We start from the raw sequence: 576,716 nt of genomic DNA on the forward strand, positions 1-576,716 counted from the left end.
ATGTCTTTGTTCTCCGCTGCAGCTGACTTGTTGAGAAGATTGTCATGTTGTTCAAGATTAATAAAATACAAAATGCCCAAGAGTCTTTTCCAGAAATTGTCAGGTCACACTTTTGCGACTATCATTAGATGTGTGGGTTGGGTATTTTAGTTGTGTAGAATGGTTATTGTGTGATTATTTCCATTTTTTCAGTGTTTTTACATTGCAGTGTAAGAGATGCTAAAGTCTTTTTGGAACTTAGAAAATGGCGGTGAAACATATTTTGCTGTATTCAGGAAAAGTATTTTGTTCATATCAAAGAATACTGATCTCATGTCTTCTGCTACCATATAAAAATGTATCAATTTTTCTTAAGAAATATTTTGACAATTTTAAACTAGAATTTGCTTCAGAATATTTCACAATATTACCTTTACTTTCTGATGTGCTTCTTTCGAAGATGAAAGAATGTATTGACCCCAGAATCCCATGTAACTATTTGAGCTTGTGTCATAATTTAGTAAAGAAAAAAAGTTTTCTAGATTTGGGAGGTGGGGGGCAATTTGTGGCCAAATAAGCTTGGAAAACCCTATCTTGTGTATCCACTTTAGTAAAATTGTAATGACTGTTACTGTGTTCTTTTTTTTTTTTATTGGAGTATGGCTGATTAACAATGTTGTGATAGTTTCAGGTGCACAGCAAAGTGACTCGGCCATACATACACACGTATCTATTCTCCCCCAGTGTTACTGTGTTCTTGACACAGAAGTTCTGTCATAAAGAAACCTGTTTAACTTTGTTAAACCCAGCATTTCCCAAATTTATTTAATCTCAAACCCTTGTACACGATTGTTTATAGCTGCTTTATTAATGGTTAAAATGAGGAAGGAAACCAAATGCCGATCAATTGGTGAATGGTTAAACAAAATGTATCCATTTATATACATATATATATATATATATATATATATATATATATATATATATATCTCCCTTCAATGGAATATTATTTGGCCATAAAAAAGGAATGTAGTACTAGTACCTACTACAACATGGGTGAATCTTGAGAACACGATGGTAAGTGAAAGAAGCCAGAAATAAAAGAACACATATTGTGTGATTCAATTTATATGAAACGTCCATAATAGGCAAATCCATAGAAACAGAAAGTAGATTTGTGGTTGCCATGTGCTGGGGGTGGGGGAAATAGAGAGTGATTGCTAATGGATACAGGTTTCTCTTTTTTTGGAACAGAGAAAAGTTTATTGCAGGGCCATGCAAGGAGACGGGTGGCTTGTGCCACTAAAACCCTGAACTCCCAGGTTTCTTTCTGAGATGATAAAAATGTTCTGCAATTAAATAGTGGTGATGGTTGCTCAACTCTGTGAATATTCTAAAAACCACTGAATTATATACTTTAAAAGGGTGCATTTTATCATATGTGAATTATATGTTAAAAAAGCTGTTATTTAAATAAAACCTATAAAAAGAAGATATAATAGCAACAACTAAGGAGAAATAAGGGCTTAAAATAGGGCAGTAGTAATAGAGAGGTACCAGAGAATGTAGGGAGTGAACTGAAGAGCTTCAAGGACTGATTTTTACCACCAGGGATGCAAAGTCGACAGGGCTGATGGATCCGGTGGTGCCTAGGTTTGCGCTAGCAGTGGCTAGCTTCTCCAAGAATGACGGAAATCTATATACACGGTAAATAAAAACCCTTTAACAAAAACTATTGTTTCTTTAGTCATCTGTAGATAACAGGGATGGCTAAAGCAGTGCACAAAATTGTGGCCTTGCCTTTATATTTTTCATAACTCAAAACATTTTTCATGCTGCTAATAGAATCTGGCTGTCACTACTCATCAGGGTGAGGTGCCCTGTGGGGGAAGGTAAGAGGACATGACCCCTGCCTGCAGAGAACGTAGTCTTATTGACCTAGTTTGATCCACTCAAAGGCTGTACTCACCTTTCATGAGGAAAGACACCCAGGTGACTTGCCAAGTGTTACATAGAGGGCAGCAGAGCACATGGATTATAAATTTGGGAAGATAAAGACAGATTTTTGGATTGTCTAATTTTTGCCATCATGTGGAAAAGGCAGACTTCTTGGAGTTGGGTCCTCATTCTAGTCAGCTCTTTGACCTTCTACCTCCTTGGGTGGCAAGGTCATGGTATGCCCTTTGGGACTGAGGATGGTGCAGCCAGTGTTAATGCTGTTCTCCCCTTTCCTTTACTCTCCCTGACCAGGTTTGGGGTCAGCAAGAAGGTAAGGAACTCCTTAAGACTTCACAGCAGAGTGAAGGCTCACAGGAGGAGTTTCAAATGAGGCAGAAATGATATCTTAGTCAGAGACCTCTTTCTTTCCCCCAAAGCCAAGTTTCCTGTGTAAAGCCAAGCCTTCAATGGAGGAAGCCAGTGTGTTATTGAGACTCTAACCAGGTATTTCAAAAATTGCTTCTAAAGAGGACTGTATCTAACACAGAGCTGAATGTCTCTTATAGTCACAGAATTCTCTGTTTTCTTAATACGGGTGTCTGAGGTAGCTTGGGGAGGAGGAAGGAGCCTTAGTCTTGGAGCCATAAGAGCTACACAGTTCCAGGCAGCCTTGAAGAGACCGTATGAGGTAGCGCAGCCTCTCTGGAGGCCCACTGAGCAGGGTTTTGGATACTGATGTGCTTTAGACGGACTCTGCTTCACGTCTGGAACCTGTGGTCTCACCTGTGCAGCAGGGATAACCATCCTCTGCAGGATTGTGATGAGCATCAAATGTGATAGTGCATGGAGAACACCTGGGGCACAACTATTACTGCACAAATCACTTAACTTTCTTGATATTGTTTCCTCTTAAAGAGTGAAGATGATGCCCTATGCCTTTTAGGGTAGCTGAGAGGATAAAATGGAATAATGTATGCAATTATGTTATATATTATTGAGGTTTAATTAGAAAAGAGCTTCACAAGGATCCTGGTAACCTATTGCAGAGTTTTGCACTAATACATGTATCCTTTTGTTGAACTAGAATTGTTTCTTCTTTATTGTTGTCTTTTTCATCTTTCTTGACCTTCCAAGAACACAGGGAAGTGGTGGTGTTCATTTGTTTCATGCAAATCTTCACGCACTGAAAGATATAATCCATTCACCCCTAGCCTTTAGGTTTTAAAAAAAGTCTTGATTATTACTGGAAATCTATTTTCTAATTCAAAATTCTTTGTTACATTATTCTGAACCCTTTTAACTTCTCCAGTGATTATGGTGTCCAAGATAGGAATTGATCTTTGAGAATTTCTCAGACTAAAATATAGGAGAAAGATTACTTTCTGTCCTTCATTCCCCATTAAAAAAAAAATATATATATATATATATATATCTTTATTATAAAAGTAATGTCATCACTTTATATACATTTTGGAGAAGAGAGAAAGAAAATTGCCCACAATTCCATCAGTTCAATTAATAGTAGTTTTATGACTGTACATCTGGTCATTTTAATATACACATTTTACATATCTTTGTGTGTGTATATATATAACTTATGTATCATTATATACATATCTTACATAACCACAATCATATACAAATATGAATCTTCCTTTTCCCCCCCCTCTTCTAATGCTTTCTATATTGCTGCATGTCTTTAGTACCTGTCTAGTAGAATTATGAGGATTCAGTGCTTTAAGTGCTTAGCATGGTGTCTGGTAATAGTTAGTGTCAAGTGGGAGCTAGTTGTTATATGACTTTTTCCATAGTTTGCATTATTTCCTGATGGACGCCCAGAAGTGGATTTACTGGGTCAGGTACTCTTTAGGCTCTTGATACATGCCTGCCACATGGCTTTCTGAGACCCATTTCAGTTTACAGAGCCCTTGGCGCTACACAGGAGTTTCACTGCTCTTCATCAGCGCCCCTCACCCCTCCCTTTATTTTTAGGTTTGGGAAGCTCATTTAGTTAGGTAAAGATGTTACCTAATTATTTAACTTTCATTATTTAATAATTATCAATGTTGAACTTTTTGTTGTATGTTTCCTCTTTGAAGGGTCTGTTCATGACCTATTTAACAGTTGGAATCCCTTAACAGTTTCTAATTGAATTACATGGCCTCTTTAAGAAAGATATTAATCTTTTGTCATATGGACCGCAAATATTTTTCCTGTTTTCTTCTTATTTTAGCATTGAGTTGTTTTTTTTTAAGTTCTCACACACACACACACACACACACACACAGTGTGATCCATCTCCTGTTTGTGGCTGTTACAATGAATTTCCTCACCATCCATGCCAGGTCTGATGGTAGTGCCTTGAGTCCAACATGAGAGACTCTCCCCATGGTTACATGGGTGCCTAATAACAGCAAACACACATGCCTTCTATGGTAAGTACACAGACTCTTCATAGACCCAGAGAACATATTTCCTTTGATTTAGGCAAATAGAGTAGAGAAAGAAGGAGGTAACAAAACTATTGCTTGGTTTTTTTGTTGTTGTTTTTTTTTCCTAATGAATTTATTTATTTATTTATTTTTGGCTGCGTTGGGTCTTCGTTGCTGCACGCAGGCTTTTCTCTAGTTGCATCGAGCAGGGGCTACTCTTCATTGCGGTGCACGGGCCTCTCATTGTGGTGGCTTCTCTTTGTTGTGGAACACGGGCTCTAGGTGCGCGGGCTTCAGTAGTTGTGGCACGTGGGCTCAGCAGTTGTGGCTCACGGGCTCTAGAGCGCAGGTTCAGTAGTTGTGGCACACGGGCTTAGTTGCTCCACGGCATGTGGGATCTTCCTGGACCAGGGCTCGAACCCGTGTCCCCTGCATTGGCAGGTGGATTCTTAACCACTGTGCCACCAGGAAGTCCAATTGCTTGGTTTTTATAATTTTAGCTTATAGTTTAGCTTATAATTTTAGCTCTTCGTTATTGGAATCTTCTAGACATTCTCCATCCTTTCCTCTAGGACTGGTGTTGTGAAGGTACCAGTGCAGATATTTTTGGCAAGTGTGTGGTCCACTCATCATAAGGCCTCAGCCGAGTTCTCTGAGAACTCCCAGTCCCACCCACCCCAACCTACCTTCTTCCGATTTTTTTCTTGCAAGGAGGTACTAGGTCTTGGTGAGATTTGGGGATTAAGGGTGTGGGGCTCTTCCCTTGGGTAAAATGCTGGTAAATCTACCTTCTCCTACTAATCCGTTAAATCTAAAGTCTTTCCATGGAAGAGAGGGAGCAATCCCGTCTGGTGTTCTACGCTTTTGCCCTGGGCTTTGCGTGGGTATCCTTAGGAGAACAAAGCCGATCTATACAACAGATTAGAGAACAGCCTCAGGTGGGACTGAAGAAGGCAGGGAGGCCCCCCAACTGGATTTTAGAATGGCAGTCACAACTTGTTCTTCCTGAAGGAAGGGTGTTGCGTCTCTTCTCAGGCTGATGGCATGGAGTTGCCATGTGGATTTGTCACAGTTCTCCAGGACAGCCTCTGACACAGGAAGCAGACCAGGGGGAAGCTAACTTTTTGAAGTTTTCAGTTGCACAAGTGTAATAAGAGCACTTAAACTGAAGGGAGGTCCTCAGAGTCGATGCCAGAGTGTTTGCAAATCCCTTTCAGCTTTGACCTTTAATTGCCCTTTATTCTTGCCTTTCAGCCCTGTACATTCATTCCCTCGCTGAGGAGTCCTGTCCTTTATGATCACCAAGATGTGCATTCAAGTCTGTAACAGAGCCCAGACAGCTGATGGGAGAGGTGGCACAGGCCTGCACTGGGGTTTCTCATCTCGGTGGCAAGGACAGTGGCACACAGAGGCATTACATTGGCTTCCGAGTCTAGATCTATAAATATATTTATTATAACAAGAACTTAACAATAAACATATACTATGTACAACACCGTTACAGAGAACCCTGTTTTATGTCATTCACAGAAATAGCCAGTTTTGCTCCAGTGTGATAACTGAGGAGAGAACAGGATTTCAGTGTCGTCTGTGTTGAGTCTCGCTGACCACTAGCACCTCCTTTGGAGGTAGACGCCCACCAACGCTGACATGGCCCTGCCCCAGGCAGTTAGACACTTGTGCTCCAGTCCTTGGGTTCACACTTGCACCCTGTTTGACATAAATACTTTAAATGACATACAACGTATGTAGTTTTGTGCTTATTACTTTTTAAAAGAATAAATAATAATATTAAAAACTGCATAACGAAGCTCGGTATCTTGTCCAAGTGGGAGCCACACTTGTAGTGCTAGAAGTTGATGCCCGACATTGGGACTTTGTGTCATTAAATACTGAAAGATGGAGAGCGTGTCCTGTCCTTTTCTCCTTATAAGTGGTTTTTATGATGAAATGACGGCAAGTCGACTTACCAGGTATAAAAATGGTAAATGTGTATTTGGTACCAACTTCAGCGAAACAGCACAGCAGTGGCGGCTGCCTCCTTCGTGCCCTGGAATGGAAACTGGTCACCACGTGAGGTTTGAGGGTCTGAGGACTAGAGGGAAGGCCTTCCTCTGTGAGCCACGGGGTGACCTCCCTTCTGGCCCCCCTGCTGGGGTTAAGCTGCTACTAGAAGAGCGATTCTCCTCTTGCCCCTCAGGCCTTGGCTGTCACGGCTCGTCTGAGAAGGCTGTCCCCGTCCTGAGAGCTCTTTGTGGCAGGTGCCTTAATATATAGCTATAAATATCAAAAATAGTCTCCTGTGCTTTGTAGACATGTATTCTCCCTCCTTCCCTTCCAACCTGGCCTGGGTCCTCAGCTTTACCTCATGGAGGGAGCTGAACTGGTATCACGAGCCAGAACTGGTTTCCTTCAGGAGCAGAGTTGTCTCTCTATGACAGTGCTTCCACGAGGCACGGCTTTTACGGGGCTGTCTGGGAGTTACTTTTTTCTAAAAATAAAACGGGGGCATTCACCCCCCACCCAGGAGAGATCCTCTATTCTGAACATAGAAAAATTAGAGCAAATGCCCCACTCTGGCACTACCTACAAAGAGCTTTGGGAATTCCCGCGTTATCCCTCTCGTGGCCGCCTCCTTCTCTCGGTACTTAAAAATAGCCTTTTGTTTATCAAGAAAATGCCTTGGAAATCTAAATAATTCATATGGGATAAGAGAAAGCTAGCACAATCACCTTGTCCTTCTCCAGCAAAAGCATGGTAGGAAACCCTGTGAAGGGACAGACGGTTCTCCCTAGCTGTCCCCACGGCTGCCGCCGCTCCAGTCACATCTGGCTCCGCAAAGAGCCTGGACTTATCTTCGACCCAGTGGGGGACCAGCAGCCTCCTAGGCCTCGGGCCCCATACATAGTACTGTCCCTTGTTTTCCCTCGGCCACTGAAAGCGTAGATTGGTTAAAAACAAAAGTAGGAATCAAAGTGGTAAGGACACTTTGATCTTATTCCAAGAGAGCCTGACGCCTAATATTGTCATAGGATAACTGATCTATGGTTGGCTGGGGATCAAGCTTGCCCTGCAGGAAGGAAAAAACGGCTTCTCTCTCCCAGCTGAAAAATATGTGAAACTATTGCACCGGGCAGAGTGAGCGCCTCCGTTCAGAGCAAGTGCCTCTGCAGGAGCCCCGAGGCCCAGCTCGCTCGCTCGGTCGCGGTTCCTGCTGCCCGGAGGCTACTCCCTCATTTTCCCCAAAGGCGAGGATGATTTCCTACATTCAATGTAGACGGTATTCAAAATGTGTAGCGTAGTGAGTTCCTTGATTGTGTTGGTCGGCCTCTTATTGGTGTTGCTGAAAGTTGATCTTTGTGAGTAGCATTTGCCTCACCAGACGTGTCTGTCCACAGTCTCGGCGTGGGCTTTCCGCTGATGTCAGCCGCTTTGAATATATTTCTTTATCACGACGCAGCCGTGTCTGAACACGGGGCAGGGCATGTGGGGGAGGAGGGCCCACGTGTTGGTTGCAGGCTCATAGGCTTCCATGTTGCCCAGGGCAGGCCCCTCACTGCTAACAATGCCTCCAGTTGCATAAATCTTGCCATCGAGTACCACAGCACTGTCAGAGAAAGCGAGGAGAGACTTAGCCACTGGATTTCCACCTGGGACCTGGAGATAGATTCCCGGCACCCTGTCCTGTCGCAGGCTGACTCTCCCCTTTTGCAAACGTCATGTGGGGTCTTGCTGCTCTTCTTTGCCCTCTGACCTCAGCGGGGGTAAGAAAAACACCTTTCCTCCAGGACCAATCAGGACGCCATGCTATACTACCCTCCAAGCTGTGGCCGACGCTGATGCATACTGGGTGTCCCAGGACCTGCCCGGCTGACTCACGTCGGCTGGGAGATGAGCAGCCTCTGTGTACAGGTGCTCGGCTCAGTTCACTGGGTCTCTATGGAGCACCTTTTTGGTGTTGCTGGGACAGAGCCTTCCTACCACTCAAATCCAGTTGGGAACATGACGCGCCGGAATGATAGCAGACAGGATAATAAGGAGCTAAGTTGTAACTGAGCATCAGCCACTCGACTGGGAATTTCACCCTTGCCCAGGTGCTCGGAGTCAGAACTTCCTGCTGTGATTCCTTCACACGTGTGACCTGAAACTGCCGCCCGCCCGTGGCTGCAAGGGCCCGGTGTGCTCTCTGCAGCGTCACGACGGTGGCCCGGGCACCTTCCCTGTGCCACACTCACGGGCTTGGTCAAGCTGTCTCGGGCAGCTCTCTGCTCCTCTGCGCTTACTATCTCATTGCATCCCAGCTACCCCTTCACACGGATGCCAAATCTATGCTTCCAGCCCCGAGTTCTCTCTCATTTCCGCTAATGGCCATTTCTTCTTGGCTGTCCCCTGAAATTGAACAGAAACCCTTCCAAAGTCTCCACCCATTTCTGAAAATCTGAGCCTGGACAGAACATGTGTATCTAGACGTCCTCCCAGACACTGAAGCCCCCAGCTGTCTCTCTCGCAGCTCCATGCCGTCTGGGCCCCTCACACTTCTCCCCTTGCGGCATATCCTTTCCCTGCTTCTCGTGCAAGACCCAGCTTAAATCTCCCCTCAGGCATCGTCTCTCCGTGCCCACACTCCAGCTGTCTTTATCACGGGGCAGTGTTGTCAGAGCTGCCCTGCACACGGCCACCATGCAGGATATGTGACATGAAAGCAGGGCTCGAGAACTGTAGCATCTTCATACTAATAGGAACTTAGCACTCATCTAGTCCAAGGGCGTGTTTCATAGGTAGACCTTCCCCAGAGAGGGGAAGTTATTTGCCCAAGGTCACGTAAGAGGTCAGTGGTAGACTGTGGCTTTCCTAGCTGTGCCACACAAACAGGAGGCACTCAATAAATGCTTCATGCTCTTGCCACACCGAGGATTCAGGGATCACCTCTGCACAGGTACAAGATGTCTTCAGGAAGGCTCTGTTATGGAAATGCTGCAAATGGGGTCTCTGCGGTTCCCAGTTTTTCCCTAGTTCCTCTTAGTCCAGGAAAGGGTGGGGCTAGAAGAGCAGGGTGTGTGTCTCACTGCCCAGGGTGGTTAATTTTTCTGGGCCAGAGCGCCCAGGGAAGCAGGCCACACTCCGACCTCTACCTCTCTCTTCCTGCGGGGGCTGGTCTGGGTGTGTTTCTGCCCAGTCAGCTGCGGGACTCCGGGGCAGCTGTGCCTTGTGCCTCACTGGCTCCAGCTCCAAAGAGCCATCAGGATCATGCGTGCCATCAGGGCACTCCCCCAAAAGCCACCTGTCCCATGTAGGGTATCACACAGCTCTGGCCTGTTGCTGCCTCTCGTCTGTGACCGGGCAGGCGGTCCTGGGGGGAAGCTGACCTCATAGCACCACCCTCACCTCTCACTGAGAGAAGGTGTGGCCTTAAGGACCTGGGGCCGGTGTCTGTAGGAAGCCCTTCCTGTGCAGCTTGGAGGCGGGGTCAGCTGGAGCCACAGGGTCAGGCTTTTGGGGCGCTTCACACTCTGCATGAACACCCACACCCGCAGCTGGCGGAGGCTGGTGCTGCTCTGGGCCCAGGCACCGCCTTGGTCATCGGATGGTGGTCAGTCATCATGCACCAACCCCTCCCGCTGTCCCTTCCCCCGCCCTCCTCCTCCCCAGCCCAGCCTCCTCACCTGCAGAACTGGCGAGAGTGATTCATGTTGGGACCCGCCTTAATGTTCCCTTTGTCAGGGTCATAGATGGTGGTGGCTCTGGCATAAGCCCCACCCAGGATGAAAACGAAGCCATTGAGGGTGACGGCGGGAGCGTACTTGTTGTCTGCAAGGAGAGCGGAGCAGGCAGGCAGGTCAGGGCCCTCTGCTGGGCCCCCTCCCTTCCTCCATCCCAGCAGGCCCTGCAGGGGACGGGAGCTGCAAAGACCTCCAACATCACTGGTTGGCCCGAAAACAAGGCTGGGGCCAGGAGCCACCTGGCACGGACCAGCTTGCCCTTTGTCCAGGTAGTGGGAGCTTCAGCTGCACCTGAGCTGGGGCCTCCCCTCCCCTCCCACCCCCCTGGACTGGGTCTGCAGAACGCTTGGGCTCAGCCCGCCCTCTGGGTTTGGGAATATTGACACCGACTAGAGCGATGAGGTGGGGCCGCTGCCCTGATCCTGGGCCGAGGAGACAGCTGGTTCTCACCAATCATCGGGGACTCGATGAAGCTCCATGTGTTGGTCTGTGGAACGTAAGACTGGAGCACGCCTGCAGCTCGGCCCGCCTCGTTCACGCCCCCGAACACGTAGATCTTGCCTCCACACACTGTGGCTGCTGCCGAGTGCACTGCCTTGGGCAGAGGGGCCACCGCCTCCCATTGGTTGGTGATGGTGTCGTACCTGTTGAGAGGGGAGAAGAAGAGCCAGAATCAGAGATGGGCCTCATGCAGGGCAGGGGCCCCAAGCAAGACAGCAGACACGGGGGAGCCCCACCACCCACTTCCTGCCCTCGGTGTAGCCTGAGATCACACAGTGGAGGGCACTTGGGATGAATCACTCAAGGCCACCCAGGATCTAGCCCAAACCGGCCCTCTCAGCCTCCCTCCTGAACCTCAGGGGGGCTCTTGTCTGTCTGTGGAAACCTCTATCAGCTCCCCAGCTTCAGGGCCTCTTCAGCCCTCTCTGTCCAGCTCAGTCCTACTCTTTCATTCAGCAGCCCGGCACTGGGCATCTCCTACATACCCAGCCCATGGGCTGGAAACTGGGGAAATAGTGGCCTGGACCAAGGAAGGAGGTGGGAACAGAAGGAGAGGTAAACTGATAAGGTTTAGCATGACTTGATGTCTCATTTCAGGGAGTCGCTGAGGATGCCTCAGGGTCTCTGGCTTGGGAAACTGGCACTACTCATGGGACAGGGAATCGAGGCTGGGAGAGTTTTGGGGAGGAGGATGATTTTGGTTTTATTCATGGGAAGTTTAAAGTATCTGTGGGTAACAAACTGGGGATGTGCAGGGGCAGTTGTTATTTAGGTCTGGATTAAATATTCAGCTTTGGGATCATGGGCACATAGATGGAAACTGAAGATGAGGTAGTTCACAGGGAGCGTGTGGGGTGAGGATGGGTTGAGGACACTGAGGAGATGCCGGCCTGTATGAGGGGAGCTGAGAGGAGTCCAAGAGGAGTGGTGATGTGACAAGAGGCAAAGCTGCAGCACGGAGGATGTGACAGGAGGTCAGGAAGTCCCCAACAGGTCACTGGTGGTCATGTCAAGGGCACCATATGTGGAACGGGAGGTGCAGGGCTATTTGTGTATGGAGGAGGGAGCGGGAAGCCAGGCAGTGGAGCTGGCTGGTGGAGACGTCTCTTGGATGAAACTTCACTGGGGAGATGGACAAAGAAGGTGGGACTTAGAAAGGACTATGGAGCTAAGAGGGGTTTTGCTGATAAATGTTTAACAACCAGATCTCCAGGGAAGAAAGTCCTGGTGTGTAGCATTTGCTGATTTCTGTAATGTAAATCCTCTCATCATGGCTGATTTCAAGCTACCAATGGGACATCATCGAATGTGGGGTTGGGAAGAGATGCGCAGTAGTGCCCCAGGATACAGAATCTCCCCCCCCGTACAGATGCAGTGGACACATACAACCTCCAGAACATAGGCAGCAGTAAAATGTAGTAAAAAAATTAGACAGTGATGAGTTTTGAGTATGGATTACCTTTGTTTTTAAATAATTTAATTCTAAGTTTATATGACTTAATTTTTAATAATCTCTGTAGCTAACAACTGACTTGCAGAGTTCCTGAAGATTTAACAGTGGGCTCTAATGAACCAGTATGAACCAGCTCCAGCACAGCATGGGTTTTATTTTAATTTGGGGGGGGAGTTTTAATTATGTTTACATGCTGATAGGAAGGAGTCCAAGTGGATAAGGAACGATGAACTATATATGAAAGAGAGGGGAGAGCTGATGATGGGAGGCTCCTGGTAGCTGGATGCAAATTGGATCCAGAGTAGACAGGGAAGTGGTGGCCATTTAGGCATGAGAGAGGAAGGCAAGGATGGCATGAGCATAAGGACATATGCAGGAGTGATGGCAGGAAAAAGAGAGAGTTCTTGATTGATGGCTCCATTTTCTCTGTGAAGCAGGGAGTCAAGTATTGGAGGAGTCTGTGGGGTAAGAGCCTTGAGGAGAGAGGTGAAGATGGGAGACGCACACTCTTGAGAGTGGGAGAAACAGCTGACAAGGGAAACACAAAAAATTCCCTGCACCATGAGGATCCAGTAGAGGTTGGAGGACTTCAATACACAGTGGGGCCAATCTACAAGAACGTGTGATTTTCTCCACCAGCAATCAGCCCCCAGAGGGCAGGCGTGGTGATGGTAAATGGTAGGATTGAACAGGCTTGACCGGATCTCTAAGATCTGTGGTGCAGGACAAAGTGGCAGAGTCAGAGGATGGAGAAGTGATGGAACATGAGTTCCAGGCAGGGCAGGGAAAACGTGAGAACAGACACAGCTGATGGCAAGAGTAGACTTGGCATTAAGCAAATGGGCCACTGAACCGGGATCTTTGAGGTCTTTCTTAGTGGGGCAGCTGTGTCTCTCAGTTGTTCCCTGAGGGCCACCCTCACAAGCATTCACTCTGGATCTTCCATCTATGGCTCACCACGCTGTTCACTGCTCTTTCGTGGGTTCTGGACCCAAGGCGGGGCCTCCGCCAGGGGCTTGCTGCACCACCACACTTGGGATTCTCCCAGCACACCTTTCCCGGGAAGCACACAGGGCCCACTTTTCCTTGTGAGCCTCCTTGGGGGCATGAGCCATTGCATGATCACAGCTCGGTGACCCAGGAAGATGGTATCTCCTAGCTGGTGCCCCTGGCTGTGAGACGTCCAGCTCTGTGCTTGCACAGACTCAGGATTTGAGAAGAAGCTCAAGTACCTGAAAGGGGAGCAGGGGCTGATTCAATTAAGCCCCAAACGAATGATACGTGGCTAATAGGCAATGGAATAAGTGCCTTTTTGGACAGTGTCAGAAGTTCAGATATCTGTTTTTTAAGCCGATGTGGCAGAGATCCAAAGAGCTCCTGCAGAAGGAGCTGGGAGACAGTGGAAGATTATGTGGCTGTTAGTCTTCAGGCTTTCGGTATAATGGCACATTCCGCCAAACGTGAATTTCTTGTTATTCCAGGTGGCTGATTGCCAAGCCACAAGCCCTCCCGTCAGCTCAATCTGTCAGCTTCCTGCTTGAGAAAGATATGCTAATGACATGCAAATGACCCCGCGGAGTGCGGCGCTCTGCTATCATTTATCCAGTAACCACAGCTACTGCAATATATTGCTATAAAGTATTAGACCCAGTTATTTATATAATGATATAATACAGGTTTGTCTATTACACTGTTGTTTTAAACTATAATTATATAATCTTGCTCTAGTCCTGCAATACAATAAGGTAATTATAACGCACCATACATCTCATTCATTATCAATATAAGAGCAATTTGTACCATTAGTGCTTCCTGGGGAACAAAGTGTCCTCGTGTCTGTCCCCATTCCCCCGACCTTCCTGTCACCCTGAATTCTCATCATTGCCACTGTGTGGCACAGAAATTGACTTGACCAAAGGGGGTCTAGCTATGCTCCTTGGGAAGCAGTGGGCACCCCTTCCATGTACCCTCCACCCAAGAGTCTTCAGGTCTGTGTCCTGTCCATACAAGGACGGCTGACAGATCCCAGTGGACTAGGGAAGGCCTCAGGGCACCGTGTCCTGGACTGCTCCTCCATCTCCTGGGCTTCCCAGGGTGGTCTTGCTCATTCTGTGCCCCAGCTGATGTTTTGCAGCGGAACAAAGGCCTAGCCAGCTGCCAGGGCAGGCTGGTACAGGCTGCTCCTGGGCATTGGCGAACTGCTCCTGGGCCCAACAGGAGTGGAGTTTGTTCCCCTTCTTTGTGCATTTGATCCTTGAACAAATCCCTGTATTTATCAACAAGTTTGCAAAATGAGTAATCAGCATCTTAGGAGATTAAAAATAGCTGACAAGAGCAAGACAGGATGACAGATCTCGCTCAGTTTACTCCTACATAGAAAATGTCTCATTTTCGTGTGTTTATAGTGGATCACAAACGAGTGGAACCTGGTGCTTCTGGAAAGCTTGGGGAGTGATGGGTGTGCAGTGGGTCCCACCGAAGGCTGTCGGCATCAGGGCTGAACCAGGTTCAACGGCAGTATTAATATCTTCATAATCACACGGGGATTCCCCATTATCTTCAGATCAATATGACAATTAAATGTTGTTACTGAGCCATCTCTGAGCTCCACTTGGGGGAGTTAAAAGCCCACAGTGAAAATCCAGAGCCTGTCTCACTCTGAAACCATCTTTGCCGTAACATTTATCAAGTGTCCAATTAGCCTTTGAGGGAAAAATACAAACTGAGGGGTTTGTGTGGCTCTACCGGCGAGAAGCTGTCACACGGGAAGATGTGCTTTTCCACGGCAGCTGATGACGGGGGCCGGGGGGTGGGCCAGGGTGCGGGAAGAATGTGGGGAAAGGGCTCCGGTGACCTGACCCGTGAGCCCCTGGGTTGGAACTTGGGGCCAGTTCAGCCTAACTTGTCACTCTCTGGGGCACTAGATTCTCCAAAAGCAGGACTGCCTGCAGTTTCCCCCATCCTGCTGCTGACTCACAAAGCTGCCTGAGCTCTTTCTACAGTTTCCCTCCAAGGTGTCTGTTCTCTGCATGATCCATTTCCCCGTCTCAAAGGAAAAGACTGTTTCCACCCAGAGAAGCGCCCGCCTCCAGCCTATTCCCCTCCTGCCTACACATGATCCCTCCACTAGGTGCAGCCAGCTTTAAAGGGCCGAGGGGAGGAAGCCAGCCTGGAGCTTCCAGCAGAGGGCAGGCTTTATACACATGACTTACATTCTAGAATTCTAGAGAATTCTAGAGGGTTGGCCAGGCCTGTGTGCAGTGACCCTTCCCTGGGTTACATGCAGATTTCCTGGGATGTGTGGGAGAGAGGGAGGAAGGGAGCTCCCTCGTGTGTCACCTCCACTTGGCAGGAACATGAAGGCACAGCCACTGGCGTGGTGCACATTTGGACCATTGGTTCCAGCTTAGCCCTACATCCCAGCCAGTCACTGGGCTGCTGCTTCCGGTCCCAGTAAGTTCCCTAACTGCTTGGTCAGGGCATCCAAGCCCATCCTGTGTTTTTCCACCATTGGCTCTCACACCTCGAGCTTGTCTGGCCCCCTGAATGGGACAAGAGTGTCCCATCTCGGTGGCTGGGCAGTTGTTACCCTTCCTGCTTCTACTCCACCATCCCCGGTCCTCTCCCTTTGCTGTGTGTGAAGAGCCTGGGACTATGGCCTTTAAATGTCCAGCCTCAGGACTTCCCTGGTGACGCAGTGGTTAAGAATCCGCTTGCCAATGCAGGGGACAACGGGTTCGATCCCTGGCCCGAGAAGATCCCACAAGCTGCGGAGCAACTAAGCCCATGCACCACAATTACTGAGCCTGCGCTCTAGAGCCTGTGAGCCACAACTACTGAGCCCATGAGCCACAACTACTGAAGCCCCCGTGCCTAGAGCTTGTGCTCCGCAACAAAAGAAGCCACCGCAATGAGAAGCCCGGGCACCGAAACAAAGAGTAGCCCATGCTCGCCTCAACTAGAGAAAGCCTGCACACAGCAACGAAGACCCAACACAGCCATAAATAAATAAATAAATAAAAGTCCAGTCTCCAGTGGGTCTTAATTGGGTGGGGTTTGGGGAGGAGGAGTGATGTGCTTTTAGCTCTCGGGGAATGTGAGAGGACGCCCCTGTTGTGACTGTGGCCTCCTTACCTCTCCACGTGGTCCACGTTGCCTGCCACGCCAAGTCCCCCGAGGGTGTAAATCTTCCCATCATAGACAAGGCTATTGTGCCGACAGCGGGGGACCGTCATCCTGGAGACGAGGTTCCAGTTATCGAGCAGGGACATGTAGCACCAGACATCGGCCAGCGTCACCCCTGATTCCATCCCACCTGTGGGCAGTATGGGAGGTCCAGAGAGTGGGCAGGGAGTGAGGAAGGGCCCCAGGCTGGGCAGGCGCAGCCCCGGGGGCAGGAGGAGAAGGCTTCCCCTGCAAAGTAGACACTTGTGGCCTTGGCCTTCCTTAACCCTGGTGTGGGGAGAGGCCCCCTGGGGAAGTCTGTGCCCGGTCCCCAGCCCAGCCCTGAGGGGCCTCACCTGAAAGGTAGATGTTGTCCCCGGCACTCACTACACTGAAGAACTCGCGGTCATAGAAAGGCAGTGAGGCCAGGGGGTACCACTTGTTGTTCTGCGGGTTCCAGCAGGTGACGGCCACCAGCGAGCGCTGGGTCATCCCCACCATCTGACGGCCCCCAACCAAAACGATGACCTCGGCCACACCTGCAGGGACACGGATGGGCACCCTTGGGACAGCCTGACACTGTGTCAGCATCTGTGCCTGGCGCCTCCTTGGGGGACCACCCAGAGCTGGGCTGACGGCATGGCGCCTGCCTTCGGGGGTTCGGGGCATATCCCGCCGTACCTGCTGAGAGGCGGGGCCGCGTTCGGGGCGTCTGCATCTCCTGGCGGGCGTGTGGCAGCATGTGGTAGCGTTTGGCCTCGTTGACCAGGTCCCGACACGCTTCCGATGACTTGATCAGCTCCTCGTTGTCAACCACGTTGAGCAGGTAGCTGGGGTGGATGAAGGGGAGGCGGACCACGGCCAGCAGCTCCGCCGAGTACTGCGGGGTCAAGGAGACATGGGATCTTCTTAGATTATAAGGTGGCGCCGCCTCTTGTGAGTCGTGTTGAGAAGGAAGAAGGGAGAGGTGTGGGACTGGGCAAAATGGGTAATTCGAGTGTGCGTTTGGCTCGGGAGTGTCGACACTGCTCACCCCAGCCTAGGCAGAGCTGACGGGCGCTCCCAGCAACAGGAGGCGAGGAGGGAAGGAAGGGGGAGGTCTGACCCTGGGGTGGACCATCCATCGGTCTCTTGAGCACCTTCTCCCTGCCTCCACCCAGGTGGTGGGCCTCTGCTTCACACCAGGCTGTGGCGGACTGAAATGAGGATCCTGATCCTTGACGAGGTGGGGCAGGAGCTCAGGAAGGGGTGGGAGGGCCCAGGAGAGCGGATGGTGATCATCGAGCTTGCGAGTCATAACCATCAGAACCTGTGCCTCCCCGTCACTGGCAAACCCCTTTCGGGGCATCCCATTGGACCCCCTCACCTGCATTAAAGGCTTTTCATGGACTGATGTGAATCTCCCTCTTGTCTGGCAAACTCTTTGCTCATCCCTCTATTTTAGTTTCATCCAACAACTAATTGGTGACCACTCTTTGCCACACATTGAGTGTGCTATTGGGGGTGCAAAGACCAATAAGACCTGGTCCCTGACCTCCAGGTATACACAGTTTAAGGGCGGGGAGGGGATCCATCGCATAAAAGGACTCTTCCCAAAGCAAGAGTCTAGTTAGGGGTTGTGGGAGTGCAGGAGAGGAGGCTCCCCAGAGTGGGTGCCATCTGAGCCTGGTGTGGAAGGATTGCCAACTTTTCCAGGCCTAAGGCGGAGCGGGGGTGGGGGGGTGGGGGGGGGGGAGGGGGAGGAAGAGGGATTCAAAGCACACGCAGAGGCTTCGGAGTGTGAAAGAGAGTGTTGCATTTGGGGGATTCTATGGAACTGGATGCAGAAGGCTTCTGTTAGGCGTTGGGCAGCACACAGGGAGAAATGAGACTGGAGAGGTCAGCTAGGCACTGGCCTCCGCTGACCTCCTGCCTTGTTTGCCAAGGGCTGTGTAGTGTTTCCTGCAGAGTGGATGGGAGCACTCATGAGGGGTTTTACTTTATTTATTTTTATTTTTAAAAGTTTTATTAAAAAATTTTTGGGGGGGCCGTGCCACGTGGCATGTGGGATCTTAGTTCCTGGACCGGGGATCGAACCCGTGCCCTCTGGAGTGAAAGCGTCGAGTCTTAACTGCTGGACTGCCAGGGAATTCCCTCGTGAGGGGTTTTAAACAGAGAAATTACAGGACCAAACATGCTCCTAGGAAGACCACCAGGTTGCAGGGTGGGAATGAATTTGGAAGGAGGAGACTGAAGGCAGGGAAACCTCTCAGGAGATGACTGCAGTCATCCTGGTGAGATCAGGGGCCTTGAATGGGGGGAGAGAGAGAAGCTGGCTCTCGTAAGAGGAGGCACAAGTGGCAGTGGTGTGTGGCCAAGTGGAGGTGGAAGGTGTGGGAGGACTCTCAACTTCTGCCATGGGTAATGGGCAGAACTGAAATAAGGAACACAGCAAGATGTGTAGGTCTGGGGGTGTATGAATTAGAGGGGCTTGGGGGACATGGGCTGGAGGTGTCCAGTAGACAATCAAAGGCAGAGGTCTGGGCTGGAGACAGATTTGGGCATTGTGGTGGACGGTGGTGGTCATTATTACAGCCGCCCAACCTGACTTCCTTCCTCTGAAAATGAATCTTGCCCCGTCCCCGCCTGATCAGTCAGAGGACCGCCTTCTCCTGGGCCCAGTGGCTGGGGCAGGGGTGGAGAGCCATCTCTGCATCCTGTATCCACCCAAGGCTGTGGATGCCCGCGCCCGCCCCATCCCTCCCTCCGTCATGCCTCTTCTTGTTCCACACGCAACAAAGTAGCCCCTGTCATGTGTCGCTCAGCTGCCTCAGCTGGTTCTGGGCTCCCGCCTCCCTGACTCCGCCCTCCCATTTGCTGCTCTCTGGGGGGACTTTGAGCTCTCCTGGGAGCTACCTGTGTGTCTGCACTAACTGCCGGGGGCGCCTCACATGTTAGAACCAAGGTGATGCCGTTCTAAGCAAGGCCGTCAGCCGGAGATCCTGCCGGGCTGTGCTTGACTTCCTGTAACTCAGGGGCCCTCCTGGGGATCCTGCCCTCTTTTCCTTCCACCCTGGACTCCGGCTCTGATTTCTTCAGCTGTCCCCCCTGAGGCACTCGCCCTCCCTCCCATCAGGCGAGCAGTGGTTTCCTGTCTCCAGCGTGGTTTCCACTTGTCCAGGTGCTCTCCACCCTCTCAACAGCCAGAGCACGGGTGGGGCTCCTCCTGCTGGGTCTGAGCTCACGGGAGCCCAGGGCACCCTGGCTCAGGCACATGCTTCTCTCCCTGCAGGGCCCTGGTGCTGCCCACCTGGCCCTGCGGCCTCTCGGTTGGCTTGGGTCTCCTTCAGGTGTAATGCCAGCCCTAGAGAACCCTCTAGTGCCTGATTTCTCATCTCTCATCCCCCTTCACCTCTCTGCACCCACGGGAGCTGGTCCAGCCCCCCTACCCGGGCCTGCTGGCTCTCAGATGCTCCCACCGCTGGTCAGACCAGGCAGCCCTGCCTCCGCTAACTTCCTGGCCCCTTGCTCCAGACACCATCCCTGTACTGTGAGGGAGAAGGGGCAAGCCAGGTGGGGGGGGGGGCAGGCCCTACCTGCGCACGGGACACGGGGTCCTTCTTGATCCACTTGATGACGGTCTCGTACACTAGCTCCTCGGCCTTGGTGTTGAGGCTGTCATTGGCGATGTAGGCGATGAAGTCATCCTTGGAGATGTTTAGGATCTCCTCCTGGGTCGCCACCTCGGGGAAGATCTGCAGCGCAAAGGCCTTGGCCATGTGGTAGAGCTCGCCGCACTGCATGGCCTCGGCCATGGCCAGCACCCCCAGGCAGTTGCTGGCCGTCAGCTGCTTCTCTGGGGGCAAGAGCACAGGACGGGACCACTGACTGCAGGGCCCTGGAAGGGGTCACCATCACTCTGGATCCCTCTCTGAGCTCATGTCTTCGTGACCTGCCTTCGGCATTCAGAGTCCCCACAAGCCCATTTCCCGTGTTCCTGGATCTTCAGATCCATTTTCTGGCTTTTTCTCTGCCCCGGCTCATACTGACTTCCCCGGGGCCCCCCTCTGCTCCGTCAGGTCCCGGCAGAAGGACCGAGACAGAGGTATGGAGTGTCAGTGCCAGGCTCGGACCTTTTTCAGTGCCTGTGAGTGAAAGAGGCCTGGGCTTGGGGGGGGGGGTCACACTGAGGCCTGGGGGTCACACTGAGGCTTATGGTGTCTGCCATAACTGTGACAGGCACGTCTGGGGTCACAGCCTTCTACCTTAGAGTCATGGCAGCAGTAACACCCCTTATAAGCCCACCCACCACCTCCCATGGGTCTCGGCCTCACCCAAGCTGACCTCCAGACCTGGGGTCAGTCTGGCCAGAGCTCCTGAGATCCGACTAATGGTTATTCTAGTCTAGACGTGTCTGGGTCCCAGGAGGCCCATCACTTTTGTGGGCCCAACTCAGGAGCTGTGGTTCCTGACTCTTCTAGATGGCTCATTCCCCCAAGGTCACATCTCAGGGCCCTGGCCATCCCCACCTGGCCTGCTCCCATCCCCAGCTCTCTCACTCCACACCCAGGCCGGTTCTGGTGACTCCTACCTCTGCCCCTCCCTCTCCCTGCTCTCACCAAACTGGGCAGCTCCAAACTGTAAGTGAGTGTGTTCTCTGGGTTGGGTCTAACAGAAGCAACTTTGTTCAGTGTTCAGAGAGAGCAGGGCTGTGAGGCCAGGGCACAGGCTCCCCATGAACAGACCGTTCACGCAGCCTTCTCGGTCCATTTGTCCTCGCAAGGCTGCCGGGGGTCCCGGTGTGGCCTCTGCGGCCCTCAGAGGAGCAATGCAGAGAACATCTCTGCCCGCCAGTGAGCAGAGGCCTTTGTGCACAGTTACCCGAATTACCACCTTAAAACCGCTGTGGAATCCAGCTACACCCCGAGGCGGTCTGGCCGGGGGCACACAGCCCTTCCCTCTCAATCCTTTTGCTGCTTTTGAACTGTTTGCACCTCAGCACTGTTCCCCGTGGCTCACCGAGAAAGGACACGCAGACTTTGCAGAAGGTGTGGAACTGGAACTTGCTGGCTGCCTCCAGCAGGGTCTTGGCGTTGGCCGAGTCGATGACCAGGGAGCCCGTGTAGACAAACTCCAGCAGCAGCTCAAGGACGTCGGCCTGCAGGTTGGACAGGACGAGCTCCAGCTTCTCCCGGCCGCACTGGCTGCCGTCTTGCACCGACCTAGGCACAGAGACCAGGGTGTCCTTACCTGCCGCCCTGCGGCCACGGCGCCGCCTCCTCACAGGGCTAGGTCTCTCTGCACACCTCGGTCACGCCCTTCATTTTAGGACTCAAGGGACACAGCAATGACACACCTGAACCTAGCGACCTTACACGGGATCTGAAAGAGAAGAGTCTGACCAGAGATGCCCGGAAGAACAGAAAACCCTGCTTATCACTACTCGGCATGTCCATGCAAAAAAAAGATGCAAATCAAAAAGCATGAGCTGTGGATGGGGACGAGGACCAGGACTGGCCTCAAAGGGAAACAATACGGTTCGGCTCCACTGCTGGCCCCGGCGTCTCCGCCAAACAAAACATGGCCAGCAGGTCCCGGGCCCCAGGGCCCGTCTGCCTCCAATGGGAGAGTGTCCAGCATGACTGAGGCTCCCAAACGTCTGTGATCACAGCCAATCCCTTGATTGCCCAGAAGACTGAGGGCCCCAAGCCGTCCCGGAACCCCGACTCCAACCCCACCTCTTTCCAAAAACATATTGTTTCCTTTTAGGCATGGAAAGGAAGCCCTTCATGACATTGCTTGGAAACTGAGGACGAGACGAGATAGACGGACAGAATGGTTAGAGCCAGGAGGAGGGGAGGGAGAACAACCAAGGACTTCCGCCACAGACAGCCAGCAGCCATGACCTAGGACCTGGCCCGGGGCGGGGCCTCCTGCCACATGGAACACGGGGTCAGAGGTCAGAGTGGCCTGCGTGTAGAGTGTGCATCGGGCTTGTGAACTGGGGGAGCAGGGGAGGGACACAGATATATAAATATGTTTATATCTGGTGTCTACAGAAATACAAAACCATTGCAAAGGCTCCTAAGGCCTGGCAGCCGCGCCCTAAAGCTGGACCTGGAAGGAAACAGATAAGATGAAGCAAAAATAACACCAATCGAGAAGTGACCAAGAGGAGAAACACCCAGAGAGTTAAGAGGGAGGAGGCAGGGTTCTCAGAGGCGATCAGCTTGGCACGCGGTCTTGGCCGATCTGACCTGTCCTGCTTCCCGCACTGAGCCTGGTCCTGCCCGGGGGGCTGAGTTCAGCCACGTGCTGGGAAATGACCTCTGCATTCCTGGCCCTGCCTCCGCACCCTGTCCTGAGGAGGCCAGGGGCCAAGACTCTTGCGACTGGTCCCTTGGGTGCACCTGTGGCTGGCAGTGGGGGTGTGGAGTGTCCGGCAGCTGAGCAGGCTGGCCCCAGAGAGAGGCCGACTCCCGTGTAAACAGGGAGTTAGGGGACCTGGGTGCCCCAGCCCTGCCACCGACAGGCGGGCAGCCTTGGTCCCTCTGGCCCTCAGGCTCCTTATCTGCAAAACAGAGGACTGGACTGGATGAGGTCCAAAGTCCCACAGAGTTCACATGACAGAGGCTGGAAAACACCTTCCCGGGAGACTCTGCTCTACACAACAGAACCTGGAATGCCACCGTTTGAGCAACATTCTCTCCGGTTAGGCACTGGCCTCCCACGGCTTTTACACTACAAATATGACCTGGCAGGGAACAGGTGAAGCAGTGAGCCTGCGTCCAGGCCCTCCTCCCAGGGGTGCCACTCTGCACCTCCACGTAGGATGGCTCATCTGACCAGGGGCCTGAAGGCTTCATTCTGCCTCGAGCCCTGGGCAGGCCCAGAAAGCTGAGCGGAAAGGTACAGGCTAAACAGAGGGTCTGAGCAGAGCCCCTTCTCAAACCCATAGATGTACACAGTGTGTGTGAGTTTTAAAGTGTCTTAACACACCCAGTGTTCTGCTGTCAGGATGGAGTCCCATGCTTGGGTGACTTTGTTAAGTATAAAAATGGTTTATTATATGATCACTTGAAACCACAGACATTCTCCACACCCCAGGCCTCCGGGGCCATCTGGTCAACCTCTTACTCTACTCTGCCTTCCTTCCTACCTGCCACTCTCTGGCCTCCACACCCTCACCCTCACACCCTTCATGCTCTGCAGAGGTCACGTTGGGCCACAGTCAGGGCAGGGCTGATGAGGCCAAAGTAGGGCTGCTCCCCTTCTCCCAAGGCTCACAGCCACTGCTGCCTCCCCCTCTGGCCAGCTCTCCAGTCTCCCCACGAGTCCTCAGCACAAAATCAGTGAAGAGCTGAGGTGGGACTTTAGGATGTGCACACACACGTGCACATGCACGCACTGAAATGCATGTGACTTGTGACCCTGAGAACCAAGGAACAACACTGTGAGGAGGGGTGTTGGGTAGATGGAAGGCCAGTGGAGCCCCCGGCCCCGAGTGAGAGGTCTGATGGGACCTGCATGGCTGCACTTGTGGGGAGATGTTGTCTTGCCCAGAGTCTGAGCCAGGGAGAGGGTCCTGGGGACAAGGTGATGCTCGCATGGCTAGGAGCCAAGGGGTTGCTTGGGGAGGCTCACGGGATGTCAACCATTGCAGGTGCTGTCCAGGGTTGAAGAGGACCGCTGCTCCTGTGATTCTCGGCTGAGGCTCTGCCCCTCCAGACCCCCCCAATTCCCATGGGGGCAACCTGTGGCGAGGAGGGGGCCGCTGGGCAAAAGACCTGTGGGGAGTGGCTGGAGGCCCCTGGGGCCAGATGCCAGACACTGTGAGCTGACCGACCATTCCTCTTGGAATGAGGAACTCTTGGGGACTGGATGGAGACTTTGTCACATGACTGAGTTCAAGATCTGGAGGAAGAGAGGCCCCCGACAGTGAGGCCTCGTGCAGCTCCCCTGCACAGGCATGTTTATGGTCCACACAGGCATTCTCGTGTGGCCGGACAGCTGTGGGGGCAGACGGAGGCCGGTGGCCACTCTCCAGCCCTGACCATCAGACTGTCTTGGGACGGGACCTCTGTGCTCCTTAGACCTCTTCCCTCTGAGCAAGGACCCCCTGGGAGGTATCGCCCTTGATGGGTGGCCCTGGTCACCAGTGGGGAGTTGTGTCCTCCCCAGGTAACCATTCTGTCCCTGTCCTGAGCTGGCTCTGGGGGTCTGAGCATCCCATTTCTCTCAGCCCCATGGAGTATCTGGGGAGCTGCTGGGCAATCGGGGTCATGACATGACCTTGGAGAAGGGGGGAGCAGGGCAGGATCGGGCAGCCCTAGCCTTATCAGGGTGGGGCTATGGACCTGACAACTGGGGGTCGGAGCATGGGAGTGAGGGTCAGGCTGGAGCTGCCCAGTCCACACAGGGCCCCCAGGTTCTATCAGAAGACTAAGACTGCATGGGGTCACCTTCTCCCAAGATGGGGTGTGTCTCTAGGGTGTGGGGCACAGCCTCTGCTTGGCAGGCCTAAGTCTGTGGATGTGCTGGGAATGCCTTAGCCCCAATATTAGGATGTTTGCGACCCCACCATTAACAATTCACTCACGTGGGATAAGAACTGCCTTCTCCAGAATTCAGGACAGAGTGCCTCATCTACCCCTCGCACACCTCAGTGATCAGATGCTTTCATTTTGCAAGCTGGACCTGGAACTGTTGGGGCAGTGGTGGGTGGGGACAGTCACGGAGCAGGGATGAATGTGTATGGTACCCTGCTCTGCTCAGGAGGGTGACCCCACCCTCCTGACGTGATGCCCACCCTGCCCCACGGAGAGGCATTCAAGCGTGTCATCAGCTCCGGGGCACAAACACAAGCACACACCAGACTCATTGGGTCTGAGGACTTTCCTGGCAATAAGTCTGGCTCATGTCATTCTGCCAGTATTAGAGAAGTGTGACTATCTGCTCTTCTAGTCACACTGCTCTATTCTCCCAGAAAAGGGGGCAGACTGCCACCCACAAATGCCCAGCTTCTCGGGGAAGGAGGGCAAAGGCATATGGCTTGACTACTGCATTAACGTCTGTTGGGCTCCCCTCTATCCCGGGTCTGTGCCACTCAATTAGAGAGATCCTTTTAGCTTCCTCTGGAGAGGGAGCTGGTGTGAGAAGCCCAGAGTCTACACATGGGGCTTGTGAAAATCAACCTGCACGAAATCAGTTTGTTCATCTGTTTTCATTTACTATGAAAAGAGGATATAGTTCAAACACATCAGTGGCTCCAACAGGCTTAGCGAGATGAGGGTTTCCGCTGGAAGGTAGAATGCCAGGTCTCTGTCCCATTTGGTGGGACCAGAGGGCAGTGCTCCTCTGGGGCTGGACATTTCCTCCCACACTCTCGGCAGGGAGGGCAGTGTCCCTGCTGTCTCTAAAGAAGAACAGTCCCGTCCCCTCTGATGGGGCCTGCAGCCCGCCCAGCCAGTGAGGGCAGCCAGTGCCCCTGGTGGCACCAACCATCCTCCAGAGCTCCTTGGCTCCTGGGGGACAAGTGAAGGGACTTCTCCTCCATGAGCCCAGAGAGAAAGTCCAGGGCAGACCTAGGTCCTGCTTGCTGGGGTTGAGAAGTGACTCTTGTGACTTGGGGGCTGCATCCCCAGGACCCCACTAGGTCTAGTCTGCTCAAACCTATCCTCCTTCCTTCCTGAAACCTGGAAGGAGGCTCAGCCCACAGTCTTCTCCTCCACTCAGTCCTCCTGGGGTTCCCCCTCCAGCTGGGATGCAGGTGAGGCCTGGTTGTTACGCAGCACTAGCCTTCACATTATCCAAAGACAGAGCTGCAGCTCCTTTTCCTGCCAGGTTTTCACCTGATTCATAGGGACTCAGATGGGGCAACAGATGGATGATGGGGCAGCCCAGCTGTCTCAGTCTGGGCTTTGCTTTGAGCTTCCCCATGGCCTTGTGCGCTCTTCTCCCGGCCTCCTCGAGCCTCTTCCAGCCCTCACTCAAGGGGACCCGGCCCCTCCTGGGTGTGAGGGAGAGGTCCTGCGACTTAGGTACCTGTCTCAGGGGGGGATTGTGTCTTCTCTTGGGCAGATCCTGTGGCCAGTTTACAAGTGTTTCTAATAGATACACACGCGTGCATGAGTACACACACACACTCTGCGTCCCTTTTCCTTGCATATCTGTCTACACTGTCAACACTGAGATTTTATTTCCCTTCCTTACAAACTTTGTGCACAAACAAAATGTGCAGTTTTGTTCTTCCCTGGGTTAGCAAATGGATGATGGTAAGAGCATGAGCTTTGGAGTCAGACCTCAGTTCAAATCCCAGATCTACTGTTTACCTAAAGTTCTCTTGTCTCAATCTCTTTACCTGTAGAATGGGGGTACTAATGGCACCTGCTCCTCAGGGTCAGTGGGAGGGTTTGCAGGATGACATTAGACGTCTCAGCAAGTCTCCCTGTGGGCTGGGTCTTGCCCTTGTCAGAGGAAGAAGACTAGAGTTTGAAACTAAATAAGGGAAGACGAAGGGCAAGAAGCTGTTGCAGCCTCAGCAAAAGTATGAGCACAGGTGAAGGAGGAACAGGTGGACACAGTGGAGGTCGGCCTGGAGCCTGGAGAATGGGGCTCTGGGCAGGAAGTCTGCACGGCCATGGGGCTGGTGGGGTGTGGGGGCTGATGGGGGGCTGATGGGCCGAAGGGGAATCAGAGGCTGGTTCAGAGAGCACTCTGAGACCCGGCTCTCCCGCTCACGGTCCACGTGTCATCTTTATGGATTGCAAGTCTGACCATGACACCCCAGGCTTAAAACAGAGCCCCATGACCCGGCTCCCTCCTCCCACGTCGCCTCATTCCCTCTGTCTTCACCTCGCACTTGGCGTTGCAGGGACACCAGGTCACTTGCTGCCTTCAAAACCTGCTGTCCTGAGGCCCTGCCCCCACCTGCCTGGCCAATTCCCCTCTGGGTTCAAAACCCAAGCCAGATGCCACCTCTTCCCAGGGACCGTCTCTGAATGCCCCTCCCCCTGTAGAGTCAGTCACTCGGCCTGGGAGCTCCAAGCCTCCACTGCTACCCTCATCCTGCTCTCCCAGGTGCACTTCTTTACACTTTCTCCACCAGACCGTGGGCTCCCTGAGGGCAGAGACCCAGCTCATCCAGTGATTCTCACAAGACCTGTACCTGGGAGGGGCTCTTGCTTGTTTGCTGGGTGAAGAGTAGGGAATGACTGCCTTCCCTACGTCTGGCCTGCGGCTCCAGGTGAGGGCATCCACACTGGGGCTGGGGCTGGGGCTGGGACAGGGTCCTCAACGGGGCCAAAGCGGTGAACGCATCACCCGCCCCAGGCTAGAGGTGGGAGGGAGTCCAGTCCGAACCTCGAGGCCTGGGGGTCCCAGGACGGCAGAGGTTGGGTCCCCCACCTCTGACAGTGCTCACCTAGGCCCTCACGAATGTAAGGACCAGCGTGTCATGTCCCACAGCTCGTCTCCACACCCTCTGCTCGTGTTAGTGCAGCTGCCTGAGAGGGAAGACCCTGCCTGGGGTTCGGTGGGCAGGGCACCGTCTCCCCTGCTGGGCCATTTGGGCCACTGCATGTTAAGTCTCCAGGGTCACAGGTTTGGAGGCTCCACAGTCTCGAGGAGACTGAAATGATGTGGCAACATCAGCTGCTACCCGATCACTAAGAATGTGAAATTCTTGAGGATTTTACACGGCCAGAAGGAAATCACCTTCCCGAAGAGAGTCTGCTTTCCTCCCCATGGAAGGAATCTGTTTGCAGCTATCGGCAGAGATGGTGACATGTGCTCATGGTTAGGACGAGAGAAGTAAAATTGAAAATGGCTGCAAATTAAGCTTGTGATTTTGAACTGAAGGGGCGCCTTTGGGCTCTGCTGTGGCCACCTCTCCCGCTGAGTGACCCTCCTGTACGCTGAAGACACAGCCCTGTCTCCGCAGACCTCAGACCTCTCTGGGTTCGGATCCATCCGTCTGGCTGCCTACCAGGTGTCTCTACTTGGGTATCTTCAGGCTGCTAAAACTCGACATGCCAGACGCTCAATGCATCACCTCCCCCTAGCTCTCCCCTGACCTTGGTCCATGGACCTGCCTGTCTGTGACTTCGCCCTTCTCATGTCCCCGTGCTTGCATTTGGGAAGCCCTGCCCATCCCCTCACTGTCACCCTGGGATATCAGAGCAGGAAGGAAACCTGGACATCATTTGAACCAACCTCCTCTATTACAGATGAGAAAACCCGAGGCCTGAGGGAGAGGACGTGACTTGCCTGGGGTCATAGGATAAGTGGCAGAGTCAGATGTAGAACCCAGGTCTCCCAGCTCCCAAGAGGCTGCTCTCTCTCCTCCGGTGACAGCCTTTCAGCTACTGCACCCATCTTTTCCCCTTAGGGTTACTGAGTCACATCCTGCAGTTCTCCTACCTGAAGGTGGGCATCCCCACTCCACTTACCCTGACGGCCTCCACACCCTCAGACTGAGCCCAGGGCCCTAGCCTGGAGGTCAGGGCCTGTCTGCCCATCCCAACCTAGCTCAACCTATCTCTGAGAAGGCCATCTCCCCATCCCCACTGCTCGACTGTCTCTGTCTTCAATTTTTTATTCCAGGCAACCCATCCCTTGGAATATTCTAAAACATTCCAGAATGTTCCTTGCATTCCAGAACATTCCCCACAACCCATCCTTTGCCTGGAATGTTCTTCCTCCTTCTTTTTGGTCTGTCCAAGAAGCTTTCACTACTTTGGGTTCCCAGCTAGTGGTATCTCTTCTCTGTTGTGTGCAAGGTTTTGGTTTACATGTTAGGTCTCTGAAGGCAGTCAAAGAGCTCCTGTGCTCCTCTTGCCCACATCTTTCTAACCCAGGGCTGGGCCATTGCTCAGTGCCAACCTGTCCCTGCATCCTGCCACCGCTGTGCTCTCCAACTGATCTGGATCAGGGACCAAGGGCTAAGATGCCACATCTGCAATCCAGTGGCCAGTTGCTGGTCACTGTCAGTTGAGAATTTGCCAAGAGTGGCAGCACAAAGCCCTCCCTTGGCCTGAAGAAGCCACTGGCCGTGCCCCTTCACCCCAGAGCTCATGCCCCTGACCCCTGTGCTCGGACAGAGAGAACCCAAGCACTGGGGGTGGGAGACCCGAGCTGTCCGTGAGACTGGAAGTCACAAAGAGCCTGCCCCTTCCTGCGTGGCTGGGGCCAGCGCGGCTCGGCGGGGCTCGCACGCCGGGCAGCTCAGCTCTAAGTGAAAGGACACAACAGATTGGAAAGGAGATGCCAGCCAGTGTGCCATCCTGAAACAAAACACAGTCACTCTGGGGTTAGTTGGCAAGTCCAAACACAGCACTGGGAAGCAAGCAGAGGTTCTGTCCTCCCACTCGGAGCACAGTCCCGGCTCAGCGTCCGCCCCGGAGAGGCTGCAAGGCAAAATGAGCAGCGGCATTAATCTGCTGATGGGTGAGAGAAACAGGAGCGTCCCCGGGCCGGCCCCCGCGGCTGCTCTCCCTCACTAAGGCGCCAGAAGGTGGCCCCTCACGTCTTTGCAAGGGTACGAAGCAGACAAATTTAAAAAATCAACATAATGGAAAAAAAAAAAAGATGCTCATGCACCATGAAGACTCATTCAGGTAGAAATAGCCAGGGCAGAGGGCAGAAGGGGAGGGGAGCGAAGGCTGAGAGAGACCGTGTTTAGGACACACCTGGTCTGTGCTCAGATAGCGCTGGTTTTAGGCTCCGAGTACAAGTATCAAGACATGCAGCGTGAATGAGGCTTTAGCTACAAGTCAATTCTCCCCGACTCTGGCTGGGGAAAAGCGACCCCTTGGGTGCCTCGTGCTCCTCGGTGGGGGATGGTCTGGTCGATGTGCTTTCCTGGCATTAAGTTCACTATCGACAGCAGTGACGATGGTGCTGGGGACCCGTGCTGGCCCAGTGGGGGCAGCATGCAAGTGGTCCCTTAAAGTGGAGTCTGCAGTCCTCCTAATCTCAGGGAGGGCTTGTGAGCCACTGAGAAAGCGGGATCCTCGGGGGGTGGGGCAGGGTGTTGTCTACTGCTGGCAGAGGCCCCTGGAGACCAGCAAAGCTGTGTGGGACGGGCTGGGGACAGTGGATGCTCTGAGGCTGTGTGTGAGAGGGCGCTGGGGAGGAGGAGGAGGAGGAGGAGGAGGAGAGATGGCTACTGGCTCTGTGACAGGGAGTCACGCTTCAGGAACCTGCAAGAGAGGGGAGGAGAAAAGCGACACAAAAGCGTCCTACAAAGGAACAGACCCGACCACAGCTGGAAGGAAGGCAAACCTTTGAATCAGGTCCTTGAAATACAAGCTGCAGGAAGCTAGAACATTTTGGTGGACTTCAAACTCTCTGCCTTCAACAACAATTTTCAGGTCTGTAAACGCTTTCGCTCTGCGCTGCTGGTTCAATTCCTTCAACATTTCTGCAGAACAGAGAAGACAGACAGGGCCAGGTTCCCATTAAGAGTTTTTTTTTTTTTTTTTTTAATTAAATTTTTTTTTCAAGAAGTAGAGAAATAGGAGAATACTTGACACTGTTTCTTGGCAAGACTGGCTCAACACTGACAGTCAAAAGAAGTCACAAACATAATGCGTAAACAAGCAGCAACTGGGAGGGGCCACATAACCAAAGGAATAACGACTTTCAAAAGCAAAAAAACAAATACAGAAAAACAAAACAAACGAAAAAAAACCCCCCAAAAAAACCAAACCCAGAAATTGAAAGTCTGGGAGAAAAGATTCCCATACTGACAACCGGAAACAGAGAGAATACATCATCACAGACAACTAAAAACTGTAATTTAACTATGGAACAAGTTCTCCAAATGCCAATGAGTGCCGATGTATTTGATACCAAGTAAAGCATGGCATTGTGATGTAAGATGGGCTGGATATGGTTCAAAGGAATAAAAACCACAAAACCTGCAAAAACAACATCCCTTATGTTAGACACTCACAGCCATGGCTGGGGCGAGCTTCTTGGGGTGGGGCCCCTGAGAAAGCAGGGGTGGAGTGGGGGCCTGACGAGCACTTCCCTTTCACACTTCCGGGACAGATGCAGGGCTGGGGGGGTAGGAGGGGAAGCAAGCAAGGGGCAGGGATGGTCTGCACCTCCTCCCACTTCCTGGGTCATCTCAGGAGCCCCACCCTTCACCTGGGTCTTCAGCACAGGAGAGCCTGGCTTGCAGCCCCAGGAGGTCCCAGGAAGTGGCCTCAGGGGCCTTCCCACCCTGATACACACCTACCTTTGCCTGGTGGCTTGGCCACCTGGGGCCAGCACAGAGAGTGCCCCAGGTCCGTGGGCTCCGAACCTGGGGATGTCAGAAGCTTCTCCCAGACCCACATCAAGGCTCAGAATGAGGAAGGAGGAGAGCCTGACAGCTGCCTTGCTCAGTTTATATAAACTCTTTCACTTGCAAAGTTAAGGCCTTCAGATGAGCAATGCTCCCAACAGCCTCGCCCTGCCGGCCCATCCCCCTATCCCACGGGCCCATGGACAGAGCCTGCCCTTCGTAGTGCTGGTTGCCGGACATCAGAGGTCCAGATACTTGGGCCAGAATGACCTAGACTGTTCAGCAAGTGAATAGGAGAGGGTGGTCTGCAGAACTGAGCCCCACCCTCTAAGTCCCCCACCAGCACCTCAAGCCCTCCGAGTGGGTGTTTGCTGCACCCTAGCTGGTGTTCCGGAATTACCCTCCAGTGTGCCCTGCTCCAGCCTGACCCATCATCTCTGTCTTCTTGGGCCAGCATTGGGTGCCTGCCAAGATGCCCTGCGGAGCCCAGCTCCTCCTCTGACACTATGACTGTGGACAAGCCCCGGTACTTCCTGAGCCTCTGTTTCTCTGTCTGTAAAATGGGGATGGAGGCTCCCATTTTATTCCCAGAGCTGGGTGAAGATCAGATGCTCAGGCCCGGGGATGGCCAAGGGCTTGTGGGCTTTGAGGTCAGCCAGGCCCTTCTTTGAGAGGAAACACTGGGCTTCAGCTCTGCTGAAGACCAAGGAAGATGGTGGGAAGGGGGGGCCCTGGAGCACACCCCACATGGGGGGCTGAGGTGTTCGGGCAATGCTGAATTGCTGTCCCCACCAACCCCACATCAGGCTGAGCTGGAGTCGCTGCAGGACACATGCAGGGGTGTGTGTCTTGCGGGGGCATTGGCTGGGGTCTCTAAAGGCTCCCCGTGGAGCCTGGAGCAAGGGAAACCAGCAGGACCCAAAGCACCAGTGGAGGGTGTGGAGGGCACCTGTGGGGTAGATACGGGGGAACAGACTCAAGGGCTGGGGGAGAGACAGAGATGTGATGGGTGGGCAGGAGGGGTCAGATCCCAAGAGCCTTGTGAGGGGGCTCGAGCTTAATGCTATGGGCACCAGGGAGTCAGCAGGGATTCTGTGCAGGGGGGGTACAAGGGTAGACTCCGGCAGCTATGGCAGAGGCAGGATGGGGGGCAGGAAAGCACCCTGTGGAGAGCTGGGCCTCAGAGCCAGGCCTGAGGGAGAACCTGAACTCTGCCTCCTATCAGTTGTATGACCTTAGGAAAGTTACCCAGCATCCCCAAAGCCTCAGTTTCCCGCTCTGGTGAAGGTTAAAGGAGCTAGCCCGTGGTAAGCTGTTAGCCGTGGGCCCGGCACATAGTAAACACTCAACGGTGGTAGGTTTGATGTTTTTGTTGATGGTGGTGATCACTCTGCAATCCAAGTGAGAAGTGACAAAGGCCTGAATGACAACGGTGACGGAGGGACAGAGAAAGGCAAGTATTTAGGCCGTGGATGCCATGGCCATCCGTCCTGGAGGGACCGTGGCGGGGTGGGGGGTGTGTGAGGACCATGTCCGGGCTTCTGGGGGGGACATCGGGAAGGGAGGGGGTGATGAGTTGAGTTGTGGGCCTAGGGTTAGGGCCGTGGGATGCCTGGGGAGAGGTGGCAGTGGGGACGTGCAGCACGTTGCTGGGGTGGATCCCACACAGGAAGAGCCTGCAGGGTCAGGCTGGGTTAAGGCTGAACTGCTGCGCTCACACATCAGCTCCAAAAAGAGCCACCAACTGAATTCATTCCCAAACCATGAGCCAGATGGATGATGTCATGTTTTTGAGTGAAATCCCTTGGGGGGAAAAAGAGTTCTGGGCTGGAATTCCTGATTTTTGTTCCAGCTTTGCCACTAATTGGCTGGGTGACCCTGGGCAACTTCCTCCAGCTTTTGGTGCTCAATTCCCTCAAGCACCCATGGACACCTGCTCTGGTGGCCCCAGTTGTCACGCTGCACTGAGTGATGGATGCAGCCCCACATGCCTCCTGAGTTAACTGTGCTCAGGACACCGGGAGAACACAGCGCTACAGAGAACGCCACTCCTTCTGGGCCCAAAGCACTCTGATTGTTTTGGAAGATTTTATTTCAAACCAAGTTTCCAGCAATGATTACATCTGCAGCCCCAGACCCAGCCTCAACGCCTGCTGCCCTGGGAATCTCAGGCCGGATCTGAGAGGTGGTGCTTGGAGATCCAGGTCATCATAACTGTAGGCTCTTTCTACTCTCATTTTGTGGAAATCTGGATTTAATAGCTGGGCAAGATTACTCAGTTTCAGAAGAATTTTTCAATTTATGAAAGGGCTCACCAGGGGATTCCTTTTCACAGCAGGGCCCCAAGTACATTCAAAGTATTGATCAGCTGGTATGTGCTTACTGTTGCCCCCTGAGTGCCCAGCTGGAGAGCTGGCATTTCGGGACATTACGACCAAGGATCCACGGAGGAAACCAGTATTGGCTCCAGGCACAAACTGCCCTCCTGCCCACCCCATATTGGCAAGGACAACTCCTTAATGTCTGAGGGGCTTGGAGGCCTGTGGGTTCCTGGGGAAGCCTTTGGACCAGCCACGCCAGTGCCCAGGTTGGACAGTCTGCAAGCCTCAGGGCAGAGCCTGGCAGGGGCTGCGTTTTCAGAGAGGACCCCAGCCGCACACATCCCAGCGCCCTGCAGAATTTGGCTGCCTTGGGCTTGTGAAGGAGGAGAAGTCTTGATCTCAAGGTCCCTCCCTGTTGGCTGGCATCAGGGAATTGTTTTCTGGTCTTCCCTGCTGTGAGTGGGACCCCACACCCTTGCCTTGCCCACCCAAGTGGCTGCCCTGTGCCCTTTGCCTTGCCCCTCCTTGGGGAACTCCCCTGACTCAGACCATCTGGCAGAAAGCTCACACCCACCAGTTTACTAGACTTCTCCCTGACCCCTCCCCGCCCAGTCCTGCCTCTTTTACCACCTAGAAATCTCTGCATCGATTCTCCACCAGCGCCGCCATCCCTCACCTGAGTCATTGCAGCAACCTCTAAGGCTGTCTGCCTGTTTCTGGCCTGTTCCCCTCCAAGCTCTCTCCGTACATCAGCCTGACCATCAACGTCTGTTTTTTTTTTGGTTTAAATATTTATTTATCTGGCTGCGCCTGGTCTTAGTTGTGGCATGTGGGATCTAGTTCCCTGACCAGGGATCGAACCCGGACCCCCTGCGTTGGGAGTGCGGAGTCTTAACTGCTGGACCACCAGGCAAGTCCCCATCAGCCCTTGCTTAAATAAACTTTGCAAGGCTGGGTAGTGGGAACAAGGCCCTCTGTGACGCCTCCCCCAACAAGGCCCAGCGCCTCCCCTCCCCGGTGAGCCCTTCACTCCCCACTGAAGCCCAGGCAGGTCCCCCTCCATCCTTCTCTCATCTCTCTGCCCCCCTGCCCAGATCTTTCTTCATCCCTGCTTCTTCTGGCTAATTACCATCTTATCTTGCAACACCAGTTAAAGTATTATTTTGTCCCAGGCCTCTTTGCCTCTTTTCCCTATTCCTGCCAGATCCCCTTGCCCTCCACCCACCTCGGTGTCCTGTGCTTACTTATTTAGAGCATACTATGTAACTATTTATTTATATGGATGTCTCCTGCACTGCACTGTATTTTCTTTTTATTTTTATCTTCAACACTTAGCACAGGTCCTGGCGTGTATATATATATAGTCCGTACGGTAAATTGCAAAAATTCTTTGCAGCCCCTCCCATCATCAAAGGGTGGAGTTATTTGCCCCACCCTTTGGATCTTGACCGGCCTTATGACTTGTTTTAGACCCCAAAACATGGTCGAAAGGACACTGTGAGTCTGAGCCACAGCCTCAAGAAGTTTTGCTTGCTTTTGCTCATTTTCTCGGGACCCCTGACACCACCACCATATAATCATGCCTGGGCTAGTCTGTTGGAGGATGAGAGATCACATGGAGCAGAGGTGAGCCCTCACAGATGAGCCGCTTACACCAGCCAGCCCCTCACCAATATCAGCTGAGCCTGACCCAGATCAGCTGAGCCCAACCCAAACTGCATAATCTAAATAAGTGGTTGTTGTTTTAAGCCACTAAACCTTAGAACTGTTTGTTATGCTGCAAGAGCTAACTGATATCAAAGGCATGAACAGATGATGAACTCAAGTGCTCAGAGAACTTCCTCTGTGTCAGTCTCTCCTTTGCTGGTGCAGTTTGAAGTTAATTCTTTTCGTTGTCATTGTAAAATTACAATCCTAATCATTTTTAAGTTCAGTAGTGTTAAATACATTTACACTGCTGTGCAATCAATCTCTAGAACTCTTCATCTTACAAAATTGAAACTCTGTACCCATTAAAGAACAACTTCCCATTCCCCTCTTTCCCCACCATCTGGCAATGACCATTCTACTTTCTGTCTCTAAACTCGACTATCCTAGGTATCTCATATAAGTGGAATCATACAGTATTTGTCTTTTTGTGACTGGCTTATTTCACTTATCATAATGTCCTCAGGGTTCATCCATGTTGTAGCATATGTGAAAATTTCCATCCTTTTTAAAGTTGAATACTATTCCATTGTATGTATTGATCATATTTTGCTTATCCATTCATTTGTTGGTGGGCACCTGGGTTGCTTCCCCCTTTGAGCTCTTGTGAAGAGTGCTGCTATGAGGCTAATTCTTAACCCCAACACAGACATCTCTAAACACCCCCGTCTCAAACTCCATTATATGTGGTTAGGGTAAACCAGCTCTGTGGATCCAGCAGCAAGTGGCATCAGAGGGAAAGGAGACACTAGGAAAGGTCTGCCTGGGGCTGGAGGCTTTGCTTAGAGGAGAGTGAGGCCGCAAACAGAACCAACACTGGAGATGAAGTTGCAGCCAAACTTCTGCATATTTTTCACCAAACGACACAAGTTATTTGTCAGAGACTAATGGGCTCGTTCCAGCTGGACCAGAAGGGCCGTCTGAGGTGGTAATAAAGAGGAAGAGATGTCAAATATTAAAAGGCAACGAATTTCAGTGGCTTTGCAGCAGAGTCCATTAAATCAGAGCCCCGAGAAAGGCTGTGCGGCCAAATAATTTTTTTCAGAGCTCAAGTAAGAACCCAGCTAGGTGATAAATGCACCCGACTCCACTGGTATTTATGACACCTATTTGATAAAGGACCCGAAAAAATTATAAACTCAAAGCAGTTGTGAAATATACTGAGATAGCACAGCAAAGACCCTCATGCACACCCAGAGGATAATTCATTCGGGACCAGGAGCCTGACATGTGCCGACACCGTGGGGACCAATGATGGCTTCACACAAACAGAGCCTCCTGCTGCTTCTGCCATAGCCGGTCAGGGAGCGGCCAGCCTGCCAAGCCGGATGCTGCCCTTCTTCCTCCTCCCTCTCCCACCCATCAGATATACACATCTCCCTTTGCTCCGCTTCCAAGGAAGTACTGGGCTCAGAATCAGCCTGGAGAGCCAGCTGGGCTCCAGCTTCCTGGTAAGATGGGATAAAACCCGCCGTGGGCTGCACGCCCAGCCTGAGTCGGAGGGATGGGTCTTCTACTGGGAAGTCACCCAGTCCCAATCCCACCAACCTGCGGGCAAACCCTCCCAGGAAACGGGGTTCTCTAGAGCAGGGAAGCGTGAAAGACTCAGGCTTCTTGCCTGACTTAGCATTTTAGTAAGGAGACCTTCTGGTTGTCCTGCTGTCCGAATGGAAATTTCTGCCATTTATCTGAAAGGGAACAAAAGCCCTAAGAAGAGTCGCCCCCTCTCACCAGCCTGCCTTTTCCGTGTCGTCCAATGCTGGGTGACAGACCTATTTCTCAAGCATCAAAGGTCCTTTCTCTTCCTCAGTCCCTGCCCCAGGGCTGCCCACCAGTGAGTGCTCACTAAGCATTTGCTCGGCAGAATGAAGCTTACATTTCAGTTGGAACATTCTTATGCCCTCCAAGATGATATAAAAATCATTGAAATTTTTCCCCTTCAGTTTCTTTGAAACCCACCTAAAACTAACAGAAACATCCCCCTCTCTTCCTCTGTCTCTTAGAGTCAAGGACTGACCAGAGGCAGCTGCCAGCCTGGGCATGGGGGCAGCATGACCCAGAGACCTAGATCAAGCCGCAGAATCAGCATGACTGCCTCATCTACAGGCCCACCCAGGCAAGGAATGCCTGATCCCTCATTCCTAAACTCCTGCCCAGTGGCTCCCAGAGCCTTCTAGGACCTATTCGTAACCTTTGTTTATAGCTTCACTTCTATTCATGTCCCCACACACCCCTCAGCCCTTTCTCTAAGTTCATGCCCGCTATATCCTGTTCCTTCACTTTGGTTGTTTCTCTCTGCCCCTTTGGCCAACTTTCCCCCAACACTTGTTTCTTAGGGTCTCATCTATCCCCTAAGCCTCAGCTTAAATTCCATCCTATAAGAATTCTTACCGAGTTCCTGGATCACAGACCTCTCCTGTGGTCCCACGAGACTTTGTTGGTGCCTCAATTGCAGTAGAGATCCCTGGCTGCCTAATTTCAGAGGAATGTCTGTCTGTCCGTCTCCTTTCTAGGCTGTGGTCTCCTGGAGCGCTTGCTTCTCTGCCCCCTCCCCCTCCCCCCCACCCCCCCACCCGCCCCGACACCTGACACCATGTTTTCCACAAAAAGTTCCTTTCTGATTGGAATTCAGGGTGTGTTACAGACCAGATGCAGACATGTTCTGGGTGGTAAGAATAACTTCCCCAAAACATGAGCCAAAAGAACCATTTGAAATGTCACACTTGTGTGGAATCAGACGGAAAGAATGCAAAAATCAAGCCCCTTCTAACTTCAGGAGACATCAGTGTTAATAATAATGATGATGACCCCACACTTTGTATGGCATCTATGGCTGCTAAAGCATGGTTACATTGATTAGATCCTCCTTGGGGAAGGATTTATCTATTCTGTTCAGTGCCAATGGCTTTGAAGAGCCTAAAAAGCCCTCCTGGGAAAGACTGACCACCCCACCAGCTCTGCTGAGCACAGGTGCAGCCTGGAGCCCTCAAGGCAACTCTTCAGAACAGGGGGCTTCACACACAGTGGCCAGAGAGAGGTGGTCTTCTCAACTTTCCAGGTTCCCAGCTGCCTGGATGGTAAGACCTGCCCACATGTAGGCCAATAACTGGCCACCTTCACCGACAGCTCTTGCCTTGTGACCTTGGGGTAGGAGGCAAAGGGAATGGTGTTTTGTTTGGGGAGGGATGGGGGAGGCTGGGGGACAGAGTGTTAGGACCCCAGCACCAGCTTTGAGGAGCCTGGCCACAGGGTGGTCACTGCAGAAGTGGGGGCAGACCTTTGGCTGAGCAGGAAGGCCACTGGGCAAACCCTGAGGCTGTAGTTGGAGGGAAGTGCCTGGTTAGGTCAACACTGGCAGCTGTTAGTCCTTCCTGCCCCAGTAAAGAAGGTTCTGCCTGGCTCCTTCTGCTGCTTTGAGGTTGGAAGCTGAGGGGGGGAGGCGGGAATGCTCTGAGCAGGAGAGGGTGAAAATGTCATGGTGGGAGGGGGTCAGAGAGCTCTCGGGAAAAGGCCAGGGCTTAGGAAGCTTGGGTGGGAAATGAGGTCAAGACCAGTGTGCAGAGAGCTCTGCAAGGAGCTGGGACTCCAGGGTGACACGCTGGAGAGGGGAGGGCTGATGTGCAGTGAATTAAGCCTCCAGGTGATTCAGGTCAGGATGCTGAAGGTGGGGTTCACGAGGGCCTGGTGGGAGGCCAAGGCAGATGAGCTGGGAGCAGCCAAGTGGTCAAGGATTTTGGAGGGAAGGTGGCCCCCTTCAGGGGCTAGAACTTGGTTAGAGCTCCCTCAGGGAGGTGGGTGCCCGCAGGGGCCTTTGTCCTCAGGATCAGGGGAGGATGAGACTGGGTCTGGCAGCAGGGACAGAGTTGAAATTGATGTCTGGGGTGGGGGTGGGGAGCACCCCCTCCCTCTGTGCTCTCATAATGCTCTGTGCCTCTGTGAACTGTGTTCTGCCTATAGTACATTTAGAGACACTGTTTCTTCTCCACCAGAGTGTGGATTCTTGGAAGCCGGGGCTGGTTCTTGGCTACAGGGACTAGAGTCAAGAGGCCAGGACAGATAGTTGGGGCCAAGTGAGAGAACCAAGTTCAGCACCTTGGAGAGCTCTAAGTGTCCAGGGGTCAGGGCAGAAAGCAGGGAGGGCTTTAGAGAGGTTAGGGGTGCCCTGGAGGAGGAGACTAAGTCCACAGCTGAATGAGGCTGAGGTGTGGACATCCCCTTTCAGAGGCAGACTCTGGGAACTTCAGATACCTTGTGTCTGTCCCACTCATTTATCCATCAAAAGGGTGTTGTCTCCTGTGTGCTGGTCACTGGGTGGGGTCCCAGGGACACACATGAATGCACATGTTCAGAGACCTGGGGAGCTGACTGTTTAACGGGGGACACACTAAGTAACTGTGATGCCGGGTGAGAAGTTTTAGTGGGGCACACATCCGGCAGAAGAGGAGCAGAGGAGGGGGCTGGCTCTGCCCCATGGAGAGCAGGGAGGCTTCCACGGGGCTGCGATGGTTAAGGGAACGCTGGAAAGATAAGTAGGAGCTGACCAGGTGGGCTGGGGGGGCAAGGTGTGAACCACACGTATGTACGTGTGTGTTTGAGTGAGCGGTGTGTATAAGTATGTGGGCAGGAACATATGGCGTGTGTGAGCATGTGATGTGTGTATGAGCACGTATGTACGCATGCATGTATGTGTACGAGCATATGTGTGTATGAATATGTGTGTTTGAGCATGCGGTCTGAGAGGCAAGCCCATATCAGGCTGTGAAAGAAACAAAGCCTCCCGAGGTCTTTATCCCACAGGAGACTGGGTGCCGTGGGTGGATTTTATGAGAGGGAGCGAGAGAGTCAGTTTTATCTCCTACACTCAAAAAGGCTGCTCAGAATCAACCGTGAGGGGTCCCACATCCCACACCGGGGCCCACATCTTCACACTGCACCCGCCCCCATCGCCCCCGGCCTTTCGCACACCATCAGGCATTCCCTTCTTCCCAATGGCCACTCTGCTCTTCCAACCCATTCTGATGCCCTCCTCTGAATTTCCCAGGCACACAGTCAACCAGCTGAAGCACATTTGTCAGGTGCCTTCAAGGTGCAGGGCACAGGGCTGCGAGCTGGGGTCGGGGGTGGGAGCTGCAGAGGAGCCGGGGCAGTAGATGAGCCAGACCATCCCCGTCCTAGGGGAGAGTGAAGCTCAGTGGGGACACAAGGCGCCCATGGTGAGGAGCCGGGTAAGAGCTACATGGCAGTCAGCGGGGGTGCTGAAGTCCTCCTGAGGAGGGAGAGACGGGTGGCCCGGGGATGACCAGGAAGAGCAGGGGGTGTCGGGTGATGGCTAGCTATGTCACCGTGGAGAACCAAAGGCACACGAGGAGAGGTATTATTCTTAATTTAGCTCACAGTCTAACACAGGTTTACTGAGGACCTACTATGTGCCAGGCCCTGGACTACGAAGATGAAACCAGTTTCCATCCTCAAGGAGCTCACGGTCTGAAGGGGGAGGTAGACGCTGCAGTGAACACAGGTGAGTTTGGTTGCTTGGCGTTGGAACCCCCTTTCTACTGGGGAGAACCCCAAGATGCCTGGGGAGCTGGGCCTTGTCCCTGTGGGAGTGGAGTGGAGGCAGCTCCCTGGCAGCTGGCATGCAGCCAGGAGACCTGGGCTCGGCTGGTCTGATGCTCGTGCCCTGGACTTGGAGGTTCCAGGGTGGAGTGCAGGGCCAGCCAGCCATGGTGACTGTGGTGACCGGCGGAGTCAGCGGCTCAGTGGCACTTGAGCACCGGCGGGGGAGATGTTGCCAGGGCAGGGTCCCAAGCAGACAGGCCCTGTTGGGGACCGGTCTGTGCTGCCTCCGTTCCTGCCCCAATTCCCAGCGCAACTCCTTAGCCTCAAATAAAGATCTGCTCTGCTGAACTCTGTCAAAGCTGTAGACTGTGGTGGGCGTCCCAGGACCCGAGTGGGACAGACATGCATGCACCCGTGTTACACTGTGTCGTATGTGGCGTGATGAATGCCCCCTTAGCAGAGCCGCCGAGGGCGTGGGGGGAGCACAGGGTACAAGTGGGTGAGGGGAGGTCTGTCTGTGCAGAGGCCTGGAGCCCCATGACAGGCTGGATAAGCTGTGCTTAGAACCTGTAGACTGTAGGCCTGGGAGGGAAATTTAGAAAAGCCGCCCCAGTTGCCTGGGGCACAGAGGGGTGGGATGGATGGGGGGCAAATGACTGGAGGTGGTGAGACCCTGCCCTGAGGGGTTGCTGCTATTGGGCAGGTGAGTGGTGAGGGTGAGGCCTGGTCTGGAGCCTGGAGGATGGCGGAGGGGGCTCTGAGGTCTAGGGGGAAGCAGAGCCATGGGGCTGTGAGAGCCCATGTAGGGCTGGGGCCGAGGCGGGGATTTCTGACCACCGTCCCTGACTTCGGAGCTCCAGGGTCCCCTACCTCCGGGTGAGGCCTGGGGCATGGCATTCAGAAACCCGGTGCAGGTTGCTGCTTCTGTTCCTTCTGCATCGTTGGACGAGCCCCTCGGACAGATGGTCTCCAGGCCTTGCCTCTGGGGCTGCGAGGACAGTGGCCCTCCTCTGATGAGGAGCCATCAACCTTTGTGCTATCCTGGGCTCTGCTACTACCATTTCACAGCTCTCTGTTTTACCTTTCATTATCTTAGGGGCGAGACGTCAGATTTCTGAATACATGTGAGAATCTGTAGCTGGGGCCCGCCAGAGAATTTGAGTAAGGAGGTGTCAGTCCTGCGTGTACCCCCAGAGAGGCATGAACTCAGAGCTCAACTAAGCAGTTGAGCGACTCCAGGTGCCCAGTCTAAAAAATGCGCCACCTGCTTTCTTCACCTGGGGCAAACGTGGAGAGTGCGGCCTACCCTCCATCCCTGGCCAGCAGGCAGCCCAGGGCAGGGGGAGCCCACAGGGGGCCCTGCTTCCCTCCTTCACTGCCCTGGATTCCCAGAGGGGCCTGGGCTCTCTACCTGGACTGGCCACCATGATGGCCCCATCCTGTTTCACCCAGAGGCCCTGCTGACCTGCCTTCCACCAGGCTCCTGGGAAGCCTGGGTGAGACAGCTGTCTGTGTAGGTGAGCAGAGGGGCTGGGTGGGGGAGAGGCGAGGGAGGGGCCCCAGAGCTTCTGCACCCAACACTGCAGACCCCAGAGGAGGGCGTGCTTTGGAAACAGAAGAGCAACAAGGACCCAGGTGAGGAAATGATACCTCAAATAAGGGATGGAGAGCCCAACAACCAGACACAGTCCCAAAGCCTAAATTGTCATGGGCTACATCCTGTGGAACCTTGCTCTGTCGCAAGCTTCCTGAAGGGAGTCCCTCAAAGGCTCCGGCCAGCTGGGCTTTGGGACAGTCAGCCCCCTGCCCGAGGAAGGGGCAGGGAAGGCACAGAGAGGGGGCGGGAGGAGGTGCTGGGGAGGATGGGGGACCAGACAGGAGAGAGAGACAAGGAGCGGGGGACTCATGGCCCTCCCCCACGGTTCCAGCACATAAATCAATCGTTTAAAAGGATTTGTGAGAATTAGTGACCCGGAGCTGGGAGTACAATCAGCTCAGTTACCCAGGAAAAGAAGGAAGTGAAACGGGAACCCCAGATGCCAGGGCCTGATGGCAGCTCAGAGCTCCGTGAATCGCATCGCAGGAGAAGAGAATTCACAGGCCGAGAGGACTTGGGGTGAGGAGGCAGGGCAGGAGAGTGCGTGCGTGTGTGAGCGCGTGCGTTTGGGGGGGATGGGGACTCCTCTCTGCCTCACTTGTCCCTCTATATTCTTCTCGGAGGGGGTGTCTCTCCGTGGCCGTCTGCCCCTGGGTCTCCATCCGTGCTCACCCCTCCTGAGGGCCTGGGCAGGGTCAGGTCTGGGGCAACACGTCGCCTCCTGTCATTTCAGGGGAGGTGAAAGCCTAGGCGATATTTCAATTTTCCTATTGCTGATGGTCTTTAATCGCCACCATCATTCTAGGAAAATTAGAAAATTAGCATAAATGAAGAAAGTGGGGCTGTGCCCCTCAGGAGATCAGGGGCCAGCTGCAGGGCCAGAGGGCCAGGTCTGCCTTAGCATGCCCGGGCCAGCCCCGGTGTCACACCTGAGAGACACCATGGCCACCGGGGAGGAGTCAGCCCCAGCCCTGCCTTGGGTGGGCCCACTCTCGGTGCCCCGTCTACCAGCCAAGTGCCCTGCACTCCTGCCTGTCACACTGGCCGTGGGGTCCTGGGTGCACGCAGCCCATGGATGAGGCACCCCAGGCCTGGTTCCTGGAAAGGTCTCCGGGTGGGCTCTCTTGACACCCCCTTCGACCCCGCCTTCTGCCTCCAGCTCAGGCTTCTCCCTTGCCAGGCCCTCCCTCTTCAGTATGTGATCTTTGCCTGCTGAATTCTGTCTCTGGTTAGACTGTGAGCTCTGGTGCTTTTCATTCCCCGAATTCCCAGAGCCCAGCACAGCCTCTGGAACCCACAGGACTGGGTCCCCAGGGTGGCTCACGCATGCTGGGCTCCCAGTGGCGACATACACAGCAAGACCCTGATGCAGGAAGACAGTCCTATCTGGGCACATGTATAGGCCGTGCTCCTGGACCTTCTGGATTGATTTCCCTGACACAGGACCTTTCACACTGTTCTCATGATTTCAGCTGAGCTGTTGGCTTTAATGATACCCCTCTCTGCCTGGTCACTTCCCCACAGGTATTTAGCCTGACAGTCTATTTTTCTTGAGAAGCTGAACCTATTAGACTCTATAATAAAGCCAGAGTACTGTTTTTACAAACTCTCATTGGAATTAATTACCCAAGAGAAGCCGTCCTGCGCAGACAGGGCCGGGCTTGTGTCTCGGCTGCAGTCCTGGGTTCTGGTGTACCCCTGCTCCGGGCGGGCTGGACACAGGGGGTGGGCACCCTGGGCACCTGCCACAGTGCTCAGAGGCTGACTGAAGGTGGGCACGAGGGGCTGCTCCACCCCCTTCATGGCACAAAGGCTGAGAAGCCCAGCCTAGCCCGGTCTCCCGCATGGGCTGTGTCCAGCAGGAATCAACCTACAGGAATGGAGTGTCTCTGTGTGCAGGTGGGGAGGAGACCAAGGCGACCCCGCTGTCCCACTTTCTGCCCTCGAGAGCCTTCTTGGCACGAGGTGCAACTGTTCACTCACTGGGGGGATGATGGCAGTGACGGGTAGTGAAGGGCGTGATATGGACTTGGAGGGGCAGCTCCCAGCTGCTGTTTGGACAGGCTGCTCCCTTCCCTTCGTCGGGTCCCCTTCCTCTGCAAGACCCGTCTACCCATCCCACGAGACCAGGTTCAGATGCCGCCTTCTGTCCCACCACACTGGGCTCACTACAGAGCCAAGGTTATTTTCTCATCTCTCAAGCCCTTGGACTATGGGTGTCCACAGATGGGACCCCAGTGTGGGGGACTGGGAGGGGCGGGGGGGGGGTGTTTGCTGATGGAGTGAATGGCTTTGACCAAAAGGGGAAGAAAGCAGGGTCCTGCGGGAGTCGAGGGTTTGAGACCTGGCAGCCTGGCCACGTGGAGGGCTCCTGACCGGCTGGGTCTGCAGTTCCCAGTGACGACACAGAACCGGATGGAGAGTCCTCCTAGGCTCCCGCAGTAGCCTCCCGTTCGGGCCCAGGGATGGGGAAGGCGATGCTGGGCCTGACCTGGGAGTTGTCTCTGCCACCTGTGGGCCTGGAGCTTCTACAACTCTCCTACAGTGGTCTGGGCTGGCTCCTTCTTGGGGTGAACGTTGCCTTGGGTGGGTGGAGGTGAGGGGGAATCCATGGGGTAGGAGGGTCTGGGTGGGTACCTACAGCCCCGGGCCCAGGGAGAAGCATCCAGGCCCTGGGGCAGGCTGGGAAGAAGGCTTTCCCCAGCGCAGCTGACCTGGACTTGGGCAGGTCTGCAAATCAAGCTATAGAGCTCCCCGAGGCCTTGGGAATGACCGCATGTGTCCTAGCAAAGGTGGATCCAGGGCTGGCTGGAGTGGGCTGGCTGCCACCAGAAGCTGCTCCCTCAGCTCCCATCTTCTCCCCTCTACCTCCTGGAGGTTTTGAAACCAGCACTTCTCTCCTTCCTCAGACTCTGCAGGCCAAGGTATGGCTGTGCCTGTCCCCTGTTAGCAAGACCTATGTTGTCTACCCTGAGCAGCTCTCTTACTGCGGTATGTCTGCACAGCAGGAGGAGACAGGAGCTGTCTGTTTCTCTGGCAGTTGCTGTGGAGGAGAACGTAATAGATTTTGATCACTGCTCCGAAAAGCTCCCACTGCTAAGAAAAGCTCTCAAAAGCAGAGCTTGGATCTGAATAGCCTCTGTACCCCAGTGCCTGGCATAGCTTCTGGCCCCAAACAGGTTTCAGGTAAGGTCTGAATAAGTGATTGAGGGAATGAATGAATAGTTGCTGGATCAGACAAGGTGTCACGGAATAGGATGCACTGAGCTGGGTCTTGAATGGATAGGATTTGAGCCAACAAATCCTGAGTCCTTCCGTGGAGGAAGTGTGGCCCCCAGAGTGCACGGCACAAGCAAAGGCACAGAAGTAGGAAAGCCCATGGAGGGACCAAGGACTCTACGGAGTCTGGGGCAGCGGGCTGGTGGACGGGCAGAGCGATGGCATCAAGCAGGGAGAGCGAGAAGCCGCAGAACCCTGGGAACAACCGCACCGAGTATGGTAGGCATTTCCAGATCTCCAGCATCTTTCTTCCCCCGGCAGCACCCACCAGGGAAAGAAAACCCTGCAATCCCCAGCACTTGGCTCTCTCCCAGCCTGGAGAGAGGGTGGAGGGAGGCAAGCAGGGCCATGTGGGCACTCTCTAGAGCGCACTCTCTCCCTTGCCAGCACCCACTCCCCAGGCATCTGAGCAGTGACGGACCACCTGCCTGGAAGTCATCTAGAAGAAGAAAGGACTGTGCACCTCATCCAGAACAGACGTAGGCCCACCCTGGAGCACTCGCTATTCCTAGGGGTGGATCGGAGGCCCAGGTGGTCCAGGGTGACTTGGGTGGCAGGGCCAGAAGGAGCAGGCGGGTCTCCAGGTGCTCTGGTTCTGCATGATGACACTGCACAGAGATGGTGATGATGAGGAAGGGCATGGCGACCTTTCACTGAGAGCCCGTGTGTGCTGAGATGGCCCTTCACACACGTCGCTGCTCTTAAGTTTCGAGTGTCTTTTACATATGAGGGAGGCGAGGTGAGGTGCCCGGTGTCTCCAGCTGGAAGCTGAGGCGGGTTTGATCTGACACGGGCCTGCCCTGCCTAAGGCATCAGTTCTCAACCTTGGCCTGTGCATCGAAGAACTCATCTGGAAGCTTCAAAAAAAAAATACTGATGCCTGGGCCCCACCCCCGGAGTGGATTGGGGGTGATCTAGGCACCAGGATTTTTAAAAAGCTACCCAGGAAATTTTAATGTGCAGCAAAGTTGAAAACTTCTGGTCTCCTGCCCCAGTGCTGTTGTTTCTGCTTTTTTGTTCTCATTACTGAAATCTCCAGAGCTCAACGAAATTTAGTGAAAAAAATAAAATAAAAATAAGGAATGACAGTTCGAAGAGCCAGGAATTTATGCAAATGAATGCAAATAAACACACACTTCCATACATATGTTTATGCAAATATTCTTGTGGTCCTTGCAAATCACTCACCCGCTTGCAAGCAGCTGTCTGTGATTTCTTGGTGAGAACCCCGGGCAGGGTGCTCCGGTTAGTGACAGGTGGTATCACGACCTCCCAGAACAGATCTCTCTATTAGCAAACTCATCCTAGAAGTTCTCCACTCACAGAGCCCAGCTTTGTGCACCAAACCCCCGTCCCCAACTTGCTCAGGCCTCAGGGCTCACTCAAGGCCACAGACCAGGAGGGTTCAGGAGCAGTTGCCTGGTGGGTACCTCAAGGCCACCAGCGCTGTGGGCAGAGAGAGTGGGGGCCTGATAGCTGCTGGAGGACAGCTCTGATCGCCGAGGGACGGGCCGGTCTAGGTGCACTGTGCCAGTCTAGGCGGGCTGGCCTGTGGCTGGGCACTCGACTCCGCCCTGTCAGTGGGTGCCCCATGCGTGCTGTCTGCCCAAATGGTCCTACAGCTCATTCGCATAAACCCAGTGGGAGACATTGGACTTCAGAAGACAACTTGCTTGGTCAAGATGAGAGACTGGCACCGCTCACCCACATCCCCTCAACGGGCGCTAACTGTGCCTCCAGCACTGGTTTGCAACCCCTTCTCCCAGGCCTTGTCAAACTGTTATGGCCTCTGTAACTTCAGTCTCCCTTGTTTTGCTGCCTCAAGGATAAGCCAGTTCTGCACCCCGCTGGCCTCTGGCTCTGCTCCCCGAGAAGGACAAGAGCAGCGGAAACCTCAGAGCTTCCTTCCTGCAGGCTCAGCGCTCATCAGGACGTCCTCCCTAAGCTGGCACACTCCGCCAGCGGCTGCCTGGGGTAGAGGGACTTCCCCAAGGGGGCCTGGGATGTGAGCCTGAAGATCCACCTGAGAACCAGGCCCCGGCACTTTGGGGTCCCAGCTCAGCCTGCTATGCACGGCCCTGGAAAGGTCACATCCAATTTCTTATTTCTCTCGCTGCTGAATCCGGGGGCTGGAGGCCATAGCCATTTGGGAGGCTCTGGGGAGGCAGAGCGTGAGCTCTGTGAGGGCAGAGCATTCTGTTTGTTACGCGTGGTAGGCACTCGCTACATTTTTGTCGGCTGAGGGGACAAATGAGCCTTCCCCCCACAACACCCATGCCTGACGACCTTCCCAGTTGTCCTCGTGACTTGTGCATGACTTGGGATGGGGGCGGTGTGGCCTGTCCCCATGAGGGTGCCCACCTCTGGGAGGGCAGCTGTAGACAGTGCCCCTCATGGACCCAGTGCACAGCCCAGGTCAGGAAAAGCTTCCCGAGTTGAAAGGCCAATTCACCTGAGCACACTTCTCACTTTGGGTGGTGCTGGTGGTAGGGAGGTGGCAGAGGGGTGTCAATCCTTCCAGGCCGTGATGGAAACCCAGGGACTGGTGTTCCAGTGGGGTGCCAGAAGTCCATTCAGGTATGATTCTGTCTTAACACAGAGCTCTTACGACGACCTCCCCAGCAAGGACAAAAGCCTCTGAGCCCCTGGTGTCAACCTACCCACCAAGCTCTTATGCGCCCTGGGAGTCCAGTCCAGTGAAGGGAAGTCTGCCACGCTGTGTTGGGAGACAGAGCTCAGCCTTACTGCTCATCCTCCCTCCACGTGCTGCCCTCAGGGGTCACTCTTAGTTCTTGTTGGTCCAACTATCCAAGAGAAAAAGGAGCTTTCACACTCGGAAAAATCTCTGCTAGAGTACCAGCTGGCTTCAGCTCAGCTCGCAGCCTCCGCGGATTGCTGCCTGGGCACCTGAGAGACCCCCTCCCCCGCCTGCCGCCCCCATGGGAGAGCACTATGTCCCTGCTGCCTGCTTCACTCTTGCTGGCTTGAACTGAGCTCGTAAAGGGCTTTTATTCTTTAATTTTTTTCTTTAATTATTTCGGGCTAACCTTTCACCTCCTCAGCTTTTCTGGGCTGTTAGGGAGATTCTCTGTGCTTCCAGTCACTCAGTGGCTGTGTGATAAGGGACAAAGGAGATAAAGCCATCTCCTTTGGAGGAAATGGGGAGAGATTAGCCCCGGAGCCTCCATGGCTGGTTGGCTGTGGGCCTGGCCAATGAGTGGCTCTGTTCCATGGCAGGCTGTTGTCTTGAGGGACCAGCCTTCACCCATACGCTGACCCTAGGGCAGGCCAGCCATGGCTTCCCTCCTCTTTGTTGGAAACTGGCTGGAATGGTCAGAGGTGAAGGGAGGGCAAACAGCATAAATTTCTGTGGACAGCCTGATCCACCAAGCTGACAGCCAACTAAACCAAGACTGTTAGGAAGCATCCGTTCCCTTCTCCTGGCTCTCTCAGCACAGATGTGCTGTGGGAATCATCTCACTCAGGTCCCAGGGACCCAAGCGTGGGTCATCCAGAGTCTAGAGTTGAGAGGGTAGAACCAGTCCAGAGCCCAGGACCTAGAGCAAACTGAGAGTTTACATCTAGAGCCCAGAGCTTAAAATCTAGAACTTTAAGCCCCAGCCAGAGCCCAAAGTTTAACACAGAGGCTAGATTACCAATTTAAAAACCTGAAGTTCAGACAACTGGACCCAGTTCTGAGAACCCTCCCAGTACCAGTGTGCTAGAAAGTTCCCTTCGCTGTCTCCAGCCCTCTGATTGGCACCTGACAGTGTGTGGAGAATTAATTATGGTCAGAGCTTTTCAACATGCAATAAAAAGCCTTTTAAACCATTCCGATGGGAGGTGATTAACTCTATTAAGTGGCATTATGGATCTTCCTATCTGTTGCTTTCATAAACATAGTTGTAGGCGGAATGTTTTATTATGGGCATAAAAATGCCCCACATTACAATGCATAAGCACATATTGATGTTATATTTCTTTACTGTGCTGCACGCCCCAATCCCCAACCACTCCGAAAAGAAACTACAGGTCTTAATAATTTATGCTCCAAGTTTTAACCAGGATTATCAATGGCAGCTTTTGAGCTTTCTCTTTTGGCAACACAATAGATCATAGTAAAAATGCACCGACAAGCGATGTGTCCGTTTGATTTTTTCCACCTGAATCAGCAGCCCAAACTCCAGACACAGCAGTTTAGGGCAAGCAGCACACTGAAGAATTTAAGTCTAAGCATTTAATCTGTTCTTTCCATAAATTTCTGCTGCTTGTGCTTTATAATGATTCTACCAGAGGAAGGTTATTTATATCGCAGATTTTCAGCCTCAGCACATTGAGAACACAACGGCGATCGCTCAGTCAATAGCTTACAGCCATGTATAATATCACTCCGGAAATCAAAAGCCCATTTGAAGAAAAGAAGCCTCAGATTAAAGTCACTTGAAGACATCAATAACTTGGAACTCGCTGAAGAGAAGTTATAAATATCCAGCCTGCGCATATGCAAATAGGCGTTCGCAGACGCGCCACCGCCCAGCGCCCGGGAACCTCCCGTGGTCCCTCCCTCCCCGGCGGCACGTGCGGGGGGCGGGCCCAGGCTACGTCACTGGGGGCGGGTCCTCCCCTCTCCCGGAGGCCGCGCGTCCAGGTCCGCGCGCGGGTACCTGCACCCCAGTCAGCGGCCGGCTAGGTCTGGGTGTTGTGCTGGGCTTTACGTCCGGCGAGGAGTAGGAGCCCAACCTTAAAACCCAAAGCTAGCGCCTTTCTGGGTCGTTTACCACGTGTCAGATGCTGGGTCTAGAGGCACTTTACATCTGCCGCCCTCAGCCATCTTACTGATTCCTTAAGTCATGTATACCCAATGGCCACCCCGCCCCCCATCGGCTTCATCTTGTTGAAGGGAGGGGAGGAAGCACCCGCACTTTGAAAAGCCGCCAGCGTGCATGCTTCCTGCTACCCCGCTGAGGTGCATGCTTCCTGCTACCCCGCTGAGATGCACGGATTACGTTATCGCTTTTTATTCTCCCAGCAACTCTATGGCTGAAGGTCCCCATTTCACAGATGAGAAAAATGGGGTTCAGAGAGAGTCCCTGGCCACAGAGTGGCAGAAGCAAGATTTGAATCAAACTTTGCTTAATTCGAAGCCCCGCATTTATAATTTTAAGTTGCTGTAGTTCGTTGTTTCCTGCTCTCCCTAGCTACCTTTCTCAGGGCAGGGCAGGGCAGGGCCTGCCCAGGGGCCTAGAGAGATTTAGGGGTCATTTGGGAAGGTGAGGCTCAGGGTCCAAGGAGCACCATAAACGGTCATGCTGTAGACAAAGGAGGGGGATGTGGGTGATCGAGGCTGGGTAGAGCTGGCTGGGGAGGCAAGCTGGAGTGCTGGCTGGCGGGCCTGCTGGGCAAGATCCTTGCAGGGGGCCCTGGGGCGGGATGGGAGGAGCCAAGGCGAAGCCCAGGCCTTGGATCTGGAGTCAGCTGGGGGCCTGAGCTCTGGACTTGAGGTGGTGAGGGGACCTCAGACTTTCAGGAAGGGAAGGAAGGCAGAATGGACCCATTGGGAGGGGCCGGGACCCCAGGTGGTGCTGGTGAACTCAATGGCCACAGACCAGAAGCTGCACTACCCCCAGGTAACCCTAGAAATGGCCAAGGCCGCAAAATGGCCAAGGGCCTATATGGCCAAAGCCCCTGAGAGCACAACCACCCCTCAGGAGAAAGAGGAACTCTGCTCATTGCCCAGGAGCGTGACGTGGTCCTGCACAAGGTAAGGCTCCATCAGAGAGTGAGTTACCGATGGTCAGTGGGCCGTAATAAGATAATAAGGTTAAACCCTGCAAAAGTGGACAAGAGAAAATGTGACAAAGGGCGGAACATTTGAATTAAGTTATATAAAATCATAGAAGGTGACTGAAAAAGGACAACTTTCTTCAGGATGACTTCTGCCTTAAAGACACCCTAACTCTGGAGCCACCTCGATGCCTTTACTCAAGCTGTCCCATCCCTCCAGATTCCCACACTGTGTCCACAGCACTGCGGTAAGGTTTATGCTTCAGTACTGTGAGCATAATCGATCACTTTCAGCTACACTCATTCATTCCTTCACTCATTCCATTCACTCATACATTCAACAAATATTTATTGAGCACCTACCATGTTCCAGGCACTGGGGATACAGCAATGAATGAAAGAGACCCAAAGCCCTGCCCCCACGGAACACAGGTCCTAGAGGATCTTTGCTGACCTCTCTGCCCCTCCTTCTCAAGGGCTGGTGTGGTTCAGCGGGCTCTTGAGGGCTGGGCAGCACAGCCAGGCGGACAGGCATCCTCACTCATGCATTTGGCTGCAGGTGGTCCCAGCGCTCCCAGCAAATGGCTTTTCTGAGCCTCAAGCTGCACTGACTCATCATCTCTCTGCCCTTCTTCCTAGCCTGCTGGGGAGGTTGTTTCTTTGGAGATCCTTCCAGGCCAAAGGTCAGTGTGTGTGTGGGGTCTCTACTCCCAGATGGGGATAGACCACATCCTTCCAGATAAATGACCTAGTCCTGGGATGGGGATTATACACCCATGTTCCCCTCTCCCCCTGCTCCAGTGCCAGGAGGACTCCAAGCCCAGCCACAACTAGAGCCTGGCAGGGTGGAGGACTGGCCCTCTGATGAACGCGGGCGGAGGCCTTGCACACGTGTGCAGGTGCGTCCGTACAGGTGAAGCCTTCTCAGGAGGGTCTCCTGGACGTATAGAACATTCAGAGCTTGGGCTTCTCTCCTTCCTATTGACGGACCAGGGCAGAGGCTGGCTGGATGCCCCTGATCAACCACCAACTCTCATTCTGGCCCTAATACTACCTGCCCCCACGGGAGGAGCTGGATTCCCAGGGGGCTGGAGCCTCAAGGCTTGGGGGCTGGGGGACAGTAACCTGAGATCCTCTCCCCTATTTGGCTGCAGGAACCAGCTCTTGTTGGGACGGAATGCTCCACTTTCCTGGAATCCTCTGCCCTTCTGGGAACTCTCGGGCAGGCACGTGCATACTCTGTTTTCTGTAGTTCCTCAGGAGGGCCCTCTGGTCTCTGTTAGGCCGCCACAGGGGTTCTGGGGATGGTTGCTGGGAAACCCTGCTGAGGCCACACCTGACTTTCCCCAAGGAGGATAAGCTGCCTCAGCTCAGGTGGAGGCCCCGGCATGAATCCGAAGAGACGGGGCGAGTGCCGGCTGAGGCAGCAGGCGGCAGGAGCTGGGGCTGACCAGAGCCACACCTGGGGTGGCTGGAGGGGGCAGTAGCCTCCAGTGACGGGTGAGGGAGCTTAGTGAGAAGTGAGGACCACCGAAGGGTTTTGACTTGGGCAGGGCCTGCTCAGACGGGCACTTTAGAGATGTTCTAACTGTGGAGTGGAGAGGGGGCAGCGAGGGGGCAGGCCTGGGGCCGGGGGGAGATGAGGAGGCCGCATGGCCACCTAGGGAGCCCTGAGGGACGGGTGACAGAGCAGAGCGGGGGAGGTGAACAGACCACACTGAGGCTGACGGGGTGGGCAGGAGGGCCTGGATGAGGGAGAGGGTGTGGAGGGTCGGGTGGGCTGAGGTTGAAAGGCCCTGGTGAAGAATGGCTGACAGGCCTGAAGTCCTGCTGGAGGTTTGGGGCTCCCCAGCCCTGGGCACGGCTTGGGCCCACGTCTGGGCACCTCCTTGGGTCTGGCTGCACAGCGACCTGCCTCAGCTACCGTAGGGTCTCCGTGTCCCTGAACCTCTGAGACTCTGCGTCCAGCTCCTTATTTCTCACACGGGGAGGCAGAGATTCAGTGCGGGGGTGGGGGGAGGGCGGGGGAGGCTGGACTAGGCTGGAAGCCAGGCCCCTTCTGTGTTGTTCCAGAAAACACACACTTGCTGGGCACCCTCGTGGCCAGATCCAGAATTAGGTGCCGAGGATATAACGGTGCATATGGGGCAAAGGGCAAGGCTCTGGGGCCAGACAGTCTGGCTTTCCATCCCAGCTCTGTCCCTGAGCAGTTGGGTAAACATGGGGAAGTTACTTCATGTTTCTGAGCCCAGGTTTCCTCATCTGTAAATAAGTCATAACAGCACCCACTTCAGAGGTTGCTGTGAGAACTAAATGCGTCAACAGGAGTAATATGCCCAGAAGGGCACCTTCTAAGGGTGACGGGAGGTGATACCCTCTATAAGTTCCTAACAGGCTGCTCACGTTGCACACGGCACACCTCCAGGGGGCGCCATTCACCTAGCATCATCATAGATGTTGTTAGTTATTGTGACAGTTTTCTGGTAGGTGGCAGGCAAGGGTCTTGAGAAAAGGGTATCTTTAAAAATTTCACATAAAGTTGCTAAATCTAAAGTCACTCACAGTCGAATGTGGAAGACAGACATGAAAATAGACCATCAAGATGCTCGCTGGTGAGCCGGGCGAGTGAAGTCTGCGCGTGCCGGGGTTAACTGAGGAGAGGATCTGATGGTCCTGAGCTCTGTTTCTGGCTGAGGCTGGTGCCTCAGAGTTCTGACTTGAAGGCTCAGGTGTTGTAGGAGCCCCAGCCTCATGGGAGGCCTGAGGCTGAGGACAGCCTTGCTCCCAGGCCCTCTGACCATCCTGTCCAGACTTTACTGCCACAGGTGAGGCCATGAGGCTGCTCTGAGAGGCCCAACTCCCTCTCCTCGGCCTCAGATTGTAAATGTTCCTCTCCGTCTGCGTTCAGTTCTGCTGTGGGAAAGGCAGGCGAACACAAAATAAATAACCAGAAGACCTCTGCACACCAGGCTCCCTTGGCTCTGCGGTGATTCCTGACTAGCTCATAATTCACCTCCTACATCCCACAGCAAGGCTGGCCCACAGTTCCTGAGGTGGGCCTCCTGCCTGGCCCACCTCCCCTGCTGTCAGCCCAGGCAAAACCAAGTCCCTAGCCTCTACCTGTAGAGAGGACATGTGGCCTGGGCTGAGGACACCGCCCCCACCTCTGCTGCCACCCCTCTAATCAGCCATCAGTGGAGGTCAGACCCTGTCACCCCCAGACTTAACATCTTATGCTGATGGGGCATCTTCCCTGGTGACCAGGGGTGAGGGGTGATTTCTGAAAGGGAGGGGCCTTCCTCACAGACCCTTGCAGCTGAGGCTGGGGTTCGGCTCCGGTGGCACAGGCTGTTGAGCCCTGGAAGACAGAGACCCTCACCCCCATGCTGGCCTTTGTTGGGGAGTGTGGGACCCTCGGCGGGAGTGAGCAGGGTAGGGGAGGAGGGGTGAGGGGAGGAGAGGCCAAGTGTGAAGGCCAGAGAAAGGGAGATCTGTGGGCCCTGGTTCCAGTGGTGATGCCACCTCTACAAACCTCCCCAGGCCCCTCCTGGGCCTTTTACCTCAGAGGCCTGATGATCCCTGAGGGCTTTTGTCCGGCAGCTGAGAGACCAGGGAAAAAAATGCATCTTTAGCCTCTTGGCTTCTGCACCTGCCAGAGCCTGGAAGCCTCCAGAAGCAGGACACCCAGGTGACCAAGCAGCTCAGGTGAGCTGACCCGGCCAGTGTGGAGCCCGTCGCCTCCTCAGTGCTCCAGGGGAGGCTGGGCTCTGGGGAAAAGGAGATGCCAGCCAGGCCTGCAGCTCTGTCCTCGAGACCCCACAGAGTCCCCAGCTCCCTCCCAGAGAGGGCCAGTGCATTTTTCCGGCTCTGCTGAGCTCCTTCAAAGATATCAGCACATGGTTAATCTTCCTTCTGTTCAGAAATGCAGGGTAATTTGCTCGAGTGGGGATTTCTGCATATTTATACTAATGTCTGTGTTTAAAGCTTATGAGACAGAGAATTGCGGAGAGATGTCCATTAGCAATATATACAGGCTGCAATTATTTCTTTATGGTGTGTGGTTTGACTGCAGAATATTTTATTTCAATGGAAGCAGCAGGCTTTGCCTGTTATGTGCCCAAAGAAATCAATACAAACAAGAAAGAAAAGAAAAGAGGCAAGAATAAAAGGAGTGTGACCTTTTAGGATTCTGGGAGCCTTGAATATGCTATTCCAGGAACTGCCTTCGTCCTTGGAATCTAAATGCGTGCACCCAAGTGCGGGGAATTCAGTGCATTTAAGAACATGGATGAGAACTTGAGAACCTTCCTCAGGACAGAGGCGAAGCTCTCAATTCATTCACCCTGGATGAGCCGGCGGGGGCTGCTGTCAGAGACAAGCAGGAAGGGAACAAGGGGTGTTCTCAGAGGACCCCACTTCTGACCTCCAGCTCCTTTCCCCCATGTCCACCCCATGGACAGAAGCTAAGAAGGAGAGCAGGCTTTGATTTGAAACAAAATAAGCCTCAAGCTGGAAGGTTCACAGACCAAGGCTTTCTGGAATCTGCTTGGAATCTGGTAGAAACCAACTTTTTCCTGGGGTGGGGAGGAGGGAGGGAGAAGGAGCAGGACTGTTTCAGAACCAATGAGCTGCAGTTTCCAGCATGTAGACCAGGAGGGAAGAGCCTTGTTGGGGAGTTTCGGTGAGTGGGGGGCCCAGCCTGGGAGAGTGTGGCTGGGAGGCCGGGGAATCCCTCCTCTGCAGTCCCACCTGGTGCTCACCTCAGCTCCACCTCAGCGCCCACCCCGCCTCTCCTGGCCTCTCCTGTGACTTTTCCATGTTGGTGCCCAAGAGCTTAAGGCAGACAAACACCCAGCAGGCCTCACAGACAGATCGGACCCCCGTGCGCTCTGGAAGAATGCCTCAATTACCAGCCACTGGGAGGGAATCATTGAGCCTAAGGTGGTCCCCAAGATGCAGAAAGGGATGCTATCCTAAAGGGCTTTTTGGATAAGAAAGGCTGGAGAAGCCGGGGTGGATGGTTGCAGACGGGTGACTTCTGGTTTTGTGCAGCAGCAAACCGGTGTTGACTTTTTCTTGCCTCCTCCTGGGCCCCCAGGGCCTCTCGGCCCTTCCATTTCTGCCCTTACACCTCTCTGTCCTCCCAGCCGGCCCTCGGCACAGCCGGAGCATCTGGGCAGCACCAGTGGGGCCGCTGCCCGCCTCCTTCCCGTGGCGCCCTCCATCTCCTGGCCTCCACAAAGCCAGCTTTCATCTGCCGCCTCGACTTACCCTTGGTGGGGAGGCACCATTCTTTTCTGGCCTCAAAATAGTTCCCTGAAGTCAGTGTTGACTTCTCACTGCCTTCTTGCATAGAAATCTTTTCCAAGAGGCGCCGGGGTCCAGAAGAGGGACAGATGGTCCCTTTCTTTTTATAACATGGCCAGTCTTTTGAAGTGAAGAGCTATAAACACAAGTTTTGCCTTCAGCAGATGTTCTGTGGGCACAACAAGTATCACTTTGTGCTCTTCAGCAACTGTGAGCGGTGTTAGCTGGGGAGGAGACTGAAATTGGGCAGAGCGTCGGTAGGTGTTCAGGGGCCCAGGGGCCATGGCGTGACGGGCCCCATTCGGTCTGAGCCAGAACTTGTCCTTCTGCTCAGCCAGTTACAGGTCTGTACTTCCTGGAAATGGTGTCTGCTCACCTTCCCTGAGCCCAAGGACCACCCAGCCCAAGACCCACCTGTGCAGTGGCTGGTTTTGAAGGGGTGGCCCTCTACCTGTGTTCTGTGCAGCTCTCCAAACTAATCCTAAGGCTGGGTCTAAAGGGTTTAAAAGCTGTGGGCCAGGGCGGATGCTCTTCAAGAGATCCACGGTTCAGTTTGATCACTTTCTCCCTTGAGCTATTTACCATACGTTGTCCAGTCCCGGTGGCCGTATTGGGGTGATTCAGGCAAGAATGGTCAGTCAGACATATCTGTTGAGCTTCCAAGGAGGTGAAGGCTGTGCTAGATGTCGGTGGGAAGCCAATTCCCAGAGCTCTACCCTGGTGGCTCCTCGTCCACTGGTGACCGACATACGAGGTGTCAATAACTACTTCTAAATGGATGTGCTGCTATTTGGTGTACTTCAAAAATTTCGTTCATTTAAAAGGGCATAAGCTCAATAGACCTCATTAACTTCAAGGATGTATCATCTTTGCACGGAATTGGCTCTTTTGTAGGATGACGGGCTCCGTTAACTTTATTGCGCTGGTAATACTTTGTATAACGTGTGGGAGATGTAGCGACAGGAAGGGATCTGCTTGACTCTCAAGCTCCAGCGGCTTCTGTGGTGGCCAGTGAATGTCCTGTCTTCGGCTTCCTGAAAGGGCCCGATGTGCCCCATAATTAACTTTGGGAATTAGGTCCAGCCATCCAGTCACCCATCCATCCACACGACACTTTTGGGGATGAGGAAAGAACCCAAGAATCATCAATTTATATTGAGAAATATCAGATGCATGACCCTCGGGGACATAAGACAGCCACTGTGGGACTTGCCCATCCTTAGCCCAAACATGCCTAGTGACAATATAGGCTGCAACCAGAGGCTTCAAGCTGTGGTGCGGTGGAAAGGGGTGGGCATCAGAGGCACGCAGTTTTGATATGACTCCCTTCCCGTTCTACCACTTATGTTTGGGCCTTGATTATATACCCAGGCCTTGATTTTCCACCTATGAATTTGCCTCACAGGACAGCTGCAAGGATTACATAAATACAGAGTGAATAGATGACGAAAATGAAACATCCACTTCCCACTCTGTGCCCTTCTGGAAGGCTGCATCTACCAGCATTACCCACCAGCCCCCCTGGAATGGCTGAGACCACGCAGCAGGGCCAGCCTCACAGCCCGGGTTGGTGTCATTGCAAACACCCAGGGGGAGGCCACAAGTTTACTCATTCCCTGCCTTCTGGGACGAATGACATTAAGTTAGGAATTCTGGAGTCACTGCCCACACCAAAAAAACCTTGTCTCATAAATAGCTGCTGGTTAGTCTAAGAAGGTAATGAATGTCTCCATATAGAAGAAAGACTGAAAATATAGGAATTATTTTTGGATCAATGAGAATTTCTGAAAGCTGCCTGTTCAAATGGCCAGATGGTCCAAGAGCCTTAAGAATCACCACATGGCGGTTCCTAAACTTAGGGACCTGAGGTCCTTGGCAACAGGTTCTGGGGTTTGAGCAAGAGTAAGGCATCCTGGGCATGTGAACTGGGCCACTGTTTTGGTTCTCGAAGGTGCTCTGGACTCTAATGGACAAGCATGGCTGACCGCTAAAGGTGTTCATGCTTCTAGGAAGGAGCTGGGCTCTTTAAATGGCCTCAACTTACTGAAATAACCACAGTGTATCAGCAGTTTTGAAAGCCCCCAAGTTAAAAAACAAAAACAAAAACCACCTAATAATTGTAGCGACCTGGAGGGTGGGACTCTGCTCAGGGGAGCACTAAGCAGGCATTTCCAGGACAAGCCCTCAGCCACGGGGGTGATGGGGTGAGGGCCCGGAGCCCGAGTTACACAGCTTCCCCCTGTCATCCTTCCCTCTCCTTGCTGGACAGCGTCTCCTCCCCGTCACTCCCAGGGCCATCATGGACCGTGCCCATGTGGTGCCATTATGACGTGGCCCCCCTTTAAGTGTGTGGGTGTCTTGTCCCTCCTCCTCCTCCCATTCAGGCCTGATGGAGCTGCTGGTGAGCACAGCATTCCTGTGGCCCGTGCCGCTTTGATCACAGTGGCCTGGCAGTGTGTTTCCCCTGGGCAGGGCCTGGAGAGGCATGGTGATCAGGCCAAGTGCAGCCAAGGCAGACACTGAGCCTGCCTCTATGTGGTGTTCAGTCTGCAGAGAGAGAGAAGATTCTAGGAAGAAGAACTCCTAGCAGCAGATGATCCTAGGGGATGGGGGAGGTTTCACAGGGAATTTGCTAGAGGCAGTTTCTTGCGATATCTCAGTGACACCTCTGAACCTCAGCTTCCCCACCTGTAGCATGAGGGGGGCAGGTCTCTAAATGAGCTTTAAGGTAATGGCCTACTCTGAAATTCACTATCGTGGTGGAGGAGGGAGGGGAGGGGTGGAAGGGAGGGGATGGAGTTGTTGGGAGAGCACAGCTGGGAGGTGGGGCTGCGGTGGGCTGGGCTGAGATACATCTAACACCTAGGCGCCAAAGGAAATAAGTTTGAAAACTCGGTGGAAAGGTTAACTTGCTGCTATGGCCAAGACTGGGGGCAAAAGGGTGCAGGAATGAAGGGGGGTTCAGAGGAATGACCAACAATCCCGAGCCTGATGAGAAAGAGGAGGGAGGAGACCCCAAAGAACCAGTAGAGTGGACAGTAGGACTTTTGTGAGATTTTTTTCTTTTAATTTGGAAGTTGGAGTGTGTGTGTGCCTGTGTGTGTATGAGTGTGTGTTTTATACAAATAAGTCATGATCGTTATAGAAATGTTAGACTATCTGCAGTGTGATGCTCAGGACCAAGGGGGTGACTGTCCCCTGTCGCCTGGTGTCCCTTTAAGAGGCCCTTTGACAAGCTGGAGCATGACCAGGGAGGACGCCAGCATGATAAAGGACCAAAGGACCCACAGGATGAACTGCTGAGGTCACTGGAGATATTTGTAGAAAAGGAAATTCTGCCACCATCATGAATCTGAAGGGCTGTCATGTAGAACAGGGGCCAGCTTTGCTCTGAGGGCCCCAGAGGGCAGGACCATGGAAGTTACAGGAAGACAGCTCTTGATCATTTAACAGGATAAACCATCTAGCTGTGGGTGGCCGCTGCTTAGTCCCCAGTGGTGGAGGGCAGATTCCTGCTTCCACTAGATGGCTCTGAGATCCCTCCCAGCATGAAGGTTCTATGGAATTCAAAAGTTAACCCCAAATATGGATGATTCTAATAATGGAAAATAGAGACAGTGCTCACTTAACAGGGAATAGGTGAGCAGCTTGAAGTTAAACTGGTAAAAATGATGATAGTAAGTTTATGAAAAGGTTCAGCTAACTATAAACCATTGAAAATATCCATAGTTACACTGTAACTATCTAGTAACTGTGCTGTGGTAAGGGGCTACCCTTTGCATTTGCCAACAAGACTGGCACATAGCCTGTTACAGACTGAATTGTGTCCCCCACGCCCAAATTGCTATGTTGAAAGCCTAATCCTCAATGTGACTGTATTTAGAGATAGGGCCTTTAAGGAGGTAATTAAGGTTAAGGGAGGGCATAGGGATGGGACTCATCCATTACGACCTTATAAGAAGAGATTCCAGGAGCCCACGCACAACAGGAAAAGCCACATGCGTACAGTGAGAAGACGGCCATCTACAAGCCAAGGAGAGAGGCCTCACCAGAAACTAACCTGCGGGCACCCTGATCTTGGACTTTCAGCCTTCAGAACTGTGAGAAAATTAATTTCTGCTGTTGAAGCCACCCAGTCTGCAGTATTCTGTTACGGCAGCCTGAGCTGAGTAATACAGAGCCCATGAAATTGGTCCTGCAGAAGGTGGTAAAAAACTAATATGTATTTGCCTGGGATGTGTGTAGACCTGGGTCTGAGACACTGAGCCAATGCAACACTGAGAGGTCTCTTGGGAGAAGGGACGAAAAGGCAGTGAGAGGCCAGTGGGCAAAACCAGACAGCTCACGGCGCTGTGCTTGGTCATCCAAAAGGCTGCAGGGAGACCTAGAAAGTGAAGAAGAACATTTTCTTGGTGCTGCACCGAAAACGCTTGGGCTTCCCTCTAAGATGTATATTTTTAAAGAGAGGTACACTAAGAAAACAGGCAATGACAACAATTTCAATAGATGGCAACCTTTTGGCCATTGTTTTCGTCAAGCAATTTACACAATGTTGTGTGTCCCTTACCTACTGTGCTTGTATTATTTTTACCTTTTACATTTTTAGAATAGTAAGTGTGCTCCTGAATGGCATGCAGTTTCAACCGAATGGTCTGAGTCAGGTTTGTGCCACGGTGTCATGGTTTGGTGTACTGTTACCTCCCCATCACTCAGGGACAGGAGCAGATGTGTCACACCTGCCCAGCTCTCTTCCTCTCGAAACTCATCCCCAGCCTCGAAAACTGAAAAGCCCTAGGGGTCAGCCCAACGGGACATGACTTTCCTAGCAAGACGGCACATGCTGGCTGTTTGAATAGTGATCAGGCAACAGGAAACTCGCCATTAATGTCTCTTACGATAGGAGAGAGAAAGGTTTACCAAGACTTCCTGGGCCCTGGGTGTGCACCGATTCCCCAGTTGGGGGTTAATGGCCCCCAAGTGCTTCCTCCCCAGATGAAAGCCCCTGAAGACCAAGGGGTCTTCACCTTGTGAGACCAGAATGGCCTTGGGGACTGAGGAAATGGACTCTCGCCCAAGATCCCGGATCCTTATAGCGCCATCACTGACGGGGGTGTGGGGGGCTAAAGAGCACAGCCAGCCCGAGGAAAGCCCAGGCTGTCTGGACTTTAGGTGTCAAGGGTTCAGAGAATGGACTTCACAGGCATAAATCAGTATAAACCACAAGCTGAACCTGTCTCCGATCAGGACGAGCCCTGAGAACCATTTGAGGAGAAGCGTGTGCGTGTAACTCTATGGTAGAGAAATCACAAGTCTGGGTCCCTGGCACTTATCTCAAACATTCTTCCTAAGATCTGGCATTTGTAGCACTACCTGCCTTCTGCTTGCCTCCTCTGCATCATTCTAACCGCCTCTAAAGGCCCAGGCCACACTGGCCTCTCTTTTCCAGCCCCTTAGCTCTTATTACTGCCCCCCGCCCAGCGGCCCCCTCAAGTGGAGTTCAGGCTCCTCCAGGGAGACCTCCATCCCTCCCAGCACTTGGCATGGTGTCTGGAACACTGTGGGCATCACCACAGGGCCTCATGTTCAGTAGGAGCTGAGACCTGTACAGGGCATGCAGCTGGCACACTGCCTCACATCTTTTGCCTGGGAGAAGCCAAGTGTGGGCTCTGCACACAGTAGGTGCCTAATACTACACATCAGTTGCTCAATAAATGCCTGGTGGTGCAGCACAGAGGGCGGTAACATGGCTCAAGCCTGTCAGTGGCTTCTGATTGTCAGTGGTCTAGAACCTAGTGGTCTTCCCTGCTGGTGTCTGCTTGGGCCACCACTCCTGAGAGAAACAAGGGCTTGGGACCAGGGCAGCTGGCTTCCTGCTGTGGGTCAGCACCATTTCCTGAAACCTCTGGAAAGGAAATGTTCCCTCCCTTTGCTCCCATTTGAAGAGCCCCCTCATTCCAGTTGGCACTTGGACTCCTCTGGCCCTGCCTGTCAGACAGTTAGGGCCGGAGTGGGATTTCTGACCTGGAAGTTGCTCAGCGGAGATTTGGGGCTGAAAGCCCATGTGCCACTCCCAGCTCAGTGAGGAGAGGGCCCAGGGAGTCTTACTCTGCCTGTGCCCTGTTGAGCAGTGGGGTCTGGAGAGGGACATACACAGGCTGGGGCTCACGGGCCACTTCCTGCTCCAAGCATGACACGATCTCTGGGTGGTCTAGCCGCCTTGCTGCATCTTTCCGCTTGCCTGGTTCATTCATTGTCAAATGATCTGTTAACAAAACTGTTAAGCCCTGGACAATCCTCCAATTAATGATTAACAAACCCCTCGAGGACAGAGCCCTGTGAAGGGAAGGAGGGCCTTCCAAGGCAGGCTGGGGGCAGGTACCATCCACGCGAGGAGGGAAGACCTCGTGTAGACGGACTTTCAAATTCCATAGGCTCTGAGACACCTGTTTCCTGGGGGAGAGTGTGTGTGTTGGCGTGGGGGCTGGAAAGGGGAAAGTTAGGGTGATGGTGGGACTGGGGGTTTGGTTCCAGATCTGTGTTGAGTGTTTTGTTAGCCAGATCTGGGAGATTATTTTGAACAACGTTGCTTTAAAAATAACGGAAATCTTGAGCCAAAGGGGCTTCAGACAGTATTCCCCCCCCCGAAAAAAACTCCAGGATCCAGGATTCTTTAGAATTTACAGTGATCGTAGTAGTAACAACAGCTAACATTATTGTGAGCACACTATGTGCCAGGCACTGTGTTAAGACTTTACATACATTATTAAATCCTTAAAGCACATCTAAGAAGATGGCACTATTATCTCTATGTTACAAATAACTTAGAGGCTTAGAGATACCAGGTTTCTAGCCAAGTTCATTGGGTTAGTGGGTAGTGGAGTTTCAATTCTACCCAAGCAGTCTGGTGCAGAACCTGGGCTCCTGGCCACCTTCCATGCTTCCAGCCACATGCTCCTAACCCCCTCTTCACCTGCAGCCTTGGTTGGTTGGTCTGCATGAGTGACATAATTCTATTTGTCCCATCTATTGATATGGCCATGGAGGAGGACCCCTGAAATATCCTTGGCACCCCAATATCAAGCTGAATGTCAAAGGATGCTGAGAGCCCCTGTGGGTAGTTAGGAGGAGTCCTCCCAAGACAAATAGCTCCTGGAATTAGGGGGAAGTTCCCAGCCACGGGCTGGTTCCTTCTGGTTGTTATTGTGATGGTGGAGGATTGTAAAATGTTGTGATGAGAGAAGGCAATTTTCTTTTGTACAAAGTGGACCTCCGGGAACTAGGTACTTCGAACATCATGATGTTAAAGCAATCTCCTAAGACTCTGGAAGGCAAACTGGTTTTTGGCTTTTTCACATTACCCTGGGCCCCTAAAGGGCCATGGACACTGAAAGATGGTTCTGGTACCAGGAATGAAAATAATCATAGCAAATACTTTTATAGTAATTACAAAGTACTAGGCACTCTTCTAAGGGCTTTATGTAAAATAACTTGCTTAATCCTCACAACAGTAAGAAGCAGATTCTATTGTTATCCCCTTGATATAGATGAGGAAACTGAAGCAGAGTTTCAGATCCCATATGCTCAGGGGCAAGTATTTTGGTGGAGGTGCTTGGCTACAGGAGGAACTTTGAAATAGATGGACTTCTGTTCCCAGAAGCATGGGACAGGTATGGGGGGGTGACCATGAAGCTGCAGAATGAAGTCTCACACGGACTTTTCTATCTGCCCGGACCCTCAAGTACTAATCTGCTTTCACCACACGAAGGGAGGAGGTGGCTGGAGAGAAGTCACAGGACCTCGCTGGATAATTCCCAGCCCAGTGCTCTGTGCCTTCATCCCCGAACTCTTCTTGAGCATCCTTTAGTGCCAGGCACTGCCTTGGATACTGGGGGTGGAATGGGATGGAGTCTGTGCCTGCCCGCAACCCAGGGGCTCGCAGTCTAGTTGGGAGAATGGCCCAGGCAAACTGTATTGCAGGCGCTCAGCCAAGGCCCAGAGCACAGCTGGACAGGAGAGAACCCAGGCCGTGGAGTAGCTACAGGGCAGCCCGCGAGCAGAAGGGTAAGAGCTGAAGTGGGGTGGCCGGCAGGAGCCGGATCCCGAAGCACCATGTCAAGGGCTGGGTTCTGTCCTGAGAGCAGTGGGGCTGTTGGAGTCCTTCACCAGGGAGTGACAGGACCAAACCTGTGTTTTGGAAAGATCACTCTGGCTGCAGCATGGACTCTGGATGGGAGGGCTTGTACTGTGGGTCTGGTGATGCAGGCCTGGAGTGATGGCGGCCTGAAGGGAGGCGTGGGGTGGGGATGGAGAGGAGAGGACAATCCAGAGGAGGCAGAAGCAAAGGCGTTTCCAGACTCACTGCATACGGGCATGAGGACCACCACAGGCTTTGATTCTGGACTCCTGCCTGGATTCGTGGTGTCATTTCTGAGACAGAGACACAGGGAGAGCAGCTCTGTGGCAAGATGATTTCAGTTTGGACATTTTGTGTCTCTGGGCTAACCATGTGTGGGCAAACAGCGTTATCATGCATCCCCAGCTTCTTCCAGAATGTTTATTGAGGGAGCAGTATGCCCTGGCATGTCAGAGGCTGGCGCAGGGACAGGTGAGATCTGTGCTGGGTGCCAGGGCTGGGGGGAGCAGTCCTGAATCCCCCAGCCAGGTAGGTGACATCCCACTCCCTTTTAGGGATGGGGACGTGACATTCCCATTAAGCAGCTTGACCAGGGGCTGCCAGCCCTGTGAACAAACTTGGGCTTCTTGCATCTCCTCTGCACTGGGAAGAGGCCCCTGCTTTCTGCCCCTTCACCAGCTTCTCTCTCTGCTGAACTCCCCGGACCTGGGGCTTGTGTCGGCAGGAATAACTGTTTTGATGTCAAGTGGGTATAGTGCCATGTACGGTCAAGCCCACGATCTCATTCAATCCTCCTCTATGCCCGATGATGGTGGTACTATCATCACATTTTCAAGATGATGAAAGGAAGGCTCAGAGAGGTCAGAAGACTTGCCCCAGTCACACAGCTGTTCACTGTGTCTCAAAGTATCTTTACCAGATCCCGTCTTTGCCACTTGTGGAGGCCAGGGCAGCTGCTGTCCAAGCAGAAGGTGGCATGAGGACAGGCAGAGTTCCGCAGGGTGGAGGTCCAGGGGCAAGGGTGGGATGGGAGGAAATGCAAAACCCACAGGGAGGGGCTACACACACCCCACCGCATGACTCCCCAGCCCTGAGAATCCTCGTGGCCCCTCACCCTGGGCCTGTGAAATCTAAAGTCAAAAGCGACAAGCCTCTTCACTTCCGGTCAACTTGGACTTTGCTTTTCGGTTCAGAAGCAAGAGGGAGCAGGTGCATCCTGGCTTCTCTCTCCCTGACATGCAGGTGAAAATATAATAGCCTTTCTGCAGCTCACCACTAGGCCCAGCGTCTGGGGCTTTAGAGGGTCTCTGACCACCCTCCTGGCCACCAAAAATCCTTTGTGGAAGAAGGTAGGGGCTAGAAAGAATGACATCAACAGCTTGCACCTCTGCTGTGACACACACAGCTGGGCTCATGTGGTACCAGTGCAGTGACACTGGACTTCGACGGCTCACGAGGTCTGACGCTGGCCACCACCTCCGCCCGCAGATTAGCTCAGGGGTTCCAACGCAACAAGACCAACGGCTCAGGTATTTTATAACAGGATTCAAGTGGAACTAAATCGTTGTTCCCCTCTTATCACTTTGTACACATAAAATCTATTTTAATCAGCTTTCAATATATAATCTAAAAAAAAAATGAAAAGAAATCCTACAGATTCCTCCCACCCCCAAACTGTTCTTAGAGAAAGAAAGGTTTATCTTGTAAGTTTCTTAAGAAAAATCTATATGTGCTCATTGCATTGAAATAACACTCATTACAGTGAGCTGCATGCAAGCCGGCTTCTCTAGTCAAAGATGAGAGACAATTGCTTGACCTATTGCAAATCAAAAAGCATTTCCACACCACCTTTATTTTTCAACTGGTTAAGTTTTAAATGAAAGCCCCAGCGCCCTTTCTTGGTAAGGCAGACTCACAGAGCCCCAACCGAAATTTCAGCTCAGTCGATGGGAAGATAATTACAAGAAACAAAATGTGAAGTTTAAAATCAGGGCACTAATGAAGTCTAAAAATACCAGTGGCCCATCCTTCTGGCTGGCAAGACCTTTTCTTCATGGAGGGGATCTCTTCGTAATTACTCAGCCCCGTGAGAGGCCAGGTTGTCATGTCAAACAATAGTAGGAAAAATCACGGGACTTTAATGAGCTAGATCTCAAGGAGTTCTATGGTGGATCTTATTATAATGCTGGGCAAGCTTTCAAACAGAGAACAGGAGAAAAGGAAAGATCTTTTTTTTTTTTAAGTAGAGTTCTGACTAGTGTTGATGCTGTCACGCAGGGCCTCCTGGTTCCCGCTCGGAGCCAGCTGCCTGTCATTTAGGAGTGTGAAATCAATTGGGCTTCGGAGATGTAAAATCCCTAGGGGCAAAATTAAAAGTGACCCAAATCCAAACCCACGTGGTCTTGTCAGGAAGATGAGTCTCACATAGCAAGTTTCAAAGATTTGGTTTCAAAATTCAGGTTTCTTATTTAAAAAAATATGCAGTTGTTTGACATTAGATCTGACAGACAAATTATAGCTTTGGCAATCAAGGCTTTTAAGATTAGAAATGAAAGGAGAAATTACCTAAAAAAAAAAAAAAAGGAAAAAACCCACCCAGGCTTGAGTTGGGAGGCATTTGTGTGTGCATGCTTCATTGTCTTTCTTCACCGTAAATATAAGGGGATAAATCAGCTGATGAGGGCCATAAGTAGAGAAGCAAGTTCAATGTAATTTCTGGGGAAACAACCAGCTCACCAGAAACCTATGAAAATCAGCATGATGGATGGGTCACCGGGTCACTGGCTGGAGCTGGGGGAATCTAGCTAGGTCGCCGGAAGGCGGGGCTGTGAACACTTTCTAGGCCCACACCATCCCTGGCCCTCACCTGGTGCTGAATATACACCATAGGGGCTGGAAGAGCACACCCCACTAGGGGCCCCCTCTTTACTCCCGTCCTGTGCGTGGGCTCAGGCCCACGATAGAGGATGGTTCACACCGTCTGATGATGTTACAGGCGTGGCTCTGTAAGGGCCTGCAGGCCCAGCGCCAACAGGGGCGCAGCAGGGACCTGCCTCTACCACCTATATCTTCTTGATCTTAGGGACTCAGATGCTTAACAGCGACCAGATGTGACGACGCCTGGCAGCTTCCGGGAGGTGGATCCCAGCTCCGTGCTAAGCCCTAAACCAGGGAGCAGCCCCGGCTGGGCCAGTTACCTTTTTACACAGAACAACTCCTTTTCTTAGGTGCATGCCTGACATTGGCAAGTCAGCAAGACCTTTGCTCAGTCCTAAGAGGCCCCCTGGCATGCGGCAGTGGGATGGGGTGGGGAGAGGGAAGCCCACCCAGTGCCTCAGGCTTTGGCACAGCCTTGGAAGCAGCCGGGACACCTAGTGCCCAGTGTGTCAGAGTTGGCGGCATATAAACTGGGAGTGAGTTTTTGTTTAAAGGGAGAGGGAGCTTAACCAAAACAATTCAAACAAACAAAAATCAATTTAGTCAACTTAAAAAAAAAAAAAAGATCTTAAGGCAAGAGTTTACCAAAATGTAGATGTAATTTTCTATAATTTTGTCATTTAAAACTAGTGTTGATTTCCAAAACAAAGGCAGTCAGGGGCGCAATCAGATTGGGAATTAAACCCAACAGAGATCTAGACATGGCTTTGGTGGTGTTGGGACGCTTGACAAGGCCTGGAAGCTGCTCGAAGGGATAAAGATAGAGAGCAGGCTGGACGAGCGTGGCTGGTTGGCGTCCTTGCTCTGCTAAGACTCTGCTTTGCAGGTGTCGCCACCCCCCCCCACTCTGCCATCTCAAGTGGTTGTAAGTAGGGAGGCTGAGAAGTCACGCCCGAGATCCACACCTCCTAGACTATCTGCTCCCCTTTCAAAGGAGGCCTGGGTGCCCAGCAGGGCAGACCACCTGTTAAGTGTCCTCTTTCCCGCACCCAGATCCAGGGCTCGCTGGCCGCCCTCTCCATTCAGCGGGAGGAGAGGCCCGGCTGATTGGACCTGGAGGGGATAGACAAGCCTGGGGCAGATAAGCCCCACCAGCCTCAGCTGCGGCCCCCAGACCTCCCACTCCCCTCCTCATTCCAGCTGGCCAGATCCCTTAGACAGTCGTCAGGAGTGAGGCTGGTTTGCCGACGCCCTTTGCACTGACCCTCTGGCCGGCGCCCAGCCTAAAACCACATCCTGGTGTCCTCCCCCCACCGGCTCTGTTCTCGAGGATCTGCCTTGGAGCTCCCCTGAATGAAAACTGCCCTGGGCTCGGGGAAGAGGGGGTTAAATGAAGGCCAAGGCCGGACGTGCTCTTTCTTGGGGCTTCATAGAGCCACCCATGGGACCTCACAGAGCCAACATTCAGCTGGCTCAGGGTGGTCTGGGAGTGGCTCCTGGACCTCACCTCATGCCCCTGAGCTGCTCTCACCCAGCGGCACGGCAGTAGATGTTTTCCGGAGTGGGGACGGGGAACACAGACAGTTCATGTTCTGGCTGTCCTCATGAGTGGAAATGGAGAAGGCCCCCAAAGGGACTGTTCTGAGGGAGCCCTAAGCGGAGCAGAGGATGCCTGCTCATTCTGCACGTGGCCTGGCCTTGGGTCAGAGGGGAGAAGGGCCCAGGGCTCGGGCTGAAGGCGGAAGGCCCTGGACTTCGCAGGCTCTCCCCTCCCCTCCTCTTCCTGCGCGCTCACGTTTCCCCGCCTTCCTTGTCCTGCCCTCCACCTTCCCCTCTGCCTCCTTGGTCTGAGGCCAGGCTGCCTTTGGCAGGGAGCCCCACTGTAGCCTGGATGAAACCAGTGAGAGACTGCTGGAGAGCACGGAAGCCAGGAAGCAGACTGCTGTCCGCGCTGCGGTAGTGACCGTACAGGGAAGCACAGATGCGGGCACGCAGGAGCGTGTGGGCAGCAGGACTTACCTTTGGGGTGCCCGGGGTCGGTGAACTCATACTTCCCCACGCCAATGGTCCGTAGCATCTGCAGCCCGTGGGCCGAGTCTGACGTGGGGGGCCCATTGGTGGCAGGGGCACCTCCGGGGAGAGTGGCAGACGGCTGGGCCGGCGGCGGTGGAGGCAGCAGGGGCCCCGCCATGTGGCCATTGCCCACAGTGGTGGGTCCTGGGCGGGCCACCTGCCCGACGCCGGGCAGCGTGGAAACAGCCAGGGGCTGCGGGCTGGCATACAGGGCCTGGGCGGGCATGTTGACCACCACGCTGCTCAGTGGCTGAGAGGGCGGCTGTGGGAGTGAGTAGTGGCCTGGCATCAGCGGGAGCTGGGGCCCCACGTGGGGAGGCAGTGAAGGGGTCACCCCAATGACCGGGGCCTGGACGTTCACAGCCGGGCTGAAGGTGGGAGGCTGGGCCACTCCGTAGGAGTGTGCGATCAGGGCAGACTGGCTCCCGGCGGCCACTGTGGTCACCCACGGCCCTGTGCCTGCAAGGGAGATGGAAGAAATGTCACCCGCCAGTTACATCTTCACTCAACAAACACCGACTGTCCCTGGCCCTGGGCCGAGTGCCGGCGTCACAGAGGTGAACAAGAGGCCTGTGTCCGGGAGCTCACGGACTAAGAATCCGTGGTTACAGTGGCACAAAATAAGTGCTTTAGGAGTAGATAAACATGGCTGTGGAGTCTAAGAAGGGGGAGCATAACCTGCCAGGGAGAGGCTGAGAAGCAGCAAAGTAGAGAGGAGACAGTGGAGACCTTCCAAGAGACCTGGATTCACATCTTGGCTCGGCCACTTACTACCTAAGAGCCCTAGGCAGGTCGCTTATCATCTTTGAGACTCATTCTTCCTATCTGTCAAATGGAACTAGCAACACCCACCTCATAGGTCTCCCGGGAAGAACTGAATGATGAAGATGTATTTGACAAAAACTCCCCAAATTAGCAGAATGTCTGGCATGAGTTACATGTTCCATAGATGTGGGTGTTTTTCCTTCCTTTCTGGAGAATCACTGTCTGAGAAAGATGTGGAGAAATCTGGATTGTGAAGATAGTAGGTGTTTGCTGGGCAAAAGGGGAGGGCCAGAGCCTGGAGCCCTGCAAAGGTTCTGTGATGCAGGAAGGGAGAGCCAGGGGTGGGGGCAGTGGGGGGAGGCTGGCAGGAGCTGCTCTCCACGGCCTTGCTGGGGGGCCAGGGTTTGTCCTAAGCAACCTCTGCATGGCCAGCCCTGGGGGAAACAAGAGAAGTTCATTTTGGCTGAACAAAGGGGTCGGTCACACCTCCTGAGACCCCAATTTAAGATGCAAAGCCAGCCGTGCCCAGGTCAGGCAGAGCAGGGCCCCCTGAGCTCAGCTGACATGGAGGTGACCCAAGTGGGCTTGTGAGTGAAGCTGGAAGATGCTGTGACCGGGAAGGTCAATCTGGGTCACCTCTGATGAATAAGTCTGGCTCTAGGACTCTGTCTTTTGAAGGCCACCTTGGTTGTCATGATGCCTGGAGTGGTGGCATAGTCTGAGGAAGGAGAGTGGGAACCAAGGCGTACTCAGGGCCACCAGCTCCAGAGGCTAGAAGGTGGGGCTTGGAGCTCTCTCACAGAAGTACAATTTCGAGGCAGGGCAGGAGCCAAGATGGTGGGGTGACTCCCTAACCACCAGTGCGTACTGTCTCTGAGGAGTTGTCCAAAGGGGGAGCCACTTGGCATGGTGGTGGAGAGCCAGGCTTGGCTTCAGACAGATGGCATTTTAGTCCCGGGTCTGCCCTCACTAGCTGAGTGACCTTAGGGCAAAGCCTTCCCCGAGTAGTTTCCTCATCTGCAGTGGGACAATAATGCCAACTTCGTAGTGTTGCTGTGAGCAGTGAGGTGACACACAGAACAAGGCACATAATAAATGTGCAACAAATAGTTTTGATTTTGATTATGAGAGAGGCTGGAGAAAACTAGAAGCCTACAAATGTCAGTGAAGCAGTGCCAGCAAAATTATAGAACTGGCTGCTAAGGGGGATTGTCCCCAAGCCTGAAGAATAGGAGGTGGCATCAGTGTGAGCTAGCCTGGTGTCTTAAGGACAAGGCATGCCATCTGAAGCTCAGTCCTCTGCAGGACTGGCCAGGGAGCCTGGAAAAATGCATGAGAACTTCAGAGTACAGCTGGCGAGCTCTCAGATAACTCTGTGGTGAACATATAGAGAGGTAGGGCCACAGAGGTGATTGATTCGTGAGCCGGGCAATGGCCCAAAGGATGCTGGAGACATAAAGGGAGGTCTCTAGTGATATGCTCACCATTTTTTATCAATGATTTGGATGACAATATGGAAGACATGTGACCAAGTCTGCAGGAGACATCATATTGGGAAGGTTGGGTAAAGGTCAGTAATAAAAGCAGGCATCTAAAAGATGCTGAGAGTCATACAGGAAGATATTGACAAGGTCTTGCCCTTGGGTCCCCACACCCAGCTGCTTAAGCCAGATTGTGAGGAGATGGACAGGGGTCAGAGTAGCTGCCTTGACAGTCTTGGGGTCTTACTGTTGAGACAGCATGCAACGTGGCTACCAGCAGAGCAGAAGTGATGTGAGGCTGCAATGATCAAGGTAGAGGGGCTGAATGAAGGAGGTGCTACAGACCCCTCGTGGGTTCTTCGTTTTGGGTTCTGGGCACTGAAGGATGCGGAAAGAGGAACAATCCCCAAGAAGGTAAAGGGATTGGAAGCCCTGGGCTTGAGGGTGTGGCTGAAGACTTGGGGTGTTCGTCCTGCAGAAGACTTGGAGAGGGGATGAGCAGGGCTCTTCAGATATCTGTAGGGCTGTGGTGTGGATGGCCAAGCCCACGTGTTCTATGTATCCCAAGGGGAGGTCTGGGATCCAAGGGAGACAGCAGGGAAGGTTTTTGTTATGGTCAGAGCCGTGTAAAGAAGGCCTCCGGTGCTGTAGAAGGTGGTGAGCCCCCAGTCCCCGGGGCGGGGGAGCTTCTCAGTTCTCACGTAACTGTTGGCAAGGCAAGACCTCACTGGAACGGGTGATTTTAGAAATTTATGAATCAGAGTACTGAGGTTTAGGAATGACTAACTATTCAAAATAACTCGAAGCAGATTCAGAGTCACTCCTATAATGTCACTCTCACTCCCTTGTCCTTCCCAATATTTTCTTGAGAAAGGGGTAGAGACACAGCTACTGCCCAGGGAATTACACACAGTCACGCCCCACTCCCCCGCCCCCGTGCCCCTGCCCCCAGTGCAGCCTGAGCTCTGGGCTGCTGCAGGCCGTGGGTCAGGACCTGCTGAGGAGCTGGGGCACCCGGGAGGTCTCAGACACGTCTCGCCCTCCCCTCCGGCTCCCGGCGTAGGTGGCTCTGTCTGCCTGTAGTACACACCTGGATTGTCGCTCTCCCTCATCTGTTTGGAGGGCGGCTCATCAGTGTCCCAAGGCGTGGACTGATTGATGGGCGTCTGCCCCCACCGGATGCTGGTCGTGAGTCCCTGGGACTGACTGTCTGCTTTGGAGATGCCGGGGGCCTGGGGAGAAGCAGAGCAGGAGGGTGAGCACAGCCTGGTAACGGTCCTGCCCTGGCGCCCATCCCCCGCAGTACCCCCGCTGCCCGAGCCCCGGGGCCAGAGGCAGAGACCGGGCCCTGCACCCAGTACCACGGGAGAATGGCAGGGCGTTTTGGTGCAGTAGCAGCAGCCGTGGCCTCGGCTAGACTCCCGCCTCCAGGGACACCCAACCTAACCCGGTGCCTCCTCCACCACCCACTCTACCTGAGCCATCAAAACGGAACGAGCGCTCTGTGCTATGAGAAATGGCATCCCCCCAGTCCTTGGGTCATTAGTAAGCTGCAACAACATGCGCGGGCATGTGTTGAGCACCAACTGTATACTCAGCCCAGGCCCAGGACCACCATGTGCTCAGCCCTTTGACATGTGAGAGGACGGCTCTCCAAAGCATTACCGTCGGGCCCCATCCTGCTTCCACACCAGCCTCCGAGGCCCCAGACTTCCCACTCCACAGAGGAGGCGTGGGAGGGGGTGGACTGGGGCCCCTGGGAGGACAGTGCAGGTCCTGCTGCCAGGGCTGGAAGGCAGGGAGCATCTCCACTGGGACCTTCGGCTCCTCCCTGCAGGAAGCAGGCAGGCTCTCTGCTCCAGGATCTCACTTGCTAATTTAGATATTCAATGAGAAAACAAACCTCAGGGCGAAAACAAACATTAGGACAGCACTGGTCTCCCTGAGCTACCACCTTACCATGGAATATTATATAGGCAATAAAAATCATGTTTACTGGGCTTCCCTGGTGGCGCAGTGGTTAAGAATCCGGCTGCCAACGCAGGGGACACGGGTTTGAGCCCTGTTCTGGGAAGATCCCACATGCCGCGGAGCAACTAAACCCGTGTGCCACAACTACTGAGCCTGCGCTCTAGAGCCCGCGAGCCACAACTACTGAAGCCCGTGCGCCTAGAGCCCGTGCTCCGCAACAAGGGAAGCCACCGCAATGAGAAGCCAGCGCACCGCAAAGAAGAGTAACCCCCGCTCACCGCAACTAGAGAAAAACCCGCGCGCAGCAACGAAGACCCAACGCAGCCAAAAGTAAAATAAATAAATTAAAAAAAAAAGTCTTTGGAGATTAAGACTTGTTTAAAAAAAAAAATCATGTTGACTAAGAATTCCTAATGAGATGGCAAAATGCTTATGCTATAATGTTAAATGAGAAAAGCAGGACATAAAATGACACGCATATAAACTTATCATGTAAAATAATATGTGCAGAAAGGAAGAATCCCAAAATATTAGCAGGAATGTCATTCTTGGGTGAAGGGATTAAGGGAAACTTTTATTCTTTTTGTCTATACTTCTCTGTATTTGCCAAATTTTCTACTGTGGCCATTACCATTATTTATAATATTATAATATTTATAATAAGCAAAAAAAAAAAAAATCCCCAAAACACATTGGATGGCCTGGTACTGGGATAACTGGGATGTGAGGGGGTGAGAGTCTCAAGAGAGATGGTTCCAGGAGCAGTGACCACAGCTTGCAGGAGTGTAGCCGGAGCCCAGCCAGGTTTGGGGACAGTCACAGAAGGGCAAAGGAGCCTCCAGGGTCATCTGCAGGCCTCTCTCAGGTGAGGCCACAGTGCTCTTGCCTCCTATTGGAAGCTAAGTCAGTGACCCAGCTGGTGGGGGGCAGCGCCCCTTTCTGGGCATCTCTGAGCGGCGGGACTGTCCTTGCCAGGCTGGCTGGAGCGTACTCGCAGGCGGGAGGGGGTATGGACTTACTGGGGCTTTGATGCCTTATGCAGATGACAAACAGTGCCTGTATCAGGGCCTGCTGGGAAAAGTGGGAGCGCATCCTATTAGGACCATAAGCTGCGCTGAGCTAATTGCATTAGGCCGTACTTTATCTCCGGCCTGCATTTCAGATGCTTCGCTTCTGTGAACAGTGCAGGAAACAAAGGAAAAGAGTTAATCTCCTGAGGAAAGAACAATTCTGCGGACAAGCTTCCTTATCAGAGGACTCTGCCCTGCTTCTGTCTGTGGGACAGATGAGAGCTTAGGGTAGGCGAGGAGGTTGGGGATTTAGCCACACTCACCAATAGTCTTAGGGAACTTATGAAACAAAAGCGTGGCTTCTACAGCGTTCTCTGAATAGACAGCTTTCCAGTGTGCCGTGTCTGCAGCCCCCTCTGTATTCCCAGGCTCTTGGGAAGCTGGTGGGCTCAGAGGTGCAGATGTTGCTTTTCCCACAATAAGAGGCATCTGGGGGGAAGAAGCCAATGTGATGTCCCATTCGGGGCCCTGTTTTGGGGTGAAGTTTGAATGGGGAGACCCCGGCCTCCTTACCCCTTCTGCCAGTAGGGGGTGCTGCAGCCCCCTCTCTGCGGCCTGGAATTCCCGGAGGCCTCCCAGGCCAGAGGCAGGTTTGGTTTTCCGGGTCCTCCTGCAGTTGCCTTTGTCCTGGCTGAATCAGCACCCAGGCCTGGTAACCTGACAGGGTGGGGAAGGGCTCTGTGAACTTGGAGGCCCTGGGCCTGGTCCTTAGAGCAGCCGCTGCCGCCAGAAGGGGTGGTCGGGGTCTCCTGCTTGAGAGCAGGTAATCAAACTCTAAAACTTCAGGCGTTCCGGGTTTTGCCCTAAAATTGGGGGAGTTTCTGAACTTGAAAAACTGCACACTTTTCCTCAGGCCCTTGATTCTAAAACACTCCTGCCAGCTCGCTCACTTGCGCCTTTGCTGGTCAGGGGGTTTGCTCTTCAGTACACTGGGCCCCTGCTCTGTGGCCGGCCCTGCCCAAACGGGGCCCCCTGGGCTGGGGACGGGCAGTCACTGAGACTCAGCCCTGCCCTCGAGGGGCTGCTCCCACCTATGAGTCACACTCCGGAAGGAAGCTGGGGGTGCAGGGGGTCCAGGGGGTACTGGGGCGGGCCCAGGGCTCCGGGGTGATTGAGCTGTGGCTACAACAGGCCTGCTCTCTGCCTGTGTCGTTCACGACTATGACAAGCGAGATCTTATGTACAAGAAAGAGGTTCTGCTGTGAGAAGGAAAGCAGCCTATTTTTTTTTTTTCTTTAGGGAAGATAAATAAGGACACTCATTCTATTTGGCACTAGCAACTTCTGAAGCTGTGAGCAACTTGTGGTTCAGGACTTTTTATTCATTTTATTGAAAAAAAGAAATGAACATTCCTCCCTTCACTCCCTCCAGAAAAAACACGGACACGGGTTGTGCGCTTCGCCGAGGTGCCTGGACGCCCAGGTGGTGAGGAATGTTGCAGCTGGTGATGTGAGTCAGCTTGGCCTGACCAGAGCCCTGTCCTCCTGCGAACGGGTTCCAGGCCCAAGGTAAACTCGAGGTTTCCAGGTTCTGGAGGCTTCTAGGGGACCGTGTGTGGGTTTGCGCCTCCAGCTTTGAACTTGGCTCCTACTAAGCCTTTCCGCCTTGGTTCAGAGTCCCCAGAAGTCCACAATTCCACCAAAGGCTCTCCAGGCTACCCCACTAGCCCAAATGCCAGGCCTCCTCGAGTTCCAGGGGGGCTGCCAACTCAAGAATGTACAGACACCAACCAGGAGAACAGCCTGGGCCGGGGGGGAGGAGGGCAGGGCTGAGGGAGGCTCCCCTCTCCCCCTCCCACTGCCATCACGGAGGACATCACCGAAGCCACGAAGACATCTGGCCTTTCCCCAGTGTCCCTGGCCTTGCTTCTGCTCCAGTGACATGATGGCACTCGGCACAGAGAGACAGCTGAAGAGAGCCCTCCTCCTGCCCGGCGCCTCTGAGTGGCCCTATCTGCCCATCATCGGCCCAAGCAGGCTTCTCTCTGCTTCCCTTTAATGAGATGCTAATGGGATGCATCATTAACGCAGCAGCTTTTAAACCCCAAGCTCTTGTAAATTTTCAAAGGTCACATTTGTATGGTGGCTGACAGCATCCTGCTTCTTTCAATGGCTGAAGAACACCAAGGACCCCGATCCTTCATGGATGACGCTCTCTGTGAGGGGCGCCATGGGCTGAAGCGCCTGCTGGTCGGGGGGCTGGGAAGCTCCACCTGCGACAAGCCCCCCGAGGCCCCTGGGCTGTGCTCTATCAGCGTGGGGAGAGCCAGTTACACGTCGCCTACAGAGCGGCACTGGGGACCCTGCTCCACTTAGGGGTTGGCGTGCGGGGCCGCAGGTGGTGCCCGGTGCGAAGATGCCTGTGCACCCGTGAAGCTGTGACAGCCCGGAAGGGCTGCTTTTGCTAATTTGTCCATCCAAAGGGAGCCCTTTTTTCTACTTTGCACAAGGGTGCCATATAGGCCAGCAGCATCCCAGGTGGGCAGGGAAATTTGAAAGATGATGGGATGGGACTCCCCGGGGCCTTGCCACGCCTCGCTTGCTCTCACCCCTTGCCCTGCACACATGAGGATCACAGCCTGGGGACACTGCCTTTCAGGGCCGGTACTGACCTGTACTGGTGGGTGGGCTCCATGATGGCAGGGACACGCACGGTGCCTGGCCCAGCTCCTGCCGGCCTGGTGCAGGCGCCCAGGGAAGGCAAGGTCTCTGAGTTACAGTGTTGGCCAACAGTAGGAGTGTTCATCACTGTTGGTTCACGAGTGCGTGAATGCATGGCCTACACTTCAGGAGAGGGAATGATGGGAGTAACAGAACAGAGATGTGGAATCGCCTAGTGCACCTGGGAAGCCTGACACAATGAGTTCCTCTCACTGGGGAGATGACGTTTCCAGACCGTGGAGGCCTCGTGTGCTGGGACCCCCAACACCATTGCCCTGAGCGCTGCTGGAGGCTGCCTGGAGGCCTAATACCCCAATCTGCTGACCCCTCGCCCAGTGCCTGAGCATAGTCGGGGATGTGGGATGCTGAGGTTGACTCCTGCCTCGACGGGGCTGCTGGAAAAACCAGAACTCAGCTTCTTCCACTGTTCACCCAAGGACGTCAGAAGAGAGTGCATCAATGGAGCCTGGAAGTTAGGGAGAGCTGACGTTGGACCACAAAAGCTGGGCAGGGTTCAACAGGGGATGATTCTGGCCAAGGTCGCCACCAAAGGACCCCACAGCAGCTGGTGCATTTGCAGTGGACAGAGCCAGGCTCCAGGGTCCACTTCCGGGGCTCACGTGGGCCTCCTCTCAGGGGAATGACAGTGCCAGCGTCCAAGTCCTTCTCCTGCCCATGAACCTGCCTCCACAGATTGGAACCTGCAAGTCGTGACACTCTTGTCACTCATGTGGTGTGACAGTGTTAGCAGGGACTGCCATCTGCTGAGCATTCCTGAGTACAGCTGCCCCTATCCCTCACAGCAGTGAGCCCCTTCTCCCAAGGGAGCCCAGAGTCCCCCCCCCCAGCCCTCACCTCGCTTTAATCGATCAGACAATACTCCCATGCTCACTCTGGGCCATAAGTACCACTGGACACCAAGGCACACCCCAGCCGGGTGGGGGGTTGGGAAATGGCCTGTGATGAAAAGAGAAGCAGCAGGGAGGACAGTAGTGGGAAGCCTGGAGCTGACTACACTCTGAGCTTCACCTGCAGCCTCATTTTTTATCTCACCGCTTCCCGTGATTCCCACCTAATTTGGGAAAGACAAGCTTTGGTGAGATATCCCCACAACCCCTGGCTCTGGATTCTGAGAGCCCCTTCTGCCGAGGGACTGCTGATGTGGCCTGAGCCCTGCAGTGGACCTTCGGCAATTTTTTTCCTGACTGCCTGGCACCTTTTGAACACCCCCATCTTGCCCCCATCTTGAGGTGGAAGCCAGAACACGTGCTCTGCCAGCTTCCCTTGCGGCTGGAGCACAGGCACGTGCCCGCCCGCTCAGACACACAGGGGTGAGGTTTCGGTCTGGGGGTCGGGCAGGGTGGGGAAGCCAGCACAGCTCCGAGTCCGCGCTCTGCAGAGGCTGGTAGCAGAGGCACACGGATTTGGGAGCACGAGCATGATGCAGGCTCTGGTGTCCTGGGCCCAGCATCAGTGGTGAATGCTCTCATCTCCTTTTTCTTCTTACTCTGAAGCATTCTCAGGGCTCCTCTTGCAGGTTCCCACAGGGCTCCTAGCAGACATGAATGCCCAGGCATCTCTGACCACCAAACCCTGGGTTGCCCTGGGAATCAGCTCCTGGAGGCTGCCAGCTCCAGGGCTGAGCATAGCTGGGCAGACTGCTCCCTGAAAAGAGTGGATGTTTCACCTCCTTTTCAGCATCCCTCTTCCTGCAAGGCACTTAGGGGCTTCGTGGTGCCCAGGTCCACCTGTGGGGACTGACAGAGGCCAGCTTTTGGTAAACTTATTCAGACTGGGGTGTTGGGAACCTCCCAGAGGCCCTCACACTACAAAGGTGAAAGCCCAGGAAAGCAATTCTTACGTAAAGGAACGGTGTTGTAATGGTGGAAATTCAGGCTGGGGGTAAGGGAGAGATATTTTGGTGTCTGAGTTTTTTAGATTACAGCTCCAGGGTTTATACCTAGATGTCTGGCTTTTTAGGACTTGCAGGTTATCCATGAGAGCATGGCTTCCAAGATCACACAGGTAGAGCGTGGACCGCCTCTATGGCAGGGGCCCTCTGACTTGTGTGAGTGCACATAAGAAGATTCCGGGGGGCAGGGTGTTAAGAATTCAGGCTTCAGGACCCCACCTTTAGAGCTTTTGATTCTGTAGGTCTAGGAGGGACCCCAAAATGTGGTTCCTTAACAAGACTACCAGGTGATGCAGGCTATGGACCTCACTCTGGTGGGGGTAAGGACAGTCTTGACGTTCAAGTTCTCAGACCCGTGTGCCCCAATGTGGGGAACCTAGGAGCTGATCCTGCTGGGCAGGTCCCGATCGGGACAGACTTTTTGGTCCTGCTCATGTGGCTCATGGGAGCCAGACAGGTGACACCGTCTTCATGGACCCCTGTTCCCAGCATAGGTTCTAGGGGTCAGAAAAACGTGTTGACAGACACCAAAGCTGTAAGTCTGTGACCTCTGGGAAGAGCAAATGACATTTATGGGTCTCTCAGTTCTCATTTCATGATTGCTACTGAACTACAAACAAGAAAATAATCGCAGTTAAATCCCCACTTGGGGCCGGAGGAGGCTCTCCTGAGCCCCTCCTGCCCTCATTAAACAGGCTGCCCTCTCTGGCCCCCTGAACCCAGGCCGCGCCCTCGGCACCCGCTTCGGTGCAGCGCCATAATGCGCTCTGGAGCCCGATGAAATTTCTAATAATACTAACCAATGATGTGTTAAATTGAGACACTTCTGGCTCACATTCTGGAAACTGCACGATGGTTTAAAGGACCAGTGCTTACCTTTCTCTATCAATTTGCTGCTAAATTACTGCTTTCGGAGCAACTTACAGAAAAGTAATTCTTTATTTAAATTTTAATTTCAAACTTGTCATTTTAAATATATATTCAGATTCCAATCATATTCTGGAATATGATGATGTCTCTGGAGGGCAAGTGTTCCTACCAGGAGCTGGGTGGGGGCAGAGGATGTGATGGGAGGATGGGTAAGGGAGCAGAGAAAGCAGGTCTCCACCCCAGGGGGCAGTGTGGCGAGGGTCACCATGTGCTGGGGTGGGAGACAGCACTACAGAGGCCCGTGGTCAGCCTCTAACCTGGCCCTGCGATCCCAGGCAAATACTTTCAGTGGAAACCACCAAGCACTTCCTGTGCCCTCTTTCTCTTACTGAATCACCATGAGGACACAACAGACCCCAGCCATGAATGGATTCAGGCACAGATGAGGTGGGGCTGCCCTGCTTGCCCCCATCCTAATGGCTCACGTTTATTGAGCACCCTCTACATGCCAGGCATGGGCAGGATGTGATTTCTTTCCCTGAGGAAATCTGTGTTCTCACCTTCATTTTACAGATGAGAGTAAGAAGGCCCAGAGAACTTCAATGACAGCTACAGCCTGCCAGGCTTGGGGCGCTAAGCGAGGCCTGTTCTATCCTAAGACCCTCAGAAATGCTCTGTGATGGCTGGAATGTTCCCAGGCCCCCCCTGCTGTGGTTGACAACTCCATAAATGGGCGTAGTCCTATCAAGCCCGTGCCTCGGGCCCGTACCCACACTACCCTTTTGGGGTTACACTTAGAATCCCTCCTCTGGTGTCACAGGAGTACCAGCCATGGCCTCTCCTTCTCCCACCGTGTCCAGCCCAAGTGGGCCTCCTGCTCTGACCCCGACAGCACCCTGGGGTTGGGGGGCCAGATCCACTGGTCCTTCCATCATCTCTCCCACTCCCTCAGACACCCAGACCCTAACCCACCACTGACATGTTCCACCAACCCCTGCCAGTGAGGTCTCGGCCCTCTCCAATGGGGCCAGTTCTTCAGTCTCAGACCAGGGCAGCACAGACGGACATCTCCGCCCTTCTCCAAAGCCAGCAATGCACTCCCACCCTTCACGTCCCCTCTCCCTCCCTCTGATCAGCCCCTTCCCCTTGGCTGTCCATCACGGGCACTGAAAAATCCTTGTTCGACCCCTTCACCTGCCATTCCAGCATCCATCTACCTTCCCTGTCCCCCCTCCACCTTTTGTGGTCACCCCCTCCATGGGATTCAGGACACCTGGTACCCACTCCTGTTTCCCCTCAGTTTTCACTGTTTAACTCTTCCCACCCCTGCACTTCAGTGAAACCATCCCCTTTAAATGGACAGTCATCCCCTATTGCCAAACCCAGTAGCGTTTCCCCCTGCTCTCTCTGATTCCTAACACCAGCTTCCTCCTCCTTCCTACTTGAAACTCTTCCCTTCAGTTTCTGTACCAATGCTTTTTCTGGTTGCTGTGTTGTTCACTGGCCTCTTCTCTTGCTGGTTCTCCAGCATGGATGTGTTCCAGGGCTCACACCAGTGTCGCTCTGGCTCTGGCCCCTTCTCTCAGGTCCATTTGGGCCCTATCTTCTTTCATAATTATTTTTCTGATATGAAACATCTGTGTGGTGGCCATCATCTCTGGTAGAACCCAGCTTCCTATAGTATTCTGGAAGTATGTTTGCTATTCCCTGTTCCAACATCAAAGTCTATACCTTGGAAACATTTTTGCTGAAAGATCAGCTCAGATGGCCTCCCTTGCAAATGTAAAGCAACTGCGGCTGGGGCTGGTTTTTGCGCCGTGCTCCCTCGCGTGCCCTGTCCAGGCCCCCAGCCCCTTCCCCCAGACCCCCTCCCAGTGGATGGGCCCCACGGACAAAAGAAATGATAAATCTGGTGGAACCTTACAACTCAAAGCTTTCAACTTTCCTCTAACGACGTTTAACGGAAAACTTCTTAGTCCCATTTCCAAGTAACTTTTCATCCATTACAAAACCCCACAAAATTTTCAAAGGGGCTTTGAAATAAGATCACCTAGAAAATAAAAGCCCATCACAAACGAAAGTCTTTGAAAAGAAAGAGGCCTTTCCTGTGCTTCAGCTCCCCTCTGATATCAGTTTCCCTTTCATTCTGCTGAAAGGTGCAGGGCAGGTCTGGCCCTCAGCAGACGCCTGTGATGTGAGGGAGCCAGTGGCCCAGACGGATGGATGGGGACGAGGAGGAGAGTGAGGGACACCTGTTCGCAGCGCTGGGCCAGGCCTTTCATCGCCCCCTTCAATTGGCCCTCACGGCTCCCCTGACAGCTGTGTTCCTTGGAACCTGCCTGGCCTGCTCAGAGGCCCAGCTGCCCTGCTTGTTCCCGCTCAGCTCCACACTGGTGACAGCGCAGCTCCCTCCGGAGCACAGAGACCCATCTTCATTCTTGTCGCCAGAGTGGGCGGGAAGGTAGGCGAGGCAGGGGCGGCCCTGCTCTGATCTGTGGTGGACGTTTCCCAGATGCTGGCCCTGCAGGCGAGGACTCTGGGACCACCCCTCGACCTCCCAGCCTCAGAGCCTGTGACCCGCTCGTCCTCCCAGGGGGTTGGCTCCAGACTCACAGACACACATCACACAAGAGCCACGTCAGGAGCCTTTGTTATCTTCAGATTTGAAATCCTCAGTGAGTCTGGCGAGGAAAAGTCCTCCGCACAGGGCAGCTGAGCTGAGAGTGGGTGCGGGGATACGCGTGGGTCTGTTGCTGACCCGGCCGGGCCCTCAGACGCCTGTGCTCTGAGCGCCCGATATTCATTTGGGACCAGGCCTTCCTGGAGTTGGCTCTGAACCACCCCGGGCGGGGGAAGCAGCAGGCTCTCAAGAACGGCTTGGCCAGGGGCCAGCCTGGGCCCTCTGCACCCCAAGGCCCTCCCAGCCCCTCCCCAGAGAGCATTCTAGGACAAACTGTGCTTTCCTCGCGTGGAGGACCCACTGGAGCCAGAAAGAACCCCAAGAATGAGCACTAGCCGAATGTCTGCGGCTTCCCTGGGGTCCTTTCTTCAACAAACACCTGACACTCCTATTCAAATCCACCGTCCACCTTTTGAGTCGTGGGTCTGGATGGAGTACCTTGTTTGTTGTTACAGACAAAGGCTCGCCGGCGAGAGGGAACAGTTCTGACTTCTGAGCCCTCTGCCTTGTGACTCTCTGGGCAGAAATCGACTGAGAGCTTGACTCTCACGCCTGGTAAGACGGTCCTGACACAGACATCTTCGGCGAAGATGTTAGAAGCCTAATAAGAGAGAGGATTGTGGCAGGGCCACCCCGAGGCCAGGCAGGACAAAGAAACAAACAACATAGCACAAATGTCGCTGCGAGGCGGCTCCTCAGACGGGGTGGCACAGCTGAAGGAGCTGTTTTCCTGCCAGGACTTCAAGACTCATGGAAGCAAGTCAGTGCCCGAGTGTGCGTCTCAGCACTGGAGCCTAGATTCCGAGGCAGTATAGGGCTGGGAGCCCGGTGGGTTGACCAGCTCTGCGGTGGAATCTTCCAGAACGCTTGAAGAGGCACTCAGTTGGCATCTTCCCGCTGCCTGGTGCTTTCTCTTTGCTATCTCCTGCCCAGGCTCTCTGTGAGAGCAGTGTGCGGCCAGGCAGTGTCCTGAGGGAGGGGTGTGCCCTCTGGCCGTGGTCCAGCTCAGCTACGTTAGTTCAGGACTGAGGCCGTTCAAGTGATTTTTTTTTTTTTTTTTTTTAAAGGAAATGGCATCATTCAGCTCTACCCCATCTTTTCATGCTTCAGAAAGCTTGCTGGGGCAGACAGATTCTATCTAAACTCATTGGAGGTCCAGGTGCGAAAGGGAAAGTGGTGAAATCCTTAAGAGGTGGTGGAAGGGCGGGAGAGACAGGGAAGCAGCCCCTCTTGGGGTAGACAGACAGATAGGCTTCTCCAGAGGGGTGACATGGGAGGAGGAGTAGTGACAAGAGCAGGGTAACGCTCTGGCCCTGCCCTGCAAGAGGATGCGGCAGGCACTGTACCAACCCCTGGGGCCACCGGGTTGGACCCATCATGGAGACGGCCTGAGAGGCTTTCTGCCTGTGGCTGCTTGCTGTGGATCCTGGGTCACGGAGAGGGTCCCAGACAAACCCCATCCACTGGCACCCCTTCCTCAGCAGGCTACCTGGGCCAATGCTCCCTTCCTTTCACCTCCTTGCAGGGCTGCCTGGATACCACAACTCCATCCATTTGGTGCTGGGGCCCATTGCCTCAGATGCATCATTCAGTCACTCATTCATTCACCCACACTTACTGAGAAGCTAGCGTGTGGTTGAGACAATGATAGATAGTCTCTGGCTCAGGGGAGTGCACAGGCTATAGGAGAAATCATAATTATAACAGCTAATATCTGTCAAACCTTGAGATGTGCCAGTTTACAACACTCAAGTCCCAAGAGTTCTCTGAGTCCCAGAAGAGTGTGTTCACCTCCATTCTTCACTGTATTAGCTTGGGTCGCCGTAACGAAATACCATAGATTGGGTGACATAACAAGAGAAATTCTCACAGTTCTGGAGGCTGGAAGTCTGAGATCAGGGTGCCAGCATGACAAGGTTCTGCTGAGGGCTCTGTTCCTGGGCTGTAGTAGGCCACCTTCTTGCTCTGTCCTCACACGGCAGAGAGAAATTTCTAGTCTCTTCCTGTTCTTATAAGGACAATAGTCTCATTATGGGGGCCCCCATCCTCATGATTTCATCTAAACCAAATAATCTCCCAAAGGCCCCATCTTTAAAGACCACCTCAGTGGGGGTTAGGAACTCAACCTTATGAATTTGGGGAGAACACAGTTCAGTCCCTTGCATCCACATAGCATGCACGCCATGGATGCTGAGAAAACGCTTGCCGAGTTGAGTTGAGCTCTATCTGCCTGTTGCTTCTCTGCCTCACTCTGTCCACCAGACTCCAGGGGTGTTTAATGGAGGGCCACCCACAGGCCTGACCAGCGTTCACTTGGTCCTCCCACCAGCCTGAGCTCTAATTTTCCGGTGGTTTGCTTTTTTCTCTCACAACATAATCTCCCTGATCTCTAGTCTTTCCCGAATGCTGTTGAAAGCCTTGTTGTATTTATCTCCGGAGAATCCGCCGTGCCCCTATGCAATTTTCCATTGTCATGGTTCATTTTAATTTCCTCTAAGGCTGTTGGCCACTCTCGTGTTCAGAAATAGCTTGTTCCACTTAATAAAAGCGCTTAAATATACAGACATGAGAAGATTCCTTTGCTCGCCTCTAAACATCACAGTAAGTGGAGATGCACGCCCTGCCTCGTGCAGTGAGGCTGAGCCCATGCCAGGTGGCTTCCCAGGAAGAAGGAGCTCGGAATCAAAGGTACAAGGGCAGAAGCAGGATCCGAAAACTTCTGGTGGAAACCCAGCCAGCCTGGGTGGCCACCCATGGAATCGTCCAGCTGACAGCACAGGGTTTCCTGAAGTTCCTCCCATCTCCATAATGATCAGAGCTCTGGCCCCGCAGGTGGGAGGTCTGGGTTCGAGGCTGGCACCACCTCAAATAGAACTTGCCTTGTGACCTTGCACAAGTCAATTTACATGTCAGAGCCCCTACCTCTTCATCTAGACAACTGGCCTGGTAATCCTCCTTCCAGAGACTGACTTCAGTGAGGAGTAGAAATCCCCCATTTCCAGGGCTTATCACAGAACCTGGGGCAAAGCAGGGGGCTCAGCAATGGCAGCTATTATTGCTATTGGGGGAACCCAAGAATGCAAGAAGGATGCCGTGCTCAAGGCATCTGTCTTGCACATCCATTTTCTCTGGGTTGCTGGAGCCAGAGAATCCCCCCAGGCTATGGATTATCAAGAAAAGACACAGGAGAGGAAAGCAGGCTGGGTTGTGAGTCACATGCCACATCTACCGAAGCCTAACCATTTGGCCATAAGACCAAAGCCAGGGTATTACAAGCTCTGGTGGCAGCTGGTCTGACTTGCAGGTCAAGGTCTCAGAGCTGTGCTGGGCTTGTAGACCCAGATAGGCAGGCGGCAGGGTCCCAGGGCACTTTTCTTTGGCTTAAATAACAGCAGTGAGGAACCAAGAGTCTAGGGTGACTGGCGGATGAGAACAGGAAGGGAGAGGCACAGGCACTGACTTAAAATCCCTGATAGAACGGCAGCTGGACATTCACGTGGGTGCACAAGTGTGCACACACACGCACTTGCCTACCTACACACACGCCTTCCACATTCCCCCACAGATCCCCTCCCCGCCCCAAGCCCCAGCCTGCTTGGGCAGCCGGGAGACTCCAGCCCCCCACAGGGCAGGTGATGCTGGCAGACACCCCCGGCCTGCCCCACGGAATCTTTTTTCTCCACCGGCTCTGAAGCACAGAGTCCCCCATGGCCACTTTGAGCTTCCCTCCCAGACACTTTTTCCTAAATCCGTTTCCAATCTGACTCATTTCAGTTTTAAAACAAGAAAACATCAACAAACACGAGGAAGGGAAACAGATGGTAACAATTACAGGAGGGAGAAAACAGCCCGTTCCCTCTACGAGGGGCAGGCAAACAGATTGATCCCAGACAGTGCATCATTCCCAGGCCACAGCTGGGTAAACCTGGGCACAGGGCTCCAGGGCCCGTCCCCACTGCAGGGCACAGGCCAGCACTGGAGGGGCCTCAAAGGCCTCCAGGCACCACAGGGCAGGCCCACCGGAACCTGGCAACGGCCAGTTCTCCAGGGAGGGAGGGAGAGACGTTCCAGCACATTCCAGGCAACCTCACTACCTCTGACGCCCTGTCTGAGGCCTGAGATCTGTGTGGGCTGGCTTTCTCCCCTGTACACCGGGCCCGCTGGGACAGCAGAACTCTGTCTTACCTACCAGATTGTGAGCTCCTCAGGGCAGCCTGGGGTTTCTCACGGTTGGGGGTAGTTAGACCTGGGCGGCCTGGTTCAAATGCAAGTCCTGCCACTTACAAGTGCGGTGAGCTGGGGGCAAGCTAACGGACCTCTCCATGCCCTCCTTTCCTCACCCCTAAAACTGAGGTAAGTCTAAACCTACACCATAGGATTATGAATTAGCAAGTGCAAAGGACTTAGACCCCTGCTTAGCACACAAGGGCGGTGGATGCCGTCTTATTGGTATCACCCATGCGGACAGCCGGCTTCTTGTCTGGCACTCAGATAGCGTCGGAAAGGCCTGCCGAGTAGAGGGATGAGGAGGCGGGCCTGAAGCTGGGTCCTGAAAGATGTGGGCTTTCCAGGCAGGGGAAGCCAGCACTGCAGTTAGGGCTGAGAGGATCAGCCCACATTGGAGTGGGGTTTCCAAGGGTCTGGGAGCAGACGGCTAGGTCCGGGGTCCCGAGCTGGAGTTCGCCATCCTCCCTCTCCTGGGACCACCATTTGTCCATCCTTTATGGTTTGAGTAGGACGAGGACTGTGCCCTCCAGCAGATCAGACTGGAGGAGAGACAGGCAAGGAAATGGGTCCAACCTGGAGAGATCAAGTGCTGTGACAGAGGGGGGCACCTACCCCAGCCGTGTGTGTCCAGGAAAGCTGCCTGGAGGAGGGGGCTGAGTCCTGAGCCAGAGGAGGAGGGACGTGTTGGGGGTGAAAGCAGGGGGTGATGTGCTATTCTGGGCACAGGGAACACGATGCCTTTGGGGTCAGAACATAAGGTTGTCCAGAGTGGGGAGTTTGAGTCCCTGTTCTTTCATTTCCGAAGTCCCCCAGGCAAGGATGGAACATTTCTGAGCCTCAGTTTCTCCACCTGCACAAGGAGAATGATATAGTCCCCACCTTCTCGGGCCTGAGGAGGGGTCTGTGTAAGGATGTACAGCGGAAGTGCCCGGTTGACTCCTGGCACTGTGAGGTGCTCACTGCAAGGGGCCGCTGTTTTGGCCTCATTTGCACACACAAGCTTGCACGCGGCATAAACACTCCCTAGCGCAGCAGTAATTGCACTCCTCACACGCGGCTGTGGACTGAATGTGTGTGTCCCCCCCAGAGTTCAGATCCTAACCCTCACGTGATAGCATTAGGAGGTGGGCCTTTGGGAGGAGATTAGGTCATGAAGGTGGAGGCCTCATGAGAGGGACCGGTGCCCTTAGAAGACGATGAGAGAGCCTGCTTCCTCCCCCTGCTCTCCACTGTGTGAGGCCACATGGGGCAGTCAGACCCCTGAAGAGGGTCCTCACCAGAGCCTGATGGTGTTGGCATCCTGATCTCAGCCTTCCAGCCTCCAGAACTGCGAGAAATACATGTCTGTTGTTTATAAGCCACCCAGGTTATGGTATTTCGTGACGGCAGCCGAGCTAAGACACACGTGAACCGCCCACAGTTCACACACACGGGTACAAAGAGAGAGCAGCTGGCATGCACTGATGCCCCGTATCTCCCCCTTTGTGCTGACACATGCTCCCACCTCCCCCAGCCTGCTGGACTCTGCTGAGCCTCTAGCCCTTGGGGATGTACGGTGGCCGCCCCTGTGCCAGGGCCCTGGGTACCAAGAGCTGCATTTAACCATCACAGAGTGACATCATTCTGGGCTCATGTTGAGTGTTAGGCAGAAGGAGGCTGCGGAAGTTTCAGGGCAAAGGGGAGGAGGGTAGGACCTTACCCCTTTCCCATCCCCTCCCAGGGCCTGTTACTCATAAATGTGCATCAGGCAGCTTGTCTGGTGAGCACTCCCCAGATGCACGGGGGCAACTTTTGCTGCACATTTTTTTGGCGGTGCCTTCTGTTTTAAAATGTATGAATGCTCCCCTTGTTGTCCTGGGGGTTCAGCATTTTCACATTCTTTCCAGGCTGCCCATTTCCCAGCCTGGAGGAGTCGTTCCCATCAGCACCGGGGCCCAGCATGCTCCTTTCCTCCCAGATGCTCCAGACGCGCACGGCCTTTCCCAAGTTTCCCCCGGAGGGCAGCAGCCTGGGAGTCGGGGGGCCTGGGGTCTGGGTAACCTGGACTAGACCCTTCTCCCCTCTGGGTCTCACTGGAAAAATGGGCAGTTGGGAAGCAGCAGCATCTTAGCCTGGAGGCCTCTTCCATTCTCTCCCCTGGGCCGCCTCACTCAGGTGGGCTGAGGGGGCGCCTGGGGCTCAGTAGCTCCCTGAACGCGGGTGCCATGATCAGGACCGGCTTGCCCATGGCGTAGTTCTCATGCACGGCGTACATTGGCCTCTAGGTCCATCTCTGTGGGCTTGGCCTTCTCTCTTTAACTGTTGGTGTTTCTTGGGGTTCTTTAACATTCTTCTCATTATCGCCTGGTTGCCAAATCTTTGCCACCTTTAAATTCCAGACCCCACATATTCAAATGCCTCCTGCACACCTCCACTGTGTGTTCCACCTGTACCTCCAACCCAGCGCGTCCCCTTGGATTCCCATCTCTGCTTCTCCAGCCCAGACCTGCTGTCTCTGCTGTGTGCTCGGTCCCAGAGCTGGTTCCCCCACGCACTGTGGTCGAGGCGGGAACAGGGACTCAGCTTTCACAGCCCGGTCCCTGTCGCTACGCTCTCCACCCGCCAGCAGCTTTGCCGAAGCTCTCCTCAATATTTCTGTAGCAGCCCTGTCCCCCTGCCCCCCACTTCCGCCTTCCACCTGGCCTTCCTGTCACTGTGGGGTCTGCCCTACCCTGATCCTTGTGTTGCGGGTGTTTTTCTAAAATGTAAATATGACCACATCACCCCTGCCTCTAAAACCCTGAAGTCTTGAAGTCTAAGGGGTAAGTCCAAACTCCCCGATGTAGTTCCCAAAGCCTTCCTGGTGTCCTAGGTGCCATCTCTCGTCACTCCTACCCTGGCACTTTGCTGCTTCCTATCTCCATGCCTTGGCTTAAACCCTCCCCTCTGTGTGTCCAGTGGGCTCCCCTTCATCAAGGCTCACTCCATCTCACCCTTGAAGACTCAGCTTGGGCATCCTCTCTTTGGAGAAGCCTCCCCTGAACAGCCTCCTTCCCCAGCCAGGCCACATGCATCACCTGGGGTCTTCTAACACCCTCTCCAACCCTCCCCCTTGCGGGCATGGAGCCCCCATGTGCTCCTGGATTGTAATTCTTATTTGCTCATCTGTTCCCCAATAGACCATGAATTCTTGGAAGTCAAGAATCTGCCTTATCGCCAGGATAGGGTCCAGCACATAGTAGGTCCTCAGTAAAGATTTGAGGGGTGAATGAAGGCTTATTAGGGAAGCTTCTCCATGATGTTTGAGAGGGGGGGTGGGGATGGTCTGCATTTAATGCAGTTGCTGGCTTCACCAAGGCCCCAGAAATGCCTCCATCTGTCTCTTCCTGGTATGATTCCAGGGCAGAGTGAGTTTCGAGTCCTTCCTAATCAAGCTGTCAATAGGGAGTCCTGACACCAGGCATTGATTTTTCGCCAAAGGGGAGGCAGCTTCCCCTCTTCATTCTGCGTCCCGGCAGTTAGTTCATATTTGTAGATCATAATCTCTTCTGTCATCGCGGACCATGGCCTGTTTCTGACCACTGGGACCAAGTTTTCTAAAATCAGTGTTAGGGCTCCTGTCACTGGGATGCTTGGATTTCAAGAAGAGCCACAGCCAAGGCCTGCAGGAGTGGACCCATTTCCCAGATCCATTTCTCCCATGCCCCAGTCACGTTGAGGCCCCAGACCCCTCTTAGTGCACCCACTGCCCTCAAACTATCCCACTGGCCCAGGCCGGGATCAGGCACTTACACTGCAGGAGGAGTGAGCCCCAGCTCTCAGCTCAGCCCTGGCGATGTCCCTAGGTGTGACATATTAGACTCAGAGCCTCACCTGTGGTGAGGACAATCACAGACCCATTATTTTAAAGCATGCCATTCACATTTTCCTTTCCCTTCTAGCAGGGGGTGAGCAGAGGGGCAGTCACTGAGTCTAGGGGCCAAGGACCAGGGGCTCTGGTTGGAACTGGCCTCCTGCAATAGAGAGGCCAAGGAGCTGCAGCTGCTGCAGGTGTGTCTGAACAGCCTCAGGTCTGGTCCAGGGACAGTGGGGTAGCAGGCAAGAGGTCAGAGCAGAGACCTGCGAGCACATGGGTTGCGGCCGAGCTACCACATGTATGTGGTTGTGCAGTGCCCTTCTCTGCTCACTAAGCCATGTGCCTGGGGCAAAGGGTCACGTCCGCCTGGAAGGGTGTCTGGGATGGTTAATTTTATGTGTCAACTTGGTTGGGCCATGGTGCCCAGATATGTGGTCATACATTATTCTGGATGTTCCTGTGAGGGTGTTTTTAGATGAGATTAACATTTATCATTTTTTCATAGAGTGTCAAGGAAGTAATTAACATGGTATAGTTCATAAGGTAGCAAGTACATTCTTAACACTGTTGGCCCAGGGTTTCATTTGGTAAGTCTATGTCCTGACCTTACGGGTATGAAATTCCAAGTTCGTGCTTGAATAGATGACTAAGAATGAAATGACCAACAGTATGTACCATTTAAACTTTTATTAATAAAGCAGAAAACTAAACTAACACCCCCCCCAAAAAAAGTCATTTAAATCAGCAGACTTTGAGTAAGCAGATTGTCCCTCTCTAATGTAGGTGGGCCTCTTCCAATCAGCTGAAGGAACAAAAGACTGCCCTCCCTGAACAAAAGGGAATTCTGCCAGCAGACAGCCTTTGGACTTGAACTGCAGCATCGACTTTTCCCTGGGTCTCCAGCCTGATGGCCCTCCCTGCAGATTTTGGACTTTCAGCCTCTATAATCTCATGAGCCAGTTCCTTAACATAAATATTCATTATATATACACACAGCCTATTGGTTTCTCTAGAGAACTCTGACTAGTAAAGCACGTTTATCGAAATTGCGTAAAGGCACCACAAGGAGTAGTGGGCACTGTGCGAGGGAGATCTGCCATTTGTACAGAGCATACACTGCATCTCCAGTGAAGGCCTGGCCACGCCCTGGCCTGAAGGGTCCTCCTGGTGGGAGGGGCCCCTGTGATGTTCTTACAGGGAAGAATCACTGCTGCATCCCAGGCTGTGACTTTCCAAGGCAGGCAGCCCAGCAGGCCCCCCTAAGCTTTCAAAAAATGCAAACCTGGCCATGCCACTCCTGCTTCAAAATCCTCAGGGGCCTTCCACTGTCCTCAGGTCAGAGTTTGAGCCGGCCATGCAGCTGACGAGTCCTTCCAGGACCAGGCCCCAGTCTGGTCTCCAGCCTCATGCCTCACCACGCTCCTCACACACTCTTGCATCCTCTCTCTCGGTCCCCAGTCTTTCTCTTTCTTGTCTCTCTGGCTTTGCATTTACAGTCCTCCCTGGAGTTCTCTGCCACCACCTCTTTGCTCGCCTAAGTGGAACTTAAACTTCAGCACAGGCATTACCTCCTCCAGGAAGCCTTCCCTGACCACTCTGTGTGCCAGACTGTCTCTTCCTCCAATGAGCTGTGATGGGGCTCAGGACTGTTGACCTTGGGATTCATCACAGAGGATTGCCTGCTTCCTCCTCCAGGCCGTGAGTTCCTTGAGGGCCTGGGCTGGGACATAGCTGGCATAATAAATGTTTGTTGAATGAATGAATGAGGGTACAAATGAAATAGTTACTTCATAGGGCTGCTCTTGGATTTTTCCCAGTTAAAACGTTTCAGTGGATCACTCAGACTTACTTTTTGCACCATTTTCATGGACGGGATGATGTTATTTGCTGAGACTCCAAATCTTGTGGGTATTAATATAACTAGTGAGAAGGGCTGATGATCTAAATAGGAAAATGATAACAAAATTTCACTGAGCACTAACTTTATTAAGTACAGAACCAAATTCTTTACTTCATAATCTAATCTACTCCTCATAACCAGGTTCACAGGTGAGCCTCAGAGAGGTTACTTAACTTGCTCAAAGTTATACAGCTAACAAAGTAGAGTTGAGACGTGAAGCTGGGTCTGATTAGAAAACCTGTGTGCTTAACTGTTGAGCTATAAAGCCTGGCAGTATTTTCATTGCCTGGGTGGGCAGTAGAATCCGTACCAACTGGGGCCCCCACCCCATATGGACCCCATAAACGAACCCCCAGACCACAACTGACCATTGGGTGTGAATGCCAGGTGATATCCAGTCTCTCAGGCAGGACTCTCAGCTCCTCTCAGTTTCCAGACCAGGGTCTGAGCCCTGTGGCCTCTCCCTGCCCCTCCCACCAGCCCCAGGGCCCTGTCACCTGGGCAAAAACAGAGGCTGTGCAGGTAGAAAAGAGTCAGGACCTCTCTGTGGCCAAGGGCCACCTGGGGAGATGCAGTTAGAGAGAGGACAGCTGCCTGAGGGTGCTGGAGGGTTTTCTGTTTTCCTACCAAAGCAGTTCTGAGGACGTGGGAGGGACTCTTCCATGGACCTGGGTCTCAATCACAGTAGAAGGGTGTCAACAGCATGCGGATCATGTTAGCTTTTATTTCTCAGAGTTTAGCAGGACCATACCCACACCTGGGAGGCCAGGCCGGCTGGGAGTGGGGGACATGGAGCTGGGCTTGGGTATCAGGCCAACTCTGCTTGAGTCCTTTGTTCTTTCAAGGGGCATTCTGGGCGGGAGGAGCTGGGAGGTGCCAGGTGAGACAGGCAAGTGAGGCCGTTTCCCTCCCCCTCGTGTTGCTTTCTCCTCATTTCCATTCATGGCCTCTGATATTCTCAGCAGAGAGGTGTGGCCAGAGAGCTTTCTGGGGCCACTGGCCACATACTGAACACTTTGGGGATTCAGTGACCCTTTTCTCTCATAGTGGACACAGCTGATATGGTCAGGTTATGAATTCAGGAAAGATTGTAATATTTCAGTCCCTGCTTTATTAATACCATGTGTATTAGTCAGTCAACGTTGTCCAGAGAAACAGAGCCAATAGGAGATTGATTAATTAATAGGGAATTGGCTCATGTGGTTATGGAGGCCTAGAAGTCCCGAGATCTGCAGTTGGCAAGCTGGAGACCCAGGGGAATCAATGCTGTAAGTTCTGGTCCAAAAGCTGGCAGGCTCGAGGCCTAAGAAGAGCTGATGCTTCAGTTTGAGTCTGGAGGCAGGAAAAAAACCTACGTCCCAGCTCAAGTGGTCAGGCAGGAGGAGTTCCCTCTTATTTGTGGGAGGGTCAGCCTTTCTGTTCTATTCAGACATTCAACTGATTAGATGAGGCCCACTCACATTGGGGAGGGCACTCTGCTTTACTCACCCCACTGATTCAAATGTTAATCTTACCCAGAAATAGCCTTACAGACACACCTAGAATAACATTTGGCTAAATATCTTGCCCCCAATCCCTCCCCGGCCAAGTCAAGCTGACACATAAAATTTACCCTCTACTACAACTTCCACAGTCATATCACTTCTTGTTGCAATTTTTATATGAATCTGTCCTCTGGGTTGGGAGAGACCAGGCAGCAAAAAAAGCCAAAACAATAAGAATGCGGAGCAGGGCTTGAGAATTCCTTCCATGATTACGGAACTGGAACTTTTCCTCCGGCTCTCCCTTCCCAATAAATACTGCCCACTCCCAGGGGAGGCAGGGTCTGTCTGCCTCTTCTCCATCTCCCTGCAAATAAAAGGAATAATGCCACTTCCCAGACACATCTACTCCCACATCTCAGCATATGCCCCACCTTGCTTGCTTCCGAACTGTTCAAACTATAATGGGCAGTGTCTTTTGTGCTTCCAACACCCTTGGGTACCTCTCCCCTCTCAGCCTTCCCAAGCTGCTGCTTTATGCATTACCCACGACATCAAAAATGTTCCACTGGTGGTTTCAAGATTCCTAAAAAATAGATTCAAAACATCTTTAATACTCTCTGAAGAAGCAATATGTCACAGAGAAAGCTGTAACCTTTAGTATTGCTGATACTATCCAGACTGAAGGCTGATTAGGAAGGTAACTGCTGCCTGTTCTTATCCTGCGTGGCTGCTAGAGGTGCACTGTAGCCCGTTCCCCCACCGTTCGAGCTCCCAAGAAAGGAAGCTGCTGAATTTCCAAGCGTTTGCCTAATGCCCTTTTATATAACCTTAAAAAGAGTCACAGGACTTGAAGGTGATATTTTCCGAGAAACAGCCTTCCCCTATTAACACAACATGCCTGAAAATAAGACTGACCGAACGCAAAAACAAGTCCTGCATGGAATGCATTTTCCCTCCTTTTTTTCCCATTACAGAGCCACGAGCGTGGAGCTGCGGCTGAGCCTTGCCAAGGCCAGCTGGACCAAGGGAAGGCTAAATGAATTGATACATGTGTGAGCTTCACGATGACCAAAATCCAGCAAGGAACTCCCTTACCCCGAGAGCACGAGGGGCAGGCGTGGGGTGGACATGAGGCCCACGGAGGCCTCCCTGCCGGGTAACTCCCGAGAGGGTCTGTGGCAGGTGCCACTGCCTTGTCTGAGAAGGATGCAGCCGGGAAATCAGATACTTGGATTTGCCAGCTTGTTTACTTTCGTTTCTTTCTGAAGGTTAATGTTATGGGCAATCAAAGCGAGCGGAGGGGAGGAGACAGAAGGCAGAAACATGGAAACCCTTCAGACCAGTGAAAGGTTTCGTTTACCTTTGGTAAATAAAAGTGTGCTCCTATTTTCACAAGGATATTTCTGTTTCACCAGCTTAGGATTCAAACTGGGCTGGGCAAACATACTGTGATATGGTCACAGCCCTAACCCAGAGAGGAAGCTCTGAAATGGGAAGCAGAAACCAAATGTAGGGATCCCCCTGTGGTGCTCTCTTAGCTTTGGGAATCACAACGGCTTCTGGCCACGGAAGCTCCGGTGTGGCCTCTGGCCGCCTGCCTTGGTCTGAGTGGGGCTCCATCATGAGGGACGGTGAGGACAGTGCCAGAGCCGCCCACACTTGGTGCGAACCCCAGACCCACCTCTCCTGCGCGCTGTGTCCTGGACAGGTCGCCAGGCTTCTCCAAACCTGTCTCCTGATCTGTAAAAAGGGGATGGTATCAACCTTTCAATTCATGGGGTGGGTGAGAATGATGGATGGTCAAACCCACAGCCCGGGGCCTGGCATGGATTCAGCCCCTCCAAAATGATAGCTTGCATTATTCTCGTTATTCCAGAAAATGTCTGTGTGAATTGTTTGCTTGGTGATTGAAACTACGTCTCTTTTTAATAAAATCTTGATTTAAAAAAGGCCCGGAGGCACCTCTATTTTCTTTATTTAGCGGAACAGGGAGCGTGGGGAGGACAAAGTTCAGATACTTGGCGAATCTCTCACTCTGGCGTTCATTGCCACGTCTTGTTTCTCCTCCTTTCATCTCTCCTTCTTTCTCCCAATTTAAGAAAGATTAGTTTAGGTAAAATGAGAGTGGCGAGGCTCCACCAAACTCCGTAGCCTTCCTGACACAGAATTAAAGGAGATGATGAAGCCAGGCTGGGTGTGAGCTTTCTGCAGGGCTCAGTAGAGCAAGAGAAGCTGGGTCAGAAAAGAAAGGCTCCACAGGGCTGCCTGGGGAGGAGGAGGGTCCGTGGGGGAGCCTGGTGGGACGGCAGGGTGGGAGGTGTAACTCCCGGATGTGCTACCAGTGGGGAGGTGTGGACAGGAGCACAGAGGTCCACTCTCCCTACTGGGACCCACAGGCCCATCGAGGTCATTCTCATGAGCCCCGAGGGGACTGACCTTGGGATCCCTCATGAGGAAGAATCAAGGTCACCAGTCCTGGCAGACCAGAGGCCACAGTGAAGCGGTTCCCAAATAGAAGCAGAGGCGGGTCCTGCGGTACCCGGAGCAGGAGCGGGAAAGTTTGTGGACAGGGGACAGAAATGACCTTGTGCTGAACGGGGGGATGGTGATGTCACTCCGCTGAAGGCCAGTGCAGCTGAACCAGACTGACTCGGCCACTTCATTTAAACACAAAACCCTCCGTGCCAGCTGCGTCCATGCAGTGACCCCCAAAGCATGTAATCATCCGGCTGTAAATGAGAGCGTGCTGGTACCCGCGGGTGTGAAGCCACCAAGACTGGAATAATGGGTTTTCTCCCAGGAGGAGCCGGAGCCGGAGCCGGGGTGGGGGCCACGCAAGGTGCAGCATCAGCACCGTTCCTTCCCGCCGCGCCTGCTGCACTTGTGCAGATGCGCTCAGGCTGCCTGGGCACTCAGCCCACACCCGCCCGCCGGTAGATGAAGCCTGGTCCCACAGAGCCTGGGACCTCCTCCCTGGAACGATGCCCCTTTCAGCAAGATAGCTCTCAGAGCAGAATGCAGTAGACAGAGGCCCCTGGGCACACAGGCTCCCGGCCTTGGGGCATGAGTGTGACCTTCTCTGAAAGCTCCCAATGGCTCTGAAATCAAAGGCAGGGGTGGGGAAAGGGGTAGGTATCAGGATGCTGAAAACATACCAGCCGCAAGCATGAAGCATCACGAAAAATACTTGGACTTTTCTGCTAATTTTATTAAGGCATAATAGGATTTCAAACTTTTGTGCAAAGCCCAAGGATGTGGGAAGAGCCAGGACTGATGCTCTGGTGGCCACCTGGACCCACAGTGGTTTCCAAAGCACCGGAGAACCCTCTCAGCAGCTGTAACTCTGCTCTGGGGTGTGGTGAAGGGACCACGCCCTGGGGGTCAGAAGACCTGGGCATCTTCCCCCAGGGACCTTGACTGATTATGTTTTCGGAGCCTTGGTCTTTCCAACTATAAAATGGGATAATAATACCAGCCTCATTCAATCCTTCATTCGCCAAATATTTATTAAACTCCTGCCACAGGCCAGCATTGTTCTAGGTACCTGGGAGACATAAATGGAAAATAAACAAAACCTGACAAGGATCCCATTCCCACCCTCATGGGTCTAGAGACAAAAATAAAGCAAGATGATTAAATACACAATACTTTACCAGGTAGTGATGAGTGTTCTAAGAAAAATGGAGCAGGGTAGAGCTTCAGAGTAATGAATGCGGTGTTGGGTAAGCTCAGTTTTGCTCCATCCAGGTCCACGCCCGCTTCTCTGCCTTGCTGTGTGTTGGGGAGGATGACCTCTGAGGAGTGCATCCCTGGGCTGCCTTGCCCTCTGGCTCCCAGGTGGGTTTGGCTGGTGGAAGTATCCGCAGGAGATGGGAGGGCAGGGAGAGGTCGGGGTATTTACTCTGGCTCGCTCCTTTGGGCTGAGGTTGGTGGTGGCTGCATTCTTCTGCTAAAGGCCGCGGCTCTGGGCATGGCCCCCTCCTACAGCTACGCTCCCCTCTGTGCTCTGATAACCACACTCTCCTTCCTAGCCTCTTCAGGCCTAAGGACGGTACCAGCTTCCTGCTGTGCTCACACCGGGGATGCTTCACCGTCCCTAACCTGAAGCATACCTCTGTAAGTAGCCCTTCATTAAGCAGTCTCCAACTGCCCTCTTGGAGTGTGCCATCTGTTTCTTGTCCAGAGCCTGCCAGCACAGGTGCGACTTCAGATAGATTGGTCAGGGGAGGCCTTCCTGATGAAAGGCCATTTGGGCTGAGCACTGGGCCCTCATCTGCAGACACCTGGACTCAGGGCAGTGTTCAAGTGGGTGCACCCTCAGCGTGTGAGAAGGTCAGGAAAGAACCCAGGGAGGCTGAGGCGCAATGAGCAAGACTGAGGGGTGGGAGATGAGAGTGGAGGAGCAGGCAGGGGTCAGATCTTATAATCGAGGGGAGGAGTCTGGGTTTTTCTTCCGAGTGAGGTAGGGAACCATTGGAAGCTTTTGAGCAGGGTAATGACATGATCAGATTTATGTTTTAAAAGAATCTCCCTGGGCTTCCCTGGTGGCGCAGTGGTTGAGAATCTGCCTGCCAATGCATGGGACACGAGTTCGAGCCCTGGTCTGGGAGGATCCCACATGCTGCGGAGCAACTGGGCCCGTGAGCCACAATTACTGAGCCTGCGCATCTGGAGCCTGTGCTCCGCAACAAGAGAGGCCACGATAGTGAGAGGCCCGCACACCGCGATGAAGAGTGGCCCCCGCTTGCCGCGACTAGAGAAAGCCCTCGCACAGAAATGAAGACCCAACACAGCCATAAATAAATAAATAAATAAATAAATAAATAAATAAATAAAATTAAAAAAAAAAAAAGAATCTCCCCGAGCCCTCCTACACTGTTGATAGAAATGTAAATTTGTGCAGCCACTATGGAGAACAGTATGGAGGTACCTCAAAAAACTAAAAATAGAGTTATCATATGATCCAGCAATCCCACTCCTGGGCATATATCCGGACAAATCTATAATTCAAAAAGATAACATGCACCCCTATGTTCATAGCAGCACTATTTACAATAGCCAAGACATGGAAGCAACCTAAATGTCCATCAATAGATGAATGAATAAAGAAGATGTGGTACATATATACAATGGAATACTACTCAGCCATAAAAAAGAATGAAATACACTACCATGTGTAAAATAGATAGCTAGTGGGAACCTACAGCATAGCACAGGGAGCTCAACTCGGTGCTCTGTGACGACCTAGATAGGTGGGATGGGGGTGGGTGGGTGGGAGGGTGGTACAAGAGGGAGGAGATATATGTATACATATAGCTGATTCACTTTGTTGCACAGCAGAAACTAACACAATGTTGTAAAGCAATTATACTTCAAAAAAATAAAAAAAGAATGAAATAATACCATTTATATGGATGGACCTAAAGATTACCATACTAAGTGAAGTAAGTCAGAAAGAGGAATGACAAATACCATATGATATCACTTAAATGTGGAATCCAGAATATGACACAAATGAACTTATCTACAAAACAGAAACAGACTCACAGACGCAGAGAACAGACTTGCGGTTGCCAAGGGGGAGGAGGGGGGAGGAGGGATGGATTGGGAGTTTGGGATTAGCAGATGCAAACTATTATATATAGAATGGATAAACAACAAGGTCCTATTGTATAGCACAGGGTACTATATTCAATATCCTGTAATAAACCATAATGGAAAAGAATTAAAAAAAAGAATCTCCCTGGCTGTTATGTGGAGAACTGACTGTGGGTGGGAAGAGTGGAATCAGGCAGACCAATTAGGAGGCAATACCAGCAGCCAGCTAGAAAGCACCTACAGCAGCCCAGCTAGAAAGAAGGTGTACAAGGTGGTGCAGGGTAGGAGTGGGATGTAGCTGGATTTGGGATCACTACTGAAAGTAGAACCAGACAGATTTCCTGGGCTGCGGGGCTCGACCAAGACTGTGGTTTCTGACTTGAGTGACAGGGATGGAGGGTTCTTGGGGTGCACAGACCGGGGAGTGTCAGTGAGCACACTGTGGACTGTAGAAGGCTTGCCAGTACAGGGGCTAGAGCCTCATCCAACCTCAGACTCCTGAGCAGTGCTCTTCTCTTCCTCCTTGGGGGGAAGACTTGCCTTGGGAGATGGGAACAAAGGCCACCAGAGAGTCTCAGCCTGGTTAGAAAGATGAGACTCACATGCAGCAAGAGCAGAGGTCAGTAGGAGACCTTGAGTGACATGCGAGAGACTGAACAGGGCGGACCACACGTCCCTGAGGGCTGGAGCCAGCAGAGGAGGCCCAGTGGGGAGGGGGAATCTGAACTGGGCCTGGGAGGCTAGATGGGGAAGGAAGAGAGAGCTTCTCCTCTGCTTCCCTGGACTGGAGGCTGGGGCTGGACACTGGTCCCCTTGGCGTGACCAGGATGATGGCAAGATTTGCAGAGGAGGACGGTGGGGTTCCTGAGTCTGCCCTGGAAAGGGCTACAGCACTGCCACCGGCAGCAATGGGAAGTGCCTGAGAGAAGTGCTGAGGGTCCTCGCTTGTCCTCTGGGACAAGAGATACGGACAGGTTGGGAGGAAGAGCGGGGACCCCTGGAGGTGGGTGCCCTGGAAGCTGGGTCACCAGCAGGGCCTGGTTCCAATTCAATCGGAGGGTCAAGTGAGCATCTGTGAAAAGATGGAGTTTACAAAGGAGCAAAATCTCATAAGAGTTTTCCCATCTGTCAAATGGTATAATAACACCTACCCCCGCCCCCCACCCCCGGCCCTCCCGCCAAGGCTTGCTAGGATGAGATAAAGCAGCGGTCCCAAACTTTTTGGCACCAGGGACTGGTTTTGTGGAAGACTATTTTTCCACGGACGGTGCGGGGGGGATGTTTCAGGCGGTAATGCGAGTGACGGGGAGCGATGGCGAGCGGCTGATGAAGCTTCTGTCGCTTGCCCACTGCTCACCTCCTGCTGTGCGGCCTGGTTCCTAACAGGCCTCCGTGGCCCGGGGGGGGGGGGGGGGTGGGGACCCCTGAGATAAAGTACCTGAGAAGGCCCGGCGCATTGCAGATCCCCAGGGCATATTCCATAGACACTGGGTTTAGTGCCTTCTCTGAAAAGGTGGCTGACAAGACACAGAGGAAGGCTGAGCTGCGAAAGGGGGTCAAGATCCAGAGACGAAGGGAGACTGGAGGGGCTAAGCAGACACGGACAGGAAGAAGTAACTTGAGGCCTTGAACAGGATTTTGGAAGACATTGGCTCCTGGTGTTGAGGGAGCCAGCCGGCCTGGCTCTGTAAAGAGCAGCAGCCCCAGATTCCTGTCAATCCCGGACCGACCCCGCGCTCCCCTGTGGGGACAGTACAGCCCACGTCTTCTCCCCGCTCCCAGCTCCCCTTGTTCCTGCCCTGCGGGGTCCGGGCTGCTTCCCGACCAGACAGCACGTGCATCCTCAAGCCCCGAGCCTCTTCTTCCCTCCGGTGTCTGAGTCACGCTCTTATGTCCTTCTGGTCTCTGTTCAAACGCCACTTCAGTGAGGTCTTTCCTGACCCCATTATTTAAAATGGCATGCCCAACACTCCATACTTATTCTTCTCCGTGGCGCTTATGCATATTGTCTGTGATTCAAAAGAATGTGTATTCCCTAGTTTTTGTGCACGATATTCTATACCTGTCCATTAAGACATGCTTACTAATCGCATCCTCAAATTTTGTATACCCTCACTTTTGTTTTGTTTAGAGAATGTGTTTAGAGAATGTATTAAAAATTTCCCACTGTGGTTGTGGATTTTTCTATTTTTTTCCTTGTAGTTCTATCAATTTTTGCCCATACATTTTGAGGCTGCATTCTTATGCGCATGCAATTATTGTATCTTCCTGGTGAACAGAGGTTTTTTTTTTTTTTTTTTAAATAATTATGAGATGTCCTTTAACTCTATTCTTAACTCTAAATGTACTGCTTTTTGTCTTAAAGTCTACTTAGTTTGATATTGATGTAGCTACACTTGCTTTTCACATGGAATCTTTTTTTTCCCGTCTTTTTACTCTTAATCTTTCTATATCTTTTATCCTTGAATGTGTGTTTTATAAACAGCATAGAGTCAATTTTCAAAAATCAGTTTGAAAATCTTTCTCTTTTAGTTGAAACATATGTATTTGATGAACTTACTGATGTATTTAGGTATAAATTTATCACTTTATGAAATGTTTTCTATTGGTCTTACTTGTTCTACATTCCCTTTTCTTTGTTTCCTTTGCTTTCTTTCAGATTAAATATTTTGCATTGTTTCATTGTAATATCCATAGACGTTGCTACCTGTATCCTTCACTTATTGACGTCTAAAGTTAATTGATATTTATACTCTTTTCCTTGTCAATTCAAGGGCCTTAAAATAATTTAACTCCATTTACCATCCCCTCTCCCTTCCCTATACCATTTTTGCATCTATTGTTTTCTCTCTGTGTGTTAAGCTCCATATGAGAGTGTTTTTATTGTTTTATAAGCTAATATCCATTTAGACATACATTTTTACATTTTTTATTGCTTTTCATTCCTTCCTGAAACGCCAACTTTCATCTTGAATTAATTTCCTTCTGCCTGAAGAATATACTTCAGTATTTCCTTTAGCATGGGTTTCCTGGTGTTGAATTATCTCAGCTTTGGTTTGTCTGCACATTAAAAAAATCTCATTTTTGTTCTTGAAGGGTATTGTCACTGGGTATAAAATTTTAAGCTGACAGTTTCTTTCCGCACTTAAAGGATATTTCCATTGTCTTCTGACTTCCAAAGTTATGTGTTTAATTATTGTACCTTTGAAAGTAATCTTTTTCCCCTGTTTTTTGGATTTGTCTCTGTCATTAGTTTTCAGCAGTTTTACTATGAATGCCTCAGTATGAACTTTTTATTTATCCTGCTTGGAGTTTGTAGTGCTTCTTGAATCTGTGACTTGATGTCTTTTGAAAGTTTAGGAATGTTCTCTGCCATAATCTCTTGATATACTGCTTCTGACGCATTTTCTCTGAACTTTCTTTGGAATTCCAATCATACATATCTTAGACATTTTCACTGAAACTTCAATGTCCTTACCTTATTACTTTTTTTGGGGTATATTTTTTCTCTTGTCTCTCTCTACTTAATGCTGGTTATCTTTTCTAACCAATCTTTCAGTTCATATTCCTCCATTTGGTTGCATCTGTTAAACTCATTATTGAGTTCTTAATTTTGGGTATTATGCATTTATGTATATTTGGTTCTTTTAAAAAATAGTTTCTCATTCTCTGCGGAAAACTCCAATTTTGTCTTTTAACACCTTGATCATGATAAGGTATAATTATTTTAAAGTTTGTGTCTGTTTCTGTAAACTCTAATATAACTGGAGCCCCTGTGAGTCTCAGTTTCTACTTTTGTTGTTTCTACTGATGTTTGTTCATATTGGCTTCTTGTGTCTCCTTGTCCAGGGGATGAGGGCTCTCCACTGCTTCTGGCACCAAGTGAGCCCCAAGGGACTGTCTGATGTATTTGTCACACCAACATTCATCTGCTTACCCCATCCTCTCTACCTGAGTAACATACCTCTCATTGCCAAGTCACTGAATATAGTAGTAGGGACCATGGGATCTGAAATCAAACCGGGGTCTGGGTTCAAGTCCAAACAGGAGTCTGGTTCACAGTTGCCACTCAGATTAGTGGTGTGCACAATCTTGGGCCAATTATTTAACTTCTTTGTGTTTCAGTTTCTTCACCTATAAAATGGTGATAATAAACTCTGCTTCATAGGTTTTGTTTAAAGCTTATATCAAATAAACATGTAAAGCACTTACTATAGGGTCTGATGAATAGTAAGAACTAATTAAATACTTATCATTGTTATTTTTATCACCTGTCCCCACTGTTATTACTGATATCCAGGCCACCATCATCATGAATTTCTGCATCTGGTGGTCCTGCTTCCTGTCTCATCACCCCACAGTGCAGCCAGCATGAACATTCCGAAGTGCACACCTGATCACTATTCCGATAAACCCTTCAGTGGTTCCCCACTGCCCTCAGGATATGGTCCAAACTGACCTCTCCAACTCAGGTCCGATTGCCACCCCTGTCCAAAATTCAGTCCTCTGAGTTACCAAGCTCCTTTTTTTTTTTTAGTCACTGGGGCTCTCCAGGGAGCTCTCTCTTCTCCAGGGGCCAACTTTCCCCTGGATATCTCCAACTCATTCCATAGGTCTCAGTTTAGACAAAATACCCACAAGGAAAGCTCCCCCATAGCGCGAAGTACCTACAACTGCCATTGCCAGCCATACCACACTTAACTGTAATAGACACACACCTGTCTGTAGCCACCCCGGACCTCAAGAGTGGGGGTTATTCTAGTTACCATTGCATTCCCAGCATCTAGCACTCTGCCTGGCATACACTTAATACATATTTGTCAGATGAATGAGTGACTAACTGATCACTATCAGGGGAACAGGTTAACAGAATCACAGACAAAATAGAACCCTGTGACCAATCTCAACTCCCAGTTGAAGAATCTTCTGAAACCAGCTCTCATGCAAACCTCCTTGTAATTATTCTATTCCTGTTCCTAGTGCAAGGCTTGCTAAAAGCCCATAAATATGTTGTTTCCTAATTGCTTATCTTCACCTTAATCACATAGTAGTTTTATTATTATCATTATCGTTATTATTAACAGTGACAAATAAAACAGAGCATAAAAGTACTTCCAGAAAAAAACAATGGTGTGATTTAGAATTTTTAATTAATATAAGTTGGGGTTTGTATTGAGTGCTCTGTGAGAGAATGGATAATCCTCAGTACCTCCCCCAACGGGTTTGGTATCTCAATGCTCCATATTGTAATTTACATGCTGAGGGGCCCACGCCACTTAGAAAACCATCAGTTCTCCAGTTATCTTGTTCCTATCAGCATCGCTTTCTCAAATGAATGCATTTCAATTAAAGGAAGAATTTACCAGAGGACATGTGAGGTGTGTATTTTGTGAATTATAGCTCTAACTTTGAATAAACACAAAACAACAAACATATTCTGAGCTCCTATGATATCCCAGGGATTGAAGATAAGACAAAGAGAAAGAAGGCTGGGCTCTACCTCCAAGGAGACTGCAGTCTTGTTGGGGAAGAAGGATGTATACAGAACCAAAACGTTCAATGTGATTCAGGGCAATAGGGGAGCGATCATCACAGGGTGTATGGGAGTTCCTGGTACAGACAATAAGCTATAGATATGTTCAGGAGAAAACGAAATAAAAGACTAAAACTTCACTAAAGCAGATACTGCCATTTTCACGTTTACAGACACAGTTTTACTCCCTTCTGTATGTGGTAACATCTTCCAAATTATTTCTGGGCATTGTCTTTTTCTCTCTCATCATACCAGGAACAGAAATGGATATTACTATCTTTCTGTGGACACCAAAAGGTGACATTTTTGGCCAGTTACTGATAAGCTCTAGGCTGGAGCCTCACTGCCCCTCCCGCCCCATCCTGGGTCAGTTCAAGGGCCCTGAGAAAGAGGGGTGTGTGAGAATCTAAACTGACTAAATGATAAACTGGAGAATGGCAGTTCGCATTACGATAGAGCCTTGCTCATCGAAGAAACAAAGTTAAGAAAGAAGTACCAAGTCTATATATATTCGGATATAATTCTATTTCAGATATTCAATTAAAAACAACATTCCCATTAGGTCCAAGACTGAAAAACCAAAGTGCATTGCTGGGAGTCTTCCACCTCCTTTTCTGCATTCCCCCGGTGTTTCACAATCATTTTGCCATCCCACCTCATCCCTCTAGGCATCTCCAGCATGCGGCAGGGGGAAGAGATTCTTCTCTGGGGTCAGAGGACTCCCTTTCAAGTCCCCCACTGATCTCTGTCTCCTGTGTGCTCTGGGCAATTGGCCAGCCCGCTCTGAGTCACCATCTCCTGCCCGCAGGATGTGATGGACCACCCTAACTACTCCTTGGGCAGCTGAGGTCCCAGGACAGCGTCTGCCATTTAGTGGGGGCTCAGCAAGTCTCTGGCTCCCTCCTTCCCTCCCTGACGTGTCCACAAGCGCCCACTCCCTGGGTGCCCAGACCCTCCATGGGAGACTCTCCTCTTCCCCTCTCCTCTTACTTCCGTTTAGCTTTGGGAGAAAAACTCTGATAAAACCTACTCACTCCAAGCAGTGAATGATTCGTTCCCTCAGCAGGTTAAAACGGCTAATTGCATTTCATAAGAAGAGGAATTTCATAAAGTGAACCTTTCTTTGTTAAATTGGTCAGGCTGAACCCAGGATTTTGGGTAGATCCCTTTAGGATCTGTCAGGCATTGCCTAACACGGTGCATTAGATCTAGCAGCTGGACGGAATCGAAAATCAGCTAATGACAGAGCAAGTCACAGGATGGGCAGCCCCACAAGGGGATCCTAAACAAATGAGGTCACAGGGACCCCTGCACCTCGCAGCAGAGCCTGCCAGGGGGGAAAGGCCCCCTCACCTTCCTGAGCACCCACTGTGCACAAGGCCCGCTTTTGAAGCTGAAGCGTGGTTTCTGCCTACACCACCTTCCTGAGTGTCCAAAGAATGTTCTGAAATCCGCCCGCCCCTCCCTCCACCATGCACGCACTCACACATACACTCAAAGTTTGACCCTGATCCTGACCCCTGGATACTGTAACTTGTCTTTCAAGGAGTTTTCCCTGAAGTTCCTGAAGATTTGGTAGAATTTCACCGTGCTGAAGAAGAAGGAGGGTTTTGGATAACTTTCCTGCTTTTATTAGAATCCCTCTTTCTTTCAGGCCCAGAGGCTAGGATATGTGTCAATTTGCACGGGCACTTTAATCAGTAAGGATTTACATGTTCTGAAACACGACCAAAATTTACTTTATATCTCACCAAAACAGAGGGAAGATGCAGGGTGAGGGCTTCTTCCATGCCCCTCGCAGGCAGCGGTTTCCTGGGAGCCAGGGACCATGTTCTGTGCGGGGCCTGCTTGGACCCCGCGGGGCCTCTCCAGCAGGGACACAGTGCTGCGTGGAAGTCACCCAGCAAGAAACAGGGTCATGTTGCCCTCCAAGGGGTTGAGGACTTACTCCAGGGTCTTACAGAGTAAGGAGGTCAGGTCAGGCTGGATCAGGCCTCACTCCAGCACGTAGGGCAGAACCCTCAGCTGACCGTCCATAGGACCTTCCTGTTTTACCATCAGAGAGGCCTGGCCCTGGGTTCTGCAAATGGCCTAGAGGACAACTGCTTCCGGGCCTTGGCTGCAGCCATGGGTGAGGGCAGGGAGCTGAGTCAGGATGGGACCTATGTCCACAGCCAGCCAAGGAGCAGAGAAGAAGAAGTGCGGGAGGGTGGAATGCGGCAGCTTCAAGGAAGGGATCCTCTCTAATTTCAGAGGGTGGCATGGAGTCCATGCATATTTTAAAGTCCTTCTCGCTGTTCTTATGGCTGTTCTTGCTCCTCTCTCTCACCCCCTCTGATGAAATCAAATGACCCAAAGTGACTTGGTCTTTCCATTTTGCAGATGAGGACCCAGTGCTCCAGGGGCCTGAGTCCTCAGGGCACGTTCAGTGTCAGAACCAGAAGGAAAAAGCTCTCAGTGTCCACCTCCAGGGCTCCAGCTGCTGCCTGGAAAGGATACTGTTTCCTAGGAAATCCGCCACTTTCATCCCTGTCAATTCTTTCCTCTGGTGACACCCACGTCCCAGTGGGACCACTTGTCAGCAGGCCTTGTAACCAGCGGCAACTGCCTCAGTTACAGAGGGGGAAATGCTCTTCCAGCCGTCCAGTGGTCCTGGGTCCAGATGCCTCATGCTGGGTAGCAACAGGGGCCCGCTGGACCTACCCCAGCCCCTGGGCACTGAGGACCAGGGTTGCAATAGGTCTGTCCACCAGACACCCAAGCCTGAGCCCGCAGAACTGACCTCAGGGCACTATGGCCACCTCACCACAAATCCAGGCACATCCTCTGGGTAGAGCCCCCTCGGAGGACATGGGTACAATGCTGAACGACCAGGGGGGCCCCCTGGTCGTGGAGATCAGACCCTTTCCTGCCCTGAGCTCCATGCTGAGCTGAGTGCAGACTCCTTTTCCTTCTGACCCTGAATGCAGCTGCATCAGAGCCTCTGATAATGAGCCCACAGGCCTCCACAGTTGGGCGCTGCTCCCCAGGGCGGATGGGGTGGGGACTCAAATGTGTCCATACGCTCTCCTGGACCCCAGCACCAGAGAGAGGACAGGGTCGCACCTCCTCCAATAACCTCTTTCAGAAAACCAACCAGGGGACACTCTTCTTCCATATACCCCAGGGCCTTTTTTTCTTTTGGCTGTGCCACACAGCATGAGGGATCTTCGTTCCCCGACCAGGGATCAAACCTGTGCCCCCTGCAGTGGAAGCTCAGAGTCCTAACCACTGGACCTCCAGGGAATTCCCCCCAGGGTCTCTGACAAGGCCTGGTCCTTGGAGCCCACCTGTAAAATGAGTGGCTGGGTGGGAGACCTTGAGGCTCCTTCAGCTCTGGAATCCCAGATTTGTAACCTGAGACAGAGAGTTCAGGGCCAGCTCGAGGTCTCCAGAGACTCCAAAAGCCCAGGGCCAGGCTGAGGGCACACACCCCTGTCCTGACCCCCTCCAGCCAGCCACAAGTCCCGGCCCAGGAAAATCCTTGATTGCTGGTTGGAGCGGGGGTCCAGCCAACCGTGAGGGGTGAACAGGGGCTTGTGGGCCAAATCACCCCGAGGTGTGTACAGCAGACCTGCAGGTACCAGAACTCCCATGGGCTGAGCATTCCCCACTGTTCTAGGTCCTGAGAATTCCACCCAACTTTATCTCTGACCTCAGACCTGCTTTCCTAAAACCTCATTTTCTCTCGGGGGCAGGGATCACTGTCCTGACTTATGACCTCACCCCAGATTGCCCACTACCAAGCGGGGCACAGAGGGCCACTCACTCCGCAGTCAGTGTCTCATTTGCCAATTGGCAAGAGTTGTGATGTTGTTTCCTGAGAAATCAGGGGGTCAGTGAGCTGCAGAATCGCTGGCTAATCCAAGCTGGCCTGGGATGGCAGACCCTCCCATGTCCTGATGTCTCTGAGCCAATGGGGTGCCGTCTCCAGGGCCCAGGTTCACATAGCACCCGAGATCCAGCCTCACACCCCTCCAGGAATCAGACCCTCTGGAGAGAGGACCTGAGTTGACACCAGCATTTTCTCTTAGAACAGTTGCCTGGAGCTGTCCCTTGGCTGGGAGGGACAGTCACTTGCTTATATGCCATGGCCACGGCTTTCCTGACCTCCTAGTGGCTTCCCAAGGGTGCTCCACCGACCTCACCCAGGACCCTGGGCAGGGGGGGTGGACATGCGGACTCAGGGTCAGCCTTGGGACTGACCAGGACAGAATGTCTCCAGGAGGCCTCTGCGCGGCTGCTGTAGCCAGCACTGTTACTAAGAAAAGCCCAAGGTGAGAGGGTAACACAACACGCCTGCCTGGGACAGACCTGAGGTGGGAGGAGGGGTGGATGACTCAGGGGACGCTCCGGAAGGCACAGGGATGGCGTCATGTCTAACCGACCGGCATGCGATCCCTTTGCTTGTTAGGGTGAGGAGGCCCTGTGCTCTGGTTGTCCCCAAATCCTGCAGAAACCAGGCATGCTCCAGAGGGGCCCTAGAGAGTAGACATCCTGCGCTTGTCAAAGGTGCTGAGGACCAGCGACACACCCGGGAGCCCTTGCTGCTGTCCCCTGCCCCTGGGTGAGTGGGTTTCTCCAGAGGTGTGATTGCCACGGCCACTGGACTCTGCTCTGTCCCCCCCGCCTCAGCCTGGCCATTTGTCCTCCTCTGGACCTAGAGCCCCATGGGCTTCCTTCTCTGGGTAACACCGAAGCAGCAGCTCCTAACTGAGCCCCATGTGTGCCCGACACCAGGGAGGCTAGGTTGTGTATCTGGTGTGGCCCATGAGAAGTTGGGACATAAACAAACGACATGCTAGGATATAGGGTAGAAATCCATGAAGACAACATAAAAAAGTCATCAGGCAAGACCAATCTGGGCAGTGCAGTGGGCTAGCCTGAGAACCTAAAAGGTAAAAATGCACTATGTAGTGGGGAGGCTGTTATGGACTGTGTCCCCCCCTTAATTCATATGTTGAAATCCTAACCCCCAATGTGATGGTATTAGGAGGTGGGGAGTTTGGGAGATAATTAAGTCATGAGGGGAAACCCTCATGAATGGGGTTAATGCCCTCATAAAAGAAACCCCAGAGAGCCCTCTTCCTGCCATGTGAAGATACAATAAGAAGTTGGCGGTCTGTAAGCTGGAAGACAGCCCTCGTCAGAACCTGACCAAGCTGGCACCCTGATCTTGGACTTTCAGTTCCCAGAACTATGAGAAATAAACTTCTCTTGTTTATAAGCCACCCAGGCTATGGTGTATTTGTTATAGCAACTAGAACTGAGTAAGACAGAGGTGCACTCTTGTTTTTCACTGGGCATCTCGGAGCTAAGCGTATATCCTCTCCCACTCCAGTGGTTTTGCCTAAAGGAATTTGCTCTTACTCCAGGACTGTAGAAGCTGGAAGGAAATCACAATGAAAAAGGGAACTGATAGCTCTCATAGAGACTGGCTCGGTCCTGAATTCCCACCCTGGGGACTGAGGTGGTCCCTAAAGGGTCTGCCCTTATCTGAGGGCATCAATCACAAGCACAGCATGGTTTAATAAGACCCCAGACCTGCCAGTGCTTTCCTGTGGCAAACCACTGAGAGCGGAGTCCTGAAAATATATGCCTGTTCCAGTGTGGGATTTTGCTTCCTTATAGCCACAGAAATTACTTCACTTCATTTAACTGCCATTAGCAAATTATTAATCTAAATTCACACACCTAGAGTGAAATCACTGAACTCAAACATTTTACTCTCAAGGATGCTTTCCTCCCAACCAAAGCCCTTTTAAAACGTATGTGGATTTTAGCAGCCTAGCAAATCTTGCTTCCCCTCTTGCTGAGCCTCTCAATAGCTCTTGCAGGTATTTATAAGCCCTTCTCCCCTTTTTAATGATGCTTTTTGTCTAGTTTTCGAGCATGTGAATATTTATGGATTGGTACAGTACAGTGGAGTGGTCAGGAGCCCGGACTTGTGGGTCAGACAGATCCAGAGTTAAATTCCAAACAGTTTGAACATTAGCTAACTGCAGATTAACTTCCCTAAGCCTCAGTTTTATTATCTGTAAAATGGGAATAATGGTACTTATGTCATAGGGTTGTTTGAGACTTCAGTGGGATGATGCAGAGTGTTCAGTGCAGCGTCAGATACACTGCAGGCAAGCAGTGACGATGGCTATCATTGTGGCTGTTGTTATTCTCAGCTAAACACAGGTGGACAGCGCCAAATGTGGCCTCTTCTCTTCTCTGACTCAGGGACAAGAACTTGATCAGTGGCCCAGAGCAGACTCTGGCAGGGAGGGTTCTGTGAGAGCCAGGTCTTTTCCCATCTCCCAGCCTGACAGATCCCACTTCTTCCTTGAGCTCCATTCTTTCTGACTGGAATCTCCCATCCAGAGAACATTCCATTTAAGAAGGTCTCATCCAGGAGTCAGTGGAGGCAATGTAATCAAAGGGGCAAAAGTGTAAAAGCTGAGCTGGTGGAGGAACAATGCTCCCTACACAGGAAGGCCCGGGAGCCCTGCCAGGTAAGCGTGGATGTCCGCTTGGGATCCTGGGACAAAGATACTCATTAGACAAGAGATCGGAGCCACAAACACCCAGTGCCCAGGTTGGAAGACCAAGGACTTTCCGCCTCGGTAGCTGAGTCTTTAAGCTTCTAACCCTTTCACTCGTTCTCCACTCCATGTTTTAACAATAATGCTATTTAATATGGGCCAGTCTGAAGAACTTTATTCTTCCCTTAGATCTATGCCTATAAAAGGATGCTGTGTTGTCCAGACTGCTCATAATTCATTACGCTGAATTCCCTTCCATCCGCAGACACATACAGTTGTTGAAAAGCTGTCACTATAACCTATTGTCACTGCAACCTTTTATGAACCAGCCTACATTTTTATGTCAAAAATTTATCTTAATGGCCTCACAGCCCTTACCTCCAATTATTTCGGTGTCACCAACCTCCAGCCTGGGCTGTGTTCCCGCTAATATGTGGGAACTAATTTCCTCTTTGCTCCTACCCTGGTCCCACACTGGAAACCTTGTGGATAATGTGGCATATCCCCTCAAGTGGCGTATATATATATTCACTGCGGAATGTGAGGGAGGGCCAGGACCTTTGGGGGACACCTTAAGGAAGGCAGTGGAAGGCTGTGGCTGAACCCAGAGGAGCTCTATGTAACCAACATGCGGAAGGAAGCACAGAGGAAGGACCTGGCACCCAGTGGCACCTTGCAAAGAGGCTGGGCTCATTTTTCTCCTTTGTTTTAAAATTTCAAACAGTAATACACACGTTCTCTGTTCACACAACAGAAAATGCTAGAGGAAAAAAAAAATCATGGGTACTATTAAGGGTGAGTACCAGTAGCCTCATTTAGAATGCTTCTTGTGCTTCCTTTTCCAAAAGACATATGTGTATATGTACATGTATACATGTGTAGATATATGAATATTTCTATATGTAAATATAAAAATATATTTTCTATATTAAATGTATATAAGATATTATATATGTTATGTATATTAAAATATTTACAGCTATTTCACTACTGTAGGAGTCAATGATAATTGAAAAGGTAGCTAAAGAAACCAACATTTCCTTCCCTGTCTTCTAATGATCACTGATGGGAAAAGCCCTGGCTTCCTCATTCGGAGAGCTCCTTGACATTTTCTACAACTACTTGTGGCATATTCAGGGGTACTGTCCCCACTTAATAGGTGAGGAAACGGGGACCAAGACACACTAAGATACTTAGGTGAGGCGGGGGGCACACCTGGGCCTCGAACCCAGGGCTTGAAGCTCAGCCAATGTCCTCACCAAGAGCTTCAGACGATTCTGCACGATGCTCTTTTCTCCTCACTCTTGTCTGACATCGAGAAACTGAAACATTCTCTCCTTCTCTTGCCCCTGCCTGCCCCAGTGTAGCTGCTTAAGTCATAAACGCTTCTTCAGTAGGAAAGAATGCTGGGATAGGAATGTGGGGCTTCCTGTGACCCTTCCCCAGGCAAGCTGGCCTGAGCGCTGGCAGCTCCTAAAGGGCTGCATTCCAGGCCCGGCTCTCCCATGCCCACTCCTCTCCCCCAGCCTTCTCAGTCTGAAGAAGGTCACCCCCGGGATCTGGCAGGCACAAGCCCCGCAGTTCTGTACTCTCAGGCCTAATTTCAATATGGCCATTTTGAGCTATCAGGCTCCCCGTGGCACTACTGCAGGGAGGACAGCCCGGGGACCCAGCACGATGAAGACCCCCCATCACAGGCAAAGCGCGCTGCAGCCCTGGCCTCTGCCAAAGCCTTCCCCTGGGCCGCCGTGGGGTTGTAGGCAGGCACTCTGGGCATTTTCTCTGTTGCAGACCCTGCTGTGCTTGTGAGTTTTTGATCTGCCCTTGGAGAAGGGTGATCAGTTCTTTCCGTGACTGTGTAGTGATAGTTCCCACGCAGCCATCCGTGGTTGCAGGGGGAGCTGGCATCAGGGAACGTGGCTGCGACCAGGACTGGGCTGTGTGTGCCCGTGCGCAGCCCACGTGTGAGTGTGCACGCGTGTATGCAAACAGTACAATGAGCGCCACCGGAATTTTCATTTTTGCTTGAGGCAAACACAGGGATGTTAAGCTCTTACACACTGTCTTGGAGTCAGGTGAGCCTGAGTTCAAAATCTTGGAATTTTACTTACTTTGCAAATAACCTTGGCAAAGGAGATTCCCACACCTCAGTTTCTTCATCTTAAAGTGGGGATGATAATACCTGCCTTACAGGATATGATGCAGAATATGTGCAAGGCACTTACTGATGCCTGGCAGGCAGCAAAATTCAATAAATGCCAACCACCATCACCACTGTTTTTATTACCAAACTCCCATGCACTCAGCCTGGTTATTATTGTCCTCGTGATGTGACGCCATGTCCCCCACGCCCTGCAGAGCTGCCCAGCTGCCTTTCTGACGCCTCCAAGTCCTGTAGAGCCAAGTGTTCCCCAGATTGGAAAGGAGCCTTACTTCTGGCACCAGGCCCAGAGGAAGACAGGGCCCATCCCTTGACACCCAGGGGAGGAGAAGCCCTCCCAGCACGAGGGCCCAGGGCTCTGGGGCAGGGTGGGGGAAGGGCCTGGAGGATGCACCTCCGTGGAAGCCCCTGTCTCTTTTCTTCAGACGAACCTGCAAGGGCTCCCCATGTCCTGCCCTGGATTGGTGACATGTCAGGGCCAGAGAAGGCCTTACAGATGCTGGTTTTAGAGATGGGTGAAGGGGCTTACAGCAAGTTTGTAGCACAGCCTGGAGGAGGTCCAGGGCTTTGAATCTCAATTCCAGGACTGTTTCCCTCCTTCAGATCAAGCCCAACTCTCATCCAGGCATTTGTGGCCCTGCTCCTTCCCCCTTTCCCTTATGCAGCCTCGTTCTCCCCATCCCCTGCCGGGTGGTGTCTGCTCCTGCCAGGCTGGTTTCTTCTGAGCCATCCTGCTGCCCCTTGGCCTGTCCGTCCCAGTCTCTGTCACCCAAACCCATCGGGCCCAGCCTCCTTCAGGACAGCCACCGTGTCTGCTGCAGCCAGGAGCCTAATTACAAGTGGCCCTTATCTTGTTCCCTGACCTCCTCTTTGCCTAGCTCTCTCTGTGCAGCCAGAATGAGGGCAAGCGCTGAGCTGAGCTGAGCAGACCAAACGATACCCACCTCAGAGGCCGTGTGACCTCAGGCAGGCTCCTCAGTCTCCATGCTTCAATCTCCTCCTCTATAAAATAGGGGGAATGCTAAACAAATGCCTAATGGCACATTTTTAAAAAGGAAGGCTCCCCCCAAATGTCTTTTTAATGTGCGGGCCTGGATTTCAGGGGAAGCCCATCTAACAAAAACGGACTCTACACCCTCGCCCTGGTATAATGCAGCAAGCAATCCGGCTCTGAAAGCTATTTTATTTCCCTTTTCAGTGGGAAGAGGCTTCGCCATTAGCTCTATTTGATTCTAAATGCAGCCCTGAGACTTTCTGAGTCCCCAGGCACCTATCTGGCTGGTACCAATCCAGAAGTACCACTTACGTTAGTGCCATGAGTAAGAGGGAAGAAAATCTGAAAAATGGGTAAAGTATGCATCGGGCATTTCCTATTTATTTATGTCCTCCTGGGTCTGAGACGGAGGAAAGAATTTCACCATTCTAGGTAAGAGATGGCTTTGTCCTGGTAGCGAAGTCTTCCTATGTCCCTCATTTAGAGGGAGATGCTCACAGGGGAGGGATTAAAGATGAACTAAAGAGGTATATTCCTGCTCCGGCAGGGGACTTCCCCCAACACGCTGAATCCCCGCTAACGCAATCTCATCTTCTGTTATGGAGGATGACTCAGCGTGAGCTCTATTTTCTGCTTAGATTTAAGCCACGTTGTGTGCAAGGACAGTGTGGCATGGCCCCTGATTAATCACGCCGCACGTACCAGTGACTCTGTCTGTTCCGGGCTGACATGAGTGCGGTTACTAAGTGCGCTCCTTCCTCTCCCAGGGGACATAGCCACCAGGGCACGAAGACCTCTGCCTGGAGACTGAGTCTCGCAGGGGCTGCTTTGTAGCTGGAGCCTGGATGAGAACTCAAGAAACCCCCTGCAGAATGAAGCTGGCATCATTTAAGTTTAATATGTTTTTAACCTGCTAATAGCCTTAAGGGATGGGGATGCAGCCGGCTGGCTGGGTCAGAGCAGAGGGCACTGACCGCCCAGGGAGGGCACCAGGGTGTGAGGCGGCTGACCTGCCCTGCTCCGGCTGTTGGGCGAGGGCCTCCTATTGCACGTAGCGCAGCTCAAACCACCAAAGGGCCCAGCTTCTCCATGGCAACGCCAAACAACCTATTCATTCCAGAGGCTACGCTGGCAGCAAAAGTGGACCTGGTGCCATGGAATGGTGTCCTTGTGACAGATAATGTGAAAATCGTTCCTGATTGACCGTCGGCTGCCTTCTGGGAAGGCTTCCGAGAATGAAGCCAGCCCAGGGACAGCCAGAGATGGCCTTGGAGAGGCAAGGGAGAGAGATTTATAGACAAGGCATCGTGGGTTATGGATGGGAGACGCTTCCCGCATTGGAGAACTCATAATTTACTGACACGGCCGCCTCCCTCAAAGAGAGAGGGTCTAGGCAGAAAGAAAAGGTGGCGGGGATGGGAGAGACCCTGGGGAGGCGCTTCCACAAGATTCAGCGACGCCAGGGTATCCAGAGGGATAATCCTGGCTGTGTGTTGGGGACACGGCCTCTAGGGAAGACTGGGGGCCTCTGCCCCCTAGACAATCAGGATGCTTTTCCTGCTCCACTAGGATGCACACGTTCACTCCCACGGCCTGGCCAGCGGCCACTGCCCCCCACCCGTCCTGCCTGCTTCTTCCTTCTCTGTGTTCCTGCTCCCACCCATGTTGGCCGCAGCCTCCGTCTGCCTCTGCCCAGGCCTGGGTTCTGATGCCTGTCCTTGTAGGAGGGAGGGAGAGGGGCTCAGCCTTGGGTCAGACACGTGTGGATCTGAACCTGTGGCCTGGATTTGAGTGGCCTCGGGTAAGTTAGCTAACGTGCAGGCACCTCAGTTGCTTTATCTGTATAGTAGACACATAACGCTGGCTTGGGAAGGGTTTTGTGGGGCCCAAATGGGGTAAAACATGTAAACGCAAGTGATACCGCGTGAGAGAAGGGGTTCATTTCCCCTCCTCCCATTCCTCCCTCTCCACGCCCCACTGCCCTCTTCCCTCCTGGACCGGTGGCAGCGGGTCCCTGTTTCTGGGCACCTGCACAAGATGACCAAACTTGGGAAAAGTGATCACCAAAGGAGACGCTGCCGAGAAAGTCCATCAGGATGTTCTGAATGTTCTGTCTCTGTTGTGGTAAACGATGACTTTAATTTACAAAGCAGACGAATACTAAATCTTCATGAAATTAAAAACTATATTATTTATGTGAGCGGAAACTGTTCTGTAGCTAGCAGCGATCCGGCTTTGTAGGAGGAACACTAAAATAATTAAAACCACTCGCGCTTCAGTAATAAATAATGATAATAAATAAATGTCCTGACCTTAAGCGAAAATATAAAATTAAAACCCATTTGGTATGTAAATTCATTCAGGACGCTAGCGAGTCTCCCAGCCTAAGACGATGTGGGATGGAAGAAGCATTCACTACATGAATTTTGAAAGGAAAATCAAAGAACAACAGAGTTGTGTGTGTATCGACTCATTATTCTCCTTTAATTCCATCTAATGCTGTGTGGAGCCTTGAGGCTGGGACATTAATTTCCTGCTTTTTCTGTTTCACCAATTCCTCATGGAGACCAGGAGAAAGAATTTCAATCCTCAAGGCTGAACTCAGGGGAGGCCAGAAAATTGCAGGAGGGGTGGAAAACTGAATCTCGGAAAGGCAATTTTTAACGTGTTTACAGAAAGGCGATGAAAAGGGTCGGCACAGAATGGCACCGGGGCTGCCTGGGGGTGCATGCCTGAGTGTTTAGGGCACACATCTTCCTGGGGGAATGAAACGCCCCTGCTCCTGGGTCCAGGTGGGAACCATTCCAAGGCCTGGAGAAGCTGGGCAGGAAGGCTGTGGACGGCCTGTGACTTCAGGAAAACGCCGATCAGTTCCAGATTGTGCATCTACCCGCCTTGACAGCCCAGCGCCTGGCTTTACCATGAAACTGCTGCTCAATCCATGAAGTCTGCGGCTCCCTGGGCTCCGAAATAAGGCCAGCCCAGGAAGCTGCAGGGCAACGTGCCGGGCAGAAACTTTCAACCACTGCTGTATAACAAACCTAGAGACACCCTTTGCATTTTTGTCCCGCCTCCAAGGCCTGTCACACCCAGCCTCTCATTTTAGGCTCCTAACTACCCAGTGAGGTAGGCAGCGCAGGGATGGTTATTCAGAGTGACAGGCGGGGCAGGTGAGGCATAAAAGCTCGCAGGAAGTGGCGGCAGGGAAAGGGGCAGAACCCTGCTCCAGGCTGGTGTTCTTGTGTAGCTGGGGACCTCTCAGCGGGGAGGGAGGAGATGGAAAGGAAGGCTCACTGGACCTGCCTGGTAAACAGGACTCTGGTCCTGACTCCACGCCCCCTGAGGGGTCACTGCTGCCCCAAAGGAGTGGCGGAGAGGCCGTCCCGTGGGAAAGAGGGACCCGCACACCCTGCTATCCAAGGGGACCCAGAATCACCAGCATCCTGCGGAGATGGGGTCTCAGAGAGAGTGAAAGCCCTGTGGAACTATTCAAAGCAGACATCCCTGTTCACTCTTCTGATATGACACACTGTTCCTGGTGGAAAAGAAGGGGAAAATCCAACCCAAGTCCTTCAGTGTCTGAATGGCTCCAAACCATCCAGGCTTTGTAAACAAAACACTGGGATAAATGACAGATTTTCTCTACTTTTGAATCTCATTAGAAATCACCGAACTGTCAGCAAGCCACCAGACCATGCACCCTGATAACTGAGAGGTTCTCCATCCCTGCCAAGTATACCTGGGGGCCTGGGGGAGACCCTCCCTCCCACAGGACATGTGTGGCCCGCTCCAATTCAACCAGGGCATTCAAGATCCCCTCCCGATTCTGCTTGGTAATTTCTGTGTGACTCCATGATGGACACAAAGACAAAGAAAGCCACAGCACTTGAGCAGAGAAGGTCCCTGAGAGAAGCAGTGGGGTAGTGGGGAAAATAGTCTTTTAAAAAAACTTACAAAAACCAAATGGTGAAAATTTCCTTAAAAAAAGCTTCCAGGTCAGGTATAAAGTCCTGGACCAGCGTGCCAGCAGGGCAGGGCCGCTGGCTTACTTGCAGAAGGTCAGGGAGGCTCCCACACAAAGCCCTTTAGGGGCCAGAAGATGGTCCCTTTCTCCCAAAAGATTCGTGCAGAATCTTGTGTTCTTGGCTGTCCCCGAGAAACAGCAAGGTCACCTCGAGCTCTCTGTTCTTCCTTCTTTTCTGGGCAGATAAGCTACATCCCTGGCGTGTCCACTCTGGAAAGGGGATTGATTATTCCTGCTAAAATGTCTATTTTAGCAAAGCAAAGGCTGACCTTAGGGCACACCGGGCTGCAGCCAGCCTGGCAGGGCCCTGAACAGATCTCCGTGCTCCTTAACAGGGGGGCCTGTCGCCACGTGGAACCTGAGCCGCTTCCTGGGGGGCTTACCTACCAGCCCCTGCCCTGCTCCCCCAGGTCAGAACGTGCCTGTGCACCTGCCCTATAGCACCCATGACAGCTCCCGGGGGCTGAGTTCAGAGACACTGGGCTCAGCTTCCAGGACTTCTGGGTCTTTGGGTCAAACTGACCTGGAGCTTCGGGTGGGCAGCATGGGGCTCAGTGTGGGAATCAATTTCCTGGGACTAAAGAACCCCACCCCTTCATTCCTGCCCCCCTTTGTCCCTAGAGCTGCCATCATGCAGCCTAATGCCCTGGGTTCCTAACACCCTCCTGAGCTCCTGGCTGTGTCTCTTTGCGAAGCCACGGCTGCCACACGCCAGGTGGGATCACTGTCCCTGATGAGGATGGGACCCTCTCCCCAGGGGCCACTCTAACGCCTCTCCTTCCGCAGCAGTGAGCGAGGACCGGCTGCCTCAAGAGGTGCTCAAGAAAGGCCCACTCACCAGCCCAATGGTTCCTGCACACCTGCAGTGCGCCCAGCCCAGTGGGCCCAGGACAGCTCTGAGGCTAGAGTGGCCAGGTGCTGAAAGAGGAAGTTGGGGGACCATCAAGGGTCCTCATTTCTCCATTAGACCCTTACCAAGGACTTCTGCGTGTCAGACTCAGGAGAGAGAGAGGAGGGGAAGGTCAGTCCCACTTGCAGGGGTGGCAGAGGTTGGCCAGAAAGACTCTGGGGAGGAACGATAGGGCCGGGTTTTGGGAGATGAGGGAACGCTCCCCAGGTGGGAGGGGTGATGGGGGCGCTTCAGGAAGAGTAAGGCGTGAGGGCAAAGGCTGGGATGAACCTGCACTGAGAACCCGCCGCTCCCCTCGCAGGTGGCCACCCAGCAGGTGCGGTGGAGGGTGAGGATGAGCAGATGGGGCTGGAGCCCAACGAGGAGGCAGTTTTACCCCGGGAGAGGCGGAGGGGGAGGGGACAGGCTGGGGGGCAGGGTGGGATGCTGGGAGGCCATTTGGAGGCCTGTGATCCAGGGGGTTCTGGGTGAGGGGCTTGACTGGCACCCTGGCCTTGGGGATGGAGAGGAGGAGATGGATGACAGGGATAATTTAACAAGGAGGTTGATGGTGATTCGTCATGGGCTGTCGGGGGAAGGGTGAGGAAGGAGTCAGGGATGATACTGGGCTGGACATGGGGGTCTGAGTCCGGAAGCCCAGCCGGGGGCTGAGAGCTGAAGGGCTGCAGGAAGTGAGGCTGAGGTGTCCACGGGCACCCAAGGCTTGGTCCAGAAAGCAGCTGGCTGTATGGACAGCGAACCCAGAGAGAGGGCTGGCCTGGAGATGGGAGGGCATGCGGGACCTTCGGAACCGTGTCCTGGCTCTGCCCTAGTCCTTTCAGTCCCCTCCCTCACGAGGTGGCCTGAGGGGCCCAGTCCAAATGCCCCACGAGTGGCGGTCTCTCACACGTTCCCTGCACAGGCCAGGTGCACCTCCACTTTTTCATCCCTCCGCCTGGAAGGTTCTTGCCCCACCCCCCCGCCGTGGCTCCCCCCCTCACCTTCTTCAGGTCTTTGCTCAAAGGTCACCTAAACAGGATTTTAAAACGGCAGCATACCTCCCTCTCCACCCTGGCACTCTCTGACTTATTTCTCTGTTTTATTTCTCTGGAGCACTTTTCACCATCTGACATTTACTTATTCATTTGATGATCTGTCTCCATCCATTAGCATGTAAGCTCCATATAGGCAGGGATGTTTGTTTTTGATTAGGCACACAATAGGTGCTAAATAAATATTTGTTTATTAGTGAGTGAATGAATAAGTTAGTCTCCACTGGGTGGCCTCACTCCCAACACCACTGAATCAAGGATGCCTTGATTTGCCGCTAACTCAGGGTCGTACCCTCCTAGCCGAGCTCCGGGTCTGGCAATTGAAGGCGTCACGTCCTGGAAGGGCGACTCGGGACCCTCTTTCTAGGCAGCCTGGACTTCGGATGCTGCCCCGCAGTGTAGGGACGGAAAGTGGCCTCCCTGGGGGTGGTGATCTTAGCACACTCTTGGCCACCCTTGGGCCTCACAGAAGTCTGGAGAGGAATGCTGAGCTTGGGCAGGATGCCTGGAGTTGGATGGAATTTATTGCTCCGAAGGCTCCCTGAGTTTTAAGATCTTGAACATCAACCCACATATTTTGGCGGGGGCAGATGCAAAAAATAAAACCCAAAACCTACAGGAAACAATCTGGGGAGAGCTGGAGGGGGAGTGTGAAATGGACAAAACACATGGGCCAAAGCCTGAACAGAGAAGGCAGAAGGGCCAGCCCAGCCTAGGGCCTTCGAAAAAATTTAGAACGCTGCTTGGGAAGGCAGAAAACTCCCGAATGTGGTCTTCCTTCAAGGCTGCATCCTTCACTGCTACCAAGGAAGGTAAATTATAAGAGGAATCAAACAGAAAAGGTGACAAGAGGCAGGAGGGGCCTGGGGGCCAGGAGGCCCAGCCATACAGTTAGCTCTGCCATAGATGCTGTGCCACCTTGGTCAAGTCCCTTCCCTCCCCAGGCCTCTGTTTTTGTTTGTAAAGTGAGAGGTTTGAACACTGGGCTTTCTGGCTCTGCTAGCTGCTCCGTTTCTTGGTATTCTAGCAGCCTCCTTCAAAACAGCCAGCTGGGCTATTCCAGAATGCCAGCTGTGTTCCCTTGCAAGTTATCACAATATGGCAGGACCCAGAATGGAAGCCCACAGTTGTTCAGTGCACAGCTTGTGCAGCTGTACATGGCAGCCTCATCTGTCCTGAACTGCGGACACTAGCACCCATTTTAAAGTTCATCAAGCCCCAATATTTGGGAAGGCTCCTCTGAGAACTTCTCTGGGAAACGAGAGTACTGGATTTGGCTTCTGGGCTGTGTAGCATCCAGATGGCTGCTGGGCTGGCCCTGCTTTCCTTAAGTCAAATTTTCCTCTGAAGCAAAAAAGAAAAGCTTGTTTCCCTGTAGGTCTCAAATGTGCCTTCTGTCTGCTGACCCTTGAGCTGTGTCCAGGCGGGGTTTTAGGAGTTCTTCACTGGAGTCCTGCACCAAGGCTGCTCAGAACCGGGCTCCCGCTTCAAGTGAACTGGGTCGCCACTGCCGCGTTCGCCATCTCTGCCTGCAGCAGCGCAGAGTGGAGCCGAGCTGAGGGAGGTGGGTGGGTGGGATTCCAGAGTAACCCCGCAAGGCCCACAGCTCCAGGGCCGCCCCACTGGCGCGGGGCCTCACCTCTGCCACGCCACTCCCGGGCCGCCCTGTTAATAGCCCAGCTGCAAGCACGCTGCCTCCTTCCGAGTTTCTATCTCACTTGTACTAGGTCTGGCTGTCCCAGGGGAGACGGCTTCCTTGCAAAACAAACAGCAGAATCAATATTTCCTTCACTAGGGGAGGTGTAGGGTCTTCAGACGGCAGGTCAGGCCCTCTCCCCAGTCCTGCTGCTTGGGTCCAAAGAAAGGAGCACACAGGCCGCCCACCAGGCCCTTTTCTGCCTCAATTCAGCGATTTGATTACATTCAATTAACAGACATTTATGGAGCACCTTCAACGTGTCAAACGCACTGGGTGTGAGGGCGATAAGGACGAATGAGAGGGGCCTGGGCCGGGAGGAGCATGCATGTCGCAGGAGACAGACCCCTGCACGGAGAGTTAGGGTGGGTGCGTAAGCGGGGAGGGCAGTTTGAGGCCGGGAGGACCAGCGTCTGAACTCAGCCATCCTGGGGCACGGTCGGCGTCGGACACGAGGTGAACTGGACCCGGCGGGCCTCCCAGCGTGCACGGGCTGCGTGCGCAGAGGCTGACCCCTCGGTCCTTGCTGAGGCAGCTCCCCCACCCTCCCCAGGCCTGACGGGGAGCTCTGGGTGAGGCGGCTCCTCCCGGGCACGGAGGGGCTCCATTTCTCTCTGCGTCCCCCAGTCCACCAGCCGCGACAGCCAGCAATAACCTCGGCCTCCACCCTCCGTGCAGAAGAAGTCCTGGGAGGGCTTGTTAAAAGGGCACATCTAGGCTCCAGCCCTGGGTATTCAGCATCAATAAACTTTGGTTGAGGGAGGGGTGGTGTCTGGGAATCTGCCTGATAATCGCAGCTCGGGGACTGGCTGTGGGCTCCGTGAGCAGGGGCCAGGGGGTTCCTCTCCCGCTTAGCCCCTGCCACCCCCTCCCCCTCCCCCACTCCAACACACACCGCCTGGGGTCAGTCAGCATGTGATGAATGAAATGTTGTAGGATGATCCTCCCAGGGTGACAGGGGGTGCAGAGCTGACCCCAGGCCGCCTGACCTCTAGGGCTCATTTCTCCACGCCACTAATCTGCATGTCCAGCCCTGGCTCCGGGAAAACTTCCCTCGTGTTCTACCTGGGGGACCTTTCCCAGCTCTGCCCTTACAGTCCTCAACCTCAGTGGAGCCTGAGTGTGGGAGTATGTGTATGAGTGTGGACTACGTGTGTGTTTTATCAGAATCCTGGGTCCAAGAAGCATCCAAATTCCACGTGCTCCGAAGATTCGAATACAACCCACCCCCCTTCCCTCGCTTGTTGTTCCTCAGGTATCTGATGGGAACAATGGCCCCCAGACCTACAGTCAGCCGTGTACTCCCTTGAGGGTTCTTTGATTTCTGTGTGCTGTTTAACCTGCTGGCCGGCTGGCCTGTCCTGACCCCCAGCTGGGCTCCACTCTGGGCAGGGTCCAAGTCGGACGCATCCCCGAGGTGCCCCGTGCAGAGCCCCACTGGGGACTGGGCTCCGGCTGGCACCTAGAGGGCCCTCAGCAAACATCCCTGCTGACTGGTCGCCAGGCGCCAGGCTGCCCCAGGCCGGCAGGCGCTGAGCATGGTGACTGGCCTCACAAGCAGTGTGCACCTGGCACGGATGCAAGGGGGAGCCTCTTGGACGGAGGCCAGCCAGGAATTTGGGAGTCAGAGTGTTCCTGCATTTCAGGGGCGTGGAGACACTCGGCATACATGGTATCATTTTGTTCACATGTGGGGGTCTGTGTCACCACCAGCAAAGGACAGAGGCCGTTGCTCCATCTCCCCTAAAAACAGCTGCATGACGACAGCCTCTATCACCAGAGAACCCCAGCAGGACTGGTCACGAATACCACCCAGAGGCACCACTGTCACTGTGTGGGGGAAGAGACCACCTAGACGGGGAACCAGAGCCGCCTGTGGCCGGAGCATGTGTCTCCAGGGCCCAGGTGGGGAGGGAGGTGGGGGTCGGGAGCACCCCGTGGCGCTCCGGCCTGGCAGCTGGCGGGAGGGGGTGGGGGTTGAAGCTGGTGAGCGGTGCTGAGACCCCACGACTCTGCCTCCTCGGTCTGCTCCCCGGTGGGCGGGCGTGCTTTCCCACTCGGCGAAGGCAGAGGCCCGGGCCTCGTGTGGCCTCTTACCAATTCAGCCTCCCTCCCAAGGCCCACCTGGCATCCAGCTCTGTGCCAGGCTAGGCGGAGGGGAGGCCAGAAGGAGGAGCAGGCCCTGCCACTGGGTCCCCACAGAGGGGACAGGACAAGCCGGAAGTGCGTGGTGGGGACTGCCACATCCAGCACTGCCTGAGGTCTCTGGGGAGAGTGACCGGAGAGGGGGGTGCCGCCCAGGTGGGGTTGGAGGACGGGGGAGGGCTGGGATGAGGGGGCTTTGCAGAAACAAACCACCACAGGACAGGCTGGAAGACACCAGAAGGATGTTCCAACGGCGCCAGCACATGGGCTGTTGCTTCTCTAGCCCCTAAATTTTTGGTCAAGAAAAACGAAACCACTTTCCCTGCCCTTGTGTCTGGATTCATTGTGGCGCCAGAATGAGAAAGACTACTCGGGCTTTAGACCCTGGACACGGAACCGCTTAGCCGGCATGTTTCAGGATAATAAGGGCGACGAGTGGAGAAGTGATGCTTCCTTCCCCCAAAGCTCCGATTAAACGCTGGAATATGGGTGACACGGCCCAGTCAGAATTCTGCCAGCAAACATTCTAAAATATTCATGCAACACAGGACCAGGCCTGACTGCTAACACTGCAACCGGTTCCCTCCAATAGAGTGACAAATGGGCGCCGAGCACCGTCATCTGTCCCTCTGATCTTTCCAGGTCCCACCAGAGAGTGGAGGGGGGACACGGTGGTGGCCCGGGGAGGCTGCAGAGGAGGGGGCCGGAGCCGTGCTCTCCTGGTGGCTTACTTTTCCATGTAAGAGGGCGAGAGAACAGCGCATTTCTTCGGACTATGAGGCAAAATAATAGATTCTCCAAGTCTTACTCCAACAAAAGTGATTAGTGGGGGGGCCCTGGGGATTCCACTACACCACACTAACCTCCTTTGTGAAAGGAGCATTGTTATATACACAAATCTCAACGCATGGCACAGGCAAAAAGCAAAATGGCTAAAAAAAGTAATTGGCCTTCGAAAGAAAATAAGGAAAAAAAGAATAAAATGAACTCCTGGCTTCCTTGGTTAAGAGCTTCTTCAGAGCTTCTAGACACGCTGAGCAGGAACCACGGTGCAAAACTGCTGCAATTTAACAGGGCATCTAATTAAAAGGAGTGACATGAAGGGCCTTTTCTTCCTAGTCTGGGTTTTGCTTCTTTCTGTGCAGGGTTCAAAAGTCTGACAAGTGGAGGACAAAGAGTTATGTCCCCAAACAATAAAAAGCAGCACATCGGCTACCGAATTACTGGTTTTTATATCCTTCTGTCCAACAAATGTTGCCGAGGCTTGCTATGTGCCAGCTGCTATGCCAGGTGCCGAGGTCACAGAGAGCAGCTAGACGCTGACAGCGCCCGAGGGGGCAGGAGAGAGTTTAGACCACTGAAATACGCTCCGGGGCGTGCTAAGGCTGTGCAGCACGCGGCCTCCTGGGAGGGGAGGGGCACCCAAGCACAAGGCCCTTCTTCCCCCCACCGTGTCGGCAGGGTGGACATTCTGTGAGGCCATCCTATTACCCTTACTTAAAGAAGTAGTGCGTTCAGGGAGCGGGGGATGGGGAGTGCCTGCCGAATGGGCCTGGGTTTCCTTCTGGGGTGATGCAAATGCTCTGGAGCTGGATAATTATGATGGTTGCAAAACCCCGTGACCGTACTGAATGCTGCTGCATTGTGTGCGCTTGAAAATGGTGAATTTTATGTTGATGTATATTTTAGCACAATTTTTGAAAAGTAACGTTTTCTGAGGTCAAATTCAATTTAAGCTCTGTTTACAACTTCAAGGGTGACTGGGCAGTCCGTGAGATGGGGCAGGGTGGGGTGTGGGCACCCCTAGACAACTTGCATCCTGCACAGTCCTGGCTCCCGGCTAGGCTTGAACATCCGAGACGGGAGGACCCATCAGGCCACATCACAGCCGCCCTCCGAAAGGCCACCGAGAAACTGCTCCCAATGGCATATTCTCCGGAGCTTTGCCAGGTCTAACTGTAATCTCTCTCCTGTGGAGAGAGATTGTCAGACTTTTGAACCTTGCACAGAAAGAAGCAAAACCCAGAGTAGGAAGAAAAGGCCCTTCATGTCACTCCTTTTAATTAGATGCCCTGTTAAATTGCAGCAGTTTTGCACCGTGGTTCCTGCTCAGCGTGTCTAGAAGCTCTGAAGAAGCTCTTAACCAAGGAAGCCAAGTAAAGTGCTCCTCATCCTCCTGAGAAGGGTCAGTCAGTGCGTAGAAGTCCCCTTCTGGAAGGGTGGCTGGTGGGTTGGGCACAGCCTCCTTCCCGGCACCCCTCGCTGCCTCCCGACTCTGCCCTCCTGTCTCCAGTTACGAGTGGTCCCCTCCTCTTGGTGAGGGAGTTCACTGAGCCATGGGTCTGGGGAGGCCACCGGGGGTGTGGGTGGTGCCAGGCGGGGGGAATGAGAGGGAGGAGGTGGAAATGGAGCTTCCTCAGAGTTGACAGAGACCCCACACCAGATCCTTCCCTTGGATTTGAACTAACCACCCAGCATTAAACTTGTCACCTGAGTCTCCCCTCTTCTTGTGACTGTGCAAATATCTATTTCACCTTCGTGCAGCTGGCAGTCCATCTGTTAACATGCTGGCCAGACCGGAGCCTGGTGGCATGCAACTGACCCAGAAGTAGGTATAATCCCCTCTTCTAAATGTGCTTAATACCACTGATAATCCTGTCACCTAAGTCTCCCGGTTAGCAGTGAGCTGCAGCCATCGCCAGAGTCCAAGAATCTTTCAGTAACGGATTCCATCTCCTGGAATCTATCTCCTTTATTATACCGATTTCAGCTGCCATGTTGCTGAGAGCTTGGGAGAAATGCCCTGATCTTTAACAGCCCCATTTTTCGGAGCAGTCTCTGGCAGACGAGGCAAACGGAACCCATCCATTCATTTGTTTGGCCTTCCTGAGGAGCCCTGGCACCCCTCTGCACATCTGTGCCCACTGATGGCCATTTCCTACGGTGGGGTCTGGCACCACCGTCTGCATCTTCCACTTAATCTCTTTGTTTGAGGCCAAGTATAACTTTCCACACCAAGTGGTACTGCCCTTGACTTTCTCTGTCCCCCACAGTCATCCCCCAGCCTCCGTGCCTCCAGCACTGCCCGTTTGGAATTGCAGTGTCACCAAAGGCTTGGAGGGACGTGATTAGCCGAAATGGCTCAGATGTTCCTCCAAAGAAATTAAACCTGAGTCCGTTAAATCACTTCCCAGACATAAGATACCAGTGTGAACACCACTGGGCAGAGCCAATGCTTCCCGAACATAGATTCTCTACTCCCAGAGTTCCTGCCACCCTAATCTCCAGAGGGCAAATCTGGGAGGACGCTGCCTTTGTCCAGGACGACGGTACACAGCTCTGCTTCCAATCCCTGAGGGGCTGAAGAATAAATATCCTCGGAGCAGCAGTGACGCCTGCCCCACTACGGGCTTTGGGCTGCCAGCAACAGCTGGGTAAACAACTGGGTTGCAATCTGATTTTATACCCAGATTCACGGGAACAGCTGGAGAAAAGACACAGAACACGCCCGCTAGGCTGATGATCTGGGGATCTCTTGCCTTCTGAAACAGGCCCATAAGCCACAGCTTGCATTTGGGTCTAAGCAGGTAAATGGGTTTGGAGAGGTTCTTCTGCCCAAGGAGGTCCCACCTTGGATTATGTGGATTATAGCACCAGTCTTATAGTTTTGTAAAATGATCTGCTAGAAATAACATGGTCCAAGTGCCACCTTTGAAGATGAGGAGTGGCCGAGACCACGGCTCCGGCAAATTCTTCTCCTTTCAATTACAATGAGATAAAGAGGAGCAGAGATGGCAGCAAAGGGAATTTTCTTCTGAATTAAAGTTGGTAAGAAGAGGGGAGCGGTTAGTGCTTGGAGCTTTTATTTGACTTGTGTAGGTTTTTGATTTAAAGAATTTCCTTGATGGCTCTTTGAGTTTGATCAAGAGGCTTCTTCCAGAGGAATAACCAGCAGAGCCTGTCCGTTCCCATTTTCTTACTCCAGCTCAACAAGAGACCCAACGCAGGCTCACTTTACGTGGAGGCCACAGTGAAAGTCTCACCCCGCACTCACACATCCGTACCTATTTTGTAGACACCAACACACGTCAATGTGCCCCGTTGCCTGCAGATTCTGAGGGGACACTGCCGTAGGTTGTGAGGGGGAGGAGGGCCCGAGCGGCTCACTTTAATTGCCCTTTGAAAGTTTTCCAAATTGGAGCCCATATGTTACAGGAAGCAGGCGGGTGGTAAGTAGAAAGCTTATCAAAACATTTTTTGACATCGAGGAAAAAGGTGTGATGGTGTTTCATTTCAACTTGGCGGAGAGGAGGTCAGTAGGCCATCCTGCTCTGGGATTAAACTCTGAGCATCAAGGGTAAACTTCGCAAAGAGCCCAGCCCCCGCTCAGGTGGGCTTTCTTTAAGGAGATCTGGGGAAGAGGGACTTGCATGCAGCGTAGTAGTTTCCTAGGGCGGTCGCAACAAATTGCCACAAGCTGAGTGGTTTAAATGACAGAAATGCATTCTTTCTCAGTTCTGGAGGCCGGAAGTCTAAAATCAAGGTTTTGGCAGGCCACTCTCTTTCTGAAGGCTCTAAGGGAGAATGCTTTTTCATCTCTTCCAGCTTCTGCTGGCCACGGGCATTCCTTGGTTTGTGGCAGCATCACTCCAATCTCCGCCTGTCTTCACACGGCCATCCCCTCCGAGTGTCAAAGCTCCCTTTCCTTTCTCTCAAAATGACACTCATTGCTAAATTTAGAGCCCACCCCGATCCAGGATGATCTTGTCTTGAGAACTTCACCTTAACTACATCTATAAAGACTCTATTTCCAAATAAGCCCACATTTGGAGGTTCTGGGTGGACGTACAATTTGGGGGGCTACTATTCAACCCACTTCACAGACAGGGCCCTGAAATTAAAGTCCTGTCTATCTAACTCTGCTTTCTCATGGATTCAAATGTTGTACAGATGAGATGGGTCTTTTTCGGAGGAGGCCTGCTCTTAACATATAGCTCAAATCCCTACCTGGTGGGGCTGGGAAATCTCGGCAGGTTCACAAGTGAGCATAGCACAGGTTTGGGGCACAAAGCCCAGATCCCCCAGTTGTGTTCTCAGCTCACGAAACAGACGGCTGACTGGCATCCCGAGAAGCTCCCTGTGGGGCAGGGCCAGCTCAGGCAGCAGTGAAAGCCACTGCCAGGCCCCAGGAAGCCCCCCAAGTCACCACCCTGAGATGGAGGCACCATCGGGCCTTCTCGCCCTCCACTCTCCACCACCACTCCTGGCTCAGGGCTGGTGCTTAGAAATGTTAAATAACAACAATAATGATAACACATCTGCGTGTGACGGTTTAACAGCCAATCTGTCACTTTCCTACTTTATTCCTGAGATTTTAAGAACCGCGCCCTTCCTGTGCAAAACATCAGGGTGCATTTATATTAAAAAATGAAACTAATTAAAATGTTTGAAAACTGTAAACCACACCACCATAAAACAGCAGCAGCCCTATTTTTCCAGTCAAAAAAGATTTTTCTTCCTCGTTTTGTGGCCCGCCCCGGTGAGCAGACTGCAGGAGATGGGAGCCTGGAGGCGGTGGTGCTGCTTCTGAGTGAGGCCTCTGGTTCCCTGACTCTGGCAGGGCGTCTGAGGGAAGCGAGGCCGGGGCAGCGGCCAGAGGGCTGGACTCGGATAGGAGGGGCTGCGGGACAAGCTACCCTTTAGGTCATCAGAACTCAACCCACTTAATGAGTGCTTGTGCCTTGGGAGGGTTTTTCAAAGGCGAACACCAGTGCTTAAACACACGGTGATGCTGTCGGCCCCTCAGCGCTGAGCTAGGCAGGGGGGGCTGCAGGGGGACGCCGATGGGCTGTCACTGCCTGTGACTGGCATGTCCTTCCCCGCAAACGGGATGCCCCCGACGGGGAGGGACGCTGCCTTCACAAAGGTCCATACCAAACGGCTGGGCCATCGAACCAACTCAGTAAACAAAGTGGGCACATTTGCTGAATGACTGCAGGAGGGAGAATTCCAGCAATGTGCCCCACGTGGGAAGGCAGGCAGGCCGGATGCTGGGGGCCAGGAGAGGACCAAGCACATACACTAAAAGGCCAGAGTTTCACTCAAGCTGCCCCACGAGGCAAGAGGTGTCGGCTCCCTCTGAAGAACATGGGAGAAACCAGCAAGACGTCAGTGTTTAAATGCTCACACTTTGTATTTTCTCAGATGAGAGTCCATTTCTCTAAAAAAATTAGCCCCCAGGAAATTCTCTGTAAAACTAAACTCATATTTTACACACTGTCACTACCACTTCCAGCATGTACTGAGCACTTCCTGTTTGCCCAGTGATGGGCAAGACTTTTTTTTAACCTGGAATTTCCCAGATTCATACACAACTCCTGTAAGGTAGTATTGTTGTTGTCCCCATTTTACAGATGAGGAAAATGAGGCTATAGATTGGTTAAACAACTTACCCATGATATGAGCCCAAGGCTGCCTATCTTTAAGTTTAAGGCTTTTGTTCTTTCCAATTCATGTTCTGCCTCACATGGTCCCACAGGCCCACATGCATGCCCTGGCCGAGCTCACCTGCATCAGAATTGGGGCTTGTAGCTGATGCTGGGTTGAAATGTGGGACATGAGTCAGGTGGAGGTGCAGACGTGAGAGACGAGGCTTGGTGAGGTGAGTGGAGGTAGGGTCACCAAGGGCCTTAAGCCAGTTTATCTTCAGGGCCAGTCTGGGGTAACTACACTCTTATTTGTTTATTTATTTATGCTGTGCCTCGTGGCTCGCGGGATCTTAGTTCCCCGAACAGGGCCCGGCCCGGGCAGTGAAAGCACCAGGTCCTAACCACTGGACTGCCAGGGAATTCCTGGTAATTGCACTTTTAAAAGCAGAGGTGTGACAAGATCAGATGTGCAGGGGTGGCGAGAATGGATGAGAGGGAGTGGGCAGACTGGAGGCAGGGAGGTGGGCAGGGAGGCTGTCTCTTTCCCCAGGTGAGATTTGATGTGGCCTGGACTATGGCAGTGGAAGTGGAAACCGAGAGAAATGAGTGGACTTGAGGAACATCTGAAGGTGGACCTGATGGGCAGTGATGGGGATACTGAGGAGAGGTGATGGGGTTGGAGATGGAGAGGTGATGGGGATGGAGAGGTGATGAAGATGGTGATGGAGAGGTGATGGGGATGGGGATGGAGAGGTGATGGGATGGAGATGGGGGGGGGAGAGTCCCGGTGGCTTACACAGCTGCGTAGGTGGTGGACCTGGCCCTGAGCCAGGAGTTCCAGAGGTAGCAACCAGTTTGAGGCTGAGGAGGTGGGGTTAATTCTGGGCATTTTATATTTAAGGCTCCTGGCAGATATCTAAGGGCAGACATCCAGGGAAAAGGATTGGGAGTCAGAGGCATGAGCTTTGAAGTAAGAAAGGTCTGAGTTCAAATCCCATTTCTAGCACTTACGAGCAAGTTGCCCAGGCTTTGAAACTCCGTCTCCTCGTGTGTAAAATGGGGATAATTGTGGGCCCACACGGAGTTGTTGTAAGAACGGAGGCAAAACATGTCAAGCTTTTGGCATGGTACCTGGACCTCCATAAATGGTTTAAAAAACAAAAGAACAATCACCACCACAACAAAAACGCAACTGTCACCACAACCACCCACAAACAGAAAGTGGGTTGGAGCCCAGGACCGTTCAAGGCACAGGGTTCTGGATTTGAGATCATCAAATGCAGGAGATGATTTTTCATTTCATGGAAGCACAGTAATTGCTTTGTAAAATGCACTGCTTTGGGACCCCTTGAATCAGTGAGGAGCGAGTGTATTTCAAAACGCGTTGATTTATTTGTAGCTATTGACTACAATCATGGAGATGCCGCATGAAGAACTACAGGCAGTCATGGCACTTCTCTGAAATGAGAATATATGACCGTGGAAAGGGGGAATACGATTTTCAAAAGTGCACAACTATTTTTTTTGTAAAACGAGCGAATTTCCACGACTACACCTTCTTCGAACAATTCAACTTAATAATTCAACACATATTTACTGAGCACAGAGCAGGCCAGTGTGAGGTGCTAGCAATGCAAAACCTAAGAAGACAGGATCTTTTGTCTCAAGGACCCACATTCTAGAGGGAGAGAAACAGAGAAGGGAGGCCACACAAGGAAGACCATGGTCATAATAACAGATCATGCCTACAGGGTGTGTAATAGACACCAGACACTTGCATTACTAATTCATCTAATCTCCTCCACAACCCAATGAAGTAGATTGTACTATTACCCCTTTTAATAGAAGGGGAAACCAGGCTCTGAGAGGCTAAGTAACTTGCTAAAAATCACACAGGTAAAAAGCAGAAGAGTCGGGATTCGAACTCAGGCAGTTTGAAACTGGAGTCTGGGCTCCTCATCCCATCACTGTGCTGGCACAGAAGTGTGTCAAGTACTTCTGTATCTGGTGTGCTTATACATCGGGTGTCCCGACTAGGATTGATTAATGTGGTTGGCTAACCAGCTGACCATTTCACGCTCCATGTGAAAAACCTTCTGGCCCTGACTGCCTCTTTCATTGCATATCCACCTCCTCTCTCTAGCCGCCCCCAGGCACTCCACCCAACAGACGTCAAAGTTGAAATCCTGAAACAACACCACTCATGATGAAGGGGAGTCGCTCATCTACCAGTGACCAGCTGCTTCAGAACTGCCCACAAACTTAGCAGTGGTCACAGGAGAATTTCTTCAGCCCCCGGAGTCCCTATATGGGGCAGAGTCAGCTGTGGAGGGGCTTCTGAACAAAGCCAGAGACACGGGATGAATGTCCACCAGCTCTGCCCAGCTCTGCACTTGGGGCAAGTGCTCGGGGCTTCCTCCCCTACTCTCCTTTCAGATTTTTCATGGGGGCAGCCACTCCACTGCTCCAAGCCAAGTTCTTGGCTTTGATAGCAAATGATCGAACCTGGCATTAGCCAGGAAGCCCCATTTATCTCTCACAGGGCCATGTGGAGACACCAGGGGTGGCACAGCCAGCAGGTGATGGACCTTTCGGGATGGCAGAGCAGGACCGAGAGGCCCACGGGTGTCGCTGGCCAGGGCTTACTCCACCAGGGCTGAAGTGGCCGATGCTTGACTGGCTGCCTGACCCTGGATGTACGGGTGTTCAGATCTCTGCCACTAAGACAGCCAGAGGCGGGCATGAGATGGGGTAGGAAGGCTGCTGGTGACTCAGTGATGCCATCAGAGCCCACCTGGGCCCCGGCTGCCAAGCCAGAGTTCCAGGGACTGGAGGAAAGGGACAGAGAATATCTAGACTCTGGAAGATTTTGCTAGAAAAACCCAGTGTCTAGTGTTGGATGTGGCAGTTACGGATTTCTGCTGGGAGGAAGAGTCTTTTCAGAAGCATAATTCTCCTTTCGTGGCGCCTTTGGACCAGCCACATGCAGACTTTCCCCATAGCTGTGTGAGCTGTCAGATTAAGGCGGCCCCATCAGCCTGGGGAGGGAACGGCTGGGATCTCAAAAATGGATAAACCCAAATTCTGAGCACCAGTTTCTTCCTCAATTATTTACAAGGAACACGATGTGGTGGAATGGAATCTAATTCATAACGCCTCATTAATGCCTTTATAACACAATATTCACAATATTCCCTTCTAATCTCAGCAGATGACAAGTTGCTACTATCGAATTCCTGTTAATGTGAATTATGGGTACAATATATTTTGCCCAATATCCTCTCCTCAGCCTAATATTGTGGGCGAATAAAAAAATCACACCCTCGGCACGTTCCTGACGCATGAGGCGATGGCAGCGGGGCGTCTGTCTGCTCCTGGCTGCAGTGGAGGCGCCCATGCAGAGCAGTCGGCGGGCCAGGCCCCAGCGCTCGGCCGGGGCGCTCGAGGCTCCCCCCCCCCCCCCCGCCCCGCTCCCTTTCCAGGATCGCACTCACCATGGGAACTGGGCCGTTCCCGCCCCACGGCAGGCCTGGTCTCCACATCACGGCAGCATCACGAGGAGGCAGGAAGCTGGACGGCAGTGGGCTTGCAGTGTAAGCCTGAACACTGCCCACCTTGCTGAGTTATATAATGATCACGGCGCCCGCCTTGTACAACCGCGGTGGGACGCAGTGGGTTAACGTGGGCGAATACACTTAGAACCCTGGCTGGCCCATAGAGAGTGCTCAATAAACACTAGCGACCCCAGGGACATGTCTAGGGCCCTGGCTGGCCAGCAGTCCTGAGTTGCTTCCTAGGATGGCTTCTGAGTGTACGAGGGAAGGTGCACGCTTGTGCCAGGGAGGTCCGTGTGTCTAGCGTGGAGAGCACCCTCGCTGCCAGCGAGATTCATAACCGCTGCTGAACGCAGCACAGCTGAGCCTTCACCTGCAGCCCCAGCTCTTCCGGTGCTGGAGAAAATGACCACAGATACACCCTCCACGGCTCCAGCATCCCCCAGGACCTTCCTTCTCCAGGGCCTGGCCTTTCTGCTGTGCTCGGCAGTCACCTGCTGCAGCTGGGGGGCCGGCATCTTCCCAAGGCAGCGAGGCTGCCGTGTGAGGCCGGACAGGGCTCCTCTGTGACACCAGCCCCGCCGTCACCCAGGCCGCCCTCCCGCCCTTTCCTCAGGGGTTCTTCCCTACATTTTAATCAAGCCCATGTCGGTCTGTTTCAAGTGCCATCATTTGATTGGTCTCCATTCTAGCCACCATGATTGGCACTCCCATTTCTCTTAATAAAGGAAGTTCCATGATGAGTCAGCTCTGCCTGGATTTACACAGATATTTCCTCTCTCTCTTTTGACCATTGGGGCATTTATTTATTTTTACTTTTTTTCACTGTGGTCCAATATCTATGATATAAAATTGGCCATTTTCGCCATTTTTAAGTATACAATTCAGTGGCATTCATGACATTCAAAATGCTGTGCAACCGTCACCACTAATCCAATACTTTTTCGTGACCCCAAACAGAAACTGTACCCATTAAACAATAACTCTCCATCCTCCACTCAGCCCCTGGTAACTTCCAATCTACTTTCTGTCTCTGTGAATTAGAGCATTTACGTTTATAAAGCACTTTTGCTTTGCTATGTCATGTGGACCTCACAACAGTCCAGTGAAGTGGACCCTGTTGTGTCCAGCTGACAGGTAAGGAAGCTGAGTCTTGGAGAGCTTAAGTGTCCGGCCTTCAATGCCATCTCCTGACCCCGGCCTGGGGTTTTCCCCCCCATTCCTGGGAGAAATGCCTCCCAGAAAGAGGACTGTAACAAACAGTTACCTTTTCCTGCTTCTTTCTGTTCCCCAAAGCAGTGCTGAGCTTACAGGGAAGGCAGCCACAAGTCATGGCTGCTTCAATCCTGCCTGATATTAAGGGTCAGCCCATGATTCTGTGGCATCTCCAGTACTTAGCCTAGGTTTAAATCCAGGGGAATGCCTGAGGCACCCACAAGACAGAGCGCCCCCTTGAGTTTGGGTATTGCTCCAAGCCCATCCAGCAATACCTGCGGGCAGTTGTGATGATCTAGACTGGCCTTCTGGGGTGGAACAAGCCAAAGCAGTCTGAACGTAGCCACAAACGTGGACACCGACCATGCACTGTGTTGTGGACCAAAACAAGAAACCCTGAGAAAGAGAGAGAAGTTGTGGCCTTGTGGCTCAGTGGTCCCCAAGATCCTGCATCTGAGCAGTGTCTACACCTCCCACATGGCCTGGCTGTTAAGGGAAGAAGGTCGGGCCGTCACATCTGGGAGGTGTGGGGCTGGAGGACGGAATCCTACACTTGCTTTGGGCCTGACATCTGCAGTTGTTTCAAACCGCCGATGAGCTCAGCTGCTTCAGTGGGGAGCCCGTGCTATCTCTTTAGAAGATGCCGCTAACACCAGGGGAAGATGTTAATGGGAAGATGTTCAGCCAGTTGCTCGTTCAACAGATTTCACCGAGGACTGTCTGGGTGGGGCCTGTCCGAGCTAGATGCCTGGACTCTGGAGCTGGACTGCCCAGGGGTGAGTCCCAGCCCTGCTGAGTGATTGTGGGTAAGTCACCTGGTCTTTCTCGTTCTAAGCGGTGGTTGTCATAATGACCTCAGAGGGCTGTGATGAGGATTTAAAAAGTTAATGTTGGGCTTCCTGGTGGCGCAGTGGTTGAGAATCTGCCTGCCAACGCAGGGGACATGGGTTCGAGCCCTGGTCTGGGAGGATCCCGCATGCCGCGGGGCAACTGGGCCCGTGAGCCACAACTACTGAGCCTGCGCGTCTGGAGCCTGTGTTCCGCAACAAGAGAGGCCGTGATAGTGAGAGGCCCACGCACCGCGATGAAGAGTGGCCCCTGCTTGCCGCAACTGGAGAGAGCCCTCGCACAGAAACGAAGACCCAACACAGCCATAAAATAAAAATAAATAAATAAAAATTAAAAAAAAAAAAAGTTAATGTTGAGCAGTGCCTGAAACAAAGTAATGACTACACAAGTGCCTCAAATGAAATAAACAAATGCGAAGGCTGCAGAGAATTTCAGGCAAATGGGAGAAAAATCCCAAGGAGGTATTAATACTTGAGAGATAATGTTGTGATCCCATGACTCCAGATGCTTTGGGAGAGATGGGAAGAGGCGCAGGACCTAGGGCAACGGCCTCGATGTGGAAAATCTGTGGCTTTGTTAGCTGCACACAGGTCCTGAGAATGAGCCCGTGAGGGCTTCAGTCTGGCTCACATGCAGTCCCCATCTTCATCCTCACCATAGGCACCCACAGAAATTACTCTTTTTTGAAGACTCATCGACCACGTAAATAGGTGTAGGTAAAGATGATAGGTAAAGATGACGTCAAAGGCATTCATCCTCCCTACCCCAACAGTAGGTGCTAAATAAATGAATAAATATTCATATGCATAAACTCATTCATTCTGTCCTCAAACACTTATTGAGAACCTTTATATGCTTGGTATCACATGTGCCTTATTCCTATGGAGTTCACAGCCTAGAAGGAGACATATTAATAAATGGATAAGTACCATATATTATAGGTATTTACAGGGACATAAAGAAATGTGTCATGGGAGAAAAAGAAATAATAGCATTTTTTTTCACCACAGAGGTGTTGACATTTAGGGTGTCGGTCGTAGGATGAGCAGGAGTATTTCTGGGCAGGCAAGAGAGGGAATGAAAATTCTGGTAAAAGGAAGTGGCAAGTGCAGAGGCCCTGGGGTATGAGAGCACATCTCGTGTTTGGGGATTGTGGCTGAAGTGGGTGATGGGGGTGAAGCTCTCAAATGACCCATGGCTCAGGCACTCCAGTGTGTTGGTGGATTTCCCTTGGACAGAAACATGGTCCCGAGAAGTGTGAGGGTCATAAACTACGCCCTGGGGTTGGCATTCAGGGAAGCAATAGAGAGCAGAATCCTTGTACACAGCAGTGAGCTGAAATAAACGAATAATAGGTAGAGGGTACTCACAAAGGCTGCTGCAGCCATTTTTAGCAAGTCAGTGTGCCAGGTGAGGTCTGGGAGATGGAAGAAGGCATCCAGCTTGGGAGCTGTCTGTGCAGTGGAGGCAGTTTTAAAAATCATTTTTTTAATACAACCAGTAAATGCATTATCTCAGGTAACAGAAGCCCAGAGGAAGGCAGGGATGCAGCATTAGGGCTCTAGTCCCATATTTCTGGAATTCTCTTGTTTTTTCTATTCCTTGTGTGTTGGCTTCATCCTGAGGCTTGTAGCATGATGATTATAGCAGTTCAAGGCATCATGTCCAGACACGACAGTGTCCAGAGGAAGAAGGATTTCTTCCTTCTTGTGACTCTTCCTTAGAAGCAGGAAAACCTTTCCCAAAGCCCCCAAATAAGATTATCCTCATGTTCCACTGGCCAGAATTGGGGACCCTTCCTAAACCAGTGATGGGGAAGGGGAAGGGGATTACCATGCCTGTTTTTGTTTTTGTTTTTAACATCTTTATTGGAGTATAATTGCTTTACAATGGTGTGTTAGTTTCTGCTTTATAACAAAGTGAATCAGTTATACGTATACATATATCCCCATATCTCTTCCCTCTTGCGTCTCCCTCCCTCCCACCCTCCCTATCCCACCCCTCTAGGTGGTCACAAAGCACCGAGCTGATCTCCCTGTGCTATGCGGCTGCTTCCCACTAGCTACCTATTTTACATATGGTAGTGTATATATGTCCATGCCACTCTCTCACTTCGTCCCAGCTTACCCTTCCCCCTCCCTGTGTCCTCAAGTCCATTCTCTACATCTCCACGCCTGGTTTTGAATCATCATAATCCCAGTGGGGACTAGGGCTCGCTTCCCCTAAGCGTGGGAGGTGATGGACAGCTGAACAGAACTGAGGCTGGGTAGACAGCCAGCAACCCCCAGGACAGGCCTCGAAGGTTGCTTTGTCAAGCCTGGAGTGGCTCTCCAGCTTCTGCATGCCCCCAGTGAGGGCCACCTGACTCACTTGCAGGCTTGGCCATTCTACCTCCCTATTCCCACCTCCTATCCCCTAGCCTGATGGCTTTAGGGCCACTTTTCACCTGGTGAAGGAATTCTTTAAGGAGTAGGTCAAGAGTCTGGATCATATTCAATGCCAGTCTGGCGCCGAGTTGAGCAGGGCAAGAAGCACTATACTTGCTGGCAGCCCAGGGAGGGGCCATGGGGAAACTCTTGTGGCCTTCTGGGAGCAAGAGAGGACAGCAAGCTTGATTGAGCTGCCTGGGCCTCCGGAGCAGGTCTGGCAAGAAAAGGCTCGTGTGGTGACAGAAGAGTGTTTTTCTTAAGGGACCATGGCAGGCATCAGCCGGCAGTTTAAGTCAAGAGAGGGACGTGCTGAATACTGGCCTTCTGTGAGCGGAGTGGGCACCTTGCTTCTTTCCCAGCTCCCAGGACTCCTGTCATGGTGCCAGAGGGTCCAAAGTATTCACCCGTCTTCTCCATGAAGCATCAGGAGAGGGGAGACTGGGAAGGCAGGACCCGTACCCTGATGAAAAGGCAAGGCGTGTGGAAGACGTCTCTGAATGTATACTGATGCTCTGCTGAGTTCTCACGGCTATTTATTTGCCAGAGGAAAATGAGGTTTCCTGCCTACGGGTTCTAAAGATGCAGATTCCCAATGCAAATGAATACGTCTGGACCAGTGGACACGGCAGCAGAGCTGCACAGAGAGTTCTCCTAAGCCTTCATTTTAGGGCAGCGAATGCGGTGCTGAAACATTGATAATCTGCTACTTTCCAACAGTGTAGCTCTGCAGGGACTCCACCGTGACTCTTCTCAGTGGCATGATGTTTTGGGAGGACTCAAGCCAGTGTGGCCGCCTGTGTCATGACAGTGAATAAAACAGGGATAGGGTCTGTCTGGGTTTGGAGGAAATTCTCGCTGAAACGAAACTAAATCTGTAGATGTTGAGGTGAACAAATGATACCGAGGGGCATTCAACTCTCCTTTTTATGTTTGTTTCCCTGAGTTATTTTTAGTATTACAGACAGTTTCCAGTTAAAAATGGGTTGGGTTCTGAAAGTTCATTTGTAATTTGGCTGTTTAGATTTTGGAACATACTTTCCCTATAAAAAAACAATGTTATAAATGGTGATGAGATTCCCAGGCTAGTTCTCCAAAGCCTATTTAACCCATAATGTAGCTGTAATACTGTCTTTCTGAAATGAAAAAAAAATTGTTTAATTGCAATATGAGTAATTAAATGAAACAGGGAAAACCATTAAAACTGAATAAGAAGTAGATTTATGTTCATCTTGAATGATGCTGTTTGCAGAAAACCTAATTTAATTTAAGAAGAGGCCTTTCCAAGGGCTTTTTGGGGAATGGCACGGGATTTGTCCTCTTAAGGAGAAACAGCCAGGACTCTGTCTGATCTGCAGCTACTGAATATCTGCATCCTATAACTGGCTCCCTTTCTTGGTTTTAGGCTCATCAGAAAGTCTTCCGCTCTAAATTTCTTTTCTCATATGGATTCTCACAGGGAGAGAGTCACTGCGCAAAGTCCATGAAAGTGGTCTCCTCGGGGTGGATTTTTGATTCTGAATCAGTAGGTTAGCATCTGTCCTTGTGAATGTCCCGGGAACAGCAGTGTCCTACTCCCACCAACTCTGGGGCAGTGACGGGATCAAGCGTTGGAGCCTTTAGGACTGAGGTCCAAGTCCTGGCTAGTATCCTACAAGGTTCCCCGGGGGCCAGCTGCACTGCCTTCTCCCTGGCAATACAGTCCTCGCCAGGTGTCTCCTTTCAGGCCTCCCTAGGCAGCTCTTGGTGTGGACGGCATGTGTGTCACCCAGGTGTGTATAAGTCACAACTGTCCCCTGTTGATTCTGCCTACCAGGCCACGTAGATTGATTGACTGATTGATCAGATTGATCCTATTCCTTCTGTCTGAGGCACGCAAGCCTTGGCCGGAACCTAGAGGGTGAATAACTGTGTTTAAACAAGTGTGCTGGCAACACTGGGGGGCATATGGCAGAAATGACCACAAGTGCTTCCCATCCTTGCATGCCTGCCCCTTTGCAATGTGGCGTAGCACCTTCTAGCCAGAGGCAGGGTTTTTTTTTTTTTGCCCACTCCTTGAATCTGGCTTGGGCATGTGACTGCTTTGGCCAATAGGATTTTAGCAAATGTGCCTCAAGCAGAGGCTAGAAAGGCACTTGTGCACCAAGCCTTGCCCTTTAGCTGCTCCCGGAGGCCTGAGACCCTCATGCAAACATGCCTGCGACAGCTGTGTGGAGGATGACAGGTCACACAAAGAACGGAAACACCTTGGCTGACAGTCCACTAAGCACAGATGCGTGAGGCCATCCTAGATCATCCACCAGCCACCAGCCACCGTGCAGCTGACCACAGACAAAGGAGAGAGCCCAGCAGGGATCAGCCGAGCCCGCCCAGCCCAGAACTGGCAACCAGCCCACAGAACTGGGATGGTTTTAAGCCACTAAATTTTGGGGTGCTTGTTATGCAGCAAAAGCTAACTTATATACCCTACTGGCTCCAGTCAAGCACATCTTTTCACAACCTTCCTTTGGAATCCACAGCTACCTTTCATCCAGACTATGGCTCATCCCTTACAAACATGGGAATTTATATAACCTTCTCCCCTCTTTTTGCCCCCTTAATCAGAAATCTAAGAAATCGAGCCACTCAGGTCTACCCTCCCCAAACTGTAGGCTTTGACATGGATGCTTGGTCAATCATGACATTTTTCAATTTTGCATACACTTTGTGACCAATGGATGGGTTTTTTAAGTCAATGAAGATACAACCCAAACTGTGGCTGCCACTTAAACTGCAGGTCAAACCCATTAGCTGGGTACGAACATGCACAAGTTGTCTTATGATGCATTATCAGTGCCTGATAATGTATCACAAGGGAGATCACAAATTCTCATTCATGGGGCAAGAAAGAGCCTTCTAGAGAGAAGCACGCACAGTCTGGAAATGCGCTACAAATGGGGCTTGAGTGATTTTCCCAACTGAGCCCACTCAGTAGCCTTTGGTTTTCAATGTGAATACAAGAGGAAAGAGAGGTCTGCTTCTCACTTTGTGCAAAAGCCGCCTTTATCCATTCTTGGACCCCCCAGAATCACAGGAGAGGGGGGGACCCCGCTGCATGGGGCCTTGTGGTCATTCACATGATTCTCCATAGAAACCCCAGATCATCTCCCCCAAGAGGAACAATTCCCCAAAGAAGTTAGGATGCACGAGGAAGACGTTGTCTCCAGGGTCATTGCTATGATGACAGACATTCCTCTTGAAAGCCCCAAATGCCCATAAATGTCAAAAATCTGGGTGTTTGGTGCCCTGAGGATGGAGCCTACAGATTCCATGGCCTCTTGGCGGTTTTCCCTGGGCCTGTGACACGGGCTAAGTTTCTCTCTTCCCGGCCCAGATTTATTTTCAAGGGCTTAGCTTCGGGGAACGATGGGAATGTTTCAGCTCCCATCAGGGTATGAGTGCTCCTGACCACAAGGAGAAAAAGCCCCCAATACATTTCACAGACATCGGCGAGGATTCTGCAAAGTCCATTCTTTCAAGAACAAAATTGTATTTTATGAAGCTGTCCCTTTTCTGTTTCATCTGTCAAGCAGGTTTGCTGAGAATAATTTAAATTTCATGCAGCAGCAACTGCAGGGCAGCGGTGTTTCCTTTCCATCCCATAAACAGGCCTGGCTGCCGAGCCTCATTTCTGCTCCTCAGCAGCACCCACCCCCTGCAGCCGTGACCGCCTGGAGCCCAGGGTGCCGGGCTCGGGGGTGGGGGTGGGAACATCCAGTGAGCTTCCCTTTAGCCTACTGGCTCCAACCAACAGGTGGACTGGTCTCCCCCAAATGTATGGATATTTGGTCGGACCCAGTCTCTGATTTACCTTTTTAAAATTAACTTTTATTGAGTGTTTAACAAGTGAGGTACTGTTCTATGCTTTTCTACGCATATTAATTTAACCAATCCTCACAACATTTCCATGAGAAACGTACTATTATCATTCCCATCTTATAGACAAAGAAACTGAGGCTTAGAGACTTACTCAGCTCCTACATGGCAGAGGTAAGATTCAAACCCAGTTGTGTTTGACTCAAGGGCTTGAAGTTCTCACCAGCTGTGCCATGTTGAATCGACATAATCTTTGGCTTAAATTTTTCTGCGTATAACACAAGATGTATATATATATATATATATATATATATATATATATATATATATATATACCCATTTTCTTGCCAAAATTCAGTGTTTGCTGCCAGCTAGGTGGATGAGAGGATGGGAAAAGTTACTATAACAATGCTGCAGTATTGGTTACCATGGTGAATGCACTGTGCCTGGCAGCCTGGGGTGGGGAAAGGAGCCAGTCCAGGCTGGTTCTTTTTCTCACTCCCTGGGTGACCTCTGCAAGTCTTTCTTTCTCCAGGTCTCACCCTTCTTCTTTTTTTTTTTTTCTTTTTTTAAACATTAGGTTCTGGTTTCTTTCTTTTTTTAAAAAATAATTAATTAATTAATTTTATTTTTGGCTGCGTTGGGTTTTCGTTGCTGCGCGTGGGCTTTCTCTAGTTGTGGCGAGTGGGGGCTACTCTTCGTTGCGGTGCGTGGGCTTCTCGTTGCGGTGGCTTCTCTTGTTGCGGAGCACGGGCTCCAGGCACGCGGGCTTCAGTAGTTGTGGCTCGCAGGCTCTAGAGCGCAGGCTCAGTAGTTGTGGCGCACGGGCTTAGTTGCTCTGCGGTATGTGGGATCTTCCCGGACCAGGGCTCAAACCCGTGTCCCCTGCATTGGCAGGCAGATTCTTAACCACTGAGCCACCAGGGAAGTCCTAAGTCTCACTCTTCTGATCTACAAAATAGAGGGGCTGGGTGGCATGGCTATTCTACTCCTCCTGGGCTCTGGGAATTTGTGTCCTAGAGGATCAAGAGCTGATCTAGGCCCCAGGGAAGCAGTTTATTGGTCTGAGCAATGAGAGAGTGTGTGTGTGGTGTGTGTGTGTGTGTGTGTGTGTGTGTGTATGTGTGTGGGTTCATCTGGCCAGGCCCTCCTCATGCCTCAGTGGCCCAGGAGTCTGTGCTCGTCCAATTGGCCTTTTGGCCTTTCATCTAAAACATGCAAGAAATCCTCAGGCCCCGGAAAAAGGAAGAAGCCAAAAGATCAACTCAGGCCTGAAGGCAGCAGTGACAGAAAGGCTTGTCATTGCTTCCCTAACTAGCTGCTGGGAGCATAGCCAGCCCCCCGCCCTGGAGATGCCCGCAGCCCCCAGAGCGTGTGACGCTCAGCCTGCTCCACGCCCAGCCCACTGGGGATGCTAAGGCCTGACAGTGTTGACACGTTACCTTGTTGCCGACCTTTCCCTGAGTCCTCAGGGGCGGCTCGCGCTCACATGGGGCACTAGACTCTTCAACGAGGAAGCCAGGCCAGTACATTCAAGCAGCCTTTACTACACGCGGGGCAGCAGGAACACACAAAAGGAAGAGGAACACACAGCCCTGCTCCTGGCTTCCATGCAGCTCGCTGTCTCCCCCAGTCTTCCACCAGAGGGGGGGCCTTGGCCCTGTGTAGATACTGGGCTTTCTTGGAGGAAAGGGCCCATGGCTGACAGAGGCTTTAACACACCTCCCCTCCGTCATCTATCACCAGGTGGTGCTGACTCAGTTTCAGTTTGAGGCCCGCTAGATGCCCTCTTCCCTCCAGCCCATCTTGCTGCCATGTCACCTTGGTCATGTCACAAGGTCAGCTTGAGGCCTAACCACTCACAAACCCAATTCCTCTCCCCGCCTGCTTGGGGCCTAGCTCCTGTTTCTTATCTGAAGACTTACCTTTTCCTCTTGGTGAGGCCAGCAATGATCACCTTTCCTTACAGGGGCATGGCCTTGTCCCATAGGCCTCCTCTGGGTGACTGTGACAATGGTGATGACGATAGTGCCTCTGTAGGACTTACTGTGTGCCGGGCTTGGCTCTGTTCTGAGCACTTTACTCGAGTTTTAACTCACACAATCCTCACAACAGCTCTGACGGCAGGTACTACCACCTACTCCCGTGTTACAGAAGTGAGGCCCAGAGAGGTTCAGTAAGTCATCCAGGGTCACTCAGCAACCACGGGATAGAATGGAATTCAAATCTAGGCAGTCTGGCTCCAAAGTCTGTCTTTATCCACTCCATGAAGGTGCCTCTGTCCACAACCTCAGTGGGAGAGACATTCTCAAGTCATTTGTCCAGGCCACAGATTCATTATATTCTGGCCCGTGAGCTCCCCGAGGGCGAGAGCCTGCCCTTGGCTGCTCAAAAGACGCAACTTGTTGACCGGGGGAACCGCAGATACCTCCGTTTGGCCTGCCTGTCACTTGATGTGGTCCTCGTGTAGGGTTAGACAAATAGACTGGGGACAGGCGTCTGGGGGGTCGGCAGCTAGGCCAGAAGGGCAGAAAGGCACCACGGCCCAAGTTCAACCACAGTGCCCTGGATGGAAGACACTGCTGCCTGCTGTCCTTCCTGCCTCCACACACCCGGTTCTCCTGAGCACCCCGAAGAATCCAGGGCGCAATCAGGCACCTCTGCTTGACGGGACAAGCCCCTGCAGGTGTGAAACTGGGCTGGAGGTGGCTATGGGGGCAGGTGTGCTGAGGAGCGGGCTGTCCTCACAGGCATGAACTTTCAGCCCCTGTCCCCTCCCAGCCGCTCAGCTCAGTCCTTGCCCAGCTGTTGTTTTCTGTCTGACGCTGGGTTCCTTTCCTCCCATGTGCTGTGGTTTGGAGCCCAGCCAGTTAGAAATGATGAATATTGAGCTGCTTGGGAGCAAAGCCGGAGCTGCGTGGGCAGGGCGGGCCCTCGCCAAGAGGCCTCGCCACTTCCCTTGCTTGGCGGGGCCCAAACCCCTGAGGCACAGCCTGACACCGTCCCTAAAAAGGCCTCCATCCTTGAGAGGACAGAAACCATCAAGTGGGCTCCCAGGTCCAGCTCCTCTCTCTCCACCTGGAGCCCCCAGCAGTCAGCTCCAGAAGCTGCCATCCTCCAGATGGCCAACAGCTGGCCTAGCTGAGTGGCTGCCAGATGTGGCCGGCGGGGCAGCCGGCTGGGTCCACTGGGCAGAGGTCAACGCCTCGGAGCAGTGCTGGGGGCTGGCGCCTGGGAAGGAGTGTGTTTGGCTGGTCTGGGGGGTATCATGCCCAAATCACCCTCCATCTCCTCTCCCCCGTCCAACATTCCTTCCCTCCCCACCTCAGTGAGGTGGTGTTTTCATAACAGGAAAATAAAATCAATAAGGCACTGCAGAAGACGTCAGTGCACTCCGAGCTGGCCTCCAATAGCTCCATTGTCTCGGGCCTTGGCCGGCAGCACTCGCAGTTATTAATGGGAAACGGGGCTGAAAGGGAGTTTTGAAAATCACTGAGACAAAGGCGCGGCACACCTGGAGCGCGACTTTCCAACACCACGGCCGCCTCACAATGGCTGGGGCTGGGGCTCCCTGACCTTTAACTTCTCCCGCAACTTTTATGAAAGCAGAAAAGAAAAGACTAGACAAACACACACACACACACACACACACACGCACGCACGCACGCACGCACGCGCGCGCACGCTGGCCCTGAGATGCTGAGATCGCCCCTAGGAGGCGGCTCTGAATGGCTGGCAGAGGCAAAGTGGCCTGCAGAGCCCCTGCCGGTCCAGGAGACAGGATGGCAATGAAAGGGCTTCCTGCCACCGGCCTGGGTCCCCCTGTCCCTTCAGGGGCTCTGAGCAGCGTGAGGGGGTCCAGCTCGTCCGGAAGCTAAGCAGGAGCCTTGGCGACATTTTCATTTTGATATAGCGGTTGGTAAAACAGACTGCTTTCTGCTGTCGTTCCCCGGGCTGTAGCCGCCTCCAGAAGACGGGGAATGACCTGGAACTAACACCCCTGAGGCCTGGGTCCCCGAGGAGGGCCCACCTTGGACCTGCTCCCGAAGACTCGGTGTGCCTCCATATACTCAACTGCAAGGCGGGTGACAAAAGTACTGATGTCATGGGGTTGTCTGACGCTTGGAGGAGACAGTGACGTGAGTGTTCTCTGTACTAATACTGCTTAATAAGTAGCAGATTTATGACCATTTAGGACTGACTGCTGCTCAGTATCTTCTTCCAAACCCAAGTAACCGGTGGCCCAGGGGGCTTGTCTGGTTTACAGGCACCTAGTTAGGAAACCTGTACTGCCGACCTGGAGTTTCATGGTCATTTCACTGGTTAAATGCCCTTCATCAGCATGGCAGAGGACAACGCGTGGCCTCAGCCACCTGCTCGTCTTCCCATGTTAGTCACAGAGAGAGGCTTTATGGCAAATAAAACCACGTGCACTTTAACTTAAACAGGTGCCCGGCGCAGCTCCAGGGCTGCCCGCACTCTGGAGAAGGCAGCGTCCAGGGAACGGGCTGCGGAGCTGGCCCAGGGCTGGGGGGGAAGCAGGCCCCTCTGCCCGGCTCCTGCTCACAGCGGACGCCAGGGAGGTCTTACCTTGGTGGTGACGGCGGAGGCAGAGCTGGCCACGAGGCTGGGGATGGCCTCGCTGCTGCCGGTGGTGCAGGGCGCGGGGGCCGTGGCGGGTGTGGGCAGCCGGGAGGGCACCCCGGGTAGCGGCAGGAGGCCGGGCCGGGCGCTGAGGCTGCTGGCTGTGCCGCCACCCGCCCCGGTGGTGGCACTGCAGATGCTGGTGGTCCCATGCGTCCCGTTGGCACTCCACTCGCGGCGGTCCCAGCCCACCCGGTAATCTCTTTCGAAGCGGCTGTGGTGCCGGGACATCTCGGTGGGCCGCAGCTGCTCCTCACGTGGAAACAGAGGCCGGACCTGCTGGCACAGAGTGGAGAGGAGGGCGATTTAGACCAACGGCAGCCCTGCCAGGACCCGAGGAGGGCAGCAACGGCTTTCAGCGTCCATTAAGGGCCTTCTCTATGCGCAAGAAAAGGGCTCTCAAACCTTAGCTCATTTCATATTCACAGCAAGCCCACAAAGCATGCATCATTAGCCCCATCACAGACGAGGAATAGATGACTTGTCCGGGATCACGTGGCAAAAGTATAGTCAACGAGATTTGAACCCAGTCACAGATGAAAGTAATCCTTCCTGGTCGGGAGCATCACGTTGCCCTGGATGATGCAGATGTGCGCCTTCTAATTATGCCTTGGGATTTTATCCCTCCATCCCCACTGTGAAAACAAGATCCCGTGGACCCCCCCAGGCTGGGTTTTCCTCAACCCTACGATGGGGGTGAGAGCAGCCACGTCTGTAGACTCACTTTGTGGTGAACAAGGCCCTTGACATAGATCTCATTTGATCCTTGGAGTGGCCTGTGAGGTGGCAGGGTCATCCCCACTTTATGGACCAGGGAGCTCATTAAGAGTGAGTGATTCCCTCGAGGTGAGAAAACTAGAAGATGAGAAAGTGGCCGGGATCTCCAGCCTCCAGACCATGGCTCAGTATACGACTCAAGTCTGAGAAGGTTGTTAAGCCTCCGGGACTTGAGAGTTTTCTTTCATAACCTACAAATCCGTTGCTGGCACCAGAGCCCCCCCCACCCCCGCTCCCTGGCCTCTGTCAACCAGACCATCTCCCACACAACTTTCCCGAATATCCGAACATAAGGCCCTCAGTGTTGTCATGGAGACCTAGACACGCCAGATACTCCGAGGGCCTCCTGCATCACCAGGGATCACGTGTTGCTCAGCACGACGGCGACTTGCCTGGCTCCCTGCCAGCCACCCTCAGTCAGGAAGGATGTAAAGATCCAGGAGAGGCCGTCTCAGTCGGAGCGGCCTCAGCGAGGCAGAGGCAGAGGCAGAGGGGAGAACACAGGCGGTGCCAGGGCACCGACGGGGGTGAGTGTGGGGTCTGCCTGCACTTCACATCCCCAGCCCTGCCCCGGCTCAGGCACAAGGGATGTGGTCATCTATGACTCTTTTCTGTTCTCCACCCACCTCCTGTCTGGGGTGTGAGCTCCTGGAGGTCAGGGACAGCTCCTGGATCACTTTCCTATCCCATCAGTCCAGCTCGGCCTGAGGACTCCGGAATTGTTGGCTAGTGAACTGACCAGTTTATTTTTAAAATGTCTATTAAGCCTGATCCTAGCCTGGTCTTGGCACATCCAGAACTAGTGGCCAACTTCTAGCGCCACGGAGCCAGAGCCAGGGTCAGCCCAACCCGGGTTGTGGCTGGCGGGGCCCTGGCAGCCACTGTCCCTTCCCTCGGCACTGTCCCCTCTTGCTGGGCACACGACCCCGAGGCCTGGGCTCAGCCTGCAGGCCTACCTGAAGCAGAGCTGACCGCAACCTCTTAAGTTGGATGGTGGGTTCTCTGTTTATTTCATCACTATGCTTCACGGCTTACACAATGCCACAAAAATTGTTTTTTCATCTATTCAATATTAATATCATAACAATAAAAATAAATATCCCTTTGATCACCCTCACAAACTTTTCCGAGCGAGGTTCTCGGGAGAGATGTCTACACTTGGCTCTGGTCACCTTCCCTCCTCCAGGTCACACTGCAACCTGCTCCCGTGTGGCTCTCCCTCTGGCCACTCCTTGGGGGGCGGTTCTCATCGAGGTCAAGAAGGACCTGCTCGTTCCATTCAATGGGACATGGATGGCCGTGTCTTCCTTGAACCCCCCCTCCACTTGGCGTGGTTGATGTCCTTCTGGAAAGCTCCTCTCTGCGGTTTCTGTGACGTCGTGCTCTCTCACTTTTTCTCCTTCCTCTGCTCCTCCTTCTCAGTCTGCATTGCAGGCTCCTCTCTCTCAGCTCTTGCTTGAGGGCCCCTACTTCCTGCCCTTTGTTCATCCTACCCGCTCTCCCTGGATGACCTCATTCAGCTCTCACCTCTTTACTGACGACTCCCAAGGCCACGTTTCCAGCTCCCTCCCTCTCCTTGCACCACGCCCACCATCCTACTGCCTGAAGGTACCTAAACCTCTTGGTCCCTAAATAAACTCATTGTTCTTTGCCCAAACACGCATTCTCAGGAATTCCCTCTCTCTGAGAAAGCCGCATGTCCCCATGTCCATCCCCATATTTCACAGCGGGGTCTTTGCGTCTGTTGCTCTAGTTGTTTTTCAGATCTGCCCCCCTCCATCTGCACATCCATCCCAAATCGTGTCTCCCACATGGATTATCTCAATGGGTCCTCTGCCCCCAGCTTCACCCTCCTTTGTCCATCCTCCACCAACTACCCTTATAGCTTTTTTTTTTTTTTTAACATCTTTATTGGAGTATAATTGCTTTATAATGGTGTGTTTGTTTCTGCTTTATAACAAAGTGAATTAGTTATACATATACATATGTCCCCATATCTCTTCCCTCTTGCATCTCCCTCCCTCCCACCCTCCCTATCCCACCCCTCTAGGGGGTCACAAAGCACCGAGCTGATCTCCCTGTGCTATGTGGCTGCTTCCCACTAGCTATCTATTTTACATTTGGTAGTGTATATAGGTTCATGCCACTCTCTCACTTTGTCCCAGCTTACCCTTGCCCTTATGGCTTTTTAAAGCACAGGTCTGGTCACCATCCTCTCCTCTCCTGCTTTAAACCCTATCCTTCAGAATACGATCCAGACTCCTCAGGGTGGCCCAGAGGACACTTGAGCATCTGGGCTGGCTCACTTTTCTAGCATCACGGTTCACTCTTCCCACCCCAGAGGCGATGCCCGGCCATTCCAACGCCGTACAGTTTCTGAGGGCATCGTGCCCTCTCTCACCACGGGGACAAGCCCCCCCTGCTCCTCTGCCAGAACTGGCTTCCCCCTACCCCTGGCTAAGTCCTGTGTGTCAGTTATGACCCAACTCAGGCACTGACTCTTCTCAGAGGTTGCATTGACCCTCACCCCCACCCCAGGTCAGGTGAGAGGCGCTCCTCTGTCCCCCTGAACATCTGTACCCACCATCATCCCAGCATCCGTGGATGGCTGTTGTACGTTTACTACCTTCAGAGTAAACTCCAGGCTTATTTTCTCTGTAATCCTAGCACCTAGCAATGTCTGGCATAGAAGGGTGTTCATGAAATGTTTGCTGAATGAACAAACACATGTTTATTCCTTCTTAATTGCTCAGTGTTTCAGGAAGGGACAAACACATTTGTGTAAAGGGAGAACCTCAGACACAAACACCTTGAGTCTTCCAGCTGGAAATTCTGTGTAGGCACTGGAGTTAGGAAATGTCCTACCTTTCTAGGAAATCAGAACTGGAGTCTCTAAGGACAGCTCTGAAAGGAGAATCTACGTGTCCAGGGTCAGCTGGACCCCAGAGCTTAGACTCTGGTCTCCTGAGATTCACCTGCCTAGGCAGGGCTCTGGTTAATTACCAGTCCCCCCCGGGGCGACTGCTTCCCTAGGTTGGATCCTAAGTGGGGCAGAGATGATGCTTCCAAGCTCAGAACACTGTGTCCTCTTTCTGCTCAGCCAGAAGACCCGTCCAGCCTCCCTTGTAGTTAGGTTGGGATCATGCACTTGAATTCAGGCAGACAGAATAAGTGGGGAGGGGCCCTTTAAAAACATCCTGTATGATCCTGTGGTTCTCTCTGATTGCCGTGGCAACCTCAGAGGCCATATCTCCCAGCTGGTGCAGCGATCTGACGGGAGAGGGTTGTTCCCGCAGCGCTGGGCTTGGCACGATTGGGACATAAAGCTTTATCGTGCTAAGGCACTGAGATTGGCAGTTTGTTACCTAAAAGTCTAGTCTAGCCTGGTTGATACACGAAATCAGCCCCTACATTCCTACAAAACAACACAACCTCACATATTGTCAAGGAACCATCTCCTTCCAGCTGGTGAGGATGGAGATGAGGAGGGCTGGCATTCAGGTGGCCAGCAACCCTGCGCCCCTGAGACGTGCCCAGAGGTGGCAGAGTGTGCTTGGGATCAGGTCAGAGGGGCCTCCTTGGTTCCAAGGACACCACTGATGCCGATCATACCTCTCAGCTCGCTGCCTTGGGCTGGGCTGCCTGCTGGACCACGCTGTGGTTCCCTCTTCCTCGCAGCCCCGGTGTGTGGCAGGAAAGCTGGCCCAGCAGCTGCACCTGCGGGGGTCCCCACCCCGCTGCTCATCCCTTCAAGTCTCCTGAAAACGCCGGAGAGGAGATGGAAACTCAGGCAGCTGGAGGCCACACAATCTGGTCTCAGCCTCATTAAGTGTATCCAAAAAAAAGGTCAACTATTTGCATGGCAGGTTTGGGTTCAACTTCATTCCTCAGTTTAATTTCCTCTTTCAAACGGCTCGAAAGGAGAGTGCTGCCTGGTGTACCCTGGTGAGATGGCAGAGTGCCAGCACCAGAGGTGGCCACGTCAGTACTTCCTGCTGGGCTGTGGCCCCTGTGCCCACACGTGCATCCCGGGCGGTGGTGGGAGAGGCATCAGGAAGTGCTCCCTGGGGCGGGAGGAGGCCCCCAGCGCACGAGGCATCTCAGACGAGACTGGTCAAGCAATCACAGACAAGACATGTAGAAACGCTTCCTTGTCACGGCGCGCACCTGGTAGGCGGCCTATGAACTGGCAGAGCCTGGCTCGGGGCCCGGCACCGAGACAGGAGGGAGTCTGGCCGCAGCCATTCACGAGCGTGTGGGGCTGTTTACCAGGGAACCAGGGCTCGCACCTGGGTGGGGTTAGTGTGTGGCCGGCACCTTTTCAATTCCATGCACATGCGTGAAGAAAGAGCTCTAGGGTCTAGAAAATCCTATATTTGTGGGTGGAGGCAGGTCAGGCCGAGGTCCAGGATAGAGATGTTTCGGGGCAGGTCCTGGGTTAAATCTGAAAAGTCGCCCAGAGGTGGGAGTTTTGCGTGTGAGACTTGGCTCTGGCCTCTGGGATCCTGAGTGGCAAAACTGTTTCTCCACCACGAGTGCTGTCCTCTGCACTGTCCCAGGGATGCTAGGCTGACAGAGAGGAGGGGATACCCCTGGGGCGGGGGGAACCCCATTTTTCCTTGCCTGAAGCCACATGCCTCCCAGTTGCTAAAATGCACGCACCTCCACCATCTCACGTGGTGGCCCCCTGTGCAGACACCTGGGTTTCCACTTTTCAGAGCCAGACCCGGATCCAGAGAGGCTGAGCCTGGGCCCAGTGCACCGCTCGGGAAGCCGGTCCCAGCCCCTGGTTCCCAGTCCCTTCTCTCTGTACACACCTCTCCTCCCCCCGGGGAGAGTGAGGGGAGCAGAGGCCCTGCCTGCAGAATCACAGCAAACGTGAAGAATGGGGTGAGCACGTCTCTCTGGGTTGCTCCTGATGGGCCAGAGTGCTGCTGTGAATGCACAACCATTGTTCCTGCACCACCCCTCCCCCACCCCCGCCCTGCCCCCGTCTCCCCGTTCAGAGCCTCAACACACACGGGCACACCCTGAGCCTAAGGACAGAGTCCCCCCAGCACCCCAGAAATGCAGCAGGGCCTCACTGACCAGCTCCAGGGAGAATCACCACCGTCAAGCCCAGTTACCTCAAAGCTGAGATGATCCCTTGGAAGCGTTACAGAGGCCACCCTGGTGTGCCCGGTTGCATCCCCGTGCCCCGTGAGGAAGGCCTTCTTTGTCCAGGGCTCCTCTCCAGGAGAGAGTGGAGGGTCTGTTCTTGCCGCCTCTGGTGCTGCGGGATGGGGTGCCAGCTCCCGTGGGGGCTCACCTGCTCACCAGAAACGGTGTGTGCTCCCCTGGGAGGGGCCTTGGCCTGGGACCTCCACACACAAGCTTCACCCTTGGGCTTCCCTTCCATCCGGAGTGAATGGAAGTTGGAAGTCGGCGTCCCTGCCAACTGGGCACTGGGGACAATTCCTCAATGTGGCCAGCACCACTAGAGCACCAGGTGTGCAGGGACACAGGAGGGACCACCCGGTCCCCAGGCTCTTTCGATTCCCTTGGAGGAGTCGGCCGGGTTGCTACCTGGGATGAAAACCAAACGACAGAGCTGCCCCAGCCCCTGAATTCCAGCTCCTACCCCAAACCTCCAGCTCCTACCCCAAACCTCCGCCCACTGCCTGTCCCTGGAACCCTTATCTCCCTGCCTCTCTCCTGCTCTGTGCTCCTGATGCCCAGATAGAAAGCATGGCCGGGGCCTCCACTCTGCACCCAGCTTCCCTTGTCTTAGTTTTGCTGCAGCTGCTGAAAAGGAGTAATTCCACCTGTCTGGAATTTGATCCAAAGTTTTAGGTGCTGTTTATTTTATTTTTACATTTTCTGTGCTGTGGTTAGGTTACCTCTATAATGATGGAAAAGTTAATGTCTCTCCTTCGGAGTTTGTATAAGAAATAGTCTGGTACTATGGAACCTACCCTATGCGTTCCCCCCCCCTGGAAAATACGGGCTCCACCCCAGTCGGTGCCTGGTTTAAGGTCCAGTTCAGACTCTGGAAAACATGCATAGAGCTGAACCCTTCCATGCTCAATGCTCCTGTCCGACCCCGAGAGCTGGGCAGGCCCCTGGTGTTCGGCACCTCTCTGGCCCTGGGCACAAGCTGGCCATTGAGCTGTTGGGTTCCAAGGCCTCTCTGCAAAGGGGCCCACACTCCTTGTTCTGTTCGGGGAAGCCATACCTAACTATCTGCCTGAGTCCAAGTGCTGGGCCTGGCCCCTCTGCTCTGCCAGCTCAGCCCTCGGTGACCACTCCAGGACTCAACCCGGGGCGCCTGGGCAGTGGAAAGAGAGCTGTGTAGAGAGTCAAGAGCGTTAAGTTTGACCCCCAGCACCACCCCTTACTAGCCCCAGGAGCTCGGGGATGCTGCAGGTTATTCATCTGGAAAGCGGGGATGGACAGCCCTACCCGCCCCCAGGGCCTCTGTGAGGACCAAACTGTACATCCTGTGAGCCCTCTGCACACGGGAAAAGCCCTATCACTGGGTAACGAGCAGATCTGAGTTACAGGGCAGAAAAGGACAGGCCTGCAACTCCAAGGCCAACAGCAACCTGGCAAGTTTCTGGGATGAGGACAAAGGACGCTGTGAACTACGAAGCTGTGTGGGTCTGTGTCTCACAGATTCCCCGAGACCCCCTGTGCTGGGGGGGGGCGGCCAGGACCTTGCAGGGTGCTCCGTCACCCGGGGCCACTGGGAGACAACACACTGGGGTGGAAGGAAGGTCATCCTCAGCTGAACATCTGTGACCTAGGGGATCTCCTACTGCAAACACTACAGCCTGCCTTGATGGATGGGCTTCTGCCTGAAGCTCAGGGGTGCCATGATGGACCCAAGTCCAGGGCCCGAGGAGGGCCTGGAGGAGGGCAACCGGCGGACACCAGGCTCAGCCCTGCTGCCCGGGCTGTATCTCTGTAATTCAGTCTCATGTACACTTGCTGGATACCAGGTCAGCATCCTGCCCCACAGACTTGCCTCAACATGAATAATGCATGGATAAATAATTAAGTACTGTGACTGTCACAGTCCTTTCCTTTGTATTGTCCATGTGGGGCTGGGGCCCAGGGGCCCCTGTCCAGGAGCCCACGACACTCCTGAGGCCCCGTGCTCGAGGGCCAGCGTGCTGTGCAGCCCTGAACTCGCTGCAGGACGCGCTCCGTGCCCCCCACTATTGACATGCCCCGTGTGCACACGCTGTACCCGGGATCACAGGTGACTAACGACCCTTCCCTCCTTCCTATCATTAAGGCACGCGGAGGAGTGGGCGCTGGCTGTAAGGACCTGAAGGCGTGATTAATCCACAGGCCAGTGGGGAGCCCGCACTGCCTCCGGACAGGGGGCTGAGCGATGAGCCACGGCCCGTCTGGCCCCATAGGAAGACGTGTGATTGCCTCATCTGGGGGAGACACACTGCCCAGTCGGCTGGAACAGTCGGTGCCCATCTTTCTTATTTCCGTTTCCCTCTCTGCATCTTTTAGCCTTTCTTCTGGAGCAAAATAATCACCAGCAGCCGGAACACCATCTTGGCAAATACAATACAAAGGAATTCTACAGATGCTTCTGGAGAAGGCGGCTTGGCCCTGACTTGGCACAGATGCCAGCAGGAGCTGGGGGCACCCCTCGGAAATGCCTCCGGGCTTCCTGGGGCTGCCTCGGCTCCCACCGACCCCCGTCCCCACCGAGACCCCACTGACTTAGACGACTTGATTCTGGCTGAGGCTCGGGGGTGGGCCTGCTCCAGCCCCTCCTGCAGGAGGCGTCCCCTGACCAGCCCTTTCTTTTCTGAGCTCCAGAGGCAGGCCAACGACCCAGCGATGGGCTGGCACGTTCCACCGCCCAAGTGAGTGCCACTCCTCAAGGGTGTGCTCCCTAAAGACAGGACACCCCCCCCTCTGTTTTCTCCATGGAGCTGACCGGGCACAGGCTGGGCACCCGGGGACGGGACACAGGAAATGCTCCCAGATCAAAGTGGCAAGCCCTTTCCAGCTCGGAACACACTCTGAGGCAAGAGAGGTGCCCAGGGTGAAAAAAGCAAGGAGGCCACCCTCTCAGGTCTGGCCCTGAAAGCACGGCCTCCTTACAGATTTCCTCATCTGTCTTATCCAGTCCAGTTCCTGCTCCTGGGGGGAGGTATTCCTCAGCGGGGAACAGGTGTTCAGCACCTCCAAGTGGATATAAAATGTTCGGGTAGTGGGGGCCACGTGTAGGTGCCAGACTGGACCCAGGGCCCTGTTTCAAATCCTTTGGACCAGCTCAGAAGCCAAGGAAGCTCTGGAACATTCACAGGCTGACACCAGCCTCTTCCTGTTCTCAGCCAGAGGAGTGACCTAGGTGTGGTTTTATTGTTAGCTCCTTTCCTTAAATACCAAGGCCCCAGTGAACTGAAGACAGCCATTGCTGTCATATTTCACCCCTGCTCTGAAAGGGCCTTTCCCTTCCACCTGCTTTGGGCATCCAGGAGGGACTACTGTCCTCCTGTGAATACCACCCGCCCCCGTCCCCCGCCCAGCCATCACTGGTCACTCACTCAGCAGGGTAAGTGTGAAGGCTTCCCAGTCCAGGTGCCAGGCTGGGGTGGCTCATCCCAGCCCCGCTGCTTAGCTGCTGGCAGGTTCCACCAAGACCTGCTGCAGCTCCAGGGCCTGGACCCAACCAAGCAGCTTCTACCAGGCCCTCCAGGCTGGGGGGAGAAGGGAGTCAGGGATGCGATAGCTCAGATTAGAAACCAGGGCAGTGCCACCTGACCTCCGCTTCCCTTCCCCGGGGGGCATCAATCTCTGTAACAGAGGGCTTGAGGGTGTCATCTTCACTTTTAAAGGAAGACAGGGAACCTGCTTTCTCCACCACCAGCTGCGTGTATTTCCTCATCCAAAGCTTTGGGGGAGACACAACTAAGCAGACCCCAGACCAGTGAATGGACTGGCTCAGGGGAGGGCAGGGAGGGAGCCCCTGCATTAAAGGTCCAGTGGTGGTCACGGCAACAACAGCATGACCTTGTAGGGCCACAGTGCTTACTCTTCACAAGGGTCTTCAAAAGCACCACATCATTTCCTTCTCACAACATCCCAATGGTGTAGGCAGGGATGTATTGACACTGGCTTTTATAAGTGGGGGAGATGAAGAGGAGAGGATGAAGATGAGGGCCTGGATAGTGGCCTAAGCACCCCCTGCCCAAGTGCAGTCTGTGGATCTGCAGGATTGGCTCCACCTGGGGGCTTGTTAGACTGCAGAATCCCAGGCCCAGCCTCAGCACTACCGAGCTGAAATCTGCGGTTTTCACAAGATCCTCTGGGAGGACCTGAATGCAGGTAGAGCCCGAGACACACCAGCCTAAGATCCGCCCATTAGCAGGACCAGAGTCGGCCCTAGGACGCCGGCACTCTGATGCGCCTACGGTGCTCGCCACTGCACTGTGGTCCTCGGACGGCCCCGGGGGGCAGAGGTATTTTGGAGAAGATCCACATTCCATAATTACAGGGCTTAATACATGACCTAAAAAGACAAATGTTTCAAAATGCTTTTCTGATGATAGGTTTCCAGAAAAATGCCACCAATTCCTTTTCTGGGCCCAATTTCTAACGCAAAAAGCAATCTCCCTGCCTCGGAAAGGTGGTATCCAGTGCCTGTGTTAGAGGAACAATATTAAAAGAACAAGCCTGCCACTTCTGTCCCTTCCCATGTGCACCTTTACTTTGAGACATTCTGGCTGTGGGTTTTGATGCAGTAATTTTTTTTTTTTCAAAAAGGCACACATGATTCAGAGCCTTTTCTCATGGGACTAATTGACTAGGCATTTGTGCTATTGCTACTGGTGTAAATCATTATAATGGTGATAATGAAAAATAAAAAAGATATTGGAAATGACAGTTGGCAGCATAATATCAGCATAAACTGAGGGAAGAAGGGAGGTGTGTATAAATTAGGGGCTCGTAAACACCAGGATCGATGAGGCAGCTATGGCGGGCGGGGATGGTTTGATGGCATAGAGGACAGTTATCCAGAGTTATCATGACGAGGAACCACCTTTGCTCCTTCTGACTCCCTGTTCTCGGTGGCTTCACAGAGAATGGAAACACTAGGGTCTGGAGCCTGCTTTCCCACGGTCCTGCAAACACACGATTGCAGAATTGGGAGCTAGACTTTGCAGTTACTTCCCTTCTCTAAGCAGGCCTCCTGCTCTCTCACAGGCTGCCTCTGGCACGCCTGATTATTCCGAATCTTGCAGAATTGACTAATTCAACAAGATGTCTCTTCACAGCAAATGGTGTTCATCAGTGACCCAAGCTGATGGATGAATCCTACTCGGTGCCTGGAGCCAGACCTAGCAGCAAGAGTTGCAAAGAAGAAAGACTAATACTCGCTCTCTGTTTGGCTGCCAAAAATGCTCTTGCAATTTGCTCTCTTCTAGACAAGGGTCTATTCAAAAGTCTATTTGGAAACATTAGGGAACGGCCGTCACATGGCCGGCAGATCATACTGCCTGTGACAGGATATTATCTTCCTTGGGAGAGACTGGACTGCTTTTTTATTTCACTGAGTAAGTAGTGTCTGGGCTGATGGCTGCAGAACTGCCCCAAGGGCTGGGGACATTAAAATCCCTGTCCAGAGTGAATGCAGAGCCAACAGCCACTTCAGCAGCAGGACTTGTGGCACCTTCACCGGCGCTGGCGTGAGCACGCAGCTCTCTCTTCTCCATCTCTGGGGGCTCCTGCTTATCCAGAACCCCTTCCTGGGAAATTAAGAGGTAGCCTGCTTTCTTTTCTGGAGCTCCACTTTCACGAGTCAGGACTCTGCCCCCTTTTCCCTCCCAAGCAACCCCTTAGGCATGCTCTTAATTAATACAGGTTCTGCCCTTTCCTTGTCAAGTCGTATCAAATTTACTGACCACCTCTTGCCTTCATTATGCCTGGCTCTGTGCAAGATCCTGAAAGCAGGCAAGAATGGGGCAAGGTTCTGGCTTTCGTGGAAAGTAGCACTGTCAAGAGGAAAGCACACAGTAAGGATACAGAAAAGCACGAGCACCCGTGGGCTCAGGGGAGGGAGTGGTTGTTCTGGGCTGGAGCAGGCAGGGTGGCTCAGGGTGGCGCTGGAGCCCAGGGTAGCTCAGCTTCCTGGGGCTTCATTCATTTCAGAGAACAGACTGTATTTGAGCTAGGACAGTGTGAGGGTGGGCACGTGGGAGAGGAAATAAATGCCAAGGATGGAAGTCTCAGCTTTGCCCGCCATGCATCCGGCCCGCTGAGCTCATCCCAGACGTGGGCTGTAACACCCTCTCCCCAAGAGAGAGAGGTCCCTAAAAGGCCTTTGCTTCGGCTTTGGGAGCTGAGGGCCCACACTGCTCACTGGGGCTTCCTCCATGATCAACAGGGGAGGGGAGGAGTGTTCTGGGCCACTTGGGAGAGACTTCTGTCTCCTGGTTCTGGCCGCTGACGCTTCGCTCCGGCCACTCTCCTGCTCACCTCTCTCTCAAGGGCCTGGCTTATCTCAGACCTCAGATCCTCCTCTACCTTCGTTTTGGGAGCTGCTGCCCTAGCTTGTTGTACTTGCTTCAGCTTTTCACTGTCTTTATTCTATGTCTGTATTTTTAATTAAATTAAATTAAAAGCAAACAAACAAACAAAAAACCCCACACAACTACCCAGACCAGAGGGCAGCCTGTTTCGAGGTCGTGTGTTTTATCACCACCCAAGCATGCAAACGAGGCAGCCTCTGTTGACAAGTTCACGTCTCCAGTGCAGAGCTGGCTATTTGAACAGCTTGTGTGCAGTAATTGAGACATAGATTTTTGTTGCTTTTCTGTTTATTTTTAGATTAACCAAGCAGGGACACTTGGCTTCTAGGCTGCCACTTCCACCCTGTCGGGCACCCTGGGACCGCTGGCCCCATGCCCACCAGCAGCAGGGACCACCATGTTCCCTCTGGGTTCCCTCTGCCCTGGGTTTGTTCTGCTTCTAACTCTGTGTTTGACCTTCACCGTGACCCTCAGGGCTCAAGGCAGGGAAGCGGATGAATGCAGACTGACTGCTGGCTCTTCCCTAACCCCCAAGTCCCCGAAGACTGTCTCCCCACCATGCTGGACTCTCACAGCCACTGTGTGGTCAGACACCCCCTTGGACAACAGTGTTACCCGAGGCACAGAGCGTTAGGGCAGAGATGGAACTAGGATCCAGACCTGCCATTCCCAGGGCAAGGGGGCTCCAACGAAGGAAAGGCCACAAGGCTCGGAGAAGATTCTCCCAGGGTTAGTTTTCTATTTGGGCCACTTAAAAAATTTATGTTTGCATTCACCTGGATAAGTGAGTTAGGCTACGATGATAAATAGCCAATCTCAGTGGCTTAACGACAACTGTGTGCTTTTCACTCATGCTACCCGCTCACCACTGGTCACTTGGGGCCCCTGCTCCAGGTCATCGTTCTTCAGGACCCAGGCTGAGAGAGTGCCCCTCAGCTGGGCTCTGCTGGCCACGGTGGCAGAGGAAAAGAGGGTTTGGGGAATCACACACACTGGCTCTTAAAGCTGTCCCTTGAAAGGGACATGCGTCCTTCCTGCTCTCATGTCATTGGCCAAAGCAAGCCACGTGGCCATGTCTAACTTCAAGCAGGTGGAGGAGTGCAGCCCTATCATCTGCCCAGAAGAAGAAACAGTTATGGGGGAAAGACAGAGATGAAAGGGTGTGTGTGTGTGTGTGTGTGTGTGTGTGTGTGTGTGTGTGTGTGTGTATAGAGTGCCCAGCCTGGGCTAAGTTCTCCTCCTCTGAACCCTACAGCATCCCTGAATCCCTCTATCTCACCAGGAGCCACATTCGCTAGACACGCTACGATTTTTATCTTCTCGTCCCACAAGGCTGGCAGCTCCCTGAGCGCAGAGCCTGCCTCCTCCTCCTCCTCATCTCACTGTCCCAGTGCCCCTGACCCCAGGCTGGGCATAACGGAGGGGCTCCCTGATGTTTACTGGGCTGAACTGTCCCCAGGGCTGCAGCATGAGCAAAAACGACAAGACATGTACAAGGGTCCTGAGACCACTTTCTTCTCCCAATGGTGTATCTCCACCTCTGCATGGCTTGAGGCCTTATTCTGTGTCACCTCTTCCCGGAAGCCTTCCTGGACCATTCAGGCAGCAGGGATAGCTGCTCCAGGCCTCCCCGCTGCCCACCCCTGCACTCAACACTGTTCTTCTTATTACAGATCCTGTGAAATGATAATCATGTAACGGGTTTATTAAACAGGTTGAACTCAGTGGGATATCAGTAGCAAACAGATTTCTTTTTCTCCTACTACTTCCCTTCAAATCTACCCTGTCGGACCCAAACTGCTTTTTTTTTTTTGGTCACTTTTGGGTGCTACTTCTATTGTTATTACTGCTGCTGCTGCTACTTCTACTACTGAGAGCTGATGCGTACTGAGCATTTACTGTGCGCCAGGCATTGTACTGAGGGCTGCCCATGCATCAGCCCTTTTAGTCCTCAGAACAAACCTCTGAGGGGGGTACTTATAATGTTTAGCTGAAGCACGGAGGGGTTCAAGTAGCCTATGCGGTCACATACCTAGTCGTTGGCAAGGTCAACTCTAAAAACAATCTCATCCTCAGCTTCTCCTTAGCTAGGTCCAGTCTTTTATCGGAACTTTGATCTCATAGCCAGTTCAGTTTCTCCCCTCGGCCCAGCCCCCGATGACCCAGGCTCAGCATCCTGTAATGGGGGTGGGGCGGGTGGGATGTGACACTCCCCGGGTGCTGCCTCTTTGTCACTCACTAACTGCTGCTTCTGGCTTCCCCAGAGTGCCCAGGAGGGAGGCTGAGAGGACAAAGGCAAGGTGTGACCAGAGCACTGCAAGCCTGCGGAGGTGGCCTCTGGGTGGCGGAGACCCAGTGGGCACTGCTGTGAGTCCTTTTGCCGGAGCTGCCCGGATGGTCTGGCTGTGTTCAGTGTGCTCCCTGAGGGGCTCTGACAGCTCACCCCCTGCTGGGCTGTCCTCCTGGGTGGGCTCTCCCAAGACGGCTCAAATCTGACTCCCTTGTGCATTGTCCACTCTGGAAACATGAGCGGGACGTTACCTTGACCGGCCACCTCTGGCCTTGCAGAGTCAGGCACAGTGCTGGTGTCTGGTTACATCCTCCCAAATGCTCCAGTCTCAGGGCGGCACCAGGTCCCGCGGAGGAAAGGCTTGGGTTGATGGCTTGGGGGGGGGGGTACGTCCCCAGGAGGGGAGGGAGAAGCCTCAGCACCCCTCTCTAGGGCAACGCTCTTCTCAGGAAGGATATTCCCTGTAGTCATCACAAGGTTTTTTAATTGTGGGGCTGGGGGAGGTTGGGGGGGTCCTGGGGCTACCTAGTTCCCCTTTTAACGTGGGGGTCCTGAGCACATTTCACGCTCAACCTTGTGCCTCATCTGCGACTCCAGGACGACAGGAATGGTCACATCAAACATCCTGCAGTAGCTGATTCAGTCCTCCTCCAGCTCAGTTCTGGTCTCCAAAAGGAAGCCTTCCTGACAAAGCCAGGTTGCTCTGCTGCTTTAACCTTTGGCCCTGCTCTCTGTCAGCCCTTGTTCTGCAGGGTCCCATGTGCCTGGTCACATACTAAGCTCTGAAAACACTCAGCATCGGGCACTCCCCATCGGCTGCCCGGGTGGAAACCCTACTTAACCCACCCTACTTTGCCCCCAGTCACATTTGTGCAGACCCCAGCTCTACGGGGGCTCAGTCCCAGGGTCTACTGAGGGCAAAGGAGTGGGCATCCTGAGGACAAATGGGGATGACAGGGTCCGGGCCACTGAATGGGTGCTGCAGAGCTGAGCTGTCTGTGGGCCAGATCTCAGCTGCAGAGGCCCCTGGGGAGGGAGTGAGATGACCATCTGTTCCCGGCTCCGCCCAGCCCAGTCTGCAGGCACAAGCAGTCCATTAACAGAGGGCTGGCCTGTAGCGGCACCCAGAGCAGGGCTGACACCCCACTGTCTGGGGTTCAACAAAGAATGCTGCAGAGGTCTGGGCTTGGATGGGGAGGAAGTGGGGGGAGCCCCTGCCTGAGGCTGGGGGGACTCTGGTGTCAGATACCAGCCTGGCACCACCAGGATGGACTTCTGCGGCCAGAATAAAAGCAGCTCAGTATAGCTCAAGCCAGAGAAAAGGACTGACCTGGCATGCACTCCCTGGCTGCCCAGAAAATGACCTGTCCCCGGGATCAGCGTGCTCACCCCACGGCCTCCAGGGCTGCCCACCCACGGGAAGTACCTGGTGACTCTCACCGTGAAGCAGAGACACAGGTGCCAACACCCCCTGTGCCTGCATGGGCATCACTTTCTACACCCCTGAGCCTTTGCTGGCATCAACCTCCTGATCAGGGGACCCCCTCTGTTGTGCTGACCCTTCCTCACCCAGCTGCAAGGAGACAGCAGGGAGGAGAGGCAAGGAGCATTTATCGAGCACCTGCAGCATGCCTTCACTCTGCAAGCCACTTAAGCGAGTCCTAGCCCTGCGTCTGTTCTACAGAGGGGGAACCATCTCTGAGATTAGGTGGCTTGTTCAGGGCCACAAACGGAGGACGTGGTGGTGCCACAAGGGGAGCTCTTGTATTTCTGCTCTTTCCACATCCCCTCTGGGCCTCACTTCTGGACTCAAGCTCCCTGCCAGCCTGGCCCTGCAGATCCTTTGCCTCCAACTCACGACGCTTCTTATATGCCCAACCGCCTTGATTGATGGCTCTGAGTTACCTCCTGACCCCACCACTTCTCCCCGTCTCCATCCTGGCCACCCTGGTCTGAGCCGCCATCGTCTCTCACCTGGGTTTCTGCCAGAGCCTCCTAGCTCAGCTGCCTCCTTCATCTCCTACCCTCACTCAGCGTATTCTCCACACAGCAGCCTGAGTGATCCTGATAAAACCTGAGTCAGACCATCTTTCTCTTCTGTTCAAGTCCCTGCAACGGCCTGCATCTCACCCTGAGAAAAAGCCAAACCTTTACAAGGTCTGTGAAGCCTGGGGCCCACTTCCCTCTCTTACTTTATCTCCCCCACCCCCACTACCGACAACTCTGCTCTAGCACTCTGGCCTCCTTGCTGCTCTTCCAGCACCTTAGGCCCCTCCTGCCCCAGGATCTTTGCATATGCTGCTCCTCCTCCACCTGTCCCACTCTTCCCCCGTTAGCCCCAGGGCTAGGGCTCTGCTTTCCTCTAGGTCTCTTCTTAAATGTTACCTTCGCAGTGAGACTTTCTCTAACCAACTTATTTTAAAATGCCAAGTTCTTTTCCTGTTTTATTTTTTGGTAGCTCTTATTGCCTTCTTTTAGACTACATCATTTACTTAGATTTCTCTGTCTCATTCACATTGGAATGTAAGTTCTATAAAGGCAGTGTTTACAGATATTGATTCATTTAATCCACATAACAATCAGCTATTACGATGGCCATCTCCCTTTTCCAGATGAGGAAGTGGGGGCACACACAGGCCAAGCACCTTGCCCAAGGTCACCCAGCGAGGAAGTGGCAGAGCCAGGATTCAAACCCAGGCAGTGTGGCTCTCAGCCACCATGCCCTCCGACCGCCAGTTCTAGTCACTGCTGGATCGTGGCTCAGACAGTGCCTGGCCTCTTGCAGGCACTCAGTAAAGAATGAATGAATGAGTGAATGAATGAGTGAATGCTGCAATTCTATGTCAGCGTGGCTCCCATAGGCAGAGAAATCCCGGATGGGGGACTTCCGTTGTCCCCTCCTATGCTGCCCCACCCACCAGGCCGCCCACACCTGATGGTGGGCTATGTCAGTCAAGGTCAGTGAAGAAATGAATCTGCCCTGATCTTAAAGTGGGAAGCACTTCTGCCCGTGGCCGCCGGGAAGGGACAGGTCAGGCTGGTTGGACAAATCCTCTTCCTTAGAACTGTGGTCAAGACCCATATATCCCACTCCTCTCCCCTGTCCAGTGCCCTCCACAGGGCCCTGGAGAGCTTGCTGGGGTCACATCATGAGTGCGGGGTAGGTAGACTGGATGGGCTCCTAGCCCCAAGCATCCTCTCATAATGCACGGGCTCCAGGAGCACTGAGAGCGAGCAGCCAGTCCTCCCTTGGGGGCAGGCACATCCAAGAAGCAATTCCTTCCAGGAAAATTACTCAGGCAGCCATTTATTAAAACACAACTGCTCCTGAGGAGGCCTTTCGGCAGCGGAAATACCAAATAGCTTTGAAGCGCCCGCCGTCCCCGAAACAGATGAAGCAGGCTTCTAGGCACTATCTGACTTTTAATCTGCCTGCTCTTTCCCCAACTGGAAGGTCTAATGAAATGTTACACTGCGAGGAAACAAGGAAATAAAGCAGCTTCAGAGGTGAGGGACATGTACTTAATTTCTTGCCTTGGTCTACCATTTGCATAAACCTCAAGGGAATAACTGGTACAGGAAAGAGAAGAAAAATAACAATATGTCCACGTCTCCGGGGCCAGGCCCTGTGCTGGGAGAGCCATAGCATCTTACATTTAACCCTCACGGGCAGCCTGGGGAGGAACGTCTTATTGTTGTCTCTCTGGCAGAGGCCACTGGTACTCCCCATGTCTGTGTCCCCCTCTTTCTTGGGGTCCACAGTGGGACAACACACCTCAGTCCCGCATGATTCTAGCTGGGGCCGTGGGAGTGATTCAGGTCCTCCCCAGCCCTACGTGGTTGTGAGCAGGGCTGCCTTCTTCTCCCTCTTGTCCCCTGTCCTTGGCAGGGCACGACAAGGACCAGGTGTCAGAGACACACCGTGGAAGGCGCCTTGGTTCCTGTCGGGGCCATGGAGCAAAGCTCCTTCCTGGAGGCCCACCCCCACTGTGGCCAAGAGAGAAAGAAGCATCTATTGGATTAAGCCACTACGATCTGGGGGTTGTTTGTTTCGGCCATCAGCCTGCTCGAGTGCAATCTTAACTTTACAGGTGAGGAAACAGAGGCTCAGAGAGTTGAAAGTGACTTTCCCGAGGTCCCCAAGAGCCTGGATCCAGCCAAGCAGGAGCTGTTAATGAGGAGTGTTAAATAGACCTGGTTCCTCCCCCAGGTGTCCCCAGTGAGAGGCCCAGGCAGCTACTCTGAGCCCATCTTCCAAGTTCAACTCCCAGTTCCGAGGTTGAATCCCTGAGGATCGAGGCAGGAGACTGTCCCTGTGGGATGGTCCCTACCCTGCCTCATCCTGGGGAGAGAAGGCAGGAAGGAAAGAGGCTGTACCCTGGCTTCCTGAGGACTCTCTTCTTCCAAATGCCTGGGCAGCCCTGTGCACGGCACATGCTTTGTAGGAAAGGTCAACTCCAGAAAGCAAGACTCAGCAAATCTTCCAATAGCCAAACCCTGAGAGCGGGCCGCCCCATCAGAGCACAAGTGCCTCATGGAAACAGAAGGAGATCAGGCTGGCAGAGGGTGGGGGGCACCTCCCCTGCAGACCTCGTTACAGCCGTCGGGCCCTGCCGTCTGCAGGAGCGGCTCTGGGTGTGCACGCCTCCAGGCGGGTGGCGCCATTGAGGCTGAAATACGTCCTCTAGACGCCTGGAGAACTTTTGTTCCTTAATGAACATGTGCACAGAAAAAGATGCGATTGAAGGATGGAAAAAGGACTAACAAACCAGGGAAGAAATATGACTGTTGACTTCAGAGAGGCTATTTTAAACCAGAGATTAAAGGGATGGAAATTAAAACAGAGCAAAACAAAGCACTGCTCGGCCCTGGTTGCCTGAGCCATTTAGGCTTCTTAGTGCTGCTTCCCAAGGCCACCAGCATGGCGACATTGTTGACAACACACGGCCCACACCCCAACCACTCCCAGGAGTGCTAATTACTTCCCAGGATTAATTCTTCAGTTTACTAGACGGTGCCTGCAGCCGTGCCAGAAACAAGAGCTCCTGGATGGAAGACACACCTACTGTTTCCCAGGAGCTGGACTTTGGGCCAAAACCCACACATCCTTTTGCACAAGAAGAAGGCACCAGCTCTGCTGCTGTCTGCTGGGAGCATCAATTATGTGGATTTTTTGGCTTGGACTTTCTTAAAAAAACATGTTGTATAGGAAAAACTCTTTTTCCCAGGTAGGGGAAAACTCAGTTCTTCCCTACTGTGGGTCTTTATCCTGTGGGTCTCCTGTTCTTTTACATAGAACACTTATTTCTGACACTTCCGGTCCCCAAATGTGTGGTGATTTTCCCCCCACCTAACAAGCAAGTCTCCAACAGCAGCCAGGTGTCCTACAATTCAACTCACTTCTGACACTATCTACCTGGAGACAGCCTCATTTCCCACAGGTCAAGGGCTCCATCCTACAAGACTGACCTCCCACCCCCAATTCGGATGCCAATTGCAAGTCCAGGTTGTCACCTGTGCTTCTGACCAACAGTGGATGGAGTTTCCCATGACTTCCTCCTCGGGTTTGATTAATTTTTTAGAGCAGCCCACAGAACTCAGGGAAACACTCACTTATACTCACCACTTTATTAAAGGATATGATAAAGGCTGTAGATGAACAGCCAGATGAAGAGACACACAGGGCGAGGTCTGGGAGGGTCCGGAGGGCAGGAGCTTCTGTCCCCATGGAGCTGGGGTGCATCCGCCTCCCGGTGTGGGTGTGTTCGCCCACCTGGAAGCTCCCCAAACCCTGTATTATTGGGATTTTATGGAAGCTTCATCATGTAAGCGTGGCCAATTATTAAGTCCATCTTCAGCTCTCTCCCTTCTCAAGAGAATGAAGGGTGGGGCTAAAAATTCCAAGCTTCTAATCATGGCTCGGTCTTTCCAGTGACCAGCCTTCATCCAGGGGCCATCTGGGAGCCCACCCAGAGTTGCCCCTCTAGAACAAAAGACACTCCTATAACCCAGGAAATTACACGGGTTTCAGGAGCCCTGTGTCAGGAACAGAGGTCAACGACCAGTATTAGAACAAGAGATGCTCCCAGTGTTCTTATCTCTTGGGAAATTACAAGGGTTTCAGGAGCTCTGTGTCAGAAATTGGGGGCAGAGACCAATATATATTTTATATTATCTCACACATGTTTTCAATTGTGAGGGGCTTGCATAAGGATGGTGAATGCACAGTGTCTTCGACCAGGAATCCTGGGAGACTTGCTGCCTCAGACACCGGAATAACACTGCATGACTGGCCAGCTCCTGTCTTACTGTCCCCCTAAAACAAAAGACGCACAGAGCCGCTGCCAGACATGCAGCCCACTAGCCAGCCCTGGTCGGCACTCAGTACTCTGCCAGGGGCTGTGAGGGGTGCAGAGATGCTCTCAAGAAGCCCCCGTCTGGCAGGGCTGGACCAATCCTCAAGGGGATCTTAGACCAGGAAGTGGTGCTTCCGCTGGGCATGCGTGTGAGCCCCTTGAGTTCTGGGACCTGGTTCTCTCCTCTTGCCTTCTCCACAGTGTTAGCTAAGCATGTGTGTATCCATCCTTCCATCCATTCAGTCATCCCTTCACTCACCCACCCAACCACCCCTTGATTTATTTATCTATCCATTAATGTGTCAACTCTTTGTTGAGCACCTGTTTAGATGCTTCTCCAGGCATCAGGAAGATGACTGTCAAATGGAGACGGTGAGAAAGACTCTGAGCAGAATTGAGTAGTGAAATCTATTGTTGTCTGATATCCAGTCCTCGTCTTCATGTGGTAATAGAAGATTTTCCATGTGGAGCCCATTAAATATGGCTTGGGTGTTCTGACCCACCATTGGGGTCAGCACGTGACCAGACCAGGCAAATCAGTGCATTCTATCCTCCTGGCCATAATTGCTGATTCAGGGTCCATGGCCCAAACAGACCCAGATATTTTAGATCTGTTATGTGAACTCAGAAATCAAGGGTCTCTCTTCCCTTGGGATCAGGAACAGTATGGACATTGTGAGCTGGAACAGCTCCTGGCCATCTTCCCCGGGCGTGGGGAGGAAGCAATGTGCACAGCAGAGAATGAAGCCAGCCACACAGAGAAGCAGAGATTAGAGCCTGAAAAGAGTTCTGATATTACATGAACTCCTGGGTGTAGCTATGACGGGAGCTGTTGCTGAAATTTTCAGTTACAAGAGCTGACACATTCCCTTTTTGTTTAAATTAGTTTGAGTTGTGTGCCTGTCTGCTGCGGTCAAAGGAGTTCTAATGTGTTCTTATACATTCTCCGAAGGACTAGGCACTGTGCTGCTTAAGATGAGGTTTGGGATGTAAGGAAACTTCTTTGTGACTCTTTGGGAGGATTCAGAGAGAAGGAGAGGGAAAGAAAGATGCTAAAAATGAAAGAACAGTGTGGACCAGCACTGTCCAACAGAATTTTCTGCAACGATGGAAATATTCTACAATCTGTGTTATCCAATATGGTAGCCACTAGCCACATGTGGCTATTGAGTACTCAAAAATTGGCTAATATGATTGAGGAACTGAATTTTAAATTTTATTTAACTTTAATTTAAATAGTGCATCTGGCTAGTGGCTACTGTATTGAAGAGTGCGGGTGTGGACAAAGGCCTCCGAGGAGAAAGTGTGAGGAAGAGGAAGCACCTCTGAAGGACTGGGGGCAGATATGAGGGGGACAGATTGGAGGTGGAAAACTGGAAACAGGGATGCAAATGGCCCAGAGGGGGATAGATGAGGGTCTGAACTGCGGCAGAGGAGACAGGGAGGAGCCAGAAGAGAGAAGTTACAAAGGGGGAAGACGCCAAAGCGAACTCCCAGGACTGGGTGATGGTGAGACCATTCACTGAAATGAGGAACGCAGAAGAGGATGGAGGTTTGCCAGGGAAGTGAGGATTTGGGTTTGGGGTGTGTGGACTCTAAGGTGGGAGGACATCAGGCCGAAGGTCGTTTAATCCAAAGTTGGAGGCTGGAGACACAAGCTTTTGGAGTCATTAGGGCTTAGGGAGTAATCGGTCAAATTGTAGAAAGATTAAACATATAGCAAGGCTAGAATTGTGGAGAATACGGCCATTAAGAGGCCAGAAAAAGAGAGAAAAAGGAAAAGAGATCTGGGATGTAACCAGAAGGAGGTAGAACAAGGGTGGTATAGCACCATCCACATTCACCAGGATTATTAGTGAAAGTCTTATTTTTCTTACATGCAGACATATTTTTGAGATAAATGAAATCGAGTCCTTTAAATCCTGAATAAGAACAAAATATTTTAGCCATTGTAAAGACAAAATATTCTGAAATACACTGCATACTTCCCAATATGCTGAACAGAAGTGAACGTAACAGGGACACTGGGCTGTTAAACCGCATCATGCTTAGGACCGAAGGACCCTCGTAGGACCCAGTGTCCCCACACTGACTGGTCCAGACTGTGGTGTTTCCTAACAGTTCATGTCGAATTCCAGAGTTTTGCAGCTGCTTCATCTCCGATTAGCTTCTAGCAAACATTTCTTGCTTCTGTTATCTTTCCAACCCCTCTTCCTTACTCTTGCCAGATTGGGAATTTGCAACATTTGCTTTGAATTTTGAATCTAGGTAATCAATCTTATAGTCAATTTGTGTTTTTTTAAGAATAGTTCTGAATTAAAACACAATGGGTGGATGATGAAAAAAAAGAATAAGATTTGGGTACACAAACTTGGTGATCTCTACTTGTTTTGTTAGCCTTTCAGAGCTGCTTTCTGGCCTTTTCTCAATCTAGGCTCTGGGTAGGAGGTTTCCAGATAAGAGAGAATTGGTGGAAAAAGCAGAGGCCCAGACAATCTCCACTGAGAACCTCTTATTCTGATGGAGATCCATGGCACACACTGTCACATCATCATAAATGTGGAGGGCAGACACTACACAGGAGAGTTAGTCAAGCTGCAGCCCAGGCAACTCACAAAGTGTTATATCTCGCAAAGTGTCCCTGCCCACGACCAGAGACCATTTTTCACGCTTTACTCACACAAAGCCACAGGCACACACCTCCCAGTGTCTGGAATGTACTTTTTAGACGTGATTCCAGCTTCCTACAGGCCAGAGAGCACCAGGATCTGGGAGCAAGGAGCTGACAAAGGGTGACACAACAACCTACTTGTTGGGGGTCTAGGCCAAAAGCTTTTAGACCTTGTGGTAAAAAATAATAAATCAGAACAGGAATGGAGCTAAGCAGGTATGATGGAGAATTAGGAATTCCAGCTTTGCATCCAAACCACTGGCCTCCTTGCCAGTGAAGCTGACCGCAAGCATCTTTGTTTCCCCCATTGTGGTCCTGGGGCCAGCAGTGCCCGCATCACTTGAGAGCGTGTTAGAAATGCAGAATCCTCACCCCAGCCTACTGAATCAGAATCTGCATTTTAACAAATCCTCAGGAGCGCTGGGTGCACACTGGGAGTGCTGCCTTCCCCAGCTCAGAATACGTTTAGGGGATCAAAGAACTGTATTAGGAATCAGGAGAAACCTGGGTCCCAGCCTTAGTTCTGCCACTTGTTGGTGGTGTGAATTTGCATAAGCCCTTTCTCCTTGCTGGCCTCTGTTTTCCCAAATGCTAACTGGGGTCCAGCCCAATGGGCTCAGCCTTGCACCTGTTTTCTAACTGGCAAAGTGAGGTCTGTAGGTACCCTTGGGACCAACAGAGACACTTTGCTTTACAGACAAGAGCAGCCTTCTTCCTCATGGATAATTCTCATGGGATTTCAGAAGTGTTTCTTACTGTCATGAAGCCTATGGCATAAATCCTGACATCCTCTGGACACGTTCCAAAGCTTCCAGCAGCCCAAAATACCAAACCAAAGTAGCACCATTAGAATTCAGCCCTGGGGACGTCCCCGGTGGTTCAGTGGTTAAGATTCTGCACTTCCAATGCAGGGGGCACGGGTTTGATACCTGGTTGGGGAACTAAGATCCCGCATGCCATGTGGCATAGCCAAGAAAAAAAAAAAAGAATTTGGCCCTTCCACCCTGATCAGGAGCGTATGAAGGTGCTGGGCTGGCCTGAGATCTTCCTCTCCAGCTCCCCTTCAACATGCAGCTTCTTGGAGGTAGCCAAGCCCTAAATGCCTAGAATCCCAGCAAAGAGGCGATGGACCGTCCCTTCCCAAATACCCAGATGGGGCGTCCTGCTTCCCTTCCTTAGTCCCTGTAGTTCTGTGCTCTAAATTCTGCCAACAAATGAATCCTGGTATATTTTATTGTTAAAACAACTCTGGGGCTTCCCTGGTGGCGCAGTGGTTGAGAATCTGCCTGCCAATGCAGGGGACACGGGCTCGAGCCCTGGTCTGGGAAGATCCCACATGCCGCGGAGCAACTGGGCCCGTGAGCCACAACTACTGAGCCTGCATGTCTGGAGCCTGTGCTCTGCAACAAGAGAGGCTGCGACAGTGAGAGGCCCGTGCACCATGATGAAGAGTGGCCCCCGCTTGCCACAACTAGAGAAAGCCCTCACACAGAAACGAAGACCCAACACAGCAAAAATAAATAAATAAATAAATAAATAAATAAATAAATAGCAAACATTTAAAAAACAAAACAAAACAAAAAACAACTCTGTGTTCCAAGCACTAATGCAGCTGACATAATACTGGTCATGAGTGCTTAAACAGATGCCTCCTCTTGATCTGCTATAGGGGTGTGTGTGCGTGTGTGCACGCATGCATGCGTGTGTGTTCAATTGTGTTACATCTAAAGCATCATGGAGTCCATGTTTCTGCCCACTGCAGGAATCTATAGCTCAAAGCCAACTGAGAAGTTACTCTTTCTTCCTAAGGGACTTTAAATGCCCTTCTCTTCACAGAGGCATGATGGAGGGGACAAAGAGGGGAAAGCAGACCCCTCCCCCCAGGTCCACAGAGTGTCCAGTGAGGCTGCAGGCTGCCCATGGGTCCCCAGGTGCCCATGGACGGCACCCACAGGGAACTCGGAACAAATGCAGAAGCCGATGGCAGGAAGGTGATCGCTGGAGGGGGCTGGTGTGGCGTGGGAGCAGCACACACTCATCCAGGCTCTGCAGAGAACAGGAACGTAACAGACGAAAGGGGATGCCAGGCCGGTTCAGAACAGTCCTTCCCACCATCCCTGGCGTGCGTGCGTGCGTGTGTGCGTGTGTATGTGGAGTGTTTTGGTTTCCACTAACTCATCCGGCAGGAGGAGAGACTTGAAGTTTGTCTCAATGTCGCTGTCCTCGTTTACCACATGTGGGATGTATCTGTTCATATCCATCCGAGGGTAGACAGTATACGGTTTCTTTCCACCGAATGGGCTCAGGCATTTTTGATGGATCCTCCGTTTGTTCCCTTCAAGGCCTGAACACAACATACTCTTATGGAGAGAGATCAGGTCTCAGCATTCCGGGTTTGTTTGGCAAACAAAAAGGTCAGCAGCCCTTGCAGAATGCTGCTGTGCCCAGATGGTCTCTCCTCTAAGCGCGCAAAGTGTTAGCACTGAGTTTGAGGTGGTGATGGGTGCAGCGTTATGACATTCAAGGGACAAATCCAATCTGGTCCCCCAGGCAGAGGTGGGACAGTCAGCCTCCTTAAGTCCTCAGCCATGTGGCTGTTTGTGGCTGTTTGAGGGCCCGGCTCCCTGCTGTGACAAGTGCTGAGTGTCACTCCGCATTACAGGCCAAGAACGAACCCACCCTGACAGCCAGGCTCCTTGCACAGAGTGTGCTCTAATTTCTGCAGCTTGGGGTCTCCGGGTCTTGAGGACCGGGTCACCCCAATTATAATGCTGGGAGTTTCCGGAGTGATACAGGGAAATTCACCTCTCAGCTGTCAGGTTGAGGCCAAGCATTGCTTGAGAGAGTCAACAAGAGGAAATCAAGTTAATCCAGTGGTGTGAGTGTGTCTGTCTCGACAAAAAGGACCCCAGCATTCAGGAAGGACGTTTGTTACTCTAAAAGGGCGTGCACTTGGATTTTAAGAAAGGGGTAGGCATCAGATGGCCTCTCTTTCCTTCTGCTTTGTAGAAACCCAATCCTTAGCCTCTGGAATATGAGATGTCAAAATTTATGGGGGTCAGAAGGCAGGCGTAGGCCTTGGATTGTTGCTGTTCTTCTTCTTAAAAGATTTTTTTTTAAATTGTACCAGATATAAAATTGACCATTTTTTAAAACATTTTACTTTTATTTATTCATTTATTTAGGCTGCGCTGGGTCTTAGTTGCGGCACGCGGGATCTTTTAGTTGCAGCATGCAGACTTCTTATTTGCGACACGCACGCAGGATCTAGTTCCCCGACCAGGGACGGAACCCGGGTCCCCTGCATTGGGAGCGCGGAGTATTACCCACTGGACCACCAGGGAAGTTCCTAAAATTGACCATTTTAAGCATATACCTCAATGGCATTAAGTACATTCACAATGTTGTGTAGCCATCGCCACTGTCCATCTCCAGAACTTTTCCACCTACTCCAGCTAAAACTCTGTACCCATTAAACTCTTAACTCCCCATTCTCCCCTCTCTCCAGCCTCTAGTAACTTCCTGTCTCTATGAATTTAGCTACTCTAGGTCCTTCCTGTAAGTGGAATCTTGCAATATTTGTCCTCTGGGGTCTGGTTTATTTCATTTAGCATAATGCCTTCAAGGTTCATCTATGTTGCAGCACATACCCATGGATGTAGTAGTTCCTTCCCTTTAAAGGCCGAATACTAGTCCTCTGTGTGTATACACCACATTTTGTTTATCCATTCATCCATCCATGGACACTTAGGTTGCTTCCACCTTTTGGCTACTGTGAACAACACAGCTACAAAACATGGGTGTGCAAATATCCGTTGGAGGGGCCTTCAGGGTTTACAATAATGTTAACTCCTCTCCCATCTGATGAAAGGTGGACTCTAGTTCAGGGTTGAGCGAGGCTGCAAAGCTGAGAGCTAGCACTTGGCTGTTCTTCAGCGGCAGGCTGGGGTGAGGTCCAGGGCGGAGGGTGGGGAGGTACCCCTGCACTGAGGCTGAGCTCAGGACTGAAAGGATGACAATCCCACAGACGCAGAAGCTGCTCTGTCCCTCTGTCCCTTTCCTCCCAGAGCAATCCTGGGACATCCTAGCTTTAGCCACACGTCTCAGTGCCACCTCACCCACAGTGGGAGGGGAAAGCACAAAGACCAGAACAGGGCCCTCCACCTGGCCTGTCTGGCTGGGTTGCATTTTTTTTTAAAACTAACTAATTTGATGGAGGTAAAATTTCCATAAAGTAACTGCTCAGATGTTAAGTGTACAGTTTGACAAGCTCTGACAAATGTATGCATCCACACAATCACCAGCCCAATCAAGATACAGACTGCTCCATCAGCCCAGAAAGTTCCTTCGTGCCAAACTGCAAGTTAGCAGCTTCTTTTAGAGCCAAATTGCTGCAGCATCAAAAGGGTTAGGGGACTTAGAAGAAGCCTGTGTGGGGGTTCTAGGCTGTGAAACCCCGGATGTCCTCGGCTCTGTGTCACCACAAAAAGCACTTTCTTTTCCTTTCTAATTTTGCAGTTCAGAGCCACCCACAGTAGTCTGGCAAGGGATATTTTGAACCATTGGAGCCCAAAGCAGACTGTGGGACCTCAGTTTCACTCAACAATTCAAAACCCATTCACTCTACAAGCAGGTCCTGAGCACCCGCTCTTTGCCCTGCCTGGGTTGAGTGCGACCGTGGCAGGTCAGGGGTAGGAATGGCCCCAACGTGCAGGAGGGGAGACACCGAGCAGAATGGAAAGAATGACATCTGGGCGAGAATACAAGTTTGCAACTTGGGATGCCACAAAGGCATCCAGTATTCTGGCTGAGGCCAACGAGGAAGGCTTTTTGGAATCAGGGGCACGCAGGCTAGCCTTTTCAAGGATGCATAGCTTTTGAACAGAAGGCAAGAAAGAGAAGAAGATTCCAGCCTGGGAGGACATTGCGTGTCAACAAGGGCACTGACACATAAGAACTATCATTTACGATGTAATTTATTATTATGTGCTAAGCATGGGGCTCAGTGTTTCACATTCATGATTTTGCTTAACAAAAATTAAAGAATAATGATGAGGAGTACCTTACGAGGAAAGTTCTGTCAGGTGCAATGTGGCTGAGTGACTGTCCAGGTTCACAAAGCATTGCACCTGGATTCAACCCCGGGTCTGGATGTTTCCGAAGCCCTTGTTGTTCTGCTGTTTACTGTTACATGAAATACACGAAAAGCGAAGCACTGCCTGCTGCACGCACAGAGGGGAAACAGGAAAGGAACCAGTCAGTGTTGCTTTGAAGGGCATTCCAAAGACTGGGGACTTGGGTGGTTCCTCACTTGGTTCGAATTTCAATTGAAATGGTGGGAGCAATATTACAGCCACAAAAAGAGCTCTGTAAACTCTGCATTATGCACACATATATCTCTGGGTTTTTTAATGCCATAGGAAAATCTCATTTACTTAAAACAGTGGGGGCTAATTAGCAATATTATTTTTTCCTAAGAGCAGTCTTATTTATACAAAATGGCCCAAAGCAGGCTCACAAAGGTTGCAAACACAGCTGGCCTGTAACTAGCACTGGCTGTCCAGGAACGGGCCTTCTAGAGAGTGTGATGGCAGGAGGAAATTCTGTTCTCTTCATTACTGTGGTTGCCCCCATTCTTGTTATACTGTTAGTTGCTGGGGGGGGGGGGGGGGGAGGTGGTCCTCAAAGTATTACAAACGTCATTTCTCTTCCCTTTACCCTAAATGCCCCACCCCATCTGGAGCTGCCACAGGGGGAGTTTTCCGGGAGCTCCCGGGTCTACCTGGCTTTTCTCCGCGGGCTAGGTCAAGGCTCCCGAGAGGCCACACAGAAGCTGCGGCCACGATCTGGAGCTCTTTGCATTGTATCCGAAGCTGAGCTCCCAGGAGAGGCTCGTGAATGCTCTGACACCAAATGCTGCCAGTCCTGAGTCCTGCCGGGCAGGAGCTGCAAGTCTCCTCAGCGCCCAAGCCCAGCGTAGCCTCCCAGTGGGTGCGACAGCAGCCTCGGAGGGTGGGGGAGGCTCAGGCTGCGGAAGTGCATCTCATTTCTCAACTGTTTTGAAGGATGCTCCCAGAAACGCACGGTCCCTGGACGCACGGTCCGCATTCAACCCGCAGCCCCGGGGCAGCCAGGTCACGAGGCACAGCTTACTTGTGCACACGCAGATCTTCGTGTACGTGCACACACACACTCAACCTACACACGTACACACATGGTTTCTTCACCGCCTCTGGACAGCCAGGGCTGCCGTATGTGCACGCCACGCCTCAGCCTCCCCAAGTATCTCCAAAGCACTTTACGTGCACGGAGGGACCGAGAGCCACCGTCAAAAGGAGGAGACCCGGTTGGCAGAAAGCCTCTTGAGCTCCCCAAAGACCAGGTCACGCTGCCCCTCGTCCTCCTCTCTGAGCTCAGGGTCTCTGAGTTGCAGAGACAGGGAGGGAGCTCTCCCCTGGGTCCGCGGGGCTCCTCCCTGCTGGCCGAGCTCCTCCTCTCTGCCCACGTGCACACACAGCTGCAGGGCTTCATCCTTTCTCGACAAAAGTCCATCTCTCTGCAGTTGGTAGCCTGCAGCCAGGCCAGTACCCGCCTTCTCCCCGAATGCTCCCGGATTTGCAGAGGCCCGCAGTGACCAATGAACAATCTCCCTGCCCTGCCCCTTCCCCTGGTGCAGAGGGTGGGGTGGGTGACCCTGGGGACACACCTCCTCCTGCCTGACACACATTCTGATCCCCAAACCACAGGCTCTCCTCCCCGAGGCTGTACCACACCTTGTAAGCTCATCACTCTCATGGCTCAGTCTTGAAAGAAGTGTTCTAGCCTCGAAAGCAAGCACAGTTTAGGTTTTGACATAAGAGCCAGCCAAAGTCTAACCTGGGCCCTGTGGATCCCATGACGGTCTACTCGAAGGGGCCTCGCTCTGGACCCAGGAGCAGGAAGCCGGGCACGGGGCAGAGGGTGTGTGGTCCCCGCACGCTTCACCAGCTCCCACCAGCCTCCATCCTGCTGCAAGCGAAGCACATTGCCAACGAGAGTATTTTTTCTCCTTGTCAGTGATCTGTTGCTGTCTGTGTATTCCAAGAGGAGGCCATTACAGGGAGTTAATAGAGTTTTAAATTTGTTTTTAAATTTTATAATGCAATTCATCAAATTCAGCAACTGAGCACAGCACTCACGTTCAGACCAGGCAGCATATGTCAAACTGGCCCCAGCCTTCCCCTACCCTCCCTCCCAACCCCAAATGAGGAAAGGTTTAACTCTTTAGGGTAACTGCCAGGCACGGCCCCAAATGGGGTGGAAAGAAAGGCAGCAGAGTGGGTTCTAGTCTGCGAGGGTCATTCTGGAATTGGCCCATGGAAAGACTAGTGACTTACTTGAGGTGCTCTGGGCGCCTTTCATGTTCAAGCGCGCTCAAGGCTGCCTGAGGCCTTGGTCGCCTGGCTGAGGTGGCCACCTGGGGTCACCGTGACTTGGTTCTTTCAGACACACGTCTGTTACGGGGCCAGGTGTCAGTGAGAATGGGGCAACACTCAGGGCACGGACATGGAAAGCAAACGGTGAAGTCTGCTGGTCAAGACAAATGGGAGCTCATTTCTGCTATTTTTCACCCTGAAGGGTTTCCTTTAGGGATGTGTTTGGCTGAACTTAGGATCATTATTGAAACTAGGGACCTGTTGCTGCTGAATTGGAACTAAGTGAGATTTAAGGGACCACGGTTTTGCGAAGAACATACTGGATTTCAGGACTTGCAGCAGCTCTGTATCATGAATGGCAGTCAGTCTTGTCTTTTCTTAAGCGTTAATAAGTGACTTCGGTTCTAGGGAAAATTCCAGAATAGACGTTGCCAGCAAGTGAAATCCTGTTGGTCCCAGAGCTGACCGCAATAAAAGCTTCCTCCTGCGGTCCCGACAGCAGGACCTTCAGCTTGTGGAGGCCACAGAGCCCCACAAGGGAGTGGAGGGTCCCCTTGCCCAGCACAGCCTGGCAGGGGGTGGGAGGTGGGGACATAACTATCAGAGCACAGCACAGGCCTGGTCCTGGCGCTGGTCGGCTTCTGAAACCTGCCTGTTCTCAGTTAACAGAACCCACAGAGTGGCTGTACCCTGGTCCCAGCTCTCTGGGCACAGGTCAGCAGTGGCCACCAGGTGGCAACCACTTGTGGTCACTACTGATTGGTGGCCCTGCCTGTGCTGGTGACAAGGACGAGGCTTCAGGCCGGCTTCCGTTGAGTCCCAGAAACCATCCTCCTCCACCTCTCTGAGCATCCAGGTACCAACCTGAGCTTTGTACCTCCTGAAAGGAACAGATTGCAAATAGAAAGCTAACCCTTCTTTGAAGCCACACCCAAACAGCCTATACTTACTTCTCCACTCTTGGGTCTTGGGTGACTTTTGCCCAATATTTTGTGCCCTTCCAGCTGGAGCCTCTGTGCTCCCATTCTACATAGCTTCAGACATCCTGCTTCTGATTTCACACGAATCGAGATGCCAAGGTGGGGTGGTGCCAGAACCCTGCGTGGCCTTGGCTCTCCTGAGCAGATTCGGAAGCAGATGCTGAGGACTGGGCACAGATGGGATACGGGACTGGGGTGGAGCCGGGCTTGGCAGCCGGCGGGGGCAGGAGGTGGGCTGGGTTGGAGGAAGAGCATCTTGAGGTGAGGGAAGTCTTTTTGCATTCAAGGGCTTGCCGGCTTCCAACTTGCTACTTATTGCATTGACAAATATTCCACACGATTGAAGAACTATTTTCCAAAACAAAATGCTGGTATTCATCAGGAGGCGCGGGTTTTGCAGTGTGAACAATTCACTTTCGTTAAGTACCATATGGCCGCTGGTAGGAAAACGCTAACATGTTTCAACAGTACAGCTGGGGTAGGGTTCCTTTATTCGCCGTGCAGATGGCTCTAATTGACATCTCTCCTAAAACAGGTCTCCAGCATTTCTGCAGGATCATTAGAGTAATTAGTTATTAAATACCATCACCACTTTTAGAGAGAGGGTCTGATCCCTGGCAACATTCCACTGTGATGGAATTGACAGGTCCCGGCGGAGGACCAGCCGTGGGAGGGCCAATGGGAAGGGCATGAAGGGCATGCTAGCTCCTCCTCCTCAGTGGCAAGGCCAGGGAAGGACAAAGACATTGGTAGTTCCAGAACAGCCCCTGGAGACAATTCGGGCAACCAAAGAGTTCTGGACCAGTGTTCTAGAGCCAGGCTCATCTTTTCTTTAGCTGTGTGACCACACAGCGTCAATCACTCAGCCTCAGTTTGTTCTTCCCTTAAGTGGGGCACTGCACTGGGGATCACACCGGGTTTGGGGGAAAGAGAGGGGTCCCAGGAATGCATGTGTGCCTAGGAGTTGTTCCAAAAAGTAAATACGTGTATCCAGAGGGCAATATGGATGGAGGAAATAGCCTTCACTCTGAGCCCTTTCCCCATTGATCGAGGGTTAACGGTATGACATTATTAGTTTAATTTCACAGTCTAATCAGTTTCCTGCATTACTGATCAAAGGAGTTGGAGAGATTGTAGTTTTGTAAAACTCTCGGCTAAGGGAATAAGGCTAGGAGGCTCTCAAGCTCAGGGACCATGAGAGGGAGTGCTGGCCTTGGCACACAGTTCTCCTAAGAGGGACCATTCAATCCACAGGTAAACTGTCCTCCCACTGCTGAACCACGTGGGGGATCAGAGTGTCCAGACCCCACATGGGCTGCTACCCAGCATCAGAAATGGAGAGCAACCTCAGAAAAAGCCCTTCTCCCAGGCAATGCTGGAGCCCAAATCCACCTCGAATGCCATTCTGAGCCCCCAGCCAGCCTGGGGCTTCATTGTTAAACACCCTCCGTCAGCAGGGCCCATCTGTGTGATGGAATTTTTTTATTTTTTTGTCACTTTTTCAAATCAGAATAGAAACAATTTTTAGTCTATAATTATCATTTCTTTTCTCAACAGACAAATGTTTCCTTTTAAATTGTAGGGCAGAAAAAGCAAAGAACAACATTTTAAACCGAAAAGAAAGACTAAAATTAATTTCCTCTTTACAGAAAAATAAAATACAACAGCTCTAAGAAGCCAGGTTTTTCTTTTCCCAAAAGAGCAAAAAAAGCAACAGTGTATTCACTGCCAGCATTAATGCCCATTTTTAAGAGGCAAGTCCTCGAGGGATGGTGGTGATGGGGTCTGCAGACCTGTCTCTGGGGTCAGGCCTTGGGTCTGATCTCCTGGGGGAGGCTGGACTGCTCCTGACATCTGAGCTCACTTGGGATGAACCATCTGGAGCCCCCAGTTCAGGGAGCCAGCTCGAGATGGAGGGTCCCAGGAGTCAGGGTCAAGGCTTGGGATCTACCAGTTGGCCCTCAGTTTCCTCATCTCTGAAATGGGATTTTATATTTTACATTTACATCTTACAAGCTTGTTGGAAGGATCCTTTGGGCCAACTGCTTTGTGACTCTGAAGCATTGAACAAATCCTGCTGCTTTCACCATGTAGTGAAGACTAACCAGAATCACTGTTAAGAAGGCAAACCCCGCTCAGATGCTTTCTCTGCCGGCGAGCTCCTCTGCCCACCTGGAAAAGCCCCCCATCCCGGCTCTCACGCTTGGCCAGCATGTAGTAGGAGAGCTACAGGCAGGTGTGCGTTTACTGAGTGCACCCTCAGTGCCAGGTTCGGACGGAGGAGAAGCGGGCTGCGTTTCAGATGCTGAAAGCAGTTCAGTGTGGCCGGGACAGAGCCTGCTCAGGCAAGGCAGTGTGAGTTTCCTCCGGGTGAGGAGGGTCAAAGGTTTCCTAGACCACGTTAAGGAGTTTGGTCCTCAGAATCGGCCAACAGATGGTGAAGACGGCTCAACTCTCTCGGCCCAGGGCCACTCCCACGTCCACCCTCCAGCCTCCTCAACAGGGAAGGAGGCACGACCCACGTCCACAAATACTCTCTCCCAGTTCAGTGTGGTCGCGGCTGACCCCACTCTCACTCCCCAGCGTAAACCCCTTCAGGGGCTCGTCATCACCCAGGGTTGTGCTGGTGAAGGTTTAACAGCCGTCTGCGATGGCGATGAGGGATAAAACAAACAAACCAAACCAGCTAGACCCTGACTCCTAGCGTTTGCCAGTCTCTGTTGGATACACATTCCCACTTCGATTTCAAGCTACCAACAGAGTGCCACCGAGGACAGAGCTGGGAAGAGACGTCAACATCGGGCTCTTAGGAGCCACCAAGCCAGCCCCAGCTTACCGCAGCCTCGGGACTTGTGAACGGGGTGTGGAGGGCGGGGCCACAAAGATGCGGCCCCAAGGTGTCTGCGGCTGCTGCTCTGTGACCGGGAAGACGCCACGTCCTCCTGGCGGCAGGGATCACAGGTAGCCAGCACCCTGCCACACTCCCCTGCCTCTCCCCGCTCTGACCCCCAGCGGCTTTGATCCCTCAGAAAACGTCCAGACACCTCACCTGGTATCCAAGGCTTTTCACACCGGGCACCGCCTCGTGGGCTTTCCAGGCTCTTGTCCTTCTGTCCCTGCAGAGCCCCCTGTTCCCGCCTCACTGTCTCCTCGAGGTTCCCATCACAACTTGGATGATCCGGCGCACAAGTTTTCCTCTGCTTGGCACACCTGCCCTCCTGTATTTCCTGATCAAAACTTGCCCACCCTTCAAGGCTGAGCTCTTCTTCTGAACGCCCCCAGCTCCCTGCATCTGTTGGCAATGAACCCCAGGGTGCACACAGCATGCCCCAGCCTGACGGCACGCGCTGTGCTGCCGCCCAGTGGATCCACACTCCTCATGATGGGCTCCCGAGTCAAGGTTCTTCCTGACCTGACGTTACTTTCTGACCTTTGAAAACTCCCTCTCAAGGAAGCAGAGGAGGCCAGGCATTAGTGCCCAATGTCCATGCTTCCGACCACAAAACGACTATGGGCCCAAAGACTCACTTGCCATGGCCGGGCGAGGCGGGAGAGACGACTGGGTTAATCGGGAAGGAGCTTAGTGGCTGCCCTGGTCACAGTGAGACTCACATGGCAGAATAGGCAGGGCCTGTGGCAGAGACACAGGATCCCTATAATGACCCCAAACAGGTGGAAAAAGCAACTGGGTGTCCTGCACACCTGATAGCTTTCTAAAAATAGCCGGTGGGCCCTGGCTCTGCAGGCTCGCCTCTGGGTAGGGGCAGGGGCTGGGGCTGGTGGCTATTTGATCACTAAGTTTCAGAGGAGAGAGGCAAGTTGTACCTTACCCTCCCCGGCCAGGCTGAAGCTGAACCTCAGCCAGACACGCAAGCTCGGGACTGGGGATCCTGGGCCTGGCCCATCGCCTCCCCCTTAGCTCTGCCCCACTGCCTGGGGGAAGGAACTGTTTCTTGTCTGAGGATCATGTGGAGGAGGAAGGGAGACAGGCCGGAGCAGATGCCAGCAGGCTCCGGGCACCATTTATTCTTGGCCAAGGGACCCGGGTACAGAGAGATTCTCCTCAAACCAAGGCACTGACAGCATCGAACAGAAATGTCATGGTCTGAAGCCACGTGGCGTAGGAGGAAGCAAGAAAAGAAGAAAGGAATTCTCCAGGCCAAGCCCCAGAGGTCTCCTCTGCCCTTCTGTAGGGCCAGGCTCAGGGACAAGCAGTGGGCAGTGGAACAAAGGGAGAGCTCTTTTCTTTTGGGCGCAGGCCTTTTGCAGCTCCCAGGACCCCGTCTCCTCTGGTCCTCTCCTCCCTCCTCCGTGTCTAGACGGAATACTTAGCTCCTGGCAACCTGACGTCGTGCATTTGGCCTCCGGTCCCCGAGGCCAGCACTGTGGCTGCACCTGGGCGCTCCGCTGGCTCAGGGAAACCTTTTAAAAACAAATCTCACAAAAAAGCATCTAAAAAAGAGTGGATACATGCATATGTATAACTGATTCACTTTGCTGGACAGCAGAAACTAACACAACATTGTAAATCAACTCTACTCCAATAAAAATTAATTGAAAAAATCCCACCCATTAAAAGTAACAGTATGTATTCTTAGGGGCCCGAATGTCAGCACATTTTGGAGATCACTAAGTCACCCAGCTGGGAACCAGTCTGAGAAGGTTTAAGTAAAAAACTATAGGGAGTAAAATTACTTCCAAGTAAGATCTCTAGCGAATATAAATTGTGTCCCCCCCGGCCCCTCCCAAACTTGGAATATGCCGTTCTAATTCTTTTGCTGAGAGGCAAGGCAACTGGGAGGCTTGCATCTTCCTGGAACATTTTCATTCCAAGGGTGCTCCTCTCCTTGCGAAGTCCTTCAGATACTCTTGACTCTTAAGCACGGTTTTCTTACTGGGTCTTGGGAGGGACACACAGCATCGCTTATTCTGAAAAAGCTGGCAAGGCCAGCAGAGGAATGGAACGCACAGAACCGGAGAGACTCCCGACACTGCCCGGCCCCCTGCCGGCCCCCAGCCCCTCTCCCGGCTGAAGACTGCAAACGCCGGGCGGGCCCATGTTTCCCCTCACTCTCCAGGCCAAGATCATGTTGCTGAAATGTGATGCTTGGCCCTCTGACCTGCCAGCTACGCGGCCACCCTGGCACCAGGGCCCCGTGAGCTCCCACCTGTGAGCCGCGAACGTCTATCACCGTGACTCGGCAGCTGCGGCCCCGCTGTGCCCCGCGGCACCTCTTACGCATCTAGGGCGGCGCAGCCTCTCCTGCTTCCTCGGCCCCTCTGAGCACCAGCTTCTGCAGGGAGCCCAGGCGGACCCGGCTGGCGCCTGTGCCACTGTGGTGTCATCTGCCCTCCCAGCTGGCCTGGGGCTCGGTGGAGTGGAAAGAGATGCAGATGAAGAGCTGGGCACTTGGCTTGGGGGGGGCGCTGCCACTCCCTCGCATAGCACATGGGATGAGGAGCAGGTCACAAGTCACCTCCCCTCTCTGGCATGTGCTTCCTTCTCTGTGAAATGCGGAGACTCGGGGCAGCTCTACCTACCTCATGGAAGTGTCACCGGGAAGAAAAGAAATGCCAGCTGGGGAAGGAATTTGGAACAGTGCTAGTAAAAAAGTTCATTATCATTACAGAGTAGGGCTGAAGGTGTCCAGGCAAAACTCCCAGGCAAGTCTTCCTCTGCGAATCACCTCTTCACGAGATGAGTACTGACTTCAAGGTTCCTGTTCCCCCTTTGCTAATAGGAATTGAAGAATCGTTGCCGAGTCCAAGCGGTACAAACAGCAAATAATCACTTGGACGAGAAGCCTGTTGAAACGAGTCTTTGCTGGGGAAGAGGTCAGCTGGCAGCTTGGCCCATAAATCAGGGCTCCCCGCTCAGCTCATTGGCCCTCGCAAGGAGATGGACTCAGCTACACTCTGACGTTTCACAACTCTCACTACGCACCCTGCACACAGTAGGGATTTTGACAATGTTTGTTGAACTGATTACTGCAGAGGCAGCCGGAAGTGTGAGAGGGCAAAGCCCTGTCCACTCAAATTGGAGACTCACTCCATCATGCGAGGCAAGGGGACAAATCCTAGTCAGACAGGACTTGAGGCTGTAATGGGCAGGGCATTTCATTCTGCAGCCTTCGCTGAGAGGGATTTCAGGGGGCAGGGGGGCTGAGGGAGGTTGGAATGAACATACTTACTGTATTATGTTGCAGCAGTGATAAGACTAAAATTTTAGGATTTTCTTAATGAGACTCCTGTATTCACTGGTTTTCCTTATCAGCCCTGGCAAGAACCACAGTTTAGCATTTATGTCCTCTGCTTTAGAATGGAAGAAGGATCATAGGAGGGATTCGAAAACTCACTCTAGAGAATAACTATATGCATCCCTTTTGCTCTCCCAGCGGAATGCGGGTTCTCTGGCCCCGGCCCTGCCCCAGATGCGCTGTGCTGTTACCCACCGGATCCAGGCGGCAAGCTTTTCCAGTTTGGAGTTTACTGAACGTAACGCAAATTGGGGCTGGGAAGGGAACCAGTGGAAGTTAGAATGCCAGGCAGCTCGAAGTGCCTCTGCCCTCCCTCTCCTGCCCCAGGCTTGGGAAACCATCCCCCTTCCCCACCAAGTGTCCGAAACCACCCCCGAGGGGCAGGTGCACAGGTTCTAACACTCTGCAGAGAGATTTATAACACCTGCCATGGGATCAGCTCTTTGAGGGCTGCAATCAGGGCAATGGCAAAGTCAAGGCCGTACCACAAGTCCTCACACCGACGTGGCACTTGCTGCCTCTGTGGGGTGGTGCAGGAACAGCAGCACACCCATTTCACAGATGTGCAGCCTGGTCCTTAGAGATGGTAGATGCCTTGGCACCACCTAGAGAGAGCTAACACTGGAGTCAGGAATAGAAGCGGGGGGTCCGGACTTAGGGCTGGGGTTAGAGGAGACCAAACCCCCTTCCCAGGGCCTGAGCCTCGGTTCCTCCTCTTGCACCCCAGGACCTTGGATCCCCTGGGGGGCAACCAGCCCACTCTGTAGGGAAACCTGAAAGGCTTGCCTCACCTTCCCGTCCCACCCACTTGGATGACTATCCAACCCTGCAAAAAAGCATTTTTTTTTTTTTTCTGATCGTATTTCAAAAAGGTGAAAGTTCTCCAGTCTGCCCAGAAATCAGGAAGAGCCATCCTTCCTTTATCCTAAACATAGCCACAAGTCAAGAAGCAATCAGAGCCTTAGAACAAGCAAACCAGATGGCATCGTACTGCAGAAGCTCCTTGTTCACGGGCAAGTCCCAGCATCCTTGTTTGTAGCCTATGAATGCTTCCTTTGCACATAATTCTAACAAGCAGATCCACAGCAGGTGAGCGGGTGCTATTGCCTCAGGCAAGACAAGGACCAGAGCAAGTTTAAAGGCTGAGAAAGAGGAGAGGCAGAAAGACTGTGGTGAGCAGGGGCACAGCCTCAGCAAGCGCAGCAGCCTTGAGTCATTTAGTTCAGGGACAAACCTCCTAACTGCCTCCACGGGCCCGGACCCTGGAGCGTCATGGCATCACTGCATAATAAACGATACTCTTAAGGCGGCAGGCTTTGGAATCCAACAGAGCCTTATGTCCTGGCTCTGACATCTATCATCTGCGTGTCCTTGAGCACTTGGCTCAAACTCTTGGAGCCTCTGCTTCCTCCCAGGCAATGGGGACGCAGGGAGCTCCCACTCTCAGCTGTGGGGAGGCGGCTACTGTCAGGTGCTTAGGGGACAGCGCCTGGGGCACGCAGAGAACGTGCCCTGACATCCAACATGCTGCAGGAGAGGGGAGCTTGTGAGCCATCCCTTCGGAAGGATTTACCCAACATGGTTAAAATAAAAGAAAGTGAGGGCTTTACTAGGGGTAAAAGTGGCAGGGAGAAGACCCAGAGGAGAGCGGGAGGGAGCGTGGGTGGGCATGAAGGCAGGCCCTGCCCCCTCTGCTCCCGCCCATCACCTACAGAACACCTATGGGCGCCAGGCCCTGGATAAGGTGCATGACGGGTTACTTGATTCCATCCTTCCAACTGGGCTGTACCTCTTAAAAAACTCCATTTTACAGATGAAGGATCTTACACAGGAGTGAGGACACGTTCCTAGGGTTACATAGCTCGTCAGTGGGATTCAAATACAGGTTTATCTGAGTCCAAAGCCAGTTTCTTTCTCAAGCCCTACACGGCACAGGGAGGAAGCATGGGCTTTGCAGAAAGTCCACGGGGAAGGCATTTGCAAGCACCAGGGAAGAGGCGGAGGGAGAGAGGAGCAACCGCTGGGCCTGAGCCGACTGCCCAGCTGGCCCCGATGCCAGCAAACGGGCCACAAGGGCAGGCGGCACGGACAGCTTCAGTGCACCAGGGAGAAGGCCTGACCCTGAAACCCCCCCGAGAAGTCTGAGTGTCAGTCCTGCCTGAGGGGAAGCAAGTCCACCTGGAAACTTCCAACACACCCACCTCTCACCTCCAAGGCTGCCCTATAAGAGCCCCTTCCCTTCCTCCTGCAGGTAGGGCCAGCCAGGAGGCCTTGGGACCACAGCCTTCTCCAGGGGTCCCTCTGGATTGCCAAAAGGAGGGTCGTCTGGGGGAGCCCCCTGCATCAGCCACCTCCCCCACTACCGCCCCTACACACCCCCACCCCAGGCTCCTTGCCCCAGATGGCCGGCAGGGAAGAGGACGGAGGGCACAGGAACCCTCTGTCATAAACCCTCCTAATTCTCATCACCTGAATTGTGTATCCAGAGAAGAAACATACCTACAAAGAAAATGCTGGCGTGAGGGAGAGGGGTCTTTGTAAAATGCGGGCAGTAATCAGAATTTGTATCCAGAGAGAAACGACAATTGTGAAAACCCTATATGCAGCCTGAACTCTGGTTTATGATAATGTAACATTTCCAGCAATAATATTCGGGGAAGAAAGAGAGATGAAAATGAACTGAACTTTATTTGGGGATCTCATTGCTATGGGTATGGTTCCTTTCGCTAAAATACAGTAATATCTATAATGAGGATTCGTGTTGTCCTAAGGAAAAAGTGTGTGAAAAAGTGACCTTAAAGCATGGGAAAACGTTTATATGCTATAATACAGAAGCTTGTTTCCCCCTAAAGAGTAGAGGTATGTAAATAGCTCCCTGAAAGAAAAGACTTGTGTAATTAATCACCAGCATCTACCCTTTCCCCGGGCATTCTGGCGGTCTCACGGTCTCGGGACCGGGAAATAGGAGTCAGGGTAGTGGCCTGGCCTTGACCTCCAGCAAGGGGTGGGGGGTATGCCAGTGAGCGCACTCCTTGGATTCCAGCACAAGCAAACAGGCGTGCTTTGTCCTCCCTCTTCCCATCAACCACATCCAAGGCTTTGTTTTGGTTTTAAGTGTTCAGTCAATCAGAGAAGGGCAGACTGAAAGGGTCCGGCAGCCTCTTCTCCCTCTAGCCCTCCCATTGCACAGATTAGGAAACTGAGGTCTTGGGAGGCACAGGCATTTGCCCGGGATCCCAGGAAATTGCAGAGGACAGGCTTGAGAAGATTACCACAGTGGACAGCCCCACCCAGTGCCCCATTTCCAGGGGGATTTGGCCCTGCCTGGGCTGGCATGCGTTTGACCGAGGGCTTCACCCTCCCCTGGAGTGGCCGCTGATCCCCTTCAATGAGATGCAGAGACCTTCAGCTCTACCCTGCTCTTCCTGTGTCTCCCTTACCTGGCTACTGTCCCAGGTGGGCGATCCTGAGAGGTGGATTATGCTGACACCCCCTCTGCTGACAGCCCTCAGGCTGGGTGACACCCTGGTTCTGTCATGGGGCCGGCCTGGTGCTGAGCAGCTGTCCAGAGGCCATGGCACACTGGCCATCAGGGAGTTAACAGAAACCACAGAAGGCGTATTCTGGGGCTAAGCTAGCAGGTGGGAATGCCCTGGGTTGGGCGGGGAAGGAGGAGGAGAAGGGGGGGGGGAAGGAGGGGGGAGCGGTCAGGGGTCAGGGGCCCTGGGGATCTCAAAGACTGAGGATGTGAGAGCAGGAGCTGGCTGTCCTGGATGGAGGGCTGGGCTGGAGTGGATGGACCAGGCCTGACAGCAGAGGAGGAGCAGGACACAAGGTCTGCTGACCCGGGGGAAGAGGCACACCCCCCCAGCCTCCCCCGCCCCCCGCCCAACCCCCGGGCCTGGCGACTGCAGCTCCTCCCACAGGCTCTGAGCACAGGCGGCCATGGAGCCTCGAAACAACCCTGGGCCCTGCAAGTGCATCCAGGGCGCTGTGTGCAGGACCTCTGAGATGAGCTTGCTGTCCACACGCTGCCTGGCGGCGGTGTCCCTCGCTAGGCTCACAGACCAGGCCTTTCCCTGCGCCCAGGAGTCACTAATTAAAAGAAAACATTGCTCTGGGAGCTCAGCGGGGATGGGGCACTTTGACTGCTTCCTGACCTGCCCTTAGAGTTTCAGCTCCACACACCACCCAGAGTCAGTCTCTGGGGAGACAGTCACTGGATTCATGATCGAGGGGCAGAAGAAGGGAGGGGAACAGCTGTGGGTGGGTGTGGGCCAGAGCTGGGAGTGACTGCGGAGGGCAGGCTGTGCCCAGGGCCCAGAACCAAGGACATGGCTTGGGTGGGCAGCTCTGGCTGGGAGTGACAGCTGGTCGGGGGCTAGGAGGTGTCCCAGGCTCTGGTGCAGGCCAGAGGGTGCCAAGGTGTGGGACACAGCACCCCAGGAGGGCTGCACTGGGGGCTGGGTTTGGGGGAACCCACTCTGGGATGGAGGAGACGCAGAGGCACTGGAATCCCATTAGGAGAGAAACGGAAACCAGGAGAGTCCGGTATCCACTCTGTGTCTGCCTGTGGAAAAGATGCGAGAAGAACTTGCAAAGGCTGATAATTTCACATTTTATATATATTGAGTTTTAAAAAAAATTTCTGCCAATCTGCTCAAATTGCTAAGTTTAAAGAAGAAAGAAGTCTGCAGATGGCAGGGCCCTGGGCCAGAAGAGAGAGACTAAGAAAGGGTCCTACTCACGCTGGCCCTTGAACACAGGGGCACGGGAAGCACAGCCAGCACACCGTGCATGCCTCCCCCTGCGGGCCTTGTAGCCTCAGCTCCACGAGGCAGCTGAGACGGGACAGGCAGAGGCACAGCGGTCACCAGCCCGCCCCAGCCCACTCTGCCTCTGGCTCCCTAAGCCCTACCCTTCACTGTCCTAAGAGCCACAGGTTTGGATGCTCATGGGTCAGGAAGACCTGGTTCCAGACCAGACCTCGGGGGTGTTGGAACCAGGGGTTCTGTGCCTTAATTCCTCCTCAGACTCCCCAGGGCCCAGCCCAGGCCCGGACCAGGGTCCCCGTGAATTTGGTGATTGGCCAGCTGGCCTCAGGGTCCACTTCTCAGGCCCTGGCTTGTAAGCAGTTCGGATTCCAAAAAGTCTGCTGCGGAGTCAGCTGTTCGCAACTCAGATCGTATCAGTACTTCCCTGCAGAGTCAAAGCCATCAGTGGTCATGGGCCCATCTGGATCCACCACAGAGGCCAATATCATAATCTAGCTTGCTGAGCAGTGGCACCAGAGCCCAAATCTGTCCCTGGGGGGTGTGCAGGGTGGGTGGGAGGAGGGAGAGAGGGAAGAGCTCCACTTTGTTTCTTGGTGCTGGCAGTGAGTTTGGCCAATTTTGCATTCGTGTGTGTGTGTGTGTGTGTGTGTGTATAAGTGAACTAAGGGGAGACTTGTTGAAATCAACAAATCTGGAACCTGTGACACTTGATAAGTGCGATTTCTGGGCTGCACGCTGGGTGCCGTGTGACCAGCTGCTCCCAGTTGGCTGCTCCCACGGCCCCAGAAGCGAGGGTCTCCCGAAAGTGGGGCCCTGCCTTGGCTTCTCTTCCCACTTCCTCCACGGCTCTGCTGGCCAGACTGGACAGGGCAGGAGGGATCCATATGTTACCCTGAAGCTCGGGTCCTGGAGCCTCAGAGTTATGCTAAGTGAAATAAGTCAGACAGAGAAAGACAAATACTTTATGCTATCACCTATATGTGGAATCTAAAAAATGCAACAAACTAGTGAATATAACAAAAAAGAAGCAGACTCACAGATATAGAGAACAAACTAATGGTTACCAGTGGGGAGCAAGGAGGGGGCAGGGGCAATCGAGGGGTAGAGGATTAAGAGGTACAAACTATTAGGTATAAAATCAGCTGCGGGCTTCCTTGGTGGCGCAGTGGTTGAGAATCTGCCTGCCAATGCAGGGGACACGGGTTCGAGCCCTGGTCTGGGAAGATCCCACATGCCGTGGAGCAACTAGGCCCGTGAGCCACAACTACTGAGCTTGCACGTCTGGAGCCTGTGCTCTGCAACAAGAGAGGCCGCGATAGTGAGAGGCCCGCGCACCGCGATGAAGAGTGGCCCCCACTTGCCGCAACTAGAGAAAGCCCTCGCACAGAAACGAAGACCCAAGAGAAAGCCCTCGCACAGAAACGAAGACCCAACGCAGCCATAAATAAATAAAAATAAATAAATAAAATTTTTAAAAAAGAAAAAAAAAATCAGCTGCAAGAGTATATTGTACAACATGGGGGATATAGCCAACATTTTATAATCACTATGAACGGAGCATAACCATTAAAAATTGTGAATCACTATATTGTACACCTGTAACTTATATAATATCATACAGCAGCTATACTTCATTAATAATTAAAAAATTATTAATTAAAATCATTAAGGGTGATGGGGGTCCCTGCTGTCCAGCTCCGTGTTTATTAAGGCCGGGGCTTGGGCAATCAGAGCAGAGCTCATGCCTGAGAATTGCAGCTGATCATTTACCTCTTCAAGAAAGCATGCTTGACTAGTCGCATCCTTTGTGGGGCATAAATATCAATCCCTACGTGAGGCCAGGCCTCTTCTGAGCTGGCTCACTGCCGGAGCCTCCCTGAGGGACACCTGCTCTGTGCTCAGATACGGCTGGGGCTGGAACTCCTCAGGCTGAGCCCTTGTCCACAGTGAGTGCTCAGGTCCTCAGCAGGACAGGCTGGACGGGCGCCTGACCCACGGGCTGCGTGCAAGGACCTGGTCCCCGACTGTGCAGGGGTGTGGTTTTGTGGGAGAGACGTCTATGAGCTTGCTGCAGCATGTAGTCGTGCACCATCAGGGCTTAAATGAGCTCTCTGCCCGCCATGTGTTCTTTGAGCTTTAGTGCAAGTTCCATGTAGAACCATGTTTATGGAACCCCTTCTATGTGCTGGGCGCTGGGGATGTTAAGACAGACAACAGAGTGTTTCTGCTGTTGTAAGAGTTATCACAGGGGAAAACACCCCAAGGCCCACAGGTATGGCTGGAAAAGGCTTCCTAGAGGAGATGGTTCTGAGCTGTCTCCGAAGGGGAGAAACCAGGTGAAGAATGGGAGGTGGACGTTTTAGGCAGAGAAAACTGCCTTAGCAATGAAAACAGAGGCAGGAAGCTGCGTGGTGTGTTGAGAATTGAGAGGGGCTTGAGGAGCAAGATAGGTGAGGGGAAGGGAGGGGGTGAGGCAGGGGGCAGAGACCGAGACATAGCCCCAAACACAACCACGTCCGAGAGTGCTGGGGGACTGATGGGGGCTCCCGCTGAGAACAGCTAAGGGCACACCCGAGGGCCGTGATGGTCGGGATGGGGAAGAGGGACAATGCGGAGAAATAGTCAGGGGGCGATGTTGGTAACTGCCTTGGCTGTTGAGTTCATTCATGAGAGCCCTCTGTGTGCTGAGCTAGCACTGGGGTGGAAGAGAGGAGAGGTGTCTGGGATGAACCCCAGTTTTCAGGTTCGAAAGACTGGAGGCTGGTGGTGAAATTCTACTGCGATTGAGAATACTGGAGGAGGAACCAGTTCAGGGAAGACTTTGATGGAAGCGGAGGAACGTGAAGGCTGGGCGGGTTCTACCCAGGTGCAGTGTGCAGGATGGAGCCTTCCAGGTGGGGGAGCCAACAGATCAAACGCCGTGCGGACAGATGGAGTGTGGTCCATTTCAACAAGGAAGAAACTCGACCCTCCTCCCAGATGTCTGAGTTACGAGGAAGAGGGCATCCCCACTGCGCCCCAGACGCGGCCTCTCTTCCCAACAGTGCCTCAAAGAAATCAAGCGACACCAGCGATTCACAGATCCGCTGCGTATCTTGTGTGTCAAGATCCAGACTCCGTGACCAAGTAGATTCTTTTCCAATTTTGCCGACAGAGGCACCAAGAATTCTGCCAGCGTCTGTCTTTGGACCCCCGCTGTCGGCCCTCACTGACGAAGCTGAGTGGGCACTTGTCAGGATGGGCGAGACTGAGTGAAGAAACCTGCAGGGACGTCTGAGGCATTTCCAGAGAAAACCATCTGCCCGCTTCCTGCAGGGCTGCGGCTGCCTGCCCACCCCTTGCTCCGCTCCCGGTGGCCACTTGAGAGCTCTCTGATCCGGGGCACCATGGCTTCGAGGCCCCTGCTGCTTGTCCCCCGCCACTCAGGTCTCTGAAGGAGCCTGGAGGTTTCCAGGAACGGGAAAAGTGGGAAGCCGGGTGCACCCACAGCTCCTCGGGTGAAAAGCAGGTGATTGCATTTCACGCTCCTCCGAGGCTCCCGAAACCCACTCCCTAGCAGCATAATTACAGATGTTTCCCTCCTTACAAACCCTTCCTACGCACTGCATAAAGGAATACAATTTCTGGCTCTCCAAATTACAAGAGACCATAACGCACAAAAGCAATAAACACAGGTTCTAACAGCAATCAGATACCACTTATCGTAAACAATGGTTTTTGTGATTTATTGCGTTTGAAGCAGGTTCAGCATCACTCCTTAGAAGATTTGGTTATTCTTGTTTTCAAGCAGAGTTGCCGGCAGCCAGCTGACGTCGGAAAAAATTGCTCAAGCGCAGCAGATTTTAAAAATAGGGCCAGTGTGGTGTTAAAATAATAATAATAGAAGAATTGGGGTGGCTGTAGGCTGATGCAAAAATCTGAAGACAGGGCCATTTGGGCTTTGCAGGCTCCCTCGCCAAAGCCCAATGCATCCTCAGTGGGTCCTGCCTTTTTACTTCCTGAGGCCCAGCACTTCTGATTCCTCCCGCTGTACTGTCCCCTGAGAGATGTGGGAGGGAGGAGGAGACTAGTAACCAGAGTGGGACAAAGGACAGTCTGGATGTACACTTCAAGCTGTTCAACTTCCCCGCTCAGGCCTCAGTGAGTGCTGGTAGTCGGATACTGGGAGAGTGCAGAAAAGTCAAGTTCCAGCAGCGCAGTTGAGCCAAGAGGTCTGCAATGATGATCCAAGAGGACACTGGCCCTATGCTGGCAGGAGTGGTCCCTCCTCTCCTGGACACTGTCCTGTTTCCTCTGCAGGGGAGGGGCTGTGGACACGGTCAGGAACAGAGGCCAGCAGCAGGGGATGAGCTAAGAAAGCAAGGAGGATGCCCAGACTGGAGCAGGAGTTTTCCATCTGGGTTCGGAGACATCTTAGCATTCTGTGTGGGATTTTCAGGGGCTCCAGAAGGAGGGCACCCCACTTTAACCAGGGAGCTCTGCTTTTATTAATCGTCTCTAGTGCATTTCCAAAAGATTGTTTGCACACAAAAAAAACTGGATTAGAGAATTAATCCACAAATAGGAGTCAGTGAGTTCTGACACTTTGACCTTTTCCCCTTCTCCTCGAATTCAACATTTCACCATGATTTTAAAGTGCAGGCACAGGGAAGAACTCGCTGCAGACGGCGTCACAGGGAGACCCTTGCAGAAGTAACTGTGCTCCCAGTCGGGAGCGGCAGCGGTGCCCTCTGCCCTCCTGGGGACCGTCACAGGTGGAGCCCGCTAAGGGTGAGTGACGGTGGGCTGCAGCGGGCCACCTTGGCCGCATCACAGCCCGGGCATGGGGACTGGGTTCTAGGGGAACCCGGGGCGGAGTGCAGAGTGTGCATCGGGGCCACTGCCTCACAGGAAGCGGAGCCCCCAGTGCACGAACAGAAAAGTCCTCTAAGCAGGCTGCTCGTTCCCAGAATCGCCAGGACCTGGAAGATTAACCGACACACAGCTGCTTTGGGACTGAAGGCGTACGTGCACACACATGTGTATACACACACGTGCACACACGGTCCATGGTCCTGCCCCTTGCAGGATAGCCAAGACCTGCACAAATGGCTGAGGCTTCATTTCAGCCTGGGGCGGGGGGGTGAAGTTCTCTTGCCTCAGCTTGGAGCAGAGAGCAGAAAAATCACTGAGCTATAGAGATCATGATAAGGAAATGGATTTGTTAGTGACTAGCCAGTCCCTAGAGAACAACCATGATATCTTGTTTGAAGTAAATCTCAGAACATCGCTCGCCCAGGTGGAAAAAAATATATCGATCGCTAACGTTTATTGCATACTTGTATTCCAGGCGCTCTTTGAAACTCCTTTCATAATTAACCTACTTAATGGTCACCACAGAACTGTGCCAGAGGTATTATTATCCTCCCTGTCATGCAGATGAGGAACCCGAGGCACAGAGGAGGAGGGTGACTTGCCAGGTGACCCATCCAGTAAGTGTGAACACTGTTCCAGGTCCACAGGACTCACTGTGCTTCCTGTCATTTCCAGGCCTGACGTATTTCTTTCCGTGTGGTCTCCTGTCACGTGTTCGCTGGCCGGGATAAGTACACATACAGGAAGACAGGCGGGACGAATGTCACTTAAAGCCATGATATTAACACCCGCCCGCTGGAGTCAGAAGCACCAAACCATCCCGTCTGTTGTTCACCGGCTGAGTGGCGCCACCAGCCACAAACCTCCATCCAGAGAGATGAAGGCATCCCAGCCACAAACCACACAGAACGCCCCAAACCTTGAAGCCAGCAGCCCTCTGCTGAGCACTGATGTGTCAGGCACAGATATCACAATCCAAGACGGCAAACAGCAATTCCAGAAAAAAACCCAAATTTGCTTTTTGATAAAGCCAAAAGTGATACACAGCTCAAAATCTCGAGGGGCTTGAGAAGGCACCTCTCACCAGCCCCATGCCTGCCCAGCCTTGGGATTCAACCACAGCACCTCTCCCAGAAGACAGGAGTCACCCTTCCCCTGCAGCTGCTCTCGTCACTGTCATACCAGACACTCACTAGGCTCTGCTCTCCAGGGCCAGATGCCACCCAGCTCACGCCACTTTCTCTGAGAGGGTGTGACTGTCCTCCCCGCCGCCCAGAAAAGCCCGGCATTATCACCTGAAAGGCCTGGCTGGTGACAGACCGGGGCTGTGTGGGCAGACCCTCGGGAAGGTGACGTGTCTGCTTGTGCAGGCCTCTGTCTGGGAGATGTGCAGACTTGCAGCAAGGCCTGTGGAAGCTCTGAGCACGGGGACAGCTCACTGTCACCTCCCCCCCCCCCACCATGCCTGGGGTGGCCCCAGACAGCAGCCCATATAAAGCTCAGGTGCCAGCAGCCGGGGCTGAGCTAAGGGAGGGGCTCCTGGGACACCAGCCCCAGGAACTACAGTAAACTCTGTGCGCCAGACGAGGGGGTGGTCTGCCCCCAAACCTCAGCAGCCACGGTGCACATCAGTCATGCTTCTTAGTAAAAACTCCTCCCCCTTCTGGACATCTTGTGTGTTTCTCAATTCATCCTTTGCCACGACGACTAGAAATAAGCCTTTCTGCAGGCAAGATTTAAACGAGCTCTCCTCTCACGGGGCACATGGCCTCACACTGAATAAAGGGTCTTTAGAATGAGCGCAGATCCACTCTCTTCTCATTTCCTTCTCTCCTTGATCCTGTTTTCTCCCTGGGGTAGGGGGTATGCAGCCAGTGTGATTAACTCAGCTGGGACTATAATCTTGGGAAGGAATGGAATGAAAACCATTTTTGGAATATAAATCAAATAGGATTTCAGTTGAAGTTATTTAAAAGAAATTAATTGACTTGTACTCGCCACAATACACTGATAAGAGTTCACTGCCAGGCCCATCAGGAGTAATGAAAAAACAGCTAATAAAATTCAGCTGTCAAAAGCAGCCTGCGTTGGGCTTTCCAGGGACGGCCCACAGGCCCCGGGTCGCAGTGGGTGGAGCCCACTGGTTTGCCGGGGCCAAGCGCAGGCTTTGCTGTATTTTTCTCTCGTGTGGGATAATTCGAGTTTTAATACTATAAGATTCTCAGGGCTGAGACTTTTTCCCTAAGCTGCTTTGTATTTCTATACAGCCCTGTGCATATTCTAAATCACAACCCAAGGAAGGATGTGGGCTAGATAAGAATATTTTTTGCATTCAGTCATTCATTTTTTTTTTTCCATTTGCAAGGCCTTCTAAAGAGCTATTTCTCCTTCCCCTTATTGACTATAAATGACCTTAAGAAGGAGGGAGTGGCAATATTTAATTAAAGACAACTTCGGCTCCTCTCTGCCACTCTCTCCCAAAACCATGGACGAGAATAAGTTATGAACTTAAAAAAAACCACACGCACGCCAAGAAGAAGAAAGGTGAAATCTCCACACTGCAGCTCAATGCGAGACCTTGGACTTGGTGGCCGGCCCATCACCCCACACTGCACTTCCCTGCCCACGTGGGTGTGATTTGTCATTTTCATCAAAGACATGAGTCCTTGCAATGCAGCGGCAAAAACTGCCTGTGTCCCCAAGACTCCACAAACCACAGTCATCTCGGACACCCAGAGCAGCTGCTTCCTGCCCTGGGCTCCTCTCCCAATTATTTTCATTGTATTTTATAGTGGTCACCAAAGGCCAAGCACCATCCTAGACATGTCCCAAACAGCGATTCCTTTAACCCTCATGGGAGCCCCACAAGGAGGTGCTTTCCGTGCACTGAATTGGGTTCCCCTCAAATTCATGAGTTGAAGCCCTAACCCCCAATGTGATATGTTTGGAGGTGGGGCCTTTGGGAGGTGATTATGTTTAGATGAGGTCGTGAGGTTAGAGACTCATGGAGTGGGCCGATGGGATTAGTGTCCTTATAAGAGACACCAGACAGCCATGTGAGGCTGCCATGTGAGGACAAAGTGAAAAGGCTGCCATCTTTGAGCCAAGAAGAGAGATCTCATCATGCTGGCACCTTGATCTTGGACTTCCAGCCTCCAGAACTGTGAGAAAATAAATTGCTCTTGCTTAACCATTCAGTCTATGGTATTTTGTTATGGAAGCCTGAGCTAACACAGGAGGTACCATTTTTATCATCCCTATTTTATAGATAAGGGAACAAAGGCACAGAGACCTTAAGTAATTTGCCCAAGGTCACACAGTAAGTGACAGAGCCAGCCCTGGAACCATCAGTCTAGCTGGTGTCTCTGCTTTTACCACTACATGGAAGCTGCCTTTTACTGTGCTAGGCTGCGATTTATGTTAAATGGTCCCACAAAAAAGTCATTGTCACTGGAAACTGGCTTGCAGAGTTGCTTGTATTAAACCACAGGCCACGGGAGCCCGGGCTGGGAATCCCAAATGTGGTCAGGCTCGAGGAATCTGCTCAGAACAGACTCACGAGCACCTTATCAAGGCTGTGGGTTTTTATCTGCAAAATGGAGAGGCCTGCAGCAGGGATGCTGTGGCAGACTGTAATCTCATGCCCTTCTAGAACCTGGAGGCTCCTCCATCAGAACCTCCCCCATTCCCTCCTCTGGAATCCAGGTGGACTTGTGATTCCCTTGTAACCGACAGAATGGAGCAGAAGTGACAAGGCTAGCCTTCTGAGGCTAAGTCATCAAGGGATACACCCTTTTCCCCCAGCCCTGACCTTCCATGTAAGAAATCCACCCTCCTGGGCCAGCGCACTGTGAGAGGAGAGGTCATACACAGACGCTCCGGAGGACAGCCCCAGCAGAGACCCATGGGAAGCCAGCCTCCACACCAGCCACGTGAAAGAAGATGTCTCTTCTTGGATGATTCCAGGGCCCGCAGTGGAATCGCCCAGCCCGTGAGTGTTCCCAGCCAAGGCCACACTCTCCCTGCCATGCCCTGTCTGAAGTCCTGACCCACAGACTCTGTGAGCATGACAAATCGCTCGTTTACACCTCGAGGTCTGGGGGTGGTTACACAGCAACAGTGGCCCGAACCGATGCCAGGTCGCTCCGCCTCTCTGCCTCCTGCCATTCCCCGCTCCGGCCCTGTGCTCCGCATCAGGCCACAGGGGCTCAGTCCAGACCCCTGCTGGGGAGCTGAGAGTAGCGGCCTGACAGGCCCGTGGACAGATGGGCAGACAGCAGCACAGGAGCAAACCTGCTGCTCTGGGTGGATTTTCAAAGGCCAAGCCTGAGTGAGGTGGCTTCTCAGAACTGCTCACAGCGATGCGCAGTTTGGGTCCTCAGTCTGGGCTTGTCGAATTAAGAGATGGGCGAAGTCACATGCAGAGCAAATGCTGAAAACGTAGGCTTAAAAATGCAGCCTCTTCCCAGAGGCTCCACAGAGTCAGGAAGCTGAGTCCCTGGTGGTATCAGATCCCCAAAGTGAGTTGCTCCTGTGGCTGTTCTTAAGGGTGGGGAGCAGGAAAGGAAGGACGCACGTCCTGCCGTCACACTGCTCCAGACCCGGGCCGGCACTGAGCCCACTCATGGTGGGGATAAGGAACGCGCACTCCTATTGTCCGGCAGGTCAGAGCATACAAACAGGCCTCTGAAAGACACACTTCTCCCTCACGAGTTATTTCTTCCTCACGGAAAGCGTTCTGCAAGTCTTGGCTATTTCCCCGCCCCTTATGTTGTAGGGTCCTGACACTTGCGGTGCTCCCAGGCCTGGATCCTGAACCAAGAAGTCTGGGACCACGTGCACGGGAGCGCTCGTGTGTGCAGACAGCTGGCCCACCTGTGGAGCCACACCCAGAAAGGTCACCTTCACAACTCGGCTCAGAACCCCAGGGTCGGCCCCATGCTGGCTCCAGTCGCGGCTTGTATAAAAAGAATCGAAAGGATTTGAGTGTGGAAGCTTCTCTGACATAAACTCAGCAACCTCCCTTCCCTGAACGCCGATCTGGGGCTCCCATGCGGCTCTGGAGGAGACTCTGCCCCCTCCCCGCAGGTGTGGGAGGTACAGTACCCATCGGGGCCAGACAGAGAGCGGGCCTCGAGGGAGCTCTGCCTCCGTCTCGCCTGCTCCTGAGGGTCCTTTGAAGAGTTAGCTGCTCAGGTCTGAGCTCTGGGTGCGATGATGGCGTCCGCTCTTCGGCTGAACCCAGGAAAGAAGTTGCTGGTGGTTCCTGGAGGAGATGCAGATGCCGGGGGGGGGGGTGGGCCAGATGGTCCAGTGAGGTGATACTCTTTGTCTTGCTTCCCTGTTGCTCTCCCATGGCCCTTGGTGAAGCCCCTTTACATGTTCTAGTATGATCGCAGTGGCCACAGAGAAGGGAATGGCCCCGAACACCCACACTTAGGCCAGGGTGGCATAAAGGGAGTAGGTAGCTGGAGTCCTTGCCCGACAAGGGGGTGGAGCAAAAAACACTGATCAGAGCCGCCTGCAGGACAGGTGACTCAGGGGATGAGGGTGGGGCTGAAGGACCCTGCCGCGCCTCTCCCGCCGGGACAATCTCCAGCATCACGTTGGAGGGTCTGCGGGTCATTTTACCAACAGAGGCAGCACTGTGACAAAGGCACCCAGGGGGATGCGGCTACACTGAATGTGCGGCCGGGAGGTCAGGACGTGTGCCTTCCCAGTCCTTCCAGCGCACGACGAGAAGCAGCTCCGTCTTCTAACGAACGACCTGTTAACAAGGGCAGCTGCCCAGCCTGTTGGAAGATGAAGCACCAGAGGCAGGAGAAGACTGCAAATCATGCCCACCTGGAATTCCTCTGGACAATGCCCGCCACTCCCCGGGAAATCTGCCTGTTTTCTCATCATTGTCTCGAAAGAGGAGATGAAAGGATGGCGGGGATTCGCCTCGCACAGTGCTCCCGCGGCTTTAGAGGGCAGGGCGAGGCTGAGTAATGATGCCCTTCCTCCTAACTGAGCCGGCCCGTGGCCGCCGCCTGGCTGGGCTGCATGAGGAGGGGAAGCCGACCTAATTAGCTTGGCCGGGAGCTGCCTGGCCTAGGCAGTGACAGACGGAAGGTCCTCTTCAGAGATCCCAGGCTGAGAGGCTGCTCCCAAACTGGGTCAGGAGCCCTTGGCTGCCCACCCTCCAGGGAAAGGCTGGGAGGTGCTCGTCATGCAGATCCAGCGACAAATACCAGCCCCAGGGCCCTGGCCTCTCTTCCGGCGCGTGTACTCACAAGTCTGCAGCCGTCCAGGAGGGCACGTGTGCCGCCCTTGAAAAGGCTCCTTCCCATCACCCAGGTTGCCTGTTCTCTGGATCTGTCTGTAGGAGGTTCTTGGGGGTGTTTGGGGGAAATTCCTTTCTGGACGATGGGGCCCAAGTTTACAGACCCAAGCTGGGGTTTTGAGAGCCTGTTTGGGGTGCAGGGTGAGGCAGGACAGGCAGAGTGGCACCAAAGCCAGCGTCTGCCATCTTGAGAGTCACCCAGACAACGCGACTGAACATCCTCAGGAAGAGGCAGAGGGACGAAACCGAGTGTGGACAAGGACGGCCAGGAGAGTGGCTTCTGAACGGAGGGGAGAATCCACCCCGGGCCTCACGCATCTTCTTAACCATCCAGGAGGAAGCATCCCCTGCACACAGCATGCACCCACGTGTGGGGAAAGCGGTCACTGGGGCGGGGGGACCCTCAGGGACCGACCTGCCAGCACAAGGCTAGTGTCCTGATACCCTGAATCCTGGCTCTGAACTCCAGTTCTCCCCTCGGTGCCTGGGACTCAGTGCCTCCACTTGCAAACAATGGTGAACAGCACTTACACCTTGAAGGGTGAGAAATTTTCAAGCGTAGTGTGTAAAAGGCCAGTGGGGCAGAAGACTAAGCATTCTAGCCGAAGGGAGGAGCTCCATTAAGGGTGTTTGTTCTCTGTGGGAAGATTAAAGGCAGAAGGACCTTCTGGAAATGACTGCCTCTTGGGGGCAGGTTGGCAGATCAAAGCCACGCTGTGCCCCTGGAGGTCTGAGTTAGCCACCTGGGTGGAGACAAGTTCACCGAGACCATCAGGGAAGCTGGGGGTGTGGGGGGAGGGATGGGGGCACACCCACTGGCCAGGGCTTCAGGCCACAGGCCGGGACCCTCAGGGACACTGCTGCCCAGCTGGCCCAAGGGCACGTGTTGACCCAAGGACAGGCCTCCCCGGGGAGCGCCAGAACCACAGGCTGAATCCCAGGCCAGCCTGCACTAGAAGCAGACGAAATTCAGAGTCCAGCCCCTTACGACCCAACTAAGGCCTGTCCCTCCTCTAGTTCCAGCTGCAACAGGAGCTGTGACCCCCTTTCAAGGAAGTCCCTGAGCCAGGCTCAGGGAAAGCTGGCCCTCTGCCCCCAGCCCTCTCCTCCCCGGCCCCGGCCCCCAGATGGAAACCCTAGGAACTGCCCCTGGGGTTCCAGAGGGCATGGCTGGCCAAGCTCGCCTTTGCTGCCCACTGGAACACAGAGCTGAGTCCCTGCCTGTGGCCACAGGCCTTTCACAGCTGGCGCTGGAGAGGACTGAAGCAGCCCCCGCTCCTCAGCGAACAGGGTAAGCACGAGTGTAGACACCCCACGCCTGCTGTTTCACTTGCCCGCAGGTCCCGTCGGTGCCACAGAGACCCCTGCTCCAGAAAGCTCAGGCTGGTGGGCTGTCAAAGCATCACTCTCTGTTTGAACTTTTTCCAAATGAGTGAATTTTCCAGAGAAATGACATTTGTCACTTTAAGCACCAAATATTAATTTTAAAAAAAGATTTTTTTGTTTTAACAAAAACACTTGTGACATGTATTATAAACTTTTTTGGCCCTGAATAGAGTATATGGAACGTGATATTCTCTTCCCTCCATTCCATGACCTGGAATTGTTCTCAAGAAAATGCATTACTGGCCTGAGCTGTCACGGGGCAAAGCCTCCAGGGTCTCCTGACATGACCTCTGGCCTTAAGGCCTGAAGGGATGGTCCAGAAGAATAGGGCTTGGCCCTGCTCTCAGGGACCTCCCTGGTTGGTTCAGAGAGGGCTTTTCTGAGATGCTCCCAGCCCAGTTGACTCTTTTGCGCTGGAAGAGGAGGCTCCCAGTGGAGGAGGGGGAAGGATGCAGGCACACAGAAGCATTTTATAATGTACACGGCCTCGAAGGCTAGCTCCATTTTTTAAACAAAGAAAGCAACATGTGCAGGACCAAGACTGCAGTGCTGCGCTCCGAGATCTCCTGTCTGCTCGCTCGTCCTCCTTCACTGGCAGCTGCTGCCTCCTGGGGTCGGGGCCCTCACTTCTCACCTGTGGCCTCGCATGCATGGGGGCGGCTCCTACAAAACAAAGTGAAGGGGCTTTGCGGCCACGGGCCTCCGAAGCCCCTCTGGCTGCCTCCATTGTGGATAACTAAGGCCGCACCATTAGAGCATGGCTGGCGGAGCTGCTGGGTGCTGGTGATGATACACAGAGTTTGCACAAACCATAGCCATCGGTGGGACAGCACGAACTTCTATAACGTCCTCTGTGTTTTCTGGGCTGAGTCTCTAGAACCTGCTAAATATTCACCAGTCTAATTGGCAGTGATCACGGCAAACGTGTAAGTTACCAGTGATATCAAAGAAGTTACAGAGCCGCAGAGCGTCAGGCTGGAAGTGACCTTTTAGTCCAACCCTCACTCGAATGGGGCAACGGAGGCACAGGCCAGAACATGATTTGTCAACAGTCAGAGTGACAACAGAGGCAGAGTGGGGACCCGGCCAGAGCCCCTGTATCCCAGTCCAGGGCTGTGCCCTGCGTCCCCCTCAAGGGAGCACCTCCAGTTCTGCTCCGCCTTCACCTGCTGCAGTCCCATGCATCTTAATCAGTCACATCTTTAATTCTCATGCCTTGGGGTAATTTTGCAAAGGGCACGACTGAGACATTCAAACAAAGCACATACGTTCGTTCTCAGGTTAGTTTTCCTGATTTAAATCCTTACGATTAAAGAGGAACATACAATTATAGGTAAGAGAAAAAAAAAAAAAAAGAAAAAGAATTTTTCTAAGCTTGGTCACCCCCAAAACACCTGAATCCTGATGGGGTTTTAATAATCAAACCAAAGAGGTCCAGCGCAGAGGGCCGCAGGGGAGAGACCTGACCTCGAAGGGGCATGAACCACGCCACAGCCTGGCTATTTGTTCACTTTTGTCTTGCAAGCCGGCATCCTGGCTGCTTCTATCTAGAAGTGTCCACGGTGCCTAGCAGAGCCTGATGATGACTCACCGGAAGAGCAAGGGTGGGGGGTGGTTGGGAACCCAGCACAGTCCCCATAAGAATGTGGAGTGGCCATCAGCATCACGGGAATAAGACTCACGTTGCATCTGGGAATTCCCTGGCGGTCCAGTGGTTAGGACTCCGCGCTTTCAACTGCCGAGGACGCGGGTTCAATTCCTGGTCGGGGAACTAAGATCCCGCATGCCACATGGGGGGGCCAAAAAAAAAAAAAAAAAAAAAAAGACACACACTGCATCTAAAGAGGCAGCAAAGTGGCCAGACCACCTGAGGCTAGTGACAAGAGCCGGAAGGGCTGAACACAGATGGGGCACCCACCTGGCAGACAGGTGGGTTTGCAGGAATTTTATTTCGTGAGGGTCAGAGGGAGGAAGGGGCACAGAAGCCAGAGCCACCTCGATCCTCTGCCAGGTCCCATGGGAGTCACCCCCTGCTCAGGAGCCAGGAAGTCTGGGGCAAAAAAAAAAAAAAAAAAAAAGGAGTGGTGGGCGTGGGGGAAGCTACTGAAATACCCGACTCCTTCCTCAAAGAGCCGCCCACCAGCGAGCCTCCCAGCTACACAGCAATGTCTCAGGAACACACTGTTCTCTTTGTTGGGGCAGAAATCTGTTCGCTGCTGATTATGCAGCCCGACGAGTAGGCCTCTCGCTCTCTCCGTCTAATCTGGAGTCTTCCTGCTCAGCAGGCACAATTGCAGGCAAGCGATCCAAGCACAGAATGAATTTTCTTGCCATCCTCACTGTTCTGCAGGTATTGCGAATGTCTGAGATTCCAGGTATGGAGTCGTGCAGAGACACCCTCTGGTTTTGAGCCAGGGGCGCTGCAACCTCTGAAGAATGTCTCCCTGGGCTGGTTACGGTAGGGCACACCGTGTGCCCAGGAGCCGGCAACCGACATTCCTCTGAGAAAGGAGCCCTTTTCAGTTTCAAAATGCAAGTGATGTTTTCAATTAAAACATCAAATGAAAATACTTCATAAAAACAAACCCTTCAGTGGCTGCTTCTGGAGTAGGGAGGTTGACTGGGAAGGGGCACAAAGAACTTTCTGATGGAAATGTTCCTTTTGTTGATGAGGATGTGGGTTACTTGGACGTCTGCATTTGTCAGTCAGTGCATAGCCGATGGAACTGTACACCCAAGAGCTAGGCATTTCCTTGTTTAGAGTTACGCTAAACTATTATTTAGAGAGGAACTTCGGGCCGGGGTGATAGTGGTAAGGAACTCCAGATCAGTGAGTTTTCCAGATAAAAATGGTAACAGTTTAAAAATCAAAAATATTTTTAGCTTTGCAATTTTGAAAGAAAAGGAACATGTTGCAAAGTTCTAAAACTTAGAAAACAAAGAACACCAAGGTATTTAAACTCTTGCTGACACAAGCTCTTCAACCTGAGCACCAGCGATCGGGCTGAAGGAAAATGGAACGCAGGGTGTGGCCCCAAAGCTGCCCTCTGTCCACTCCACAGTGCTGTCTCCACCGCATCTTAAATCCACCTCCCGTGCCTGTGACCTCTTTCCCTGCCGCCAGCAGTCGCTACAGTGCCTCTAAATTAGGTTCAGTTCAACTTGTATCAGCCCCTAGCCCTCCCTGGAGAAGCTCACGGTCTAGAAGAGAATGGACCCAAGATCCCAACCTGCACCAGAAGGGAAGCTGGCTACGTGTACACGCTGGGCGGAGCTGGAGATTCTGGACTTAACTCTGGTCCGTCAGCCACTCTGAGTCTCAGAGCTGTGCCTGCATCCCAGATCCCTGAGATGACCCAGTTCATCACAACACTGACACCCCCAAACTACTGCAGGAAGCAATTTCAGCTAATCAAGGCACTCATCAGCTCTCCAGACTGGGCCACTACTTTTCCAGACAGCACACACAGGCCGGGAGGCGCTCCGCGGCAGACAAGCAGATGCTATTTCCACTTTTGTTCTCATTAAACAGTAGCACAATCATGATTTATAAAAATATTCAAATCTTGAAAAGCATGTCAAAGTGCAACCTCGTCAACTGAACTCGAAAAAGTGACTCATTCCACGCGCATGATTTGAAATCTGATTTTTTAAACTAGCCTCAAAGAGATGTGGAGATGGGGAAAGTAATCAGGTTTTAAAACTCTTTTCTAGGAAATAGTTAATTATGTTTCCAAGCTCAAAATAGATTAGTTATCCTATAAACCTAGAAATCAACTTCCAAAGCTCCAAACAGGTTTATAAATCGGAGGAAATGTGTTAAGAGTGGCTTCAGAGTCACAGTTGCTTGGGCATCACATAAAAATCATGTCACCGCTATCAGAATCCTGTCTGTTTCTACACCTTTCTGCCCTGGGAGGAGATGGGGAAGGTCAGGGGGCATTTCTAGGTAGTAAGGGCAGAGTTTTTCCCTAACATTGGTCCCGACTGCTTGAGTCACAAACCAGGATCTAATAAAAGGACACCTGGTGGTTTGTAAATTCAAAGGTTTAAACATAGCAAGTATATACCCAAAGAATTGCAAATTATAATAATAAAATTTTCTCTGTGGCTTCCCATTTACCTATTTCTTTTCCCACTACCACATCTTTGTTCCAAGTGTTAAAGACCCCCTGCACTCTTTCCAGACATCTGAAGTCCGCTACTCATTTCAAGCCTCAGCTTAAGTTTCTCCTGGACTCCCTGTTTTCTGCACACCAGTGTCTGGCATGACCACACCACCCTGCGTCCTTCTGAACATTGTCTGAACATCTTGCTCCTTTCTACCCCGAACCGTGCTGGAAAGAGTCTCTGCTTTAGGGGAGAGACGATCTCACTCACTGTTCCCTTGCTGGGGGACAGCACAGGGCCTGCCGTACAGTTGGCACCAGTACACATTTGTGGGTTAAAGGCGAGTCCTGTATAAATTAATTGCTCTCACGATACTAAACCCAAAGCAAATGCACTTCAACTATGTAGGCTTCTACCCTAGGAAAAGTAATCATCTGTTCCCACCCTTCTCAGCCAGTGGACAAGCCTCCATTTCTAGCAACTGAGCCTCAGAGAGTAAGGTTTTAGAATCCTAAGCGGTCCAGGGAGAAAAGATGTGTCATAAACACAGTGAGATTGCTGAGCTATTTCCCTCGCCCCTCCATTATTTCCTGAGACCACACCAGGGATCTGGGAAATTCTGGATCTCCAAGTCCTGTTCCACTCGACCCCCTCCTCCCCGAAAACTTGCTTCCTCTGGCGGGGGCGGGGGCGGGGGCGGGGGCGGGGGTGTGGGGGCACAGACCAGGGGCTGGCTCCACGTCCCCCAGCTCTGACTCGCTCCAGCTGTCCCCTTTCTCTTCAGCATTCTTGTCCAACTCTGGGAAGTGTGATTGCTGAAATCAGGTGGGGATTCTGATGCCTCCATCAGTTACCCCAGAGCCAGGGCACTTGACCAAATCATCGAAAATCCAGCTGCTGCTTGGGCCTGACAATTCTGGAGCAAGAAAACAAATATCTATCCAGGCATTCCTAACTTACACCCAAAGAAGGCAGGCATTTTCAGTGGAATGTTGATCAAATTGCTCCCATCTGCCCATTTTCTGTAGGCGGTGGCAGCCAGCCCCTTGATTCCCTCTCCAATTTCCCCCCCAGAAACGTGAGAGAGGTGGGCAACTCGAACTGGTCCCCACCACCCTGGGCAGGAGGGAATGACCAGCAGTCAGAAATCAAATGGTAAGTGGGAACCCGGGTACGACTTCAGTGAATTTGCTGAAAATCCAAAAATAATGAAGCCTTGCAAAACCATTTCCTTTGACAGAAGAAACTTCATGCAGCAAGCAAGAAAGGGCTTTGGGAAAACCTATAGGATCTTCTCCTGTGCCTAATACAATTTTAACCACGAAAGGAAACCTCAGCCACAGGGACCTCTGTTAAGTGTTCAGCCCGTTCAGATTTTCAGGGTAATTTCTCTCTGACAGCTCTGTTTGCTCTGCCACTTTGAGGCACAGAAAGGGACAAAATCAAAGATCTTCTGGAGTCTTGGGAGGCATGGGGCAGCCTCACTCAGGCTCTGCCTTGGGTCTTCTAGGGTCGTGTTGCTAATACTGTGGCCGCTAGTCAATGTGGTTATTTCAATGAAAATTAATTTTATTTGAATAGATTAAAAAATTCAGTCCCCCAGTCACATGAACCACATTCTAAATACTCAACAGCACTAGATAGCACAGTATAGACTATCTCTATGACTGCAGAAGGTTCTGGGCAGTGGGCAGTACTGTTCCAGGGAGTCCCTGCCCTGATCTTTCTGAATTTCCTAATGCCGGCGCCAAGCAAGAGAGCAGTGGCGTGGCTGGGTAATGGCTACAGCAGGATCAAGTTCTCATTCTAGTCTGCTCGCTCTCCTTCCCTCCAGCCCCTCCTGACCCTGCCCAGAGGGGCTTCTCCCCACCCAGAGGCCTGCAGCTCCCGGCTTTGCAGAGCACACTGAGGCCCCAGGCAGCAGTCTCCTGCCTGGCTGGGCATTTACTCCGATTTGCCATATCCACCTGGATGTCAAAGCACCTCACTGGCACTCCAGCCCCCAGCCCACTTGGCCAAGCAAGGGACGGAAGAATGGAGTCTACATGGGGGTCTCAGAGAAAGGAGACTTACTACTGCCTCTCAAACCCCAGACTTCCAGATTGTCAGGGGGATCCTTGCCTGCTTTCCAGATGATGACTTTTACATTAAAACAAACAACCAACAACAGCAACAAACACTATCATGCCCAGCATTTGAGTTTGAGAACTCACAGGATCTTGCTTTCACGGCCAGTGTATAAAACCCTAGGATCCTGGCCTGAAATCCGGAGTCAACCATTCCCACAGTCCATCTTTGTCCCCCTGGACATTCTCTGCTCAGTGCTCACGTAACACAGGATTCTTTTTCAGAATGGCATCCACATGGCTGGTTTCCCTTGACTCCAGTGCTGAGGAAACGGCCCCTGGCCCGCACCTCTGACCACAGTCAAGCTCAGGTCACACGCACGTGTGCACCAGCCTCAGCCCAGCCTTCTCTCTCCCCGCAGCTGGCATTTCGCTCTTCTCCATAGACCTCAAGACTGTATTGTTTGAGGATCCAGTGGAAGATGCTCGGGGCTAACAAACCTTCCCCGACTCCTCCAGCTGTCCGCTTCCCCTCTCTGAGATCCCTGCAGTACCTTCCCGCCTGGCCCTGTCTCTCCGGGCAGAGGTGAGGTCTTGTCTCTTTCTGCCACCTCTGTTCATCCTGGCTGAGTCATTGCTGCACCGTCCCCGACACAGGCCTGTGTAACTAAAATGTTTTTGGGGCGGTTAGGATAGGGGGAGCATGTGCACATGCGCACTGCCTGAGGTGCTGAGCACGGCTCTACCCTAGGAAACCACTGGAAGGAGTAATGGAGAGAAAAGAGGAAGGAGAGAGATGTAAATGGACAGCAGCCGCCGGAGAGGCAAAACCATGGAGAGATTGCCAGGGAGGGAAAAAAGAGAGATTTACTTTAATCCTGTTTTCAAAGTAAATTTTAGTTGCCAAGAAAAAAACCAACCTGCCCAAAATATGTGAGGACCAAAGGGAGTCAGTAATTTCATACCAAGAGAAACAGCAAGGCCGGGTAGAGGTGGCTGTGATTGGACATTAAGTCATTCTCAGAGGGCTCAGGGTTTTGTTTTCTTTTGTTTCCTCCCCTGTGGAAAACTCGTGGTTCATACGGTGGCAGAACAAATAGAACCGTGACTTACGTTTCTCAATTTACAGAGCTGATTTCATGGGCTTTCGACAGGAATATGATATTTCTGACAATCACAATTCTTCTTGATGCTGGAGTGTTTGGAGGGCAGATGTCCCATATGCCACGCTCTCTGATTTGTTTTTAGGGCCTTCCAGGTATGTGAGAAACTCTCATAGAAATGCAAATTGATGGCGTCTATGGATGCAGAAGTCTGAGCTCCTGTGTCTGCCTGCTGTAAATAACCTTGCCCCTGCACGGCCATGGAAGCCATCAGAAGAAGGGGAGATGCCAGAGAAATCAGCAAAGGAGAGTGAGCTCCTGCCTTGTCACCTTCCCTGGATTCCACAGGACAGTGGAACCTCTGGCCACTCCTGCTGGGCTGGAAGCCACTTAGTTCTTGCTTCCTGGCCAGGTCCCCGCTGAAGGATGGAGACGCTGCTGCCGCAAACTGGGGGACCCCTGGGGAGAGGTCCTTGTCCTCTGGATGGTGACAAGGCAGTGGTGGGAGGAGAGAGGTGTTCTCCTTGCAGATACCTTTCCAAATTTAAGGGGTGTTGGAAAGAACTGTGGAGAAACAGGTCATGTCAGTAGTCTGGTACTATCCTAGTTCTTAAGTTCAGAGGTGGGACCATGTGTGTTCATTTTACTGTCAGGTCACAAAAGTTATCTAAATGTTGCATGTACTATTTTGAATCTATCTTATCACATTAAAAATTGTACGTGGTACTCAGGGATGTCCAATATCTCTGGATGCAAAGTGAAATCTCTAAGACAAGCCTGGCTCTGAGAACTGCTGCTATCAAACCATCTTAGCAGGTAAGCAAAGCCCTCTCTGGGACTGAGACTGGCCCTCACTGGCCCTCTGAGACCTGGCAGTGCCACCCAGGCTGTGTGAAGGACACAGGTGGCCACGCAGAAAGGTAACTCACCTGAGGTCATGCCGCAGGTGACCGGCTGCAGCTTGGGCTGAGGGAGGAGTGGGGGCCAGCCGATGCAGCAGCGGCTCCAGGATTTGGTTTATAAGTAAAAACAAGCAGTGGGGGAAGAACAGCTGGTATTGAGTCTGGCGCTAGGATTAGTCTGCAACGCTAATCACAAGAAGTGGAAAAAATTAGGAGGTCCTGCCTGCCAAGGAGGTTTTCAAACACATGCATGTGCTGCAGTGGCGGTGGGATTAGATTCTCCCAGCGCCAGAGAGCCCAGCGCCCGCAGCCAGGACCAGAGCCCGTTCCTGGGCACCACACTCCAGAGCCTGGCTCTGAGAGGACTTGAGTAGGGCTGGTCCCCTCTCTGAGGCTGTGAGTACAGAGGGGATACTTTGGAGAAGGCCAGCGCTCTAAGCTTCTCTGTGATGTCCTGGAGAGAAGCTGGGACCAATGGGCAGTGAGAGAGACGGAATGTCCCTGATCCCAGTGGATGCAGCAGAGTTGACCATTATACTCGCTGCCACTAAGAAGATTATGAGCACCCTACAGGCTGAAGTGGGGTAATGTTCAGGACATACACAAAAACCAGGGGAAAACCCAGACATCAGAAATTGCTTCAAACACCTGTGGAGCAATATTATCATGTGCCCTGGGCCAGGTGGTGCAATGATCTGGACGCAACTCACCAACAAGCATGGTAAGGGGGTAGGGGGCGGGACAATATAGGGGTAGGGGGTTAAGAGGTACAAACTCTTAGGTATACAATAAGCTACAAGGATATATTGTACAACATGGGGAATATGGCCAATATTTTATAATAACTGTAAGTGGAGTATAACCTTTAAAAATTGTGAACCACTATATTGTACACCTAGCTTATATAATATTATTGTATATCAACAACAACAAAAAAGCATGGTGAGGGGGTGACTGGGGAGCACCCTGTGACCTCCTATGACCTCTTCCACTGCCCTCAGGGCTCCCTACCACCTCCTAGAATGCCACTACAGGGAGGCTTCCAGTAGCCCCTCACATCTTGGTACAGTTTCCTTTAAAAATGGGTTTTCCTTCAAACAGAGAACTGAGGCAGCACTAAAGCGCCAGGTACTTGGGGCTGGAGGTGAGAAGAGAAGAAGAGATTAGCCCAACAAGATGCAACAAAGACTTCAAAACTGCTATGGACTGAACTGTGTCTCTCCCAAATCCATATGTTAAAGCCCTAACCCCCAATGTGACTATATTTGGAAATAGAGGCTTTATGGAATTAAAGTTAAATGAGGTCATAAAGGTGGGGTCCTGATCCATTAAAATTAGTGTCCTTACAAGAAGAGACACCAGAGAAGGCTTAAGTTCTCTACCCGCCTCTCTCTCTGCCATGTGAGGACACAGCAAAAAGGTGGCCATCTGCAAGCCAGGAAGAGAGCCCTCACCAGACCCTGACTATGATGGCACTCTGATCTTGGACATCCAGCCTCCAGAACTGCGAGACACAAAGTTTCTGTTGTTTAAGGCACTCAGTCTTTGGTATTTTGTTGTGGCAGCCAGAGCTAATACAGAAACTAAATTCATGCAAAGCAAGGCCCATATGAGATGCAGGAGAGACACCCTGATGGCAATGAGTAGTGGACAGAGGACCAAAAGTGGGAGAGAAAAGAAGGTGACAGGTCACTAGAATCCACCCTGGACTAGATGGGAACTGAGGGAGTCTTTAGTGGTCTTCAGCTTCAGGGTCACGATGAGGGGTCACTCCCACCATCTCCAGCCCAGTATGAGGGGTCACTCACACCATTGCCAGCCCAGGATCAGTGGTCACTCATACTATCGCTGGCCCAGGGTGAGGGGTCACTCACACCAGTGCCAGGCCCTTAGGCTGAAACAAACCCTGTTCTCAGAACTCTCTGGAGAAGACTCAGCAGCCTTCGGCCCCTCCAGTCCTGTATCTTGGAAGTGTGCCCCATGACAAAGCACGTGTCTTTGTAGCAGCGTGGATTGGTTTTGTTTCAATTTGGACTGCACAGAGCTGAAAAAGATGCTCGGGCCAGTAGTGTGCCTGTTCCTGAGAAACTTCTTGTTACGATAACAGGAAAGCATTTCTGGAGAAGCTGCCGGTACAGATGCTCCCCGATGTCCTTCCCACCTCTCCCAGCAACCCCAAACCCTCACTTTGGTGTTGCTATTTGTTTCTACAAAATGTGGAGCTTTTCAAAAGACATTCAATTTTCTTTGTTGCTATTCAGTTGCCATAGTCAATTAAAATCTATCAATGCCCCTGAATAAATTTGTGCTAGGTGAAGAAAGAGCCTCAGTGCAATCTCCCGACATGATCTCTATTACCTTATGTTACTTTAATAGCTAGAGTAATAGTTTGTTATTAATGGAATTAAGCAATTTAGTTCAAGCTTCCCAGAGGTCTTATAAGACAACTATTATAATTTGTATTCTCAGATTTTCCATTGAGTAGATGCCATGTGTTTTACATTACTTGCTAATGTTTCGAGAGATAGCAGTAGTATATTTAATATCTGGCTTTGTTTAATGATTTTAGAATCATTACCTCTTTCAATGTAGGTAAGTGCTGCTGGAATTTTGAGCAGTTTAAAAGTCTACGTTGTACAAATAATTATCTCGAATATTATTCAGCCCCATTTCAATTTGTACTTTGACTTTGTCACCCATCCATCCTAAAGATTTGATCCAAATGTGTTTTTCCATTTTTCTCACTGAAAACAGTCTCCTGTCCCTATGGAGAAAACCAGGAAACAAGCTTCTAATGAGCACATGTCTCAGACACACACGTACGTGCAAACACACATACACATACGGCACTCACACCAGTTTAGCATATTTATTCATATAAATATGAATAGTCATATTTAATCAAAGATTAAAAAAATTTTTTTGATGGTTGCAAAACCTGTTTTTAGAAGGAATAAATGTATTCACTGCATTATGAAACAGCTTGAGAAAACAAGATCTTACAATGTACACCATCTCTGTATTTAAATAGTTTCATTTCTATTCATGAGCTCCCTGATTAGATACATGGAAAATATCATCAGTAGAATATGAATAATTCTGACAAATTAATAGCCGATTTTTTTAAAAAGAATGAAAATATGTGTAAGCACCTCATCTTCATTAGATAAAGCTGCTATCAGGGGTGCACGAAAATCGTGGCCCGCCTGGCCACAGCACAAATCCCTGGCAAACAGCAAGCAATGAAAGAAAAGGCGAGGGGCCTCCAGGGAATTGAGTAGAAAAGGGCAGCGCTAGTTGCAAGAACAGGTTGGGGCAAACACCCAGCTGGCCAGGAGTGTGGAGTGTTCTACCTTACGTCATTCCTGTGAGGTAGGCAGGGCAGAGATGACACAGCCATGGGATTTTAGAGCAGGAAAAAACCTCAGAAATTGTCCAGAATCATCCAACCACCCGTTACAGGAATACCTCGGAGATATTTCGGGTTTGGTTCCAGACCACCACAATAAAGTGAATATCTCAATAAAGCGAGTCACAGGTTTTTTGGTTTCCCAGTGCATATAAAAATTATGTTTATGCTATACTGTAGTCTAGTAAGTGTGTAATAGCAGTCCGTCTAAAAAAATAGGTGTATACCTTAATTACAAAATGCTTTACTGCTAAAAAATGCTATCATCTGAGCCTTCAGTGGGTCGCAATCTTTTTGCAACAGTCATGTCAAAGATCACGGATGACAGATCACCATAACAAATATAACAACCATGACAAAGTTTGAAATATTGAGAGAATGACCAAAATGTGACTCAGAGACACAAAGTGAGCAGTGCTGTTGGAAAAATGGTGCCAATAGACTTGCTCGACGCAGGGCTGCCACAAACCTTCAGTTTGTAAAAAATACAGTATCTGAGAAGCTCCATAAAGCAAAGCGCAATAACATGAGGTCTGCCTGAACACCTTAGCCTATTTCCGTTGTTGCAGGACATGGAGGGAGGAAAGTGATCCACCCAAGATAACACAACCATCATGCAGAGAGGCAGGACCTGAATTCTGGCTTTTGGGCTCAGAGTCCAGGGCTTTTTCTGCTAGGCTGTGTGGAAATTAAATCATACCCATCAGACACTTGATGCCTGCATGGTGCTGGAGCCCGTGGTGGGCAGTGAGGGCACCGCAGTGAGTGAACATAGCTCCTGTCTTCCAGGAGCTGACAGCCCCAAGTGGGAGACGAGGGAAGAGTGAACACACTGCGAGGACGCAGCCAGTGCTGAGGAAGGGGTGCTGCTGTATGTGAGAAAGACTGGCCCACATCTCGGCTCTCCCGCTTCCTCGCCCTTGACCTTGAGCATGTTACCTAATGTGTTTGAGCCTCAATAGACTCATCTGTAAAAATGGCAATAATAATAATACCCACTTGACAGGCTTACTGCAAGGCACTCAAAAGTAGACATTCTAGGACCAAAGAGAACGCACCCACACCAGCTCACGTGAAAGGGAGGACTCTTGTGAGACCATGGTGAGGTTTCAGAGGGAGCCAGCAGGTGGGCAGAAACAGGAAGAGCTTCAGGGACCAGCCACGATGAGCTCCATCTCTTGCTCAAGGTTCTGCTTCTCCTAGGCCATCATCTCCCTTTTCCTTTCCTTCCCTATCACTGCCTTTGAGACTGAACCTTGACAGGTACAGAGCTCCAGAATAATTGCTCTTGTGTTGCATCTGTATTACCATTCGGCTGAAGTGCCCAGCCCCAAATGGAACTCTCTCTGGTTCTCTGGAGAGAGATCCTATTGTCTAGTGAATTTTTAAAAGTCAGGAGCCATCAGTCCTACGTTGTGGGCCAGCCGATGGAAGGGCACCCTTGAAATCAAGACTCTGCCCCTCATCCAGTAAACTGAAGGGGTGGGGTTGCATGACCTGCTATCAGCAGCAGGGGTTGTGGGTGGGTGCAGATGTTTCCAGAAGCTGGAGTGGGCAAGGCAGGCAGCCCCAAACTTGTCTGATACAGAAGGCCCTCAAAGGTTCGTTTCTTTTCCTGCACTCAAAGTACAAACAGCATGTCATGATAAAGAGAGAATGGCTGGTTCTGCCTTGGGAGGAGGCCTAGGTGGGCAAGTCCAGACAGGGTGACGGGAATGGCATTCCAGGTAGAGGAAAAGGCATGGAAAAGGCACCGTGGTATAAAGTACAGAGTGTGATCATGGGTCGTGCTGCCAGCACGGGGATGGGGGGTTCCAAAGGCAGATGTCTGGATCTTATCCTACATGGACGGGGGGAACTGGCAGTGTGGTTTGCACCCTGGAGGATCATTCTGGAGGCCAGTGTGCAGAAACCGGAAGGGGGCAAAGAGGGGGAGGGGGGAGAAGTGAGGCGGGAGACCACGGTGGTCCCGCAGGTTACAAGTGGTGAGCACCTGCTGAACCAAGTCAAGAGCAGCAGGGATGGAGGAGAGGGATGGGTGGGGAGAGGTTAGGAGACACAGCTTAGCTCCAGGGCTTGGGGATGGGGAGTGACGGAGGAGAGGGCTGGGGGCACGCCCACACTTCTGACTTGGGGACTGGGTAGATGGTGTGGCCATTCCCAGAGGTGGGGAGCACGGGAAGGGGAGTGGGCTGGAAAAAAGATGACGAGTTCTGTGAGGTCTTGTGGCACCTGGGGATCATCCTGGGGAGAGTAGGAGGACATGTTACACACACCCTGGGGATGGGTCTGGGAGATGCTGGTGTATAGTTGAGGGGCAGGAGATCAATAGCACCTAGAAGGCTGGAGGACAGTGATAAGGGCTTCACGCTGCTTGGATGGGGATGAAAGAGGCAGAGTGAGAGGGTCAGGAGCAGAGCTGAAGGCCCAGCTGGGTGGGACGCTGGCATGAGTGGGGCCACCAGCCCTGTGATGTGATCGACATCCCCCATCACCTTCAACCACCGGCCCTTCCGAAGAAGAGCCCTAGTGCAGGTAGGGCCCTGCCACCGCTCTCCCAGAGGACCTGGGCCACACCTCCACCTTCTCCTGAGCAGGAGTAAAGAGTCACTGGAGAAACTCCTTCTGAAACCCCAAGCCCACATGTCCCTGCGCTGAAGGTCTTGAGCTCTGGGCCCAAGAACAGCAGCGCTAGAGGCTGTGGTGGTCCACACACCCACCCACCTGCAGAAGGGTGGGAGCTCTTAGGGGGTGCAGGGAGAGAGAGGGACTTTTCTGGGCCATCAGAGGGTCCTCGGTCCTAATAGGAGCAGTGAACTTTTGCAGAGTTTCGGGGAGAGCTGCTGGTCTCCCCCACAGCCTCTGGACAAAAAAGGGCAGTGATCTTCACCTTAGAATCTAAGGTGAAGGAAGGCGGGGAAGGGTGCAGCCCGGCTTCCTAGACTGGCACAGCTGGTAACTGGACTGGGCCCAGGATGCCTTCGCCACCCTCCAGAGGCCCCTGTAACCCAGCTGCTGGCATGGGGGGTTCTGGCCGAGAGCCCACCCATTTAACCAGCCCTCGGTGTGGGTGATGCAGTAATATTGAACGACTACCACTCTGTTTACTTTTACAAGACCTAACTTCCCATAAATCCAAGTCAGAATCAATCTTCTTCTATGGAAGATATTAATGGCAATTCCATTATTTAAATCCAATCAATGCTTTTTTTTTTTGGTCCCATTGTGCTGAGGCAGAGTAGTTTTTTTAAATTTTATTTTATTTATTTATTTTTGGCTGTGTTGGGTCTTCGTTTCTGTGCGAGGGCTTTCTCCAGTTGCGGCAAGCGGGGGCCACTCTTCATCACGGTGCGCGGGCCTCTCACTGTCGCGGCCTCTCTTGTTGCGGAGCACAGGCTCCAGACGCGCAGGCTCAGCAGTTGTGGCTCACGGGCCCAGTTGCCCCGCGGCATGTGGGATCTTCCCAGACCAGGGCTTGAACCCGTGTCCCCTGCATTGGCAGGCAGATTCTCAACCACCGCGCCACCAGGGAAGCCCCGAGGCAGAGTAGTTTGAAGGGGGCTTTTGACCAGCCAAAAGGGAAAAAAAAAAAAAAAGTCAAATGACCTTGCTCACATCTCAGGATTGCAGTTAGATAACTGCTTAGGAAAAAAGGATTCAGTTTCTCTCCATTTATCAGACAGAATCGGAAGGTTTTAATTCCACTGGCCTAGGAAAAATAAAAACTCTTCTCTCGCATTCACTGCACCCTGCCTGAGTGCTGTCAGGGACACTCAGCGTCACTGCTTTTTAAACTCAGAACTTAGCTGCGATCTACTGCTTTCCAATCAAATTAAAATTTTTTTTTTTTTTTTTTAAACTATGAACCCATCTCTTCTAGGAACTGTCTTCAATGGACTACAAAATAGCTAAAACAAGTGGGGGTTATTTGTTCCCAGAAGTAAAAAGGCACAAAAACGAGACAGAAACCTAGAGGTCTAGGAGATCACAAGGCCAACAGACCCCCCCCCTCCAGGATGCTCTTGCCCATGGGGGCTTCTCCCACTTGTATGCTCACTGAAAAGTGAAGGACCGTGTGAGGGTGTGGAACTCCAGACTCACCACCAGCAGAGGCAGGCTGGAAAAAAAATCCGCTTAATATAGAACTGTAACTAAGATTAATATAAATATAATATAAATATAACTAAGAGAACGATGTTTTCAAACCCAAACCAGGGACCCGGAGGGGAGGAGAACCCTCCTGGTATCTGCCTGAAGGCCTTTCCTTTTTTTCCCGGCGGACTCCCTCCCTCCTCTGGGATTTAACGTGGGTGGGTGGGTGTCACCTCCTTCTGGAGGCTCCCCCAGCTCCCTGGCCAGCTTCCATCCTTGCACTTTTCACCGTGTGGTGCTCTGATCCATGCGCACGCCCACCTCTCCCCTGCTCCTCCCCGGTTCACTCAGCAGCCTCAGGGGCCACGTCAGCGCTGTGCCCGAAGCAGGGGCACACCTGCCCCCACCAGGCCCTCTGCCTCCAGGGATGGAGCCTCGTCTCATGCCTCAGTGAGCAAGCTGTCCTCTCAGAGACTCCGCTCGGGAGGGATTCAACAGGGCAGGCTTCTGAGAACGCTTCCTTGTGGCAGGAGGTACGAAGGACTGCTGGCTCACCCTGCTTTAGGAGGCAGCTGGGGACTAGCTGTTCTCCATTTCCATTCAAAACAAAACAAAGGAAAACGGGCTTAAATTGCAGCAAGGGAGATTTAGGTCAGATAGAAGAAAAGCCTGTAGGAGCCACCTCAACGGGGACTCTGGGAGCTGATGGAATTTCCTGCCCTGGAGACCTGTGGGAGAGGCTTTAGTGTCAGGGCTGAGCCACCCCCAGGGCTCGCTGGAGGAGGAGGAGAAGGACCAGGGTAGGCCTAGCAGGTCCCCCTCGGCGTGTGTCACTTAGCAGCCCCGCAGCACGCCCTCACTGAGAACAGAAGGACAAATTACACGTGAGCACACACGTAATAGAGCATCGTTTCTTGGGGGCTGTCGGAGGTTGTACTCGTTATCTGTCAGAGCCCACGGAAATGCCATGCTCTCTGCCTCGTGACAAAAGCTGATTTCTCTCACTCCTTTGACTGCCGGGGCTGAGTACTCCCCCTCCCCCTCCCTAAATGACAGTTTTGCTTTCTGTCAATCCGTCCACAATGGCACGGGGCACGGGAAGTCTCGTCCTGATGGGCTGGAGGAGCCCGGCCTGGAAGAGGGAGGTGCTGGGACCCCCGTGGAGCGGTGCAGCGGGTCTCAGCTTGGAGCTGCCAGAGGGAGAGCAAGTACCAGCCCCAAGGAACAAGGCCCTGAACAACAGGGGATGCGCCCCTCCTTTCGGGATAAGCAAGAGGTAGATGTCTCACATTAGTCACCGGGATCCCCAGGTAATTCCCAGTAGGAGCCCAAGGTCAGAGGCACCGCCAAGCCTGCAGGCAAATCTGTGACCCACCTGTGACAAACGTTTGAGACTTCCTAGGGGTGGTTTCATGGAGACAGCGTGCCCTGCAACACTTGTTTGTCTCCCTCCTGCTTTTGATTTGCATTGTCTTACAGTCTCCTTTTAAGTCACCTTCAATCCTTTCTGAACTCAGTGAGGTGAAAACAAGCAGAACCGAAAGCTTCCTGCGTTTCTCTGGCTGGGCCCTGGGCAGCCAGCTCCCACCCCGTCAGGCCTCCCGGGAGAGAGGGTTGCAGACCCCCTTCCCTACCCGTAGGTGCCAGGCCACAGCCGTCGATTCTGGCGACCCCACAGTGGGGAATTGCAGCCAGTCTGCCAAGGGCCCTCCAAGGCCCGTGAGAGAGGCTCGGTCAGTTCACAGCGCCTGTGTGCTGACATGGGACTGGGGCAAAGAGGGGACCGACGGGGTGGTCTGTCAGAGCATCACTGTGCCCGGGACGGCGGCTGTGCCACCCTTATCTGCCCTCCTGGGCCTGTGAGACTCGGCCCCATGCTGAACAACATGCTGAGATCATCAGCCAAAGGCAGGTGATGCCCAAGGGTGATCTTCCTCCACTTCTGGATGCAAAGTTGTACAGGAAGGGGCCTGGGGATGTAGGTCAGTGTGGGAGCCTGACCGGCAGGACAGGACCAGTGTCTCCTCAGGGAATCCTTCTCAAAGGAGATGGGAAGTTTCCATCTGTTTCAAGCTGTTCTGGAACGCAGCAAGGGACCACTTCTCCTGGCCTTTGTGTCCTCCAGTCCTGACCACCCTGCTGTCCACAGTAGGAGAGGTGAGAAGGCTACAAGGGGCCTCTCCCAGGGCTGGTTACCACAGTTATTGAGAAATGAGCACGCATGGGACCGCTGTGGCTTCCCCCACGACACGGCCTGGCCCAGAGGTCTGTGCAACATTCCAGATGTGTGACAATTCCAGGGCCCAGCATCCAGCAACTCCACCCTGTTCCTCACAGCTCCCAACTCAGGGTGGCTCTGGTTGCCTGAGAAGTGTAACCAAGACCGTTCATGACTGCAGGCCCTGGGGACGCTGGTTGTGGGGGTGCTGATGTGTCCTTGTGTGCCCCGACCCAGGAGAAGCCAAGAATGGGCAGTGGGAGAGACTTCACCTCTTTTTCTTTGGGGTCTCTCCCTGACTGGGAGCTCCTGGGCAGGACTTTGAAGTAGTCCTGCAGATGTAGGGCAAGCAGCTGGCCTTGCTGGTAGGGCGACAGTATGGGCAGGAGAGGAACAGCTCTTGGCAGGGCTCACCCAGTCCTAAAGACCAGCCCATACAGCCGGGTTCGCCCCATCTGGGCACAGAGCTCCTCCCCCAGGATGGAGAAGTGTGGCCCGAAGGCTGTGTTCCTGATAAGTAGAAGTGTACCAGGCCAGTGAGAAGATGGGAAGTTCAGATGAAGACATCCTCTCCTACTCCCTGCCCCAGTGCCTTTGGTTTGGCCTCTAAACACCACTCAGGAGTCTAATTATACCACTAACTAGTCAGCCAGCCAGTGAGGCTGGGGTCTGCAGTCTCTATGAAACACCTCCTGGACCCCTGCTTGGTAAGGGAGACCAGTGGGGGAACACAGGCTTCCAGGGCTCCCAGTTTAGCTGGGAGGGCACAGGTCACACGGACATAAAGGCCAGACAAGGGATGAGAGGTTAAAACTCACAGTAGGAGGGGGTGGGACAGGCCAGCTCAGAGCCAGAGCTGACCTGAGTCCCAGACGGCTTGTGCTCTGACCCTGGGTAAGTTATTTAGCCTCTGGGAACCTCAGTTTACTTCTCTGTAAAAGGGGACAATAATAGTACCCATGTCCATCCATAGGGTTGTTGGGAGGATTCCAGAAGAAAGTACATGGAAACTGCTCAGCATAGCCCTTGGCCCTTGGTCAGCACTGAATACTCGTCCTTGTTATTCCAGAGACTAAACCCTGCTGAGCCAGGGGAGGGGGTGGGGAGGGAGGGCTTCAGAAATGCCAGGCCTGAGTCCGGCTCATCAGCAGGACACCGGAGGCGGGGAGGGAGCTGCGTCACCAAGGCTGCACGTGCCCCTGCCAAGCCTCGTTCTAAATGGATTATTGTTTACTGGCGGCTTATCCCATCTCTGGGGTTATGAATTATTTACCAGATGAGGACCTCATAATTGTTAATGACAGATGCCCCAAGGACAAGCTGACGTACCTTCTGAAGCCACAGTGCTAATTGTGGAGTCCCCGAAGCCCCCATGTGGCCACATCCAGAGTGTCACTCCTAGGGACACTGCCTGACTGGCCCCTGGGGATCAATCATGAACCCAACCCCCTCATGACACAGACAAAGAAACTGAGATCCAGAGAGGAGCAGGGACATGCTTCCTGGTCCCAAAGCCAGCCAGTGGCAGCCCTCGATGGGGCAGGCCCCAGTGCTCTGAGGGTCATTTGTGCGCTGTTCGGGTTTAGGCTGCTGCGGCAGCTGTGGGCTGAGCAGGAGTTCAAGTCCTCTGTGATGGGTGCTGGGAGATCCCCGACCAGAAGCGATGAGGAGGGGCCCCAGGACCCTCTGCCGTTGTCCGTGGAGAATCAGTTTGCAGCCGAGCGGCTGTTTGGGATCCCTGTGGTCTGAGGAGGGCCACCTCCCTGGGAACAGAGGTCCCCTGCTGACTGGATGTATTCAGCAAGCAAAGGCCACAGGGTGACCGGCATGGGGGCGGAGGTAGGGGGTGGGCATTTGGTCCTGAAGAAAGTATGAATTAAGTCCATGAGTCGGCTGGGGTCCCAGCCCTTAGGATAATGACAGCAAACCCTTGTATTAAGCTATGTCTTATGCACTATTCTAGGTGTTGTAGTATATGAACTATTTAATCCTTTCAACCACCCCATGAGGTAGGTATATTTATAATCTCTATTTTGCAGGTGAAGAAACTGAGGCACGAGGAGGTTCAATAACGTGTCGGAAGTCACACAGCTGGTGTGGGCAGGGTTGGGATTAGGACCCAGGCAGTCTTGTTCCATCATCTGTGCCCTTGACCACTACACTACACTGCTTACTACAAATGTTCCCCAAATGAATGAATGAACGAATGAATGAATGCTGTGAGGTCCCTTTGAATATGGGACCTCTTTTCCAAAAGTGTTTTAAATGTTAAATTGAGCATACTGAGACCCCGGGTTCCAGCAGGGTCTGGGAACCTGTCTTCTCTTGGACTGGGGACTGCGCTTGGAACAGCAGAAAGGAGAGCTCTGGCCTGGGGTGCTGGTGCCCCAGGGGCCGTGGCCTTGGAAGGGCTGGGTCAGTGCATTGCCCTCACTGCCCTGAGGTGGGCAGCTGTGAGCTGCTCTCACGGGCGTGGCAGGACCCTGAGTACACGCAGGTGAGACAGGTTAAATGAGATGCTTCTGAGTGAGGCACACATGCCACTCACTCATTCCATAACTGTTCCAGAGCCCTCTTTGTGTCAGGCTGTGGGGAGGGACCCAGTGACCAAGACACTGTCCCTGCCCTCAGGGGACTCCCAGCTGTCTCCCAAGGCAGACAAGAAAACAGCCAGGTGAGAGGGTTCTGTGACAGAAGGGAAGCAGAGGGGCTGAGGGACCCAGGAGCACCGCGAGAAAGCCGTGTGAGTTGACCTCCTATGATCGGTTCCTTTACAGTGTTGTATGTGCTCAGCTCTGAGCTCACAGTGGTCTGGGGATGAGCCCTGAGCACACTAGACAGTGAAAGGACTGCACCTGACCCCAAAAGAACCAAATGGGTGCCGGGGAGAGTAATAGCATCAGGAAATCAGAGGAGAAGAGAGAAAATTCCCAGCGTGGGTGGCCTGGGAGCACTTTGCCAGGGGATGGGTAGGGGTGGGAGAGGCACTCCTGGGAGATGCAGGCTTAGCAGGACAGGTGCTCAGAGGTGCGATGCACACAGGCAGGGTCAGATAGGAGCACAGGGTCTGTCTGGAGGGGAGCAGAGGCCGTGTGTGAGTGCGTGGGGCATGCATGGGTGCCGGGGTGGAGGTCAGGGGAGGTGAGTTTGGCTAGCTGGTATGGGGTCAGATTTACTTTATCCGATTCACAGAGCCACAAGTGCAGCTCTGTGCTCACCTGTGCAAGACGCAGAGCACTCTGATTGCATTTTAGAAAGCCCTGAACTGGTGCTAAATAAGTAATCGTACTGTTTATTCTGGGTTGGAGAAGCAGGATGCCTCCTGTACGTGCTAGTGGGAGGGCGAGGCTCTCTGGCTGGCTGCTGGGGGCTGCCTTGTGCACATCTGTGAGCGTGGCGCTGATCTGAGAAGGGACCCTGGATAGAGCCTCTCCGTGTCCCGACTTTCATTTCCCACTTTCGGCACCTGCCTGTGTACCTGGAGGAGGGGGGATAGGTTAATTGTTACCTCCTGTGCTGTTACTAGGTTACTTTGTAAAAGCAGAAATATGCTTTTAATGATTTTTTGTTGTTGTTGCTACCTCACAAACCAGATGCTTTTATCTAAATGAGTTGCTATAAATCAAAAGAAGGGCCCGTGAGGGTTGCTAGGCTGCATCTGTCTTACACAGGGAAGCTCTAGCTCTGTGAATGAGAATTAAGTCTCCCCCATCCTTTCAGCATCCAGCTCCCTTACAAGTGAGAGTGAGAACATGCACAGGCAGCTGTAATGAATGTGCCTCCGAGTGGCCTGGATGAGAGATGCAGTGAGTGAGCGGTCTCCAGCCTGCAATGGTAATTCCATTCGCTGTTCAACTTGGTGTAGGTGGGTGATGCCTGGGCCTGGCTGACTGTGGTCTTTGGGCCTCTTGGGTCACTGTGGGTGGGAGGAAAGAAGGAAGATGTGATTTTTCCAGTTTTTTTCCTGGGTGGGGGTGGGACTACACTGAGGCCCAGAGGATGGTCATTCAATGCTGGGCTTGACACATAGTAGGTGCTCAACTAATGTTTGTGGAAGACAGGCAGGTGCAGACTGACACTCACTCAGAGGTCTTAGGCTTCAGTCTAAGGAGTAGCAGTTGATGTGGAGGCAGGAGGGGCTCTGGATTAGGAACCAGGAGACAAGGACTCTAGTTCCCAACCTGCTTTGATTGGCTGTGTGACCTTGGGCAAGACACTGGCCCTCTCTGGGCCTCAGTTTGTTTTGCTCAGTATAATCAATGGCAACAATAATCCCTCTCTATCTACCTCCTAGGGTCTCCCTTATGACCAAGTAGATGAAGTTATGTGAAAGCACTGGGTCATGGGAAGAGGTAAAGTAAGTCCTATGGTCTTAGTCTTGGACGTTCTAACAAAGTGAGGTTGGGGCAGTGGCTGCCCTGAGCATGAGGCTGCCAAAGAGTCTCCGGGGCTCAGGGAGTGCACGGGGAGCTTGGCTGTGAGAGTGCTCTCTGGCCAGTGCTCTGTGAGCCTTCAGCTCTGTTTCCATTATCTGAGAGGGTGGCTTCTGGAGGCTTAGCATGGCACTCAATGCCCATCACAGCCGAGACCCAATTACCTTTCCAGCCACATCTCCCAACTCTTAGGTCTCCCTTAGCACTTATGCTCTGGGCTCTCCTGTCCCTTTATACCTTCAGGCCTTTGCACAAGCTGTTTCTATTGCCTGAAACACTGCCTATGTGCGCGTGTGCACTGACACACACACACATTTCCAGCTTGAAGTTACCTCTTCTTGGAAGCCTGTGGTTTTGATCAAACTAGTTTAGTTGCTGAATACTCTCATGGCCTCAAATGTGTGCTCTGGGTCAGGGATTTTGTCTCATATGGTCACTGCTGTACCCCCAGTGCCCGGAATACAGCCTGGCATAGAGCAGGTGCTTAAGAAATATTTGTTGACTGAATGAGTTCTTCCATAGCACATTGTATAAATTCCTATTGTAGTATTTATCACATCTTATTGTCAAAATGTATTTACTTGCTGGTCTCCCCACTGGACTGCCAGCTCCTTGAGGACAGGTTTTTGTCTGACCTCTCTGGATCCCGGACCTAGAACAATATACAATGTGTTTGCCAGTAAGTGCTTGAGTGAATGAATGAATGAATTAATGAGTTTTACCGTGTGCTGGGTATTCTTCTTACAGCCCCAATGCTTCTGGCTCTATCTGTCATGTTGCAAGAGAGAGAGAGAATTTATGATTAGCAGACAAAAGCCTAAAAGTTCTGAGTGACCTGTGAATATATGAAACTATCAATAAGAGCCAGAAGCTCACAAATTCAGGAGCATCCTTACACAGTCACTGGACAAATGCGTGCATGGTGCTCTCCGAGAGCAGGACTCTGGCAGGGCCACTACCAGCCTATTCAGCATTTTTGTGCAAGTTAGAAAGAGGAGCCCCTCCCTCTGAGCCCTCACAGGCACAACAAAGCTTGCACAGCACAGGCTGGGTGTCAACTCCCACGCCCCCCCGGGGCCAGGTGCCCTCCTGTAGAGCACAAACCCACAACTGTTCCCATCAGCCCTGGTCTCTGGGGCAGGTGCAAAGTAAGGAAGGAGACAGGTCACTTGGAAATCAAACTTGGCCACAAAAATAAACTCGGAGGTTTGCAGATAAGCTATTTCTAGCCCAGGTGCCAAACAAGGTTTTGCAGCTAGAGTGAACTGCTGTGTGCGCCCCGCCCCCATTAGCCAAGGGGAAGCACCTTCCCTGTGCATATGCTGCTTCCAACAACTCAGCTCCAGAAATGGGGGATCCAACCCTGGGGCATCGCCTACCTTTGGCTGATGATCTCAGCATGTTGTTCAGCATGGGGCCGAGTCTCACAGGCCCAGGAGGGCAGACAAGGGTGGCACAGCCGCCGTCCCGGGCACAGTGATGCTCTGACAGACCACCCCGTCGGTCCCCTCTTTGCCCCAGTCCCGTGTCAGCACACAGGCGCTATGAACTGACCGAGCCTCTCTCACGGGCCTTGGAGGGCTCTTGGCAGAACTGGCTGCAATTCCCCACTGTGGGGTCGCCAGAATCGACGGCTCTGGCCTGGCACCTATGGGTAGGGAAGGGGGTCTGCAACCCTCTCTCCCGGGAGGCCTGACGAGGTGGGAGCTGGCTGCCCAGGGCCCAGCCAGAGAAACGCAGGAAGCTTTCGGTTCTGCTTGTTTTCACCTCACTGAGTTCAGAAAGGATTGAAGGTGACTTAAAAGGAGACTGTAAGACAATGCAAATCAAAAGCAGGAGGGAGACAAACAAGTGTTGCAGGGCACGCTGTCTCCATGAAACCACCCCTAGGAAGTCTCAAACGTTTGTCACAGGTGGGTCACAGATTTGCCTGCAGGCTTGGCGGTGCCTCTGACCTTGGGCTCCTACTGGGAATTACCTGGGGAGTGTCACAAAAATACTAATGCCTGGGTCCCAGCCGTAGAGATTTTGATCTAACTGATCTGGTGTGTAGCCTGGATATCAGAATTTTAAAAATTTCCCTAGGTGATCTTAATATGCAGCCAGGGTTGAGAGCCACTGTTTAGACTTAGAAGAGGCAAACAAGGAGCTGATCTGTTACGACATGATCCAATATGAGATACTGTGATGATGGCTCAGGAGAAGATGCCTATGCTGAAATCAGAGGCGCTGATTTCAGGTCCCAGCAAAGGAGTCACAGTGACAGGATGGACATTAACTGCCACAAAATCCTAAATGTGGGGCTTCCCTGGTGGCGCAGTGGTTGAGAATCTGCCTGCTAATGCAGGGGACACGGGTTCGAGCCCTGGTCTGGGAAGATGCCACATGCCGTGGAGCAACTAGGCCCGTGTGCCACAACTACTGAGCCTGTGCGTCTGGAGCCTGTGCTCCACAACAAGAGAGGCCGCGATAGTGAGAGGCCCGCGCACCGCGATGAAGAGTGGCCCCCACTTGCCGCAACTAGAGAAAGCCCTCGCACAGAAACGAAGACCCAACACAGCCATAAATAAATAAATAAATAAATAATTTAAAAAAAAATCCTAAATGTGAGCATATCTACATGCTCCATAGGAAAACAAGATCTTGTAACAGCCTGTAGGGTTCATGTAAAAGCATTTCGAGGTGGGGCGAGATGAACAGGGTTGACAGAGTGCCATAGCCATGGTACCCAGCTTTCAGAAGCCTTGACCCAGGGGGTAGATTTTAGAATAGCTTAAAGAGTAGATAAATTACATATCATACAGCAATTTTGTTTTGCCAAATCTCCATAACCTCCATCCCAAATCCTCAGGGCTTAGAATCCAGGAATTTGTTAACACTTTTGAGTTGAGAGTATTGATTAAAGCTTTAAGATACACAGATGCCCATCCTCATGAGAACAATGAAATTAGAAGGTCTGGGGTAAGAACCCAGGCATCTGTATTTTTTAAATCTCTCCAGGTGACTGCAGTGTTCACTGAGGCCTGAGCACTGCTGGCCCAGGTAATGTCATTTTACCTCTGAACCTGTCTACCTTCTCCTGGGAGCTAGGAAGGTTGGGGGCGGGGGGGTTATTCTACATTTAAAGCAGAGGAGATGGAGGCTCAGAAAGCTGTATGGGGCTTGCCTGGCATTAGTGGTGGATTTGGGATGAGAGCCCAGTGGCCTGTCTCTCAGTCCAGCGTCCCTTCTACCACACTGCCTGTGAGGTCATCTGTCCTGCAGTCCTGTGATCTCTGAACTGAATAAGATCATCTGATCTCATGATGGGGAGATAAAAGAATGGTCCCTGTCCTCCAGAAGCTCATGGTCCAGGAAAGAGGATGACAGGCTCAAGACAAAGGGGACAGAGGTTCACAGCCTAGGGAGAGGCGAGGGTTGAGGCATCCCTAAAGGCTTCATAGCAATGAGGTGGCTTCTTTTGGCCAGGTCAAGGCTGAGATGCAATCAGACCGGTGGGTGATGGATTCTCAGAACTATGGAAAAGTGGTCAGGACCTTAGGACAGAGGTGCTGCCTGAGAATCAAGTCCTGGGGACAGCTGAAGCAGAGGGAGTATAGGGGCTGCTGAGAGACAGTAAAGCTGAGGGAAACCCGGTAGCACAAACACCTTCATTTACAGGCAGAAGGAGGAAGAGGGGCTGGAGTGGCCAGAAAGACAGAGAGATGCAGCCCACCCAAGCCGAGGGTGGGAGGCTCCATGTCTACATGAAACCAGTAGGGAGGTCTTTTGCTGATCCTGAGGAGGACAGGGCTGGCTGGAGGTCTGGAGGACAATGGGGAAGGCAGGGAACAGTTGCAAGGACTGGAAAGGGAATGGACCAGTGATGCATGAAGGATGCCTGGGCAGCACTGAGGCTTTGGCTAAGGCTCTGCTAAAGGATCTGTGCCCAAGTCCCTTGGCGTGGTTACACGGCCCCCTCAGGCGTCTGAGGGCCCAGAGGCCCAGGGGAGGTAGGGGCTGCAGAAGTTTCCAGGGCGGGCCAGGACAGGCAGCAAGAACAAAGGACAAGTGGGTGACAGCTTGGATGTGCTGGCGAAAGCAGCACTAAAGTGCCAGCCCACAGGTCCATCCTCAGGGTGGAAGCCAAAGGGGGATCAGAAAGAGAAGGAGGGAGGAGGCGCCGGGGGTCCAATGAAGCGAGGCTGTGAAGAGTGAGGGAGCGCAGCAAGGCACAGGATGTGTGTGGTCAGCAAGGGCACCTTTGGGATGGCGTTGCCGGGTGAAGCTGCTGTGAGTGCAAAAGTCCAGGGCACAGCACAAGGTGTCCTCTAATGGCACAGCTCCAGGTCCCATGAGTTCTGGAGACATCTGTAATGTCCTCCCAGGATGCAGGGCACCCAGGGGGACTAGGGGCCTGGGTAGGCAGCACTGAGACGGTCCCAGGATGAAGGCTGGGGATGCCACACAGGGGCATCCCCGGCACCGATGGGGATGGGCACTGGCCCTGCGTCACCTCTGAGCCTAGGTGTCTGTTAATGCCATTCTTGGCTCAGTCTTCAGTTCTGCACGAATCAGGTCCTCGGCTTTACCCCTCAACTCTTCAGCCCCACCCTGGCCACGGTCGCACACTGCAGTGCTGGCAACAGATTTCCCTCCTGCTGGCTGGTCCTGGTACCATGCTCTTGGTTACACAGAGGATGCTCATCAAGCCACGGACAAGCAGAGAGCAGCCCCCCATGCTCTGCATCTGAGCAGAGCCCGCTTTGTAGCAGGATAAATGGAGCCCAGTGACCTGGCCCAATTTCCACAGGAAAGTGGTAGTTCTTCCACTGGTCACCAGGGGTCAAAGCAGGCCGTGGAAGCTTCCTATCTTCTTGGGGATCTGTGGGAGTCCTGCACGTGAGGGAAACGTATAACCCAGCTCCAGGCCATATGCTATGGTGGTGCTCCCAGGAAAGGCTGTGGGTGGGTGTGCGGTGAGTATTTATTGAAAGCCTCGGCAGGCGCTGGGTGGGGTGGTGGAAGGGAGCATAGAGAGAATCAATGACTATGCTCCAGGGACTGGCCAGGAGGTAGGGAAGACCGCCATGAGCTCACAGCGAGAAGACCAGTCTGGTGGGCACGGAGATTTAAGGCCCACAAGGGGTGTATCCTCTCAGATATGCCTGGGGAGATAACCTTCAAGTCCCTCCCGATCCTAAAATACATGCTTCTCAAAGGTTGGGATGAACAAGAGCCATGTGTCACCCTGCATCAGAGGCAGGGAATAGAAGACCCCAAAATAAAGGCCATTAAACCCATTGCCCTGGGTCTCTCTACCCCCTTCACCTCAGCCACACTCACACTCACACTCTAAAACTTGAAGGCATATTCTTGGAAAGCTGACTTCTGTGAAGAGCATCTCCTGAATCTTTTCTCAGACACTGAACTCCACCTTTGCCCCCTCCAAGAGCTGAGAATGCCACGGTCACCAAATCCAAGCTTCACTGTCTAGTTTTCCAACTCCCCTCCTCGGGCCCGACAGTCACAGAAGCAAAGCATTCCCTAGTGTCCAGGATGAGCGGCCAGCTGGCCAGCCAGTCAGTGACGTCCTTAGGAGTGTGCCAACAGCCTAACAACTCTCAAGGTCAGGAGCCCATCTGTCCCCACTGGCCGCCCCTACTGGACTGCTGGGTGGCAGCAGGCTGGATGCACGCGGATGTTTCTTCTATTCCGGCAGCTGATTCAGGCCCAGCCTGGAGCCTCCTCCTGCTTCCTGCTGACAACCACGTCTGCCTGCAACTCAGGATCCCTTCTCTTTGTGCGAGGGCTCTGGGGGTGCAGCGCATCCCCAACTCCACTGTCTCTGAGTCCGAAGAGAAAGCTCTCTGACCAGCAGACAATCAGGACATGGCAGGAACCTTGTTGGTCAGCTGCTGAGACCCCTGCTGTGGAAGGAAGCTGGAGTCCAGGCTACAGGCTGGTCCCAGGCAGAGCCCCTGAGGCTCCTGGTCAGAGGGCACCAGGGCATGGTCCTGCTGAGAACGCAGCACCTGAGCTCGCCCAGCACCAGCCCTAGGAGTGATGCAGAGGTGGCTTTGGCCCATGGACTTCTAAAGGCTCAAGTGCCATCAAGACATGCTAGCCTAGGCCAGCTCAGCCTCAAGTGTCCTGAATCCCGGTGCCTACACCTCCAACTCCCACCTTCACTCCAGGCCCAGCTCGCTGATTTGTTTCATCAGACTCTGCCCTCACAAGGTTAGGCCATGTTCCCCCCAACTCTCCTGGCTGCCTGGTCTTCCTCATCTAGGTTGCAGATTCCTGAATCAAAATTTTAAGGCTAACCTCTATAAATTTAATCCAAGGAAATAATCAAATGACTATGCAAAGACATATATACAGAAATGTTTGTTATAGTATTATTTGTAAGAGTGAAATATTAAAAATACACTAGATCTCCATTATTAAGGCACTGGTTAAGTAAACTGTGTGGCTTATTATAACCATACAATATGAAGCCTTTAAAAATGCTATAGAATTGTATTTACTGACATAAAAAGGTACCTGCAACATATTGTGAAGTCAAAATAATGGATTACCAAGTAGTACATACAGTGTGACCTCATCTGTGTTCTGCATGTGTGCATGTACACTTTATGTATATGCTTAGGAAAATAGCCTGGAAAAGGACACTAAAATGGTCATTTCTTGGGATTATAATTATAAGTAATTTATATAATTTTAAGTGCTATCTTTTAAAATATTTTTACAATGAACAAATAATATATTATTATTTGTTTTAATATTAATAATATCAATAATATTTTAATGATATTTAATAATACTATTTTAATAACAAGAAAAGTTAAATTACAAAAGAAGAATTGCAGTTTTTAAGGAGCTAAGTAGTCACCTAGCTGCTGGCCACCCCCAGATCCAACCTCCTGGAGGACCAGAGCCCCAGGTGACTGAATAAGAGTGACAGCCATGCTCATGTGTTGACTCCAGAAGGGTGGGGCCCAGGTGGCTTAGCTTGGCTCTGGTTACCAGTTAATCCCATGTCTATGGTAAAAATCTCACTGACCAAAAGGGTGAGAGGACCAGCTACATTTACCTTACTTCCCCGAGGAAATCAGTGGTAGAGAAGATGCCTTTCTGATTTCCAGGTGAGCTGACCTACCTTGCACCGTCCGTCTCTGGCAAGCTCAGGATTCGTCCCCAGGATGCAAAATCCTCGATGGCCACCAACACTTAGCACAGTGTGAGCATCACCAGGAGGCCAGGCCGTCTAAAAAGAGACAGAAGAGTGGGGGTGGGGTAAGGAAAAGGTATCATCTTTTGCAAAAAGATCTCTTTGGAATTCCCCCATCTTAGATGGTCCCCACCTTAAGTGGAAGCTTGTCCCTATCTTGGATTTCCCGGTGTGGATGATCTCACACAGGCCATGCCCAAACTCTGCCCCGGCACACCAAGATAAGGGGATCCGAGTGGGCAGCAGAGGACCCCAAGGGGCAGACACTAGATCTCACCCCTCCATCCCCCAAACACAGAAAGCCCTAATCCCCATGGTAGACCCATTAACACTCAATAAGAGAGAGAATAATGGCATTTCCTTCCATCTAATCCAAACCAAGAAATTCCAGAGATGGGGAAAAATAAGAAATGTAAGTCTTCTTTAATGCTGAAAAGAGCACAGGACACAAACTCTAGAACTACAAAAGCGCATCATTACTTTTAGACAGTGGACAAGAAAACCTTGAGGAGGCAAAGGATGGGTTCCCTGCAGAGAAGGTTTTTAAAAAAATATATGGATTTACTACCTCGTAGAGAGAGGCTATCGATTATGCGGAGGCAGGGCTACCCCTAGTTCCCTCTTTCAAATATAATATATGTGAAAGCCATCTTCACGACAGGAAATGACATCCTCCACTGCAAAAAACGCATGACTGTCATTACCTGGGAATCGATATCTTTTTCTAAACTGAATATATCATTACCAATTGATTTTCCCTTTTCCTCTTAGCACTCCAGAGTCCCGGATAGCAGGGAGAAAGCTTTAATGTGATATGAAGCTTGTGGACAGGTAAATAAGTTATCGTAAACTAATTCCACCTTATGACGAGCTTCTCTCCGACGATGCAACGGGTCCTTCTCGGAGCCTCTCAACTCAAGCTTTTTCAGCTGCTGCTGACAGACACACGCGGGCCATATCAAATAGCCATTTTAAAGCTGAAGGTGGCAAAAATATTATTTTTCCCAAGGATAGCATGTTCCCTTTACGATTAAGAAATAACCTCAGTGGGGAAGCAAAGTAAGCCAAGCTCACCATTTAATTTTGACACAGAATCAAAGTCATCAGTACATTTCCTCTACCAAGCTTATGTGAAGCAGACAGCTAAATTGATCTCTTTGGCCACAAAATATTGACAGTACTGGTGATAATAAACGATCCATGTATTTCTGGGAAAGAGCCTCGGCAGATATGTGTCGGTGAAGAGAGAGGTCTAGCGGACAGTGGTCAGTCCGTTTTTAGATTCTTGAGGATCTCATTCATTTAATTACCCATTCATTCATTCATTCAATACATATTAAGGGCATCCCCGTTATGTGTCAGGCAGTGTCTAGGCACTGGGAATACAAGTGAACAAAACAGGAAAAAAAATTCCTGCCCTCATAGAGCTCATCTTCTAGTGGATGGAAACACAGAACAAACAATAACCTTAAGAAATAAGTACAGGGGCTTCCCTGGTGGCGCAGTGGTTGAGAGTCTGCCTGCTAATGCAGGGGACACGGGTTCGAGCCCTGGTCTGGGATGATCCCACATGCCGTGGAGCAACTGCGCCCGTGAGTCACAACTACTGAGCCTGCGCGTCTGGAGCCTGTGCTCCACAACAAGAGAAGCCGCGATAGTGAAGAAGAGGCCCGCGCACCGCGATGAAGAGTGGCCTCCGCTTGCCGCAACTAGAGAAAGCCCTTGCACAGAAACGAAGACCCAACACAGCCAAAAATAAATATAAAAATAAATAAATAAATAAAAGATTACTATAAAAAAAAAAGAAATAAGTACAAATTGTACAATATATTAGAAGGTTGTCAGGACTATTTATTAGAGAAGTAGAGCAGAAGATGACTGTGGGAGATTGTGGTGCAGTTTAGAGAGGGTGGTCGGGGTAATAAGCCTCACGAGAGGATGGCATTCGAGGACGCTGGAAGATGATACGGGCCTGGGCTGTGCAGGTGTCCGGGGAGAGCATTCAGGGCAGAGGGAAGAGCCAGTGCAAATGCCCCGGGGGGGGCGTGACTGTTGTGTTCCTGGATCCGCCGCTGTGGCTGGACATGGGAGACTATAGGACATTAAGCTGGAGAGGTGAGAATTCAGTTAGCGTGGGGGCCTTGCAGGCCACTGTAAAGGCTACTAACTAATTGAGAGCCCAAGACCCTGGCCAGCAAGCCTTAGAAAGAGCTCTCCCTCTCTTGAGACAAACCTCTTGGTTGCCAATGTCAGGTTATTCCACTTCCCTTTTCTGCAACCCAGATGGCTCGACTCTCCGGGTTGTGCCAGACGAATACAGCACAGTCCAGACAGGAGGGGGCTGGGTAGTGCAGGGGGGCGAGCCACCAGTGCTGTCTAAACTGTTCTGATGACAATGGCCTCATCCTTCCTCTGTGGTCCCCAGAGGCCACTTCTAGAGGAGATAACCGGAACAAAGTTCCGAACAAAAATAAACCACATGCACAGCTGAGTTCTCTGGGACTGTTCCCTAACGTGCTTATGAAAAGATCCTAACGTGAGCTGACGTGTGAGACATCACAGGCTGTGCTGGGTATCTTCTGTTCGCTCCTCCAGATCGGCTTGCCATCCGGTTCTGTGTCCTGGGAGGCTCCCCCGGTTGGCAGAGAGGGTGTCCCTCCAGCTCTGAGACCCTGCAACTTCCAGTTACGTTCAGCCAGTGCAGACACCAGCAGGAGACAAGGGATTGGGGTGGGGCTGGGTGTTTATTCCCAATTTCCTGCCTCCTTGCTTGTCTTCATGGGATGGCTGTGACTCTCTACTGAAGGTCGTGGCTCTGGTTGGTCTTGGGCTCCACACAGGCCTCTCTCTGCCTTCCAGTAACAGCTCCCTCCCCTTGCCCTGATTATGAGCCCTGGGGTATTGCCCTGTTGTGGTCTTATCCTACTGTGTCTACACCTTTGTGAATAGTCCTTTCATTTAACTCTCTTCAAATTACACATTTGAATGTGTCTGTTTCCTGTCAAGACCCTAATGAATACATTCTCAGAGGTGGTTAGAAGCAGGACTTCGGAATCAGACATCCGAATTAGAATTCTAACGTGGCCCTTAGTTTTGTGACACCGGCTAAATTATTTAATTTCTATGAACTCTTGTTTCCCATTATTAATGTATCAGAGAAACTGGTACATAATTATCATCCTCAGCAAAAGCATCAGCATGAGCATCTCACTACTGCCATCATCCACTCACAGTCCCAGGGCAAGTCACACCTCCTTCACGACATCTCTGCCCACCTCAACCAGATGCTCCTCCCTTGAGGGGTTTCTAGCTGTTCTCAGCTCATATTTGGTATTAGTTTATGTCTCAGTAATTTCATCTCTCTCCTCTTCTTGCTCTTCTTTCTCCCACCCAACCTCTACTCCTTGTATTCAAATCCTGAACATCCTGAGAACAGACATTATCTTAATATTTGAATCTCTGGCCCATAACACCCATCACATGGGGGTGTATATAGACCCTTCATTCAGTACCTTTTCTTCTTAGGAGGCCTATAAGCTATATCCATCAACCTAAACACATTCTACCCTAATGAGATGCATGGTATTTAAAGTGATTTTAAAATAAATGACTAGAAACTGATTTCTAGTAATAATTTCATTCCCATGATAACACTGTAAAACCTTAAGTTTCCAAAGATCATGGCCTGGGGAAATGAATCTCAGGAAAGAACCCGGGAAATCACAGGGAGGTAGGTGTGGTTTTCCATCCCCAGGGGAGATGAAGGTACTACCTCTGGAGCTGACCTTTGACATCTCTGGTCAAACTGACCCTTTCTCTTCCACTAATCTCATCATCAAAGGGCAGCTTCCAGGCTTAAGGAAAATAAAATTTAAAAAGCCAAAGGATGAGGGACCTTTTCTACTTTAGTTTAAAAAGTGCGGTAGGTAATAAGTCAATGCCTGTGAAATTGGTCTTAAGTCCTTCACCTTCTCAAGGCCCTTAAGAGATGCTAATTGAATTTGACAGAGCATAAAGGCCCATATGAAACCAGGACCCATGAATAGGCTGTTTGGGTTACATTAACTGCCTAAATGCTGGGAGATCCTCAGAATTAAACTCAAAGAAATTTTTGAGACCCATTCTAACTCTAAATCTACAAATAAAGATGGTTCCTGACATGAACCAAATTGATAGCCAAGAGAATAATAAACAAGGGCCCCAGGATTTTTTTTACTTCCCTATAAAAGATACCAATTTTTTGGAGAGAAACTGCCTTAAGAGAGGAAAAACCAATTAGGGAGTCTCCCGTTTGATGCAGGATCAGAGAGCAGCCCTGCCTGGGTCTTGACCATGCTACCCAATTATGATTCCAGCGCCCGGGTAGCTCACTACCCCTCAGCCAACTAGGAAACAAGGTTTCTTCCTTCCTTGGAAGGAAGAAAAAAAGCAAAGGAACTGGAGGCTGTAAACTATAGTGAGAAAACCAGCTCCCACACCCACCCTCCTGTCAGCCCAGGTGCAGAACCCTCTGGCACCCCTGGCACAGGCTTGGATGTCTGCTGTGAATGTATCCTGCAAGGGGAACTCTCATTCACATTCTCCTTCTTTTAAGAAGACAGAAAACCAGGCCATCCATTAATAATATCAACCATGGGTTCACCAAAGCTTGTAGGCATGTTGCCAACCCCAAAATAAACACTCTCTCTGAGTGTTTATCCATCAGGTTCTTGACAGTTCATGGACCAAGGGGTCCGGAAGGCACTGCTTTTAAAAGGGGAGAATTAAGATGCAAAGATGGAGCACAGCCGGTTACGAGAGCCCACCCAGCACAATGCTCAGGCTTCTTCTTTCCATTAAGGAGCCAGAATTGGCCACTGATGAGATCCATTACATATTCTCCACGATAGGGATGCACCACCTGGCAAGCTTTTCTACGGGCACGTGTTCTTCAAAGAAAGATAGGATCTGCAGAGGCCATGACTCCTGATTGAGGGAATAATAATAATATTTTCATAACGTTTGACGTTGACAAAGCCTAGTCGTTCACAGTTTCTCATTTACCCTTTCTAACAAGCTTGTGAATACTTTACAATTAGTATTCCCATTTTATAGATGAGGAAACTGAGGCTCACGGACAATGAGAATTACCTAAAGTCACATAGCAAGTGAAAGTGGGAGGGAGCTGGAAGTGGAGCTCTGGATTTGTGCCCCCATCCCACATCTCTGTTCTGGACTTCGGCCCCCTCGTTCCTGGGATCCCAATCAGTGAGGAGCTTAGAGCTGTTCTGTGTTTTCTCTGCAGTCACCACCCTGGGCTGAATAAAAGCACAGGTGTCGGTGGACGTCCGCATTCCAGTCAGGTCCTGGTGAGCCCAAACTAACCCTACAACCCGACTGGCTGTCCTCCCCACCACCATTGCCCACCTCTCGGCAGCTCCCAGACGCCCCGGAGGTGGTCAGGTTCCCAAGTGACCCCCTGACCCTGAGCAGAGCCTCTCACAGCAGAGAAGCCCAGACGGCCCCAGCCCCTACCGCAGACCTCTGTCGGCAGGACCGCAGCTCACCCAGGTTCTTCGTTACTGTTAACTCGGTGCTTCCCCACACTGTTTTCATCATCACCCCCCACCCCAAGAGAAAAATTACGTGAAATTCTTTCCAACGAGAGAAATTCAATTCTAAGGAGTAGGATTCTGATGGGCAGGGTGGAGCTTTGGTGGATCAAAACCACTGCACTGAGGTTTGCTTGCAGCTTCCCTGCTCCACCAATCCATGCCACCCCCGCCTGACTGAGACTGCGTGCGTTCGGGGCTGACCTTCCTCCACAGCTGCTACTGCCGGACCCTCATCTCGGGGCCCTGCACTGCCGCCTCCCACGGCACTGCTCAGAACAGTTCTCTCCACTCTCCGCTATGGCTGCCTGGGGCGAGGCCTCCCCATCTCTCACCTGGCTCACAGCTCTGCTACTGCTAAGGGGTGGTGCTCAACCCCAGAATGGGTCAGATCACTCCCTGGCCAGAGTCCCTCCATGGCAGGGGCCCCAAGAACCAGGCCAGTCTGGACTCTTCCCAGTGTCCTGCCATGTCCAGCTTCCTGCCCCGGACAGCCCCAGCTCTCCTCCACTTCTGTGACCAGACACACACCTGCTCTTGCTTCCTGGACCTCCTCCCCCTGCCTTCACCCCTTCTCCTCCTGAAAACTCCTCTCCAGAAGTTTTTCTGCACTCTCCGGAGTACAGACACTCCTGGGCGAATCCCTGGAGAATATCGAGATAAGGACACAGTGTCACCAAAGAAGGCTTCGCAGTGGCCTATCTCCTGGTTCCGCTCGGCTGGCTTGGGCGAGGAGAATGGGGAGATAAGGACGACGGGGTGCCCGTGGCCTGACTGGATCCTAAGTTTTGCCACGACAGGGCTCTACCAGAAACCTAGGCTGAAAGGTTTCAGAAAAAAAAGGTGGCAAATCAGCTCCCCCGACACAAACTCTTTTCTTGTTGCAAGGCAGACCCACTTCAATTAACTAGGAATCCACCAACTCAGTCCCACCACTCAGAGCCCGCCACAAATTTATAGAGGCTTTCCTGTCACCAGATCCAGAACTGGGAAGACCTTGCATTTCCTGAGGGCCGCAGGCTGGAGAGAAGGGCAGAGGCTCCAGCAAATCTGTTACACCCACTCGCCCATGGCGGCAGGAAGATGTGGGCAGGGCGTGCAGCACCTGGCACGTAGTAGATGCTCAGTAAGGCTCTGCTGAAGGAAGGAAACCGCCTCCAAGACTCAACTCACTTTCTACAATTTTGCTTCGAACATTTGGACATTCACACCACAGCCGCATGATTGGAATACAAACCAGTTTAAAAAAAAAAAAAATCAGACATTGCTTCCAGATTTCGCTCTTATAAACAGGCCTGCATCCTCCCTTTAAATTGTAATAATTCCTTCCCAGATGTTGCTTCTCCTTCAGACCCGTAAATTTAAGCTTTTCATGATGATGCTTCACATTTGCCTGGTGCCATGGGCTCTTTGTGGAGTGTTTCTGCATCTTCTTTCCCTCATTAGACAGCCACGCGGACCCCAGAAGAGGCAGGACAGGGGCCGGCATCCCTAATTCACTGACAGGAAGGCCAGCTGCTGAGGCTGCGGAGCTGGATTGCGGTGGGTGTGGGTGTCGCTCTCCTTCCTGGTGCTGAGAGCCATGGTACCTTCCTCTCCAGCACCGTCTAGGCGGCCATGTGGGTGGGGCAACAGTGGAGTCTCCACCCCCAAGACCATGCTGCCCACTTAAAACTCTGACTCAGATGTGAACAAGTCTCTTCCCTTGGTTCTCCCTGCACTCCTGGGGCCAGGCTATAACATTTGGATAAGACTTATCTAGAGTCTTGGGGAATAAAACAGAACAATACGCCAGGAGGGGTGAGAGCAGTGGAAAGAGGAAGTAGAACGTGGCCTGATAAGCTGGCGCCCCAGCTGTTCTCCAGGAGGTTCCATCCTGGCTCCATGGGGCAGCCCCCATCTTAGCATTGAGCACACTGGAATTCACAGCCAGGAAAGAGCCCACCTCAAGTCTGGACCCACAAATAGAGCCCAGAGAGACTAGGACTTCCCTCTTCCCTCCCACCTTCCCTGTTCCAATTTCTTCTCTGAGGCTGTCCCTTTCCTGGTGACAGACCCTGGGGCTGTTTGCCTCGATTCTTCAGGGGAGCCTTTGACCTGTGTCCCAGGCACTCAGGTAGCTACCACATCGGTCCTCTAGGGGGCCCACAGCTGTACATGTCAGGGGGTGGGAGACAGCCGTGGGGACAGGAGAGACAACTACCAAACAAGTTCATGGATTCAGCATCTGCTCACTGCCAGGGTCTGGACCGAGCCAGGTCTGGCCGATACCTCAGCTGCCAGGGCTCAGGGTTGCTCGGCATCCCATGCCCCTTTGGTCCTTGGCCTCTTGACAGCTTTAGAGAGAAGTGATGGGGAAAATGTGGCTTCACAGAGTAAAACAAGGTGGGCTTTTAGACTTGGTGGGTTTTTGGTCTCCCCATGGAGTTGCACAGAGGTTTGGGAACCCCTTCTCCCAAGTCTGAACCTTGCAGCCTCGCTCCATGGCACAATCAGAGCTTCACCTTGGATTTTCATCTTAGTCCCTGACACACCTGGTTCAGGGGTTGGTTCAGCCTGGGTGGTGGTCAAGAGCATGGAAGATTGATAATCTTAGAGACCTGGGTCTAAATCTCTAAGTTTAATGGCAGACCCTCCATGCCACTCCCACCCCCTGCCTCAGTCTCCTCCTCTGTACAATGGGGATGATATTTCTGAACATCCATGTTTGTTCTGAGAGTTAAATGTTTGGGTGTAAGAAAGGCACTTGGCATAGCCCATGGCACATATCAACTGGTGGCTATAACATTATTATCGCCTGCCAACTGAAGCACAGAATAGGTATCCCTGAAGTACCTACAGCGCCATGGGGAAGGTGAGGGCCTTCTTTCCCACCACCTCTCCACAGAAGTGAGCACACAGAGGACAAATGAATGGGGAGGGATCTTCCTTGGGAGCTAGTTGACCAATGGGCTGACCGTGTGTGTAGTTGTCCTGGGTCTATCCGACACTGGTCAGTTACCACTTCCTGCTCCCTGCAGCTAATCTCCCTGAATTTCCTTTAAGAGGACACTTTCAGCCTTTAACAGCCCCTCCCCTCCTCCTCCCCAGCAACTGCTAAACTCCAGGCCTGAGGGCAGATGTTTTCACAGCTTCTACCCCTCTCCTCTGAATCCAAGCCATAGGGCCAGCGGCTGAAAACCCCTTCCCAGCCCCAAGTGGGTCTGAGAGGCATTACTTCCTCACCCAGTAGAAAACTATTTTATTTGAATAGATCTGAGGCTGTTTCTCAGAGAGAAAAAAAAATTGTGAAAGAAAAGTCTTTGGAGATTACATTACTTTTTTACCCAGATATGATGAGTTATCCATTTAAAAATAAACCACAGACAGGCAAGTTTCTCCGTACCCAGGCAGAAAGCAGTCATTACCAGGAATTTCTGTAAGTTCTCTGCTTTTCTTGGCCAATATAGAAACAGCCTAGGAACTGAAAATAGAATTAGAAGCTAATTCTGTTTTCCTGGTCTCTACCAAAGTGTGCAGGCAAGTGGCTTGATCACACCAGAGCTTCACGTTCCATCTGAAAAAACATGGAACCACGGCTCACCAACCTCACGGCAATTCTGCAACTAACCCAGCACCCGAGGAGTCCGGCCAGAGCCCACAGCAGTCAATACGACTGCACCAGATCACTGGGCCACAGCCTGGCATGGCTTGATGTCCAGATACGGGCAGGAAACCAAAGGCAAGACCAGTGAGTGACAAGCTCAAGGTCACACAGCTGATTAGCAGGAGAGCTGGGACCACAAAGCTGGCTTCCAAACTCTCTGGCCGCTGCCCTTTCTCACCCACTCATCTCTCTACAGTTTAACTGTAACTGAAGATTCCAGGAAAGTCCCCTAGAAAGGTTAAGCAACTTACCCCAACCCAGTTTTCCTTCCTGCAGAAAGTCCCCCTGTCTTCACTCTCCTTTCCAGTGAGCAGTAAATCAAATATTCCCTGCTGCATTACTTTTCAGGCTCGATGTTTCTAAATCCAAAGACATCTATAAATAATACATACTCATTTATATGTACATTTAAAAGATTAAAAAAAAGCCATAACGAAGATACCTGTAGATTCTCCTGAATACTAATGGGCTACTTAAAACACAGTGGAAGCAAATGGCTAATGAACACAGGTACCCTCATACATGAACTTCCCTCCACTCCACCTCGGGCCCATACCCAGTGGGGGAGCCTCTGTTCTGAACCCACTCATTCACTGCTTCTCTCCCACGGTCACATTTAGCCATCTGCTGCTTCTTTTATATGTGGGACTGTGTATTTCTTTTTTTTTCCTCTTCAGTTTTATATGAAACATTTAGCAATGAAGTAGCAAATAAAAATACTACATATCATCTAGAATTCATATAAAATTGTGGTTGGCTTTAACGCATCTAATGGTTGATAAAAAGAAACACATAGATGTTTCTTAACGGCTTGTTTATATTTTATTACACATTACACACATCTTACTCCATTGAGAAAATTTAGAACTTGATGTGGTTCTCTCTGTCACAAGCAGGCACAGCAAAGATTACCACATCTAGAGAACATTTTTCCCTTGGAACACAAGGTACTTGCCTTGCAATTACCCCAGCAGACAGAAATGGCGCAAACAATCCAATAGCACTCACATCAATCTCTGGAAGGAGGGGTTTCTGTACTTGTTTTTCCCCCACAGTGTTGTCTGGCTACCCCATCCTCCACCCTGCTGGGCAGCTCTGCTCTTCACTCCAAACTGAGGCTGTGGCTGGAGGACCATCATCTCTCAGACAGACGTGCAGGTCAGCTAGGCGCTGGCAAAGTTGGTGTCTGCTCCATCACACACCCACGTGCAGAAACAGGGGAGGTCCCAAGGCTGTAGACAGCAAGGGCTAAGTTAACTCTGCTGGTGGAACTGAAGGTGGTCAGAGGAAGCAGAGCTCCTGGGTGCAGGAAGCTCCATGCCAGGCCCTAATCTAGGTCCCGGAGGATGAGCACATCTGAAAGATCAACCTGAAGACGTTCAGAGGACAGGCATCTTAGTTTGAGTTGCCCTCCAAAGTGGCCCCTGAAACACTGATTTGGATGTAAGTGGGGTTTTTTGTTTTGTTTTTTTTAAAAGAGTAGACCCAAGGAAGCACCATGAGGAAGCAGGGATGTGAGAAAGGAGACAGGGAAAAGTCAGTTGAGGAAGCATTAACCAGTGGGTTCCCGCTTGGGCAACTGGGGGCTTATTCCTACTGGGGATGCTCTGAGAGGCTGGGTAGAGCATATCTTAAAGTTGTCCCACCAAGAGATGAGGAAGGAAGCTGGGGTATTGATTCATTACCTCCCACCTCTCACTGGCTGACAAGTGCTTTGGGGTATCAATCCCTCCAGCACTTCCAGCCTGCCCCATGAATGGGCCGGGCACTCCCACACAGAGAAAGGCAGGAAGCGAGAACTGTCAGCTGTCGATCCCCAGGCTGGGGAATGGGCGTGGCATCAACAACCTCTGATAGCGCGGGTAAACTGGAGCGCTCATCAGCTCCTGCGTACTTCCGGGGACTGCAGCCTCAGCACCTGTTCAGGTGCCTTGGTCTCTGGGACCCTCCCCTTCTGAGTGAGAGGGAGACACACACTGCTTGCCACAGCAGAGGACCTTGAGGTTGCTCATCCCCACATTCCATGCTGTGTCACATGTGTTCGTAATGGGATCATCTGCTATCTGTCAGCCATGGAGCAACCACGTATGAAAAATAACATTGGGGAGCAAATTAAGTGATCTGTCTGCAAGCAGCCTGTTTAGATGAGGAACGGTTGCCATTGACAAATCTATTAAAATTATACATAAATTTCTAAGAGCACACAGATTCATTCCCTGAGGACACCGATTATGGGCATTTAAAATAAAACCCGGATTAAATCATCTTGTCTCACTTGAATGGGGTAAAAACAATTAAGAGAAGAGGGAGAAATAAATTATATCCATCACCTTCCTGACCAAAAAAAAAGTTCAGAGTTTTCGTTTGTCAGCATGATGATGCCTTAAAACTCTAAGACTTCTGTGTGCTGCCAGGTTAAAGGACAGAGGGATCCAAAGAGGCCTTTGGCTGCTCTCCAAGTCGGAAGGGAGAGCTGGGGGGCCAGGTGTGCCTCTCTTGGGAAGCAGAACCCACCCAGACGAGGATTGAGGCAAGTGGTTTATCTGGAGAGTGATGCCAGAAAGCTCAGGCAGGTGAGTGGGGAGGTGAGACCGGTAAGTGAAGGAAGCCGACAGAGATTGCCCTAATATGCAGTTCTCCACTGTGGGCACCTGGGCCAATGTCCCTGGGGGCCTCTGGGGGACAGAGAGGGACGTGTCTCAGTGTTGTCCCACCTGAGACGTGAGGAAGCTGCAGTATCTGTCGCCAATTCCCATTTCTCATCGGCTGAGAGCTCCTGTCAGTGAATTAACTCGTAGGCACTTCAGGTCTGTCCCTAGAGTCCAGCAAAGGCTCAGGGGTTACCGGGCTGGGGAGGACTCCAGGAAAATGAGCCTTCAACATGTGCAAACATACTGTGCTGGAAACTCATAACCTCTGATTACTTGGATGGAATTCAATTTGCCACTTTCAAAAGTCTAACAAAAACAGACCCCCTCCCATCCCCATGTAATCACTGAATAATATTATAATCATTCTGCATGGAAATTGCATTCTTTCCCTGATGTAAGCATAGGCTTTGAACCTCTCAGGGCTTCACCCACTACATTATTTTTCAGAGTATGAAGTAGCAGGTTCCAATTATCTGAAAAAAATGTGGAACAGTCACAGCACAATACATAGTATGATCCAGATAGAATACACATTCTCCAGGACAGGCACCTTGATTAGTGCCTGTGACTGTTAAACACATTTCAGGTAATACAGTGATAATGGACATTAATAGTAGCAATAGTGCTGAAGTGCTAGAATATAATGATTTCTGATTATATTACTATTTCCTTTTGTGGAGCACAGCGCATATTTCCAAACGACTCTATGCTCATTAAAGTACACAAAAGCCCAGCGACAGGTCGGCAGAAAGGTGGCCAGAAGGGGCTTGCAGTTATGTACTGGTGTTTGGGAAAGATGGCGGCCCGAGTTCTTGGTGGGGCAGCAGAGCCAGCACCATTTTCTGTGATCTGGATCCATCAGACATGTCTGCCTACGTTGACAGACATCAACTACTGAACAGCCAGCAAAGAAACGCTCCTATGTGCAATGTCATAAGCTGATGGGTGTTAAAGGAGAATTTGATAAATTGTAATTTTTTGTCTATGCCCAAATATATGACCTTCTTTCCCCTGCATCTCCTGTTATCCCTCAGAAAAAAGGGTGTTCCATAATGGAAAAGAATATAAAAAAGAATGTATATATATGTGCAGTCACTTTGCTGTACAGCAGAAATTAATACAACATTGTAAATCAACTACACTACAATAAAAAGGGTGTTGCCTTAAATTCAATATATCCAATATCCAATTTGATGGATTCTACATCAATAAAAAGTCTCGTTTTATAGTGCACTCTCCCACCTGATTTAGTTAACACAGATGCAGTAATTACTCTTGGGATTATGACTTCATTATTTCAGTGTTTGGATGTCATTGTAAACAAGACTTTTAAAAGTCACTTTAAAAAGAAACCCAACAATGGTTAATTGCTGCAAGAGATCATGAATAGCCACCTATAAGGCAAGTGAAAAACAAAACAAAACATAACTGCCTCAATTTATGGGAATTGGGACCTGTGGCTTGGGATACAATTTTAAAGGAAGACATAATCCATGGATTCAAAAAGTGCTGTCTCTGCTGTCTCTTGAAAACGTGGATGCAAGTGAGGCTCACAAGCTCTGGAAAACTGTCAGAGGACTCAGAAAGCTGCTCTAGGGATAAAAAAATACACTGGGAACAAAACACACCCTGGAGTTGAAACTGCACCTGACAGGTTTGGATAGAGACTCATGAAATATAAGTGAGAAAAAGCACTATTTAAAAATTGACGGTTTAGATATTTTGTAATTTTAAAGATGTGTAACTAAAGTAATTAATTACATATTTTAAGTAAACAGTTTGTTGTTTCATTTATACTGTATTCCAAAAATATTCATATATTCACATATTGGCTAAAAAATTTTCCAGAGCCCTTTTATTTGGGAACGTGGGCAGCTGCCTTATATTTGGGTGTAAAGTTAGTTTTCTTAGCACTGTAGGCGTACAGTTGCTGTCCTGGCAAAGGCTAAATTTAATCTACAAATCAAACCCACTTAGGGACATGAGACGGTCTTTCTTTAGTGCAACAGTCCCTTCATTGGGCAGATGGGAAAACTGAAGCCCAGAGAATTTTCTGTCCTATCACAGAATCCTTAAAGGAAGAAGTAAAATGAGAAGAAAATCTGAAAATAAGAACATGACTTTTAAAAAATTGCACTGTAGTTGATTTACAATATTGTGTTAGTTTCAGGTGTACAGCAAAGTGATTCAGTTTTATATATATATATATATATATATTTCAGATTTTTCATTATAGGTTATTACAAGATATTGAATATACTTCCCTGTGCTCTACAGTAAATCTTTGTTGCTTATCTGTTTTATATATAATAGTGTATATCTGTTAATTCCATACTCCTAATTTATCCCTCTTCCCCCTCCCCTTTGGTACAGTAACAGTTTGTTTTCTATGTCTATGAATCTGTTTCTGTTTTGTAAACAGCATTTTTTTATTTGTAGTAATTTTTAGATTCCACATATAAGTGATACTACATAACATTTGTCTTTCTCTGTCTGACTTACTTTACTCAGTATGATACTCTTAGGTATGAAAATCTCTAGGTCCATCCATGTTGTTGCAAATGGCAATATTTCATTCTCTTTAATGGCTGAGTAGTATTCCATTATATATATATACACCGCATCTTCTTTATCCATTCATCTGTCGATGGACACTTAGGTTGCTTCCATGTCCTGGCTATTGTAAATAGAGCTGCTATGAACACTGGGGTGCATGTATCTTTTCGAATTAGAGTTTTTGTCTTTTCCAGATACGTGTCCAGGAGTGGGACTGCTGGATCATATGGTAGTTCTATTTTTAGTTTTTAAGGAACCTCCATACTGTTTCCCATAGTGACTGCACCAATTTACATTCCCACCATCAGTGCAAGAGGAGAACATGGCTTCTTGCACGGACACCCCATGTGACAGCAGCTGGGCCTGGGCTCTGCATCTATCAGGTGGGGATACTTTGGGGCTGTGAACTCACTGGTCATAAGCCAACCTCAAAGAATCCCCTGGTAGCGGGTTATTTACTGCACTGACACCTGCCTTCTCTTCTGGAGGGTATTCCTTCTGGATCCCAGACCAGTTTGCATTTCCTCTGCCCTGCCAGAATGTTGCCACTGCTTTAAAAAAATGAAGTCACATTTATTTAAAAGCATATGTAAATATGAAAACGCATCTCCAGTCTTCTTTCTAAATGGGAGGAGCCCTGCTAAAATGTGCCAGGCGGGAGTCCTCTGGTCCCACCTCTGTCCACACCCTTGACTCCCCTGAGCAGCAAAATCCTCTCCTCCCCTCTGTCTGGGGTGCAGTCCCTTCCACCTGCAAGCCCAGCCTCCAGCTTTCTGTCTGTCAGTCATGGGCCAGGGGCTGTCACACTCGACCATCCTTCCTCATTGGAGGAGGAGCCACTGTAATTAAAACCCAGAAAAGCAGGATCTGTGCTGGCTAATGATGTAGCTTTGGGCCCTGAGACCTACTTTAAATTTTATTAGTCATGCAAATCCACCTACCCCCCACACCCAGCAAAAATAGAGGAGAAAAGGTGCATTTGATAGTGAGGTGGGGTGCCCTGATAGGGGAGTTCCATGAGGTTACTGGGGTCCACTTAATAGTCTCAAGCAGTAAAGAGCGAATTTGATTTCCCAGAAGCATGTGTTTCTCTTTCCATGGGGGCATTTCAGCTATAAAGTCTCTGAAAAATTAACAGCTACATGAGAACTCCTAATCAGGAAGAATTAAACTGGCTATCTTAAGGCCACACTTTTCAAAGCTGCAGGCATGGAATTTTTGGAGCAGCTGCAGGGAGAGCTGGAACATATGAATTATGAATTGACACCCTGTGGACTCTGCAGTCTGGTTCCAGAGCCCAGACCCAACTTGGGAGACTGGAAGAACCACAGGCTATCTCACGCTTGTGCACGAGCCCAGTGTCAGTCAAGGGCTGGCTCCCCCATTCACAAGCTTCTTGACCCCTCTGCCTCAGTCTCCTAAGCTGTATAATGGGAAGAAGAGCACTTCCGCATAGGGCTGCCAGGAGATTAAATGAGGTAATTCAAGAAAGTACTCAGAAACCTACTGATACACAGTAGGCTCTTAATAAATGTTAACGGTTATTGTTTGCTCTTGTCTGCCACCAGAATGATCTACCTAAGACATAAATCTGGTTTCCTCTCATTGGAAACCCTTTAGTGGCTTCCCACTGAATAGACAAAATCCAAAATACTTGGTATCAGTGGCCTCAGCCCTACTCTAGCGACTTCAGCCTTACTGGCCATGGGACCCCCACCCTGCACTACTGGAAGCTTCTGAGCGGGCATCTTGCCCCCTCATTTCTGTCCCTCATCTCCTGCCTGGCCAGCTCCACAGTGGTGCCTAAGTGGTCAACCTCTGAGCTCCTGCAGTTACCATTTACTGAGGCACTTTTCACTCTATTCACGTTTTGGACCGATACTCTTTGTTGGGGGGCTGCAGGATGTTTACCAGCATCCCTGGGCTCCACCCACTAGATGCCAGTAGCATCCCTAGTTTCCCCCTCACACCCCCTGCCCCCAAGTTATGACAACAAAATATGTCTCCAGACATTGCCTGGTGTCCCCCAGGAAAGGGAAGGGGATAAAATTACCCCTGGTTGGTAACCACTGCACTAAACTATAAGTCCCTTCAGCACATAGGCTATAACTTATTCATTTCTCTATCAGTGGGACCTAGTCCAGTACTTGACAAACAGTAAGTGCTCAGTAAATGCCCGTTGAAAAGGAAAGAAGGAAGTAAAATGAATTCAGTGCTCGTAACATAGTAAATATCTCTGCCAAGGATGAGATAAGCATGTTGGATCAAATAATGAATAAATGAATGAGATAGATACAAGTTTGGTAAGTGACTATATACACAGAAGACGTGTTGAACAAATAAGTCCCTCTCATCGTTTAACATCTTATAGAAAAATTTCAGTTCCCCCCACTCCCATCCCCTTCCGGCTTCCCCTCTACCTGTCCTACTCAGCTCCTCTGCATCCCAGCAAAACTTCTTCATGGGTTGCCTGGGTCTCCTGTCTACTAACTCACCTCCCATTCCTTCCTCAGCTCACTCCTCAGCCCGTCACTCCACCTCAAGTTCTCTTGCTAAGGTCACCAACGATATACTCGTGGGTAAATCCAATGGAAGGTTTCCATTCTTCATCCTGTTGGCCATCCCAGAAGCCTTCCACACTGATGATTGTTCCTTGAAAACAGGTATGGTAATCATGATGTAAACAACTGGCATGGCATGGGCACACACTTCCTTCCCAATCTCGTACTTTTTTCCCTACTCCCTTGGTTGCTATTTCAGTCTATTTTGCAGGAACACTCCTCTCTCTCTGGCTATTAAATATCAGAGTTCCTTGAGGATTTTCTCTAATCTCTCATCCCTTTGCTTTACTCTCTTCTCTTGCCCCAGTTTATCTAATCCATGCTCAGGGTGTAGATTACCCTCCATATGCTGATGATTCCCTAAAACATATGATCTCCAGCCCCTACCTTTCCTCTGAGCTCCAGATCTGTACATCTCACCTGCGTATCCAACATCTCTAATTTGATGTCTCAATGGCAACTCAACCTGCCCCTTCCTCTGACCCAAACAAAACAAAGCATGAGGGACTTTCCCAGTGCTCTGGTCTCAGTAGACAGACAGCATCGCTAACCATCCAACTGTGCAAACCTGACACCTAGGAGCCTCTCCCTCCATCCCCACACCATCAACGCCCCTTCTGAAATCTTTATCTTCATCTACTTCTCTTTACCCCCATTGCCACTTCTCTCTCTCGCAATGGTCCTTTCACTCGGTTCCCCTGAATCTTCACTTGCTTTTCTCTGATCTGTTCTCACGTTGCAGCCAAAGAGGTTTTTTCTCAAAATGCAAATCTGATCCTGTTCCTCCCCCGCTTTGAGCCTCCCCCCAAGGCTGTGCATGGACTGATTACTACTTCCCATCCTGCCTCATCTTACTCCTCCTCTCTGTCCTCTTCTACACTCCTCCACACTGGCCTTTTTTCAGTTTCCAGAATGTTCCATACTCCTGTCACAGGGCCTTTCCATGCAGTGTTTCCTCTCTCTCTTCACCTGGTTAATGCTGATTCAGAGCCCAACTCAGGCATCAACTCTTGAGGGAAGCCTGACTTGACCTGAGACTATATCACACCCCCATTTACAGAGCTATGAGAGGTTCTCTCTCCTTCAAGCGCCCGTGTTCTAATTACAATTTATGTTTGCGATTATATGATTAATTCCTGTCTTCCTTGTCTAGAGTGTAAGCTCCATGCAGAGAGACCATGACTACTTTTGTTTAACTCTGTGTCCAGTCCTGGTGTGTGTGGGGGGGCAGCTAACTGTGACCTCTGGGCCAAATGTAGCCCAATGCCTGTCAATAAAGTTTTACTGGAACAAAGCTACACCCATGGGCTTACGTATTGCTTACGGTTGCTTTTGCCTTACAAGAGTTGGGTAGCGGCAACAGAGACAACATGGCCCTCAAAGCCTAAAATATTTACTCTACAGGAAAAGTCTGCCATCCCCCGCTCTAGGCTGGAGCGCTAGCGCCTAGCAGAAAGCAGACGTTCAATACAAATTCACCAAATGAAGAGTAAACAGGCAAGGAACAAATAAGTTTCTAATAGATGCCTTGTTATCTGCTGAGTGACTGAAATAAGCCCTCTCTAGGGCAATGCTGGCCACTGCAGGCCTGCATTAGAATAATGGGGGCAATTATTAATGAGCTGACCACCCCTCTTTTCCCCAGGGGTGGGGATCCTTGAATTTTCTTTGGATTCTGAGCCGAATGGTCACCACAGGCAAGGAGGGGGCCATTCATCTGACTATGGGGCCCTTGTTTCCGGTGCTTCAGAGACAGGGGAACTCTTACTGGCTCCCCCATGCCCGCTGGATCCTGTCAAAATCCTGTGACAGCCCTAAAGGAAGAAGAGGGGAGCCACCCTACCTCAGGGACACTGGGGGGACTCCATGGGTCCAAAGAAGTCTCAACCACACAGTGGGGGTCCCGGGCGGGGAAGGAGCCCAGAACACAGCAAAACCCCTAAAGGGACAGACCCAAGGACAGAACTAGTAACCCCTGGCTGTCCCTCCCTCCTGTTTGCCAAACCTGCAGGAGCCTGCAGCTCAATGCAACCACCACCCAGAGTAAAAGATTGCCTTCACTGCCCCAGCCCCCAAAGACCTCGCCATTCCTTGTTCAGAGCTCATTCTGAGTTCAGCCTTTTGTCAAACATCGTCCTATAATGGTCGCTGTATCCCTTTCTCTCTACCCTGCACTATCGCAGAGCAGGGCCTGCTTTACCCTCCTCCTGCCTCTGTCACCACCCCTTCCAGCTCCAACCCCTGGATCAGGAAGGCACAGCGCAAAGCACACAGGTGGGTCTCAGCAAACACCTGGGAAAGGCCAACAGGCCTCAGAACACGCTGGATCCCAGCTGCACTGCCCCCGACGCCTGAGATGCTGATGGCCACCACTCAGCTCCCTTCCGCCCAGGCGCACTTCTTCTGTGGCGAGTGTGACCTGCAGTGACCTTGCCTCCCGCCTCCCTGCGTCCAGTGCTGGCTAAGCTGGGCCCTGTTAGCACATTTCAAACCAGCCTGGGTACATCCAGCGGCCAGCCCTGGAGGTTCCTGGACTACCATGCAGGCTTTTTCTGGAGCTGCCATCCTGGTGGGGGAAGACTCCAGAATTTTAATACTCATAAATAAGTTGTAGAAAATTCCCAAAGCAGTGATAAAGCCGCATCCAGGCTGAAGCGTTAAATGTGGCAGGAACAGAAAACGCAATGTGAACATTACATCCAAGCACAAATAGCCAGAAACCCGCAGAGCTGGCGTGGGAGAATGTTTCCGGCTCTTCCCTCGTGGGTGCTAGACGCAGGCACCACGTGGCTTTACGAGAGAAAGAGTCTCAGATTTAGTGCTCAGACGTTTTGTTAAGATCCGTGGAAAAGAGAAGGAACACTCCTGCACAAAGCCCCAGTCACTGCTCCAAGGATTCTAGAACGCCCTCCTACCTGCATCTTCCTGGGTCCCTGGCACGGCCCTAGGAGCACTGGGCCACCAGGGGGACCCTGCTGGGGGTCCCGCAGAGGCGGCTCCCCCTCAGCCCTGCCCCTGTCCCTGCCCCACTGCGTCAAGAGCCTGGGGTCTCCTCTGCCTTGGCTTCTCCACTTACAAAAATGGAGGGGATGCTGGCTCTTGTCATCACACTGGAATCTGCTCAGAAGTGGAATCCTTTGAAATAGGCTTGGTGGCTGTCTCAGTCAGCTATGGCTGCCATGACAAAATACCAGAGATGGGGTGGCTTAAACAGCAGAAATTAGTTTTCTCACAGTTCTGGAGGCTGGAAGTCCAAGGTCAAGGTGCAGCAGCTCTGGTTTCTCCTGAGGCCTATCGTCCTGCTTGCAGATGGCAGCCCTCTCGCTGTGTCCTCACACAGTCTTTCCTCTGTGTGCGCACACATCCCTGGTATGTCTCTATGAGTCTAAAGTTCCTCTTTTTCTAAGGACACCAGTCAGATTGGATTAGGGTCCATCCATATGACTCCCTTAACTTTAATTGCATCTTTAAAGGTCCTATCTTCAAATACAGTCACATTCGGAGGTCCTGGGGGTTAGGGCTTTGACATATCAATTTTGGGGAGACATAATTCAGTGTATAACAGGGGCTAACAAATGAGCCGAAGAGCATGCCTGACCATGTCATGGTAGAATTAAGGGAAGCAGGAGACCGTCCACTCCACGGATGCTTCACCCAATGACGTACCCGATGGCAAACCTGTCTGCCCTCAGAGGAAGATCTTGAGCAGAAAGATGAATACAATTCATAACCAAAACTATCTTACGTTCACTGGATTTCTATTTATTTATTTGGTTTTAACCAAAACCTTCCCTGAAAACAGATGGGCAAATCAGTGATGATGACAATGATGATAGTAACAGTAGAACAACCAACAACTAATCAAACTAAGCAAAGCTACAAACACTTTTAAGTTAAAATAGGCTAAGTTGGGCTTCCCTGGTGGCGCAGTGGTTAAGAATCTGCCTGCCAATGCAGGGGACACGGGTTCGAGCCCTGGTCTGGGAAGATCCCACATGCCGCGGAGCAACTGGGCCCGTGAGCCACAACTACTGAGCCTGCGCGTCTGGAGCCTGTGCTCCGCAACAAGAGAGGCCGCGATAGTGAGAGGCCCACGCACCGCGATGAAGAGTGGCCCCCACTTGCCACAACTAGAGAAAGCCCTCGCACAGAAACGAAGACCCAACACAGCCAAAAATAAATAAATTAAAAAAAAAAAAAAAAAAAAAAGGCTAAGTTGACAAGCCTTGTTTTCAACCAGAACTGTAACTCTGAATTACACGGCACTTATAAAATATATATTTAGTTAACTCTTTTACAGACTGTTGTAAATCGGTCATAAAAGGCCAGACTTCATAGAAGTGGTCTAACTTTAGGGGTGAAACAAAACGTTGTTACTGATTATTTAAGGGACTAAAGGCAACAACTCTACCAAAAGGAGCAGACCTGAGAAGCGTCTGTTCTGGAGGCATCAAAGGGAGGTCTTATTAAATTCACAGTAAGTTTATCTCCAGAGACCACAAACTGATTGCACATGGAGTGTGGACTAGAGAAAAAAAAATAAATGGGCCCCCACCTTCTGCTTCTATAAGTTGTCAAACTCAGCATAAAACCCTTAGTTCTTTTTAAGTGCCAGGCTCTGTGGAATGTGATACTGAGAGAGAGACAGCCTTGGTGTTTCTTCCACCCCTTACACCTGGCACTTGGCATAGTGTCTGGTGGGCAGCAGGCACCAAGAAACAGTGGTCGTATGGAATTTAAAAAGCACACGCGTTGTGGAAGAGATCTGGGAAAGAGGGAGGATTGTAGAAAAATGCAAGAATAGAGGGAGAGCAAAAATCAGAGACGCTATGAGCAGAGCATCCTAATAAGCATAAGAGACTGTGCAAATGAAATAAGTAAATCATTGTTCAGTTGTCTGATATGACTAGAAAAGGGAACAGAAAAAGCTGAATAAATAACTGCTTTAAAATGTATAATCTGGGCTTCCCTGGTGGCGCAGTGGTTGAGAATCTGCCTGCCAATGCAGGGGACACGGGTTTGAGCCCTGGTCTGCGAGGACCCCACATGCCATGGAGCAACTAGGCCCGTGAGCCACAACTACTGAGCCTGCGCGTCTGGAGCCTGTGCTCTGCAACAAGAGAGGCCGCGATAGTGAAAGGCCTGCGCACCGCGATGAAGAGTGGCCCCCACTTGCCGCAACTAGAGAAAGCCCTCGCACAGAAACGAAGACCCAACACAGCCATAAATAAATAAATAAATAAATAAAAATAAAATTTAAAAAAAAAGTATAATCTGCATCTTTTCAAAAATAAGCCCAGGCTTTTGTAAAGAATGTTTATCAAAGTTATACAAAACATCAAGACTGTACATTTTATAGACCAATTGAAAACCTGGGGGTTTAAATAAAATCCATCCCACTAAGCACAAAAATAAAGTTATTTTTAAAACAATTACTATATGAAATAAAGAATAAACGTACTAGCTTACTCTTTTACAAAGCTCACTGTACACTATAATCCAGTGAGTCTCCACCGCTGTGTGAATGGGAGGGAGGGGAGGGGAGGAGGAGGGGGAGTCTGATACCTGAGACTGCAGTCAGAGCCTAAAGGGCCTGGCCGCCTGGTTAAGGGTTTTGTACTTTCTCCTCTGGCAAGGGGGAGCCAACAGAGGTTTTAAAAGAATTGGCTCCATCAAATTTGTATTTTCAAAAGATGACTCACTGGTTAAAAGCCCCTAATGAAAAGAGTAGCTATCAGCCGAAACGAATACAAAACAATTAGGCACTGAACAGGCCCTTGAAAGCACACATGTTCTCCTGATTTGCCATCTTCATTGGTCAGTACATGGCAAGTGGGCCTTTGGTCCCATGTTTAGGGCTCACTGCCCTGGTTTCAAGCGCTGTAAAATCCCCGTGACATACGTCTTCTCCCCAAATGCCGTCCTAAGATATCTTCCTTCTTAAAGAGTAAATGCAGGTCAAGTAAAGAGTACAGGAGTTTGCCCATTGTAAGAGCGAGCCTGAATTTTCTTCGTCAAAAAAAAAAAAAAAAACCCCAAATACCAAGTCCCTCTTATTTTATGATCTTCTTTTTCTAAACATTCATATAAGCTGACCTTTTCAAGGCATCGCCTGGAACTGAAAACATGCTGGTAATAAATCGTGTTTCTCTGGCTTAAACGAAGCAGTGTCTTTGCCACGAGTCAGGAGTGGTTTCCATTCCTCGAGATGCTCAGGGAACGGGGCTGCCAGGACGTGGCAGGGGCTCTGGTTCCAGGGGAAACGCCGCCACCACTCAGTGAGGATCTGTGTGTGTGTGTGTGAAAGGCACTACCTCTGAATTTCCCATCTCCAAATCCTCCCAAGTGTTTTCCTGGGAACTGTTAGTAGAGAGTAACCAGGGGTCATGGACACCTTTGGAAGCCTGGTGAAAAGCCTGTGGACCCCTTTTCAGAATAATGCTTTTGAATACATAAAATAAAGCACATAGGATGATAAAAGAAACCAGTTACGTTTAAGTATAGTTATCAAAATATTAAAAAACAAAATGTTCATGTAGTAAACGCCCTTCTTTATGAATGCATTAAATAATGAAGTCTAGCATCATCTTTAAAACTACCGCAATTTCAAAGTAGTGACGAATGTAAATGATATTTTGAGGCATGTGCAATAAGGAGGAATATATTAATATCTGTGATTCTTACGGGTGACAAATCCACATACTACTGTGGTTTGTCGCCTACATTCGTGAATCGAGGGAGTGCCAGCTTTCACTGGGAAAATAAAGCCACATATTCCCCCTATTTACACTCACAGACGTCCTGCACTAGACCAAGTGTGGAAAACAATTGGCCCACAAACGTGCCCTGCAATGCTCTAAGGTGGGGACGCTACTTCCCAGCCCGATTTAATCTAGAGCATCTCTTTGACCTTTGTGTGGATGCTAATGCTTGAACTCCGTGGGACTGTTGTGCAGATTTAATAAGTTCCTGCCCTTATTTTTGAATGTTAAGAAAGAAGCAACCAACGCGAGAGATTAGGAGTGAGTGCACCCAAGGCCTGGACCTATACCCCCTGGAGACTTGGGCCCCTGTGACATGCTCCTGACCTCAAAAGGATGCTTATGAGACCCTGGTGGGAAAATGGGGCCACATGCTTTGCCCACCATGAAGGATGGTTCAAAACAGAAAGAAGAAAGACTGAACTTTGAAAATGATGTTATTCTGTGTTTTCAGATGTGGCCAGTAGGGCAGGAGTCCTGGTTCCACTGCTACTAGCCGTGGGACATCTGAGGTTGTGTTTCTTTTCTGTGCCCCCATTTCCTTATTGGCAAATGAACATCTCTTCTTCATAGAGTTTTGTAAAGGTGAGATGAAATAATGCTACGATGTTTAGAGCAGGGCCTGGCACACAGTAGGCACTCAGTAAACGCTAGCCACTGTATTATTTATTACAGCCCCATCTCAGGCCATGACGATGCCTTGGTTACGACACCAAATGCTTCCTCCTTCATCCTCTGAGTGCCTAAAATGAAGCAAAGGCCCAGAATAGAGGGTGGGTTCTTTTCCCAGAGTTCCCACATGGCAGGGAGGAAACTTTTATTTTCAACAGTATTTCTGCAAAGTCTCAATCTGGGAGATGCAGTATAAGCAAACAAAATCCTCAAGCTTCAGAGAAATCCTGCCTCTCAGCCCTACGCTGGCCACTGCTGCATTTTCCTGTCATCTTATACAGCACAGGTGGTTCTGGGGGCAAAAGACACCGCTGGATAGACATGAAGACTAAGCCATGGGGGTGGGGAAGTGTTTGCAAGACAATTTCCAGAGACACCGGATGGTCACGTCAATAAGAGAACGCTGTGCGCATAGATAAGAAACATTTAAAAAATTTTACTTATTTTATTTTACGAAACACAGACTCCTATAAAAGGAGATAACACAGTTCTTATTCTTTAGAATTTTACAGTCTCTCAGGGGAGACATGGAGAAGACATAAAAACTCACAAAGAAACCACAGTCCCAGTGTAAATGGGGTGGTGACACAGAAATGCTGCTCTAGCATTCTGGGGTGGCGGAATCCGTCTTAGAGTCTCAACAGAGTTCACTTGGTCTCATAAAATTCTACCCACCTGGAGGTGGAAAGACGAATACTTCAGAAGGAAGTCAGTAAGTATCTCAGGCTTGAGGGATAGATTTCCCTTTATTTTATCCTGTGATCTTTCTAAGGGTGTTTGTGTCATTTTATGGTTAATAATATTAACATTAATGTATTACTGCACATCGGCAAGTAGGAGCAAAGGCAGAGTGGTCCCTTTCAACCAGGGCTGTGATTATACTTACCCTCTTCCAACTGCAGAGTAGAAATACTGAGGATACAAAGGGGAGACCCTCCAGGTGACATTCCCAGAACTATTTTGAACCTCAGAGCCCAAAGAGGGGCCATCAGACTGCCTTGGGAAGAGGTGGTGGTGTGCAGGAGGCTCAACACATGGGTGAGGACTTGCAAGGCACACACAGGGTTACCCAGTCCCTGGGACACAGGTGCAGCCCCTGTGGGGAGAGCTGTGCAGACTGCAGTAAATGTTTGCTGAGGGAATGCAAACAGAGAGGCAAGCCCCCCAAACAGAGCTAGAAAGGTCTTCAGGGACAATCAGGACAAGAAAGATGGTAAAAACTCACATTTACTGAAGCTTGTGTCCCAGGCACAGCTCAAAGCTTTTATGTGTGTTAACACTGGAGCACTCTGCATATTAAGATGGGGAAACCGAAGCTCAGAGAGGTCAAGTCATTTGCCTAAACCCACACAGCCTGAGGGCTGTGGAGTCAGCATTCAAACCTACTCATCTGCCTTCAAAGGCAAAACTTGAAAAAATTACCTTGCTTAAACTAAGTGAAAGAATCCAGTGACAAAACACTACATATTATATGACTCCATTCACTTGGTATGTCCAGAATAAGGAAATCTATAGAGACAGAAAGTAGATTCGTGGTTGCCAGGGGTTGGGGGGAACGGGGGAACGGGGAATGACTGCTAATGGGTGTGGGTTTCTCTCTGAGGTGATGAACATATTGATCGTGGTGATGGTTGCACCTGTCTGTGGATATATACTAAAAAACATTGAATTGTACACCTTAAATGGGTGAATTGCATGGGATGTGAGTTATATCTCAATAAAGCTGTTAAATTTTTTTTTTTTTTTTTTTACTTAGTTAAAATTAATTTCTTGAGAAGCAAACCAAGGAGTACACAACTCTGCTTTCAACTGGGGGTCTGGGGAGACAACTAAGGGAAACAGATCCAGATGAAAAACTGGAAGGAATGCCTGTTTTCCTTAGAGTCTTCCAATATCAGAGCTGCTCCCTGACCCTCAGGCCCGGGCCTGGGGCAGCCCCTCCTGCTCTGCAGGGAAAGGGGGACCGAAGGGTCCGGCTGCACAGGGACCTCGGTCTCCGCTCTGTCCTCCCAGCACAGCCAACGGGCAGCACCGCCAGGCTATTAAATATGGATTAAGAAAACGTCAGATCTGCCTGCCGAAATCTAAGCTACGGAAAAACAACCCTGACCCTTCACATGATCCTGCCGCGCGGGCAGAGCGGCCAGCATGACCCGGGAAATCTTGGGAGAGATGCGCCGTCTCACTGAGAAGCCAGATGAAAGCTGAGGACAAGGCCGGCGCTTGGTTCATGATTACCTCGCTCGTGTTCTCCCCACTTGTGCTCTGAATCGCAGAATTGTTTTCCCTGGCATTTGTCACGTTGAGGACATGAGCCTTTTAATTGGCGAGCGAGCGGACATGCCGCTTTAGATGTCAAGAGACTGTTTTTGTCGAGCAGCGGCTCGGTTAAGCGGAGGCCCTGAGTTAAGGGCTGTGTCTCCGAGTCAGCTGGTCAGTCTGGCCTGAGCACAGAACTGAACCAGCCAAAAGAACAGGCAATTTAGTTTACGCAGGACATTGCCGGACAGCCCCTGGGGGCTGAATTCTGCATTAGATTGGAGGCTGTGGGCTTCCAGAAGGCTTGGCCCTCCATGCCTCCCTTGGAAAGCCTCTAAGCAGTGCTTTCTATGGCACCAGGTGCATGGGCTTGTCTGAGAGGTTAAATATTGTGCCTAAGGTTGATGGCCCCAACTGATGGCCTCCCTGAATCCACACCCTTTGCCCTGGAACTTTGTAGTACCCTTTCCGCCATGACCCTGAGCATGGCCATGGGACTTAGTTTGGAAAAGTACACGCGCATTTCCACTTTCTCACTTCTCAAGAACTGCTGTAAGAACATGTTGGAAGACGAGAGACCACCCCACCCAGCTAGAGATCTGTCAGCTAAACCCAAGTCTGAGGGAGGCCAGCCAGGATAACAGAGCCACCTAGGTGACCTACAGCTGACCACAGAGATACGAAGGAACCTGGCTAAGACCAGAAGAACCAGTTACCCTACAGACTAGATGAGCAACGCTAGATCTTTATTGTCTTCAGTCACTGAGATTTTGGGGGACTTGTTGCATAGTACTGTTGGGTCAATAGGTAACTGATTGACCCAGCCAGTACAGGACAGACAGAGATAGTCCAGGGTAGATGAAGATCATCAATCTCAGCCCCCTCAAGTTCAGGATCCAGTGCTAGAGGCCCCCCTTTGAACCATACAGACACATGGACCAGTTGTAGACCTGTGGAAGGAAGAGAGCACGGTGGGCCAGCCAGGCCAGGCATGAGCTCACGGAGAGGCAGTGGAATTTACAGAGCTTAGACTCTCGCCAGACAGTTTGGCTTCAAATCCTGGTTGTACCACCTCCTGTGCCATCTTTGGGAAGTTAGTTAATGCACGAAACCATACATTGGCTCAGCCAACATCCATTCAAGCTTCCTCCTGTATTTCAAAGTCAAGAAAGCTAAAATGGCCTCCTCCCTTGCACCTCCAGGGATCGAGATGTGTTTTAGGTTCTACCAAGCAGATGTGCTTGTATATGATCTGAGAGGCCGAGGAAATGAGGTGGGGGCCGTATGGCCATAGATTCTGCTGTTCTCCTGCCAAACAGTCACTGTCTTTGTGGGTGTGTTGGAAAGCAGAATACCCAAGGAGCAGGTACAACTCTGAAGCCAATGGTCTCGGTGAACCCTCCTGGTCCACGGATGGCAGTGAAGGTGGGTGTTTCTGAGGTCCATAGTTCCCATAGTGGGGTCCTGATTCCCAACCTTCCCACCCGTGGAAGCAGCAGCCCTGGTGGTCCAGTCTGCACTGAGTTGGCAATCATTCCTAGAGGCTGAGCCTAGATCCTGTCCTCCTAATGATTTTGGAAACTCCCAATCCCCTCTGGTAATCTCTGCTTAAATAGCCAGAGAGGTTCTGTTTTCTGGCTTCTGAACTGCAATAGATACATTTAATCTCTCTGGGCCTCAGTTTCCTCACCTGTAAAGGGACAGGGATGTTTTATGCCTCAAAGAGTTGTCACAAGGATTTGGCTAGATAATCCACATTAGGCAATTAGAACAGTGCCTGGCATATGGAAAGCATTTAAAATCTTAATATCATTAGATTTCTAGAAACTTGCTGGTATCAGGGCACCCAGCAATGACAAATTATGGGGACTGTGAGACATCCAGTTACGTTCTGATTTGAGGACATTTTTCTAGACTTCATGCACGTCTTGTGGGTCTTCCAGGGATGAGGAAGCTCTTAGTATACTGATTGGGTTTGGATATTTTCAAAGTCTTGGGTATCATACACTTTCACTCTTCCTGGCGTGGGTCACTTGTCTCCATGAATTACCTTGTCAGTCACATGGAGTGAAATTACAGGCATCTCCAGCCTCTGGTTTTATACAGGTCACAAACCCTTATCCCAAATCCTTGGGACCAGATCTGCTTTGGAATTCAGAATATGAATGCCACATATCATGGTACTTCCAGGAGGTTCTGGAATAGCACCCAGAATCAGACATATTAATATTCTATAGTAAAAGGTATGGATATTTACATTTACTGGGATAAATAAGGACTCTAAGTGGCCTCATGTCAGTTTAAGCCAGGTTTTGCTGTCAAATGATTTCTTGTTTCCAGAGCTTTCCCTATTTCAGATTTTCAGATAAGGGAAAATGGGTCTTCGCATAAGGAATAATGACATGACAACGGCCTAAGTGCTGAGACTGAGGGGCACGTGGCTAGCCACAGAGGGTCAGCTGGGTCTGAGCCAAGGCAGTCGTCAGTGTTCAGAAGACACGACAGGCTGATGTGCGACTTTTTATATTTGCAAGGATGCTTGACCGAATGCAACAAATGCAGGCACCTCCCAAGCAATGACTCCAGCAAAGCTTTTCAAACACTTAAAAGAACAGGAAGACGAGACACCAAAGGAAGACACGTCTGGAGGGGCAGAGGGCAGTGTCATCACTTTGGGAAGATGATGAGTGTAGGAGAACACAGGAGGAAGTTGCATGCTTTGATCTAGCAGTTTCCAGTGTTCAGAAACTACTTCGGTGGCAGGAGTTTAATTCTGAGGTTTATTTTACCTATAGCTCTGGGCCTCCCCACGGAGCTGTCTTGGGACCACGACTCCCCTCTCACTGTGTCCTCTGCAGAGCCTGCACCATGAGTGCAGCCATCTTTCTCAGCACCACTGAAGGGCAAGGTCATGTTCTACCCACAGGACTGATGTCACAGGACGCTGTGATAAATAAGATAAAACCAGAAGGGAGAGAATGGTATAGTGAATACTCAACACTATCCTTGAATTTCACAGTGTTTTTTTCTGAGCACATCCCTCAATATAGGACCATGATGAGTCTCTAAAGGGCTGTTCACCAAAAGCAATTCCAGAGGGAGTCCTCACTCTGGGATTCTGACACACCTGAGAGAAAGGTGAATGAATTTATGAAGCAGGAAAGCAAGGTCGATTTCATCACCTAAGGTACAAGCAGAGCCCAGGGCTGGGGAGACTGGAGCAAGGGAATTTAAAGGGAATGAGGCAGCTGAGACTTCCTAGCTGTGGTGTGGTCTCCACACAGGTTCAAAGGGCTGCTGGACCAAAGGAGGAGGATCAGGAAGTGAGGGAGATAGAGACCACATGGTAACAAATGCCAGCAGAAAGGTCTGCGTTTGGTCCACCAGGCAATGCAGCTCTCACTCCAGTGCAGGCCCACGATGGCAAAGGTGAGTCAGGGTGCAGATGTGTTCAATAAAGTCAAACACGAATGCCTCAAGCTGACTTTAGTCACTAAAAACACTTGTCTGAAGCTGTATCAGCCTTTAAAATCCTTCTGCATTTATTCCTCTCTGATTTAAACTGGTAAGATTTAAAGGATGAAAGCTGCTTGACCTGGAAGCAAAGGTGTTTTTCTGCATTAGGTAAACCTGTCAAAGAGAAGTTCCTTCGAAAAGTACAGTAAATCTAGCCTGAAATCAAGGATGGTGCATTGTTTACATATTTCAGCAGTGCAAAACCATCCCTCTTGTGATTCCCTTCCTTCCCTTTTCCTTCGAAAATATATCCCTCTGCTTCAAAACAGTTTGCAAAAATGCATTTAAAAAAAATACAAGTAAAATAACGTCAGGAAATCAGGATAAATACAGGGAAAATAAGATAAAACCAGAAGGGAGAGAATGGTATAGTGAATGCTCAACAATACCCTTGAGTTTCACAGGGTTTTTTTATTAGCACATCCCTCAATATAGGACCACGACCAGTTGCTAAAGGGTTGTTCACCAAAAACAATTCCACAGGGACTTCCCTGATGGCACAGTGGTTGAGGATCTGCCTGCCAATGCAGGGGACACGGGTTCGATCTCTGGTCTGGGAAGATCACACATGCCACGGAGCAACTAAGCCCGTGCGCCACAACTACTGAGCCTGCACCCTAGAGCCCGCGAGCTACGACTACTGAGCCCACGTGCTGCAACTACTGAAGTCCACGTGCTCTGGGGCCCATGTGCCGCAACTACTGAGCCCACACCCTGCAACTACTGAAGCCCGCACGCCTAGAGCCCGTGCTCCACAACAAGAGAAGCCACTGCAGTGAGAACCCCGCACACCACAAAGAAGAGTAGCCCCCACTCACCGCAACTAGAGAAAGCCCGCGTGCAGCAATGAAGACCCAATGCAGCCAAAAATAAAAGAAAAAAAGAGAGCAACTCCACAGGGAGTCGACATAGTATAGACTGGTACGTGGTACCTAAGTGCCCAGCATGACCAGGGAAGAGCTCTCAGAGCATCCACCTCTGAGGATTAGATGCACTGGCGATTCCCTAGACTCTCTCTGTAAGTACTGTTGCCCTTAGCAAAGCTGTTGGTACAATTTGGGTTGCTGAGAGTCTGCTGTGATGTTTATCACAGTCTGATCATACAGACCAGCAGCTACTCCATGCTGAGATTAAGTGGTTAGTCACAAGCTTTCATCCTCTGGGGTTGGGCTGACCCTGGACAATGGAAGGACGTGACAGAGACACACCTTCTCTCCACCCAGAGGTGGGTCAAGGTGATCTTCACAAATCTCAGGTCTGACAGATCCGTGAACAGAAAAGAAAACTGGCAAGTAGACCCAAGTATGTGTGGAAATTTGGTATATGATGAAGGTGGCATCTCAAACCTTTGGGGGAAAGATGCATGGCCTTTTGGGAAAACCTAAATCTGAATCTATATCTCGTACCATTCATCGGAATAAACTCTGAATGGATTAAATGATCTAAATGGACAATGGAATTACACGTGAACTAAAAGAAGACATGGGTGAATTCCTTGATAACCTGGGCGAGGAAAAGCCTTTCTAATTTATGACTCAAAATCCAGAGGTAATGCAAGATTGATACATCTGTCTACATAAAAATAAGACAAATACGTGGCAAAATACAATAAGCAGAGTCAAATGACAAAACTCAGAAAGGAAAACACTTGCAACTTTTATCAGAGACAAAGGTCTAATCTCTCTAATATTAAAAAAAAGCTCTGAAAATTGAGAATAAAAAGACCAAACGTCTGACAGAAAAACAAAGGATGTGTACAGTTTACAGAGAGAAAGGGAAATGGCCCTTAGACCTGAAAAAATGCTCAACCTTACTCATAATAAGATAAATATAAATGAAAACTAAACTGGAATTCCATCGCTTACTCATCATATTGGCAAAAATCCAAAAGTGTGACAAACATTTTGTGGTTAAGGCTGTGGAGACCCAGGCCTTCTCACATATCACTGGGGGAGTGCGAAATGGTCCAACGCCCAGAGAGCAGAATTTAGTGATACCTGGCGAAACTGCATGTGATTTTATCTTTTGACCCATGAATCCCACTTGAAGATATACCTTCTCCTGTGTGAGAAAGCACATGCTAGAGATTACTTATTACGGCATTGCTGGTGAAAGAAAAGATCAGAAACCATCCAACAGCCCATGGGTAGGGACTGGCTGAATCCACTGAGATGAGGAGGTGCATCACACACAGGGAGAAGCAGGACAGCCCCAGTGGGCTGCGGTGGCGTGGCTTCCAGGCGGCACGAGAAGTGGACAAAACAAGGTGAGGGACAGCACAGACACTGTGCTACTGGTGTCTACGAAAGAAGGGAAAATGAGAGCGAATACAAAAAAGACAAGCCAGAAGCTAACAAAAGGGTTCCCTATGTTGGGGGATGCGATGAAAAAGACAGGTGTGGGGGCTTCCCTGGTGGCGCAGTGGTTGAGAATCTGCCTGCCAATGCAGGGAACACGGGTTCGAGCCCTGGTCTGGGAAGATCCCACATGCCGCGGAGCAACTAGGCCCGTGAGCCACAACTACTGAGCCTGCGCGTCTGGAGCCTGTGCTCCGCAACATGAGAGGCCGCGACAGTGAGAGGCCCGCGCACCGCGATGAAGAGTGGCCCCCGCTCACCGCAACTAGAGAAAGCCCTCGCACAGAAACAAAGACCCAACACAGCCATAAATAAATAAATAAAAGTTAAAAAATATATATATATATACGAAGTATTGTCATAAAATTAATTTGAAATTTAAAGAAAAAAAAAAAAAGACAGGTGTGGAATCAAGATTTCTGTGAGGTTACCTTATTACACAGTTTTGACTTTGAAACCATGTAAATTAAATTTTTTGGGAAAATGTAAAACATTTAAGAGGATTAATTTAATTTAAACCTTAAAATCCAAATGTCAACAAATGAAGCTGTTTATCAAATTGATAACATAATCACACAAAGAATGACTTTCGAACACAGTACTCTGACCGTGCTTTCATAGCAGGATCTATTCTCAGGTCAAAACAAATATAAAGAGAAACGTCACTCAGCAGTTTTATTGTTAGTAATAATATTGGTCTTACAAGATGAAAACTATTTCAGGTGTGTATGTGTATTAGGTACAAAAAAGTAAATATGTTAATGTATAGGATTCAAAAGTTCAGTTTGAGGAGATACAAATATAAATAAAACTAAGAAGAAAAAAAGGCTTGAGTATTAAATTTGAATTGGAAATATCAATTTGAACCACACAACTTGTTAAATAAATATATTTCCTGGCTCTATGCACTAAATGGCCTTAGAATGAGCACCCCTAGGGCCTAAGATGGTGGTTTTAAATTCTGCACTAAAAAGAACCAGGGTTCCTCAGGAAAATGGCCGATTCTAGGTCTGGAACAGTGAAAATACAAGGTCTGTCTGGGACATATTGTGCCTAAAATCAGGGAGGGGCTAATTTCAGCTAATAAATGTAGAAAGAATGATAGAATTAGAAAAAATCACCATTCTAAACACCTGAAATAACTGGCTTGGGTAAGGGTCCTTGAGGGATGCAAAAGCCATTAGGCAAAAAGTTACTGGAAACAGTCTATTTTCCCAGTGCCAAAATATCACCCCAAAGATTACTTGCAATTACAGAGGGAAAAACCTACCTCAGCAACGATGTGATCTGATGGTCACCGCTTTTAACCCAGTGATTAAACGTTAACTTTACCAATAGGGGATGCCTGACATTATGTGCCTCTAGGTGTGAGGCCCATGCGAAGGACACAGCATCGTCTATGAAGTTTTCTTGACAAAAGTGTCAACAAACCTGAATCCAGTCAAGCCTTGAAACCCAATTTCCAATTTACAGGAAACACGGTGGCTAGAGGAACAAGTCAGACACCACTGGGAGGAAATAACTGGGCAACACTAGGATGTGGGACGTTCCCAACACAGCTAGCCTGGTCTCTTCAAAAAGTCAATGTCCTGAAAGGAGAAAAAAGCTGTGGGGTTGTTTTAGAGTAAGAGATTAGAGATGTCCACATCTCTAATGTATTAGAGATACATAAATGATATGTATGAAGGGATTTTAAAAAAGCTATAAAAAACATACGTTTTGGCCATTGGGGAAATTTGAACATAGACCAAATGTTGGATAATAGTGGGGAATTATTAATTTTCTTAGCTGTTGATAATAGCTGCGTGGTAATGTAGGAGAATGTCCCTATAGTTAGGACACGTATGCTAAAGTATTTAGGGATGAAGGGTTGTGATGTCTGAAACTTTCAAATGATTCCACAAAAAAACCCCACCTCTCTCCCTATGTATATACGTGTGTATATATGTATGTATGTATCTATCAATCTATCGTTTATCTAATCAATCTAGCTATAGATAGATAAATATGCACACACATATAAATTAAGCAAATATGGCAGAATATTAACAATGATCAAATCTACGTGGTAGGTATCCAGAAATTCATTGTACTAGTCTTTTAACTTTTCTCTATGTTTACATTTTTCATAATAAAAATTGGGGAAAGGAAAAAGAATATTAGATTAATTCCAACACAAGGTCCTAAAGTGCTGTCCCATTCAGCATGGCAGTAATAATTTTAGCTTGAAATAACTATAGAACATAGGTAACTAAATGCTCATCTTGACCGAGGAAAATTATAAGGCACCATAAAATATTTAACTTTGAGCAAGATAACTTCCTGATGAAAACCCCAGGATATTCTGGTTTGTAAAATGCATCCTGATTTGAAGAGTAAGCTGTTACCTTGGTGAACCCCCAATGAACCAAGGCTCCCATATTCACTCTGTGTACATCCCTCCCACACTGACCCTGGGCTTGGCCATGTGCATTAGTTACCTATTGCAGCTGTAACAAATTGCCACAAACTTAGTGGCTTAAAAAAAACACAAATTTATTACCTTATGGTTCTGGAAGTCAGAAGTCTGAAATGAGTCTCACTGGGCTAAAATCAAGGTATAAGCAGGGGCTTCTGGGGGCTCTAGGTAAGAATCCATTTCCTTGCCTTTCCAGCTTTGAGAGGTTGCCTGCATTCCTTTGCTTGTGGCCACTTCCTCCATCTTCAAAGCCGACCTCTGTGTTACTCCAAACTCTGCTTCTGTCCTCACATCTTTTTCTCTGACACTAACTCTTCTGCCTCCCTCTTTCATCTACAAGGCCCTTGTGATTAGATTGGGATACCCATATAATCCAGGATAACCTCTCCATCTCAAGATCTCTAACTTTTAATCATATCTGCAAAACCCCATTGCCATGTAAAAGATAACATATTCACAGTTTTGGGGGACTAGGATGTGAACATCTTGGGGAGGGATGGTTATGCTGCCTGCCATACCATGTAACTGGTTTTAGCCAATGAGATATGAGCAAGCATGACACAAGCAGAAGTTCGTTATGTCCTTGCACTGTGGGGTTGTCCTCTGGGAACTTTTACTTTTAAGATACTTCCTCTCAGAACCCAACCACCATGCTATGAAAAACCCACGCTAGCCACATGGGGAGACCACAACTGAGGTTCTGGCCAACAGCCCCAGTTGAGCTCCCATCCATCAGCCAGCTCCATGAGCCATCTTGGAAACGCACCTTCCAGCCTCGGTCCAGGCATCCTAGCTGCCATCATTAAGAGCAGAGATGAACTGTCCTGGCTGAGGCCTGCCGAACTGCAGGATCCTGGGCAAATAAATGACTGCTGTTCTTTTAAGCTAAGTTTTGGGGTGGATTTTTGCCCAGCAATATACTGAATATAAACTGAGACAGGATGTTTGCTATAAGCCAGTGAAATACTGGAGAACATATAGCAAAAGTGTTGACTTTGGGTTTAGAATAATTATTCAGCAGACGTCTTTATGATAATAATTAGCAGAGCCTGTCCTTTATTAGGTCCTTTCTGGATCTGTGAAAACAAAACCATGTCACCCACATAAACGATGGCGCCTTTCATCCTAGTCTCTCTAGTAAAAGGGATGCTTCCAACTCATCCAGAAGTGGGATTAAATCATTAAGGACCACATTAAAATGAAGGAGGGCCAGACCAAAATGCTGCAGGATTTTTGCAATTGCAATCTGATGTATCAAGAAAACAACCTTAATCTCATGGCATTAAATGAGATTCTGAGATAAACTGCTGCTCCCAGATGAACTAGACTAGGATGATTGTTGATGTCACCCAAATCTGTTGTTTCTGATGCTGGTTCCCATAGACTTGGCCTACTTACTACACCTTGCCCACACATTCTGCCGAACATTCTGCCGAACTAGGGCTTTCAATCAAGCTGGCGACCCAGATAAACCATAGTGTGGGGGATTGACTTTTCAGAGTCTTGATCTTGTGACGAGATTTTGCTACACCAGGTGGAACCCGGTTACCGTCCTTATTGTGGGAATTTGTGTTTACAGTTTTATTCCTCTCAGAAAATATGCTTAAAATCATTCATCCTCTATCCTCTTCCTTCTAGTCTACAATGTTCCTAGAAACTGCAAGAGAATAAACAGACCCAGCTTCTCATCAGAAAGATGGTACCCAAGTCTAAGGCATATTTTTAATTTATAACTCTGGGCATGAAAACGTTGACCTAGCAAGACATGGGCTTCAATGGTGGCCCCCCACAGCAGAGAGCAGAAATCATTCTCATTTGCTCCATGGCTGCGGAAGCCTGGCGGCATCTCCACAGCATTTTCAAGTCTACACGTAACGAACTTGACCGGAGACCCTGAAAATCGTCAAGGCTCCTCTTCCGGCTTCCCAGCACTGAATGCACACCTGTGGCTTTGTCTCGCTAACGACAAGAGCCACCCAGCAGATCCACACCTGCGACTCACCTGCTTTTCTCTGTGCGGCACTCGGTGCCCTAGATCCACAGACAAGGAGGAAAGGCAGAGAGATTCTGCTCCAGGAGCACAGGCGTCCACAGGGCCGCGGGCAATCACCAAACAAGTAACACCACACAGAAGGGAGGAGGAACTGGCTCTGCAGCGTGGCTTTGGATCGCCAGCCTACCAGAGACTGAAAGGTAAACTCCTCTGACAACGGAAAGATAGACAGAAGCCTGTCTACCTCTCTTAAATCCACTGGTGTTTACTGGGTACGGACAATATGCTCAGCGCAGTGCCAGGCACTGAAGGTCACACCAGAGGACTACAAAAATGTCCCCGTGTACTCGGCTCACCATCTGCAGTAAAGCTATGGAGGTGGAAGGAACTGGAAGGAACCAGCCAGTTAACAAGAGAAACAGCCATCAAAATGGCCATACATTTTATTTCAGGAAGAGTTGTAGATTTGAAAAGCTTGGGGCAGATTAGAAATAGGAGCACGAGAGCGCTAAAAGCTCTACAACTGAGAAATGACAGCTGGAAGCAAAGAAGGGAAGAAAGAATGGAGAGGAAGTAATAGACTTTTTTTTTCTTTTTAAGAGAAGACCCCCGATCTAGCAAAGGACAACAGCCTGGGGCCATTCAGTGCTGGGGCAAAGGGTCCCAAACACCTCAACAGGCCTTGAGGCCTGTGACGATGAGGACAGTTACAACTACTCATAGCAACTGTCCCATCAAACTGTGGTTACGTTATGTTCTACTTCTTTGCTGAAAAAGGCAGAGGGTGATGTTCAGTGGTCACTGTTTAGAGAGCCTTCTTCCAAAAAGAGTTAATGTAAGTCTGGATGCTTAAATGAAGAAACTTAGTGGAGTAGAAAGTTGATTTACATGTGGCAGCAGCTCATTTCCCAAACCTGGGAGTTGAACTTGACTTCTCCTTGACCTTGTCACCCAAGCTGATTCCCAAGGCCTGCTGATTCTGTGCCAAGGCCACTAGGACTGTCCTGTCCACCTGGGCGGTGTGGCTCCCAGGGGCCTGGAGCTTCTTTCCGATCCAGCCTAGCTTCAGCCTGCACTTGACAGACCCATTTTTCTGGTGATGCCATCAGTCACGTGCACAGAAGGAGACAGACCTCAGGACGGCCTGCAGGAGCGCTCAGAATATGACCAGCCTACCTCCTCAGTGCCACCTCCCAAGGCCTCACTTTGTGCCCTCGACGTGCACCATGCATTTTCACGTCTATGCCTTTGGTCCTGCGGTTCCCGCACCTCAGAACGCACCTCGCCATTCCGCCAAAGCTGCTGACACGCCTCATTCCAAAGGCCACACTCAAAGGCTGCCCCCTTCTAGGGTGGGTCCCCAGTGAATTAATCATCCCCTCCTCACCCCTCCATCACACCCAGTTTCCCCCTCACGCTAGCCTCCAGTACCTCGCGCTACGGGGTGATGTTTCCATTAGCTCTGTGAAGTCTTATTTATGGCAACACGTCAGCCAGCCCCAGCCCGGCCCTTCTCCCCACTTCCCAGATCCTCCCTCAGGCAGGTGGGAAGACAGCCCATATCCACGGACACCCCCGCTCCAGGCCTTGAAAGGCACAGCCGCCCAGACCATACGATGGCGGGATGCTTGTGTTCCGCTCACAGCTGGACCCACAGCCAGTGGGCCCCGAGGAAGATGAGGATCTAATCGCGAGCCAGTGGGCCCCGAGGAAGATGAGGATCTAATCGCGAGCCAGTGGGCCCCGAGGAAGATGAGGATCTAATCGCGAGCCAGTGGGCCCCGAGGAAGATGAGGATCTAATCGCGGTAATGGCTCTGTGCAGCCAGTCTCGCCCCATTAAGGACCACCATTTCCAGCATGTCAAAACCCAGCCCCCTGCAAAGCCACTTCATCTGGCCCACATATTTGTCCTTTTGTGAAGATGTGTATAAAACCCCAGTAACTGGTTCACCAGAAATAGCCTGGGGGAAGGAATCTTAAGCTCTTCTGTGTCTTTCTTTCTTCCTTCCTTTCTAAAAGGCCCGAGCATGAAATCAGGAGAACGTCAGTCCACTCTGGAACTGTAATTTATTGACTGCTTGAAGTTTTAATTAGGATTGCATTCTTGACTGGTACCTTCACCCGAGGAGGGGTTTGGGCAAGGCCTTTCTCTCCCACAGAGAAAACAAAACCATGGTTCTGCACTTTGTCAAAGCACAGAGTTCCTGACTTTGGACCATGCCCCACGGGCCTGGCTTTTTAAAAAGACCACAGGCTCGCACACACCCCACTACACACGCACCCTCCCCACTATACACGCACCCTCAAAGAGGGAGAAAACTTACTGCACTTTAAAGGTAACATTTTTTATCTTTTAAAAAGATATCATCACTGCTCTGTAAAATCTGACTGGCAATCTGTTCGCCTTTGTGATGTGCCTCCTACAGGGTCCTTCTCCTCCCAGTTACCGCAGGGGATGCAGTTTCTTCCCAGTCCCACATCCCACAGGTGCCAGGACACACTGCATGGCGACGTGTGAGCCTGTGGCCCCCCACCTAACCCCACACTCCCTCCTGGGGACAGTCGGGCAGCAAAGTCTTAGAAAAACAGGATCTGGGCGGCATCCTAACAGGTCTCTGGCCTCCATAATTTAGGTGTCCTGGTAACTCTGTAAAGAGATTTCAGTACACACTTTGTAGGCTTTCTAACCCTTCTGCTGGTGGAAACAGACTCAGGCCCGGCACAGACGTCCATCCTGCAGGGGGCAAGAGAGACCAGCAGGAGGGCAAATGCTGGTGGGCCTGAGGGTGCTCTGAACCCCACAGAGGGAGCTGGCCAGTTCAGGAGGCCTTCCCTTGGCATCGTCTAGACAGCTCAGGGCACCGACTCTGGAAATCAAAGGGGAGGCAGCGCCAGGCTCCTTGTGGATGAACCTAGAAGTCTCCTTTGATTCCTCTCTTTCCCTGCTCCTCCCTCCAGGCCCCATCATCATGTCCTGTAGGTTCCAACTCCAAAATAAATCTCAAATCCTTTCCTGTCTCTCCATCCGCCTGCCACTGCCCTGTCACATTGTTCCCAGAAGGAAATCTACACACCGACTGCAGCCTTTGGGTCCCAAGTGCTCCGGCCCCGCCAACTTCTCCGGCGTCTTCTTAGACCAGCTGTCCCCTGCTCCCTCCGCTCTGCCCCCTTCCCCCTCATCAACCACTGCAGCCCCTCCTGCCTCAGCCCCTGTTCATCTTGCTCAGTCCCGGCTTCTTCTCTTGCAGGTCTTGGCTCAAACACACCTCGTCAGAGAGGTCTCCTCTGACCTCCCAGGTCCACACCAGCTCCCACACCTGCTCCCTCCATCTCTCCATCACATCACACCGTTGATTTCGTAGAGCACTTCTCACAATCTGCAGTGATTTTGTGAATTTACTTTTTTTTAAATGAACCATGTCCGTTTTCTAGAAGTGCTAGGATAGGGATCTTGTGTACCACTGCAGTCCTCGCATGTGACACAACGCTGGCATATACCAGGAGCTTGGTAAATATCTGTTGGAAGGAATGAATAAATCAGCTTCACCGTTTAAAAAATACCCAATGAATTAACTGGAGGTAACTGGGCAGTACACAAAGATGTGTGCAATGTTCATAGGGCAAAGTCGGAAAATAAATAGCCAACAAAAGAGGGTTGTGTAAATCAATGTTTTGGCATTATTAATTATTGAATGCTATTTAACAAGGATGAATTAGATCTTCAAGCACTGACATGCAAAGGTGCCCAAGAAACTCAAAGTGAAGAAAGCACATTATAATATACATAAGCATGATTTTATTTATGGTAAAAAAAAAAAAAGCCCTATAACACCAAATAGCATGTTTATAGGTACATAAAAATCTTAAATGAGAGCATGAAGAAAGAGAAAGGAAGGATGATCTGGAATTGATACCCGCAGTTTTATACTGTGGTTATCTTTGGGGTGGCTGGTATTATGAGGTATTTTCATTCATTTCTTTTTGGTTCATATTTTCCGATTTTTAAATACTGAGCATATATATTGCTTCTGTAATAAGAAAAACATAAGGGCAAATTTGAAATGAAGAACAGTCTTCCACCATCCCTATTCACGGCAGCCACTGAGGAGCAGCTGCAGGTAGAGGGGCCGAGGGAGCAGAGCCAGCCGAGGGCCTGTCACACAGTCTCCCGAGAGGAGAAGGTGGAGGTGGGGCTGCAGGGAATAATTATTCTTGCCCCATTTTGAGCCTGCTTCAGAGAAAATACACTTGCTAGATAATAAAAACATAAGCCTCCAGGCATATTTCCTTCCCACAGAGACAGACCAGCTGTGGCTTCCTTCCACATTATTCACTCTATCCTGAGCTCTGCACACAGGTCACAGTTGTAGACGAAGGACCCATCTGCAAACTCGGGGCACCCGTAAACTCAGCTCTAGCCCCTGGGGAGTCAGAAGAGCCGAGGGTGCCTGGGCTCCAGTGAACCCCTTGTAAATTTCTGTAATAGGATCCAGGATCCGGCGCCTTCTCCAGTGGCTACCCATACGGGTGCTAGAGGGCCCTTGGGCAAGATGGTGGCAGTGGCTCCAGGGGCAGTCCCCAGGCCGCTTGGCAGGGTCGGGGGGATAGCTGCCATACCCCATCTATCTCAAGTATGTGTGCTTTGGTGTAGGGATATCTGGGATGTCATTTTAAACAGTGAATGTAAATCAACTAGAAGGTCAAAAAACAAATCTATAGCTGTCATGAATTAATTCAAAATGGAGTTGATAGGGACAAGTGTGTTCCAAGGCTCTGTGTGGCCTGGGACAAGTCTCTTCACCTCTGAGCCTCCGTTTCATCATCTATATAGTGAGGGGGCTGGACCAAGTGTCCACCCAGGGCCTTGCAGGGCTGCCAGTCTGTGCTCCGGTAACTGAGGATCAACCTCCAGAAGAGACAGAATTCATTCCTAAGTTCTAAAAGAGGCCATCAACCACAGTAACACCCATATTACTGTGCTCAGCAAGGAAGAGATCCCAAAGGGCTGGTGCAGGCAGGGTGGGCTTCCTGGTGGAGGTGAAAGCTGAATGGTACCTTAAAGAATGGGACAGATTTAGGTAACTGGAAACAGTATTGGGACTGATGTAATGATCCAAGGTACTGTCACTTTTGGACCAGATGGAGGACCCAAAGAGCCCTTCTCAGGGAGGGATATAGCTGTGGTGGTTTTCCTGGGCTCTCAGCTGAAGACATAGTTTGTGAATGCCAGGGCATCAAATAATCAATAGATTGCTTTTAAAGAACGTGCACCATACCATACCATGTAGCTGCTAAAACTGATGTCTGTGAAGCCGAAGAGCAACATAGGGCAATGCTTTCAGAATGAGTAGGGGAATCAGGACGCAGAAATAGGTCTGCATAGGGAAGCAGTATCGACCAGCACGGTGGTTCTCAAAGTGTGGTTCCTAGGCCAGCAGCGTCAGCATCGCCTGGGCGTTTCTTACGAATGCAGAATCTCAGGCCCAGACCTACTGAATCAGAAACTCTGGAGGTGCGCCCAGCAACCTGGTGATTTTTAAACAGGCAACACTGGAGAACCACTGTGCTAGAGGAAGGAGGGGAGGTTCTGGGGTCACAAGGCAGGGGTTCAAATCCCAGCCCTAGCAGCTAAATATCCTCAGCAACCCACTCAACCTCCAGTCAGTTTTCTCTGCTATAAAATGGGGTCCATTAACACCTAATCCAGCGGGAGTGTTGCGAAGATTCAAGTAGTTAATATATGTAAAGTGCCTAGTTCAGTGCCATGCGTGAAAAAAATGTCAAATACACGTTTGAAAAATCACTAGAAGGAAACTTACAAAATGATAGTGGCAGCTGCTGAGGAAGTGGTGTTAGAGGTGTTTTCCCTTCCCTCCATCTCCAGTGTCTAAACTTTTGGTGGGGCAGTTATATTAGTTATAAAGCAAAAGAGAAACATTTATACAACGCGGTGAGAACCCACAATGGGAGCGCTGCCCTATCCTTTGGGGCTGAATGGTGGTGTACATGGCGAGGAGCACAGGGCAGCTTCTCCCAGGATGTGCAGCTGCCCAGCCCCACCGCCAGCAACCACGGTTCCCTGGGCTGCACAGAAGGGACTCACATGGAGAGGACAGAACTTGAGCTCATTGGTGACAGATCAGGATCCAGCTGAGCACGTATGCACACGTGTGTGTTTGTGTGTACATATGTGTCCAAGTGCAGGCTTGTGTTGGTGAGAAGCAAACAATCACAATCAGAACCCAGAGTTGGTCATTCGTTCCAAGCCCCCTCCTTGTGCACGTGGGGAAGCTGAGGCCCAGAGAGGAGAAGGCACTTGCCCAGCCAAGGTTACACCCTGAGTTAGCAGGAGTCAGGAAGAGAGCCCAGAGCCCAGCCTCACTCCAGCCTGGGCTGAGAGAGGGAGCCCAGAACTTTCCAGGGATTGCCTAGAGAGGTGCCTTAAAGAGAAAGAGTGAGGCATTCGGAAAGCGAATACAAGAAGTATTTGGAGGCCCTACTGGTTCTGTTGGGGGAGCTAAAGCCCTCAGATCACTCCTTCCATCTTGTGAAATCTTGTGAAATTTCAGGGTGTGCTGAGCTGTGATTAGGCTCTGGGGCACGAGAGGAGGGTCCGTCCTCACAACTCAGCCCTGTTCTCCTGTTTGACTCGTTTTCAGCCACTTACACTGACGATTGATCCCAAGTCAGTCCAGGGAACGTAACATGATATGTGTGAGGGGCATGGGGGGCAGAATGGGCTGCCCTTCTTGACCCCCAGATAATATAACCCAGATGCACCCTGGCAATGGTGGCTGCACACAGAGTCATTGTTGTCATTGGCAGGTAAGAGACGAGACACGGACACTCACATAACACAAGACAGGTTAAAGTGGTCACAGAACACAAGGAAGGAGGGATGCAAGTTAGGTAAAACTAGTAAAATCCTATGCCCATGTCAGACCCTAAGCATCTCAAAAACATTTCTAGGGGAATATGGGCCTCAAACTCCCAAACCCTACATGCAGGGGACAGAGAGACATGGCAATGTGTCCCAGAGTCGCTGCTACCCTCCACTTCTGCCCACGCAGAGTCCTAGAGGCTGCCCAGGGTGGCATTACAAGGCTTCCTGCAGACACAGCCCCAAACTCTGTTCCCTCTGCATGGCCTGTCGTGGGTGAGGTCATGAGGCAGGTGCTCTGTCATTAATCCAGCCTGCAACGCTCCGTCTGGGTGTGACATATTTCAACACCAATCAAGAAACAAGCTTGTGAGCATGCTGATGGCACATCAGGGCTCCAAACAGGGACACAGTCTGGTACGCTTGTTAATGGCATCCTCTGTTAAACTGGAGCCACCCAGGTATAAAATAGCCGCCCAGGTAGGACCCTCCATGAGCACAGGAAGGTGGGCAGACAGACAGCTGATGGGCTCCCAACACTGTTTTACTTAACCACAACATGCCAGAATATTCCTTCTGAACAGCTTCCTGTGTTTAAGAAGATGTCACAGAACTGACATCAAGGACCTCGCTCGTGAACCAACAGGATTTTACATTTTTACCTTTAAATATTTCCCAGTCGGTGAATTACCCAAATTTGTCAATAATAGAACCCCAAATGACTATGTTTAGCCAATTGAGCGTGACACCAAAATGCCTGACCGCATGAGCCATCTCTCCTCAAAGCCATTGTAACGTGACTGTCCGCAGGCGCTGAACGTTTGCAATTTTGCTGTGACAGTGGAACGCCGCGGCTGAAGGTTACAAACTCACAGACATGCGTGTGGACACGCAGAACCCGCCACCCTCCGCGCCTCATGCAGAACTCAAAGTTACTGTTAATACCTAGAATGTTTAAAAATGTTATTTCCAACAATATCCATTTTTCATCGGGACACATCACTCAGAGCATGACTTCCTACTGTGATAGACTTTGCTGGTAACTCAGGTTAAAGAAGTCATTCAGTAAAGAGTGATTTCTGACAGATTAATTCATTTCCTGTGATAACGGCCATATTGTGAAGTTCATCTCCATTTTGGTGTAAACACAGAACGCTGTAAAAATATTCAGCCTAGAATCAACTGGATGTACTGTCCTTAGAAGAGGCTCTTGCACGATTACCCTGCTGTGTAATTAGCTGGCGCTTTCTTGTCAAATTTCAGGGGACCCTGAGCTCCGATGAGGTCCTCGGGAAAGAGAGAAGGGATTTCCAGAGGTGCCTCTGGTGGTGGTCACCTGGTCCGTGAAAAGCCAGGTCAAGAGGCCTGGGTATCATTAAGTAAATCACAGAATGTCTCAAGTCCATGTCACCTTGCAAAAGAGTGATAGTACTTTTCTGTAGAACAGAAAAAGGCCTTGGACAGAAACGTTCTTTCTGAACAACACATGTGGTCCTTTTAGAGGTGAAATTCCACCACCCCTCCTGCGTGCCTCACCCCCATGCCAAAATGCACTGCCCCCACTAGAACGTAGAAGCTTCCAGAAGAGCTGTCAGCTGCAACTGGGCTCAGCTGCTCAAAGAGATCTTGGCACAAAGAGCTGGCAACCCCACCCTCTGCTGCCTGGTCATGGCTCCAAGCGCTGCATTTGGTTCTCGGGCCGCGCCTTCCATGGGATGTGGACAAACTGCAGCCCATTTAGAGATGCGTGACCGAGATGTTAAGAGGATGTGAAACGTCTGTGTGAAGAGCCGGGGAAGGAGACATTATTGCTGCTTTGGCGTTTATCTGCGGCCATGGGGAGGGTGTGGTCACCACCTGCACCTGTGCTGCAGCGGGCAGGCCAGGTGTGCTCTGGGTGACCCCAAGGGGCAGAAGGAACTGGAGGCGGAGGGAAAGAGCTAGTGGAGCAGGGCCTTCCCTCCGACGGGCTGTGCCTGGAGGGATGGACAGCCACGGGGGCAGCGCGCTCCTGACCCTGGAGGGGACCAGCGGCAGCCGGGAAGTCACTTGGCAGGGGAGCCCTTGGGGAGCTCATGAGTCAATGATTCTATAAATAACAGTACCTGGGATTGATACATTTGAAGATGGGCTATGGCAGGTCAACCAACTGGAATAGATACAAATAAATGTTCCCGCAGGATGGGTCACAAAATACCTACGGAGCCCCGAACACAGTAGATGGTTTCTGCTATTGCCTGAGGTAATCCTCTGCCCTGAACATATGCCTTCTCCCCAGCCGGTGCTGCCTCCCCGAGACCAAGCTGTCCTCCCGCATGAGAGCCTTTCCCTGTGACCCTGAGGCCATCTCCCAGGGCGTGGCAAGGGCACAATCATCCTGATCAGTACCTTTTAAATAACATGTACTTTCGAACTAGACCACTTTTGAAGATTCCCTGGAAGAATGCACACAAGCGATCCTCTTGGGCCACCAGGAGGCTGTGTGCAAGCCTCCTCCCATCTCTGGACCTCCCTGTGGCCCCCATACAGAAAGAGAACTGGCCTGAGTGACCAGTGCCCTGTGGTCCTTCCAGCTCTCACGAATGGTGCAGAGGATGAAATCCTGCCTCCCTGCTATCCTCCTGCCAAGCCACCTGACAGCCAGTTCCTGGAAATGATGTCACCTGCACCTTGTCCACCCAGTCTAATCTAAGGCAGGCCGGCAAAGCAGCTTAGCTGGGGATTAGCCTCGGGATGCACCTTCCGGGGCTGCCGTCTGGGGAGACACTCATGTCATCGGTGGCTGCAGGAACAGGGTTGGGTCCTGCTGCCCACCTGGGGTTTTGGTCTTTGAAGGATGTACTTTTCATTGTGACTTAGTTTCAGGAAACAAGAGGTAAAGGTAACACTGATAAGTGCCCTCCCCTCTGACTAGCTTTTGGCATTTGCTGTGGGGACGGTCTCTGGAGGGTGAGAGTGACAGGGGTATGTGCCAGAGCCCAAGCAGAAGCTGCACACTGTTCCAGGCGGGGCCAGCCCCTCCCTACCCTCACCACCGCAGCTCGCCTCTGGCTTCCCTCTTCCTGCTCGCTACTGGGAGTTCCTGGGTTTTGTGTCTTTAGATTGGCATTTCTAATCCCATTTTTGACTAATGAACTCTATTCACAGTAATCTATAATTTCACAAACCCCCTACAATTAGAAAAAATCACTTTATCATTTTTGCATGGCTTACAGTAAAATAAGATTTTTAGTTAAATATTTTATATGAGTATATTATTCAAAAATTATATTAAATGAGCATTAAAAGACAATTTTTAATAATGTTCATTATATTTAAGGACACATTTCAACATTTAACAAGTTATGCACAACATTTCATTTCTTTTAAATTAGTTGTGCAAGGAAAGACTGATTTGTTGACAAATAAAACAACAACATTTTGGTTCTGAGACCAACATAGATTTAAAACATAACTGAAACTTAATTATATGCATCAGCTTCAAAAATAGATAAAAACTGTATTTTGTGACCTGATCTTTAGAATTCTCACATTTTGAGCTTAAGAAAAATCAACATTATTTTTGTAATGTTCACATGTTATCTAAATAAGATAAAGCAGGATTCAGAGAGAGATTTATAAGTTCTTCAAAATAACACATTGTTGGTAATATTTTTTCCAATCAATAAAAAGACAAGCAATTAAATTTTCTCTATATTTTCTGTGGACCCTACCCCATCCTTTTTTGTCACCTCATTTGACATACTAAAGACATTTAGAAGACCTATATAAGAACTTGGATCAGATGATCACCACTTATGAATCTGGAAGAAATGACTGAGGCAAATTTGCAGAACTATCATTCTTAGGCTCCTCATTAACTCAAGGTGGTTTAATATAAATGTCCTTTATGTTTTCTGTCTTTGTCAGTCACTTTTTATAGCCATACTTTGGCTGTACATGAAACCATATATGACAAATAATAAAAACAATTTAAAAGTATATGGCAGTCAACTTGATCCAAAGCCATAAAGCTTTTGGTTACTGAGAAATGAGCATAATTGTCCCATCTTTGCTAGCCATGCATTCTTCCATGATACACACATAGGCACACACGCATGTACACACATGCATGCACACGCTCAGAGGTCCCCAAAGTTCCATTTCAGGGAAAATTACATAAGTAGTCACTTACAGATTTAAAAAATATATGATTTGAAACAAATGCATTTACCACTTTTAGCAACAGTAAGCCCCAAGCACTTGTTCTAGGAGTATTGGTTCTACCTATCCTTAGTTAGAGAAGGAGAAGGGGTGGTACTTTTATCACAAGAAAAGCAGTGGGAGTGACACAGACTGTCCTTCAGGGAGCTCTGCATGGAGGGGACAGCAAGTCGGGGCCGTGGGGGTGAAGGTGGATGGCTGGGAAGGAGGTGAGTGAGGAGAGAGGGCTGAGTCAGGAAAGGCACTAGGCGTGGTGAGTGAGAGAGGAGAGTCTGAGCAGTGGTCTTTCTGGGAAACTTCCAGGAGGTCAGAGGCTCCAAATAGGATTTGGACAACGCACCTTGGGGATGTGACACGTGGCATCCCACACAGCCCTTCTGAGGAAACCCGTAACAAAGCTCTGCCTTATTCTTCAGGGAGAAAGATGCTCTGTTGTTATTTCATACACATCACTGCTGGAGCCATGGGGGGACGTAGCTATGCTTGGGCTACCTGCCTGGGACACTCCAGGATGGAAAAGGAGCTCAGAGGGAGTCCCTGAGCACAAGCCGCGGCCCAGGAGAATGAGAAGCTCCAACAGCCCTGCTAGTGAAGAGCTGGATGACATTCCCCTGAGACCCCCCTCCTCCCACTGAGGCTAGGCCTCTCCTGATGGACCCCACCAGCCACAGACCCGCCAAGCCAAAGGGGAGTCAAACACTCCAGAAATCACCAAGGGAAACACGAGTCCAGAGTTTTTCTTCAGGTCGTTGGGGAATTTCAGAGGCAAAAGCATCGACTCTGCATCTGCTTGAGAAATTCTCAAAGAGGTTTGAATGCAAGGGCCAACAGACCCCTGGAGAGCCCCAAGGAGGGCAGAAGGAGCCCCTTCTGTGAAGGGAAGCGACCTCGGGCTCGAGTAGCTGTACACAGGGGGGTCCATCGGTGAGGTGACCATGTAGGGGCAATACCACCTGGGCAGCAGGCCCCAGAAGAGGCCCGCCCACACGGCAGTTTAGGATGCTCACACGGGCTTTTTAAACATTCGCAGAGAGAAGAGAAACAAGAAGCAGGTGGGTGAAAACCACTTCCCAGGACGTAAGCAGCTTCTCTGGGGACCACCTGTGGACCCAGCCAAAGCCACTGGCTCAGCCGGGGCCGGTGGCTCCAGGCCGAGGCAGTGATGGAGCCCAGCCCTGCCCAGCCCTCTGCACCCAGCCCGAGGCCCCTGACTCCGGACGATGCCAGAAGAGTGTGTCGGTATTACCCGCAGAAGGGCCCCTCGTGACCCCCAAACACACCTCCAAGGGACGTTCTCACCGGCCTCTTGCACATCTTTCCATCAGCAGGACTAACCCAGCCCAGGGTGGAGCTTTCTCAAATCCTCTCTGGGTCCCCGCCTGCCCCTCGGCACAGGCACCACCGGCCAGGCACCGGGAAGGGCGATGTTCATCAGAGGCCTGTGCTCACTCCCGGGTGAGCCTGCGGGACCACTGGGAGCCCGGCTCCCGCGGCCCCCGGCTGCTGGCCTGGACCCTGGCAGGGGCTCCGGGTCTCAGAGGCCAGCCCCCGGGTTCCGAGAGGCGAATCTGCCAGACCCATTCATAGGCTGCTTCGGTTGAATGACTCGAGCTTTTCATTTTCTACGAAACAGGGACAAAAATGGCTTGTTGGCATTTTACCGACAGAGGTGTGGGCGAGCGACTGGATCCCTCACAGGCTTGGCGCTGGACGGGAAATGAGAGGCTCCGGGAGGGTGCGCAGCGCCACCTGTCAGGACCTAAGGCAGCGCCCCTGCCTGCTGCCTGCCTACCTGTGTGTGCACGCGCACACACTCTCACACCCAGACACACACACTCACACACGCAGACGCACTCCCATACAGACACAGACACACACAGTCCTACACACAGAGACACACACTCACATATACAGACACACATACATAGAGACACACACACACAGAGACACACCCAGACACACTCACAGAGACACACAGACACACACACTCACACAGAGACACACACGCACACATACTCACACACTCATCTAAAACTTTCTTCCTAACATTCAGGACAAGCAGAAGAGACGTTGCACCAGAAATCCTGTGCTTCCTCCCTCAAGGAGAAGATATCTAGGCAGAGGACAAAGGAGAGGCGGAGCTGCCAGGAACCTGACCTCCATTCAGCCCCATTCCACAGGTGAGCCCTGAGGGTGCCCTGTCCCGCCCTCCGGGTGCCGACCTGACCATTTAACCTGGGGAGGAGCAGACACACCGTGGGCCATGGACAAACCAGAGATCGCCACAAGACAGGCTCCAAGCACTGTCTAGTGTTGTTGAAGGGAAAACAAGGGCTCAGGGGCTCAGAGGCGCTGGATCAGGATGGAAAGAACATGGGATGGCAGTCATGGGGCGGAGTCGAGCCTTGGCTGCACCACTGAGTGAATCATAGGACCTTTCTGGGCCTCAGTTTCCCTTCTGTGAAGAGCGAATACAGCTCCCAGAAGGCTGTTGTGAGGACTGAGCTGAGGGAGAAAACGTGGCTGAAAGCACTGGGATGGGGCCTGGCCCCCACCTCCACGCGGGCTCTGTCGAGTGGAAAAGAGAAGGAGGGACCCAAAGGGGCTTCTTGCAGGGCCTGGGGTCCATGCTGGGATGTGAAGGTTCAGTAGGGTTTAGGTGGGAGGATGGGCTCTGTACACGCCCTCACGCACCCAGGGTGCTCTTACGACGCTTTCTTGCCCAGAGCCCCGCTGAGGGATGTGGCCTCAGCAGGGCCACTCCTGGCAGGACGGTGGACACAGGTGGGACTAGAGATGGGCCCTTGACCCAAAGGCAGTCAACACTCTGTCCAGCAGGCGCTCTGCGGAGATGCCCTGGCACAAAGAGCTCTGCCCAGTGGGGCAGCGCCAACTCGCTGAGCCTGCTGGACTCCGTTCCTTTGGAATTCGCACCAGAAAACCCACATGAGGCATCAGCGGATCGCAGGAAGGAAAAGAAGAAAGACAGGAAAGGAAAGGCTGGGCCTGAGCAGGCAGCAGTCGCTCTGGGGACAGAGCCCAAGATGAAGGCGTGTGGACACCCACGCTGGCGGGGAGGACACAGTGGGATGATCCAGTCCTTGGAGCCAGCGGTCTTCAGTCCCCATGGGGTTCTGACGTCCTTCAGGGAGCCTCCGACCCTTGTAGCCGGAGGGGCGAGAGGCAGCAATAACACGGTCAGTTTGTGGGCAGCAAAGAAAGCGAGGAGACTGGGGGCGGAGGGGCAACCAAAATGCCAGGGGAGTTCCAGCTGGGGACAGTTTCGATGGCTGAGGAGGTGGTATTTGTGTGCTAGAGTGTGGGGGGTCCATGAGGGTCAAGGGGCAGGGTGGACGGGGGGACACGGTCAGAGCTGGGGGGGGCTCCTCGAGGTCGGCTGGCCCAGTGTGTCCCAATGGTGGGCCACTGAGGCTGGCCCAGTGCAGGCGATGGCTACCACGTGCTGTCATACGGGCCCTCGTCCCTGGCGGGTCACCACTAGCGGCCTGAGTCTCTTGTTCCGCCCGCGTTCCATGGGTGAACAAACGGGGAAGTGCTGATCTAGCCTCTGTGACGTGTTATGTGTGAGGCCTCCGAGGCTCAGAGAGGAGAAGGCAGCTCTGGGGAGTCACCGGGGCGGTCCAGCGCCGGCTGGGACAGGAGCCCAGTCGTGGGATAACGGACTGGCCCCAAGCCCTTTCCGCGGAGCCACCTCGACCTGCTCGAAGGTACCACCTTGGGCACCGAGTGGAAACCGGACTCCTCATGAAGGCCACTGGTGTCCCTAAGACTAATTCTGCTCATTATTTTCAAGGGAAAGGGCAATTAAAAATCTATTCTGAACAGAACAAAGACATACTTTTAGGATGAAACTGAGACGACGCCCTGAAAATAACATAAACCATCGGAGTCCAGAGTGATTAAAAGGAGATAAATTAGCTGTCCCGCTCTAAGGAGTCCCCGCCATGGGCCGTTTCCTGGAGCCGTAGGAAGGATGGCCCCGGGGCTGCCTGGGACACTGCCAACCTCTTCACAGTCATGCCCAGAGCTGGCACAGGAAGCGAGGGTCAGGGGAGGGGGAGGTCACACTGCCATAGTCACACGGTCACACTGGTGGTAAAGATCCAGCCACAGCCCAGGCCAGGCTCCCCCAGAAAGTGTGGGTGAGCAGACCACCCAGCAGGTCATGCTGTGACCGTCCCCACCCCAACCGGGACCCATCAGGCCAAAGGGAGCACCTAGAAGGACAGGGCTCTTCACCCAGCCTCCACCTTCACTGACTCCAGACACAGCAAAAGTGATGGAAGAGAAATCGAGAAGAGAAAGAATGAGACAGTTCTGAGCTGGTTCCAGGGCAGAGTCAGTATCTGCAGGGTTCAAAATTTCAAGCCACGAATTTGACTTCATGGAATCTCTTCTTTTTGGATGAATAATACTGGCCTGGGAATCTAGAAGCTTGGTTTCTTCCAACTCTACCCATTTAAATTTAGTCAGTAGGACAATTTACTAGTAGTAGTCTACAACTCTAGACTCTAAAAAATACTGATGGGGAATGTGACAGGGCAGGAGGCAAAGGCAGAAATGCCTTATTAGGAGAAAAGAAAGCCCATTCATGACACATCTATTCCGTTACACTGAAAAGTACCATCAGGCACCTTCAGTTACCATGTCACAACAAGCCAGACTTCACATGGGTACTAAGGGACAATCAAAAGGGGATAAATATTTATTAAAGGCATATTATGCATCAAGCACAGTGTGTTACATTCTTTCTCTTTTGATCCTCACAACAACCCTGAAGGGGAAGGTATGGTTATTGCAGTTCACAGCTGAAATAGCAGAGATGCAGAGGGTGAAGTTGCTAACAAAGTTAGTGAGTGACAATGAAGGTGTCCCTGATAAAACTGTAGCCGCCAAAGTCCAGCTTTGCCTGCCACCCCACACTGCTTACTGTTTAGCACAGGCTGAAGTCTAATCAACAAAGAAAGTTCCTGTGTCAGCAACAGTCTGTGGAGGAGAAAGTGAACATTAACAAATGCCTGATTACTGTAAACTAGCTCAGAAATGCCAGGGCACTAAATCATGTTGAAGGCTAACATTTCCAAACCACAGCACTTCATCTGCTTCCTGCCTTGTCCCCCTTCAGGCCACAGTTTGGCTGGAAGGGGCAGGAGGGAGATGGGATCTGCCCTCACACCCAACAGGGGAGTGCCAGCCTCAGGACACGTCCTCCCAAGAGGGTTCCTAAAAGAGCCTGTGCCCACACCATCCCATACAGGGTGGACGGCCACGGAGACCCAGGGGGAAGAGATTTGGGGGTGGGGCTGGGGAGAGAGGCTGGGTCCGTTTCAGAAGGTGCCTGTGGGATGTCTAGGGGAGATGATCCTCAGCGAGCTGGTTTTATGGACCTTGTGGTCAGCCGTGGGGTCTGTGCTGAGGATGTGGATTTGGGAACCACTGTCTTTGGCAGTTTAGAACATGACTCAAGGAGAATATGTAGAGTGAGGAAAAGAACGAAGATGGAGCCCGGGAGGGTGGGAAGTGAACCTGGCAGGGAGGGTCACTGTGTGCATGGCTGGCAAGGTACGGAGACACTGGTGACTCCTGAGAGGCCACAGTGGATGAGATAGCAGCTTTTCCACATTCAGTAAATGCATGGACAGTCTGCAGCATTACTGATGGAGAGTTGGGAATATCCCAAAGGACAGGGTGCCATGAACGTCACAGGCAGCAGAGGACTGCGGTCCCTCTGCCCAGGGCTGTAGCTCTATGGAGCACCTCTTACATTTGCAGGAACAGAGCCTGGACTTCATTCTGGGCTCTGCCACCAACTCACCGGCCAGGTGACCTTGGTCAGTCATTTGCCTTTTGCCAAATGAGGAAACGGAGGTTATGCAGCTGTTGAGGACAACACAACCTGTCCTGTCCATCCCGACAAGGGCTAGAGAAGGAGAGAGAGAGGGAGACAGAGGAGGAAAATGCTCACAGCCCCAAGGTACCAAATCCCTGAGTCAGGTGGGGCTTGGGTTGCTCTGGCTGTGTTGCCAGTAGCGGAGCTCTGGGGGGTTAGGGCTTCTGAACCTGGGCTCCGTCAGTGTCTGGAACACAGCTTCCTTCCAGCCTACAAGTGTTAGCAGAGAAGAAATAAATGAGGCTACCCAGGGGGTAGGCATGTCCCCAGGCATCTGGTACTGTGACGGTGTACCTCCTACAGGCACGTGAACAGATTCTCAGGGGTCCTGGATTATTCTGGATCTGCCTCTGGAAAGCTGTTCTGGTCAATTTCAACCCAACAGGATTACCAATTCCTTACCGGCTGCCGATTATGCACTTTTCCATATTTTCTTATTCACTGCTTGCTACAGCTCTTAGACGTGAGGATTATGACCTTTATTGTACATATAAGAAAATGAGGCCTGAGAAATCTGACACCACTCACATGAGCCCTGGGATTTGGACCCAGGCTGTCTGGCGCCCAAGTGCATCATCTAAACCCGTGGTTCCCAGTCTTTTGGGTTTCATGGACTACTAAGCTTCCAAAACATTTGGGGACAAATAATAGGCTGTCAACTCCACATTTTGCCAATTAACAACGTTTTAAATAGCAAACAAACGAATCGCCTTCACCTCACAAAAGAAAGAACATTTTTACCAAGTACACGCACAAGCAGACGGGCACGTACACTCAAGGAGGGAAGAGACACAGGAGAGACTCCAGTCATTCTGTTTGGCTCTCAGCTCCTGAACCCCTTCCGAAGGAGACAAAAGCCGCCTTCCACGGAAGACGTTGAAAATGGCAAACACACCAACCTCTCTTTGTCCACTAATCAGACTCATCGACATGCACTTTTAATCAGAAGCCAGTGAGGCACAGAAGTGGGGATGGTGCAGAATCACTGCAGTAGCAGCACCCACCGTTTGGAGCTGGCAGTGCTGGTGGCATAAGCTAGAGGTCTGACCCAGCAGGGCAGCTGTGGGATCCTCACTGGGTCAGACCTGGGCACGGCTGGTTGTCATTCCTGGCTGTGCGGCCTCTGAACGTGCTTCCCCACCCTCCTGGAGACTCTGGACTGCCTAATATCCTTTTAATAAACCCCTTTTCTTCTTCAATTAGCCAGAATTGGCTTCTGCTGCTTGCTACTTAAGACTTTTTTTTTTGAAATTAAGAATTTTATTCAGGACATTTTTGAAATATTGTTTTCAAAGTTTTAATAAAAATACCACAAAAGCAACTAGTCACATACAAGATGTCCAAGAGCATATTGCCTATGTTTTCTTCTAGGCGTTTTATGGTTTCATGTCTCACATTTAAGTCCTTAATCCTTTAAAAAAAGTTTTTTTATTGAAGTATAGTTGATTTACAAAGTTGTATTAGTCTCAGGTGTACAGGAAAGTGATTCAGTTATATATATATATATATTTTTTTTCTTTCTCAGACTCTTTTCCCTTATAGGTTATTACAAAATATTGAGTATAGTTCCTGTGCTATACAGTAGGTCCTTGTTGGTTATCTATTTTATATATAGTAGTGTATATATGTTCATCTCAACCTCCTAATTTATCCCTCTACTTAGACTCTTGACTGATAGAACATAATCTTAGAATAAAGGACAGCACTTTAAATGGAAAACATTTAGCTCCATTAAAGGCTCACTATAGTGTCTGTGTTCTTCTCGTTCTATGGCAGACCAGTCTGTGACGGGCAGGAGGGGACCTGTAGACAGGAGTTTGGGACTACACTATTCTGCCGGCCCACCCTTCCTCAAGGGGTTATACACAAGAACCAGGAGCCCCATAATGGTCACTACTCCCTTGCTGAAGCATCACCAGCGTGTCCCCACTGCCCACAGGTAAAGGTTAAAACTGATCTCTCCAGCCCCATCTCCCTACCTCCTGCTTTCCCTCCAGAGATGCTTTAGCTGAGATGGTTTCTGCCCAGCCTGCAGGATACAGTCAGTATATCCCCACTTCTCATCTCTATTCATATTGCTATCCACTCCCGCCCCTTGTTTTCTGCTTTTAAAAGTTCTGCTCGTCTTTCCAGCCCTCCTGCAGCCCAGCTTCCCGGCCCTTGGAGATCTCTCCTCCTCCCACCGTCTTACAGTCTTATCGTTTCTGTTAATTTCTTGCTTTTTAAAATTTTCTTTCATAGAGAGGACTGGGATATTGCTTTCTCCCACAGCATCCCCTCCAGAGCCGCCCACCCTCCGGCCCAGTCTGCCTGCACCCTCCAGGCGGGGAGCTCAGCAGCAACTTTGCTCACGCCTTTGAGATCCACTTTGTCTTCTCTCTCTCGGTGAGATGGAGAACAGCATCCTTCAAAGACAATTAAGTCCCTCCTCAGCCTCTTTCTTCTGAAATGAAATTATCCCTAATCCTTTACCCTGTCTTCAAGAGCCCTGTTTTCCGGTGTTTTCATGGAGTGGACTCCATCTGAGGAACACCACAGCTGGGAGGGCTGAGGAGCTCAGAGGTGGGGTTCGCAGGCATCTATGAGAGCAGTGGCCTCTTTTCAGATCACTCGAAAAGTGAAATCACCTGGCTGTTTACAGCCTTGGCTCCTCATCTCTTTGGCCGATGCCATCTCACCCCACAGCAGGGCACCCACTCCTCACCTGGAATGCATGAGGAAGGGTGGGAAACCATGCAAAGGGAGGGATGGTAGCTAGGACAGACCCAAGGCCTTGAATGCCAAGTTCAGAGCACTGGATTTCGGTGGAGAGCAATGGACAATTTAAATAGGGAGCTAACGGGAAAATTAGCAAGCTTCTAAGGACGAGCAGTTGTACATGACCATGAATCTGTGTATCTCCCTGGTAGGTCGATGGTTTCCTTCAAGGTGGGGACCAGGTTATTCTGAATTCTGCCTCCTGCAGTGGTATAAACTCAGTTTTGGCATTGGAAAGGGGGTGGTTTATTTTGGGGGGGAGGGAGGTGGATCTTAATAAGTGAGTGGGTAATTACATGAAATCCAATTAGCAATCTCTCCCCAGTAATGGCAGTCCTGGCTCAGTGGAGTGGAAAGACAATATTGCAACAACCATGTCCATGGGCCTGGAGTGATCGGTCCATGGGCCTGGAGTGATCGGCCCTTGGCCACAGAGGAAAAGATCACACAGCATGTGGGCATTGCTAGGACAGAAGCAGTAGGCTAGGTGCCACCCAAGTGCCTTCCCTGGCCACGGGCTGGTCCCATGGTTGGCTTCTGCATGGAGACGGCCTCTATGGCCAACTCAGGGGGAACGTGATTCTGCAGATGAATAATTTCTACTCACAAATGATCCCTAACACAGGGTTGAGGAGTTGCCTTGATCTGTTTAGGAGCAAAAGCCCTATCACTCAGCCACACCCTCCAAGTTCACCAGACCCAACACCTGGCAGTTCAGCCACTTCATTACCTGCATCCTAGGTCTCATCTTTCCCCAAATGAAATAGAGAACTGCAGGCATTTTTTTGAAGGCAAACAAGAAAACTGCCCAAAGAACCAAGTAATCTTCAAATGTCCAAGACATCCAGTGCATGAATCACGCTTAAGTAAGAGCAAAGGAATTTGGCAAAGTGACAAGCAGTGGTTTACAGCATTAAAGGTGACTTGGAAACAGTCAAACAGCCAGAGGTAGAGGGAGAAGGATGTCTGGGCCAGCCCGAACCAGCCATCTCCCCCGACAGGCCCAACACCTGCCCATTTTCCCATTTGTGAAAGGGCACTCGAGCTCCGAGTTTCTTGAGGAGGAGACAAGTCATCCTTGGAGCGTCATGTGGACCCCAGACAGCCTCAAAGACCTGGTAGAAGAGTTCTGCAGCATTGCTTTTGACTCCTGAGCAGAAGAGACCTGGGCAGGTGCTCATGCAGTGGCCCGAGCCTGGTACCCACCACCTTCTCCCTCTACCAAGTGCGGGATGATTATCTTCTGAAAGAAGCTGTGAAATCCTTTCATTCAGTCCCAGCTGCTCAAAAGAGCTTCAGAAATACTTCTAGTCCACAATCATCTCCACTTCCTCTCATTCTCACAGTGTTGTCCCCAGCTCTAGGGGCTGCAGGCCCTCTTTCCCTCAAGACGATGGTCTTCAGGTCCTACAGCCTCTCCCCAGCCTCGGAGGGCAATTCAGATTCAGTGCACGCAGCTGCATTTCTATATGCTGGTCAAACTTTGAGCTCTGCAGTCCACGGCCTGTGATGCTGACCCCATCTGCCTTATCTCCAAAGAGCTTCTTGACTCCTCACCTTCCTCTGCCCCCTGGTGCTGACAGCCAACTGGGCTGGGTGTTTAGTAAAGGGCAGATGAGAGCCTGGTCCAGGAATCATCAACACTGCTTGGGACCTAAGCCAGAGCAATGGCAGGGGTTTGTTTCTATCCCTTCTGTGAAATTCCTCAACTGCTGACAAGCTCTGAGCAGCTCCATGTGTGAGCTGGCTACTCCATGACCCCACTGCATCCCGATCCCTGGATCTGTTTAGAGGTGCTGGAGGAAGCCCAGCCCGAGCTGCCTTCGGTCAGAGCCCTCTGACATTTCCTAAGGAGCCTGGAAGTAAGACACGCCTAAAGGGAACTAAAGGTCATTCCAGTGAGAACGTGAGTCAGAAAACATCCCTGACTTAAATTTTGGTGCCTCTGGAAGGTTATTAGTTATTAGATTGGGCCCAAGCACAGGGCCTAAGTGACTCAGATAGGAACTTACCTGTCTTAATTCTGCCAAAAAAAAAGCCCAAGAAGAGCCTCAGAACAAACCACTCAATGGTGGGGATCTTGGGAGCTGCCATTTTCGTCTGGGAAGTAGAGGAGGCAGCACCAGCAGTACCTGTTAAGACTCCAGTGCAGCCTTTCATTTCCCAGCGCGAGAAGAAGGATATTTTTGTCTCATCTCCTGACAGCAGGAACGGATAAGGCTGAGAAAACTCTTCTGGCGCACACAACGAAAGGAAATCCGGCCGAACTGCCACTCTCTTCTCCAGGGCCTGCGTTACCTGAATGCTGCTCACCTGGGCAGCTTCGTCATCACCCCCCTCCCCATCTCCCTGGATCTACCCCTATTCCCTGGGCCCGTCCACCCCAATCACACGCACACCTTTCCAACACACATATGCTATATTCCACTCATGGAAACCATTTCACATTTCCCAAATACCTCCTCTGACCCCAAATGCCCTCACTGCCCCACCCCTGCCCTTGGATACATGTCACACTCACCCCAGCCCTTTCCTGGCTCCAGGGAATAGGCTCGGCCCTCTCTTGGCCTCATATGAGATTGGGGACATCCTTCTATTTTAGCATTTGTCACATCAACATGATAACCCATCTCTTCTGTCTTTTGTCTCCTCCCCTAGACTAAAAGTTCCCTGGGAGGGGTATGACTATTTCTCATCACCATTTTTATTCATGCTACAGTGTCTGGCACACACAGGCATACCCCGTTTTATTGTGTTTTGCTTTACCGTGCTTCACAGATATTGCGTTTGTTTGTTTTTTTGTTTTTAACAAATTGAAGGTGTGTCAACCCTGAGTCCAGCAAGTCTATCAGCATCATTTTCCCAACATTGTTTGCTTACTTCCAGTCTCTTTGTCACATTTTGGTAATTCTTGCAATATTTCAAAGTTTTTCCTTATTATATTTGTTATGGTGATCTGTGATCAGTGATCTTTGATGTTACTATTATAATTGTTTTGGCATTTTTTAACAATCAAGTATTTTGTAATGAAGGTATGTACATTTTTTTTTAGACATAATGCTATTGCACACTTAATAGACTACAGTATAGTGTGACATAGCTCTTACACACACTGGAAAACCAAAGAATTTGTGTTGATTCGCTTTATTGCAGTTTCTCTTTATTGCGATGGTCTGAATTGAACCCACAGTATCTCTGATGATGCCTGTAGTAGGTGTTTCATAAATATTTATTGAACGTATGATTGCATAAGTGATCTTAAATTGAAACAGACAATGTTCTTCTTGGCTCATGTAACAAAATGATCGGGCAAGGTATTTTAAGGCTCATCATTCAGAAACAAGGGACTTCAGGGAGGAAAGGAAGGCTCAGGACAAAAAAGGGAGGGGGCAGGAGAGACCCTGGTTCTATCTTGTTACTCAGAGACTCACCCTGAAGGGCGGGACCTATGAGCCTGGAAGGCAAGTAAGTTTACAGATTGCCGAGATGTGAGGTTTCTCTGTGTTTATGCCCTTTTTATTAAATCCAGTGTTGACTCAGGCACATGGTGGAGGACACACAGGAAATCTCCTCCATAACTGGGAAAGCACCGTCTCTGGAAGCCAGCACATGGTAGTAGCAGGGGGCCCCAAGCGGACTAGGTCTGGCTGGCTGGCTTGTCCCTGAGGTCTAAGATTCTTCTTCCTGAATCTAATTTGCATGGTGCCTCCAAATGTATGTCTCTGGCCCCCATCTCTTCTCTGAGCAAGAGCCAGACCCACATGTTTAACTGCTACCACTGCCATGTCTCACGAGGCCTCACACCTGGCCCTAAAAAAACCTCAATCTTCTCCAACACACCTGACCCCCTCCCAGTGTTCCCAATACCATTAATACGACCACCATCCATCTGTTCCTCAGACCAGAAATTTTGGTGTCACCCTTGAGACAACCCTCTCCTTTATTTCCGCACATTCCACCCACCACCGAGGCCTCCCACCTCCACCTTTTAGGTGTCTCAGACTCATTTACCTCTGTCCACCTGCACCATCACCTAAGCCCCAGCCGCTGCCATCAGTTCTCACCTGGACTCTGGCAACCATCCCCTAACCGAACCCCATATTCTTCCTCAGCACTCTTCAGCAGGTTCCCGCATGGCAGCCAGGGCCATCGTTCAAAAAATGCCATTCCCGGGACTTCCCTGGTGGTCCAGTGGTTAAGACTCCGTGTTTCCAATGCAGGGGGTGTGTGTTTGATCCCTGGTTGGGGAACTAAGATCCCACATGCTGCATGGCGCAGCCAAAAACAAACAAATAATAGTTCCCACCTCTTAAAGACAAAGATATCTCAAAAGAAAGATAGGCTGTAAAGTGTTTACCACAGTGCCTGGCATAAGGAAACACCCAATAAATACAGAGATATCAATCAATAAATAAATAATAGACAAATATTTATTTTAAAAATGCCATTCCCTTGCTTAAGAACCATCGAAGTCAGGCAGTATTCTTGCAATAAAGACAAAGATCCCACATACGGCCAACAAGATCCAGCCTGCTCTCTCCCTACCTAATTCTCTGGGTTCTTCCTGGACCATACTTGCTCTTGCTTTCTCAGCTCCAGCCTCTCTGGCTTTCCCTCTTCCTGAAAAGTGTCATACTCTCTCCTCTACTGGCTACAGTCCCTCTGTCTCCTCCGCCTGCAATGCGCCATCCCCTCCCCAGCTCGACCGCCCTTTAAATCCTGAGGTCGAGCATTCCTTTAAATCTCAGCTCAGTCATCACCGGCTCCCTGAACCCAGCATGCAGTGAGGCTCCCGGCAACAGCCCAGTATGCCTTCTGTCTGAACTCCCTGGTAAATGTCTGTCTCCCCCACTAGAGTAGAAGCTCTTTGAGGGAAAGACTCAGGCATGTTTCTGCTCACCACTGAGTTCCAACGCCAAGCACGAAGGCTGGCACACAGAAGGCACTCAGATATTTGCTGAAGCACGAATAATGGGTTTGGGTTTTACTGAGGGAAGACGCATTGCCTTACAGTCTGGCTTCATAGGAGATAGTTACAACATAGAGGACTTGGGGATGGCAACATCTTCCTTCAGAGGGAGATTTTCAAGTGGGAGAAAAGCAACCTTCTCGAACTGGCATAAAAATCAAAGAGTAAGAAGAGTTGTCCAATGGAGGAAGTGCACACCATCGGTACATTCACAAGCTGTCTGTGCGGGGATGTGGGGAGATTCCGCCCACACCCCCAGCCATATGCTAGGGAGAAGCCGGGGAGGAGAAACCTTTTCCTTCCCCACAACCGACAGAAAGCCTTAATTTGGAGAAGACAACAATGTAATGAGAGTTCTGCAGACCTGCTGAGAATCAAGTGCCTAGACACTACAGTTACATCTCTGGCCATACTTCTTCTTTTTTTTGCTCACTTGGAGGGGCTGTCTGTGTGCTGTGAATGGAGATCTTGAGTGTCCTTCAGGGCTCAACAATGCGACAAGTAGTGTCTGACTGTTTCTTTACGCTCCGGTTTGTCTGGCTGTGAGTGTACATCTAGGTGAAATTAAACCTAACATCAGTAACAGCAGACTCTACCCAGTTGGTCTGAGACATAGGCCCAAGGCTAACTCCTGCAATGTTCTTTATGACAGGTCCCTCCCATCCCCTCCACAAGGCAGGGCTGTGAACCCCAGACTCCTAGCTGAACAATTGAGCCCTTCAGCACATGAGTCACTATAGCTGCCCATCCTTCAGGAGAGGCCTACAAGCATTGCATGCTGAGACGGTACGCACCAAATAAATTCTATTATGGACTCAGGCTTAGCGTCAAAAAGAAATTTCATAGAAATGGTAGATAGGACACAACGAGATGCCATTTTCCTCCAAATTAATATAGATTCTTAAATATGATAATATAAGCTCTTCCAGATACTATTGGTTGTAGATACAATCTTTTGGTAAAATGATCAGCATGTTTGGAAAGCCTTACAAAAGTCCATTAAAAAGCTCAATAACCTGGCAAGGTACAAAATAAATACATAAAAATTAATGGCCTTCTCAGTAATAAATAACTCAGAAAAATACAGAAAGATCTCACTCTATCTGTATGTAGCATCTAAGAATGAAATTTCTAAGAACAGTGCAGAGCTAATATGAAAAACACCACAAATATTTACAGAGAGATATGAAAGTAAACTTAAATAAACAGAATACGAGAGAGTAAATGGAATAGCATGTTTTTGAATGAGCAGACTCAATATTGTAGTCAGGATGTCAATTCTTTATAAATCAATTTATAGACATCATCTAATTCATATGATATCATGTAAAAAAAAGTCAACAGAGATTTTTTAGCATGTTAAAAATGATCCTAAAGTTCACCTGGGCTATTAGATGTGTTGGAGATAGTAGCTAAAAATATTTTGGAAAATAATAATAATGTAGTTGATTTGTACACCAGATTTTAAAACACAATATAAAAGCATCTGTAATTATAACAGTGTGGTATAGCACTAGGTCAGAGAGAGAATGGAACAGAATAAAGAACCTGGAAACATGCTCGAGCTAAAATAAGGATTGAGTGTTTAAGAGAAGTAGCATTTCAAACTGGGAGAAAAGAAAGATCATTCAATAAACAGAACTGGAAGGATTATATAACCATTAAGAAAAAAGTTAAATTCCTACCTTACATCTTACAACAAAACGAGATAACTTAGAACAGGATAAAAATTTGAATCTATAAAATGAAATCATGACACAGGTAGAAGAAAATGTAAATGAACAGATATCTAAAGCCAGGATAGGAAAGGATTTTCCAAGCATAAAAAAATGAGAGGAAACATCAAAGTGAAAAAGGCTGACAAATAGGACAACAAACAAATTGAAGGGTTGTATACAATCAAGAAACCATAAATGGATTTAAAAGACAAATGACAAACTGGGAAAAATATTTCTAACATGACACCAAAAGGTTAATATTCTCTTATGCATAAAGAGCTCTTACAAATCAATAAGAAAAGATGAATATACATAGAAGAATAGGCAAAGGACAGGAGTGTCAGTAAACACAGAAACAAATGCTTTAGCCCACAGGTAATCAAGGGTGTGCAAATTGAGACCACGAAGAGACTGAGATAGTTTTAAAAATTGTAATAGGTAAGCGTTGGGTAAAATAGGTGTTCACGTGCTATTTATGGAAGAGTATATAGGCGATGTGGAGGTACAGGTCAATGTCTTCTGTATGTTCCTACCTCTGATCTGGTAACACCTCTTCTAGGAATTAATCTTAAGGAAATAATCCAAAATGTCTGCAGATATTTATGTTCAACAACACCTGATTTCAATATTATTAATAATAGCAAATCATTATCTAAATATCCAACAATTAGAAGTTAAATAAAATATGGCACATTAATATAACGGAATATAATGAAATGCAGCCTTTTAAGATGTTTCTGAATGTATAATGACAACGGAAAATCAATACAAGGTTAAGACGGAAAAAGCAGGAGATAAAATGATATATATTATAGTACAATCCCAATTCTACTCAAAGTGACAAAAAATGGATTCTGAAATGTTAACTGTTTTTAATCTCTTAGTGATGAGATTAGGCATGGTTTTTCTTTTTGCTAAAATTTTCCATAAAGAACATTATTCTTATAATTAGAAAGTTACATAATTTTAAAAGATCAAACCTTGGTAATTCTATTTCTAGAACTCTATCCAAAACATTCTCTCATGTAACTCTCACAACCGCCCCGTAATGCTGGTACTAGTATTTCCACGTGACATGTGAGAGACAGAGGACTGGGTGAATAACGTGATGAGCCTGATGTTAGCCTGGGCCTTGTCAGATCTGTCTGACACCAAAATTATGAACCAAAATGATACACAAGAGGGTTATAATAGGAGAAAAAACGTATAGCTGCTGGGTGGAATGGCTGAGTAAACCAGTTTGCAGGCATGATGAAATAGCATGTAGGCATTAAGAATTGATGTTTAGGAATCACTTTTAATGACGTGGGAAACTGTTCTAAAGTTTAAAAAAGCAAGATGCAAAATTTCATTTGCAACATGGCCCCAGCTATTGTAAAAATGCAAAACAAAAGGAAGACTAGAAGAAAATATGATAAAATATTAAGAAAAGCCATCTGTAGACAATAGGGTTTTAGAGGTTAATACCTACTTCATTTTGCCCGAAAATACTACACAATGGGTGTTACTTTTATTACCAAAAATGTTCCACATTAACTGAAAAAAAACGAACATGCCACCCATTATTATCCTCTTCCTCATACCTATCTATACTTTAAGGCCAAGTTGAAGGCTCACCTCCCCCACGAAGCCCTCCTTGATTTGCCCAGCCCATTCTGCTCTGACCTTTCAAAACATGTCTTTAAAGTTGAGTTTGGACTCCTGGCTTCAGGAACTGTCACATGGGTCTCTAAGAGCATCATAGCTCTTGTGCTGAATTCTCTACCAAGTATCCTAGAATCCCTGGGGTAGGAAGCACACCACCACCTTCTGCTTTTGTGTCTTAGGCGTGGCTGTGAGCGGGGCAGGCTTGTGGAACTGATGTCAACAGAGCTGCCATTACTGTACCTTCTGTAGCTTGGGCCTGTCTGGGGACAGGGTAGATGATTACCATGAGCAGGACCAGTCCATGGAAAATGAGAAAACTCAAGAGTATGTAGTGAATTTTCTAAAACACTAAGTTTATTCAACTCTTCCATATTCTGGGATTATATCCTTCCTGCCCTTTGGTGTTAAAACATTCAGTGTTCTTTGAAATGATGGGGTGGAGTAGATGGTAATTTAAAAATGTTATTTAACAAACTAATAACTGGCAACTTCATGTTGCTTCCCCCATTTTCATCATGCTTCATGGTCCATAAAATACTAAACATTGCAACTAACTTTTCTGAAGAAAAGAGTTTAAAGAATTTATTACCTTTGTAATCTAAATAGTACTGGCGCCCATTGAACAAAACTAGAATATTATTTGTTACCATTCAGAGAAGTATTCCTAACTACCCAGTCCCATATAGCTACCCCGTTCCTTTTCCCAATTATTGTCCCTCATAGCATTTATAATTATCTAGATTATATTCCAGTATTTGTTTGTTTTCTTTTTTAATGCTAAGTCTCCCTATGGAGAATGTATGTTCCACGAAGACAAGGTCTTAGCTTGGCTCACTGTTGACACACATAGTAGGTGCTCAATTAGTATTTGTTAAATAAATAAAGGAAGGACCTTGGAGCAGGAAAGGGTGGAGGACTTTGGTCGGAGTCTTAAAACACTAGAAAATCAAATTTAGTATTAAAGTCATTGATGGGTAACATACCTGTTCAGGACTTAATTCTAGCTGGGTACTAGCTATACTAGCATGAGGTATCTTGTATCTGGAGAAAACTCCTGTAAAGGTTTCCTTTAGTGCCCAGTCATTCTGGGAATAAGACATTAAAAACAGAGTAAACACACTGAGCAGAATTCCTGGCCGGTAGCACTGGCTCATGCATTGGCAGGACATATTCAGTGGAAACATACATACAACTCAATTGCAAGCAGCTCTCCCATCTCCAGTTGCTGATTAACACTCTCCTTCCCCAAGGTCTCTCAGCTTCTTTTTAAAAACAAATCGTTTTTTACAGTAGTTGATGAGAAAATGCCCTCTTGTGGGCGTGACAGTGGACCTCCTCGACAGTGCCAAAGATTTCTGAAAATGTGGTTATTGAAGAGAACTCCTTCATTAGAGTTAAAGATTTTTTAAAAAATTTCAAACATCAATCCTTTGTTAAAGTGAAAATGCATTTTCTAAAAGGCCGTTAAATACTCGATTCACTTCTGCATGTCTACCTTAGCAATGCAAGTTCTGATTATCTTGAACAGCATCGTCACAAAGATAATTATTCTCCTTTCTAAACTTCTGTATGATCTGCTAATGACTGGGTGGCTTTTTTTTTTTTTTTAATCATCGCCCAGAATCTGCCTCCTTTCTGCTCCCAGGAAACCATCACCTGAGATTGACAGGCAGCAATTGAAAATAATAAAATTATGTAAGAGTAGCTTGTAATCACCAGCATTTCACAAGCAGCAAAATGCATTTCGCTCTGGCTGAGGAAAAGAAAGTTTCTTCCTCATTTTAAATCTGTATCAGAGGTAAAGCCTTCTATTAAAACACAATTCTTGGTACACTTAGAGCCTCTGGCAGACTGCCAAGGAGACGATCATGGAACTATTGCTGCAGAGAAGCAGGCCGTCAAAGGCATGGAGGCGCATCCTGAGAAAGGGGCAGAGTCTCCGGAATTCTTGGAGGGTTCTGTTCACAGTCGCCCTCACCCCTCTGGCCAGGCTCCTCTGCCAGTGGAAACACATGCACGCACACACACACACACACACACACACACACACACACCTTTCTGGAGGGGTATGGGGTAGGTAAACATTCAGAAAATCCTTCCCTGTCTTTTGCTCTACACTTACACACACACACACACACACACACACACACATTTTGGGTTTCTTCTTTCCTTTCTCACTCCTTTTTGTCCTATATAACTGACATCATCATTATTATTAAATTATAAACCCTGTGGCTCAGGATCTGGTTAATTGCAACCTTTTTGCTGGATGTAATTTACAGGGACAAGTGACCACTTGGGGGCACAGTTATTTGAGAAGGCTGGCACTCAGCTAGCATGCAGCAAGGCAGGCTTTTCAGGTTTGGCATCTGCTTTAGCTTGGTTGTCTCTAAGAAAAGAGCCCCCCAATCTTGGATCCTGCTGGAGCCCCAGGATGGAACAGAACCATGAGAGCATTGTTCATTTAAGGTGAGTCTGAGATTCACTGTGAAGAATATTATATATGGGATTATATGAAATTATTTTGTTCCTTTCTCCCTTTAAAAAACTGGTTGTTTAAAAATCTCTTCCACGTTGTGGCCTGTCCTTGTCGTGTTTTCATCAGTATTTGTGTGGGCGTGTACACAAACACCATGCTCACTATGAAGGTGGCAGGTGGCGAAAATTAACCTTATTAGTGTAGTTAAATTTCTTTCCCCTGTTAAATGTTTTTATTCCTTTCCATTATGAAAAATATGCTGATTGTTTTTTTAAAAACCTATTTTTTAAATAAAAAAATTTTAAGTAGAATTTTAAAAGTAGAATAATGACTACTGTTAACATTACGGCACATTTTCAGTCTTTCGTTCTATGATCTTTTTTTTTTTTTTTTTACATACTTGACGTCATAGTTTATATATAATATGTCCCCGATTTCTTTTCATTAACCAAGTTTCCTTTTAAAAAACGATTCTCATGATAAACAAACTCATGATAAAGTCACTCTAAAAATTTTGTTCTCAATGCCCAAAGAAGTGTTTTGTATTTTTCCTTGTAGTCTCCTGATCAGGAGAAAGGCAAGGAATGCTCTTCATGCCACCTCTTTGCCAACCCCACCCCAGTACCCAAACACGTACTCTGAGGACAGATTTTCCCCTGAGACAAACCAGGCTGTGTCAGTGCATCACTGGGCACAGGGGAGACACAAACCCGGGTCGGGGGAGAAGACAGTGGAGGGGGGTGGTGCGCACGGGCAACACGCGGGAGCCAATCCAGGGTGCGCTTTCACCAGTGACCCCAAGCCCCGAGGCCTCCAGATGAGCACACGGGTTAGTGTCCTGGGAAGATTCGTGTGTGGTGCGCAGGAAAAATGGAGCAAAGATCATCTTTTGTGGCTCAGATTTGAATGCACAGTCATTTCACATCCTGGTGAAGGGATCCCTTATCTAGTCACACATTTTAGGAAATCATCCCTGCTTGCATGTGACAATAACCAAGGCAGAGAGAGAAAATTCCCCGGGGTTTGCACTCTTTCACCCAGCACGGCTTGAAACAGCATAGGATTCACAGGAGAGGATCCCTCAGCCAGACCTGCCGCTCCCACCCCTCCTCGCACACTCGGGATGCTGTTTCCATGTTCTAGGATGTGGGGTTCCAGCCCTAGCTCTGCCTCTCACTGGCACGTCTTAGATGGCATTCCCCTGCTCTGGGGCTCACTCGTTCAAACTGTGACATGTGCCCAGCACTGGCCTAGGCTCTTAGAGGAAAATCAACAAAGGAATATAAACGCAAGGTGAGGTGATCAAGCCTCCAGGAGCACACGGTCAGCTGGGGACCCCTAAGAAGCGTTTACCTGGAGAACCTAGGTCACGGGCTCATCCCAGAGGAAGCCATGAAGGACGGGCAGGATCTGAGCTGGGCAGAGAGACGGACAAGCCTTCTAGAGATGGAAGAGGGGAGGGGGGAGCCAAGGGTGGCCTCAGCCCGGCCAGAGTGGCTCCTCAGCCAGCTGACAGTCCCTCTGTCTCCAGCGCACCTTCCTCCTCTCCAGCCACGTCAGGGGCTCGGTTCCCTGTGCCCACGGGTGGGCGGGCACAACTCATCAGGCCCTGGCTTGCTGAGATGGGCTCCATGCCCCATTCCCCTGTCCCAGGGCCATCAGCACCATGGGCTCTGGCCAGGGAGCCGACCACACGGTCGTGGGGCTCACACGACTCCCAGCTGCGCCACCAACACTTCTCAGAGGTGAATTCAGAGCAATGCATCCTTTAGAAATCACAGTGCAAACCCAAGCTGGCCTTCCCAGCTTACCTCTCACAGGGCAGAGTAGATTTGTTAGCTGTATTGAGCTTGTGAGCTGGTAGACTGGGGATGGGGGTCCGGGGTGTTCAGAGGGAGGCACCCGAATGGAGGGAGGGCGACCATCGCCAGCACACCTGCCCTGGGAGGTCCTCCAACTGCCCTGCTCCAGGGGACTTCCCAGTGACCACCACACCCTCATCGGCCCATGTTCCCACAGCTCTCTACTGGAGGCAACAGTTCCAGTAAACACCCCGCACTCTCCAAGTCACACGATGAGGCATGGCCCAGGAATGTGGACACATGGGAGACAAGTGGACACAGGGGAGACAAGTGAACTCAGCTTTCACGCAGATGTACTTTGTGTGCATTCCTGGAAGTCAAGAATTACCTCGCCCCCCACCTTACAGTCCTGTTACGGGCAGTACATAGGGCAGCAAAGCTATTATTAGTGTCATTATATGAGGTGGCTATGTTCCAAGAGATGAGGTAACTTGCCTAGGATTTCGCCATTTCTAGGTGGCCCTGCGAGGGTGCTGAGGCCTGACCTCCCTGTCAGCAAAGGCCACGGCTCGTGAGCACAAGGCCTCACGGCTATTTCAGGAGCTGAGATGCTGCCCAGAAATGTGGAAGTGGGGGACACTGATCTCAGAGTCAGACTGCAGACTCACTGGAGAATGGGTCACAACGAGAGGGCAAGGTCACTGTAAGGACAGCTCTTGCAAGAATAGCTCTTGTGCTACAGTCTCAGACTAAAGGCATTCACTCGGCTGCAGAAAGAACGTGCCAACCAGCTCTGAGGCTGCAAACCAGAGCGGAAGGGGCCGAGCTGGGGAGCGGTCACCCTGGCCCCTATCCCCCCGGTATCCAGTCAGTTCTGCAGGTGGCCGCCTGAGCTGGGGAGGTGCAGTCACTGCTCAAGGACACTGACCTTTAAGACCGTCCACCGACTCCCTGTCCCCAGGGCAGAGTCACCAAGCAGCCTCCCGATAAGAGACTCAGCTTCCTGTGTGATGCGCCTTCAAGGGAGAAATCTGTCCAGTAGCAACACGAGCATCTGGTCCAGCGGGTGCCATACTTTTAGTGTAAATCACCCAAATGCCAGGACCTGGAGACTGTTCAACTCCGGGTAAGCTGCCAGTCTCGTAGGAAACCCCCCTGCACGGAGAGCTTGTATGACAACCCCAATCTGTGGGGACACTCCCAGTTGGCCAGCTAACATCCTCACTCGCTGCCAACTCTCCCCAAACACTGCAACACTCAACGGACACACCAACTCCGGTACACACCACGGAACACTATTTAGCAATAAAAGAACGAACCACTGGGGTAAGTGTCAAGATGGATAAGTGGTGCCCGGGGTAGGCTGAGTGAAGCCAGAGGGCACCAGAGTACACACCACATGCTTCGGTTCATACAAAGTCACACAGCAGGCAAAGCTCATCTCTGATGACAGACATCAGAAAATGGTCAGGAGAAGAAGGGGGATTGCTTGGAGGGGGCATGTGGGAACTTTCTGGGGTGACGAAAACGTTTTACATCTTGTTTTGGATGGTGGCTACACAGGTATATACAGTTATCGAAACTAAGTGAACTGAACACTTTAGATCTGTAGATTTTATTGTATTGCTTCAACTATTATACCGCAAATAAAACACATACATATATACAATGCCCAGCGAAGGGCAAGGTACACAGCAGGTGCTCAAATTGATGAACTGTTGAAGTAAACGCCTTTTTTCCTCCAAGCAAATTGTTTAAAGAATTTATTAGGAGAGCCAGTTTGGAATATGTTTAGAAGTCTTTTTTTTTTTTTTTTATTGTGGTAAAAATACATAACGTAAATTTTACCATCTTAACCAGTTAAGTGTACAGTTCAGCAGCATTAAATATAGTCACACTGTTGTGCAAACATTACCACTATCCATTTCCAGAACTTTTTCATCTTCCCAAATTAAAACTGCACCCACTAAACAACACTGGGTTGTTTAGTGGGTACAGTTTTAATTCCCCTCTCCCCCAGCCCTTGGCAACCACCATTCTATGTTCTGTCTCTATGAATTTGACAGCTCTAGGTGCCTCACATATGTGGAATCATACAATATTTGTCTTTTTATGACTGGTTGATTTCACTTGGCATAATGCCTTCAAGGTTCATCCATGTTGTAGCATGTGTCAGAATTTCCTTCCTCTTTGTAAGGCTGAGTAATATTCCATTGTATGACTATATCACATTTTACATACCCATTCACCCATTGATGAACACTGGGTTGCTTCCACCTTTTGGCTATTGTGAATAATGCTGCTATGAACATGGGTGTGTAAATATCTATTTGAGTCCTTGCTTTCACTTCTTTTGGGTATATACCCAGAAGCAGAATTACAGGACTGTATGATAATTGTATATTTAATTTTTTGAGGAATCTCTATACTGTTTTCCTTAGTGATCACACCATTTTATATTGCTATGAGCAGCACATAAGGGTTCCACTTTCTCCACATCCTCACCAACACTTTTTATTTTCTATTTTTTAAAAATAATAGTCATCCTAATGGGCGTGAAATGATGTCTCATCATGGTTTTGATTTGCATTTTCCTAATGATTAGCGGTGTTGAGCATCTTTTCATGTGCTTGTCGGTGATTGGTATATCTTCTTTGGAGAAATGTCCGTTCAAGTCCTTTGCCCATTTTTCACATCAAGCTGTTTGTTTGTTTGTTGTTGAGTTGAAAGTAAATAAGTTTTATTTGTAACTTTGTGCAGGACTGAGAACCCAGTCTCGCCCTTCCCACTGTCACATGCTCAGTCCCTAGATGTCAATCTCATGTCCCCGTCCCTACCCCCAATGGTCCCTTGGTCACACAGAGCACAGGAGCCAAGAGTCATACAGGCAACTGCCTGACCCTTTTCCTAGGACCAAGGAGATTATACCTGGCCTTGGTGTCTATCCCAGATATCAAAAAAATGTTTCTGAAGACCAGATGTCCTGGGAGGCACACCTGGAATAAAAACAGCTGACAGTTACAGCTCTTGAACTCTGACTTCACAGTTCAGTGAGTACCCACCCCACCCCTGTGACCTCCCCAGGAGTCCTCACCAACAAAGAGGGCTTTTTGTGCTTTCTGCAGAATCTGGGAGAGAAGTTTTAAATTCCTAGGTGGGAACCTGAGCAGGGTGGTGGCTCTGGAATGCCCTTTTCACTCGGGGATGTGAGGGAGAGAGCATGGGCGAGGCAGGGGCTGTCACCACAGCCCATCTGGAAATGCAGGGCTGGAGCCCTTGCCACAGGATAATGGTTTGTGTGGCTTTATCTTAGCCCGAGCTGCTTTCCTATTAGTCTTCCCACTGCTGCCTGTGACCTTCCCCTCACGTCCCAGTCCCCAGTCGCTGGTGTCTTCCGGGTCACACAACCCACATCCCCTCCCTCCAGAAAGCCCCGTGGGCTTCTACACTGTCAGGCCTCTCCCCCAGGGGTGCCAGAGCAAACCCTGCTGGAGACCTGGGGCCAGTGAAAAAAAATGTCCCTTCAGTTACCAGACAGGTGGTGAGTTCATGGAGAGGAAAAAAGTGACTTCCATGAAGCATGGTTTCCATGAAAATCATTCTTCTCCTTGGGGGCAAAGGAGGAAATTTTAGATCTTAGTGCCATTTAATTGTGGAAAAAGGCAGTTTTCCCACAAGGCATGAAGCAACCCAGGTACTCCTCTTTTTTTTTTTTTTCCCTGCAATGTGTTGCCATAGATCAGTAGATTGAGAAGCTTCAGAGCTTCTACTTGGCACACCTAGGTTTCAGCAAGAAAAAGGTTCCTTTCACAGTTTGAATATTATTCAAGTTTCGATGATTAAAGCTGGTTGGAACAGCATGAACCGAATAGATTACAGCACTCCACTTACAGCAGGCTCTTCGCTAGCAAGATCAGCCAGACACACTTGCTGCACGCAGCCTCCGGGTCTCACTAATCCGGCTTCCGAATGCGGCACTGACACTTCCCAAATTCGGTGGCCCTGGCTTTTGGTTTGGAAAGCCAGAATCAGAGTATGGTCATCTTCTAGTTCTTCAGATCAACCAAGCACGCTAGTTCAATGGCAGAATAGCCTACCCCAAACAAATAAGCTAACTCAATGGCAGAAATAACCTACGCATGGCTCAAGAAGTCAAAACAGTGCAGAATTGCAACAAAATGGCCTCATACGAATGTGAGTATGAGGTTCCTGAGCTAAGACCCTGAAGCTCTCACTCAGCATCAGGGAAACGACTGGGGATGCACATAAACACAAAGCAGACACCCCTCTTCACAGCCCACCCAACATGGTAATCATTTTCTGGACAGAACAGATCAGGCAGCTCCCCCCGCTACAGGGAGCACTGACGGACTGGCCAAAATTCAGTCCGCTTGTTGTCCCAAAGGTGGCAAGGTTGGCCTCACTGATAAGGGATTCTAGATCAGAGCTTTAGAAAATCACTGCACGTGCTTTGGCAAGACAACTTGCATCTAGGCTCCCACGCTGCCCTCTACCCCTATCTGTGGTGAAAGGCCAGGTTTGGGGGTTTTATTTGTATCTCCAATCTGTTAAGAACCGAAATGTGGTCTTAGCATGCACGACTAGATCACAGCTCACACCACACACTGCAACGCACATGGGAGTGTGACGTGGCCCCAGACTGGTCCACACCTTCAATGAGAGGAGCCCAAGGATCACGCTCTTGGCTGTCAAGGCAGTGCCAAATGCAACAGAAGTTTCTAAATGCTTACTCCCGTTTTAGCTTGTCTCAGGCTGGTAACCGATTTGCGGTCTGGCAGCATGAGGACCAGGGCTAGAGTAGCATCATTTTCTACTGGCCTGGACAGCCTGGCCTGCAGCAGCAGTGTCCAACCTAGGTGCCCGGGTGGAACTGCGTGGATGCCCGTGGCAGCGCTCAGGATCAGGTTCTTTCCCTGTGGTCTGTCTTTCAGAACTTCACAGGAAACTGCTGGACTAGACCCTCATTGATCTTCTTCCACCTGCTCTCCACATGCCACGGGCTTCTGAGTTGACTGGGAGCTCATGGTCGGGGCCACATCTCAGGGCATCTGAACAGTGAGTACCCAACATGTGTCAAGCCCAAGGCCAAAAGACAAAACTGGTCCTTGTCTTCAAGGAGGTCGTGATTCCCAAAATGAATCCAGAAATAACCACTTGTTCACATGATTTGGAGCAGAAACCAACCCACCCATACACGTAGACAGCAGTTACGATATGCCTGGTATTGTTCTAAGCACTGTAAACAGGAAGCCATTTAATCCTCGAATATTTGATTCTCATCCATGTAAGTCAGGGCACCCTAAGAAGCCTTCTGACCACAAGGATAAGTAGTCAGTTAGACCTAAGCCTTCAAGATAAACTCAGAATCGAACTTTTGTTCAGTTTACAAACGATGATGGCAGTGTGAAGGAATTTGAAATCATATTGACGGGCCTCACTTTCAGGTTTATTTCAAGCCTTAAAATAAAATTAGCTGGATCTCAACTTATTGTGTCAACTGTGGTAATCAGTGAGCAATGTGGCTAAGTGTGTATATATTGTTATTTTAATAAGCAATTTATATTCTGTATGAAAGGGAATACTGGCTCTCTCCCTTCTTTACAGGTTGGCAGTCGTCTGGAGGCCAGGCTTGTGCATTCCTTTAACCCACCCAGCCACCCGTGTTTGTTGATCTGACCTCAGGCAAATGCTCTGTCTCTCTAGAACTCATCTGCAAAATAGGAATAATGCCACCCACATCACAAGGTGAGCAACAAAAGAGATGCCGCATGAAAGGAACCGTTCTCTCCATTGTACCTGCTCAGTAAACAGTTACTGAGTCTATACTTGCTTAAAAGCACCAGGAGATGAATATATCATTACAGTTCCTTAGGAGGCTAAGTTCAGCTGCAGTTTTGATCCGAAAGCAAATGCTTAAAGCTGGAAATTTGAAAAGAGAAGATAAAAGAGAAAGGTAAGTTTTTGTTTTGTTTTTTAAAATGCACGTTTCACCTTTCCCCACTACTTCTCAATGTTGCTAAATATCCAAAAGGAAAACAGGGATGATCTGGCAACTGTTAGGTCTCTAATTTGGCCTAAGCTTTTGCTTTTCACAAGACAGAGAGTTCTCTTGTCTGTTCTTGCTTCATTGTCCCCACCACTGACCCTGCTTCTAAGAGCTTTGCAGGGACGCCTGAAGAAACAGAAAGCCTCCTGCCTGATTTTACCTTGAGGGGAGAAACAAGCCCAGGAGTAAGGAAGGGGGAGGTGCTGGAGCTGAGCCGCACCCTCACCCAGCATCATTTCCTGTGGGATCACTCAGTTACAAGTTCAATCAAAGGCACTGTAGCCATGCCTTTCTCACAGTGAATCTCAAACTGGAGAAGTCATTCCTTGCCTGAGTGAGGGTTAGAAGAGTTAAAACAGGGAGCAAACACATCTTTGTGGAGTCTGCCCCAGGTTCTGTTCACATCCTCTTATCCATCCCTAAAACCAACCAACCAACCCGCTCCCCCCCAAAGAATTCAAATAGGACAGAAATTGGAAAATACAGTGTTATTGACCTTTCACAGTGGTCTCTATGATTGCAAGGTGTTTTATTTTCCCTTAAAACAATGTTTTTATGAAATGCCACAAATTAAAAAATCTAAGGGGGAAAACACCTCACAAGTAAGTGTAATATGAAGGACGGGCTAGGACGGACTTTGCGTCGACTCTCACAAGTGCCAAATAGATTCGAGTTATCACTGGAATGAAGAAGCTCCAAGAAAATTAGTCTTCAAGTCTCAAGTCATAAATCCTAAAAGATTCCATTTAGATTAGTCAGAATTCATCAACAAGCATATTTAATAGATATATGCCCAAATACAGCATCTAAAATTCCACACAATGAAAAACCATGAAGATACAGCTACACAGCTCACTGAGTGAAAAGGAACTCCAAAAAGTAGCCTTTGATGCCTATTACCTGACACCTTCTCTGGGCATAAATTTATCCAGGCAAATAGTTTTACTATCAAGTTTTGCGTCAGGCACTGTGTTAGGCACTGGGGTTCAAAAGTGAACACACCCAGATCAGTCTTCAGCGGTCCTGGATGTATCCTTAATCCCCTCTACATTGTTTCTACTCCTTACTTCGCTATTTAGTTATTACACTGGCTCAACATGGAAACAGCTGCCATTCAAACATCTAAAAGTTTTTCTCCTTAGTGTTCCAGGAGACAGAGGAAATGGAAGCAGGTAAGCAAATCCCAAAGTACTGTGAATGTTGGACCTGGTCAATATTCTTATTAAAGTTCACGTTCCCTCTAGTAGAATTATTTTACTTAAAATGTTAATTAGCACAGACAGCGCGGTACCTGGTGCATAGCAGGCAGCGTGTAGTGGTGCAAATGCATCGAGATCCAGTCTGGAGTCTCACACCCGCCCCACCATACACACACCGAAAAGCCAAGACAGACTGGTAGTTGATGGATGTGGGTTCAAACCCAGATGTACAGTGAGGCTAGATACATGGCCTTGGGCCAGTTGATTATGTTTCTGAGCCTCATCTTCATTTGCAAAATGTGGATAATCCCTACCTCTCATCGTTGATATGAGGATTAGAGGTAATGTATGTAAAGTACTAAAATATAGTGGTCAGCCATAACTGGAAGCTATTATTATTATATTACTGGGGCTTGATACAGGTTTGGTGATTGAATAATAGATTAGCTGACCTCTAAAATCCACATCAACTCTAAAATTATGATACTAACAATGGAATTAAAAGTTCATATATCAAATCCACTCAAGGATATTTTTAGCTATTGTAATTGTGATGCAAATCTCGTTTCAGAATAAGTCCTGCTAATGAGACTCACAGAATACAATGTATTTATATACACCCTGGCATATTATGAAAACATGTATGATCAAATTTAACAGGATAGGTGTCTATGGTTTCTGAGATCTCCAGGGGTTGCTGCTGCCTTTTCTATCACAACTACTTGACCGAAGTTCTCCTTTCTAGAGCACTTCTATAGGCCAGACAGACACTGTGATGCAGGTTTTACCGGAGTTATCTTGGCCACGATTATTCCTTCCATTTTCATAAAAGAAAATGGAGGCTTACTGAGATTAAGGATCTTTCCAAGGTAACACAGCTAGTAGGCACCAAGCACTGGACTTCAACTCTGACATTAAGCCCATGCCTTTACCCACTGTGCCATATCACTGCAACTCAGGCAAGCCCTAAAAGCAAAACATAAGAGATTGGAGAGACTTGTGAGGAAATGTACCCACAGAAAAGGAAGAACAAATGTCAGTCACATCTACTGCATTCTTCCTCTGACTGTATTCTGTTGACTACATTTTCACCATGTCTCTTAAACAGAGGATCAGTGTAACATATCCATGTAAAAAGTGGGAGAATCCAGCAATCCCTCTTCTGGGTATATATGGAAAAGAATTGAAAGCTGGATCTTGAAGAGATATCTGCACACCCATGTTCATAGACATGTACTGTAAGATTTCCCCTTACATGAGATATCTAAAGTAGTCAAATGCATAGAAACAGAAAGTAGAATGGTGGTTGCCAGGGAATGGGGAAGGGGGAAACGGGAAGCTGCTGCTTAATCGGCATAGAGTTTCAGTTTTGCATGATGAAAAAGTTCTGGATATCCATTGCACATCAATATAAATATCAGCACTCCTGAACTGTACACTTAAAAATGGTAAAGATGATACATTTTATGTTATGTGTTTCTTTTTACCACAATTTAAAAAAATAAAGTGGCAGAATACATATTTGTATATATGTGTGTATATATACATATTTTATATATATTTGTATATATGTGTGTACATACATACACACACATATATCCTTAAAAGAGTCAATGATTTAAAAATTTCAAAACTCTAGAAAATAATTACAAAAAATTGACACCTGTGGGGCCAATGGCAGTCATCGAATGTTTGGGGAGCTGACCTCTTGGCCCAAACCAGATCACTTTCACAATGCTCAACCATCCCTGTTCTAGTTTCTGAATCATCATCACCTGCTGCAGAGTCAAGAGTCCAAACCATGTGAATTTCATGCAGATATCCTCTCTCATGGGAAATGAGAAATCTTCCCTTTCCCTCCCTAAAGGTGGAGAAGCCTCAAGACAATAAAGTTTATTTCACAAATAGTCGTGTTGCTACTTCCAATGACCAACCTACCTCATCTTTTTTTTTTTTTCAGCTTCAATTCCCCTGGTTTCAAGTGATTTCCTTAAAGAAAGCAGAGACTACCTTTTTGACCTAGGACTTCAGGAAAGTAAGCGGGTAGCTGTTGTAGGAAGAACCAGAGTGTGCTTTCAGAGTGACCTTGATCTCAGCAGGCAGGTAAAAAATTCTGACACACTTTTCCTTCTTAACCAAAATTATTCAGACTATTTTTTTTTTTTTAGCATGTTAGGAGATTAATCCCGATTTCCTGAGTAATAACAAATGACCATCTTCTGCATAAACTACATTCTTCCAGTTTCTAAACATTTGGGTTTACATGTGACTTATCTGTCTGCAAAGAGATTTCTTTTCTTTCTTTCTTTCATTTTTTTGCCGCGCCGCTTGTGGGACCTTAATTCCCCCACCAGGGATTGAACCCCGGGCCCCAGCAATGAGAACACTGAGTCCTAACCACTGGACCACCAGGGAATTCCCTGCAAAGAGATCTCTTATTCTCCAGTCATCCCACATGGTTTCTGCTTTGGTTTAGCCTCACCCACCACAACCAAAGGCTGGATTTCTTATTCATGGTGTTTATTCTTCCCCCTACCCCCAAGTAAGCACTTAGCTGACCGATTACAGAATCACAAGATTGGTTATGATTCCGTTTCTCCATCTGACTTTGAACTTAAGTGCTCCAATTATTTTGCCTGATCCTAATAAGTCAGTAGCGTGCTAATGCTTGCCTTGATATTTCTGAAATATACAGGGTGTGATTAGCATGGGACTGCATCATTAGAAAGCAAAGTTGAAAGTGGGTGAGCAAAATCATCACTCGCATTTAAGCAAAGCTTCCTGTTCAGTGAACTTACAATGTTACAATGATCCTAGAGACACTGTATGCTGTGACTAAACATATATCGTATTCAGAAAAAGCCTCAGATGCTCCAGAACCTTCTGTCTTTGGCTACTACTGGATGAGAAAAGATCCTAGGAGGACAGGCTTGTTCCAGCACAAAAAGTCCAGAAGTCTGTTTAAGCCAGATATAGCTGAAGACATAAAGAATCCTTGAACCATAACAGGGTAGGAGGAGAAAAAAGGAAGGAAGGAAGGAAAGAAGGAAGGGAGGGAAATCTTTAGTCAATTCTGCTGGGTTGGATTGACATCTCCAGGCCATAAAGTGAGAAAGCTTTAGGGTAAGCCTGCTGGAAGAAACAAGAAAAACAAACAAACAAACAAAAAAAACCCCATGCACACACACATATCAAATGAGATGCTAAAAAACTACATTAGCATCAGTGGTGTTATTTGAGTCGATTAAAAAAATTTAACCCTCTTATATCTGTGTGCAACCAGGAATAGTGTAAACTTTTGGGAAGTAGCAGACAGAGAGAGAGAAAAAAAAAAAGGAAACGCTTTAAACTGGGAATGATTCGCAGCCAAATCAATTGATAAATGAAAGAAAAAAAGATGGCACAACTGAAATTGACGCCAAAGATTTATAAGGTTGACTAAGTAAACAAAAATGGAACGGATCACCATGGAAATGCATGAATATTGAAACAGGCAAGATCTGAATACACTAATGATATGCCTCACTTAGACTGACAGGTGTTGATAACAACTGTGACAATCCACAGCAACATCCACACTTCTAACATGTTTATTCCTAGAAAACACGGGCTGGATTTAAAGGTTCCTTTTCTTGTAGGAAATAAATTTTCTATTCTTAAAGGGACTAACTCATTTCTCATCTACTTGAAAAACAAAAAAGGTTTTATCCATTTGCTTTTTGGATATGAGGCGCTGCAGTTAGCAGAAGTCATTCTCTTGGGCTCTACTAGTCTTTGTTCCAATCAACCTCTCACAAAACTGAATTCTCAGTCTTGTTTATCTCCCGCATTGAGTACTTGAAGTATGACCACCACTCATTAGAAGCATAATTAAAAAGACACAACCTAGATTCCTCACTTCCGTCACATACACATGAAAACCAGTAACCCTTAATCTATTTGTTACCATGGCTACCATAGGATATTTTATTTCAGTACAACTCTAGGTATTTCGTTTGGATTGTTGCTTGCAAATGAAAGTTGGAGACCTATAAATTTCTGTTAACTGTGCTAGAAATGGAGAGACTGAACAGAAGAAAATGTTTTTCTTAATCATGGACAAACACGGTTTATAAGATGCTTGTGCAGAAAAGTTATTAAAATTGGTTAAATACATCAGCCCATAAACCAATTTAAATGCCATTAAATTCATATAGAGTTTAAGGGCACATATGCTAGTAATTCCCTGATTTATAGCAGGATGATAAATCAACTGCACTCAGAACAATGTACCGGACGGAGACTATATTCACCAGTGGCACACAGTTCCATACTAGTGTAAATGCCAAGAATATGTGACTACTCAAATACATACATGCCAACCAGCCTTTAAAGTATTCACCTGTGAATTACCCGACGTTTTGGCCAAGAGTCGGGATGAACAATCAATAAAGTTGTTCATCATGCCCTCCCCCCCCAAAAGAGTGAAAAAGTAGCTCTGCACTCTCCATTGTAATTTTTAAAAACATCACGAATGAGGTGGGCTAATTAAATCTGCTGTCATTCATCCTAAACCTAAATAATTCCTTAAATCTGCCCTCCCAGGGCTGAGTTGGAGATAAGACCGCACGGCAAGAAAAGGAACTCTGTAGTGAGTAGACGGTTGACTTTAAAGCGACTGAAATTAGGGTAAATACAGCTGTAACCAGGACAGATCTGTCACTGCAAGAGGAGTCCCAGCATAGCTCGGCTGGTGAGAGGCTGGAGCCTGCAGCAGTGGAGCCTGACTTTCCCTGAGCTGACGAAGTGGAAGTTTCGCGGACAGCAGCAGATCGGCGTCCTCAGCGGTCCCGTCCCTCCAGCGCCGAGGTCTCGTCTAATGCTGCATAAATACCTGCGTCCACGATTCGCCCCGGGCGCGCCGCGGCGCAAGCACCGTAGAGAGAGAGGAGAGCGTTTGCAGAGCGGCAGGGATGGCAAAGGCGGCGGCTCCCTAGGGACCCGCGGGGGGGACCGACCAACTGACCGTGTCTACCACTGGCTTCCAGAGCTCAGGAACGACAACTGGCTTCTCAGCTAGCGGACCCAGGCATCCGAGACTCGCGCTTTGGCCCCATCACCGTTGGTTGCAGGCAGGAAGCGCGTCTCCGCCTTTCCCAGCCAACGCAGACCCGACCTGCCCGGGAGCTGCCTCGGACCTATCCGGGCTCTCGACTCTGCTCTCCCGACCCCGGGCAAGCTCTCCTCTCCCTCGGGGCCCAGAACCCGCACTGCCCAGCGGCCGCACTCGCGCCGCGACCGCATATAACCCTCGCGCTCTCGGCTCGCTCCAGGCCACAGAGACCCGGACGTGAGCCCTCTGCCACCTGGCACCTCCCGCGGCAGTCGGGGCGCGCGTCCACGCTCCCACATTACACATCTCCCCGTCCACACTGTCCCGCACATAAACAACCTCTCCCCACCCAACACACATCCTAGCCGCTTCACCAGCCCCGTACGCTCTCCTTTCCGCGCCCCCCCCAAAACACGCTGGCACCCACAAGGTGTTAAGGGAAGGCGGGTCACAACAAGGTCTGTATGGGTTTCCTCCCTGTGGTTTTCACGCTCCTCTACCTCGAAAGTTACTTGGGATTGAGTGAAGAGACCAGGTCCCCAAATGCGGGTCTGAGGACGGGAGGGGTCAGAAACCCCAACCTGGCTTCCCGCTGCACAGAGGCGCGCACCTCCCCAAAGGCCGGACGCGTGGCCGCCCCCAGGGTCCAGCCCTCCGGTGCCTCTTCCTGGCCCCCAGCCCGGCTCGGGCCCTGGGCCGCTCAGGGGAGGTGGCTTGGAGAGGGACGCATGCTGTCGGGCCCAGCCGAGGAACTGCCTCGGCTGGGGGTGGGGGTCACACTCGCTTCCAGGGCCCCCTACCACAGCGACATTGGCCCCGGGCAGCCCCTGTGCATACACACCCGGGGGCAGGAAGTTTCCCCCCGCCGCCTTTTTTCCCCCCCTGGAGCAGCGCAGGCGCAAGGGCTCCTGCAGCCTTGAGAGTCCAGACGCGGGAGGCTCCTGCCGCCGCCGCCGCCGCCGCCGCGGGAGCCGAGCCCAGCGTTCCGGGTACTCGGGCCCCGCTCCCAAGCCCGGCCCGGCCCCACGCAGCCTCCAGGACCTTGGGTCCCCGGCGCCGCATCCTTGGCGCCCTAGCCTGGCTCTTACCTCCGGCCGCGCGGCTCTGGCCCCGGTCCGACGCGCAGAGAGCCTGGGATCGCGAGTGGGCGCAGGAGGGCTGATGGATAGGGGACGACGCCTGCGGGTAGCTGTAGCTGGGGCCGCTCGGGTCCTGGCCGGGAGAAACGGATCCAGGTCCACCTCCTCGCGTTCCTGCTCTCCGCCTTCTCCCCCTTTTCCTTCTCCTCCTCCTCCGCCGCCGCCTCCCGGCAGCCCAGGAAGGATGCCCGAGAGAGGGAAGTCAGTCCTTCTGCCTGTCAGCCTGTGCGGCTACGCGCGGCGCGGCGCGGCTCTCACCGAGGCGGCGGCGGCTCCGGCAGCATCGCCCCCCCGCTCTCCCCACAGCCGCGGCGGCCGCGGGGCTAGGGTTGGCTCCGGGCTCGGGGCTCGGGCTCCGGGCGGGGGCTGCACTCAGGCGCGGCGGCCGCCGGGACTGCGGGCGGGCCCTGCGGAGCCGGGGCCGGGGCTGGAGCTGCAGCTAGATCCGCGGCGGCTGGGACGGCGGCGGCGCGGGGGCTGGCGCGGCCGCGGCGCGGGGACCATGCTCCCTTCTGGCTCGCTCCGCTCCGGGTACCGTCTGCTTTAGCTGCGAGGGAGGCGGGCTGCGGCGTGCAGCCAGGGGCGGGCGGAGCCAATCACGGGCGCCCGAGTGGGCGGGGGCGGAGGGTGGGGGAGGCGGGGCGCCCCCGGCCGGGCACCCAGCGCTGCTCCCCGGGCCCGAGGGATACCCAGCGGCCGCGCGCCGGGCCCGGGCGGAGTGCTCGCGGGTGTGTCCGTACGTCCGTCCGCCGCCCCCGCCCCCCTGCGGTGGCTCCCGGCTCGGCCCGCTCGGCGGCCGCGCCCGGCAGATGCACGGCGCGTGGCCCCGGCTCCTGGGCCCCGGCCTCCCGGCCCCGCCCGCCCAGGGTTGGCGGACCGTACCGAGGCGAGCTCCCCGTCCTCTCTCAACACCTGAGGAAACTGGCGGAAAAGTTTGAGAACGAAAAGTCCAATCGTCTTTCAGCTTCCGCCCTCCCTATGACACTCCAGCCACGGTAAGGAGCAGGAATTGTCCAAATCTCTGAAGAACCACGGCTAGCCCTGTAAATCCTGACCACCGACTCTCGACTCTCCTCGGTGTACACGGACTTTCCTGTCTACACTGACCCTCTTGAATCCACAGGACCTCTCTGTTTAGACAGCCTCTACTCAGGCCACCCCAGCCTTCCATGTCTACACTGACTCCCACCCTGTCTACACTGACTTTCTTAGTTCCATCACTTCCCCGTCTCCACACGCTGTCTACACAGACGCTAACTTCAACCTTGATAGGAAAGGTTTGGCTGGAGGCCCGTGGCAGCCCCAGTGCGGGCTTTCCATTGTGCCAGAACATTTCATTTCAGCACCAGTCTTCCCTTCTTTGGTAGATCTAGATCTGGCTTTTATTCCCTGCCCTCTCCCTCCTCCCCTACCTCCCCCTCATTTGGTTTTGAATTTAAGAGGAAATATATCTTTTTCCCCCATCCCCCATCTCTGGACTTCAACAACCCCCCCCCCCCCCCCCCCGCCTCCCCGGCGAAGCCGCTGAGGCTCGAGGCCTGGGTAGAAATTGGGGAGGTGGGTGTGGAAAGGTAGGGAGCTGCTTGCTATTTGGCTTGAACTGGGCGGAGCCAGCCGGGGGCGGGCTGTGCCAGGCCCCGCCCCCCACCTGCCAGGACATGGGGAGGGTTTGTTGGTAAATCTCTTTCAGCTTACTCCTGTGATATCTGAATCCAGGCCTCTTCTCTCCTTGGCTGTAAACTCGGTGCAAGGATTGTGCCTTCTTTAATATCTTGTGGGAAGCAGAGTACAGTGTGGCGGCTGATAAATAATAAATAATAATCATCTACTGAGAGTAGCAGGAGGACCATCAGTGAAACGGAATGAGAACACCAGGGAAAGGGCCCATTGGTATTAGAGTAACTGCATTTTCTGAAAAAAGAAAAAAAATCGAATGAAGTTTTGGTGTGTGCAGCCTGGCAGTGGGGAGAGGACAGAGTAAAGCACTGCAGCGAGGAATCCCCCCTTGATGGTGGGGTCAGCCAGGAGAAGTGGTGTGTCTTTAAGCGAGGGTGATCGAGGGTGCCTTGAAGGGGGAACAGGTGGGAGTGGGGGTACAAAAGCTCCTCCAACAACCTGAAGAGGAACATGAGATGTGGTTTGAATGCCACGGTCTTAACGTGGTATATGAAAAGTGATTGAAGGGTAATGTAGATGGGAGAAAGGAGAAAGAAGGATTACTTGGGGTTTTAAACAAAGACTCAGGTAACACCTCAAGCACTGAATGCAAAGAGAACAAAGGCACAGGTGAGTCAATGTTCATTCATGTTTTAGGAAGCTGTCCTCTGAAATGATCTGCATGGGTCCACCAACTGTGAGCTTGTGGGATCCACCAGGCTACATTCTGGAGCAGTGGCACATAGGACAGGTGTAGACATTATGGAAATGTGGCTAAGGTTTGCAGGGTTAAGGGATAGGTTAAAATCTGGCAATTTGAGGCACTCATAATGTCTGACGTGATTTTGAATGATCCTCAAATGAAAGCAGGAAATACACACTCCAGGAATCCTTCCTCAGCTACATCTCTAGGTGAAGGTGTAAGGATTCTCCCAGTTTCCCTGCTGGCATTATCAGAGAAGAGAGACTGTGCTGAATCTGCATCCACCCAGGTGATGCCAAGGGTGCTGGTTCTAGAGCGCTGCAACGCCTTCAGGGTTGGATCTTGATAACGGCTCACGGGGTGGGGGCGGGGGGGTGGGGGGGTGCCAGCCTGTCAGGAGAATGAGAAAAACTGTGTGAATTAGAATCACAGTGGGTGGGCTAGTCTACCCCCTCCTCACCACACCCTTCTTTCATCCCCAGAGCCTGAATACAAATAAGGATTTCCAGAGTCTGAAGCTGAGATCTTCCTCTGCAGTGGGGCTCCACCCAGCTAGGAACTGTTGGGTTTGGACTTAGGAAGGGTCGGCTCTGGTCTAGACGTGAACTCCATGTCACCTGAAGTGCTGTTGTTCATGTCATCTGCCCCTGTTCCCCCAGGCTCTTGGTGACATACAGTGGATCTGCTCTGTGTTGTGTAAGATATCTCTCTGTGTAGACCTTGCCCATAGCTGGGATCTGTCCTGGGTTATTCACTGCCCTGCTTTGTGGTACTTGGGATACGCTCCATGGTTAGCATGGATCTCTCTCTGTGGTAAATGTGGTTTGTTCGGTGTTACACGTGAGAGCTTCTTCAGCCCCGGTCAAAGATTTCTCCATGAAGCACGGGATCAAGCTCTGTAGAGTGAGCTTCAAAAGCCAGCCCTCCCTGTCCTGACGAAGATGCCCCAAGCTGGGCTCTGAGATCAGGACTAATGTGTCTGCTCCAAGCAGATGGGTTGTGAAGGAGTGGACTTGTGAGGCCCAGGGAGGTAGACTGGAATGCTGCAGAACATGCATTTCCCACTCAGAGCATAGACCATTATTTGCGCAGTCCATCAGACAAGGACTTTGTGCTGGAAAGGCTGCTGCCGTCACCTGGAGAGGCACCAGAGGAAGCCACAGCATTACTGTCTGGGAGCGCCCATTGTGGCTGAGACGGACTTTCCTCCCTGTTTGTATTTATAATAATAATCACAACAAAACGATCGTTTACTCACTGGCTGCAATGTGCCAACCGTTGTACCAGGTATTCTACCCACAATACCTGGTCAATGATCATAGCAACCTGTGGAATTAGTGTTATCAGCCCCAAGCGCTGAGTCATAGAGAGGGTAGGTGATCTCCTGAAATCACACAGCCAGTAAATGGCAGAGCTGGTATTTGAGTCTGGTTGGTTGGTTCCAAAGCCTTTGTTCTTTTCACCATCCTCAACATACAAATGCAGTTTCTTTTGTCATTAACCCAGTGCTTTTCCCTTGGAGAAGACACAGTGGATGCTGATTTTGCCTCTCTCAGCAGCCAGTCCTGGAGTCAGGACTGGGAATCAGTCTTAGGACACAGAGGGCTGATGTAGAAGAGGGAAAAGCATCTCTTTGTTTACTGAATGCACAGGTCACTTGGAAGAGTGGACGCCTCATCAGAAACCCTCAGGTCTGAGAGGACATCTGTTTCCAGGAGCGAAGTGGGTATAAATAGAGCAGGAGCCAGCCTCTCTGCTGGTCTGGTTTTGTGTTTGCTGTTTTGTTTTTCTAACATTCTGCTCCACTAAAACCACCCCCATTTGGCATCAAAAGCATGAATAAATCCTACATAAGTCATTGTCCCTCCAGTGGCTAATCAATCCATAAAAATCTATTTAGCACCTACTGTGTGTCCTGCATTTCAACCCCGTGGTGTTGATTAAAGCAGGAAGTAAGAAGTCACAGCTGCTGTATTTTCACTGTGGCCACCCTGCTCTGTGGATGCGTGGCAAAGGCACATGCTAATCATGCAATCAGCCATTTGCAGAGGGCCTCCTGCACGCTCAGCCTTGTGCTGGGTGCTCTCAGGAGTATAGGGAAGGTACAAGGTGCTTCTCACTCTGCTCATGTTTACCCTTCCTGTTCCCCGAAAGGGGCTGAGGCATCCAAATACAATACAGAATTTTCCCCCTCCCCCTTATCTGCGGTTTCAGTTACTTGTGGTCAACCCCAGTTTGAAAATATTAAATGGAAAATTCTAGAAAGAAACAATTCATAGGTTTTCAGTTGCATGCCATTCTGAGTAGTGTGATGAAATCTCATGCCATGCTGCCCGTGATGTGAATCATCCCTTTGTCCAGCGTATCCATGCTGTGTACACTACCTGCCCATTGGTATAGTAAAAAAGTCAGTGCTTATAGGGTTTGGTACTGTCTGCAGTTTCACGCATCCACCGGGGCTCTTGGGACGGATTCCCTGCAGATAAGGTGGGACTACTGTACTTGGTTCTTGTTCTTGACAGAGGCTAAGGTAACAACAGTTGTTATCAAGAAGCATAACTGAGTGCTCAGATGTGGGGAAAAGACTCCAAGTGTTGTGGGATGCAGGGGATGATCTGTAAGAGTGGGGCTGGTCAGGATGGGTGGGTGGGTGTCAGACTGCACCTGAGGAATGAGGAGGTTTTTCCTGGGGGGCAGAGGAGCCCAGAGCAGCCAGAGGGGAGGGCAGGGGCCAGGAGGGTAGAGGAGTAGGATTCCTGGACTGGGGGACTCATCCCAGTGTGAGAGTTTCTGAAACACTGCTTGCTGGTAACAGTCATTTCCTTTGGGTGAAAATGAAAATGTGTTTTCCTTCTTTGCCCAAATCAGTGAACTATTAGATTCTAAGATTCAGAGTGAAACCGGTGGTGTCTTTTTTGGCATTTTCAATGGCGGGAATGCAGCAGCTTTTTTTAGTACCAGTTTGCAGGTGGCAGGAGTGCTAATTAGACAGAGCCACTAGCAAATTTCCTGGATGGTTCTGACTCCCAAACCGACAGGAAACCTGCTCGGGTGATTCAAGAGAGCAGTTTCTAGTCTCCCCATTGATAAAGTGATTCTTCAAACACGGTGGTCAAAGGAATGGGTTACATAGTTGCTCAATACATATTTATTGGGTGTTGAATTGTTCACAGTGACCAAAATTCCACTTTACTTTTTTGACGTTTAAGAAGGGCCTGGTGTTTCTCTATTAGAGAGTGTAAAAAGAAGACCCAAATGATTGGGAGGATAGTTGAAAGGAAGATTTTATTTGAGTGTTAGAGGAGTCTTTCGATCATTGAAGGAGGTTTTCACCAAAGGGAAAACTCAGGAGACTTTTGAGAGAAGATTGAATCCTCATAGTTCTTTGCATACATATTTTTTAAGCTGTTTTTAAGAGTAAAGAGGTTATGGGCCTGCTGGTTCCCTGTTTGACTCCAGAACCCACTGGTGCCAATGTCTTTTATCTCCCTCGGAGATTTCAGTAGAACTTGGGGCCAGGACCATGTCATTAGTGTGGTCATTTTGAAGCCCTGAACTGGGCCAGAAGCAGAACAGTGACCATCCAGGGCAGGTGACTGCCCTGCTCTGTCTCTAGGACGGAGACCCTTGTGCTCTCTGCTCTCTGTTTGGACTCAGGCTGCCCGAGAGAGTGTCACAGTCCCCACAGGCTGTTGGGGGGAACACAGCGGGAGGCAGAGGGACCACCATGCAGAGCCTTTGGCCACAAATCTCATCTTCATCAGCTGTTTCATGAACATGGCCAAGTCCAGGACACTGTCTCAGGAGTTAATTGTTTATTTCCATATCCCCAAAGCTAGAGGCTGCCTGTCATGTTCATAAGCAAAAGGCAGCCCGTCCTCCAGGGAACAAGTTCACTATTCTCCCCAAAGACGGGGGTGTTGGGAATCAAGCTGCAGGCACTCTTGGAGTCCGAGATAAATCTCGGTTTGCAGGGTGAAGTATCTAATGGTTTCAGCGATTTGGGGTCTTTTGGAATACGTGTCCCCGTATTTTATCTTCATGTTTACCCCTACTCGAATTTGTGAAGCTGCGTACACTTTATGTGCAGTGTGTCTGGAAGGAGGAATTGGTGAGGTTATGCCCGATGGAAACATGACTGTCAACACATTGGCCCCGGAGGCTCTGTCCCCAAGAAATCAGAGGTGACAAGGAGGAGAAAAGCAATAGGGTCTGAACTCAGGGTACTTTCTGAATATTTACTAAGGGTCGTAAAAATAGCCTAAGTCTGTGATAAAAATCACCATCTGGTCCAGGTGCATCTTGATATAAGAAAATATGATATATGAAAATTCAAAATGATAAAACAGAAGGATTTGCTAGTTTACATTACAAAAGGATGCATGAGCTGCCCATAAGTGAAGCTTTCCCCTTTGATATTTAATGTGTGGCTGATTTAGTAGACATTCCGTTCATATACAACTGGTCAGAAACACATTAATTTATTTTTATTTATTTAAGGCTTGTGACCTACCTACTTTCAAGACGTCTTGAGCAATTTACAGGTTAAAACATGGGGCAAAAGGAGACATTTGGGAATGAAATAGAACAGATAGAAACCAAAGGGAGGACGTGGGGTTAGAGGCATTAGGCACACAAGATGAATGGGTTCTACAATTAGGATCTCTAAGGGGAAAAGGGGCAAATGCGCCAGGTTACCTGATTGTATAAAGAAAGGCGCATTTGTATCAGGTCATAAAAGATGTCTTGAATAGAAAGTGTTTTAAAAAATCAGAGATTGCTATAAATGGAAGAATGTAGTATTATTGAGATAAAAGTTTTCTCCTTTAGACTTTGGAGACAAATGCTAATCGTGGAAAAGTGTAACACTACAGATCTTTGTGTTAACTTTTTTTTACTACTTCTAAACCTTTGAAAAATATTTACCAGATGATTTCATTTAAAAAAACATTTAAATTCTTCATAGGTTTACTTTTTGCCAATTCAGGAAAAGCGTTGCAAATTGGACATATTTCATTTAGGTGGTTGTGAGTTTTCCTAGAAAGCAACAGGTAGGTATCTTCTAGCTTAATTCTAAACCCTTGATAATTTCAGTGTAGCTTCAGGTCAGTTTCAAAATTAGCCAGAGAGTTTTGGCTAATGTAAAATTTCATTAGAAATAACCAGAACTTAGCATTAGAATAGCAGGTTTAGAAAAACCTAGGACTTGGAAAGAGTCAGAGCAATATTTGGAATCTGAGATGGTTATATACCAATCTGCAGATAAATCCTATTAATGAACTTAAGATTTTAAAAGGGTTGCAGATATAAACTCATCATTATAATCAGGGCTGTTTTTCCTGGGAGTCAAGATTGACATGTGGCAGTAGATGTGTATGTATTGTTCAAAAGCAACAGAGATGTTAGTTGGGGTGACAGTATATAAAATAATGATGTACCGATGATGAAAATATCAATAATAGCTGATATTAGTTTAGCACTATGTGCCAGGCACTGTTCTAAGCCTTTAATTTTCTTTAAAATTTTTTTCTCATACTCCTTACAACAAAGGATGTGGGAATTGATGAATCCTGAGTCTAAAAATTTTAATGCAGACACATAGAGAGAGGAGCAGATGTTCTTTCATCAGGAGGGAGTGTGATACAATCCATCGGCTAGAGGGGGGATGTGGCTGGCTCATTCTGGATGCACGTCTCAAAATCAGAATGGAAGTCTGATGTCGTGTTGTGCCTTTTCACTACGTAAGCGTATACCAGGTGCCTTACACTGGTAAGCTCTGGGCATCCCCAGCCTTTGGTCATACCACTCATGCCATTGAAATCTGACCTAAAGGACACTGGAAGTTAAGATTAGAATAAGAGAGAAGCCCCCAATTGTATTAGTAATTTCCCCAAACCTTAGTAGCTTATGCAACATTTATTATCTCACCCAGTGCCTGAGGGTTAGGAATCCAGGAACAGCGTTGCTGGGTGGCTCTGGCTCAGGATTTCCCATGAGGCTGTAGTCAGATGTCAGCTGGGGCTACAGTTATCTCAGGATTCCACTGGGACTGGAGGATTTGCTTCCAAGCTCACTTACATGGCTGCGGGCTAGAAGCCTCAGTTCTTTGCCATGTGGTTCTCTCCATAGGGCTGCCTCAAGACATGGTAGCTGGCTTCTCCCTGAGCAGCAAGTGATCTGAGAGAGAGAGGCCAAGACAGAAGCTGTAATGTCTTTTATAACTTAATCTTGGGCAGACAACATAGACCAACAGAGGTTTAATGTGAGAAGGGACACAAAGCTGTGGATACTGGGAGGTGGGCTCATTGGGAGCCATATTGGAGGCTGACTACTACAACAATTGTCTTAGATTCCATGGGTTCAGGGAGGGGAAGAGTGGGCATGGTAGGAGGTATTCACTGGGTTTCAGGTTTTCAGGCTTCTGAAGGTCCCCAAGAGATCAGGAGACATTACATGAGATTCCCAAAGATGGCTCAAGAACTCTTGTTGATAGAATTCTTAATGTGTAGTTGCCAATGCTCTTGAAGAGAAATAGTCAGGTGGGAATGGGTGTTGATGAAACCAGAGTGACCATGGGAAAGTTCACCTTTGAATGCAGCTGGAAAAAGGACAGAAGGGGCATAGATGTCGTCGAGTTACACACACCTAATGAGGTCTAATTAATGAAGGCAGCAAAATGGTCAGGATTACAAAACAGCTTTTCTTATTTGACATGAGCAGAAAATCAAGAAAGGATCTGATTGGTGATTGTGGTAAGATGTCTAATACTGCGGGTTTCTGTGGCGCAAACTCTTACTGAGTGCCACTGTGTACGAGGCAGAGTGCCAAGGGCTAAGGATACAAAGATAATCAAGAAAAGGTCGCTGCCCTCGAGGATCTTCCAGTCTAATGCGAAGACACATATAAACGAGGCCATGATCAATACCATAATGAGATTCAGTACAGGTAGCACTGACTGGGACATTGGGAAGGTCACTGCCAGTGCTACTTGGGAGCAGGCAGGTCGGGGAAGCCTGTACAGAAGAGATTGCACTTGAGCTGAGTCCTTAAGGATGAGCAGGGTTTCGCCAAATGAACAATAGGAGGAAGGGCAGGGAGAACAAGAATCGCCAAGCACACGACAGGCAGGGGAAGCTGCTGGGGCTTAATACGATTAGAGCAGGGTGGAGAGTGCAGACAGGGCTCGAAAAGAAAGAGGAGGCCATTTCACATGGGGCCTCGGAGACTCTACACTGGGGATTAACGGGGCAGTGTTGCTCAAAGTGGGGTCCTACATCAGGATCACATGGGAGGCTGATTCCTAAGCCTAACCCTACATCCACACCGACAGATAGTTCACCATAACCATGTTCTCTTCTTCCTGAGCTAGACTACATCTCCCAGCGTCCTTTGCAGTTGGACTACATCTCCCAGCGTCCTTTGCAGTTAGACTATGTTGCCTAGTCTCCTTTGTAGTTAGGTGCACTCATGTCAATGAAATATGAATAGAAGTAATATGTGCCATTGCCAGACCTGACCCATTAAAATCTGCCCTGCATGCTTTCCATACTCTTTTCCCTCTCTCCATGTTGATGCAGGCAAACGCAGGAATCTTGGAGGCCGCATGTTAAAGACGGCAGGGCAACAAAACCCAGGAAGCTCTGGGTCTCTGAATGATTGTTTGGAGAGGGCCAAACACTGATCTGGAACACCCATTTTGGGGCTTCAAGAAAACAAGAAATAAAATTCTATTGTGTTTGAGCTGTTTTATTATTTTGGGTTTGTTTGTTTTCGCAGCTAGTGTTACCCTAACTAATACAGCAATTGAGACGGGAATTCTCTGGAGAATTTGCATTTTTAAAAAGCACCTTAGAGGAGTTTGAGAATCCCTGTTGGAGGCGAAGGGGAACCAGCCACTCATGGGTTTAGAGTAGACCAAGTAACGTGATGCTATTTGCCTTTTAGAATGGCAGCAAAAAAACGGGATTTTACCTCCTTTTTCTTTGCCGAGGAGAACAATCTACTGACTAAAAAAGAAAAAGAAAACTGTGGTAAGAGAAAATTGAAGTTCAAGATGAGTAAAGAGATTGTAACAAGCACCAACCTGCTGTAAATGAGCTCAAGTCTCTTGGCCAGGACAAATTACACCCCAGGGAGTAGAGAGAACTCACCACCGGAGCTGTAGAGCCTCTGCTGATAATCTTTAAGGAACATGGAGAGTGGGAAAGAAAATGGAACGCTAGAGATGGGAAAATATAGCTTTTATTAGTAAAGAGGAGAAAAGATTATGTAGACTTCAAAAGTGGGAATATTCTATTCACCCTCATTAAGTTGATTATTTAAGGCTGATTTGTGAGCATATGAAAAATGGAGAATTCTCTAAAAGCCTGTGTGGCTTCTTTAAGAGCAAGCCACAACCAGGAAACTGTATTCCCAGTTTTGTGATAGCCTTGCTAGATTATTATGTCAGGGAATTGTGTTAGCAATGGTAGACACAAAGCATACCTCAGACTGGTATTTGTCAAGGAATCTCATGATAAATTTGTGTGCAAGATAATTTCAACTGCAGACTAGTATTTGGGTAATACATACCCAAAGATGCTAATCACTGTCAGTATGAAAGTACATTTCTAGTGAAAGGCCACAGCCATGGTTCCATCTGATGTTTTTATTAGTGATGCAGACATAAATGACTTAGTTAATCCTGAAATTTTGAGATGATGTGTAGGGAATACATTGGTTGGCATAACAAGGCCCGAAGAATAGGCTCAAATATTAAGCTAAATGTAATGATATGAGATGAAACAGACAAATGATAGGATTGAGCATGTGGGTCCAAACAGTCCCCTGCACAAGTCCAGGGCTAAGAGGCAGCAGCTGCAGTTTGAGAGGCACCAAAGATGTTGTTCAGCTGCCCAAAGCCCTGTACGGACTCAGGGGTTAGCTGTGAAGCCTCTGGGGTTAGCTGAGACCTGTATGCAGTTATCTAAAGGGGTCTCAGGAGCAGAGGGACCCAGGCAGACTTCAAAGGCCAGATGGGAAGATTTCAGGTCCACGTGAGAATGAACCCTCTCCAGCCATCCCACAGCTGCTCCAAACAACAGGCTGCTCAGAGATGGGAGCACCTGTCAATGGACATGACCAAGTGGAGAGAGAAAATCCCTTGTTGGGACTTCAAGGAAGGGATGAAGGCATCCCTTGAGTGTTTGGCCACAAAGAAACCATTAGAGTCCCTCCAAATATTAGTAGCTACTATTACTGGCTACCATTTAGTGATAACATGTGCCAGGCACAGTGCTAAAGTAGGCTCCAAAATCCTGTACTAGTTTTTTTTGTTGTTGTTTTGTTGTTGTCTTTTGTTTCTTTTGCTGCTGTAACAAATAACTACAAAATTCGTGGCATAAATCAATACAAACGTATTATCTTACAGTTCCAGGGGTCAGAAGTCCAAAATCAAGGTGTCTGTAAGGCTATGTTCCTTCTGGAAGCTCTAGGGGAAGATCCTTTCCTTGCCTTTTCCAGCTTCAGGAGGCTGCCTGCATTCCTTGGCTTTTGGCCCCTTCCTCTGTCTTCAAGGTTAGCAATGTAGCATCTTAAATCTGTCTGTCTTCTCTCTTTCTCTCTGCTTCTGTTATCATATCTGCTCTGACTCTGATCCTGTTACTTCCCTCTCAGAAGGGCTCTTTTGATTATATTGGGTTTGCCCATCTAGATTCATCTCCCCATCTCAAGGTACTTAGTTTAATCACATCTGCAAAGTTCCTTTTGCCATATAAGGTACCATATTCACAGGTTTTGGGGACTAGGATGATGACATTTTTGGGAGGGTTGTTATTCTGTCTACTACAAGCCATTTATATATTATCTCATTTAATTTGATCCCTCACTGTCTTGAAGAGTTGGACATTATTTCCACTTAACAAATGGAGAACTGGAGCTGTGGAACAGCTTAAGTAACACACTACACCTCCATGAAAACAGTGAGGCTGGAATTCAAACTGGGTTCTGACTCTTAAGAGCTGGGAATCTCACCACTCTGACACTATACTGCGCATGTTTTTATTATTCTCAGAGCCCATAATTCTAAGCACTAATAATTGCTTTTCTTTAATGGTGTTAATTTAGCGGTGACATTATTGCAGCTTGTTTTTCTGAAATGTTACATAAGTCAGACATTTCTGTCTACCTATGAAATTTAAGTGGCCTCCCCTGCTATATCTCCTTAGCATCTTTAGCGCACAGCTTTTGCCCCTCCTGGATTTTGTCACCTTGGGCCTTCTCAGCAACAGGAGTTTGGAACAGTGTTATTTTCTGAATTCAGATCTGACAATCTTTGTAGACTAAAGGCTACACAGCTGTAAAAGTTTGTTTTTAACCCAAAGTAACAGAGTTGTCAGGTAGAGTATAAAAAGATCCCAGAAATGCAGGCTAAAAACATAGTGATTCAGTGAGGCAACAGGAGCAGAATGATGACAATGGCATTTAGGCCCCAGGGCAGATATAAAAGTGGTGGCATCTGGTTGAAGCCCACTTCCCCTGAAACTAGAGCTCAGGACCTGCTGAGGTAGGCAGTGGAGGAGTCTTCTGTCCCCCTGGGCTAGAACATTTCTTCCAGCGTCTGCAAAGCTGAGGGAGAAAGCCAATGCCCCATTTTACAGATGGGAACCCTGAGGCTCAGAGCTGTGCTCAAGGTCACATGACCAACTCATGGTGGAGACTGGGTCCAAAGTCAAGGGCCCTGGGCTCTAGTCCTGGCTCTGCCACTCGCTGCTGTTCTGGGACAATGGGCATGCCGCTGAACATGCACGTCTTTTCTCTGGCCATCCTTCCAGCGTGCGGCACCTTGACCATTTGGAACCACAGTGTGTCAGCCTTGCCCACCATCCATCTGCCGCCAGTTCTCATTGTGCTTCACTGTGCAGGGCTGGGCTCCGGGTCAAAACTGAGCTGGATGTGGGTTGAGCACAGCTTGGCTGGAGAGAGGCCTGAGGCACATGTTGGGGGGATGATCACTGATGACGCCAGGCTGTATTTGCCAGCAAGAGATTCCAGAGGGCGCAGGAAGCTGGGTAGAGGCTGTGATCTGACTGTGACATTGAGCGGTGGCTGGATGGTGGGAGAGGAGGGGAAGGGCCTTGGGTCCACTGGGTTCAGGTCCTGTTCACTTGTTGGGACCCAGCTCACCCTCCTGGCAGGTGGTTTCTAGACGGTTCACACAGCATGCCATGGCAGCTTTCATCAAGCCTATGTTATAAGGTTGGTATTGATTGAGCACCTGAGAGTCTAGAAGGGAAGGAAACATTTTGAACACTTTGTTTATGCCAGGTACTCAGCTAAAAAGATAGGAACTGCCTTTACTAAGCACCTATTTTGTGCTAGGCACTGTGGTTTTCACTGACTCTGGGTACAAGGAAAATACAATGTAATTCCTGCCCTTGGAGAGGTCAGAGTCCAGGATACTAACCTTTACTAGACAACATAAGGACTAAACAAGGTGGTAATTAATGACGATAAAAGGAAGTAGCAGGAGCAGCAAGTGAGGAAGCGCTGGGTTTGGGAGTACCCAGGGTCTGTTTTCCTGCCAGAACTCTGGTGTTATGGCATGAGAGGTGCTGCCTTTAGAATGTTTCCTAATAGGGGGCTTGATTTCTTAAAAATAACATTCCACTGCTAACTTGTGTCCATTGTTCAGTTTGTGGTCTGCTAGGACTCTTGGATCTTCTTTTCCCCATGCTTGCATCTCACTTTTGTGTAGTTGCCACCTTTCCCTGGAACACTCCCTTCTCAACACTCAGCATTTCAGTGACAAGATTGGGGAAACAGAGAAAATTATTTTTTAAATGTTCAATTGATTTTATTTTTTCCCTTTTTTTCCCAAAACAGCTTTATTGAGTTATAATTCACAGACCGAAACATTCACCCATGTTAACTGTGCAATTTTAGTAAATTTACAGAGATGTGCAAGCATCCCCACAACCAATTTTAGAACATTTCTCTCACCAGAGGGAATAATTTAAGGGCACAATACAAGAAATATGGGTTAATACATACTTCTTGAACATGCATTTCTGAAATTATTGTATGTAAAATCTGTCAGCAAATTTTGAGTTACTTCACAGTATACTTTTGCAAAAAAAGCAAAATGAAGTGGAAGGAAGAATCCCTGTGCTTTAAATCTTAAGAAATCGTTATCCATTTTGCAGATCACTTCATTAATAAGCAGATTATTATAAAAGTAATTATTTTAGAGACGGCAGCTGCCGTTAGCTAATACTATGTTGTTGTCTACTGGGACTTATAAAAAGTCTTTTTAATTTGCTCTTCAAAAATCACTTATACCCACACAACCACTTCAGTCAACGAAATAAATCTAGGTATGGGCAGACCTTAGTTACCATGGCAGAAACAGCTTTACCTTTTTAATTTGTTTCCAGTTGAATTTTCTTTCTTCTCCAGAACTCCCTGATTTGTGGAAGGACTCGTCTAGGGAATCCCACCCCTTTGCAAAAGTGGCCACTCTCTGGCAACAAAGGCACCATTAAGTATCCAACCCTTCAAGGGTGAAGAGTGTGCTGAATAATGGATGCTCCAATGGTTTCCCTTGTAAATCCCCATTTGGGAACAGCCAATAGAAAGTTCAGAAGGTGTTGCTGGCTCCTCTGTTAGGTACGCCATTGCTTATGTGGGCAGGTCCCTCTGATAGGGCTTATTGGTGGAATCAAAGCCCCTTCCTTCTCATCTCACATTCCATCCTCCTTATGCTGTAGATCCACCAGATACATAGAACTGTTTATTCCCAAGCAGAAGGGGAATCATTTTTCCCCAAAAAAGTATAGGAAAAGCATGATCCTAGGTTGGAAGCCCGTAAAATGCTCTCAAGTTCTATTTGTAAGAGTATAAAGGGGTTAAATATTGTATTGCTGTCTACTATTTATGAGAAAGAGACAGCTGCCCAGGAACAAACTTGCATCAGAGACTTATTTAGTATTTATTTGTAAGTTAAAAAAATTAAGTTATCTTACATTCAGTGAAGTGCACAATCTCAAGAATCCTGATAAATTTTTACATAGCGAGCATACTCTGACCAGGGTAGAGAACATTGCCCACACTTCCAAGGCCTCCTGGTACACCCCTCCCAGTCATTACCGCCACAAAGTAATCGACATCTGTCTTTGATGCCACATGAATTGAATCACACAGTATGGATTTTTTTTGTATATGACTTTTTTCACACAACGTTAGTGTCTGTGAAATTCATCCATATTGTTGCCTGTAGCAGGAGTTCAGCTTTTACATTGTTGTATATAGTATTCCATTGTATGACTACCATGATATGGTCATCTTTCCTACTACTGATGGACACTTGGGTAGCTTCTAGTTTTTAACTGTTTGGAATAGTGTCTTTATAAACATTCCTTACACATATTTCTGTGCACCTAGGTAGGCATTTCTATTGGAGTAGAATTGCCAGATCATGGGAAAGCAGTGTTCAGCTTTAGTAGATAGGATAATTAAGACTTTCTAATTCTTCCTGTGTCAATATTTTCAGCTTGTGATTTTTTAAAAAAGAATTATTAATCTAATTAATCTAAATTGTCAAATTTATTGTCATAACATCTTCTCATTGCCCCTTTGATGTTTGTATGAATTCCAGTGATGGCACATTTTTTTAAAAAAGAAAATCATTGAGATTAGTAGTTTGTTCCTTCTTTTTTTCTTGAGCAATCTTTATAGGGATTTGTAAATTTTATTAGTCTTTTCAAAGAACCAGTTTTTGGCTTAGTTGTTATTTCTCTATTCTATTTTATTTTTTCTTATATTTTTATTATTTATTTCCTTTGCCTTAAATATGATGTTCTTTTCTAACTCCTTGAGATAGTCATTAGATCACTGATTTTCTGTTATTCTTTTTTTTTTTCTAAAATATACATTTAAAGCTATACATTTTCCCCTTAAGTCTAGTTTAAGCTCTGTGCTACAAGTTTTTAACATGTTGGCTTTTCATTATTATTCAATTGAGAATATTTTCTAATTCCCATGCAGATTTCTAAGTTCTGATTCATTTTCTGAATCACGGGTTATTTAGAAGTGTTACTTAGTAATTTTCAAACATTTGAGGATTTTTAAAGTATTTCATATTGATTTCTAGGATTTTTCAGCTCTAGTACGAGGACATACTCTGTTTAATTTCAACCCCTTGCACTTTATTGAAATCTGCCGTGTGACTCAGAGTACGGTTTATTTTGTCAAATGTCCCCTGAACGCTTGAAAATAATGTAATCCTGCTGTTAGGTTCAGTGTTCCGTATATGCCAACAAGGTCAATTTTGTTTATTATGTTGTTCAAATCTTCTTTATCTTTACTGATTTATTTTCTGATTGCTCTATTAGTTGCTGAAAGATGTATTTGAAATATTCAACTATAATACTGGATCTATTTGTTTTTCCTTTTAGTTCTGTCAGTTTTTGCTTTGCATATTTTAGGTTTTGGTTTTGGGGGCATACAAGTTTCAGATTATTAAATATTCCTACTGAATTGAATTTTTGCCATTGTGAGATGTTCCACTTTATCTCTGGGAATACTTCTTGCCTTAAGTCTTGCTTTGTTTGATATCAATATGGCTAAGCCAATATTTTTTTCGTTAGTGTCTTCAGGGCATATTGTTTTGTACTCTTTTATGTTTTATAACCTTTATGTGTCTGTCTGTTGTAAGCAACATATAATTGGGTCTTGTATTGTTTTTCCAGTCTGACAATGTTTTAATTTTGATTGGATTATTGAGTCAGCTTACATTTAACAAATTCCTGATTTTTTGGTGTTAATTCTATCATCATATTATTTGTTTTTTATTAGATCTACCTGATTTTTGTTCTCTTTTCCTCTTCTTCTTTATTTTAATAAAGTGCTTTTTGTTATTCTGTTTCCTCCCTCTATTAGATTTTAGCTATAAATTCTTTTATTATTTGTTTAGTGTTACCCTAGGGCAGGAGTTGGCATCCTTTTTCTGTAAAAGGTCAGATAGTAAATATTTTAGGTGTTGAGGGGCACTTACAGTCTCTGACTCCCCTCTCCCACCTCCTCCCCTGTCCCCTCTTCTTCCTCCTTTTCCTTCTCCTCCCCCTTCTTTTCTTTCTTCTTCAACTATTCTTTAAGAATGCAAAACCATTCTTAGCTCCTAAGCTGTACAGAATGGGCTGTGGAACAGATCTGGACATGCGTGATAGTTTGCCAAGCTCTGTTAGAGATTTACCATATGCCTTTACAGAATCTACTTTTTAATAATTTTACTCATTCGTGGACAATAAATGGACCTTACAACACTTTAATTCCATTTACCCAACTTTCTTCTTCCTTTTATGATATTTCGATCATGTATTTTACTTCTGCATGCATTTGAAATCCCAGAAGACATCATCATTTTCACTGTTTTAAGTAGCCAATACTCATTTTTATTTGCTCTTAAATTTACCATTTCTGGTGCCCTCTATTGTATTCTGCATTACTATTCTTCCAACTGGGATCATTTTGTCTGAAAAACTTCCTTTAGTATTTCTTTTAGAGTGTGTATCTGTTGACAATACATTTTCTTAATTTTTATTTGCTTGACATTTTTGTCTTAATTTTAAAGGGTATTTCTACTGAATAGACTAAGAGTTTTAGACTAACAATTTTCCCTCTTCTCTCAGCATTTTAGCTTTGTCATTCCACTGTCTTCTGGCTTCTGTTGTTTGCATTGAGTAGGTCTTACTGTTGCTCCTAACGTATCCATTTTCCTCCTCTGGCTATTTTACGATTTTTCTTTTTGTCTTTTGCTTTTTGAAGCTTTACTATGATGTGCCTTTGTGTTGGTTTCTTTGTTTTTATGTGTTTGATTTTGTTAGAGCTCCTTGAATGGTAGCTATTATTTGGTTATTTGGTTATTTTCTAATTTACTAATTCTCTTTTCTGCTGTGTCTAATCTGCTATTAAACCTATCTATCACCTATTTATTGAATCCTTAATTTTTGTTATCATATTTTTCGATTCTAGAATTTCTATTTGTTTCTTTTAAAATAGATTGCAGTTTTCTATCTTTTCATGTATTTGTTTGAACATATTAATACTAGGTTGATAAAGTCTTTGATAATTACAGTATCTTTGATAATTACAGTATCTTGTATCTTTCTAAAGTCTTTAGCTTTTTTTTTTTAACTTGGCTTTATTTCCTGTCTCATGGAATGCTGGATAATTTTTGATTAAATACTGGATATTGTAAATGAAAATTTGTCAAGGCTCTGGATGATGCTACCTTCCCTTAGAGAGGATCTTTTTTCCCTAGTTAAAGAGTGGGCAAATTAAAGAGTGGGCAAATCACCTTGATCCTGTCAGAAATTGAGATATTTTAAGACTGGATTTTGGGCTTTGTGAGGGCTAGTCTCTGTCTGGCTTGTCTTTTCTCTTGGTGTATAATCCTTTAGCCGTCTCAATGAAAATCTAGGTTATTTACCAAAACCTCTCCTCCTTGGTGGGCCCCAAATGTCAGTATTTTTTTCTTTCTAACACTTTGAGATTGCTGAAACTCTGATGGGTTTCCCAGCCTTTTAGAAGCTGTTTACTGCTTAGTTTCTTGCCTATCACATGGAAAGCTTATGCATGAGAAAATTCCTTGAGGGGAATTCAAATGTGGAGTGCCTGGCTTATTTCTATATGGGACCTTTCTCCAGGATAAGGGTTCCCTATGTTCTGGCTTCCTTGGTAGCTTTGAATTCCAATTTTGTCTTCTCAGACCAGCAAGGCTGCTGTGGTTCTAGACTTACATTTCTTCTCTGTCTTGATGATGCCCTTTGAGAACTGGCAAATGCCCTGAAGGGAAAACATGAGGGACATTTAGGGTTTACTCACTGCATTTCCCTTTTCTCCAGAATCTTGGCCCCTAAAGTCCTGGCTGCTTTTGTTACTCTCCTATGACTCCAAACAGCTGTTTTCTGCAATATATTTAGTTTTTATAGTTGCTCTCAGCAGGATGGTTAACCCGATACAAGCTACTCTGTCAAAAACAGAAGCCAACATCTCCAGATATTTATTTTTAAAAGTGGTTTCCAGCACATGTCCTGAGGCCATTGCACATTTAACTCTATCTCCTGCATTACTTTGAGGCATCCCCAACTGAGGGCTGGCAAGGTCTTTTGGCATCTTCAACACCATTGATAATAAATTATTAAGTTCTGTTTAATATAGTTTATAATTACTATTTTTTAAGTATTTTGAAATTGAGATTAATGTGCTAAGCGTGATCATTCTCAATCAGATCACTCAGTTTACCATAATGCTGATTCTCTATATAAATAAATAAAGTTTTCCATCTTTACTTTATAGCCACCCTCTTCCCACCCCTCTGGGAACCCTGACCTGAGCTGATGTTCCGAGTCTCTGAGTCTGCTGCTATGTTGCCATATGACCATGGCCAAGCCTCTTTCAACCACAGTCCTCAGCTTCTTCATTTGGAATACAAAGTAGGCGTGGGGAGTGGGATGGGACCAGGCAAGCTCACAGGGTCCTTCGGCTCTGATGGTCAGTCTGTCTTCTGTGCCTTGGTTTGGGGAATCCTTGGTGGAACAATCAGACACTCAGACAGCTCTGAGAGATGGGTCATCCCTTGGACCACAGAACTTACTCCCTTAGCCAGTCTCATGACTGTGAGGCCAGTTCTCTCTGGGACATGGGGGCTGAATGGACCGGGCTGGGGCTATGTTCCTGGACGGGCAGGCGCCCTGGGCAGTGGGCCTCCCAGGGAGCTGCACTCCAGTATGAATGACAGAATGAGAGACAAATCTTACGCTGCACCCCGGCCCCCCAGGGCTGCATCATTCAACCATCTCAGACAGGAATTTCAGATCTACAGGTGGTTTCCTCTCAAGCTTGTTCAAAATGTCCCCCTCCTGTTTTTTCTGAATATGCAGTATTGTAAGAAATGTCTGAAAAAGACTGACCCCCTCCTTTGCCTAGTAATAGTTTAAGAATCTTCACTTTGGAATCAGTCCCTGAGCTGTACCTGAGCCTGTTTTCTCCCTTCCCCTGCTCAGCTCATGGGACAGTGATGCTGGCTGCTCTTCCAGGCTCCCCTGTGAGCAGGCTCCTGGCTGGGTCTGGCCAGTGAGAAGACCTGGAGGAGAACTGAGGGCAAGAAGAAGGGAGAAGCTGGCATATTTCCCTCCTTTTCTCTTTGCCTGGGGTTGATTAAGTCCTTGGCGGAAGCTGCAAGTTCCATGGCCCCAGCTCCTCATGGATGGGCTCACTGTGGTTTTCAGCTACTGGGTGGCCCCAGCTCCCAGTTCAGTAGCTCTATGGCTTTTCTTTATCCCTCCAGCTGAAGACTGGCCATAGTTTCCGCTGCATTCATCTCTAGGGTCCTTTACCATTCACTGTTGTCTTCTCAGCCTCTTTTCTCACGTGGAATACCAATACGTGTTATTAAATCCCCTGTGTGTGAATACTAGGAGGGCTTGCGGCTTTCCTGTTTAGATTCCAACTAATTGAGTTGCTAAAAACTGTACCTCAAGCATCTTTTTCTCTCATGTGTATCTAATTTAAGTGCCACCGAAACACATTCACCTCCATTTCCTTGATCACCTCCTAAGGTAGACAGAATTCATTCATTCATTTCTTCAATAAATATTTAGTGAGACACTACTCAGTACCCTAGCCTAGGACTGTGCTCAGGGACACAGCAGTGAACAAAACGGACAATGTCTCTGGCCTTGCAGTGCTCACAGCTTTGTAGGCAAGACAACCTGAAATCCTTAGAACAGAGTGTGTTGAGAATGAGACCCTATTGTAATGTGCAGACTTAGGAGGTGGACAGAATTGGGCTCAGACCTCAACTCTAGGCTCTATGATGCGGGCAAGGGACTCCCTACAGCTCCGTTTCCTCCTCTTTAAAAGAGCACTCAATTATTCGGTTCACAACCACTTTACGTGTTCAGTGAGGATGCTGTGCTACTAACTTCATAGGATTGTCTGTGATTAAATGAGTTGCTATTACAGAAAGAGACAGGCACCCAGGAAACAAACATCAAAGGTTTATTTTTAAAAGCAGCTTCTGGGGAGCACACATTCAGCACTGGTGAGAGTCAGGTCAGAAAGGTGAGGTGGGGATAGAAATGCGACGAGAAGGGGTGAAGTCCGAAGCTTGGATGGAGACAGTTGCTGGGAGGAGCACCGAGTCACAAGGTTGGAATTACGTCCTTGGCGATTTCTGCTGGCAGCCAATGCAGAGCCGCACTGGTCTGCGTACAAGCAGAAGTAGGTCCCTTCTTTCCGCTCTGCTTGGCCAAGATGTCACTGCCTCCGGGAGGGGCTCACTGACTTCTGGTCCAGGCTGGGTCTCCCTGTGCGTTTCCTGTCATTGTTGTCATCACGAGCATCGTCATCATCTTCTTCTTCGTCACCATCATATCACCCGTAAGGTTTGCTGAATGGAATACCCGTCGTGTTCCAGACATTGTGCTATGGCTTCTCGTGGCAGAGTCTTGGTCAATTCCAGTGCTTTTGTTATTTCTCCTCATCATTAAGACGGAAACTTCCAGTGGTTTCTAGAGGGGGAAAGAGAGGGATGTGTGTGTGTGTGTGTGTGTGTGTGTGTGTGTAAATTTGCATGTGCCACAATAATTTAAATTTGAGGCAGGACATTTCAAATCATCAAAGATTCAAAACTAAGCTATGCTGAATATGATTTCAAAATTAATTGTGTTGCAAGCTTTTGAAAATTTAGATGCCACACCAGTTAGAGGTGCACAGGTGTCGGTGGTAGTCAGAGTTCAAAGGGCCTGGATTTGTTACTTGTTCTTTGTTCTCATCCTCTAGGCTGCACGTGGCAAGTCTCATGGTGGGTCCCTGCAGCTCTGGGCCCATTTTCCTGCTGCCTTCTTGGCTCCCCTGTTTGACCTTGCTCTCAGTCCTCCTTGCGGCTCTATCATCTCTTTAGATTCAGATTTAAATGCATCACTTACATTTTACTCACAATTTTTAATCATTCTACAAACAACATTCTCATAGCATTAAATAATTGCAAAATCTAATAAAAAACCAGTCTTAACCTCTGGAATCTCATTAAGAATAGGGCTGCTCTTTGTGCTAAATTGTTGATGATTATTTTGTCTGGTTCTGTTTTGTTTGCGCTGCCCAGGAGAGCAGAGGCATAGATGGGGTCACGGAATGTGGGTTCTCACACTCAAAAAATTTTTAACCCCACTTTCCTAAATTTACAGATGAAGAAACTGAAGTCCAAAGAAGGGAGGGGACTTTTCCAAAGTCACACGTGAAACTGTGGCCCCTAAGAACCAGAACTCATGCCTCCTGCCCCTTAGTCTAGCACCTGCCCTGCAAGATCTGGGCTTTGGGCTCAGGCATTGATTTACGGATTTTGACGAGCGTATCATCAGTTGAGCAGATCACTAGCTCATCAGGCGAGCACTCCTTCACCCAGCAAGCCTGCAGCCTCGGGATGGACACTGTTGGGTTTGAGAGATGCAGAATAAACAGGCCCTGCCCTCTGGAAAACTGACAGGCCTCCAGGGATGAGGTTTACATGTAAATGATGAGATGCAGTCTCCTTAAGTGCTTGCTGTGGTCACTGCCGCTCACCCATCTTTTTCACATCAGCCCGAGCGTGGCATCTCTTCCAGTTCTGTTCAGTACAGGCAGGTGTTGACAAAGCATTCCCACGGCCCCGGCACTGGGACAGCCATGAACTCCTCGTCCACTATAATGAACAACCTCTCCATCAAAAGGACTCATTTGTTAGGACTGGGAAGTTCACAAGCCAAAGAGAGACAAGGGAAGAAGGCTCAGGCGGGAAGCGTTTTATGATTTATGAACGCACAAATGCTGGCATCTCTCTCTCTCTCAAAAAGAAAAAAAAAAAATCCACCGCTAATATTAATAATTATGCCAGCTTTTGTACAGCACTTTGCAGTTGACGATGTGCTTTTGAATCCATTATCTCATCTTGGTGTGTCTGTGGGAGATTGGGAAGTGGGAGAGCACCGAGGGCTGGCATCTCTGGGGAATTAGCAGCCTTTGTTTCCCTAGGAGTCTAGCCAGGCAGGTGGGTGGGCACTATCACAGTGGGTGGGTGGGTGCTGCAGTTATTCTTGCTCTGAATGTCCAATCTAGGACGACCCCCTGAGTTGCTATTTCCCCAGGGAAACTTTAGTAAGTCTCTCCAGACCATAAGCTGGAGTCGGTCCGAGTTGTCCTGCCTGGAGCTTCATTTCTCCTTGAGCTGAATGCTTGGCTCATGCTGGACATCCTTCCTGGCCCTTGCAGGCCACTCTGAGAAAGGCTGGGCTCTGTCCTTGTGTTTGTAGCTGTGGATAGAGTCCTCCTTCAACACAGCTGGACCCCCACTGGGACAAAGTTGCTGCCCCTGATTGGACTTTGCCAAATACCACAGTGCCGAGATTCCTGCTGCCTCATGCGTCCATACGTGACAGGCCCTTTAGACACTGAAGGTGGTGAAGGGGCTGAAATGTAACTGGCAAGTATTAGTATGTGCAGGAAAAGGTAGCTTTAAAATTTTTTTTTCCAGAACTAGTTTCAGCTTGCTTTCTTGCTGATGGCAGGAAAGACAGCAATAATAAAAACACAAATATCACCACCACCACCACCAAAAGCAGTCTTTAACCTCGACAAGGAAGATAGCATTATTTCTTCTAGTTGAAAGAGTGCCCCTCCCCCTGCCCCAGTAAATAAATCAATTAAAATACATGTTCTCCTTCAGGTCTGTGACTCCCCTCAAGCGGGCTCTTTTTCCCTTCCTCCTCCTGCCAACTTTTCTAGGAGGATGCCTCGTTCAGGACATCTTCATGTCTCCCGCTTTGATGGGCTTGCCTGGTCCCTGCACAGTCCTCCGGCTGACCTGCTTGCCCACTTGTCCCTGGGGTGGCCTCTGGCCTCACCAGCTCCACCACTGAGGCATCCGCTGCTGGGGGCGGGGGCTCATGGCCTGTGTTTTTGGCACAGGCAGAGCGTGGCAGTCGACTCTGGCGCTTGGTGGGAGGGAGCTTCTCGGGTCCTGATGCAACACTCCTAGGACAGCAGGAGACGAGGAAGGGGTGCCACCTTGGGCCAGCTGGACCACTCCTCAGCCGCTTTCTAATTTCCCACCCTGTACTGCGGTGCCTAAGAGATGGATTTTCTGCAGGCACTCTGATTTCCTGAGACGTGCCCTGGGAAGTCAGAAGTAAGCTGCGCATGCGGGGATTTCCCTGCAAACCTGTCTGGCGGCCCTACCAATTTCTCTTCTGCCTCCAGAGATTTCAACAGTTAGAGAGAGCCAGTGACCTCTTCCCTGTACTTTTCGTCTCTCTGTGGGCTCCTCCACTAGCAATGAAGGATGTTCTACTTCAGTTTTCAGGTCATTGGGAGCATCTTTATGTCACACCCTGCCTCTCTGCTCTATGACCTTCTTTGAAGCTTTTTTCCACCTTCACTGGGCAACAAACTGTATTGTCTAGCCTGGCAGAAGGGATGCAGGGAAAACAAAAGACCCATGAACCTGGACCCATGAAATTACACTGGGAGTCATTTCCAAAAAAATCACAGCACGTTTTAACATCAATATTGCCGTGGATTGCCGAGCCCCTTGGACCTTGTAATTCAGTCACCTACTTTGGATCAAGTCCCTACAGCCCAGCCCTGCCCGGCCAGGCCCTTTCCTCTCTTCATGCAGCCTCCGTGTGAGCGACCCGCAGACACTTTCCCACCCTCAGCTTTTCTTATGGGCCCAGCCTACTTAAAACAGAATTCTTTGCCAAGAATTGGGCTGGTAATTACTCTGAATCGAATTTTGGCAAGTGGATAAGGTTTACTATCTTGATTTCTGAGTCTCTCTTTACATGCACTCAAACCAGGAATCCAGAAGGTTCACCCTTCAGATATGTTTTTAAATAAAATAACATAACAAACACGCTTTTGTTAATTCGGGGACTAACCTTTCACTAAACAGTTAGAGCCAGAGGTGGTCTTCACCCTGCAATTTGTGCACCGCTTATGATCTTTTAAAATAAAGATGAGCAGTGGGCAATAAATGCCACGGCTTCCTGAGAATCAGTTAACCTGGGGAACTGGAGCGGGGAGAGGGGTGCTTGTGCTTTATTTTGGGGTAGAACTGCATGATTTGTTAACCTGCTCTCTCTTTCTCCCCACGTATCTATATGGTTGAAAGCTTGACAAAGGAGGGCAAGGCATGCGTTCTGATAAATTGCATTACAATGTTTAGCCAGTGTGTTTAGCTATGTGTTTGCAGTGAATGTGGAGTCAGGACAGAGTTCAGTGGACCTGTTGCAGGGTTTCAGGTGGGGTCACAGGAGGCAGATGTACCTACACAGCTCAGGTCAGGTGAAATCTTGCCTGAAGACAGAGCTCCTCCTGGAGCTCACCCACTGCTCTGCCTGCTGGGTCCCCACCCTTGCCCTCTGCATTCTACCTACACTGGTCTCCCTGCTGCCCCCCAGACACATCCTCCCTTCCAGCTTTGGAGCTGTGCTTGAACCCTTTCCCTGCACACCCTCTGTCCTCTGAATCCTCTGGGTCCCTCCCAGCTTGAGGTCTCCTCTCCTCTGTGCTTGCCTGCACTGCCCCTGCACCATGCTGTCTCCCTGTGAGCTCCTGCAAGGTTGAGTTCTGCCTTATTTGGCCTTTGGTACATGCAGACCGGCTTTGCTGTGAACTTTGCACGTGCTGTTGTCTTTGGTTTTTCTGAGACTAGGGCTGGGTTTTCCTCTCCTCTGTTCTGGCATCATCCACCTTGGGTCTTGACCCATCGTCACGATTGATAACTGATGACTGGGTGATTGATGACATCTTTCTTTTCCTCCTGACACTAGTTCATTTATATCTGAATCACCCTTATCATTCAGAAATGATTGGACAAAGCTACATTTGAGCAAATCCGTGCTAATTCCTCCTTCCCTAACTTAGACTGTGTCTGCCGCCTACGCTTCCCCCATGGCTGGGGCCCCGGGGCCGGCAGAAGAGGCTGAGTCACCCTCCATTCATAAACAGCAAAAGTTGGAGTTGTCTTTGCCTCTGGAATGGGATTCTTGAGAAGCCTTTTATTTTCACCCAGCTCTTCCTATAAAATCATGAAAACGATGTGATTGTGTCTCAGAAATACACCAGTGTTTCTCAATGGGCCCAGCGCAAATTTTTTTATTAAAGGCTGATTTTTCAGAAAAATAAAACTTGGGAATTTTTCTGTAGATTTTTACTGGACAAAACAATGTCTCTTCTATCAGCAGAGTGTTGATGATGATGGTGAAGATGAGTGTGCGTGGGCAGGGGTGGTATATGGATGGTCAAAACTGGCTGGACTTCTTCCCTCCCCTTTGTACCTGATTGTGGACACACAGAGTTTCCGTTTCTTGTTTTAAGCCCTTGGAGCATTATCCCAGTCTTGTTGCTGGTCAGTAATGGCTGTGCCGTAACATTTCTGCAGCAGCAGTGACCTATTGACGTGCAGTCTAACTGCTTGATAGGAGCCTGTTTTCCCGTTTTGGGGGCGAGCGCACTTGCTGTCCTGAGTCTGGCCAGCTGCCCCAGTCTCCTTTGTTCTCATGTGGTCAGGGGGATAGGTGCGGTTTGTGTATCTGCACACACGCGATCAAACCTGTGATTGACTGCAAGAAAAGTTGCTCAATCAAACTTTTATTTACATGGGACCAAATGGCCAGAATCATCTGTGAGTTTTTTTCCCTTTCTGAACTGACAGAATTGACTTATTGTTTTGGCACCTGGGAGGCAGATATAGAGAAAAGCTTCAAAAGCTTCAGAGATCTCCCCAGGTGATCTCATCCATACCCATGCCTTGAAATGCCACCTCTACTCTGACAGTCCCTAATTTGCATCTCTAGAAAAGCCTCGGCTCAGAGCTCCAGGCTCCTATCCAGTTGACAGCTTGACCTCTCCAGGTGGGCGTTACACAAGCATCTTAAACCAACTGCGTCTCTAACAGAGCCCTTGATATTTCTCCTAACCTATTTCTTCTCCACTCTTTTCCACCTCAGTAGATGGCACACTATCCTTTACCTAGTTCCACAAACCAAAACCTAGGAGCCACCTGTGATGTATCCCTCTTCTTTATGTCTTCTCTGCAGCGTGACTCCAGCGCCTTGCCCGTGACAGGCATCCCCTCCTGGGCCCTACGAGAGCCTCCCAACAGGGTTCCCTGCCTCTTCTCTGGCTCTGCAGTTCATCCTCCGCACAGCAGTCTTTTCAAAACTTAAATTGGATCCCATCGCTCTCCTTTCCAAAACTTTTCACTGAATCCAACTGCACTGAAAATAAAAACCGAACTCCTTATGTTGGTTTGTAAGGCCCTTCCCGATCTGCCCCTGGGTGTCCGTGCAGCCCTGTCTGGTGCCTCTTGCCTGTCCCTACGTTCCAGCCACAGTGGCTTCCTCCTGTTCCTGGATCACACCAGGCTCTTTTGCTCCCCAGAGCCCCTGCTCATGCCATTCCCTCTTCAGGGAACAATCTCCCTCTGACCACATGGCTGGCTCCTTCTTAGGGTTGCAGCTGAAAACCCCGTCTTTAGGGAGGACTCTCCTGACCGCTCCTGGGAGTATGTTCTCCACGCACTTTGATATTCTCCATCACTACTCGCTGTTAGTTTTATTCCCAGCACTTTGGCTTTGGGGATTACTTAGTTGTCTACTTGTTTAGTGTCTGGTTTCCTCTCTGGGCCGTGAGTTCTGGGAGGGCAATGCTGTTTCTATCTTGTTCACCTGGACTCATAGTATTTGACTTGTAACAAACATTTGTTGAAGAAACACTGAAGACCTGCAGCATAGGGCTAGTAATACAGCTCAGGCATTACCCCACTGGGTTAAAAGAGATCACGGGTATGAAAGTGCTGGGCAAACCAGTTAATGGTATTGGTGATGTCAGTGGTTGACTGAGTACATGGCTAATGAGCATGGAGCGGGGCGGAATAAGGCTCCATGCTTGATGGAGAACCAAAGAGCAGCTCTGCTCTCCTCACTCTAGGAGAAGAGTGAATGAGGGAGCTGTTTCCAATCCAACAGTGATACCAGCGGGACAGCAATATAATGTACATTTCCTTATACTTCCCTTTTTGCCTTGGCTGTTAAGAAGCTTACGGGTAAATTGAGACTCAATTGTCATGCAAAAATTAGCTCAAAATTTTCTGTCAAAAACAGATAATGTTTTGTGAAAGTCCCTAGCACCCTGTCTGAGACACGGAGGAAGTTCAAAATTAAACAGTAATATGCGAATAGCCTTGGATTTGATTGTAGCTTTGCCATTTTTAGGGTAAACTACCTCATATCCTCTTCGGAGGCAGGGGGAACATCAAACGGTTTTGGTTTTTATTACTAGAAAAATAATATTATTTGTAAGAGCCCAACGTGGAAACAACCCAACTGTCCATCAACTGATAAATGGATAAACAAAATGTATATATCCATACCATGGACTATTATTAGGCAATAAAAAGAAATGAAGTTCTGACACATGCTACAACATCGATGGTCCTTGAGAACACTATGCTACGTGAAAGAAGCCAGTCACTAAAGACCACAAATTGTATGATTCCATTTACATGAAATGTCCAGAATGGGCAAATCCATGGTGACAGAAGGTAGACTGGTGGTTGCCTAGGGCTGGGGGATTGGGAGGGGATGTGGAGTGACTGTGAATGGGTGTGGAGTTTCTATTTGGGGTCACGCAAATGGTGGTGGTGATGGATGTACAGCTCTTTGAATAGAGCAAAAGTCATGGAATTGCACTTTAAGTGGGTGAATTGTATGGTATGTGAATTATACTTCAATAAAGCTACTAACATTGATTAATTAAATTAGAGTAAGAGCACCCCTGGCTCTCTGATGATGTCATGACTGGACAGGCCAATCAGAGTGGGTGTGAATCAAAAGCCAGCTTTGATTGGACATGAATAATAGGTCCTCCATCTCTCTCTCTCCCTTCTCTCTTCATCCCTTCCTCCCTCCCTTCTTCACTTAAGTCTTTTCTCTGCATTCTTCTGGAGACCCCCACCCAGAGATAAAGTAGACAGGGCCTTCCTCCTCAAGGAGCAGAGCAGGGTGAAGAGGAGGTGTGGAGAGGATGAGCACAGTCAAGACTGAACGTAACTTCCTCGGCACAGATCGAGTCTCCTGTGGATTCTGGCAAAACAGATCGTCTGTGTGTAGAGGAACATCTTTTGTCACAGCAAATGCTGTTCTATTTCTTCATTCGTACATGAATTCAACAGACAGTTACTGTGCGTGGTGCTGAGGATACAGAGATGAATAAGAGAGTGCGTCCCCAAGGGGTGGGTGGGGCACGTGACCCAACTGTGGTAGCTCAGCAGGGTAGGGGCTGGGAGCGGGCTGCTGGCGATGGGGGGGCGATGGGGGGGGGTAGGGGTGGGGCAGGTGGTCCTGCGAAGCTTCTTGCTTCAGCCGTCAGTGCTGCTTGGCTTGGCAAAGCAGCCCGGAGACCTTGTAGAGGCCTCAGTTTGGGGCAGGCCACGCAGCTTTCCTGGCCCGTTACTGGCCTCACCCAGGCAGAGGGCAGCTTGGCGGCCTCACCCCGGGTCAGGGGATCTGCTGCGAACTCCCGGCTGGGAGCGGCTCGAGGCCGGAGGGGCTCCTCCGCTGTGGCACGGACCTCCCTCTGGCCCAGGTGAGGTGGCCCTGCTCCTCAGAGCTGACCGGTTCACCGCTTGCACTCGGGAGACGAGGACAGGAGCGCGGTCCCCGGGGAGCGTCTGCACGCGGGAAGGGTCGCCGGCAGACGCGAGGCGCTGTGCGGGAGCTTCGCCGCTAGAGGGAGCGCCGCGTCGTTCTCCGTCACCGGCGCTGGGCTCCCGGCTGAAGCCAGGCTGGGCGGCAGCCAGGGCTTGGGGGGGTGGGGGGGGGGTGGGAGGGCGGTTCATTCTTTTGCCCTTTCCCATTTAAACATTTCTCGGGAGCAGCTGGGCTCAACCATCCTTAGTGTTGTTTGTCAGGAATTTGCAGAGCCCTTCAGTCCCGGATGCGGCCACAAGCCTGTTGCAAATCCTGGGGCGGCTGCAGCAGGGATTCTGGTAGCTCACAGAAGCTGTCCTTTGCTCCTCGCACCCGAGGACCTGGGAAAAGGCCTCTGTTTGTCCCCCGTGGGCAATCTGGACTGGCCCTCAGAGCTGCAAAGGACAGGCCCCTGGGTTCTGGGCAGTGCCTCAGCTCCGTGCCACCTGGAAAAAAGTTTAATGCTTCATAGGAGGGGGAGGTGGGGAGCAGGGCTTAGGAAGAAGTGAGGCCGGGCTGGTAGGACATGTAGCTGGTATGAAGACCTGGGGACATGGTAAGCTGTCTCCCGATGTCTCGGACGTGGAGCCAGTGGAGCTGATGGGCACGGTGGGGAGGGTCAGAGGGGCAGCACCCAAATTTCGCAAGAATGGCTCAGCTGCGGCTTTTTTGGCATGGCCCTTAAGTCAAGGATGCCCCAAATTCCTGCCCTGAGGGGCACCCATAGGTTAAGGTCAGGCTGGCCTCCTGTGGTGACAGCTGATGGCTGCCATCTTTGAAGGCAGGGCTGGGACAGGACAGGGAGTGCAGGAAATAAGCGCTGGTCCTTGGGCACCACCATCATGGCCACTAAGATCTTGGGCCACATCCTCGACCTCTTCTGACCCAGGTCCTGCTGATGGTGCAGGAGGCTTAGGGCCGTTTTCTCCCTCCAGCGTTGACTCCTGGGTCTGGTAGACAGACCATCCTTTGCAGCCCCTGGGTACAGGCAGCAGGGGTACGAACTGGGGACCGATGTGCTGCAGGAAGCCAGGACACCATCTGCAGTGGGAGCAGGTCAGAGCTGGCTTGCTGAGGCTCCTGTCACTGCCGTGGTTAATGCTGGTGATTACCATGGTTACCTGAGGCTGGAAGCTCTGACAGGCAAAGGCAGAGCAGGAGAAGGAAGGATGTCCTCTCCCTGCTCGGAGCCACATGATTGCCTCTGCCTCCCAGGCAGTATTCTCCTGGCAAATATAAGAGCCTGGACCAGGGAAGTCATTCCGCCACGGTTCAGCCGATCCATGCATCATTGATCACCAAGCATCGGGGGCCTTTGGGGAGCCCTGTCCTGAGCACATTCAGCGTGAGGGAAGCAGAGGGAGTGTCTGGACCCTGCCCTCAGTCTGCTCAGTCTTGGGAGGACAGAGAAAGAGGAAGAAATGGTTTTAGGGTCCTCTGGGAGCTCAGAGTCAGAGGAGGGAAACAGTTAGAGGAATAGGTGGAGAATTCAGCATTGACTCTTGAGGATACAGCCATGACCTTCTGGGCCTGTGCTTCCAGTGCCAGCTTGAGGCTGTGACTGCACCCTCTCCAAATAGGGCACTGGCCGGGGAGTCAGGACACCTGCTTTGCCAGTGGTTATGAGCTCCAGCTCCTGCTGGGTCCTGGTTTCTCCATCTGCAAAATGGGGTTAATGATTACTAATCCCCCACCTACTTCAAGTCTGTGGGGAGGAGTTTTTAAATGAATAATTTTGTGCCTTGAAATGAGCCAACAGATTTCAAGTCTTTGGAGAAAAGGCCTTATTTATTATTATCACCAAGTCACTGAGCAGAAATTCCATTTGTCTCCTTTGCCCCCTCTCCAGTGCTGCATGAACTGAGAGCCATATTACCTCGGTGAGATGACAGGGCTCTGCACAGCCGCCCAAATCCCAGCCCTGGGGATTCCTGGGGGACTGGGGAGGCCGGGTGGGGCTTCCTCTGAGCTCCGAGGGGATTCCAGGGCCAAGAGCAGAGCAGGAACCTCACGTCCAAACACTACAGCAGAAGTCTGAAGCTTCTCCACCAGGATGCCTAGCCTGGGGTGTGAGAGCTGGGAAAGGAGGAGGCCTTGCTCTGAAACTCTTTTTCTTTGGTTCATTATCATTACATGTTGACTTGCAAAATGAGAAAAGAGAGATAAGCAAGAAGAAAGAGAGAGAATGAAGAAAGAAAAGTAAATCATTTTAATTAAATTCTGATGCTCAATTCTGGTAAAGTGTCTAACACAGAAGGTCCCCATAAATATCCAAGGGAATGAATGAACTCAGAAGACTGTGATCTGTCTGATAAATATCTGCTAAAGTTTTTAAAATATAAAGATTATATTTTTTAAAGAAAAAAACCTGATGTGAATTTAGGTTCACTGCTAAGTTGCGAGGAAGGTATGGAGGGTTCCCACATACTTCCTGCCCTGCCACCTGCACAGCCTGCGCCATGATCGCCAGGGGGGACATTCGTTACAGCTGATGAACCTACACTGACGCATCATTATCACCCAAAGCCCATGGCTCACATTAGGGTTCACTCTTGGTGTTGTACGTTCTGTGGATTTGGAAACACGTATAAATGACATGTACCCCCTCTTACAGTATCATACAGAGTTTCACTGCCCTAAAAATCCTCTGTGTCCTGTCAGACTTTTTTCCCCTCTGTTTATATGCACATATAAATACTCTGCCCCTTATAGTAATAAATAATATATTTTTAAAGATCGGATTATACCGTACATATTGATTTAAAACCTGTTTTCTCTCTGAAAAATGTAATGAGGATAAGAAGGTTGAAACACCTCCTTCTCGATAATTTGGGTTTGACCCTTGAAGTCTTTGTGTTATTCAGACAAGACCAGGAGGCTGAAGTAAGGAAGAAGGATACGATGGGACAAAGGACAGAGTACCCCTGAGGCTGGGCGGGGGAGGAAGCAGAGAAAAGCAAGGGGTGAGTTGGAGCATCCTTCAGTTGCATGGCGCTCTCTTTATCTCTGTCCCCACCCACAAAAGCTGTGCCCGCCTCCAGGTGTGGGTCTCAGTCATTAGTTCCCTTTCCAGAGCTCCTGGTTCCTTGGGGGAGGTCACTCACTGAAAACAAGATGCGTTCGGGGGAAGATACATCTGTATCAATATCTCTATCTATACATCTGTATCTATAGATATCTATATACCTATATGTATCTAAATATCTCTATTTCTATATCTATTTTTTTTTTTTTTTTTGGTCAGGTGAGGCTTGCCTGGCCTTCCTTGGCTCCTAGCAAATCAGCAGGTGTCTCCTGCATATCTAAGAGCCTTCCTGCACATGGGCTCAGGAGAGAGTCCCAAGTAACTCTAAGCCTCTAATTGTCCACGGCATCTCCTCTGCCTGCTTCATCTATGCTGACAGCTTCTCCTTTATCCCCCCGGGTCAGATTCTTAAGTGTCCTTGCCCACTTTGCTGTGCTCGAAGGGCCCCCTACTTCCTCACTAGTCCTCTGGTCTCTGCCCATCCTATCCGCATGGTCCACACCCGTGCAGTGACCCACGGGGATGGCTGGTGGAGAAGGTGGAAGCAGTGCTACCCCATTGGGCAGAGCACCAGCCCACCAAGCAGGGGTCACACAGACATGTTGGTGAGTCTGGCAGAAGCAGGGCACAGAGACCTCTTCCTCCCGGTCAGACAAGACTCCAGGGGTTTCTGGCTGATTGCAGGCAGGCTCCAGCTCATCTGGTTCGGACAGTGCTTTGCATTTCTGTTTCCCAAGGGTGCAGTTTTATACCCCTGTTGCTCATCACCCAGGATCTGTTCCTCAACATTGGGCTGGGTGTTTAGGAAGATGAACCATTTGTTCCTGAAAATCATGGCTGCTGAAGGCTCTGCTTTTAAAGTTCTTCTGTCAGAGTTTTATACTTTTTCTATCTCAGTTGATGTGCCCGAGGACTCTGCTGTTCACCCGTTAGAGTCACATTTCCTCCTGGTCTGGCCTGTGTTGGTGGCACAGAGCTGCAAGGAAAAGTTGGCTGTTGGCCAACAGGCTGGACCAAGGGGCCTAAATTTACAAAGAGAAACTCATTTGGGACAGACATCAAGTTCTCCGGCTGGGCCTTCTCTCCACAGAGGACTGCACGGATCCACGTGCACGGATGCACACACTCAGATGCACACACTCGGATGTACACACTTGGATGCACACACTCGGAATGCCAGGGATGCTGCTCCAGATCCACGTCACGTCATGCCCTCTGCTGCTTAGAGCACATCAGTGTCTTCCTACTGTGCTCAGAATAAACTCTGCTCCCTTCACGGCCAACCAGACCTGCTGACACTCTGCCCGCTCCTTGTGCCCCCTTCGCCACTCACCAGGCCTGGCCACCTGGCCTACCTTCACATCTCCATCCTTCATCCTGCAGGGCCGCATCCTGCCCAGTCGGCTTCCAGGGCTCCTCCCTGCCCTCTTCCTGTCGGCCTTCTCCCCGGGCTTCAGGATTCACCTCTTTGGAGGGGCCTTCCCTGGCCACCGTATCTCATACAGCTTTCCCTTTTCCCTCCTCCCATTATCTATTCTTTATCTTCATAGTTTGTATTTCCATTTTCTTATTTTTTGGTCTCTTTACTTATTTCTTATCTGTCTCTCCAAGTAGCCTCCATGAGAGCCAGAACTACGTACGTCAACCTTGTTGACCACAGTGTCCCCAGCACCTCGCAGGATGCAGGCTGTATCCTAAGCACTCCATAATTGGTTGACTGATGAATGGTTTAGCAACACACGTAAGACTGTTTTGACTTGAGATGACTTTAAGCTCAACCTGAGGAAGACATATGAATGGTTCCTGTCTGGTGGATGCTGGCTCAGAATGGGGGAGAGGATCGCCTTGCTCTGCTTATACAAATGTTGTGGTTCTGGAGCTCTGGTTCCCAACATTAGGAGTGCATTAACACATAGCACGTGCCTGGAGGAAATTGTGACTCAAAACCATGGGCTTTGAGGGAAAGACACCCAGGGCCTTTCACTTGGAGAACAGAAGGCTTAGGGGGTACCTAAGAGCTGGCCACTGACATCTGAGGCATTGCTATACTGGAGAAGGAAACTCATTTTGTGTGCTTGGAGTGGGTTGCCTTGAAGAAAGTGATCTCCCTGTCACTGGAGCTGTTACTAGAAACTTCTTGTGGTGAAGATGTAGGGCTAGATGACATTTAAAGTCGCTTTCAGTCCCAGATCCAAAAATGTCTTTGTTGAACTGCTGCAAACAGCCAGGGGCAGGTAGGAAGAGCAGGCAATTCCTATTTTGCAGGACTGTTGCCTCCCTGAAAAGCAGTTCTCTCTGACCTTGTAAGTCTCTCTCTCTCTCTCTCTCTCTGTGTGTGTGTGTGTGTGTGTGGTAGAGAGGATTGTTGTTGAACAAATATTCACTCAATATCCCCTCTTTCTTCCTCCTCAGGATGGTGTATGCTTATTTGCCTCACTTACTTCCAGCATGGCCATGTAAGCAGTGCACAGAAGTGGGGGTGTGCCCAGGCCTCAAATGTTTGAGCTTGTCCTCTGGTGCTCCTGCCTTCACCATGAGATATGTATACCCTGTGTGAGTCACAGTTCCACGATGGAGAGATACATGGAGCAGACCTAACCCAAGCCCAGCTGAGTTCAGCCAACCTGCGGACCCAAGAGTGAAAAGAAAGAAATGTCTGTTGTAAGCCACTGAGATTTGGGGATTATTTGTTACACAGCAGTATCACAGCCAAGCCTAACTAATGAGTGTTCATGGTTTTTTTCACTGCATGGAACTGCTTCAGTACTCAAGTCTGAGATGCTCACTCTGATGCATATCATCAAGGAATTGAGGTTTAGTGAGCAGTTTTTCCCCCCTCCAGACTCCTTTCCGTGACCTTTTCCTGGAGTGTGCATCTCCTATATTTATAGGACAATTAACCACATGGAAGAATTTTGCCTCCTCCCCAACAAGCCATTCCACAGGCGCTCAGACCTGCCTGTCCCTGACAAGGGCTGTTCTTGTCGTGGGCAGACCTCAGCTTCTTGGGGACAATGATGAGGCTGGAGCTCAGAGAGATGGAGGAGCCGCTGAAGCTGCAGCAGCCGGAGCAGAACGCACAGCTGCACAGCCCTCTGGAAAGAACAGAGAAGAGAAGTGGACGTCGCAGACCTGAACCAGGATGTTCTCTGTGATGTCAGGTAAGCTGCGTCTCTCCCTCCAACCTATGCAGCACAGACACGCTGGAAAGTGGCTTTTCAAATGCCTTTGACTCTTATCTCTCTTACATCACCCTCTAAAATGAAATCTCAAACACTTTCGTGGGGTTTGATGTGGAGAACAGTAAGCAGATAGAGGTTCAGGCAGAAACAGAACAGGAGTCAAAAGCCCTGGAGAAAAGCATGAATGGGCTTGGAGAGGACATATAAAATAGCAGAGACATTTATACGGGTCTCCCCTACCTCAGAACAAAACAGTTATGAGATAAGAGAGGCATGGATGGGAGGAAATTCTTTCATTTTTCACATTGCAGGCTAGAGAGATCCAATAGCCTGTTTATGAAGAACAATAAAGAAGATACATGAACTCAGTAAAGAGGTTGTTACAGATATATCGGGTGGCTTTGAAAGGCCAGGGTTTTCTCCCCCCTTTTGGATAAAGCTGTCAGCTAAGTATTAAAAGATTTTTTTGCTTTTGCTTTTTTTTTTTTTCTTTCAAAAAGCAATAACTGGCACCAGCAGTTTGTTACAATTGGCAGAAAGAGTTATCACTTTTATTTAGGATTTGGAAATGCAATCAAAGAGGGGCAGGTTGGAGCGTGAATTAAATGAAGCTTAAACAAGCAAAAAGAAAACTCTCTGCTGGTCTTTTAAACAAACAAATACAAAAATTACAGCTCCTTGTTGTTAATTTGAAGCTATAAAAATTTTGACACTCACACTTGATAAAATGGTGCCAAAGCAGAATGGTTGCTACTTTTGTGTGTGTGTTAAGTCCTGAATATTCTGATCGTTTTTAAAAGTAAAAAACCCATTGTTTCTGGAAACTCTTTGGTGGGATCTGACTAGCTTATTGCCTGGGAAGTCACAGTGAAGATTCATTCTGTTGGCTTTGGAGGAAATTATTCTTCCTAGGATAATTTAAATAGACAAGAAAGCTAGGAGGATTGGTTCTGTTTAGCTGCCTGTTTTCACATTTGTTGTGTTTTGTGATTCCTGAATACCAAATTGCCCCCTGAAGTTGTGAAAACATTTCTACCCATGACTTGCCCTCTATTGTGATTTCAATTTTGTTTGACTCATCCTCATACAGAAAGTCTTCATGTTCTCTGGTAACTTGCCTTATCTAGCTCACAGCTCTAAGAATCAGAACAGATGCAAAAAAAAGTTCCCTGTGAGAAGATAAAAGAGATGTCACAAAATATTTGCCCTACATCTCAAACATTTTACCTCCAGGTCTGTGGATTCCTTCAAGGTTATTAAATTCCAACTAGAGTAGCACTCTTGTTTTTCAAACCCAGATTGAATTAGAAGTGAGGAGAGGTCCTTCTGTGGGCAAGGGCAGTGACCGTCAGCAGTGACAGCAGACAGTCTGGTAATAAGAGACAGAAAAACTACAAAACAGATGCAAAAATCAAAGAACTCAGCAGTCTGGTTCTACTTAGTAAAGGGGTAAATACTTGCCCAAGTGTGATGTTTAATTTTATGTGTCAACTTGATGGGTCGTGGGATGCCTAGATATTTGGTCAAACACTATTCTGGGTGTGTTCTGGGTGTGTGAGGGTGTTTTGGATGAGATTAACATTTGAGCTGATAGACTGAGTAAAGCAGATTGCCCTCCCCAATGTGGGTGGGCCTCATCCAATCAGCTGAAAGCCTGAATAGAACAAAAAGGCTGACCCTCCTGTGACGAAGAAGGAATGCTTTTCTCTCTGACTGTCTTTGAACTGGGACATTGGCCTTCGCCTGCCTTTGGACTCAGACTCAGACTGAGACTGGAGCTTACACCATTGGCTCTTCTGGTTCTCAGTCCTTTGAACTTGGAGTGGAACTTTACCATTGGCTCCCCTGGGTCTCCAGCTTGTAAATTTGCAGCTCTTGGGACTTCTCAGCTTCCATAATGTCATTAAGCAATTCCTTATTACCTCTTTCTCCATCTATGTATCTATCTATGTATCTATCTATGTATCTATCTATCTATCTATCTACCTATCTATCTATCTCATCCTGTTGGTTCTGTTTCTCTGGAGAACCCAGACTAACAGACCAAGCCTTACTTTGGTCTTGGGGCTGCACGTGGTGGACTGACGGTGCTCACCTCTGCCATGAAGGGAAGGTACAGGGCTTCTCCTCTTGTCACCTGGGTCTTGGATCAGCTGTCCCCTCCCCTGGACTCTGCCCAGCACTGACACCTGTGTCTGTTCTGTCTGCTCAGGGCTGTGCCTAACTGGCTGTTTCAGACTTTGAGCACCACTTCAGCTTCTAGAATGTGGGCTCTGAGGGACCATGAGTGGCTGGTTCTTTGCTGTCTCCTTGTACCTACACACAGTGACTTATCATATATAAACCCTTGTTGGATGAACGAATGTTCTCTATACCCCTTCACAATGGCATTGAGTAGAAATAGTGGAAGAGTTTTTTCAATAGTGAGAATTTTCTAAGAAGTGTTAATATTCAGAGAGAAAACTCTCGGGCTTTGTAAGCACCCCTACCTTATCCCTCAGCGGCCCCTTCCTCATCCCTCCCCCTCCCCCCATTACTGTGAAATGGTGCACTTGGGCATGTTCAGTTGTAGTAAAAGATGTGGTTCAAGGGAACAATGCCAACTGGATTTATTTCCTCAATGAAACAATGCTACGATAAGGGGTACATTCCTTATTCGTAACTTTTTATAGAAACACTTGGTATTTAAACCCCGAAGTAGATGTTGGCTTGGAATCAGAGCTGCAGTTGAGTCCTGCTTCTTCCAGCTGATGCTTTGTAACTGTGGGCAAGTCCCTTAACCTCTATAGGTCTCAATTTCTTCATCTGCTAAGTAGGAAAAAATACCCACTTCACAGGGCAGTTGTGAGGATTAAACTCAGTAATGTATGTAAAGTACCTTGTGTATTACCTGGCACATAATAAGTGCTCAATAAATTTTAATTCCCTTTCTCCAATTCAGTCAAGGATTATGATAGATGTGTTTCCTGCACAGTGTAAAGCTTTTTAAAGTGCATATAAATCAATTAAATAGGCCAATGCAATAATTGAACATATAACATTTGTTTAAGAGATCCTGGGGAGAGGGACAGAAGATTAGGGGCTTGTGGAAACCTTGAGAGAGCTCCTAGGAGGGGGCTGTTCAGATGGGGGATCCTGTACTGTGGCATGTGCACCTCTGCTCTAAATTCTGTGAGAAAGGGCTGGTGGTGTCATGCGCTGTGACTTATAATTCAGAAGAGTGACCCTGAGTGATCCTGGCTGATGGGTGGGCCCCCATAGGTAAAGGTAAAATGATCTGAGGAGTCACTGAAATGGCCATCTGACCTGCCTTCTGAATGCAAGGTTTGTGAATTAATCTTCTCAATGAGGGCAGAAGATAAGCCAGGTGACCCAGTTCTAAATTTCTCACCACTTCCCTGTTGTGAAGAGAAAGGCAAATGTGCAGGCCCCCTTACCCCTCTGGCTGCTTCAGGGCGTGAACCTGGAGGGCAAGACCCTCCAGGCTGTATTTGGAGAACTCCGGGGATACCGTTACCGCGGGGTGGAATGCCATGTGCCACAGACAGAGTGGAAGGAGATTGGGAGCTGTAACGGGTGCTCATTCAGTGGCCAGAGAATGGCCTCGAATGTGATTCAGATTCTAGGCAATCTTAAAAAGACTCTAGAGCATCTTTTTCCCTGGAGGAGGGCAGGGGGAATTCTGTTTGCTCATGCATGGTTCCTTGCCTCTCTGTACCCTGGCAGACCCATGTTTTAAAGTGGAATTATAGAGGAATAGAGGAGGAATAGTGCAATAGAAGAGGCGTTCTTCAGGACGAGCCAACCATAGCGTGAGGTTGTCTCTGCCATCCCTCAAGATTAGGCACGAGGACTTTCTCTTCCTGAAGCAGCCCTGCCTGCTCTATCCTGTGCTCTCCCCAGGGGCGAGATGGGAGCTGTCTTGGGACGGTAGGAATCTATCTCTCTGCAGTTTGTGAGTGTTGGGAGATAATTCTCTGGGGGTTTCTTGCATTCCTGCAAGTCTTGTGAGCAGAGGCACTGACGGCCTTTGTTCTAGATTCTGTCTTTGGGGATATTTGTATAGCACGCAGCCTTGGAAGAAGCAGACAGTGTCTCCCTCTGGGTTGAGGAACAGATGGCAGGTATTTTTACCCTCCAGTAAAGACAATAGCTCCCTCAGGCAGGTTTATGCCCATTTTAAAAGGTTCAGGTTTCCTAAGCTTGGATTCCGTCGGCCGGGGAGCAAACCCACTGTGTGTGCAGCGTCCCTCTGGGCCCCTCCACGTCGTCCCCATGGGTGGACCGGAGGCACCAGTGCAGACGCGATGCTCGTGCTACCTGCTGGACTGTGAGGGATAAAGAGCTTTGTTTCTGATCCAAGAGTCTCATGTCTTCTTCCCACATCTGTAAAACTGTGGCTAACTTGTGAGCTTGCAAGAGGATATGATCTGGGACCTTCCACAGCTCTTGGTAGCGAACTCCTCACAGAAGGAGACTAGTTCATTAAAAAAAAAAATAAAAAGAAGGAGACTAGTGACTGTCCAGGGCTGGGGGCAAGGCTGGATCCGCTCTCAGGAGGCCAGTATCATGCCTGGTAACAACCTGGGCAGCAACGTTCTCTCAGTGAACTCTGTCTCTCTGTCTGCCTCTGTCTCTCTGCCACTTTGTCTCCTGACCTCCCCTGTACCTCCTCCTGTTAGGATTTTCTGCCATCTGTGGGCCTTGTGAGATGACCAGGGGGTTTTATCTCCCACCTCTCCCCACCCTTTACCTGGGAATGGATCTCTGGGCTCCAACAAGCTCTGATGTCCTCTGCTCTACAAGGAGCAGTTCCTGTCAAGGTTTCTGGACCTAACTCCTTCTCCCCCCCCCCCCCCCCCCGACTCTGTCGCTTCCCTTTTTTCTCTCATGCATGTGTGGCCTGGGGCTTCTTCTCTTCCTTCTAATCCAGTCCTTGATGGCCCACTTGCCGGCATGCCTGACTACACCTCTTGTTTAGTAATTTCCCACCCTCGGGGAGAGAAGAATGTTCCAGGGATGCCAGCCCTCCCTGGGCTCTTCCCAGCCTGCCTCAGTTGCAGTAACATGATTTACTGGCCTTATAGTGCCCGCCAGGCCTGGGCCTGCTTATTCCTTGAGTCCCCTGACCCAGCTCTCCCTTTCCACCAGCCAGTACCTATCACCGTGCCTGGCCCCTCTGGCATGCAGAATGATGCAGATGAACAAATAAATGGGACCAGATCCGAAACATCTGCAGCAGGCAGCTGGCACCGTCCCTCACTATTTCTTCTCTATTTGTACTCACGTCTTTATTCTTCTATGTCGTGCGATAGTACCTTTGTTAATCTGCCCTCCTGTTGAAAAATACTGTTCCTATAATCGTGATCAAGCCAAAAACCAAGTAGGCTTGACTGAGGACGCCTGGCCATGGATCTGGTTATGGTGATGCTGGCGACAGCTGGGAGCTCACCTCTCAGGGGAGCAATAGCAAGGGGACAGGCCCCCGCGGTGACACAGTGAGCGAAGGAGAGGGAGGCTTGAGCCAGGCCCACTGAGCCCTCAGCTTTTGTCATTTGTCGGTAGCAGACTGGCAATCCTAGAATTTAGGGTGTCAAGACTTAAAGTGGCCTCGCGTGGATCTGCTTGCACCCCTTCAGTGTCTGAAAAGATATTTTGGGGTCCTCCCCTTCCCTGGACCCTTCTTTGGTCAATCCAAACGGCAGATGATTGCATTTGCTCATGTTTTTTTTTCCCCACAAAGAGGCATGCATTTCACCCGTTTTAAGTGATAAAAGATTCTCCCTCTAAGGATGAATGCAGTGGATTAAGGAATGTGAAGAATTCTGGAGGCTTTCAACCTAGATGATCCTTGGGCCCCTCTTAAGTATCCAACCATCCATCCTTCATTCATTCATTTGACTCAGTGAGTATCGCTTAATGAATCTCTATTCTGTGCTGGATTTTGTGCCTGGCCTTGTGCCGGGCACTGTAAACAGAAGCAAACAGAAGAGGCATGTCCTCGCTTTCAGGGAACTTGCAAGCTAATAAGGGAGACAAATAAGCCATAAATGCAAATGCTTTGCAGGAAAAGCGCAGGGCTCTCTGAGAGTGAATCATAGAAGGGCTCTCTTAAATTGGGTGGCCAGAGACAGCCTGGCTGTGGAATTGACGTTCTTGTAGAGCTCTAGAGAGTGAGTAGAATTAGCTGGGTGATGAGAGGGAAAAAAGCATTCTGGGCAGAATATAACGTGCTGGGCGCTATAGTGCAGGGATACCGTCAGAGGAACATAGTGAGTGGAGGAGGATAGAAAACAAAAACGAAAACGTCACACCAACTAACCAAACAGATAAAGAATTCCTTAGTCTCAGGAGGACCTGAGAAGTGATCTGGGTCTTCCTGTGTGATAGATGCACTGAGTTTCTTGCCCCCTACTTGGCCCCAAGCAGTGGCTCCCCTGGGGGGAGGCCAAGGAGGGCGTCAGGGCTGTGAGACTGGACGATGAGAAATCACAGGTCATTTGCCAGGCCCCCAATGACTATGGAGTTCTCATCCCGTCTTACCTATAGTACACCTCTTACCTCTTACCTGTAATATAGTTTTTGCAAATGCTTTGCCACCGTGGCCTCCCTGGACTCAGCTGCTCCTGGCTGAATGTTCGACTGAGATGTGCCCACCATGGAATCGAGTCTGAATCCCAGCTGCAGAGTTCAGAGGCCAGGACACCTATGACAGACGGCAGAGGACAGAGGGCAGAGGCACCTGTCATGAATATCAGTGGCCATGGCGTGTGATACATAGCAGCTCTTTGTGCCACGGTTGGGAGAAGCTCATCTAACGTTTCTTAACATCTTCCCAATTGAATGCATGGTCTGTGGGTGCCACGAGAATGCTCATCTGTCAGTTTTGACAATATAACAGAGTGTACAGTATTTATGCTAAAAATAGTCTCTACAAAAGACGAGGCTCCAATGGCAGCACCAATGAAGTCTTACGCTTCTGGCAGACCCCCTCCCTCAGAGGTGATTGACAAAGTAACTTCTGTTGTGCTTTACTAGACTAGAGCACATCATCCACACCTGCAACCTTTGCAGCCCAATGACACCAGTCAGGCCTTGTCTCAAAGCCTCCTACGTGGGGTGGTCCACTGCCATATCCTGTCTCAGTAGAACATTTTGGGGCTGGTAGAGTCCAGAAACAATGGTGGCTCTTGGGTACTTGAGTCCACTTTTTTGCTCCCTCCATCAGGACCATGGTCATAATAGCTGCCATTTATTGAGGGCCTACTCTGTGCCAGGCCCAGGCTGAGTACTTTACTTGAATGATCTCATGGTTTTTACATCAATCCTAAGCTGTGGGTACTAGTAACATCAGAGGAAACTGATGCTTCTCCAGGACTCAGAGGGTAACTAGTCACTCCTGCATGCATCTCGGGGAAAGGGGCAGGGAGGTCTGATTCTGTGAACTGCGGGCTAGACGCTGATTTTTTTTTTCATGGTGTCAAATTTGCGAGCAACAGGAGGTGGAGAGGATGTTCTCCAGGGGGAGAGGGGCAAACTGAAGAGTTCCAAATGGTTGCTGCATGTTTTCTGAAAGGCTGTTGAAGGCACCTGCTTTTAAATTTGGCTGCATCACCCCCAAATCTATGCTGTGTGTTTCTGTGTGATGCAGAAAGTGGAACAGAGAAGCTTTGGTTTCAGTTTATGTGAGATGAGACCAGCTCAGGCAAGCTGCCTTGGCCCTGAAACTGCAAAGAGTGTAGAGTAGCGCACAGTAGGTGCTTACTGGTTTGTGGAATTAATTTGAGTCACTGCTTAGGGATGCACCCCTGCCCCTGCACATGTGTTTCTGAGGACAGCGTGGCATTCCCATGGTCCCGGTCATGGCATGGCCTTCACAATCTCTCATGTGATGCTTTTAAATGGGTGTTTGTGACCCAGGATCAACAGGCACAGGGGAGTAGATTCTGTCCTCAGAAGGGACCTGCCTGATTTACTCGGAGGCTGTGGTCACAGATCGGAAGCCAGGAGTTTGAGGCTGGCCTACATTGGCTAAAGATTCACTGGTTCTCCAAGCATCTGCAGCTCAGGGTCTCAAGGGAGCTGCAGTATCTTTTTAATGGTGTTCTTGGACAAAAGGAGTAGAAGAGGGGCCTTGTTGCTGGCTGTGGGAAAGTCCAGTTTTCATTTTCCCCCTTCTCCACGCGTCAGCTCGTTTGAGAGAGCAGGAGGGCCAGGCTGGCTTCCTGCAGAGGCCACATCTCCTGCCTTCACCCTGCATTTGACTGCTGGCCACGGGTTGTGGCCTGATTGGAACTGACTTTCCCCCAGGCGCTCGGCGCAGGCCTATTAGGCTGACAGTCTGTATGTAGTGTGTAGGGAGAGGCCCCGAGTTAGCGCTGCTCCCAGGTAAGCCTCTCTGTCCCTCGTGGGCTGAATCACAGATGCCCCCTGACACCTGCATGTGCCTGGATCTGTGCCAGGCTGAGTGGGGGCCTCCTGGAGGGCAGGCCTGAGGCAGAGTACTACCCAGGATGACCTGGGAATCCAGAGAGGAAGACTGTCCGGTTCTCGCCAGACCCCAGTGCAAGGTGGAGATGGGCAGGAGGTCAGATGATCTGTACTTGCATCCTGGCCCTGCTGTCAACCAGCTGTTTGGTCTTGAACAAGTGTTTCTGGGCCTCAGTGTCCCCATCTGTAAAATGATAAGATTGAACTATAACATTTCTAAGAGTTCTTCTCTCTTTGATATTCTAGTTCCTGCTTATCCCTCAGCCCCTCTTCTGCCCCTGCTCTCAGACCCAGCATGGAGCTGATCGTTGCATAGACTCTTGTTACTCAAAGCAGCACCATCACTTGATGCTGTTAGACGTGCAGGATCTCCGCCCCACCCTGGGCCTACTGAAGCAGAATCTGCGTTTTAACCAGACCTCCAGGTGATTTGGATCCACAGTAAAGTTGGCGAAGCCCTGGCATAGACCATTCTCCTCAGGTGTGAGGCTCTGGGCTCCCACAGCCCCTCCAGACCCCATGGCCATTATTAGCCTTTTAGTGATACACCTGTTCTTGCTGAGGCCTGCAGGGGAGAGTGCCAAGGCTGAGGGTTGACTCCCTCAGTGAGTGTCTTTGCTGAGAATGGCTCACGTAGAACCAACCCCCCTTCTTTGGACCCTCACCCTCAGTTATTTGCAGAAAGACTTCCAAAATTTCAAATCGAACAATTTAAAAAAATCCCTTAGACTATGCCTGAAGAAATGTAGCTCAACCTTTTCCTTATAAACAGACACGTATACTCGGAGAGAGAGAGAAAGAGAGAGAGAGAGGGAGAGAGAGAAATAAGTAGGAAAGCCTTTAAAAAAGAGATTGCCTATATCATGGGTTCTTAACTAGGGTCTTTAGGGTTGTGGTTGGAGCTTCCGGTGGAGTTTCTGAGCCCCTGAATTAATATATGGAATATGTGTTTATGTGCATTTTCCTGGTGAGAGAGAGGGTCTGTGCTTTTCCAGATTCTCAAATGAGTCTATGACCTAAAAAAGTCAAAGAACCTTTGGTCTCGGTCCAAGTCTGTTTCTTGGGATTTACTGAATGCCTCGCTGTTTGGAGACAAATCAGGGACTAACTGAAGGGTTCTTTATGAAAACAACTTCAGGGCTGCCTGTTAGGCATGACTTGTTTCCCTCTCTCTGCTCCTCTAAATTTCTCTTTGTTCTTCCTATTATCTCTATCAAGGGCTATTTTCAGGGCTGATTGGAAACGGAGAGTGGGTCTGGTGGCACAGCGACAGGAGAGCATGTTTGCCGGAAAAAGCATGGGCTCTCGTTGAGAGCAAAGGCAATTAGCCCTCGGAATTGGACCATATTCCTTCCTTTCCTTTCCTTTTTTTTTTTTAAACAAGTGAAACCAGTGAAGCCATTTCTAGAAAATGGCCAAGAGCAGATTCAGAGCTGCAGTTTCCTTGCCTCTGCCCAGATGGCTGTTCTGAGACAGGCGCCGTGTCACTGTGCTCTGGACTGAATGGGCTGTTCTGGTCTCGGGCTGATTCTCTATTCATCCTCTGAGGGCTTTGTTGTACCATGGCTGGGGGGCACCTTGGGGGTAAGTCTGTCCCCTGAGGCCAGCCCCACTGGGTAGAAGTGGGTCTGCCACTCTCAACACTGTTTGCCCCCAGCCCCCTGCACCTTTAACCCATGTAGCTGCAGGAAGACCACTTGTGACATGGACGCTGCAGCCAGAAGCATTTCCAAGGACCCCCAGCCTGGCTCTTGCTTCCAGTTTCTGATCTCGTGGTGGCCTGACTCCTTGTTTCTGGATGCAGATAGCTGGCTCCTGGCTCTTAAAGGCAGAAATTGAGTTTTCTCTCTTTGTGCCATGACTCTACTGAGAATGTGGCACTCATTTCTCCCTACCTTTCCCACCTTTTCAAATCTTCCTGGCCACTTCTAATCACTGGTCCTCTTAACCCGACCCCATCGCCTTGCTAGACCTTGCCCATTGCAAGGGGAGATTTGACCAACACAGGGTCTTTGCTTCAGCCAATCAGCTTTACTTACTACCTTCAGACACACCTGTGATCCCTACCTCTGCATCGTGGCTGACACATTTACCACCTTCCTGACCTTCCTCTTAAATTCTAGCCCTTCCAAATCCCACTTCCCTACCAGTTACAGCATCTCCCATCTGGAATGTATTTATCTAATCTCCTTTGAGGCCCAGATTCTTCTTTTACGTACCAGGGGACCCTGCAGCCTATGAACCTCTCATGGGCCAGGGGCTCATTTACTCAGCCTATCCCATCACTGGGCTAGTAGCAATGTCTTTATGTTGAGCTGAGCTCTGCCTTGGGGTCTCCTCTCCACTGGCATGTGTCCTCTGGGATTGCACGGTGGGTAGAAGCACAGGCTTTTAGGAGTCAATAGAGTGGAGTTTAAATTTCATCTCTCTCATTTACTGACTGTGTGACCTCAGGAAAATCACTTAACCTCTCTAAGCATGAGTTTTCTCGTTGCCAACCGGGGTGAATAATACCTATTTCAGTAAGTTGTTGTGAAGATTAAAGATTTTTGAGGCACAGTGGTGGGCGTGCGTTCCGAGAATAGCAGCTCTTGTTGTAATTTTACTTTCTGCCTCCCTTAAACAGTCTCATTTGGCCTTAAATTGCTCTTATTTCATCTCATTTTTCAGGTGTGTGTCTGGTTGACTCAACTAGATGGAGCTCTTGAAGGGCAGGAAGATGTCTTCATCTCCATCCCCAGCCCACTGTGCTCAGCAGGGCTGGGGTGCCCTGTGGACTCATCAGTGGGTGGTTGATTGAGTCAAACCAATAAGAAAACACCTGCTCCATATGTATTTGCATTAAAGAAAATGTGCAGGTGGTTCCAATTCAACCTCGATTAACCAAGCTTGGTGGATTTGCACCGAATGGGACAGTGATTATTCCCCAGACCGCCTCTTCTTTCCCCACATGGCCCTGAAAAAGCAGAAAAGTAGGGCTCAGTCCCCTGAAGGAGGTGGGGGACACTCCCAGTGCTGTTCTGAAGAGCGTTGCATTCAAAGCTTTGGCCTTCATCCATGAGTAAGCCTGGCAGTGGGTGATGGCACTGCCAGTCTGCAATCCAGGGGAGGACTTGGGGACGCAGCAGCTCCCTCCCTGGAATGGGATGGGAGGTACTGGGAGCTTGTCGAGGTAATGCTGGGGGCGGGGTCAGTGCGGAGCTCTGCTCACAGCAGCGTCTCTGGGCCACATGGGCTCTCATAGGAAGCAGGTTCAGGGAGCTGAGGGCCCACTGATCAATTCCAGTGGTTAGAGGTGCCTGCTTCCAGCTCCTTTTACAGAGCACCATTCTCACCGTGGAACATCTCGAAGGTGACTTCCTGGGCTGTCGAGACACACAGAAAACCAAACTCCTGGGGGAAGCTGCCTGGACCACCCTGCCTGTTTTCCTCCAGGCCCCAGGCTGGCTCTTATGCTTGTGATGCCTGATGCCTGTGAGATCCACTGGCACTGGGGTTTATTAGTGTCAGTCCCTCTGGGAATGAGCTCCCTGAGGCAGAGGAGGCTGTGGTTTTCCTTCCACATGATCAAGGCAGACTGTGGGGAAGAAGAAAGTGTGGAGATTAAGGACTGACTGCTTTGACGAAGAGCGAATCTTTCATAGTTTGCGCCACCCAGGCCCCTTGCAGTGAGTAGGTTTGTATTCAACGAAAACACTTTTATTTATTTATTTATTTATTTATCGCAAAGGAAATTGGATCAGGGGAACATTAAAGGTGGGGAAGTGAAATGCAGAAAGCAGAGCTCACAGCAAGGCATGACTTTGAGCCAGCAGTGCTCACAAACCAAGGAGGAAAGGGACTCATTAGAAGGTGGTTCTCCCCGGGTTCCTGGATGTGAATCTCCCCTCCTTCTCCCACAGGACTGCCTAAGGGAAGCAGAACTCCAGTGGGGCAACAGTTCTGGGGAACCAGCCGAGTTCATCGGCTTCACGTGTTCCGTGCCTGCCTGGGAAGGGGTCACTCCCCTGGACAGTGACACTTCAGCCTGGCCTTGGTGGTAGGAGGCTCAGCTCACCAAGTATAGGAGCACCAGCCAAGACTAGAACCCCAGTCAGTTTCTCTCCCTGTAGCCTGGGGTCTTGTTTCAAACCCAGCAGCTCATCTCGTGTCAAAGGAAGCTTATTAAGATGGAGCGTGCAGGAGAAGCCCTCCTCAGAGTGGGCCTGAAGTAACGTGAGATCGTCCATAAGGACTCCAAGGAGATCAGGTATTGCAAGAGCTCATGCTAAACAGACCAGCGGGGGGAAGACCTGGAGGAAAGCATCGCTGGAGTCTTACCGAGGAGGAGAGGGCAGGAATGATGACAAGCTTTGGCAGGGGATCCGCCATTTTCTTTCCTTATCCACCGGCAAGTAGAGAACACTCCAAGGAGCTTGCACGGAATAAGCTAGGATGCTAGAAGGAGGGGCTCTGGGTCTCTGAGTTGCTGCTTGAGAAGAGCCACCCGCAGAGCAGTGCTGTATGAGGGGGTCATGAGAAACGAATGTTTACTGTGTGAAGCCACTGGGATTTGGGGTTGTTTGTGAAAATAGTTAGCGTATCCTGCCTGATACAATGGCTAACTGCTTCTGACTTTTCATTAGCCCAGCCCGGGGACAGGATTTATTCAGTCAACAAACATTTTTTCAGCAACAGTTGTGGGCTAAGCAGGCAGTGGGGGCAGCCTGATGAGCCTAAGCAGACAGGGACGGAGAGGATTTCAGAGTAAAAGGACAGGGGTGAAGCCCACCAAGCTGACTTAGCACACACCTGGCCCAGGTTCCAGGGAAGAGACATTGACCTTGCTTTGTTCAGCTCTGGGTCTGTACCTGTCAGCTCTGGTGGTAGGGGTGGGTGGTGTGATTAGTCTGGCCGACAGACTTGAGACTTTAGACAGTGTCCTTGGAAGATGTCACATCCCACACCCAGCAGGTCACCCTGGCACCTGGGGCCTGGATCACTTGGAAAGCCACTGGAGAGAAATGAGTGAGGCTTCCCCACATTTTAATGATAAATACAGTTCTTTTACCTCTTGGCTTTTACATGGGCAAAGAGAAGTGTGGATAAGGAGAGAAATGACATTATACCCTCGGTGTGCTTGGTGGGAAGTGGTGAGGACAGGCAAGGGGAGTGCTCGCAGTGGTCGACCAGATGCCCCTCTGGAGGTAGCGCTGGCAGCAGGCCTGGGAGGCGCTGGCACATCTCCTCTTGAGCCGTCCACCGGCTTCTCCCAGGGCTACCCGGCCATTGCAGCACATGCATCTTTAATTTTTTCAATTAACAACAATATAGAACAAATGGAGTGGAGTTTTAATTATTCATAATTCATTTAGGAATAAAATCTCTGTAAAGTAAAGGAAAGGAAGGGTCATATTACCTGTTCTTAAAAAAAAAAAAAAAAGAGCAGTGAAAGAGGAGGGAAAATCTACTTATATTGACCTGATTTTTCTAAAGCTTTCCCTTTGGTCCGCGCAGTTAGAGACAAGAGAGATAAATGGGAGAAAAGCACCTTCTGTGCTGGCAGGTCAGAGGGCTGCCTTTTACCCCCACTCTGGCCTGGTCACTGGCGCACTGTGTGACCTACAGCCATCACTGTCCCTTCCTGTGTCCACCTGACCTGTCCTTGCCAAAAGGACTGAGATGAGTAGGGCCACTGGTGCAGAGTCAGTTTAGATCCTACATATTGACCAGTATCGACAAAGTACCTGCAGGGTGTGCACACACCGTGGGTTCCAATGGGACACCAACAGGACCCCTGCCCACCAAGAACTTACAGGAAGCCCTCCATAAACATGTGCCTCTATACAAACATATATATCTATACATATGCATGAATGCACATGCAACCACACCCAGAATAGTTATGGAATCCTAGGTTGGGAAGGGAAACTAGGACATCTTTGGGGTCTAAATTTTACAGTCTAAGGGTCTGGGTTCAGAGAAGGGTGGCCAGAACACAGACATCAGTCAGAAAAGGCTGCTCCTGAAGTCAGCCTCGAAAGATAGGGCTTAATAAAGGCAGGAAAAAAGGGAGGGCATTACAGGTGAGGGATGTGCAAGGGCAAAAGTACAGAGGTGGGTGGGAATGAGACTGGTCCCAGAGGGCAGAACATCAGTCCATAAAGGGGGTATGGCTCCACGTTGGGATCTGGGTTCTGATTCCTCCCCTCAGCCTATCCTGCCACTGCTCAGGTTCAGACCAACATCATCTTTTGCCTGGTCTCCCTGCTTCCATCACCATCCAAGCATCTCTTTGAAGCATCTATTCTGGGGCAACTCTCATTTGCTTAACTCTCTAATGACTCCCCATAATCTCCAGGGTTGAGTCTAAGCACTTGCATAGGGTAGACCAGACCTTCTGTATATCAGCTCTTCGTCCTCCTGCCTGTCATGACTACAGTCACCAGCCAAGCTGAACTCTCCAGTCCCAAATCTCCTATTCTTGTACCATTACACATGCTGCTTCCTCTGCTCGCAGGTACCTCCTCCTCATCTCTGTTTGCCAGAAGATCTCATCCATTCTGGAAGACTCATGTTAAATGCCCTTTGTCTGTAAGGACTTTTTTTTTCTTCCTCTCTGTATTCAATATCCTATATGAATTTGATGCTTGGTAAAGGCTTGCTCACTTGAACTAATTTGAGATTGGCTTAAGAGGGATGAAGAGTGTAGGTAGAGGGTAGCATGAGATTAGGTTGGATTAGGAGGATGACAAAATACATCAGGATTCTTCGTTATATGTGACAGAACCCCAGATCAATTGCGTAAGTAAAAGAGGGGATATAATGGTGCCTGTGGTGAACTCACAGAATAGCCGGGGGTTGAGGCAGCCTCAGAACTCTCTCCTCCTTACCCTCTTCTTTCTTCCCTGCTTTCTTCTGTGTGAGAGTTTTATTTTCTCAAGCTAGCTGTTCCCCTGAGGTGGAACCAAGGATACAGGTAACTCCAGCTTAGATCCTTATAACCTCATAAGCAGAGAGAAGAGACTTTCTCCACCGAATCTACTTAGAAAAACTTCTCAGAGAAGGCCTCTGACTGGTCCAGCTTGAGGCACATGCCATGCCTGCATCAGTTATGTGGCTGGGATATGGGAAGCTATGACTGCTCGGCTTGGGTCATCTGGCCACCCCTGTCATGAGAGGGAGAAGGTTGTTTTGCCAGAAGAAGCCTTTTTGGGTGGTGTAAAGTTTCCTATGGCTGCTGTAACAAATTACTATATAGACACCTGGTGCTTAAAACAACAGAAATTTATTCTCTCACAAATCTGGTGACTAAAAGTCTGAAATCAGTTCATAGGCATGAAATCAAGGTGTTGACCAAGCCTTGCTCCCTCCAGAGGCTCTATGGGAGAATCGGTTCCTTGCCTCTTCCAGCTTCTGGTGGCTACCAGCATTCCTTGGCTTGTGGCTGCATCACTCTAAAGCCAGCATCTTTAAACCTCTCTCTGCTCCACCTCACATCACCTTTTCCTTTGTGCATGTCAAATCACATCCTCTTATAAGGACACTTGTGATGGCATTTAGGGCCTACCTGGATAGTCCAGGATAATTTCCCCATCTCAAGATTCTTAGCTTAATCACATCTACAAAGACCATTTTTCTATATAAGGTAACACATGTTCCAGGGACTAGGGCCTGATATCTTTGGGGGTCATTATTCAGCCCACTATAGTCTGCTGGCTGGGCCCTAAATATTCATATCCATTCCTCATGTGAAATGCAGTCACCTCATCCCAGGATCCCCAAAGTCTCAACCCTTTATAGCATCAACTCAAGTCCCAAATCTCATTTAAGTATCATCAGCTCAGAAGTCCCAAATCTTATGATCTAAATCAGGTATGGCTGACACTCTGGATATGATACATCCTGGGGCAAAATTCCCTATCTGTGGACTTGTGAAATTAGGAGACCCGTTAGCTACTGCCAAGGTACAATGGTGGGACAGGGAGGAGATAATAGTTATAGGCTACAGGCATTCTCATTCCAAAACGGGAGTATATGGAAGGAAGAAAGGAGTCACTGGGGCAAAGCAATTTGAAAATCCAGCAGGGTACATTCCATTAGGTTTCAAGACCTGGGAATTATCATTTGTGGCTCAACGCTCAGTCCTCAGGGTCGACAGCTCCACACTCTGGACTGTGGCTCTGACCTTGGAGTCATTCTTCCTTTTGCTTGAAGGGTAACACATGTTTGCAGCTGTGTCGTTTTATTAGCCTGTTTCCTGCCTGTAAAGCTTGGCGGGGGGGAGTGTGTCTGACAGTTTTCCTTTATGTCATCTTGTCTCTGTCCCTTTCAATGCAATCTGGCAGTATTTCTAAGGGTAAGCCATTCTCAGGAACCTTGTGAGTCTCCTGTGTACGTCATCACATCATTAAACAAGGGAGTCCTCCACAAAGCTTTCCTAGATAATCCTACCTCTATTCCTAGCTTTGGCTGAGATGGTTGAGGGGATCCATGAATCATATGCCTAATCTCTTCAGTACTAGAAAAAGAAAATTGTCCAGTCATATCCTGAGCCTTTTCTCCAGAGCAGATGGGAACCTAGGAAGACCAAAACAGCAACAACTACAACAAAACTAATACAGGCTAGATTGTGGGGCCCTTGAATGCCATGATATACGATGATGTTTCATGTGTAGAAATATCCATACTGTCAGAAGCACCTCAGTTCACCCAGATTATGTAACAGGGCAGCATCCATCAGGATGAGGCAGGTGGGTTTCCCCCAAACCCTGTTTCTGCCACAGGCAGCTCTATGGAGTGCAGGAATTAAGATTTATTAAGCACTTAGGTATCAGGCACTGGGCCATCTGCGTTACTGAAAATGTCTTCCCTAGTCCTCACAACAATCCCACCAGGGTTTGTGATTTAGGGAGGTTAGTATAAATCAGGTTTCAAGTCAGCGTTTCTATCAGACCACACCTGCCTCCAGAGGAGGGCAGGGAGAGGGCTGTCCATGGGTTGGTGATGGGCAATCAAGGAGGCCTTTGAAAATTAGCTGGGGCCTGCAAAGGACCACGTCCTTACTGTGGACCTTAGTTAGTTTCTGACCAGTGTGTCCAGTTCTGATTTGACTGGTGGGTAGGGGAGATGGTAGAAGGGGCAGTAGAGATTGAAAAGGGTAGCTGAGGACAGAGAAATGCCTTGGAACCCTAACCTTGGGGGAAATGGAGTCAGCCCTACACAGACACTCATGTGTACTATCTCCCACACTGTTCTACTCCAGCCCTCCCCCTCTAGAAAACCTCTCAGCCTCACACGCTGGCCACTGCCACAGCATGGACAGATGACACAGCAAGGAAGACAGCTGAGAGTCACAGCTATCCAAGCCCAGACACAGGGGCACTGTCTGTAAAGCACAAAACGTAGGCTCAGAGACTGAGTCACAGACCCAAGAAGGTGCCGCAGAGACAGAGTCCCCCAGTCAGGCTAGGTGCAGGCCTGGGCACAGAAATGCTGTCACAGAGACGTGGTCACGGATACCCCATGGTGGGTGGGCCCTGAGCCGTGGTTGCAGGCACAAAGAGAGTCCCTCATCCCACAGACAGACAGACATGGTCATAGACATGTGGTATGAAGACTGAGACAGAATCCCAGGTGTGTGACCACAGAGGGAGCAGCAACATGCAACAGACAGAAGTCTCAGAAATGGTCCAGGCAGAGGGACAAAGACATTGGGAACTGGATGGGAATGGAGTTTTCCCTGTTGCCCCTGAATTGTCAGCTCAGTCCAAAGTTGAGGAAGAGGGGCTGAGTACCCTGCATTCTAAAGATGGGGTTTGCCAACAGTGCGGACCAGATATCGATCCCCGAAACCCTGATGCTGGCAGTCAGCACTCTCACCTGCCCCTCTGCCTCCAGCCTCCGTTTCCATGAAAGAAGACCGGTTGGGAGAGAGGGGCCGTTGCTCAAGTTGACAGCAGTGCAGAGTTTGTGACAAGAAGGCTTCCCTTCTGCTGCCCACTCCCTCCCCCAGAACCATGTGAGAGTTCTCCATAGGGTGGCTTGAGGACACTGGTGTCTTGGTCATCAGGGGTCAGGACTGCAGAGGGAGTAGGAGAGGTCTTGGGAGAACTTGACCCTTCGAGTTTCAGGGTCTTCCTGACCATAGTGACTGATGCCTGCTTGCCCACTGGAGATTTTTGAAGTCAGTGGGTTCCAAGAAGGGATCTGGGGGGGAGTGCGCATTTGAGGAGGAGGATGAGACAGGGGGCTGTTGCCTTCAGTTCTTCTGGGGACAGGAAAGGAGGCCTCAGCGGCTCCTGTGGCTCCCCGGGAAGGAGCATGCAGATTCGGGTGTGGAGCCACCGGGCTCACTGATGCCCTTTGAAGGGCTGTTGGGCTGTGGACTGCTGCTGGGGGGCCAAAGGAGCTGTCCTCAGTGATGGAGGGAGCTGTGGTGACACTGGTCACACACTCAGGGAAGCTCCAGCAAATCTACCCGACACATATTACAGCCACAACCAGTGACCAGTGAAACCAGATGGAGCCAGGGCAAAGTCAGGGTCCCCGCAGCCCCATTGCCACAGGTGACCGATCCTGTGAGAGGGCACCTGCCATCTTTCCCATCTCCCCTCCCGACTTCTGTTTCCAGACAAGAGATGAGAGGAGGGGAGAGAGAGGCTGTGCTCTCTCTTCTCACAATCCTGTAGCCTGTCTTCTCTGGGTTTAAATCAGACATACCCTGAGGGCTGGACCAGACTTCCAATAACTGAGAGTGACCGGGGAGCAGTGGGACCCACTGAAGATGTCGTTAAATGACAGGGAAGGGTTATGACAGAGCATGATTGAAGGCAGCGATGGAAAAAAAAATAAAGCACTTTTGTGACTATACGTCACCGAATTGAGACTGCTCAATAAACTGTGCACGGTCTGGCTGAAATGCCTCAGCACAGCCATACCAGTTGTTCACGGAGGGCATCTGTTCTAAGCAGTTGGTGTAGGACTAGTCAAATATTCTGAACATCACCCCCGTAATCAGGTGTAATCACAATGGTAGGAAACATTCACCAAGGCAGTTACAATCAGAGTAACCGATACTGTTTGAGTATACAGGTATAATCAAACAATCATAATTCTAGGAACAGACAATAATTATGCACAGACGTAGCTCGGAGGCTGGGAAGTCACGGGAAGGATCACAGATACGGTCAGTCTTGGACAGTCCTGGCTCAGAGGCACAGGCACAGTCCAGAGCACGGCTCGGGACTTGGCCAGTTGTGCCCAGACAGGTCCCACAGTCACGGAAGAACTGCAGGAAGGACAAAGCCTCAGATGCAGACACCCACGGATGCTGTCTCAGACACAGAAAACAAACTGCCCTCGACCTTCCCTGCCTGATGCTGTTGGGAGATGATATTTCAGAGGAATGAGTCTTTTTATATTCTGGGGAATAACAAAGGAAACCCAGCGCTTTCAGGTTCGCCTCTTGTTCCTGGCTCCCTGGCTTCATCCGATCCACGGGAGGCCGTCACGTTTACTCCAGCAGGTACGGAGGCATGGATATTTCAGAGACAAGTGGTCATGGACGGTAGGCGCTCTACGGAGGGGCAGGGGCACAGGTGAGACGTGGGGGAGGAGTTCTGTCTGTGAGTATCAGCGCTGTCGGCGCTCGTGCGTGTGTGAGCAGGTTCCCGGTGAGTGGGTGATGGAGAGCTCTCAGACAGAAAGCCACTGTGCTCAGGTGGCTTCTTGAAGGAGGCCCTGTCCCTGGCTTTGCTCATTCTGTGAATAGTGTCCTCAAGTGATGTCGGCGCTCACTCAAACCACACATTTGTCAACAGCATATGTGGAGGAGTCATCTCATTGAAGATATTAATAGAGATGAGTTGAGCAGAACGTAATGAGAAAGATCTAGACATGGTGACCAGACAGAGAATATAAGCATGCTTAGCACAGCAGATAATATCGTATTGAGTTGTTACTAATTTGTAATTCCTTCTTACTTAGATAATAACCTCTGCTCTGGTACAGTTAAGATTCTTCACTTCTCCTGGGTGTCTTTTGCTGTCTCCCATCAGCTCCGGATTTTAGAGTTTTGACCTGGAGAAATTCTCTGTTCCTACTTCTGCACTTGCTCAGAGGTCTTTAATGGACTGCATCTTTGTCATTCCATTGCTGAGGAACTGTGCATCCCTTGAGTCCCCTCCGCATGGGGCTGTGATCTGCCTTGTTCAGAACTGGACAACGGCTTCTTTGCCTGTTGGCTTGATATCGCCACACTTCACACCTGAAGGCTCTGTGTTCACCGGATAAATGTCTACACATGAATAAGCTATTGATGGAAGTTCAAGCTTACAGAACATTCCTGCTTTGGCAGACGGGGTCATTGTAGCAATTGTTGTGTACACCACTGAATGTCTTCACTAGCATCCAGCACTCAAAGGTTTCCAGTTCAGCCATTCCACTTCCAGTATCATCTGGGCTGCACATCCACTGGGGTTTATCTGTGGATCTGTGGCCCCAACTTCTCAGAACCTTTATTACATACTCTTAGGTCATGGCCATGACTTGCAGTGAAATCTAGGGAAACGTATGGATACTTCTGATTTTCTGGTACATTGGTCAGCTCTTTAATTTGCTAGGGATCCCACAAGGACACTTTTCTCTCTCCAAACTGGTTCTGTAAGTCTAAACTGTGCTCTTTGAACCCAGAGTTCTTCTAGGGAACCAGAGAAACGTTTATCCAGGACAGATGTTTCTGCATGATTCTGAACGTTCGTGAGCTGGTAAAAATGCCCTTGGGGTTGAGGGTTGCCACTGAAGGTGTGCCTGGGCTCATTGAGGTTTTCTCAGGCATTTAAGGTTCTGCTGAGAGAGAAGAAAGGCTTTGTTTATGGCCGAGCTCACCAAAGCCTCACCATTATTACCTGTGAACCATGTCTGTGCATTGGTGACATGACTGAGAGATACACCTTGGATAAGAAAAACCAGGAATTACAAAACTTGAATGGAACACCTGGGTTACCTTGTCCGTCTTTGGCATCCCCCCTCCCTCACCTTGCATCTGGCACATAACAAGGCAAGGTAGGCAAGGGAGAAGCTTAATGATACTTGGAGATCCTGCTTTCTCTCTGAATCTCTTATGGTGATCTCAATCTCTTTCTCCTCTTGGTTTCCAAGATGCTCCCTTGAGAAGTGCCCCAGACTACGCAATATTATTTATTATATTGATCACTGGTAACATCCCCCAAAGGCTCGATGTAGAGGGAAGTGACTGGTCCTAATGGCCCAATTAGGTTGATTATTTTCTGGCTCCAGATGTAATGTTTGTGCTGCAGACTCTGCAGCAAAGGAAAGGAGACTGGCGTGGGGGAGGAGCCAGGATGGGGCATCCAGAGGCCAGAGTGTGGTTCTAGCTCTGCCCCCAGCTCTCTGTGTGACCTTGGGTAGAATTTTCCTCTTCCTTGGTCTCCTAATTCTAAAAACAATAGAGAACATTTATTGAGTCACGGGGCAGTGGGCTAAATGCATTATATGAATCACCTCATTGAAATCTCCCAACAAACCTATGAAGTACATACTATTATCAGACCAAGGTGAGGAAAGTGAGGCTCAGAAAGATTACGTGACTTGCCTGACTTCTTACCGCTGGGAAACCATGGGCTGGGTTTGAACTTGAGATGTATGAGTTTAGAGCCAATCCTCTGAAACCCCCACTCTCCACTCCTCAGCCATCCTGAAGAGACCTGCTAACCTGGTAAGAGAGGTCACACTTGTCGCAAATCTTGATGCTGTTCCAGCAACTCCTGCCCTCTGCATCAGGTTCGCGAACACGGCAGAGGTCCAGCCCATTGGGTCGAGAGTCCACCTAGCCCTTAGAACATGTTGCTGAATTCAGAATCTATTGACATTTCTGTTATACTTGTATTTATAGCCCTTTAATAAATATAATATTTATATGTATAAACATCTTTATCAATACTATTTGGTAAGACTAGTCCCTCCCCATCATGCCTCTTGCTTTTCTACCTTTTGTGCACCTGCCTGCCAGGTGGGGGCTGCCACCTTGGACCAGCCCCCAGAGAGCCTCGCTGGAGCTGAATATTGATCCTGTTTGCAGTGGTGGCCACTTGACGTAAGGAAATGGGTGTTTAGGGAGCATCCCTGGAGGCGGTGCGGAAGAAGTTTGGAATAAGGAGGGTGAACACGGGAAGAAGGTGGGAGATGTATTTGAGATTCATTTTGGAGGTAGACTCTCAAAGATTTAATTTTAATTTTATTTTATTTTGTTTCCTCTGGTAGTTTTATGTATTCTATTTTTATTTTTATTTTCTTTTTGCATTTTTTTATACAAGTTTAAAAGGTTACTTTCTGTTTACAGTTATTACAGAATATTGGCTCCATTCCCTGTGTTGTACAATACATCCTTGAGCCTATCCTACACCCAGTGGTTTGTACCTCCCACTTCCCCACCGTTATACTGCCCATCGCCCCCGCCACTGGTAACCACTAGTTTAGAACCTCAAAGGTTTTAGCCAGAAACTTAGTTGCTGTCAGGTGCTCAGCTCCATGCGGGGCCCTGCTTATTGAGGGTTCACTTGACTTTGGATTCTGGGTGCCTACATTTCCATCCTGGCCCCCTCTTTCCTTCTCTCTCACCCCATTTGCTGGCTTGAACACCAGAAGCCCAATCCAGGTGCATCAGGCCTGGGACTGTGTTTGTGTTGGAATTTCTGGCACACTTCATGTTTGCCCTTGCACTTTATCCTGCTATAGTATTATCGCCTCTTGAATTCGGCATGCACATTTATCCCAATAAGGGTGGCCTCTCAAACTGTAAGAGAATCCTGAGAGCCCCTGGCGACTGGTGACCGCTGTGACAGTCCCAGATCTGGAGCCTCGGGCTGTGTGGGGGAGAGGGCGGGCGCTTTGTCCCGGTCCTGGAGCCTGGGGGGTCGGACCAAGGGCTGCCAGGTGCGTTCTAATGATTGTTTTCGCTGAAGAATTTTGGACTCAGTGCTATACAATTTTCATCCTTTTTGTAAAATGGATGATAATTTGAGTCTGTCTTGACTGCCGGTTTTGCATTGCTAATATTGGTGGGAGGAGGATTTTTGCCCAAGTTCTCTTAAAATATGAGAATTTCAGTCCAAAATATGTGAATTTTTAATTGCAATCCTGGCAGCCCTGGGTGGGTTTTGTGTGCAGCATCTGTTCCTTCCTCCGTGCTCCTCCTGTAGTCTCTGCCTCACATCCCTTTTCCTTTCAAGCTTTTCCTGGGCTGGGGCTGCCCCCGGCTCCCCTACCCACGCCCACCCTCAGCAGCCCTGACCCAGCTCTGCCTCCTGCCTGGGGCGGAATCAGCAGCCCAGCGTCACCGCTGTTTCCATTACAAATGCTATTTTCCAGGGGCTCTTAACCAAGTTACACATATTTGTTTGGGCTTGGAACCTGGCATCCTGGGCTGGGTCTCGGCCCTTGCACAGTCTTGTAGTTCTGTGTGAAATCTGTCATTTCGGCCATTTTTCCCGGTTGAGAAGCTAGGCCGCGGATGCATTCAGATGCCATTTATTTGTCATGTTTGCATTGCAGGGGCAGCAACTGTTAAACACCCTCTTCTCTGATCCTGCCCACCCCACTAGTGATCAAACACAAAATGTGCTGGTGGCATCAGGATGCCTGAAAACGTATGGTTTTCCCAAGCTCCTTAGCTTTACACAGCGACGTGGTCTGACATTTAAAATTAATCTACGCGGTAAAGTTATTAACGTTTGACTGTTAGCCCTGGAATATCCACAGTGACCTCTCCTCCCACACTGGTGTTTGTTTGATAAGGATTCCCAGGCTGTGTCGGAGCCGAGAGTAACACAGTCATACTTGCTTTTTATTATTTCGGATACTGGGCCTCACCTTGGGTCATCTCCAAGTGCTCTGCTCAGATTTCTCTAGGGAGTAGCTGGGGGCGCCAGGAGCCAGCTATCGCAAATGCCAGATAGGCTTCTTCTACCCAGAGAGACAACGAAGACCCAGAGAGAGGCCAGCTGGAGTTTTCATAGCTGCTGGGGGACCATTGTTCTGGGGCTGGAGGGAACAAACAGAGTCCCATGGTCGTGGGGCGTGAGTTCACACCCACACATTTCTGTATCCAGGTGGTTGTGCTACTGCACATTGTGGCTACTGTCTGACTACCAGCTGGCCAATATCTACCCACAGTGATGAGAGGAAAGACTGGTCCATCTGGCTGTGCCTGTGCACAGCATGGCTTCATGTACACACGTGTTAGCTTCTGGGTGACTTCTTATTGATGGAGTCATAAGACAGACTTAGGGAGCATGTTCACTGACTTCTCTGGCAGGCAAGATAGTCCAGGCAGGGCAGGCATTCCAGAAGGTGGAACAGCATGAATAAAGACAAGGTGGTAAAAAAAAAAGTAGGGGAAATAAATGGCGAGGAAGTGATTTAGCTAGTTCCAGGGTATCTCTATGGGAGCAATTACAAGATGAGGGTGGAGAGTTTTGCAAGAACTGGTTCGCCGAGAACCTTAATACCAGTCTAAGATGGTAGAGTCTTTGGAGCATTCTGAGTAAGCAGAGGTCATGGTCACAAATGCACTCACTGAGGATTAACGTGACGGTGGATTGGAGGATGGATGGATGGGGCACTGGAACCAGCTATGTCCAGGTGACATTCTTGCCTTGAGCTTTCTCCTTCCTTAGTCTCCGAGCTCCTCCCCCTGCTGTTTTTCCTGCTTGTCCTTCTTCACCTGCTTAGCCTTATAGATTAGTGTTCTCTACAATTCTGCCCTCTCGTTAACAGCGTTCTTGCGCTGTATACTCTCCCTGGCGACCTCACCCGCTCTCACAGCCACAGCGACCATCCATGTGCTGTTGACATGCGGCATCCCATCTCCTGCCCAGACTTTGCTCTGAGCACCAGTTCTGGGTACCCAACTGTGCATTTACCTGGCCCACCCCCTTGTGGAGCCTCACTGACAGGGATGCAGGATCCACATCTATGAGCCACCCTGGAGGGTTCAGTATTTTTCTCTCTGACAAACCTACTCTGGTTTTAGAAGACGCCCCATCTTTTCTCCTGTAATGTATCCAGCATGCATGAATTTCCCCCTTTTTTGTGGATCCTTAGACTTGATAACATCTCTTGCGTTTCTACCACCACCCCTCTGTTCATACTCTTCATATCTCCCTTGCATGCCATCCTTCCCTTTTATCTCTGCCTTCGCAGAGACATCTTCTTTGAGCCTTTGCTGCTCTGGTGACACCCGTAGCTTCCAGGGGCTGGGCGGTGTGCATTCAGAGGGAGGCATTCCAGAGGAAGGCAGGGGTGGCATGTGGTCCAGCCCTGTCACACTAGCCCCCCTCCCAAGATCCTTTCTGGGAGCAGAATTTGCAAAGTGCTAGGTGTTGTATTTTGAAGACGGCAACTCCCTTACAGCAGAATCGATGTGAGGCTCCTGAAGATCAGGAGCTGAGCCTTTGTCATCTTAACTGAGCCCAGAGCCCGAGCACTGATCCTCTCTCTGAGCAGACCCAATAATAAATGCCTCTTATTTTCGTCCTATCTTTCCTTCTCCCTCTCCTTCTCCCACTGCAACACACAGATTTATTGTGGGATGAATATAATTTACCAGTTTCAAAACGAAGGTTCAGGGAGAAATGGAAGTCTCTGCACTTTTGCAGTTAATGACTGTGTGCATGTGTGTTGGTGTGTGTGTGTGTGTGTGTGTGTGTGTGTGTGTGTGTCCATCTGTGTGTATGTGAAGGAGGGAGGGTAGAAAAGAGGAGCTTTAGGGGTGAGTTTAATGGCCAGATGGGAGGAGGGAAGTCCGCCCTCCTGCCCTGGACCACAGCAGTCTTCACCATCCAGTTTGTCTCCATCCTTTATACACGTTCCAGCCCTTGGCCCGGGTCTGCGTTTCTGGTCTGTGATCCTAATTCAGCTGTGGTGTTGCCGTTAGGAGGAAGGTGGCTTTGGGAGGGAGCAAGCATTTCCTCTCCCCCTTTCCACCAAGTCTTTATTTACAAATGTGTTTTGCTTCTGTTCAGTGACAGGCTGTAAGCGTTCTCCAGGCGAGGAGGAGTGATTTCCTTGACCCTCCTCCCTCCCTCAGTATCGAGCTATGTAAATGGCAAGGCCCACCCCCCTTAAAAAAAATTCATATATGAGAAAACATTCCTATCCATTTTCATGCTGCTCTGGAAAATGTTCAATCAAAATAGCTTTTAGGCTTTAATACTTAAGGCTTAAGATTTCCCTTATAGGGCTGTGACTGAAGAGTGAAAAATCCCCTTTTATATGAAGATAAAATTATTCAAGTTATTATATAAAATATATAACACTCAAGATATAGATTTATTTATGTACCTACACAGAAACACACGAAAAGGCAGCGAGATCCAAAATCTACATTTTGTCAGCCATCAGTGGGCTCCGCGGGGTACTCTAGCATGTTACTAGGAGAAAGCCTTAGTTTCCATTTTAGACCCTCTCATCAATCTGGTGATGGGTTTAATTTTGAAGTTGCCTTTCAAAATGTGAGCTAGTTTTTATACCGTGCTTGTTTATTTATTTAGGTGGTTATGGCAGGCTGGGGAGTATGGGAAGCCTTATGAATCCATGCATTCGTACCCTGACATGGGGATGTGTTGATTAGTTATTTAATATGGCTACAGTTCTTTCCCAAGGAAAAAAAAATGCACAAACACAACAAGTAATTGCTATTAATCTTAATTATTATAATAACCTTCCTATAAACAATAACTCTCTGGCTACCCTGTCACATATTTATTTCATTACTGACAAGAGAGATCTTTAAACTCTGATGATAAATTAATACTTTTACCATTAGCTTCAGTATGCTGGCCATGGGGAAGAAAAATCATTGCTCAGTTTACAAAGCTGTTGAAAAAATTTTTCTGCTCCAGCTCTTATATTCTAGATTTCTCATTTTAATACAATGCTTGTTTTTTTAATTTCCTTTCCTCCAATCCTCTTCCCAATTTTGATTTTCTCTGTTTAAATGACTTTTGTTTCCTCCTTGCCCAGAGTGAATGCATGTGTCTGGTTTGTAACGATGTTTACAAGAATCCTCAAAGGATTTAGTGATTGGTCTCAATGATACAAGTGCCTGTGCTGTTGATAGATTTTTTTTTTCTGCCTCAGGCCACAGTAGATCATGCTTAGCCTTGTCTAAAATAACTAGGCGAATGTGTTTATCTGGCATCTCCAGATTTATTGTCAGCAAACAGAGAGGTTAAGATACTTGCCCTGAGATACCCTGTGAATGAGTTATAGAAACAGGACCAGAATGTACCTATAAGTGGGTTGCTGAATGCTGGATCCCAAAATATCACCATGACAACCTGTAGGTAAGCAAAGCGGAGTTTATTGCCTACCATGGTAAGAGAGCCCCAGCTTGACAGAGTCTAGTGGCATCTCACTGAGGCATGAGCAAAGTTGGAGTATTTACTGAGAATTTCAAGTTTGGTTTAAGGTGGACCTTTCAATGCAGAAACTTGGTGAGGAGCAGGTAAGAATCATGATTTTATAGTTTAGGATTGGTGAACACAACAGGCGAGGAGTTTGAGAGACGGGTTCAAAGGGTCTTGGGGGATAAATGGCCATCTGATGCTTTCTATTCAAGAGTTGAGTCTTTCAGAAAGTTCCTGGTTTGAACAACTTTTACCTGCCTGAGCAAGATTCCCCTAGAAAAGTGAAGTCATGTTAATGTGGACAGAATCATGTGGATCGTTTGATTCTCAGCATGTGTGTATCTAGTTATTTATGCATTAGTTAGTTTTTATTCATCTTTAGATATTTGTAGATTTTATACTTGCATCACCAAAGGCTACAGTCTGTTTCATATTAGCTGTCAGCATAGCAGTGAACACCAGTGAACACTCTGAAATAGAAACAGAAATTTCAGCCCCTCTTGACCCTGAGCCATAAAGTCAAATTTGACTTTTGCAGAAATACTTCTCTGTGTGAATGAAAGCTAGAGTTACCCTAGCTGAAATTACTCCTTGACTTGGAAAAACTCACTAGGGATGCTTGGGCTGAAGCATTTTGTGCTTGGGTATTTCTAACCTTTGAACCAGCGGTCCTCAACCAGTGTGCCCTGGTACCCTAGAAAGGGACTTGTGAACCATTATAGGCGAGTAGCCAGAATTTTGAGCAGTGCATAAAATGAACTTCTGTAACCACCCACTCTGGTGGGGCTCGGAATGGAATGTTGAGCTGAATGAGATGGGTGACACAGTGTAGAGATGATAGAATATATTGCAAGAATGATAGCATCACAGCACATCTGAGCCACAGAGCAATCACATCTTCACTGCCAAATGCAAGTACTTTGCCTCCTTTTACATGTAAAAGAGCAAGTAAATCGATCCACTTAGGCAGTGACAGTGCTGAAGTGAGTAGAGTGACAATTTGCACAGACTGTAGTCCCTTCAAGTGCACTGACAAAAATACTAACATTGGAAAGTGTGCCATAAACAGAGAAATTAGAGAACACTGCTTCAAATAGTCTGCTAATATATTAGTTAGGGTAACTCTACCTCTTGACACACACTGTCGAAATTTCAAAGGCTTAACACAATAAAGGTTTATTAACACAGTAAAGGTTTATTTCCTCCCTCATGTAACAGTCTACTTTGGATGCTCCTGGCTGGCAGGTGATGTTTCTCCAAATGGTGGTTCAGAGATCCAGATAATTTCCATCTTTAGGCTCTACCACTGCCTAAGACCTCAAAGTCTTCTGCTTCCAGCTGCCAGAAAGGGAAAGAAGAGTGGAGATGAAAACCCCCCAGCTTGAAAGTGATATACATTTCTTCCATGCACATTCTTCTGGGAAGAGTGGGGACACATCTAAATGCAAAGGAGGAGCTGGGAAATGCAGTCGCTGGCCTGACAGCAGCCTCTCAGCGACAGCTCCACACAATGGAAGAGGCAGTGTCAGTTGGTAGACAGCTAGTCATCACTGCCACAGTCTGTCCCTGGATAATAAAAGCCTGTGCACACCCTAATTCTCACACTTCAACTGTCCTCACTGCTCCCCAAAGTTAAATTCATGCATCCAGCTCAAATTCCTGGAATTTAAACCATCAGGTGTGGATATGACTCATTATAACCTAGTAATTGATGAACCAAAAGACATGCAATCTGCCGCCTCCTTCTACCTACCCGTGTGCATGGTGGAGCAGCACAGCAATGTCTCCCATTCACAAGAGAGAGGAGTGGGAGACACAGCAGACACTGGTCCATCGTGAGAACGCCTGCCCAGCTGTGGGGAGGTTCCTTCACGAGCCCTGATTCTGTTTGAGTGAAGGAACTCCTGTTCGCTCTTCCCACGGTTGCCGGCTCCATTCTCTGGAAGGTATTTCCTTGTCCACCATCCTTTATCTGAACACATCTGAAGTGGGCGAGTGTCCCCTCCTTGCTTGCTTCTTCCTGGTGCAAGATGAAGGGGCTTGAGGATTATTTAATAAACACAGGCTTTTTATAAAAGTCCAGGATTATAGTTTCTTTGGCAATACAATTTTGTCAAAAACTTAACAGGCTTCTGATCAACCTGCTTTTTACAGTTGCAGGTGTCCATAACTTCACCCAAAGTTCTTTCCTAGATATAATTATTAAGCCAGCCTTATTTTTTTTCTTCACCCATCTCTCTCAGCATGATGGCAGCTATCCTGAGACCATCTCAATCAATAGGCTTGGGTGGGAATCCTTAATTTACTCTTTGCTACAGGATTGAGTCTTCCCTTTTAACCAAGAAATCTTAATGGACTTAGTTGCCTAAAGAATTTTGCAGTCTTATCTGCTACTGTTTGGGGGTGTAGCAGGTGGGCCCTATTATCTGGATTCTCTCTATTCCCTTTCATTTTCTGCTTGCAAACCAGCCGATATTTCTCTTGAGTGCATATCTTTTTGTTATGCCTTGTAAAATGCATGGAGGAGCAACCAACACATAGTAACATTCTGGCTCTTTCCAACCATTTCCTCTAAGCCATACTCAGTAGGCACTTGGTCTGCATCCCAAGTAATGATAGGTGACAGTTTTGAATGTTTTGCCGTTGCATACCGTGGGTCCCCATCTTTCCAGCCTCTGATCTACAGCTTTACCATCTGCTGCACCACCACTAGGGGGATGACACATACTTTATGTGTTTTGTTTTGTGGCATGCCACTTGTTCTGCTGTCTGACTCTGTGCCAGCTGAGTTGGCTTTCTCCATGACCACTCCTGACCACTCTGGACCACACTCGTCTCTCCCTCCCATGGCTCCTCTATCTGAACACAAGTTTCTGGGCTCCCTGTGATCTTTCAAATGCTCTTGGCATTTTTGTGATGAGTTTCATTTGGTTATTAGCTACAGATTATAGGTATTTTTTCAATTGATTTTTGCTGCTTACAAAATGTGTTGTTAATTAACACAGTAGCCAAGCTATTGCATTCTGAAAATGAGGGTGGACAAAGACCCTGAATGTGAGCAGTTCACGACTGCCCAGTTCCGACTGGTTGAATTTCCATGGAGATTGATTGATTTTAACATCAGTCAGGGAAACACATTCATAAGAGGACAGGTTGCAGCAGCCATTCTTTTTTTTTTTTTTTAACATTTTGGGTTTATTTATTTATTTATTTACTTATTTATTTATGGCTGTGTTGGGTCTTCGTTTCTATGCGAGGGCTTTCTCTAGTTGCGGAGAACGGGGGCCACTCTTCATCGCAGTGCGCAGGCCTCTCATTATCGCGGCCTCTCTTGTTGCGGAGCACAGGCTCCAGATGCGCAGGCTCAGTAATTGTGGCTCACGGGCCTAGTTGCTCCGCAGCATGTGGGATATTCCCAGACCAGGGCTCGAACCCGTGTCCCCTGCATTGGCAGGCAGATTCTCAACCACTGCGCCACCAGGGAAGCCCTACAACAGCCATTCTTACGGTGAAATCAAGGGGTGCGCATTTTCTGTGTCATGTAGTACACAATAGCATTAATTTTTTTCTAGGTAAATAATTGAGCATGTCCACTTCAACAGATAAAATACCACTGAACATAAAATAAAACATTTATATTCTATGGTTGTAGTGGACCACCTTTTGGTAAATTGCATTTAATTAAGGTGTACGGCATGATGTTTTGATATCCATATACATTATGAAATGATTAGCACAGTCAAGCTTATTTTAATACACCCATCACCTCACATAGTTACACTTTTTGTGTGTATGTGGTGAGAAGGCTTCAGATCTATTCTCTTAGCAAATGTCAAATATACAATACAGTATTATTAAAATAGTTACCAGGCTGTACATTAGCTCCCGAAACTTACTCCTCTTATAGCTGAAAGTTTGTACCCTTTGCCCAAATTTCTCCTTTTTCCCACTGCACAGCCTCTGGCAACCAGGGCTCTACTTTGCTTCTATGAGTTCAACTTTCAGTGGTTATAGTTAGGCTAGGAGGGTGTTTAGTAAAGTCTAGCTTTATGGTAGAACTTCATATGCTCTTGGAGTCCTACTTGGTTTAACCAGCCAATGTCCAGAGTTCGCTGAGAATTTTTGTTGGTGACTAGAGTTATGGAAAGATGGGAAGGTCTGTATTGGTCAGGATAGGCTATACTATGCTGTGGTGATGACCAACTCTCAAATCTAAATGACTTGACCTGAAAAAAGGTATATTTTTCTCTCATGTCACTGTCTAATGTGGGTTGAGAGACTCTTCTGGGAGCTCTGCCTCAGGTAATGACTAAGGCATCCAGACTTCTTCCATCTTGTCATGCTGCCATTTTCAATCCATTGCCTGCATGGCTGCTGTGGAAGGGGAAGAGAGAGTATGGACAATTGTTCGGGAGTTTTATGGCCAAGACTGAAAATCTAATATACAATTTCTGTCCACAATCCACGTCGCCTGGCCCTGATGTAATTACAAGGAAGTCTGGGAAATGTAGTCTTCCCATGGGTCTAGGAAGGAGAACTGAGAGTGGTGAACATGTAGCCAGTTTCTGCTTTGGAATCATAATGGTGTCCCTCTAAATGTGATGTGGGGAGAGGGGACGAGGAGGAGGGAACAGAAAGGGGGCAGAGTGGTGTCGAAAGTGGAGTCCGCTGGCCTGTGGGAGTAATTAGATGTTGAGTGTGATGAAGTACGAGGCAGTTTTTGTGCTGAGCTCCTGGGAGGAAGGGAGAGGACTGCTTTTGCCTGGAGTGGAAAGGAGACCAAAAAGTCTCCAATGTATACAAACCCTTGTTCACGTCTCTCCTCTGACGCCACCTGTATTTTTTCACATTGTAAGAAATTGGCCTTTCACGCACTGACATCATTTTAAGCCTGCAAAGCGGTGGTCTCAAGGCCGTAAGAACGTAGAGATAGGTTCTAACGGCTTGCTGGGCTTGTTTTGCCTGCAGCGTGTGTAGGGTTAAGATTTTCTGCTTCCTTTGGGTAAATTAGTACCCCTGTGCAATATTCAAACTCCATTTCAGTTTTTAGAAGGTTCAGTAAAGATGTCAGGCCGTCTTTACTGAGCTTAAGTTTTCTCATATAATTGAACTATTGAACCAGCATTCACTGATCAAATCCTCCTATGACTGAGAATGAAAAACCTTTTCTTCTTGATACTATGAATTAATGGTCAATAAAATACATCTTTGTTTATTTTCCAAAGTGAGTGCATTGTTGCTGCCTGCATAGATCACTCTGCAATGAAAATGGGGCTATTTGGTCATTATTTGGTAAATTTGAGTCTTTCTGGTAGCTAAAAGGATATTTGGCCAATAAGCACATGAAAAGGTGCTCCACGTGGTTAATCATCAGGGAAATGCAAATCAAAACCATAGTGAGATATCATGTCAAACACATTAGGATAGCTATTATAAAAACAACAAGTGTTGGTGAGCATGTGGGGAAATTGGTACCCTTGTACACTGCTGGTGGGAACATAAATGGTATGGAAAATGGTATGGAAATTCCTCAAAAAATTAAAAATAGAACTACCATACAATCCAGCAATTCTACTTCTGGATATATACCCGAAAGGTTGAAAACAGAGACTTGAACAGATATTTGTACACCCATGTTCATGGTAGTATTACGCACAATAGCTACAACGTGGAAACAACCCAAGTGTCCATTGAAGATGAATTGATAAACAAAATGTGGCACATACATATGATGGACTATTATTCAGCCTTAAAAAAGAGGGATAGTCTGACACATGGTTCATCATGGATGAACCTTGAAGACATTATGCTAAGTGAAATGAGCCAATCACAAGAGAAAAACTACGGTATGATTCCGCAAATATGAGGTACTTAGGGTTGTCAGGTTAATAGAGACAGAAAGTAGAATAGTGGTTGCCAGGGACTGGGGGAGAGGGAAGTGGGGAGTCAGTGTTAATTGGGTACAGGGTTTCAGTTTGATAAGATGAAAAATATTCTGGAGATATAGATGGAGTAGATGGTGATGATTCCATAGCAATGTGAATGTACTTAATGTCATTGAACATTAAAATACTTAAGAATAGTCAAAACTGTACATTTTGTGTTCCATGTACTTTACCACAATTAAAAAATATTTGTACTTATTTTCCGTCATCTAACACTTGTGGAGCCAGAGAGGTGGGTTCTGGGTGACGGAGACCCCGAGTGAAGATATAGTGCAGCTGTAATCCTTTTTCGGTTGGCACCCACACGTCAAGCTACCTATCTGTAAACAGGGCTCAGCTCTCTTCCGCCTCTATCTGTAGCCATAGATGTGGGCCGATGGAGAAGTACCAGTGCAATAGCAGTGGATGACAGGGTTTGAGACATCTGCTCATGCAGCTTACTTGTGCCCTCTGGCTCTGGTTCTGCCCTGTCCAAATGTACCACTTTGATCTTATTATGGATTGCTGCTGGGCCCACCTGACCTTATGATTTGATGGGTCTGACAGAACCAGTCTATGGTGGGTGGCTCTGCCCACATAGTCTTCTGATGCCTCAGGATCAGATTCTATCCCTGCCAGGGCCCAGTATCCCACCAGAAGCTACTTTTTGAGTGGTGTTTAGTTCTCTGGGGCAGATGGTGTGGCCTTCCTCCAGAACTCCAGGGCTCTATGCTGGGATTCCCCTGCTGGAGTGTGCTGTAGACATCCCATGGTGTCTTTTCTCTCCACTCTTAACAATCAAGATATATGAAGGTACATATCAGAACAAAGAGGTAAAAGATATGGGAGTGTTGTCACTTGAGATCAGGACCGGTGGATGAGTGGAGATGCAGAAGGAGATTTCTGTTCTCCCTTTTAAGTGTTAGTTCGATGTGAGTTTTATTTAGACCGTGTGCCTGTATTATTTTGATACAAACAAATAAATATTATGATCACTTTTTCCCTGTGATCTAGACATTCATTTATTAATGCTTTCAGGGCAGCCTTTATTCATTTGTTCAGTCATTCAATAAATATTTCTTCAGCTCCTTCCTCCTCTGGGGCAGAAATTGGGCTGGGGCTGGGGAATGGGGGTGGGGGGAGGCAAAGGATCATTGTCTCTTGACTTCTCATAGTTTGAGGCTTAATTGAAGAAGACACAACCCAGGATGCTCAGTGCTATAACAGCACGAGAATGGAGCCAGCAGCTCTGGGGAATTTTCTCTTGGCACCTTCTAGAAGAGTACCCTCACCCCCAGCCTTTGTTCAGGCCAACTTAGATATGTAAATCCTGTGGTTAGAGGGTCTGGGTGTCTTCCTGGGTCGGTGTCCTGGGAACGTGAGCTGGCAGAACTGAGCTGGGAGCGACTCTGGGGCACCGTCTGGACCTGTCTTCAGATCAGGAGGTTGCGATCTCCTGCTCGCTGTCTGAGCCAGGTATGGGGAAAAGGCCCAGGTAAGAAGAGAAAAAAGAGGGTGAGAGAGAAGGAAGGGGTGTGCTGAGAGGGAGAATGGGAGGGAGACAGATGTCACTGAATAGAGGCCACCACTGAGGGGAAAAAAGGGACTTTTGTTGAGACATTGTTTTCACATACCGTTGAAGTGGTTCCTATGTTTTTATTTTCCATCTCGTGGAAATTTTGTTATTTTTACACTGTCACAGAACAAATGGAACTGTGACTTAGAGATCACAATGTATATAGCTGTTTCGATGTGTTTTTGACAGTTCTAACACATTTCCGACAGGCAGTATTTTTTTCTCCCCTGGGATATCGGGAGTGGGGGACAGGCTCCCCGGATGTTCTGTTTTGCTCGGGGCTGTGCCCTGGTGTGAGGGCCCCTTGCTGGGGCTTGCAGAAACTTCTGAGAAGCCGGCCCCAGACCTTGGGGAGCCCGAAGAGCAAGGACCGGGCTCCTAGGAAGGGGCGAGGCGGGGAGTGAGTTGGAAGCAGTGATGGGTTTTTGGGGCCATGGGGTGGGCAGCATCAGCCTCTCAGGTGAAATCCAAGTCTGACTCTGCAAAGTCACAGTAGTCGTGGAAGGAGAGGGAATTAGTGAACTGAGTGGGAGGCGGCAGTGGCAGGGAGGTCGGGGGCCCAGCGCTCTCTGAAGAGCAGTGCATTGAGGCTGGAACCTCGGCTGTCTGCACAGAGGCGTCCTGAGTATCCTTGGGCCTGGCTTCCCTTGTTTCCTTTTGGGATGAACAAGTGTGAGTCCTGGAGCAAGGGTGAGTAGAGGAGGGGGTGATCTTCTGGCAGAAAAGCTTGCCTGTTGAGTGAATGAGTGTGTGAGTGAAGGGACTGAAGTCAGGCACCAGCCCTTCTCTAGAGAAAAGATTGTCCAATTTGATCTCCACTGGTTTTACATCTCATATTCTGCGTTCTAAATCCTTCAAGCAGCCTCCTGACCTGTGAGTTGGCCTTTGAAGCCTTGAGATATCTCTCTAAATGCCAGGATCAAATAGGTTTTCCAAGGTGCCTGGAAGGAGAGTCCATCATCAATTGTTGCCAGAAGTGTTCAACCCAGAGGAAACCCAAGACTGGACCAGTCCATCCTATGAGGTCTTTAGGAGGGATGAGAGGGGGTGGGTGAGAAATGGCTTCCAGGTCTAAAGAGTCACTTCTATTGTCCATGAGATGAAGTTAATTTTAGTCATCTGTCCTTATGGTCTGGCTCTTATACAGTGGCCATGCTGTGACTTGTGCAAAACATGTAACCCACTGCAAGTGGTTTCTGTGGGATTGATTTACATTCACATAAGACATATACTGGACACCTGTGAAATACCAAGCACTGTGCTAAGGGTTCTACAGGGTTTACACAAGACAGTCCATTCAGGACATAGGCTAAGACCCCTTGTTTTCCCAAGAGGAGGCATGGAGGGGTAGTTGAGTGTCTAGCTCTAGAGCCAGACGACTTGGTTTCAAGTCCTGGCTCTGACTCTTGCTGGCCATCTGTCCCTGGGAGAGTTACTTACGTCCTCTGTGCCTTGTTTTCCTCAGTGCAAAGAGTCATTTTCCTACCATATGGGGCTTTAATTTTTAAAAACTTTTAATTGAAATATAACATACACACAGAAAACTGCACAAATATAAGTGTACAGCAGATTGAATTTTCACAGAGTGAACATACCCATAAAACAAGCACCAAGTTCAAGAAACTGAATGTCACCCGTACCTCAGAAACCTCCCTCATGCTTCCTCAGAGCAGGAGAGGATACATCTGTCCCCATCCCAAGGATAACCATCAACCTGACCTCTAACTCCCTAAGTTGGTTAGCTGTGCCTGTTTGTGAACTTTGAGTAGATTGAATCATACAATAGGTGGTCTTTTGTGTTGTTTCCTTTTCCCAATATGTTTGTGAGACTCCTCCATATTGTTGTGTGTCATTGTACTTGTTCATCCCCATTTAATTTGGGGGAGATCTGGTACAGTAGTGCTGCGATTGTACGTGTCTCTGGTGCACATAGGCACACGCTTCTGTACCTAGGAATGGAGTGGCTGGACCATGAGGTGAATGTATATTCAGCATCGGTAGATCCTACCGAGCAGCTTTCCACAGCGGTTGTACAACCTGCAGTGACGGGGATTTTCAGCTGCCCCATGTCCATATCAACACTGGCGATTTTCACGGTAGCTCTGGTGGGTGCACAGTGGTGCTGCACTGGGGGTACAATTTGCACATCGCAGCGTGTCTGTTTGAATAATTAGATACATCATCGATGCATGTAAGGCCCTTTGTGCCTGCGCATAGTGACCACGGGCCATCATGCACCCAGCTCATTAGGTGTTTTGAGGTCTGGGATATCCCTGAGGAGTCACGGTACACATTTCCTGATTCCCCCTTCCAGCACGAGCTGCGGTGTCTGGAGCTTGAGGTTGTCAGTGATCACAGCTGGGATTCTCAGAATTGAGTGATTGAGGAGTCTGAGATCCCCAGTGACTGAGTGATGAGCTAGGGGCTTTGCTTTCCAGAGTCTCTTAATGACTGGTGCCCCCAGGAGGGATTTCTTTCCTGACTACCCACCTGGGCAGGGGAGTGCCGGAGCGGGTGTAAGTTAGGATTTAAAGTTTTTTCCTACCAAGAAGCTCCAAACTTGAGTCAGCATGAAACACTGGATGTTGAGGTTTATCTCATCAGCATCCTGCAACCTAAAGGTGTCCCCTGCCACACAAAAACCAGGGTGGAGAAAGGGCAGGGAGAGGACACTGGGTTTCTGTGGATAGGGTCACCCCTGGGAACTGAAATGTCAGCCTGTTTCCCTGGAGTCCTTCTTCCTCAGATTTTATAGATATCCTTCATCCCTGCATGCAACTGGTGGCCAAGGCTGGTCTCTATTACCTTCTAATTCCTTACATCCATTCTCACAACCTCTGCCTTGGATCAGGCCAAGATGGCCTTGTGCTTGAACTCTTGGGACAGCCTCCAGCTGCTTCCAGAGAGCTCTTTCCAAGAGAACCTGACTGTATCAGTCTGCTGGGGCTGCCATAACAGAGTACCACAGATTGGGGTGCTGAACCAACAGACATTTATTTTCTCACAGTTCTGGAGCCTGGGAGTCCACGATCAAGGTGTTGGCAGGGTGAGTTTCTTCTAAGGCCTCTAGTCTTGGCTTGTGGATGGCTGCCTCCTTTCTGTGTCCTCACGTGGTCCTCCCCCTGTGCCTGTCTGTGTCCTAATCTCCTCTTCTTATCACGACATCAGTCCTATTGGATGTTGGCCCACTCATAAGACTTCACTTTACCCTAATCACCTCTTTAAAGGTCTTATTTCCAAATACAGTCACATTCTGAGGTCCTAGTGGTTAGGGCTTCAACATACAAATTTTAGGGGCAGGGAACACAGTTCAGCCCAAAACACAGACCATGTGACACATGCAGGTCACATCTCCCCAAACATGGTTTTAATTTGGCTTTCTTGCCTTTGCTCATGTTGTTCTCCTGGCTTTAGTTTCTCCCCTTAATCTTCTCTTCTCCAAAGCCTCCAGCTCAGTCCTCACCTCCACCAGGAAGCTTTCCATCCTCACAGACCGCCCTCCTTGCACTCCTAGCACGCTTGCCATCTCATCCACTCGACTGAATGCTGAATCCCAATTTTCTCCTGTTCTCTGTTGTTTCACAGAGTGTGGTGTGTCTCTTGCACTTGACTCTGTGCTCCCTGAGGATGAATCTCATGTCTTTCATTCACCTTTGCATCTGTTTCGTGCCAGGCATGCAGCTGATGATAAATAATGTGGTCAATTGATTAAAAACCGCCTTCCATAAGCCCTGTGAGGAGCTCCTGAAATGCCAAACAAAATGCTTCTTCGGCGGGGATGGTGGAGGTGCTGTCATAGGGAACAGCTTCCGGAGCCTGTGGCAAAGGCACTTCCCCTTTAAGAGACAATGACTCAGGAACCCGGGAAAGGTTTAAACACGAGTCTGAAATTATTTGCTCAGCTTTGATTTTTATTTTACAAGATGCTGGAACAGTGCTGGGAGCTATTTGCAGAAGGCGTGCTTAAGCGAGATGAAGAGAGACTGGGAGTGGATTTACCTAGATGTTGCCTCATAGAAAAATATGTATGCACTGGGCAGGGTCTTCTCTGATTCCGAGGCATGAGGAACTCCAGGTTCTGCCCCGGGCTCACTGGAGGGAGATTTGATTTCTGGTTCCTGCGTTCTTATCCCTCGGCCGGGGAAGCACTGAGCTAAGCCACTGTTGAGAATGGCCCCTCTGAGGAGGCAAAGGAAGATCAGCTATTTATAGGCTGAAGTCAGACGCGACACACCTTTTCAGCCTGTAATTTACAGCATATGATGAGAAAATGAACTTCTATTGCCACAAGAATGTGAAAGGACAGGAGACTGATTTTTCAGCAGCTCAGGGTTTGGCTTATGTACTTATGAAAAGTCTGTGAAAATGGCCACTTTGCTTTGCCAGAAGTCTCTTTCCCTGGTCCACAGTCACTGATACAAAGGGTGCCCCTATCCTGTCTCTCTCAGGGACTGCTGGCAGCTTCACAGCTGTGTGGGTGGTGGAGGGAGGGATGTTCTCTACCAGGGACAGGGAAAAAGAGGGACAGGAAGAAATGAGCAAGTGTGCGGGGTCTTAGGATTTAAGAGAGTGCTCTGGTTTTACAAAGCAGTACGTGCAACATCCAAGAAGTGGCCTCACTGGGGGTTGGCTTAGATTGAGCTCTTGATTGTGATCTTGGCTATTGTTTGGGCAAGAGCTCCTGGCCTGAGTCAGAGCCCTTGAGGAAGCTCAGAGATTGATGATAACTTTCCATCCCTCAACAGACTGTATTTCTAGAGCTCTCTAGAGAACATGCAAAATTCAGTGTGTGCTCAACCAAGTAATAAACTTTTATCAAATGTCTATTAGAGGCTAGGCACTGAGCTAGGTGTAGAAGTGAACAGGACACACGTGGTCCCTGCTCTGAATTTAGAGGGAGACTGTCCACCTTCTAGGCCTTCCAGCCTCCATCCACCGCCACGCCCTGGCATTCACCGGGGTGCTCACCAAGGAAGCCTGTGGGCTGTACCTGCATCCATGCTGTCTCCTGCACTAAACCCTTGCCTCCTAAACTTGCATTTCTGACATAAACCCATGGTGTGAAATAAGGTTGTCAGGGAGACTGTGTGGAATGGAATGAGAAGAGATGAGGACAGAGCCTTGGGAAAAGCAGCAGATGAAGTCAAACACATAAAGGAAACAGTGAATGCGCAGAAAGAGAAACAAGAATCTAGCATCATGGAAGAGTATTTATCAGACAGTTTCAAGGAGAGTGTAACCAACAGTTTTAAAAGCAGAACCGTAAGGATTTGGTAACTGGGAGGTCATAGGTTACTCTTGGGGCCACTCTTTCAGAGGAGGGCTGGGAGTGGAGGCAGTCGGTTGGAGAGTGGATGGGAAGTGAGGAAGTATAGACAGAGAATGTCTAGACAGCTCTCTCTATAGATGTTCATTAGATCAGGTTTTTAATTATGGTATTAAAATCTATACCCTCGTTAATTTTTGTTCTCCTGAATGCATTAATTATTCGGAGAGGTGCTAAAATTTCCCATTGTGATTGCTGGTTTGTCAATTTCACATGGCAATTCTGTCAATCTTTGCTTTGTATATTTTGCAATTATATTCTTAGGTGTGACCAGTGTTAGAATTGATATATCTTCCTGGGAAATAATTTTTTTTTATTAATGGGTAGTGAGCATCTTTGTCTCTAATAATGCTTTTCCCCTGAAACTCCATTTTATCAGGCTTCTTTTGGTTGATATTTATCTCGTATATCTTTTCTCCGCCTTTTAACATGCAATAGCTGTCTTTTGTTTTAAGCATGTTTCTTGTAAACAGCATGTAACTACATTTAGTTTTTCTATCCAGTCTGATAATCTGGGTTTTAATGGCTGAGCTTAATTCATTTAATTTCTTGTGATTACTGATATATTTGGATTTATTCTATTCTTTTCCATTGCTATGATTTCTCCTCTCCTTTCCTATGTTCTTTGGATAGACAGCATTTTCTTTATTTTTCCTTATCCCTTGTACTAATTTGAAAGTTGTATATCCTTTTCTCATTTTTTAATGGTCACTTTAAAAACAATTTTATGTATGCCTTACCAAAAGAAGTTAATCAATAGCTCAATCATCCTCCTGAGAAATACAAAGAATTTAGGAAGTTTTAACTCTCATCACAACCTTCCATATTACAAGTTTCTTTTGTCCAGTATTTGTAGTTTTATCTTGATTTTTATGATCCCCAAATTAATCATGATTTTTTTATCATTTATATTGTTATTGTTTAGGTTTATACACATGCTTACTCATTTCTTGCTCACCATTTTTACATCTTGCTCCTCTGGTTTCCACTTCCATTTTTCTAATTTTCATCCTTTATATTTGGAGGAAGAAAATTATTCTTTCAGCAAAAGCCTGTTAGTGGTAAATTCTTTCAGTCTTTACTCTTATTCTTCAGTGGTAACTTAGCAGGGTATAGAATTCTAAGTGGACCATTACTTTTTTCTCAGGTCTTTGAAAATAATATTCTATTGTCTCCTGTCTTCTATTGGGACTGTTAAGATGTTTGCTGATATTCTTTGCAGATAATGTAAACTTTTCATCTGGCACTGTCTCATGACAGTACATTACCCCCAAATGCTATTTTTCATTAACCTTCTAAGAACATTACCCTGAATTTTACATGATTGAAAAAATTTTTGACTCTACTTATTGAATTATGGCAGAGTTCTACTGAATTAGTAAAACATAATTTTACTTATATATTTTTAGATAAAATAAATAAAATTAAGATTCTAATATTTTATTCCTACTCCCTAATAGATCATCTTGTGAATACAGTGTGGTTTTAAGAGTAGAGCATGGACAAAATCATCAATTTTAGGAGGCTTGCTATCATTTTAAGAAGCTTGGCTATAAAGAAAAGGATGGGAGGGTGGAGTTTATATAGATTTGATTTTCTTAATATAAGAGATAGGCTTGACACTTTGTGATCTGTGAAGAAAGAACCAGAAGAGAGGAGAATCTGAATATATAAATAGAGAAGGGAACACTGGTGAACGGAGATTGTGGAGAGCTTGACAAGGAAGCAGAACTTCTTTTCCTCTGGGATGGGGATTCTGTATTTTCTTCCTTGGATTCTTCAGCTTCCGTATCTTTCTTCTGAAGGCAAAGTTCATGCTACTTCCAATCCCCCCACTCTGACCCTGGCCCTGATCATGCTCTTCAATAACTTCTTGTTGCCTATTGAAAAATATCTAAGCTTCCAAAATGGCATTCAAAGTCCTCTGAGACTTTGCCTTTTCTTAAATTAGAGCATTTCCTAAATGGTCTTGTCTCTCACTTCTCCTTTTCACATACTCTGCCTAGTGAAATTCATCTACTTGCTGTTTTCTGAACATGCCCTGCATTTTCTCATCTCTCCATTTTTGGTTCTGAGTTCTCTCACCCTGGCATAGTTCCTTCCCATTCTCACATATATCCAGACATCTCTCTTTCAAGGTCCAATACAAATATTTTCTCTTCTATGGTTACTTTTTCCTGATTCCTCCAACTACGAGGAATCTCCTTCCTCTATGGCCCCATAGCGCCTTGGGCCCTCCTAGGGGATAATTCTCATGGCCTATCTTGTATTCTGCTATTGAATACAAGTTCCTTCTATTAGACTAAGAACTTCTGAAGGCAGAAAACATGTCTAATTCACCTCTGTGACCCTCAGTCTACCTCATGCATTAGACATGAAGGAATGTGAAAGGGATTTTCATCTACATTGGTATAAAAATTGTTGTCAGGAATTATGAGGACTCTCTCTGCTACCTGGTTGCCCTGCAGGTCTCATGTCTGTGAACCCTAGGGTCAGAATGGGCCTCGTACTGGGCTCAGCCCTCTTCTATGGAGGGGCCACAGAACTTATTCTGCAAACTTAGGTAGCAGAGAAGGAGTGAGAGATTTAACTGGGAGAACAACCCTCTAGCTTCATTGCAAGAGAGAGGAGCTCCTGACTTTGGTTACTAAGATGACTTGGCCTAGGGGTAAGAAATGACCCAGCAGAGGCCCACTCTCACCTTGAGATTTCTGGGAGGATGAATTTGGCCACTGCCCTTTTCTGGGACATCTACAGACACTGGGAAAGAAGGAATGGACTAGAAGATCTCTAAGTGACGTTCTACTCCGGGAGTCTCTGGAGCCTCTCTCCAGAGAGAGATAAGACAGGACCCTTATCTCTCATCTCTCTTTCTTCCCATTGCTTGATCCGTTGACTATGTTTGGCACCTCTTGGATATTCAGAGAGGATCAGCCAATTAATCTGTCCACCTGGTCCCAATGAAGAAAGACCAAGAGGCTGGACTTTCATGAGCCTATCATCAGTTTCTAGTTTCTCTAACTTCTCCAAATGAGTGACACAAAGGAGCTAGTGGAAGCCTGAGATTTTTCCAGAATCTGACAAAGATAAGGAGGTATCTTTGCAATGAAGGCAAGAGCCTCTACTGTCTGGGGCATCACTAAATCCAAGGATGCCTTGTCATCTACCTGTAATTCAAAGCTGACAGCCAGGCAGGAAATTTCTAGGAATTTTGTGAGATCTGATACAGAGTAAAAACTGCAAGAAGGTGTCACACACCCACAGTTTGCCCCATTAAAAGCGAGCACAGTAACTTCTGCATTTTTCTTTCCAGTGCTCAGCATGGCTCAGCTATTCAAGGGGCCATCAAAGACACTTCACCCTCTTGACAACCCCCTGGCATAGGGTAGGTCCTCGAGAAAAATTTGTGCGTTGGTTGGCTGATACCTCCAACCTTCCTGAATGCTCTCCTTCTCATGAGGAACAGCCAGGGAAGGGGGAGTGAATTTACCTGTATATATGCCCACCACATCCTAGGATCCGTGCTGAGGGCTTGATGTGCCTGGTGTTCACTACAGGAAGGTTCACGCCAACCCCCGTCCCCTGGGAGTTCATGATGAGAATGGCAGCATGAAATACACTAAGCTTCTTGCCACACAAATTAAAGGCTTTGTTCTAAGAACAGCAAAGGCCATAGCCTCCTAGAACAACTTCCAGCAGCTTCTCTGTGCCCGGAGTCTGTGTGCAGAGCAAACTGCCCACAGGGGACAGCGGCCTTGGCTAGGGAAACTTTATATGATTGGTGGGGTGGGGTCAGACCCTCAGCGGCTCGGCACCCTGCCAGGCCTGCCGAGCAACCAGCCCTTGGTTGAGAGCAAGGCTAGCCGCAGTGCTTGTTTTCTTCCCTTTTTTTCTGAATTGCAAAATGTGGCTGAATCATGGCTGGGATGGGGAAGAGCAGTCTGGGACCTGAATTCTTGGACACTTCAGCATGTTGGGGGTTCTGGAGGGCAGGGATGGCTAGCCAGTAAGTTTTGGGGACCCATTCTGGCCATTAGGGAAACAATCTCTTACTAACCCTCTCCTGTGTGCCCGAGCAGACCCTGAGCTGTTTTTTGTCCACGTACCAAGATGGTGCCTTCCCCCTAGGATGCCCTGAGTCTAGTGGGGGAGCCGGAGTTACTCAGGGAACTGAGGCAGAATGTGAGCAGTGTAGTGCAGTGTGTCTCAGCCTTTTCAACATATGTCTCCTGTGGAGAAACATAAATCTTGAAAATTTCTTTAAAGTTTGTGTTTCGAAAGCAATAGAGTAGGTTTTTTTTTTTTTTTGGTTTCCAAATATGAAATTATAATATTGAATATATTTTAAAAACTACACATGTCCTCCATGAGATGTTTTTCAAAAAAATTTTATTGAGGTATAACATGCATATATAGTATATAGTATATGAATTTTACATACATATGCATTGGTATGAATACCACCATGGATAGACATGGAATATTTCCAGCACTCCAAGAAGCTCCCTCAGGCCTCTTCCAAGTCAATCCCCCTACCCCACTCACCCAGAAGTCACCACTCCTCTAATTTCTATCGTGTAGATTAGCTTTGCTTGTTCTTGAACTTCATATGAACGAGTCATACAGTTGTGATTCGTGTCTGGGTACTTTGCCTATATTACATGTTGGTGCACGTGGCAGTGGTTTATTCTTTTTTTATCGCTGGGTAGTATTCCATCATGTGACCCCCCCCCCCCATGGTTTATGTCTCCATTCTCCTCATTTTGAGAATCACTGGTATCGTAGCACAAGGTCTGTCTTTGGAGCCAGACAGACTTAGAAAGTCACAACCTCCTTTTTTAACTCTCACGTGACCCAGAGCAAGTCAGTTCACCTGGAGCTTGGGTTTCCTCACTTGCAGAATGGGGGTCGTTATACTTAGGAGCCAGCATGGGAGAAGCCCCCTGGCACAGCACCAGGCTCATAGCAGGCGTTCGGTGGGTGGCGGCAATGATCACAAAGGGATGTGAGAGTCACCTGTTTGTTGCTGTTCGTGCACGGAAGCCAAAGAGCTCCCTTCTTCCCTTCAAGGAAGGCTTTAGCCAGGCTCACAAAGTGGGTTGCACTGTAGTCAGAGGTGCCCTGGGAGGCATCATGTGAGCAAAGACACGAGGGGCTGAAAATGCAGGGCGTGTTGGAGGGACCACCCCAAAGAGAATACGAAGAGGTGAAGCTGTGGGGCCTTCACGGCGGAGGGGGCTCCACGGGAGTGAGGAAGAGCACGGAGTCGCGGCACAAGGCACTGTTCAGGGCCGAATGAGAACCCTACTGGCCTGAACTGCTGGCCCCGAGGTGGAGAGACTCTGTGTGCTAGAGAGTTCTGGAAAACCATCTGGGATAAAGTGGGGCTGGAGCTGGGCCTGGAGTGATGGGTAGAGAAGAGGCGGGAGGCATCGTGTGGCATGGGCAGGAAGGCTGTGGAAGTGGGAAAGCTGACACGATCCGACCCCTGATCCCCACCGCTGCTTCCACTGCCACTCTGACCGGAGTGTTTGGAGCACTCACTACGTGCCAGGCACTGTGTTAAAAAGAACACGGATATTCTCATTTAATCTTCATGTGGTTGAATGAAATAGATCCAATTCTTTTCTCTATGTACAGATGAAGAGACTGAGGTTCAGGGAGGTTAACTAGCAAGTCTGAGGTTCTACAGCCATTTCCTCCGGGGTTTACTTTTCCTTTTGGGAGCATGGAGATCTAACACATTATTTCACATCCCCTGGATGTGTGGACACAGCTGAGCTAGCGTCTCTGGTGGTGGCCGTTTATCTCTTTTCGGTGTCTCGGAACTGGGCAGCCTCATATTTGGGTGGACAGTTGGTTCCAGTTCTGTTGCCCTAAAGGGCTGTGGCTGTGAGGTTGGGGTGATCCTGAGATATATGTGAGCAATTTCCACATTCTTAGGAGAGATTGAAGCTGGGTGTTTATTCTTCTGTTCTGGTTACTGGTCTGGTCTGACTTGAGGAGAGAATCTGGGACAGGGTGTGTTATGGGCTGAATTGTATCCCCTCCACATTCATGTGTTCAAGTCCTGATCCCCAGATCCTCAGAATGAGACTGTACTTGGAGATAGAGAATTTCAAGAGGCAGTTAAATTAAAATGAGGTCATTAGGGTGGGCCCTAATCCAATGTGACTGGTGCCCTTATAAGAAGAGACACACATAGTACAGAGGGAAGACCAGGTGCATATACAGGCAGAAAATGACCATCTACTTGCCAAAGAGAGAGGCCTCAGAAGAAACCAACCTCGCTGACACCTTAATCTCCGACGTTCAGACTTCATGACGGTGAAAAAATAAATTTCTGTTGTTTAAGCCCCGTAGTCTGTGGGACATTGTTATGGCAGCCCTAGCAGAGTAATACAGGGTGTCATTCAAGTCATCTGAAGCTCAGAGAGGAAAACTTAAGGTTTTTAAAATAACAACACAACCATAATGTTAATCATCATTGTCAATGTACTTTGCATGTGTAAATATTGAAAGGCCATTTTGTCAGGGATGTGATGGGTGTAAACAGGACGATATGTTTCTTATCAATAAAGCTGAATTTCTTTTAAAAATCTCCACTGTGACAAAGTCCCAGGGAGTATTCAATTGTGAGTGCTGCCTAGTGATACTAGTTCATCTATAGATCATATAAACACAAAATAATTGACCTTAATTTACCCACTTATATTCTGAGGAAGGCCCGTGCCCCTTTCCCCCAGCCGTGGGGAGCAGGGCTGAGGAGTGCCGGAAGGGAGCTCCATAACAGGCCTCAGTCTCCTTCTTTCAAACATCCTTTGCTATGAGATGTGTCTAGACTCCAGGGGCAGCCAGAGAGCTCATGGAGGAGGAGATCTATCACAGAGATATATACCCCAGGATGGTCATAAATGTCTCAGCTTGTGATGCGTCTGGGTGAGTTACAGAACCAATAGTTTTGATCGAGTGCCCAGCTCTACTCGATTAGCAGAAGGATAATGAGAATTGAATAGCAAAGGGGGGCAGGAGGGGAGAAAGTAGGGCAGCCTGGCGTGGTGTGGGGAGCTGGGGAGGCCTCTCTCTATGCTTCCTGGGTGGGGCCTGACCTCTGCAGGGTTGGGGTGTCCTGGAGAATAACCCCTCTCTCTGGTGAGGCTTTCCGCTTCTGAGGCACTGTCACCTGTATCCATCCTAGTTCCTCCTCCCGGCAGCCCGTGGACAGAGAGGCAGGAAAGTGAATGTTCATTTCTCAGGTGAAGCAGCTGGAGCTGGAAGTAGGGAGGGGAGGGGGACCGGAAGCCCCCTGATGTGGGTAGAAGACAGGCGAGGGGTCAGGAGTCAGCCAAGTCAAGCTCTGACTCCCAGTGGGCATTCTGGCTGCTGTGTGGAGGCCCCTGGCCTTGGTGCTTTATTTTTTTCTCTCTTTCTATTTTCCCTTCTCAACTCCCCCCTCTTTCCTTTTCTTCTGTCCTTCCTCTTTCATCGATGCTCTTGTTTCCTCCTTCTCTTCCTCTCTGGTCTCTTTCTTGTAAAACCCCTTCCCTTTCCTTTTTCTTCCCTCCCCTTTTCCTTTCCCCTTTTCATTCTTTTCTTCTCCTAATTTTCTCCATAACATTAATAATTAATTACTTCTTTAAATTAACCTGTGTTCGGGTTTGGCATTCAACACACACCAGGTACTGGGGACACACTGAAAAAGAAGAAGTGGTCCTCACGGAGCTGAGGTCCAGAGTAGAACGCTGATGATTAAATAAGTCATTGTCATAAGGCGGAGGTCCAATGAATAACTCTCATCTTTCTCACCCAATCTCTGGGCCAACTGAGAAATAAGATGAAAGGTTAAGGCAGCTGGCAAATCAAAATAGCACTGAAATCCACGGGGAAGCTGCTATTGGAGAATGTAACTCATCTCTTCAGGCATGTGGGCTGCCTGACACTGAATTACAGAGTTTGCCCAGCTTGGCCACCAGCCAGAGGCCACCTGGGCCAGGGTAAAGCATCTGGGTAAAATCCACTGTGGGCGGAGCGGTGGGCAGGGGATGTGCTTCCTGCAGGGAACTTGCTTCTGAGAAGGAGGAGGAGGAGGTGGAGGGCTGGGTCCTCCAGGCTCAGGCTCCTCTTCACCTTCCCCTCTATAGGAATCAGTATAAACTCAGCACAGTGAGTGAGAGGCAGAGAGAGAGGCCAGGAGTGTGATATTAGTGCAAGCACACCTCATGCGGAGCAAGACACCAGGAGTAGGGAAGAAGTTCCTCCCCCATCACCTCTGCTCTGCACCACCACTCACAGGAGGGGTGTGTGTGTATGTGTGTGAGACAGTGCCCACAGGAGGAACCTAACCCAGTGTAGGGGCAACGGCAGACCTCACGTGGGAAGTAACATTTAATCTGAGACTTAAAAGATTGCTACCTACTTCGATGTGATGAAGTGCCAAACGTAATCCAGAACAAATTAAGCAAATTTACTTCTCTCCTTCCTTCTCTAAGCTGCTTCTTTATAATATAAAACTCTGGGGAAGTGTTTCATTCAGTTATTCTGTCAACAAATATATATTTAATGCCTATTCAATACAAGCCACTTTACCAGGCAGGAGCAATAGAAAGATTAATCGGATGTGGCTTCAGCCCTGCGGGAGGATTCATATTGGTTGCCAACTAAGACATCCTCATAGACAGCAGACATGCGCAATCGGGTCTGGGGTGCTTGTTGCTCGTTGTTGAAACAAAGAGCTCTAAGTGAGCTACCTGAGGGGTTTTTTTTGGTTCAAGTGGAGAAGAAGAAACTTTCTGTTAAAGGGAGGAGGTGGTATTTGAGCCAAGCCTTGAATAGAGCATAGGATACAAACAGATAGTGCCTTGGCCTTCCAAGTAGAAGGAACAGCCATCGACAAAGGCACAGGGGCAGGTAATCAAAGGAGGGATGTTTGCAGGGATCAGCAAGTAGTCCAGTGTGTCCTATATACTATCTGGGAAGAAAGAGGCTGGAAAAATCAACTTGGAAGAAGAGGTGGGGATCCAGACTCCTGAAAGTTAGTGTAAGGGTCTCTCTACACTTTGATCAACAGTGGTGCTGATGAAAGTTGCTGAGCAGATATTTAAAATAGATAACCAACAAGGACCTACTGTATAGCACAGGGAACACTGCTCAATACTCTGTAATAACCTAAATGGGAAAAGAATTTGAAAAAGAGTAGATACATGTATATGTATAACCGAATCACTTTGCTGTACACCTGAAACTAACACAACATTGTTAATCAGCTATGCTCCAAGATAAAATAAAATTTAAAAAAAAGAAAAAAAAAAAAAAGAAAAAAAATTTGCCGAGCAGGAGTTGTGACCTGATTCAATGGGCATTTTAGAACAATTGCTCTCTGGATTGGAGGGCACAGAGCTTGGAGACAGTAGGGATGTTGGGTAGCTTTGGACTAGTCCAAGGTAGAAGTTCTGATTGTCAGCAGTGGAAGCGAGGGTGGAGAAGTGGTTAGATCGGAGGGGTTGCCCCATTCTGTGGCCTCCCCAGCAGTGCTCCAAGGCCTGTGAACACAGGAAGAGAAGAAGCCAGGAAGGCGCTTACTCATGATGGGATCTGATCAAGGTAGATGAAGAGGAAGCTCATCGCTGTGGAATGCAGGCCCTGGAGGGAGAGAGCTGTGAGATTCCCGCGGGACAGGATCTCAGGCTAAGTCCTGTGTGACTGGGGAGTAGAAGGGGTGGTAAGAGAAGAAAAGACTGGAGCGGGCAGGTTGGTGCTCAGTGAGGCCCGTGGGTCCCATAGGAGCCTAAGGGCTTGTGAGCCCTTATCTCATCATGTAAAAATTAGATTCTACCAGAGGCAGAAACAATAAGGAAAGCAAGACCCAGAGAGACAGACTTAAAGACAAACTCATGATCCTGAAGAAGCTGCAGCAGAACAGTGTTCTGAGCCTCTGTGCGCAGGTCTCTTCTCCGGGATGTCCCCTCCCAAGGTGCCAGCATTCTGCCCTTATGGCTTGGATTTCATGACTTTCTTGTTCTCAGAAAGAGAAAGGAGCTTATTAAGTGAAGTGGCTGCCAAGTGTATTTTAAGATGAACAAAACCTAGATCATTTTTTTCTCACCACATACCATACATAATTGCCTGAAGGGCAGGATTTATTTGGTTTTCATTATGTTTTTTTTCCCTAAGCTTAATTACAGGGTTAAAAAGGCAACTGCAACTTGAAAGAAACAAGCCTCCATGGTCATGGAGACCAGCATGACCATTTTGGGTTTGAAACACACTTTCTTCGTGAAGGGAATTAATTGTATGAGAAACTTTGGGACTTATGCAAAACACATTTTTATGAAAATAAACTTGAACAGTCATTAAAATGAATAGTTGTTTTAAATAAGACTCAAACTGCATGGCGGTGCCAAGGAATTTTAGATGGCTTCTTTATTGGCTTTGTTTTGGGTTCAACTCTGCATTTTCTAAGACAATATCAGGGCCCTGGAGGTAAGTCTTAGCTTATAATTGGGAATCAGATGTATAATTCCAATGATAGATTATTAGGGGAAGTAAGGGTATGAAAAAGCTTGAATAGTATTTAGGTCTAAATAACTTCATGAATAAGTAATTCTATATTGGAGAATCCAACGTATCAGCAGGAAGTGTTGCCTGATAGTTTGGCCTCAGACCAATGAACCAATTAATAGACCTCAGCCTTCCAGCTTTGGGACACTCCCTGGGCAACCTATAAATCAGAAATGTGAGAGATGATCCCCACTTTCTCATCTGCCAGCATTGACAAAGAATGTCTCTGGCTTAGAGATCTGTGTAGTTCAGGAACAAGTCCAGAGCTGAGCTCTCAGCTGGGCTAATCTATTCTGAAACTTGAGTAGCTTAAACAATGCACTTCTCTGGGGGTTCATCAGAGGTGGGAAAAGTGGCCGTGGACTTGGGCAGCCTGCACGGCTGTGTCTAGAAAGGTCAGAGAGGGTCAGGCTTAGATACCTTTGTGCTTAGTATTCTCTCCTCTCTTCTTGGGAAGCTGGAGCTGGAACAGCACTGCTCAGCTGTGTGGGCTCAACTCCTGTTCCAGGGCAGATGGGAAAGTGACATCCTTTTTAATTGGTGGGAACTTGAGCTCATGGTCCTCAATCCTTGGAAGAATGCCTCACTGCTTTCCACCCCCCCACCCACACACACATGGTCCCTACCCCACCAAATCACTAGCATTTCTCCTCTCCTTAAAGGCATATATTTTCCTCCCTGCACTGAGATCCTTGTAGTTATTTAGATGAAAACCTGCATAAGGGGAAAGAAGGGAGGCTCTTGGAGTTGCAGTTAGGATGTATGAGAAGAGTGTCCTCCTCTGGTTTTGTATTGAGGTACATAATTCAAGTGCTGGACCATTGGCTTCAACTCCAGAATAGGTCATGACACCATTTTGTATTGAGGTACATAATTCAAGTGCTGGACCATTGGCTTCAACTCCAGAATAGGTCATGACACCATTTTGTATTTCCCACGGGGCTGTTGTGAGTTCTCAGCGATGCGCTGCCTCATCCTATAGAGCAGTATGCTTCCCTACCCGCTTCTCCTATTCCCTGTTTCTGGTTCTTACCGGAATTGAACAGAGAGACCCAGTGGCAATCAGAGGCCTCCAGAATGATGGCAATTTGTGTAGTAAAGTGAAAGAGCCCAGGTGGTAACCACCAGGCAGCAGAAAGTTCTCAAGGTGATGATGATGTCTCTCCTGTAACCTCCAGGTGCCAGTCTAAGCTGCTGGAAGGAGGTCTTCACTTCTGCAGGGGGTACTGGAAGCACTATTACCACTGCCGGCCTCTGGGCACATTCCTCCACCAATTTGACTCCACCTTCCCACCATGGTGTAGACTGTGGTGTGATGGTCTCAGACACATTGGTCCCATGGCAACTACAACCCGGGCCCCTTGGAACAGTAAAGCTGCTTAGGTGGCTCTCCCCTATCCTTAGGTGTGAGGCTGACCCCCCCATGTCCCCACAGTCAACTGAGAGTAAGGACCAGGGGGAGGGACCCAGGGAAATTCAGGGAACATGATAGGTTCTTGGGAAGACTTGTCCAATGATTTCTTTTTCTTGATGAAAACACATTCGAACCTAGAAGTTCTGAGGTGCCTTTTTTGGTGTGGCCCCCAAAAGCACGACTGGGAACATGAAAGCTTGACACTTCCCTTCTTTTTCAGTGGCATGGCTCAGTGAATCAATTCAAACCCATTAAGATTTTCAGAATGACAGGAGGAGAAAATCCTTCCAGTGAAAACTCTTAGGATACTGTGACCGAACACCATTTCCTTGGACCTGGACCATTTTCTCGTTTTGAAAATCCCATCAATTGCAATCCCTTCCTCGAGGCTGAGCATCTGGCTTTTAAGTTTCCTATTTTTTGACACAAAATCCTATAGCAAAGGCTTGTAGATATATGAATTACATACTTGTTAGTAACACTGTGTTGCCCCATGTTTAAGAGGTAATGTGGAAAGAGTTTTCAATTTTTCTGGGTTTGTAAATCTAAAGAGATAATTATCCTTCAAAAGAATGGGAGCGGCCACCAGGGTCAGGAAACTTGGCATGCAGACCTGGACTCTGCTCCTAACTAGTCCTGTGATCCTTGTTCATAGGATTCTCAAGTGAAATTGTGTGTGTGTGTGTGTGTGTGTGTGTGTGTGTGTGTATGAAAGATGTCTTAAGCAAACTGTTTTTCTGTGGGAGCACAATTGAATTTTAAAAAAATCTAAATTAAGCACATCTTCTCCAGGAGCACATCTGTTGCACAGAGTGAGGTCCATTCCATCAATACAGTTGCCTGCAGAGCAATGAAGTCATCCCCATCTAATTCCCGAAACCAGAAATGAGGATAACAAGCCAGTATTAAATATTAAAGTTTTTCACATTTTGCTGTTCTCTTCCAGAGAACACAAAGAACACTGACATATTTTTCCAGAGCTCAGGTGGATAGCTAATGGACTGGAGAAGCTTTCAACTCAACCGGAGCGATACATAAAGAGAAAACTTAATTACAGTTAGGATTCAGTGGGTTAGCTGGATAAACAAGTAGCCTCTGTATTTCAAAGCATCTGAGACATTATAGATTTTAAGATGCACCATTATTTTATGTACCTCTGAGGAAAAAAGTACTGCCAATTAAACTATGACCACCTTGCTTTATAACTTAGAATTGTAATTTTGTACTTACTGAAAGAGCTCTTTAAGGCTTAAGTAGACATTTGTGCATACAGTAAAATGAGAATATAAGCAGAATACACTGGCTGCAATATTCCTAAACTGTCTTCACAAGATGGGCTTTTCTGAATGTCTCTCTGACTTAGGGTTGCTGCTGTCTGTGGTTCTCTACGCCTCCCTCCCTGACATTAAGAGCAGTGATGAAGAGCTTTTCTATCCCAGAGCACTACATTGTTGATCTGGTGTTTTCTTCCCTCACCCTGACACCCATTAACAAGTTCTAGATCTGGTGCTCCTTTGATCTTACCAGAAGGGAAGAACCCAGGACTCATTTTTTTCCTCAAATGGTCCTTAAGTAGTTTGTCAGCTGAAAGACTAAGGTTTGCAATTATGCAACCTTGCCACCAGAACAACAGCCGCGTATGCTCATGTGTGGGCTATGACAATGCCATCACCTCCACCTTGTTCAGCAGTAACTGTAAGATGCCACCACCAACACTATGAGGGCTGCCTGGTAGACTGCTTCCTACTTCCTTCTTCCCTAATCTCAGCCTTTATTTGTAGGACGGTCTCAGGTATACAACTCACCCAATGCAATGCATGAATGAGGATGCCTGATATCCTACATGGCCATGCCCTGTGAGTTTATGCCATGGAAATGAGAAGCAGAAGAGAAGGTGGAGCATAGATTCTTGCCCTTGTGGACCAGTGACCGCACCCACTGGTAATATGTAGTTCAAGGAAAGATCCAGTTTGTAAAGCTCCTGCTCCTAAAGCCTTAGCCAGTACCCTTTCTCTCTTAACATAGTACCTTGTACTGGGCTCTGTCACAGCATGTCTCTGTTTATGTGTCTATTGTGACCCCTTTGAGAGCAGCAACCATATCTATTCATCTTTGTAACCCAGTGCCTCGTGCAATGCCCAGGCCTCAGTAGACTTTGGCTGAATATTTGTCAAAAGACTGAGGACGGAGAGGATGGGGCAGGCCAGGTCAGCCAGGTTTAGAGGTGACGGAGTTTTGCTGTTTGAGGAGGAGGGTGTGTGACAGGAAGCAGTGGAAAGTCAGAGCATGAGGGGAGGCTGGTGCCAGTCCGTAGAGGGCCTGGGGTACCACCAGGAGGAAGCTTACTGGGATGCACAGATGCCAACAAAGACGATTTCAGAACACCTAAGTGTACTGGATGGTGAGTCACAGATGACAGTTCATGTGGCAAAATGAATTGGTCAGTATTAACCATGTAGCAGGTGAGATTATCCAAATAGAGAACCTGACACACCTGAAACTTCAGTAAAGTAGGTTGCTTTTCAATAGCAACATTCATTCATTCATTCATTCAAAGACTCTACTAAGATTAATACAGTGACCATGGGCCAGGCACTGAGAACATGTGGATGAATAATGCATAATTTGTCTTTGGGCATATAAATATGTAAGGCGTGTATAAGATGATAGAAGAATATTTGGGTTTCGGTGTACTTTATTCAGAGTACTATGGGGGCACAAAGGAGTGTTCATCTTTCCATGGGTGGGTCAAAGAAAATTCCGTAGGGCCAAGATGATTCTTAAAATATTTATGACCAAGACAGAGATAATTGTCCGCTATAGAGGTGTTTCCTGCAGAAGACTGGTATCCCTTAAAAAGGTGGTTAATTAAGTTTAGAAATGTTTCACACTCCATTCCCATCTTGGAATTCACAGTGTGCGTTACCATATTAAAGCTCCTTCAGGATCAGTAGTAAAAACAAATAAATAAACAACAAACAAAATGCCAACATATTTGATTTGGTTTCATCTACCATTTTCCCAGTGTTAGTTGGCCACTGAACCTTTCTATGGCAGAACACCTTTTCATATCTTAATATCTTAACACCTATTAATATCTCTTACTTCTTAATATCTTCACATTATAGTTTAGAAAACATAACGATGCCTGGTTTGTGTGGGAGCTTATCTGAAAACAATGGGCATTGGATATCCTTTCTAATACCGTGAATTTCTGCTCTTAGAGTTTTCATGAAGAACTGATACTTTTGTTATATGTGAGTGAATGCATGTGTTCATAAGCATGGTTTATGTCTTTCGGTATTCAAAATTCTGTTTACAAAGACCAAAAAACTGTATAGTGTCTGCCTCAAAAGCCATATAACTTTGAGTGGGAATAACTACTGTATTGATATCAACCATTGTTGTGCTATGAAACACAAATGATATTTATGAAATAACTTAGAGACTGGAAAAATGCATACACTTTGGACACTGTCCTTAGTGAGTACTTCTGCTAAGTAGATTAAGGGCTTCTAAGACATTCTGGCTAGTTTCAATGCTTTCTTAGACTTTACTTTTGTATGTAATTTTGGTATCTATGCAGAAATCACTTGTCAAATTACCTGGAGATTTCTTTTTCATCTCTGTGGCTGAATATTGTAACACTCAAGATAAAATGGACCCCTATTGTTATAATGCAAAAGTTCAGTTTGAACTGAGCAATAGAAATAAATGTTCACCAATAAACTCATTCTGGAGATTCTATTGTGCCCTGAAGATTTGAAATGACTTTGGCTTTTTGATGACCAGTATTCTGCATTGGGACATACCCATCTAACTTGTCTATAAAGTAAAATCTCATATCCCAAATCCATGTTTCCAGTTTAACCAGAAATATATTCTGATTAGTAGACCCTTAGGCAATGTTCAATTTCTGTTTATTGATTGATTAGCTGAGAACACTAAAATATGGACTTGGTCATCTGTAGTCTTCCAAATGCCCATTCCCCTTCTTTTACCCCAGGAAGCGATGATAGCAGAGTTTAGCAAAGCATTGCAGCCCATGACCAGAAAAACATCACTAGTGGTTGCTCTGTGATTGTTTGAGATGTGGCTTTAGGACTGACACTATTTCCTTTGTGTGTATTTGGGTAAAGAGAAATTTTTTGAGAACTGTTTGGTAAATGAATTTGGTAAATGAATGGATGCACACATGCATGGCAGGTCACTGTAAGTGACACTCAGACTTGAGCTTTTTACACATCAGAGGGCAGATCTGTGGATTTCTGGGGCAGGACAGCACCCTCCCCTTGACGTACACACTCATCATAAACCTGACCAGATGATATTCAGCAAGTCCTCAGGATAGCCAGACTTGAAAAACATTTCCTTTCACCTTCCTTCCAAAGTGTGTTCCCCTCGACAGCCCTCCAGCCAAGCCCCCTCTGCCTGGGGAAAGTGCCAGGAGGGAGGAGTTGGTGAGCAAGGCTTGAAAGGCATCTAAGGGTAATGAGAAAAACACGTCTCACTGCGCACACAGCTCCTTCTGCCTTGGCTTTGCCTGTGTGAGCTCGTGGGAGCGGATGAAAAGCACATTCCTTAAAATCCTGGCCCTTAAAAGGAATGCATCTTGGGCTGAAATGTCAGCCTGGCTCTGCTCGGACTGCAGGACAGTTCTTTTATCGCTGGCTCTTTGCCCTGGTAAGACCCAGACCCTTCCCTGCACCTGGGGATGGTTCATAGAACCGATGAAATTTCAAGCCCTCACTCAGTCCAACTGTATTGGATTTTTATCACAATACAAAGATTTTACAAATTGCATTTCTATCCTTCCTCTTTGGCTTCCTCCCCCTCATCTCAAAACCATGTCTTATCCGGAACCAGTCGCATTAGATGTCCAAGTAAGCCTTTGCTCTGGACCCTGGGGTCAGCCGAGTCACATCCATTTCTCTCTACCTTTTAAAAACCCAGTCTGAGCCTGCACCTCGCTTGCCTGCAGCAGGTTGGGTCAGATTGTGGGTGGCCCGAGGATGAGCTCATCCCCTTGTCTTACTGCCCAGCTCACATCTCATCTTGCTGAACTGTCACTTGCTGAGTTAAATCTGAGTTCCTAAAACATCATTCTTCAGCTATTTTCATCTTGGGAGATTTTAAACATTGCTTCTTCAAATGTATTGCAACTTTGTTTGGAAATTTGGTTTTGCTGACTTCTGACCTTACACTGGGCACCCTGTGATTAATTGGCTGATGTTACTTTAGAACTGACCAGACATTACTGCTTCCCTTTCCTTGCATTTGGAAAGACAAACTGTGACTCTTACAGACAGGGGGCTTCTAACTGGCTTTGCTCATCCCTGCCCTGGATTTTCGTAGACAGACTATGTACCTCTGAGCACGGGAGCACATTGATCCATCTGGTGAGTTTCTCAAAGAAAGGGCTGATCCAACATTTCAAAAGACAGACGTTCACTGGATAACTAACTTATGAAAGATACTCAGAGGTGGTCTGACAAGACCACTGCCCATAATGTGGGCAGTAGAACTTGTTTATGCATTCGATATATAGCAGTTTGCATCTGTTTATCCCAAACTCCCAATCCATCCCTCTCCCACTCCCTTCTCCCTTTGAATTTCTTTAGTTTTTCAATAAGAATAGCTTTGTGTCCCTGTCACAGAAGTGGGCTGTCACTTAGCTCTTGACACAGACCAGAACTCAGGTCCTGCTGGGCCTAGGGTGGGAGTGGAAGTGGAAGTGTCAAGACGGTAGGTAAGTTGTCTCTTATAGGGGGTGCTGGAGTCAAAGTTGACAATTGAGTCTAAATGTGTTGTCCGTCAGTTAGCTCCAAGGAAACCATGGGAGTCAAGGTGCAATGCCTCATGGGGCTGGGGCATGGGAGAGGGACATCAAGGAAGCAGGGTCACTGTAGTGCTCATACCTGAAGGGGCTTTCATTATTTCTAGGCTCAATTTGCACAGGTGGGCTGATATATTTAAGGGGACTAGGATGGAGTGAGTCCTGACCTTTCATATTCCATGCTGGAAATGAGGAAATCCAACATTTTCCATTAACGAGCAGTATGTTTTCCTTCCTCAATGACATGCCAAGTGTTCCAGAATGAATCATTTAAAACACACTTAAACCAGATCCAGAAGATTTTCAAGTAGAGGTGGGAATACAATACTTTCTCGATAGGATGTACTCAAGGACCAGGGTTGCTCAAGGGTAGAGACAGTTGAGACTTACATTATAATCCATGAATCCCAGAAGAGTTAGACTCACTAAGGACCCCAAAGTGATGCGAATAATCTATATCAAGTTCAAGTGTCAAAATGGTCACCGAAACCAATAGCCTAATCATAATCACTGAAGAATGCTGACAAAGTTGTGATTTCTGGGAGGAAAACATGTCTTAGTCAGCCCATCTGTCCTCTGGTCCCATGATCCATGTAACTCTTCCTGGTAACTAATTTGGAGTTTGTGAAGGTTGGAAAATGTACCAGTGTAACTCTTCTCTCCTAATCATGAGTTTTCCATCCATCCGTCGTCCATCCACCCATCCATCCATCCATCCATCCATCCATCCATCCATCCATCCATCTATCCCACCCATCCAGATAGCAAACATTCCCTGAACACTTACTCTGTGCCACGTGCTAATCTAGGTGGTGGGGATAAGATCATATAATGGACACTTATTGGTTTCCTCCTCAGGATTTAGTCCCCTCATTTCTTCTTTCAAAAGGAAATTTTCTATGGATGTAGTTTAGAAGGGGTTGCGTCTATCTCCAGCTGTAAGTGTGCCCCTGATTAACTGGATCGGTGAACCCGATCAATACCACACCTTCCTCCCAGCAGCTAGTCACAGTGATTAATTTGGTGAGGGTCCTGTGACCTAATTCAGGTCATCAAAGGTCATCAGGAGTCAACCCAAAGACTTTTGTTTGAGATATCAGGTATGTGGACCTCTCTCTTCCTCTGGATTATAACCTGGAAACACATCCAGGGAGCATGAGTAGCCATCTGGTAACGATTAGGGAGACGCTGCTGAGGATAGAGCCAAGACCAAAAAACTGTAGCTGAGAATTTGAGAGTTAGAACTCAGGTCCTGGTCACATCCCTTAAGCCTTTGAATCAAGTTTTGCCTGAAGCCACACTTAATTCTGTTATGGGGGCCAATAAATCCCTTTTAATGTTTAAGCCAGTTTGAGATGAGTCCTATTACTTGCAACTAAAAGCATCCCAACCAAAAAAAAAAAAAAAAAAAAAAGCATCCCAACAGATGCCTAGGCAGCATTCGTGTAGAGGTTAAGAGCTTAGATCCCTGGATAAAAAAAGAGCTTGGATCCCAGGATAAAAAAAGAACTTGGACCAGCTGCTTGGGTTTGAATCTCAATTTCACCACCCACTAGCTTCAATGGCCTCTTCATGCCTCATTTTCTTTATCAGTAAAATGGAAATAATATTCCTGCTTCACAGGATTGTTATAAGGATCAAGTTAGAATTTAAAAGCACTTAAAATGGTGCTTGGCACATAGTAAATGCTACGTAATATCTAAAAAACAAAAAGAGTAAATAAAGCAGTGAAAAACACTCGGTGTCTATTCTAGAGAAGCTTAGTTTCCCTTCTGGCTGCTACCTCCGTGGAGAGGTGGCACCAGATGATGGTAACACCAGTCACCACAGGGACTTCTAATCGGAGTAAAGAGTTCTCAGCATTTATTATAAGGACAGTTTGAGCAAAATGCAAAACTTCTCCATCGTTTAAAGCCATCACTTAGCTTTATAACTATGTACATGTATAGTAGTATCACTTTCATCATAGTGGAAACTATCAAGCTCACTTATAACAATAGCACAGTAAATTTGTCACACCACTTTTATGTGTCTTCTAGTTGCTAAGGTGTTGTTTGCATACAACAGCCTATTTCTCTCTCTCATGTTGATCCATTGTGTCTCTATGTGATGAAGACATGATAAATGTGTGCCATGGTCATGCCATGGTAGGTTGTCTATAAAGACAATGCAAAAGATGTCATATCTGTCACTATGACATGGTGTCCCTGACATAATAATTGGTATACTTGTGTGTCACCATGATAGATGGTACCTGTCTGTCACTATGACATGAAGTACCTGTCTGTCAAGATGTTATTATAGTATTTTTCCATCATGATGACATTGAATGTCAGTTGTGGTGACCTGGTATACCTGTCATATACATGGGCTCATCTGAGTCTCTCCCCCTTCTTATTTCCTATAACCAATGAGTCACCAAGTCCCATGGCATCACTTCCTAAATATCCCCTAACCTGTCCCCTCCTTTCCATTCACACTGCTTCTGTTAGAGCTATGGCTCTAGACTCCCTGACTCCAGAACTGCTCCTAGCGAATCCTTTCTCATCTCTACATCAGACTGATCACTCTAACACAGATGGTTAATGTCAGCCCTTTTCCTAAGATCTAGATAGGCAAAGGCACTTCATGTTTTCCAAATACAACAAATTCTCATATTCTCATTCTAGGTTCTCCAGGATTTGGTTCTAACCAATTTTGTCCCCTAGCTTTATTGAGATATATTTGACATATAACATAGCATACATTTAAGATGTACAGTGTGATGATTTGATATATGCATATTTTGCAAAGTGATTATCACGAAAAGGTTTATTAACACATTTATCACTTCACATAGTAACCGTTTTTATTCGTTTGTTTGTATTTTTGTGGTGAAAACATTGCTACTTTCTTAGCAACTTTCAAGTATATAATGCAGAATTGTTATCTATAGTTATCATGCTGTACATTAGATTCCCAGAACTTACTCATATTGTAATTGGAAATTTGTACCGTTTGACCAATATTTTCCCATTTTCCCCACCTTCCAGCCTCTGGCAACCACCAATCTATTTTCTGTTTTTACAGGTTTGGTTTTTTAAGATTCCACATATAAGTGAGATCAGCCAGTATTTATCTTTCTTTGTCTGACTTACTTCACTTACCTTGATGCCCTCAAGGTCCATCCATGTTGTTGCAAATGGTAGAATTTCCTATTTTTTTATGATTGAATAATATTCCATTGTGTACACACGCACTACATTTTCTTTATTCAGTCATGCATCAGTGGTCATTTAGGTTGTCTGTATGTCTTGGCTATTGTGACTAATGCTACAATGAACATGGGGTGCAGATGTTTATTTGAGGTAGTTATTTTATTTCCTTCAGCTATATACTCAGAAGTGGAATTGCTGGATCATATGGTAGATCTATTTGAAAATTTTTGAGCAATTTCCATACTGTTTTCTGTAGTGGTTGTAGCAATTTATATTCCCACCAACAGTGCATAAGGGTTTCCTTTTCTAAACATCCTTGCCAGTACTTGTTATCTCTTGTCTTTTTGAGAATAGTCATTTTAACAGGTGTGAGGTGATTGATATCTCATTGTGGTTTTGCTTTGCATTTCCCAGATGATTAGTGATGTTGAGGACCTTTTCATGTATCTGTTGGCCATTTGTATGTCTTCTTTGGAAAAAATGTTTGTTCAGGTCCTTTGCCCATTTTTAAATTGGATTACCTTTTCTTTCCCTATTGAATTGTATGAGTTTGCAAATATTTGATATGCAAATATTTTCTTAGGTATATGATTTGCAAATATTTTCTCCCATTTCATACATTGCCTTTTCATTTTGTTGATTATTTCTTAGGCTGTGCAGAAGATTTTTAGTGTGATGTGGTTCCACTTGTTTATTTTTGCTTTTGTTGCTCGTGCTTTGATGTCATATCCAAAAAAAATCATTGCCAAGACCAATGCCAAGGAGCTTTCCCCCTATGGTTTCTTCCAGGAGTTTTACAGTTTTGAGTCTTACATTTAAATTTTTAATCTCTTTTGAGTTAATTTTTGAGTGATGTAAAATAGGGGTCCAATCTTCTTCTTTTGCATGTGAAAATCCAGTTTTCCCAGCATCATTTATTGAAGAGACTATCCTTTATCCACTGAGTATTCTTGGTTCCCTCATCAAATATTAGTTGACTGTATATGCGTGAATTTGTTTCTGGGCTCTTTATTTTGTTCCATCGTTCTGTGTGTCTGTTTTTATGCCAGTATCATACTGTTTTGATTAATATGGGTTTGTAGTATACATAGTTTGAAATTAGGAAGTGTGATGCCTCCAGCTTTGTTCTTCTTTCACAGAACTGCTTTGGATATTCAGGGTCTTTTGCGGCTCCATATGAATTTTGGGATTGTTTTTTCTATTTCTGTAAAGAATGCCATTGGAATTTTGATAGGGATTGCATTGAATCTATAGATGGCTTTGGGTAGTATGGACATTTTAACTCTTACAATCCATGAGCACAGGCTATCTTTCCATTTATTTGTGTTTTACTCAGTTTCTTTCATAAATATTTTATAGTTTTCAATGTCTCAATCTTTCGCCTCCTCGGGTGAACTTATTCCTAACTATTTTATTGTTTTTGATGGTACTATTGTAAATGATATTATTTTCTTTAATTCTTTTTCAGATAGTTTGTTGTTAGTATGTAGAAGCACAACTGATTTTTGTATGTTGATTTTTTTAAAAATTAATTTATTTATTTTTATATTTATTTTTGGCTGTGTTGGGTCTTTGTTTCTGTGCGAGGGCTTTCTCTAGTTGTGGCAAGTGGGGGCCACTCTTCATCGCGGTGCGTGGGCCTCTCACTATCGTGGCCTCTTGTTGCAGAGCACAGGCTCCAGACTCACAGGCTCAGTAGCTGTGGCTCACGGGCCTAGTTGCTCTGCGGCATGTGGGATCTTCCCAGACCAGGGCTCGAACCCATGTCCCCTGCATTGGCAGGCAGATTCTCAACCACTGTGCTACCAGGGAAGCCCTGTATGTTGATTTTATATTCCACAACTTTACTGAATTTATTTGTTAGTTCTAACAGTTTTTTGGTAGAGTCTTTTAAGATTTTCTGTATATAGCATCATGTCATCTGCAAACAGAGACAATTTTAATCTTTCCTTTACTATTTGGATGCCTTTTATTTCTTTTTCTTGCCTGATTGCTCTAGCTAGGACTTCTATTACTATTTTGAATAGTAGTGGTAAGAGTGGGCACCCTTGTCTTGTTCCTGATCTTAGACAAAAAGCTTTCAGCCTTTCACTGTTGAGTATGGTGTTAGGTTTGGACTCACCATATATGCCTTTATTATGTGGAAGTATGCTCCTTTTATACCCAGTTTGTTGGGAGTTTTTTATCCTGAAAGGATAATGAATTTCATCAAATGCTTTTTCTGTATCTGTTGAGATGATCATTATTTTTATCTTTTATTCTGTTAATGTGGTGTATCACATTTATTGATTTGCATATGTTGAAGCATTCTTGCATGCCAGGGTTAAATCCCACTTGATCATGGTGTATGATCCTTGTAATGTGCTGTTGAATTTGGTTTGCTAGTATTTTGTTGTGAGTTTTCGCATCTATATTCATCAGGGATTTGGCTTGTAGTTTTCTTTTCTTGTAATGTCCTTATCTAGCTTTGTTATCAGGGTAATGTTAACCTTGTAAAATGAGTTTCTGGAGTGTTCCCTCCTGTTCAATTTTTTGAAAGAGTTTGAGAAAGATTGGCATTAATGTTTTATTTTATTTTATTTTTTTAAAATTAATTAATTAATTAATTTATTTTTGGCTGTGTTGGGTCTTCATTTCTATGTGAGGGCTTTCTCTAGTTGCGACGAGCGGGGGCCACCCTTCATCATGGTGCGCGGGCCTCTCACTATCATGGCCTCTCTTGTTGCGGAGCACAGGCTCCAGACGCGCAGGCTCAGTAATTGTGGCTCACGGGCCCAGTTGCTCCGCGGCATGTGGGATCTTCCCAGACCAGGGCTCCAACCCGTGTCCCCTGCATTGGCAGGCAGACTCTCAACCACTGCGCCACCAGGGAAGCCCAATGTTTTATTTTAATGTTGCTCTATTGTTCTCTACCACCTGCTTCTGGCACAGACCTGGTATATAACGGGGATAAGGTGGTAAATAAATGTTTTGACATGTAAGCTTATAGCTTTCTTAATAGATTAGAGAAAACTTGGTGGATGTATTATTTATTACCCACCTTCATATCCAAATTGGAGTCATAATCTGAATATTTATGAATAGATTAACTACTTGGAAATGGGCACATTTCTGCATATTTACCTTGATGTATATGTACTAATAGCAGCAAGAACCATTAGTGAATTAATTATTTTTGAATCCAAGTTGCACTTCTACTGCTAAGGTTAATTATTGATTTGTTTTATTCTGTGATTAAAGCCATTAGCCATTATTAGCAAATGATGATGTTTATGCATGTTTGAATATCAGCTGGGTTGCATTTCATAGCAGGAGCCCAAGCCTAAATTAGTATTCTCTAGGACTGACATCTAGAATGGTGATACATAGACTTGCTGAAGGTAACCAATGATTTTTTCTTGTTATAGAAGGATAAACAATGCCTGATTGTCTTTGCTAATTATTCTTCCTGAGTGCAGACACTGACCGGAATTTAGTTTTAGTTGAATTTGGCCTCTGTCCTTTCTGATTTTGAATAATCAGAGACTTCTGAGCAGGACTTTGAGGGAGGCCAAGTACCCTGGCTCTACTGCCTGAAGATTCTGCTTTTTAACTTTCCTTTATCCAGGAAGTGGAATGGGCTCATTTTCTCCTTGAAATAGCTGGGAATGGAATTTGCAGATCAACTTGACTTCACTTGGGCACTGCTTCTGCCAATGAGAGGGAGACACTGGCTAGAGTGCTGAGTGGGTCACATCACCCTAACGGGGGGAGGATTGGCCTGAATATACAGGCACCAGCGGAACCAAGTGGACAGAACTCTCATACATCCAACTGCAAGGGAGGGTGGGAAATGTAGCCTGGCAGCTCTGTCTGGCAAAAGAAGAGAAATAGTTTGGAAAATAGCAAGCCAGTGTCTGCTGCAATCTCCTTTGCTTCTTTCTAGCAGGTGAAACTAACCCATGCTAAGAGGGTTTTCACACCTGGGCCACTTTCTCAGCCCATGATCTCTTTCTTTTCTTTTTTAAACGTCTTTTTTTGGAGTATAATTGCTTTACAATGGTGTGTTAGTTTCTGCTTTATAACAAAGTGAATCAGCTATACATATACATATATCCCCATATCTCCTCCCTCTTGCGTCTCCCTCCCATTCTCCCTATCCCACTCCTCTAGGTGGTCACAAAGCACCAAGCTGATCTCCCTGTGCTATGCAGCTGCTTCCCAGTAGCTATCTATTTTACATTTGGTAGTGTATATATGTCCATGACACTCTCTCACTTTGTCACAGCTTACCCTTCCCCCTCCCCATGTCCTCAAGTGCATTCTCTACATCTGCGTCTTTATTCCTGTCCTGCCCCTAGGTTCTTCATAACCTTTTTCTTTTTTTTTTAGATTCCATATATATGTGTTAGCATACGGTATTTGTTTTTCTCTTTCTGACTTACTTCACTCTATATGACAGACTCTAGGTCCATCCACCTCACTACAAATAACTCAGTTTCGTTTCTTTTTATGGCTGTACTCAGCACAGTAATATTCCATTGTATATATGTGCCACATCTTCTTTATCCATTCATCTGTGGATGGACACTTAGGTTGCTTCCATGTCCTGGCTATTGTAAATAGTGCTGCACTGAACATTATGGTACATGACTCTTTCTGAATTATGGTTTTCTCAGGGTATATGCCCGGTAGTGGGATTGCTGGGTCGTATGGTAGTTCTATTTTTAGTTTTTTAAGGAACCTCCATACTGTTCTCCATAGTGGCTGTATCAATTTACATTCCCACCAACAGTGTAAGAGGGTTCCCTTTTCTCCACACCCTCTCCAGCATTTATTGTTTGTAGACTTTTTGATGATGGCCATTCTGACTGGTGTGAGGTGATCCCTCATTGTAGTTTTGATTTACATTTCTCTAATGATTAGTGATGTTGAGCATTCTTTCATGTGTTTGTTGGCAATCTGTATATCTTCTTTGGAGAAATGTCTATTTAGGTCTTCTGCCCATTTTTGGATTGGGTTGTTTGTTTTTGTGATATTGAGCTGCTTGTAAATTTTGGAGATGAATCCTTTGTCAGTTGCTTCATTTGCAAATATTCTCTCCCATTCTGAGGGTTGTCCTTTGGTCTTGTTTATGGTTTCCTTTGCTGTGCAAAAGCTTTTAAGTTTCATTAGGTCCCATTTGTTTATTTTTGTTTTTATTTCCATTTCTCTAGGAGCTGGGTCAAAAAGGATCTTGCTGTGATTTATGTCATAGAGTGTTCTGCCTATGTTTTCTTCTAAGAGTTTTATAGTGTCTGGCCTTACATTTAGGTCTTTAATCCATTTTGAGTTTATTTTTGTGTATGGTGTTAGGGAGTGTTCTAATTTCATTCTTTTACATGTAGCTGTCCAGTTTTCCCAGCACCACTTATTGAAGAGGCTGTCTTTTCTCCACTGTATATTCTTGCCTCCTTTATCAAAAATAAGGTGACCATATGTGCGTGGGTTTATCTCTGGTCTTTCTATCCTGTTCCATTGATCTATATTTCTGTTTTTGTGCCAGTACCATACTGTCTTGATTGCTATGGCTTTGTAGTATAGTCTGAAGTCAGGGGGCCTGATTCCTCCAGCTCCGTTTTTCATTCTCAAGGTTGCTTTGGCTATTCGGGGTCTTTTGTGTTTCCATACAAATTGTGAAATTTTTTGTTCTAGTTCTGTGAAAAATGCCATTGGTAGTTTGATAGGGATTGCATTGAATCTTTAGATTGCTTTGGGTAATATAGTCATTTTCACAATGTTGATTCTTCCAATCCAAGAACATAGTATATATCTCCATCTGTTTGTATCATCTTTAATTTCTTTCATCAGCGTCTTATAGTTTTCTGCATACAGGTCTTTTGTCTCCTTCAGTAGGTTTATTCCTAGGTATTTTATTCTTTTGTTGCAATGGTAAATGGGAATGTTTCCTTAATTTCTCTTTCAGATTTTTCATCATTAGTGTATAGGAATGCAAGAGAGTTCTGTGCACTAATTTTGTATCCTGCTACTTTACCAAATTCATTGATTAGCTCTAGTAGTTTTCCGGTAGCATCTTTAGGATTCTCTATGTATAGTATCATGTCATCTGCAAACAGTGACAGCTTTACTTCTTCTTTTCCGATTTGGATTCCATTTGTTTATTTTTATTCTCTGATTACTGTGGCTAAAACTTCCAAAACTATGTTGAATAATAGTTGTGAGAGTGGGCAACTTTGTCTTGTTTCTGATCTTAGTGGAAATGGTTCCAGTTTTTCACCATTGAGAACGATATTTTCTGTGGGTTTGTCATATATGGCCTTTATTATGTTGAGGTAAGTTCCCTCTATGCCTACTTTCTGGAGGGTTTTTATCATAAATGGGTGTTGAATTTTGTCAGAAGCTTTTTCTGCATCTATTGAGATGACCATATGGTTTTTATCCTTCAATTTGTTAATATGGTGTATCACATTGACTGATTTGTGTATATTGAGGAATCCTTGCATTCCTGGGATAAACCCCACTTCATCATGGTGTAAGATCCTTTTAATGTGCTGGTGGATTCTGTTTGCTAGTATTTTGTTGAGAATTTTTGCATCTATGTTCATCAGTGATATTGGCCTGTAGCTTTCTTTCTTTGTGACATCTTTGGTTTTGGTATCAGGGTGATGGTGGCCTCATAGAATGAGTTTGGGAGTGTTCCTCCCTCTGCTATATTTTGGAAGAGTTTGAGAAGGATAGGTGTTAGCTCTTCTCTAAATGTTTGATAGAATTCGCCTGTGAAGCCATCTGGTTCTGGGCTTTTATTTGTTGGAAGATTTTTAATCACAGTCTCAATTTCAGTGCTTGTGATTGGTCTGTTTATATTTTCTGTTTCTTCCTGGTTCAGTCTCGGAAGGTTGTGCTTTTCTAAGAATGTGTCCATTTCTTCCAGGTTGTCCATTTTATTGGCATAGAGTTGCTTAGTTTAATCTCTCATGATCCTTTGTATTTCTGCAGTGCCAGTTGTTACTTCTTTTTCATTTCTAATTCTATTGATTTGAGTCTTCTCCCTTTTTTCTTGATAAATCTGGCTAATGGTTTATCAATTTTGTTTATCTTCTCAAAAAAGAGCTTTTAGTTTTATTGATCTTTGCTATTGTTTCCTTCATTTCTTTTTCATTTATTTCTGATCTGATCTTTATGATTTCTTTTCTTATGCTAACTTTGAGGTTTTTTTGTTCTTCTTTCTCTAATTGCTTTAGCTGTAAGGTTAGGTTGTTTATTTGAGATGTTTCTTGTTTCTTGAGGTAGGATTGTATTGCTATAAACTTCCCTCTTAGATCTGCTTTTGCTGCATCCCATAGGTTTTGGGTCGTCGTGTTTTCATTGTCATTTGTTTCTAGGTATTTTTTAATTTCCTCTTTGATTTCTTCAGTGATCTCTTGGTTATTAAGTAGTGTACTGTTTAGACTCCATGTGTTTGTATTATTTACAGATCTTTTCCTGTAGTTGATATGTAGTCTCATAGCATTGTGGTTGGAAAAGATACTTGATATGATCTCAATTTTCTTAAATTTACCAAGGTTTGATTTGTGACCCAAGATATGATCTATCATGGAGAATGTTCCATGAGCACTTGAGAAGAAAGTGTATTCTGTTGTTTTTGGATGGAATGTCCTATAAATATCAATTAAGTCCATGTTGTTTAATGTGTCATTTAAAGCTTGTGTTTCCTTGTTTATTTTCATTTTGGATGATCTGTCCATTGGTGAAAGCGGGGTGTTAAATTCCCCTACTACGACTGTGTTACTGTTGATTTCCCCTTTTATGGTTGTTAGCAGTTGCCTTATGTATTGAGGTGCTCCTATGTTGGGTGTATAAATACTTACAATTGTTATATCTTCTTCTTGGATTGATCCCTTGATCATTATGTAGTGTTCTTCTTTGTCTGTTGTAAAAGTCTTTGTTTTAAAGTCTATTTTGTCTGATATGAGAATTGGTACTCCAGCTTTCTTTTGATTTCCATTTGCATGGAATATCTTTTTCCATCCCCTCACTTTCAGTCTGTATGTGACTTTCAGTCCCTAGGTCTGAAGTGGGCCTCTTGTAGACAGCATATATATGGGTCTTGTTTTTGTATCCATTCAGCCAGTCTATGTCTTTTGGTTGGAGCATTTAATCCATTTACATTTAAGGTAGTTATCGATATGTATGTTCCTATTACCATTTTCTTAATTGTTTTGGCTTTGTTATTGTAGGTCTTTTCCTTCCTTTGTGTTTCCTGCCTAGAGAAGTTCCTTTAGCATTTGTTGTAAAGCTGGTTTTGTGGTGCTGAATTCTCATAGCTTTTGCTTGTCTGTAAAGGTTTTAATTTCTCCATCGAATCTGAATGAGATCCTTGCTGGGTAGAGTAATCTTGGTTGTAGGTTTTTCCCTTTCATCTCTTTAAATATGTCCTGCCACTCCCTTCTGGCTTGCAGAGTTTCTGCTGAAAAATCAGCTGTTAACATTATGGGGATTCCCTTGTATGTTATTTGTTGTTTTTCCCTTGCTGCTTTTAATATTTTTTCTTTGTATTTAATTTTTGATAGTTTGATTAATATGTGTCTTGGCGTGTTTCTCCTTGGATTTATCCTGTATGGGACTCTCTGTGCTTCCTGGACTTGATTAACTCTTTCCTTTCCCATATTAGGGAAGTTTTCAACTATAATCTCTTCAAATATTTTCTCAGTACCTTTCTTTCTCTCTTCTTCTTTTGGGACCTCTATAATTCAAATGTTGGTGCATTTAACATTGTCCCAGAGGTCTCTGAGACTGTCCTCAATTCTTTTCATTCTTTTTTCTTTATTCTGCTCTGCAGTAGTTATTTCCACTATTTTATCTTCCAGGTCACTTATCCGTTCTTCTCCCTCAGTTATTCTGCTATTGATTCCTTCTAGAGCATTTTTAATTTCATTTATTGTGTTGTTCATCATTGTTTGCTCTTTAGTTCTTCTAGGTCCTTGTTAAACGTTTCTTGTATTTTCTCCATTCTATTTCCAAGATTTTGGATCATCTTTACTATCATTACTCTGAATTCTTTTTCAGGTAGACTGCCTATTTCCTCTTCATTTATTTGGTCTGATGGGTTTTTACCTTGCTTCTTCATCTGCTGTGTGTTTCTCTGTCTTCTCATTTTGCTTAACTTACTGTGTTTGGGGTCTCCTTTTTGCAGGCTGCAGGTTCGTAGTTCCCATTGTTTTTGGTGTCTGTCCCCAGTGGCTAAGGTTGGTTCAGTGGGTTTTGTAGGCTTCTTGGTGGAGGGGACTAGTGCCTGTGTTCTGGAGGTTGAGGCTGTATCTTGTCTTTCTGGTAGGCAGGACCACGTCCAGTGGTGTGTTTTGGGGTGTCTGTGACATTATTATGATTTTAGGCAGCCTCTCTGCTAATGGGTGGGGTTGTGTTCCTGCCTTGCTAGGTGTTTGGCATAGGGTGTCCAGCACTGTAGCTTGCTGCTTGTTGAGTGGAGCTGGGTCTTAGCATTAAGATGGAGATCTCTGGGAGAGCTTTTGCTGTTTGATATTACGTGGAGCCGGGAGGTCTCTGGTGGACCAGTGTCTAACTCGGCTCTCCCACCTCTGAGGCACAGGCCTGATACCCAGCTGGAGAACCCAGACCCTGTTCTTCAGTGACATGGCTCAGAAGAAAAGGGAGAAAAAAAGAAAGAAAGAAAGAAAAATTAAAATAAAATAAAATAAAGTTATTAAAATAAAAAATAATTATTAAAAATAAAAAAATTTTAAAGTAATTAAAAAAAAAGAAAAAAGGAAAGAAAGAAGAGAGCAACCAAACCAAAAAACAAATCCACCAATGATAACAAGCGCTAAAAACTGTACTAAAAAACAACAACAACAACAGAAAAATGGACAGACAGAACCTTAGGACAAATGGTAAAAGCAAAGCTATACAGACAAAAATCACACAAAGAAGCATACACATACACATTCACAAAAAGAGAAAACGGAAAAAATATATATATATCGTTGCTCCCAAAGTCCACCTCCTCAATTTGGGATGATTCATTGTCTATTCAGGTATTCCACAGATGCAGGGTACATCAAGTTGATTGTGGAGATTTAATCCGCTGCTCCTGAGGCTGCTGGAAGAGATTTCCCTTTCTGTTCTTTGTTCGCACAGCTCCCGGGGTTCAGCTTTGGATTTGGCCCCGCCTCTGCATTTATGTCTCCTGAGGGCGTCTGTTCTTCGCTCAGACAGGACGGGGTTAAAGGAGCAGCTGCTTCGGGGGCTCTGGCTCACTCAGGCCGGGGGGAGGGAGGGGTACGGATGCGGGGCGAGCCTGCGGCAGCAGAGGCCAACATGACGTTGCACCAGCCTGAGGCGCACTGTGCGTTCTCCCGGCGAAGTTGTCCCTGGATCACGGGACCCTGGCAGTGGCGGGCTGCACAGGCTCCCGGGAGGGGCGGTGTGGAGAGTGACCTGTGCTTGCACACAGGCTTCTTGGTGGCGACAGCAGCAGCCTTAGCGTCCCATGCCCGTCTCTGGGGTCCGCGCTGATAGCCGCGGCTCGCGCCCGTTTCTGGAGCTCGTTTAGGCGGCGCTCTTAATCCCCTCTCCTCGCGCACCAGGAAACAAAGAGGCAAGAAAAAGTCTCTGCCTCTTTGGCAGCTGCAGACTTTTTCCCAGACTCCCTCCCGGCTAGCACCGAAGCCCGAGCCTCAGCTCCCAGCCCCCGCCCGCCCAGGCGGGTGAGTAGACAAGCCTCTCGGGCTGGTGAGTGCTGGTCGGCGCCGATCCTCTGTGTGGGAATCTCACCGCTTTGCCCTCCGCACCCCTGTGGCTGCGCTCTCCTCCGTGGCTGCGAAGCTTCCCCTCCGCCACCCACAGTCTCTGCCCGCGAAGGGGCTTCCTAGTGTGTGGAAACCTTTCCTCCGTCACAGCTCCCTCCCACTGGCGCAGGTCCTGTCCCTATTCTTTTGTCTCTGTTTTTTCTTTTGCCCTACCCAGGTACATGGGGAGTTTCTTGCCTTTTTGGAAGTCTGAGGTCTTCTGCCAGCGTTCAGTAGGTGTTCTGTAGGCGTTGTTCCACATGTAGATGTATTTCTGATGTATTTGTGGGGAGGAAGGCGATCTCCACGTCTCACTCCTCCGCCATCTTGAAGCTCCCATGATCTCTTTCTTTGTTGTCACAGGAAGGATGTTCAAGCGCATCCCTTTCTGCATAGTCTTCTGCTGTCTTCAGACAAAGGCAGAGAAATAGCTTGAGGGCAGAGACCGCCATGATCCTGAATTCCTGGAGATCCCAGCAGGGTGTGGGGTGCATGGTAAACATCTGTTGAGCGATGACTAGCTGACTGAATGATTTTAGGTGAACCTAAGGTTCTTGTCATCTGACTTTGACATATATTCATTTTAGAAGACCCGCCCCTTTACCCTTTGCTCAAGCCTCTCTGATTGTTATCTACAGTTCATCTTTCCCAGGGAGATGGTTCAATTAAGACAACTCAAAATGAGTGCACGATTCAAAGGTACAGCTGACTGCACTCTGATTAATTTCCTACTCATCAGTCACAGAGATATATGATGGGAATTACCAGGGCAGGCAGAAAAGAGGGCAGGCAGGCTAGTGGGGAAGGGAGATAGAAGAGGCTGGAAGATCAGGGTTTTGGGGGGTACAAAGAGGATGAGAAAAGTGCCAAGAGGGGGGTCCCCAAGAGGAGGAGAAGCCTGGAAGATAGCAAGAGATAGCACACAGTCTTCTAGGAAATATAATTTGATGTCTTAGCATTAGTGTGTCTGACTCTAAAGTTAAGTTGAAATTTCTTATGATGTGAAAGGGAAAATAAATGTTAGATGGTAGAAAAGGCCGATGACTCAGAGGCTCAACTGAAGGAATTTTTGGGGCCTTGCATTCCAGCCTCCCCTCGGCTACGTGATCCCAGGATTTGCTTGAAAGCATGAGTGATGGTGCTTCTTATCCAGAGAGGCTGCTACTCCACTGTTAGGGGTTAGAATTGTAAGAAAGACCTCACACACGCTCATGGTTTCATTACCAAAGATATGCTGAAAACAACCCCATACCCAAGCGCATACCTGGTGCCAGATCCTTACATCCCAATGTCTACCAAACATCTCACCTGAATGACTAAGGACCAGCTCCAGCAGAACATGGGGAAAACTGAGCTCTTCCTCTGCTCCCTTCCCCTGTTGCTCCTCCCCCTGTGGTTCCTAGCTCAGGGGACCACAATCTGCACTATCCACACAGTGTCCAGAAATGTGGGCATCCTCTGTGACCCTCTCCTCTCTCTTACCTATTACGTTCCATTGCCCGCCAGCTCTTACAATGTCACCCTCTTAATTTCTCTCCAATCCCGCTGCCACTTTCCTAGTTCAGGCTACCGGGATGTTTGACCTGGATTATGGTACCCGTTTCCTAACTTGGCTCCTTGCCTCCAGCCTTGCCCAACTCCAGTCTAACTTATGCACATATGACAAAGTGATCTTTCCATAGTGAAGTTTGCTTAAATCTCTGGCTTCCCATTGTCTTTGGCACAAAGACTGATCTTGAATCACTGTGTCTGACTGCCGCTCATTTCTCCATCCTCATCTCTGGCCAGTCTTGCTTTCACTCTCTGTTCCAGCCATATGGAAGCTTAGTCCTCAGAAGACAGCCTGCCCTTATTTCCACACCTCTACTGTTTCCTCTGCCTGAAGCCCTTTATCCCCGGCCTGCTCCCATTTACCCACAAACATCAACTCCTTTCTCATGAGGCAGGGTAGACATGGCCAACCTGGGACCCTTCTTCTCGGCCTTCATAACACTCTGTGCTTTCTCCTGTGTGGACTTATCACATTGCACTGCATTGATATATTTCCTTTTCAGTTTTCACTACCTGATTACTCCAGGCTACTGTGACTTCTCTCACCTGGACTATTTCCACACTCAACCCAGAGCTGGACTTTTTGCTCCTAAACCTAACTTGCTCCAATTTAACCTCCAGAGCATTATTTCTGAAGCACAAATACAAATTAGATCATGTCTCAGCTTAAAACTCTTTAAGTTGTTTTCCCTTGCCTTTAGGATAAATTAAAAAATAATTCTTCATGACTTTTTCATGATCCTTTACCCATTTGCCTCTCCAGTCTCATTTCCCCCACTCCATTTTCACTGTGGTTACTCTGAGCTGGAGCAGCTGTAGTTCCCCAGATATTCCCAGCTTTCTCTTGCCTCACCTCTAGACCTTTGCACTTGCTGTTCCTTATGCTGGAAGGTTCCTCTCCTCCACTTCCCCATTCCTCCTGCAGCTAATAACAGTTTACGCTCCAGTTCGACCTCACTTCCTCTGTTAAATCACCCCCTAAGTCCCAGGAGTATCCCACAGTTCCCTGCCCCATCACAGTGGGTGAGTGGGAATTGAATCTAATTCATTCTTGCATCATAGAGTCCAACACGGTGGCTGGCACCAGAGCCAGCTTCATGGGTGTGTGACCAATGCAGCTGCAAAAGGCAAAACCCTATGTTCAGAAGAGCTCTGCACTTGGGGTTAAATGCTCTGTGGTTGCCGACTTGACGGTCTTAATAACATTATCTTTGAGCTTGTGTTTTGTAAGTGAAGTCCAATGGAGCAATGGAGATACGCTGGGGGTCCCACACCCTCACCACCTCCCCAGGACAGGTTCTTAGCTGCTCACTCCTTTGTCTTGACCCAGCAACTTCAGCCACCCTCTGCTCTCAGAAGGGACCTGAGCAAGGGTGTGGTACTGAGTCACAGAGCGTGACCTGTGACAGACAGCACTTGCCATGGGAGTATCTGTAAGGCAGGCCCATGCCAGTAAGCTGCGGGTCTCCTCCCATACAAAACTTTGTCTTGAGGCCTTCCACTAGCCTTGCTGAGCCTCTGGAAGGATGCTGCAGTCAGAGAGATGGAGAGAGTAAGGAACAAGGGAACAGCTTTTCCTGCTTTCAGAACAAGTGGCCCTGCATTTCCTGTATTTTCATGTTGCAGTGAGCCGTGTAAACTATAGTTTGCTGAAGACAAACTATACGCCTGGCTATGGTAGGTGCTCAGGGGTGGCTTGGTCTTACTCTTTTTAAATATCTCTCAAATCCACCCACCTCCCTTCCCTTCAGCTTCCACGATCTTAATCCAGGACCACGCTGTTTCTTTGGACAATTTCAGCAGCCCCTTGTTGGTCCTTGTATCCCAGGTGCCTAGAAGAGGGTTTGCATGGAGCAGGACCTCAGTAGGTATGCGATGAATAAATGAAGGAATTAAATAAATAGGAAAAATAGTCTTTAAAATAGCATGCTGTCAATTCTACAGGTTAGAGTGCTTTGGTAAAGTGCCTCCCAGGGGCACCATTGATAAATAGCCCTGGGAATTATTTAAGCAGTTCTGCACTCTGGCCTCTGCCAGGAGCTGGTCAGAGTCCTGGGCTGATCTACCTGTGTGGACAGGTACTGCCTCGCCCTACACCTTCAGAGAGCCCAGCTTCAGGGAACAGATGCCCAGCTGGGGAACTACAGAGCCTTCAAACGTTGAAAGCTATTTCTGAGCTGCTTCTGTTTGAATGACCAAGGGGCAGTGTTTACTGCCAGAAACAAAAGCCTATTAGGTCTTCAGTGAATATTGCGGGCCCTGTGTAGATAATAACAGCTCTGCTGAAAGAGGAAGCGATATGGCTTACTAGCTTACACATGAAGGGGAGAGGGTGTTGAGAGTGTGGAGCTAGGTTTTGGTTTTACTCGCCTGCCTCAGTTTATTCAATGGGGCATTTTGCCTATGGGACTCTAGGAGGTTTGCTGTGGTATATGAGAAAATTGCTCCTGAAGAAATTGTGCAAGGTCGCTCGTGTTCTGGCTGGTTTAGTCTCTGCCACTCTGGCTTTATTAATCCTTTAGTGCAGACTCAAAGATCCATTGGGCTGACTCTGCTTTGCCTTTAAAGACACATCACCCAATCTAGGTTGCCACCAACACAGGCATAGAATTTATGCCCACCCATCACCGAGTGGGTCACATCCTCTAATGCTTCAGTGGCTCTTACCAATGGGCAACAGTCAGGAAATTCATCGCTATGATGTGCATAACAGCACACACCACTGCTAGCACATTCTGCTGAAAAAGTGCCCAGAAGTACATTTAGTGGCCTTTATAATAACATTGGAGTGTTTTATTGGAGCAGGTATATTTTTCTGTGGTTAATGCAGTTCAGAACAAGGCAAGATATACCTGTCAAGTGTTGTTTTGACAGGTGTCCTTGCAATGGAGGGCAAATATTGTCAGTGTGTGGAAGGCCTTTCAATGGTGTGTGGTTCCATCGGTGACTCATGGTGAGAGGAGTGAGATCTGCTTCTTGATTAGTGCAGCAGCCCTAAGCCAACAAGGAATAAAGGCATCTGCTTTTCTCCATCCACTTCCTTTATTAACAGGACATAGAATTCAGTTGCTGTAGATAATTTGGAGATTCTTTCTGAGGTCTTTATGGGATCTACCACTGTATTCACACTAAGGTTGTACTTCCTGAAGGCTGCTTCCAACCAATGACTAAGCAGAGCACGGGTGCTAAGGCAGGCCCGTTTCAGCAAAATGCAGGACTGCTCCAACAGGTGAATTTGGCTTGAGTATTTCCAATGGCCTTGCAGAATCTTTCTTGAAACTGTGCTTCAGTCCAAGGGTCTTCCTCCTGAGTCCTCCTTCCTTCCCTCTTTCCTTTCAGAATTGTCAGATCCGCACCATAATCTGAAGATGCTCCCTTCATTACCCTGCTCCCTTCTCCAACCAGTCTCTTGCATGTCTACTCGTGTTTAGATGTCCCCTTCTCAGGGACCTAAATGAATGCAGTCCCTTCCCCCATCTATCCATCCTCAGGGATAAGTCAACTTGCAATCTTTGTGTTTCAGGATAATGTGAGCAGGGGGGTCGTTGGTGTGAGGGATCAAGCCATTCTATTCAACAGGTGGATTGATTCACTTTGTTATAAAGCAGAAACTAACACACCATTGTAAAGCAATTATACTCCAATAAAGATGTTAAAAAAAAAAAAAAAGAGGTGGAGGAGATATAATTGGAGAAGGGAGATTAGAAAGGGGTCTGGGGTTTGGGCGTCTTTGAAAATTTTAGAAACTGACACTGCCTCACATGCAGGGCCCAGAGAAAGGAGGGTAGAGAAGCTTCAATAGCAGTGGTGGAGGTTTCATGCCCAGCCTGCTTTCAGTTAGTGACATTACGGTAAAGAGCCCACAGGGGTGGTGGTGGTTAAGGAGAGTAAAGACCAGATTCATAGTCGACAACCAAAACATTCTCCATTTTCCAATAAAAATAAAAACATGACAAATCAAAATTTGTGGGATGCATCTAAAACAGTACTTGGAAATATATAGCACTAAGTGCCTCTATTAGAAAGATGAAAGATCTCAAATGGATGATGTAAATTGGGAATTGTCAAATTACAGCAGATGGGCAAAATTGAACCTGCTGCCTGTTTTTACAAACAAAGTTTTATTGAAACACAGCCATGTTCATTCATTTATGTATCGTCCATGGCTTCTTTTAGCAATAACAATAGAGTTGATTAGTTGCAACAGAGATCATATGAATCTCAAAGCCTAAAATAATTATTATCTGACTCCTTATAAAAAGTTTTTGCTGGCCCCTGATCTAAGCTTTAGAAGATGCTCCCTTCTAGAGGAGCATTAGGAACTAGAAACTAGAAACATTAGAAACTAGAAAAAGAACGAATGAAACACAAAGTAAGCCTAAGAAAGAAAATAATAAAGATAAGAGCAGAAAACAAAAACAATAAGAATAATCAATGAAACTAATATATGGTCCCTTGAGAAGATCAACAAAATTGATAACCCAAACCATATAGAGCAGGAAAAAAAAAAAAAGAAAAAGAATACAAATTGCCAATATCAGAAATAAGAGCGGGAACATCACTAAAGATTCTACAAACATGAAAGTAAAATACAGGAATATTATGAACAATTTTATGACTGTGAGTTTGATAATAAATTATCAATAAAATGGATAGGCTCTTCAAAAGACACAAACTACCAAAGTTTATTCTAAAAGAAATAGATAACTTGAAAAGTCCTATGTCTATTAAAGAAATTGAATTCGTAGGTAAAAAAATTTCCTACAAATGAACTCTAGGTTCAAATGGCTTCATTGGTGAATTCTAGAAATACTTAAGAAAAAAAAAAAACGGTACCAATTCTGCACACTCTTCCAGAAAATCAGAGAATGAAATTTTAAAAACCAACTCATTCTATGAGGCCAGAATTACTCTGATACCAAAATGAGGGATAGATATTACAAGAAAAAAAATTGGTAGACCAATGTCCATTATAAAAATAGATGAAAATTTTTGAGTTTTAGCTAATTATATTCAACACTACATAAAAAGAATCATGACCAAGTGGGGTTAAACCCCAAAATGCAAGATTGGTTCAACATTTGAAAAATCAATCAGTGTTATTCACCATATTAACAGACTAAAAAAAAAAACCCCTCTGTTCACCTCAATTGATGCAGCAAAAGCATATGACATTCATGATAAAAACTTACAGCAAACTAGAAACAGAAGCAGACTTTCTTAACCTGATAGAGTGCACCTATGAATAACCTATAACAAATAGTATACTTAATCCTGAAAGAATTAATGCTTTCCACCGAAGATCAGAAAGAAAGCAGGAATGTCTGCTTTCCCCAGTTCCACTCAACATTGTATGGGAGAAGCTAGCAACTGCATTAATGCAAGAAAAAGAAATAAACATCTAAACTGGAAATAAATGTACTTTATCTGCAGATGACATGATCATCTATGTAAAAATTCTAAGGAATTTACAAAAAAAATCTATAAGAACTAATAAGTGAATGTAGCAAATAGTTCACTATTCAGGATACAAGATTGATACAAAAAATCAATTGTATGTATTCTATACATTACTATATATGCAACAATAGCAATCAGAGAATGAAAATTTTAAAAACAACTGTATTAAAAATAGTACAATATGTGTGAAATGCATAGGGATAAATTTGACAAAAATTGTGTACCCTGAAAACTAAAGGGCTTTGTTGAGAGCATCGAAGAAAGCACAAATAACTGGAGATGTAAACTATATTCATTGATGTAAAGATACAATAGAGTCAAGAATTCAGTTCTCTTCAGATTGATGTATAGATTTCAATTAATTTCAATTAAATCCTAGCAGTATTCTTTTTCTATATATTTATAAGCAGATACCAAAGTTTATATGGGAATGCATAGGATCTAGAATAACCAAAACAACTTCAAAAAAGAGGAACAGAGTTTGATTTCGAGACTTATAAAGTGACAGTAATCAAGGAAATGTAACATTGACATACATACATGTGTGTAGATTAGTGGAACAGAATAGAGACTGAAGATATAGATGCACATTTATTTGGCCAACTGATTTTCTATAAGGCTCAATGCAGTTTAATGTTGAAATGACTTTTTCAACCAATTGTGTTGGAACAATCACTATATGCAGAAAAATGGATCTTGACCCTTAGCTCACACTGTATACAAAAATTAACTTGAAATAGATCATAGACCTAAATGCAAGAGCTAAACTACAAAACTTTTAGGGGAAAACATAGGAGAAAATCTTAGTGCATTTGGGCTTGGCAAAGATTTTATAAATATGTCCCAAAAAAGAACAAATTTTAAACATAAATGTTCAATAATGAAAAATCACCAAAATTAAAAACTTTATTCTTCAAAATAAAAGGCAAGCCATAGACTGTAAGAAGATATTTGCATAACATATATCTTACAAAGGACTTTTATGAAGAATGTATAAAAACTTCTCCCACTCAATTGTAAAAAGACAATCCAATTTTAAAAAGGGGCAAAAATTTGCACATAGTCTTCACCAAAGAAGATACATGGATGACAAATAAGTACATGAAAAGATGTTTAACATCACTGGTCATTAGGAAAATGCAAGTAGAACCACATGACAATCACAACACACACTACAATGGCTAAAAATAAAGAGACTAACTACTAATTGTTGGCAAAGATGTGGAGCAACTGGAATTCTTATAAACTGCTGGTACAATCATTTGGGAAAAATTTGGTAGTTTTTTTAGTAAGTTAAGTGTACACCTATCATGCAATCCAGTCATTTGACTTCTAGGTATTTACTCAAGGGAAATGAAAGCATATATCCACACAAAGACTTACAAGAAAAGTCTATAGAAGCTTTATGTGTTATAACTCAAACCTAGAAACAGGCTAAATGTCCATTGCCAGGTGAATAACTAAATTGTGGTATATCCACATAGTAGAATACTATCAGTAATAAAAAAGAATAAATTACTGGTGCATGCAACAATATTAATGAATCTCAAAATAATTTTCCAGAGTGAAAGAATCAAGACAGAATGGGTACATGCTATTTGTTCTCATGTATATCAAATTCTAGAAAATGCAAACTAATTTATAGTGGTAGAAAGAAGATCAGTAGATAACTTGAGATGGGGAGAAGATGAGGCAAGCCTGGATTACAAAAGGACATGAAGAATCTTTTTGGGATGATAGCTATGTTCATTATATTGATTTTGGTAATGGTTTCCCATGTATACACATAGGTCAAAGGTTATCAAATTGTATACTTTAAATATGTCCTGCTTATTGTACATTGATTCTACCACAATAGAACTGTAAAGAAAGCAAGTTAGTACTGTTAAACTGGAAACAAAAATATGTGAATCAAAATGGATAAAACTAAAGAGAGAAATAGACAAATCAACAGTCATAAATTATTTTAACATTCATAACTTAGTCATTGACAGAACAAACAGACAAAAAGTCAGTAAGGAAATAGGATGCTTGAACAACATCATCCAAATTAACCTATTTGATGGTCATAGAAAAATCCCTCCATATTATTTGAGTGCACATAGAATATTCACTAAGACAGATCAGGTTCTGGACCATAAAACAAGACTCAGTAAATTGCAAAGGATTGAAATTAAATATATAGAAAATCCCCTATTTTTTGGAAATGAAACTGCACTTGTAAATAACCAAGGAATCGAAGGAGAAATCACAAGAAAAATAAGCAAATATTTCATGCAAAATCACCAAGGAAATATAACCTAACAAAATGTGTGAGATATAGCTAAGCCAGTTCTTAAAGGAAAACTTGTACCTTTAAATCTTATATTAGAAATAAAGAAATGTTTGAAATCAGTTATTTAAGCTTCCATCTAAAGAAGCCAGAAAAAGAAGACCACATTTAAATCAAATGAAGAAGAAAGAACATAAAAGAGATAAAAGCAAAAATCAACAAAATAAAAAACAAATAATAAAGACAATCCAAAGAGCTACAACCTGACAAGAATATAAGAAGAGAAAATTGCAGTCCAATATCCTTGTATACAAGGACACAAAAATCATCAATGAATCCAATCTAACAATATGTAAAAAGGGCCAATTGTGGTTTATTCCAAGAATGCAAAGTTTCTTGACCAGTGTTGGTTACCATGTCATCAGAGTAAAAGAGCCCCACAGGATCATCTCAGTAGATGCAGAAAATCAACACCCATTCATGATAAGAACTATTGACAAACTAGAAATGAAAGGGAATTTTGTCAGTATGATAAAGGGAATCTATGAAAAACCTACAGCAAACATCCTACACAAAACATTAGACATCGTACAGTGAAACATTAAATGCTTACTTTCCTCCAAGAAACAAGGCAAGGATATCTACCCTCAATGTTTCTAGTTTACATTATGCCAGAGGTCCTAGCCAGTGCAGTAAGGTAAGAAAACAATAGATTGGAAAGGAAGAAGTAAAACTGTTTTTCCTTCTAGATGTCATGATAATATATGTTGAAAATCCTAAGAAATCTATGGGGAAAAAACCCCTACTAGAACAAATAAGTGAATTTAGTAATTCTGCAGATCAAAGTTTAATATGCAGAAATTAGTTGTTCTTGTGTATTTTAGCAACAAACAATGAAAAATGAAATGGAATAAAAATATAATTTATATAAGTTAAATTAAAAACATAAAATACATGGGAATAAATTTAACATCAGATGTGCTAGCTCTTTGACTACTATAAAATATGAAACAGAAATTAAGGAAGACCTAAGAAATGGAGAGATATGCCATATTAGTACATTGAAAGATTCAGTATTATTAAGATGTTCATGCTCCCTAAATTGGCCTGTAGATTCAACATAAACCCAATCAAAATCACATCAACCTTTTTTTTTTTTTTTAAGAAATTGAGAAGCTGATACTAAAAATTGTAAGGAAATGCTAAGGATCTAGAATAGGCAAAACTTTATGAAAAGAAAAGAAGAAAGTTGGAAGACATATACCTGATATCAAGACTTATTATAAAGTTACAGTGATCAAAGCCATGTGTTATTTTTTTTAAGGTAGACAGATGGATCAATGGTACAGATTTGAAAATCTCAAAATAAATCCACACAAATGCAGTCTATTTATTTTCAACAATAATGACAGTGTGATTTAATGGGGAGGGGAAATACTGTTAATAAACAATGTTGGGACAATTTGATATCTATATATTAAAAAAAATGCTGTAAACTTTAAACCCTAATTTATACTATGCACAAAAATTTATTCAGGATGTGTACACATTTGAACATACAAGGTTAAACGATAGGGTTTCTAGAAGAAAACATTGGAGAATATCTTCTTGACCAGTAAGCAAAATTCGTTTAAAGGACATTAAAAAGCACTACCCCTAAGAGAGAAAAAATTGATAAATTGGACTAAATGAAAGTGAAAAACATTTGCTCTTCAGAAGACATTCTTCAGAAAGTTCAAAGGCAAACTGCAAGCTTGGTGAAAATATCTGCAAAAACACTTTTAAACAGACCCTCCCAAAGAAACATATATGAAATGCTAATAACACATTAAAAAAAAAGCTTACATCATCAGTCATTGGATAAGCATACATTAAAACCACAAAGAGACACCACCTTACACACACTTAGATGGTTAAAATTAGAAGTCTAACAATATTGGAGAGGATATAGAACATCTGGCACTTGGTGGTAAAATGATATATCACTTTGAAAGCTATTAGGCAATTTATTATAGGGTTATATATTCAACTACATTATATCCCAGCTAATCCATTACTAGGTTTTTACCCAAGAGGGATGACAGTATACTGTACAAGAATGTGTATGGTGGCTTTGTTTGTGATAGGCAAAAACTGGAGACAACTCAAATATCCATCAACAGGAGAATGTATAAGCACACCATGGTATAGCCATGGAATATTACTCAACAATAAATCATAAACTACTCATGTGTGCAACACCATGGATGAATCTTAAAAACATGTGAGTGAAAGAAACCAAACACATATGACTCCATTTACATAATGTTCTAGAACAGACGATGGAAATCAGAACGATGGTTGCCTCTGGGGTCTGGAGAGTTGACTGAAAGAGGCATGAAGGAACTTTCTGGGGGTGGAGGAGATGTTAAATACTTTTTTGATTTGAGTAGTGACTATGTAGGTTTACACATTTGTCAAAATTTGTCAAACTGTATACTTAAAATTTATGCATTTTATTACATGTAAATTATACCTCAATTAAAAACAGTATGGGAGAAAAAATTAAATAAAATTGCTTCTCCCTGTCTCCTCTGACTGCCTTTACTTTCAGAGATAACCACCATTAACCACATACATCATATTATTTAGTTCTGTTATAGCACTTCTCCAATTTGTTACATATGTATGCATGTGTATGTATAAGTATATGTATATATAAAATTGTTTAGCTTCCATTTAAATGTGGGTTCAGTGCTCATTATAGGTCTTTTTTTCTTTTTTTTTTTTATCACAACTTCTCATTCATTCTTGTATGGCTAGATTTTGTCATCAAATTTTTTCTCCTAGGGGATTACTGGGTGCTGTATTTCCTGAGTTCTTGTGAATCCGTGAATGCCTGTCTGACACCTTTACACTTTTTTTTTTTTAACATCTTTATTGGAGTATAATTGCTTTACAATGGTGTGTTAGTTTCTGCTGTATAACAAAGTGAATCAGCTATACATATACAAACATCCCCATATCTCCTCCCTCTTGCATCTCCCTCCCACCCTCCTTATCCCACCCCTCTAGGTGGGCACAGAGCACCGAGCTGATCTCCCTGTGCTATGCGGCTGCTTCCCACTAGCTATCTGTTTTACATTTGGTAGTGTATATATGTCCATGCCATTCTCTCACTTCGTCCCAGCTTACCCTTCCCCCTCCCCATGTCCTCAAGTCCATTCTCTATGTCTGCATCTTTATTCCTGACACCTTTACACCTGAACAACATTTTGTTGGGCCTGCAATTTTTGGATCACACTTTTTTCCTTCAGAAACTCACATATGCCTTCCCTTCTTTCCCTGTATTTTAATGTTGCTATAAAGAAACATGAGGCTAGCCTTATTTATCAGTCTTTTAAGTAAATTTTTTTTGTTTCCTCTTTTCAGATGCCTAAGGAATTCTCTCAATTTTTTTTTTTAATGTTCAGTAATTTACCAGGGTTGATCTTGGTAGTGTTCATTTCTGTCTCAAATTTCCTACAACATGGTCTACTTGGAATATGCTTTTAATTATGGAGATTTAGTTCTTCCTTCATTTAAGGGAAAGTTTTTTTTCCTATTATATCTTTCATTTATTTTATACCACTTGTTATGTCTCTACTTCAGGGATACCAGTTATCCTTTGTTTAGTGTCATCATTGGAAGATATCTATTATCTTGCAATTATTTTAATGCATTTATCCTAAGTACCCAGGTGCCAGCTCTCTGCCTGTCTCCCATATTGTGAGCCCTAGGGCCTCTGATAGGAGGCCTTGCAGACCATCCAGAATGATCGGATCCTGCCCAGGCATCACCATATCTGCAGCGGGACCTCTGCCTCCTGCCCCTGGGAACCAACCCAATCTCTAAGACCAGCTTTTCAGCAGCAATGGCCTCACCGTGGGCTTGGCCAGCTTTTCCTTTGTCCCTCAGCCCTTCATTTCAGCTCCCGTTTCCTATAGGTTCTGTTCTCTTTCATGCCAACTCAGATCTCAGAAAAGGATCTGGGATTGACCACCAAGCCCCCTTCTCCTAAGTTGCACTTCTAATTTTTTAGGTCCCAAACTCTTCCCTGTGTTTGCAGACCTCAGACCAAGCTGTGGGGAGTTGAGGGGTTTTCCCACTGACTGCCCCCATGTGTTGGGTGGGCAAACTTACTCATCTTGCCAATTCCTTGCAGCCTATTGGTCTCACATCTCCAGTCTCAACCCCTATGGCCCTGATTCCTGGGAAGCACCTGTCCTTGTCATCCAAGGGGGGGACCTTCAGGAGTGCTGCTCCGTTCCCTACCTGCCCACTCACTTCCCTACGTGCCTACTCTGAAGGGCACCTGGTTCCTCACTCACCAGGGTTTCTCCTCTCAGGCGGTCGGTGCTCTGCGGAAGAGTCTCTCACTCTCAAATGAGCTGTAAGTTTCTAGTTTATTGGAAACATCTAGTATTTGTATGAAACTTGATAAAGTGTTGCACTGTTGGGGAGACATCCACAGAGAGCTTTTCTGTTAAGGTGTAATTGCTTTTATCACCTTTATGAAAAAAGTGCTCGTTAGCCTAGCTACTTGAAATGCACTTTCCCCCCTTCAATTTATTTTAAGGATCATTGAGATTTTAAAATATCTTGCGGTGGCTAAAACTTCCAAAACTATGTTGAATAATAGTGGTGAGAGTGGACAACCTTGTCTTGTTCCTGATCTTAGAGGAAATGATTCCAGTTTTTCACCACTGAGAACGATGTTGGCTGTGGGTTTGTCATATATGGCCTTTATTATGTTGAGGTAAGTTCCCTCTATGCCCACTTTCTGGAGGGTTTTTATCATAAATGTGTGTTGAATTTTGTCAAAAGCTTTTTCTGCACCTATTGAGATGATCATATGGTTTTTCTCCTTCAGTTTGTTAATATGCTGTATTACATGGATTGATTTGCGTATATTGAAGAATCCTTGCATTTCTGGGATAAACCCCACTTGATCATGGTGTATGATCCTTTTAATGTGCTGTTGGATTCTGTTTGCTAGTATTTTGTTGAGGATTTTTGCATCTATGTTCATCAGTGATATTGGCCTGTAATTTTCTTTCTTTGTGACATCTTTGTCTGGTTTTGGTATCAGGGTGATGGTGGCCTCATAGAATGAGTTTGGGAGAGTTTCTCCCTCTTCTATATTTTGGAAGAGTTTCAAAAAGAGTCATGTACCACAATGTTCATTGCAGCTCTATTTACAGTAGCCAGGACATGGAAGCAACCTAAGTGTCCGTCGACAGATGAATGGATAAAGAAGATGTGGTACATACATACAATGGAATATTACTCAGCCATAAAAAGAAACGAAATTGAGTTATTTGTAGTGAGGTGGATGGACCTAGAGACTGTCATACAGAGTGAAGTAAGTCAGAGAAAGAAAAATAAATACCGTATGCTAACACATATATATGGAATCTAAAAAAAAAAAAAAGGTTCTGATGAACCTAGGGGCAGGACAGGAATAAAGACGCAGACATAGAGAATGGACTTGAGGACACAGGGAGGGGGAAGGGTAAGCTGGGACAAAGTGAGAGAGTGGCATGGACATATATACACTACCAAATGTAAAATAGATAGCTAGTGGGAAGCAGCCGCATAGCACAGGGAGATCAGCTCGGTGCTTTGTGTCCACCCAGAGGGGTGGGATAGGGAGGATGGGAGGGAGACGCAAGAGGGAGGAGATATGGAGATATATGTATATGTATAGCTGATTCACTTTGTTATAAAGCAGAAACTAACATACCATTGTAAAGCAATTATACTCCAATAAAGATGTTAAAAAAAAAAAAATCTCTTGCAATAGTTATTTCCAGTGTTGGTTTTATGCACCCAAAGGTAGTAAGATGGGTGGGCTTGGAAAGTCGTATTTCCTTCTCTCCTCAGGCAGAAGTGCTGTCTATTTTAGAGAGCCTTCTCCTGTCCTGTCAGCCTTAGTCACTGGTTTCTTATGCTCACAGCAAACTTTTTCTTTCTGATTACACCCAACCCCATTGGCCTCATCAGAAAGTGAGCTGTTTACATGCCTATCTCTTCGTCCACTTAGCTGATGATATTCTTACTGGCACCCAGAATTACGTAGGGCCCAGGGAAGGCCCCAGTGTTTACTGAATATTCAATGCCTTTCTAATCATCTGGGGGGAAAAAGCCCTTTTGAAATGCCTAGGCTGCCACGGACTGGTTATTGCAACCCAATTCCTGGTTTTCTCCCTTCAAAAATAATGCTTTGTTTCTGACCAGTGTTTTTAAAACAAAAATCTCAGCCAGTCTGACCTTCAGACTGAATATTTCCTCATTTATATAGTTGACTTGTTTGAAACACAATACAAAAGTGAATGGAATGATGATTTTTAAGTAAGGTTCTACTGACCCCAGTTTGAATAATTCTTTCAGCCCATTGGATGACAGAGCCTGGATATTAAGTGTCACTCAAAGGTAACTTGCAAAGCAGATAGATTACTATTGCTGGTAAACCATAACTTTTCATTCTTAAGCTGTGTCACTTTTAAATTCTTAACCCCAATGTCATAGCAATGTGTTGCCTTGAATAATAATTGTATTTCTCATAGGACGTTACCAATGTTTTTGCCTGACATTTAAGAGGAGCAGCTTTTTGATTTTAACCCAAGTATTTCCTTTTGAACTTTAAGGAAGAGCTTCTCTTAAGACTTTGACAAAGAGACATTTCTACCTGAGCCAAAGGTTGTTCACTATTTACTAGAGTGGACCTCGTCTTGGGTATTAATGAAGAGACTAATGGGAACAAATTGATCTCTTCATAATTTGTCAAGTGAAGTGCGGCTAGCTGAAAATTTCATTATCAGCACTGTTCTAAGGGAACTGTAAGAAAAGAAGTTAGCAAGAGTCAGTTTCATAAAGTTCCGTTTCAGGGTGAGGAGGATTCTTGGTTGTCATTCATCAAAGAACCTACTGCAGTTTCTATGAGGCTGTAACAAATAAAAAAGTGATTTGTGAAGTTACTCTCAACTCCCTTTGAAATGAGGGAGAGCCTCATTCCATTTTCTGAAACTGAAATATGATTTAAGGAGCAGCATTAAGAATTGCTGCTCTAACTACTAAAACTATGATGTAGCCACACATTTATCGACATTGAGAGATATTCACATTATGTTAGTGTAAAAAGTGGGTTACAGAATAGGATATAAAGTATGATTCGATTTTTGTTTTTAAAAAGTATATGTATTTGGATGGGAAAAGTCTGGAAAGACATACTTGCATAATCACAATAAGAAATAAATAAGGAAAAGGATAAACATGCCAGCAAAAATGAGCGAAACATATCAACATATAATTCATAGAAAAGAAATGCAAATACACACAGAAAAGTAAGTATTTTATACTTTATTTGTAATCACAGACACAATTTAAAATGATAATGAGATACCTTTATTTTTGTTGATCAGTTTGGCAAAAATGTTTAAAATAAAGGAATACCCAGTGTTCAGAAGGGAGAAGACAAAAGGCATGCCCATACATTCCTGGTGGTGGCTTATTTTAGCACAAATTTTAAAAAAAAAGTTTTGTTTACAACATTATTGAGGCATAATTAACACAGAAAACTGCACACAGCACACTGTGCATAGCTTAGGCAAGGAGTACTCTATTTAAAGTGTGTGATTTGATAACATTTGACATATGTATATACTCATGAAACTACCACAGCCGTCAAAATAATGAATGTACCCATCACCCTCCACAGTTTCCTCCTGCCCTTTGTAATTCTTTCCTCCTGCTCCTCCATGTCCTACCCTATCCCAGGCATCCACTGAGCTGCTCTCAGTCAATATAGATTGCATTTCCTAGAATTTTATACAAGTGGAAACATACCCTATGTACCCTCTTTTTTGTTCTGGCTTCTTTCATTCAGCATGATTATTTTGAGATCCATCCATGTACCTATAATTCCTTCCTTTTTATAGCTGAGTAGCCTTCCATTATGTGAATATTACCACAATTTTTTTTTAAAACTCTTGAGTGTTAGGTTCTGTTTTTATCCCAATTTACAAGAATAGGAAACTGAGTTAGAGAGCTAAATTCACCCAAGGTAACTCAGATAATAAATGATGGAGACAGAATTTGCACCCAGACACCCTTACTCGAGAATTCCACATTCCCAATCACAAACTTTAAAATATCGTTTATATTATTTGGAAATGTCTTAAAGGCTCATCAACAGGGGAATGAGTTAACCATTTTACATTTATGTAATAAAATTTATACAAGCATTTATAAATGATCTTGCAGAAGAAAATTTGAAAAAGACTTTAAGGACACATAATAAAATAACACTGGTTATCCCGAGTGTTATGAAATTGTAGGTAATCTTAATTTTCTTCTTTTTTTTTCCCTTCCTTAAAGTTTTCAGATTTCTTGGCTTTGCTCATAAAGAAAAATAAATAAATAAAAAGGATTGCAGCCCCTGGTGCTTGCATGTACATTAGCCATGAATGAGTTCTAAAACTGGACCTTTGGCCTACATTTCTGATGTTTGCAGCATTCTTTTTCTTTTCCATTCTCACCTTTTCCATCTTTCCAGATTTGACTCTATCCTTTGTGGTCCAGCTCATGTTCAGACTTTCCTGGGATATCTTTTCTGCTTATATCTACCACCATTTTTCTGCAGCACATAGCAGTCTGGATAGGAGCTTTTAACCAGTCTAACGATTGTCCTTGGGTGGTATGCCTCTCTTCCGAGTCTGATTATGAACTTCTTGAGGGCAGTGCCAGACTCTGCATGATCCTATTCCCTCTTCTGTGGCCTGGGGCCATGGGGAGCACATTGTGATGGTAACATACCTTCATTTGAGCATAGGACCACACAGTGACAAACTGCTTCCTTGGTTGTTGGTTCAGTCATCCCTTTAGCAAACCCTCTGTGGTGGTAGTGGTGGGGACGGGAGGTCTGATAACCTGTGTTTTGCTGGGTAAGCCTCGCTGGGTAAGCAACTTCCTTGAATACCACAACTAGCAAGTAGCAGAGCAGAAATGAAAATACAGATATCCCTAGATATGCCAGCCATGGTTCTTTCTACTCTTACAAAGGCTGTTGGAATAGTCATGAAGCCTGGATTCCCAGCCTGAGCTCTCCTGTTCCACCCTTCTCTTGTCTGATTTCAGCCTCTTGTCCTGGCTGCCTCTGACTGCTTGTTTTCCAGCTTGGAGGTGCACACATGACCCTGGAGGCCATCAGTGCTTCCGTGGCTTATCTCCCCAGTGGGTTGGAAGAATCTGCTTTTGAAAAATAAGCCTGGCCTCTATTATTGGTTCACTTTCTCCAGGCCCCAGGGAGTGAATTCTTAATTTCCCTCTGCTAACTTGAATGTCCTGGGCCTATTTATTTGGTTTCCAAACCCAAAGGAATGTGCAGCTCAGGTCTGTGCTTCCCTGGGCAGCGTGAGGCACGCTTTTCTCTCCTCTATGAATAAAGAGCTTTTCCACTGGAAGTTCCTTCCTGAACTCCCCACTGTTAACCCCACACATGTCCAGTGTGGTGCCATTGACCCTGGAATTTATAGATTTTAGAAGTCTAAGTGGATACTTTTCTGGATCCTGGGAGAAATTGGCCACTTGTTGGGAAAAGAGCTGCATGTCTCCAGTGGTGACCCTGGTAGATTGGGCAGGCTGACAGCAGACAGAATAAGACACTGGGGCCTCAGCCAAAGAGGTGGCTCTAGGAAGAGGCAATAGTTTTGGTTCCAGGCCTAGTTTTACTGGCTACTCACCCACTTTGCCTTTTGGAGCTCAGCAAGGAGGAGAGCTCACACTCATTCACCTCTTTCTCCTGGAACTTTGGCCTCCCTGCTTTATCCTCCCTGGTCTCTGTAACTGCCAACCCATGCTCAGAAGCACCTACCTCCTTATTTTGACTCATCCTTCTTTTTTTTGTTTCTTACCACCCCCGACATGGAGTCTCCTCTCCTCTCTTTCTGTGTAGCCCACCTGGCTCTCAAGACTTTGCTCCACTGTTCCCTTAACTTCACAGATTCGAGTTCTGCTCTTGGTGGCTTACCTCAAGTTCCTACTTCCTCCAGGAAGCCTTCCTGATAACTCCTACCCCATTAGTCTTTTCCCCTCCAGGGAACTCATCTGGTGGTTATTATATTTGGTTGTCACTTTATCATGACACTGCTTCCCTCCCTCATTTCCTCATGGTCAGGCAGCACATGTCTAAGACTCAAGGTCAAGGGTGTTTCTGTGATGCTCCTCACAGTACACCTGGTGATTGATCAATGGCTTGAATTTTTAAGGTGTTGTGGAATCTCTTTAATTATAGCATCTCCTGATACTATAGTTCAGATGAGAGATACGAGAACTCTAATCATGGGGTAGAGAATAAGGTATTCAGGGATTAGTATAGATAGTGCTTAGAGTTCATGGCTATTGGGGAACAGAGGAGGGGAGATTTGAGAATTATCCAGGTTTTGGCTTAAGCAGCTGGGAGCTTAGTGAGGCCATTCATTGACTCAGAGAATATAGGAAGAGGAGTTGTGTGTTTTTAGCATAAGTGTGTGTGTGCTCTGTTATATGTGTGTGTGTGCAGGGGATTGTGGAGATGATGTGTTCCATTTTGGTCATGTTACACTGGAGGCACTTGCAGCCCCAAACCTCCCTTGGGCCAGGAGTCTTGGACAGAGAGTTGCTCCTCAGAGATTCCAGCTTCTTCTGTGCGTTAGCCAGGAGAAGAAAGAGCCAGAGCAATAAGCAAGCCAAAGTCTTAGTAATGCTGAAAGTCAAGTCAGGAAAATCGATGCATTCTGTGTTCTCTGGCTTCTCTCCGAATCCCCATGCAAGTCACCTTTGACAGGCTGGTCATGGGCTGCTGGCCTCTGATATATAAAAGAATGGCTTTTTCCTTGGGACAATCAGCCATATTAGTTTTAATATTATTAAAAGGTGACATATACATGGGGAAATTTTAATTCTTACATGCACCATAAAAAACGTGCCCAAGGACTTCCCTGGTGGTGCAGTGATTAAGAATCCGCCTGCCAATGCAGGGGACACGGGTTCGAGCCCTGCTCCGGGAAGATCCCGCATGCCGCGGAGCAACTAAGCCCATGTGCCACAACTACTGAAGCCCATGTGCCTAGAGCCCGTGCTCCTCAACAAGAGAAGCCACCGCAGTGAGAAGCCCACGCACCGCAAAGAAGAGTAACCCCCGCTCGCCACAACTAGAGCAAAACCCGCGTGCAGCAACAGAGACCCAACGCAGCCAAAAATAAATAAATAAGTTAATTAATTAAAAAAAACAACAACAAACAAAATGTGTCCAAGAACCTTTATTCTGATATGTTCTATCTTGGATGAAATATAGTACTTTTAATGAAGAGTTAGTTGAGTTACGATTTCTTTTCTGAGTCTAATGGTTAAAATTCAAACAACTCAGCAATCATTCCTGTCACCTCCATCTAATTTCATATTGCAGAAGACAGTGTTATCTGGAGGGAAGGCAAATACATAATTCACGTTTAAATTTAATAGGGAATAGAGATTTGAAGATGAAGGGACATTGCAATAGTTCGTGTCTATAGCAATTCAAGCTTTCTCATGAGCTAGGGCCAGGCATGTCTGAGACAGGAGGACAGGACACAGGGGTTCAGCTGGATGACATTCTGCATGACATGATACCATAAGCACTGCCCGTGGAACTCAAAGTTTGAGTCCCTGAATTAAAAATGAAACCTCTCTGCTCTCACTCTTGGATTCCTGTGGCACTCCAAATCACCATTCTGGAATTTTTCAGCCCTGTGGGCAAAAAGCCCCCAAGATGCGGAATATAATCTTCAACCATCCTCACAATCCCTTAAAGACAAAAGCCAAAGGCACAGGGTGTTTATGTCAATCTTCTCTAGATGAGCATAAAGCTATGAACAAGCAAGATAACCAGCCCCAGGGAACAGAAATCATACTCTGGTTATGTTACTCCATGGTGTGGTCCAACTGGTAGAGAGAGAAGGCCAAACCCTGGAAGGGTGCCAACTTGCCCTTGGCTAGGGCCTTATTGGTATCGTGCAGCCTGATGTGGTCACTGCTTTTCAGTAATATGTGTCCAGAAACCTGAGCCAGGTGGCCAGATCCTCAGAGGTGAAGACACTAACTGTGTGAGCCTGTTGTGTAAGTGGAGACCAGATCATGCATTTACAATGGAAACACCTAGATGGTGACTAGAATGCTTCAGCTCGTCACTCAGGGCATTTCCATCTCTGGATAGCATTTCTGGAAGGATATCACCCCAATCTGCTGTGTGACCAAGGAATTAGAGCCAAGGGGGAGGCTTAAGCTGGGCCCTGGTGGAGTCTGATGAAACATTTTCAGCTCACAGAGGAGGACACATCCCTGGTGGCTAGACGTCCAAGCCCCAGGTGCTGGGCCTCCCTCCCAGGCACTGCTGGACACACATCCTGATCTTTGAGCCGTCATTTCATAGCCCTGGCTCCCTGAGGCTACACCCAGTCATGTCCGTGACCTGTAGCATCTCAGCCTCCACCTAACAAATTGGATCCTGACTTCCTTCTGTGGCTGGCTTACCTCTTCTCTGGCAAACTGACTTAGGTTTGTACCCAGAAATTCTCTTTATTTACAAATTTAAGGATAATCTGAACTTTCCCTACTCTTAAATGATGATTATACAAATCAAGACCATTATGACATGGAAACTGTAGAAACTTGGAAAAAATACGAAACAGATAGTAATACCATAAAAAAAGGATACACAGTTTTATGTAACCTCTTATGGCTCTAAAAAAATGTGTGTGTATATGGATAAGAAGGACCAGGGATTATGGAGAAATGTGAACTTGATATGATTTGATAGTGGAATTTTATGTGTCATAATTTCTCCTGACATTATAGACATGTTTTCATCATCAATGACAAAAAAAATGCCTTGACTTTATATGCATGAACTCCAACCAGCCCTGAGGGAGCAATCAGTCCATCTGGGTCAGAAGAGGCTGGAACCGGCTTCTGGAACCAGCTTCTGGCCTCTCCTTGGATTCCAGCCTCTGTGATCAGAATCTGCACTTTTTGCCTAAATACACACCCTGCCTTGCTCAGACCCCACTGGGAGCGTTTCAGGGTTCTTGGGAACTTGGTTTGCAGACTCCAGCGCTGGGTATTCTGATGGGTCTGATGTCAGTGCCTCACCCAGAGATCAGTTGATTTCTATTTCAGACAGATTCTCAGGCTTGAGCTCCTCAAATGAGAGATCATGATGGGGAAGTTGGCTTTCAGCTCCCAGCTCCAAAAAGGAAAAATATGTTTCACTGAGCCCCATCCATGTTTTTGAATCTCTTTTTCTGATGGGCCCTTCTGTTTTTCAACACTCTCTGACTTTTCCATTCCTCTCTTCCTAAACAAAGAAACCTTTTGTTTATTTACTCGATCAAGTGAGATAAGGTCAGTGAAAGTGTTTTGTAAAATGCGGAGTGATGCCCAATGTAGAGGGTTACTCGTGGTTATTTTACCAGAACCTATTTTGAAGGATCTAACAAAGGCATTAAATTTATAAAAAGAGTTAACACTGTAGAGTTCTAATATATGTCTGCTCATCAAGGGAGGTGGGAAGTGAGTTGGGCAAAGCAGAAGACAGACTCCGTGTTGAAAGATCACTCTGGCGCATTAGAGCTTTGAGCGCGTTGTCGATTATGTGGGTGACTGGCGGTGGGGCGGGTATGGGAGACCTCCTGGGGAGGTGTCCGGAGAGAAGGACTGAAGCATAAAGGTCTCTTAAACACTCATGCCTTCGTGTCCTCCTATGTCAAATGAGGGGGTTGTCTGGGTGATCTCCGAAGGCACTCCTAGGTGTCATGTTTGTGACTCACAAAAACTTAATTGAGGTATTTGGTTCCCCTGGTCTGACATTTCATCACAGTGAGACACAGTAAGTCACATGTTGCCTTTGTATAATAACCACAACTAAGAGTTGAAAATCAAAAGGAAGTATTGTGTGGTGAGGTGTCTGAGATTTGTGGTTTCTTCTTTATTGGGAGGTCTGGTTTGTAACAGAAAGTTACGAAGGTACACTCTGAGGCCAGTGCCCCCAGCATACAGAGAAGTTCATATTCATGCCTGGTGGGCAGGCGGAGAGAAATTACAGCATGAGAGATGGAAGAGGTTGAAGACAAGAACCCGATGTGGTGAACACAGAGCTCAAGTTTCTGCCAGGAGAAAGTTAGGCCTCTGAGGATGCACCTGTGGCCTCAACCCATAAAATGATCACAGAAATCTAATTCTAGTACTTTTCATGGGTCTGAGCATATAATGTCTCCTCACAGTAAAGATGCCCTAGAGGAGAAAAGCCAGGGTGAGTTCCTTTATTTTTATGCATTGTGGGTCCTCAGCCCAAGAAAGCTGCAGAAGTTATGGGGTTGGTTAAACTTAAATTGTGGTTAGGAATTACCCACAGATCAGAACATTAACTGATGATTCAAATTCCCTTGTGTCCTGCTGAATGGGGCTTTGATGGATATGGCTGCAGAGTGGTCTGTTTCATTGCATGTCGTTCTAAGGCCATACCTGGGCCTTATATTTAATGTTATGTAGAATAAAATTATATACAAGCTGATTCCACGTGTCTATAAAGTGTTAGGTAATATCAGTTGGCATGTATATAGGTATACACAAATATATATGGTAAGTATAAATACAATAAAATTTGGGAGGAAAAAAGTTCAAACATGAACAAGGTTTAAAGTCTTATTTAAGCTTTATAGCAGGTTTACAGATTTCTTTGTGCCCCTCTTAACAGCTGTCCTTGACTATTGGAGGGTTGGGTCATTGGCTGAAGCTCCATATCCCCCGTCCCAGGCTCATGCTGCATATGGCACTGTGGAAGGGCCAGCTGTGGCTGGAGCTGAGATGGTCTGGATAAGGCTTATCTTTCAGAACGTAAGCTTGACTGCAGGCACCAACATAATGTCTAGACCCCAAATCTCAGCATTGTTACTGTCTGCTGACAGCATTGCAGTAACAAAAAAGATCAGTTCCATACAAAGATGATTAGTTGAGAACCAGCTATTGACAGCACCTATAGACGATTTCAATGCCAGCCGTAGCCCTTAACCTAAGGAATTTACTGTTTCTGAATTCTGGAGGTTGCATAGTTTTAGTAAACAGAGTTAGTAGAGAGAAACGTACAGATGATGGGTCACTGGAGGAGGAAGGGGAGAGAAAGATTAGGGAACAGATGACCAGGAAGCCCAGATCTGCTACTGGGGGGAGGCTGTGGGCACCCATCGTAATTTTGAGAATTTTCCTAAAGCGGAAGTTTGAGAATCCAAAGTAGGGAAAGAAGCAAAAATGATGCAGGAGTACAAGTGCATTTCTAGTAAAATAGTATAAATATGTTTGCAATTCAGTCCATTTCTAGGTTTTTAATCTGATTATCCTCTGGGATAGAGCTGGACCATGGTGACCATGAAAGTTTGGTCTCAAGTCTCTGAGGTGTGGGAGCCCCAGCCAAAAAGCCTCAAACTGATACCCAAGGCTTCTGATTCCTTTGAGTGGCTTTTGGGATAGAGCCACAACAGGAGATTTTATCATATAAAAAGATCTTTCGATTTTGTTATTATTTATTTCCAAATAGCCTTGGAAACCCAAGAGTAAAGATCATAAGCATTAACAAAATGCCAGGAAAAAGTAAAAAGAAACATAAAATTCAAACACTTACCAAGCATCTACTGTGCCAGGTACCATGTGCAACATGATTCACTCCTTATAATTATGTATGTTGCATGTATGAGGTATGTTTTATTATCCCCGTTTTATAGATTAGTCATTAATTAGGACAGCAGCCAAAATGGAAAGCACAGCTAAACAGGTTGAGAGCTGAACTGTCAAACATGACACGCTGGTTAATGGCAGGTTATTGATGGATATTACCTGGCTGATGGGTGTTCAATAAACTCTTCTTTTGGTGGGGTCTTCGATAAACTTTGCATCGACTTTGGCTCAGAAAAAAGTCTTTGGTGAAAACAAATTTATCTGAAGTAAACATCGCGATATTATGTTTTAAGTCTCATGTATAAAAATTCAAATACAGAGTACACATATAATTTCCCCCTTCTTTTTAGGTCTCTTTGATTTTAAAACTGCTGTAACAATCACAGTCAATTTTAAAGTGTTGATGATAACAATACCATCCTGAATTTTTATAGAGACTTTTTTTCTTGCAAGGACCTTGAAGTGCTAAAAATGTTGTTATCCATATAGGCAAACCTCGGGAACATCTAATTTAGCAAAAGTCAGTGATAAATTCTTCTGGTGCCATTCTCCATGTCTTTGAATATATTAGAACACCCTGGAAATAAGAATGTTTATTCTACAGCAATTGACTGCTGGTAGTATGGTTAGATGGTATAATTCCACTTGTATTTACCATTTATCTTTTAAATAGCTGTTGGGATTAAAAGAATCCTTTCTGTTTTCTTCCTATTTCTAAAGTGGTAGGTATTACCCACATTTTAGTGCTTTCTCCAGGTGGGCTAAGGAAACACTGTCTTTAGCTAACTTCATCTTTATGCTGCTGAGCACCCTTTCACAAACAAAACGTGAATTAGAATAAAAATTGGAATCTTAAAGGCCGAAACACACAGTTCCTGCACAAAGGAAAGCAGCAGAAACCGTGAGGTCACGTACATGAGTGAAGGATGCCAGGAGCAGATATGGGCCTCCCTGGGCTCTGCAGAGCCCACTCACCCATTAATTGCCCAGCCTGGTCAGAAACTCCTGGGAGGAGACTGAGGATGTCCCATTGTTTTTTTTGTTTTTGTTTTTTTTTTACAGATTACAAAGTCATTCTGTTTCACTGGATGATTGTGAACAGTTCAGTCTTTGCGTTTTATTTCAATTTTCAATGACTTAATCAACGACACTAAACTTCGTCCACAATAGCAGCATTATGTTTAAGAGTCAATCAAATGCCAGACAGTGTCATTAAATGGAACAGCACAGATGGCAGGATCTGTGGGAGCTGGAGAGCGGGTGTGAGGTAGTCCGGGCTTCTCAGGGACGTGGTCAGGGCCTGACCTCGGATCCCTGTCCCATGCCCTCTGCTGCCCGGTTGCTGATGGCCAGTTCCTCACTCTTCCCCACATCAGTGCCATCACGTCCCTGGGCCTTCTTCCCGCCCCTCCCACTGATCTAAAGCCTCCCTGTGCTTTAAGTTCCAACTTAGATCAGTTCCCTCACAAAACCATCTCCTATTCCCTGCTCATTGCTAGCCCCTGGTGATGACAAGAACCCCAATTATACTTTGGAAATAACTCTTTGTTTCTGTATCTGAGGGTAGATCTGCTAAGCCTCAGCCCAGGCAGGATCTAAAGGTAGAGACATGTCTGGATTACATTTGAGGATGAGGCTTAATTGCCAAGGTACTGGGGAGCCTGAGGAGAGAGGGGGAGGGGGCTCATCTCCAGGAAGCTGGCTAGGCTCTACCTTGAGGGGCGGGGTGGGGGGGTGCTGGGAGGCCGGTGGACCCCCAGACCACGGAGACAATGGCGAATGTGCTCAGTACGGGTGGCTGGTTGCACAGCAACCTTGGGCTGAGTGATGTCCGCCACCCGCAGTGATCTTCCCCTTGGCTCTCTGTTCCTAATTCCCAAAGGGAGGACCTGCTTGCACTGTGGAAAGGCCTCTGATCCGGGGTGTCTTTTCCAGGTGGAGCTTGGACCCATCAGGAGAGTCATGGCTGAAAGGCATGGAAGGGTGGGGATCTGGTCCTGTAAAATTCCAGAGAATTGGGATACCTGTTTAATTTAGTATTCAAACTGGGACACTTTGGGTGTTAATGATTATGCTGGGACCAGAGGTGTAAACCTGGACTGTCCTGGGCAAACTAGGTGGGTGACACCCTGACCCAGAAGCCACCTAGCATGATGACCGTTCACAGCCTCTCTCTGCCTCCTCTGTACTGGGTCACCACAGGTTTAAATGTCACACTGTGCACAGGAAGAAATGAAGAGAAAGGAACTTGCAAGAGGGTCCTAGAATGGTTGATGGATGCAGATGCAGCCATGAGCTCACACCCATGTCCCAGCTTAGTGATGAGGATCCCATCGGTGACACCCCGAAGCTCTCCTTCAAAGGAGCCTGTTTCAGTGCAGGGAACTCTACTCAATACTCTGTAATGGCCTATATGGGAAAGAATCTAAAAAAAAAAAAAAAAGAGTGGATATATGTATATGTATATGTATAACTGATTCACTTTGCTGTACACCTGAAACTAATACAACATTGTAAATTAACTATACTCCAATAAAAATTGAAAAAAAAAGGGGGGGGGGGTCCTGTTTCCTGGAGGTGCCTGGGCAATGCTGCCTGTCTTGGAGCTTAAGCCAAGGGCACCTTCAAAGACCTCCTTGGAGCCCTGCTGATTTGTGGACCTGAAGACCTAAACTCATAAATGCGACAGAGGGTCTCTTCCGCTGTCCACTTGCTCGGCCCACAAAATCGTTCTCTGGTCTAAAAGCAGGGCACTGTCTCTTCTCCTGGGGCGCGGGGGCGGGGTTCCCCATGCTGTTGCCCTGTTTCCCCCTGAATTCCAACAACGTGTAGGGCCTTCATGTCATCAGAGTCACTTTCCAAATGAGCAAATTGTGTTTTCTTCTTCGTTGAACCTGGTATTTGAGCCAATCTGTGCAGGCGATTTCCTCCTCTTTGTTTTCCTGACCCTGAGCACTCCTGGCCACACCGTAATTATTGGGCTGCGCCCCCTGCTGGGAGCACAGTTCCTGTTCAACAACAGTAACGATTTCGCTGAACATGAAAAGAAAAAGGCCCCAATTCTGGGATTTTTGTCTCCCTTTTAGATGTTGGTTATTTATAAGAAGTCTTCATTTCAGTGTTGAGTTAGCATTTCTGGCATTGCTTCGGAAGCCACAGCCTGAGCCGTGTCCTCTGCTCTAGCCCCAGAAGAGAGCCAGACGGCTACCCAGGGGTGTGTGTGGGGACAGCAGCCCTCACTCCACGCATTTACATCGAGACAACGTGGAGTCACTGCCCTGTGGCTGGGGAGGGAACAGAGGAATTCCCATCTTGGAAAGCCCATCTCTTCCTGTGAGAAAGGGAAGGATGTGGTGGAGTAGAAAGGGCCCAGCACTAGGAAAGAATCTCCTGACCTGTTAATCCCACCTTTTGCTCAGGGCCAAATATCTTTTCAGCAGCCTTTCTGTTTTCTATCCATCCATCTGTCCATCTGTCATCTCTCTCTGTTCCACCAAGCCCAAAACATTTATTAAGCACTTAGGCTATTAGTGGTTGTTTCGGGCTGAATTGTGTCCTCCACACAACTCATAGGTTGACATCTTAAACCCCTGTAGCTCAGAATCTGACTGTATTTGGAGATAGGGCCTTTAAAGAGGTAATTAGGTAAAATGAGGTCATATGGTGGACTTTAATCCAATCTAACCGGGGTCCTTATAAGAAGAGGAGATTAGGACAGAGACATACACAGAGGGAGAACCATGTGAAGACACAGCAAGAAGATGGCCACCTACAAGCCAAGGAGAGAGGCCTCAGAATGAAATCAGACCAAGTCAAACACCTTGATCTTGGACTTCCAGCCTCCAGAACTGTGAAAAAATAAACTTCTGTTGTTTAAGCCCCCCAGTCTGCAGTATTTTGTTCTGGCAGCCCTAGCTGACTGTTACTGTGTCACTTCCAGGTAATGGGGACCCAGTGATGAATAGAGATTCCTCAAGCTGCTCAGAGCCTAGCAGGGGACCTGGAACCCTAAAGAAGCACAGGCGGAAGGAGGTAGGTGGGCAACTCCCTGGCTTGCCCTTCCTTTGCATCATCCATCAAACAACACATAGGGGAAAGAAGGGTCTTGCGTGAGCCATCAGAGTGGTGGCTGTGGGATGGATCCTAGCAGGACAGTGTGGCCAATGACAGAACCACTATCCTGCTGGCTTCACAAGACAGAGTAGAGGAACATAAGATGGGACATTCCCAAGGACATGCTTAGGGGGCTAAGTTAATGAAGCAAAGTTGATTGTGGTTGTGTGACCCTAGTTTGTACTCATCGTTGTGTGAAGCTGGGGCACATTGGTTATATGAACACTGGTCCACATTTTTGACATTAATCACCAAGTGTTTATTAAGCAAAGAGCCTTATGCTTTGAATGGGCTGATTCTGCTGTGGGAGACAGAGGAGGAAGAAACTGAAAAGACCTGGTCCTGCCCTTGAGGACACTACCAGTCATGAGAGAGGAGACTCATCCATGAGAGGATGGGAAGAATGTTCTGGACAATGTGCAAATGCCCAAGTAAGCGGTTCAGACCATGGCCACTCTATGAGGTCAGAGCCGAGGAAGATCAATGTGGACTAGAGCAGTTCATTTAAGTAGCAATTAGTTATAATTAATCAATTATGTGATTAAGTAGCACTTAATTATTTACTGCCTTGTTCAGTTTTCCAACTGCTCACAAGTGTCGGCTTTGTTTCCCCAGCCAGAGCCGAGCTCCCCGAGAACAGGGACAGGCCCCTTCATTGGTATCAGATGGGGCCAGGGTCAGATTCTTGCGTCTAAAGACAGTGATCTGAGGAAACAGAAAGCATGGGACCATAATTTGAGGTCAAAACTTCAAGATTATGCCAAGAAATGACTGTCGAGTGAGTCAGCCTTCAAAACAAATGCAGAACAGTGAGGAGCAAATGCAGCTTAGGTGGGTGTGTGGTTTTTCAACTGCACTTGGGCAGAAGGAGTGCCCCGGGAGGACAGGCCCTTCCGGAATGAATGGTGACAAGTAACGCTCCTGCTAAGTCTCTGGTGTCTGAGGGGTGTTCTCACAGCTTCTCTGGCATGAGGACGTGGGTCCCATTGATGCTTCCGGAAGGGTCCTAGGCTGACCCTCTGAGCTGACACCCAGCAGGTCCATCTGGTGCTCTGAGAGTTAGCACCAGGGGCTGGAGAAGGGTCATGCGAGCTCCGATAGAGGACTTGAGCTGATTTCATCTCACGGGTTTTTGGTGCTCTAACTGTGTTATTCTTTGGGAGCTGCCTCTTGGAAGCCAGACAGAAAATCAAGAGTAATGCGATGAATGGCTTCTTGAAAATAAGTGTAGGGTGTCCCAGGAATTCAGGCTTATGGGAGGCATTGCTAGCCCCAGCCATATGGCAGCCAAATGAGTCTGAAGCTCCTTAAAGGACAGATTCCTACAGTTAATGCTTAATGGGATCCTGAGCTCTGTGTGGGAGTCCAAACAGGGTGACCTCCTAAATTCTGGGTTTCCCTGGCTGGCTCAGGTCTGGCTCATTTGCAGTCAAAGATGGCGCCTCCTCTCCCTCCACGAGGTCAGTGGGTGTTATTACCTGTATTCACAAATGGGGCAGAACAACCTGAGACTTGCAGACTGATTACTTTCATTAACTTTAATTGGATTCTTTCGCACTTGGAAAGAGAAGTGTAACCAGGGTTTAATTGGAAGAGCATCTCAGGCCCAGGGTGGCACAGGATTGTAAACATTAAAAGTGCTACAGCTGCATTGGTAGGGAATGTTGAAGTCACTTATGCTGTTTGTAAGAATAGCTCACAGACCTGAGGATGTTAGGAAGCTCTGGGCATGTCAAATTCAGGGATTATTTTTGTGCTTGTCTAGAAAAAAAGAAATGTGAAATCAGAGGTGTGCAAGTGAAATTACAGAAGAGACCAGACACATTCCAACTGTGCCATGTGCCAAAAGAAATCTACAGAAGCTAGGAGACCCTCAGTGTAGGTCCAGTCTCTGAGCTGGCCTGGGGCAGCCTATGAACTCTCTAAGGTTGGATTCAACCTTGCTAATCCTTCTCTCAGCTCTGTTGCTTTATGACTATTATGTCCTCTGTCTGGGATATTCCTCTCATTTTCTACATGAAAAATTCTCACCCAACCTTTCAGTTCCGGCTTTTATGTCACAGTCCTGAAGTCTTGGCCAACAGCTCTACAGTATTTAGTTCCTCTGTGCTCTGTGCCTCCACAGAACTTTGTTCATATAAGGAACACTCAGCAACCCAGAGAATAGATAGAGAGCAAGGGAGGGAGAAAGGAGCGGAGAGAACACAGATTCAGGATTCCAAAACTAGTTAAAACACAATTAGTTGGGGGGAAGATTATCTTTTTTTAATTGAAACATAGTTGATTTACAATACTGTGTTAGTTTCTGGTGTACAGCAAAGTGATTCAGTTATATATATATATTTTTTTCAGATTATTTTCCATTATAGGTTATTACAAGATATTGAATATATTTCCCTGTGCTCTACAGTAGGTCCTTTCTGCTTATCTATTTTATGTATGATAGTTTTTATCTGTTAATCCCATACTCCTAATTTATCTCTCCCACCCTCCCTTTCTCTTTTGGTAGCCATAAGTTTGTTTTCTATGTGAGTCTGTTTCTGTTTTGTATATATATATTCATTTGTATCATTTTTAAAGATTCCACATACAAGTGATATCATGTAATATTTATCTTTCTCTGTCTGACTTCCTTCACTTAGTATGATAATCTCTAGGTCCATCCATGTTGTTGCAAATGGCAATATTTCATTCTTTTTTATGACTGACATTCCATTGTGTGTATATATATATATATGTATATATACCACATCTTCTTAAACCAATCATATGTTGATGGGCACTTGGGTTGTTTGCATGTTGAGATGATCTTTTTAAGAAGCTAACTGGGACCTTGGTGTTTAATATGCATCTGTTGAACATGAGAATACATAGGTTGATTGGTAGCCCTAGGACTTGCCCTAGCAAGTCACTTAGTCACTTAGCATCCACTGCTGGCCTTATGGAGGTGGGTGCCGGAGAGGTCAGGCCAACGTTTGGCTAGCAGCCTGCCCAGAGAGAGCCCAGAGAACCATAGAATGGGTTAGTGCCTGAGTTGCCACCTTAGCCCTTTGTGCCTTGTCCTGAGCGCTGGGCCCGACATTGAGAGGCAGTCAGCAACATTTGCCCACCACACCCTGTCTGCCATTCTGTATTCTTTCCTGGACTTTCCTTTTTCAGGACCCGCATCCAGGTTCCTTCCTCACTCTGGGGTGACAATAACTGTCTCCTCCTGGGGTGTCTTAAGTGTCAGAAGTGCTAACAGTGGCATTGCTGAGCCCCATGAGGAGGTGATAGGGGCCACTAAATCATTTCACGCATTATCTCGTTACTGCTTCCTGGTCCAGGAGGTGCTGAGCCTCCTGCACACCGTGGATTAGATTTTCAAAGAAACGTCTCCAGCACGTGTTCCCACTTACCCCTCCAGGAACCTGTTTTCATCTCCTTGCTCTCTGGCCGGCTCCCCCACTGACCTGGGGAGGGCTAGGTGGATGCAAGCGGACTTGACACTCACCTTCCCTGGCGGTGATGAGCTTTCCTTCTGGAGGCCAGTGCTCCTTAAGCGTGAAGTGCACACACAGGTCACTGGTGAGGATGCCATTTCCCCCTAAAGATCTAAAGATTATTCTTTGATTTTAAAAATAGCCTTTTCTAATTCACATGAAGAAATAAAACATCCTCTCAGAAATTTTATAAAGGGAGTTAACTGTTTCATCAGGACTCAGAACGGCCACTCAGAGAGCAGATCCTAGATAAGAAGCGAGGTCCGGCTCGCTGGGCTGCGGGGAGAGTTGGCACCTGCTGCCCAGCCAGGTCCTGTGGGCACAGAGGCTGGCTCTCTTTGGCCCACTTCAGACTCATAGGTGAGGGACACTGGCAAATACCACGGTGGGTACCGGCATCCAGGCCTGGTTCCTGGGCCTAGTCTAGGACATCACAGCTGGGGATGGAGGACTTGGAATGAGGTCATTTAGTCTGCACTGTTCAAAAGGACGACCAGGAGCCACACGTGGCTGCTGAGCACATGACATGTGACTGGTCCAAACAGAGACTCGCTCTGTGTAAAACATACATAGCAGATTTCAAAGACTTAGTCCAAAGAAAGAATGGGTGACGCCTGTTGAATAATATTTTATGTTGATTACATGTTGAGATGATCATATTTTGAATATATCGGGTTAAAGAAAACATACTATTGAAATTACTTTCCCTGTTTCATTTTTCATTTTACTTTTTTTAAGTGTGGCTACTAAAAATTTAAAATCATATGTGGCTTGCATTCTTTTCCTATTGGTCAGTGGTGGTCTATGTCCTCTAAGAACAGTGAGGGTGAGGGTACTTGGGATGGCCTTGAGCTGGCATCAAATGTGAGAAACTGGATGGGGCCAGAGACCTTGAAGACATGGTGCATATTTTGGGGAGATAAATATCTTTTGGTAACTTGTCCTAAAAACAACTGAGGTGAGGTTTCCCTTGGAATATCAATCCCCTTTTCAGATCTAGGGCTAGTATAATATGAAGCAGACATTTTCAGACAGAATTGGACCTTCTTTAGGCCCTGTTCTGGGAGAGAACCAAGTTGAGTTGATCTTCCTTATTTTGACTACAGTTGCCAAGGTGAGTTTCCCAGGTTGAGATAATCCATTCATAAAAATTCCCAAACCAGTTCTTCAACTCTAGCTGGATAATAACCACAAAGTGATTAATTGAGGACATGCACACTATGAAATAAGAACTCAGTAGAGTTTACAAGCCAGTTAACCTAAACCTGAGCACACAGAAGTAAATCTGTTCACTGTACATTTTTGGGTCTGATTTAGCTTCCAATTTCTTTTTGGGGTGGAATCGATGAATCTCTTGGAAACATCTGACTAGGGCAAATCTCTCCCTCATGGCTCCCCCTTGTTCTTTATCTTTTAACTGCCATGGTTTTATTTCTGTATCATGAACACATCTTCTTTGTTCCATGTGCTCCATGCTCTGTGCTAGTCTGTGCCAGAAAAGTCATTTTAAACTTACTGGTTTCAACGAATATGATTTCTCAGGGATATATGTATATTTAATTCAAACATTTGAATTAAATATTTTATTATTATATTATATATTTTGTTATATTTTATATATTTTAATATACTTTATTATATTTGAATTAAATATTTTATTACATTGTTCACTCTATAAACTTAGTTGTAATCATATACAGTTCTTTGTATATTTATACTAATGATACATTGGGTTTTTAAACATTTATTTTTTGAATTTTATTTTATTTTTTTATACAGCAGGTTCTTACTGGTTATCCATTTTATACATATTAGTGTATATATGTCAATCCCAACCTCCCAATTCATCCCACCACCACCACCCCCGCCACTTTCCCCCTTGGTGTCCATATGTTTGTTCTCTACATCTGTGTCTCAATTTCTGCCCTGCAAACCGGTTCATCTGTACCATTTTTCTAGGTTCCACATATATGTGTTAATATACGATATTTGTTTTTCTCTTCCTGACTTACTACACTCTGTATGACAGTCTCTAGATCCAACCACATCTCTACAATTTCGTTCCTTTTTATGGCTGAGTAATATTCTGTTGTATATATGAACCACATTTCCTTTATCCATTCGTCTGTCAATGGGCATTTAGGTTGCTTCCATGTCCTGGCTACTGTAAATAGTGCTGCAATGAACATTGGGGTGCATGTGTCTTTTTGAATTATGGTTTTTGCTGGGTATATGCCCAGTAGTGGGATTGCTGGGTCATATGGTAGTTCTATTTTTAGTTTTTTAAGGAACCTCCATACTGTTCTCCATAGTGGCTGTATCAATTTACATTCCCACCAACAGTGCAAGAGGGTTCCCTTTTCTCCACACCCTCTCCAGCATGTGTTGTTTGTAGATTTTCTGATGATGCCCATTCTAACTGGTGTGAGGTGATAAACCTCATTGTAGTTTTGACTTGCATTTCTCTAATAATTAGTGATGTTGAGCAGATTTCCATTTGCTTCTTGGCCACCTGTGTCTCTTCTCTGGAGAAATGTCTATTTAGGTCTTCTGCCCATTTTTTGATTGGGTTGTTTGTTTTTTAAATATTGAGCTGCATGAGCTGTTTATATATTTTGGAGATTAATCCTTTGTCCATTGATTCATTTGCAAATATTTTCTCCCATTCTGAGGGTTGTCTTTTCATCTTGTTTGTAGTTTCCTTTGCTTGGCAAAAGTTTTTAAGTTTCATTAGGTCCCATTTGTTTATTTATTTTTTTATTTCCATTACTCTAGGAGGTGGATCAAAAAAGATCTTGCTGTGATTTATGTCAAAGAGTGTTCTTCCTATGTTTTCCTCTAAGAGTTTTATAGTGTCCAGTCTTACATTTAGGTCTCTAATCCATTTTGAGTTTATTTTTGTGTATGGTGTTAGGGAGTGTTCTAATTTCATTCTTTTACATGTAGCTGTCCAGTTTTCCCAGCACCACTTATTGAAGAGACTGTCTTTTCTCCATTGTATATCCTTGCCTCCTTTGTCATAGATTAGTTGACCATGGGTGCGTGGGTTAATCTCTGGGCTTTCTGTCTTGTTCCATTGATCTATGTTTCTGTTTTTGTGCCAGTAGTATATTGTCTTGATGACTGTAGCTTTGTAGTATAGTCTGAAGTCAGGGAGTCTGATTCCTCCAGCTCCGTTTTTTTCCCTCGAGACTGCTTGGCTATTCGGGGTCTTTTGTGTCTCCATACAAATTTTAAGATTTTTTTGTTCTAGTTCTGTAAAAAATGCCATTGGTAATTTGATAGGGATTGCATTGAATCTGTAGATTGCTTTGGGTAGTATAGTCATTTTCACAGTATTGAGTCTTCCAATCCAAAAACATGGTATATCTCTCCATCTGTTTGTATCATCTTTAATTTCTTTCATCAGTGTCTTATAATTTTCTGCATACAGGTCTTTTTTCTCCCTAGGTAGGTTTATTCCTAGGTATTTTATTCTTTTTGTTGCAATGGTAAATGGGGGTGTTTCCTTAATTTCTCTTTCAGATTTTTCATCATTAGTGTATAGGAATGCAAGAGATTTCTGTGCATTAATTTTGTATCCTGCAAGTTTACCAAACTCATTGATTAGCTCTAGTAGTTTTCTGGTGGCATCTTTAGGATTCTCTATGTATAGTATCATGTCATCTGCAAACAATGACAGTTTTACTTCTTCTTTTCCAATTGGTATTCCTTTTATTTCTTTTTCTTCACTGATTGCCATGGCTAGGACTTCCAAAACTATGTTGAATAATAGTGGCGAGAGTGGACATCCTTGTCTTGTTCCTGATCTTAGAGAAAATGCTTTCAGTTTTTCACCATTGAGAATGATGTTTGCTGTGGGTTTGTCATATATGGCCTTTGTTATGTTGAGGTAAGTTCCCTCTATGCCCACTTTCTAGAGAGTTTTTATCATAAATGGGTGTTGAATTTTGTCAAAAGCTTTTTCTGAGTCTATTGAGATGATCATATGGTTTTTATGCTTCAGTTTGTTAATATGGTGTATCACATTGATTGATTTGCATATATTGAAGGATCCTTGCATCCCTGGGATAAATCCCACTTGATCATCGTGTATGATCCTTTTAATGTGTTGTTGGACTCTGTTTGCTAGTATTTTGTTGAGGATTTTTGCATCTATATTCATCAGTGATATTGGTTTGTAATTTTCTTTTTTTGTAGTATCTTTGTGTGGTTTTGGTATCAGGGTGATGGTGGCCTCGTAGAATGAGTTTGGGAGTGTTCCTTCCTGTGCAATTTTTTGGAAGAGTTTGAGAAGGATGGGTGTTAGCACTTCTCTAAGCGTTTGATAGAATTCACCTATGAAGCCATTTGGTCCTGGACTTTTGTTTGTTGAAAGATTTTAAATCACAGTGTCAATTTCATTACTTGTAATTGATCTGTTCATATTTTCTTTTTCTTCCTGGTTTAGTCTTGGAAGGTTATACCTTTCTAAGAATTTGTCCGTTTCTTCCAGGTTGTTTATTTTATTGGCATAGAGTTGTTTGCAGTAGTCTCTTAGGATGCTTTGTATTTCTGTGGTGTCTGTTGTAACTTCTCCTTTTTCATTTCTAATTTTATTGATTTGAGTCCTCTTCCTCTTTTTCTTGGTGAGTCTGGCTAATGGTTTATCAATTTTGTTTATCTTCTCAAAGAACCAGCTTTTAGTTTTATTGATCTTTGCTATTGTTTTCTTTGTTTCTATTTCATTTATTTCTGCTCTGATCTTTATGATTTCTTTCCTTCTGCTAACTTTGGGTTTTGTTTGTTCTTCTTTCTCTCATTCTGTTAGGTGTAAGGTTAGATTGTTTATTTGAGATTTTTCTTGTTTCTTGAGGTAGGCTTGTATTGCTATAAACTTCCCTCTTACAACTGTTTTTGCTGCATCCCATAGGTTCTGGATCGTCGTGTTTTCATTGTCATTTGTCTCTAGGTATTTTTTGATTTCCTCTTTGTTTTCTTTAGTGATCTCTTGGTTATGTACTAATGTATTCTTTAGCTTCCATGTATTTCTGTTTTTTTCCCTGTAATTGATTTCTAATCTCATAACGTTGTGGTCAGTAAAGATGCTTGATATTATTTCAATTTTCTTAAATTTACTGAGGCTTGATTTGTGACCCAAGATGTGATCTATCCTGGAGAATGTTCCATGTGCACTTGAGAAGACAGTGTAATCTGCTGTTTTTGGATGGAATGTCCTATAAATATCAATTAAATCTATCTGGTCTATTGTGTCATTTAAAGCTTGTGTTTCCTTATTAATTTTCTGTTTGGATGATTTGTCCATTGGTGTAAGTGAGGTGTTAAAGTCCCCCACTATTATTGTGTTACTGTCTATTTCCTCTTTTATAGCTGTTAACAGTTGCCTTATTTATTGAGGTGCTCCTATGTTGGGTGCATATTTATTTATAATTGTTATATCTTCTTCTTGGATTGATCCCTTGATCATTATGTAGTGTCCTTCCTTGTTTCTTATAACATTCTTTATTTTAAAGTCTATTTTATCTGATGAGTATTGCTACTCCAGCGTTCTTTTGATTTCCGTTTGCATGCAATATCTTTTTCCATTCCCTCACTTTCAGATTGTATGTGTCCCTAGGTCTGAAGTGGGTCTCTTGTAGACAGCATATATATAGGTCTTGTTTTTGTATCCATTCAACGAGCCTGTGTCTTTTGGTTGGAGCATTTAATCCATTCACATTTGAGGTAATTATCGATATGTATGTTCCTATGACCATTTTCTTAATTGTTTTGGGTTTGTTTTTGTAGGTCCTTTTCTTCTCTTGTGTTTCCCCCTTAGAGAAGTTCCTTTAGCATTTGTTGTAGAGCTGGTTCAGTGGTGCTGAATTCTCTTAACTTTTGCTTGTCTGTAAAGCTTTTGAGTTCTCTGTCGGATCTGAATGAGATGCTTGCCGGGTAGAGTAATCTTGGCTGTATGTTCTTCCCTTTCATCACTTCAAATATATCACACCACTCCCTTCTGGCTTGTAGAGTTTCTGCTGAGAAATCAGCTGTTAACCTTATGGGAGTTCCCTTGTATGTTATTTGTCGTTTATCCCTTGCTGCTTTCAATAATTTTTCTTTGTCTTTAATTTTTGTCAATTTGATTACCGTGTCTCTCGGCGTGTTTCTCCTTGGGTTTATCCTGCCTGGGACTCTCTGCACTTCCTGGACTTGGGTGGCTATTTCCTTTCCCATGTTAGGGAAGTTTTCGACTATAATCTCTTCAAATATTTTCTCGGGTCCTTTCTCTCTCTCTTTTCCTTCTTGGACCCCTATAACGTGAATGTTGTTGTGTTTAATGTTGTCCCAGAAGCCTCTTAGGCTGTCTTCATTTCTTTTCATTCTTTTTTCTTTATTCTGTTCTGTAACAGTGAATTCTACCATTCTGTCTTACAGGTCACTTATCCGTTCTTCTGCCTCAGTTATTCTGCTATTGATTCCTTCTAGTGTATTTTTCATTTCAGTTATTGTATTGTTCATCTCTGTTTGTTTGTTCTTTAATTCTTCTAGGTCTTTGTTAAACATTTCTTGCATCTTCTTGATCTTTGCCTCCATTCTTTTTCCGAGGTCCTGGATCATCTTCACTATCATTATTCTGAATTCTTTTTCTGGCAGGTTGCCTATCTCCACTTCATTTAGTTGTTTTTCTGGGGTTTTATCTTGTTCCTTCATCTGGTACAAAGTCCTCTGCCTTTTCATTTTGTCTATCTTTCTGTGAATGTGGTTTTCCTTCCATAGGCTGCAGAATTGTAGTTCTTCTTACTTCTGCTATCTGCCCTCTCAAATTTATTTTTTATTTTTAAAAATTTTTGGCTGCACTACACAGCTTGCAGGATCTCAGTTCCTCCACCAGGGATTGAACCCGGGCCACAGCAGTGAAAGTGCCAAGTCCTAACCACTGGAATGCCAGAGAACTCCCTACATTGGTTTTAATAAGGAATATTAGAAACAGTTTAAATGTTTATCAATAAAGGAATGTTAAAAATGCATTACCAATTCTATGGAATACATCACATAACCATTAAAAAGTAATTAAAAAGTATTGCATTTACATTGCATGTAATTACCAATAGACTTCATATTGTTTCAGTCAGCTTGCACTTTCTCCTCTTTTCACCTGTTTAATGTTTATAATTTTTTACTTGAAGTTTTTCTTTTTTTAATAAAAACTGTGTATATTCAAAATATACAACATGATGTTTTCATATACATATACCTTGTGAAATAATTTCTATAGTCAAGCTAATTGACTTGTGAAATAATTTCTATAGTCAAGCTAATTGACAAATTCATCCCTTCACATAGTTACCTTTTTCTGTGGGTGTGGTGAGAACACTTAAGATCTACTCTCCTAGCAAATTTCAAGTATACAATACAATGTTATTAACTATATTCACAGTATTGTACATTAGATCTCTAGAACTATTCATCCTACATAACTGAAACTTTGCATTGTTTGACCAATATCTCCACATTTCCCCCAATCCCCCTCCCTGACCTGCCCCTGGTAACCACCATTCTACACTCTGCTTCTATGAATTCAACTTTTTTAGATTCCACATAGAAGTGAGATAATGCAGAATTTTTCTTTCTGTGTCTGGCGTTTTTCACTCAGCATAGTGTCCTCCAGGTTCACATCCTGTCACAAATGACAGGATTTTCTTCTTTTTTTAAGGCTGAATATGTGTGTGTGTGTGCATCTGTACACATGTATAATATGTATACAAGTATATATATATGTATATATATATAATGGATACAATTTCTTTACTCATCTGTTGATGGATACTTGGTCTGTTCCATATCGCAGGTATTGTGAATAATGCTGCAGTGAACATGGGGTGCAGGTGTCTCTTTGAGATACTGATTTCATTTCCTTTGGATATATAACCAGAAGTGGACTTGCTGAATCATATAGCAGTTCTGTTTTTAATTTTTTGAGGCACCTCCATATTATTTTCCATAATGACTATACCAATTTACATTCCCGCCAACAGTGCAAAATGGTTCTCTTTTCTCCACATCCTTGCCAACATTTGCTGTTTTTTGTCTTTTTGATAATAGCCATCCTAACAGGTGTGAGGTGATTTCTCATTATGGTTTTGATTTGCATTTTCCTGATAATTGAGCATCTTTTCATGCATTTATTGTCCATTTGTAAGTCTTCTTTTGAGAAATGTCTATTCAGATCCTTTGCCCATTTTTTAATTGCATTATAAATATATGAATTTGGATATTAACCCTGTGATATTGTGACTTATAAGAAATATATATTTGATCCTTCAAGTTACCAAAATATATTTTTTATATATATTTGATCTTCCTCCACTGTTCCTGTCTCAGAGCTCCCAAAGTCCTTGGAATTTCCTAAGTGTTGAGAGTGATAAAGGTATCTTTTGTTTTATTAATGAGGTGACTTTTGGAAAACACCTAAGGATGAGGGCTGGTTTATCACAATCACCTTGTGATTGGAAGGTTGGAATTTTCAACCCTCACCCCCTAACCTCCTGGGGGGGAAGAGGGCCTGGAGGTTGAATCAATTGCCAATGGCCAAAGATTTAATCAGTCATGACTATGTAATGAAGCGTCCATAAAAACCCAAGAGGAGTGGGTTCAGAGACCTTCCAGGTTAGTGAACACATGGAGATTTGGGGAGAGTGGCTGATCCTTTCCCTATCACTTGCCCTCAGCATCTCTTCCATCTGGCAGTTCCTGAGTTATATTCTTTTATAATAAATTGGTAATCTGGTAAGTAAAATGTTTCTTTGAGTTCTGTGAAGTGCTCCAGCAAGTTAATGGAACCTGAGTAGGGGGTTTTGGGAACCTCTGACTTATAGCTAGTTGGTCAGAAGTACAGGTAACAACCTCAACTTTCGACTGATGTCTGAAGTCCAAGTGAGGCAATCCCACTTGTTTATTTTGCTTTTGTTGTTTGTGCTTTTGGTGTCATATCAAAAAAAATTATTGCCAAGGATAATGTCAAGGAGTTTTTCCCTTTGTTTTCTTCTAGGAGTTTTACAGTTTCAGGTCATACCTTTAAGTCTTTAATCCCTGTATATGGTGTAAGATGGGTCCAATTTCATTCCCTTGCCTGTGGACATACAGTCTTCTCCAAACTATTTATTAAAAAATCTATCCTTTTACCATTGTTTATTTTTGGTGCCCTTGTTGAAGATTCGATGACTGTATATGTGGGGGTTTATTTCTAGGCTCTAGATTCTGTTTCATTGTTCTATGTATCTGTTTTTATGCTGGTACTATGCTATTTTGATTACTATGGTTAATTTGAAATCAGGAGGTGTGATGCAGCCTACTTTGTTCCTCTTTCTCAAGACTGCTTTGGCTATTCAGGGTCTTTTGTGGTTCTCTATGAATTTTAGGATTGCTTTTTCTATTTCTGTGAAAATGTTGGAGTTTTGATAGCGATTGCATTGAAGCTGTAGATCATATTTGTCCTGGGTTTTTCATTTTGAGGAGGTTTTTAAATACTGATTAAATCTCGTTATTTGTTATTGGTCTGTTCAGGCTTTCTACTTTTTCTTGATTTAGTTTGGTAAATTGTCTCTTTCTAGATATTTATCCCTCTCTTTTAGGTTATCCAGCTTGTTAATGTGTAATTGTTCTTAAAGTCTCTTACGATCCTTTTTACTTCTGAGGCATCTATTGTAATGTTTCCTATTTCATTTATGATTTTCTTTGAGTCTTCTCTCTTTTTTTCTCAGTTAGTCTAGCTAAGTGTTTGTAAATTTTGTTTTATTTTTTCAAAAAATGAATTCTTAGTTTTCTTGATTTTTTTCTACTGTTTCTCTATTTGATTTATTTCTGCTCTAATTTGTATTATTTCCTTCCTTCTCCTAACTTTGGGCTTAGTTTGTTTTCTTTTTCTAGTTGCTTGAGGTGTAAAGTTTGGTTGTTTATTTGAGATCTTTTCTTTTTTTGATGTATTTTTTGCTAAAAAAACTAAAACTTCCTTAGTACTGCTTTTATGGCATCCCATAAGTTTTGGTATGTTGTATTTTTGTCTTTGTTTATCTCAGGATATTTAAAAAATTCCCTTTGATTTCTTCTTTGACTCAATTGTTATTCAAGAGTGTGTCATTTAGTTTCCATGTACTTATGAATTTTTTCATTTTCTTGCTGTTACTGATTTCTAGTTTTATTCTACTGTGGTCTGAAAAGATACTTGGAATTATTCTATCTTCTTAAATTTGTTGAGACTTGTTTTGTGACTTCACTTATGATTTAGCCTGGAGAATGTTTTGAGAGCACTTGATAAGAATGTGCATTCTGCTATTGGGTGAAAAGTTCTTAATATATCTTTTAGGTCCATTTGGTCTATAGCATTGTTCAAATCAACTGTTTCTTTACTGATTTTCTGTCTGGATGTTCTGTCCATTATTGAAAGTGGGATAGAGAAGTCTCCTGCTACTGTTGTATTGCGGTCAATTTCTCCCTTTAGATCTGTCAATATTTCTTTTAATATTCAGGTGCTCTGATGTTGGGTGCATATATATTTGTAATTGTTAGATCTTCCTGGTGAATTGACCGTTTTATCATTAAATAATGACCATCTTCATCTCTAGGACAGCTTTTGACTTAAAGTCTAGTTTTTTCTGACATAAGTATACCCACCCCTGCTTTCTTTTGGTTACCATTTGCACAGAGTAGCTTTTCCATCCCTTCACTTTCAGCCTATGTATGTCCTTAAGTCTAAAGTGGGGTGTTTATAGACAGCAAATTGCTAGATTTTGCTCTTTTATCTATTCAGCCACTCTAAGCCTTTTGATTGGGGAATTTAATCCATTTATATTTAAAATAATTATTAATAGGTGAGGACTTAACTATTGCCATTTTATTAATAGTTTCCTGTCTGTTTTGTTCTTGTTTTATTCCATTTTTCTTCCCTTGCTATCTTCCTTTGTTATGTGATGATTCCAGGGTTATATTTAGGTTGTATCTTTATTGGCTACGTTTGGTTAGCTCTAGTGACACTGGTCCCTATTCAGGTGGCACTAACAGAGTATCCTTTTTTCCAGTAAGTGATCAGCAAAATGCCTACCATAGTGTCTGCTGCAGAAGTTAGAAATGGCTTTTGACCCTCTAATTTCTGAATCTCTTGTTTTGCTGCAGCAGAAACAGGAGTTGTGCAGTTGACCCTGGATTCTGTTGGGAGGAGAGTAACTTCCATGTTGAGTGGATTTGAAACATTTTTTCCCACTGCACAGAAATCATTGACCCAAATACCCTTCCTGCCTTCTGGGTGAATGAGATAGGCAATTGTCACCAAGGTATGGTTTGAGGAGAATTCTGAAAACCTTCTTATTAAGACTATCTTTGCCTTGGGTCTTCTGCAGATATCTCAAAGTCTCACAATATAGGCATTATTTTCAGTAGAGTTGTACTTGACAGAGGTCTAAGCTAGAGGAAGTCATGAACACCTTATTGTGAGTTATGTTATTGTGTTCTTTTCTCCTGCCAATGCAACCTTTAGGGGACCAAATGCTAAATAGATAAAATAACCCTTGATATATAATTTAAAATAAAATAAACACTTAACCATGAAACAAGTATAAGAAGGTCCAAGAAAATTCTTATTTCCCCCCAAATGATTACTTGGATGATTTTTGAAGTATTTCAAAAATCAAATGTGTTCAAACATATATTTTGGTGCTTCTGTTTTATCAGTGCCTTGATTTCAGCTTAGACTGACTAATAGATGTTATATCAGGGCTGTGGGGCATGAAACGGGAGGGGCAGTATGAGGGAGAAAAATGTCCAAAGGAGGCAGTGAGAACTTCACTGATGGCCCCTGGTGTGGGGTCTCTGGACTTGAATTTCAGAACTTTGGGGCTGGGCTCCAGTTCCTGTATAGCTACGGGTCAGGGGAGGCAAATCCCTTGATCTGAGTTCTATTCCTATGTTGTGTTTAGTGACCTATATTAGAGTACCTGTTACTTATATAGTGCTCATAACGAGGGCAAGTTCTCACAGTCTACCCTGAACAATACCCTTATTTTAGAGTGAGGAGAAAGAATACAATCTACAGAGAGCTGGTGATAGGGTCCCCTCTGAAACCCAGAGGTCCTCCTCTGGAACCATTTCCCAGAGCCCCTCCCAATCTGTCGTGAGTACAGAGAAAGTGTATCCCAAGATGTTCCTTGCACAGTGCCTGCCATATGGTGGACACTCAGTAGATTTTTTGCTGATCCAATGAATGATTTTATCCATGATGGTTTCAAGCCATACGGCATCCTTCTCAATCACACATTGAGACTACCAAAGCTTTTAATATTAGGCTAAATCTCTTGAAATGATGGTAGAGACTAAATATTTACTTATCTATTAGATTTTTAGAGCAGCATTGTTCATTCTAAAACCTCAGGGTGCATTTGAATAAAATTACAAATAATTAAAATCTTTTAAAAAACCATAAAAACCTTAAAAGCAAAAATGATATTTTATGGTTAATAAAGCTAGAATATAGGCATCATTGTAATGTTACATAATCATGTATGTAATTATTACATAAATAATATATAATCATCCTAATAAACCATGTAATTTCAGCCATTCCTTCCCCTGAAGCTTCTCTATTTATAGGCCTGATGTGGTTGGCAGGGGGGAAAAGATAGATTTAGGGGAGGCTTGAGGATTAAGCACAGTGTGTAACTTGGAAGGGCCTGTGGTTTACTAATTTAAGAGAATCTGCATCTGAACTGAACAAGGAAAACCAGCTTCAGGCTCAGGGGACCCTTGAGGGAATCACCTGGACCAAGTGAGCTGGTCCTTCTCCATCCCCCTCCCAGCTACCCTGCTTCCCGCGTGGGTGCTCATCCTAGGAACCCCTCTCCAACTACACACAGGAGTGCCCTTCCTCATCTCTGCCTTTTCCCATCCAACTTAGGTCCCTGGAGACTCATTGCTTTCCTCCCCATGCCCTCCCACCCCCAGCAGTGACAGTCACTGAGCCAGGCCAACCAGTCACACATTCTGGGCATCTGTGATCCTTTGCCAATAGTCTGTGGATGGTGTTCTTGCTCCTGTTTAACTTGAACTCCTCCCAAGGCCAGGACAGGGGATGGGTCCTTCTCTTCTCTGTGTCTGACTCATCTCCTCATCTGTCCCAGGCCGAAGAAGGCCTCCTGGGCTAAGCAAGGCAGTAGCTGTCATCTTGGGATGGAGACATACCAGACAAGTCACAAGTTCCTTCGAGCAGTGGTTCTCACACTTGAGCGTGCACTAGAAGCACCTGTGGGGCTGGTTAAACACTGCCTTCTCTACCTTCCTTCTCTCCCCCAACCAGGATTTCTGATTCAGTGAGTCTGGGTCTCGATCATTTGCATGATCAAATTCCTAGGTGATCACAAATTTCTAGGTGATGCTGGTGAGGGGACTGCACTTTGAGAACTACTTGTTTAAGGAAAGATCATATGGGCCTGTCATGCTTTCAAGACTCTGACGGCTTCCAACTTGAAAATGATAGTTATCTCCTATAGCTGTAAGTGGTTTACTGTTCACAAATGCTTTCTCATGCGTTCTTTCACAACCTTCCCAGGCAAGGGACCGGATTGGTGTTGTTTCTTTTCTAATCGCAGAGAGGTTGAGTGATGTGCTCAAGGCCTCGGGCTGACAAACAGGGGAGAGGGGAGCTGGGGTTTGAGCCCCAGCCCCTTCCCCACATACTCCAGTGCTTCCCAGAACTTTCTCTTTGGATGGGACTTGTTCTGTTGGTTTGAATTTTCAGGGAACTCTTCATCCAATGATGCAGGCAATGGAACAAAATGTTCACTAGCGTCCAGAAGGGCTGATTGCTCCACCAGTCTTGCAGAATCCCTCATCCCAGGCTCTTTTCTTTGATCAATAATGCACACTCCTCTCATGTGGGAAAGAAACCAGGCAATCACTGGCAAGATGAAACACCCTGAAGTTTGGGCCCATCTCTGGGGTGGTTAGTAGCAGTTGTGATGTCAGGAAAGCAGCTGAGTTTTGCCGTTGCTCACTGCCCCTCATCCAGGTGGCCTTTCCAGTGGTATCACCCTGACCTCAGGTTCTGGAAGACCAAGGGCTGCTGCTCAAATCACTCACATGAGTCAAGCAACAGCAGGTTGGTCCTTTAAATCTATACAGCCTGTGCCCTCATCTAGGCAGGAGAAGTCACCCCAATCTCCAAGGGCCTTAGGTAATGGTAGGTTCCTGGGAATAGATGCATTACCAACTCACTGTCCATTTCAATCCAAACTACACATTCTGTCCTCAGATAAAACCTCTTCCTTTCTAGCTACTGTTTGTAAAATCTGGATCCATTTTAGTAGAGACATAATGTATTTATGACAGATTTCTCTTTTCTGTTAGGACAGAAATGCCATATCTTGGCAGATTATTGCCTAGGGATTCCTTCTTATAGCTTTTTCCATCGTATCCTCCTCCAATTTTCCATTCCGAGGTGCTCAGGAAGCTTCTAGGTCACGGTCAGCTGGCTAAGTCTTCAGCTCCTGGAGCAACACTCAGAAGGAATAGCTGAGATCGGTGTTTTATTTTATGGTTCTACTTCTTCTTATTTGGAAAACAGCAGTAGTGAAAAGAAGAATGTCTCAGAGACATCTGTATTTTCAACAACGATTCTCATAGCACAGAAAAATCTAATCAGCAGCTTCTGTGTGAAGAGAGCTTGGGTTGAAAATAATTTGAAATGTGGGAGCCCAGTCTGAGACCTCCGCTTTGGAGGGGACTTGTCCATTGTTTCCTGGGCATTGATCATTTTGAGGACTCAGTGGTTTTAATTGTTGCAGTCACTCTGTCCCTTCTTGCCTTTCATGGTGCAATGGATGCTGAGCTGTGCTGGCTTCGATGATGTCTTTTTTAGGGCTTGTTTATCCTTGGGGCTCTGCGGGGAGCTGATGGTCCTTTCCCGGGATGCACATGCCTCCAGGACCACGGCACAGGATGGACAGTCGATGACCTTGTGGTCACTGCTGTCCTGCAGAGGGCAAGACTAGGGTTATTCACGGCTTCGTAATTAGCCCCGATGCTGAGATCTTCATCCTGAGCAAATGCAGGCATCGGGGGGCAGTTACAGATCAATGCAGGGGCGCTGAATACACAGGCCCCAGAAAAAAATACCAAAATCAAAAATGGATTTGTGTTTAGCGTGTATTGTATATCCTGGTCTGGTTATGAATAATTTAGCCTTCCCCAGGCTGAATAGACTATATATAGCAAGCCTATTTTGCTTATAATACGTCCTATCCTTTTATGAAGAAGCATAAAGCATAAGAGAAGTGCTCAGAATTAGGGGGGACTTAATTTGGTAGGAGCAGGAGTGTGGAGGCATCCTCACCTGTAGTCCCAGGCTTACCACGTACACCTAGGCTTGCCAAGGGCAGAGGGCTCCAGGCACGTGGAGTTGGAAATGGCCTCAGGAGTGTATCTCCGAGGGCTCCGGGAACGTGGAGTTGGAAATGGCCTCAGGAGTGTACCTCCCTGATTGGGCAGGGGACAGGGCTACTCTGCCTGTGTCATTGGTGGCTTCCAGCTTGGTCGTCTGTCCAAGAGAGGGGAAGTGGCAAGAGTTGAGGGGTGCCGAGAGGTTTTACTTTCCTTTTGGACTGTTACTTTCCCAGAGAGAATAGGATGGCACACTCAAATTAGGCAATTTGATGGGACTTTAATAGACTCTGTACAGAGGTGGAGGCAGGATGAAGGGAACCCACAGGGAATAATGCAGATTCCTGGGGCAGGAACAGCAGGGCTCCTTACCTCTCCTGGGCCTGAACAAGCAAGGGTGGGGAGCAGTTCCTCACCCCAAGAAAGGGAGGGCTGTGTGGACTTGCTGTCTAGTGGGAGTTCAGGCTTTGGTTGCTGGTGACTCCACCCGTGGTGACTCCACAGGAAGGGCGCCAGAAGGATAAACACCGGAACTGCATTCTCCTCCCTTCTCTCATCTCCTGGGGGTGTTCCCTCATTGATCAAACTCAGTAGAAAGCTAGAAGCGAGGGAGCCCCTCATGTAATCCTCGTAGGTCAGCCTCCCAGGGAGAGAAGAATGGAGAGTGGGTTTGGAGGTGCCAGTGGAGGATCCCAGTGCCCTCATAACACCTCTTGTAATGACACTCCTGCCGTGGCTCGCACCGCACTGTCTCTAGAAGGTCCCTGTTCACTTGCAAATATCTAACCTTGGGACAGTGATGGCTTAGCCATTAGTAAAAAGTCTGGATGTCTATCAAATTGGTTGGCTACCGGCCGTCTCAGGGATGCAACACAGGACAGGTACATTTCATGGGTAAGGCGGAGGCTAATGGTGCAGGATCGGGTGGCCCAGGGAGAAGCCGTCCAGGCAAGCTCTCCAGTGGGGGCCTTTGTCTGTGTAACTTCCCTGGACACCTGAACACCTGAGAGGTGGTGGGAAAAGGGGCATGAGGGGCTATCGATATGGAAAATGGAAGTCACTGGCATTGTTTTAGGGTCTGCCAGACTCTGAGATCCTTGAGAGGCAGATACTCAGTCCCACTGCTGACTGCCAGGGTATCCCAGGAATTCATCCCCAAGTCAGTGTTTTTCAGAATGTAAAACATATTTTCCTGTAAATAGTAATTCTGTGAAAACTGATTAAGATTCTTGACTGCTCCTCAAAAGTCTATTTAAATGCTAGGTGGGAAATACAAGGGCGTTTGTTAAATTATTTTCTGTTTGTTTTTTGTTTTTTTCTGTATGTTAAATATTTTGTATGTAAAAATAAAATAAATTAAAAATTCAGTTTAATACATATTATTCTGACCTCTGTGCATCCTGGGAAGAGGGTCAATGGAGGTGAGGGAGGAGAAGTTAAAGAAGGAAGAGAATCCTCTTTCCTTTAGTTTTTTTGGGCAAAACTTTGAAACAGGGGAGATATGTCCTTGGCTTCCTCCCATGTTTCCTTCTGCAAACTCACCCAGCTCTCACCTCATCCAGTGTGACAAACCCACACCCCCAGGGCAACCCTTGAGCACAGGGCTTTCCTGTTCTCCCACTTCAAAACTATGGTGTGGCTATTCTTGGGAAGGGGTTAGGAAGTGCTTCAATTATCTATTGATGCTCAATAAACTATCTTAAAGCTCAGTGGCTTAAAACAACAACTGTTTTATTTGGTCACACTTGTGTGGGTCAAGAATTTGGATAGGGCATGTGAGGATATATCGTTGACAGTTTGTGTGTGATGCATGATGTCTGGTTTTGACTGGAAAGGCTCACATGGCCAGGAGCTGGATGGGGCAGCTCAACTGGGCCCTATGTTTGGGGCTCCGCTTCTGGCTGCCAGCTGGGTTCTCTGGTTTTCCTCCACGTGGCTGCTTCGTGAGGCCAGCTTGGGCTTCCTCACAGCATGGTCGTCTCAGAGAGGTTTGACTTCCTACATGGTGTTCAATGTCCCCCAGAGGAAGTGGAAGCTGCTGGTCCTTAGAAAGTCCAGGCCAGTTACTACAAAGTCACTCTACCTCATGCTGTATTGATAAAGTCACCCCAGATCCGAGGGGAGGGGAAATTAGATGCCACCTTTGATGAGTGAAATGACACCTGTGTAACAGTGGAGGAAGGGAAGGGATCAATAGTGATCATCCTTGGAGGCTGACCTTCCCACAAAGAAATCAGCCTGACTCAAATTTATTCCTTGAGTTCCTGCGAGGTAACTCCAAGAAATCATCTAACACATTGCCTGCCTTATAAATGTGCAACAATTTACAGAACATGAATCTGAGAACATGCTCATTCAGCAGACGTTTATTGAACAGCTAGTTTGTGAAACCTTATGTTAGGTGCCAAGATTCAGAGAATCCTTGGGAGCAGAGAATGTCTGTACAGGTGTATCTCTTGATTAGTTTATATCCAGTTTCTATACATACAAGGTCTCTTCCGATTTGAGGCTGAGAAAGAGGGTAAACAGTCATAGCTTGGAGGAGAAAATTTCATTCCTAAATTGAAGCTTCATCTGACCTCTCACTGCAAGGAGCACAGGGCACAGAAAGGCCCAGGGGTTCTATGTCAGGAAAAGTTTAACATTGAACAGAGCAACTAGGAACATGGGGATGTGGGGTCAGATTGCTGGGGCCCAAATCCAAGATCTTCCACATATTAGCTAATGAAATAATGATCATAATAGCCACTAAACTCATGTGATTATTATGAGCCTTCAAGCTGAGTGTCAGGCACATTCTAGTATTTAGTCTAGACTGCTCAGCCCTGCTGATAATGATGATATTGTTATATTATCATTGTCATTACACTTAACCTTGAAATCTCAGCCTAGACATATACAGGCAGGTTCTGGGGCTAGGCTGTTAAGCTCTTAAATGGGAGGCATAGGCATTTTGTCCTATAGACAAAGGGGAATTTCCAGCTGGGGAATGACAGGATCAAGCCCTTTCTCCCTCCCTCTCTCCTGCTCCCTCTGCCCTTGCTTTCTCATTTCTTCTTCTCTCCCCTCCTTTAAAATGATGACAGTATGTTCAAGTTGTGCAAATCAAAGGAATAGATTAGAAACAGGAGAATAAATGTGCTTAGCAGACCCAGGAAATCTCCAGGGGATTGGAATTGATTACCCAGTGCATAATATACAAAACCATCGTTTTTCTGCATGTGGTGAACAATGGGAGTGAAGTAACCTCCCACTCCAATCCCCCTAATCCGATGGGGTTTTCTCAGTGATGTTATGGAGTCACAGGGGTGAGCAGGCACGAACTGGGCCACCTCCCAGTGGCCTTTTTTTCTGGAAAGGTTGGCGGAAGAGGAAGATTAGAACCCTTTCCAGTGCACTTATTTATCTGGTTTAATTTGGAGAGGACTTTGCTTGTCTTGGGAGATGCTTGGACCTTGGGAAGTTGTGAGGATGAAAAGATTGATGCTCTATATCAGAGGCTTATAAAATATATCCTGTTGCCTTTCCCCATGTGAGGAAGGACCTCTTTATGTGGGCTCTGTGTGAACTCAGCATGGCCCCATTGTCGTCTGGGGTGGTCCTGGTACTGGACTTAGCTGGATTCAATAGGACCAAATTTACTTCAGTATTTGGAGAACCTTGATTGTAGGATGGGCGCAGGTTAGAGAATGTCATGCAGGCTGTGAGTTTCAGAGTTTTGTTTTGCAATTCATTTTAGTTTCAGTTGAGACTGGCCATGAGAACTGGGCTTTCGTGAGTTCAAGTCACTATGGGAATGAAGTCACCGTTTTGGTTAAGCTGCTCATCCATCTATCTGGAAGGGTAAGATTCTGATTTTCATTTGCTGCTCATCTTTTTTTCATCCTGAAGGTTGGGATTTATTTGAATAAAGGGATGAAGGTAACATGAGCTGCCAGCCTATATGATGTCTTTGCATGTATGAGAAAAAAGCACCCTTTCGTGGCGTATGTAGCATATTAAACTCATGACTCAGGAGCAAGCAAAGCCTATATTTTAACCCCCTAATTATCTCCTGATCAGGGAGAATTTGTGTAGTGCCCAACTTGCACATCCAGATGTGGCAGCCCTGAATAAAGGAAAAATTCATAATAATAGGCTGACCCAGTGCTTCAGAAGAATGCCTGAGCCTGGGCATCCTTTCTGATTTAGTAATTTCTGGTTAGTGGTTTAGAGTTGCTGATTTAGTAGGTCTGAGGTAGGACCCAAGAATTTGGATTTCTAAAACGTTCCTAAGCGATGCTGATGCCCTTGGTCTGGGCACCATATTGTGAGAGCCACTTCTCTGGGGTGTAATTCCCTGACCCAGATTTTCCTACTTCCAGGCACTAATTACCTGATTTGCTCATCAAAATCAAAGATGCTTTCTTATTTAGTGGTATAGGTTGGTCCCAAATAAATGGCTTCACTGGAACGTTCTGGAAGAGGGTCTTACTAGCTCTTTTCTCAGCAGTTCTCTGTCTTCTAGGAGCCCACTGATAAACTTGGTGGGTCTGCAGCACCTCAACCAGCTCAGCCATCAGCATCAGAGTGGAGTTGAACCGGTTCTTCTTTTCCAGACCCCTCACAGCCTTCATAATTCTCTCCTAGAATACTGTTTCTTGGACTCAAATGCTGCCTGCTCGATTTTAGTCTAGAGATCTATTTTTTATAGTCTGTAGAAAATATGCTTTGTTAGTTTTTTGTTACCTAAGTGTGAAAAACAAAACAAAACTTAGTGTACTAGGAAATTATGCAGAGAGAGTTTAATACTTACACAACTTAAAACATGTGTGCACATACACACGCATGCACGAGTGATGATACAGGCTTTTCCAGAGACATCAGTGAGTGAATAATGGGCTGTCTGGGCACTTAACGCAGAGCCAATGAAATGTAGTCTTGCTGGAGTTCGGCTATTGGTGTTAACGACGCTCCCTCTGGGCCATAAAGGAGTGAGACTGGGACGCTCATTTGTGGAGGTGTTGGAGCGTCAAGCTCTTTTGCGGTCTTGGCAATGGGCTTTGAGTGCTTTCATGTGTGGATGGCTTTCCCACTGACATCTTGCAGGACCACGGGACGTTTTTTAAAAGGTTGAGCACCAAGTCACCACATCTCGTTAGTGGCAGCAGTTGCTTTATTTGTGAGAATAACTGTTCTTCTTAGCGTCTCAATTTGTCACCTGTGCAGTGATTTATTACCTTCCAAAGCTGCAGTAATTGTATAATGATGCAAAAATAATGACAAGCCATTCTGATAAACTTTATTACCTGTAACATCTTATATTTAAACTGTATTCCAGCATGCTCTGTAGGATTACAGAGCACGCCCGCGGGGTGACAGGTAGAAGGGAGGGCGGCTTCTCAGGCCTGAGAGGAAAAGAGAAAAAGAAACAGGACTCAAACTTCCTGAACAGAGGCTGAGAAGAGTTGGGCTGGGGTGGGTTGATTCCATTTGGGGCACATGTCAAATGGAGCTACCTTCATTTTTATCCCAAGAATGCAGTATTCACTTACTATTTTAAATTGGGAATATAGAATTGCCTCTTAAAAAATCTTTAATGAAATATATAGTTAAAAGAATGTATATAAATGGTGTGCAGTTGAACTCCTGTTTTTATCTTTAACGCCCACATTTGGAGCTTCTCCTTTTTATCAAATGACTAAGTTTTCAGCTTTCGCACAGGCTCAGACATATCTTCACTTGAGCTGGGTTGTAAGGCACTGTACAATGTTCTAGTGCTAAGGGTATAAAGGACTCAAGAAGGCTGTCTTATGAAGTAACTTTCAGATTTGCTTCTCATTTTGCAAAAATATCTGAGGTTAAAAAATCTTTCACGTGGAATTGAGAACTGAGGTACAAAATCGTAATCGAGTGTGGCTGATAAGAGAGTTCTTTTAGTAAGTGGAACTTACCTAATTTGGGTCTATAGTTGGAGGGTCAGTTCTTCAATTTTTTTCCTGACCCAAAGAGTAATGAGGCCCCTTGGATAGCTGACTGTAGAGGCAAAGATAATGGATAAGGTTCCTGTGCTGTCTTCCATCTCCTTCCTGAGGACCCGCCAGTGACCTCAGGCAATGCCTGTTTCTTTTATGATGGATCCTGTTGGGATTGTACCAGTGGACTTGGGCCAGGCCCATGTCCTGAACGTGGGGCCTTGAAAGTGAGGAAAAGTAGGGACTATATCAGAGTACACATTTTGCCACTGCTACCAACACCCACTTTTCTCAGCTTTACAGGCTCATAGTTGGATTACATTCCCAGCCTCTTTTGCAATTAGATGGGAGCGTGTGCCTTGTTCTGGCTAATAGAATGTAGGTATTTCCAGGACTGGCCATAAAATCTCCCATGTGTGATCCTCCCTTCTCTTTTTCTACCCCCTGCCACCAGAGAAGGCCAAGGCCAGATAGAAGAACTGTAAATGGAAGTGGCCTTTGAAGGTTGGGTTACTTCTTGAAGGAGAGACTCCTAGGATTCCCCTGGACCGTGATGTGAATGAGAAATAAATCTTTTTTGTGTTAAAACATTGAAATTTCAGAGTTAACTTGTTAGCATAGCATAATTTACCCTATTCTGACTTCTTGGCTGTGAGAATCCATGGAAGAGGTTAGTCCTATGCCCACAGCTATGCCTGGGCCTCCTGGAATCTGGCCAAGGTCTTTCTGATTGACCAGGGCTGTATTTTCTTCTTCTGAGTTCTCAAAATTGGGAAGTGTCTCAGTGTGAGAGTCAAATTGGTGATTCCAACTCTGGAGAGGCCAGATCTGTAGATGCTTCAAGGGAGGTAGTGGTTTCAAGGTGAGGGCTAGGCAGGGCTTCTCAATGTTGGCACAGTTGACAGTTGGGGGCTGGATATTTCTTTGTTGTGGGGTTGACCTGTGCACTGTAGGATGCTTAAACAGCATCCGTGGCCTCTGCCTGCTGGATACCAGTAGTGCACCCCACTTCCCCACCAACTGTGACAATCAAAATATAATCTCTCAAGACATTGTTTAATGTCCCTGGGGGAGGGGGGAAAAATCACCCCTAGTTGAGAACCACTGGGCTAGAGAAAGGCAGATTCCCAGCTTGAGATATCAGGAGCATGAGTTTTCCCCTCTCCGTGGCCAGAGGAATGCTTTCCTGTTTCTTTTCCCTATTTCATGTCATGGGTTGAAAGATTCTTTGCTTCCTCATAAAACATGAAGACCAGAGCTGGCTTTTTGCCATTCAAAGCTCTCCATGAGTGGAGCATGTTGCCTCCACTGGCTTCCTTCCTTCTCCCATATTAGTTATTAATAGCTGCAAAATAAATTACTCCAAAACTTAGTGGCTTAAGGAAGCAATAATTTATTATATTATAGTACCTGTGGGTCAGGAATTTAGGAGTGGCTTTGCTGGGTGGTTCTGGCTGAGGGTGTCTCATGTGGTTGCAGACAGAATGTTAGCAGGGGTGTAGTCATCTGAAAACTCTACTGGGAGGATTTGTTTCCAAGATGGCTCCCCCGAGGTGGTTGTGGGCAGGAGGCCTCAGTTCCTCGCCATGTAGCCTTCTTCAAAGGCTGCTTGGGCATCCTTACAACATGGCAGCTGACTTACTAAGAGCAAGTGGTTCAAGAGAGAATGAGAGAAAACAAGGAAGAGGCCTCAATGTCCTTTATGATCTGAGGTCATATGCCATCACTTCTGCTTTGCTCCATTCATTAAAAGTAAGTCACTAAGTTTGGTCCCTATTCAAGAGAAGGAGAACTGGCCTCCACCACTTGAAGGGAGGAATAACAAAGGATCTGTGGACATATTTTTGAAACCATCACATCCCTGCACAAAGCTTTCTTTGCTTAGATACACTGGGCTACTCACCAACCCCTGCCACATGAGGCATGTTCCTAGATTTTGAACTCCCCCCCCACCGCCCTTCCCATAGTACTATCACCCCATCTTCCAGACTTCCAATTCCCACTGGACTGTAAACTCACCCAGGGGTCCCCTTCGGAAAAGATCTGATAAACTCATTCAGGGAAGTTGTAAAATAAAAAAAAGATCTGGAGTGGCCATTCCCAGAGATATCTGCCACTTTGTAGGAACTCCTAATATTGCTGAGCCCATGACCCAGAGACTCATCATGTTAATGGTGGGATTTCAGACCCTATGACAGGGGTGTGGAGGAGATTCTTGAGAAAGGCTGTTTAGTGATGGGCACTTGAGAGATGACTGCTACCTCCTTTCCAATCTTAGCCCAGCTCCACCAGTGACCACCTCGCCAGCAGCTCTTGACCCCGATCAGGTAGCATAATGATAAAGAGGACAGACTCTGGAGTCAGGCTACTTGGGTTTGGATCCCAGCTCCAAAACCATGGCAGAGGTGGCTTGCTGACCACCCTAGGTTTGTGCTTCCCTCTCACAGTGTAAAATGGTGATTGGAAGTGGTTGCCCCGCCAGGGTCAACATTTCTCAGCCTTTACTTGCCTCCAAGCCGGTCCATGTGACTGAGCTTGGGTCCTAGAAGGTGGATGGAAGTGATATATGCCCCTCTGGGCATGGCCCATAAACACCCCCCATATGACTCTCCATGTCCACCCTCCCCCATCTGCTGGCTGGAGGTAGATGCCCAGAGCAACACTGGATGTCACATGGTGAGGATGGCAGGTGTCACCTCTGTCAGTAGGGTCCTGAATGACTCTGCGGGGCTGACCATCCACTCCTCCCACCAAAGACTTTCCATGAGTGAGATACAAGTTTCTAATGTATCAGGCCTGTAAGATTTCAAGGTTTGTTTACGACAGCAGCTGGCATTACTTAATGAAGATAATCACTTTTTAACTGTATAGTGTTGGGAAAAATCACTTAACCATTCTTGCCTCAGTTTCTTCATCTGTAAATTGGGGATAATAAAAGTTATCATCTCCTAAGGTTGAAATAATGGATAAATGAGCTCAATCCACATAAAGCACTTAGAACAGTGTCTGGCCCATAGAACATCCTTACTAAGCTTATCTATTCTTACTGTTAATTAGAATAAATAATTACCATCTGCCTGAGCTCTGTTATGAGGGAAAGCCTTTTTGCTCCAAAACGGTTTTCCCTCCTGATTTATGGAGACTTGCTGGCATCCAGCTGGGACACAGCTACAAGGTAAAGCTCTTGTGTAGCCTGGCTCAGGAAATCCAGGTGGGCAGAGGAACCAGGACTACGTAACTGTTCTCTGCGGTCCTAGCTGTCCATAGGCTTGGGAGTTGCTCTGGCTGTGGGCATAGGAGGCATCCTTACTATGCAAACAGCTGGCGGTCAGGCCATGCCCAACCAAGGCACGGGGTGGATAAGTGGCCTCAGTGGGGCAGGAGCTGGGCAGTATCCGCAGAGGCTACGCAACAGCTTCCCTGGATTCTTCACCTTCCAGCACGGAGACAGCAGAGTTTCGGTCCTTGCTAAGCTCATTCCTAAAATCAAAGGAGTAAAGCATCCTGTCTTCCCTTAAACAACCCTCGTTCCTGCTTAGCTCAGCCATTTCCCTACTTGCAGGACCATCCAATGGCCATCTTTGTTTTAGTGGCTGAGCTGGGGTGGGAGGACTTCACTTTGACTTTGCATCCTGCCTCAGTTTTACTCACTACCATGTTTCTATTGGGATGTGTCGGGCACGCTGGGGGTATTTGTAGTAGTCCTCACCGTATTACTGAGCAGAGAGATGCACTTGGGGAAGCCTCCTCTACCTCAACATTTCGGATCCATCTGTACATGCTGAGGATTTACTGAGGTCAGCAATCGTCAGAGGATCAATAAAGCACTTCCGATAAAACTCCATTTTGCCTCCAGCAAATTCCCAGCATTACTTTGCCTTTGTAAACAACATCTTAAGCAATGCTGATTGTAAATCATCTCCAATGAACCTTTACATCCCCCATGCCATTTGTTCTCCCTAATAATTTTTTTGCGGGAGGCAAGAAGGGATCTTTGTGCCAACGAAGAAACCGAAGCCCAGAGGATTCAGGTGACTTGCCTGAGGTCACCGTTGAGTTGAGTAGGTGCAGATGAATCCTAGTTTCTTAGCTCTGGCCAGGGGCATTTGCCCCTGCTTGGCTTAGTCTCAGCACCTCAGTTAACTTGGGGCTTGGAGGTGTTCCTGACCTGACTCCAGGCCCCCTGGGCAGCGGACGAGTGCCAAACAGTGGGCTGCAGGCAGCCACAAGTTCTTTAACCTTGTCAGAGCTGAAGGCTTACCTCACCCGCTGTCTGGGCAGGCTGGCAGGTGATCACATGTTCCTCCGGACCTAATTACCTGAGAAGAAAAGAAGATATCCTTTAAATTCCTTGAACTCCCCTCTAAGCAGCCTTCAGGCAGATGTAAACTGAGGCTCCGTCTTGCCCCAGGAGGGAAAAATCCAAGTGTGTGCAGATGGACCGATGTAGCATGACCTGATGCTGGCGCGTGGGTCCAGAATATGGGCTCCGTAAGTTTCTCATCAATCCAGAGAGAAGTTCCTTCCAACCTGTAGTTAGTGTGGTGATGTCAGTGCACCTCTGGACAGGGTGATGGACGAGGGCGGCTGGAGGACAGTGCCCCATTCCTGGGCCAAACAGCGGTGTGAAAGGGAATTAAAGTGCACATCGCATCCTCAGAACTGGCCTGAAGGATGCAGGAGGTGGGGCTGAAGCTCCCTCGGGGTCCTTTTACTAACCTTGTCTCAGGGAGCCAGCACGTTCCTGCATCCAGCAAGGCTTTCCCTGAGGTGCTGGCAGGCAAAGGGATGTGTCCCGAGGTGGCAAGTACTGGGACCCACTTTCGTACCTGAAATGGCTCTGTCCCTTGTCCCAAGCTACCAAGTCCCCGTCTGGAGTAGACAGAGGGGAGTTGTCTAGCAGCACGTACAGGTGCCAGAGCAGGTCCCAAGCGAGCAGAGGAGAAAACCTGCTGCGGGTGAGAGGGCAGGCGTATAAGGCAGCCAGTGAGCACCGTCTTGATTTACCCTGATCTAGGGTTAAGGGTCTGCCCTGATGTCACTAAGGGCTCAGTGTGCCACTGCCAGCTTCTGGGCACCCCTAATCATCTCAGGTGCTTTTCACGTCGGCCCCGTGAAGCAGGCAGTGCTGCTAGCTCCAGGCCACCAACAAGGAAGGGCGGCCAGCTGTGCCCCAGTGCTGCAGCTTGTCAGTGGCAAGAGAGGAGTCCAAAGGCAGGTCAGCTTGGTTTCAAAGCCCAGGCTCATAACAGCTCTATCGCACTGTCCCTCCGTCACAGGGACAGGCAAGGAAATGCCACGGTGGCCAGGAGTGAGGCACCTGCAGGGTTCGGAAACCTTCAGTAACGAGTGTAGCAGTAGCGCCGGCACAGAGCTTTTGAGGTGGCTCACTGTGTTTGCAATGGACACTGAGTAGGAAAAATAATATTTTCTAGATATAGTGCTTGCTTTCTGTATTAGTTTGCTAGAGCTGCTGTAACAAAGCACTACAAACTGGGTGGCTTAAACAACAGAAATGTGTTGTCTCACAATTGTAGAGGCTAGAAGTTCAAGACTGAGTGTCAGTGGGGTTGGATCCTTCTCAGGGACGTGAGGCAGAGTCTGTTCCAGGCTTCTCTCCTAGCCTCCGGCGGCTTGCTGGACATCTTTGGGCTTCCTGGGCTTGTAAAAGTATCACTGAGATCTCACCTTCACCTTTATATGGCGTTCTCCCTGTGGACATTTGTTGGTGCCCAACTTTCTCTTTTTTATAAGGACGCCAGTCATATTGGATTAGGGCCCACCTTAATTACCTCAGCTTAGCTAATTATAACTTCATTGACCCTGTTTCCAAATAAGGTCACATTTTGCTGCAGTAAGGTACTAGGGGGTTAGAACTTCAGCATATGAATTTGGGGGGACAATTCAATCCATAACAAGTGTGTTCCTATTAGCTTTCAAACTGAGAAAAACTGTTTAAGGGAAATCTTTGTTCTTTCCATTTCTCGTTATAAAATGTTTTTTTTTTCTGTACTGCAACTTCTGATCAAAATGAAGTGGACACGTGCTCATTCTTCTGAATTGATTCCCGTCTCCTAAACATCATTTAAAGCAACTCCCTGTGTCATCTGGGTACATCTTCTTCTGATTCCTAAGGGCTTCTCCAGGACTTGTTCTTCGGATGGGGTGAAACCACAGACAGGGCCAGTGCTTTTCCTTCCCCAGTGATCTGAGCTGTTTCCCTCCTAGACCCCCGAGTTTTCTTCTCTAGTGGGGCTTTATTTTGATTCATATATTCTGAATATTCTGTGCTCTGCAGGTGGAACACCCAGCACAGATGAAATACTTTGAGTAGTTCTGGCCACACTGGTGCTGCTGCTAATTGGGCTGTTAGAAGCTTTGCCTGAAGTAGTGTGGTCCGCTGAATGGAATAAATGCTCTTCTCAGACGTAGGCGGGATGTGGCTCCTGAGAGAAAGGAAGATAAGCTTTGTTTGAGAAGCGATGCTGCCTATTCCTAAGGTGGATGGGCTACAAGAGGGGTGGGAGGGGAAGAGATACAGGGGAAGGTGCTTAGCCTTGGTGCTACTCCCCTTGAGTGTGTCCTCACCATGTTCTGTCTCAGGCACACACCCTTTAGGTCCTGGAGGACCCTCTGGAGTCTCCCCTACCCAGCAGCAGATGCTGCTCTTTCAGTCATGGTCTAAAATTCTTAGGGGACACATGGTGATTCCCCAAACTCAGTCTGAAACCCAAATATTTCTCCTGAACTCCAAGATCAGACATTTCCATTTGATCTCATCATTTATTCACCCATTTCTTCATTTCACCAAGGACAAGATTGACTGAAAAGGGGGGTAGAGTGGAGGAGGGGAAAGCGCTCTGGGCATGGAGACAAAAGGCCAACAGTTCAAAGGTGGTGGAGAATGTGGCCTGTGCCTAAAAGGAAAGAAGGTGGATCTGGCTGGAGGGGAGGGTGAAGGGGAGTGAGTACAAGAGATCAAGTGGAGAAATAGTTGGCACTCATGTCAGGAAAGTTCACGTGTGGAAGACTGGATTATCCTGAGGGCTTTGAATGGTCTTAAGTATGAGAGTGTGAACATTAATAAATAGAGACCTCAATTAAAATAGAGTCGGGAGACCAGAAGGGGGAACTCATATGCCCTGCGAGGATGGCAGAGCCCAACAGGAAGAAGAAAGGCTTCCTCTTCTTGCCTGGCAAGAGCTCAGCCAACAAGAGACTGTCACAAGGCAGCCAATGAAAAGCCACTATACTTCAAACTCTCTCGATTCCTCCAATGGGCTCTTTGTTTACTGCGGGCCTCCCAACTTCCTTTTCCCTTCTATAAAAGAGTTCTGCTCTTCGTGCTGCACAAGACTTGCACGTGGCTCACCGTGGTCGCAGTCCCCGAATTGCAGTTCTTTGCTGATCCTGGGTAAACCCATTTTTGCTGGAGAAATAAGTGGCACCCTATTTGTTTAAGGTCAACAAGAGTGACATGAAAGATTACTCTGGAAGTATGTGGAGAATGATTTGGATAGAGGTGAGATTAGACTCAGAAGACAATTTCCGGGGCTGTTACAATCATGCAAATATTCACGCACGCACTCACTCACAAGTTCCTAAGTGTCCTCCCTGGGTTTGTGGGAAGTAGGTGGAGTGAGCGAGGGGTGTGGTGCCTTCATAACTCCTACTTACAGCCAGTGGAGGCTGCTCTCTCTTCCCTTCACTGGGATGAAGCAGCTACTGGGCTGGCGTGCTCCAGACTGAGCTCTGTGCTTTTTTCCTCATTCTGAAAAAATGCTGGGAGAGCAAGAGGCTGTCAGCTGTGTTTCCTGCTTCACAAGGAGAGCTTTGTTTGGAGAAGTTTCAGAGTGCAAAAGTCAGATTGAATACAATGGAGACACAAAATGAAATTGCTCTTTGCAAGAAATACAGGTGCAATAAAATGGAGATACACTTGTTTTAACGCTGCAAATGTCCTGAGGATTTCTAAAGGCTACTGAGTAGGTTAAGCAAAAGTGCAGTTAGGAAAGGAAAGGGGTCAGAGAAGTTGGTGGGGGGGAGTGTGTGTGCACGTGTGTGGGAAGCATGGATTGGACAGACTTGATGGAAGTGCTTTGAGCACCAATTAAAAACCCAGCATGGCGCATAGGCTACATTGTAGCGAGAACCACAGTCTCTCCCCTGCCCAATTCTCTCATCCCACCAGCAGTTCTCTCCTCTGTACCCCTTTTTTGGGCATTGCCTCCGTACAGAGAGTGTGAGCCTCTTCCCAAGGACCAGTGGGTTCACAGATACCTCACATATGCTCTGGGTCAGAGACCATGGGAGAGAGGGGTGAGAAACAGAACACTCCATATACTACATCTGCAAAAGGGCAGAATCACTCCCTGAAACAAGACTTTCTAATCCTCTTTTGGGTTACTTTCTATGACTCAGTACTTGGTACTTTGTAGCCAACAGCTATTTATTAAGTGCCTGCTATATTGCTGCACTGATATAGGGGCTAAGCTTGCAATCAAGACTTGAACTGCAGACTGGCAGTTTGCAGATCTAAAGTGTTTTGTTTGACTTGACCGGTGCTGGCTGTTTATTTATTATTCATTCATTCATGTCTGAATGCCTTTAGATGGAGCAAGCGCTTGCCAGTGAGTTATAGTTTTCTTACACCCAGTTGTTGTTTTACTTGCAATTCCTGTGAAGAGAAGAGACCCCCACACGTGAAACAGCTGTATCCCTTCAATTCAAGGTGTGAATCAAGTTTTTGGTTGAAGAGAGTCTGAGACCGCAGGTACCTAAGAGAGCCGAGCCACAGGGAGCATCTGGGAGGCTTTGAGGTAGCACCCTTGCTCTCTGAAGTCAAAATGGTTAAAGTGCCATTGAACTTTTTTTGTGCTTAACACAGCTTCTATTTACAAGAGCTTTGGACTTTGGTCCCCAGACAAGTTGGAGTTTAGAGGAAACAAATGATTGGAATGACTAAAGAGGATGCTTTCAAAATGTGTTTCCTATGTTGGGTCCAAATTGAGCTGAGGCAAGGGTGGAGCCCACTTACGCAGTCTGGGCACCCTCTCCTAAGCTGACTTCATCCTTCCTCGGATTCATTCTCAGCATCACCCTACGCTGAGGCTAGACTGCAACCAGTGTTTTGAGTAGTTAACTGGGTCTTACACTTCCTGCTTGTGAGTACTCATGTTCTTTTATTCATTTAGCCATTCATCCAGTAGATTATTGGGCACCTAATATGTGCCAGGCACTGTCCCAGATGCTGGGATACAGCAGTGAACAACGCAGACACTAATTCTTGCATTCATGGTACTTACATTCTGGTGTGTGTGTGGGGGGTGGGGAAAGGGGAAACAGACAATAATATAAATCAGTAAATTACATGGTATGTCAGGAGATAAAATGCTATGGGGAGCAGGATAGGACAGCCATTGGGGCAGATGGGGGAATGATGCAATGTTAAACAGAGTGGTCAGGGTAGACCACCAAGAAGGTGACACTTGATGCAGGACCTGAAAGAAGTAAGGGATAGTAATGTGGCTATCAGAAAGAAGAACATTCCAAGCAGAAGGACTCTTCACTGCAAAGACCCTGAGGCAGAAACAGGCCTGCTGTGTTGGAGGAACAGGGAGTAGGCCAGTGGGATGGAGACAAGACAGGAGAGCAACTGGAGGTGGAATGTGTAGGGCCTTGTAGGTGACTGTGGGGACTTTGGCATTCACTCTGAAGAGGACAGGAGTCATTGTGGGGTTTTACATAGTATCATGATCTGCTTACCTTTTATTAGGATCATTCTGATAGACTGTGGGAGCCAAGGGTGGAAGTAGGGTTTCACTTTGGAGGCTGCTGCAGGGGCCAAGGTAAGAGGTGATACTGGTTTGGACCAGAGTGGGGCAGTGACCATGGTGAGAAGTAGCTGAATTATGGATAGATCTGAAGGCAGAGGGACCACTTATCTCCTGGTCGCTGTGGTCTCACTGCAGGGTGGGTAGATTGGGAATTTATTCTGCCTGTTATGTGCTAAGCACTGTCGTATATACTTCACATACAACATCATCTCATTTAATCCTCTGGCATCCCGTTGAGGTAGATTGGTTTTCCCTATTTTATGGAAAATGTCAAAGCCTGAAGATATGACTAACTGACCCACAATGCCTATAAAGGGTGGAAGTGGGTGTCCCCTTGGCACTGAACTCGCCTCTCTCCCCCAGATTGAAGAAGGCTTGGTTCCAGTGAAAGACGCTGGTGCTCTGCCTGAATGAGATCAGCTGTGACTCAGCCAGGAGTGTCTGAACGGTAGAGCCTTCGCGGAGCCCTGGAGGTCTCCCGGTGTGTCCACATGTTAGGTGGTTCCGCAGATGGGGCAGCGGGGGCTCCTCTGGTGCATCCTTCACTCCCAGCCCAACCGGGGCTGGGCCCACCCTCTGCAGCTGTGCCCTGAGCAGCTTTCTCTTGTCTGGTTGTAGTTTCGGCTAGCTCTTGGACTTCACTCTTTAACCAAAGCTTGGACCAAGTAAAACCAAATTCTACCCTTTTCTAAAATGTGAGCTAAGCTCCAAAGAAATAGAAGGCCAGTTTGGACCCAAATCTAAACTTGCACACATAACAGGAAGTTGAATGGATTTTTCTGTTGACCCAGAATTGGTGACTGAGGCTGAAACCAAGGACAAAGAGTTGCTAAGTTCTGTACATGCTGGAGAGAATCAACAACATCTGGGGTCAACACTAGTCCTGTTGCCATCCGTTCCGGGCTAGGCCCTTCCTCAGTTTGAGAGGAGAGGAAACCATGGCTGAAGTCATTGTCACACATGGTTCACTGTGAGCAGTCAATCCCTCAGCTTCCACCCTGACCCCCCAAGGCAAATGAGGGGGAATCAAGAGAACTGGGGGTTCTTCAACAGGAATATGAAGCTCATATTCTAACTCCAGATTACATGTCTGCTTAGTTTGCCAACTTTCAGATCTGACCTGATACCTGGAAGAGCAGGAGAAGAGAAAACAAGGGAGAAAGGGTAGCATGAACACAGAGCCAAACAGGGAAGAGCCTCTGTGTGTGTGCTTTGGTGTTTCAAGGGGGCATGAGTTTTCCATGGGTCTAGCAGACAGTGCTGAGAGGGCGGGGCTGGCAATGCCCTGCCTATCGTGCCTGTTGCCTGATGGGTGGTGGCGGCCAGCAGCAGAGACTGGGATGTGTGGTGGCACAGTGTCTTAGTCCGTAAGTGCTACTATCACAAAATCACCATGGGCTGGGCAGCGTAAATGACAAACATTTGTTTCTCACAGTTCTGGAGGCTGGGAAATCCAAGATCAAGTCCCCTGGCAGGTTAGGCTTCTGAGGAAGACCCATAGATGCTGTCTTCTTGCATGGCCTCACGTGGTGGAAGGGATGAAGGAGATTTTGGGGGAGGGCTCTTTTATAAGGCACTAGTCCCATTCATGAGGGCTCCATCCTCATGAACTAATCACCACCCAAAGACCCCACCTCCTAATACCTTCCCATTAGGGGTTAGGATTTCAACATATGAAATTTAGGTTGCGGGAGTAGGGGGGACACAGACATTCCATCCTTAGCACACAATGAAAGATAAGAGCTGGAATTGGACTTCTCATGTCAGGGAAGTGTGCAGGGGAGGGCGTGGCCCCAAAGAAGTCCAGGTATAGAGAGCTGGGACCACCAGCAGAGTTAAACAGTAATGATTGCATTCTTGTTCTACTCTTTTCCCAGCCCAGCACAAGAGTAGCCAGACCTTGAAGGGCTGGGAGGACTAAGGGGCTAGAGTCCCCCACTGCAAGCAGTCAAGGTCACTGTCAGCCTTGCTTGGAAGGAGAGGAGCAGTTGAGGTTAAGTTTGACACAGAAGTTTTAAACGTATCTGACTTTTAATAACCAAAAGTGATCAGAAGGTCGTGAAACTTGAAGAGGGTGTTGTTAAGGGACGGGAATGGGAGAGATTGGATGAGGTTTGATTAAAGGCAGTGAATGGAGAAAACTCATGTTTATATCCCATCGTGCTGAGTGAGATTGCTCAATAAACAAGTCGCACACACTTAAAAACATCATCAGAGCAGAACTAATATCAGAAAACCATCAGTTATTCAAATCCACCCCTGCAACGACCTAGATGGCGGCACTTCCTAGACTCCCTCATCTGAGTGGGCTACGTGGAGCCCTTGGAGTTCCTCTGGCCAAAGTGCAGAACTGTACGTCACCGAAGTCACAGAAACAAGCGGAGAAGCTCTTTAAAAACATTTAGTGAACACCAATTGATTGCATGAATAATTAAAGTATACACACCAAGGAGGAAGTCTCTCCTAAGCATCTTGCACTTGGGAAAACCCCAAAGAGGCAGCAGGCAGCCATCATCTGACATGAGCTTCATCTACACCGAGAATGTTCTTGGCCAACTCTTTCCGATTGTGAATTTTAAGGACTATTTGGAACAATGACAGCCATCGGGGCTGCCTGAATTCTTAATCCTCTGGAGTCAGGGAGCGTTCCCAACAGCTGGGAACTTGCTAATGTAGGGCATTCTCGTATAGAAACCTTCTTATAAAAGCACTGAGGACTTTTTTTTAATGTAAATGGAAGCCCATTCCTAATTCCCCCCAATTCCTTCCTTCCTAACAAAATATCTGTCTTCTTCTTGGCATATGTTGTGTTTTGGCCACAGCATATATGTTTTTACACAGCTGTAATGATAGTGCAGATGGAACTTGGGTCTCTTCTTTAACTGTAAGCATAGCCTTCCAGCTACTCCTCTTCAAAGTCATAGAATATTTTACTGTCAATGCGTGGGCACATTGGACTGTTCTCATAAGCTGATTAGTATTTTTAAGATCTTATATGCTGTTGCATCTTCATACAGATAGAGTTTTGTCCTCTCGAATCATGTTCTGAAGATATCTTCCCAGAGGTGGGATTTCAGAGTCAGATTGAGTAGCTGATGTAGCCCATGGTGATGTTTTCCTGTGGGTGGTCCTGACTTACACACTGTGCACCGTGTAACAGGGGTGTTCCCTGGAGATGTGAGTAGGTTGCCCCATGAGTATACCTCACAAGCAGAGCCATACTGCACAGGAAAAGGAACTGCTGGAATATTTGCGGGCAGCCTGTGGACCAGGATTAAAAGCTTTGCAGGGACTAGGTGGGCTTTTCATGTCTTATATTTATTTATCTCTTCTACCTACCTACCCATTATCATTATGGTTAAACTCTTGAGAGCCTACTTACTATTTGTCACTATAAACCCTAATGGGCCCCAGGTTAGATGGAGCCCAAGTCATTTATTCACCTTAAATCTAGTTTAAGAAGTGATCCCCGTGCCTAGACCTGGGTGCCTAGGTCTCACGGGGGAGGGAAAAGGTGGAGAACACATAACCATGGCTTAGACGAGGCTTCCTTTCCTCCTCTGGACATTCTGGGTGCTGCTGTATTGCCATCCTCCTCCTCCTCCTCATCAGTCACATATGGGCATTGAGCAAACCACTGTCTATATTTCACCATCTCACTTCACCTTCCCATCAATCCTATGTGACTGTCCCTATTTACAGAGACAGAAACTAAGGCATAGAGGGCACGTAGCTAGTAAGTCGTTGTATTGGGCCACGAAGGTGGAAGGCTAAGACAGAGTTTCCAGAACTAACGGGCTTGCTATGTGTGTATGTGTGTGTGTGTATGTGTGTGAGTGTGTTTGTGCATGTGTGAGTGTGTGTGTCTGTGAGTGTGTTTGTGTATGTGAGTGTGTGTGTGTGATATAATGGTACATAGTTAGGACAAACCTTGTACTGGTACTGACAGCTCAGAAGGGGACACCTACCCCATGCTTCATGTGGCAGGTGGTCAAAGAAGGTTTCCCAGAGGAGGAGATGACAGCTAAATACTTAAGCAGAAATAGGAGTTAAATAGGAGAAGGTAATTCTGTGGTTAAAGAAAGACAAGATTTACTCAGAAAAGATTAAATTACAATAGAAGACTCATTAGGGTGACTTCCCTGATGGTCCAGTGGTAAATAATCCACCTTCCAATGCAGGGAACAAGGGTTCGACCCCTGGTAAGGGAACAAAGCTCCCACATGCCAAGGCGCAGCTAAGCCCGTCTGTGCACCACAACTACTGAGCTCGTGTGCCTCAACTAGAGAGCCCGCGTGTGCAAACTACAGAGCCCACGCACCCTGGAGCCTGCGCGCCACAACTAGAGAGAGAAAACCCGCACGCTGCAACATGCAAAAGATCCCACATGCCGCTACTAAGACCCGACACAGCCAAAAAAAAAAAAAAGACTCATTAGGGTCGGGGCAAAATGCGAGCCCAGGGCACTGTGTTGGAGTCCTCAGCCACAGGGGCCAAAATATCCGTTGAGACAGTAGAGAACACGGCAGGAGCCATTCCTGAACTGGGCAGGGTGGCGGGGACGTGGGGGGAGAGGGATGCTGGGTTTGTCCTCCCACCGTTGGTGGAGCCCAGGCCTCTGAGGTGGTCAGCAATGGGTCAGACAGGCTGCCAGAACATTCCATGTGTCAGAGAAGGTATGGCAATGTCTCTTGTTTTCTTCAATAAACACTCATTTCTTGTTTATTGATTATGAAGGTTATGCTGTATTTCCTTGATCCTAAGACACCATTGATGTTAGGGACTAAATGGTGTGCCTCCCAAATTCGTATGTTGAAGCCCTAACCTCAGTGTGACTGTCTTTGGAGATGAGACATTTGAAGAGGTAACGAAGGTTAAATGAGGTCATGAGGGTGGGCCCTAATCCAACATGACTGGTTTTATAAGAAGAGTCACCAAGGATGTGAGGGTGCAAGAGGAAAGGCCATATGGGGACGCAGTGAGACGGCGCCATCTACAAGCCAGGGAGAGAGGCCTCAGAAGAAACCAAACTTGCTCACACCTTGATCTTGGACTCCCACTTCCAGAACTATGAGAAAATAAATTTCTGTTGTTTAAGCCACTGTGTCTGTGGTATTGTGTTATGGCAGCCGAGCACATGAATACAATTGACTTAAGACACACCATCAATTTAATAGCACTTTGGCGGGGGGCGGGGGGAGGGGGGGAAGAAACACTTCATTACATGCGTATATCAAATACAAGTGTGCATCCAAATTTCAAAAATATCAGAATGTGAGAAATTGTGCAGAATTCCCAGATTTGTAACTAGTGGAGTAAAGGATGTAAACATTTTTAACATTTTTATGATTCTTGAGACAGTGTGAAAAATTTTGGGTAATGCTATTATTAGTCCCTTTCCTAACCTGGACATTCAATTCAGATCTGATATGACCAGCAGATGTAAAACAAAACTATGATTTCTCTCTCCTGGATACAATAGACAAGTTAATGCGGTAGAAACACAGGGATATTTTTACCTTTTTGCGTTTGTTTTGATTTTAAGCTAGAAAGTAACGGCTACCCTTCAGAAACAGAAGTGATATAATGTGTAAGACGCAGTTCCATTTTCCCAGAATTTGTGATGGCATTGCTCTGCAGGTCTGGGTGAGGTGTGGGTTTGGACTGTATCATTCAGACCATTATACAGGAGCCCCAAGCTCCCTGCCAGCTCAGGACCCCATGGGGACAGAGGGCACCTCATCTTCAGCCCTCACTGGGGCTGGCTTGAGTAATGCAAGACTGCAACATTTATGACCAAAGACCTTGCGATCTGAACATCTCGGCCACACCTATGTCATGGCTTACACTGCCCCCAGCTCCGGGAAATCAGGTAGAAGAGTGTGCGGAAGTCTCCCTTAGGAAAGGCCGTCCTCACTGTGGGTGGGGCAGCCATGCCCTTTGCTTCTCCTTAAGGGGTCCTTCATGTTACATTTCACTCCCCCACCCCGGACAACGTAATGTTTTTTAAAGAATTAGCATATGATGAATTTCTGGAGCCATCACGGTTTTAAGACGATGAGCCGAAAGGTAGGGCTTGGTGTTTTATTTGGACTGTGCTTTGCTTTAACCTCATTCTTGGTACAATATCTTTAATATAGATCTATATGTCACATACATTGATGTTACATTGTTTTCATATAACCATATTCGACACCCCACTTGACAGGGTCAACATTCACAGTGGTTCCTCCATGCATTTGACAGTATGAGCCCTTAAAATGTTTTCACAACACTTACATGTAAGCACATCTGACAGGATCAGCAGTTGAAATGTTCCACAAACCTATGTATTCATGGTTTTGAATACCAGCAGCTACTGCGTTCACAATAGCTCTGCATAGTGACTGTTCATTCAGCACACTTTTTCCTTTTTTTTTGAGAATTTATGAAACACCAGGCTCTGTGACAGGCTTTTTTGACATTGGGTACAAAGATGATTAAGATTTAACTGACACTTTCATAAAAACTTTTAGTTTACCAAAAATCAAATAACTAGTAACCAGCATTTACTGAGCACTTACTAGTTGCCATGCATTGATCCAGTGGCTTTCATACAGCAACTCACTTAATCCTTCCAACTACCATGTTCATATAAGGTAGTCACATCAACCCCATTTTACAGATGAGGAAACTGAGGTACTAAATGGATAAGCAGTTTGTCTGAGATCCCTCAGCTAGGAAGAGACAGGACTGGGATTTGAATCCAAGCAGTTTTCCCCTGGTGCTCTTATGCTGTCTCTCCTCACTCTGTACTATATGTTACATCATAATTATTGCAACAGTGTGTAACAAATAGTGTGGGCACAGTGTTTTGGGAGCAAGGCAAAGGGCCATCCACTGCCTGGTGATGTTGAAAGAAGGCTTCAGGAGAGGAAATTATTTGAAGAGACTTCAAAGTTTTAATAGGAGTTGGGTCAAATGGAGAAGCTGGGAGAATGCAAGAGTGTGTGTAAATTCTAGGAGGCACTTAAAAGTTAACAGTGGTTTGAGAACCAGGCCAAGCTTAGGGGGGGAGCTGGAAAGTGTGTGTGATAGAGGCAAGATTGGGAAGGACTTTGAATGTGTTGGGGAGGAAAAACTTTTCCTCTACCCTCTTAGGTTCAGTTCCTGGGGGGTGTGTATTAAACTAACAAAAGACAGATTAATAGAGGAAAAGGCATATCATTTTTATTAATATTTATATGCATGGGAGTTCACAGAAAGAAGCTAAACTCAAAGAAGTGGTTAGACTTGTATGCTTATATACCATTTTAACAACAGAAAAAGGGTTTGAGCTTGAAGGAACAATAAACTGTGGGGAAGTAACTAGGAAATACATGAGGCGACTCATGGAAGATAAGGGTTATTATAGTGAGGTCTGTTTATGCAAACTCATCTCAGTGTTGACTTTTCATCTTCAGTGATAAGAGCTTCTCTTACCTTCCTGGTACAGGGGTAAGCACCTTCACAAAGGGAAATTATGCCCTGTTTTTAGGCAGATAAGGGGAGGGCAGAGAACGATTCTCAGTTGCCTTACATTCAAAATAATCCTTATTCCCAAGTGGCATATTTGGGGGTAGCATATTCTGCTCTCCTTCAAAAGCCACACTTGAGAATTTGGGCTTTATTTTATAAGATGAGGGGTTTAAAGCCTTAAGTGACATGGTCAGATCTGTGTGTTTGAGAGCTCCTTCTGGCTGCAGTGTGGGGAAAGGTTTAGAAGAGGAGACGCTGGAGGCATGGAGACCTGTCCCAGTCTGGGTTCCATCCCCGTGGGGAAGAGAGAGAGAAAGAGAGAGAAGCCTGCACTGGGATTCCCTCCCTTCTTTACGTCTCCCTGAAGGAAAGCTGGGATTTCAATCTTCATCCTCCTGTGCGGCTGCTATTTGGAGGTTGCTGCATCTGTGCAGGGCTTATCGCTGCTGTGGCTTTCCAGGACGCAGAACCTCAGGGAGCCTCTTGAGTTCTACAAAGCCCACCTGGGGAGCGAGTGTGCATCCATCGCCCCAAACCTCTTGAAGAATCTCAGCAGAGGCTGCACAGGAGAAGCTGCCTCTGCCTCGTGCACCGTGGCCTGGTCCTCGGGGGGTCTGTGTTGTTCAGCTCTGGCTGCTACCAACGTCCTTCATCCCTTTCTTTGCAAACATTTAACTTCAGAGATCAGCTGCTCCTGGGTGACAAGCAATGGGAGCTTCACCTTTCTAGTTCATTTTACAGCCTGGGGAAGCACCCACAGACACCTGAACCAGGGCAGGAGTAAGGAGGGGATCCCCTTATCTTCCTCTCTCAGCACAGACAGGGAACACCTCCCTGCTCACACCTGTGCAGCCCCGGGAAGCCAGCCAGCCCTTCCTCATCCCCCCTTCCTGCTCAGTGCCTCTCCTCCCCCTCCCCAGGTTCCTGGGAGGATAACAGCCCTTTGCAGATCTCCTTGGGCCAGCGGCTCCTTTCCCTAAGAGCATTTCTCTCCAGAACCGGTATCATAGCTTAAGGATGTTCCTCCAATTAGGGGAAGATAATTGATTGTTAAGTTAAAGTATAAATTGTAATTGAATCCGTCACATTTCAGTTTATCATTATCATGTGACAAGTTTCTTAGAGCATTTGCAAGGACTGCAGGGATGGGGGAGGGGTGGAGAGTGAGAAGAGAACAATTGTCCTGTGTTCCCATATCCAGTGTGCCTCACTGAGACTCCTGCACACACAAGAGTGTGTGTGGGTGAGCGCACAACTGTGCACAGGGCCCAGAGAAGCTGCTTTAAATTAGGTGAAATGCTTCCAGGCCCTTGGCTGGATACGTAGGTCTGGTTCAAGCTTCAGATTTGTATTTCTAGCTTCCTATCGGACATTCAGATTCTAATAAGCTAATACTGTCACAAGCATCATGCCTGGCGTGTTCACCGTTTTGGTCTCATTTACTATGAAAGAGGAAGTATAGCATGGTGGTTAGGAACTGGGCTTGCCAACCAGGCTGCTTGGATTTGTCTAGTCATTCTGCCACTTACTGTGTAGCCTTGGGTGAGTTACTAACCTCTCTGTGTCTCTGTTTTCTCATCTGTAAAATAAGGATCATAATAAATATTTACTGCTTAGGGCTACTGCTTAGACAGGGTTAATTTAGGTAAAGCAGTTAAAAAAAACACATGGTATGGAAAAGAATTAAAAAAAGAATATATATATGTGAATATATGTATATACACACACACACACACACATATATATATATATATATATATATATATATATATGTGTGTGTGTGTGTGTGTTTAACTGAATCACTTTGCTGTGCACCTGAAACTAACTCAATATTGTAAATCAAGTGGACTTTAAAAAGAAGAGAAAAAAGTACACTGTAAAAACTCAGTAATTATTAAAAATTACTAGTATTATTCTTTTTCTGAAATAAGCTTTGTGTTCGTATGAGCCTGGGTACCTAGCAAACAGAGCCTGAGACCAAGCTCCTGTGCTCCTGTTTTATTGGGAAGGAGGGTGGGTTAATCCCCAGGTCAACAGTGAGGGGTAAAGGGGAGTGAGGCAGGGAAGGAAGGGGAGCAAACGCCAGGGGGGCTTTTGTAGGGATTCCAGTTGGCCCAGTCTTCACTTTGTTATACAGCAGAAACTAACACACCATGGTAAAGCAATGATACTCCAATAAAGATGTTAACCGCCGCCCCCTCCCCGACACACAGATTTCTCCAGGGGGCCATGTGGAATGACTCCTCCTGGGAACAGTCCAGAGGGGTGCGGAGGCGGGGGAGGAGGAGGCAGGAAGCTTCTTTATAGATTCTTCCTAGCTCCTGCCTCTTGGCCCAGGTCCAGGTTCACTCCACGGGGCACTGTGTCCCTGCGATTTCTGGACCGTGTTACGCAGCCCCTCCTGGCAGTTGCAGGGTAAGTCAGAGCCTGTGTGCCTTTCCTCAGGCCAGACCCAGGCACTGGAGCTTCGGAGGCTCCTGTCCTGGGCAATGAACAGGACGCTTTACCCCTCTACCCACTCCCGCCCCCTCAGGTGTTTAGGGTGTCGGCGTGTAGGGCGGGGTCGAAATGGCGGCCGAGGTTCTCCACCGACCACAGAGCTGAGGCCTGGGGGATGCGTAGGGCCCAGTACGGTTTCCCTGTGTCACTCAGATCAACTCATACCCTCTGAGGACCTTGTTTTGTTTTGTTTTTTTAAAACGTCACATGAGGAAACAATGCCCTGACTTCTTCCGCGAAAGGGAAGGGGCTGTCTCACTCCTTCAGGGACTGTAAGCCCTATAAAGGCAACAGCTGCCCTGTGGACCTCACCCTCTTATTCCCGTCTAGTGGTAAAGTGTCTGCCACATACAGAGGCTCAATAAATATGTTGAATAATATCCTTCCATATTTTCGTCCATTCATACTTTATGGATATTTACATAAAATAAAATGCATAGATCCCAAGGGTTCAATTTGATGGGTTTTGACAATTGTATACACTTGTGTAATTGACACTGAAACAACATGTAAAACATCTCCATGATTCCAGAAACTTCCCTCATTCAAAGTAATTCCTATTGTCCTGTTTTGTTTTGTTTTTTTAAATTTATTTATTTATTTATTTTTGGCTGTGTTGGATCTTCGTTTCTGTGTGAGGGCTTTCTCTAGTTGCGGCGAGTGGGGGCCACTCTTCATCGCGGTGCGCGGGCCTCTCACTATCGCGGCTTCTCCTTGCGGAGCACAGGCTCCAGACGCGCAGGCTCAGTAGTTGTGGCTCGCGGGCCCAGTTGCTCCGCGGCATGTGGGATCTTCCCAGACCAGGGCTCGAACCCCTGTCCCCTGCATTGGCAGGCAGACTGTCAACCCCTGCGCCACCAGGGAAGCCCCTATTGTCCTGTTTTGAAGCTCACTAATCCTCTTTGCTTCTTTGTCCAGTTTGTTTTAACCCTGTCAAATGACTTAGTCACTTCTGATATTGTTTTTCTTATTTATAGCATTTCCATTTTGTTCCCTTTTGTAATTTCCAACTCTCTAATAAAATCCCTCATCTTTTCACACATACTGTCCATGATATCTTTTAGATCCTTTAACATATTTATCATAGACTTTTTTTGTGTGTGCAGATTCCCTGTATAAGAAATCCAATATTTGGAACTTCCCTTATTCTGATTCCATTGCTCTTTTTTTTCTTTTGACCATGGGTCACATTCTCTTGCTTCCTTGTTTGTTTCCTAATTTTTTTTTACTGTGTGCCACATCATATTTATAAAAACGGACTGAAGTGGTAGAGGTAAATAAACTTTAACCTCTAGAAAAGAAAAAGACCCATCTTCTGTCAGGCTGGTAGTTTGGAAGGATGAGTTAATCTGATATGTTGAGCTGGGCCTGAGCTTTGTCGCGGCTTTGGTTAGATTCAGTTCACTTCTGGCTTTAAATATTCGGAGTGTGTGCTCAAGACTGTCCCTTCAGCAGGGCCTGGGATCTGAACAGAGGTGAGAGTAAAGAGATCTTTAAGCTTTATAGTTTCCTGAACAATGGAAGGCTCTGTTCTAAGAGCCCACCTGCCAACTTTTGTCTGGAGACTTCTCTGTTTTCTTCAGTCCTGCTGCTGGTTTTCTATTTCTTGGGAAGTTTCTTTCCATCCTGTTCCCCTGCTCCCAGCCTTTGGAGGGCTACGCCGGTGCACTCAGCAAAGACCTGCAGAGCCTTGAAGGGATTGCTCCCGGCTCCCGTGCCCTGCGCCTGTCCCAGCCTTCAGTGGCTGCGCCTGGGCATCTAGTATGAGCCCATGGGGTCTCAGGGAGATTTTCTCAGCTCTCTTGCCCTGCCTGCACCCGGCAGTGGGTCCCTGTCTTGCACTTTGGGAAGGTCTCGTATGCTGTGGGAGGGGCATCTCTTTCAGGTCTCTGCCCTGCCCCTGAGCCTTTAATATACTATGCCCATATGCTTGGTGAAGGCCTATGGGAAAGATAGGGGGCATGGATGCTGAGTTGTTCAGTGGAAGGGATACCATGGGCTTCCTATCTCACCAGCTCACACAGGCCATGGGAGATTTATGAAACGTTTGTCTGGTTTTTCTGTGCCTTTGTCTCTATTGTCTCTGAATTCCTCCTTTCCCACCACTCCACCAATGATGCCAGTAGCTCTGAGTCTCTACTTTTCAAGGAAGGGCTCGTTGCTTTCTGGAATTTAATTCATTTAGGCTTATTGATATCCTCAGCTCTCTGATGAGTTTAAAAACTATAATTTTACAGCTTATCAGGCTTCTTCTAATGGTAGCATGGAAGCGACACTCCCTTGTGACTGTCTGCATTCTAAAGCAAACATCCATGTTTTATAGCTCTGCTCCCTGGAAGTCTTCCATGGGGGCAACAGCAAGTTTCATATCTGGACAGCCAAAGATTATTAAACTCCAACCAATGGCTCTTTTGTTCTTCTGACATCCAAAGACCCATCCACTTAGATGCAGACATCAACCCTCTGAAATAAAGCTTTTCACTTTTCCAGGTCATTGCCCCTAACATTTGGAAAGCAATATCGGGAAGCAATATTAATTGGACTAGGCTGATTTTGGTTAGGGGGGTTTAATAAAGTAAATATTTTCTCTCTGACTTCGAGCAGTGGTTCAAACCTTCCGCAGCACGATAGAGATCAGAGCCTCCCCCTGTGCTCTGCTAGATCTAGGCCTGCTGTCTGGGGGCCGAGGAGGAGTTTCACAAAGTAGAGGAGCCATCTAGTTCCTCCGCTACTTTCATTTTTTTCTGTGATCAGGGATGACTGCTCTGAATGATCCCTAGTATTCACCACCCACTTGACGTAACACCTTCTACTCTGTCTGGGGTCTGATTTCTTCTGGAGGCTCAATCTGCCTTTGCTTTGGGTTCAGGGCTCCACTCCTCCTCCTGATACCTTGACATCCCACAGCGTCCTTTGCGAGGAGTGCTGAGAAATCACCAGACATTGACAAGGTGCCTTGGAGGGCAAAAGGGCTCAGTAAATTAGGAGGAGGTGGTGAGTGTGCACTTTGTCAAAAATCACAGCTACTGCAAAGAGTACTGCAGTTGCTGTAAATCCCTGGGCTCCGTTAGGTAGAAACACTGTAGGCATGGTTACAGTGCCAGAGCTAATGAGCCATTTTTCCTAGCATGGCAACAATAAGTTTAATTAATGAAGATGGCTCTTCACGCTCACAGGCGACCACACGCCCTGATGCACTCGGGAGCATGTGCATCTAGGGGCAGGCAGGTGGGAGAGGCCCCTCTTTGCACTTTCCTATTCTGTGGTTCATGGTGTCAGGGTCACTCTCTATGATTTGGGTTTGGCCTGTGATGATGAAGCAGGAAAGCTAACTCCAAGGCGGATTTCTAGTGGTGGATAGAAGCACTTTCTTTAGTAAGATATCTAAACAGATCTATAAAAGCTTAAAGTGGCACATTTCCCATAACTTTATCATAAGATTGTAAAAAATAATTGTTCTGGAACTGTTAGTACAATATGATTAAGATCCTGGTGATATACAGTGTGGACCCCGACTCCTAGGTCAATGTTGCCACTAGATATGGTGGTGGTCAGTGTTATTATAAGCAGCTTTGTAGATTTTGATCTACTTCCATTGACTTTTTGGGGTTCTTGAGGAAACCATCAAGGAAGTTTCTATTTTCATAGGTATCGTCTGTAGAGTCATACATGATATTGCCACTGGGTGTCTGACACACAATTCAGATTTGACAACTTCAGTTATAGAACTCTTGATTTTTCAGTAAACCTCATGCCTCAATCTTCCTCATCCACCTGTTTTAAAGCCACAAATCTAATTTCTGATTTTTTTTTTCTAATGTTTCATATCCAAACCATTTGCAAATCCTATTGCCTTTACCTACAACACATACCCCAATCTATCCATAGTATGAATGCATACGTGTATCTATGCATGTGTGTGTGCATGCACATATATGTACATGCATTTATGTATGTATACATGTACGTAGCCTCTCTTCCCACCTTCCCAACTAGCATGTGAGCTGCATGAGAGCAAGTATCTTGACTATCACCTTTGTATTCTTAGTGCTTAGGACACTGAATACTAGAATGAACCCTGAAAGAAAACATCTAGAATTGCAATTGGGAATTAAATATCTTCTACACAGAGGGCACCAAGCTCCAGAGAGGCAGAATTATTTACTGAATTTCACTGGAGAAACAAGTTCTTGGTCCAAATAGATACTAGGGAGATGCCTGGTAATGATAAAAATGATGGATTCAATGTTCTTTGGAACAAGGTTGCCCACTGATGACCTGACTTCCATCCAGATCTGGCCTGCATAATGTTTAAAAATTTTTGAATTGCTTGACAACATAAAATGAAATCGATTTTCTACATCTCTTGAAAGTCTGGGTTGTCTGGCAACGTAGGACTTGCATTCCACTCCAGCAACACACTGATGAGATTGGAATTGAGAAGTGGCTGCCCTCGAGCCAGGATGCATGCTTTCCAGTTGGCCACAGAAGGTTCTTTCTCAGCCCATTTCCCTCATTTGCATCTCCTACCTGGTCTCCGTAGGCCTCTGAGTTTGAGACCTTGTCCAATGTAGATTTCTACAGACCATCCTTCTGAGAAGGCATGTGGCGAGGACACTTCCCTGGCACCCTTCACTTATCACCAGCCTGGGATCGGTCTCCAGTGGACACATGGAGATTAGAGGGCCAGTGCCCGGTCCTCAGTTGGGCCTGGTCACGTCATACCACAACCTAGCATCTTCCTTGTTCTCTGGCTATTTCCCAGACATTTTCATAAACGCACGGTAAAGACAGGGTGAACGCTCGTGTTAACCAGAGCTTCCACTCCTGAGGAAATGACTCAAAATTCAAGTCCTGCTGATTTGGTGTGTAGGGTCATCTGCCTAAAGACCATCTATTGACTGGAAGAAGTCATGACCCGAGTGTCATGCCCTTCTTTGTCACCCACAGTGGGAACATTTTCTCTTCCACTTCCCCTTGAACAACCTAACACTCCTGCTAGTCAGAAGTTTCTTTGGAGTCCAATCCTTCATCATTCTCACACTTGTGCTCTGGAAAAGAGCCCTTCCAGGAAAAGAAAAAGCCTTCCTGGGTGAGAATTAGGGTGTCACTCATCCTGTGTTCTTGTTCCCTCGTATATGTGGCCAATCTCCTGGAGATTTTTATATTTTTCACGGGCAAGAGGAGGTCAGTCTTCTGTGAGAATTACTCCTTTAGATGAAGTTGTGCATCAGAATTTCTCTTAATGTTTACACAACCAGCATAAGCGGGGAGTCCAGGAGATTTCCCTTGGGTTAGAAATGCCTATTCATTTTGTTATGTTGGAGGGTTATTTTTAAGTCACAGAAGGAATATCAGTAGATAACACCAAACTAGAACATGCATGGCATAGAACTTGGACTCGGGCCTCTGTGTTCCACATGGTGGTCACATCCCAGTTGTCTTCTCACTTATCCAATTGTTATTTTAGGACATTCTGATGATCAATAGGTTTAACTCCTGTCTGGGTGGCTCCAGTAAAGAACAAAAAGTATTGGCCACAGAAGATTCCACTTTCTATGATTACGAGCAATTTGCTTGTTTTCTCAGAGCTTAAGAGGGTTTCATGAAATGTCTGCTTTCAGAATCATTAACCATTGATTAAACTCTGCATTCTACTTTGGGCAAATTTTGTTAAAAACAAACAGCAGGGTGAATAAGTCCACTGGGCAGTCACAAGACGGTGCGGCCTGAGTCCACCTGTGATGTGCTCATTCCAGGCTCTCTGGAAGGCAGAGCTGACCAGGAAGCTTTTGCCTGTCCTGGGCATCTGGTTTCTGTGACAGCTGTGTTTCAGTGCTGAGGTTCATCCTTTATGTTGATTTCTATTAGTGAATTCATAAACACAGTCTGAAGAACGCTACCTGTCCCTTAGCTCTTGAACCATCATTACCATCCAGAATGGTAAATCCTTTGTAGAAGTCACCTTGGTTCAGCAGAGAAAAAAAATTACTGATGTGCTTTCAGAAGGTAGAAAGGTAGAGAGAGTTAGAGGTTTTTTTTTTTTTCTTTTTTTCTTTTAAGTATAGCTGAATAGGATTTTAAGAAAGCAGAATTATAATGTAGAGTGAAAAGAAAGCAAGAGGTTGGGTCAGAAACTGGGTTATCAGTACAATGCAGAAAGGGAAAATAAATGCTAATAGACTGCACACAAGCCCTTTCTTCTAGATTAGAGACCAGGAGGGCACTTGCTGAAAGCTGCGCATTGTGTGGCCGAACAGAACACAGGGTCTGGGCTATTATCCCCTCCACAGCCCCCCGTGCCACAGATGGTGGTTCTCCCTTCTCTTATCGGGGCCGCGCATTCAGTCTCTGCAGCCTGATCTCTGCCTCACTCTTCTGCTCTTACAAAATGGATTGATCTGCTGAAAGAGAGGGGCTAGAAGGGGAGCCGGCTCGGGAGGCAAGGGGAGCACGGGAAGACAGCCCAGGAGGCCAGGTGCGAGGGAGGGCAGGCGGGGAGGGGGAGCAGGCCCCCGGGTGCCGCACAGGACCAGTAGCCTGGCTTTCCCTCCACCCTGGATGTAGCCGCCTGGAAAATGGCCTCGTGCCCTGGTGCTCCGGAGCGCCCAAGCTCTCAGCTGTTGAACAAGCAGCCTGACTCCCTCTGCCGGAGTTGCTGGGCCTCCAGGGCTGGCCACGCTGCCCGCCTTCACTGCTCCGTTCCCCGGAGACCCAGAGCTCTGCCTTGGAGCTGGCCGACCGGAGCTGCAAATTCAGCAGAGGTGAGTAAGGGCCGAGGACAGAGGGCTGGCGGGAGTGCTTCCTCCCAAGGGCACCTGCCTGGGAGGATGATGGGGTCAGCCTCAGGGCTGAAGCCAGGGCCCAGGCGGCTCCTGGCTACAGCCCCCGCTCCTGACCCACGTGAAGCCCTGTGACTGCGTTCACACCCTGGTTCTCCAGCCTACCAGCTGGGGGACCTTGAGAACTCTACTTAGCTTCTCTGGGCTGTGGTTTTCTCATCTACAAAATGGTGCCTAATTGAGAGTGTTACTGAGAGGATGAAAGGAGCTAATTTGTGGAAAGGGCTTGGAACAATGAGTGGTTTAGAACAGTACCTGAGACAGTTAGCTGTTATTATTACCACTATCATTACTATTACACATCTTTATTACCATTATCTCTACTAACATTACATATTATTATTAGTCTAGCATACGTATGTTATATTTTATAATATGTGTATATATATTTATATATGGCATCATCTGTGTGATTTTTGGTGAGTTACTTAGTCTCTCTGAGCCTCATTTTCTGTTCTGTGAAGTGAGGTTAACAAGTGGGATTGTTGGGAGGATAATGAGATAATGACTATAAATTACCCAGTACAGAGGCTGGCACATTGAAGAAGCTCATTAAATGGGAACTAGTGTTACTTTGACTTGCCCTTGTGAGCATGTATTGCCTTTGTGCCTGTGTGCTGTTTGCATCCGCGTGTCCGGGTGGTTAGGTTTTGGTCTGTGTGTGTTTTATACATGCGTTTGTAGGATGGCCCGTGTGTCTGTGGGCAGGTGCCTGAGGGCTGGAAGCCTGAGGCTGAATTGGTCAGGTCCTGTTCGTGGCTCTCATGAACCTTTGAGCACAGCCTCTGTCTCCCTTGGAACTGAGCTGCCTGGTGTACCTTGCAGCCTGGAAATGCAGCTTTGGTCAGGGAGCTAAGAGGCTTAAGTTAACCCTGGCTCCCTGGCTGGGCTAGATGAAGCCCAGATCCCTCCCAGCTCTGCTACAGATTGGTTCCATGATTTCTAAGTTCTTTTGCATCCCTGGTCTCTCCTTTCTGTATTTTCCTTACCCCTGAGGCTTCCAAAGAGTCCTTCTTCTCCATTCCTCTAGAAGAGAAGGATATGCCCTCCCAGGAAAGAATGAATGAATGGTGTGTGCCCAGGGGAATCTTATATCAGTGAAGTGTCCTGTCCTCGGAGCATCTCTGTGCTCTACCTTTGCGATGGAAGCTGTGAATATCAGTGTGAACCTAAAGGCAAGTGTCTGATAACAGCAGACCAGGCTGGAGAGAGGAAGAGGTTGGCAAGAACCAAAGAAAGCAGGAGAGAAGGACCTCAGGATTCCCTTCTTTGTTGTGGGTCAGGTGTCTTTATCTGAGTGAGCACTGGAGGAAAACAGATGGGGAGGCTGAACTTCTCCAGGTCCCGGGTGCTGTGCCCCTAATTATTAACACGGCTCTGCCTTGCCTCTGCCCGGCACAGAGGTGAAGCGTCCACTCTTGGTTGTGCATGTGCCTGTACAACCCCAGGGAGCACCATTCACATTCCTAGTCATCCTAAGTTTATAGCACCAGTATGACAATTTTCCAGCAGATGGCCATAAAGTGTCTTGAGAAAGGAAGGTCTAGTTCTTCTTCTATAATGTGTGCAAGGTCACCATGTTGGCTAGTAAGGGGTCTGTGATTGTGAATCTCTTCTGCTGCCTCCATCTGTTCTCAAATACCCCAAGTGTCCCCTTTCCAGGTCCCCTGCCACAGTATCCTTCCTCCTCCCTCACCCCCCCACTCTTGGTTTACCCCTCAGATTTTCACTTCCTAATTGCAGGAATCAGGTAAAAATTAACAGCCATGCGGAAGGTACACAGCTTGAAGAAGCTATAAGGCGTGCCCGTCTCAGTTCTCCTCCTGAGTTAGGTGGGCCGAGCCCCTTCCTTGATAGCTTTCACTTCTGACCTCTCCTCTTTTTGGTTTCTTGAGCCAACATTCTTTCCTGCCTGTCCAGTCGTGATTGTCACACATTCCTGGATTTGAAGGACCTTAGTCTCCTCTCCCCATCCTTGTTATGCAGTACAGTAGCTCTTGCCCCTGACTGCACAGGAGAGGGTGGCCCTCTTAATGTGTAAGCCCTATTGCTGGGCCTGGGAATCCAGATATCATAGAGGAGATTTGCTGATGGCAAGAGGAGGTGCCAGCTTCTCTCCTTAGGTCTTTGCTAGTTCATCTAGACTCTACCTAGGTGATCCCGGGTAGTTCTTAGAAACAAAGCCATGCTAACAACAGGAAATATTTTTAGAATGGGCATCTTGAGTGCTGAGGGCAGAGGCTCCTGGGTTTTAGTAGGTGCTAGTATATAGTTCCTTTAGCCTTCGTGAAGAAGGTCATCTTTTGGAAACATCTTGGACTTGGAAGCAGACAGAGTTTGAGTCCCAGTTCTGCTGCTTTCTACTCTGGCAACTTGGGTAGTGATATAAATTTTGAACCTCAACTTTTTTTATCTGTAAAATGGGATAATAGTAGGTACCTTGCCTATAGAACTGGATTTTTTGACACTAAAGCTGGGTTAAAGCATGAGAAAGACTCTTGAGGGCTGTGAAAATATTAGGTGAAAGATACCTATATCCATGGCAGGAGTTCTTAAACTATCCCTTCCCCTCATCTCAGGCATATCACAATTTTGAGGCCCAGCAGTTTTGGACCAACTGTCTCCACCAAGAATAGATCAACGTTAGTTATGTTTGAGGATTTATTTTAATGCCCTTCTTTATTTCTCCAACATTTGGTGTTAAGCCCCTGCTAAACATCAAGCTTGTCATGAAGAAATGTGGTCAGCACACAAAGACGATGCCCACTGGGGAAATCCACCTACCCCGTTGGGACTAACTGGACCAATGCTTGACCAGTGAAAAGATAAATCCAGTCTAAGGTGTAAGCACCTGCGCTTAATGTTGTACCATTGCATCCCAATAACTATGCCTTTTAAGTCCTCCCTTCCCAGAACCAGCTAATTCTCACATGCCAGGGCTCTGATGGAGGGGTAAGATTTGTGTGTTGCAGCCTCTGGCCGTCCTTCTCAGCTTTCCATTCCAGTTAGGTTCCCAGGACGTGAATCTACAGATGCTCCCTTTTCCCAGATCCGGAGCCCAGCCCTGATGAAGCTGGACATCTCATCTTGCTAACTGGGGCTCTGCATGGAGGCTGCCTCCAAAGGATGGAGCCCCTTCCCTTCCCTTCCCTGCTGAGAAGAGCCAGGGGCCAGAACCCTTCAAATTATGGCCTCAGTTGGCGGCAGTTCATAGATCTGCCTGAATCATTTTTTTCTTTGATTTTCCACAGGGTCAATTGCCAAAACAAAACTGACTCTGAGAAAAGAAATTCCTCAGCATTTTGAATACATTGATACATAGGTGAAACAAATCAGTTTGAATTTTCCCTACACTTTCAACACTTTGTTTCTGAGTAATAATAAATAAGTCCCTGAAGCAAATACTATTTTGAGACTAATTTCTGGAGGCTCCTAGCAGGAAAATCCCTCTTTTTCTTGCTGTGATGTTCCTTTTAGTCTTAAAAAGAAAAGACGTAGGAGAAGATGATGGCTTTTATTTTTCAAACACCGAGCAGGTGTCTTGAGGAGGAAGCCCTGAAAGCTTTGGTGGCTGCAGGGGACAGAGCAGGGGGAGACAGGCAGAGGGGCCAGGTGGAGATCTGGGCTGGAAATTAGAATACTCCAATTCAGCAGTTCCCAACCGGTCTTGCTGTAGAACCATTTGGGAAGGTTTTTTTAAACAACCATTTGGGAAGGTTTTTTTAAAGAACCAGTTCCCACAGCCCTCCCTAGGTCATTTTGATTTAGCTTGTCCGGTACAGGGTCTGGGAATCATGTTTAAAGACCCTTTCTATACCTAGAGATCAGAATTACTGTAGGAGAAATGGGAAAAAATTAGTTTTAAAAACTGCCCACAGTGATTCAGAGGCAGGCAGGTCCCAGTGCCCAGACATTTTCAAAAACAATTGGCCATTTCAAGATGCTCCATCAAGTGTGGGGGGGCTCCCTGGGATAGAGCACCCTGACACTCACTAGGGGGCCTCCCGCAGGCCCGTGCACAGGTGTGGCAGGGAGCTTCTTGCTCGAGGGTGGGGCAGGGCTGACTGTGTGATTTCAAAGCCCACCTCTGACTTTGCATCAGCCACTGTGTCCCCCAGAGCTGTCTGCCTGATGTACAGCCATGTTCAGATTCATGTTCAATGTGAATGGAAGACATGGTTGGAAAGAAAGAGGCCATAGCGGAGGTAGTGGTGGTGGTGGGGCTTCTTCAACCCATGAGAGCCCCACTTGTGTCCATCTCTGCAGACTCTGGGAGTAAACTATAGACTTCTCTGCTTTGGCAATTTTGTTTTACAAAATCTTCCTGCATCAAACACTTTGCACATTCCTCTCTGTCTATCCACGTGACCATCCATGAAGACTCATCTCAGGTTCTATTGTCTATGAAGCCTCCTTTTGCAAGCACATCTGGTGTGGAGTCGGGTGGCAGAAAGAGTCAGAGGGAAAGTAACAGGCACCTCTGCACAGCTGAGCCTGAGGACAGTACTGGCCCCATGAGATGGGAGTCGGGTCTTAGCTTGGGGTCTTGGATTTAGGCCAGGAGCTGGTGGTACCTGGGCCTCTGGAAGCCCCGACATGAACCCCCGCCGCAGCAGGCCTTGGTAGTGTTCAGCGCTGATGATGGCTGGCATGTCCCTAGGAGACACTAAGCCTCCACCCACATTAGGAGGCAGGGGTTAATTTATCCTCAAGGCTTGTATGTTGTGAAAACAAACAACAAAACGAAACAAACCTTAAATCCAAAGACCTAAGTTTCGGTCAAAGTTCTGTGCATTTTCAGTTATATGCCAGAGATCTTGGACAAGTCAATGTTTTTGATCATTGGCTTTCTCACCTGTGATATTTGAGTTCTAATGCATAATTGGGGTGTCAAAAACAACTGACTGAGATTATATTCAGTGCTGTGTAAATTATAAATGTTATGGAAATGTGAAGAGATGCTATTGTTATCTAAAACTCTAGTCTTGTGACAATTACAGAAAGCTTGCATTTGAGTCAAAGGGATTTTATAAAATTTTTTAGACCTTTTTTTAATTAAATTTTTTTTATTGGAGTATAGTTGATTTACAATGTTGTGTTAGTTTCTGCTGTACAGCATAGTGAGTCACTTATACATATACATCTATCCACTCTTTTCTAGATTCTATTCCCATATAGGTCATTACAGAGTATTGAGTAGAGTTCCCTGTGCTATATAGTAGGTTCTTATTAGTTATCTATTTTATATATAGTAGTGTGTATATGTCAATCCCAATCTCCCGATTTATCCCTCCCCCCTCCCCAGACCTTTAATTTTCAGAAAAAATAGTATTTTTCTTTTCTCTCCATCCCCACCACCACCTGCAAGGTACATTGGAGACCAAGAGGAACTAGATCAGGTTTATGCCTTCGTACAGCTCATAGTGTAATGAGGGAGAGGCATTAAAAAAGAACTAAAATTTCCTAAATTGTGATGCATAGTGTGACAGGAGTGCCCTGGGTTCAGAGATTGGGCAGAGGAGGGAGTGATTAGGATGGAGGCAAGAAGAGCTTCTTAAGAAAACTGATATTTGCACTGGGTCTTGAAGGAATTCTCCGGGAAGATGTGCAGGAATGAAGTGTTCAGTCATTTAAAATGTGTCTGGCATGTTCTAAATGATACATTGTAGACACTCTGGATCATTCAGTTACATTCCTCCGAAAAGCGTTGGCTGGACTGAAACTCTAAACTCTGTCTTCCTTACTGTGGGCAGCAGCAAAGTTCTCTGCTCTGTTCTCTCAGTCTCAGCCGGGCTGCTTCGTGTCTGTCCCACACCTGTGTTGTTCAGGGGACAGCTGGAGATTGGGGCAGAATTTATAAGCAGAATGTAGGGCTCCCCATCCTGGGCTCATTCCCTTTTGGGTCACCTCCTCCTCTTCCCAGCAACTATGGGCGCCGTGAATTCTGTCCTCTGCTTCTGCAATCTAGTAAGACTGTGGGATTTCCACCAAGTTTTAGTTGTTCCACTTGCTGCTGACTGAAGTCCGCCTTCAGGTAAAAAAATGTAAAAATGGACAATTAACCCAGCACCATTCCCTTCTTCCAATTGTGGTCTCCTCTCTGGTTTCTTGTTTTTGACACTTTCATGTAGCCGTTTTAAAAATATTCTCCACCGTTTATAGTTGTTATCTGCAGGCGGGCTGCTCTAATAGGAGATACCTGGTCATCACACTTAAGAAGCAAACTGTTTAATTAGAGAGACAGGAGTCCAACACAGGGAGAAGCCAGAGAATGACTCCAGAAACATGATATGGGCAAGTGCATCATTCACTCACATATTTATTCATCCAACAAACAATTTTTGAGCATCCATTGTGGGCAGAGCTCTTCTCCTGGCACAAGATAACATAATGTTGGCTGTAGATACACATTCCATAGTCATTCAAGCTAAGAGATTATTTAGAATAAGTTGATTTAAGAAGAGATCTGAAAACAACCACTACCACGCAGGATTAGGCTTTGCAAAGGGGAGATAAAAATGGTCTACATTTTTGCCTTCCTGCATGGTCTCCACTAGTCCAGATAGCTATTGATCACTTGAATTGTGATTAGTCTGAAATGAGATGTGCTGTAAATATAAAATACACATCAAATCTTGTAGACTCAGTACGAAAAAAGAACGTAAAATATCTCATTAATACTTTTTCATAATGTACCCTTTTGGATATATTTAAGTAGATATATTATTATAATTTATTTTACCTGTTTCTTTTTACTTTTTGATGTGTACAGTTCTGACACCAGCTCAGTTCTCCACAAATTCAGCTCAATTCTGACACTATCTGGTTATTGGCAGATCCCACAGGTCCAGGGCTCAGTCCCACAAGACTGACCCCACTTCAGATGCCAATCACAACTCCGTGTTGTCACCCGTGCTTCTGACCCACTGTCTATAGATTGGAGGTTCCCATCACCCCCCTCTTTGGGTTCAATTAATTTGCTAGAGTGGCTCACAGAACAAAGAAACATTTTACTTAATAGATTACCAGTTTATTATAAAAAGTTATAACTCAGGAATAGGCAGGTGGAAGAGAGTCATAGGGCAAAGTATGCCGGAAGTGGTGCAGAGCTTCCATGTTCTTCCAGAATCCCCACGTGTTCACCAACCTGGACACTCTCTAAACCCTGTCCTTTTGCTTTTTTGTGGATGCTTCATTATATAGGCATGATTGATTAAATCATTGGCCACTGGCCATAAATTCCATCTCCAAGCCCTCTCCCCTCCCCAGAGGTCAGGGGGATGGGAAGGAAAGTTTCAACCCTCCAATCACACAATTGGTTCCCATGGCAACCAGCCACCCTCTGTAGGTGCTTTCCAAAGGTCACCTCATTAACATAAACTCAGGTGTGGTTGAAAGGAGATTGTTATGAAAATCAAGTCACCTTTATTGCTCTCATCACTTAGGAAATTCCAAGGGTTTTAGGAGCTAGGAGCTAGCTAGTTAGAAATGAGAGGAAGACCGAATACATATTTCTTATTATAAATCACAATATTACAATGTTCCTATTAGAAAATGTAAAATTACATATATAGCTCACATTATTTTTCTATTGGACAACAGTGGTCTAGGCTAAAGGTCAGTAAACTTTTTCTTTAAAGGGTCAGCTAGTGAATGTTGTAGGCTGTGCAGGCCACAGGGTCTCTGTTGCAACTACTCAACTCTGTTGTTTTAGTGCAAACACAGCATGATAATACATAAATGAATGTGTGTGGATATGTTACAATAAAGCTTTATAGACACTGATATTTGAAGGTCATATAATTTCAACGTGTCCAAAAACATTATTATTCTTTTGACTGTTTTTCCCCCATCATTTAAATACATAAAAAACATTTTTAGTTTGCAGGGCCTACAAAAACAGGTGGCAGGCTGAATTCAGCCTGTGCGCCATTGTTTGTCAAACCATGGTCTAGAACATCATTTTGAAGGACCTGAGAAACAATTGGCTTTGAAAAGTATCACGTTTAATAAAACCCTTTCCCATAATCATACCCTTTCCCATATGACTTTGCAGTATCAGTTAGTAGGGTGGATGGGGTGTATTTTCTCATCCCATTGACCATGGGCTTGACCATGGGACTTGTACTGGCTGGTGGGGTGTAGGTAGGAGTAGCCGGTTCCAGGCTGAGCCTTCAGAGGAATTGTGAGTTTACACCTACCTTCTTGAAATTTCTGTCATTACCATGAAACAAGCTTCCTCTGAGTAGCTGTTGCCATTTTAGCCTGGTTCCCACACTAAGTACTGTGAAATACACCAGAGCACAAACAAGTTGAGATACACCAATCCCAGCCTGAATTTCAGCATGAAACAGAGTCACCTAGACAAGCCCCATACAGATCAGCAAATTCACAATGGACCCACAAATCTGAGATAGGTAAATGTTCACTGTGTATTACAAAGTTTCTGTAAATGCTCATTACACAGCATTTGCTGGCCACTACAAATTCTATTTTCATTTCACCTCACTTTATATCTACACATTTTGTCCTAATCAGCAAAATCCGGGCATTTTCCTGCCCATCAAAAGAGGCACCATGGCCGCTGCATTAGGATTACACTTGCTTCTAGGATTTCTCAGTGTAAAGTATTGTTTATTTCATGCTGGCAATGGGAGAAAGACAGCCAGTTAATCTAGCTGCAATTGAATTTAGAAATAACTCAAATCTAATTTTACTCGCTTCTTCATTCCCAAGTTACTCTTTCTGCTTCCTTTGGTTGTGTTTCAAATCATTTCCCACTGTTTATTTTTAATTTCTACTTTATTTTAATTATTTAATATGTGGCATCTGTGCAGTGCCTGTCATTCATCGAGCAGTTTGTTTTCTGCTTCTGGAATCACAAAAATATTTAATCTGCTGCTTCAGTGGTGTTACCACCACTCAGACTTTAGACCATAGGATACCATAGGATTCCTCCTTCTCTGTTTGGAAGAACAAAATTCTCTGAGGTGACCAGGGTCCTCTGAAAAGCCAGCACCCAAACTGTACCTGAGCCCAGGGAATAGCAAGTAAGGAGGTTTCCCCTCTTTCTCTTCTGCTTTTGAGAAAATGTATATTTTCTTAAATCTTCCCAGGTAACGTGACATGGATGACAGGGTGCATTAAGATTGCAATGGCCGTTTGCACCTCAGTGAGAACCAGCATGTGAGGTTAGTTGGCTGGTCCCTAGCACCATCTGAACAGAATCTGACCCTGGATGTGGGCGGATTGAACATTTAGGGGAAGGGTATTATACCTGGGAAACAGTGGTATGAGCATATTTAGTTGGGTTGCAAAGGAAAGGAAAACACATTGAGGGGAAAGTAGGGAGCGGTTTGGGGCTCTAGAAGGTTCCCTGGAGCCAAGCAGTAGGGTTTCGAGACAGACCAGAACAGTCTGCCCTAGAACAGATTGCAACTGGGCTAGGAAAATGATACACAAGAAGCAGCAGGAACAAACAAGAGAGATTCCTGCCTGGGTTCCCAGCCTCCACTCTGGGCCCTGAACCATCTGTTCTGTTCTCCGCAGAGCAGACGGTGTGAATGCTGTAAGTCTTACATCAGACTATGACTTTCCTCAAAACCCTTCCAGAGCTTTCTATCACAGCAAGAGTGGCACCAACATGGTTACCACCCTTGCTGAAACCCTGTCTCGTCCCTGACCTCATCTCCTCCCTGCCTGCTTCTTGCTCATGGCTCCAGTGCACGGGCCTTGGTTTTGTTCATCTAAGGCACCTCCCGTCTCAGTCTTGGCACTAGGTGTTCCCTCCCCATGGAAACTTCTTCTTTCAGCCATTAACATAGCTCATTTCTTCACTTTTTTTCGGTCTCTGCCCAAATGTCACCTCCTCAGACTTTCTTTTATCACCTGAAATAACATCCTCAGTCATCATCTGTCCCTTGATACCACCTTATTTTCCTCCATAGCACTTATTACTACATTATCTTATGTATATAGCTATAATTTCTTGTTAGTTTATTTCCCTCATTAGAACATAGATTCTTTGAAAGGGCAGGAAGTTTGCTTGTTTTGTTCTCTGCTGTACACCCAGTTTTGAGAACAGTGCCTGGTGTCTTGTAGACATTCCCAAATAGAGTGTTGAGTGAGTGAATGAATAGCCTCAGTGTCTGGTTGTAAGGCTGCATGCAATGTGATTGGGAGTACTTGGCTTGTTGAAATTTCATCCAGCTGGTGTACTAAGTAGGTGCTAGATGGATAGGTGGAGAGATAGATAAATAATTGATAGACTCCTGTGCCCCTGTACTGATATTGGACAGAGACAGATCGTGAGAAAGAATGAATGGAAGAGTCCATCTTAATAATATCTTTCCATTGTCACACAAGGAAATAGACCACAACCAACCTAAGGAATTGATCTCAACTTTCAGAGATGTTGCCAGAGTGAGTTGGGGAGATGAAATGCATTCTCTTTCTCTTCAAGGATTCAAGTAGGACCAGTGTGGAGGGCTTCTAAGAGCTTATTGGAAATATTTTTATTTTTTTAAAGAAGAACTTGTTCATCAGAGTCAGAGCTAGATGAACCCTGATGTTCCTCCATAATTTTTAGCCATTTCTAGTCTCTCATTTTCATCTGAAAGCACCATAGTTTGAACTCATGTTGCTCCTTGTTCTTTTTCTTCCCTTATTTAATTTTTTCTACTCTTTATCTTGTTTTATTTGTGTCAATACACAACAGTGTTTTCAAACAGCCGATGCTGGCATACCTATAGGGCTGACCTGGTGGTAGATGCTTCTTGGCTGGATTGGACTTTATTCTAGTGGGTGTAGTCAGGGAGGGCTTCTCGGAGGAGACAAGGCTTAAACTGGACATTGACATAAACTTGGAAAGAAAGAAAAGAAATTTAAGTACAGTAGTGCCAGCAAAAGGATCTGTGCCCTGGAAGTGGCAATAACTCCCTCCTACCTTTCCTGCTCTGTGAAAGAAATCCTCTCTCCAAGGTCTCATTATGTGTAAGAAAGATGGAAATAGGACAGTAGGTCCCCTTCTACTTAGCACTGAGTGTCTCGTGAACTCTCTCCTTCACAGGGACAGTCACTCACGTTCTGGCCCCACCCTTCTGGGAACACACTTCTAGTAAACATTAACTCCTGCCCAAATTTCAATCTCCTGCCAAAACCTGGCCTCTGTTGACCCCCCACCCTCCTGCCCCAAGGGGTAGAAGAGGAGAGAAGGACATGAAACTGACAAATTGGCATAAATTTGAACCACAGTTGAGCTTATTTAGATATGTAACCAAAGTGGGCTAATAACGTGGAGTCTTGGAAATGTAATTGGGGTAAATGGAGGTCAAATTACTGAACCAAATGTTAAAAGTAGAAATTGTAAAAAAACAAAAACCTCACAAAACCCTAAAATTTGAATTTCTGTTTTCTCTACCTATCAATCACATCACTTAACTATATTTTGGGCTAAATATGTATACTTATTACACATCTTCCATAGGGCAGAGAATGATCTAAGAGTCTTGGGTAAAAGGAGATGGTATTGATAAAGGAGCTTATGACCCAGAGGACATATTTCCTGGAACAAGCGGGTAGCTGCAGCTTCTAGATGATCGAGGTCAACCTAGTCTAAGATTTAATCCCAAGACCTGTAAAAAATAGAGAATGAATACTGGCTCTTGCTCCCTAAAAGGTACAGACTTTAGACTTACTGAAAGAACTAGAATTACAAAATTATCTCATCTCAGAAAAAAAGAAATGATCCTTCATACCATCTTTGCCTTTTAAAGGTAAGCTGTGTAATCAGCTGGCTTGTCAGGCTGTTTAACAAGGTAAAGAATATTAAAATATTTGTCTTGGCTTCTGCACTTTGTCAGTGCTATAAAAATCACAGAATAGAGCCTGCCAACCATTTATTTGACTGTTTGAATGAAGGAGTTTGATGGAGGCAACAGTCTGTAACTAAACAAGATGCCTGCAAAATTTGGGCGCCGGAAATACCATCTGGTGGCCGGATGGTATTTCCCAGAGTGGGTTCCAGAGCTGAATCAGAGGCAGCTTCCTCCACTGGGCAGGTGGGTGGAGAAATTAAGCTTCTGTGCTCCTTTGGAAAGTCATCAGTGATCTCTTCCTTTGCAAGGCTATTGAGGGGTGAAAACCCACCCTGGGGCTGCCATTATCACGGGGCTCATGTCGAGAATCTCCTTGTTTTCTTGCTCCAATAATGTTGTCAACTGTTGGGGTCTCTGAGCAAGCTCCCTATGAGTAGTACTCCTCTTATCTTTCCTGGCCCTGAAGAAGTTATGCACTGAATGAAGAGTAAGAATGTGTTCGAAACGTATCACTGAGGACAGCTAAGTCGGAGGTCATGCTTACAGTTCTGTAGCCAAGTGGGCTTGTTGATTCTAAGCCCCAGAATGAAGCAGGCTCACTCACTCAACCCTGGTAGCACTGAACAGAACAGGGCTTTCCACGGGGAAAGGGCTACCCAGGCAAGAGTTCTGGGAGAACTCCTGTTCCCCCTGGGCTGGCTGGTTCCCGGAAGTAGTGAAGCTAGATTTCAAGTGAGCATCCTTAGTTATTTTTCTCAAATTCACCAGTCAAATGAATGATGTGTTGGGAGATGGGGAGAGATCAAAATCTGTCAACAATAGAGGTTCTCTCCACTTGGAAGGAAACTTCAGGAATGGAGAGAAAGCTTCCTCTGCCTTTCAAATCAATTCATGTAGGAATGCTCCCCTTGCTGGCAGGCCAAGTTCTCAGCCATGTCTGCTCAAGTGTACTCCATCCCGTCTGCTCTGCAGCCTCCCTAATTCTTAATGCAGACACAGTTGTTCCAACCAATGACTCTAATGTACAGCCAGGGTAAAGAACCCCTATTGTATACCGTACACTCAGCATTGAATTGCTTTGGTCTCATGAGTACACCTTTTCCCCCTATTTGCTCTTTGAATTTCCCATAGGACAGAGGCCCTGCCCCATCTCCTCCTCCCCTCCTTCCTTCTGTTGTGCCTTTTGTCTCTCCTGGACACATCTGGCTTCCGTGGGTTATCCTTACCAAATTTACCTTAGGACACATTCATCTGCCCCTCTTCTTGTCCCCCAAACCTGAACTCAGCAAGCTTTAGTAAATACTGTGTGGTGGGCCATAGACTGAGTCCAGTCTGAGCTCACCAATGGAGTTCAAGTTTATTATGTATGCTTGAGTATGCGTGGTGGACTGGTGAGGCGCAATAACAAGAAGTATATTTGGGACCCAAGAAGGGACCCATCAGCTCTTGGGAGAGGATTCATTTTTTGAGGTGGGGGAGTCAGGAATCAACAGAAGTGAACATTTAGAACCAGATGCCCAGAACCAAACTTAGGAGGCAGTGGGGAGGTATATTCATGGAAAAAAATTCTCTGGTGGATATATGTGTTCAGGGCTTGGGTGCTTAAGATAAATGTCATTTAGCGGTGATACTGTAGTTCACACTTATTAAATAGTACACACTGGAATTCCTTCATGTTCTGGCCTCACTATTTCCCCTCTTTGCCAACAGAAAGCTATGTGGGAGTTTGTCAAAACCTTCTGGGGATTTGGTGGTTCTAATTGTGGAAAAGAGCATCACTTAGAGCTCAAGGATGGAATTCCTGTTTTCAACAGATGCATTCCCTATTACATTTGTTTCTCATTCATGCATGAGATGAATTCATTCTCATTCACGTAGAGAGACCCTGAACATCCATGATTATACACCCACTCAGGTACAACCCTTCCTGCACTGGGCTTGTTCTAGTTATGGTAATTCTTGCAGCTTGGTCAACTCCGGGCAACTTCCAGGTTGGTTGCAGTTTTAAGGGAATGCTCCCATTTCATTTCTGTTGCTCTTTTATACAATGTTGGAGTTTGATACAAATTCCAAGCTTTATTCGCCAGGTCTTCTGCTTCCCAGGGTCTTCAGATTCCCAGGGAATCTCTCCCATGCTTAGTTGCTCTTCAGTGCACATCTGGTCTCTATGGACTATACTGAGTAATTTTGCTTCAGGACACATCTATTCTTTGGTACCTGTTTCCTAAGACGCCTTGCTCTGGTTTGTGAAAAAAAAAAAAGAAAAACATGAAGCTTGATTACATTTTTCTGTTGGTGCTGAATACTGAGTATCTTCTCACAGATGCAAAAACTTCAGGCTGCCCATTGTACTTCCTTTCCAGCGTTAGCCACTACCCTTTAAATCTCTCTCCTAATCAGTCATTTGTCATAAATTCAATAGTTGGCTTGACTTGCAGGCTCATTGTTAACAGTGACTAAGGCACCGTGTAATGTCAATCACGCCTGTTACAAATGTCTTAGCTTAATTCATACTGGATGATTTTGTATCTATGGAATGCCTGATGTTTTAGGACTATAGATCAGTGCCCCATAGCGAATATTGCACTATGGTATGCGGTGGGATCATAGTCAAGTCCAGTCTGTGTTCACCAATGGAATTCAAACTTATGGTATGTGTGTGTGGTGGACTGGGGGGGTGGGTCAAACAAGAACCCTTCCTGGTTTATTGGTTGGCTCTCTGATGGCTGACTGGCTCGAATGCTTCTTGACTTGCCTTCTTCCCTAGATTTGTTCATCTCTTTCTGTTGTTTCTGATTCTTGGAAGCCATGCCCCTCTCTTGGGACCTCTGCACACTTAGAGCTCCAAGAACTTTCCTCTTCACGGTCAGAAAAGAAAGTGTTGGTGAACTGAGAACTGGGAGAGTAGTGCCTACAAGTGTTGCCAGGGCTTTGGTCTGATGGTGAGCCAGCCAGGAGGTGCCCTCCCTGATGGGAAATTTAATACTAAGTAGCCCATAGATGTATCTCCTTCACAACAGATTCTTCTGAAACAGTCCACAACTGTTTACATTACTTCCCAGCCCTAGCTAATAGGTTTAGTAAGACATATCCCAGGTACAGTTTCCCAGTCTCTTTGTGACTCAAAGGTTTTGGACTGATGTGGCCATAGCATCAAGGCTCATTATTTGCCCTGACATTACACGTGTGTGTGTGTGTGTGTGTGTGTGTGTGTGTGTGTGTGTGTGTGGTCTGCAGTAATAACAGTGTATGCCACCTGCTATATCCCACAAGTCTGCTGGGTAGCATAAGAGTATTTTTGCATTTGTGGGATGCTTTTCAAAATTGGCATTTATTTCAATAATTTCTCCTCCTTCTCTCAGGGTCAGTGGGCACATCTGTGGAGACTGTACCCCTTGTTTCCTGGCACTGGAGGAGATTAGTGAGGACACCTGGTTTCTTCTCATTTTGCACAAAGAGAGAGAGAGGCTCAAGTGTTGTGGGCTCAGTGGTGAGCATCTGAATCTCATGGAGACGTTTCAGCAAGTGTGCTGGGCGGACATATGCTTGCAGTTATTTTTCCAGGGTTGGGAATAGAGCCAGAAGTACTTTATTTCATTCATTCCTTTGTTCAACATGATTTAAGTTGCTAATGTGTGTCATTCCTTGTTTTGAGAGCTATGGTGGTAGGGAAGACAGATTTTTATAAAACATCTCTGCCCTTAAGTCTGGGGAGGCAACACACACACACACACACACCAGAGTTAACATAGTGACACGAGTGAGAAGAACACAACCCCAGATGCTCATTAGGCTGGGGGCAGGGGGCTGTCAGTCTGAAGAGCTGACCCCCTGGCTACTGCCATGATCGAGTCTTCCGCTCCCTATTCATTCTCAGGGCTAACTGGTCTAGCTGAGAGCAGAAATCAGCACCAAGAAGGAGAAGAACTACTCCTGGTTTGTGCTGAATGGAATGGAGAAAACGGGGGTCCATCTGTTTTGTGTCAGTGTTACAAGATTCAGACGTGCCTTTGTTGAATGGCTTTCCTAGAGTTTCTGGGGCCTCTAGCTCCAAAAGAGATGCAGTTGCTGCAAATAAACATTCTTTCCTGAAATAAAAGCAATAGATCTGTGTACTCAGTGTCCAGTGACTCCAGCCCTTGGAGGGATCTGGAAGAGACCCCAGCTCCACCCAAAATTGTGCCTGGCAGGGATACTAACAGGTGGAGATGTGAGGAAGGAGAGATTTACTCAGAGGACTGAATTGAGATCAATTATTGATTCATGAAGACATTTCTATTCGGTGTGAGGGGCAAAGGTCTCTCACTGAAGCTCAGCTGAGGGTGAGCTACACCAGGTGGTCAGGCAAAAGAAGCTTCAGTCAGGGGCCTTTTCCACTGGCCCTTATGCTCCCCCACAGGTAGGAGGATATTTGAAAAATAGGAAAGAGGAGAGACCAAATGTACAGACTGCATTTTTGATGGATCCAAGTGTTGTGGAAAAGAAAGAGGAGAGTCTCCCCTTCTCCATCTGGAGGTGGATCTCCAAGGGGTATCTGGTTTGTGATCTTTTATTCATGCTCATAATCTGTTTGGCTCTATCTTTGGGAAATTACTTCTATTCAGGGCACTTAATTGCTTAAATTGCTTTGGGTTTGCTGCATTTAAAAAATTTGGTAAAAGACATGTGGAAAGATTGACAGTAAAATGTGTATCAGGTGAAAGTAAACTTCACAGATTCCCAGACCCAGGTTCATCTTGTAAATACTGAATTTGGAGTCCCAGGAAATAGCTGAGAGGCTATTAATTTTTTGTTTGCCCACGAACAGAAAATAAAAGAAATAACAATCATAGTTATGAATTTTTGAACACCTATAAGATGTTAGGCACTCAGGATTTTACATCAAATTCAAAAAACAAAGATGAACGAATCTGTGGTTCTGCTCCTGTCGACTCTGTGATTCCAGGGGCCTGGTCTCTGTGACCACTTACGGTGCTCAGTGAATCCCATCCAGCCAAGTTAGGGGAAAGTTCCAGAAAGATCTCCCCTCACCCCCCTTTCTGCTTTGAGGAGAACCCTGTGATACCTTTTAGCTTTTATTTGTGGCTTGGGGACCTCTTTCCGGCAAGCCAGCAGAATTGGCACTGACCCTCAAACCTGAGAAAGTTGGAGCTGCCTAATAGCAGAGACGTGACCGCAGCAGCTTGCAAGGAGGCCTTTGAATCTTGGCTCTGTTGCAGCACTTGACTGTTTCTAACTGTGCATCTGAGGGCATGTTCCCTTTTTTATTTACACATGGATTTACTTGATCCTGCTGACCTCTTTCCAGACAACATCTGTATTGCTTGTTACAGCAAATCAGAAAAGTGACCTGCTCATTCATTCATGAAGTTTTATCAGTTGCCTGTGGTGGATACATTACTGCAGAAGGGGCTTAAAGCAAATGCTCTGAGCTCAAATGTCCAACCTTCCTTAGCCTTGGTGTTGGCTGGGACAGGGGGTCCGAAAATCTGTAGACCACATGCTCATAGTTCTGTTCTGACCTAACTGGTTGTTTAGGAAGACTTCTTGACCTTTGGAGAAGTTCTGCCTCTGAGGAGGCCTTTGGTTTATCCAATGATGTGGACAGGAGGGGGAGGATGGGTCCTGTATATGAGGAATTGTCCCACATCCTGCATGAATTGTGAATATCTCAGTGGATGCTGATGTAGGTGAAAAACCTTTTGTTAATTAGCTGAGCCTAGGTCTTAACTGTTCTACATATAACACGAAGTGTTTCGTGTATAATGCTGACCTGCACTGACTTTCCCAGGGACTATACCTACTGTGTAAATTGAGAAAATATTGCACTTTATGATGTTCAAAAATTTATCAGGAATTTCTCACATCCTTCCCGTCATGGAAAATCATTGTCACCGATGGCAACGCCTCTCATGGTGTCGGAGTTGCCCACAGATTGTAGCAATCTGTGCCTCTAGCTGTCTCATTCCTGGTGAGGCTATGTAAAGACACAAGCGTCTGGCCATTTCGCTATGTCTTCTAGTTAGTCATCCTCCTGAGTGTTTACAGATTGAAAGAAGTGCTATTTCATACATTCTTTCCCATGTATTTCTCCATGACATTCTAGTTAGTACGTTATATTGGTATTTGTCTTTGCATGTTTTAAATTGCTGCTGCTTTTTTCCTAAGAATACAGTTCTATTGTGAAATGGGGTAAGGATGTACTTTGTTTTGCTTAGAACTTTACCAGGAGTTGCTCACCATTTTGAAAAATGAACTCACTGATAGAAACAGCACTCAGAGAATATGAGTCGTAAATACAAGACGCTTGGATTAGCCTGCATTTTTAGGTATCACCTTCATGATGATTCTTTCAGATAATGTGAACATTTCATGACTTTATGTCTTCCAGTATAGGCATGATCCCTTACATATTGAGTTATGCATTTCATTGTAGATTATTTAGTTTAATCACTCCATTTACTTAGGACAATATATTTCTATTGTAAAAAATGATGTGGGTCAGATATATTATCCATGACTTTCATGTCGTGTCATTATTAAAAGCTCGTTATGAAAAGGGAACATTGGTTCTGACAGGGCTCTGATGAGAAGCTCTGAGGAACAGCCTTGGTGCAGTCAGTTTCTGGCACGAAGAAAGCCCCTTTATGGGTCAACGTGGGCAACCAACTTCCCGTTTCAGGCTTTTCCCCTAGACGGCTGCATGTCTTGGTTCAAGGTCAATTTGCTAGATATCAGTTGGAAATTTATCTATTGTTCAGTTGATCTAAAATTCAACTTTCTTCTAAGTATTTTCCTTTTCATTCAGTTGCTCTGTAATACTATTTTGTACCTTTTCCTCTAGAACACACTATGACATTTGCCTTAACCATTCTCACTCTTTGTATATGTATGTATAGAGACACACACATTTCTCTTTTTTTTCCTAATACATTTGAGATTAAGTGCACGGGGATACCCTATTGTCTCTAAGGACTTTAGTATGTATTTCCTAAGAACAAGGGCACTCTCCTCTAAGACCACATTACACCTCTTGCAATCAGGAAATTGACATTGATATCTTACTACCATCACATATACACGACCACAGATCCCATTCACAGGCCTCGCTTGTCCCAATAATGCTCTTTATGGACGCAGGAGCCAGTTCAGGTTCACTCGTTTCATTTAGTTGTCATATGGCTTTCTGGTCTCCTTCAATCTGTAGCGGTTCCTCTGTCATCCTGGTCTTCCATGGCCTTGACGTTTTTAAAGGGGATAGGACAGTTACTTGGTAGATGGTTCCACAGTTGGGCATTGTCTGGGGTTTCCTCATCAATAGATTCAGGTTGTGCATTTTTGGCAGGAACGTCACAGAGGTGATGTTGTGTTCTTCTCAGTGCGTAATTTCAGAAGACACATGATATTGGTTTTCCCATTACTGATAAAGATAAAACAGTGAACTTTCATCACTTAGTTAAAATGGTAACCATCAGGTTTCTCCATTGTAAAGCTAATTAGTAGGTATTTTTAAGAGCAGATCCTGTGATACTATTATGTACATACGCTCTTCCTTATCAAACCTTCACCCTAGAGTCTACTGGTGAATCTTGCCTGAATCAGTTGTCTAATGGCAATTTTCTAATTGCATGGTGCCTTCTACACTTAGGAGTTGGCATTTCTACGTAAGGTAGAACTACTATGTATGGATGTATGTACTTATGAGTTCCTATTTTATTCAGTGGGTTATAATCCTTTACCATTACCATTTATTTTGATGCCCAGGTTGTTTTCAACTTGGCTGGTGGAACACCTGTCATTCTGGATTCTGCATCTTTTAGGCATGTTCCTATCATTCCATCACAAGATGGTCCAGGCTTGGTTCCCTGCCATAGCCCTGGAATCAGCCGTTTTTCCAGGAATCCCTGGTGCCCTTTAGAAACCAGGATCTGGTGCTGGGTGTGTTCATTGCTGCTTGTTTGTCTTGCTTCCAGGCCTTCTCAGCAGACAGAGCTAGAATCGATCTCTCCTCTCTTTTTCTCTCTCTCTCTCTCACTACATATCTATGTCTACTGCTATGTACATGTACATTTATCTATCTATTAGGAACCGTAACTTCACATCAGTATCCCTAAATACAATCTCACATCGTGAGGTTTATTCTAGACTTCTCCTTTCCATACTTGTACCTCCATTCTCAACAATGAGAAACCTGGCTTGCACATTCTTACTTTATTGACTTATTTTCTCAATCACCTTGTAAGTAACCAGTCTCCCAATCACAGGAGCCATCTCCTCAGCCAAGCACTGCCAACTCCCGCTGCTCCTCACATGCTGGAAGAGTTCTCCTCCTCCAGCCCTGGTTGCTTGCCACCTGAGAGTTTGCCTACAGATATTTTTGAAGTTATGTGTAAAGGAAAGATTATATTGTCTACAAATTTTATTTCAGGATAATGGGGCAGCGTTGGAGGAGGTCACTGAGAGGATGTGACTGTTGGTTGACCTTCAAGCTGGACCCGGGCAATAGGAGGCTCCTCACCCCTCCCCTGTCCTCGGAATGTACATTTCACCCCACATTCTCCCAGAGGGAGCTGGTTTCAAGGATGTAGCCTTGAGAGTGTAAGTTGTGGTTGAGACCATCTGGACTGAATACTTATGAACATAGTTAAGGCCTCTCTATAAACTTTTCAGATTCTGGCAGGTGCGTGCAGAGATCTATTCATCTTGCAGCTGCCCAAGCCTTGTATGTAAGTCCCTTGCTTATTAAACCTGCACCTACCCGACTCTGGAGAGGTCTGCCTCTTTCTTCCATCTCTCCTTGCCCTCTGTGTCAGGGGGCCAGTTTTTGAACCAACAGGCAGCATATTTTTATAGTGATGCATATATTAGATAAGTGTTTATTTTTAATGATATACCATATCAATTTTCTGCTCACAGCTATTTCCTATGTATCCTATCTTCCATCTGATTTCAATTTTATATGTCTGAAAAGTAACTTTATTTTGCCTTTTTTCCAAAATAATAGTTTACCTGGATATAAACACTACAAAGTGTTTTTCCTTCAGCATTTTGAGTATGTTACTCCTTTGTCATCTGGTATCTAAATTTGACTTTGGGATGCCTGCTGTCAACTAAATTTGATAGCTCTTTTTAAAGGTAGATTTTAAGATCCTTCTTATTACTTTTAATGCTCTGTAGTTTCACTATGATATGTCTAGGTATAGATTTATTTTTATTTTTCCCCTTCTGATAAGTGGAGGGAAACTTTGTTCTCAAGATTTCTGTCTTTGCCTAATTCTGGAAAATTCTCAGCTTTTAAATATTGTTTCGATTAAAGACCTAAATGTAAGGCCAGACACTATAAAACTCTTAGAGGAAAACATAGGTAGAACACTCTATGACATAAATCACAGCAAGATCCTTTTTTGACCCACCTCCTAGAAAAATGGAAATAAAAATAAAAATAAACAAATGGGACCTAATGAAACTTAAAAACTTTTGCACAGCAAAGGAAACCATAAATAAGATAAAAAGATAACCCTCAGAATGGGAGAAAATATTTGCAAATGAAGCAACTGACAAAGGATTAACCTCCAAACTTACAAGCAGCTCATGCAGCTCAATATCAAAAAAACAAACAACCCAATCTAAAAATGGGCAGAAGACCTAAATAGACATTTCTCCAAAGAAGATATACAGATTGCCAACAAACACATGAAAGAATGCTCAACATCACTAATCATTAGAGAAATGCAAATCAAAACTACAATGAGGTATCACCTCACACCAGTCAGAATGGCCATCATCAAAAAATCTACAAACAATAAATGCTATAGATGGTGTGGAGAAAAGGGAACCTTCTTGCCCTGTTGGTGGGAATGTAAATTGATACAGCCACTATGGAGAACAGTATGGAGGTTCCTTAAAAAACTAAAAACAGAACTACCATATGACCCAGCAATCCCACTAGTGGGCATATACCCTGAGAAAACCATAATTCAAAAAGAGTCATGTACCACAATGTTCATTGCAGCTCTATTTACAATAGCCGGGACATGGAAGCAACCTAAGTGTCCATCCACAGATGAATGGATAAAGAAGATGTGGCACATATATACAGTGGAATATTACTCAGCCATAAAAAGAAATGAAATTGAGTTATTTGTAGGGAGGTGAATGCACCTAGAGTCTGTCATACAGAGTGAACTAAGTCAGAAAGAGAAAAACAAATACCATATGCTAACACATATATATGGAATCTAAAAAAAAAAAAAAACCGGTTCTGAAGAACCTAGGGGCAGGACAGGAATAAAGACACAGACTTAGAGAATGGACTTGAGGACATGGGGAGGGGGAAGTGTAAGCTGGGATGAAGTGAGAGAGTGGCATGGACTTATAAATACTACCAAATGGACTTATAAATACTACCAAATGTAAAATAGCTAGTGGGAAGCAGCTGCATACCACAGGGAGATCAGCTCGGTGCTTTTTGATCACCTAGAGGGGTGGGATAGGGAGGGTAGGAGTGAGAAGCAAGAGGGAGGAGATATGGGGATGTATGTATATGTGTAGCTGATTCACTTTGTTATAAAGCAGAAACAAACACGCCATTGTAAATCAATTATACTCCAATAAAGATGTTAATAAATAAATAAATAAATAAATAAATAAATAAATACATATTGTTTCTATGCCATTCCCTCCATTCTCTTCTTCTGGAAGACTCATTTAACCCATGTTTCTGCCTCTTATTTTACTCCATCTTTCCTAATGGATCTTCCACAGTTCTTATTTTTTCTCTCTGCACAGCCTCTGGGTAGACTTCTCAGCACCATCTTTTCCATCACTAACTTGCTTTCACCTGTTTTCAGGCTAGATTTTATCTCATTTATTGCTTTAAGAATTCATTTATATCCATTACTATAATTTTCATTTCTAAAACTTCTTACCCATTCATTTCCATATCATTTTCTTGTTTCATTTTTGCCTTTTACCATAATTTTTGCTCATCTAAAGGGTGCTATTCTTTCATTAATCCACCTAGACATACTTATTTCCATGCTTCAATAAAGGAATATAAGGGATATTGATTGCTTTTTTTGTCTCAAAGACTCTGTACATTTGTTTTATTTCCTAGTGTTATATTTCTTTACATGGTTGGAATTTTGATTTATGGCTTCATTTTGAAGGGAGATCTTATTTGTTCTTTGTTATTCTCTCTTTCTCTTTTCTCCTGCTAATGCTCACTCCTATCTGAGTGGCTATGTGCTTACCATTCCATAAGCCTAACCCTGATCCTGAACAGGTCCTATAATGGTGGTATTTATTTCCACCCCAGTTGTGTGATCAGGGAAATTACTAGCCCTCTTCCTGAGCTAGTGGGTATCTTGCTTAGTTCCTGATCTTGGGGCTGGATTCGTATTGCTTTCTTTTTCCTTTCTCAAGTGATGAGCACGTGTGTTGCAGGGAATGTGGTGGGGCAATCCACCCTCTAGCTTTAGGCAGTGAGCCTGCTTCTAGCCCCTTGTGGTCCCAGAGGCATTGAACTCCTAGTTACCATTGCCTTGGTCTGGGTCTGTGACTTCAGAGCTGTTTATGTTTTGGAATTGCTGTTGTGTTTCTCATCCATGAAGACATTTACTTGTTTGTGAGCCCAGTGATATTTTTGTGTTGTTTTAATAGATCACTGCTGCATGTTTGGAACCAGGGTGGTAATGTCAAGTGTGAACTTGCTGAGCTATTTTGATTGAAAGTTTCTTCCTTCCATTAAACAGAAGTCACATGCTAGTAGAATACTTCTGAACTTCTAGAAGCTGCTGGCATATATTCTCAGGCCAGAGCTTCAAGAGCGTTCATGTTCATCCCTCACTGAATAGCAGAATCCCATATGCATGACTAAGTCAGACCTTGCCTACCTCTCCGTGCAGGAGATTTTCTGAGGCGAGCTGATGCCAATGGATACCTCTCAGTGTGGTTCACACATGTAAAAATCTTCTCTGGTATATTCACCTCTCTTGCTGGAGCAAAAAGGGCACGCTTGACACATGTAGTCTTAGTTTCAGAAGGAAACTCAGAGATGTATAAATCCAGCCTCCCTTCCCACACGGACGTACACATTAGTGATTCTTGGAAAGGCAATTTGATTTTTCAAAACCCATTGAATTGTTGCCCAAGGCAATCTTTATAGATCCTAAAGAGGAACATAACCCTTGCTGACATCTGCACAGAGTTATAAAGTTTTCTTACTATCAAGTCCAAATTGACCCCCTTGTAACTGACTCCATAATGACACAAATGATACTCCTGACATGAGAGCTGTTCAGATATGGAAAGACATTCAGTTTTATACTCTGAATTTTCTCTTTTCTGGTCTAAATCCTCCTATTTCCTATAGCACTCTTGCCTATAACACAGATATCTCATTATTCTGTGGCCACCTCTTGATAGGTGTTGTGTGTTTTCTTAGCCATTTATTTGGGCTAGAGTGCTTATGCAAAGGAACAGGCAACTCTATAATTTTCAAAAGATAAGAGAGGACGGTCCAGTTTGGTATCTCAGTCCCAGCTCCCCTCAGCCATGAAAAGGATTCAGTTGGTTCCGTGGCTGTCTTCATGGTCTAATTGGATGGTGTGATTACATTTGCTTACAGCCAGCATAGGTCATGCAGCCCATGCTTCCCCCAGGCCTGTGTCCAGAATCCTAAGTTTCTACTTTGGGATGGTAAAGCATTCAAAGTAGTTCTCCAATCCTGCCTTTGCCTCTGTTATAGCCTGGGAATGGCTACTTGCAAACCACTTCTATAGACAGGGTAATGGCATATTGATGGTTGAACAGGTGGTAGGGGTGCAGCTTGATTTTTAGATATAATTCTGCTTTCTGCCTTTTGGCTTGGTGCTGGAAGGTGTTTCATGCTTTAATCTTATTGTGGAATAATTTTAATCCTTGCCAATATTTTTGACTTTCATTTCCTCCTCCTCCCCTCCCCCTCCCCCCTCCTCCTCCCCCTCCTCCCCCTCCTCCCCCTTCTTCTTCTTCTACTTCTTCCTCTTCTTCTACTTCTTCCTCTTCTTCTTCTTCTTCCCCTTCTCCTCCTCCTCCTCCTCCTCCTCCTTCTTCTTCTTCTTCTTCTCCTCCTCCTCCTCCTCCCCCTCCTCCTCCCCCTCCCCCTCCCCCTCCTTCCTCCTCCCCCTCCCCCTCCTCCTCCTCCTTCTCCTTCTTCTTCTTCTTCTTCTTCTTCTACTTCTTCCTCTTCGTCTTCTTCTTCCCCTTCTCCTCCTCCTCCTCCTTCTTCTTCTTCTTCTTCTTCTCCTCCTCCTCCCCCTCCTCCTCCCCCTCCTCCTCCCCCTCCCCCTCCTTCCTCCTCCCCCTCCCCCTCCTCCTCCTCCTTCTCCTTCTCCTTCTTCTTCTTCTTCTTCTTCTTCCTCTTCTTCTTTCTTCTTCTTCTTCTTCTTCTTCTTCTTCTTCTTCTTCTCCTCCTCCTTCTCCTTCTCCTTCTCCTTCCCCTTCTCCTTCTCCTTCTCCTTCTCCTTCTTATTCTTCTTGCACAGACTGACATGGTACACTGGGGCCATGTGAGAATTAGGCAAAGAAAAGCTGATCTGAATCACTAAACTGAGGCTCTGGAAAGAATAGATCCTCATTCAGCAGAATGAAGTGAACCTGTGAGCTGAATGTTTTAGGGGAATATTTCCCAAAGACTGCTTCCTGGACTGCTATAACCTTGTGCAATACTCTGTAGATAAAGGGCTCCATGATCATATAACTTGGACATGATGTACAATATGCCTCCCTCTTGGAGAGAATTTTTCATCTGATCATGGAGAAGACTGTGAGACTTTCAGCAGTAAACTTTTCAACTTTCTTTAATTTAACATTGACCATGCTTATTTGGTCATGGAACTCCATGTAGAGAAAACTGTGGTCCCCGTTAACATCCTGGAGAATTGGCATTCCATTTGACATACTAGAGGAAATGCACTGCTAGGCTATGTGGCATCCGCACGAATGTGCTCCATGCATTCACTCACAAACATGCCAAATGCTATCGTGTGCCTCTGCTGCCCAAGAGACATTTTCTTGCCTCTCACTGGAGAAGTAATTTGAGAATTCATTCCATAGGGAATATCACCAACCCTGCGGCAGTGTCGTCCCCGAATGAGATGGCAGTGAACAGTTTGTATCGGGAAATGGGGAAGAGCAGGGAGGAAAGATATCATCAGGATGAGGTGGAGTTAATCAGCATGCTATCTGGTAGAGCTTTTGAGTGAAAATTTATGAAAATGGCTGATATGGGTCACTAGGAAAGAGCATGTTAGCTGAAGGCAGCCAGTTCAGCAAAGGCAAGGAGGTAAGTAGGTGGAAAGCAAGTATGTTCCATGTCTTGGCTGATGTGTGAGGGAGATTGTTGACAAAGATGGAGGAATCAGAGGACAGCTAATGAAGGATGCTCAGTCATCACTGCAGAGTTTGAAATACAGTAAGTCCCCTACATACGAATGAGTTCCATTCCGAAAGCGCATTCGTAAGTCCAATTTGTTTGTAAGTCCAACAAAGTTAGCCTAGGTACCCAACTCACACAATCGGCTATATAGTACTGTACTATAATAGGTTTTAATACTTTTTACACAGATAATACATAAAAAACAAACAAACACAAAAAATAAAAAGACCATTTTTAATTTTACAGTACTGTACCTTGAAAAGTACAGTAGTACCAGCTCATTACCGCTGCTTTTACGCTTGCTTCCGGACATCCTGGGCTTGAAATAGAGATACTGTACTATGGTACTCTATACAGTACCGCACAGTAAAGTACACAAAAGCACAGCCACTTGTAGAGGATGCATGCACATGACAATGTACGCCACACGTGAACTAACTTGCGTGACTGGACATGCGAACTCACATTTGCATCTTTGAAAGTTCACAGCTTGAAGGCTTGTGTGTAGGGGACTTACTGTAGACATGAGTGGTGTTAGGGACCCCCATAAAGATCTCCAGGGAGGACATAATAGGATACAAATAATTTTCATGGACCAAGACCTCTTTGTCTGCTGTCAGACATGTTTGAGGTGATTTCTGAGCAGAGGCTGCAGGGATGGAACGTGGGGACAATTTGAGAGAAGAACTTGATGATTACAAGGTGCAGAGAAAAGAATCCAGGTCAACTCAGTTGCTAGGATTGTGGTGACTGAGATCCAGGTGTTTCTGAAAGGTACACTTCCCCTCCCTCCTTGAAGCAACACTGTAGTTGTCAATGAAGTTCTTAGCTGGAGGCTACCCAATCGCCATCCAGTCATTAGGAGATAAAAACTATTGATCATTATTTGTCTACTACTGTTGGAACCAGCAGGCCTCCTGCTAATATCTTTATCCACTTCTAAGGCTGTAAGCCTATTGACTTTTTTTTTTTTTTTTTAACCAGTTGATTGGAGTGTGAGGTGCAGAAGAAATTACTTTAGACAAGAGATGGGAAATTTGATCATGAAACATCTGTAGAAGAGCATGGAAACCTTGTGATGACCCTTTTCTGGTCTAGTGAAGCAACAGGGGATGGGAGGTCTGTCCTTCTGTTTATCTTATGATCTCTTCACTTGAGACAAGCCCCAAACACAAAGAAAGTAAGAATGAAGAAGCAAGGTTCAGTGAGTAACCCAAAACTGCCCACTTGATCTCCCTGGCCTTGGTTTATTCATCTGGGCAAGAAGTTAGTCAGCACCAGACATTTTCTTATGTTCTGAGGCTGTAGTAACATCAGAGTAGTGCATGGCTTCTTTGCAAAGGTTGCTGAACCCCTGGGATATGTGAAGCACAGAGTGGACCAAAGCAGCCCTTGGTTCTCTGGTTTTCTGCAACAAGCTCAGTACTGTAGCCAGCTGCAGGGAGTTCTTACATGAGCAAGCACTCAGGACCCTTCCAGAGGCATGCTCTGATTGGAAACACAGTGGTCCCTGGCAGAGGCAAAGGCCAAAAGCACAGAAGATGTCCTTCCCTTTTTAAAATTAATGACATATCATCACAGAGTGAAGAGTAGCCTCATGAGGGAGACCTATCAGTGAAAGATTCATCAACCAAATAATCAACAGGTACCAACTGAGGCTTCTTGGACCCAGGCCTATGCAGGTAGAGGAAAGATCCTGATGACATGGTTCCTGGTTTCAGGGAGCTCAACCTCTATTTGGATGATGAAGATACTCTCATATAGAACAGTTGTAGTCTATATGTGCAGTGAGGGACAGAGGTCCTGAAAGGTTTCCTGCAGGAGGTAGGACTTGTTCTGGACTTTGAAGGACAAATAGATTTTGAAGAGACAGAAGGAAGGAAGGAGAGGGATGTTCCAGGTGTCTGGCACAGTGAAGATACAGGTCTGGGTCGGATAGAAGGGATCATTGTTGGGGATAATGATTGATGGCTCTTGGTGTGTGCTGGTCACACTGTGTGTGTTTTGGGGATATAGATGACATAATATAAACTGTACATATTTAAAGTATACAATTTGATAAGGCCTGACTTATACAGGATCCAGGAAACTATCCCCATATTCAAGATAATGAACTGTCATCAACAAAAGATCCTTGGAGACTTTTGTGATCCCCATCACTCCCTGCTCCCCATGTCTGCTGGTAACTAATGATCTGCTGCCACTATAAATTTTCATTTTTGAGTGTTTTATGTAAATTGAATCTGCTACCAGGTACTCTTTTGTTTGGCTTTTCCCACAAAGTGTAAGTATTTTGACAGTCATCCATGTTTATATGTATAAGTAGTTCATTCCTTTTATTGCTGAGTAGTATTCCATTGTATGGATCAACCATCATTTGTTTATCTATTTATCAGTTGATACACATTTGGGTTATTGCCAGTTTTTGCTCTTATAAATAAAGCTGTTATGAACATCTGTGGACAAATTTTGCATGTATACATGATGGCATTGTTCAAATATTCTATAACCTTCCTGATTTTCTTTGTACTTGTTCTATCAATTATCAGAAGGTAAATGTTGACAACTTTGACTATAATTGTGGACTTGTCTATTTCTTCTTGAAGTTTTATCAGTTATTGCTTCATGTATTTTGAAGCTCCATTATAAGTTGCATAAACATTTAGAATTATTATGTGACTCTGGTAATTGACCCCTTTACCAATAAGACATGACTTTTCTGTATCTTTGATAAGTTTTTGTTGCTCTGAAATCTACTTCATATGTTATTAATATAGCCAGTGCAGCTTTCTTTTGATTAATGTTATATGCTCACACACAAATATGTGTATACAGTTGGCCCTCTGTAGCCACAGGTTCTGCATCCCTGGATTAAACCAACTCTGGACTGGGGTTGCTTGAATCCGCAGATGTAGAACCTGTGGATACAGAGGGCTGACTGTACTATGCCATTTTATGCAAGGAACTTGAATATCCGTAGATTTTGGTATAATGGGGGTCCTGGAACCAATCCCCTATGGATACTTAGGGATGTCTCTCTCTCTATATATATATATAGACATATATATTTCATTTTTTAATTTAACCATTTATGTCTATATTTAAAATATTTTTCTTATAGGTAGCACAAATTTGGTGTTGTGTTTTTTTTATCCAATCCGGAAATATCTGCCCTAAAAACTTTTATTTTGATTTAATTATAGATTTATATGCAGTTGTAAGAAATGATACAGAGATATCTTGTGTTTCCTTTGCTCAATTTCCCTCAGTGACATCTTGCAAAACTACAGTACAATATCAAAACCAGGATATTGATGTTGATACATCAGACTTGCTCAGATTTCCTGTTTTACTTGTACTTATTTGTATGTATGTGTGTACATATGTTTTTAGTTCTATGCAATTTTATCACTTGAATAGTTTCATGTATTTACTACCACAGTCACAATATAGAAAATTTCCATGGACAAAAAATCTCATGTTTTCCCTTCCTCTGACCCACCCTGCCGTTTTCTTTAACTCCTGACAACCACTAATCTGTTCTCCATTTCTGACATTCAGTCTTTTACCATAAATATGATATTAGCAGTGGGTTTTTTTGGTAGATGCTCTTTATCAAGTTAAGGTAATTTCCCGCAATTCCTAATTTGCTGAGAGTCTTTTTTTTTAAATCATTAATGGGTATTAGATTTTGTCAAATACTTTTTCTGCATCGTTTGATATTATCATATGAGTTTTCTTCTTTGGCATGTTGCTATGATGAGTTATATTGATTGCTTTTTGAATGTTGAGCCAGCCTTGCATACCTGGAATATATCCCATTTGGTCATGGGACATAATTCTTTTTATACATCATTGGATTTGATTTGCTAATTTTTTTGTTGAGAATTTTTGTGTCTAAGTTCATGTGAGATACTGGTCTGAAATTTTCTTTTTTTTGTATTGTTTTTGTATGGTTTTGGTAATCTCTACCTTTCAGCTGGAGTGTTTAGATCATTTATATTTAACGTGATTATAATATAAATCTATCATCTTGCTATTTGTTTTCTATTTGTTCCATCTATTTTTAGTTCTTCTTTTCCTTTTTTTAATCTTATTTTGTATTAATGGAGTATTTTAAAATTATTCTACTTTATCTCCTTTGTTGGTTGACTTATAGCTATAACTCTGTTTAGTTATTTTAATAGTTTCTTTGAGGATTACAAAACACATCTTTAAGTTTTCGTAGTCTACCTTCAAGTAATATTATACTATTTCACATGGTAAAAATTCTTATGAGAGTAAAGCCCAGGACCCCTGGAATTTCAACTTCACCTGCTTGACTCAGGCTGTGTGCTGGGATCTGCCTAGGTTCCCTCTCCTTGGGTCATGTATTGGAGACTCTCTCAAGGCAGTAAACTGGGGCAATTCTAAGGCTCTTCTCATTTGTTTCTTATCTTTCAGGGATCACCATCCTTCATTCTCTGATGTACTGAGTCTTGAAAACCATTGCTTCATGTATGTTGCTTGCTTTTTTTGTTTTTATTTTGTTTTTGTTTGGCTTCAGGTAGGAAGATAAATCTGGTTCCTCTTACTCCTTCTTAGGCATAAGCAGAAATTTTACACTGTTGTTTTAATATGGATTCTGTAGTCTTCATGTTAGAGTCAAAGTGTTAATCCTTTCAAGAGAGTCTCTGTTGTGGACTGGAGAGAATAAAAACATCAGGGCTATAGGGCATGTAGTAGGTATTTCCCATCAGAAATATCCAGCCCATGTACTAGAACCTCACAGCATGGCAGATATTTGCATGTGATGGTAGAACCCACTCTCCAGAAAGGGAAGGTGATTTGTGCAATGGAATTTTGTTATATATATATTTAGCCTCCATCCTGCTTATATCTTTTGTAAGTGAGACTAAATCTAGTGCCATGAAATCCCCCATTTTACATTTATCAAATAAATAACTCTACACTTTGGAGAGAAGAAAGGGCATCACATACTTAAAGAATCACATGGTCTTAGACTCTGGAGGGTTCTCAAGAGTAGCCCCCTGCCTTTAAGAAAGAAAGATATATACCTTCTTCATTTTACATATTGTGCCAACTCTGAATGTTAAGTAACTTATCCAGGATCCTGTAAAGATTAACCTTAGTTCTCTCTCCAAGCATAATAGACACCTGCTTTTGCAACGATTCTTTCTGTAGTGTTCCTCTTTTGCTTTCACTGACTCTGGGGTGTTTCCTTCCCTCCCCAAGCTCTGCTAGTCTCCTGCCTAGCTGGTGGTGTACCTTCTAAAGGCTTTCAGCATATTATGCCTCTCTAGATGGCGGCAAAACATACTTCCCTCTGAAGTTTCTCTTGGGAAGCTTTAAAGCAACACAATTAACAATTTCCCTGTTCATTTTCTGTCCCCTTTTGGTCCTGGCCTCTGACGGTGGATGGATGGCTGTATCATAACACTCCCTCACATCATTTGTCACATCCTGGCATGGTGACAACAGCTTCTCTGTTTCTAGAAGGGCTGGGACTAGAATGTCAGGCAGGGAAACTAAATAACTTTTCACCCTTAGGACATAACTTCCTTCTTCAGAGGGCTGCAGGCCACTGAGAGCTGGTGTGAGGCCACTGAGCTATTGAAGCATGGAGCATTTCTACCAGCCTGGAATGCGACAGTGAAGACTTTATTCTGACTATGCCTGGTCCTAGAGAATTGATTTGGAAAAATGACCAGGAAGCTTTGCAGACAATGGGATCTTTCTTCTTTTCTAAAGCAATGAGCTACAGTGCTCTGGCATCTTTCAGTGAGGTGCTGTCTGCTAATAAGGAATTATGTATAGCCAAGAGCAACTGTAATTAACAGGGCAAAGAGTTTGGTATAGATAATAAAAATAACAACAATATTAACATTAAACACTTTTATAGGGATTACCATAAGTCAGGCACTGTTCTAAGTTCTATAGATATATTAACTTATTGAATGTTTGCAATCCTTTGAGGTATGTACTGTTATTATCCCTATGATACTGATGAAAGAAGTTAAGTGACTTACTCCAAGTCACTTAGCTAACCAGTGGTGGAGCTTGGATTTAAACCCTGACATTCTGACTCGAGTCTGTGCTCTGAATCTCAGTGCTATCCTGCCTCTGATTATGAAATTCCTCTTCTTTATCAAATCACAAAGTGGAGAGATGTGTGGTGAGAAGAGTGTGGACTTTAGCACCAGAATAAAGAGGAGAAATACCTTTGTCCCCAGAATGAAATTGATGCTCAGTAGGTGGTACAGACTTGGTCCTATGGAGATTTCTGTGAACTTCTCTTCTTTTCTCAGCCTCCCTTGATTTAGGTTCACTACATAACTAGTTCTGGCCTATGAAATGTGAGCAGAAGTAATATGGACCAAGGTAGTTAAGTAATCATGTGACTTCCTATGCTCCCTTTCCCCCATCTGCTGGCTTGTGGACAACCTTGAGAGCAACTCCCTTCATGATAAGGGAGTAACAAAAGAGACGAGAAACCTGGGTCCCTGAATCACTACGTGGAGGAGAGCAGATCAGGAGCACTATCAATCCCCATAGAACTTGAAGCGGGTTAGAAATAAACTTACTTTGTGCTATTAAGCCATTGAGATTTCAGGCATTATTTGTTACTGCAGCAAAGACGAACCTACCCTGATTAATACATAGGCTTGCATGTCCCAGCTGCCCTATGGCCTTTTCTGCTCACAGACCCTTTCCCTTAAGAGAAGGAGGGCTATTTAGGTTTTGAGAGACATTGCCTGAGCAGATGGGAGGTGCCCTTTCTGCTGGGTGTGGTACAGTCCTTTACCAGCCTCAGTATCCCCCTACACAGGAGATAGAAGTACAAGGTGAGACAAGGGAGGAGTGTTACTTTTCTAATACATAAAATAAGTTAGGGGCCTTGTGTTTTCTCTAAGGGTTCTTGAACCTCTATAAGTTTGTGATAGTCATGTAGGGGGATGTTAAGTAAAACTTTTTGGTTGCTTGGAATTTCAGCTGATGCCCAAAGTCTGAGAAAAATATCTGCCAAGTGCACCCATATTTTAAAATGATAGTCTAGCCCATCTATAAAGTACTTTAAAAGGAGTTGACCCCAAACTGTGCTGTCAGCATTAGCTCATCAGCCACCTCCAGGGTGTAAAGGAAAAGGGGTAGAAGGTAGGAGGCCAGGATTTAGGATGGGGAAAGTTGTCAACACGTAGTGATTTGTTCCCCACACATCCCAAGTAGGAAGGAAAGGTGGAGTCTCTCTAATCAAGGGGACCGCTCAGAAGCTTTATCTGTGTTCTCTGGCCTTTGGTGGACACTGTGACTGGACTCTGTTGGTCAGCTTGCATGAAGGAAGAAGAGAGGAAAGAATCAGAATGGCCCTGGGAATGGCCTGCCCTTCTGAGGTATAACCAGGCTTAGGATGTAAGCCTAAGCTTACATCCTTGTAGAGTAAAGAGGCTCTGAGGAAGAGGGCTGATGGGGTGCAGCTGCTCACGAGGACCCCCTGGAGAGATGAGGGGCTTGAGGGGTGTACTGCAAGGTGCCAGTGATGGAGGGAGTGCTGCAGGGCCATGGGAAGCATTGTTTTTGCAAGAAAATGCAAGATGGCGGTCCTCGTAAAAGCACCCCATGAAGAAAATAATTAGCTTTGGACGACATTCCCTGTATTCCAAGAGCACTAATGCTGGCTTATATCTGCACCATTCCAGAGGACCTCTCCCGCCCCTTCCTTCCCCTCCCTCTCTCTTGCACTCACCCCTGTGGAGCCACAGATCAGAGCGCGGAGTGGGGAGGAGGGAGCAAAAGAAAAGAACACAGGCTCTGACTTCTCCCCTCAGGCCCCCAAGACTGTGATGGGCCTAACTGGTGAAATCATAAATTAGAGGAGATTTTAGAATTTTAACATTACATAGCACTGGACTTTTTAATGTGCTTTTTATCTGAGAGTTAACAAAAAATGTGATGAGACTGTTGGGTATTCATTTAGGAGCAGGGAGTAATGATCCCATAGAACAGGTTGAAACGGCCGGTGTGACAAAAAATTCAGTTCTTGTTGCTTGGACCTTATTGAGTCTGGTTCATTCAGTTAATCAGTTACATGTATATATTGTCTCACTTTCCAAAATTTACCCACCCAACAAATTATCAACTTGATACCTACCTGTCTATCACCTGGTTGGGTGCATATGATCTGTACATAACCTATTTGTGCTCAGATATCATTTATGTGTTATTTCCCTTGCCGGGCCTCAAACATGGGCACTGCCTTCTGAGGACTAGCTCCTTGGAGCTCCTCTGGTGTTTACAGCTGCTGCTCTCATATTTGGAGACTCCAGCCCCCAGGAAGATCCAGGAGACACCCTTGTGATCTCTCTGGACATCTAGAGAAGGGAGAGTATCCTGTACCCAGGCAGTCAGAGTTGTTCAGGGTAGAGGGATGCTTTTGTACTTATAAGACTCTTCCTAAGCCTCATCACTACTGTCTCCCACTCATGACCCCACTTCCTCTGTTCAGCAAGGTCAGCCTCTCCATGGCTCCTCCCATATATTTTGCATTCACCCGCTTCTCAGGCTTTTCTCAGGTTTGTCTCTGTGCCTTTAACACCATTCTCTTGTCTCCATCATCCAAGTCTTAACGTTCTTCCAAGTCATATCAAATCCTGTCTCTCTCTCAGCACTCCCCACTACTAGTAAGCCTTTCCCAATGCCTCATATGAGAGTTAATTCTGTCCTTAGTCCTACTGTGCATGGTTTATGTCTCTGTGTGGTCACCATGGTCATAGTTGCCCGGATCATGTCATTTGTGATGGTTTTGTCTCTCTTACTAGTCTGTGAGCTCTCAGAATAGAGACATGACTCCACTTATTTCTATAACATTGCTAGAAACCTATGCGCACTCACTGAATATCTGTTAAATGGAATTAAATTGCAGGTTAACCCTTGTGGGTGAATTGGAAAGGATGTGTGATCTATCATGTCAAAAATATATTTTTTAAAAAGGCAGATCATAGCAAATGTTAAACTCTACTGGAATATTTCATGACCTGTGTGGATCCATAGGAAATCCAGGTGTTCAATTCTTTTAATTCATGGCTGAGCCCCCTGAATCCTGTGTGAACCGAAAGGGGCAGATGTGTGCATCCTGACTGGAAAAGAATGGGGAAGTTGATGATCTGGTTAATATCCTCCATAACCACTCTTCTGCCAGGTTAAAAACAAACAAACAAATAAACAAAAAACAAACTGATTGGGGGAAATAGAGGCCAGGTAAGGGAGGGTGGGCCAGGTGTTATAATTCTGGGTCAGTGAGGGCCCCTAGTATCCCAGAGGAGAGAGTCATGTATTCCACCAAGACCTGTGGCTGGTAATAACTGGTCCCCAGCAGGCTAGGTGGGGAGTTTTAACTCAAACGCACAAATATAGCAGCTCAGTAATGAGTCAGGGAATGGCTTTGAGCAAAGTGGTATTTAGGATGACCTACTTGTCAAGGCCAATATTTCCCCTTTTATTAGGGGTAGGGAGTAGGGATGCTAAGTGAATCTCCCATTCAATACAGAAGGGGTAATAGCTACAAACCCAGTTGTGCTTGGCACTCTGCTTGGGGGTGGGCAAGGCATTGAAGGCAGAGTGGCTGGCAGTCTGCCAAGGTACATGGCTTCAGCTTTAACAGGGTCAGGCTCTGCTATTTTGCTTGCTTGCTGCTCCTGATCATTTTTCTCTTCTGCCTTTTATTTTTCCCCCAGACCTTTTGGTACCCAATGATTTTTGATTAATTTATTTACCATCGTTGGGTGATTGATGCTGTTTGGTGCTGGTACTTTGTAACTTTCCAATTCTTCTAGTTGTCAATGTGACAGCCCCCTGATGATTAATTAGACCCTGTCCCTTGCTCTTTTCACTCTCCCTGTGCGCCAAGGCTCTTGGTTTTCAGCAAACATAAATATTTCTAAATGCAGATGTAATGATTGAGAACACCCAACAAAATCCAGAAAGATCCATGATACTTTCACTCTCCTTCACTTTCCCACTGAAATTTAATGCATTGTGTTTTTTCTCTGCCTGCTTTACTTCAGATTTTGAGAATCCTCTTGATTTTTGGAATCTCCCAGGCTATTTTCCTGTTCTTCTGGTATCTCCATCTATGCATGGTTCTGTTGTCTTACTTTCTCATCTTTTGTCACCTCCTTGCTTTAAGTGAACTCAGTTTCCTCTACATAATGCGAAAGTTTGGGATGGTGGTGAGAAAGGGAACTGGTATTTATTAAGTCTTTATTTATGTATGTATGTATGTATGCATGTACAATGAGAGGCACTTTTCTCATAAAATATTTATTAAATACTTATTATGTGCCAGAAATCCCTCCTAGAATAAACATCCATACAAGGTAATCACCTTTATCTCTATTTTATAGACAAAAAAATTGAGGCTTTGGGAGAATAATCAATACGCTTTAAGTGATACAAACAGGAAATGGCAGAACAGGGATTTGAAGCCAATCTTTCTGACTTTATCAACCTGTATGATTTTCCATGATACTATTCTGAAGGTGATCAAGGATGGATGAAGGAATTCCTAGAGCCTCAGAATCTGGAAGGGAGTATAAACTTTCTCTATACAGGTGGTTCTCAAACTTAGATAATTAGATCCTTGCTTGATGAGCTACCTAAAAGTCACTTTGGGATGCTTATTAAAATATAAATTCCTGGGTCTTTTCACAATTGTTAAAGAAGTCTGGATTGGTCTAAAACTGTGTATATTTAAAACACTGCCTACATTATTCTAATTCTCAGCCAGGTTGATGAACCAGTGCTGTCAGCCAACCTTTACCTAGTGCAGGACTTTTCTTGACATCTTCATTGAGAGATGACTGTCCAGCCTCTGGGAGAGGGAGCTTCACCCATGTAGTAGCTTCCACGAGGGAGCAGCCCTTGATACTTTTGGAAAATTCTTCTTCACATTGATCTGTCATGCGGTCCTCTGTCACCACTATCTGTGATCCTTGTAACATAAATGATAGGCACTGCCTATTAAGTGCTCACTGTGTGCCAGAGACTTGCTAAATGCTTTAGATCTATTTTGCCACTCAAGTGCCACAGCCACTCTCTGAGGTTGGCATTATTATTAATCTTCCCGCACTGCAGAGGAGATGATTTCATTCTGGAGATACAACCAATATGTTTATTCTATCTATTCTATGTCATCTCTCCAGATATTTGCAGATAACATCCTTCCCAATCTCTCTACATGTTTATAATTTAATATGACAAAAAATTCAGCTGGGTACTGACTGTTTCCAAGGCAAGGTGCTAACATTGCAAAGATGAAGAGGTCCCTCTCCTAAAGGCTCTACAATCTAGTAGGGAAGACCCATATGAACTTAGACTCTAATGTAGTTTTGTGTATGAGCCTTGCCTCTTCCAGTAGGCTGAGAGTTCTTGGGGGCAGAGCCTATACTTGCTCCTCTTTTCTTCTCTACAGTCCGAGGGGTGGGTTGTGATGGGGAATCGGTAAAGCCACATTGTCATGGATTGATTGAGACTCTTTTTTGGTCTCCATGTTTCCTAGGTGAGTCCAGTGATTGGGCAGAGAGAAAGGCAGGAGGCTCTCTTGGATTCCTGGAACATATATCTTTGAGATGCCTCATGAATTTCTTTGGAGTCCACGTATCTGTGACGTGGAGAATGTCTCCCTGGGAGACAATAGCTGTGACGGTTAATTTTGCAACTTGATTGGGCTAAGGAATTGCCCAGATAACTGGGGAGATGTTATTTCTGGGTGTGTCTGTGAGGATGTTCGCAGAAGAGAGATTAGCATTTGAATCAGTTGACGGAGTGAAAAAGATCCACCCTCACCAATGTGGGCATCATCCAATCCACTAGGGACCCCAATGGAAAAAAAAAGTGGAAGAAGGGCATATTCGCTCTTTCTTCTTGAGCTGGGACATCCATCTTCTCCTGCTTTCGGATATCAGAGCTCCTGGTTCTCTGGCCTTAGGACTCCGGGAGCTATACCAATGGCCCCTCTTCCATTTCCCTTGCCTCCTTTTTCAGGCCACTGGACTCGAATTAAATTATATCACTGGGTTTCTTGGTTCTCCAGTCTGCAGACAGCATGTCATGGCATATCTCAGCCTCCATAGTCACATGAGCCAATTCTCATAAGTCCCCTCTTGTATATCCATATGTATCCTATTGGGTCTATTTCTCTGGAGAACTCGAATATGATAGTTGCCTACGGTGTCCTAAAATCAACAGATAAAAATGCAGGATTTATAATCAAAAACATGCAGGCATCCTGTCCACCTCATTGACTTTCTCCATGATCTTAGATCTATCCTTACTCCATGCCTTGACTTTTTCCATCTGCCAAATGAGAATACCAATTCCTTATTAGTTCTTAAGGGTATGTAGAAGGAAAGTATTAGTTATTATTAATGTACTTCAAACTTCTTGGTGACACTAGCTGCATAAATATAGATCTTTCTTGTTTTAAACAAGTGATGCTAAACAAAACCAAGGAATATTAAATTATGAATTACACAAGAGATAAATTATAGAGGTAGTTATTATTTAAATTGCAGAAATATTTCTCATTTTCAGCCCAGGATTCCTTTACAAAGCAATCTGTCTTGTGCTTTTAAAAAAGTAATTCAATTTGCAAAAATTTGATTTGCATGCAACTTTTTAGAAACATTTATCATGTAAAGTGAGACATCATCTGACTAAATTAGAGAATTTACCAGTATGTTTTGGCTTAGGATGAATATCACTTCCTCCAAGGTTGAGAATATTGGCAAATTGAATCTCACTTCTCCCCTTCTCAGACAGAGACCATCCAAGTCCAGTTTGGAAGCATCTGGTCTGAGAATTAGTAGTCATGGTGGAAATACTTGGATTCATACTCTAGCTTTGTCAATAAATTACTCATATCTCAAGGAGGAGAACCTCACAAGGCCTCAGCTTTCTCATCTGGAAAATGAGATTATTGGAGTTGATAGTCCCTTCTAGCTTTAGGGTTCATTGATGTTGCTCATTGCCCAAAGAACTGACCTGAAATCACAGAGAACAAGAGCTGGCATACTGCCAAATGTGTAATAAGTATTTAATCAATGGATAAATAAAGTTTAGATTTTCATTTCTTTCTGAACTGATTCTGAAGATTCCAGAGTTTAGGATTAAAACAAAATCATTTCAGGAGAACCTTTTCCTTAACCTTCACTAACTTGACCTCTCCTTAGGGCTTTTTGCATCTTTAAGTCTGGTGAGAAAAAAGATACTAGCTCTGTGTAAGTACTGGGATTCGCATTTCACGTTATGAAATGGCAAATGATGGTTGCAAGTATGTAGAGATACAGAGATGCAGTGGCCCCTCTTCCCTCCTTTTGCACAGCCTCCCCGTACAGCCTGGCACCTGCCTTGGCATTTGCTGCCTGTGTCTTGCTACCAGCCAGCGTCCCACTCTCCCATCGACCTCAGATATCTGCGCCTCCCTCCCTGGCCGTGCATCATCAGAGGTGCTGAGGCTTCTCCAGCTTTGTGTTACTGATAGAGGTGTTGTTTCCTCCTAAAGGTGGAGGGAGAGAGTTGCTAAGGAACACATTAACATGCTGACAACACAACAATCTCGGGGAGTTTGGGCCTCCAACGTTTGACTCTAATCAGGAAATCATTTTTAGAAGGATTTGTCGGTGTAAGAAAACAAGCTCCTGAACTAAATTAGGATCTGGATTATTTTTTCCTTCTCTCCCAATCTGCCTCACATGGCAGATTGGTGAGCCCTCGCAGTTTTCTGTGTGGCGAATTTGTTTCTGTTGTGCATTTTAATTCGGAGCTCCTGAAGGTGTCTGTGTTTCTAAGGACTGCGTGTTTTGGAGCAGCACCCTCGGAGGTATGGGGCTCACCTCTCCTTTTCTCAGACTGGTTGGCTTTCTTGGCAAGGTAGCCCAGGCTTCAGGACTCTTTCATCTGATTGTCTTTTCTTTACTTTTTCTTTTTCCCTCCCAGTAATGAATGCACCACATGTCTCTGGGAAATTAAGGTAATCCATTATACTGTTGTCTTCCTATCTCTGCAGCAGGGATAATAGTATTTAACCCACCTTTGCAGTATACTGAGTGGCCTGTCAAGGTCTCTTCTTTAGAGGGACAACTTGAAAACATTTTAATAAATGCTCCTTAACTATAGGCTTTAAAAATACATGGGGCCAAATGGCAAACGACTCAGTAATAACTAGTTGGGCAAAGCAGACTGGCCATTCATCACTTTCTCTGCAACTTCGCTTCTCTCCTCTTCCTCTCTCCACATCCTGCCATTTCTCCAGGGACACGCTGTCTCTATTTGGGGTTAGAATTTTGGGGAGAACCTAGAGTTTTTGTAGTTGCAGTCCGGTCCCTGCTGCCCGTGCAAATCCAACTGTCTCTTCAGCTGGGAAAACAGTTGAGTTTCACACCCTGTGGGACTCCCAACGGACTGTGCTTCGGGACAGAGGCATGAGTGCCCAGCTCGGTGATGTTGCAGAAAGACTGGGTGTGACTGGATGCAGGTCCTCCGTTATATGCCTGTGGTTTCACTTCCAGTGCAGGTAGGGACCTAATCTAATCACACTTAGGATGTCATGTCATGTCATGTGTGTGTCAAGCTGACTTACTCATGATCACTCTAGTGGATATGTTTGTTCTCATGAACCACAGGCCTGAGGTCTGGAGGTCATTCCTGCAGATCAGGGGAAGAAGAACTTTCTAACTTTATCTTCTTGTTGCATTCTCTGTGATGATAAAGGTGGCTGCAGACATTCCGTGGAATGGGAAAGTGCCCATCAGAGTGCAGTGTGAGCCCATTGTAGGGATCAGAAGAAAAAGTCAAGGGCTAAGTCCTTGTGTGTTTGCAGGGCTGGCTCCTTGAGGGGACCTGGCAGTTAGTTTTCCCAGAGGCTCTAGTTATTACCTCCTATGTGCACTCAGAGTACCCAATATTCAACCATTAGAGATTCATTCCTTTGGAGTTGGGGGCTCTGTGGGAATTTTCAGAAACACCATGATGTTGGCTCAAGAAGGCTATTCCTCCCGACTATTTCTGCTGATCCTGCATGCTCCTCTTGAGTGAAGAGTCCTGTGTTGATAAACGCCCTCAGCCCTCCTGAGACAGAGACTTTCTAGATAAAAAGACCTTATCTGTAAGAAGACCCCATCACCAGATGAGCATCCAGGTTAATCGGAATGTTCTCATTTCTTTTTTTTTTTTTTTTTTTTTTTAATTTTATTTATTTATTTATTTATTTAATTTATTTATGGCTGTGTTGGGTCTTCGTTTCTGTGCACGGGCTTCCTCTAGTTGTGGCAAGCGGGGACCACTCTTCATCGCGGTGCGCAGGCCTCTCACCATCGCGGCCTCTCTTGTTGCGGAGCACAGGCTCCAGACGCACAGGCTCAGCAACCGTGGCTCACGGGCCCAGTCGCTCCGCGGCATGTGGGATCTTCCCAGACCAGGGCTCGAACCCGTGTCCCCTGCATTAGCAGGCAGACTCTCAACCACTGCGCCACCAGGGAAGCCCAGGAATGTTCTCATTTCTGCAACTTGTAAGAGACAACATGGTTTAGATGAGTTGGGGAAAGATGAGTTTAGACGAGCTCTCTATGAAAAAGTATGTGATGCAGGAATTGCTCTTGTTCTACCTCAAAACAGTCACATGTGCAGGATCAATCAACAAGTCAAGCCTGAACCTCCCAGGAAACATAATCCTTGTTTTCTTATGCTCTGAGCTCCCGGGATACATGCTTTAGAGAATCTATGAGCAACTGAGTTCTATAACTAAGTTACCAAGCTGGTCAATGAGCGCTTGCCTCATCTGCATGGTGAGATTAGGAGAATACATCTTCAATTTCTCAATCCTGGAGGAGCCCTCGGTGGATTCTGTGTGTGTGTGTATGCGTGTGTGTGTATTTAAGCAACAGAAACCTTGCCCCCCTGCCCCCGCCAAACAATATCTTACGTGGAATCCCAAAATATTGAACAGATACAGTGGACATGGGCATGGGGGAGTAGAATCTTCCTTGTCTGTTCATCTCTCACATGGACCCCTCCCCTCAGTGGCTCCCAGGCACTTTTGTGGAATCTCAGGGCTAAACCACCAATCATGCTTAATCCCTGCCTTTAACAGAGGAGGTCACTGACGCTCCAGAGGTAGTTTAGCCTCACATTGCACCAGGCACATAGGAAATGTCCAATAAATAAATCAAACTCATTAAAATTCTTACTAACAGATGGAAGAGTTAAACTAAAACAGCCAGAGAGGTGCTGTGGCCATGAGCTTCTGCCTTCCCTGGAAAGGAAGAGGACTTTTTCTGTCTCCTCAATTTTTCCTGCTTTTAGGAGCCACTTGTTTCCTTCTGGGCCCTCAGTGTCATTTATGTACCATAACCTGAGTTGGGATGAGCCTACAGGAAGGGATTCTTCTTCTGTGCTAATGCAGAAAGGGACATGACATCGATCTATCTGCAATTCTAAGCTCAATGTGTTTCCCTTAAATTTTTAGAAAAACCAAAGGTACTTTGCAAGTGCAATAGAGCTTCCAATTAGGCATTTAAGCTCCCCATTTCTATTTCCCTAATGACTTGACTTGCTCTCTTGCTTTATGAAATGAAAATAGCTTTATTTGGGCTCGAGGATGCAGCTGATTGCATGCTTAATATGCTTTTGCAACCAGCTCCTGCCTGTGTCCAGCATGTGCAATGGGCAGAATAATACATTTCCATGCTTATTTCCCCTAAGCATCCTTGGCCGTTTGCTCCAGTCCTATCCCTGTGCTACGATGCAGTCTAAGTAGAAGTGTCCAGGAGGCTGATGGTTAAGTCTCCAGAAGGAAAGGTGTCCTTGAAGGGAGGACACTGGCCCCAGGGCCCTGTTTGTGGGGGAGGGTATGGAGCTGTGGACTTATCAAGAGCTGAGAGGTGGAAAGCAGAGATGGGGCTGGTGCAAATCCTGTAAAAGAGTTGGAACAGAGATATGGAAGACAAAGAAAAAGCACTGGGAGGACATCAGCCAAGTTATAAGAAAGAAATAGCAGGGATGAAGAATCAAACTCTGTGAAGGTATAGGGTTAGGGTTTAAAGAATTCTTTCTTCATTGGGGAAATAAAACTGAAAATAAAAGATATACCCACTTCCAAATTTATCTAGTTGAATACTGGGCAGAGTCAGACCCCGAGGTTCTAGAAAGCCAAAGGTCATCTTGTCTTTGGCTTTCTGGGTTTCAGAAAACGTTGAATCAACTATGGCCCTGAGAGTAGTTCACGTATCTGGGCGGCACTTTGGAAAACCACTTCAGAAGATGTTGGTGCTCTCGTCTCTGCCCAGATCTTGCCCTTCCTTCGAGCTCTGTGCAAGCGCAGAAGCCTTCTGAGGCCATCCCGGCCGGTGCTCTGTGTACTTGTTAATGGTCTCAGCTGTGCATGCACAAGGTCATGGGCTTTTCTTCCCTGGCCCCCAAGGTGAACAGCTGCACACAGACCAGTGTTGCCAGAAGGCTTGTCAATTTACAGACAGGAAGTGGCAGTGTGGTTTGAGGAAAGCTGGAGCTAGCGCAGCCCTTTTTGGTCATCTGGGCTGGCAGCAGCAGGTTGAAAACACCCTGTTGCTACTGCCTGGGGGCCAGCAAGCTTTTCACATGGATTTTTTTTTTTTAGCATCTTTATTGGAGTATAATTGCTTTACAATGGTGTGTTAGTTTCTGCTGTATAACAAAGTGAATCTCCAAAATATACAAGCAGTTCACATGGATTTTTAAATGCAGAGCCCTCCGTGGAGAAGACCACAGCAAGGCTCTGCTGTCCGGGGTGCTTTGCCGAGTGAGGAGTAATCCGTCTCTGCGTGGCCTGTGGCTGCCCTTGGCTTTCTTGCCTCAGGTGCCCTTGATTAGACCTGAGATTATAGAGGGGCCTGGCCATTGCCGTGAGGCAGCCCTGGCTGAAAGATAGACAAAGGAAAGGAGCGCTCACGTGGGGCTGCTCCTTTTTATTTCCAGAAACACTCTGGGCCTTCCTTAAAGCACATCTCCTGCTCAGCAGTGTTGCCTGGCCCACTGATGGGAAAGCCTGCTTTCCAAGTCTGAAGGAGACCCTGAGGTCATTGCGTCCATTCCCCTGCCTTCAGGAAGGATTAGAGATAAGCTGCCCTACCAGAGGATAATCTTTTCTACTTGTAAAAGCTTCCAGAGCAGACCCGAGTCTCTCCCCAGACCATTCATTGCCACTTTTAACAACCTTCACCATCAGGAAATTCTCCCCCTTAGCTATCCTAAATCCCTTATGCTAGGGATTAAGTTCCTTTCCTTATTCTATCCTCAGTAGCCACTGCCAAGATTTAGCCTGCACTGCCTAAGAACTCTTCTGATACCTGAAGATTGTATTAAATCCTGCCTGCCTGTTTTTTCCCGATGAATAATCCCAGCTTCTTTTTCTCCCAGGCCCTGCTGCCCGGTCTGCTTATCACTTTTGAGGCTGCCCTCTGATCCCTCGCTAAGTACCAGTCTCCCTGGAGGGGAGCCCAGAACCAGAACTTGGAGTCTAGTTAGTTCTGACCCATCTTACTCCTAATGAGAGTCTTTCTTGAACCCATGGCATGAACATTACCTTCCTGTTCACATACCCAAGTGGGGCTCGTGTGCTGGTGACAGTCTCACTCATAGGCTGATGGTCACCTTTCAGCCTACTAGCATACCAGATCATTTTTCTTTACTTCCTTGGATGTTAAGGGCAAAATATATCACATCTACCACCAGCATCACTGTCTCATTTTATCTGCACCAACAGTGACCACTACTGGAAGTAAGGAGAAGCGACAGTGGAGACAATTCTCTGACTGTGGCTCTTTAGGCAGGTTTGGACAAAAAGCAAGTAGCCTGTGTTTGCAGAGACAGCCATTGGTTGGATGCGGGTCCTCACACCACTCTGATGACGACCAGCTCTCTTGGTCCAATTGCTTTCCTTCCTCTCCTTTTCTAGGTCCGCTGTGACCTTCTGGCCTCTGTCGCCTTTTCACAGGTGCCAGGGCCTCATATTGTGCTCTTGCTGCCTGCTCCCCCGCCTCTCCACCCCCTGCTGCCACCACCCCACCGGCATGCTTCACCCCACGACTACCCCACCCCAGGCCAGCTCCCATTTCCTGCTTAACAGCAGGTCTCAATTCCAAAGCACCAAGCAGGTCCCAGAGGTCCGCACAGCCAAAATGCGCTCCATCTGCACTGGGTGGAGACAAAGGTGGGTGAAACGGCCGCCTTTCTCAAGGAGAGTGAAGGTGAGACAGGAACCCAAGACGCAGGCGTGGTGAACTGCCAACAGCACTCAGGACTTGGCCTGATGCTCCACAGTAGGAGAGAGGGGTCCAAAGGCAGCCCTCTGAAAAGGGCTGGATGAGGTGGGTAGGCGTTCAGTGCACAGGACCTCAGGCTGGGGCAGAGGAGGCTTCCTGGGGGTTGGAGGGAGCTGGGTCTCGGGAAGTGGGTGTTGGACAGGCCGAGAGCAGAGGGAGGTGGAAAGTACTTGACTGGCTCATGGCTTCTGTTTTGCTCTCACCACCCCAATTCTTTCCATCTCTAGTTTCCAGGAGAGATAGCCCTCTTCCCTTCCTTCCATTAATAAATGAAAAACAAATTAATGAGCATCTGCTATGTGCTGGAACTAGTCTAGGCCAGAGGCTTCCAATACTGTGTGGTGGCACATTGGTGGCCCATGGCTGGGTTCAGGCATGTGGGATTCTGATTCCCTTGTCCCTGGGTTGGACAGACAGGGCCGGGGCTGGTCAGGGCTCCTGGGCCTGGGGCACCTCTAATTTCTGAGCAATGCTGTTGCTTTCCCACATAGTGCTATGCAATATTTTCATTGTCTGCATGTTCTCTGTGTGGTTGGAAGATCTGTCCAAGGCCTTGAGGTGCAGAGATAACAAGGCAGGCAATGTCCTCCTCAAGTGGGGCATGGTAGGCAGAATTCTAAGTTAACCCCCAAATTTCCACCCCCGGCATACCTGCCGGCTATAATCCTGTCCCCTGGAGTGTGGATGGGACGGGACAGTCGTTCCCTGGATCAGGTCATGTTATATGGCTGACTTGACTTGCAAAGTGATGGTCCTGGATCCACCTGACGTAGTCAGGCGATCCCTTCGTGGGGACTGGGCTTTTCCTGGTGGGGTAGATTCACAGCGTGAGAGGGTCTCAACGTGAGGAAAACTCTGTTGCTGGCTTTGAAGTTGGAGGGACCCCATGGCAAGGAACGGGAGCGGGCTTCAGGAGCTCAGGGCTGCACCTTGCTGGTGGCCAGCAAGGAACTGGGAACTGTAGGCCTACAACTGAAGGAAATGAATCCTGCCAAAACCCCACGGGCCTGGAAGAGGACCCCAAGCTCCAGACGAGTACACAGCCCAGCCAACACCTCTATCTTAGCCGTGGGAGACCCTGGGCAGAGAACTCAGCCTGTCTGTGCCCAAACTTCAGACCCACAGGGCTATGAGCTAATAAATGGGTGTGGTTTTCAGCTTCTAAGATTGTGGTAATTTGTTTTGCAACAGTAGAAGACTAATATTTGGGGGAATACAGAAAAACGTGACCAGGAAAGATTCAAATACTGGTAAAGGTTGTACAGAAAAATAACCCCCAGGCGTGAAATGGAGCGGGAGCCCCGTCGTTACTTCAGAAAGGGGAGTCAAGGGAGCTTCACTTCGCTAGGGTGATGTTTAAGCTGCATGTCAACGAGGACCCAGTTTGGTGAAAATCAGGGGCCAGAGCCTCCAGGAGGAGGGAACAATGAGGACAAAGGCCCTGTGGCTGCAATAAGCCTGGTGTTTTCAGGTGCAAAAAGCAGGTCAGTGTGGCTGGATCCAGTCTACAGGGACAGATACCAAATCATGAAAGGTTTTCCATGACTGAACATGGAACTTGGATTTTATTTTCAGTGTGAGGGAAGCCAAGGAGGATTTTAAGCAGGGAGTGACACAGCTGCACAATCTGAGTTTATGTTTATAAAAGCCCACACCAGATCCTGGCTGGAGCTTGGACTGCAATGGAAGCAGGGGTGGGTGTTTTGGTTTAGGGAGGCTGGTGGGAAGGACACTGCATTGTCCCGGTGAGCGCCCTAGGGCCTGGGGCCAGGATTGTAAAGGAGAGATGAGATATGTCGTCGGGGATGCCTTTTCTCTTTCCTTTTTCCTTCCTTCTCATTTTCTCTTCATTTCTTTTTTAACGCATTCCTGTACTTCTTCCTCCTCTCCTGATAAATTTGCACACCCTCCTCCAGCTATAGCCTCATGGGACCAGAGTGGAAGGCCCATTCTTCCTCCTGCTGGGGGCTGAGCACACGGAATGGGTATCTGGAGTCTGGCATAAGGCAGAGGAGGGAGGACATTCCCCAGGGCCCAGCTCCTCAGGCTGGAACTGTCCCCACTCCAAGGCTGGCATCTGTGTCGGGCACCCCAGGCGAGGCCCGTCCCTGGGCATGGAGAGCCCTGGTCCCACACTGCTGAGAGTTAGCCCTTTGTACCTCAGTCCATCCCTCCCTAGAGAGACTTGAGTGTAGAAATCACACTTTCTGTATCTGTGCTGCTGGCGCCCACCCCACTCCGCCTGTAGATGGCGGGTACTTAGTAAATGCTTGCCGATAGATGATGGGAAACTTGTTCTCAAACTAGTGTTGATGGAACTGACTCTGGACAGAAACTACCATGTGCCAATGTGGTCATTCATTTATCCCTTCATTTATTCTATAAATATTTATTAAGTGACTACTGTATGCCCCGCCTGGGAATAGGGGCTGTGGATACCATATCAAACGGACAGAGAGAGTACCTTTTCTTTAAGGAACTTTTATTCTTAAAGGGGAGATAGATTTTTTTTTTTAAGTATAAACATAATGAATCAAAAAAACAAAAAAACAAAAAAACCAACAAATGGAGGTAAGTGCTATGAAGGAAATAAACAAGAAAACTAAATGCTTGGGCCTGGAGACTCCCAGAAGGACTAACTCCAAGTTCTGAAGGTATAATTTAGTGAACGAACAAATGCATGAATCAGTCATTTCCCTGCCCCTGGATTTGCTGTATTCTGTTCAGTTTCTCTTCCCTGAGTCTGTTTCTCCTGGGAGGAGGTCTGTGAAGGGGGAAGGTATTCAGGAAAGGGTTTAAAAAGAAGGTGACAACTCCATTTTGCTCGTTAGAGTGATGAGTGCAGTGCGTGGGAGTGGGGGGGCCTCATGTAGGACAGAGGCTCTTCCAGGGTTAGAAGGTGTGACGGGGGGGCCTCAGTTAAGAAATAGGGAGAAAGAGATGGATTAAGGGACACTTAGGGGACGTAAAGATAGGACATGGAGTTCTACTGGTTAAGGGAGAAGGAGGTTAAATCTCAAGAGTCAAAGACCATATCCAGGTCTCTGGTTTGGACAACTGGCTGGCTGGAAATGCTAATTTATTGAAGGGAGACATTAATTATAAGGAGCAAGGGGGCGAGCTTGAGAAGTTTAGTTTTCGACATGCTTTGTTCAAGGCTCTTGTCCGCTAGGAACTTGTTACACCTGCGGCTGACCTGGCGGGAGAGATGGGCTGGAGACACGGGTGTGGAGTTATCAGTTATCCTTCAGATGCTGCTGGGTGCCAGGAAGTGAAGGAGCCCAAGAAAGAGCTGGGCTTAAAGTGGGAGAGGAGCTGGCAAAGGAAGAAGTTGCACATTCAAGTGAGGGTTTAACTCAGGGAACTGTGACTTGGCTCTGGAGGTGGGGGAAGGGGTGGGTCTGGAGCGCCGGTGACGCTGTGGTGGGAGGGTCTGGCTGCCACTGAGGGGCCCCACTAGGTGTGTAGACATGCGGGTGTGTGTGTGTGTGTGTGTGGGGTGCCCATCTGATGCTTCTATTTTCACTGCAGGTAGGAGGGGAGGTAATCAGTCGCTTATGACTGTTCCCTTTTTCTTTTTTTTAAGAAGTGAAACTCCAGCACAGTAAATGCTCACAGGAAGGGGCCTGCAATGCGAGAGGGGTTGAAAGTTTGGGAGAAGAGGAAGCAATGGAAGGGGGTGTGTGAGGAGCAGGACGCCTCTTCCAAGCTTTCAGGAGGAAAGGGCAGGTAGAGGGCGTGCGTGTGTGTGTGTGTGCGTGCATTGTGTGTTGTCTGCGTGTTGTGTATCTGTAGTGTGTGTTGTGTGTCTATTGTGGGTGTATTGTGTGTGTGGTGTGTGTGTGTGCCTTCTTTGTTTTTTTTTGTGGTGTCTGTGTTGTGTGTGTGTGTAAGCCAGAGGTTCAGTACCTCACCCTCTGCTGCCTTCTGCATTTCCCTTGAAGCCGGAGGCAAGATCTCGTACGATAAGGAAGAAGGTGGCAAACAGGTGGGTGAGTGGGGGATAGTTGAAGGAGCCCCGTGGAGAGGGAAGGGGTGTGCTGGCCGGGAGCCTCTCCGGCGGCCTTGGGGAGTTCTGCGCACACAGGCCACAGCGCCACAGGGATACTTCCAGGCCACGCCAAGCGGCCAGGTTGGGCCTGTCATTTAAAGTCCTTCCGAATCTCAAACTGAGCAGGCTGGGAAGGTCAGAGCTTTCTACTCCGGAGCACCTGCTTCCTTCTCGGTCTCCCAGAAGGGAGAGAGGTGAGGTGGTGGTGGCAGAGGGCAGCCTGAGTGACTGCTTTCCTGGGTGAAAGGTGGGGAGGAGCCCACCCGGGAGTTTTTAAGATAAGCACATGCAAATCTTTCTCCATTTCTGTATTGCCTGTCTCACCACCTGCCCCTGCCTTTTTCCCAAATCTGTTCCATAAATAATTAATGACTGTGACAGTGGGTTCTGTTCCTATAACTGAAGACACCTTTTGGCAGCTTTGAAACTTCACAAGCTAAGCTGCTCACCTTGTGTCTAAAACTGTGGCTCCAGACAGTTTACTTCTGAGCGTCCTTGCATTGTGAGGGTTGCCATTAACGTCATGGCTGTAGAGCCTGCGCCGGCTGCAGAAGTGGGAGTCTGGTGACACTGTGTTCTGGGACCAGCAATGAGGGGTCTGGTGGGAGGGATTTAAAAAGGTTGTAGGGACCAGATTCAATATTAGATACTCCACTGCCTGTTGTATTTTAAGAAATATAATGTCTTGGGTCACATTCCTAGAAGCAGAGCTGGAGATGGGGATTCTTGAGAAAGTGATTTATGGAGGCGGTGCTCCCAGGAGCAGGGACTGAGGGAAGCAGGCTGAGGCAGGGGAAGGAGGCCAAGGAAGGGTGTGGCCTCAGGTGCACGCACAGCGACCTCTGCAGTGTTCACTGTACCCTAACGTTGGGCTATTCTTGCCCGGCCTTTCCTCGGGAGGTGGGGAGGCACTGGCTGTGATTTCCCCTGATGTCCCCACTTAGACCAAGGCAAGTCTGAGGAGGCACCAGCAGTTCCATTACTATGTCCATTTACTTTGTTTCATATACTGAAGTCATTCATTCATTCAACAAATACTTACTGTGACTGGCTCTTGCCTTTACCTTATATTTCTGGCTGTTTCAGGACATGTTTTTTTTTAAACGCTGCCAGTCACTGAGAGCCAAAGGATTTTATGCTCTCAGAAGTGCCAAGAAACCTCTCTTTTGTCTTTGAGTATCTGTTGGCCATAGCTCATCAGTATATTCTTGGCATTTTCACCCCATCTGAATAAGTTTACATGTCTCAGTGGGGTGGAAAAGGAAGAGAACAGGAGAGCATTGCCATCTCAGGAGGAGGGAGAAGGAAGGATAGGGTGAAGAGGGGAGAAGCCAGGGCCCTGGCTTGGCTTCTGAGTCCTTCCAGCTGTTACTCATGGACCACCCTTGGTATGGGAAAAGATAAAGAAGAGACAGGCTTTGTGGATGGATCCCACCTGTCTAGCATGGGTGTTGGAGAATTCGGGTGCTCGTCCAAGGCCACCCTGGGAGCTTGTTGCTATGGAAGCACCTACTTAACCCAGGGTGGCTGAGGCTTTATGAACCCATCACTGCACTTTTTATGATGTCACAGAGAGGCCATCCATTTATCACTCACTTCCCCATGTGGTCCCAGAATCCCAGTCTATAAAATTGAAGCTTCTGATCATTTGATCTCAAAGGTCCTTTTCAGAGGGAGAGCCTCTATTGCAATGATTCCTGGCTCAAATGGTTAAGAATAATTAATCCAGGCTGAGGGGACGTGTCTACTGGCATGTCTACTGGCATGTCAACTTGGATGGAGGGACAATGGCATGCTGCTCAGGTTTTGGAGGCATTGAATTGAGGTTGAGGGGACCCACCATTGTGTTGGAATCAAGACTTACTAAACTTGAAAGGCTGGAAAAATGGACAAAAACCCAAAAGATAAAATGCTGCATTTTTAAAGTTAAAAACTAGCAATTGTACAAATACAGTTGAGATAAACCCGGTCAATGAGCAGTTCAAGTGAAAATACATCAGAGTTTTAGTTCAGAATATATTTATGAGTTCAATAAATACTAATTGGATACCAGGCACTGACCCAGGAGCTGGGGACACAGCAGTGAATAAGAAGACATCGTCCTCAAATAGCTTACATTCTAGTATTAAAATGTAATACACAATACACAGTATGCAATACAAATAAGTAGGTTATATGATACGGGCTAGCCAAGGGTGGTGAGAGGAAAGAGAAAGCCTAGCAATGGTAAATGGAATGATGGGGTGCTATTTTAAATGGGGGAGGCAGGGAAGACTTCTACAAGGAAGTAACACTTGGCCCACTAGCTGTTTGACATGGTTGTTATAAAGCTACTGCAATCCTGGGCTCTATGACGAATCATTCGCACTAGTTAGAGTGACCTGCTTGGATACCTCCGCCTACTTAAGATCATGTGACTTCCTTCAGCTGCAGGGTCAGCCCTGCAGGCCAATCCGGGCCTTTCAGAAAATTACCAAGCCCGCCTGTCTGACCTTGGCCTCATTTCAGTGACTCTGCGTCTCCTGGGCTCTTGTGAGCCATCATCCATGGCAGGACATCCTACCACTGACCACTTCCAGTACTGCCACCCAGGATCTGTGATGATACTACAGAGATTTGGGACTGGCTGGACTCCCCCAGCCCCCTCCGGCCCTAACTGGGGCCACCCACAGTGCCCAGATGACCCAGCAACCCTGATTTATTCAACCTGAGCTCTCCCACGCCCTTCACTCTTTCAAAGTGCTCTGTTGGCACTGGCTCTAGAATAAGATTCAAAGGGAACATTTTCTGTTTTATTGATGTTCATCTTCCTAAGTTTGTACCATGTGTGGCATAAATGCTAATTATTCTGGGTGGGGGAGAAAGTTTTCTCCCAAACTTCTCGCAATTCTATTAATAATGTAGCAAGGGAGACAACATATTCTGACAGTTTAGTCAGTCCCAGGGAGGCAGCCTGGGCCTTGGAGCACCCACGTTCTCCCTCCCGCAGGCTCGGTCTCTCTCTCCGGTGGGTTGCCGAGGCACTGAGACCAGAGGGCAGGGGGAATTATGCGTGAACAGAGAGATGAGAGGCTGACCTTCTGCGTTTAAAGGTTAAAATGATTTCTTGGGAAATGGAACAAACTCACTAATCAGAGCTGTTCTGAATTTTTTCTGCAAAAATTAGACTCTGTGACTCTCTTCACAAGCTCTGTTTGTGAGGAGATATACACACACACACATTTAACAACTAAGTCAGGTTCAGCCTAAATTCATTGAACACCTACTATGTTCACAGTACTGGGATGAGTTAGGCTAATGGGGACACAAGGAAATAAATCAAAACCCTTAGTCACCTATAACTAGAACAACAGGAACATGCAATGAGCCATCTTTCAGCTTCATGCTACTTAAAAGGAATAAGATAGTTATTCCAGGGATTTTGTAAAAAGCAAACAAGATCAGGGCCCATCGTGGAGTCTAGCCCACTTCCACAGCCATGGTGCTGGTGGTGAAGTAGCCCTCAGGATGAAGGTCATGGGCACTATGAGATCTTAGGCAGTGGGCTGAACTGAAAACAGAGGAATGGCTTGGAACACAAAAGGCAAACATGGACTGAGTACATTCTCTGTGTCCAGCACTATGGTGGGCACTTGAAAATAGAAGCAAGTCTGATGCAGCTTCTAAAATATAATCCCAGTAAAGGAAGAGACCTTTTCTGTCTTGTTCTCTGCTATATTCCCAGAACTAGACTGGCAGTTAGTAGAGGAGACATCTTTGTCCCTTTGCTGGACACAGCCAGGGTGGCTTTCACTACGGACACTGCAATGCTGGGCGCTGGGCACTGCCACTTGAGCCTGGACATTGCCGTCCCCACCCTCGGCAGAATGAACTCTGTGCTGTGCATCCTTCTTCGTACTGTTGGCTTCAGATTCAGAATCTGACTTGGGTTCATCTGGCGGGGGAAGCTGAGGTCACCTCAGGCAGCCTGGACCTTAGCTGCAAGGGAAGCTGGGAGCATGACCATTTGGTTTGTATTCTGTTCCCACAAAACTCATGAGGTGAGGGATTTGTGAAACATGGGAGGGCGTCCAAAGGTGTTAGTGGTCAAGAAGAAAGATTAATGATTGTTACAGTAGGATAGGTGGTCCTAGTTTGCCAGGGATAAAGTTGCAGATGTGGTGAGAGCAGGTTATGTAGAGCTTTGTATATCTTGTTTTAAAGTTTGGACTCTTACCCATAAACAATTGGGAGTCACTGGTGGGTTTTAGGCAAGGGAGTGACATGGTCAGATTTGCATTTTAGAATGATGACGCTGAAGGCAGAGTGGGGAGGATGGGTAGGAAAGACTGGGGGTAGGATGACTAGTTGGGGAGGGGGGATGGGGAGAGAGAGAAGGAGGAGGAGGGGGAGGGAGAGAGAGAAAGAGAAAGAAAGAAAGAATGAACCTGGGAGGGCAGGTTCTTAGAGGAGAGGAAATCTTGAGCAAAAAGGAGGCTGCAGTCCTGAATGAGGGGAACGTTTGCCATTTCCCAGAGGCGAGAGGGAAGAAGGTGCAGCTGAAGGTGTCTGTAGGTGCAGGTGATATGGTTTAGGAAGTTGGGGGAGTTCATGCCTGAGAGACACATTTTCCAAGTTCCTTGAGCCCCAGGCCAGCCTTCCTACATCCTCTTTATGGATTGTTTTTCTCTTTCCCTCTTCCTGTAGCTCAGGGTTCAGCAAACTTTTTCTTAAATGGGCAGATGGTAAATATTTTCGGCTTTGTGGGCCATGAGGTCCCTGCCTAGACTCTAGGGTTGTGGAGCAAAAGCAGCCGTAGACATTCTGTACATGGAAGGGTGAGGCTGTGTGCCAGTAAACTCTGTTTACTAAAGCTGCCAAGCCATAGTTTGCTGACCCCTGATCTACCTGATTCCTACTCATCCTGACCCTCTGGTAGATGCTCTCATTGCCCTTTGCCCTTTTCCTTCAGAGTGCTCATCTCCGCTCTAATTAATTATTTGTCCAATTATTACGTGTTTAGCACTGATTCCCCTGTTCGAATTACAGCAGGGCCTGTGTCCATCTTGTCCTCTTGGCTCCCAGAGCTGGCACACGTGAGAACCAGAATGCATCTCATGCTCACGGTGTGCCAGCCATTGTTCTAAGTGCTTCACATTCATCAATTCATTCAAACCGCCCAGGGATTGCTCAGTAGATAGATACAGCTCTTAGCCCCCTTTTGCAGATAAGGAACCTGAGACTCAGAGAGGCTTACTAACATGCTTGAAATCACACAACTGGAAAGTAGAGGGATCAAGATTTGGACTTAGTCTGGCTCTGTAACCACAATACCATTGACAAGTTGCTGGTGAAAAGTGAACCAAGCGAATAAGAAGTTCAGTTCCTCATCTGGTAGAAAAAGTGGCAGGGTGAGTAGGGCTTCCCAAGGAGGATGATGGAAACCTGGCATTGTCACTGTGGGGAAAGGAAGTGGGATCTGACTGTGGGCAAGAAGTGGCTTTGCCCTGTGGTCCAGGTGAGGATGGAGGACTTGTATGGACTTTCCTAGGGACGGATGCAGCAGTGTGTGTCCGGGAGGAGCAGCTGAGGTCTAGGTTGATGCAGGTTGTGGGTTTACCAGCAGGTTATCTGGGATCAGAGCAGCAGCAGTTGGAGCCTGGATGAGATCACTCTTTGGTTCTGATTTTGGCGCTTACTGACCTTATGACACGGACGCATGGCCTAATTTAGGTGAGACTTAATTTTATGTACAAATATGCTGATGTTTATAAGATCTATGCTGGTGTTTTGATGACTGGAAGAGCAAATGCATCTGAAGGTGCAGGCCTGTAATAGGAGCTCAGCAAATTGGCCCTGCTCTCCCTTCGGAGAACTTTTTGACCATGAGGCTCCATGAGGGCAATATCTGGTCCAGGATGCTCAAGCCACGCCTTGGGAAGCTGCACCTCCTCCTGCCTCGCTGTGTGCCTGTGCCACTCTCTTTATGGCCCCAGCAAGTGTTCTCAACCAGGTAGCACCTAGTACAGACTACGTCCTGCCTACCATGTGCTTTGGACCCATTTTGATGTTGTATTGAGGTGCGTCTGTGGGTGTTTGTCAGGAGAAGTGCCCAGCGTGTGCCTATGCTTTGGGTGAAGGAGTGGGTGCATTCCCCCGTGTGACATGCGTCATTGTGCATCTGAATGTATGTACATAGCTTTCAAATTACAACCTGCAGTTCCTTGTGGTGGAGATGAGTTTCTTTCATGATGTGACGAACAACTAAAAATAAAAAGGCGACTCTACAGCCATGTTGATAAGTCTTCGGAGAATAGGGATCATGGTGTGTAACAAACCCAGGTATCAAACAGGTTGCAAAGAGCTGAAAGGACAGGTCATATCTAATAAGATGAATTTTAGTAGGGGCAAAAGCAAAACAAAGCAGGTTTTTTTTTTTTTTTTCAAGATTGATATAATGAATTGGGCAAGTCCATGTACAAGAGGCTGAATAACAGATTACTGGGTGAAGAAGCCCTGGAGGTTTTGTTGACTGAAGCTCATTATGGGTGAAAGACTGCAGGGTTGATCTGGGCCTTTGCCTCCTCTCTTCCTCCTGATTGGGTTGCTTTCCTCTTTTATTATCATCAGCAAATAGTAATTGAGTGTGTAGTGTGTGATATTTGCAGAAGGAATTAATGAAATATGAAATTTAATCTTTGACTTTCATATGTTTTAATTCTTTCATTCATTCTAAAACTATTACTGAAAACCTATATTGTACTAAAATACAAAGGTGAATAAAACATAGTTCTTAAAGAATCCACAACTTATTCGGGAAGACAGGATGAATACACAGGAAAAAATGTCTAGAATACAAGGATATATAATAAGTATATGATGGGATACAAATTCATGAGGTCCGCATGTTCAAAGTCATTGCCTTTCCCCCAGAACACCAAAGAGAATCATGTGGTCTCTACTTTAATCTTCCCCGCTGTAGTAAAGGAAGAAAGAAAGACTCATGGGCTGGGGGACAAAGAGGCACTTTCTGGGGGGGGGGGGTTGAAAAAAGTGCTGTGGGAGTCCCTTGGGGATAGGAAGGACAATGACGAAAGAGAGTTTTAATAAATATGCCTATAAACTATGCTTTTGGAGACCTTCTCATGACTTTTGAGAAATGTGAGTAGAGAATGAAGTTCCTTTTTAATTACTTTGGGTGGTTGAAATTTAACTTCTTGAAATCAACCCCACTCTGAAATAGAACCTCTGGTTCCAAGGGATGTAGATAATGCTAAATATGTAATGCCATGATAGCCTTCATGGTGGAGATGAAGTGGAGCCTGATTTCCAAGGATGGGTGGGAGAAGCCAGGCAGACAGAAGGGTCAAGGGAGGACATTGCATGGTGGAGGGCTAGGGGATGGTGTGGGGAAAGCAATAGTGGAGGTGCTGAGGAGGGAACGCTCAGGGCATCTCCAGAGGTCAGTGCAGAGGCCCGTGTAAAGGGGAGTTTGGGGATGCTAGCCCCACCCATGCCCTCCTTTGGGAGCTGTCCTTCATCCACCAAGGCTTTCTCCTATATTTCCTACACAAAGTGTCTCCAGAGAATCAGAGTCAGCCCAGTGAATACAGTGATGGTGTGCCCCTTCCTATCTCCTTGGCACTGTTACCCCTTCTGACAGGAGTCCAACTGCTCTCTATTTGGGTCTTTCCAACCACAGACCTGGGTATAAGAATCCTTGCACCTTATTTTCACTCGTAGGAGGCTTCCTAAATGACAAAGGGCTATTTCCTAAATGACAAAGACAGAATTCAGAGCCACATAAATGCATAAAATATTTATAATGAACCTGAGAGGTTAGTTTAATCACATACATCTCTTTCCTCTTGTGTATTAATTAATCCTGATAAATCCCCCTCCTCTTTTTTTTTTTTTTTTTTTCCTCCTTCTACACCTAAATCACTCAGAAAAGGCATGTTTGTGGAAGACAAGCTGAAGGGGGTGTTTCGGGATCATCTTAAAAGAACAAGCCCTAAATATTTCAGATGGAGTCGTGAGTGTAGCAGATACATCATCAGAGAATATGATTATGTTGACTTCATGAGAAACACCCATTTTTATGTACTTGAAAACTGCCCTGAACTCACTCTGGTCTCTGAGACCTTCTCTGTTATTACAGAAGACCAGCAGGATAGGTTGGGTTTGAATCCATCAAAATGGAACCCTATGCTCTACCATCAGTACCTACTAAGTCATAACCAAATTGTCTGGATATATTATGCTAGAGGATGAGGAAAGAATGGGGAGAGGTGTCAGGAATTATGATTCCCTTTCATAGCTCTGGCAACTGCAATAAATCTTTTTCTATAGTTAGACAATGGGTTTTACCCTGCAGATGAAGAAAACCAACACCAACACAATATATCCACCACAGAGATGAGCTGCTGCAGAGGAATCTTAAAAGACTTCACTCTGTATTTTCTTCTCATTTAGATTCATCAAATTTCCCAAAATTCCCAGACTAGCTTTTGATGTAGTTTCCTTACTCTGGTGATTTAACTCTTGCTCAAAATGAAACATTATTTCTGACATTCATTTCCAGGGAAAAAAATAACCTGATTTGGGAGGCAATGTTTTAGTGTTTGGGCTGCTATAACAAAATACCACAGACTGGATAGCTTATAAACAACAGAAATTGGTTTCTCACAGTTCTGGAGGCTGGGAAGTTCAGGATGAAGGCACCAGGGTGGTCGCATTTGGTGAGGGCCCTCTTCCTGGTTCATAGCCGGCAACTTCTCCCTGTATCCTCACATGGAGGAAGGAGCAAGGAGTCTCTCTGGAGCCTCTTATAAGGTGCTAATCCCATTTATGAGTGTACCACTCTCGTGACTTAAGAACCTCTCAAAGGCCCTATCTCTTAATGCCATCATCTTTGGGGGTTAGGATTTCAGCATATGAATTTGGGGGGGACATAAGCATTCAGATCATAGGAGGCAAATACTACTGATAGGGAGACCTTGAAAGAGACATTAACATCATTCCTAACTTCAGATTTCTCCAAGTATGGTGAAACAGATCTGGGGGTCTGGGCAGGCATGATGTGCATGAAAAAGGACATTTATTTCAGTACAACTAGAGAGGCACGTGCATGGGGTAGATGATGGGAGAAGCAGGGGCCAGAGCACAGAGGACATTTTATGCCACCAGTTCTCAAGACAGGCTGCTCATGAAAATCTCCTGGGGAGATTAAAAAAAATACCATTGTCAGGTCCTATATCAGAATGATGTATTTTTAATAATTTATGCTTTAGGGTGAATTAATTCAATTAGTTCACTTTCCTTCTAAACTCTAGTTGAGACTACTGAATAAATAGTTTTGTTTGGGGGAGTTAATTAACCTTGGAGCATGGATTAATTAATTAATTAAATAATTAATTAATTAAGCAACCATGTGTGTGTGTTATTTTTCTAGGCAGTGTGTTAGAATGAAGAGATAAGGAAGTCCTTGTCCCATGCTTTGAAGAGTTCACCCACCAGTGGAGGATATATGCAGGTAGACAGATATTTTGTCATACTGCTCAAAAAAAGTTCTCTAGGCAGAGAGAACCCTGGTTCTTTTCAGTAAACAGTCTTTTATCCTCATACTTTTGGCTCTTACAATGACCCTTGGACACCAACCACCACTCTTGAGTCTTGAAGTTCTGTGTTCTGGTGAGGTGTGGATGGAGTGAGGGGATAGAGGGTCTTTCCACATGTGGAGCACAGAGGCAGATACAGGAGGTCATGTTCTAAAGGGGTGAAAAGGCCAAGTCAAGAAGCTTGATAGAGTTTGACAGCCAAGATTGGTGTCAAAGAGAATGAAAGAGAATCGAGAACTAGGGTACTAGCGTACGGGAACAATTGGAATTGGTTGGCTAGAGGGGACCTGGAGATATTCTGGAAGGACTGCTCTTCTATGATTTCTCCTAACAGCTGACATGGGCTTGGCAGGTGCATTTAAAGGGCTGAAATAGAAGGGATACTAATTGCCATATGTATTACATTGTCTCTTTGGGAAAATGCATTCTGTGTTAGGAAAGGAAGTAAGGTGGAACCCAAAGACATTTCGATTCATAGAAAAATAGTGGCATTATTGATGCTTTTCCTTTGCTTCATCAAGTAAATGGAATGACAAGGTAGCAACGTGATATGATTACTTGACTTTTCTGCTTATAGGCAAGGAAAGGAGAACTCATTATTTCAATTACCACTGGAAATATTTCAAGAATATGTTAATCTACTTTCCTGCCTTGCTAATAGAGTGTAGTGGATATAATGGAATATTTGTTTCCCTGAACCTCAGCAGCCTCACATTTTGATTGTTTTAATCACATATCTCCTTGTGTTATTTAATAATTATATCACATATGAATCTTACCTTCCTGCTATGGTCTGAATGTTTCTATCCCCCCCGCCCAAATTTATATACTGAAATCTTAACCCCCAAGGTAATTGTATTAGGAAGTGGGGACTTTGGGAGGTGATTGGGTCACAAGGGCAGAGCCCTAATGATTGGAATTATGCCATCCTCTGAGGGCACAGCAAAACGGCACCATTTATGCACCAAAAAGTGGGTCTCACTAGACACCAAATCTGCTGGTGCTGTGATCTTGGACTTCCCAGCCTCCAGAACTGTGAGTAATAAATGTTTGTTGTTTATCAGCCATCCAGTTTATGGTATTTTTCTTACAGCAGCCTGAATGGACCAAGACACTGTCCAAAGAGTACATTAATTCCTTGGGAAGCAGAACATATTTCCTAAATCTTGACCTTCCCTACAAAACCCAGCCCTTTGGCTTGGGCATTAGCAGTGACCCATGAAGAGCTATGAATAGAACTGGAATGATCAAGGAACAGCAGTCCTTTGGCTATTGCTATGGTCTGAATGTTTGTATTCCCCTAGAATTCATGTTGAAACTTCAGCACCCATAAGTGATGGTATTAGTAGGTGCGGCCTTTAGGAGGTGATTATTAGGTCATGAGGATGGAGTCCTCATGAATGGGATCAGTGTCCTTATAAAAGAGAGCTCCCTGGTCCCTTCCACCATGTGAAGCCACAAAAAGTCTGCAGCCCAGAAGAGGGCCCTCACCCGACCACACTGGCACCATAATCCTGGACTTTGAGCCTCCAGGACTGTGAGAAACCAACTTCTGTTTATAAGCCACCCAGTCTGTGGTATTTCGTTATAGCAGCCCGAACAGACTAAGACAGCTGTTTTAGTTTCCTGACGAGTGAGGCGCTACAGATGCTTGCTTAATAAGGGATGCTGATCAATCAAAGAGGGTAGAACTAAGGTATTAAGAGTAGAAATTGCAGCACATTAAAAAGTAGAAGTTCCTTGTCGAGACATTAGGAGACCCTCTTAAAAGTAAATTTATTAGTTGATTAAATGTGTGTTTTCTCTCACTGGAATCCAAGTCTCTGAGATCTGAAGAGACAGGAGCACCTGAGGGCTCCTTTATTCGATGGGTACATATCGGTGACCCTTGGAGCCCATTGTGCAGTCATGACCCACCTGGGCGGTCCACTTCCTGTCTGAGCAGAGGTCTGTCTGCTTCAGCTCCCTCACGGCTTGGTGAGCACTCCTGCTGGCAAAGGTTGGATTTTGCAGCTAAGTCTAGACTTGGGAATCTGCAGGGAGGAAGATTTCTTGCGGAGGAAACATTTTTTTAATGTAAACAGTATTTTGGCTAAGAGTTCTTTTTCTACTGAAGGAAAATAGGACTAGTGCACCGACATCCACAGTGTAATGATTTTATATCTAATCCATACCACAGGCCATATTGTGCAGGGCACAGGAAGTGCAAACTATGTGTGGACTCAAACACACACAGTCACGCAGCAGATGCACATTTTTCTCTCTAGAGTGTGGTTGAATTATCGTTGGGGTATAGGCGAGAATCACACCGTGGTCTGGCCTTCACTAATCTGTATATCTTTCCTTGAAGGAAGGCTTTAGCTGTTCAATTTAGTTTTGTTTACTTAAGATGTTGTGTTTGAACTTGGCCTGCATGCCTAGAGGCTAGAAGGACATGGAAAAATGTGTGCATTCTAACTAAATCCCAAAGCACATCACATCAATTCAGACACGGACAGCTAGGGACCATCTTTTACTCCTAAAAGCAAATTAGGGTGGAAAAGAAAGCTCTTTCCACCCTTGAAAAGATGGAAAAGGAAAAAAAAATGTTTAAAAGTGAAATTTCATACAACAAAATCTTGTATCCAAAAATATAACAAAATTTCCAAAAGGATATTATGAGCAAATTTCCTTTTGCATTGGTTTCATTTCAAATTATTCTGTGTCCCTAACTGCCTGCTAGTTGTAGTCTTTGTTAACTCAAGAATATGCTCTCACCCCATCTGATTTAAGTAATATTAATTGAGGCTTTCAATTATATTGAATGAATATTTTTTGTGGTAAAAGGAGAGAGGGCATCTAGAGAATCTGTTTATTAGGAACATTGCAAAGGTTTAGCTTTTCCCTCTCAACAGCAGTGCTTAAAGAACAACCTTCCAGATTAATAAAAAAAAAAAAAGATTAGTTCTCTCCTAAAATATTTCAAATAACTGATAGTTTATAAGAGTACAGATTACTCTGTGAAGAGATTGTCTAATGATTAGAGTTCACAGAAAAAGAAGCTAAAATGTAAAGAAAAATAGGTTTGGGGTTTCCATAATGCAGAAAATATGGGAAAGATTAAATCCAGTTTTTGAGAGGTCAAGCGAATCAACATAATTAGCATACAAAAGCAGCCAGTGATTAAATATCTAATGTTTTATAGGTTTGGTACAATGTCCAGCAAACCACATGTGCCTAGTAAATTTTAAATTATATCAACAATATTCCCTTGCTGCTGATAGACAGTTAATGTTATCAGTTTGGGAGGCATAATTAACCCTTTAAGTATGGTTATTTCACTGAGTGAAGAGGGGAAAGGGTTCATCGGACAACAGTGGTGGGGTGGAAATGATGCTTCTTCCCATAATGAACAGATGTCTCGCCTCTCATCGGAATAATCGATTCTAATATTACTAAGCACAAGCCCCCTATATCTGCCCTTGTATTTTTCGGATACAAATACAATATACCTACCACTGCTCAATATCTTTCGTATGTGAAGTAATAAAACTGCTTCAATATGAAATCGTGTACTTTACATGTAGTGATTGCTATGGGCCATTAGACTCTTTACATAAACAATATATTTTGTTTAAAAGAAAACTGTGCTCAGCTTAACATTCTGAAAGTTCATAACGTGCAAAACCACCTTAGCAGTGTAAACGGTGTCAGGAAGGAATCTGGCATGGCCAACCCAGGTACGAAGGAGAAAGGAGTCTTAACTTCTAGTAAAACAACTTTTCTCCCATGGGTGGTTTTAACAAGATGGCTGCCAACAGGTGAAAGCTCACTAATGTCAGGTGTAATTAAAAACCTTAATTCCAGAATCATTCTCTGAAGCATTCACAGTGTACCATGCTGAGGGGCTGAGGCAGAGAATTCTAACCAAGGCAGCACATTATTTGCCTTTCTGAGAAGAGAGCCATTTCTGCACAGAGAGGTGATGACATATTGAGGCCAAGTCTGGCAGTATAATATGATGTCACAGGATCCATTTTTGATATTAGATAATAGCCTTCATTCTGGTAGGTCAGTATCTCATTCCTTAGCTTATTTATCTCCATTAGGTAACAAATCTGCAAACCAGAATTTGTAGACAAACCTTACCCAAGTGTCCTGCAATATTTGCATCTTGGGCTCCTTTGCATCACTGATCCATGTGCTCTGCCACAGCTGTCAGAGTAATGGCTTTTTTCCCCTTTTTATCTGGGTTGGCTTTATTCCCAGATTCCAAATGAAAGAGACAGCATTTTACTTGACCACCCCATTCCAACCGTTAAATACTGTGCCTTCAGGCTCCGATGCTCTAATGGTCGATTAAAGTTGATAACAGTCTGTCCAATTTCCATTTTTTAACATCCAGCCTGCTGAAATTGTAATATTGTGAAAATCTGAAGTCTACAGGACCTGCGTAAGAATCTGTCTCGATGTCAACACATAATAAACAAGGGGAAAAAGTAATGCCAACAGGCCTCAGCATTTGCAGAGCTTGGGTTAGCTACGTAGCCTAGCCACGTTTGTGTAGAGTAGAACTAGCTGATAGATAAACTGATCTATCAAACAGGATGTAGAGTGGAGACACTCGTGGGGTCATTCACAGCTGCAGAAGGCAGACATCCTCAAAAACTCTCTAAACCAATGAATGACCTATGCATTCCCTTCCCTACCTGCCTTACCAAGAGCTCAGTCTTTATTTGGTCTTATTAAAACCCTTTCTTAACTTGTTTGGCAGACACATAACTCATAGCTCCTGGACTTTGTTGTTAGGGATGTTGTTGTGGGATGAAGGGTCACAAGGGTACAAATCTAACTGAAATATTTTTGAAAATTTGATATCTCAGGGGATCAGAATAAAATAGTTTGAAATAATCTCTTTTCAAACCAACAGTGGTCTTTCTTGAGCCTTAGAAAAACAAAACTAAAATCAGGGATTCTGAGATGGATTTGTAGACCAGTAGAACTCTGAGATAAGCAGTTTGATCCCAGTCTTCTAAGTGATGGGAAAAAATAACAATTTCACCATGAGCCATGCTCCCTCTGTTTGTAATATGCAGACTCTACAGAGTTCCTTCCATTGTACTAGTCATCTTGCCTTTCTCAGTCACACTTAGATCCTTTATCTGAACGTGATGACCTCCCAGGGTTCTCATCTTTTAGGCTAGTCTCATTTTTTCCAATCAATTGCTTTGCTCTTGGATGCTTTTTTCATGTTGGGGAAGCGATTGCCCATTTTCTGAGTCTTTGCTGCTAAATTAAGTGCAGATGAGTCCCTCAGATTCTGAGAAATTTATCACTGTCGATAAATATGACATTTCTGGGAATGTGGCTTCAATCTCCTTTTTCCTAGGCAGGTTGAAATGATGACCAAAGAACCTAAAGGGCCAAATATTTAGTTCTTCATGTTATGACCACATCACAGAGCCTGTGCTTACTTTTTTAGACAAATAATCTTTTCATCTAAAAACATGGATATTATTGCTTAAAAAAAGACTCTAACACTATCAAACAATTTGAACTCTGTCTTTTGTCCACTTCATCTTTTTCAGAGGGGTCTTTGCTTCGAGGGAAGGGAGTATTCATGTTTTCTCATATGCAATGAGATAAAAGAAGAGTATGCAGAAATTTAACATCAAAAATTGATATGACTCCAGAAGTTTTCTTTCTCCTGTTTTTGGACTGTGGTGGCATAAAGTCTGCCCCCTGGCACATAAGAACTGATGATATTTATCTTTATTGTTCTTTTTCTTCATATTAATGCAAATGTTGGTGCTTAATGTTTATTGCTGAAATGCTTTTGAATGCTGGGAAGCCCAGACTTCTGACAATGAGTGTGAATTAAAGGGGAGACATACTCTGTCTTCCAGAAATGTCTTCATTTCCTAGAATTAGCTATTGATGTTTTCCGGGTACAAGCTTTAGGTCACAAACTTTCTGCCTCAAAAATCCATTTCTGTTTACATGTTTTCTCTAGTCTCTAGTTTCTCTCTAGTCTCATCAATCTTCTTCTGCCTTTCTGGAAACGCATGAAAAATCCTGGCACATTAGATGATGATGATGATGATAATAGTAATAGTAATAATAGTAGCAACTAATATAGCATATGCCAGATAGTTTTTTAAGCACATTACAAAGATTAATTTATTTAATTCTTATGACAACTTTGTGAGCTAGGTACCATTATCCTCCTTGTTAAACAGATGAGAAAATTGAGGCACAGTTTGGTTACATAACTTGCCCAAGGTCACATAGCTAGTAAGTGGTCAGGTGAGATTGGAACCCAGGAAATCTGACCTGAGGGTTTTCTGCTTAACTTATCCTCTGGGTGAATGCATTAGTTTGCTTGGGTTGCCATAACAAAATACAGGTTGGATGACTTAAACAACGGAAATTTATTTTTTTAAGCTAGAATTCCAACATCAAGGTGTAGGCAGGTTTGGTTTCTTCTGAGGCCTCTCTCCTTGGCTTGCAGACTGCCATCTTCTTGCTGTGTCTCACCTGGTCTTTCCTCTGTGTGTGCATCCCTGGTGTCTCTTTCTGTGTCCAAATTTCCTCTTCTTATAATAACACCAGTCAGATTGGATTAGGGCCCACCCTAATGGCCTCCTCATTTTAGCTTAATCACCTCTGTAGAGGCCCTATCTCCAATTTTGGCCATAACAGTGAACTTCTGAAGACCTGTTTTCCTGGCCTTTGAGTCTTCTGCCTGGCATCGTTGTTGGGTATCTCTTTTTCTTCCCTCTCTACCTAGCATTCTACTCTGCTTACTTGCCCAGACCTTCTGCCCACAGAGGCCCATACCTTGCAGACTTAGTTCCACCTGAGAACCAGATTAAGTCTCATTTAAGAGCCCATTCCTATGATCTATGATGCCTGGAATGAGGTGCTGCCCAGAGCCTGCTGTTGGAGTTAGTGAGGGATGCTTAGGTCTTCTGTGGGCCTCAGAGTTGTAGCATTTCCCATTTTTGTTGGGTGTGCTTGGTTGTGAGGTTTTAATCCTCAGTCTTCTAATTATCCTTACACATTGCTTATAGGATGTGAACTCTGGCTTCAGTGTCAACTTTTCGTTCTGCTACTTCAAAAAGTTCAAAATCCCTTGGTCTAGATCCAGCTCTGAAGTGCTTTCCATGGTTCTTTAGGTGATGATTGATAATGCAAAGTGAGTGGGAAAGAGAAATTACAATAGGAGATTAGAAGAAAATAGAAAATAATTAGAATAATAATTAGAAGAAAGCAGGAAGTTAAAAAATGTCTGTTATGTAATGTGTCTTCTGGATGGGAGAATTTATAGGAAAGTGTTTGAAAAGCCCTCAGTGCTCTCCAGTGTGAGGTGGCATTATTATTATAATTGTTGCATTTGCTTTATTATTCTCACCTCAAGATTCTGGTTTCTGTCAAAGGTAAACATAGAAATAAATCAGTAGGTGGATTGGAAACCCAGAAGGCTGGGGTGCTGTTGAACCACCATGAATGGGGAAGATGTCTTCTTGGAGCTCTTGCCTGACCAGTGAGTGTCCTGAAGATCAAGGGAACATTCAGTCCAGCTTCATGAAGGGGCAGCTGGAAGATGAAGGAAAAGACCCATCTGTGCTATAAACGGGAAGAGAGAGCCCATTCCGAAATCAAGGCCATGCGAGACTAGTTCAAACTGCTGGGAAAAGGCATAGGCCACCAAAACACAGAAAAATTCCAACCTGGCAAAGGGGTCAGAGAGAATCAGAAACACTCTTGCAAATACGGCAGAGAAGGAGGTGAGGTTAGCGAAAAAATAGAACAAGTAATAAGTGTGAAAGGGGATTAAAGCTAGTAATGACTCAAAAATGACTGAGCTGCCGAACCTATTTAAAAATCCTCTTAAAAACAGAAGCAGAGAAGAAAAGGAACATGGACAGGAGTGGCAAAGGGATGACCTTGAAGAATAATTAAGCCAAAACCAAGTGAGGGGCTATTTTGCAGCTCAGAACATAGAGAAATCAGTGTGGGATGGCAGGATTCCGAAGGCATTAAGGGAGCTTGTGCTCTCTAAGCTAATTAGTTCACACACTTACAGTTATTTTGGGGAAAAGTAATAGGGATCTTAGGATGCTAGGAAGAGAGGGGAATATAAAAGTTGGTTTCAATCTTAAACCAAGACAGAAGCCTTATGGATATGCAGTTCAATATAGCTGATGTAAACATGCAATGGGGATGTGAAGGAGGGACCCCGGCACCCAGAGGGTAATGGGATCATTGGCAAGAACCATGATTGATTTTTGTTTTTCAAGAACAAAGCAGGCCCAACAATTGATTTTTTCTTGTGCACAGGAATTGGCCGAATTTTAAAAGATAGCATAAGTCTTTGAACTTTACTTACACATTTGGCACCAGTGTTCACATCATTTATTTCAAAGCTGGGGTAGCTTGGCTGTATGGGCCCTTGTCACACGGATTAAGAGTGGCCAGAAGACCAAAGCAAAGGAGGAGACAGACAGCAGTTTATCCAGCTCATGGTTGGGTGGCGAGTAAATCCTTCAGGTTAACGAAGCCTTCAGGTGATTCTCAACTGGGGGAATCTGATGATTCCCTCAGAATGTGAAGTCCTGAACAATGAAATGAGAAAATTGTAAGATGAGGTTTGGCTGAGGGCAAAACTACTGTCTTAGTAATGTAACTGGGCTTGAAAAGATTCTTGCTTTGGATGGATGACCGGACTATATGAATGCTCATGTTCCTTATATATTGAGTATTTTAAAATTCTAGAAATAGTGGCTATTGTAATTTTTGAACAGTAAGAGGAAGCAGGCAGACAGACCAACCAGAGGTTAAGTTGAAATCTCAAGGAAATAGGAGTTATCCCAGGGTAATGAGAATGACACACCCTTCGATGCCCTTCTTTTTTTCACCCACGCTCTGTTCTAAGATTGAATATGCTGTTTCTATTGCCCCAGCCATCTCTGAGTCTTGCACTTTTAATCCCACAACCTATAACTCACCTGATTCCTGAGTACCACCATTGTTATTCCTAACTTGAACCCGATTCTATTTTTGGTAGAGTTTGTACTATGAAAGTGCAGAATAGGGCAAAATGTTAGGGATACAGAGGCCAAAAGGAATACATAATCTAGTACTTTATGACTTAATTCAGAAATCCTCATGGGCAAAGATACGTTAAGTCTGTGAGATTCTGAATGAGTAGAATGAAAAAGTAATCAGCTTTGATAAAATGAAAGGTTGATAGATCGCATAGAAAGAAGGTCCTGGCTCATGATCTTTCTGAAAGACCCCCTCCCTATATGATTCATCACCTTGCAGCCTCCAGGTCAGGGTCTTTTCCACTTTCTAGGTGAGAATATTGAAACACAAGTCAAAAGGAACATCCAATTTTAGCTCCTACATGTGAAGATCCTGGAAGTCATCACTGTCATCCTTACAACAAGAAAAAGCTGAGCAAACTGAAAACCAATGACTTTTCTTGGACCATCAGAGAATGATGTTGTGGAGCAAACTATCACTTTGAAATCTGGAGAGACAGGTGAATACAGAAAAGTCACACTGAAATATGCTTACCTGGAGAACAAAAGTAAAATAAAATTTTTTACATTTCTTACTCTTAATTCATCTAAAAGATAACTGTTGAAGTAGTATATAGCTTATGGATAAATGAAATGACTAATAGCAATGTCATAAGGGACAGGGAGGAGGAATTGGGAAAACTCTGTTATAAGGTACTTTCCAAATGTGGAACAGTATACTGTTATTTGAAGGTGGGCCTAGATTAATTAAAAATGTATATTTCAAACTCTAGGGCAACCACTAAATTTTTTTAAAAAGAAGAATAATTGATATGCTAAGAGTGGAGAGAAAATAGACTCATGTAATTAAAACCAGAGAAAGCACAAAAAGGTGGGGAAAAGAAACAAGTAACAAGTATAGTGAATAGAAACAGCTACAGATATAATAGACATTAATCCAACTATATCAATAATCACTTTAATGTAAATGGTCTAAATACACCAATTAAAAGAGAGAAATTGTCAGAGTGAATTAAAAAAACAAGAACCAACTATATTTTGTCTACAAGAAAAACACTTTAAATGTTTCAGATATATTAAAAGTAAGGGGATGGTGAAAGATATACCATGCTACTGTTAATCAAAAGAAAGCTGGAGTAACTATGTTAATTTCAGACAAAGCAGACTTCAGGACAAGGAAAATTATTAGGAATAAAGAAGCTATATAATAATATTGGGGTTGTAATTATATAATAATGTAGGGATCAGTTCTCCAAGAAGACATGATAATCCTTAATGTATATGTAACTAACAAAAGAGTGCCAAAATACATGAGGCAAAACTGACAGAACTGCAAGGAGAAATGGAAAAATCCATTACCATAGCTGCAGACTTTAATACCCCTCCTTCAGTCATTGATAGATAGAGTAGGTTCAAAATCAGTAAGGATATACTTGATCTGAACAGCATTATCAATCAACTTGATTTGTACAATATTCCATCCCATGACAACAGAATATACATTTTTTTCGAAATAACATGGAACATTCACCAAAATAGACTACATTCTGGACCTTAAAACGCATCTTAACAAATTTAAAATAACAGAAATCATATTAAGTATGTCTCAGACCGTAATATAATTAAACTGGAAATCAATAACAAAAAGATAACTGGAAGATACTCAAATATTTGGAATTAAACACAACATTTCTAAATAACACACAGATGAAAGAAAAAGTTTCAAGAGAAATTAAAAATTATTTTGAACTAAATGAAAATAAAACATCAAAATTTGTGGAATTCAGTGAAAACAGTGCTTAGAAGGAAATTTATAGTGTTAAATGCATATGTTAGAAAAGAACAAATATCTTAAATCAATAATCTAGCTTCCACCTTAGGAAACTAGAGAAAGAAGTGCAATTTAAGCCTAAAGCAAGCCAAAAAATAATAAAAATTAGAGCAAATGTCAATGAAACTGAAAATAGGAAAATAATAGGGAAAGTCAATAAAACCAAAATCTCATTCTTTGAAAATATCAATAAATTTGATAAACATCTAGTCAGGCTAACCAAGGGAAAAAGAGAGAAGATACAGAATTTTCCAAAATCAGAAATAAAGGAGGAATATCACTACTGAGTCCACAGACATTAAAAGAATACTAAAGGAATACCATGTATAACTCTATGCTCACAAAATTGATAACTTAGATTAATGGATGAATTCCTTGAAAGACAAGAACTGCCAAACTCTCACAAGGATAAATAGGTTACATGAATAGCCCTATATCTATTAAAGAGATAAAATC

General features: G+C 47.8%; 1 protein-coding gene and 1 long non-coding RNA gene across 5 annotated transcripts in view; one reads left to right on the forward strand and one right to left on the reverse strand.

Annotated features, from left to right (window-relative positions):
- Positions 1 to 5,049: 5,049 nt before the first annotated feature.
- Positions 5,050 to 316,871, reverse strand: KLHL29 (kelch like family member 29). 4 transcript variants are annotated; one of them, XM_059893549.1, is made up of 14 exons: positions 316,594 to 316,871; positions 233,687 to 233,794; positions 148,530 to 148,862; positions 73,433 to 73,574; positions 70,043 to 70,555; positions 30,450 to 30,588; positions 21,186 to 21,388; positions 19,763 to 20,022; positions 16,869 to 17,067; positions 16,544 to 16,726; positions 16,158 to 16,338; positions 10,520 to 10,713; positions 10,013 to 10,157; positions 5,050 to 7,956 (listed from the first exon to the last, which is right to left on the reverse strand). In XM_059893549.1, exons 3-14 carry the CDS (start codon positions 148,812 to 148,814, stop codon positions 7,773 to 7,775), a joined length of 2,628 nt encoding a protein of 875 aa, XP_059749532.1. In that variant the 5' UTR covers positions 148,815 to 148,862; positions 233,687 to 233,794; positions 316,594 to 316,871; the 3' UTR covers positions 5,050 to 7,772. The 4 variants fall into 4 exon arrangements, with proteins under 4 accessions (XP_059749532.1, XP_059749531.1, XP_059749530.1 ...); XM_059893548.1 differs by lacking the exons at positions 233,687 to 233,794; positions 316,594 to 316,871 and adding exons at positions 183,665 to 185,553; positions 185,784 to 185,843 and having other exon boundaries at positions 148,530 to 148,859; XM_059893547.1 differs by lacking the exon at positions 316,594 to 316,871 and having other exon boundaries at positions 148,530 to 148,859; positions 233,687 to 233,767.
- Positions 316,872 to 352,816: 35,945 nt separating this feature from the next.
- Positions 352,817 to 576,716, forward strand: part of LOC132377067 (uncharacterized) — a 305,870-nt gene continuing 81,970 nt past the window's right edge. Inside the window, exons 1-2 of the long non-coding RNA XR_009506521.1 lie at positions 352,817 to 352,956; positions 454,476 to 454,567. This is a non-coding gene — a long non-coding RNA (uncharacterized LOC132377067). The remainder of the gene's footprint in view (positions 352,957 to 454,475; positions 454,568 to 576,716) is intronic.

This window comes from Balaenoptera ricei, chromosome 13 (assembly GCF_028023285.1).
Source record: "Balaenoptera ricei isolate mBalRic1 chromosome 13, mBalRic1.hap2, whole genome shotgun sequence".
NCBI classification, from domain to species: Eukaryota; Metazoa; Chordata; class Mammalia; order Artiodactyla; family Balaenopteridae; genus Balaenoptera; species Balaenoptera ricei.

Coding starts and splice junctions, on each gene's coding strand:
- KLHL29 (XM_059893546.1), bottom strand. CDS start 185,858: ATGCGTAAGAGGTGCCGCGGGGCACAGCGGGGCCGCAGCTGCCGAGTC. Junction 21,389..30,449: donor TTCAAGGACCTGATTCAAAG/GTTTGCCTTCCT, acceptor CTCTGTGCCTAG/GTCGGTGCAAGACGGCAGCC. Junction 10,158..10,519: donor CATCGAGTCCCCGATGATTG/GTGAGAACCAGC, acceptor CTCTCCTTGCAG/ACAACAAGTACGCTCCCGCC.